This window comes from Arvicola amphibius, chromosome 1 (genome assembly GCF_903992535.2).
Source record: "Arvicola amphibius chromosome 1, mArvAmp1.2, whole genome shotgun sequence".
Lineage (NCBI taxonomy): Eukaryota > Metazoa > Chordata > Mammalia > Rodentia > Cricetidae > Arvicola > Arvicola amphibius.
This window is the reverse complement of record NC_052047.1, coordinates 88,654,790-89,231,505: the sequence shown is the minus strand read 5'-3', so window position 1 is coordinate 89,231,505 and position 576,716 is coordinate 88,654,790. Positions and strand designations below refer to the sequence as shown.

The 576,716-nt window shown below is 38.3% G+C and overlaps 1 pseudogene; it reads left to right on the top strand.

Annotated features, from left to right (window-relative positions):
- The first annotated feature begins 317,843 nt into the window (after nt 1–317,843).
- Nucleotides 317,844–319,655, top strand: LOC119812546 (annotated as a pseudogene).
- Nucleotides 319,656–576,716: the final 257,061 nt, after the last annotated feature.

Genomic DNA, 576,716 nt, shown 5'->3' with positions numbered 1-576,716 from the left:
TTTATCAGTTATTAGATAAAGCATAGAGAGTCATATTATCTTAGGTTTGTATAAAGTTACACATAATATAAAAATATATGTGATACGTGTACATGTGAAAACATAAATATATTGTTTACATAAGCTATAACACTTGAAGTGATGATGATTTACCTGAGAGCCATGGAAACACTAGTATCATGGATGAGATGCTTTCTTTGGAGCTGTTGGACAGGGAAGTCCAAGGGACAGCTAAAACAATATTGGCTATTGTCATTGTCCTTGGTTGCCTCCCAGGACTGGAAGATGCCTACCTCCTTGAAGGCTAGCACTCATATTATCTGAAGGTGTTTTGAAAGCTGCCAGGGGAGGGGAGAAAATAGTTCTAGTTTGCTGTAAAGTCTATGGACCACAACAATGACTGGTTGGAATAATACCATTTTATCTTAGAGTTACCAATTGCTGTCTAACTGGACTTAAGACCTACTTGACAGGAAGAAAATTTTGCCTGGTACTTCAAAACTAACCATCCAGCTATCTGTGACTATAGAGGGCAGGTTTGAGAAAAGGACCTACTTCTTTCTATGTCCCCCAAAATATAATTTATGACTGTTTTCTAAATACTTTTCTTTCTACTTACATGTAAGTGTATCACTCACCCCTCCTTCAAAGAAGCCTCTTTTTACAACAGATGGAGACAATTAAATAAATCTTCAACTGGTCAAAATGCAGATGGCAAATGATGGTGGGATACCTAACACCAACTGATACATCTGTAATGAAATGCTGATGTTCAGGTTAAAATCACAGAAGAGAGTGTGTTAAGATATTAAGATCCAGAGGGTAAGGATGCCTGTGAAGAGATCATATCCCTAGACATGACAAGAAAAATACTCCCATAAAAAATACTTAATTAAACAGATCATAAAGATTTTCAGATTCAGGCAGAAGAATTTAATGGAGAACCAATTTCAGCATTGCATTATAAGATTTAAAAGGAACAGGTTAAGGATTTCAAACAACCAAATTTAATTTATCCAGGCACCTTACAGATACAAATGCTGAATGACAAATATTTCTAAGACTGTGTAAGTGATAAATGGACTCCTATGAAAAATTATGTTTAAGGAGATTCAAGGAAGCAACAGTCTCATATGACCAAAATTAAAAATATAAATAAATTACACTGTCATTGAAGGCCTTGCAGACACAGATGTGGGTGTGACAACAATTGCACCAGAATCTTGACTTCCAAATTGTCCTCTTCAGGGGGTAGGTGATCAGCTTTTATGGATTGGAGCTTTATCTCAGATAGAACAAAGTATGATATAGGTCAAATGTATAGGTCCAGAAGATCAGAGAGAAAAATTAAAACTATATGTGGCTAACATGGAAATGATCTTATGTGGACCTGATTTGTTACAGCAATGGAATACTGAAATTAACATTCCTCCAATCTCAGAAACAAACCATATTATTAATGTATGTTTCTGGGAAACATATAAGAAGGTATTATAAAGAACAGTAACTAACAATTCAGGTTGCATAAGAACAGGGAAAAACAACTGCTAATCTTCCAAAGGCACCAACAGCTCTACCTTTAAAATGATTGACACATAAACCTGTATGGGTTGAGCAATGTTCTATAACAATGGAGAAACTGAAGGCCTTACAACAGCTGGTACAAGAGCAATTAAATGCTCAGCATACAGAAGAGTCAAGCAGCCCTTGAAATTCTCCTGTATTTGTTGTTTAAAAGAAATCTGGAAAATGGAGAATGGTAACAGATCTAAGAACTATTAATAAGGTGATTCAAACAATGGGTTCTCTACAGTCTGACATTCCTTTGCCTTTTTTATTAACTAAAGAATGGCCTCTTATAGTTAGTAATTTAAAATATTGTTTCTTCACTATAACATTACAAAAAAAGAAATATTTGCCATCACAGTACCTATTTATAATATTTCTCAGCCCTTTAAGAGATATCGATGGAAAGGTCTTTCAAAGGGAAGGTGAAATAGTCCTACCCTGTGCCAAATTTTATAAGTCAGCCATTGGTAATGATATTTTCTCAATCTATAGTTTACCATTACATGAATGACATCTTACTAGCTAATTTAAATGTAGATAATTTAGAAAAAAATAGTTTGAAGAAGTAAAGAAAATGTTGCCTTGTTGGGGATGACAAATTGCTCCTGAAAAAATACAAAGGAAGATTCTGTTAATTATTTAGTCTCTAAAATAAGTTAAAAAATTAGACCGCAAAAGGTGCAAATTAGGAGAGATTAATTGCAGACCATTAATTACTTTCAGAGATTGTTAGGAGACATTTCCCATCTTTGGCCCACTATTGAGATAAACACTGATGAACTGAGTAGTTTGGTCAAAACCTTAGATGGTGACAAAGACTTAAACAGTTTCAGGAAAATAGCAGCTGAAGCTGGGAGAGAATTGGTTGCGGTGGAAGGAAAATTAGATTGCACATGAATCAGGTGGATCCAAAGCCTAGTTATATTCTGGTCATATTACCATCTGAACATTCCCCTAAAGGAATTTTAAACCAGAGAGAAAATATTATCTTAGAATGGATCTTTTTCCACATAAATCAAGTAAAAAATTGAAAACTTATGTGGAAAATATCTGAGTTATTTAAAAAATAAAAATTCAAACTTCATCAACTAGCAGAAAAAGACCCAGCAGAAATTGTAGTACAATTCACTAAATACAAAATTGACAAATTATGGGCAGAAACTGAACTCTGGAAAAGAGTTTGCAGTATTTTTTTGAGAGATTAACAACAAATATCAAAAATCAAGAGAATTTAACTTCTAAAGAAAACTAGTTAAATCCTTCCTCTCACAATAAGGAAACATCAATATGTAGGAGCCCCAAGTTCTATACTGATGTAAATAAATCAGCAAAGGGAGTTTATAAAACAAATTAAGTAAAGTAGATCAAAGTCCTTATGATTCTGTCCAAAGGTCAGAATTATATGCTAGTCTTATGGTACTAATGAATTTTCAGGAACTTCTCAACATAGTAACTGATTTGCAATATGAAGAAAGAGTTGTTTTACATATGAATATGCTAAATTTTACCAGATGTAACAGGCAGGTCATCTTCATACATTTCAGAGATCTACAGATATGGTATTTAAGATGTTTTAATAACAGAGGATCTTTTTTTTTTATGACCATGAGAGATTCAGAATTCCAGGAAGTTACCTAGTCCTTGCATAGATGGGGCTTAACTTTGGATCTAATGTCAAGTTTTCACCTTTAAAGAAGCAAAACAATCATTAGAGCAGATACAGACACCAGCAAGATGATACATGCACAGTTGAAGTCAGAATAGCAATTGAGCAAACGTACCAGTTCAAAAAATGTGACATTATACATCTGCTAACTGTGTACCAGAGCCAGCTAAACTTTTTTCTATCTATTTGTTTACCAAAGAATAGATTCTGCAACATGCAGTTTAATTTTATGATAATTTGCACAGTTATTAAAATTAAATTATTTACAATTTACTTTCATAGAAAGGTTTATGTCAGTGTGTTTTGAACCAAAGCAAAAAGAGTAACAAAATATATATGGTATATTCCATTAGCCTTTAAATTAATTTTACCATCAATATTTACTTGTAACATAAAAACCCTGACAAAGTAGAAGGGTTTTTTATGAATGAGACATTTCAGAACTGTAGCATTAATGAAAAACATTCTTGTGAGATCAAGAGAAAACATACCTAATATGCATTCTAAGATATCTGGAGCTCTAAAAGTCTTTTAAGAGATTAAAAAATTACCACAGATAGTGAACTCCATTGTACTCATTCATCAGCTGAAGTTAAATGGAAAAATGCTTTTTAGTTTTGTAAGACAAAGGGACTGTTTTCATTTTGTGGATGTCTTTTTTTCTGAAAAAAAGCAAATTATACAGAAAATTGTATAGAAAATTCTGACCCTTTGATAACATAAAAAAGTGCTAATAGGGCAGATTGTGGTGTGACAAAACTTTAATCCCAGCATTCTGGAGAAGAGGCAGGTAGATCTCTGTGAGTTTGAGGCCAACCTTGTCTATAAGAGCTAGATCTAAAGCAGGCTCCAAAGCTACAGAGAAACCCCATCTCATAAACCAAGAAAAAGAAAAAGGAAAGAAAGAAAAGACAGAAAGAAAAAAATAACAAGGAAAGTGCCTAATAATTTATTGCCATTAAATTAACTTGATATTTTTACTGCTATAATCTTTCCTAAAATACTAGTGTAAAAGACATTGCCCTTGGAAACACAGTCTGCTACCATACGGAGAGAACCAAGAAGTGATTGACCAGCCACCTGACCAGACACCTCACTCTATAAGCCCTCCATACTGGGGCAAAACCAGAGACCCTCCCACACCTGCCTCAGCTTCTCTTGTCAGCCAGCTAGCAGGCAAGTTCCCTACAGGCAAGTTTTCCTACAGGTAAGCTACTCCAACACCCCCATCCCATCTATTGGATTCTGTAAGCTACAAGTTCCACTTTGCCTGCACACAATACTATACCCCTACAACCTCAGTGAAACTCTGAAACACACTCTGCTACTACACAGAGAGGACCAAGAGGTGAGTGACCAGCCACCCAGTGGGACACATCACTCTTTGGAACCTCCATACCAAAGCAGTACCCCAGGCCCCTACCCCACATGCCTTGACTTCTCTAGTCAGCCAGCAGGTGAGTTTCTTGCAGGTAGGTTGCTCCAACACCCCCAATCCCATTCCTTGACCCTGAAGGACACCCACTCTGCCCCCAAATTCTCCAACCCTCCCAACCCCCACAACCTCAGAGGAATGTAGGAAGAGAAGCTGCAAATAGACAGAAAAACCAAGAGAAAGGACCAATAGAGAAACTCTGAAGCACAAGCTGTGGTTGTACAGAGTGGACCAAGATAGCAAATCAAGAGAGCAGGCCATGAAAGCAGGCCAAGAAGGAGGATAAAGAGAGACATCAGTGGCTCTCCGAGACACAGATAGTGACAGAACAGAGCAGACCAGGAACAGTTTGCTAAGACACAGACAACAGATGCAAGGATTGAACCAAGAGGCAAAGACACTGGCGGCACCAACTGAAGGAATAGATGGGTAGGCACCAATGCATGAATTCATCTAACAACCTAAAAAGCAACATGGTAACTCCAGAACCCAGTGGTCAAATAACAAGAAGACTTGATCATCCTAACCCAGAAAAAGCAGGAAAAAAATATTTTCAATGTGAAATGAAGATGATGGAGAACTTTAAAGAGGAAATGAAAAATTCCTTTAAGGAAATAAAGGAAAAGACAAAAAAATGGAAGAGATTAATAAATCTCAAAGAAACCATGAAAACCAAGAAAAAATAATCTAACAAGGGAAACAAACAATTCAAGACTTAAAGACTGAAATAGAGGCAATAAAGAAAACACAAACTGAGGTAATTCTGGATTTAGAAAATCTGGGAAAATGAACAGTAACTAAAGAGGAAAGCATAACCAACAGAGTACAAGAGATGGAAGAGAGAATGTTGGGTGTCAAAGATACTATAGAGGAAATAGATTCATTGATCAAAGAAAACATTAAATCCACAAAACATCCAGGAAATCTGGGACATCACGAAAAGACCAAACCTAAGAATAATGGGGGTGGAAGAAGAAGAACTCCAGCTCAAAGGCACAGAAAATATGTTCAACAAAATCATAGAATAAAACTTTTCCAACCTCAAGAAGGATATCGTTATAAAGGTACAAGAAGCTTTCAGAACACCAAATAGACTGAATAAAAAAGTCCCCTCACCATGTAATAATCAAAATGCTAAACATAGAGAATAAATAAAGAATATTAAAAGCTGCAAAGGAAAAAGATCAAGTAACATATAAAAGTAGACCTATCAGAATTATGCCCAACTTCTCAGTGGAAATAATGAAATTCAGAAGGTTCAGGGCAGATGTGCTGTAGACACTAAAAAACCATGGATGCAAGCCCAAACTACTATAATCAGCAAAGCTTTCAATCAGTATCTATGGAAAAAGCAAGATATTCCATGACAAAACCAGATTTAACCACAAACTCAGCCCTACAGAAAGTACTAGAAGGAAACCCCCAAGCCAAGGAAGTTGACTGCAGCCAGGAAAACACAGGCAGCAGATAACCTCCACAACAGCAAAACCCAATGAAGGGAAACATGTACATACTACCCCAGAAAGTAACAGGAATTAACAACCACTGGTGATTAGTATCTCTTAAAATCAATGAACTCAATTCACCTATAAAAAGACACAGGCTAAGAGAACAAATATAAAAAGCAGAATGCGTCCCACTGATGTATACAAGAAACACACCTCAACCTCAAAGACAAACATTACCTCAGAGTAAAGGGTTGGGAAGAGATTTTCCAATCAAATGGACATAAGAAACAAGCTGGTATAGCTATCTTAATATCTAACAAAATAGATTTCAAACCAAAATCAATCAGAAGAGATGGAGAAGAACACTTTATACTCACAACAGGAAAAATCTATCAAGATGAAGTTTCAATCCTGAACATCTATGCCCAAAATACAAGAGCACCCACATATGTAAAAAAAATTACTTAAGCTTAAATGATACATCAAATCCCACTCACTAATAGTAGGATACTTCAACTCCCCACTCTCCTTAATAGACAGGTCAACCAGACAGAAACTTAAGAGAACTATCAGATGTCATGACACTAATGGACTTAACAGACATCTACTGCTGTAGGAAGTCTTACAGCCAGTGGTTACCTGCCCAGCACTATTTATGCTGATATAGAGCATGCTTCTGGCTCCTTTTCCAGCTGCAGGATAGTTTCTGATATCTATTTCAGCAGAGGATTCTGATTTGTGAGTCTACCCCTAAATAAATAACTGTCTATTTCTCAATTCTGAAGTAATGTGGGATTTCTTTTAAGCATCCTTCCACAATCTTGAGAACATTCCACCCAAAAACAAAAGAATATACTTTCTTTTCAGCACCTCATGGAATCTTCTCTAAAATTGATCATATACTTGGTAACAAAGCAAACCCTTTTGGAGTAACCCCTGTATCTTATTGGATCATCATAGTTTAAGGTTAGAATTTAACAACAACACTAATTGTAGAAAGCTTAAAAACTCAAGGAAATTAAACAGTGAACTATTAAACTATCCCTGGGTCAAGGAAGAAATAAAGAAAGAAATTAAAGACTTCCTAGAATTCAAAGAAAATGAAGACACAATGTACCCAAACGTATAAGACACTATAAAAGCAGTGCTAAGAGGAAAGTTTTATATAAAGAAAGTACAGAAAGCTTACATTGGTGACATAACAGCACACCTGAAAGCTCTATGATGAAAAGAAGCTGACTCACCCAGAAGAAATAGAAGACAAGAAATAATCAAATTGAGGGCTGAAATCAATAAAATATAAACAAAGAAAACAATACAAAGAATCAATGAAACAAAGAGCTGGTTCTCTGAGAAAATCAACAAGATAGACAAACCTTTATCCAAACTAATCAAAAGGCAGAGAAAGAACATCTAAATTAACAAAATCAGAAATAAAAAGGGAAACATAACAACAAACAGAGGAAATCCAGAGAATTACTAGGTTTTACTAAAAAACCTGTACTTCAAAAAATTGAAAAATGTAAAAGAAATAGACAATTTTCAGGATAGGTCCCACAAACCAAAATTAAATCAAGACCAGGTGAGCAATTTAAATAGACCTATAACCTTCAAGAAAATAGAAGCAATAGAAGCAGTCATCTATAGCCTCCCAAGCAAAAAAAAAAAAAAAAAAAAAAAAAAAAAAAAAAAAAAAAAAGCCCAGGGTCGGATGGTTTCAATGCAGAATTCTACCAGAACTTCAAAAAAGAGATAATATCTATATTTCTCAAAGTGTTCCACATAATAGAAACAGAAGAAATATTTTCAAACTCTTTTTATAAGGTTATAGTTACCCTGATACTGAAACAACACAAAGACTCAATCAGAAAGAGAATTACAAACCAATCTTACTCATGAACATAGATTTAAAAAATGATGTGGGATTTTCCTCTGTAAGCCATAAATATATTTTATCATCATTGGTTAATACAGAAGATGCTTTTGGCCAATGGCTTCATAGAATATAGCCAGGCTGGAAAAGATTTATAGAAAGAGTAGGAAGAGTCAGAGAGACAACCATGTATCTGACTGAGGAGAAAGCCACCAGCTGGAAACTTGCTGGTAAACCAGAAGCCTCATGGTAAAATGTAAAATAATAGAAATGGATTAATTTAAGATATAAGAGCTAGCTAGAAATATGCTTAAGTTATTGGCCAAAGAGTATTACAAATATATAGTTTCTGTGTGATTATTTTGGGTCTGGGCAGCTGGGAACAGATGAGCAACCTTCCCCCTTCACAACAATACTCAATAAAATACTGGCAAACTGAATCCAAGAACAGATAAAAAAAAATACTCACCATCATCAAGTTGGCTTCATCCCAGAGATGCAGGACGGTTAAACACACATAAATCTATCAATGTAATCCTCCATATATAAAGACTGAAAAAAAACATATGACTATCTCATTAGATGTTGCCAAAGCATTTGACAAAATCCAACAATCCTTCATGATGGTCTTGGAAAAATCATGGATACAAGAAACACATCTAAACATAATAAAAGCAATATACAACAAGCCAAATGCCAATATCAAATTAAATGGAGAGAAACCCAAAATGATCACACTAAGATCAGAAACAAGACAGGGCTGTCCACTTTCTCCATATCTATTCAACATGGTTCTTGAAGTTATGGCTAGAACAATTAGACAACAAAAGGAAAACAAGAGGATTCAAATTGAAAAAGAAGAAATCAAAATTTAACTATTTACAGATGATTTGATAGTATAAATGAGTGACCCCAAACACTCTACTGGGGAACTCCTACAGCTGAAAAATACCTTCAGTAATGTGGTAGGATATAAGTTCAACTCAAAAAAAGCAATTGCCCTCCTATATACAAATGATAAAGAAGCTGAGAAACAAATAAGAGAAACATCACCCTTCAAAATAACCACAAATAAACATAAAATATCTTGGAGTAACACTAACCAAAGAAATAAAAAAAAACCTGTTTGATAAGAACTTTAATTCTTTCTAGAAAGAAATTGAAGAAGATGCCAGAAAATGGAAAGATCTCCGATGATCTTGGATAGATATAATCAACATAATAAAAATGGCAATCCTACCAAAAGCAATCTATAGATTCAATGCAATCCCCATCTAAATGCCAACACAATTCTTCACAAACCTTGAAAGAACAATAATCGACTTCATATGAAAAAACAACAAAAAAACTATAATAGACAAAACAATCTTGTACAATAAAGAAACTTGATGTGGGACTCTCCTTTGTGTGTTGCTTGTATTGGCTAATGAATAAGAAACTGCCTTGGCCTGATAAGGCAGAACTTAAGTAGGCAAAGAAGACAGAACTGAATTCTGGGAGGAAAAAAGCAGAGTCAGAGAGACACCACAGATCCTCCAGAGACAGACACTGGGAATTTTACCCAGTAAGACACTGCCATGTGGCGATACACAGATTAATAGAAATGGGTTAAACCAAGATGTGAGAGTTAACCAATAAAAGTCTAGAGCTAATGGGATGAGCAGTGATTGAATTAATACAATTTCTGTGTAGTTATTTCAGGGCTAAGCGAGCCAGGTGGCTGCGATGAACAAGCAGGCCCTCTCCTTGTAACAGAAACATAAAGAACATTACCAGCCCTGACATTAAGCTGTATTATAGAGCTACAAAAATGAAAAGAGCTTATTATTAGCTTGGAGTAGGAGGGTCTTCTTTCTATGTGTTGCTTTCATTGGTTAAATAAAGAGACTGCCTTGGCCTTTTGATAAGACAGCAGCTTAGATAGGCAGAGTAGACAGAACAGAATGCTGGGAGAAAAAAAGCAGAGTCAGGCTGATGCCATGGCTCTCCTCTCTGCTACAGACTGTGGTTAGACTCATGCTGGTAAGCCACAGTCAAGTGGCAATACAGATGATTAGAAATGGGTTAGATCAATATGTGAGAGTTAGCCAATAAGAGGTTAGAACTATTGGGCCAGGCAGTGTTTAAATGAATACAGTTTCCATGTAATTATTTCAGGTAAAGCTAACCAGGAGCCAGGCAGCGGGAAGCAGCCCGCTCCTCCTTGTTTACAACATTAGCATAAAAACAGACAGGTTGAGCAATGCAATCAAATTGAAGACCTGAATATTAATCCACATACCTATGAACACCTGAGTTTTGACAAAGAAGCTAAAATCATACAACAAAAAAGAAAGCATCTTCAACAAATGGTACTGGCATAACTGGATGTCAACAGGAAGAAGTAAATAGATGCATATATAACCCCATGCACAAAACTAAAATCCGAATGGATTAAACACCTCAACATAAATTTGACCACACTGAACCTGATAGGAAAGAAACTCAGAAGTAGCCTCCAATGCATGGGCACAGGAGACCATTTCCTAAATATAACAATGGCAGCACAGACAGTGAGAGTAACAATAAAGGAATGGGACCTCCTGAAACTGAAAAGCTTCCGTAAAGCAAAGGACACAGTCAATAAAAAACAAAGAAGGCAGACTACTGAATGGAAAAAGATCTTTACCAACTGGTGTGGGAGAATTGTCTGTATTCTGTCAATCATATTTTAAATAAACACTAATTGGCTGATAGCCAGGCAGGAAGTATAGGCGGGAAAACCAGACAGGAAGTAGTGGTGGAGCAATAAGAACAGGAGTGTTCTGGGAAGAAGGAAGCTCTTTCCACAGTTCTCTCCAGACCATGGAAGAAGCAAAATGTGACATACCCCACTGAAAAAGGTCATGTGGCTAACATCTACTAGAATAATGGGCTATATAGATTATAAGAGCTAATACAAAGCCTGAGATAATGGGCCAATCAGTTTATAACTTATGGAGACCTCTGTGTGATTTTTGGGGGCTAAACAGCTGTGGGAACTGGGCAGAACAGAAATCCCAACAAGCAGGCCCTCATGTTACAACCAACCACAAATTGGACTGAGGACTGATCTCCAAAATACATAAAGAACTCAAGAAATCAGACATCAAAATTCCAAATAATCCAATTTAAAATGGGGTATGGAACTAAACAAAGAATTCTCGACAGAAGAATCTCAAATGGCAAAAAAAAAAAAAAAAAATGGATAAAGAAAATGTGGCAAATTTACATATTAGAGTACTACTCAGTGGTAAAAAGTAAAAATAAATAAATAAGTAAATGACATCTTGAAATTTGCATGCAAATGGATGGAACTAGAAAAAAAAAACATCCTGAGTGAGATAACCCAGAATCAAAAAAATGAACATGGTATGTATCTACTCATAACTGGATACTAGCTAGAAAGCAAATGATATTGACTCTATAGTTCATGATCCTAGAGAAGCTAATGTAACTCCCTAAGAAAAACATACATAGATACACCTGGAAAGGCAAAATAGACAAAATAACTTGACAAAATTGTGAGCATGGGGATAGGGAGAAAAGGGAGGGCAGAAAGGGAAGAGGCAGGGAAAAGCAGACAGGGGAGGGTAACTTGAGGGAATAGGAAAGTTGAGATGGAAGGACAGAAATGAGAATAAAGAAAGAGATATTTTGATTGAGGAAGCCATCATGGGGCTAGCAAGAAACCTGGCACTAGAGAAATTCCCAGGAATCTACAAGGATGATCCTAGCTAAAAACCCTCAGCAATAGAAGAGAGAATGCCCAAAACTGGTCTTGCCCTGTAGTAAAGCTGATTAATAACTTAAGTATTACTATAGAACCTTCATCCAGAAACTGTTGGAAACAGAGGCAGAGACCTGCAGTGGATCACTGAACTGAGCTCCCAAAGTCCAGTTGGAGAGCGGGAAGAACGAAAATATGAGCAAAAAGGTCAAAGCCATGATGGGTAAATCCACTGAAACAGTCTACCTGAGCTAATTGGAGCTCGCCAACTCCAGTCAGACAGGGAAGGAAACAGCATAGATCAAAACTAATACCTCTGAATGTGGGTGACAATTGTATGACTGGAATAGACTACTGCATCACTGGCACTGGAACCAGGGTTTATGTACAGGCTTTTTAGGATCCTATTCTCTTTGGGAAGATACCTTGCTCAGCCTAGATATAGTAGGGAGGGCCTTGGACCTTCCCCAAAGCAAGGTGCCCTATAATCTCTGAGAAGGGGATGGGTGTTGGCATGGGGTTAGTTGGAGAGAATGGGAGGAGGGGAAGGAGTGGGAACTAGGATTGGTATGTAAAATGGAAAAAAAAGGATAAGTTTATTTTCTTTAAAAAAATTATAAAATAAATTTAAAAAGAGACATTGCCCTCTTTGGCAAAACTAAATATGATGAAAATAGGAGGAGAATGAGTACCTCTATACAACAAAAATCCAGGTTTCTAACACTATTAGGAAAAAGATTTGTTAAAAGCTAAATTGTTTTTATACTTCCCGATGACAAAAATCTGAATGTTAAAAAGGAAAGTTTTCAGAATTTTCTGAGATTAATAGCATATTAGTAACAATGGGTAGCAACAGGAGAAGCCTGCAGAAGACACTTCTCTTGGATACACAGCCCTAGGACAATGATGGTAAGTGATTGCTCTTCACTGGCCATGCCAAGTACAGTGATAATCTAGAACAAGAGTTAGTGAACAGATAACACTGAACCAAGTTAGTATGATTCATTAAGGAGCAATGTTGTACAGATGTTCATTGTACTGTTAAAAACAGACATGGAAACTGTAAAATGAACCTCAGAGTTGAAATATTTACCTAATCCACTGCAAGTTAAGATAGCTGATTCCACCTCTAAATATTTTTTCATAACAGTTTTTCATCAATAAAGATATCCTGAACCAGTTTTCAGTCATAGAGGACAGTCAGTGGTTGTGGGAAGCCTGCTTGTTTGTTCCCGGCTGCTGAGCGCCCAAATAATCACACAGAGTTCATAGGTAGAGCATACAAGAGAACCCCTACAATATGGACTCATACATCTGAACCATCACATACTCTGAATGTAATAATAAAGCTTTCAGCACCCGAAAGGCTCCACACAACCAGAGAAACAAATGACCTAATCTCTGGAAGCCATTTCTGACCATTTTCTTTCTGTTTCCATGGATACACAGGGTCAAGGTTATGACTTCCTCAGTAAAAGTTGACCTGCTACCGTAATAGCTGAACTCCTATCCTGCCAATAGCAGAGACAGAGGCTCCCCTAGAGAGAGAGAAAAAAATTAAGCAAGTTTGTTCATTTTTGTATGGTGTGCTAACCATTTTCCTTTTAAGGAATATTTGCAAGATCCATATAGGAGCTTTTCTTTGTCAGGTGTCACGTGGGTTTTCAGAAGAATTGTTCTTCACATTTTGGTTAGTTTTGACCTACATGAATTCAGAACAGAATTCTGAGTGGAATAGTAGAGGAACAGGAAAAGAGAAGCTTCAATATTTATCAGTATTTTATGCTCATGAAACTCTACCTGCTGGGCTGTTTATCCTAGCTGCAGGTTGTGGTGTATGTGAGACAACACTTTCTCACAGCTCCTGCTCCCAGCCTGCAGGTCAGGTGAAACAATGGCCTTCAGTTAACTAAGTATTCCTTGGATTTGTGTGTTTTTCCACCCTCCTCACACATTTTTGCAGTTACTTATATTTCTACAGTTTTCTCATCTATATGTGTCATCTATTTCTACACAGAAACCCAATAAATTGTTATGATATACACTATACATCTATCTGCAATATTTGCTTATCATTGTAATTTTCTGTTGAGCAGTTGTGTTAAATACCTTATACTGCAGGTTCATCAGGCTTTTATTTTAATGGTTAAGAAACCATATTTTTAAATTATATATGTATATATACATACATATATATTCAGTAACTTTTGTTTCATTTAAAAATAAACCTTTAATACAATATGAAAACACACGAAATAATAGCAGAAAATAGAAATGTGATTTTTCTTTTAACCTAAATGAACTCAGTTGTTCATCCAATAATTTACCAATTGTCTTTGTGGTATGAAATGTTACCTTTATAATTTATTGATACTATGTAGTCGAACACATTCCTGGTTTTCCCATACTAAAGGGACATTAAAGGATTAAATTACCACAGTAACTTAAGAGCGTATCAAAGGAATAAATGTATTATAATGCAAAGAGATTTAATTTAATAAAACATTGATTATCTAGTCCCCAAATGTTGTTAAATTTCCAAACAATGACCTTGAGTTTCCATAATGCATACCAGATTCCTGTATCACTAGGAAAACTGAATATTGTTTTATAACCAAGAAGATAAACACCAGCAGTACATTTTCACAGAAGACATGCAAATGTGATACATGGCTTAAATTAGCTTAGTTCAATTAGAGCCCAAAATAGAACTAATTGGGAAGTGGAATAAAGCTTGGAGTCTTATATTTCAGTGCAAGGTTTGTCATAGATACTTCTCAGCATTGTTTCCCTATACCAAAAAAAAAAAACCTGTGAAACAATAAACACTTAAAAATCAATTCTAAGAATGGTTATTGATTAAAAGTTAGTGTGACACAAAATATGAATACTGTAATATAACTTTCCAGACCTAGAAATTTTAGATGTAGAAATATGGGATTCAATGGGGATAAATACTAAGAACTGGTATGCACAGAGTGGAGGGAAGAATATGTATGCCTTCTATAGAATTTTCTATTTGCAATGTGCTCAGCCAGGCAATGGCATGTGATAAAGAGCCCATATCAGCTCTGGAGCCCCCTGCTCCCTATCCTTATGAGGGAACACCCTTGTTGTTACCTCATTAAGATCTAAGAAAAAGGCATCAAAGTAGCATAATCCTGATATCCCCAGCCACTGCAAGGCTTGACTCTAAATCAGACCTCAGGACCCTCTCAGAGAAGAGGAGACCAATGAGATTTGCTTTAGTCTTATGTCAGGCCCACTAGCAATCAGGGTGAAGCCTTAGGGAAGGAAAAGAAAGATATACTTATGGGTGTCGAGGAATGGCTGGGAGCATCTGCTAGGCTAAAACTAGGAAAGAATAAAGAATGCCTTGCTGAAAATGCCTGCCTGCTATGCCAGGCCCCTGGCACCACATCACTGGACAATTCTACCTACTCCTCTCTTCAGCTGTTTTCTCATCTTGCTGCTCTAACCACTTGGCTCCCCTCCTATGAATAAGTGTCACTAGGGACCTCTATGCTTTGTTTACTACAAAAGTCAGACTGGTATGCCAGGAAGCTTCCTCCTACCCTACTGGCCCCCATCACTTGAAGAGGGACACCTCTCCTCTGTTATTTGGCACATTTCTCTCTGGCAAACTTTTCAATCCGTTTGCACATGTCAGGGACTGAGATTCTTGTTACCAGGACACTTACCCCCTCTCTTCCTCATAACGCCTCTAGACTCCCCACTAGAGCTGTTTACATTCTTCCAGATACAGGAAAACAATTAGAATAGACCCAGGCTAAGTAAATATCTTGAACTAACACCCTGCATTCAGAGATTATAAATTCTGACTCTCCATTGCACTCCCGAGAGGCCATAAATCCCTGTGTATAAACTCTGGCTATGAAAAGATTCTCAGAAGCCGGACACTAGTGGCACAAGCCTTTAACCCTAGCACTAGGGAGGCAGAGGCAGGCAGATTTCTGTGAGTTCGAGGCCAGCCTGGTCTATAGACTCCAGGACAGTTAGGGCTGTTACACAGAGAAACCCTGTGTGGGGGACGGGGAGATTCTTAGAGCCCCTTCTCGGGGTACCAGAGCCAAATAACTCTCTGTGGCCGAACTGGTTAGAAGGTTTTGTTTCTCGTGGTGTTTTGAATAAAGTTGCTCCTAGATATAGACTTCAGTGCCTGATTCCAAATATTCACCTAACCTCTGGACCCAACATTATGGTGGCCCGTATCAGGAAGTGTCCAGTTCTGGGAAGACCTGGCAACTTTTTTCTACTAGTTCTAGCCTATCAGAAGTCTCTGGAAACTTTTTTCTACTAGTTCTAGCCTATCAGTAAGTTTTTCTCAGCTTTCTGTATCTGGTGTCCAGACAAACGGGGGTATCAATACAGAAGAGGCCAACATGCTCTTGACCTCTGAGTCAGAGGGGAGAGAATGAAGCTTCAGCCGTCTTCTGACCATTGGATGGTTCATCTGGGATCGTTAGGTACCGGTTTGGAACCACGTGGCGCACTACACAGCTATTTTCCTTCTACGTATGCTAGATTTTCCTCTTCTCATTTCTGTCTCATTTACTGTTGGTTTATTAGTTGTTCTTGCTTGTGAATCAATTCCCACCATAAGCCAAACTTCCTCTAAGCTGCAGGTCCCTTTTGGATCGTGTTCTCTCATTTTCAGAATTTTTGAAAAACAGTGGCAGTTCCCGTCAGACTTCTTTGCCCCTCTCCATCTCAAGCGTCCAGGCTCTACACTGCAGTTGTGCAGGTAACATCTATCTGACTGGTGGGTGCGGCTCTGTCAGCCAGGGACATGACTGTCCCCTCCCCAGCAGATGCCACAGTCCTTGACCCCAGGTGCCAATGATGAGCCAGGCAGGCATGGCATGAAGGACAGGGGTGGCAGTGAGGCTGGGCACAGAGCCGTGGCCACTACCAGCCACTTCTTCCAGATGAAAATAGTTTTTTTTTTCAGTTCACAGTTGCTTATTTTATTTTTCAATAAACTGAACAATATGTTCCCATATTTTTGTGTATCTCTAATACATTAGCGGACAGGCTTTAGACTGCTCTGATAAACTTAACTCTTTTTTTTCCTCATTTTTTTATTAAAGATTTCCATCTCCTCCCCTCCTCCTCCCTCTTTCCTCCCCTCCCTTCCACCCATACCCCCACTCCACCCCTCTCCAAGACAAAGAGCCATCAGGGTTCCCTTCACTATGTTAAGTCCAAGGTCCTCCCAGCTCCCCCTAAGTCCAGGAAGGTGAGCAACCAAACTGACAAGGCTCACAGTGAGCCCATCCATGCTGTAGAGTTCATGTTCATTGCCGTTGTCCTTGGTTTCTCAGTCCTCCTCCACCGTCAGCCACATTCAGAGAGTCCGGTTTGGTCCCCTGTTCCATCAGTCCCATTCCAACTGGACTTGGTGGTCTCCTGTTAGATCTGTCCCACCGTCTCAATGGGTACACGCACTCCTCACATATTAGAGTACTACTCGGCGGTAAAAAACAATGACATCTTGAATTTTGCATGCAAATGGAGGGAAATAGAAAACACCATCCTGAGTGAGGTAACCCAGGCCCAAAAAGATGAACATGGGATATACTCACTCATAATTGGGTTCTAGCCATAAATAAAGGACATCGAGCCTATAATTCGTAAAAAAATCCTAGAGAAGCTATATAAGAAGGTGAACCCAAAGAAAAACATATAGTTATCCTCCTGGATACTGGAAGTAAACAAGATTGCCGGACAAAAAATGGGAACATGGGGGTGGGGTGGGATGGAGGAGGGGGGATGGGGAGAGAAAAGTGTGAAGTGGAGGATGGGAAGAGCTTGGGGGAATAGGATGGTTGGGATATAGGAAGGGTGGATATGGGAACAAGGAATTATATATCTTACTTAAGGGAGCCATTCTAGGGTTGGCAGAGACTTGACTCTAGAGGGATTCCCAGGTGTCCAGGAAGACGCCCCCTGCTAGGTCCTTGGGCAGCTGAGGAGAGGGTGTCAGAAATGTACAGATCCTATTGCCATACTCATGAATATCTTGCATATCACCATAGAACCTTCACCTGGAATTGGATGGAGAAAATGACAGAGCCCCACATAGGAGCACCGGACTGAGCTCCCAAGGTCCTGATGAGCAGCAAAAGGAGGGAGATCATGAAAATAGTTTTATATCTCACAATATGGTACATGCTCCAAAGCTGCGCAGCAAGAAATACCCGGTTGAGTAGCATCTGTAGTAGTCGCTCCATCAAGAAAACACAAAGGATCAGCCGCCCTCCTTTCCCTTGTGCCCTCCTCACATTTCTGCTGGAGAATTTAAGAAAAGTTTTGTCTGCTTTAAATGCATGGATGTGGCTATTAAATTTTTGTTTCTAAATGTAGGAGTCAGCTATGTTTAGCACATCCTGGCTGCAGGCCTTACTTACTGTCCAAGCTTAGAATTTACCTCTGGGCACTCTCGTCATTGGGTCTGATGTAATGGAGATTCAAGTGTAGAAAATTGTTTTATGCAGTTAAAGAACTGGTTCGAAAATCAAGATAAGATTTTTGTATAATTTCTGTCCTGTCTTAAGAACCGGTTTATAAACACAGAATCTAAAACGATGCTTGTTTAATAAGACATTAAAGAGTGATTCACCTCTATGCTTTTATATGCAAAACTATACCTGGTTGTGGCAGCTACCATGTGTAATTTAGGAGCCACCTATGTAATAATGATTTTAAAGACATAAAGAGATCATGGGAAATAGCTGAAGTTTGCAAATATATGGCAAGACTACCATGTGGATCTTAGCAATTTTGAAAATGCCATATGATAGTCAACCAAATAAGACATTTGGTAAATAATATGTATTATATATTATATTCTATAATACAGTTTCTGGTCTCCCTAGATTGTCCTTTTCCCATGTCTGGGCACTTGGGCGGGGATCCCCATGGCTTGTCAAGGACAATGCTGGCCTCTGAGTTCCCTCAGTCCCTGCACCCACACCCCCAGTTCACAAGTCTCTTTTCTCCTGTTCTCCTTTGGCTTTGGGGATCTCTCCCTGTCACTTTTCCTTGATTTCTCAGGAAACAGCCTTAGCAGTTTGGAGCAAATTTGTTCAACTTTCACCCACAGAGTGAAAAAGATTTTGGTTTCTTTACTGCTAACATGTTGTAAAAATTAAGGATAATTTTAAAAAATAGAAATTAAGCCCTAATATTATGAAAGTTACTATAATAAACTTTAAAAAACACAAGTTAATAGTTGGTCTTCTTATAAGTTATCAAAGTCTTTAGTCATAGTTATGCAAAGTACTAATATAATTAATTATGGGGATAAGCCTTACTTAGCCCCTTATACATATTTTCAAAGTTAAGCTTAAAATGAGTAACTAGAAACAAAGTTTGTTTATTCAGATATATCAAATAAATAGATAGTCCTCAAATACTTCAGAGATCTGCAGAATATGGCATTTAAAATGTTCAATAGAAAAAAATGTTTTCATAATTAAAAAGACATGCCAGTTCCTGGCAGTACCCCTTTCTCTTCCAAAGAATATGGATGGGACAGAAAACCTCCACCTGGAGCTTCTTTGCCAAGACACTGTCCAGAGTGTGGAACAAACAAGACAAAGGGGAAATCAATGGCCTTGCTCTGCCTAGACAAATGGTTGCTGCCCCCCCATCTCCCACCAAGTTCCTATTCCACAGGAAATTCTGTCAGATCATCTGGGCCTGGTAGCAGAAGGCTGATGGTGCTCTGAGATCTCTATCCTCAGTGACCATGGAGAAACCAGGGGTAGCTGTCTAGGTAACCAGGAAATCTTTTTTTTTTTAATAGATTCAAAAGCTACTTGGTCTGTACTTCTGCTTTCTCAGGTAAAAATTATCCTTCTCAGAACTCTGATGGTATTTGACGACTAGACTAATGATAGCCTTGTCAGTTTAATAGTAACAACCAAGACTCCAGCTGCCTTCTCAGCTCTCTCTCTCTCTCTCTCTCTCTCTCTCTCTCTCTCTCTCCCTCTCTCTCTCCCTCCCTCCCTCCCTCCCTTACAGTTATTAATAGTTTACCTTGTTTATGGGACTCAGAAATGAATAAACTTACAAAACAGATTTCGATGTAATTATTTACTATTCCATTATTAAAAGGAACTTGATCTACAATGACTGTTCTCAGTAATGAACCACCTGTGTCTCCTGGTAAATAATAAAAAAAAGTTCATGCTTTTTTAAAACAAAATCCATAGCTTATGCTAGGACTCAAAGATATTAGTCTACCCCAGCTGTTTTACAGACTCAGTTATCTGATTTTTCTACAATATGAATTTCAATGCAGAAAGGTAATGCTAATGTACCTAATAATTTTATATCTTTTTATAAACTAAAACAATAAAATAAAATAAGATGTAAGCCTCAGAGAGTTGCCTTTGATCCACCTTGAACAGGTCAAAAGAACTCCAGATAAGTACAGCCTAAATTTCTCTACCTATCTATTTCTGTGGATGATATTTCTCTCTCTTTCCTGGTCTTGGGACTCCTTCCTTTCCCCAGTTCCTAGGACTATAGGCCTAAAAGTTCCAACTATAATATTTTCCTTTAAATTACTAAATTTTAATTTCTGTCCCTAGTCTATATGTGTTTCAGCAGATTTCTACTTGACTGACAGACACTTCCAGACATAAGCTGCTGACTTCAATCTACTCTGAAGGGCTGAGAGTCCTGGACTTGCTGAAAACTGACAAGGACCAAATCTGACCTACGTGAATGCTCCTTATCACCAGCTGAGTCAATAAACCAGATTCTTCGGATAAATGCCCCATTGCTTATATCCCCTCCTTACCTTTGACTTGTCTTTCAACCTTTCTGGTCTATGACAATCAAAGCCCCATTTCAGTACATCACCCCTACTTCCACAATAAGATGAAAAAGGCTAAATTAAAAGAAAACTCCCTGACATGGGGGGGGGGGGGGGGATAGCTACCCATGATGTAATGCCTATTGGCATATCAGAAAAAGTACCTGCTAAAACCAATAGACCAAAATCTATCAACAGATAGACTCATTGGCTAAAATAATTATATAATACAATAAGATGCTCAACCTGCTCTAAATAAAATATAACTGTACCATGATCAAAATGAATGAAAGTTTGATTCTGATAAAAACTCAAGGGGGGAATGACGAGCCCAAGAATATGAAAAATTGTATGCTTATAGCCTGATGGTGGTCTTAAAACAAATGACCTGACTCTTTGCCATACATTCTCTCACATTTGGAGAAGTAGTTAGAATAGACCCAGGCTATGTAAACATCTTGAACTAATACCCTGTAATCAGAAGTAAATCCTGACTCTGGGATGTACTCCCAAGAAGCCCTAAATCCTGATATGTATTCTCTGCCCTGTGTATAACGTTTGCCTATTTGGTATGGGATTTTCCTCTGTATGCTGTGAATACCATTGGTTAATAATAAAAAAAACTGTCTTGGGCCTATGCAGGAAATAGAGTTAAGCAGGAAAATGCTGGGAGGAAAGTGGTGGAGTAAGGGAGAAGCCATGGAGTCAGTGGAGACAGACTCTGGGAACTTTACCCAGTAAGCCACAGCCATGTGGTGATATACAGATTAATAGTTAATTTTGTATCCTGCTACATTACTGAAAGTGTTTATGAGTTGTAGAAGTTCCTTGGTAGAATTTTTTGGGATCACTTATGTAAACAATCAAATCATCAGCAAACAGTGAGAGTTTGACTTCTTCTTTTTCAATTTGTATCACCTTGATCTCATTTGGTGTCATATTGCTCTAGCTAGGACCTCAAGAACTATATTGAATAGATATGAAGAGAGTGGACAACGTTGTCTTGTTCCAGATTTTAATGGAATTGCTGGGAGTTTCTCTCCATTTAGTTTGATGTTGGCTATTGGCTGTTGGCTTGATGTATAACTCCTTTATTATGTTTAGGTATGTTCCTTGTATCCCTGCTCTCTCCAAGGCCTTTATCATGAAGGGATGTTGTATTTTGTTGAAAGCTTTTTCGGCATCTAAAGAGATGATCATGTGGGTTTTGCCCCAAATACAAGGGCACCCTCATATGTAAAAGAAATACTTCTAAAGCTTAAATCATACATTAAACCCACACACTAAAAGTGGGAGATTTCAACACTCCCCTCTCACCACTGGACTGGTCAGTCAAACAAAAAATGAACAGAGAAATAAGGGAAGTAACAGATGTTATGACTCAAATGGACTTAACAGACATCTATAGAATATTGCATCCAAACAGAAAAGAATATACCTTCTTCACAACACCTCATGGAACCTTCTCAAAAATTGACCACATACTCAGTAACAAAACTAACCTTAACAAATACAAAAAATGGGAATAACCCAATGTACCTTATCAGATCACCATGGTTTAAAACTAGAAGCCAACAGCTATACTAATACCATGAAACCCACAAATACATGGAAATTAAACAATGCTCACCTGGATCACCAGTAGGTCAAGGAAGAAATAAAGGAAGAAATTAAAAACTTCCTAAAATTCAATGAAAATGGCCATACAGCATACCCAAATTTATGGGACACAATGAAAGCAGTGCTAAGAGGAAAGTTCATAACACTAAATGCCTACATAAGCTGGAAAAATTCCACACTAGTGAATTAATAGAATATTTTGAAAACTTTAGAATATAAAGAAGCAAACTCACCTAAAAGAATTAGATGACAGGAAATAATCAAATTGCGAGCTGAAATCAACAAAATAGAAACAAAGAAAACAATACAAAGAATGAGACAAAGAGTTCATTCTTGGAGAAAATCAACAACATAGACAAACTTTTATCCAAACTAACCAAAAGGCAGAGACAGAATATCCAAATTAACAAAATCAGAAATGAAAAGGGAGACATAACAACAGATAGAGAGGAAATATAGAGAATCATTAGGTCATATTTTGAAAACCTGTACTGTACAAAATTAGAAAACTTAAAGGAAATGGACAACTTTCTGGATACATATCACTTACCAAAATTAAATCAAGACCAGCTAAGCAAATTAAACAGACCTATAACTGAGGAAAAAATAGAAACAGTCATCAAAAGTCACCCAACCAAAAAAAGGCCAGGACCAGATGGGTTCAGCTAAGAATTCTACAAGACTTTCAAAGAACTTATACCAATATTCCTCAAATTATTCCACACAATAGAAAGAGAAGTAACAATGCCAAACCCTTTTTATGAGGCTACAGTTACCCTGATACCCAAACCATAGAAAGACATTACTAAGAAGGACAATTACAGACCAATCTCACTCATGAACATTGATGCAAACACACTAAATAAAATACTGGCAAATCAAATCCAAGAACACAACAGAACCATCATCCACCGTGATCAAGTCGGCTTCATCCCAGAATTGCAGGGATGGTTCAACATACTAAAATCTGTCAATGTTATTCATGATATAGATTAATAGAAATGGGTTAAATTAATATAAGAGTTAGTCAATAAGAAGCTAGAGCTAATGGGCCAAGAAGTGATTTAATTAAATCAGTTTCTGTGTGGTTATTTCAGGTCTAAGCTAGCTGAGTGGCCAAGAACCAAGAAGCCGCCTTCTCTAACACTTATAAAAAGATTCTTAAAGTCCCTTCTTGGGGTCACAGAACACAATAACTCTCTGTGGCCCTATCTAGTTAGAAGACTTTTTCCCCATAACATTTTGAATAATGGTGTACTGATTGCTATTATTTATGCAACCTCGGGACCAACTATTTGACTCTGAAAATCTTCTTCCTTTACCATCTCCTTGCTTTCCTAGAGATAGTGTTGGCAGTTTGGAATAAGCTTTTTCCATTTCCACCCATAGAATAGCTATTTTCATCCATGGGACATTATAAAGGGATTAATAAAATTGCCATTCTCCCTATGGATTTTATTTATGACTTAAAAGTTTTATTCCGATACTAAAAGAACTTCAATGCAAAACCATTATTTATTTTTAAGCCTAATTTCAACATGGATTGAACATAAAGTCTGAGCCTTGGGAAAACTATGAACATAAACTGTTAATGATAATTTAAAAGTATGTTCATGATTAATCCTACCCTATAAATGAACAAATTGTTTCATACGTTTATAACTATCCTTGTAGTAATGCTAGTTATTAGTGTAATTAATTCCTTACTTATTCCCTGGCATTTAAGATGTTTAATCTTCCCATAATAGACAGTACTGCCCGCAACAAAGCTATAGAAACCTAAAACAATCCATTTAAGTAGTGGGCCTCTGTCTTTTTAATTGATACATAGACCCTTTAAGATTACACTTCTAGTCATAATTTGTCCTTCTCAGATATTTGAAGATACTGGCCTAGTGTAGCTTTAATAGCAGCAAGCACCCACCTCCTCCCAAGGGTTCAGCTGCTTTCTCAGTTTTCCTCGTATGTACAAATCAGGCCACAGGCCTTATGAGCCTCCTATAGCTATTACCAGCTCTAAAAATAATTTGCCTTGTTACCAGACTTCAAGGAAGAGACAAGCTCACCAAACAGGTTTCAATGTAACTTTTAAACCACTCCTTTATTTAAAGGAAATTGCTTTATACTAATTGCTTCAGTAATCAGTCACCTGTATCTCTTTGTGAATGACTGAATGGGGGAAAAGAAGTATAAGTTTAAAGTGTAAACTGTAAGAATCTAAAAAAAAATGTTTTAAGATGTAAGAAGGTATTTTAAGATTAAGAAACACAAATTTATATAAAAATGTAAGAATTTATGACAAAAATTATTTAAGGTATATAAGAGGAATAAAATATTTCATATTTCTTACACTCTCACTATATTGAGACTTCAAAAGTTCAGAGACTTAACATTAATCAGTGGAGTTCTGATAAGCTATTGATCTGGCTCTGATAAACACTGACTACTATTATCATAGTAACAAGCTCAAGATTTTAAATTTCCTTTGGTTGATTTCTAAATATAGAGTTTATAGTGCTTCTCATTGCACTAAAAATATATGTTTAATCTATATAAACTCAGTCTTCTGGGTAGAGGAAAGAATAGTAATACTTTTAGCCATAATCATTCTTAGGTTTCCAAACTTTTACTATAACTCAAAGGCATGTGTTTACTGCCTTTTCTACAGTGTGGATTTCAATACATTACAATGATAAAACTTACATATCTGAAACTTTTGCCTCTGAAAAGGGAGGCTAATAAGCTTCAGGAAATCTGCTTGATTCCATCCCTCACAGGTCAAAATAGACTCCAGATAAGTACTCCCAATACACAATCTGTTTGCCTACCTGCCAATTTCTGAGTGGGTGTGGTCTCTTCCCCTTTAAGTAGTTTTGGGACACCCCTCCCCTAGCTGTCAGGACCATGGGCTTGGAAGTTTAAAATACATACTTAAGAAAAAATTTTCTACCTAAAATTCCTTAGCTTTATTTTCTGCCCTTAATATACATCTGTTCCAGCAGATTTCCAATCAACTAAGGATTTCAAACTGCTCCAACTGCTGCCTGCAGGTACTTAGGCCCAAATGGTCTTATAAAACCTGAACAGTGAGTAAAGCAACCAGCGTTGGTAAATATTTGGGTCCCCAGAGATGCTTCAATGTGAACAAGAAGTATTCATATATGAATAGGTCACCCCTTGTCATTCATTATCAGCAAAAGTAGGATGTTAAGATTCATACCCAGGATATATGACTGAGGTGCCTATTTAACATATCAATGCTGGACCTGGCTGCCAGGTTCTCCCAACATCTCTCAGTCCCTAACTGACACAGGGTTTGGCTCATATTCCCTTTTTATTACCCTAAATTCTCCAGCCCAGGGGGTAATTAAGTAATGTTTTATTGCTAATTGTATAAATTATTCCCATGATCCCGATATGTGTATTACAAGCAGATAGCCTCCATATGTACTTTTTTCTGTTAACTTTTTCCATCCTGATATGATAATGCTGCTTTGTGTGCACTGTAATAAGTTGCAATGATCTCTCATACACATCTTCAGATATCCTCTGCCAGGAAGGTTGTATCTCATTTTTTAAATTCAATTACCTCCTTTGTGACCACAATAAAAATCTTCTGCACATTTATCACTAATTTGACAGTTGTTGTTAGTTTATTTTTAATCTTAATTACTGTTTTCCCAGTCCTTTACAAGTGATTAAGACTTGCCCTGCACGTGGCTCTATATGATGTTTATGAGCTTCAATTAAAAAGCAAACACTGGGGAGATTGCTGGAGCCATGAAACTTCTTTGGGGAATAATGTCTAAGAATAGCAAGAGGTGCTCTTCTCCCTGCAAGGCCCCTGGAGAGAATGATTCACTTGGCAAGAACTTGTGGACAAGCCGGGCGGTGGTGGCGCACGCCTTTAATCCCAGCACTCGGGAGGCAGAGGCAGGTGGATCTCTGTGAGTTCAAGGCCAGCCTGGTCTACAAGAGCTAGTTCCAGGACAGGCTCTAAAAAAGCTGCAGAGAAACCCTGTCTCGAAAAACAAAAAAAAACAAAAAAAAAACAAAAAAACTTGTGGACAGTTTGCTATATAATTCTGGCCATGACCCAAAGATAATGCATGCTACATGCTCTCCTTGCTTTCACTAGGCTAGCCATACTGCTAGCCTAAATGAGCTATAGTACCCCTAAAGGTTAATGATATATATTTGCATAACTATCCTCTAAAGAATGATTTTTAACTATAAGAGCTCTAAAGAAATGCTATTAAATAGATGGTATCAGTTGTTAATGGAATTATTAAAGAAACAGTAATTAAGCAGAATGATAGAACCCACAGTTCCCTCATTTCTCATATATGTACCAATATCCTCAAGAAGTTAAGGGAAATAGATATAAGGGCAAGGGACAAGCAATGCCAACTATTAAGAGTAAGTTTCCATGTGATTCTGCTGATAGGATAAATGGAAAAACTGGATATACCCAGTACAAAATGTAAAATGGATTGATCCAACTTTGTTTGGTGAGGTGATCATGAGAACCCACACCCTACCAGATGTAAATATTAACCACAGGGGAGAAAACTGCCTCTCACTTTGCATAACACTGTAGCCACATGTGCTGCCAAATGGACACACTGTTCTACCTGTAGGTGTGCCTAGTTAGAAAAGTTCCTTTGCAGCTTGCAAAAACTTTTATGCTTCTGACAATAGAGATACAGATCTAAAAGGGAATGGCTTCCTGTTGGAGAGTTGGAAGATGGAAGGGGAAAGAAGCAAGGAACTAACTGGTAATTACTGAAACCATGTTTAGAAACTTAAGTAAAAACTGTTTCTGTTTGTAGAACTGTTCAGACAAACCATTGAAACTGTAAATAAAGATATAATAAAAACTATAAATAAAGATAGCTCAAATTATCCAGGACTACTTGATGAATGACAACAGGTAGTCAGAGTCTCTTCAGGGGCTTATTCCACACATATATCTCAGGTCATCAAACCCTCTGGAGCAAGGTCTTCAACAGGTAAGATGTCACAGATAGATTACCTATAAATATCTTTGCACCAATAAAAACTAGTTCAATTATTTTTGTCTCTTGCCTTCGTATGCATTGTTTTCAGTTATAAAATAAATATAGCTCCAGTCCCTCCCCTAGGATTCATATCCCAGCCCATCAACCCCAGACTATACTCCCTACCCTGGGCTCCATACTAGGGCCCACAGATCAGCCATTTTACCTGACAAGGATGGTCCTAGGGATCCCTGGTAAGATACTACCTACTGCCCACTAAACCCCTTTAAACCCTCCTAACAACCCCAAACTATACTTCCTTCCCTCTTGGCTTCATACTTCTGGTCTACAATGTTTAGAAGATGGTTTTGGCTTTACTGAAGACCAGGCAAGATCAAGAGGCCCCAGGTAAGACATTGCCCAGTGTTGTGGAATAATCTGTCTGTACACAGTGAAGATGTACCCCTCTGATTAGTTTAATAAAAAGCTGAATGACCAACAGTTAGGCAGGATTTCTGGGCAGAGAGTACTCTGGGAAGAAGAAGGTGGAGATGTCAGGAGAAATAGAGTAAGCATGATGGGCAGTACAGAGATGAGGTAATAAAGTCACAAGGCAGAAAGTAAATTAATAGAAATGGTTTCAATTTAAGTTAAAAGAGATAGCTAGAAATAAGCCTAAGCTAAGGCTGAGCTTTCATAAATTATATAAGTCTCCATGTTGGATTTGTGTGTGTGTGTGTGTGACCTAGCATCCCAAAGAAAAATCTGTCTACAGCCCACAGCTCACTAACACTTATTAAAGTCCATTAAATAACTGTAAAGTGCACACCCTAATCAATCAATAACAAATCAATAACAGAAAGGCAATATGGCACTACTAGAACCCAGATATCTAAGAACAGCAAGACCTGAACAATACAATGCAGATGAAACACAAGAAAATGACTATCTTAGCTAGAGTTTCTAAAGAATAGACAGCATGACCGCAGTTATGCTTTAGGGAAAACATATGATTGGGTGATTTGCTTACAGTTTTAAAGGTTCAATACATTATCATCATGGCAGGGAGCATGGTGGTGTGCAGGTAGACATCATACTGGTTACATCTTGATCAGAATGGAAGTGAACTGTCTGTCACACTGAGATGTAGTAGGAGAGGCTGCTTGTTCCTTTCTTGGCTACCCAGACTCCCAAAATAACCACACAGAAACTGTATTAATTAAATCCCTGCTTGGCCCATTAGCTCTAGCTTCTTATTGACTAACTCTTACATATTAATTTAACCCATTATTTTGTATATTATCATGAGGCTCATGGACTACCAGCAAAATTCCAGTGGCAGCTCCATAGCTTGTCCTTGACTCAGCCTCCTTTCTCCCAGTATTCAGTTTAGTTTCCCCCACCTAGCTCTGATATTCCGTATCAGGCCAAGTCAGTTTCTTTATTCACCAATGGTATTCACAGAATACAGAGGGCAATCCCACATCACTGATGGACTCTTCAACAAAAGAGGCTTAAAAGGTTGTCCCTACAGTGACACACTTCCTCTAACAAGGCCACACCTTCTTCAACAAGGTCACATCTTTGAATAGTGCTGCTCCTTATGACATTATGGAGGTCAATTAGATTCAAATTACCACAATCTATTCCCTGGACCCCATAAGCTTATAATAATATTATAATGTGAAGTGCATTTAATCCAACTTCAAAGGTTGGACAAATTCCCATAGTCTATTATAGTCTCAGACTTGTTTCAAAGACCAGAGTCTCTACTGTGTCTCATGTTAATCTCTTAATTATAATCCCCCCTATGAAATCAAAATTGTCAGTGTTATTTATCACAAGTTGTTGCGGGTCATGACATAATTATGGCTTATATCAATTGATGATTCAGATGTCAACTCACCAGGGAAATTATTCTCAGATGGAGGAACCCTGCCTGGGAAAACCAGCAGGGCCACTGACTCTGAAAAGTGTTGCTTTCATCTGTAGTTTCACTTGTGCAATAACAGCTATGATATCTCATAATTACCATACATTTTCATGTAATGTATACATGTAATCTCATGATCACATCTCAATCTTATGGGCACACATATTTGTGGATAGTCAGAAAGATGACTTCTCTCTGCACTATGTTCTACATTAGGCAAGAAATTAAAAGCCTGTTCTCTGTCATTAGCCTTACTGACAAAGCAAGTTGGCTAGATGTGTGTCCTGCTGGACAGATCACAGATGAAACTTTCACAGATTTTACTTATGAAATTGCAGGTATCTGACCTTGTAGGATCTAAGCCCTTCAGAGGATTTACAGTGAACTAGGGCAGTATTGCAGGTGCCTGATCTTGTTATAGCATAGTCCTTCAAGAGATCAACAGCAGCCATGTTTTCCTAAGATTATTTCACTGGCACCTCCCTACTCTTATTCAAAATAGCAATTAACACTTTTTACCAGCTTTTGATGCAGTATAGTAACTGTTTTTGTTTAGGTTCTAAGATCCAGGTGATAAAAAAAATGCTTACCATGCCATTAATTACATTTAAGTCATGTAAACTAATGTATGTTTTCTTTGCCTTTTCCTTAGATCTCTCAATGATTTAATTGTTCCCATTGTAACCTGTAGTGTCACCTTTAAAAGATGAGTGTGACATTCTCACAGCTGCAGTTAGCTACAACCTGGCTGATAAGTTTTTTATGTATCTTCGAAGAACGCCTGTATCCCTGAGAAGTTTCCTTGTAGTTTTTTTTTTTTTTTCTGACAAGTTGCTAATGGATGGATGCTTGGGAAATTGTAACAGTGGAAAAATAAGATGGGGGATAAGTGAGATTGGAAGACTAAAGAATGTAGAAGGATAAAGAATGTTGGGAAAAAGGAGGAAGAGAAGGGGAAGGAAGAGAAAGAGAAGAAGGAGGAGAAGAATTCAGAGTAGTTAGAACAAAAATGAGTTGGAACACAGCACTCGGGAGGCAGAGGCAGGCGGATCTCTGAGTTCAAGGCCAGCCTGGTCTACAAGAGCTAGCTCCAGGACAGGCTCTAGAAACTACAGGAAACCCTGTCTCGAAAAAAAAAAATGAGTTGGAACAGAGATTTTTAACAAAAAGCTGGTATTAGAATTGAGACAAATAATTAAAACTGAGAAATTATAGACAATTAGGGCAAGACCATTAGAATTAAAGCAAAACAATAAGAAGTCATGACCAGAACTGAAGGCATGTGGGTCTTTTCTTTCAGTTTAGAGCTATCCCATGATCATTTTCACTAAGCTGATGCAACTCACCTGAACCTTGGCAGAAAATCAATAGAACTGGACTCAGCTGCATCCCGAAACGAAATCAAAAAGCAGATCACATAATTTCAACATATAAGGGCACAGAATACACATTGCCATTCCAAAATGTAGGAAAGGGAGCACAGTAAGTAAATACTGGATCAAAGCAAGACCAAAAGTCAATTGGGCAAACTTCAAACTCTGCTTCTACATATCTGATATCAAAATGCTTTTTGTATCTCCTGCTCCATTCAACTTTGTATCTCCAGCTCCATTCAACTTTGTATCTCCAGCTCCATTCAATTTTGTATCTCCAGCTCCATTCAACTTTGCTGACTGCCACACACTTTTTTCTCTTAGGTTGATTCTACTCCCTGCTAGCAATTTTTCTCATGAGGTTCCCCACAACTCTGTCATCTCTAACATCTTGGGGTCTCCAAAGCAATTCAGATTTCAACTTCACAGCTTCATGAAATGGCCTCTCTCAACTTCCATTCAGGGACACATTCATGGTCTCATCAGCTTTTCTTAGAAGCTGAGGCAAAGTCTGTAACCCCTTTCTTCTCTCTTCAACTCTAAAGCTTGTGTCTGAAGCTGCCGGGTTCTACTTGATGGGACTGAAATATGGCCACCTCATTCAATTACATCTTCACCAAGTTTTTTATCTTAATAATTTCCTTTGTTTCCTAAGCTTGACCATTCTAGGATTTGCTCTGTACACCAGGCTGCCCTCATACTCAGAGATCCACCAGACTCTGCCTTCTGAATGCCAGAAATAAAAGCATGCTGCGCCATCACACCATAGGACCCAGCTATACAACTTTTGGGCAAATACCCAAAGGATGCCCAATCATACTACAACAATAGTTGTTCAACTGTGTTTATAGAAACTATTTACAATGCCCAGAACAGATGTCCTCAGCCAAGGAATGGATAAAAAAAAAGTGTGGTACATTTACATAATGGAGAATTACTCTGCAGTTGAAAACAATGTTATCTTGCAATTTACAGGCAAGTGGATGGGACTAGAAAAATGATCCTGAATGAGGTAACTTAAACCCAGAAGGAAAACATGGTATGTACTCACTCATAAGTGGATATTGGCTGTAAAATGAAAGATAATTATGTTATAATCCACAGACTCATAGAGACTAGGTAGTGAGGAGGGTTCAAGATAGGATGCCTAGATCTCCCTGGGAATGGAAAATAGCAGAGATTTAATGAGTGAATGTGATCATGTAGGCAAGAGAACATGAGCAATAAGGTTGTGGGGTGTAGGGAAGAGTACTGAAATCAGTCACTGGAAGGGGGAGCATTTCAGAATCAAGGAGAAACCTGTCACAAAGGAATCTCTCAGAACTCTAGGAGGATGACCCCAGCTAAGACTCCTAGCAATATATTTAGTATATATTTAGCTTAACCTGGTCATCTCTTGTGGAGGGATTGGCACACCAGCCCAGCCATATACTCTTTATCCTAGAGTCTGTCCTGCCTATAGGATATGCTGGTGTAAGTATGGCCTAAAGATTGAGGTAGTGGCCAACCAATGAGGGCTCTAGCCTAAAACCCATACCAGGAGAGTAAGTCTACCACGGACACTTCCTAGGGCATCAAGACCCACAGGCTAGATGACCCAGATGATAGAACCAAATGCAAGTAGAAAAAAATCTCAATGTAATGATCCCTAATGATATTCTGCTATACTCTTAGATTGGGGCCTAGCCAAATTTTCATCAGAGAGGCTTCATCTATTAACTGATGTAAACAGATGCAGACCCACAGTCAAACAATAGACAATGTTTAAGGGACTCCTGAGAACTCTCGGGTATCCTGTAGAAGAGGGTCAGAAAGGATTGTAGCAATCAAAGGGCAAGAATACCACAAGAAAACCCACATAATCAACTAACCTGAACTCACAGTAGTGCACAGAAACTGAACCAACAACCAGGCAGCTTACATGTGATTGACCTAGGCACTCTGCATATATGTCACAGTTCTGCAGCCTGTTCTGATTGTGGGATTCCGAACAGTGGAAGCAGGGACTAAGTCTGATTATTTTATTGGTTTTGGGGACCCTACTCTTCATACTGGGTTACCTTGCCCAGCCTTAATACATGGGGAGGTGCTTAGTCTTACTGCAACTTGATGTTTTGTTGATATCTATGGAAAGCTTGCCCTTTTCTGAACAGAAATGGAGGAGCAGTGGATTGGGGAGAGGACAGAGAAGTGGGGTGTAACTGGGAACTGGGAGGAGAGCAGAGGAGTGAGGGGAAACTGGCAGGGTTTTAAAATATACATACATGCTCTCTCTCTCTCTCTATATATATATATATATATATATATATACTTTCATATATATGTATATGTTCAATAGGTCACTGAATTGGCTCAGTGGATAAAGCTATCTGCTTCCTAAACAATGCAATCCTGACAACCTGAATTTTATACTTGGAATCTATGTAAATCTGGAAGGAGAAAACTGACTCTGCAGACTTGTACTCTGACATCTATATATATTTTATGACATTCACCCACACACACAATGATGATGACGATAATGATGATGATGATAATAAAATTAAAAATACAATGCTATTAAAAAGTTTATTTTCTCTATAGCATTCACTCAATAGATTTTTTTAAATACACAACATATTATGATTTTCCCATACATTCACATCATAAAGGAGGGTTTCATGCACTCTATCCAGATGCTCACTATATGTGTTCCTTAAGAAGGTAGTCAGGGTGCTGGAGACATTACCCAGTGGCTAAGACCACTGACCCACTTTAGATTTCCAGCACCTACTCTGAGTGGCTCATAACTTCCTATTAGTCTGAAAGATTATTCTGGCCTCCCTGGGCACCTGCACACATGATATGAATATACAAACAAACACACAAAATATTAAAGTAAGAAGATAATATAAATCTCCAAACTAATCCAAATAGAAACAGGGTAGAAATAAAGAAATTTGGCTTGCATATGGATGTTTATGAAATCTCATCAGTAAGATAAATTCCTGGCACCATATTAAATTTAGAAAGCTATATATTTCCCTAAATATTTAGAAAACAATGTGCTATAGTAAACTGATTATGCTTTCCTTTGACAAAGGTGATTTCTTAAATCTCAGGGAAACTGTAAAATGAAATGAATGAAAGCATCTTTGACATTTGTGGCCACATGTATTGTTCAGGCTTTCCAATGCTCGCTTCAGACCCACATTTCTGTAGGGGCAGCTCTAATTCATTGCCTAGGGCTGCCTATTATAGACTATATTCTTAATTCTGAGTTCAGTTCTATGGTCCAATGAAGGAACAATGAACATATGAAACCTGATCTCCTGGTGTCATTCCTCTCAGTGCCTTAGCTGACAGCCAGCCCTGTCACAGTTGCCCGCATAGGCTCTCATGTAATCAGATCCCAAGCATATCTCTCTCATTGGGAGGGGAGACAGTAAATACTTGCTGAGTAGTAACCTGATCTTTCACCATGTGGATTGATTTTCTACTACAAAGAGATAAATGAAGAGTCTATTTTAATGACATAGCAGATCTCAAAGGAAATGTCAGTTATCAAAATTGTGTCAGTTCAGAGATAAAGATTTCAAGTGCATAGCAAAATGTGTCGTTGTGCTCTCTTCTATTAGATAGGAGATCTTAAAAACACAACAGCAGATCAATGTCAAGTTAATGATTCTTAATTATGAGATTACATAGCAAACATTTTAATGTATGACTGAACATAAAAAAAAACAGTGATTGCCATATCTTCTGTATCAATGTGAAACTCATCTTTTTTATGTTTTTCAAAATGTAGAAGTCATATTTGGTCATTGCCTTTGTTTCCTGAATCAGTGTGGCTATCAACTCTCACCAAAGAAGCCTCTTTTAAAGCAAATTGACATCATCACAAAAATACACAACAGGACAAGGATTAGCAGACCATGGGGATCCCAGGTTTAAAGATTGCATCTACACATATCTCAAGGAACGTCATGAGAGAGGGATCAGAAAGCTAGAAAGGTGTAGAATATAAAAGGGCAGCTATGAAACAGTCTTTTCTAGAGATTGTTGCATTAATAAGACAAGAACATAGATAATCTTAATGGACATGTTAATATGGAAGGGAAATATTTCCATGGAGAATTCCTATCCTCAGACAAAGAACTACTGGTAACTAATGACAGCTAAATGAGGAAGAAATAGCTTCTTAAAGAGAAGAAGCCCCTGTCAGTTGTCCACTGCAGAGTAGTCAGCCCTGAAACCACATACACGCAAGCAACAGCAATGGACTCAGTAGGTTATATAGATAGATATAGATAGAGATGATAGAGATAGAGATAGAGGTAGAGGTAGAGGTAGAGGTAGAGGTAGAGGTAGAGATAGAGATAGAGATAGAGATAGACAAAGCTTTATTTGCATAGACATCCATACACATATACACATATGTTACAAATAATAGTAAAAAAGAGGCTATCAACCTAAGACTTTTGAAGCATGGGAAGAAGGAGAGGGCCTGAGGGAGGAAAGAGAAAAGAGAAAGTGATGTAATTCTGTTTCAATTAAAAACATATTTTTAAAAACGGGGCTGGCTAGATGACTCCATAGGTAAGGGCACTTAACTCGGCCCTAAAAACTTGAATTCATTTCCTGAAACCAGCAAAGTAAAAAAAAATGACTCTTGCAGATTGTCCTCTGACCTCCATATGGGAGCCATGGCAAACAACTTCTCAGTCCACATACATACACACACAAAACAAATAGATAAATAAAAATTGCCAAAACAAGAAATGAAAACAACATTGTGCATGGTAAATATATTACATTTTTATTTTTAAATGTATTTTATTTTATGTGCATCAATATTTTTGTCTGCATGTATGTCTATGCACCATGGTGCTTACAGAGGCCAGAAGAAAGTATCAGATCCCTTGGAACTAAAGTTATAGAAAGTAGTGAACCAGTAACATGGGAAAGAACCAAGTCCTCTAAAAAGCAGACCGTGATACTGACCATTGAGTCACAGTCACAATTAATTTCATCTTAGTTAACTGTATTTTTCTTCTTTATAAATTATAAATACATCAATTAAATACATTTTAATTTATCATTGCAAATATTAGCCTTTAAATTTTCTATATATAACAAGTTAAGGTTTATTTTTGCTTTTTATTCATTAAATTCTCATATTTTTGGCTTATGTGATTCAAGATAAAATGATAGTTGCAAATAAAGGGCTTGATGTCAAAATTGTTTACTAACACCTTTGTTTATAATTTATAATACTTTTTCCACAATATGCCTTATGTATTCTAAATAGTACCATTATACTTGATCTTAGAAATTGATATATGCTATGTCAAAATGAATCTACCCTTTTTTAATACCAAACAAATTATTTATTTTCTCTGTAAAACTCTTTCTAGACACATGACCTGCAGTAGTTGCATCTGTATTGCAAATTCTTTGGCTTACACAAATATTGTCTTTTACTGTTCTTAAATAGTGTGTGGTTTTTCAAGTAAAAAAGCTTTGGTCATCTACTGATTCTTACAAAATTCAAACCTAGCAAAAACACTTGCTTACTCTGGTTATTCCTCTGTCTGGAGTGAGTGGTCTCATCAAGGCATTAAATTCCTTGAAGGTTTATAACCAGGGCTAGAGTTAGATCAAGATCACCTTAGAGACAAGTCCAGAAGCTAATGCTGGCTACAACTAGAATATTTGCATCTGTCACTTGGAACACCTATCTATAGTAGGTGGGTTCTAAAGTAAAATTTATAACAAAAGAGAAAGGCAGAGGAAGTTGTGATCACCAACTCCAGTTGGAATGGGACTGATGGATCATGCGACCAAACCCGTCTCTCTGAATGTGGCCAACAGTGGGGGCTGACTGAGAAGCAAAGGACAATGGCGCTGAGCTCTGATTCTTCTGCATGGATGGGCTCTGTGGGAGCCTTCTCAGCTTGGTCGATCACCTTCCTGGACCTGGGGGGAGTTGGGAGGACCTTGGTCTTAACATAGAGTAGGGAACCCTGATGGCTCCTTGGCCTGGAGAGGGAGGGAAGGGAGGTATGGGTAGAGGGGAGGGGAGGGAAGGGGGAGGAGGAGGAGAGGAGATGGAAATTTTTAAATATAAAAAAATAAACCATGAAAAAAAAAGCAAGTGTGAAGCTTTATATGAAATCATGATGAGCAGTTACATGAGGCTGCTATTTAGAGTCCAGGATTCACTACCGCCTGAAGCGAGCAGTTGTGGGTCTACAGCTTACAGACTCTGAACGGTCATTATCATTTCACTGTCTGGAACTTCAGTTAAGGTTTTTGAATTTGTAAAGAGGTATTATAAATTGACATATAAATACACATTCACTTTGCTTAGCTTTAATAATTAAGAAAAAGATTCTGGGTAAAAGCAAAGTTGAATTCCATTATGAACTGCATGAAGCCCATAATTAACAAGGGCACACAGTAGTCATCAGACAAAATAAGACACTTTACTCCAAACTATGCCAAGAAAAAAATGAAAAATTCAGAATTATCAAACTTATTGGGGAAACTAAGCATTTTTGTTTCACTGTAGTTCTAATTACTAATTGTTTTCTCACATATTAAGTAGACAATTTAGATTACAGGTTGCCATAATAGACATTTATCTCTCTCAATATATACCCTACTCTCTCCCTCAGAGCTCAAGCACACTAGTTAGAGAAAATGGGGACCAAATTCATCCAGTGCTCTATTTATCAAATCTGTTTGTCAAACCTTTGGCACTAGCCTGTGCAGTGTCTATGAACTATTCTTTTGAACCTTTATTTTAAAATGATAGTGTATGGGATAGGAGAGTCCCCAGTTCTGAAGCATAATATTAAAAAGATTTTCTTCAAATAAAAGAAAACTAGCAAAGGGTCACAGAAATATCATGGTCTTGACACTGGAAAAAGAGATGTAGTTTAAATTGACCATTTACTATGACTTTGAGAAAGAGACATAGTATCTTGGGCTTCATTCTTCTCTCACAATAGATCAAAACATTAATTTCTTTCTTTCCAGGTGGAAAGAAAAATCTAGAGACAAAATTAAGGTGTCTAACAGAGGGGAAGTTACTTAAAACCTATCATAAATCCCTAATGAAATACTGTCACAGAGTGGTAATCTTTGGTTCTGGGATTTGCTTTCTTGGTAGGTAAAGAGCCCTACAATTCTGTGTATGTAATTAAATAATTAACTGGCTAGAGTCTAAGCAAGAATTTTAAGGGAAACCAATAGGCTGTAATTTAGTTCAGCAAAATGAACAAAAAAATATTCTTTAAGAATATATCTAAGAATTCTTGTATTTGCGTTTATTCTGATTTTCTACTCCAGCTATCACGGGGGCCTTTTCCCACGATAACACCTGGTGATACCTCTGGTAGGCAAGCATCTCACTCACTTATAGGATGCAGTTCCACCCAGGCTTCCCTTCAATCCATGACCTGTCTCATCTTATTACTACAAAGGAATGGCTTCCTCAGAACCAGTGAGATGCATGGTTAAAAATAATGAAAGACTTAAGACAAACAATAACAGAGAAGGGATGTATGACTCTACAGAGCAAACAAGAGGAAGATACTCAAAGCCCAAAATTATGTGTGGAGCAAAAGTCAGACTAATCGTTGCCCTTCTCTAGTGTGCTGGCACTTACCATCCCTCTGGGTGTCAAGTCTTCAATGATTAATGAGAACTCTCTCAGGGCAGAAGTGGCATTGCTACCTATTTTACTAAAAAAAAAAAGTGATTTAAAAGGTTCCTCGGGCAAAATTCAACAATGTTTTATACATTACTATAATTATAATTGCTTCAAATCACAATTTAAAAAATCTATTGGCCTTGAGAGGGAGGGAGGGGAGGTATGGGTGGAGGGGAGGGGTGGGAAGGGGGAGAAGGAGGGGAGGGAAGGGGGAGGAGGAGGGGAGGGAGCGGGGAGGAGGAGGGAAGGAGATGGAAATTTTTAAATATAAAAAAATAAACCATGAGAAAAAAAAAAGAAAAATAAATAAAAAATAAAAAATCTAGAGCCCTTAGCAAACTCATGAGTGCTCATCTCAAGCTTCTCAGCTCACCCTGTCAGTCTCCCTGCTGGCTTCATGTTAGGACCGTTGTACCAGTTGTGACTGATCACTGATATTCATCCTCCAACATGGTACATTTATTATGTTATGTCTCAGGTTAAATCTATTTGGGAAGAAATCTCCCTTGCCCATTCACAGGATTAAACATCTCAGTCCCTGTGTGTTTTGTCATAAATCTCAATGAAAATAGAAATCCATTTATCTATATAACTGTTTATTATGATTCCAAGACTCTTTCATTAGATAAAAGACTGTGTGTATGAACTTCCTGTGTCCAGTGTTAGAAATTCATAGACAATCCATAAACATTTGCTAAGTGAATAAATAAAATAATTGAAAGAAACAAAACTGTGAGAAATGTGATCCTATCTTAATGAATACCAATAAGGGTTTAAAAACAACAGATACTTAGAAAAAAAGAAACAGAGGCAGAATATCAGTAAAGATAATACCGAATGACTTCTCATGCTGATGTTATATGAATAATAACAAAATACAATTTATTTAAATTTAACTAAATTTACCATAAACTTTAACTGTTAGTAGTTGTTTATGAAAATCATGCTGTACTATGAAAAATATTTGTAGATTTGGGCCTATTAAACAAGAGACTTACTCATGATACTTTAGAAGAAAAATCTAAACTGCTACCATTTTCCCTCACAATTTTGCATCAAAAAATGAGGCCAAAGATACCCCAAACCAAGAAGAAACACATTTAAATCATGAGGCTAAATGTGAGTCCTGCTTTGTCTATTTATTTATTTATTACTTGCATCTTCTGGCATTTCCAATAGCATTGGGTGAATAAAAAACAAAAAAACAAAAATCAGAGTTTGACTATGCTGGTGAATGATCTTACTGTCTTTTGTCTCTATGTTTTTCTTCTCAATGTAATTTCCTTAATTTGCCAAATAATTTATCAAATGAATTGAATCATGTTATGCATCATCATCAAACCAGTGTTAAAGTTATACAAAAAAATAATTATACAAATTTTGAAACAGAAAATAAATTCAACATGAATTTTACACTCCTCTCTGTAATGGTCTGTTCTGTCACTTTAAGAGACAAGCCATGCCTGCTCTCTCCCCCTTCCACCCAGGCAAACTGACCTTCAACTTGCAGCCTGAGTCTCTTCTCTTTTCCATCTCTCCTCTGAAAAAGCAGCTTCTGTCTCACTCCATTCTCCCCAATTCTCCCCTTCCCCTCTGTCTCTCTCCCTCTTTTTCTCTCTGCTCTTCCCTCTTCTTCCCTTACCCTCTCTCCCCTTCCCTTCCATAACCCACTAAATAAATATCCAACCTCACTCTACATGGCGTGCCTATCCATATCTCTGTCTCTCGCCCACCACATGGCTTCCTGCCCAGGACCAGCCACCTTCAGAGACCTGTGGTGTGGTCTCCTGGTATGTCCATCTGTCTGTCTCTCTTTATGAGACTCACTGCCCCTCGTGGCCCACTGCAACCACTTGGAAGCTGAGCTGTCCCTGCCTAAGACTGGTTGCTCTTGGAATCTGCTGTCCATTGACTCTTAGCGACCTGCAGCCACTCAGGGTAACCCAGATTTTAGCTTCATCCATTACCCTCTCTCTGTGTCTCGTGTGTGTGTGTGTGTGTGTGTGTGTGTGTGTGTGTCTGTCTGTCTGTCTGTCTGTCTGTCTGTCTGTCTGTCTGTCTCTGTCACTGCTTCTCCTAGAACCAACTATATAGCCCAGACTATCCTCAGGCTTGTGTTGATGTTACATGTGTGAACAACAACATCCCATTCTGAAACTCAAATTTTACACTGTTGTTTGAATTTTGAAACATTTAGTCAACTATATCCAATTCATTAGCCTTGTCAAAAAATTGAAAAACTAAGCTGTCTTCTCACATTTCAAATACTCACAGCGTTTATACTATCAGCATCCAATGAGCCCAGAAACAAAAGGGCAGAGTGCTTCTGTGGGAGAGTCTGCATCTAAAATTGAGGCAACCATGCTCCATTTCTCTTTATCATGCCTATAATCCTTTATATGCTTTCCCCATACAATAAAAGGCAAAAATCTTTACAAACCATGCAGCAGTTTAACATGGAGGTATTTTATCTACTAACAGCTTATATGACAGCTTATAATCACAAAGCTTATGAACTGTGTCTTTTGTAGAAAGTCAAAATTGTTTAAGTAAATGTGAAGTCACCATCCTCCAGTGATCAACTGATTACTCAGGAAATGATTTTACCAGCAGCACCCCATCCCTCACAGAATCTATTTTCTTCTATTGTAAGAACACTTTTAAATGATTGATACTTCTCCTTGGATAACTGTTGCTACTAAATATTACTTAAAATCTCATTCAGTTCTTTTTTACCCCAACATAATATTTTATTAATTATTTAGGAATTTCATATGCTACACCCTGATTACACTTACACACATGAAACTCCACTCTTTCACAAGATTAGACTTAAAATGGTATATGAAACATACATATACCACACACACAAACTCTCTCTCTCTCTCTCTCTCTCTCTCTCTCTCTCTCTCTCTCTTTCTCTCTCTCTCTCACACACACACACACACACACACACACAAACATTATATTCCCATTAAATGTACCAGGCAAAGCATTGTTAAACCATCTGTTTCGCTTTTCTTTCATCTTTACACAGTTCTTTAGCACAAAAATCGACTTTCTTTTTATTCTATAAATCATGGACTTATTTCACAATAGAAAGGGTCTCCATGTCATCGACAAAAAGCATATTTTATCTACATATACTTCAAATTCTGAAAAGGACTTTGCTGTTTTACCTATTCATCATAAAAATGAAAGGGGGAAGGAAAGAAGGGGAATTCTATGCCAGGAAAATGTCAGTGGATATATGTCATTATATTTCAAATATTGCTTCAAATGAACTTATATGGCACTCTATGCCTCATAAATGCATTGTTAACAAAATTTTATGGAATTCTTTCTTAAAAGGTTCTATTATGCTCTTTCACTAATAATAATGCACTCCCAAAATAATAAATGTTTTGGGTGGAAAAGATCCAGAGCCCTAGGTTCACAAACCACAAAACAAATGAAAAAATATCATTAATGATTTCAAGTATCACCCTTATCATATGCCCAAAGGGTACATTTATTCTGGAATATGAAGTAACACCAGTGTGTTTGTGGACTACACACTTAATCCCTAGACAATAAAGCTGTATGTGTATGTGGACCTCTCTTCTCACATAGTTAAGTCCTTGTAGAGTTAACTGCACTCTAGGTTTTGTGGTACTTAAAGTAAAACCTGACATGAGGATTTGCACCTATACAAGTCTCTGAGATGCAACTAACCTGAGCAGTCAGACTTCCACAAAGCACAGGATGACAGTTCCCCAAATCATACTGCAATAAGGCAAAGAACCTGCTTCCTTTGGCCTCTTTTTTGACCATCACTTTCCATTTTCTTAAAATTTATTTATTATGTATACAATATTCTGTCTGCATTCCTGCCTGAAGAGGGCACCAGACCCCATTACAGATGGTTGTGAGCCACAATGTGGTTGTTGGGAATTGAACTCAGGACCTTTGAAAGAGCAGGCAATGCTCCTAACCGCTGAGCCATCTCTCCAGCCCCAACCATCACTTTCTTATCATCCCACAAATGCTTTTCACATCATGACATAAGCACAGGATTCCTCAATCTGTTCTGGTTCTGAAGACTGGTCAATTTCAAATCTTTCTTTTGGTTTAGTCTAAACATTTTTTAAACAACCCCTTAGACACATTTTGCATTTAGCAAAAAAAAAAAAAGTTTTTGAAAACTATCTTTCAGGACTTAACCATTTTGAAAATATCAAAAAATGTAGAAAACCTTAAGCAAACCCCCTGTCTTTACCTTCTTGTCTATTCCCACTTGTGCATGCAAATCTGTTCCTTGACTCTAATGGACAGTTTACCCTGACTTTTATCAGAGAACAAAAGACAGGCTCTGAAGTTTTTTCAATATACTCAAATAAGAATCTCATTAATAGAAAAAAAAAAGAACTCTGGGAAGATAAGTATATCTTAAAACAATTTCCAGAAACAGTATGCAATTAAACAGCCATATGTGTTTTCTTCATATGAGCGACACACAGTGTGTAATGGGGAGGGAGAATTCCAACCACAATATAGACTTTATAATGTTTACCTTAAATGTCTGCCAGATATTCTGAATGAGGTTAAAATTAGTTTGGAAAAATATATCTACATCTCTTAACACTTTTAGTTGTTTGTGCTGAGAAAAAAAATACTCCTTCCTTGCTAGGCATTGAAATATAGAGTCAGTCATGTGGTTGGAACACATCTGTTGTCTCTTTTCTAGGTTCAAGCAAAGAGACAGACAGATTTTAATTGGTAAATTGAGTGAACACATATAACCTTTGTAATTAAAAAATGTCCCTAAATGACATTTGACAAGTGAAATATGAATCAAGAAAATCACAAACTAATTTCACATCAAAGATAGTTATTCAGATGCAAATTAAATAAATTTAGAAAGGCAGGTTCAGATAGCAACGAAATGGCTTTATCATCTTAGAGTGTGCTTGTGCAGGCCACCCTCCAATAGGGAGGGCAGCCCTATATAGGCAAGGCCACAAGCAGTGTCCTGTGTGGCTTGGGGCCTGGGACCCACCATTGAGGGAATAAAGAAAGGACAAGCACAGGGAGCAAATCTGGCATCATCTGGGATTCTTCTACCACTGACATGGTATCTGGAACTCAGTGTGTTTATGTGTAACACAAGAGGAACAGTTGGATAGTCTAGATAGAGGTCTCTGAAGGGAACTGTCTCAGGCTATAAAGAGCCAAGAGGTGGAAGCTGCAGTTGATAACATTTGAACAGGCAGATCAGTTGTTCATTGTGTGCTTGGTCATTCCTCTTGAACCTGGCCCATGGGAGTACAACTTTGCCAGTTGTCTCATGGATCCAAAGTCTTGGAGTCTTCCACATGGTTGTGCACATGTCAAAACACAAATTCACTCTGTAGTTCAGTCACTTAAGGCTTCCCCTGCTCCCTACAGTCATAGTTATAAACTTCTACAATAAGAACAAACTAGTAGCTTTCTAAATCTGTCTGAATGTCTGGATTGGGAAGCAAACTGGACACTAGTTTTTCCCATATATTGCAATGTAGTCTCATTCCCTGAAACAGATTTACTGCCATTGATGCCTGTGTGGCTGAACATTCCGAGCAGCAAAATGACAAAGTTTAAGGAAGGACCTTTGCTGTCTTGTTTGCTAATCTACAGACACTTCGATTCATATAAAGCATTTTGCTTTCCATCAGTGTAGAAGTCTTTCTGTGTCTCTATCCACTAAATAATTGCTCACTCAAAAATACAACAGAGTGCTCCTTATGTGTTAAGAATGCTTACAGACACAATGATTAAAATAGTCAATCAACAGAAAATGTTCTTTTTGTCATTGAGTTTATAGTTCACTGAGCAGTGTAGACAAATTATCAAACATATATCTTCTGGGGAAATTATAAAAAAATAAAAGCCTCACTGAAAATGTTCTGCTTCTTTGAAGTTCTAAAAAAAAACAATCAATGTTTAGGAAGTGTGCCAATGCATTCAAGTGTATTTCCCACTTCCTCTTCTATAAGGTTCAGTGTGGCTGGCTTTATATTGAGGTCTTTGATCCATTTGGACTTGAGTTTTATACATGGGGATAGATATGGGTCTATTTTCATTCTTCTGCCTATTGATACCCAGTTATGCTAGAACCATTTATTAAATATGCTTTCTTTTTTCACTTCCTATTTTTTGCTTCTTTGTCAAAAATAAGGTGTTTGATGGTATATGGATTAATATCCAGGTCCTCTTTTTGGTTCCATTGGTCCTCCTGATTGTTTTTGTGTGAATATCAGGATGTTTTCAGTATTGTAGCTCTATAGTAGAGTTTGAAATCAGGGATTGTGATGCCTCCAAAAGTTTTTTTTTTTTATTCTACAGGACTGTTTTGACTATCTTGGGTTTTTTGCTTTTCCATATGAAGTTGAGTACCATTCTTACAAGGTCTGTGAAGAAATTTGCTGGTATTTTGATAGGCATTGCATTGAATCTGGAGATTGCTTTTGGTAAGATTGCCATTTTTACTATGTTAATTTTGCCTACCCTAGAACATGGGAGATCCTTCCTCTTTCTGGTGTCTTCTGCAGTGAGGAGGTGAACATTCCTTCTTTTAGTCCTGCCCAGATCCTGCACGGCTGGCTTTACACCCAAAATAACAGCACACAAATTGTATTCATTTAAACACTTCCTGGCCCATTAGCTCTAGCCTCTTACTGGCTAACTCTCACATCTTGCTTAACCCATTTCTATTAATGCATATAGCACCATGAGGTGGTGTCTTACCAGGAAGATTCTAACCTATGTCCATCTTGGGCCGGAGCTTCATGGCGACTGTCTCACTGCCTTCTACCCAGCATCCTGTTCAGTCTACTCTGCCTACCTAATCTTTTGTCTTATCAAGGGCCAAGGCAGTTTCTTTATTAACAAATGAAAGTAACATATATACAAATGACCCACCTACATCATTTCCCCTTTTTCTGTTTAAACAAAAAAGAAAGGCTTTAACTTTAACATAGTAAAATTACATATAACAAAACAGTTATTAAGCAAGAATTACAGTTACAATATTTATATCTACTTTATCTTTCATCATAACTAAGGAAAACTATAACTATTTATTCTTCAGCTCCATCAAAGACTCCAAAAGGATATAATATTGCTTACATAAACAAGAATTAAGCAACTTCCAAACTCTACAAATGACAGAGACATCTCGCTGCCTGGACAGTTACCCTAAGTTTTTCTGTGCTGTTGGGGTATCCATCTTCAGCCTACAGGCCCATAGTACCCAAAAAATATTTCCATGAAGCAGGAAGATTCAAAAACAGTTCAGTCAGTATCTGCTGTGTCCTGCAGAATGTCTCACAGATGCTATCATTAATCAGGAACCCCGAAAGACCATCTCACCTTTAGGCAAGTTCAGCAGTCCTCTCTCTGCGGGTTCTCTGTGTCCAATTTATGCAACAGTCCAGGCAAGAGCAGTTTCTTGCCCAAATGGCTAACCAACTCCATAAGGAGCCTCTTTGATGCCCATCTTCCTCTTGAAGTAGCTGGTGTTGCCAGGAGCAGACATGTCTCATTGTCATGAAAAGTCCTAAGTTATTAAAACATTTAAAATGCCATATTCTGTAGTCTTTGAAAGATATGAAGAATGCCTATCTAACTGAAATATATCTCTATATATCTAGAAAATCTAACATGACTACAAGCTTGACTATTATTGATGATTATCCATTAACAACCTATATTTCCTAATTATACATTACATTTTAAAAATGAACTACACAATCACAATACCTTAATCAATATCAGAAATACATATTTAGATAACAAAATTTATACCAATGTAAATTATTCATATCTATATCATATCCCCCTTTGACTGTGAAAGAATATTTATAAATAATATTTGTGAATATGGGCGCAGTGTTTTCTCTCCAAACTGCATCATGCTGAATGGGGGCACTGTTATTTAGATCTTTCATGGTATAACCTGTCTGCCAGGTTCACCTCAGTCAGCAGTTGAGTGAAGTAATTTTTGAAGGTGTTCACAGCAACCTTTCAGGAGGGTGTGGTCCATCATACCATATTGAGATAGAAGTGATCCACAGGGTCTCATCCTCTGTGCAAACAAAAGAACTTTTCCAATGCATCATAACTTTATATCCAAATTTTGAATTCAAGGTATTTTCAAAGTATCTATCTTGAATTAGTTCAGCAGCATTTATAAACAAATATCTTTTAGCAGCTGTTACTCTTTCCTCAGCATTCAAACAATTCAAAGAGAGCATAATAGCATACAGTATCAAGATTCTCTGTGTATTTTCCATCTTTGTGCGACTTTATTTTAACCTTTATTTTATTTATTTTTACTTTTATTTTTTGAAACTGGTTCTCTGTATATCTTTTCCTGGAATAACTCTGTAGACCAGGCTGTCCTTGAACTCACAGGGATCTGTCTGTCTCTGCCTCCCAGGCATTGGGATTAAAGGTGTGTCCTGCCACACCTTGAAGTCACAGAGGTCAATCTACCTCTGCCTTCCAAATGTTGGGATTAAAGGTGTGTACCACTGCACCCAACTACTCCCTTTTTTCCTTTTTTACTTATAAGAACTTTAACCTTTAGCCTGCATATATTTTTAACACACTGTAGACAATTTAGAGGTTTTCTTTGTCTTTGAATCACTCTTTACTGTATATCTCTCTTTTTCTGACCACATGAGTCTTTATGGAGAGGATTAAAGCAGTGGCTTTGATGGCTAGATTCAGCCCATTCCTTAGTTTTCCAGCCTCATGGCAGAGGTACTGGCTGTAGCCATTTATATTGCCACAACTCTATGGCATTTCAAGGTCCCTGCCAGAAAGCAAGCTGCAACATTCCGCTCACAGACCACACTCAGTCAAACTGCCTGCCTGAAAGAGTCAGAGTTTGTCCTGGCAGAATGGCCCAGAAAGTTGGCATTTTAAAACAGTGCAGCTTTTTTTCCTGTTACAGCTGAAAACTGAAAAGCATGCATTCAGCTTTTCATCAACACCGTTTAAGTGTTTTGTGGCAGGACCTCTTAAAAGAGCTGCAAGGTTTTGCAGCTGAAGCTGAGTCAGGAAGCCTGTCTTAGATGAGAGCACTTGCTTGCCTCTAGCAAGCAGAGCAGACCTGAGAAATTGCTGCTACCAAGAAAATATGCTTTACTCTATTCTTTCCCAAGTTTGCTCAGGCTTTCTGTGGATTCAGTTATCCATGAGGGCTCCTTTGAAAAAGGATCTGTGGGCTGCTTCCCATAGCCCGGCTCCCAGCCACCTGGTTAGCTAGCTTATACCCTGAAATAGCAACACACAAACTGTATGCATTTAAACACTGCCTGGGAAATGATGTATGTGGGTCATCTGTATATGTGTTACTTTCATTGGTTAATAAAGAAACTGCCTTGGCTCTTTGATAGGACAAAAGATTAGGTAGGCAGAGTAGACTGAACAGGATGCTGGGTAGAAAGCAGTAAGACAGTCGCCATGAAGCTCCGGCCCAAGATGGACATAGGTTAGAATCTTCCTGGTAAGCCACCACCTCATGGTGCTACATGCATTAATAGAAATGGGTTAAGCAAGATGTGAGAGTTAGCCAGTAAGAGGCTAGAGCTAATGGGCCAGGCAGTGTTTAAATGAATACAATTTGTGTGCTGTTATTTCGGGTGTAAAGCCAGCCGTGCAGGAGCCAGGGAGGACAAAAAGCAGGCCTGCTAGCCTCCTCACTACAGTCTTCTTCAATTTCTCTCTTCAAAGATTTAAAGTTCTTGCCATGCAAGTCTTCCACTTGTTTGGTTAGAGTTACTCCAAGATATTTTATGCTATTTGTGGCTATTGTGAAGGGTGATGTTTTCTGATTTCTTTCTCAGCTATTTTATCATCTGAGTACAGAAGGGCTACTGATTCTTTTTTAGTTAATCTCGTATCCTGCTACATTACTGAAAGTGTTTATGAGTTGTAAAAGTTCCTTGGTTGAGTTTTTGGGATCACTTATGTAAACTATAATATCATCAGCAAATAGTGAGGGTTTGACTTCTTTTTGGATTTGTATCCCCTTGATCTTCATTTGGTGTCATATTTCTCTAGCTAAGACCTCAATAACCATATTGAATAGTGATGGAGAGAGTGGACAACCTTGTATTGTTCCTGATTTCAGTGGGATCGCTAGAAGTTTCTCTCCATTTAGTTTGATGTTGCACACATACAGACAGTGAGAAAAACAATTAATAAATGAGACCTCTTAAAACTGAAAAGCTTCTGTAAAGCAAAGGACATGGTCAACAACACAAAACAACAGCCTACAAAATGGAAAAGATTTTCACTAACCCTACATGAGACAAGGGCTGATCTCCAAAATATACAAAGAACTCAAGAAGTTGGTCATTAAAAAAGCAAATAATCCAATAAAAAATGGAGTACAGACCTAAACAGAGTACTCTCAACAGAGAAATATAAAATGGCTGAAAGACACTTAAGGAAATGTTCAACATCCTTAGTCTTCAGAGAAATTCAAATCAAAACAACTCTGAGAGTCTATCTTATACATGTAAAAATGGCCAAGATCAAAAACACTAATGACAACTTATGCTGGAGAGGTTGTGTGGTAATGGGAACACTTCTGTATTGTTGGTGGAAATGCAAGCTGATACAGCCCCTTTGGATATCAGTATGGCGATTTCTCACAAAATTAGGAAACAACCTTCCTCCATACCCAGCAATACCACTTTTGGGTATATATCCAAAGAATGCTCAATCGTGCCACAAAGACATGTGCTCAGCTATGTTCATAGCAGCATTGTTTGTCATGGCCAGAAACTGGAGACAACCTAAATGCCCTTCAACTGAAGAATGGATAAGGAAAATGTGGTACATTTACACAATGGAGTACTATACAGCAGAAAAAATAACAAAATCTTGAATTTTGCAGGAGAATGCATAGAGCTAGAAAACATCATTTTGAGTAAGGTAACTCAGACCCAGAAAGGCAATTATTACATGTACTTACTCATAAGTGGTTTTTAAACATAAAGCAAAGAAAACTAGCCCACAAATCACAATCCCAGAGAACGTAGACCACAATAAGGACCCTAATAGAGACATATATAGATCTACTCTACATGGGAAATAAAAAAAGACAAGATATCCTGAGTAAATTGAGAGCATGGGTTGAAGGGGAGGGGAGAAGTAAGGAAGGAAGCAGAGAAAAATGTAGAGCTCAATAAAAATAAAAATTTTAAAAAATCAATGAAGGATTTTGAAAATCAGAAATGACAACTATTGAACAAATGTGCTTTAAGACTTTGGAAGAAGAGTAAGGGGCCCTTCTAAATCTGGTGATACTTTTTGTGTCAACATTTTAACTTTTCACATAACATACAATTATTAAAACTCATTGAAAGGTAAATTTTTCATCATTTTTACTTTATTTTTTTTCTTTTTTTTTTTTTTTTTGGTTTTTTGAGACAGGGTTTCTCTGCTGCTTTAGAGCCTGTCCTGGAGCTAGCTCTTGTAGACCAGGCTGGTCTCGAACTCACAGAGATCCACCTGATTCTGTCTCCCGAGTGCTGGGATTAAAGGTGTGTGCCACCACCGCCTGGCTCATTATTTTTTTTAATTTCAAATAATAAGTTTTATTTATTTGTAGACCAGAGACCACATGGAATTTTCAAGTTCCTCTTTTTACTACTTGGTTCTCGGGCATTAATATCACAGACTTGACAGCAAATTCGTTTACCTGTTAATCTAATTATCAAAATAATTTTTATTGTTGACAAAATATGACATCCTACTGAAATGCCTGGTAGTAAATTGCTCATATGTGAAAATGCTTGGAAATACATACATGGAAAAATGGATTCACAAATGGTAAGTGTGAGATATGTTTACAAACGTTGATAATCAAATATAACAGATTTTTTTTAGTAATAACTCAACTTCCCTGTAAATCTGATATTTTCTAACCAAATATTTGAGGAAGAAAAGAAAGAAAAAAGAGTAGTATTGTGCAACAATTTTCCCCTAGAAAAACTCTGGAAGTGAAGCTAATTAAGATACAGTATATTGTATAGGGAGATGAAGCATTCCCTGCTAAAGAGTAAATCCTTAAAAATCAGAATGTAAACAACTCCATAACTTTAGGAAGTTCCTAAAATCAAATATATTTAATAGAACACTCTCTATGCAAGCATGTATAAGCAGTTATGATACAAAGACTACTAAATCATCCGAAAGAGATACCCTCTAATCTGTTGAGCAGCCTGTAAGTTACCAGGTTTCCACCTGTGGCAAGTTGGATTTTTGTTACAGAATGAAGAGTGGCATGTTTGCCCGGCTTTCCAGCTAGCTTGCACCAGAAATAAACACACAGAAGCTGTACTAAATAAAACACTGCTTGGCCATTAGCTCTAACTTCTTATTGGCTAACTCTTACATATTAGTTTAACCCATTTCTTTCAATCTGTGTATCACCAGGAGGTCATGGCCTACCAGAAAAGTTTTAGCACATCTACCTCCGGCCACTGATCCATGGCATCTCCCTGACTCTGCTTTCTTCCTTCCAGAATTCAGTTCTGTTTTCTCTACCTACCTAAGTTCTGCCCTCCCAGGCCAACCAGTTTCTTTATTGATTAACCAATGAAAGCATTACATAAACAGAAGAACCTCCTACACCATTTACCCTTTTCTGTTTAAACAAAAAGGAAGGTTTTAACTTTAACATAGTAAAATTACATATAACAAAACAGGTATCAAATAAGATTTACAGTTATAATACTTATATTTACTTTATCTTTTATCATAACTAAGGAGAACTACAAATTATTCAACTCCATCAAAGTCTCCAGAAGGATATATTACCTAAGTAAACAGAAAGTGCATTGTAAGCAACTTCCAAAACTCTAGAAATGACAGAGACATCTTGCTGCCTGGACAGTTACCCAAAGTTCTTCTATACCCTTGGGGCATTCATCTTCAGCTTTCAGGCCCATAGTATTCAGCAGACTTTTCCATGAAGCAGGAAATTTCCAAGACAGTTGCACCTGTATTGGCAGTTTTCAGTTATTTTCTTCTGCGTCCTGCAGAATGTCTTACACATTCTTTCATGAAGCAGGAACCCCAAAGGACCATCTCACCTTTAGGCAAGTTCAGCAAATCATCACTCTGTGGACATTGCATGTCTAGTGAAGAAGTCCAGGCAAGAGCAGTTTCTAGCAAACTCCATAAGGAGCCTCTTCGATGCTCATGTTCCTCTTGAAGTAGCTGGGGGCTGCCAGGAGCAGACGTGTCTCATTGTCATGAAATGGGGCCCCACTCCCTGTAACAATTTGGCACTAATGTTGTGGACTAAATCCTGAGAGAGCTTAATTCTAGGCACACAGAGAAAAAACAGAGTTTAACACAGCTTTCTGTTATTTGCTTGTGGTGTGCTACAAAGATATTTTCCTGACTCAGCAATAGCAGCAGGAAAAAAAAAGGCGTGCCATTTTAAAACAAGGCTTCCTGGGCCCTGCCACTGGTGGGTGCAAACTCTGGCTATGGAGCATTTGTGGGTCTGGGTGTTTGTCTGCCCACTCAAGGTCAGAAGGAAAGTAGCTGAGACCATGCTCATGGCTCAGCTCTTCCTGCCTGGGCAGGTGGCAGGAACAGGTCTACTAAGCATGGACAGGCTGGAGAACATGGTGAATTCCCACCACTATACATAGAGATGTTTTCAGGCTGTGTGGTGCTCTGCATGGCAGATTTGGCTATAACTCAGATAAAAAGGGTTTATGTGCTGCACGCTCATTCTTGGGGTTGGACTGCTGAAAGTGGCTCCTGCCTGGTGGCCCCAGAGCTAGCACTGGTGGTGCTTCCACCATTTTAAAATTGGAGAGAGATAGAGCCAACATCCAGAGCAGCTGCAACCAAGCTGTTTAACATTTTAAAAGCTCTTCTAAACAGTAAAGAATTACAGATTCACAATAGGACAGATTCAGACATAAACGACCTCTAACTGGGTCACAGTGTGGATGGGTGTATATAGGCTTGGGAGAGAAAAGAAAAAGAGTATAGAGAGTCATAAAATAAAGTTAATGCTTTAAAAAGGGGTAAAGTCTTTAAAGAGACAGAGTACAGATAGTCATAGACTAAAAGAAGTAAAGAGAAATGGGCCATGTAAAAATGGAAAATTCATAGAGTCTGGATTATGTGTATTATTGTGTTTTCTTTGAATTTTTTTATTGTGATAGAGCTAAGTACAGAGAGACATTTCATTGTATGAGCTGCTGAGCTAAACCAACATGTGTATTATAAATGTATCTTGACTTCAGAAATTGGGTCTAAGGATATGGTGCTTTGGAAAAGAGGTTCTTCTTTTGTTTTCACAGAAGATGAGAACCTGTGGATTGCTTCTAGACCAATATGGTATGATAGACCACGCCCCCCTGAAAGGTTGCTGTGAACACCCTCAAAAAATTACTTTGCTCAACTGCTGACTGACATGAACCTAGCACACAGGATACACTATGAAAGATCTGATTAACAGCGCCCCCATACAGCACGAAGCAGTTTGGAGAGAAAAAAACTGTGCCCATATTCCCAAATATTGTTTATAAATGTTCTTTTATATTTAAAGGGGGACATGATATAGATATGAATAATTTGCTTTGGTATGGATTTTACTTTATTGATATAAATTTAAGGTCAATCTTGTTATATGTATATTTCTGCTCTTGATTAAGGTATTGTGATTGTGTGATTCATTTAAAAATGTAATGTATAATTAGGAAATATCGGTTGTTAATGGATAATCATTAATAATAGTCAAGCTTGTAGTCATGTTAGTTAGATTTTCTAGATATATAGAGATATATTTCAGTTAGATAGGCATTCTTCATATCTTTCAAAGACTACAGAATAGGGCATTTTAAATGTTTTGATAACTTAGGGCTTTTCATGAAAATGACACACGTCTGCTCCTGGCAGCACCAAGCTACTTCCTGAGGATGATGGGCATTGAAGAAGCTCCTTATGGAGTTGGTTATTTGGGCAAAAAACTGCTCTTGCCTGGACTGTTGCATAAACTGGATGTGAAGAACCTGCAGAGAGAGGACTGCTAAACTTGCCTAAAGGTGAAATGATCCTTCATGGTTCCTGCTTCATTAAAGAGTCTGAGAGACATTCTGTAGGACACAAAAGAAATTGACTAAACTGTCTTTGAAATTTCCAGCTTCATGAAAAAGTCTGCTGGATACTATGGGCCTATAGGCTGAAGATAGATGCCCCAATGGTACAAAAAACTTTGGGTGAGTGTACAGGCAATGAGATGTCTCTGTCAATTCTAGAATTTTGGAAGTTGTTTATAATGCATTTCCAGTTTATAAAAGTAATATTATATCTTTCTGAAGTCTTTGATAGAGTTGAAGAATATATAGATAGTTATAGTTATGGTTTTTCTTTGTTATGATAAAAGGCAAAATAGATATAAATATTGTAACTGTAATTCTTGATTGATAACTTTTTCGTTGTATGTAATTTTACTATGTTAAAGTTAAAGCGTTTCTTTCCTTTTTAAACAGAAAAGGGGAAATGGTGTAGGAGGACTTCTGTTTGTGTGTTGCTTTCATTGGTTAATCAATAAAGAAACTGCTTGGCCTGATAGGGCAGAATGATCATTGTCAGATTGTGTAATAACTTCTACAGTTCAACTATGAAAAAGCATAAGACCAATCTAAAATATTGATCAAGAATTGAAAGCTAATCCCTCAATACACAGTTTTGGGGGAAAAAAAAACCTCCTTTATCCATTGTGTATGTGATGTTTCGGTTCCACCAATAAGTATTTTTTCTCATGTATACCTCAGCTGTCTGAACAGTGACTGGCAAGGGCAAGCATTACACTCTGTAGACCCAAAGCACACTCTGAAACAAGATGCTTGAACTCATATTTTAATTACATTGTTGAGGAAATTACATAAAACTCTCATCTATGTTTTCTTGTATGTTAAAAAATATGATGGTAGATTGTAGTAGAAGAATTCTTCAAAGTGTTGTGTAACAAATAAGATTTTTTTTTAGCAATGATTCATTCTACTCCAAACAGAAATGTAAACTAAGTTAATAGTGTATCATAAATGTGGTATGAATTGAAAAGGAGAATTACAGTAAATATAAAGAATGATGCATGCACACATGCATGTATGGACACATGTGTGTGTGTATGTGTGTGTGAATGCACGCACACCTGTGTCCCTCCCCTTACAGGAAATAGCAAACTTAATTTCATAGTCATTCTCCCTTTGTCAATGTATAGTAAGCAACTGAGTTGGCAAGATCCCTGAGATATCACACAGGAAAATGCAGCAGCTGCACAGCAGCTGAGCATGTGTTGTCAGTTTTCACAGATAGGCTATATAATTTTACAGACATACATATGTAGTTGCATCCTTTCTGTTGTATAACAAACTTTGGAAAAGCTGAGTGAATTAAAATAGTTTTTATTTGTTTTCCAAAGGGTCACTTAGGGATTGGTTAATCTAAGCTGAGGCTAATGGGACACTTCTGTACTCTATGTCTCTCTTCCTCTTCCTGGAAATAACAGGCTAGTAAATGATTTTTCCCATCAAAAGGGCAACTATGGAAGCAGATAAAAACAAACCAACAGGAGCTCTTTCAGACTATTGTTCTGAAGAGGTAAATATTCATTTCCAAAAACAATACTTTTGAATTGACTGAAAGACACCGTGCTGAATTTACAACTAGAGGAGGAAAATAAACTATAACCATCTTGTGTAAGGAGTTCTAATGCATATGACAAAAAGTTAAAGAAGAGAGGCATGAAAGGTGTGGTTTGAATATAGGGAAGAAATAAAAATAATGAAATAATAATGATCTATGTTGTTAATTTGTCTTAAAAGAAATAATGCAATGTGATCAGCATAACATATTATATATAGATAGTATAGCATACTGTATGTCATAGATCTAAGCAGAGATTGCAGTAGAGGTAAAGGGGAGAGGTGGGTAGAAGAATAGCAAAACTAAGGGTGTATGGAAAAAACCCTATGGAAGCACACTAATTTGTAAGCTAGTTGCAAATATAATTTTAAAACACAGAAACCATTTGAACACAGATATCTTGTAGGGTTAGACAACAATTGCCCCATTAAGTCATGAGTCCTTAAACAAAAATTTCAGTTTGGGAAACATCACTATGAGGCCTAGGAGCCTTTCAGAGGCCTGCCAGAAATTTCCGAATTAACACAAGCCACTGCCCTTGCTCTTGGTTTTCCAGAACAACCACACGGGAAGACCATGTCACTAAAGACACACACACACACTTGGTTGCAGGACATAGAGAAATCAAATTACAATTGATGTGAAAATTTTCTCTCTACTGGCCAGCATTAATACTGTCAGAAGGTGCTAGTTTTGCAGGTCACTGAGGAATAAAGGGTATCAGTGGATCCTATTAGACACCTTGCAAACTACAGTAGCAACCTGCTAGGCAAGAGCTGCTGCAATAATATCATGACGGTTATGGGGGATCCTTAATGAGGTTTTTATTCCTGTGAAGAGACACCTTGACCATGGCAACTCTTAAAAAAGGAAACATTTAACAGTTTCAGAGATTCAGGCCATCATCATGGCAGGGAGCATGGTACCATGCAGTCAGACATGGTGCTGGAGCTGAAAATTCTACATCTTTATTCAGAGGTAACAGAAAGTTGACTGAAAGCCACACTGAGGGAAACTTGAGGAAAAGAGACCTCAAAGCCAGCCCCCACAATGACACTCTTCCTCTAACAAGGCTACCCTTCCTAATAGTGTCACTCTCTTTGGGTGCCATTTTCTTTCAAACCACCACATGGGGTCACCAACTGCATCTGAACTGGAGCTGAAGCTTTGTCCTAGCAAGGAGTTCTGGCCTGGTATTGTAAATCTGCTTGAAAACCAATGACCTGAGAAGTGACAAGTCCAGGGACAAACCTACTGCTGCTGTTTTACTAAATTACTTTCCAAACTGCCTTCTAAATGTGTATGTGTATGCCCATAGATCAGTGCTGCTCTCAACATTAGCCAAAGAAGCTTCTCTCTGCAGAGATCAGCAGTTAATGGAGAGACTCAGACAACTAGTCTATGCCATCGTCGATCTATTACCCTCACCCAAAACCCCAGTTCAGGGAAATGACAGAGAGCAGAATGCAAAGAACACAAGAGCTGAGGGATGCGGGAAGTGTGGTGAGATTGCTGCCTTCTGGACAAGGCATGGCTGTTGTGCTCCCGAACTCGAACTCACTGCACCCAGGATGACCTGCACACAATATCAAATCAACAAGATCAGTCAACATTCCAAGAGGCAGCACTAATTGGACCTTGAGAGATATTAACAAAACAAAGGAAAGGACATGAAGATGAAAGGGACTTGTTGGGGGCTCCAGGGAGCAGTGGGACAGGGGTGGAAGGAATATATATATATATATATAATTGTCAAAGAATAAAAGATTTGTCAAGGACTACAGAGCAGCAGACGTCACCGCTCACATGAGGATTTACATGTAAGCTTTAGTGGACTTAGCTGAAATGGACAAGTTAAAGATAAAGGCATTCCATAGGCACATAACACAATAAAGAAACAAAACCTGGTGTACATGGAAGATCAAAAGCATTACTTCCTTTTAAAGTAAATTTCCTTTTAAAAGATTCTCATATTACACATGGCTTTTTTAGTAAAATAATGCTATTTTCCTTATGCCAATTCAAGTCCTATTTCTTTTTAGATTATTGGGCAGCCAACTATCTCAGAGCTATATGGTGCCCTTTCTTGCCCTTTGCTAACACAAAAGATACTTTCTAAAAATGTATTTTTATTTTCTATTCTGTCATTTCCTCACTACAGGCTTGCTTTCCCTTGGCTGTGTAATAAAAGCTAATCAAGTGTAGCTGCTGAATTGTACACTGTGCCTTCAGTCTTAAAAGTTCCACTTTTTTGGTCCTTTCATTCGAAAAGTAAGGTTTTTCATCTTTTTGCCCAGACTTCTGTATTTTCTTTGCCCTGTGAAAAACCATTGTCTAAGGCAGCACCTGAAACTGTGGAATGATGTGATACTCACTGGGATAGAAAGGCCATCTGCCATATGAGATTATAGAATATACCAAATATTACCCAGCATTTGGGTCCACAAATGCATTGTATAATTTTCCCATAATTTGAAAAAAAAACTTAGAGCAGAAATTGGTAAAGAAAAACATATTAAGCATGTGTACTTCATGCTATGTTAGCATTATTTAAAAATAATTTCTTATAGTAGAGATAGTTTTGTAAGCAAAGGCATCAACTTATGGCCAGCAGATAAATCCTTCAACTGCAGGGACAGTATGAGCGAGAGAAAAAAACGGGACTATAAAAAGACTTAAAAATAATTCAGAAAATTCCTGTAGTAAGACCTTAGCTGTTACCAATTAATGTGAATACAAATGGATTAAATTTGCAGGTAAAAGACACAGAGTGTTGGAATGGATTAAAAACCTCAGGCCCAGCAAGAGATGCGCCTACCCACTGAGATGGTGGGACTGATCTAATGTGAACTCACCAAGGCCAGCTGGACTGGGACTGATGGAGCATGTGACCAAACCGGACTCTCTGAACATGGCTGACAAGGAGGACTGACTGAGAAGCCAAGGACAATGGCACTGGGTTTTGATTCTATTGCATGTACTGGCTTTGTGGGAACCTAGTCTGTTTGGATCCTCACCTTGGAGGGGGGAGGACCTTGGACTTCCCACAGGGCAGGGAACCCTGACTACTCTTTGGACTGGAGAGGGTGGGGGAAGGGAGTTGGGGGAGGAAATGGGAGGAGAGGCGGAGGTGAAAACTTGTAATAATAATAATAATAATAATAATAATAATAATAATAAATCTATTAAAAAAACCTCAGGCCCAGAAATACATGGTGCAGAAGACACTTCTTCACCTCCTAGGACTGAATGTGAAGAAATAAATTATCCAATGGAACTGGAATCAAAAAGAATATGATCATAATCATAATTGCATCATTTAAATCAATTTATATAAAAACAGCCAATGAAGCAGAGGTCACTATGTAATGCTGAGGTTGTTTCTTCAACAATTACTGCAAGTTCACACAATTGAAAGAGCAAATAACAACAGCCTTAAGGTAAGAACAGATTCAATGCAAGAAAGTAAGGAGCCTTACCCCAGCAGTGTTAGCTACGGATAGACATCCGAGATAAAATCAACAGAGAAACGTGAAAGTTAACCTGCATGCAAGTCCGGCTGGATTTAGCCCTCACAGAATATTCCCGCCAATGATTATAAAACACACATTTGATTTCACAGGTTCTAGGAGGAATCATATCCTTTCTTTTGCCAGCTTCTCGATTCTATTCATTCCTTTATTTAAGACCACCTCCAGCTTCTTCGAAGCCCCTGCTTCTCAATTTGTTTCTCTATTGTCTTGACATCTGATTATGACTCCTCTTCTTTATGTGGGGCAGTTCCGGATGACCCAGGGAAAACTGCCTGGCGTCTTCTGACCCTGAGACCCCTGTATAAATCTGCTCTGTCACGTGAGGCAACCTCACATGCTCCAGGTTCCAGAGAGTAAGACTTCTTTGGAGTGGCACATTAATCTAGATGCCAAAATCAAATATTTCTATTCTTCTCTTACACTCCCTGAAAAGTGGATGGAGAGGAGAAGTGGGTGGAAGGCAGAGGGAACAGAAGTGGGGAAGGGGTTTGGAAACTGGAATTGGTATGTAAAATGAGAAAAGATTGCTTTTTTTAAAAAAAAATAATTAACTAAAAAGGAATACATTTGATGAAGAAATTATTTTAAAACAAGTCTTTGGTCTTGGGAGATGGATCAGTTGGTAACTTGTTTGCAGAAAGCATATGGGTCAGAGGTAGAGTCTTTAGGACCCACAGCACAGGCACCATCCTTCCCCAAGTCTAAGAAAGAGCACAAGCTCCATGCTCCCCCCACTCTCTCCCATGTCCTAGTCATAGTTTCTATGTGTCAGGGTTGTGTGAAAGAAATAAGAAGAAAGTGAAAACAGAAATGTTCACTTTCACACATAGACTGTTCCCAGATCCAAATGCTCTGCCATGTCAGGAACTCTACAATATCCTGTTAGACCCTAAACTGGTACATTTGATTTGTTATAGACCTAAAATGATATGTTCCTTGGTGATAAATGAATCTCTATTGAGGATTATTTTAAAAAAAACACATCTTTCTCTCAACTACTTTCTATGTGTGTAACACCCGATTCTGTGTTACCCCCTCGGTACAGTTCGCCCGCCACTGTACCTTACGAGAGTCGGACAAGGGCCTGGAGATTGAAAGAACACACAAAGAGACCTGGGTCATTCGAAAGGAGATCAGCCGAATGCCGTTTATTTAGCCTTGGGGAAAATCTTAAATACCCCACTCCTGCCCAAGGAATTCCACCCAGGCAGGTGGGAAATTACCATATCTAACTGCTGCACAAGGACTCCCACCTAGGCAGGTGGGAAATTACCATACCAACAATAGAGTCAACAATGCCCTACAACAAATCACCAGGCGGGGCAGAGGGAGCACAGGAACAAACAGGATGCTTAGTCATCTGACCAGAAACCATCCTCAAGGTGAGCCCCAGGAACAAGGGCAGACCCGGGCCCTACATATGTGCAAAAGGCACTCCAACACCCATTCGTGTTTGGCATCAGTGGTAGTTTGGGTTTAATTTGTCCTCATGATCTCATAGGAAGCAGCCCTATTAGGAGGTGTGGTCTTGTTGGGATGGGTATGGCCTTATTAGAGGAAGTGTGTCACTGTGGGGTTAACTTTTGAGGTTTCCTATCCTCAGTGTAATGCCCAGTGTCTTAGTTGATTTTCTGTTGCTTGGTATATGTAGGATTCTCAGCTACTACTCCAACACCATGTCTGCCTGCATGCCACCATGCTTGCTGACATGGTGACAATGGACCGAACCTCTGAAATTGAAAGTGAGACCATTTGATGAAATGTTTTCCTTAAAAGAGTTGCTATGGTCATGGTATCTCTTCACAGCATTAGAAAACCCTAACTAAGACAGCATCCAAAGTTTATCTTGGTTTGATAGACTGTATTAGACAGAGGCAAGTACCTTTTACACCCTAACATTGTACCACCATCCTCTATTGTGAGGCCCCTTTATAATAATAACTGGTTAGCAACTCACTCAACTTTTATTCTGCTAAGCCTTTGGCCATGGCCTTTTTCTGTCACCTGATTTAATCCTAGCAAAGGAGTTCTATTTATTGTAGTTTGGAGATTTTAAGGAATTCAATGAGGATAAAAGTTATTTTACCATCTAATAAAAATACATTCCTAGGAAACAGTTCTCTAAATATATGTATTGTTATTATTCACAGAAGGGCATAAAATCAAGATTAAGACAAAAATCCCATGAAAAATGAAAAATTGTAAATTCCCAGGAATTATAAAATCTGCAGTCCTCCTTGCTTTCAAGCACAATTTGTTAGACTATTCAGGGAGATAATAAAATTACTCATCAACTTAACTCATTTTTATGTTCTATGTAGTCATTTAAAAGCTGTATAAATAAATATACATATGTTTTTAAAAACATATCAAAATAATATCACACAATTGGATATTTTGCATCAGTTTATTTTTCATTGATTATGCATTTCCTCTCATTACCTCAGACTACATAAGCAGCTGGTTATCCCAAGTGTCACATATACATGTACCCATGCTTTCCAGTGAACATGTCTCTACATAGTTGACATGCCCAGCACTGAGCCTCTTCAGCCAGAAAACAAAATATCACATTGAGTGGTTTATATCATGCTGATGTTTGATGTGTGCTGCCTTTCTGGCCAGAATCCTCTTCTGGTGTCTTATGGCAGGGGAGGATGAGAGGTCTCCCTTGGGCCTCTTATATAATAACTTTTTTATCATCTTTGACCTAATCCCATTCCCAAAGCCTCCCCTCCCCATCCCTTCACCATGGAAACACAATATACACAATTGCAAGTCATGAACATTTGAACTATAATGGCACACATGTGCATAGTTTTATGAAGCTGTTCATTATTTCATGTTTTCAGGCATTTGGACTGCTTGATAAAGGAAGGATCTTTTACTTCTTCATCATTTGTTTTCTCTCACATTATCCCAACCAATTTAATCAATCTTTCTACTGAACTGTTAGTTCGTTTCTTGTGGTTTCTAAATGTTTTCAGTGAGATATGCTAATCAATTACTTTAGAATTATTTATTAAGTATCATGGTTTCTCCCCCAGGAAATTCTCCTTATGTTAGTACATTTATTAAGCAAGCCATATGTTTCTCACTGACAGAACTCAAGATTGTTTTATATTAAATTATTACAGCTGTAAGAATCTACATTTTAGTATAAATGGTTTCTGCCAGTGGCCATGTCAGAGAAGCAGAAGGGGGCAATTGAAGTTCAGGAAGTTGGCCCACTGGAAAGCAAAGCTCTGATGGGTGAATCTCAGATGGGCAAGGCCCTAAGGGCTTCAGCTCCAGAACTCTCTTGCTACTGCTGTGCCTTTACATGTTTGCTGCTGTCATTGTTCTCTAGTATCTGGCATGGTGTGAATGGGTGTGGGAAGAACCCCACTGCCTTTAATGCAGTGTGATTATCTCATGGAAATATCCCCTTCTACTGGGCATTCTTATTTGTTGATTGTTGTGAAGATTATTTCCTCTTAAGCTGTACAGCTTAAAGTGTTGCCTCTTGCCCCTGATAAAAAGGGGGCTCTAGAGGATAGAAAATAAGAACAAGAAAATGTCACACAATTAGTTTCTCTTGAGGGGTTGTATAGACTGTGGATTAGGTTAATGATTAAGAACAGCTGTTCCCAAGAAGCTAAATTATCTTGAATTCTTTTAATCTTAATCTTGAGAGATGTGTTTCCAGGTTCTAGTGTACATCATAGTTTAAACAAAGCTTTAAATGACTTAAGTTTAGGTTAAGATGATTTATTGATAGCTTTGAGATAAAAAAAAAATCTTGGGAAACTACTTAAAGGAATACTTATTATAGCTGAATGTGGGACTCCTTGAGGTCAGGGAGCAGGAATTGTGGGAGCAGGCATTATGGTAGCCTGGCTACTGCTGGCTGACAGTGCCATTTTTCCTAGGATAGGTGAATGAATAAGGGTAATGATTAATTTCGTGTGCCCAGTTCTGCCTTAACTTCCTGATATAAAAAACCGTTGATGAATGGGTATGCACCCTGAAGATTTAAAGTAGAGATGACTGATTCTTGCTTATATAAGTTTAGATTTGTGATTCTTCCGAGGTTTCTTATGTAATTACCTTTTGAGATAAGCAATAAAAGGATTGGTTCTTTCTTTGTAACCCCAAAGTACAGCCTGCCAGCAAAAGATGCTTATCCCCAAGAAACATTGTGTTCAGAGAGCCTCCTAGGGCATTCAGGCTATCAACCACATACAACTGTTCAACCAGGACATAGAGACTATAGTGAGGGAGTCTGAAATATTATCAACAAAAGATCATGGACCTGCTGTGGGACAATAGCCTGTACCTTGTCACATGTATTTTAAATAAATGCTAACTGGCCAGTAGCCAGGTAGGAAGTAAATGTAGGGCAACAAAACAGGAAGTAGAGGCAGGGTAAGGAAAACAGGATAATCTTGAGAAGAGGAAAGATTCAGTCTGCAGTTGTCACCCAGACACAGAGGTGTGCAAAAATTGATTGGCCTATTAGCTCAGGCTTCTTTTTAAGTCTTATAACTTACATTAGCCCATTATTCTTGCCTATGTTACCCACATGGCTTTGTACCTTTTACAGTGATGCTCATTAATGTATATAATGTATAACCCATCTCATATCCTCTCTCATCTCTGTCACATCCCTATGCAAAATTCATGGCTTTGTTTGCTTGCTTCTTTGTTTGTTTGTTTGTTGTATGATTGTTTGTGGATTTCACATCATTCATTCTGATCCCACTTACCTCCCTGTCTCCTCACATCTCCCCTCTGCCCTTGCGATGTCCCCCCATAAACAAAAGCAAATTTAAAAGAAAACCAAACACCTAACAAAATGAAGACATAAAACAAAAAAATAAGAAGAAGAATCTTGCTGTGTGATCTGTAATGTGGCTCCTCGAGATGCATAGTTTACTCTTTAGACCTTTCATGCTTACTTGCAAGTATTCTTTGCCACAAGTCTTTGGTCTGGCTGTAGCAAACTTTCTCATTGGACTTTCTTTGTTCTGTCAGTCCCCAAATTATGATATTGAGTACCTTAATAATTGTGAAATCTTGCCAATTAGCTTATGCTTATTCCCAACTAGCTCTTAGAAGTTAAATTAAACTGTTTCTATTAATCTACATTCTGCCACATGCCTCTTTACCTCTCCTCCATTCTCTATATCCAAATCTCTCTGTGTCTGATGGGCAAAGTCCTGCCTACCTCAGACTCTTCCTGACTTCCTTTCCTTCTGGGAATTCCCACCTATTCTCTCTTGCCTAACTATTGATCATTCATCTCTTTAGTAAATCAATCAGAAGGTGCCTTAGCAAAAACACATCTTCACAAGTGTATGAAAAGATTATTGCATATGATCTGGTTCAAAGCCTCTGGTTTCTGACACACCACTGATAATGTGTTCTTACTGTGGCATCTCTTAGGTATCCTGTTGTTGTCCTGTCTCAGGGTGATCATGCTGATTTGGATCTATAAGTTTGTCCCCTTCATATGTCCCAACAGTTTGTAGATTCTGTGGATGTTGAGGGTGGGCCAACTCATATCCCTGGTTCTGCAATTGGGTTGGGTGGTAGCTGATTTAGTCAGCTCAATAGCTTTCCCTAATTGTCACTACCTAAGTGAGTGATCCAGCATTATCTCATCTAGTTTACCCGATACAGGCTACAGCAAGGAGGCCCAATCCTCTTGCTTTAGGACCCTCAGATCCAGGTCCCCCTCACTCATCACAAGGGCAAGTTCTACCATTTTGTACAGGTAGAGTCCAAGGTCCATTCTCTCTCCTGATTGCTGTAGAGGCAGAGAGGAGGGGGTGCAGAATCAGCTCTTCTGCTCTCATGCCTTCAGGACTGGCTTACCTGCAACCTTGACAACAATCTCAATTCTAGTGTGCTACCAAGATGGGAAGCAAAGGCCATTTTCTCAAGCACTGTAGCTAGTGAGTCTAGCTTCCTGGGCCATGCTGACAGTGCAAACTCTGACAAGGTCTGGCTATGGAGCATTTAAATGGGTTTGTAAGCAGAGTGCTACAACCTGCTTAATGGTGCAACATACACCAGCTGTATACTTGGAACTGGGGCAATGTGCACGGCCTGCAGAGGCAGTAAACAGACCTCCACCAGGTTGGACTGGGTGGAGCAAACAGGAAAGGCTGTATTTGTCCTAGCAGTGATGCAGCTTAAGTTTTTAAGAAGTACTTAGCATTTTAAGAAGCACTTCTGGTCAAAAAATAATTACAGATACACAATAAAGGCAAATTCAGATGAAATGGACCTCTAAATGGGTCACAAAGCTTGGAAGAGATAAGATAAAGAGTATAGAAAGTCATAAAAGGAAGTAAATTGCTTAAAAAACAAAGTCTTTAAAGAGACAGAGTACTGACAGTCATAGATTAAAAGGAATAAAGAAAAATAAGTCATGTAAAAATGAAAAATTCACAGAGTGTGGATTATGTATACTATTATATTTTCTATGAATTTTTGACTATGAATGAGCTAAGTACATAGAGATATTTCATTGTACAGACTATCAAACTAAACCAGAATATATGCTCTAAAGGTATCTTGATTTTAAAATATGGGTCTAATTATATGTTGATTTGGAAAATAGGGTCTGCTTTTATTTCCACAGAAGATGAAAACCTATGGATTCCTTCCAGACTAATATGGTTTGATGGACCAAAACCCCCTGAAAAGTTGCTGTGAACATCCACAAAAAAAGATTTCATTGAACAAAAAGCAGAAAGTAGTTCAGAGAGAACTCTGTCCAAATAACTTAAATGATTGTTTATAAATGTTTGTTTACATTTAAAAGGGGGATATGCTATAGAGATTTGTATTGGTATGGATCTTGATTTATTAATATAAATTTATAGTCAATTTTGTTATGTGTATATTTCTGCTCTTGATTAAGGTATTGTGTTTGTGAAGCTCATTTAAAAATGTAGTGTATGATTAAGAAATATAGGTTAATAGATAATTATTTACAATAGTCAAGCTCATATTCATGTTATTTAGATTTCTAGATGAACAGAGATATATTTCAGATGGATAGGCAGTCTTCAAACCTTTCAAAGACAACAGAATATAGCATTTAAAATGTTTTAGTACTTAGGGCTTTTCATGACAATGAGACATGTGTGCTCCTAGCAGCACCAATTACTTCAAGAGGATGATGGGCATCAAAGAGGCTACTTATGGAGTTTGTTAGCAAAAAAATTGCTCTTGCCTAGACTGCTTAATGAGTTGGACATGCAGGACCCACAGAGAAATGACTGCTGAACTTTCCTAAAGGTGAGACGATCCTTTAAGTTTCTGTTTCATGAAAGAGTCAGCCAGATATTCCACAGGACACTGAAGAAAGCAACTGATGGACTTTGGCATTACAAGGCAGAACAGATCTTCAAATTTCCTGCTTCATAAAAAAGTCTACTGGATATATGGGCCTGTGGGATGAAGACTGGATGCACCAACAACACAGAAGAACTTCGGTTGACTGTCCAGCAATGAGACGTCTTTGTCACTTCTTGAGTTTTGGAAGTTGCTTACAATGCAGTTCCTGTTTACTTAAGTAATGTTATATCCTTCTGGAGTCTTTGATGGAGTTGAAGAATATGTAGTTATGTTTTTTCTTAGTTATCATGAAAGATAAAGTAGATATAAATATTCTAACTGTAATTCTTACTTGATAACTCTTTTGTTATATATAATTTTACTATGTTAATGTTAAAACTTTTTTTGATTTAAACAGAAAAGGGGAGGTGATGTGGGATTCCCCTCTGTATGCTGTGAATACCAATGGTTAATAAAGAAACTGGCTTGGCCTGATAGGGTAGAGTAGAACTAGGTGGAGAAAACTAAACTGAATGCTGGGAGAAAGAAAGGTGGAGTCAGAGAGAAGCCATGGAGGCCCCACCAGAGACAGACATGGTAAAACCTTGCCAGTAGGCCATGACCCTCATGGTAAAAATATAAAATAATGGAGATGGGTTAATGCTAGATGTAAGAGCTAGTTAGCAATACTCTTGAGTAATTGGCCAAGCTGTGATTTATTTAATACAGTGTCTGTGTGCTTATTTTGAGAGTCTGGGTGGCTGGGAAACAAACAAGCAGAGGGTGGCCAGAAACATTCTAGTGGCCTCCATACAAGGGAGAATTAGGACTAGATCTCCTACTCTTATGATACCACAACCATGGGTGAGGCAAAGATGTCCTCCTGTGACAGATGAGGTAGATGATACTATAATTTAACTAGACAAAAAAATTTAGGTTCTACCTGGGGACTACCATTTCTTATGTTATAGGATTTTTACTCAGTTTACAGCATCGAACATGGATTCCCTCCTATGAAGCAGCCCTGAATTCAATAGTGGAATGATTGGTTAACCACACCCTATAACAGTTATGCACCATTATATAAGCATACATTTACCTGTGAGGTTGATGATGTAGTTTATAGGATTCACAGCTGGATAAGACCATTCATGTCTTAAACTTAGCATCTTATTTAGTTTGTAAAACTGAATCTACAAAAAAAGTTAACTTCCCAAAAGAATTATAAAATCACTATATACATACGAATAATGCAAGAATATGACTTCTAGGGACCCTTAAGGATCTTTCTAGGAAGAAATTTCTCTACATATATTAATACTTTGAGATAAACTAACAATCATAAGAATATTCTGTTTTTACAATTCAAACCCTTTAAAGAATAAATTGTGCTTTAAACCATATATTTTCTAAAATATCCATATTACAGTAATCATTATTTCATAATTAATTTGTTCACTAGTTATTGTTAAGTACTTTTTAAATGCCAGAAATATTTTAATAAAGATACAAGAAATAATTCCCAATCCTTTCAAAGTTCATAAAATATCCTGAATATTATACATATGTAAATAATGTATACACACACTCAATACTTATAATTAAGAAAGGAAATTTGTGGGCATAGTAAAAGTGAAATGTCATGGAAATTTGAAAACATCTGTATACATCACAGTGCTGTAACACTGAAATCAATATGTGGTTATAAAGCCAAAATTATTTTACTAACGAAAGAGAGAAACCAAGAGACATTTTTGTCTTAAGAACACAAACACTTACTTAGAATACTGAAACTATAATGCAAGCCCTGCATACTTGATAGGAGAGAGTGGGGAGCTTGTGTGAAGATAATCTTGGGATTGAATACTGATTATGACACTGATGCTATTCTTGGATGTCAACTTGACTGTAATGGCTATGCTTAGAACTATGACTACATCTAAAACTAACTAAAGTCCAAGCTGCTGGGTATAGCTGAGAGGCTTATTTTTCTTAATTAAACCACTCCAAGTATGAATACCCACCCACTTTTAACGCAGATCTTGTGATGCTGGAAGATACATCTTTAATTTGATCTACACCTTCTTCTGGCAGCCTTTATAAAGGTGTAGAAGAAGGAAGCTTGCTTTCTTTGCCTGCTTTCTCTCACTCTCACTAGCAAGTCCATTCCTTAGCTGACGTTACAGCCTACTTTGGTATTCTGTTGTATACTGAAGACCAACTGAGACATACAGCCTCATAGATTGAACAACTACCAGATTCTTAAAACTTCCATTTGTAGACAGACTTTGTTGGACTACTTGAACCACAACCTGTAAGCCATTATAATAAATCTATATTTATTAAGAAAGAGATATATATTATACAAGCTCTGTTCCTCTAGAAAATTTTGACTAATACAAAGACTCATTCAAACAAGAAAAGAAGGATAAACCAAGTGCATTTGTTTAACTACCAAATCCTGCCTATACTTTTGATGTCTTGGTTCAGGGTAGGCAAAGTTGTTAGTACTGGCGCATCTGTATTGGCCTGCCCTTGAGGTTCTGACAGGCTACTAAGATTACCTCCTGCATTCATTCACTACATTACCTTTTAAAAGGGTCCTCCCCACCTCCCATCTCTCGCTTTCTCTCTCTATGACTGTCTCACCCTCCCCAACTCTCTCTCTCTCTCTCTCTCTCTCTCTCTCTCTCTCTCTGCCTCTGCCTCTCTGTCTCTCTCTTCTCTTCTGCTGCTTCTGTCCCCAGAGGCCAGTCTCCCCTTTCCTTCCTTTTATGTTACCTTTCTCCTAATTTTTTTAGTTAAAATAGTCTTTCACATGAACTCTGTCTCATGGAATCTTTCTCTCTTGTGCCACATTTTTAAAAAAAAATTACCACCAAAGTTCCTGTCATTCCATAAGTCTGACACTTTTTTTTTTCTGTTGATAAGATTGTTTGGGTAAATATGTTGTGTGTAAGAAAGTTCTTAAAAGTACACAGCTGTTGGGCATCCTCTGCTTGAAAGGCCAGATGCTACAGGTAACATGTATGGGCATCTGATACCTTCCAACCTCAAAATGGGGTTTGTAATGCTATGATGTGGTGATATCTTGTTTGTACAAATAAAGCTTGCTTGAAGGCTAGAAGGCAGAGCTAGCCACTAGCTAACCATAGATGTCTGGAAGTCTAAATAGACAGACAGGAAGTGATATGCCTGGGAGGAGAGAGGAAGTGATAAGGTGGAAAGAAATAGGAACTCAAGTCTCTTTTTGGCTGGGAAGTTGAGAGGTATGATGACAGTGGTTTTGCTCCTTTATCTCTCTCCTCTCAGCCTTTCCTGCAACATTTGTCTTCAGGCTTTTATTAGTAAGACCCATTAGAACTAGTGATTTATTATAAATTAGACATAAGCATGTGAAAAGTTCAGTTGAACAACAGAATGTAAATAACTGTCCAATACTTTGTTTGTTTTACTGGGTTTTTTTTGTTGTTGTTGTTTTTCCAGATAAACCAATTAACCAATCCCTTCTTAGGGACACAGAGCACTATGACTCTTCTATTGAACTTTCCGTAGTACATTTTCTCATAGGTGTATAGAGAAAAGTTTTCCAAAGGAAGGCACTGTGCCTCCATAAAGTAGCATGAGACAAATGCCTTTTGTGTGGCAATTGATACCCAAGTGTACATAGAAGGCAACTGTTCCATTACCAGCAGCTGTCAAAGCTCTTGCCAGTGTCCCCGATTGACTGCTTCCTTCTAGGGGCTGGTCTTCTTTTACTGTAGCAGGTGTCACAGAATGTGAAGCAATTTGGTGTTTTTGACAGATCTTATCCCATTGGCTGGTAAAGTAAGCCAAGTTTTCATGTTCTTTGAGTCAGATAACTTCTTTGGAGCCTATGATATGCAGCTAAGCATGCATTTATCCTCACGAGTGCCCTTGTCTGCTATGATGAGAGCTCGCTCACTGGGGACTTGGGAGCACCTCACACTTCTGTAAACTGCTATCCATATGGAGAATGGAGAAGGAAGGGTGAAAAGTGGCTCCATTAGCACTGGCTACAGAAATACTTCAGATGCTTTCTCTGGCTCCTAGGGAAAATCTGACTCAGAAGAATGTGCCTTGGATAATGTCTTGAGTTCAGAAATTAATAAAAATAAGTCACCATTAAAATAGTCACCACTTACCAGTAGGTTTTATTTTTTCTGAGCTTCTGACTTGGTTGTGTATACACAGAATATCACGGATGTCGAAGCACAACCAGCGAGGCATCGGCCACGGAGGTTGTAAGGTCACTCTAAGTGCCAAGAATGCCTCTGCTTCATGCAGTTAACATTCTTAGTACAGTGCTGGAGTTCTAGCCTAAGGCTTTGAACATACAAAAGAAAAACTCTACCATTGACTTAAGCCCCTATCTCAATTTAAAACTAAAACATCTTGTTAAGAGGCTACACTTCTGAAACACTGGCTGAAGTAGTGGGACAGTACATAATAAATGGAGAAGAAGTTGCCAAGCTAATTATCCCTTCTTCATTCATCATCTAATGCATATTCAATATGCTTATTTATTGTATTTTTGGCATCTTATATTAATCTTCTTCAGGTGTGGGTGATAAATAATACAAATGGACTTTTATCTACTTTCATAAGGTGAATGTTTGAAGAAATCTGTTGGTAGTGACACTAAGCAAGCAATTATTGGGAAGGACCAGAACTCACCAGTGACAAGACAGCAAAGAGCAGAGAGGAATAGAAACAGGCAGTGGAGACTTTCTGAATATTAAAACTAGGCAGAAGTACTGCTTCAGAGATAGAGAAGTTACTCCACATTTGCCAAATTGGAATTCAGGCTGACTTCCATGGGGAAAAAACTATGATAATGGAACTCTTTAAAGCCTTTCCCAGAGCAGGGCTTATGAATTATGTAGAACATCATCACAAGAACTGGTGAATGACCAATATAGAAACAGGGAATGTGTTGAATAGACAACTAAAGTTGTCATGACAAAGTCTCCTCTAGTACAATAAGATTAAAATTCTCCAACAACAAATCTGTCAGTGTGGATGACACATTATGTGGCTAGCTTATGCACCTGGCTGCTAATTAAATCAGCCTTTCTGATCAGGTAAACAAGGGAATAAAATGGTACAGAATTTATCACTGCTTGTTTTAAAATGAAGAACAATAACTTAAAGTAAGTTTTTAGTAGTAAGGAACAATTAAGAGAATACAGAAAAAATGTCATGAGCTGGTATTTGTGCAGCAATCTAGAAAGAAATATATCCAAATTATATCACTGTTTTGTCGAAGAAGTCTTGAAGAAAGAGCTTTTTCACAACAAAGCATATTTTAATTTACCAGACTATCTTAATGTTGTATGAGGAGGGGCCCTTTGTTCCAGCCACCCAGCTAGCTTATACCTGAAATAATCACACAGAAACTATAATAATTAAAACACTGCTTGGCCATTAGCTCTAGCTTCTTATTGGCTAACTCTCACATCTTGAGCTAATGCATATCTATTAATCTGTGTTTACCATGAGGACCTGGCTTACTGGGAAAGATTCAGCATGTCTGACCTGGCAGCTCCATGGCTGTTCTCTCACTCTGCTTTCTTTCTCCCAGAATTCAGTTCTGTCTACTCTGCCTACCTAAGTTTTGCCCTATCAAAAGGCCAAGGCAGTTTCTTTAAATGAAAGCAACACATAAACAGAAGGACCTCCTACACTTTCTTAATATCATGATGGAAAAAAATACTACAAAAGAACAACACAGAGGGAGTGTAAATAGAAGCAGGAATGGGGATATAAAGCTAGAAAAATGATCCAAGTCTAAGAAAAGAAAGCAAGAATATCTGTTTCTCAATTGAGAATCATCAAATGGACTAGGTGAGTAAAGTTTAAAAGGGGGAATATATTGAGGAAGATACAAAGTTTATTTTCTGTTGAAATTTATTTTCTGCAAAATGGATATGAATATTAAATGCAAAAGTGCAATAAAATCAAGTAGTAATAAATTCTATGAAGGCCACAAAAGCATAATGAAACAGTGAATTCCTAGATGTCTGTGTGGGACCTGAAATGGAATTGTCAGAGAGCTTCTTTGGAGAGAATGAATAATGATAAGCCAACCACGCTGTATTTGGGAGAAGGGATACAAAAGAATGGAAAGTTCCCAAGAATCTTTATACTGCTGCTATGGCTGTCATGCATCAAGACTAGCCAGAGAAATCAGTGAGGCTGGAATGCAAGGAAGAGGCATTTGAAGCAAATGAAGTCACAAAAGGAAATCTCATACTGGATTAGGAAGTATGAGTTAGGCTAGACCAAGAAGTCTTTACATGATTCCAAGATAACTGCAAAAATTCAGATGTGATTTGGAAGACTAATATTGAGGCTTCACATTTCTTCATTCATCTATACATTTATACATACATACCTACATATACATACATACCTACATATACATACATAACTACATACACATATACACACACATACATACATACATACATACATACAAACAAACATACTGGGAGCAAGATAAGAGGTTCAGAAAACTTAAATATTGGTATATATATATGTATATATATATATACTACCATTTAAATATACAGATAAAATATAATCATATTAAAGATATATTGTTAAAATAGAATTGGAAGAACTGCTTCTAAATTCAGTACCAAATGTAAAAAAAGATATCAAGCAACCAAAGGATAGAATCAAAGATCAGAGTGACAGAAAGAAAAAGAGAAGCCATGTGATAACTATATTAAAACTGTGTCCTTTGAAAATAAACTAGATTTCTTTTTTGGATTCAGGTATACAATAGTAGGTACATACAAAGTAAGCCATAAGTTTCTTTGGCTTTGAAAACATATGAAGTCATAGAAAAGTCTACAAGGTTGGTTGTAGGATAATATTAAAAACTCACCTTATTAAATGGATGGAACTAGAAAAAAATGATTCTGAATGAGGTAACCCAGAATCCAAATGTGGATGTTAACTATTAAATCAGTGATAAATAAACTGCAATCTATAGCACCAGAGAGGTTATGTACAGAGTAAATAACTATGGGGGGAGAGAGATCTCCTTAGGAATGGATGATAGAGTAGTTACACATGGACTGGGGACTGGAACAAGATGATGAAGTGTAGGGCCCGGTTCTGCCCTTGTTCCTGGGGCTCATCTTGAGGACAGTTTCTGGTCAGATGACTAAGCAGTCTATTTGTTCCTGTGCTCCCTCTGCCCTGCCTGGTGATTTGCTGTAGGGCATTGTTGATTCTATTGTTGGTATGGTAATTTCCCACCTGCCTAGGTAGAAGTCCTTGTGCAGCAGTTAGATATGGTAATTTCCCACCTGCCTGGGAAGGCTAAATAAATTGCATTCGGCTGATCTCCTTTCGAATGACCCAGGTCTCTTTGTGTGTTCTTTCAATCTCCAGGCCCTTGTCCGACTCGCTTAAGACGGTACAGTGGAGCGCGAACTGTACCGAGGGGGTAACACAGAATCGGGTGTTACAATTGGAGGCACCGCCGGGATCATCAACTACAGTCGGAGACCCATCTGCGAGATCGGGAAGTAGGTATTCCTGAGAGATCGCCCTCGGAAGTCTGGCCAGCAAGTAAGGAATTGAGTGGTGAGGGTGTATTGGTTATGGGTGCAAGTAATTCTGTTCCAGTGTTAAGGGGCCGGTTAACAGGCCAGTTGTTAAGTCTTTTGGAGAAACAAGGCACCGGTATTAAAGTTGAGACAGCACAAGAGATCGTTAAGACGGTTTTAGAGTTTAGTCCCTGGTTTCTACATGCAGGGGGTTTTAATATTACTGATTGGGAGCAGGTAAAGGCTGACCTTCAAAATGCTCTAAAAGAGCGAGGGCCAGAAGAATTCCCCATAGCAATATTTTCGCTATGGCGCTTAGTCAGAGATGCTCTTCTCAGTGATGATGTTAAAGTAAAAGAGCAATTAGAGAATTTGAACAAAACCCTTGAGGAGATTCAGGAAGTAGAATCTGTGAGTTCTATTAAGAGTTTTGAGGAACAGGAAGTTAAGAGTATTAGAAGGGATATAGAACAGGAAGAAGAAATTTTAGAAAAGGAGATTGCACTGATAAAAAAGAAGTTATAAAAAGAGGAAAGGAAGGAAGCAAATAGAGATGTCTCCATGAGACCTCCGCTGCAAAATACATTTCTTGACACTTCAAATCCTTATACCAGTGCTTCCGCTCCTATAGACTTAGAGGCAGAAATCTGAGAGATCCAAAACAGATTAAATAATCTAAGTAGAGAAAGGCATGAAAGACCCCCACAGCGGGTTGTCCTTCAGTCTGGGGAGACCCTCCCAAGGAACAGCGAGACCACTCTACGGATGCAAACAGCAAGATGCTTTATTCAGATACACAGGTACCTGGGGCGACTTAGTCTCTCTGAGGGCTAGCGCCCCGAGTTGGGGATCTAGGGGTTTATTTATAGCCAAAAGCGCGGTACAGAAGCGAGAAGCAGCGTTGATTGGTTAGTTTGAATGAGGCGGGGGTTCAAATCGAGGCAACTGGGGAACCTGGAGACAGTTGTGGGGGAGTCTGGAAACAGCTACGGGACTTTTCAAGTAACCAGATGTTGGTGCTGACTTAGCCATATCTCGGGTACCAACTGTCTCTGTCCCCAGGCTAGGGCCCAGATGGCCAGCCACAGATATCCTGCTTGGCCCCCATTGCCCTTGTTTTTCTGAACTGAATTTTAACTGAACTTCCCTGTCCTTTGTGCTGGTATAATTCCATGCCTTGCAAAATGGCGTTACTGCTACTAGCTGCTATTATTGAATGGGGGTCTTTCAGGCAGATTTATCCTGTTGTGGAAATTATTGATCCGCAAGAACAGAGGGTCAGGCAGCATAACCCCCTGGCCTTTTAAGCAGTTAAAAGAAGCAGTTATGGACTATGGAGCTCATGCTCCTTTTACTATAGCTTTATTGGAATCCTTTGCAGAACTCAACCTTACACCTAGTGACTGGAAGCAGCCTTGCAGGGCTTGTCTTTCAGGAGGCGATTATTTGTTATGGAGAGGTGAAATGCAAGAAAATTGCAAAAAGACCACACGGAAAAATGCCGAGGCGGGTTTCCCCCAGCATAACCTTGACAAGTTAACTGGTGAAGGACAGTATGCTGGTTTAGCAGCACAGATTGCATATGATCCTGCGACTTATGCTCATATAGCTGCCACAGCTGTTAAAGCTTGGAAAACTTTACCTAACAAAGGAGCAGGAGATCAGCTTTCTAAGACCCTTCAAGGATCTTCAGAACCTTATTCTGAGTTTATTGACCGCCTGCTACAGGTGGGGAGTCGCATTTTTGGGGATGTGGACTCAGCTATGCCAGCCATAAAACAACTGGCCTACGAAAATGCTAATAGATTTTGCCAAGAGGTTTTACACCCCCATAGAGATGGAGATTTAAATGACTTTATCCGGTTATGCAGAGACATTGATAGCACTCACGTGATGGGTCAGGTAATTGTTTCTGCCTTTAAGGAAGGTCAAGGCAGAGCTAGGTCAAGGAACTGTTTTCAAAGCAGAAGGTCAGGACACATCAAAAGAAACTGCCCTGTGGGTAAAAGGGCAGTTAATCAGCCCAGAGGAAATCCAGGTATTTGCCCAGTGTCAAAAGGGGGCTCATTGGGCCAACGACTGTCACTCTAAGACTGACAGTCAAGGAAATCTCATCCCCGTGTCGGGAAACGGGAGGAGGGGCCTGCCCCGGGCCCCCAAAACACAAGTGTTCGGGGGGGGGCCATGAGCGGGACAGCTGCTCCCATCAGATTCATTCCTCAAAGGAACGCCTCACAGTCTAGGACCTTGTTCGAGGCACCTCAGAAAGTGCAGGACTAGACCTCTGTACCTCTGCCCTGGAAGAATTGACCCCACAAATGGGTGTGCAGGCCTTGGGGACTGGAGTATTTGGACCTATTCCAGAGTGTTCAGTAGGTGTAGCTTGGGTAGAAGTAGTTCTGCGCTTAAAGGAATTAAAATTTTACCAGGAATTATAGACTGTGATTATACTGGAGAAATTAAAATTATGATTGAAGCTGGTATGGGAGTCCTTGTGCTTTTGCCCATGTTTCGCTCTACTAATCCATTCTTTAAACAAGAATGAGGGGACAAGGGGTTTGGTTCCACAGGATTCCCTGGAGCTTTTTGGGTCTCTAGTTTAGAGAACCGACCGACGCTTACATTAACAATCAATGGGAAAAGGTTCCAAGGCCTTCCAGATACAGGGGCTGATTCTTCTGTGATTGCTAAAAAACATTGGCCTGCAGCCTGGCCTCTACAGCCAGCCCCCACGACTTTACAGGGGGTAGGAGTGGCCAGTTCTCCAGAGTGCAGTACTCAATATTTAAATTGGGAGGATGAAGAAGGCCATAAAGGCATTTTTAAACCATTTGTCCTGGAACACCTTCCTCTTAATTTGTGGGGAAGAGATGTTTTGCAAGCTATGGGAGCAGTTCTGACCACTGAACCCGTGCAGTGCATGTTATCTAACCAGGGCTTTGTCCCTGGTCGTGGTTTGGGCAAAAATCTACAGGGAGATGTGCAGATTTTAGCGGACAAGAAAATAATACAACAGTTACCTGGACAGCATGCAGGGCTAGGAAATTTTTCTTAGGGGCCATTGCAGAGCAGCCAGAAAGCATTCCCATAAAATGGAAAACTGAAAAACCTGTATGGATAGAGCAATGTCCCCTAAGCAAGGAGAAATTACAGGCTGCTCATACTCTGGTCCAGGAACAGCTAGAGGCAGGACGCATAGTGCCATCCACTTCTCCCTGGAACACTCCTATCTTTGTTATTAAGAAAAAGTCTGGTAAATGGAGGCTGCTGCAAGATCTTAGAGCAGTAAACGACTGTATGGAAATTATGGGGACAACTCAACCTGGGTTGCCTCAGCCTGTGGGTATTCCTGAAGGATACCATCTTTTAGTTATTGACCTGAAGGATTGTTTTTTCACCATTCCCTTGTATCCAAAGGACTCTGATAAATTTGCTTTCAGTGTACCATCTATAAATTTCAAAGAACCATATAGGTGCTACCAATGGGTAACTTTGCCCCAGGGCATGTCCAATAGTCCTGTCATTTGCCAAATGTTTGTGGCCCAGGTTATTGCCCCAATAAGGTATAAATATTCTCAATTGTATGTAACTCACTATATGGATGACATCCTATTAGCTGGACAGGACCCAGAGATAGTCCTTGAGGCTTTTGCTGATTTGCAAGAATGCCTAGCACGTGCTGGGTTAGTCATTGCTTCTGAAAAGGTACAACAACAGTTTCCATATCAATACTTGGGGCATCAGCTGTTGCAGACAGGAGTAAAGCCTCAGGAAGTTACTCTTCGCTTAGATAAACTACAAACTTTGAATGACTTTCAAAAACTGCTTGGAGACCTCAATTGGGTCCGGCCCAGTCTGGGAATTCCTACTGGAGACTTAAAACCACTTTTTGACATTCTGCAGGGGAATCCAGACCCAACCTCCTTTTGTGAGTTGACACCTCAGGCAAGGAAATGTATTACTTTAATTGAGAAAAAGCTTGCCTCTGCTCATACTCATTATATTGACTATAGTCAGCCATTGCTATTGATAATTTTTCCCTCTCAGCATAGTCCTACTGGAGTTTTTTGGCAGCAAGGACCCATCCTATGGGTACATGAACATGTGTCACCTGTAAAAATTGTTATCTCGTACCCATCAGCTGTGCTATGTGTTATTCAGAAGGGGTATAAACTTAGTTTGCAAACCTTTGGAATGTTACCTGATAAGGTTATTACGCCTTATACCCAGGCAGAAATAACTTGGTCACAAAATTTTGCTGAAGATTGGACCTTTTTTTTATTCACTAATCCCTGCAAGTTTGATAATCATTATCCTTCTGATAAGTTGGTCACCTTTTTCAAAAATCATCCGATATGTTTCCCTAAAGTTATTTCTTTGCAGCCTCTGGCAGGGGCTCGGAATGTGTTTACTGATGGATCTTCCACAGGGAGAGCTGTGGTAGCCTCCCCTCCTGATTTTGATATTCAGCCTGTTGATACTAAATCTGCTCAGGTGGCTGAATTGATCGCTGTACAAATGGCCTTAGAGAAATATGCTGATATTCCATTTAACCTTTTTACTGACAGTCAGTATATAAGCAAAATTCTTGCACCTTTGGAAACTGCAGCTTATATTGCCTCTGTATCTCGAGTCCAGACGCAGTTATTGGCTATTCAAACCTTGCTTTGGGCCCGGTCTGTTCCCATTTACGTAGGGCATTTATGGGCTCATACTGACCTCCCTGGTCCCTTGAGCGAGGGGAATGCATTAGCTGATCAGCTTACCCGCCAAATATGTGCGGTTAGTCTAGAATCTTATGAAGCTGTGGAAAAAGCTCATAATCGTTTTCATCTCAATGCTGGGTCATTAAGATTTCATTTTAAGATATCTCGAGAGCAAGCCACTGACGTTAAAAAATGTTCTCTGTGTACAGAACTTTTAACTGTTCCCCATTTGGGAGTTAATCCTCGTGGGCTTGCTCCTCTATAGTGGAACGAGCGCATCATACGCTCAAAGCCTATTTGCATAAAACAAAAAAGGGGGAATATGGTTCAACCCCCAGAGACCATTTGTCTTTCATTTTATACATTTTAAATTTTTTGACTGTTGATGCTCAATCTCATACTGCTGCTGACCGGCACTGGTGGCCAGATTCTTCCTGGATGACTCATGTTAAATGGAAGAATCTAGCAGATGGCATCTGGTATGGTCCAGATCCTGTATTGGTGTGGGGAAGAGGGGCTGTTTGTGTTTTCCCACAGGATGCTGACAATCCAATATGGGTACCTGAGTGTCTGGTGCGTGCTGTGGATTTTCCTGTCCAGAAGCCTGAAGACAGGACAGAGTCAAGAGATCAAGTAAATACTGGCTTGTCAACTGAAGAGTTGCTGGGATCCTGAGGAGCTAGCTGTGGTGGTTTGAGTGCTTAGGATCTATCTACCCATCCCATGATAATGCAGCCATTGCTGTGGCTGCCAGAGCAGCTAGAGCTGCTGGATGTTCCATTAGTCAGTCAGTTGCTTCTGCTTGCACAATGGATACCCTCTCAGGGCAGGTTGCAAATGCCTTGGCCATTCAAATTGAGCTAAATTTACAAATGAATATTGCCATTAATTTTGCTATTGGTTGTGGTTAAAGTCCACTGCTAGGTTAAAGGCTTATTGCTGTTTTTCATGGACCCTGGAGTATACAATTTACTAATTGGCTCTTGAGATTATTCTAGTTTACTATACCAGGGTTCCTTTCACCAGTGCTGAGACCTTACTTAAAGGACTCCATTGGGCAGACTTATTAAGCAGGCACAGTCTCCTAAGGAGTGCTTATATGTGCTGGTCATGGTGCCAGAGCCAAAGGCAAACTCAGGTCAATGTTGCCACACAGCAAGTCCTCTTAGCAATTGCCTCAGAGAATCTTTCAGCACAAATCTGGCTGAACTCGGTGATGGGTGACTAGTGAGCCAATGACAGGAAAGGTTTTTTGGGGGGCTACTCCAACCTAAGACAGGAAATGTGTTTTGACCTGATGCTTTCCCATGACGGGTAAGGGGTATTGCTTGACGTCCAATGCCACCCAAGACAGGCCTAGTCATAATTTATATAAAAGGGAGACCTGTAGGGCCCGGGTCTGCCCTTGTTCCTGGGGCTCATCTTGAGGACAGTTTCTGGTCAGATGACTAAGCATTCTGTTTGTTTCTGTGCTCCCTCTGCCCTGCCTGGTGATCTGCTGTAGGGCATTGTTGATTCTATTGTTAGTATGGTAATTTCCCACCTGCCTAGGTGGAATTCCTTGGGCAGGAGTGGGGTATATAAGATTTTCCCCAAGGCTAAATAAATGGCATTCGGCTGATCTCCTTTCGAATGACCCAGGTCTCTTTGTGTGTTCTTTCAATCTCCAGGCCCTTGTCCGACTCACGTACGGTACAGTGGCGTGCAAACTGTACCAAGGGGGTAACACAGAATCAGGTGTTACAATGAAGCAGGAAGGGGAAGGGGAAGGGTAAAGAGGGAAAACATGGAGAGAGACAGTTAAAATAAAAAGACATTGAGGGTTAGTATGGAAACATAATACAGTAGAAGCTTCTTTTAAAATATACTTATATGTAGACAACCTAAGTGAAATTGACAAATAATGGAGCGATAAAGTCTCAACTGCCCATCTCTTGCCACCTAAGTTTCCAGTACCAAGATAAGGTTACATCTAATTGAATTGTTCACCAAAGGGGACCCATGGAAACCTACAAACAATCCAGGATATTGTCAACAAACTGATGGTGAGAATGTTGTGGTGGTTTGAAATGAAATGGCCCCAAAACAGAGTGAGACTATTAGGGGGTATGGCCTTTTTGGAGTATGTGCAGCCTCGAGAAGGAAGTGTGTCACTGTGGATATGGCTTAGAGGACTTCTATTCTCAACCTGCCCCCAAAATCGCCATCCACTTCCTCTTGTCTGCATGTCAAGATGTAGGACACTCAGCTCCTCCAGGACCGTGTCTGCCAGCATGCTGCCACATCTACCCATAATGATAATGTACTGAATCTCTGAACTGTAATCTAGGCAATTAAATGTTTTCCTTTGTAAGAGATGCTGTGGTCACAGTGTCTCTTACCAGCAATAGAAACCCTAAGACAAATGTACTGATGAAGACACATGTTTACAACTCTTTGAATATGGAAATATCCATCTGGTGCCTAGAGACTTCACCCCTATGTTATCGCATGTTTGATACATGAAAGCACTATGCATACTACCAAAGGAGAAAACAAAAACTCAGCTACAAATGGTTTGATCTACAATGGTGTCCTGACTGCTAGACATGCTTGTGCAATGGTGGCACAAACTACAATGTGGTACCAAAATGGTGACACAATCTGGGAGTAACCAACCAATATGTGACTTGACTTAAAGCCAACTCCATGAGATAGAACCCATGCCTGATGTTATGTGGGTGATGAAGAAACCCAGACTAGATAGCCCAGGCATCTGGGCTAAAACAAAATCCTACTGTTTTACTAAAAGAATGTAGCAACAATATAACTAATAATGACATTCTGCTATATTCGTAGATCAATACCTTGCTCAAGCTTCCTCTTGCTGCAAGGAGAACAAATACAGTGAGCCACAGCCAGAAAATATACAGAGAATGAGCAACCTTGGAACACTTAGGCCTAAACAGGATGTCTTCATCAAATCCCTTCCCTCAGGTTTTCCAGAATCTTGTAGAAGAAGAGGCAGAAAGTGTAAGAGAAAACATCAAGGAAATAAAGCCCTCTAAAGCAACAGGATGGTGTACATATGAATTCACAGAGATGGATGCAGCATTCACAGGGTTGTTTTAAGTATATGTTATGGCTTCCTGTTAGTGTTTTTATGGGATTTTTGAGTGTGAATGAGTGGATGTCTGCATCTGAATCTGTTTCTGGTGACTTCTGGAGCTCTTTTCCTTCAGGTTGTTTGCTTTGTCCTATTCTGGTGTGTTAGTTTCTAATTTATCTTATTGTGTTTTATTTCTCTTTATTATTATGCCATAGAAGCCTTTTTGTTTTCTAATAATGAGCTATAGAAATGGGGTGGAGCTAGATGAGAGGAGAGGTGGGGAGGAAATGGGAGAGTAGAGGGTAAAAAACACAATCAGGATATATTATGTAAGAAAAAAAATCTATTTTCAGTAAAAGGGAAGAAACTCGGCTTACAGTTATGGTGTTCAGAGCTCATGAGATATAATGCCCAAATAATTGTGCTTCCTTGCCTGATTCTATTATGTGATCAGTGATTGGCTCACTTCCTTTGCCTTCTTCTCATGGAAGTGTCATGACTTTCCTAGCTAGTCACTCTAAGCTACAGTGACTAATCATCTTTCTGTCCAACTTAGTATCAGATTGTTTTGATCCTAGCAATAATTTTAATAGATCCCAGTTAACTTCCAATGTGTTGTTGGTTTCTATGAATTAAAGTGCCAATCATTTTTTTCAATGGAACATTTAAACAAAACTTTCTTGTTTTAGAAACCAGTTGGTTAGGACCCATATAAAGGTTAAAAAATTGGTACCTCTCCTTCATCTCCTCTTCCTCGTCAGTAAAGAAGCCTTTAGAAATGGAATGAGATGCAAAAAAATAAGTCTAACTTAATTTTAACTCCATTCTGCAGAATGATAGTTCAGTTAATAAATACCATCTCTCTTTTTTTTAGAGATTTTAAAAAATATCTCAGTTCATATATGTATGTATATGAACTATGTGAATTTCTTGTCCCTATGGAGGCCAGAATAATTTTTTAATCTCCTGGAACTAGAGCTACAAGCAGATATAGTGCATCTGATGTGAGTTCTGGGAATATTGCCCAGTTCCTCTGCAAGAGCAGAAAGTGGTCCTAGCTGTTATGACATCTCTCCAGCGCTATGCACCCTTTCTTACCAATGAAGTGAGTCTGTGATTATAGATGAAAGGTTTGGAACTTGGTTTCTTACAGTAGAATGTGTGTATTCAAGCACTGTATGACTGAAGGGAAAGCCCAGCCAATTACCTTGTTTGTAAGGCGTGTCCCCCTTAGGCTAATATTTACTCATAAAATCTTGTGGGTGTGCGGCTAGCACTCTCTTTGTTTCCTGCACTTCACTGGAACTCTGGCTTTGTAAGTTTTACCCTTTTCCTCCTTTTATTAAAGCTGAGTATTTTATAATAAAACTAGTTTGGTTAATTCCAATTGCCAACTGACCACGCCCCTTCAGTATGACTATTGAGGTTATTCAGTTTTATATTGACTTCAGCACAATCTACCTGTGCTTTAGATAACATAATTTTCTTCAAAATGTAATAGACCTCCTAACAATATTATAGGGATCCATAATATTAGACAAAAGCTACCTGCACAACCCTCCTTTACTTGCCATGAAATTCCTCTGAGAATTCTTTAAATCCCTAAGTTCGACTGAACTTTCCTGAGAGGAATTACATTTACCTATCTGTCCTCTGAATAAAGGATTTTAAAAATCACACCTTTAAGTGGCAACTTTGGCCACATTTTCTAGGAAATTCCCTATAGCAATATTTCCCTGAAACACCATCTTTTAACTTATGTGGTGCTATTTGTAAACAGAAGAAACCAGAACTTTATGAAACCAGTAATTCCCAACTCACTTTAGTTCACTTTAATGGAGAGAAACTCACAGTGAACTCACAACAAGACAAGGTTGTCCACTCTCTCCATATGTATTCAATACAATTATTGATATCCTAGCTAGAGCAATAAGAAATCAAAAGTAGATCAAAGGGATACAAATTGGAAAATAAGAGATCAAACTCTCACTATTTGCTGATGATATGATCATTTACACAAGCAACTCCAAAAACTCTACCAAGGAACTTCTACAACTCATAAACACTTTCAGTAACATAGCAGGATACAAGATTAACTCAAAAAATCAGTAGCTCTCTTTTACACAGATGATAAATGGGATGAGAAAAAAATCAGAGAACCATCACTCTTTACAATAGCAACAAATAGGATAAAATATCTTGGAGTAACTCTAACCAAACAAGTGAAAGACCTGTATGACAAGAACTTTAAATTTTTGAAGAAAGAAATTGAAGTAGACACCAGAAAATGGAAAGATCTCCCATGCTCTTGAGCAGGTAGAATTAACATAGTAAAAATGGCAGTCTTACCAAAAGCAATCTACAGATTCAATGCAATGCCCACCAAAACCCCAGAAAAATTCTTCACAGACCCCAAAAGAACAAAATTCAGCTTCATATTCAAAAGCAAAAAAACAAAACAACAACAACAACAACAAAACACCACAGGATAGCCCAAACTGATGGAGGTGGGTCTTCTATTAATCTGTTGATTTCATTGGTTAATTAATAAAGAAAACTGCTTGGCCTAATAGGTTAGAACATAGGTGGGTGGAGTAGACAGAATAGGAAGAAGGAAGTGAGGTAGATGGCTCAGTCAGATGCCACACCTCTCCTAAGTTAGTCAGACCGCCATGCCTCTCCTCAGTGAGACAGATGCAATGATGAAGCCAGCCACCAGGTCAGATGTGCTGAATCTTTCTGGGTAAGACACCATTCATGGTGTTACACAGATTATTCGATATGGGTTAGTCAAGATGTGAGTAAGAGGCTGAAAATAATGGGCCAAGCAGTATTTAAAAGAATACTATTTGTGTGTCATTATTTGGGGGCACAAGCTAGCCGTTGGCCGGGACCCGGGCGGCAGGAAGCTGGCCCGCAGCTCCACACTACAGAATGGTGCCCAACGTGGATAACTGAATCCACAGAAAGCCTGAGAAAGCTTGGGAAAGACTAGAGTAAAGCATGTTTTCTTGATAACAGCAATTTCTCGGGTTTGAGCAAGCGCTCTCATCTAAGAGAGGCTTCCTGACTCAGCTTCAGCTGCAAAACCCTGCAGCTCATTAACAGGTCCTGCCACAAAACACTTAAATGGTATTGATGAAAAGCTTTTCAGTTTTCAGCTGTAGCAGGAAAAAAGTTGTGCTGTTTTAAAATGCCAGCTTTCTGGGTCATCCTGCCAGAGCAAACTCTGACTCTTTCAAGCAGGCGGTCCTGACTATGGAGCTTTTGATTGTTGTTTAACACTGTTGCAGCTTGCTTGTTGGCAGGGACCTTGAAACACTGTAGAGTTGTGGCAATGAACATGGCTCTGGCCGATATCTCAGCCACAAGGCTGGAATTGCAGAAAGATAAGGAATGGGCTGTATCTAGCCGCCAAAGCCACGGCTTTAATCCTACTTATATTGCTTGGTAAATTAAAGACTCGTGTGGTCAGAAAAAGAGAAATATACAGTAAAGAAAGATTCAAAGACAAAGAAAACCTCTAAATGGTTTACAGTGTGTTAAAATTATATGCAGGCTAAAGGTTAAAGTTCTTAAAAAACAAACAAAAAAGAGAGAAGTTGGGTGTGGTGGTACACACCTTTAAGTCGTATAAGATGGAAAATACACAGAGAATCTTGATACTGTATACTATTATGCTCTCTTTGAATTGTTTGAATGCTGAGGAAGAAGCAACAGCTGCTAAAAGATATTTGTTTATAAATGCTGCTGAACTAATCCAAGAAAGATATCTTGAAAATACCTTGACTTCAGAATTTGGATCTAAGGATATGATACTTTGGAAAAGAGATTCTTCTTTTGTTTTTACAGAAAATGAGACCCTATGGATTGCTTCTATACCAATATGGTATGATAGACCATGCCCTCCTGAAAGGTTGCTGTGAACACCCTCAAAAAATTACTTTGCTCAACTGCCGACTGAGATGTACCTAGCACACAGGTTACACCATGAAAGTTCTGATTAACAGCATCCCCATTCAGCAGGAAGCAGTTTAGAGAGAAAAAAACTGCGCCCATATTCCCAACTATTGTTTATGAATGTTCTTTTACATTTAATGGGGGATATGATATATATATGAATAATTTGCATTGGTATGGATTTTAAGGTCAATTTTGTAATATGTATATGTTTTTCTGATACTGATTAAGGTATTGTGATTGTGTAGTTCATTTTAAAAATGTAATGTATAATTAAGAAATATAGGTTGTTAATGGATATTCATCGATAATAGTAAAGTTATAGTCATGTAAGTTAGATTTTCTAGATATATAGAGATATATTTAAGCTAAATAGGCATTCTTCATATCTTTCAAAGACTACAGAATATCACATTTAAATGTTTTAATAGCTTAGGACTTTTCATGACAATGAGACATGTCTGCTCCTGGCAGCACCAATCTACTTCAAGAAGATGATGGGCATTGAAGAGGATCCTTATGGAGTTTGATAGCAATTTGTGCAAGAAACTGCTCCTGCCTGGACTGTTGCAAAAACTGTACACAAAGAACCCACAGAGAGAGGACTGCTGAACTTGCCTAAAGGTGAGATGATCTTTCGTGGTTCCTGATTCATGAAAGAGTCTGCGAGACATTCTGCAGGACACTGCAGATAGTGACTGAACTGTCTTTGAAATTTCCTGCTTCATGGAAAAGTCTGCTGGATACTGTGGGCCTGAAGGCTGAAGATGGATGCCCCAACAGTACAAAAGAACTTTGGTTGACTCTCCAGGCAGCAAGATGCCTCTGTGATTTCTAGAGTTTTGTAAGTTGCTTACTTCTCATTTACTTAGGTAATATTATATCCTTCTGGAGTCTTTGATGGAGTTGAAGAATAGATAGTTATAGTTTTTCTTTGTTATGATAAAAGATAAAACAGATATAAATACTGTAACTGTAATTCTTACTTGATAACTGTTTTGTTATATGTAATTTTGCTATGTTAAAGTGAAAGCCTTTTTGTTTAAACAGAAAAAGGGGAAATGATGGAGGCGGGTCTTCTATCAATCTGTTGATTTCATTGGTTAATTAATAAAGAAAACTGCTTGGCCTAATAGGTTAGAACATAGGTGGGTGGAGTAGACAGAACAGGAAGAAGGAAGTGAGGTAGATGGCTCAGTCAGATGCCACACCTCTCCTAAATTAGACCGCCATGCCTCTCCTCAGTGAAACAGATGCAATGATGAAGTCAGCCACCAGGTCAGATGTGCTGAATCTTTCTGGGTAATACACCATTCATGGTGTTACACAGATTATTCGATATGGGTTAGTCAAGATGTGAGTAAGAGGCTGAAAATAATGGGCCAAGCAGTATTTAAAAGAATACTATTTGTGTGTCGTTATTTGGGGGCACAAGCTAGCCGGTGGCTGGGAGCTGGGCAGCGGGAACGTGGCCCACAGCCCATCACTACACCAAACAATCCTGTACAATAAATGTACAATAAAGGATCATCTGGAGGTATCACAATCCCTGACTTCAAGCTCTACTACAGAGCTATAGTACTGAAAACAGCCTGGTATTGGCATAAGAACAGATAGGAGAACCAAAGGAACCAAATTGAAGACCCAGATATCAATCCACACACCTATGAACACCTGATTCTTGACAAAGAAGCAAAAAACATAAAATAGAAAAAAAAAAACATATTCAACAAATGGTACTGGCATAACTGATTATCAACATGTAGAAGAATGAGCATATATCCATATATATCATAATGCACAAAACTCAAGTACAAATGGATCAAACCTCTGCAGAAAGCCAACCACACTGAACCTCAGAGAAGAGAACGTGGGGATTACATTTGAACACATTGGTACTGGAGACCATTTCCTAAATATAACCCCAGTAGCACAGACACTGAAAGAAACAATTAATAAATGGGATAGCCTGAACTGTGAAGCTTCTGTAAAGCAAAGGACCCAGTAAACAAGACAAAATGGCAGCCTACAGAATGGGAGAAGATCTTTGCCAACCCCACATCAGACAGAGGGCTGATCTCTAAAATATACAAAGAACTCAAGAAATTGGTCATCAAAATAACAGATAATCCAATTTTTTTAAAAAAATGGAAAACAGACCTAAACAGAGAACTCTCAACAGAGGAACCTAAAATGGCTGAAAAACACTTAAGGAAATTTTCTTATTCATCAGAGAAATGCAAATCAAAACAACTCTGAGATTCCATCTTACACCTGTAAGAATAGCCAAGATGAAAAACACTGATGATAATTTATGCTGGAAAGGTTGTGAGGAAAAGGGAACACTCTTGCATTGCCGGTGGGAGTGCAAGCTGGTACAGCCCCTTTGTATATCAGTATGGTAATTTCTCAGAAAATTAGGAAATAACCTTCCTCAAGACCCAGCAATACCACTTTTGTGAATATACCCAAAGGATGCTCAATCATACCTATGTTCATAGCAGTATTTTTTGTCATAGCCAGAACCTGAAAACAACCTAAATTCCCCTCGACCTAAGAATGGATAAGGAAAATGGATAAGGAAAATGGAGTACTACACAGAAAAAATAATGCCATCTTGAAATTTGCAGGTAAATAGATGTAGATTTAGAAAGCATCATATTGAATGAGGTAACTGAGACCCAGAAAGACAAATATAATATGTTCTCACTTATAAGTGGCTTTTAGACATAAAACAAAAAAAAGGAGTCTATAATTCACAATCCCAAAGCCTAGACAACAATGAGGACTCTAAGAGAGACATACATGGGTCTAATTTACATGGTAAATAGAAAACAATGAGATCTGAGTAAATTGGAAGCATGGGGACCATGGGAGAGGATAGCAAGGAGGGAGAGTAAGGGAGGGGAGCAGAGAAAAATATATAGCTCAATAAAATCAATTAAAAATTAAAAAATAAAAATCCAGGAGATCTTAAAACCTTCAGGGAATCTCAAGAATTTATTTAGGTATGGGATAGGAACACTCACTAATATGGAGTCAAGATGTCACCATTAATCCAGCTGCCTTCGTTTTGTCATTCTGCCCAGGGGTGAAGAGCCCTAACTGTGAGCCATCTCTTATCTACTTGCTCAGCTCTCACCACCCAATAGAGCATGAGAGTAAGAGAGCATGTGAACTCAACTTTTAAGCTGTATTGTGGGCAGACAAGATCATGCCCTAGGGCTTTTTTCTATATAAGAATGTTATAATTTTAACATAGCACTATTTACAATAAGAACAACTATTGAATATTGTGCAGGAAAAAGGAAGGTAATAATGCTTAAAATATGAAACTACAACTACCAAGAACAACATCAAGTAAGAAAAACATACTAAATGTCCAGGTCATAGGTAACGGATACAAATTACAGAGATTATTCCAATAGCTTTCCTATCCTGGAAAGTCTAAGTCTTGGACCTAATATACTCTAGCTAAGATGTGAGAAGATTGCAACTATACTTATCTAATCTTCAACCACATTAAAGACCTGAGAAGAAAAATAATATTACCTGAGTAAGCAGGAAGTGCAAGCAAATGACTTCCAAAAGAGGCAAGAATTGACAAAAACAGCTGACTACCTGGACAGTCACCCCAAATCTCTCTGCAATCTTGAGGCAACCAACTTTGGCTATAAGCCTAGAATATCTGACAGACCTTTTACAGAAGCAAGAAAATTCAAAAGACTGTTCTACCCTAACTTGGCAAAATTTAGTAGTCTTTTTTTTTTTTTTTTTTTCCCTTATATCCTGCTTGTTTGGATTGGACAGCTTGCTTAGTGTCACCAGTCAAAGCAAGGGCAGTTCTTTGCCCAATAGGTCAGTTTTGCCAAGAAGAAAACAGGCTCTGTATGACGTGTCCATCATTCTCATAGCAGTAGATTGGTGCTGCTAGGTTCAGTTGTATCATGCTTCAATAGAGTTCTAAGTTATTAAAACACTAGATATCATATTCTGTAGCTCTTTGAAGTGTTTGAAGATTACATATCTATATAGAAAAATCTCAAAATTGTGGCAATTCATAAAGATATCTTAATCAGAGATAGAAATGTATAGCCCATGATGACAAAAATATCATTAATTTGCATCAATATACAAAATATCTTAAATGGAAGTAGAAACATATATAAAGTATGACAAAAATAATCTTACATTTGTATCAATATACAAAAATATCTTAAAAAGAAACATACACAATATGACAAATATAATTTTGAATTTATATCAATATACAATTTATCTTAATAATACAAAAATAATTTTACTTTTGTATCAATATATAAGAATGCCTCCCAATGCAAATTATTTAGAACTAATAGATGTTAATATAGTTTACAAGTAGATATATTAATCTATGTTATTATACTATCCTATGTGTTCTCCCTATTTTTATGCCAAATGAGATTCCTGAGTCAAATTTTTATTATCCTTCCCTCAAACCCATAACAACATATTACAGCCCTTTACAGATGACAATTATCCATAACCCTGAGAAGAACCAAAAACCCACCTGTCCCAACTATTGGGAGAGGGGGTACCTTGTTCTTAGAATTGATTCCTACTGTCTAGAGGGGTGATGATATCTCTATTGGATCCTATAAAAAATTAAAGCAATGGGTAAGTCTCAAGGGAACTAGCTATATCTTTGGTAGTCAATCTCTAGTAAAGGGTAAGGCTTATCTGAAGTTCTTATCTGTTGTTCCAGCTAGAGACTTATAAGAAGGCAGACTATCTCAACTAGCCACCTTAAAATTGTCCTGAGAAGTTTGTAGTCCAAAATCGATCTTTGAGCTGTATTTATTGGCTCAATGACAATATTATGGTTCAGGTAGAATCATTGTTTTGAGGCCCCATCTTCTTTCAGAAATTGCTGTTAGAAAAGTGTATTGTTCACTGTGGAAAACTTAACATTATTAATATCAAAACAGAATGTTAAAAATTTAAGAATATATATATATATATATATATATATATATATATATATATATATATATATAGACAGGTTCTAAAGAGTCAAAAATAAGGATGAGGGGAAAGATATTTGTGATAACAGTAGTCCCTAGGTTTTGATATTTTTCTGTCCCACACTAGGTGACTCTTCTTATATGAGAAAGAGACTTTGAATTTTTCTCTTGGCAGCATGCTTGGATTTAGAGGAGAGAGCTACACTCCAGCTGCAAAGTCAGCTTTAATTTTTAATTCAATCAGGACAACATTTTTGAGAAATAAAAAGATATTAATTTTTAGGTAGTGAAATTTTACCCTTTAAGGAATATTGGTAACACCAGGTCATGTTTTTCTTTGTTTGATGATTTTTCCAGACAGTTTTCAAGGTATTTTGTCTTATTGAAGATGGTTATTTCTATTTTCCTGTAAACACAGAAAAAAACAGAACAATGCTCTGACATTTAGTTGCTAAGTTTCCTTCAGCATTTAGAATTGTCACATCAGTTGATGAACTATTATTTCTCCTTTATAAGATGTTTCTCCTGTTCCAATCAAATCCTTATTAATTTTGATTTTATCCATAGCTCTTCTTCTCCTATAGAAACAAAAGTGAAACCCTTTCCACAACATAACACATATCCTGTTTCCCATTATGAGCTCAATGTATCCTTAAAGTACACAGAATGATTTAGTTCAGTAGTCTTTTTCTATTGTCCAGTGCCTCTCCTCAGCTGTCATTTCTTTCTCATTAGTGTTTAGAAAATTTAAGGTTAATAAGGCATTATGCATAGAGCAAGCAGGTAGGGGGAGAAAGGGCTCAGGCAGGCCACATGGCTGCTGTGGGCTGATGGCACAAGCAACTGTTGTGTTATCCACAAATGTTGAACACCAGTTGATGGGGAAATCACGAGAGTCTCAAGAATGTATTTAGGTATAGAATAGGGGCAAACACACACAGATATGAAACCAATTAGTGGCCACTGCTGATCGAGCTGCCTTTGTCCAGTTGTTCTGACAAGAGTTAAAGAGTACTAACTGCAAACCATCTCTCTGCAGCCTATTTCACTCTGACCACCCAAGAGAGCTAGAACAAGAGACTACACAACCTTCTCCACTGACTTTTAAGTTATGTCATAGACAGACAAGGCTAGACCCTAAGGTTGGATGATCCAAAAGTCATTGGTTAAAAGGATCAAAATCACACCACACTTACACAGTTTAAAAATTTAAGATATAAGAGCTAGTTAAAAAGAAGCCCAATCTATAGGTCAAGCTTTCATAATTAATAAGAAGTTTTCATGTCTTTATTTTGGCCTGGTACAACAGAAAAAAATCTCATTACAAATTTTTCTTGTCATATTACCACATACGACAGTGTCACTAGGCCTTTATTCATTGTTTAATAACTGCTCAGTGTTCCAGATTTTGACAGAACTTTCCTTGGCCTTCATGGCCTATTGTAGTTCTAAGAGTCTGTCCTAGTATTTGACAATGTGATCCCTAAAGTCAGCCCAACTTCAATCCACTTATGGCACAAAGATTCCCTTAGACTTTTTTGTCATCATTCTTACTTCAAGATATAAATATTTTGCCAGTTGTCTGTGGCTGTGTGACAAACTAACTGAATATTTAATCAGTAAACAGCACTAAGTATGTATTATCTCGTGCTACGTCATGTCAGGCATTCTACAGATGTTAGCTGGCTCTTCTTAGTGTAACTGTCTCCTATCAGTTTGAAATTACAATGTCAACCATGTCATTTCAATCACCTGAGTTACTGACATGGGATACATCAACCTTAAGATGGCTCAGTCAACTGATGACAAGCTATTGCTGGATGTTAACAACAACCTCAGTTTCTTACTTTAAAAAGTTTTCCTCTGGCGTCTGATGTGTCCTTCTGATATGGAGAAGTACTTTACTCAGGAATGCTCAAGAGAGCATGGGTAGAAACAATATTCTCTTTAGAAACTAAAACCATAACTTCCATTTGCTGTTGATTTCGGTGACATGTTATTGATAAAACATCAGTTAGACCACTTTATTTCAAAGAGCTCTACATAAGGTTACACCAACATACAAGAATCAGAAAGGATGGGGAAAGACTTTACTTAATCTACTTGTAAGCTACCTTCAAACACTCTCAATCTGGAAGTTCTATGAACCTAAGTTTTTAATCAAAAATCTCATATATTAATATAATGCATTTTTGTTCAATCAACCCCCATTTTCTCCCACCCAATACCTACCCTAGCCTTCCACTTCTTTTCCATCTCAACTTTAAAGGCTACTTAGTTCATTTAGTGCTGACTCTGTGTGCAAATTTATAGCATCATCTACTGGAGCATGGGACTGCATACCTGAAAAAAACTACCTCCTCCTCTAGCAGCCATCAGTTGCCAATAGCTTCTTATCTAGAGGTGAGTCTAGCCTGAAATGGTTATTTGAGAGCCAACTTCTTATTACATGTATCCAGTCATAAAGGTTTTTTGATTCTTAAAAATTCTTTAATTTTTAATTTTTAAGACAACTTTTTTAACCCCTCCCCCAAATTGTAGCCGTTTTGCCACATGTGTCTGTTGAAGATGCTAGATTCTTTCAGATGACCTTTAAAAAAGAAAATCTGTCTCATTGTTGGTCTTCTACATACTTTGCTAAAATTGTGTCTGATAATGCAAGGTCATATCAGTCCAACACAGCTTTCTTGACTAAAAAAAGTTATCATTTAGTTCCCCCCAGAGAGGATTAAGTTGCCAGGTAACAACCCAAACATTCTTCCACAGGAAGGAAATCGAGTATTTAGGTAATCCTGATGCAAGGTTCCTATTGTTGCTTTTAGAAACAAGGAACAACTTTTCTCTCCACTTTGCAGAAGTGAAACTCTCATTGGAGATTCTGCATTCTCATCAGCTCTCCTGGAGAACCAAAGTCTAGATCCTTTTAAGTTCTAAGACTGGTTATCTGCTTCTTTCTCAAATGTTTATCTATTAATCTTATGACCTGTTGATATATTTTACAAACACTAGAAAACAATACATTAATACATTTAACTGAACATGAAGAAGTTGGAGGAAGGTGACTTGGGAGGAGCTAGAAGAGGAAAGGGAGGTAGATAGTGTAATTACATTTTAATTAAAAATGTATAAAAATAACAGAGTTTAAACTTGTAAAATAATAACTCACTTAAATAGTACTTTATTTTGGTATTTTTATAACTGTGGCTTATTACTTTTTCCTCAATACTTTTTCCTATTTTAAAAATATATTTTTATTACTTTGTTAGTTAGTGCTTTTTCAAGATGTAGAAAATAGATAAATACCAAAGTTACTTTAGATTACATAAAAATATATACAATTTCAAAATATCTGTATCCTTCAAGTTGAGCAAGGCACTGCAAACAAGCCTTAGATGGGTCTAGATTAGTGATAGTGTCTTTTCATGGTGCAGTAAGAACTCTTACTGCTGATCTGCAGGTTCAGTTGTCACACCAAGAAACTCTATAGCTGTCTAAGACTCCATATATTATTCAGGATTTCTCCTCTTCCCTTCGACCTTTTGCTGCCTTATTAGTGTGTGTGCATTGTGTTGCTTTTCCCATTGTACTTGGGTTGTTTTTTTTTAATTCTTTGTGGTATAACCTTTTTCTACACTTCATAGAGATATAGTTGCTGCTGGTTGTCTATAGGATATTAATTCCAGCCTCTGCTATTGATGTCAAAATTCTCAGATACTTTTGCCCATTGTACAAAATATTTATTTGTGCATAATCTAAACACATATTCCTTAATTCTTCAAATCACTCCTAATGGCCTATAATAATTCATAAATAATATATAACTAGATGGACATAACAGTATTTAAGTAGCTACAATTTTTGAGTGTGCATGTAGCTAGGGCCCAGATGACAACTCTGTACCAAGTAAGTTGAAAAACCAGATCACATGAGAAAAGTATCTGCATAAAAAGATGAGATGGCCAGAATCTGCAAAACTAGCAAATGTTCCAGTGAAGATTCCAGAAACTGACTAAATCTCCTTACTGGTAAGTTCATAAAATAAACAAAAACAAGCAAATTATTCATGCTTAAGAAAATAGAATTCTTATGAGGGAAAACACAATTACAACTTACTAACTAGTTCAACTATAAACAACATTACATTATCATAATATGGAGGTACTTAATAAAGATCACATACAAATTTCCATAGGTCAAGGCTCAGAGAATAGGATATAAGAACACATCCATGTTGGTGGAGATTGCAATCAAAGAAATAAAGGTCTAATTCCTAGGGAATGGTGAGATAGGTTGGCTAGGAAAGTGCTTGCCCTACATTGAATGTCTACTACATATATTAAATGTCAAACATCATGAAAATGCTCGTTAGTACGGTATGGTAGACACTGAAAAATCCTTGGAGTTTCTTGGGAGTTAGCAGGCTCTAGGACTGCAAGATATGCTGTGTTAAAAAACAAGATGGGCAACATCTGAGGAACAACACCTAAGACTGATCTCTGGCCTCCACATGCACACATGCATAGACACACATTTAAAAATCTAACCTAAAAAAAAATCTAAATCCTTACTTTAAGACAAGTTATTGATTAGGGACGCAAAGTCCAGATGTTACAATATAAGCAACTTAGAAATCAATATGCTGGAACAACACGTGAAAGTGGGTGATCTGAAGGAGAAAGGTTTATATACATCCCTGCTGTAAGGATCATAAATCAATTTATTAATTATATGTATGTCTTACTATGGAAAAAATAAGAATGAGTAACATATAGAGGCATAATATCATTTTTTTAAAAAGCAAGGTTAACAATAGTAGAGAGTAGAATGTGTAGTGCTGATTAAGACAAAAAGGAGAAGAGTGGGTTTTGAGAATGTCAAACTAAGGGGCTTTGACTTTATTGAAAAGAATAAAATACAAAATTATATAAATCAATTTGTGCAAAGATGGTTATAGAAGCACAGGTTTTAGTGTGAGAAGCATAAAATAAGAGGCACAGGTATGCATAATATATTGAAATATTGCAGGCAAAAGACAACTGGACCTGAGGTTGCTCCTGAGATACTGGGCATATCAGTCACCTCTGCCTCCCCCACTTCTGCCTGTTGCTTTGTCAGCTCTAAAACTCATTTTGTTCCAGGGTCAATTGTGTGTGTGTGTGTGTGTGTGTGTGTGTGTGTGTGTGTGTGTGAGAGAGAGAGAGAGAGAGAGAGAGAGAGAGAGAGAGAGAAAGAGAGAGAGAGATTTTGTACATATCCCTGACATGAAATCACTTTTCCTAAAAAGTAAACAAATAACCATATTTGCATGTATAGAAAAGTAGTTACATTGTATTTTACACTGTGGATTCATATACTTATGTGTGGGTCAGTGGTCGTATGTGTCAGCAATGTAAGCAGACAAAAAGAGCATTGCTTAAAGTAATCTTTATGCCATAAACTAGGGTTTTAATAGAAGCTTGGGAAATAAATAAAATGATCTAATGTTATTGATTTAAGAAAGCTCTGACTCAGTCAACTTCAATATCCTTTAAAAGGATTTATAATGAAGCTGATACCCAACCCTTTGCTAGTTCTCCAGTTTAAAGTTTAGATGGAAAAATCCAGTCCTTTAGATCTGGCCAGCCCTGTGTAGGAGAAGCCCATTTTGTTATTTATGTCTTCTTGTGTGGTGTCACCCAGCAGAGTCTTTTTCCTCAGACATTCTGTTATCAGATCTTTATTTTGGCTCTACTTCTGACATGATCATTTTTCTCCCCTGTGTTACTATTTGTTCTCTCTCTCTCTCTCTTCCCTCCCTCTCCTCCTACCTCTCTCTTCTTCTATCTTCTTACCCCCTCTCTCCTCTTCCCTTATCAAGAATCCTCCAAGTTCTATATTTCATCAGTTTACTAATATTTCTTTGTTAATCAGATATCTTGGCTTCTATGAATATGTATTCCATAGACCTATTTACTCTACCACCACTTATTTATTTTTTATTGTTTTATATATTTTTAGTTCCCTTAAAATTAAGCTATATTTGCCTTGGGGTGGTGGTGCATGCTTTTAATCCCAGCCCTCAGGAGGCAGAGGCAGGAGAACCTCTGTGAGTTGGAGCCTGGTCTGCATAATGAGTTTCAGGACAGCTAGGGTTGTTACACAGAGAAACCCTGCCTCGAAAAACAAAACAAAAAAGCAATATTCTCAGTCCTTCTCTTCCTCATGCTTTATTCCCTCTTTAGGAAATGTTGAATTAAAGTGGACAGGTCAACATAACAATAATAATCAAAAATAAAGTGATTCTATATACAGAAGTTATTTAAATTATGGATTAAGTAAAAATACATTTCATCCTCAACTACTTTTAAAATTCCCAGTATGCAACAATGAATATATAGTATGAATTCATAACTTAAAATGGTGATGAAGACAGACCATGACTTGTGAAATGTCACTATGTGAATGTGTTCTGATATATAGATGAGCTGTCCACTAAGCATAAATCTGGCCACACCGAAGATGGCTCCTGAATTCATAGTGTCTGTATATAAGTGGGGATCAAGATGTGAAACATTCACAGCAGAGGTTCCCCATAAGACAAAACGATTCTCATCAAGTAAGTTACAGTAAGAAATAACCTGGTAGAGTACCCTAGTCATGACCTGCTCCACACACCAGCTTACATTTTATATATTAACTTTGTATATATATCCTTAGATATGTCATATCGTGGCTGAATTTCTGATAAAGCACCTACAGAGTAATCAATCTCCACCATTGCAAGTAAGAAGAACTCAATAAATGTGAGATACTGCTATGGCATTAATAAATAATATGTCCATTGAAAACTCCATAGAAAAGTCAAGATGAATTTTAAGCACCTGATGGTCCATAATATTCCTTCGTATTACAACACTTCAGTAAAACGAGAACTGCTTATAGAAAAATGTATTGCTCACAAAATACAGAAAAGACATAGGCATCATCTCTCATTCATTGTCAATGAAACATAGTTCTATTTATTTGGTATAGGAAACAGAAAAGACTAAGGTTTTTAAAACTACCTTTAAATAAAATTGTACTTGTGTTTGTGTGTGTGTGTGTGTGTGTATGTGTGTGCATGTTTAATTTTTATGAAAGCCTTAAGCAAAACTAGAACAAAGAAGAATTGTTTTTCCAAATCGAGGGCCATTCTGGGGTCATTATGAGCCAAGGGGCTGTGAATTCCTTTTAAAATTAAGAAACATATACACATTTCAACCAATCATTAGGTTTCAGAGAGGCTTGACCTTCAAAGCTATGAGAGAATGAATCTTCTCTTCAGTGCACAGCCTTAGTCAGATACAGGAGCAAAACAGAGGAGACAGACTTCCAGCTCTGTTCCTGATCTCTGAAAGTTCAGCTCATGGAGGAGGAGAGCTCAGTCTGTGTACCATACGCCTGGGTCTTTCATGTTGTATGAATTGTAAGAATAGGTCTCCTTTGGGGAAATACTGTTAAGGTAAAAAATATTCAACTGATTTTCTTTCTAAAATATACTTGCTTTTATAGAACAGTTACTATTTTAATTGTGTTAAAAAATAATAACAAAAAATATTCCTCCAAGGTGGCATCAAAAAGAATTCCAACAGTGTTTACTGTTGGCTAGAGAGACCGAACCAGGTAAGATGGGCACTGTGTTGAGAAAACTTGGTTCTGGTGGGCAGTTCCATACAATGCCTGGAAATTAATTCACTTCCCAGATAATTTCTCCTGCTGTCTAGAATATTGGTGCTGAATTTTGTGCATAATCCAAGAGTGTGAGCAATGCCATATGATTTTAACTACATTTCAGAATGACTGACATTTTACTACTTCATGGCATGAAAGGAGTATGAAGCAATGTGAACAAATAAATTTTAGTCAGGAATTGTGTACAAATATTTGGTTATAGCATCTAGCATAATGTCTCACCCCAAAGGAGGTAAAGTCCTAGTACTTAAAATATGTATATCTTGCCTTACGTGACAAAAAGGATTTCACAGAGTAATTGAGGGGTGTGGCTATGTCTGGAAGAAAATCAGAATCAGATGTGGAAACAGCAGTGAAGAGGGGGTGGTGCTTTGAAGACAGAGGAGGGGATCATAACTAAAGGAATCTAGACAGATTCCAGAAGCTGAGAAAGGCAAGGATGATTCCCCTAGACCCGGCCCACCACACCTTATTTAGCATTTCTGACCTGAAGGACTCTAAAGAGCATGCTGGATCCCTGGAATTGAAAACACAGAGAGCCTTCAGCCACTTGGTGTGGGTGCTTGGAACACAGCCCAGGCCTCCCTGCAAAAACAGCAAGTGCTCTTAACTGCTGAGTGTTTACTTCAACCCCTGACCCTCAGGACTTAAAGATGGAAAGTGTATATTGTTCTGAACCAGTAAGTTTATCTGAACTTGTTACAGCCCCAACAGGAAACAAAAATCAGAAAAAGTCGAAAGAACAGGACAAAGAAAGAAATGCCACAAATGTATCCTAATTCTTCTAATTAAAAAGTGACCCTACTCTTAAGGTTTGAGAGTTAAGCACAATCATGGACAGTCAGAACCTTTGGCCACTGTGCTCAACATGGCAAAATATATACACAGTATGTCTATACTATATGTAAACTAATTTTAAAATTATGAAATAAATAATAGACATGGAATATTTATGTGTTATATATACATTAATATATATGGAGTTTAAACAAATCATGCATAATGGTTTATACTTTTCAAAAATATTTAAATTCTGTGAAGGATATGATCAGTGTACAGTGTGATCATCAACTCAAACCATCTAACGTTCCATGGATCTGCTGGCCTTGCTCTGTCTTTTGTGTAAATAGATGACTGTTGCAAAGCACAAAGGATCAATATCATATTCTTTGAGGTACCTGTTCATTTTTTGTTCTAACAGATTCTACTTGGGAACCACACAGTTAACAGCGGTATGAAGGTTGTAGCAAGCACATTTTCCAGAAGCATTTTTTTATTTGAAATTAGTCATAGTTTAGCAAAGCCACCTTCCAAAAATTTATACCAAATAAAACACTGCATATGCTCTTGCATTCAGTTTACTGTACCAGCACCAAGCAGGGATACCCAGGGGCTGAGCAAGAAGAGCTCAAAACTGGGTCATCTTCCTGGTTTTGCTGCTGTTTAAAATTATTGTTTTCAGCAGACGACATCACACTTTTAACTTTAGTTTAATACTGAAGAAAGTTTAAATTTTGTTTATTTTATTTATTAAGAAAGCATAATTATTTTCAGGAAATGGTGCCTGAAATTATTGGAATAAGCATCATCATCATTGTTTCTGAAGATTAGTTTCAAAAATTAAAAACTGGGAAACCCCATCTCCAAGTCCCGACTGCAGGACCATTCAATTTGAGATCATCAGGGAATGCATTCCTCTATTTCATTCTCTAATGGGCAGAATGAAAGGAAAAAGATTTGTTGTTCAAGCTTATGGTGAAGAGTAGCTTCTCTGTGGCTCTCATTCTCTGAAAATCTAAGAGTGTTGAACCCATTTTCTTCTCCTTGCTGGGCCTCTTTCATTCTGACTTCCAGGAACTTCCTTCCTCTCACTGGGGACTGCTATGCCTATTAAAGAGACAGCTGGGGAAATGTGTAGTTTAATTTCCAAATAGATTAAGATGTGGAAGGATCTCAATTGATGGTCTGTACGACCCACAATCAGAAAGACACATAGCTGCTGCCAGCCTTTTGAAGAAATGTGTGCACTGCACTGCATCAAGCTGAAGGACATGAGGACAAATGAAATGTTTGCCTGCATGCCTTTTCATGCCTCTTTCTTGCTCTCCCCGTGCCCCCGTGCTTCTCTTCTGAATCCAATGAATCTGTCTTACAGAGAGAAAAGAACAAAGACATGAGAACAAAACACATTTATTTTCTACTTGTGACAATTTGGGTATAGTAGATATGTTATTCTCCTAGGCACACTTTACCCTTAGCACTGTTGTGTCAAACAACTGACAAGAAATCTCTGTTATCGTTGGCTGTCCAGAAAGAGCAGCTGCTACTTACTACACAATCTATGTGCTGCTGTCGTCCCGTCTCCTCCTTTCCTGATTAGCATTTTCATAAATTTGGACATTGTCTGAGCTGCAATCATAACAGCCTCCTAAGAATAAAAGATTACTAACACTGAGACCAGTCCAGTGAACTCTGCTCTACATAGAGCTAAGCGTTTCCTCTTCCTGAGAGAAAATAACAAACCAATTTTCTATGTAGAGAAATTGTGAACTGGTGTATTCCAAATTGTCAAGTAAACAGATCGAATCACTTGCCTGCTTGATTACCTGCGGGCTTTTCTGGGTCTAAAGACCTGGCTGTCCTGGTGATTGGTGCAAGCACTCCTTTACAAAACCCTGGAGAAACTGCTTTGTTTAGCTCATCTCGAGGTGCGACTGCCCTCTGGTGGCAGTTGCCTTCTCTACACCTAAATCTAATTTTTCTCATCTTTCTCTTAAAGCCCTTCTGTCCTTCTGTAGAAAGCCAAGGGAGCTAGCTGCTTGCCTGGTTCATTGGCTGTTTCTAGGCTGCGACAAGCAGAAACCACCGACTTCGGCCTGGAGATTTTTATCTTGGAATCTATCTTGGTTTTCCTACCAACATTTAAAACATTTATCATTGAAGACTTTCTTTTTACAAGATTAATTTTACCTCAGAAAAAGAGAATCCAGGTTTGCCTTCAAGGGGTTTGCCATGTTCTTTATCAAAATGACAAAAAGAACTGAGTAGGTGATCCATCTGCAGCCTATAGAAAGCAAAGGAGTGCTGGGAGCAGCTTCCAGACCTCAAGGCTAAGTACTCACCCACGCAGGGCTTGTCTCTCTCTCCTGACCTTCATTTTGCCAGCTGAGCAATTTTCATCTGGGGGCTTTTGTGCACCCCAAACTAAAACCAAACTACCCCTCAAGTCTGTTATCCCTACCTCTCTTGACAGAGCTTCTGGTGGAAAGACTATAACTCATTCAGTGGCACATCTTTGAAGAGGTTTAAATCCTTCCCATGCCCTATCTACGGAATCATCTCTCTTTTAAGATGTATTTTTCTGCCTCCTTTGCGGGTGTGGTTCATCAGCTCCACAGCTGGTCTCTTCTGTCCCCATCTCTATTGCCTTAATTACATCTCTCATACCTAACAGCAGCAATCTCACAATTCATGTGATTCCATGTGTCTGCAGAGTCAGTTCCAACTCACGCAGTCCCTGTGGGCCCTTTGTAATCGACAGAAGCCAATATGCCTTTCCAAGCTTTCTGCCCAGCTGGACTCACTGTCACCCTCCTGGGTAAACCATAGATGGTTTTCCACCCATCTGTGTCTTTAAGGCTGGTGCAATTTGATCTATCCAGCTAAACCTGAAAGCACCCTAGGATATTCTTCCAGTCAGTTGAGCTAAAGATTTTTCTCTCTACACTTATGTACCTTTGAGTAACTCTGTTTATATTACATGCCAGTCTATATCAACTGCTCTACAAATTCCCTCAGCCCATGGGACTCTGACTCCTAAAATTCATTTGTTAATACATTTAAAACTAATGTAAGGGCTGGAGAGATGGCCTAGTGGTTAAGAGCATTGCCTGCTCTTCCAATTCCCAACAACCACATGGTGGCTCACAACCATCTGTAATGAGTTCTGGTGCCCTCTTCTGGCCTGCAGACATACACACAGATGGAATATTGTATACATAATAAATAAATAAATATTAAAAAACTAATATAAAGCATAGTGCTGGGCATTGAGTGGGGACTTAAGAAGGCTTTGTATATTCAATCTAAATATCACTATAGTTTAAAATCATATAAACTTCTAAACTGGAATAGAGCCCAGTGGTGAAGCACAAGCTCTCATGGAAGCCTATGGTGCCAAATGCATGGAGGCAAAGGAAGAGGAAGATTGGGCAAGTCGAAGGATCACCTGGGCAATAGAACAAGTTCACGGCCAGGATGATCAATTTAGCAATGCTCTGAAAAAAGAAAAAACTGTTAAATGGTTAAGGATATATCACTGTGGAAGAATTCTTGTCTTGAAAGTTGTATTAGTTACTTATTGCTATGAAACCATATCTGATAGGGCAATTTATGGAAACAAGGATTTGTTTTGGGTCACACTTTGAAGGTTTCCATTATGGAATAAAAATCACAGTATTAGGAATGTGAGGAAGTTTGTCACATTGCATCTCAGTGAGAAGGCACAGAGCATCCAATCAATATCAGCTCTCCTTTTTTTCTTATTCTCACTTTTTATTGAAAATAGATTTTTGTACAATATATTCAGATTATGGTTTCCCCTCCCTCAGTTCCTCCTAGATTCTCCCCACTTCCCCACCCCCAACTTCTCTCTCTCTCATTAGAATGCAATCAGGCATCTTAAAAATAATAAACAATAATAAAATAAAATAAGACAAAATAAATGCAAATGATAGGAGAACAAAAGAAACAAATAGGGGGAAAGACTCAAAGAAAAAGCACAAGAAACACGTACAAAGGCTGAGACACACCTACAGAAAACCCATACAAACAAAACTAGAAACCATAGTATTTTTTTAATCTGAAGAAAAAACTTCAAAAACTATCATTGAGTTTATTTGGCTGTCTAATGCAGGGCAGGGAGGCTGACCTTAACAATCCTGACTAATAAAAGAATTGCTGTAGGTATCACCATCTCAAATTGTACTACAGAGCTATACTAATAAACCAGCTTGATACTGGCACAAAACAGACACATTGATCAAGCGAATAATTGATCCACTCACTTATGGATACATGATTTTTTATGAAGAAGCAAGAAATACACACTAAGAAATAAGTAAACAGCATTCTCAACAAACTGGATAGAGAAGAAAGGAAATAAATCCCTACTTCCTTCCTGGACAAAACTCAATTCTAAATGAATCAATGACATCAACAGAGATCAAACACACTGAATGTTATAGAAGAATGAGGGCATAGTCTTGAACTCTTTGGCTCAGGAAAAGACTTTCTGAGCAGGACACTGGTAGCACTGGCACGAAGAGCAAAAATCAATAAATGGGACATTATAAAACTAAGAAAACTTCTGCAAGGCAAATCATGCCATCATTTGAACACAGTAGCAGGCTATATAATGGGAAAAGATTTTTTTTTACCAACTCCACATCTGATAGATGGTTAATATCTGAAATATATAAAGAACTCAAAAAAAAAAACAAATAACCCAATTTAAAACTGGAGTACCAATCTAAATAAAGAGTTCTCAGAAGAAGAAATGGCTCAGAACAAATGGCTCAGAAACAAAGAAATATTCAACATCCTTAGTCATCAGGGGAATAAAGATCAAAACTACTTTGAGGTATCATCTTACATGTACCTGTCAGAATGACTAAGAACAATAAAGAAAAACACTCATCCATTGCTAATATGAGTACAAACTTTCTAGAAAAACTCATCCTGAGTGGAGTAAACCAGACCCATAAGACAAATACGGTATATTTTCATTTATATGTGGATATTAACTGTTGGGTCTTCAATAAGCAGAGTATAATCTGTATAACCATATAACCTACTCTAGGTATGGAGTAAGGAATTTAGGGAGGGAAGGATCTCCTTGAGAGGGGGATACAGAATAGATAGTTATGAATGAAGAACAGGGGGTGGGAGAAGTGAAATGAAAGGATCAAATGGGGAGGAGGGGAGTTAGTTAGGAAATGAAGAGAGGGTCAGCTAAATCTAAGGCTATTTGAAGAGTTGTAAGGAAACCTAATACAGTAAAAGGTTCTTAAAATACATACATATATGAAATAAATCTACATTGTAATCACCAAAGAGTATGATAATTGTGTAGACAAATAATGGGGTAGACAAAGCCCCCACTAGACACCTCTCACCACCAAATGAAACATCCAGTCCTAGAAATGGGTTACATTTATTTGAGTTGTAGGCTGAAGGGTCCTAATGGAAACCTTTCAAAGTTCATACTATTTGCCAAGGCTATTTATTGGGTTCCCTCCATAAACTGATGGTAAAACTCTTGCAGAAGGCAGCCCCTGCATAATTCATTAAATATGGAAAGGTCAAACTAGTGCCTACCCATAAATGAATGGAACTAGAAAAAAAAACAGCCTGAGTGAGGAAACCCAGACCCAGAAAGACACAGCATATTTTAGCAGAACAGTAGTATTTGAGTTTCCACTAGGTCTCTGACTTACATAGTTTCAAGTTCTTGGCCAGCTGGGCAATGTCAGGCACAGGTTCTTTGTCATAGAATGGGCCTTAATTCCAATCACATAGTGGTGCTTGGTTACTCCTACAACTTTCGTGACACGCTTCCACCAGCATATCGTGCAGGCAGGTCACCACTGCAGATTGAAGGGTTTGTAACTGAATTAATGCTTAACGTTCTCTTCTGATAGCATTCAGAGTACCTTCCAGTACCATGAACATTAGTCAATAGGATGAAGGCTCTAAGTAGGCTAAAATAGCATAGCAATCAAATGAATCCTAACAACACTCTGCTATATTCATTGATCAGTATCTTGCTCAGGCATCATCAGAGAAGCTTCCTCCTGCAGTAGATGGGAACAAATAAAAAGACCTAAAACATGACAATATGCAGATTGTGAAAGACCTTAAAATAGTCCTAAATAAGATGTCTCCATTAAATCTCTCCCTTCTGGGCTTCTGTGGAAAAGAAGAAAGAAAAAGTGTAAGACTCAGAGTAGATGGAACACACCAAGGAAACAAGGCCCTTTAGACACAACGGGACTTATGCACTTATAAACTCACAGAAACTGTGGCAGCCTACACAGGGCCTGCAAAAATCTAACCAAAGTTCAGGTCCTAAAACTATAAAGGAAAGTCTATACAAGCCCCCATCCCTAAACCATCAGCTATCTCCAATTGACAACCAGTCACAAACAAAAAATTAATTTTCTTCAACAGCATCTCACTAGGCATGCAAAATGGCTTCTCTGTTTATTTAGATCAGTGCCCTGAGTTATGGGACAGAGGCAATGTCCCCTGGGAAACTGAAAGTTTACAGCTTATAGAAATATCTTATGTTAGTGTACTTCACTATCAATTCCTAATTAGCTTTGAAATTTACAATATCAGTAAATATTAATCCTATAAAGGAAAACTGAAGACAGTAGTTTATCTAATCAAGTTTTCAGTTTTACAATTACACCAGATATAATTTACAGGTAAGGAGTCAAGTAAGCCATTCTTCAGATGTCTTATCATGAAACACTAGTGATATAGAGGCTATATTTCTGTAAGCAGAAAGAAAAAGGACCAAGGGTGAAGACCAAAGTCACACACAGAAGTTACATTGAGGACAGAGGTTAAGATTAAAGCGAAGACTGGTGTCTTAGAAGTCACGGTGCTGGAAAGAACTGCATCCTTATACAAGATAAAAGTAATCAACAGTTTCACTCAGCTGTGAACCCTGTGACCTACAACAATGACCTACCTGCAAGAAACCCTAGTGCAACAGTAGCACAAAAATCATGGGAGTGACCAATCATTTTTTGATTAGATTTAAGACCCACTCTATGAGATGGAGCTGATACCCAACACTATTAATGAGGATAAGAAGCTGAAACTAGATAGGTCATGGACCCTAAGGTAAAGATACGACTATTATTCTGCTAAAAGAACATAGCAATAAGACAACTAATGTTGTATTGCTATACTTATAGATAAGTGCGTCACTCAACCCTCATCAGAAAAGCTTCTTCCAGTAATATATTGAAATTGAAACCAAGACCTACAATTGGACAATGTGCAGTAAGAGACTTTGGAATACTTAGCCTGTAAAGGATGTCTTTATCAACTCCCCACATCCACCAGTCTCAGGGATCCTTCAGAAGAGGTGGGGAAAAGATTGTAGATCCTGGGACTGGTAAACGACATCACAGAAACAGCGGCGTTCATCTACAGAGGAGCTGATGCACATGTGAACTGACAGAGACTGTGAAAGCATGCACCAGACCGGCACGAATTCGAGTCAGACAAAATCCCAGCACAGATAAGGAGAAGGGAAGTGGCCACAAAGTCCTACAAAGAATTAATGCCTGCTTAGAGAAAAAAAATCAGTTTTCTCCAATGGAGTGATACTAGATGTATCAAACTCACTCCAGGCAAGACTCGTACTCAGGAATTGTTGGTCAACACAGAATAGATTCCATGCTGTTTCGTGAGCATTTTGTTATACTTAGGTCTTGGTAAGGATTTTTCTTTGCTTTTTTTTGTATTTGTCTTTGGTGGAAGATTTTGTTTGTTTTGTTTTTCTTGTCTTTCATTTTTGGTTTTGTTTGTTGAGAGAAAAATAATATTAAGTAAGGTGGATAAGGTGAAGAGGAGAATCTTAGAGGATTTGGAGCAGGATAAAGAATATGATCAAAGTATATTATATGATAAATGTTTTAAATATGTTCAACATAAGAGGAAGGTCAGTGTCTCAAGCTCTGTTACTTATACAATAATTAGAGGTTCCAACTATTTGCACCTAGTGAATATTTATTATATTAAATAAAAACTTTGACTAGCCATAAAAGTGATAACACCACAGAACTAAAAGGGCAGTACTTAAGTATATTGATTTCCAAGAGACACCCTGAGAGTATCTGATGCAGTGCACCTGAGTGAGTTGCAAGCGTTCTTACTGATCTCTCCAGAAATTTCTAATTGACCATTTTGAAGTAACTTCCAGGATGTGAAAAAAACACATTAGGCTTTTAGTAGATAGGGTGACTATAGGAAGGAGTGCCAGCCACTGTCAATGGGAATATACATTTTTAAATAGCCTTGCCATCACACTTCAGTCAGGGCTACGTACTTATTATATTCACTGAATTTGTAAAAAAAAATCAAGAGAAAATGCATTTTATATGATAATTATTGCTTTTTCTTCAAAGTAAGAACAAAAATGTTTCAAAATAGTCTCCAAATAATTTGTATAAATCTAGCTTATTGTGTTAAATCTTAATCTATTGGCCAGATATCTAATAATTTCATAACTATGGTATCACTCGAAGAGCAAATCATCTCATGGGGCCAAATTGAAAGAGTTTAGACTTTATCTTTTAAAAAGATCTAATTTATTTTGCTAAATACCTTTATCTTCTCCTAAGTCCAAGTTTTAGCCCTGTCTTTATAATGAAACAATTGTTGATATTATTGGAAATTTCTGGAGGCTAGTTACTTGTTTTAAGTATTTCAAGTATATTACGGTTGTTTCACCCTGGAAATATTCCTTTGCAGTACTATAAGGAAACTAAGGCACAGAGGAGTAGAAAAGACCTGTGTGGTATTTTGCTGCATTTTATAAAACAACAAATTCAGCATAAGCAAGAAGGATGACCAAGCTTCCCATTGCCACAATGAGAGCATCAACTTTCTAGTTTCTTCAACATTGCCTGTCAGGTGAAGTTGTGAACAGAAAGCAGCAGACTTCTTGGAATTCAGCTCCCATAAAAGAGTTCAGTGCTCTACAGTATTTACTTAACAGCACAGCTTTTGTGCTAGAGTTTATTTTCACAGGGAAGTGGGGGATATTTAGTATCTACAGTGAATTAGACTGAGTTAATAGCATTCGTAATGTAAAGAATTCTCAGAAGAATTTATTTTCAAAGCATTTGTATACTATCATTCCATTTCTTCTTTTGGATTTTGTATATGCACATATACACAAATAGGCAGTGATTATTACTGCATCTTATATTTATAGCAAAGTTATCATGCCCTAGGCAGTTTTAAATGTTTTTCATGGGTTATCTCAATTAAGCTTGAACTATTGTAATAGTTCCCACCTTCCAGAGTCTGGAGTACTGAGGAAGATGAAAGGAGGGGGCTGGTTCTAGGTATAAGGTATCCAAGGATACAGGTAAGAAAGACAAGGTTCTAGGTCAGTGATGGCAAGCCATACAGACCCTGAAGACCTCGAGCAGCCATAACGTGCTATTGTGTTTTCATCTGTCCTTGATTCTAGTGCAGTTTATTGGACCAGAATAACCTGTAAGAATGGGTTTTAACAAGAAACTTCCATCTAGGAGACCAACGCAGATAACCCCACAGACAAGGAGCTAAATAGAAGTACTGAGAAACAGCTACAGCTACATCTTCCTGTCTGTGATAGAATTAGCTCACTAATAAAATTAACTCTGTCATAGTAAAGTTACAAGCTGGCCATGTAAATGTGAGATTAAAATATAATTGAGAGCACTTGAGACACCCTCAAGGTAAGCGGTATTAACACTAGCAGTGATTTACAGCACATAGAAGCAGCTATTACGGCATAATGCACAGGAGGGAAAAAGGAGGGCCTTCAATCTGCCTTATCTGCATGGGAAATACATGAACAGCTTATGACCACCTCTCAGAATGAGACAGTAGGGAAGGGAAAGGGTATGTAGGCCTTCCATTGATACCCCAGATAATTAACCATGTCTAGTTTCTGCCAAGGCCCTTTGGAAATCCTGAACATGAACTTTAGTTGCTTTCTCCTTTCTTATACACTCTTGTCATACACAGGATTTCTCTCAAGATTTCTTACCTTCTCACTTTTCCTCAATAATTCTTTTTAAGTCCTACTTTGCATACGTCTATGAGATTCATATTGTTATTGTTCAGTGTTGTGAAATAAGAACTATAGGAGAAAGATTTTCTCTAAAATAGACAAATGGAGAATTTGGTTCTGAATCACTTAAGAAAGCAAGAAAGTTTGTTCCAATTTGAACTGTGGAACTTGCTACCTCTGTAGTTTTGGGGGGAAAGCAGCTTATATACACACCATATTATTTAAGTAAACAAAGATCTGTGTCAGAGGGTTACTATAAATCTAAATATTGAAAATGTTTTTGAGTAGCTGGAGCGATGACTCAGCAATTAAGGGAACTGAATATTCGTGAAGAGTATTTGACCTTGCTTCCCAGCAACTACAGCAGCAGCACACAATCTCCTGTAACTTAATTCTGGCTCCAGGTGATGTTCTGCTCTGTCCGGACCTCTGAAAACACCTGTACACATGTGGAAAAACCACACACAAGCATATAATTAAAAAATAAATCCTTAAAAATATGTAACAATGACATTCATTTTTTTTTAAAAAACTATGCAACTTTTGGTAGCCATCACCGACTCAAACTAGATGTCAACATGCAGAGTGCCTTTATTAACGTAAGTGGAGATTAATTTTATCTAAATATGTCAGCCACCTTTTACTTTTAGACCTCCATAAGAAAATAATTGTTAGTTCTGAGAAAAACATGTTACTATCTTGTTGCCATGCTTCTGTCCTTAGCACGGTGAATATAAGAAGATGACCAGAACCCTTCCCTTGTGACATTAGAGTCCATAAAGAAGTGAAAATATGATAAGTAAATAAGTAGAAAAGTAGGCATATAACAGCATTTATAAACCAAGCATTTATGTGATATTCCCTTTGTTGCATAAGCAAACATTTTGAGATCCATACTTCCATGATTTTACTATCTCTGGACTTAGTTTTTTCATAGACTGTTCTTGGCTCTTTATTACAAATTTTAACACATTTTTATTGAATTTATATTTAATTTACTTATAAAAATTAAATGTCCAGTTCTAGCCTGGTGGTTGTGATGCATGTCTTTAATCCCAGAACTTGGGAGGAGGAGGCAAGCAGATCTCTGTGTGTTCAAGGCCAGCCTGATCTACAAGAGCTAGTTTCAAGAAAGGCTCCAAAGCTACAGAGAAACCTTGTCTCAATAAACAAAAAAATTAAATATCCAGTTATTCAAACAATGTCTTAGAGTTTAACGAGTTGTTTTGATATTATTAATTAGCATAAAATATTTAGTTTCTCAAATTAATAGCCATATATTTTCAAAATTGTTTCCATGTGAATATGAGATAGTAAATTTTAGTCATGATCCCATATCACAATATATTGCCTAGGTCTCTCTTTTGTATCAATAGCAATGTAACTGCCTCACTAGGTGGTGATATTTTGTTTATTCTTTAACAAATAAAGCTTGACTGAAGATTTGAGTACAGAGCTAGTCCCATTAGTTACTCATAGAAGCCAGACATTGTTGGCACACACCTTTAATCCCAGTACTCAGAAGACAGAGGCGGATGGCTCTCCATGTGTTCAGCACCATCCTTGACTACACAAGGATTGAACCAGTCTAAAAGAGAAACAGAGCTGAGTGATGGTGACTCACACCCTTAATCCCAGCACTAAGGAGGTGGGAATGGGAAGTGATATGACTAGGTGAAGAGAGGAATATAAGATGGGAGAAGACAGGAGTTCAGAGCATTCTGTCTTAGGACTTGTAGAGACAGGATACTCTATTTGGTCTGACAATTTTTTTAAAGGTAAGAACTAGTGGCTAGCTGCTCTTCTTCTCTGATCTTTCAACTTTCACCCCCTAATATCTGCTTCTGGGTTTTTATTATTAAGATGTATTGGCGGATACTGTTTCGTTGTTCCCAGCAGCTCAGATGTAAAATAATCACACAGAAACTATATTATTTATAATACCGTTTGGCCAATAGCTAAGTATATTTCTAGCTAGCTCTTATATCTAAACTAACCCACCTCCATTAATCTGTGCATCACCATGAGGTCGTAGCCTAAAAGCAAAGTTTGGGCTGGCAGCTCAAGTCTTTCTCCTCTGGTAGCTACATGGCATCTTACTGACTCTGCCTACTTTCTCCCAGCATTCAGTTTAGTTTTCCCAGCTAACCCTATTGTGTCCTATATCAGGCCAAAGCATATTATTTATTTATTAACCAATAAAAGCAATACTTTTACAGAAGGACCTCCCATACCATTTCCCCTTTTCTGTTCAAATAAAAAGGAAGGTTTTAACTTTAACATAGCAAGATTACATGTAAAAAACAGTTATCAAGCAAGAATTACAGTTAAAATATTTCTATCTACTCTATCTTTTATTATAACTAAGGAAAACTATATTTTTTTGGTTTTTTTGAGACAGGGTTTCCCTATAGTTTCTAGAGTCTGTCCTGGAACTAGATCTTGTAGACCAGGCTGGCCTCGAACTCAGAGATTCGCCTGCCTCTGCCTCCCGAGTGCTGGGATTAAAGGCATGCGCCACCACTGCCCGGCTGGAAAACTATATTTTTAACTCTCTATTCTTCAACTCCATCAAAGACCACAGAAAAAGTATAGGATAAAATATTGCCTGAGTTAACAGGAAGTTCATTGTAAGCAACTTCCAAAACTGTAGAATTGATAGAGATATCTTGCTGTCTGGACAGTCATCCAAAGTTGTTCTGTAACCTTGGGGCATCCAATCTTCAACCTACAGGCTCATAGTATCTGGCAAATGTTTCCATGAAGCAGGAAATTTCAAAGACAGTTCTGCCTATATTGGTAGTTTGTTAGTTGCATACTTCTGAATCCTACAGAATGTCTGACAGACTCTTTCATGAAACAGGAACCCTGAAGGATGGTCTCACTTTAAAATAAGTCCAGCAGTCTTTTTTGTGGATCCTGAATGTCCAGTTCATACAGCATAACATCAAGTAGACCAGGCAAGAACAGTTTCTTGTCCAAATGGCTAACAAACTCCATAAGGATCCTCTCTGATGTCCATCATCCTCTTGAAGTAGATTGGTGCTGCCAGGAGTAAATGTGTCTCATTGTCATGAAAAGTCTTAAGTTCTTAAAACATTTTAAATGCCATATTCTGTAGTCTTTGAAGAATACCTACCCATCTGAAATATATCTCTGTTCATCTAGAAAACCTACTAACATGACTACAAACTTGACTATTACAGATGACTCTCTATTAACATGTGTTTCTTAATTATACATTACATTTTTAAATGAGCTGCACAAACCACGATAACTTAATCAAGAACAGAAATATATATAACATAATTGACCTTAAATTTATATCAATAACTCAAGATCAATACAATGCAAAGTATTCATCTCTATAGCATATTCCCCTTTAAATGTAAACATATTTATAAACAATTTTTGGGAATTTGTGCATAGTTCTCTCCAAACTGCTTCCTGCTTTTGGTTGGGTGAAGTAATTGAGGGTTTTCATGGACATCTTTTGGGGAGTTGTTCCATCAAACAACATTATTATGGAAGGAACACACAGGTTATCACCTTCTTTGGAAACAATAGCAGACCCTTTTTACAAAGCAACATATCCATAGACTCAAATTTTGAATTCAAGATACCTTTAAAATATATATGTTGGTTTAGCTTAGCAACCTGTGCAATGAAATGCCTCACTATTCTTAGCTCATTCACAGTCAAAAAATTCAAGGAAAACATAATAATATGCATAATCCAGACTCTCTGTGTATAGTCCATCTTTAATGTAGCATATTTCTTACTCTATTACTTTTATGCAAGTTTAATATTTATTTTATTATCTTTACTCTTTTAATCTATGACTTTATGTACCCTTTCTCTTTAAAGACTTTGTTTTATTTTTCTATAACCATTTATTTTTTTTATAATTCTTTCTTATCTCTCCCAAGCCTATGTACATTTATCCAACACTGTGACCAATTTAAAGATTTTTCCCATCTGGATTTGTCTTTAATGCATGTGTATCTGTAATTATTTTTTGATCAGGAGTGCTTTTATTTTTTGTAAGCAACTTGGTCTCAGCAGCCCTGTATGCTGCCCCCCAACTCAGGCTTTCAATATGGTGGAGGTATTTCACCACCTGTTCTGGGACTGCTGAGTGGGAGCCATCCTCACTACCTCAATTCTGGGGGTGCAACACATAATCTTTTTTATCTGAGTAAAAGCTAAATCTGCCATGCAGCTCACTGTGTGGCCTGGAAATATCTCTGTATATGGCAGAGCATAGAATCCACCATGCTCTCCTGCCTGTGCATGGCTAACAGACATAATCCTGCCACCTGATCAGGTAGGGAGTGCTGAGCAACGGGGATGGTCTCAGCTACTTTTCTCCCTACCCCTAGAGGGCACATAAGCATCTGTACCTAAAGCGAGTGGCAGACATCAACCCCCCAAAAGAGCCAGAGTTGTTCCTGTAACTAGCACGAAACAGGAAGCCTTTCCTTAAAGAAACCACACAGTTCTTACCACTAAAGCTGAGTCAGGAAATCTCTTAAAGGAGTTGTGTCTGCTTGCCACCAGCAAACAGAGCAAGAGGCTATGTTAAACTCTGTCTTTTTGTGTCTAGAATTTCTTCCAAAACTTTCTGAGGTTTTAAGTGGATTTAGTTGTCCATCCTGGCACCGATCTGTAGACGAAAGCTACTTAGAATTTGCACTACATTACAATTTATGATTTATGTGAATATATTTATGTGTTAGAAGTAATCTACAGAATCAAAGTGATGTAAAAAGCCCTCTTATAAGGAGGAACTAGTGATTGTAAAAGAGAGACATAATTTAGATTTCAAGTAGTCTTGGTAGACTATGAGTAAATGATATTATACTGCATTTTAATTTTCAAGTACTTTATGATATTATGCTTCCTATTTAAATCCATGATCCAATTTAATTTCTTTTTTTTTTTCTCATGGTTTATTTTTTTTTATATTTAAAAATTTCCATCTCCTTCCCTCCTCCTCCCCCCTCCCTCCCCTCCTTCTCCCCCTTCTCTCCCCTCCTTCTCCCCCTTCCCTCCCCTCCCCTCCACCCATACCTCCCCTCCCTCCCTCTCAAGGCCAAGGAGCTATCAGGGTTCCTCACTCTATGCTAAGACCAAGGTCCTCCCAACTCCCCCCAGGTCCAGGAAGGTGATCGACCAAGCTGAGAAGGCTCCCACAGAGCCCGTCCATGAAGAACAATCAGAGCCCAGAGCCATTGTCCTTTGCTTCTCAGTCAGCCCCCGCAATTTCTGTATGAGGTGTGAGATGTTGGTTGAGATTAATTCCATTATAAAAGTATAAAATTGTTTCAGCATTGCTTGTTTAAAATGCTGTCTATCTTATATTTAATTGATTTTGGATATTTTATAAAACTTAGTCACACCTCTGTGTACTTATTTCTGAAATATTTATGTTGTTCTTTCACACATTTTTTCCTCCCTATGGTTTACATGAATTGTCATCACTATTGCATTTACTCATACACTACATGAACATAGTATGGGTATCACTATTTTGTAGCTTTCACCCAATAACTGCTTTTCACTTTTTGCAACGCTTGTACTGACATATTTCACTTTTACACAACAGTCTCAGGGCCCACATGATAATTCCTTTGTCTAGGTTGGTTTTACATGATAAACCTACTGAACTCACCTATCAGATCTTCAGGTTTTACTGCAAATTCCAGAGGTTTTCTATCTAATGTCATCTCATCTTCAAATGCTGTCATTTCTTCATATATTATTGGTGTTTTCTTAATTATGTTTCTGTCTGTTACGTTGGCTGGATTTACATTGCTACATTAAGTAGTAATAGAGAGAACATATATAATCTGAAAAAAATCTCAGCCTTTCACCATTGAACATGATGTCAACTGTGGTTGTTTTATTCAGTTTTAGAAGTGCCCTTTCTTTGTCTTTTTGTTGTTGTTATTGTGAACTTTACAAAATACTTCTCCTGTCTCAACTGGTGTGATTTCTTTAGTCTGTTAACATAATGGATTATGTCACATTTTAAAATTTTTTTTGTCTTCACTCAAGGGAAATGTTGGTTGTAGTTATATGCAGTTATATTCAAATGTACAGTTATATACAGATGTACAGATATATATTGTCATATACAGATGTACAGTTATATGCAGTTATATAATGATATACATTTATATACATGCATTCAGTTATATAGAGAAGTACAGCTATATTCAGATGTACAGTTATATATATGATGGTTATATTCAAATGTACAGCTATATATGTGTGTACAGTTATATACAGATGTACAATTATATACAATTATATACAGATGTAGTTATATATAGTTATATACAGAAGCAGTTATATACAGTTATATACAGATTCAGTGATATACATATATTCAGTTATATACAGTGAAAAGTTAGACTCATGTGAGAAGCTGCTGGGTGGCCATAAATTGTGTATAGATACTCCTGTTGAATTTTCTTTAAATGTTTTTCAGTATTATCAAATAAAATCATCTGAAAGTATAGATTTGGATAGTGGGTAGTTCCTAAATTGTAATTTCAATCCTTTTAACAGAAATTAAAATTCCAAGGTTATTTATATATTCATACATTCACTTCAAAGTTTGTGGACATAGCTTCTGTGTCTTTATACATTAAGTTGTTGATACTATGTGGTCAAAGTTCTGTGTAAATTCCTTCCTTGTTTTTTAAATCTAAAGACATTTTGTAGTTCACTATTGATTTATGATATTGATAATATATATTTTAAACTTTTTCTTTTTTGTCTTGCTGGAGATTTACTCATTTTATTTTTCTTTATTGACTATCAAATTTTTATTTCATAGACTTTTCTATATTTTTATTTCATTTTTAATTTCATTGATTTATGGGTTTTCTTTTTTCTTTCTTATTGCTTTCAGATTATTTACTTTTTATTTTCTAGCTTCTAGTGCACCTTGTGCATGTATTATAGTATAACATATCTCCTTGAATACATTGTTTTCTATTTCTTATTCAATATATTATTTAGTTTTCTTTTCAATGTTAGATCTCCACTAACTCTCAGAGACTATATAATTCAACCAGAACTGTATATGGAACAACCAGCATAAAAAGTAATGAAAACCAGCTAACAAAGCTTGGCTTCTAAACTCGTTAATCCTTCCTTGCTAGAGCTCTGCGGCAAGCCACCACATTCCTAATATGGTGGGAATATGAGCTCCTGTCATTGGTTACAGACTGTGAGCTCTGGAGTAGGCTCCGGTTCCTCTATCACTGTTCATGAGCATTTCCAAGCTTCTCAGCTTCTCCTCCAAACTCCCTCTGCTCCATCTGGAACATGTTGGACAAAGGAATACCTAGAAAGCTAACACTGTTCTCACTTGGGTTTTAAAACCCAGAACTCATTGCTTTGGTCTTCTGAAACTTTCTCCTATTAGTCTTCTTTGGACAAAATCAGACTATTGTACAGAATCTTTTGAAATCTGTTGACCACAAACTTGTAAGTCATAGAACATTACATGCGTATGGACCTTTTGCCTGTTTATATAAGTATACTATGTACATGAGTACCCACTGAGGGCAGAACAGAGAATCACATCACTTATAACTGAAGTTACAAGTGGCTGTGAGCACCCATGTGGGTGCTGGGAACAGAACAGGTATTCAGCGTTAGGACTTCTTAACCACCTCTCCAGCTCGCCGACACACACACCTCCTTCTTCCTTTTCTGCTGCTGCTGTTAATGTGATTCTCATTATTGAGACAAGGTGTCACTTTGCAGTCCTAACTGGTCAGGAACTTATTATGTAGAAATTCAAATTCACAGAGCTACGCCTCCCTCTGCCTCCTAACTGTAGAGACTAAAGGCATGTACTATATGCCTAGATGTATTTACTCACATGAACTGATAGTAGCAGTGACTACCTGTTCAAGACAATAGGCACACTGACATTCAATTAGAAGATTCAGGAAGGGCTCATGAGGTCCAACTCCTACTAGATGCTAGAGTCAGTTAAAGGTGGTAGATAGAGAGGAACCATATTAATATCAGTGATGTAGCCACCGGTACACTGCCCTGATTCATGTACATAACCTCTGACCCAACCTGAAGTAGGCAGGTTCTCTGCAAGAGCAGTATGTGCAGTTTATGCTCTTAATTGCTGAGTTATCTCTCCAGCTCTAAGAAAGAGACTTGAGGAAAAAGACATTTGGTCAGAGGGAAATAAGCCAGTGAAATGATAGGGGAGTTTGATCAAATCATGTGTGTGTGTGTGTGCGTGTATACCTGTGAGTGTGCATATGTGTGCATGTCAGTATATGTATATGGGTATTTATGTGTATGTACGTGCATGCCTGTGTGTTATAATTCTAAAAGATTACACTACATTTTCAAAGAAAAAAACAATTGTTGGGAAGCTCTGCCCCACCCCACTCCTCCCATTTCAGACCCCATCCCTGAAAACCCTCTCCTGCCACTGGCAGCTCCTCCCCTAGAACTGCTTAAGAGTGCCTATAGGCTATTTAAGACCCAGTCCATAAGTAAGTCCTCATGCTGTCTCTTCTGCCTTCCTGAGAGTCACGCCGGAGTTGCTTCATTCTGTTCTGTTCATTAAATCTGGATTTATTGATTAGATTTGATTCTACTCATTATTGTAGCAGAGGACCCCAATATCTGGAGATTCAATACTTAACTTATCAATGATGAGCAAGAAACCTACACTGTTCATGCTGGATAAAGCCTTTGTAAATGAAGGAAACAGTATTAGGACATGACACCCCAAGACCAAGTATTCAGCACAAAGGAGATTTATTTGCCCCAGAGGGACAATGGGCAGGGAATATAAGACCAAAGGAAAGAGGAAAGGGATATTTTTCCTAGAGGGACAAAGGATTACCTGTGCATAGAGAGAAAACAGATATGGCCCATTGGTAAATGGCAATTTATAAAGGTAAGAGGAAAAGCCCTGTGTTAAAGTTAGTTGGTTTGTTTTGGCTGGGCATGTTAATTAGGGAAGCTTTTGATAGCTGGATTTCAATACTTTGATAGCTGAACCCTGGTAGTGAGCCTCAGGAGGAAAAAGTGTCCAAAATAGGAACTGGACCTTGAGGGCTAGCTTTAGAAATGTAACCTAATGTGTTTCAGCAAGGGAGTGGGGGAGAACAGCAAGACCAGCTAAAGTCCCTTCAGAAATATATTTTTCTTGTTCTATCTTGAAAGAGTTTCCTTTGTTTATATATATATATATATATATATATATATATATATATATATATATATATCCTTAACATAACTAACAGACCTGGCCAACCCCACTACCACATCTCTCCTGGGCAGTATTGAAGTGGGTTTCTTACATAGAGCACTAATGGGATTTATTCAAATCATCACCCTACAGTGTCTAGTTAATAAGATCAGCTGTCCATAGATTATTGACACCATGGTTTAAACAGATCTTCTACATATTTTCAGTAAGTAAAATATTGTTCCACCTACTCATAAGAGTATCATCACACAGTGGGTAGGGAAATACAGGAGTAAGTGATAGTCCACTCATCTTGTTTGTTCTGCTGTTGCTGATGCTTTTAGAGGTTTGTGAGCACGTGGGGGTGTGCTTGGTTTTAGTTGTTTGTTTGTTTGTTTGTTTGTAACACAGGATCTCCCATGGTCCTCCTTATTCTTGGTTTCCCTCTTTGCTGAAACAATAAGCATCTATGCCACTGTGTTCAATTTCCAGTGAGCTTAGAAGATAGAATTCCCAGGCAATCATGATGCAAGTGCTTTACCAACTAACCCATCTCCCCAGGATGACTTACTTCATTATAAGGGACAGTCAGAATGGCAACATGGGATGCCATTCTCCTTATTCCATCCTCCTTATTCTATATAAGCTAAAGTGCTTTCTATAGACCTAACTTCTAAAATCATGGCCCTGGGGTTCGGGGATTCGCTATATAAATGGGGGAGGTTTGACAGAAGCACTCAGCTCATAGCATTTATTTCCACAATATTTATAAATCATGAGGCAACATGCTCAGGATTCCACATGCACCAGAGGAGGTTTTGAACGGTACTGAGAAAAGGAATGAGGGAAGGAATATATAAAACATTCCAAATCTTGGGAAATGGCAGTGTGTATTTCACTAACTTTGAATTTGGTGGTGGTCATAGGCTTCATGATAACACTTGTGTTGTAGTCGCTGTTTGTTGACAAGGCCCCTAAACACCCCAAACTGGCCTGGAATTCAGGATCCTCCTGTCTGAACCTCCTGGCTGCTAATATTACACTTGTGTGCTACCATGCCTGGAAATTTCTTAAATTTTAATGAGGAACAATTTTTTTTCTTTTAGAATAACTTTATAATGAATATTTTTTAGCAGAAGATGTGCTCATACAGCAAATTCATTATATTCCTGGTTGCCGATCTGACGCTGCTCCCCAGATTGGGATTTAAAATTCTTGCCACTGCGTTTCAGTTATAGGAAGTGTTTTATTAATGAGCATCACCTGGCCGTCTGCTTTTAGTGGAGGATATTAAAGAATAAAGAGTTTCACTTAAAAATGCTTAGTCTAGAGAGAACTACCAGGGAGCTGTTTGAACACTGACTAGAAACTGATAGCTTTAGAAGACTCTGTTTGTAATGTACTGGAACTGTTCAATCAAACCCGTTAGGAAAGTACAAATGCATCCCATGGTGTTTTCTCCAGCAGCTGTGTTTGTGAGGCTGAGACTGGTTTAGTGACAAATGCTGGTTTGGTGGCAGAATCGAAGCCCTATTTCTAAGTAATTGATGGCTTGCACTGTTAGGTGCATTATCACAGAATGATGTATCGCTTACCCAAGAAGCTGCTGTCATCACTCTCTTTTCACATCTCAGAACCCATGGATTCCAGTTGAAGACTAGCACATTGATTGGCCCAGAAGTGGTTGAAATACTGTGACAGAAATGTATCTTTGTGATCCTCTGCTGAAGTATAGGGTCTTCAAATTTAGTACCCATGACTGACTGATAGGAAATTCTAGCAATAAATATTGTTTAACTTGTTATATACTCAACCATTTGTCCTCGCTCACACTTCAATAATACACATGACAAGTCAAAATCACCTCATATTGCCTTTTATTCTGGGTCCACCCATCATCAGGACAGCCATTTGAGACCATAAAAATGTAAGACAGCCAGTTAAGCTTAATTTCAAGAAAAAATAAGGAAATTCATATGAGGATATTTCTACATTGTATTTCTCTGTATTCATTAAAGTTACTTTTACTATGATAAAATGCTATAACCAAAAGCAACTTGTGGAAGAAATGGTTTATTTTAGCTAATAGTTCCATACCACAGTCCAAACCTGGGAAAAGGGAGTAGGAACTCAAAAAGGGCAGGAACCAGGAGGCAGGAGTTGATGCAGGGGTGGAGCCCTCCCACATCAATCACCAATTAAGAAAATGCCCTACATGCATACCTAAAGCCCAATATTTATGGAGACATTTTCTTAGTTGAGATGCCCTCCTCTCAAATACTCTTGCTTGCATCAAATTGACATTAAAAACTGGCCTTCAATCAATGTCCTCTGAAGTAGGAGGGAGAATGCAGCTCCTGAGATTCCCCAGATAAATAAAAGGTCAAATGCTTTGGAGATGAAAACAATGAAAGATTCTCCATGGTGCCTCCTTGACAGTTGGAAAAGAGGCAAATAGTTGCAAAAATAAAGGGAAACTCTGTACTGTCTTCCTATAGGCTGGGCAAAGACTTTCAGGTTTGTGTCTTTCCTGTGTATCACCCATGTTAGCTTGTGCTTTTCAGTGGTACAGCTGTTATTTTGAGTCATCCTTGATCCTATAAGTAACTACACATCCATAGTTCTGTTAGTAACCCCAACTCATTAGATCTCTGACTTATACTCTGATGTAGTAGTTACAGGCTGTTGTGAATTCCATTTTGTGTAACAGTAGACCTGTGTGCCCTAGAAAAGCCTGTTACACAACATCACAACATCCTATTTATTGCGAAAACCAAAAAGAAACATAAAACAGAAAACAGCTTTTGCAAAAATGTATCTGTTTCCTAGAGACTTAACCACAACTGAGTTTCTTGTAGTTTATGTGGAAATCCTAGCATCAGAATCTTCTTAATCTTATATTTCAAGCAACTTTTACCAACTTGTTGGAATTCTCTTGTTATATAAGCCATACTAGGCTTTTGAAGCATAGAAATGTCTGCATTCACAGGAGCTAGTGTGGGAAAATTGTCTGTATTCTGTCAGTCATGTTATAAATAAACGCTTATTGGCCAGTAGGCAGGCAGGACGTATAGGCGGGAAAACCAGACAGGAAGTAGAGGTGGAGCAATGAGAACAGGAGAATTCTAGGAAGGGGGAAGCTCATTCCTCCCGAGTCCTGCACAGGTCACCACAGAATCAGGATGTGACCTTCCTTGTTGAAAAAGGTTCCGAGCCATGTGGCTAACATAGATAAGAATAATGGGTTAATATAAGTGATAAGAGCTAATAAAAAGCCTAAGCTAATGGACCAACAGTTTATATCTAATGCAGACTCTCTGTGTGATTTCTTTGCAACTTGCTGGCTGTGGGGTACTGGGCAGGACAGAAACCCCAACAAACAGGCCCCTCATGTTACATGGAGCTGTAAATTAGTCACTAGCAGTGAAATTTACACTTCAAAAATGAGAGCGTAATGGTGTCTTCTCTGAGAATAACCATCAACTTATTAGCCATGTGATAGGACAGAAGACATGCCAGTTCCATGCTGCCACCTGAACATTATCACCTTACAGACCAGGCCCTTTGGGAATTTTTTTTCCCAAACACTTTCCTCACAACCAGCCCAGCTATGTAGGTGAACACTCCACTTTGAGGCTAGAAAAGTGTCCGTTTTTATACTGGGACCTTGTGGGACTTTAAACTTCACCCCCACCCCTGAAGAAAGCAGGGAATTGCTAGCCCCCTATTAGGGGAAGTATTAGCTAATGGGAAAAACCCAAGCTATACAAAACTGCTAACAAGATGCTGACCACCTAACTTCCCCTATCCTTTGAGTAACAATGGACCAATCAGATAACTCTCTAGGCAGATTTTATGTTAGCAAAGGGTCAGCAGATGTCTGGAGGACGTAACCAGGTGGACTGTTGCTATCCCCCTTATATATTGATAGCCTATCAAGAACTAAAAGGTGAGCTTTATCTCACCTTAGCCAATTGTGATATAGGATAAGTAATTTTGCATTCGAGACTGTAACCTTGTGATTGCTTTGTGATTTTTATCTCTACAAACCCCTTACAAAAATAGATGGGGTCCTTCTCCATCTGCTGTGTCAGACTGTGAGGCAGAGGATCTGTGCTTGCCTATACTTAAAAATCAAACCTTGCTTTTGCATACAGAAGTGTGGTTCTGTGGTGGTCTTTGGGGGGAGGGGGGGAGGAGGTCCTAGGACTCAAGCACAACAGTCAGAAACTTAGATGGTTAGACATTCTGGACTCTTCCAGATCACCTGAAGAGGCAAGCTAGAAGACGAATTCCCAGCAGCCTGACCTAAGTAACTCATCCAGGAAAACTCACACGCTCAGGTCTGAAAACTGCGACCATGTCAGCACACTGAGAGTGAAGCTTTTTTGGAACCGAACAATTTGAAGACTTCACTTTTTCTGGACACCCACCTTTAAATTGAGATAATATCTGTCTCTGATGTTAAGGTGTGTTTCTTATATACAGTACAAAGATAGATCCTATTTTCACACCCGTTCTGTTAGTCTGTATATTTTTATTGGGGAATTGAGCTTATTGATGTTGAGAGATATCAATGACTAATGATTGCTAATTCCTGTTAGGGTGGTTGTTGGTAGTGTGTGTGTGTGTGTGTGTGTGTGTGTGTGTGTGTGTGTGTGTGCACGTGCGTGCACACGCGGTGTTTGTTTGTATGTGTTTGTATTCTTCATTTCTTTTGATTTTGCCTGTGTGAGATTACTTGCTTTTCTAGAGGATTTTCTGACTTCTTTCATGGGTGTATTTAGCCTCCTTGGGTTGGAGTTTCCTTGGGCTGGAGTTTTCCTTCTAGTACCTTCTGTAAAGCTGTATTTGTGGACAGGTGTTGTTTCAATTTGAATTCATTATGGAATACCTTGTTTCCTTCATATATAGCAATTGAAAGTTTAATTGGGTATATTAGTCTGGGCTGGCATCTGTAGTCTCTTAGAGTCAGCAGCACATCTATTCAGGCATCAGGCTTTTAGGTCTCCATGGAGAAGTCAGGTGTAATTCTATATAGGTCTGCCTTTATATTTCACTTGACCTTGTTCTCTTGTAGCTTTTGATATTCTGTCTTTTTTCTGTATTCTCAGTCTTTTGATTATTATGAGGTGAGGGCACTTTCTTTTCTGGTTCAACCTATTTGGTGGTCTGTAAGCTTCTTGTACTTATAGGGATGTATTCTCTACATTAAGAAAATTTTCTTCTATGATTTTTTAAAAAATATTTTCTATGGCTTTGAGCTGAGATTCTTCTCCTTCTTCTATTTCTATTATTTTAGGCATATCTTCTCTAGGTTAAGAAAATTTTCTTCTATGATTTTGTTAAAAATATTTTCTGTGACATTGAGCTGGGATTATTCTCTTTCTTCTATTTCTGTTATTTTTAGTTTGATTTTTTCATAATGTCCCTGATTTCCTATATATTTTGTGTCAGAAATATATTACATCTAAGATTTTCTCTGACCAACACATCTATTTTTTCTATCATATCTTCTACTTCAGAAATTTGCTCTTCCATGTTTTGTATTCTTTGATGCTTGGATCTAGTTCCTGCTTGCTTCCCTAGATTTTCCATTTCCAGGATTCCCTTAGTTTATATTTTCTTTATTGCTTCTATTTCCATTTTCTAGTCTCAAACAGTTTTATTTCTTTCCTTCAACTATTTGTTTCTTTTGTTCTTGCCTTTCTTTAAGAGATTTATTCATTTCCTTCAAGTTTTTGTCTTCACCTAAATTTTTAAGTGATTTACTCATTTCCTTTTTAAGAACTTCTATCGTCTTCCTAAGGTTGTTTTTAAGGTCTCATATTGTGCTACAGATGTGTTGGGATATTCAGAGCTTGCTGTAGTAGGATAGCTGTGTTCTGGTGATGACATACTGCCCTGGCTGTTGTTGATTGTGTTCTTATTCCAGCATCTATGCATCTGGAGTTGAGGTAATTATAGGTCTAGGTGTCATTTTCTGAGTTTGTCTTTGTTGGTTAGGTGTTTTTCACCTCAATTTCTGTTTTCTCTCTGGTTTTTTTGCTTGAATGGCCTACAGTTCTGGTGGCTTACTTGTCCTCTGGTCCAGCAGGGTGCTTCTGTTGATGATCTAGCTGTTGGCATGATTTCTAGTGTGACAGAGGGTTTACCATGAAATTCTTGGAGCCAGTGTGTCCTCTAATAAAATAGGGTCTTCTGGTGGTGTTCTGGGATGGAGTATTGACAGTCTGAGCAGGGGACTTACCTGGGGAACTGGATGCCAGTGTGCTCTTTTGTTTCTTTTAATTTCGTTTAATTGTTAGTTCTGAAAAGTTAAACATTCTAAGTTTTAGGTTTGTTACCACTCTTCAACAAAATGCTGTAGCCACAATTCTCTTCTTTCTTTGTTTCCTTGTGTGTGGGGGTGCAAATATTTGCCTAAGAAAACACTATGTGGCAGGATTAATGTTTAAAATGTTATCATCTAATTATTTTCTATTTTGTCATCATTAAGAATTTTATTACCCAATATATGATGTCCTAAGGATGCAAAGAAGGAAAATAAAATAAAATAACTGTTGCCCATGACACAAAAGAGTAACAGTTCACTTTGAGGAACATGAATGAATATTTGTCATCCTAGGGATGTAAAACTGGGTTGATTTTTAGAGGTATGAGGGAAATTGTTGAGTCTTAGGTAAAAGTTATAAAAGTCCTGAACAAACTATACCTACTCACATAAATAAAAAATGAAGGGGAAAAAACATAAATCAAAATACAAGAACAATAGAATTCCAGAGAGAGAAATTTTAATTACAATGTGTGTAAAGAAAAGGATGAGTTTGAGGAAACTTGTTGTTTAGTATGATCAAGTAGGCACATTTTTATAAGACTTATGGCATTCTTTTAATTGTATTACTCCACAAACACAAAACCAAAAAGCACAGAGCATTCTTCCAATAATCAGTGACACAGAATATGTGTTGAAATTCCAAAATGTTCCCTTTCTTCAATTACATCTGTATCAGTATTCCATTATTGATGGTTTCCTTCACTGCTTAAGCTTTTTATTTCCTGTTCACAACTTGGAAGCATAGCTGGGTGGAGTCTTGTCCGAGGTCACCACTCCCCTTATTCCTTTTAGCATCAGGCTTTTCTTTAAACTTTTCATCTCCTTGACCACTGAACTTCACTCCATTACACTTCCTGCTCCTACATTTCTCCTAAAACTGTACGTTTTATGTTTTTTCCTGTTTCAGCTTGTACCTTTTCATTATACATCTGCATAAAAGTGACTCTAATTACTACATAGCAGTATGATTTTCTTGGTAAGAGCAGAAAGTAGCCACATTCTTCACCAAATTATCACAACAACATTTTCTAGTACAATTAATAATATTCTTTCCCTCTGAAACTTCTTGAGTTGGGCCCACACAGTTCAAATCACCACTGCCCTGCCTTCCATGTTCCGACTAGAATGACCCATTAAGCCCTGCTTCAAGCATTCAGCCACTTCTCTAATCCAAAGTTTTTGTAGTCTTTAGTAGTCTTCCAACAAACATATAATCAGGTTTGTCATTGTAATACCCTTTCCCTGGTATGATTATCTGTCTTAGTCAGTGTTCTGTTGTTATTAAGAGACATCATGACCACAGCAAACTCATACAAAGTAAGTGTTTAACTGAGACTTTTTTAAAGCTTCAGAAGTTTAGTCCATTATCATCATGCTGGGGAGTATAGTGCCATGCAAACAGACATGATACTGGAGAAGGAACTGAGAGTTCTACATCACGATCTTTAGGGAACAGGAAAAAAGACTCTGGGCCTGGCTTAGACTTGAAACCTCAAAGCCTACAACCACAGTGACACACTTTCTCCAAAAAGGCCACACCTACCCCAACAATATTTTGTAATCTTTTTCAAAAAGTGCCACTCCCTGGTGACCAAGCATTCCAATCTATAAGCCTACAGAGGCCATTTTCATTCACACCACCACACACAGTGAAGCAGAGAGAGGCAGAAATGGACCTTATGCAGATTCAATTTTATGAATACCCAGGATTCCTGACAGCCAACAAAAGACAATAGTAAGTCATAGAAACTGGTACCTGTCTCAAAGCATCCCCAGAGAAGCAACCCAGCTGATATCTCAATGATGAGCTTCAGAATGGCAGGCAGTGAGAGAATAAATTCACATTGTTTTAAGCAGAGAGGAGCGAGGCAATTTGTTAAGGTAGATACAGGAGATTTGTGCTGAAGGAAGTAAAAAAAGCATTGTGACAGAACACAGGCCTTGAGGCATAGCAGTTTCAGGTCATGATAGTCTGGACATTCGACATGGGTAATAGCTTGAACATCTTCTGACATGCTATAAAAAATCACTGATGAACTTTGAGGAAGGGATTGGGGATCATTGTGTATCGGTGTGATTATTCTGGGTTGGGATGGAAATGAAAGACAAAACACCTGACAGTGAAGTTGTCATGGTAATTCAAAACAGAACAGCTGGAGTAATATGATTGACAGCAAGACTTGAAAATGGAAAGACTAGAAATAAATAATACAATTGGTAAGGCCTGCACAGGGCTAAGCCAGATGGAGTTGCCCTCCCCACCAATTGCCCTTTCTAATTTTCTAGTGCCTATAGATACTACATGTCAAATGCAGAAATCTAAAATTTTAAGGCTCAATTCACATATAAGTGAGAATATCACATGTTTGTCTTTCTAAATTGAGTTACTTCTTTCAATCTAACATTTTCTAGTTTCTTCCATTTACCTGCACGCATCATAATTTCATTTTCTACAGTTGGAAAAAATTTTGTTATTATTTAAGTACCACATTCTCATTGTCCATTCATCATCCTGGGCATATAGGCTGTTTCCATCTCTGGGCTTTTGTGAGGAGAGAGTGACTGAACACTGATGGGCATGTTTCTCTGTAGAAGGAAATAGAGTTCTTCAGTTATGTGCCCAGGAGTGGTATAGCTGGCTCACACATACATTATTGGACATTTTACAACATTTTCAGGAACTACAACAATTATTTCCCTTTAGTCTGTACCTGGTTTCACTCCCACAAACAATGTGCAGGGATCCCCATCACAAACACACTCAAAAGCATTTGCTTTCTTAACCTTAGCTGCTTTGAGTGAGGTAAGACAAAAAATATTAATTTTATTTTGTATTTCTCTGATAGTTAATGTTTGGTTGAAGGCATCACCTATGCTTCCTAACACCACTTTATACAAAAAGTCCAGATTGTTTGGCTGGGGGCTACTGTCATAAGCTCCATCTCCTGGGAGTTGCCTCAGTCCAAACTCCACCTCCAAGAATGCCTGTCAAATGGTCATCCCTCCCCCAGGGAAGGTCAAGATCACTCCCACAGGCTATTTAAACTGACCCCCCCCCCCGCCCAGAGAATGAATACATGGTCTCCAGGTTCCTCATGGTCTCCCCTCACTTTCTATTTCCTTCTCCATGTTTTCCTGGGACCACCTGGGAAAAATTTTATTAAACATGGGCATATTTAACGTGGTCTGATTTGGTCTGATTGAGATTACTTGTCCTTGCGGAGAGGGTTGGTGTCTAATACAAAATACTTAACATTTGGAGGTCCCACGGGGGGATGTTGGAGGAGGTTGTTTTTCCCACGGGCCCAGGGCCAAGTGATGAAAACACCATTCTCGGGCCTGCTCTCTCCAGGCTAAGATCTGCTTCATCTCAGTGAGTTCCCCTTTTTGAGTACATGCTGCTAGGATCCAGAGGCACATTTGCATTTATTCTTGTAGATTTTTGGGCTTTTCTGTGGGAGCCATAATGGTGCTGGATGTCTGATACAAGAGGCAAGCCAGGCTTTGTTGAGGTAAAACTGAGGGAACAGATACATTTGCCACTCATTTCTCATGACCTTGATTATTTTTGACTCAAGAGCCCTGTCCTAGTGGATGCACCATGACAAATTTTGAGTCCCAAAATTTGGCATAGACTTTTTTCTTTTTTATTGATTTTTATTGAGCTCTACATTTTTCTCTGCTCCTCTCCCTGCCTCTCCCCTCCTCCTTCAACCCTACCCCAAGGTACCCATGCTCCCAATTTACTCAGGCGATCTTATCTATTTCTACTTCCCATATAGATTAGATCTATGTAAGTCTCTCTTAGGTTTATAGGCTGGCTTTCTTTGCTTTATGTTTAGAAACCACCTATGAATGAGTACATGTGATAATTGCCTTTCTGTGTCTCAATTTCCTCACTCAATATAATTTTTTCTAACTCCATTCATTTTCCTCCAAAATTCAAGATGTCATTTTTTTCTGCTGTGTAGTTCTCCATTGTAGAAATGTACCACATTATCCTTATCCATTCTTCAGTAGAAAGGCATTTAGGTTGTTTCCAGGTTCTGGCTATGACAAACAATGCTGTTATAAACATAGTTGAGCACATATCCTTGTGGCACAATTGAGCATCCTTTGGATATATACCCAAAAGTGGTATTACTGGGTTTTGAGAAAGGTTGTTTCCTAATTTTCTGAGAAATCACCACACTGTCATCCAAAGGGGCTGTACCAGCTTGTACTCCCACCAGCAATGCAGAAGTGTTCCCTTTTTCCCACAACCTCTCCAGCATAAGTTTTCTTCAGTGTTTTTGATCTTGACCATTCTTACAGGTATAAGGTGAAATCTCAGAGTTGTTTTGATTTGCATTTCTCTGAAGATTAAGGATGTTGAATATTTCCTTAACTGTCTTTCAGCCATTTTATATTCCTCTGCTGAGAGTTTTCTGTTTAGGTCTGTACTCCATTTTTTATTGGATCATTTCTTATTTTGATGACCAATTTCTTGAGTTCTTTGTATATTTTGGAGATCAGACCTCTATCTGATGTGGGGTTAGTAAATATCTTTTCCCATTTTGTAGGCTGTCATTTTGTCTTGTTGACCATGTCCTTTGCTTTACAGAAGCTTTTCAGTTTCAGGAGGTCCCATTTATTAATTGTTTCTTCCAGTGTCTGTGCTGCTGGGTTTATATTTATGAAGTGGTCACCTGTGCCAATGTGTTCAAGTGTACTTCCCACTTTATCTTTTATAAGGTTCAGTGTGGCTGGCTTTATGTTGAAGTCTTTGATCCATTTCGACTTGAGTTTTGTGCATGGTGATAGATATGGGTCTATTTTCATTCTTCTACATGTTGATATCCAGTTATGCCAGAACCACTTGTTAAATATGCTTTCTTTATTCCATTTGATATTTTTTACTTTTTGTCAAAAATCAGGTGTTGGTAGGTGTGTGAATTAATATTTGGGTCTTTGATTTGGTTCCATTGGTCCCCCTCTCTGTTCTTATGCCAATACCAGGCTGTTTTCAGTACTGTAGCTTGGTAGTAGAGTTTGAAGTCAGGGATTGTGATGCCTCCAGAAGTTCTTTTATTGTACAGGATTGTTTTAGCTATCCTGGGATTTTTCCTTTTCCATATGACTTCTAAACGGGCTCTTGTGATTCAAATCCATATCCTCAAATGTCCTTGGGCTGCCTTTTAAAAAATCCTTTTAAACTAGGGCTAACATCTAACATAAAAACCAACAAGGCTCCAAAAGCCCATGGTTTCTAGATGCGGTGCTCGACCTTCACTCCCCTTCCCCACTCCCCTTTCCGCTTCTCTAGCTGCTGGTCTTTCACTGTTTGTTCTCTACCATGGATCCAGATCTGTTTTCCCTCTGTCTTTCCACAATAAAACCATATAGTTCTCCCATCCTTATGTTTTTTTGAGTTTTTAATTTTATTATTATTATTACAAATTTTCACCTCTTCCCCTCCTCCCATTTACCTCCCCCTCCCCCCACTCCCCCTTTCTCTCCCTCTCCAGTCCAAAGAGCAGTCAGGGTTCCCTGCCCTGTGGAAAGTCCAAGGTCCTCCCCCTCCATCCAGGTCTAGGAAGGTGAGCATCCAAACAGACTAGGTTCCCACAAAGCCAGTACATGCAGTAGAATCAAAACCCAGTGCCATTGTCCTTGGCTTAGCACTCAGCCCTCCTTCTTAGCCATGTTGTGGTGGCACAAGCCAGTAGGATTTGCTGAAGGAGGCAGAGGCAGGAGGATCACAAGTTCGAGGCCAGCCTGGGCTACACATCCTTATGTTTTTGTTCCCTCTTGCAGTATCTGCTAATCCGGTCCTTAATGGGATCACTTGTGTGCTTTCCTGGTTTCTGCTGCTTGCCTACACCAAGATTTTTAAGTTGGTCAGCTGACACAGATTCCAAAAAGTGTTTTATTTGTATGTCTGTTAGAATAATGTAGCCACAGTATGCGTGTTTTATGTCTGTATAAATATATGGGTGTGTTTCCACAGTATGCTTACTTTATGTCTATGTGAGTATGTGTGTTTGATTTCACAGTATGCTTGCTTCATTTCTCTGTGTATATGGGTGCATGTTTTAAAATCTGTAAAACTTGTAACTCCACATTACTACAGCTCTGGAAAAATACAAATATGTGAGTAACCTCCATTTTGATTCCACCACCATCTTGGGTAAGAGCCCACCAACTCCCAGCTCTCCCCTCTCCCACATCATCCCATACCCACAGGAAGCAGGCAGACTTGAGACAATGCCCCAATATCCAAGGAGTCTAAAATGTTTGGTTGAGGGGCTTTGCCTCAGCTCACTGGCACCCCCTTATCCAAAAAGTCTGGAATGTTTGGTTGAAAGCATCACCTCAGCTCCTGAACACCACTTTATACAAAAAGTCCAGATTGTTTGGCTGGGGGCTTCACCCCAGCTCCTGGTATAAGCTCCTTCCCCTGGGAGTTGCTTCAGTCCAAATTCCACCTCTTAGAAAGCCCGCCAAATGGTGACCCCTCCCCAGGAAGGATCAAGACCACTCCCACAGGCTATTTAATCTGACCCCAGAGAGTGAACACGTGGTCTCTGGGTTTCTCATGGTGTCCCCCCCCCTCTCTCTTTCCCTCTCCATGTTTTCTCAGGACCACGAGGGAGCATTCCATTAGACATGGGCATCTTTAATTTGGTCTAATTCAGTCTGATTGGGATTATTTGCACCTGCGGATAGGTTTGATGTCTAAGAGAAAATACTTAACAGCTAAGGATAGTGATTATTTTTAAAATTATTCCTTAGTCAAATGTATTTTTGTCTTTTGAGAACTATCTGCTCAGTTTTGTAACTTTTTAAAAATTGAATTTTTTTCCTGACTTTTTATTTCTGAGTTATTTATGTGTTGTGGATATTAAGTTATGGTCAAATGTAGAGCTGTTCATCCTTCAAACAGCAATTTATAGACTGAACACAACCCCAGTCAAAACTCCAAAACAATTTTTTTCAGAAATTCAAAATTTGTCTTAAAATTCATAAAAAAAAACATAAAAGACCAGGTATCCAAAACAGTCCTGAACAATAAAAACACCAGTGGAGATATCACCAGCTTCGATTTCAAGTTATACCACAGAGTCATAATCACAAAAATCAACACAATACTGGCACAGAAACAGACACAGTGGTGAGTAAAATAAACTTGAATCCAAAATATAACTTCTCACTACCATAGCTACCTGATTTTTGACAAAGATGCCAAATATACACACTATAGAAAGACCACCTCTTCAGTGAATATGCTAGAGAAATTAGATAAGCAAATATAGATGAATGAAATTTTATTTTCTCTAATCTCTAGTTTTGTACAAAAACCAAGTCTAAATGGGTCAAAAATCTCAATACTACTACACCTGAAACCCTAAAACTTCTGGAAGAAAAAAACTAGAGAATACAATTCAGGGTATAGACTCAAGTAAGCACTGTCTTAATGTGGCACCAGCCGTTCAAGAAATAAGATCAGCAACCAACAAGTAGGACCTCAGAAAACTAATAAAGAAATAAATAGATTAAAGCTTATGTACTGTGAACTGTTACTTGACTGAAAGGCAGCCCATAGATTAAAAAAACAGTCTTTGATATTGCATTCTTACATAATCTGCTTTTTTGGTCTTTTGTTCAGCATTCTGGAATACCAAATTAAGCCTTGTGCTCACTGTGCTACTGAGTCATTTTTCAGTGGTTCTTAAGAGGTTTATTACATATTAAGCATTATGGTCATTTGACAGTAATTCTTATAAAAATCTACCAAACATTTTCATTTTTAAAAATGATCTGCTCACTTCTGAGCTGTAAAATATTCATTTTATAACTAAATCTATAAAAATTCCTCTATGGATTATATATTTTATATCATGCCTAAAATTATTTCTTTACTTCAACAATTTTTAATACTTCAACGCATTTTTTCCTAGTACTTCTTTTATATGAATCATTTTTTGTAGCTTGTCATCTTTAACATAGTTGGGGAAAACTGTAAAGCTGGGACTACATTCAGTGTCATACACTTAGCTATTAAATTCACTCTGTAGTTTAAGTCACATTTAGGTATTTTATGAAAAACACCTAATGTTTCCATCCAGAAGGGAAGTTCTATCAGTAGTAAGATGGAGGAGTATGGATGGGAGTCTGCTTCAAGTAAGTGGAAGGACAGTTTTGAAGATGAGCCATCTGCACATCTCTCAATAGAGAAGCATAATAGCTAGAAGACATATGAAGAAGTTAAATCTCTGAGCTCCAACTCCCATCTTCTGTTGTCGGGAATAAGAGGAAACACTCCATCCAGGAGGTATGGATCCACAGTGGAAGGCAGTAACTCTTGTCCTCCACGTAGATGTTCTTCAAAACCTTATAATTAAAACTGATATATGTATATGCACATATGCATATATCACATTATATATGTATGCAAGCTGTGTGCATAGCAGTGCTAAAATAAAGAACTATGTCATTCTTGGTTTGGATAGTGCAGTACATTACTGGAATCAAACATACTGTAGATACCATAAGTAAAGAACAAACTTTGCAATTTTACCCCATGTACCCTTCTTCATAGTGTAATGGGGAGAAGACAGAAGTTATAAGTAGCTTCAAGATAGAGGCCAGTCAAGAATAGCAAACCAAATGTAGAAGATAAATAATGACTTAATATGTGAGGTGCCCCATTTTATCAGCTAAGTGTTATGGAGGTCATCCAGGTAGTTCTGTGGAGTGATAAAATAGATCATTGGAATGAAGAAAAGAAAGACAGAACCTGAGAAATAACCTAGCTTCCACAATTACCAGAGATACAATGCACTAACACAGAATGTGAAAACTTCAGACTTAAAATGAAAACATTTTAACATAAGGATTTCTAAAATAAGGCATACAGCATACTCATCAAAATATCACTATCTCTCTGAACTTCACAATTAAGCACCTTGTGTTTTCATTTAGGAAGCAAAGCCAACGTTCTAACTTTGCAATCTTATCCCCTGACTGAAGTGATTGCTTATACTGTTCTATTATTAATTAAAACTAGAGAATCAAATAGCAAGGTAAAAACCTGACTGATCAGAACAGAGATAAACAAGCAATCAGAGATATCCTTCCTCTTTCCTTCCTGGACCCCAAAGGGCCTGCTAATCTTTCTCTACTATGCCTGTGTCCTCATGTCTTGGATCCTCCAAAACTTCTATGGCTAATTCTGGTCAGATGTTAGCTAATTCTGCCTTGTGATTCAAGTTAAACTTTATTGACAGTCTCGGACTGACAGTTGGAACAAATCTCCAGCAACACCTTACCTTAGAGGAAAGTGGGCTTGATGCATGTACCAAAAACTTGTCTTTGATATTCAAAAGTGGGTATCTACACTTAAAAATTCTTTATAGGTGCAAAGAAATCATCCACTGGGTGATGGAGGACTTTCATTGGTTAATGAATAAAGAAACTGCTTGGCCCAATAGGACAGAAAATTTGGTAGGCAGAGTAAACAGAACAGAATGCTGGGTAGAAGGCAGTGGGGAGACGCTTCAGGCAGTTGCCATAGTGAGTCACCATGCCTCTCCTCTCCGAGATGGATGCAGGTTAAGATCTCTCCTGGTAAGCTACCACCTCATGGTGCTACACAGATTACTAAGTATGGGTTACTTAGCCAATAAGAGGCTGAAACTAATGGGCCAGACAGTGTTTAAAAGAATACAGTTTCCGTGTAATTATTTTGGGTAAAGCTAGCTGGGTGGCGGGATACAGCCCCACAGCTCCATCTATAGATAGGCTCTCCAACGTGGTGACTAAATCCACTTAAAAAACTTGAGAGGGCTTTAAATAAAGGAGAGAGAGAGAGTTTAACACAGCTTTTTGCTATCTGCCTGGACGAGCCGTAGAGATATTTCCTGTTTCGGCAATAGCGGCAGAGAAAAAGCTGAGTCATTTTAAAATGCAGCTTCCGTGGCTGTGCCGCCAGTGCAAACTCTGGCTTTCTGAGACCAGGCCAATGGCTCAGCACTCCCCACATGCATCTGGGCAGATCAGGCTTAGGCAGGCAGAAGAACATGGTGGATTCCTGCTGCCATACAGAGAGATGTTTCCAGGCTGCGCCTTGTTCTACACGTCATATTTGGCTGTAACTTGGATGAAAAGAGTTTCTGTGCTGCACGATCAGTCTCAGAATTAAACTGCTGAGTGCAGCTCCAATGTGGACTGCTGTGTGCCTGGAACTGTGTGCGGCTCAGTGACACCAAATGACTGAGAAAGGAGCAGCTCGGCAGGAGCAACTCTGGCTCTGCTCCGTCATGCTGAACTGTGCTGATCTCAGGCAGGATCTATTGTAATTACCATAATAACAGTGCAGTTAAGGTTTAGACTTGGCTGAAAACAGGCAGTACCGTATTACCTCTACATGGTGTGACTTAAGTTTTTAAGAAGTGCTTAGCATTTTAAGAAATGAGCCTGGACAGTAAAAGAATTACAGATTCACAATAGGACAGATTCAGACATAGAAGACCCCCATATGGGTCACAGTGTTGTATAAATGTACGTGGGCTTGAGAGAGAGAAGAAAAGAATATAGAGGATAAAGTTAATGCCTTTTAAAAAAGGGTAAAGTCTTTAAAGAGACAGAATAAAGTAAAGTGATAGAGTAAAAATAAGTCACATAAAAATGGAAAATTCACAGAGAGTCTGGATTATGAATTTTATTGTGTTTTCTTTGAAATTTTTGACTGTAAATGAGCTAAGTACAGAGAGACATTTCATTATATGGGCTGCCAGGCTAGACCAGAATGGACATCCTAATGGTATGACTTCAGAATTTGGATCTAAGAACATGATGCTTTGGAAAAGAGTTTGGAAAAGTTCTTTTCTTTTGGAAAAGAAGAAAAGAGTTTCTTCTTTTGTTTTCACAGAGGATGAGACTCTGTGGATTGCTTCTATCCCAATATGGTATGATAGACCACGCCCTCCTGAAAGGTTGCTGTGAACACCCTCAAAAAATTACTTCACTCAACTGCTGAATGAGATGAAACTGGCACACAGGTTGCACCATGAAAGATCTGATTAACAGCGCCCCCATTCAGCAGGAAGCAGTTTGGAGAGAAAAAAACTGCGCCCATATTCCCAAATATTGTTTATAAATGTTCTTTTACATTTAAAGGGGGATATGATATAGATATGAATAATTTGCATTTGTATGGATTTTAAGGTCAATTTTGTTATATGTATATGTATTTCTGATCTTGATTAAGGTATTGTGATTATGTAGTGCATTTAAAAATGTAATGTATAATTAGGAAATATAGGTTGTTAATGGATAATCATCAATAATAGTCAAGCTTGTAGTCATGTTAGTTAGATTTTCTAGCTATATAGAGATATATTTCAGTTAGATAGACATTCTTCATATCTTTCAAAGACTGTAGAATATGGCATTTAATGTTTTAATAACTTAGGGTTTTTCATGACAATGAGACACATCTTCTCCTGGCAGCACCAATCTACTTCAAGAGGAAGATGGGCATCGAAGAGGCTCCTTATGGAGTTTGATAGCCATTTGGGCAAGAAACTGCTCTTGCCTGGACTGTTACATAAACTGGACACAAAGAATCTGCAGAAAGAGGACTGCTAAACTTGCCTAAAGGTGAGATGGTCTTTTGGGGTTCCTGATTCGTGAAGGAGTCTGTGAGACGTTCTGCAGGACACAGCAGAAAGTGACTGAACTATCTTTGGAATTTCTTGCTTCATGGAAATGTCTGCTGGACACTATGGGCCTGAAGGCTGAAGATGGATGCCCCAACGGTTCAGAGGAACTTTGGGTGACTGTTCAGGCAGCGAGTTGTCTCTGTCATTTCTAGAGTTTGAAAGTTGCATATATCTGGTTTACTTAGGTAGTATTATATCCTTCTGGAGTCTTTGAAGGAGTTGAAGAATAAATAGATAGTTATAGTTTTCCTTAGTTATGATAAAAGATAAAATAGATCTAAATATTGTAACTGTAATTCTTGCTTGATAACTGTTTTGTTATATGTAATTTTGCTATGTTAAAGTTGAAGCCTTCCTTATGTTTAAACAGAAAAAGGGGAAATGATGGAGGACTTTCATTGGTTAATTAATAAAGAAACTGCTTGGCCCAATAGGACAGGAAATTAGGTAGGCAGAGTAAACAGAACAGAATGCTGGGTAGCAGGCAGTGGAGAGACACTTCAGGCAGTTGCCATAGTGAGTCACCATGCCTCTCCTCTCTGAGGTGGATGCAGGTTAAGATCTCTCCTGGTAAGCTACCACCTTGTGGTGCTACACAGATTACTAAGTATGGGTTAATTAGCCAATAAGAGGCTGAAACTAATAGGCCAGACAGTGTTTAAAAGAATACAGTTTCCGTGTAATTATTTTGGGTAAAGCTAGCCGGGTGGCGGGATGCAGCCCCGCAGCTCCATCTACAACTGGGTTCCAGTCAAGCAGTCTGTCGAGAATAAATAAAAATGATCAACCAAGGACTGTAAAGATTCGAAGAAGACAATAAAAGGTCAAGATGAGAAACAAAACAAGAATCAACCCTAATAAATGGAAGCCAAAAAGATGTAAAAAGATTTTATCTACTATTCTCTGGGTGTTGAAGGAAGAAGGATGCCTCCAAATTGCAGAGAAAATAGCAGGAAAGAGAACACACAAAGCAAGGAGTGAACAGAGATAAAAACCCAACACACAAAGATAAGATGACACTTGTAAGAATAAGTGAGTGTAGTTGAAAACAGATTTGGAAATTTGTAAGTTCACATACAAAAAACTATTTCAAAACAAGAAAAAAAGCCGGGCGGTGGTGGCGCATGCCTTTAATCCCAGCACTCGGGAGGCAGAGGCAGGTGGATCTCTGAGTTCGAGGCCAGTTAGGTGACGGGAAGGGTAAGTGCAGAGATGGATGTATTAAGATCAATGCAGAAGATCCAGCATATTATACATGATAATAGTGAAAAGACATAATATGGAAGGAGACAGCCATGTGATGGATGTTGAGAGCAATGGCCAAAAAATAAATAAATAAAACAAAACACACACATGCATACATGTGCACACACACTGGCCTTTACCAGTAGCAGCTGAAGAGTAATAGGACATACCTCTTTCCAGAAAAAATACAATTGCTTATAGAATTATGAAGAAGAAGACGTGGAGGGAAAAATTAATTCATTTATTTTAAACCTTTAATCTATTAAATATTCTTTATCAATTAAGACCGAAACAAATGCCTAAGTTTAAAAACAAATAAAAAAGAAATAAATGGCATAAAACTCCTCAACATTTTTAGTGAAGAAAAGGAATTTAATTAAATTTCTGTCTGTTAATATCTTATGTAATCACCGAGAATGGCTTTTATAGTGGATCTGGTTGCTACTGTAAATACAAGGGTCTTAGAGAGTTCTGCATTTGTCTCTATATAAGATTTGGTGGTTCAGTAAATGCTGAATCTACACGTGCATTCTAAATCTGCCATCAAGGTAAATGATTGCTTTCCTCTATGAAGTCATATTGTTCCTTGTTTCCTGCAATTATATCTTGATTTAGACACATACATTGAAGACACACAGCAGGAATAAAAGTGCAGATTATTCACTACAAACTCCACAGTAAAACCTAGATTTTTACTTAAAAGAAATCTTAAGTTTCAGTAGGTAAATTAGAAAAAAAAAAGCGTAGAAAGTTGACTAGACCCTTCAAAAGAGAAGAAACACATAGCAAATTTTAAAACACAATGATTATATGAATTCACTTGCATCTTTGGATATAAAATAGTTCAATACAGAGAATAGTTTCTAGGTAATTTGCCAGTAAGATCATCAACATCCTCCTGCTTTGCTTTTCTTACGTGTCCCAGTAACACGTACCTTTCCTTGAAATATTTCTAGGTCTTAAAATGAAATACAACTTCTGTTGGAGGGACAACCATTAACAACACAAAAACAGGCCCTACAGCAATCTGAGTGTGTTGCTTAGTTTTTTAAGATTAACTTCATATAATTATTGTGTATTGTATGTGTCAGTGTGAGCTGTATGTATAGACATCATAGAACAACTTTTATCAGTTGTTTCTCACCTTCCACCATGGTTCTGAGAATCAAACTCAGGTTGTCAGGCTCATCTACCAAACACTTTATACCATTGAGCTTTCTCAACATGAGGTTACCTAAAGAGTTCATGTGAGTTGTTGGGGAAATGTTTAACTGTTATGACTTTATGTAGAATTGCACCGAGACTGAAGTCTATCAGCATTTTTTTACTGAGAGACTAAGGGATGAAATAACTGATCAAAGGCATATCTTTGGTTAACACACTGGAAGAATGTTCATAAATGTTACTGAAGAATATAGATTTCTCATTAAGTTTAAACCGCAGTGGTCCTGTGCACATACCCAACTGATGACTTCTGTGTCAGTCTTTGCCACTGATTCATATCCGTTTTTCTTTTTGACTCAAAAGCAGTTCTTAGATAAATCTTGTATGTTTGCTGTCATGTGACGTTTCTGAATGGTTCTCCTGAATGGTTCCTGGGCTTTGGAATAGAAATATGCAGACTTCAGAGAAAATGTAAAGTGAGCTAAAGTATAAAGAGTTGGTTCTTCTGATAGAGTGGCATGTGCTGTGCTCCTCCAGCCTGAGCACAGCTCTTCGGTGCTCAGTAGTTCTTGGCTGCTGGTATGCTAGAGAAAACGTGCATGGATTTGTACTTTAATGTTTTAAAATAGACATTTTTGTGTTGTAAAAATTTTCCAAACTGGCAAGTAGCACTTGCTCTTTGTAAAATATAAAGAAGCTTAAATTTTTACTAACTGAAATACTGTTACACATTTACCATTTTATATATGTAATAGCTTCCCATTTTGTCTTTCCTCAAAAAATATTACTGATTTTTTTCTCACCAATAAGCTGCTAGATACAGGTTTTCCCTTTTCCCTTAGGGAGGCCTCGATGAGTTCTGCTGTGAGTGTTTGTATTGGAACCCTCTCAGAGGTGCTCTTAAATTGAAGTGTATTATTTATAGAAATTCAGATGATGTATTTCTCTAAAGTACAGGACAGAAAAGAACTGGCAGGAATATGTGCCTTCCATGCTCCCAAGAGTTGCTGTGCTCCCAGCACTTGCTGCAAATGATCTATTGGTATTTATATACTAGAGGATTACGGAGGGAAAAAACAGTTCATTTTACGCTAATTCTTTATTTTATAATTTTTATCTTAACATACATAAAATTTTCAAGTTATTGTTCATTAATACTGAATGTTGAAGGACAGGATTGAGTTTTTAAAATGGCTGCAGAAATGTAATTTTATTTCTACAGCAAAATTCATAGTGGAGGGAGGGAAGTAGGGAGAGAAAGCCTTTGGAGGAAGCCTCTATTTCATTGTATTACTTTGGAAGCACTGCCATCTAGTGGGTATGTGGTACTAATGTATTACTACATGGGACTTGATGTCAGAATTCGCTGTAATTGCAAAATGAAAGTCTAATTACATAGACGGAGAAAATAAAGAGAACTGATAGCAATTGAGATTCACTAGGCACTCCCAGACATCTATTCATCTGCCAGTGAAATTCAGAAGAGAAAGTGACTTTTTAAGCTCAAAGCACCACTTATTGCAGAATAAGGAAACTGTCAGCAGTTTGCCCTTGGGGAAGGTTAAGCAGACAGAACCACTCAGAAGAGCAGATCACTTACAGTAATCTACACCCATATTCATGTTGAAGAACTTGACCCCACAATGTTTGCTGCCCTGTATTTGTTTTCCCCTTGATTACCAATGCATTTATCTAAAACATATTTTGAAGCTGGTTAAAATAATGATGTTGACCTTGCTGGATGTTCTCATTAGCATGTATTAATATTGCATGATAATAGTTTTCATGGTGACATTTATAAGTGTATGCAGTGTACTTTGATCATATTTACAACCCCATGCATGACCTGTTCTTTTACCCCTCGGGTTGGCTGATACCTTTTGGAAAAGATGAATATTTAACTCACATTAGAGTACTTTATTGAGCTGCCATATGGATGAATGCAAGATTTCACCCTGCAGTTTGCAAAGTAGCTGTTATATTAAGTAAGTATGTTTATACTGTTAATTCTCATTACAAATATTAATATTTTCCATAAAAGTGCCTCTATTTGCATAGAAAAATTAAATTTACAAGTGTAATATTATATGGAAAATAACACTAGCAGTGACTGACTCATTGAAAACATTATTCTAGCCACTTAATCAGGATTTCTTATTCTTTATTGGGCCACATAGGTCTTACAAGTATATTTTATTCCTAAAAAATAGAAACACTGCTGACTTTAAATGTAAATTGATTGCTTTGGTAAAATGAAGGGTATAAATTTATTTGAATTTCTTGGGCAGTTACAACGTCTATAGCATGAGAGGAATAATACGCTACAAAGGAGATGGATCAGTCACCAAAACACAAACTAACAATATAATTGGAAACAATGGGCTAAACCTGCTTTCACAACATTTCAAATTTACCTCATATTTCTCTCCAGGCTGAACTACTATACCATCAAGGATTCTAGCAGGAAAATCATAGAACAAATTTAGAAATCTGAGGATTATTTTAAAAGAAACAATTTACAGAGGTTTGACAGGGCCTTGATGTGGGAGTGTCATCTGTCTAACTGTTGTTTCATTGGTTAAGTAATAAAGAAAACTGCTTAGCCTGATAGGGCAGATTTTAGATAGGTGGAGTAGACTGAACAGAATGCTGGGAGAAAGAAGGCAGACGCTTCAGGCAGTCACCATAGGCAGTCGTCATGTCTCTCCTCTCCCAGACAGACACAGGTTAAGATCTCTCCTGGTAAGCAACCACCTCGTGGTGCTACACAGATTACTAAATATGGGTTAAAGCAAGATGTGAGAATTAGCCAATAAGAGGCTAAAACTAATGGGCCAGGCAGTGTTTAAATGAATACAGTTTCTGTGTAATTATTTTGGGTAAAGCTAGCTGGGTGGCGGGTTTTACATGGATACAGTTTACCATGTTGAGGCTCCATTCTGTAGAAGGGAGCAGCGGGCTGCATTCCCACCTGTCTCCCAGCTGTCTGGCTAGTATATACCCCAAAATAACAACACACAAACTGTATTCATTTAAACTTTGCCTGGTCCATTAGTTTTAGCCTCTTATTGGCTAACGCTCATATCTTGACTAACCCATATCTAATAATCTGTATGCCACCACAAGATCGTGGTTTACTGGGAAAGATTCAGCATGTCTGACCTGGTGGCTGGCTCCATGGTGACTGTCTCAGAGAGGAGAGGCATGGTGATTGCCTATGGCTACTGCTTGAAGCATCTGTCTGACTCAGCTTTCTTTCTCCCACAATTCTGTTCTGTCTACTCCACCTATCTAAATCCTGCACTATCAAAACGCCAAGGCAGTTTCTTTATTAACCAATGAGAGTCCTCCATCAGGGCCTGAGTGCTGAGAGGCTCAGTTCATACAGGAAAGGTGGTGTCTTTCAGCACAGGAAAAGGGGAGGAGAAGGAGTAGTAACTGAACAGGGAAAGCAGGGAGAACATAGAGATAACCGTGACCAAGTCAGAAATGATGTACTGGGAAGACACTGGGACTGACTGCAATCTCTGCCTTCCCTCTGAGCCCAGACTCTAGTACTCATTACTAGGCACAGGCAAGAGTCAGGGACCAGAACTAAGCAGGTGTATCTTTGTTCTTAATGTTCTTAATGTTCTGTCAATGCAATTGAGTTAATTGATGTCCAGAGGACTGGATAAACACTAATTCGTGTTTGTGAGAGTGCTTCTGGAAGAGATTAGCATTTGAATCAATAGGTTAAACAAAGATCTACCTGACCAAAGTGGGGCAGGTAATCACCTTATCCTCTGGTGGGGGGAAAGTCAAAGAGGGTCTCTTCTCTCCCCAGCAACACCATCTTCTATATAGGGATCAGCACCTTTCTTGCCCTGGACAAACATGGTATATACTCACTCATAAGTGGATATTAGATGGAAAGCAAAGGATAACCTGTACAGTTAGCCCTGGTCTAAGCCCCTGGAGTCCAGTCAAAGAGAAGGAGGAGTGATAATATGAGCAAAGGGGTCAAGACCATGATGAGAAAACCCACAGAAACAGCTGACCTGGGACTCACAGTGTGGAAACTTTCATAGACCCTCTGAATGCAGGTGATAGTTGTGTGGCTGGGCAGTCTGTGGGACCACTGGCAGTGGGACCAGAATTTATCCCTAGTGCTTAAACTGGCTTTTTTGAGGCAATTCTCTTTGGAGGTATACCTTGATCAATCTAGATATAGTGGGGAGAGCTTTGGTCCTGCCTAAAAGTGATTTGCCAGACTTTGTTGACCTCCCATGGGAAAGCCTTGCCTTCTCTGAGGAGTGGATGGGGGTGGGGTGAGTGGAAGATAGGAGAAGCAAGAGAAGGGAAGGAAAGGGGACTGGGATTGGTATGTAAAATGAGAAAAAGATTGATTTAAAACAGAGAGAGAGAGAGAGAGAGAGAGAGAGAGAGAGAGAGAGAGAGAGAGAGAGAGAGAGTTTGACTGAATTACAGCATCATCTATTGGCTCTTCAGTTTGAAGCCAGAAGTTCTAGGTATGTTTCAGGACCTCCAAAATCCTAAAAAGTGGTTGTTATAATCCATCTGTTATCTATTGAATTTATCACTTGTCAGGAGAACCCTGACTAATTTAATGTGCTGTGGTGATCCATACAGACTTATCTTCAGAGCCCTGAGAGAAGAGGTGGAGAGGAAGTATACCTGGACTAATGGAGACACTTTCACTCCACTAGGTGCTCATCCCTTGGCACAGTGTAGTACCAAAGGGAGTTCTTACCAGAGTGGCATCTACTCTCAGGAATTTAAGACTGACAGTTGAACTCAACCATGGCCTAATTATTTAGAATATAGGAATCAGCAGGCAGCACAAACCCAGCTTCTCTAGTCCCAACCCCATAGCAAAGGCTGTCTGTTAAAAATTCATGAGTGTACTCCAGTTCACCTCATGGTAATATTCGAATATCTATTTGTACAAATATCCCACTGCAATATCATGTTTTTAGATATATGAAATTATTTTAGAAAATAGAGAATGTAATCACTATCATTTTTAATTATTTATCAAAACTAGAAGATAATTAAAAAATAAAATTATATAATAATTATATAATGGTAGAATACAAATATAAAGAAAATCTGTTCTATTTAGAAAAAGAAATATTACAAGATAAACTAATGGCTATTAAAATTAATACATATGGAGAAGAAAGAAAGAAATGATACAAGAATAATATTAAAGTCATACTTTTCTGGGTAAATTCAATTTTGTGTTTTATCACAATTTTTGTTGAAAATAAGTTTCTAAATGTTGAAACAAGCAAGGATATTTAAAAGTTCAGTGTGTTCTGGGGAGTCAAGGCTACACCTCAAACCAGCAGCTGAACTCAGCAATGTGCTGTAGATTACAGAGCTGCAGAAGTGGGACTTCCCAAGATTTTTGCAGAGGACAAACAGTAAGTCCAAGACATTAATTAGCCTTTGATCTTTTTCCTCTCCTGGATCTAGTTTTGCTTTAATATGATGGTAACTGTGCCCTAATTATTTCTTACTGAAATAAGAAAGCATACATAATTCACCTTGGATTTTATAAGAGCCCACAGATAAGAGAATTGGGTTTTTAATGACAACTTGAACTTTTAAAAAATAGAATATGTTTGCACAGGTGTTTTGTTTTATTTTGTGTTGCTTTATTTCATTGCTTGAGGCTTGGTCTTATACTGTAGCATTGACTGTCCTGTAACTACACAGACCAGGCTGTCCTCACACACTCTACCTATCTTTGCTTCCAAAGTGCTGAGATTAAAATTGTCTACCACAATTCCCAACTGAAAGCTTTGGAATTTTTAAAGACAATTGAGATGTGTAAAGTTCTTCTGTATTATATGTGAAATACCAACACAAGATCTTAGAGACAATCAGGAAAGAGATGGTTATGATTTTGCAGTGATATGTTTGTATATCAAGTTGACAGGGTACTTTAGCTGATTTTTATTTTCATCTTGACTTACTTGAGAAATTGTTTCCATCAAATTGGTCTGTGGGCATGCCTATGGCGTCTCTACTGATGATTGCTGTGGGAAGGTGGGGAGGGCCCATTGTGGGTGGAACCACACATAAGTAAGTGGGCTAGGACTACACAGGACAGCAAGCTGAAAAATCTGCCAAGAGCAGCTTTCCTCCCAGTCCCTGCCTCTGTTCCTTCTTAACCTCATGTCCTCACACAATGATAGACTATGATAAATATTCTTAACTTAAATAAATCCTTCCCTCTCCTATCAGTTCAACAGAAAGTGAACTAAAAGCTAGTGGTGTGATAACACAGAAAAAAAAAAATGAAGTCCCGGCAAAAGACAAACACAGCTGATGAAAAATAAAGCTGCAAAGAAATCTTAAACATCACCAAGTCTAACTGTTTTTGCAATAGTGTCTTGAAAATATTCTGAACATCAAAGGTGTAAAGAAAAAAATTAACAGATTTGAAGAAAATTAAGGAACCAACACTTTTGCATATTTGTTACAAATCAAAAAGAAATAATTTAGAATTTATATGTTTTAATATGACAGACTAAAGAAGAAAACACCTTTTCATAAAAATGTCAGTGGGTAAACATGGAAGAAACTTTAAAAATCACTTAGTTTTAATTGAGTAGACAACTCTCCTGTCAGTGAAAGACTGAATGAGAACCTATAGTGAATCAATGTTAATATCCTAAGAAATGCAAAAAACAGCCTGACACGAAGCCACAAAGAGCAAAGGACACCAGCCATGATGTGTGTGCAACCCAGAAGTTAAGCTTGGAATTGCAAGGCTTTTGAGACAACCTGTTTCCATAGAAATGATAGGATATAAAGATGCTTTTTATAAAAAGTGGTTTTCACGTAGCTAATTCTAGCTCATTAGATATTTAAAGGATAACTAACCCCATTTCTACAAGAGGTTCCTAATATTTACAACGAAAACCAGAGGGGAAATGGAAAGAGATTCCAAGAGGCACCAAATCAAAGAAGCCAAAGTAGATGACAAAGAAACCGCCATGCCATGCGACTTAAAACCACAGGCAGTCAGTATTTCCTGCCTACTACTACAGTGGTTAAAATTAAAATTAAGAGGATTTCTAGTGCTTTCAGTTTGGTTTATTTTTCACAACTTTCATATAGTCTCAAACTTTGCTGTTATCTTTAAAGATCATTTACACTCTTGGCTTGGGGAGACTCAAGACAGCCAGGCCTATGAAAAGATGGGTCTGGTACCATGATTTATTCTCTCTCTCTCTCTCTCTCTCTCTCTCTCTCTCTCTCTCTCTCTCTCTCTCTCTCTCTCTGTGTGTGTGTGTGTGTGTGTGTAAAAGGTGTTTTCCTGTTTGTGGAAGTTTTGTGTTACTAGATCTTTTTATTCCCTTACTAGTATCTGAATGGACATTTCTATTTAAATTTAAGAAAGCCTAATTTCCCCCTTGTTTTGTTCTGTTTATTGGGTTGTGGTTTTAGCGTTGTGTAGACAAAGAACTATCTTCAACATCATCTAAACTTTCACATCAATTATTTTCTAGAAGATTCACAGTTTTCTTTTTCATATTTAAGTCTGTAATACATTTTGAACTGACTTTCATCAAGCATGTGGGCTGGAATCTAATTATATTCTTCTGTAGGAACAATTAATCCAACACCATTTATTGGTCCTTTTTTGTTTTCAATTGATCTATCTTCCAGTTGCTTGGTGACACCATAGTCTTGTGATTAGTTACTATAATAGTAATTCTGGAAGCCATTGCATTGGCTTTCTAGAACTGGTTCCTACACAAAAAAATTGGAGTCTGTTTGTGTCTTTAACATTGCTTGGTGGGATTTTAATTGATATTGATATCATGCCGATTCTATATAAACCAACTTGGAAAGAACTAATTATCTGATTATGATCCTAAATTTCCTCAGCATATTCATTTAGCATTCTTTGTGTTTTGATAGCATAGGCAACAACAATCTACTGTATTGTTGTTTGGGGGAACTGGAGGGTTGTTTTATTTTATTTTCTATTAGAGATAAATTTATGACTAGTTACTTGTTTCTTTGTTAGACTAGATATAAGTTTATTAATTTTATTAATATTTCCAAGGAGAAAGTTGTTGGTTTCCCTATACTTTCTTGTTCATAGTTTTGTTGATTTCTACTTTAATCAGTATTATCTTTTCTTGTGCTTATCTCAAATATAATTTCTCTCCATTTTTTTGTTTTCTCAGATTAAGTTTAGATTATTAATTTTAATTCTTTCTATTTTCTAGCATATGCATGAAATGCTATAAATGTGTTGTTTTGCTATCCAATATTACAAGACTCAGTCAATTATAATGTGATTTCTTTCTTGGTTCAGTTAATGTTCAAAAACTATACCTGGTGAATTCCTATTATGTTCTTTTGAATTTGTTAACATGTGCCATTTCCTCTTCAGTTTCACTATTTTGGATGGAAATTTAAATTTAATTTAATTTAAATTTAAATCTTCCACCAAATGTGTTTCTAAATATTTTGGAATTTTATAAGATTTTTTTAAGAAAGGGGAGAATGTGAGGACATTTTAAAGAATGCCTGCTATCATTATTAACTCGACTGCATTGCTGTTTATTAAAGAGACATCTAAAAGTGTATGACAGTGACAGTCTGAAATTATCTAGAATAAATGAGAGCATATGATTGGGGTGAAAAACTGGGGGCATTTTGGTTTGGCAAAGATCTTACATGTTTGCCACTTTATTGTCTCGTAGTCTCACATTGTTATTATCTAAAGAGTTTAAAATGATGTTTAAAATAATATTAGACACAATAGAAAAGTTTATCTTTCCTTTCTGATTTTCATTCCTTGTCTCTTCTACGCAGGATGCCTTCAGGTCCTTCCATTTACATACTGACTTTGCTGTTATTTTAATCTGTGTTCTTTTCTTTTTAGATGTATTTATTCCATTTTATGTGTATGAGTGTTTTGCCTTCTATATGCATATGTAGCATGTACATGCTTGGTGCCCATGGAGATGAAAAGAGGGTGCTAAGAAGCCTGAAATTTGAGTGACAGAAAGGTATGAGATGAGATGTCATGTGGGTGCTAGGAACCAAGCTAAGACCTCCTAAGGACAGGAAGTGCTCTTAGCTTCTATTCTTATCTCCAGCCCCTTAACATGTTGCTTAATGCCTTTCTTTAAAACATTCCCCTTAGACACTAGAAAAAAAAAAACGAGTTAGAACAAGTATTATAGGTTGCAGGCAGAAGTACCTACTGAGATTGAACTATGTATTTTTATAGCTATCTAGCATATATTCAAAACTTGAAATTTATAGCCCAAGAAACTACTAAATGAAAAAACCAACTAAGTGGAAGAATTCTATATCCTTTTACTATATGCATTGCTGCCTGTGGGAGCAAGTCTAAGCTCTTTTCCTGGGGATTTTAATGCTAATGAGTGCTCCTATCTCTGCAGTAGAATTGCTGATACTCTCTGGGCATAACAACAAGGAGTTGACATTAAATCTCCAGAGATAATTCTGGCCAGAATTTACCAGGCCACATCTTGAGCCATGAGGTTTTCTTTGATTGTTCTGAAGCTATGAAGAACCCGAGTGGGCACATAAGTATCTGTACTCAAAGGGGGTGATGTGTTGACTGATGTTTTCTGTCCTGCCCGGTCCCACAGTCATTCAGTCCCTAAGAACTACACAAAAGTCTACATTAATTATAAACTGATTGGGCTATTATCTCAGACTTGTTATTAACTCTTATAACTTATATTAGCCCAAAATTCTTGTCTGTGTTAGCCACATGGCTTCATACCTTTTTCTGTGAGGCAGTCACCTCTTGCTTGTTCTGTGTCTGGCTTCCTTTGCATCTGGATGACAGCTACACACTGAGTCCTCTTCCCAGAATTCTCCTGTTCTCATTGTTCCACCTCTACTTCCTGCCTCGTCACCCTGCCTATACTTCTTGCCTGGATACTGGCCAAATAGCATTTTATTAAAATACAATTGACAGGGTACAGACCATTGTCCCACAGTACTTCCTCTCCCCTTTTTTTCAAAACAAGAACTCTGAATCGAATCTCACTTGTTTAGCTTTCTTTCTGACCAATATCCATACAACTTGTAACCAATACTCTAAACAAAGAAAAACATCAATAAGCCACTTTTGGGAATGTGTGCAAAGTTTTCCAGGATACTTCCTGCTGATTGTTGCTGCTGATAATCTTATGGGGACCTAAAGAAAATTTTGAGTTATGGTCAAGTCCTGACTGGAATATTCTGTGAGGCTTGATCATCTCAGGAAGCAGTCTTGAATCTGTGAATCTGTTATGGATGTAGAACTCAGACATTTGGCCCATCTACTCCTATCAGAGATTTTTCAGGGGGTCTTACTTGATCAAACTTGATTTTTCTTAACCCAAAATGAATCCATAGCCTCTCATTTCCTGTGGAAACAAAAGCAAAATCACTTCTACAAAGTAACATACCTTTTGACTTCTATTTTAAAGTCAAGGTATTAACCCTATCTGGGGTTAATTCAGCAGAATTTGTAAACAAATGTCTTTTAGCAGCTGTTGCTCCTTCCTCAGCATTCAAACAATTCAAAGAGAACATAGCATACAGTATCCAGATTATCTGTATGTTTACCATCTGTACATGGCTTTATTTTAAACTCTATTTCTTTTTTATTTTTAATATTTTGGGCTTTGGGGGACTGTGTTTCTCTGTGTACCTTTTGTTATCCTGAAATTTTGTCTGTAGACCAGGTTGTCATTGAACTCACAGAGATCCACCTGCCTCTTCCTCCCAAGTGTTGGGATTAAAGGTGTGTGCCACTATACCCAACTACTCTCTTTCTTTTATATTTTAAGGACTTTGTCCTTTTTTCTTTTCTCTCATAAGCCTATATATATTTTAGAACACACTGTAAACTATTTAGAGGTTTTCTTCATTTGAATCTATCTTTACTGTATATCTCTCTTTTTCTGACCACATGACTCTTTAATTTGCTAAGTAATATGACTAGGATTAAAGCCGTGGTTTTGACAGAAGGATCCAGCCCATTGTTTAGTTTTTTGCTGAGAGTCTAGCCTCATGGCAGAGGTGCTGGCTGAAGCCATGTTTATTGCCACAACGCTACAGCATTTCAAGGTCCCTGCCACCACCACCAAAAAGTATGCAGTCAGCTTTTCATCAAAACCTCATAAGTGCTTCATTGCAGGATCTCTTAAAAGAGCTGCAAGGTTTTGCAGCTAAAGCTGAGTCAGAAAGCCTCTCTTAAATGAGAGCACCTGCTTCTAGCAAGCAGAGCCCACGTGAGAAAGTGCTGCTATCAATAAGATGTGTTTAACTCTATTATTTATGTCTAGAATTACTTCCCAAGCTCTCTCAGCTTGTAGATGCAGTTGTCCATGTGGGCACCATTCTGTTGACTGAGACAGCAAGAAGCAATTCTATAAAGTAATGTCCCCTTTCCCAATAAATCTTGTCCTCACAGTTAAGAGACACCATTTAGGGGTTGATTATCCCTCACATAGGGTTGGGGGTTGGGGTGGAAATTATGTAGACCTAGAGATCTCAAAAAAAAAAGATGGGGGAAAATATTGAGTGGGATAATAGGTAATTTAATGTGAACTTATTCACACTAATAATAATAAAAATAGTGGGTAATAGAGTAAATACTTATAAGCTATTATTTATGGACAATTTACACTGGTATCATTTCTTGTATATTGATATAAGTTCAAATTATATTTGTTATTTCTGTTTACAATATTTGTACACCTATGCAAAGTTATTTTGTCATATTGTATGCATGCATAACTATGTTTAAGACATTTTGTATATTGATACAATTTTAGGATATATTTATCATATTGCATTATATATTTCTACCTCTTATTAAGATATTTATATATCATTTACATTTTGATGTCATTGTCCTCCTTTACTGAACAGTTGTTTAAAGATTGTACTGATATGAAGTCTTAATCTTTAAGTTATATAGGTATTAAGTATTATAGATCAATAGTCATTAATGCTTATTATACTTTTAGTCAGACTAATTAGGTTCTTTAAATACATAGAGATTGTATTCTGCATAGATGGGTAACCTTCAAGCACTTCAAAGATTTATAGAACATGGCATTTAAATAACTTAGGATTCTGTTGATATGAGACATGATTGCTCCTGGAAGCACCAATCTATTCCTGAGAGAGTGCTGAGCACCAAAGACACTCCACTTGGAGTTTTCTTCTTGGCACAACTGGTCTTTGAAAAAAAAAACTGCCCATGCTTCATCCACTGACAAGGTACATGGTCCGGAAATGGATAAGCAGCAATAGGGTCCAGTGTGAATGGTCTGTCTCTTTATTTTGTTTTTCTCTACTTTCTCTGTTACATAGTCAGATGGATCACCTGATATTTTGGAAATTTTGGAGGAAAACTTCAAACAAGTGTACTTGGTTCTAGAGGAAGGGTGTCTATACTCTAACTCAAGGGCCAGCTCTTAATTAAGGTGGGATGGCATAAAGCAACATTATATGTATATGTATATGTATATGTATATGTATATGTATATGTATATGTATATGTATATGTATGCTACTAGTACATAAAAGATTCTGAAAATACACCTGAATCCCTGTAAAAACTCAATCCAATAAGTTGTTAACAAAGAGACTTAGAGACAGAAAAATTCTCAGCAATGGCTATGGACAGAAAATGCTGCAGGAGGGGGCTGAGGGGGAAAACCAGCAAGAAAGGAGTGTGTGTGATGTGTGTGCAAGGTGCAACTGGCCTACTCCTTTGCTTTCTTCCCCTCCTACTATGTCATGTTACTGGCTTCCACTTTGCAACAAACTTAGAAATTTATCAACTATAACTTAAAAGGCAGGGAGGGAATTTACACAGTGTGTGAGGACACAGGGAGACCAGACAAAAACAAAAGGGCTTGGTGGTATGGGAAGTCCTTCTGTACAGGTGTTGGTTTTACTAGTTAATGAATAAAGAAGCTGTGCTGGCCTGTGATAGGGAGAATAGAGCTAGGCAGGGAATACTAAACTGAATGCTGGGAGAAAGAATGAGGAGACAGGAGAAACCATGTAGCCCCACCAGAGACAGACAACAAACAGAACCTTGCCAGTAAGCCACAGTCATGTGGCAATTCACAGATTAATAGAAATGGTTTAAATTAAGATGTAAGAGCTAGCCAATAAGAAGGTAGAGCTAATAGGCCAAGCAGTGATCTAATTAATATAGTTTCTTAGTGATTATTTCTGGTCTGGGCAGCCTGGAACATACAAGTGGCCTCCTACAACAGCTTGGAAATGAGGAAAGAGAATGTTCAAATGTATCATGGAATGGGAAATTTCTTTCCCTGATAACTTGTAGTACATGTAAGGGTCTCAGATAATATTGGAATCTAAGGTGCTGTTGGGCAGCCAGTTGGATTGATTATCTACAGCTCATTGAGGCCAAATTTGATTGCAAAGGCAAATAGGTTTAGGGTCAGTCAGGCCAGGTGCAGGGTGCAGAGGTGGGAAGTTTTCTAAAAAAGAAAATCCCACAGGGATTAAAAGGATATGGAAGACACCATTTCCATGGATGAGAGAGGGTGTGGGAAGGAAAAAATGTCACTGTAGCCTGCAGTTGCAGATATTCCTAGGGCCAGAAGAAGGACCAGAGGAAGATACAAGCCATTCAGAGGGTCATTGTCACACTCTGTGTGTATGTGGGGTGGGGGTGTCAAGGGATTATCACAGCTAAGCCCAAGGGGAGACAAAATGTCTAATATCAGGACTTTTGTGGAGACCAGAAGGCAAGAATGAGAGCAGAGCTATAGGAGGGGATGGGTCTCACCCATTGTAAAGGGTCAGGAACAGGGCTGCAAAATCAACAAGGGCCTAGAGGAGCTGAAAAATTCATGGAGGCCAGAAGGTAAGGAATAATGTGGGAAACTCTGAAGAGAGAGTGGGAAGAGGGGAACAGGGAAGGGCACAATAGCCCAGTTACACCTTAGGAAATCACAGGATTGCAGCTCCAAGGGTTGGGGGATCTAGTCAGGTGAAGAAGGCCAGCTGTAGCCTTAAGTAGTGGCTGGGCTAGCTTCACCAAAGGGGGAAATTATTGAATTACCACTGGTGGGTAGGGTGTTGAAAGATCAGTGAACCAGAACACCAGTCTATTCTGTTTAAACTGGAGATGAGAGATGGGCTCTGAAGTGTATCTCAGGTCCTGAAGAAGAAGTGCAGGCATCACGAAAGCCTGTTCAAGTTATGGTGCCAATCAATGTTTTACAGTGCTGAGGGGAAAGGTATCCTGGCAGTTGGGATCTAAGGCATACCACAAAGTCACACCATACAACAAATCTCACACAAGAGGTTAGGAAAACACAGGATGGTGGATACCTCTTCTCAGAGAGAAACAGTAGATAATGGAGAGGCAGGTTTATATAGTTTTCCGGGGACGATTTCCAGGGTGGTATTGATGGGATTTCAAGTCCTGATTTTGGAGCTAGCTTTGACTTTGTGGGATTTTGAGTTCCAGGATTTCAAACTCAGGGGCGGTGGATTTTCAAGCCCTGGAATTAAGCTTGGACCTTTTTTTTTACCATCCAGTCGCACCAAAAGATCCAGAGCCTCTCTAACATAGCAAGGCCAAAGAACACATGATTCTTCCTCAGCACAGTCACTTCCTACTTTCCAAAGCCACCCCTTTTGCCTGAAGCTTCTTCTAAACTAATTTTATTTTTAGATATTTGTGCAATACACACAAATGGTTAATCAATTTATTATCCCATTTGGAGACACCAGTGGTCTCTTATCAGATACCTAGATCCTAGCAAATAACTCTGAAAAGTTATTTTCTTTGCAAACACTGTGGACAGAAGAATAACCCTTGACTTTGCCATCTTATGTAGTCACACAAAATTTATCACGAAGTCATAGTAATATTATATTCTGCCTATAACTTAAAGGTCTCTCCATGAAGTCTTAGATTCCTAAGGCTATCACAGCGACTCAAGCTGTCTTTAATCTGAATTACAAAATTTTATAACAACTAATATGTCTTCCTTTTTTATAGGTGTATTACTATAGGAAAATACTTAAAGATTAAAAATATGCATCGATTCTCCTCCCTCACCCACCAATGCCTGAGGCAAATAGGAGAACTGGTCCTGAGGTCAGAAGGACTGGAGAGTGCCCCTGCCTGCCACCAGTTACAACACTCAAGAGAGAAGGCCCTGCACCTCACACACACAGCACAATAGATCAAACCCCACTGGTGGAGGTGGGGGTGAGCCAGCCCTGAAGTTGTGAGAAGGAGAGAGCTGTGCCTATTACCCACCCGTCATGTGGTGGCATGGGCAGGAGAAAGATGCTCCCCACCACCATCATCAACTCCTTAGGCAGAGAGCTGGCCTCGATTGAGGTCACAAGAGTTGGAGAGCTGCCACCACTTGCTACCACTTACTACAACACTCGGAAGAGCTGGCTCTGCACCTCACCTGGGCAGTACAATAGAGCCAATTGTGTTGGGGGATGTGTGGGATTTCCACACACAGGGCATAGCAGGATAACCAAGAGGAGTTGCAGTGAGCACCCAGTATGGAGGGTGTAGCAGAAACCAGAGGCCTCAAGCCAGACCGTATTCTGCAATGAACACTCGCAAGCAAAGTTATGTGAATTAAGGAATTTACTGCATGGCCCAACTCTCACACTTCAGCTTCCATGATGAGACTGATTTTTTTCCTTATCTCTTTTTTTTTCTCTTTTCTCGTAAATTATATTTCACTTTATTTTGTGTAGGGGGCAGTTGCAAAGGCAGAGGATGGATATGAAGGGGCAGGGAAATGAATGGGATAGACACCCATTATATGAAAGACACAAAGATTAAATAGAAGGAAAGGAAAAAAGTATGCATCAATGTACTTTAACAAATAAAAAGATACAGAGAACTTTTAGTAAAATAGAACAGTATGACAAAAAAAAATATAATGCGAGCAGCGATGTAAACTTACTTCTGCTAGTCACATTATGAAAATAAATCAAAGAAGATAGGCAGAGTGTAGTGTCACAGGCCTTTAATCCTAGTGGTCGAGAAGCTGAAGGGGAAGGAGCTAATACTTCGGCTGTAACAGTGGGTTTGAGACCCTCTGGGCTACATATCAAGACTGTCAAAAGACTTTTCTTTTTGAGATTAAAAAAATGAAAATAGGTAAAAACTGTTTCTTTTTTCTCCTAAGTTTTAAAGTTTAGGCATTTTTTATAAAACAGCTTGAGTCCTTTGTCAGACATCTGTTTTTTGAATACTTTTCTCCCACTCAGAGGCTTCATTTTCACTTTCTCAAAACTATTTTCTGACAAGCAAAGAATTAATATCTTAATGAAGTTTGTAAAAAAAATATTGCTGTATAGCTAGAAAGACAATCAGTTGAATGAAGAGGACGACCACAAAATTGGAGGGAATCTTTGCCTAGAATGCATCTGGCAGAGAATTCTTAATTAATATTCAGAATATGTAAAGAACTCAAAAAGCAAAGAGTAAAAAGAAAAGGCCAGAATAAAAAGAAGAGGAAGAGGAGGAAGGGGAAGAAGAAAAAGAAGGAGGATGAGGAGGAAGAGGGTGAGAAGGAGGAGGGGGAGGAGAAGGAAGAAGAAGGAGAAGAAGAAACACATCTCAAAATTAATTATGATTGCTAGCAATTAGTGAAATGTGAATCAAACAGCCTTGAGATTTCTTGTCAACTCACTCAAAATAATAAATTCTGGAAAGGGTATGGGCGAAGAGAATCCTTATTCATGGTTTGTGGGATTGTAAAGTGATCTAGGTACTCCAGAAATGAGAATGGAGAACACTCAAACATCTAAAAGTAAATACCACTCCTTGCATAGCCCAAAGGACTTGACTTCACAGATACTTGCTCTGCCATGTATATTTCTGTTCTGTTCACACAGGCCAGGAAGCCTAAATGACCTAAATGCCCTACAACTGATGAATGGACAATAGGACTGTGGGACATATATACCTTGGGATATTATCTAGTTGTGAAAACAAACAAACAAAAAAACCCCAGAGATCATCAAATATTCAAGTAAATGGATGGGACTAGAAAAGATTATGTTGACTGAGGTAACTGAGACCCAGAAAAATAAGTATTACATCTTTTATCTCATCTGTGGTTCTAAGCTCAAATCTTCAGACGTGAGTGTGTGACCTAGAATAATCCCAGAAACCAAGAAAATAAAAGGAGAGGGGAAGTGACTCTTCTTGGGTGGGTTTATTCCCAGGTAATCCTTGAAGCTATTCTAAGTGGAAGATGTTTTCTAATTTCCATTTTTGGGAGTTCACTACTCTACAGATTTTGTTTTGTGTTGATTTCATATCCTACTGCATTGACAGAAAGATTCATCAGATTACATAGTTCTCTTGTGGAGTTTCTAGAGTCATATAAACATAGGGTCATGCCAACTGCAAATAAGGAATATCTGACAGCTTCTCTTTTTATTTGTACCCTTTTTCCTTTTTTGTCCTATTGCTTTAGCTAAAACTTGCAGTACTGCACAGAGCAGTTGAAAGGGTGTCCACCGTTGTCTCATTCCTGATTTAGGGGACATAACTTCAGTTTCACAATTTTAAATAAAGTTGTTTGCAATTGTGGCATATGTAGTCCCTCTTATTTTGAGCATGTCCCTTCCTATTACTATTCAAAAACCTTTTATGATTCTACTAAGATGACCATTTGAATTCTGTCTTTAAATCTATATATGTTCTAAGTTACATTTTGTTGACTTTGTGCATGGACAAACTATGGCATATGACATGCTGATATATGTGAAGGGCAGAGGAAAACCTGTGTGAGTAAGTCCTTTCTATTGTGCAGGGATCAAACTCAAGAAATCAGTATTGGCAGCAACTGCCTTTACCCATTGAGCTATCTATCTCTTTAGCCCCTATTGTTTGTATTTCAGATAGACTCTCACTCATGTAGCCTTGGCTGGCAGGGTACTCACTACAAAGTCTAATATGGCTTTGAACTCATGACAATTCTCCTGGCTTAGCCTCCTGAGTGCTGAGATTATAAGCATGAGCCATCACACCAGACTTTAGATGATGTAATTCTTCATTGGGATTAATAACCAGAAGAAGCAGGTGACCTACAAATGCAGAAGGTAATATAAAGAGATATCAAAAATTTGTTCAGATTAGAGCATTCTGTGCCCACATGAAGAACTTCATTTGTGGTATGTAACCTGACATGTTTTTCATGTTCCCTTTGAAAAGACTGCTTTTCAGAGTGGTGATACTCTTAGCGACATACTATAGCTACTTGAGGAATATAATGACCAGAATGCTAGTTCTTTCGCTTTTTCCCACTGTAGATCTATAGAATTCACAGATGAGCTTGCCAGTCTAATAAAGCACTGAATCCTGCTTTCTCTTGTTCTAAGGAAGCTGAAGACAGTTTGAGAAACATTTCCCAGGTGCAATACAAAAACAATGCAGCGCAGCGCCCTCTGCTGGCATTCTAGGGAATATCATTAGCTCAAACTGAAACAATTGTTTGCAATCATGGTGAAGCAGTTTCTCAGAATAAGAAAAGACAGCCAGCCGTATTCTGAGGAGTAGATGGCTTCATGCTGTTCTCTTGGAAGAAAACTGGCTCTGGGCAAAATGTGAGGCATTTTGCAAAAAAGATTAGGTTTGAGAATCTTGCGTCATGAGTTTGGAGACTTAAGAAAAAAATCTGTGTAACTCATATACAGATACTGTCACATGAAGATTCCCAGGGCCTGGCAAATAGTTCTGATCTCTTTCACTTGGAAAATCGGGAGAAATGCTCTAGAAGAAGCTTCCTGTTCCGAGGAAGAAGAAGCAAGGCCTGTCTTTTTGAGGCAAGTAATTTTTTTCCGTTAAAACCGTAGGTTCTCAGAACGGTGATATAAATTACTGTACTACTGCAATCTGACTTTTCTGCTCTGGAATCTGTGATCCTTGTGTACTCCTCCTACCTTAGTAGACTTACATCATAGTCTGACACGCTGACCCGCAGTGTGTCTTTTCATCGTGTCCTGGTGATGGAGTGACATTTTAAAACTCAGTTTCTCACATTTTTTAAACCTTGGAAAGTTTGAGTTTTATAATTTCTCTGAATTTGCCAGCAGGTGGTGCTGGATCGTAACTATAAACAATCTGGTCTGAGTACAAATTTCCATAAACCTCTTCCCAGAGTGAAGACACCGAGTCGCACTAGGAAGGGGGTCAAACAGTTTTCCCGCAGTGGGGATGGGATACCACTGCCCCGTCTTTAGTCTTCTGTGCCGTTCCTCTCAATGCTCATGGCTGCATTTGCTCGCTTGCCTGAGTCTTAAGTAGCCTTCCCTGTCCACGTCTGTTGGCTGTAGCAGTTCTTGGCTCTCTTGGGCTGGCTGCATTTGGTACCTGCAGCTTTCTTTGGCGTGCCCTGTTTCTGACATCTCCAGGATCTTTGGTCTTTACTGCAACTTAGGATTCACCTTCATAATTTTGGGCACAGCCCTCTTGGGAGCTTGATGCAAGAAATATTCACCTGCTTCAAGTTGACTGGCCTGAGTGGATAACTGAAACTTTGTACAAGGTTCTGTGATCCCATATTGCCTCTATTTTGAATGTCGACAAAAGCAGTAACACATGGGCAATACCAATTCTGCTGCTACCTCAATAGTTACACATGCCTCTCTGTGTGTTCCTTCAAAACTGAGCATGAGACATATTATAGGAGACCCTGCTCAAGCAGAATATCCTAGAGGTTTCCTTGTGCCAGAACATTCTTTTCAAAGGAAAGTTATTCAATTGCGCATCCTTAGGGTCTCCCTTTGAATGTGGTGCTGCCTTCAGGACACCTCTCCTGTTATCCAGAGGAAAGCCCATGGTTTCACTCTAACGGCTCTGATATTTTTAAACCTGGTTGATGCTATGCCACAACTTTGCCTACAGCATTTAACCTGCTCAGACTCCCTTTCTCAACAAACTGTCCACTTCATATCTTTCTGCTGCAATAGCTGTTTTCTTTCTCGAGAAGCCAGAATGAGAGCAATTATTATAATTCTGCCATAGCCCGAATACTTTGTTCTCTTGAACTTTCTTTTCCCAAACAAATTAGTGTATTACTGTTGAATTTAGCCACACTCAAATTCACAAGGCATGACCTTAATGCATTCAGATTCTTTGCCTGATTGTAACATGGGTGGCCTCTACAGCAATTCTGATAGACTTTTACTCTTCTGAAGTATAAAGCTGGGCTTTCACTAAATTCATTTCTATCAGCATTTTTGAACTTTGAGATAACTCCAATTTGTCTTTAAACTAAGTTTATAGCATTCCAGGGTTTCTTAATCTTTAGCAAAAAATTTCCACATTCCTCTTGCCAACCAGTGCTATAGGAAAACAAATCACATTGCTATTTTCATCACAGCAACATCCTCATTTCTTGGTTAATGTTTTTGCTTTACACCTCGTACTATACAAGAACAAAATCAATAGAATATGTTTATATTATCTACCTGTGGGTTTTATTATAATGTTTTATGCCATTGCAGATGGGTATTTAGTTCTACAATAGACATCTGCAAGCTAAGCTGCAGAGGAAAGAAGCAAGCAACAGACCATTCCAAGATTTTAGATATTTCAGCATTCCCTATCCTGGGTGGAAAGACAAGAAAACCTCTGGTGAGTTCATGATACTTAGTCCATTCACAGTTCTGCTTTTCTCTGAGACGTCTTTACATCTGGATCTCCTGTTGGATGGTGCTGTAGATGCTAGAGAAATGTCTCCCTCCCCTGATATTCCTCCCCAGAAACGCTCTTACAAACATGCCTAGCAATATGCCATGTAGGTGATTCCACCTGCAGTCACGTTATCAGGAATGACTCATACCCGGTATTAGTTCCCCTTTAAAGTCCGTTACCTTGTCTCTCTATCACGTGACAACCGAGTGAGAAGCAGAAAGTGAACCATGGCCTTCTTGGCTTTTATAACTGTGAGAGGTAAAATTCTATTTATGACTGATAAGCTAGATTGCTTATGGCATTTTGTTATAGTAGCCAGAGTTGACTGAAACAGAAAGTAAAATAGAAACAAAAATAAAACCAGAAGGGAAATCTTAGGGAATGACATGGGAATTTTTTTCCACAAAGTTAGAGATCACAGTAGGGAAAGTTTGAAATAACTTTTCAACTACAGCCACAGGATGTCTCAGACTGTTTAGAGCGAGAAGCAGCAGTCTGATTACACTGCAGCATGATAAGCAAATGACAAAGGCCTCTCAAAAACTGCACTGTGTTTTTCCGGAAGAGAATTTCCAAATTACGAAGTACAAAAGGCAGACTTTGAAAGGAAGGTTAAATTATGCCAGATCTAGAGGTTGGAGCTTGTGCCCAAGAAGCAAGGTTCTGCCACAAATCATAAATGAAAGAGTCAAATTGAAAAGGGAAAGAAGGACTGGGGTGATGGATCAGAAGTTAGAACACTTGCTGTACCTGCAGAGGACCCAGGTTTAGTTCCTAGCAGCCGTGATGGCTCACAACCACCCCTACATCCAGTTCTAGAGGATCTGGTGCCTTCAAACTCCTTGGGCCACAGACATGCTTGTGGTGCTCATAAAGGCAAAACACCTCTAGACTTAAACCTCAAAAAATTATTTTAAAGAGTAAAAATCATAAAGGGAAGATTTATCCAAGTTGGCACATTGGGAAAAGGAACAAAGTGATCCAATGAGAACCCGACACCCTAACTCTGTTTGGGATATTGACATGAGGGTGGTGCTTAAATATGAATCGGGAGATATGCATCACATCTGTAACTAGGCCATCTTCAGGTGTGGTCCCCTGCTCAGTATTGCCACAACTCTTAAGATTCCTTTCAAGAGCAAGTGATGGATTGTAAAATCTTTCTCCAGGAGACAAGTCCCTTTTCTGACTGGCCCTAAGGCTGAAGCCATATCTTCTCTGAGTGGGAGACTACTTGGGAAATTCTAATTTCTAGGGGTCCATTCTTTCAGTCTGACAGCCACAGAGGGGAGCATAAGTGTCTCTGTGAACAGGTTAGATACCAGGAGTTGGTAAGAATTCTTGCATCCCAAGCACTGGGGCCACTTGTGACTGTGATTCCTTAAACATTGCCATCTACTTTTAAGGATCTTGTGAAATGACAACCATCCTGTAAGACAACATGGATCCTTTCAAAAGGAAAATAAATTTACCAGCTCTGAGAAGTCTGTGTTCAACAGGCAGATACCACCACAATGTATTGGATGTCTGTAAGCAGAGAAGCTTAGCCAGAAGAACATACCTGAATATTGTCTCAAGCAGCATATTTAGCATATTCATGAGCACACATCATACCTGTGAAGGCTCTCTATGTGTCGACATTCTGAGCTTGCTCTGCTTTTTTGTTTATTTACAAATATGTAAACAGAGATTGGCAGCCTTTGCAAAAGATTATTTTAATTCCAGCCTCTCAACTATCTCTGCATTCCATTTTGGTATTACACTACTATCCTGATCACCTGCTGTTAAATGAAAGCTGAAGAGAGTTATCTAAAGATGAAATTAGCACTAAATTGCTTTCGTGCTTGATGGTACATGACTCCTATACACTTCCTATAAAAGACATTAATTAACAAATCTGTGCAACACATGACAAAGCCTTATTATCTACGAGCAAATAAAAGAGAATCACAATGGACCAGATGAAAGATTAGGCAAGCAGTAAGTTAGTATATAAAATGATTATTTCTAAATATATAAATACAAACTAAAGCAAAAACACTAAATGGATGATGGTTAGGAAGATTTGCAATTCTCACTAACAAAGGTTTTAAGAAATTTAAAAATCCATTTATCTTAGAGTTGGTTGAGTAAATTGGTTCATGCATTTTAGTGGGCAATCTGGAAAGGAATTCCAAATTTTAAATTTGAATATAATTTGATCCACTTATGAAAATTTTCTATTACTGAAAGTATGTGTATAACATATATATGTATACATATATATTATATATGCCAACACTAACTTATAAATGCAAAATTTTTTGGAATAAGCTTAAATATCAATGAATAATGCATAGATTAAGTGAATCACAGTACACTGTTAGAGTGGAATAAAATGTATACATTCAAAAGAGATGGGATAGTTTTTACATTTTAAAATGGAATAAGGCATATGATGTGTATATTAGTTAAGAAACAGAAGTATATAATAAGATACCATTTATGCAAAATAAATGCACTAAAATTCTGGAAAGGTTAACAGAAATTGTTAATGATGGTTATCTATGGCAAGAGAACATCTTACAAAATTTATTTTTGATATGTTTGCTAAAAATGATACTACCATGTTGAAAATAAAATTAATGCAGTCAGTCATATTATAGGATGCCTAATTTCCATACTTGGCTTCTTTTTTCATAAGTAACATTTAAATCACAACTGAATAAAATCATAGAACACATCTTCAACAACATTTTGCTGACCTAAAAGTAGCAAGAATAATAAATCACAAAGTAATTTCCAGCTGGAAGATGAGATATTGTCAATCATAGGAGACAATATATGTACCCATTCCAGAAACTTTTAAGGGAAGATGAGCGGTTATGCTTGCACATGCTAACTTCCCTGCGTGTTTCAGTTAGTAATCTGTTTAACATCAGGAAATACTGACTTACTAAAGGAAGTATTTAACCATGGTTTATGCTGCATTAAAGAGAGAAATATTTGAACTTTGGGTGGTAGGCTACATACCCAAGACCCTGCTAAACACACAGAGCTGTGTGAAGATGAGTATTGATCTTTCTGTCCCCACATTCCTCATTCGACACCATAATAATGTTAGTACAAAATAGGCACTAATGAATACTCGTTGAATAAAGATGTCAAGAGGTTTCAGTGAAAGAACTCTGAGGAATAACAGTCCTTGTGATAAGAGTCTGGTGAGTTGAGTTTAATCCCCAGCACCCAAGGAAGAAAAGAACTGAATCCTGATATCTGTCTTCTGACCTCCATGCACATACCATGAAATTCAGGCACCTGATATCACACTTATGCATGCACTCACATGCACACACGTGTACACACAAAAATAACTATATAAAAATATGACTTTTAAAAATAAGTCATAATCAAAAGAAGTTCTATTTTTTTTTAAAATAAAACACTTCATTTGAAAAGATAGCGTCACCAATTAAACAATGACACCTCCCAAGATCAAGAAAAGTACCATTTTCCATCAAGGACACTAACAATGTCCTAGTATAAAGCAGCTGAAAGGAGTTTCCTATACAATATATATAAAACTGACGATGTGCATCAGGAGGGCTGGTTTGTGCATAGCTTCTTCTCATGAATGCAAGTTACGATCTGCTAAATGTCACCTAAAACTATACACAAGAAGATCTCCATCACTGGAATTACGTACACATCACCTTTAAGAAATGGTATTTAAAACTGGTGTCATCCTAGTGCCCCAGAGACTGAGGCAGGAGGTCTGCTGTGAGTTTAAGGACAGCATAGGCTATAGAGAGATGCTCTTGCAAAAGACCACAAAATAAATAAAAATTATGCTCTGCCACTCAAAACCTACTTCAAGGTGAGCTATCAAATTTCTTTCAGCAAAACCATAGATCTCTAACACCTCCTAATAATGAAACTGATATACTAGAAAAGGGCCCTGTGTGGGAAGCTTCCACAGGCCTGCCATCAGACACATGCGTGCTCTTACACACACAGAAAACAATAGGTGGGTTTGTTAAATAGCATTTATGACATCATGTAAGTTAGTGCGATTGTAAACCATTACCATATGTGAATCCTTCCATTAGAACATTTTCATTGATTGGAGAATCTAGTAATACTCTTTGGTTCATCATATAAATAAAAAAATCTAATATATCAATCCCACACTAGGTTGAGCTCGTCATCTTCAGTAGCAGTGACGACAGAAAGTTTGAAATCCACATTATGCCTTGGAACCTCATAAGTCACAGGTGCAATCCATCCCATCTAAGGCATATCAAATAAGAAATATGAAGCTATTACAATTATGATTTGAGAAGCTTAATTATTTTATGAATGTATGTATATTTGTGTATTATGTGTGTGTGTTCATATGTGCTGGGTGCATATGCGTGTGTGCAGATGCATTAAGGGCGAAGGACCACCTCCTGGGTCAGACTCTAGGACACTGTCTATCTTCTTTGAGACAAGTCCTTGTCTTATCTGGAGCTCATATAGTCTACTCTGGCTGGCCCATGAGCCCCAAGGATTCCTCTGTCTGCTTCCAGAACTGGGGTGGCAAGCACATGCCACCATGTGCAGTATTTTTACACGGGTTCTGTGGACCAAACTCTCTCTCTCTCTCTCTCTCTCTCTCTCTCTCTCTCTCTCTCTCTCTCTCTCTCTCTCTCTCTCTCTCTCACACACACACACACACACACACACACACACACACACACACACACCACTTACAGAGTAGATCCTACAGCTATGTGCCAACTAGTTTTCTAAAGGGGGCATTAGAGAAATGACATTTAACAGAACTAAAGAATAGCATATAGTGAAAGACACCAAGTTACTGTCAGCTCAGATTATTCTCAGGTTGTATTTTAATGATTTTTAATGCGTCTATGAGTTATTTTTATCTTCAAGCCAATTTTTTCTGTTTTAATAGTGTTTGATTTTTCTTCATCCTTGTTAAATCATCCTATTTAAATTTATGTAAACTTCCTGATATAAAGCATGAATCTGGGTATGAAGACTATCAGGATTCTAGTCTAGGTTGCTTTCTGCTTCCTAGGAAGACTGTGACCTTGAACAGAGCACTTGGCCTTCTGCTGCTCAGTCCCTCATCAATAAAACAAGGCCATTGGAAGCACGAATCCCTCAGGCCTTAGCAGAACATTTTGCATAGGTGTCTATTTAAATAAGCAGACATTCAGGATTTGACTGACACTCTGGTCAACACTGAATTCTAAGACAGAAAAGCATTTACAAACCTCTCCTGTGTAGTTGGATGTCTGAAGTAAAACCCCACAGAAATGGATGCCCAGTCAAAATTCCCTGTGCAGGTGATTTATCTTGAAAAAGAAAAAAAGATAGAAAGAGAAAGGAGATGGAAAAGCAAGGCATGAAAGAGGCAACCCAGAATTTGCAATTGAACAGTTGCACACAGTGTGCCTCTGCCTAGGTTCTACATACTAGAATTAAAGACAGGACACGGGGAATCGAGAGTCTGTAAATCTCTAGGCAATTAGGCCCAAGGACATCTCTAATGGTAGGAATGTAACCTTCACAAGGTGAAGCAGGTGTTTGCTGGAACTGAAAGGTGACCATAGTTTCAGACATCCAAAGGAATGTGGAGGGAGGGAGGGAGGAAATCTTTCCAGTTCAGTGGTAGCTATCAGCACCAGCCTTCTCCATGCTGCAGCCTCCACCCAACATTCTCCAAGCAGCAATGTATGCACATTACAGTCTGTTCATAATGCATTACATTCACTGCAGACTCAAAATGGGTTTTTGAGAACCTGAAGCTGCCTGATAGGGGAGTGAAGCATTTCCTGGTTTTCTCATAGCCAAACATAGGAGACAGATTACCCTGATGAATTATAATAGTTCTGTGAGCTGCGGAGCCAAGTTGCCGTCAGAGAATGGTAAGTGATACTGCTCACGGTAGAAGAGAGAAGCAGGAAAGCTTCTACAAGATCCATATGGAAGACAAGACCTAAAAGATACTCAGGAGCAGCCAAAGAAACTATCACAGACAGGTGAGAAGAGAGTGTTCAGACATGGAAGACCACATGTAAAGTATCCAACCCTAAAGGAAGCTCAGCATTGCCAAGGTTTCAGTAAAGCCAGGGTGGGCAGAGGGCTGTGCATAGAAGAAGAGACCCGGAGTGTCAAGGGGTAGGTGATGGCAAAGTTTCTGAAACATGGGAAGGTGCTTAGCTTTTATCCTCAACTCAGTGGAAAATCCTGAGCCACAGGTAGCTCTGGTCTTTTTTGTATTTTTAAAATAGCACTCTGGGATGTGAGTGGAGAATGGGCTGGAGAGGGTGATAGATGCAGAACTCCCCAGGAGGGTGTGTGTGTCAGTCAATAACTATAATCACAGTGATACAGAGTGCAATGTCACCTTTCTAAGCTAAGGGCGAGAGCTGAGAAGACAAATCAAAAGTAGTTGATCTTTACAATGAAGGTAGTTGTGTTTTCGCGTGTTCAGAATACGCGCTGTCTTACTGGAGACACAGAAGGAAAAGGGAAAAAGGGTGTGCATGTGATCAATTCAAGAGAAAACTTCAGGAGAAATCCACATTTAATCCTATAGAAGCAAGAACAAAATGATGTGGCTTTCCCCCAGGCAGAGAGGAAGGTATGGATTGCTAATAAACAAGAATTAAATTAGAAAGTAGAGAAAATGAAAGTGTCACTATCTTTATGGAATTTTTCAATAAATTCTGTCCAGGAAATCAAGTCATATAATCAAGTCGCCATATCTCAGATCCATTTTAGGGTGAGAAAAGGGGAAGTGAGGCTCAAAAGGGTATGTGTAGTTAAGACTTTTTAGTGCATTCTCTATGATCAAATATATAATAAATACATTCCTGAAGTGATCTCAAATCAAAGAACAAAGACCCCTTAAATATACTTGGAAGATCAAGGAAAACAATAGAAATAGGGGCAATGTGATATACAATCTGGTTCCTTGGGGGATGTTGGGAACTAGACGCCAAAGACTGAAATATGGAATCAGAGAGAGGTATAAAACAGACAAGGGCAGGAAATAAGAGCATTGCAGGCACAGGAGGCCTAAAGGCATGCTAAGGGACCAAGCAGTGATACCACCCTGACAGGGAATCACTGAACAATGTCAAACACTACTACAGTACGGTCCATTGACAGGTCCGGAAAATCATGCTGGCAAGGATGCTGAAAATGGAATCAAAAGGAAAACCACTTCAGTGACTATTATACAAACTTTGTTAAAAAAAATGCAAACTTCACTAGCAAGACAGTAACAGTAAGGAATATACAGGTAAGAAATATGTGCCAGTAACTTTTTCTTTTTTATTGTATTTTTATCATTTAAAATAATTTTAAAATTTAAATAAGTGATCCCAACAACTTTAAGTTCTTTCCCCCCAAAAAACAAACATCCAATAAAGTAACAAAACCACCCAAATTCAAGAAAGCAAAATAAAACACCAACCAAACAGAAAGAAATAAGGAAAACAACAGCAAAAACCCACCAAACTGTAAGGCTAGGCTGACAACCAAAACAAAGAAAACAATAAAGTAAATAAACAAACAATAAAAAACCAAATGTAAGCAATGACTATAAGTGTGTGCTGTTATGTTTAGGATTTTATGTGATTTGGGGGGACCAGAACTCAGACCCTTATATTTGGGGGGCAAGTATTTCACTGACTGAGTCATATCCCCAACCCTCCATTAAAAACCTCTATGGTTAAATATTACATTAATTTATTTGTGTGTCGGTGCCTAATTGCCTATGGAAGTCAGGGAAGAAACAGAAGGAAATAGGTCTCTCATCCACCACGCGGGCTCCAGCCACTTACTAAGGTCATCAGGCTTGGCAGGCAAATGACTTCACGACTGAGCATATAACAGGTCCAGTGGAAACCTGAGGGCCAAACTACTGTACATATTAGACATATAAGTTCTGTACATCATAATTTTGTGGGCTCTCTTTTGAGTTTTGATGGATCCTTTTTGTTATACATCTTTTCTCCAGTAAATATCCCTATGGGTCTCTATTTCTGCTATAAATTTCAAATCTTCTATAATAAATGTGTCTTTATTTTTCACATATGGTTTTGATAGGAGAAGGAATGTTTTTGGGCGAATATTTCAGAATTGAAACACTGACTCAGGCCCATGAAACCCAGGAGTTCCATGGTTCACTATTTCAGCCATCACAGAGGAGGATCATGTGTTGCTAAACAATGAGGAAATAGCCACATAGCTCAGGCCAAATGGAGAACTATTGCTCACCCTAACAGATCTTGAGTTTTGTAATATCTATATTTTATCCTCACAGTTTGAGAGGTTATTTCCTAGAAAACACTTACCATAACTTTTATCTTTATGAACACTTTCCTTTGTGTTGGCTTTTCAAGGGAAGTTTAAGCCAACCCAACATTCGTGTTCATCTAATGACATTCTTCCACTTACCATGATGTTGTCTGACACAGTGTGTGAGTGTGGGGAAGGTGGTCATTCTGAAGGCCTGGTACAGAGAGAGTGTAGTCAGAAGCTTTCCCTGACTTCAAAGAGAAAATCCTGTAGAAATATCTAAGTCATGGAACCAAAGGGAGGTCTTTATAGCATATACTTGCATTTGTTAATATCTTTTAATCAGTTAAATTTCATAATATATAACAAAACTAAACTACTTGCAAAATTTCAAACCAGCGATATATATTTTTGTCATGATCTCAATTTGAACTAAAACCCTGAGGGCAGGTCTGCTCCATCTCATTGTTAAAGAAAGATGATTGAAGTAACATTGAAAGTTATAGTCACTTTACGATAGAATAGTCATCCAGAGAAGCTTGACCTTGGGATGGAAGCAGGTAGCCACCCCTCATGAGGGCCACTCAAAGCATGACATACCATTGAAAAGACTATTTAAAATACGTCCTTGGGGCTACTTCCAGTGCTAAAATGCTGTAGTTCTAGAAAAGTGATGCGTAAAATAGCATCTAATGGAATCACTAGAAGTTATTTATATGTTTTTAAGACAGGGACTTATTATCCAAGGTTTAACTACAAGCAACAGCCAAACTTCTTTACAACATAAAAGAAATGAGTTAATTGGTGACCCTTAGAAAGTATCTGGGGACAAAGGCTTGGGAGAAGAAATCCAGACAATGACACCCATAGTGCAGATAAGGTTGTTGTACTGGTCTGATATGTGCCATGGTGTGTCACAACCATCTACACTGAGAAATACAGCTGTCACCAACACTCAAAGCCAAGACCACATACCAGGTCTTATGTGGATGCACATTTTTACAGGATGCTATAGGGCTCCTTAAACTACAGTCTATGCCTTCCTTTTCCCTCCATTCTCTCCAGAGTTTAAACACTGAATAGAGCCTTCATCTGGCAAAGCCAAGCACAACAAGGGTTCCTCTGTTCAATTAGGGGACAGAGGAGAAGACTGTCTATTCAGCTTAGTAGTAAAGACACACTTTCTACTTCCCATGCATACACAATGCAGAATTCCTCCAAAATGAAAACAATGCAGACTCTGGTCAGTTAAGAGAAAGGAAAACCCTTGTTCCATGCTTTAATTAAATCAATACTTAAGAGTCTATGTCTTCTTAATGGACTAGTTCCTAGATTGTGACTCTGGTTCCTCAGAAGAAATTGGGACATAAAAGCCCCCCATTAAGACCTATTTTACGTTTTTCTTTTGTATGAAGAAAGTTGCCAGCATTAAAAAAATAAATGCTTCTTCTCAACTCATAGGTCTCCTGGGAGCTGCAAAGTTACTCACACCCTGTTGTTAATGATCTAGGGTCTCAGATTCTGTAAATGTTAACAGCGCTGTGGAAATGTGATGGCATCTCTGTTAGCACTCACTGATCAAGATAATTACAATCCCTCTGCACATTGCTCATGGATTCACTTAAGCAGGATCAAGCACCACTTAATAAGGACCCTTAGTTCAAAGCCGGTTCTCAAGAGGCTCTCACTCCATATTGGAGGTGCTCCGGTCACGGCAGTGACACAGCACAGGCGTGGAGGCCCTGCCTGATGAAACTGGATGTTTTCACTGATATTGGTCTGTCCTGTGAATCCAGAAATCCATAAAGGTTTACAGAACTATGTTTCTTTAGAATTTTATTTTAAAAAATAAAGAAAACAATTTATAATATAGCTCCAGTCATGCCCAATTATCCACCCAAATAACAATATGCATACTTGGTTGTTACATTTTTGTTTGCTTATTTGTCTTGTTCTGAGACAGGACTGGCCTCAAACTCACACTGTAGCTAAGGATGCCCTTGAACTTCTAACTCCTGATCATCCCCCTCTCTGTCTCCTAAGTGTTTAAATTATAGGCATGAGCTACCATGCCAGACAAGGTTGTTAATGGGTGTAACCACAGGATGGACTTAAGGACTGCTGCTGTAAACACAGAACCCGTAACTGGGGAAGTTACAGACCAAAGGACTGTCTACTGGTGTCATTTGTCTAAATGGTCAGGTTGTAAGCTGATTTTTAAATATTTATGTTTTTAATCACCTTTGTGCTGCTCCCAGCCTCAGAGAGAAAAGCTTCTTAGTACACTGGGAAGTTAATGCAGAGACTGAGAACGGTTCAGAGTGGTAGAGCAAGAGACTGGATGCTCAGCCACAGATAGGACATCTATGTGTCTCTATCAAACATGCAACTCAGAACTGTTCAGAGTGCTAGAGCAAGAGAGACTGAATGCTCAATCACAGATAGAACGGTTATATGTCTATATCAAACATGCAACTCAGAAATGTTGTGACTCTAGATCACTTGAACTCGCAGTAGTTTGGGGTGCCTACCAAAGACCTATAGAAGATCAAGTCAATTAAACATTCAGCATGGGGACAGGAGGTGCTCTCAAAACTCCATCCCCACGTGAGGACCTATTGACAACAAAGGGCTGCTGGGATGAGAGGAGAATGAATTTTCTTCAAGAATATGGTCACTAGCAGATTTCCCATGCTCTGTGAATGAACCCACACCATGTATACATGAAGAGTACCATCTGATGTTGTCTGAGATTTTCTGTCCCGCCTGGTCCTGCAGCTATTAAGTCCCAATTAATCACGCAGTGCATTAGTTATAAACTGATTGGCCCATTAGCTCAGGCTTCTCATTAACTAATTCTTATAACTTACATCAGCCCATAATTCTTGTCTATGTTATCCACGTGGCTTAGTACCTTTCTCGGTGAGGCAGTCACATCTTGATTTCTCTGCAGCTGGGTCACGACTGCAGACTCAAACTTCCCTCTTCCCAGAATTCTTGTTGCCCTGCCTATACTTCCTGCCTAGCTACTGGCCAATCTGCATTTTATTAAAAATAATACAACTAACAGGATAAAAGACCATTGTCTTAAGCAATCCGGATTCAGTGAGGTAACAAATAAGTAGAAAATTAAATAATGAAAAGACAACAGGAAGTTGGAAGGGAGATTGGTACAACATTCTGGGAGGGTGGGGTTGAAGAGCAGGTTGATAATGATCAAGATACGTTGAATATATGCATGAAATTTTCAAAGGATAAATAAAACAATAAAATTAGAAGAGGATATTTAAAATCTGGGAGGAAAAATGGAAAGGGAACAATGGAAAATAAAGGTGGGCAGATATGAACAAAAGTAGACTGACTCCACCAAAAGCTAAAAAAATTGCTTGCTGGACTTCAAGAGAGACTGCTGTGGGTGCCTGTTGCTCTCACACACGGCACATGGCTAAAGCAGGTTACAGGCTCAAGGGGAACACATGTTAGTCCAGGCTCTCTGAGAAGCATCACAGTGTGGTTCAATGATCATGGATTTTATAAAGCTACAGTTTATGATAGAAAATGGGGCAGAAGCCACAAAATCCTGGCACGGTAACTCTATCCCCCAGTAATGAAAAGACAAAGAGGGGAGAAGATTCCCTAGGATACACAGCTAGGGGGATTTAGCATCCTGTGATTTCTGTTCTCTTATAGAAATTGAGCATCTCTGGATCCTGGACACACTCAGTGATTGCAAAGAAAGCCCTAGATTAAAGATAAATTTCAGAGCACAATTGCCAGGCCATCTGTCAAATCTGCCTTTCATATTTTCATCCCTGAATGAAAATATTTTAATACCATTTCCTATCTAGTATTTGAACAACAGATATATTTTTATAATATTTTCTTCTATATGTCTTCTATTAAGACCTGTAAAAATATTTAAAGGCTACAAGGTTTCTAGACCTTTCATTTTTTTTCAGTTTTACTTTTTATAAACATGCAAAGTATTAAGGTTTTCAAACATTTTGTTTTTGTTTATTCCATCCCCCTTTGTAACCTCCCACTTCTAGTAGCCTCCTTTCCCCTGTCATGTCACATGTCAAAAGGGTAATAAAAATGTGGTATATATATATACATACTCAATCAATTTTGTTTAGCTATAAAAAATGAAAATTTCAGGAAAATGAACAGATCTGAAGAGCATTCTGTTTGTTGGTTGAAGTAGCCCAAACTCAGAAGAACAGAAACACATGTTCCCTTTCTGTTGAAGAGCCTAACAATTTTAGGATTTATCTTGGTGTGTCTGTGTGTGTGTATTTGAGCATATGGATGTGCACTGGAGGTCAGAAAGGGTCATCAAATCCACAGGAATTGGAATTTCAGTGATGCTGAGAACCAAACCTAGTTCTTTTGCCAAAGCAGCAATCACTCTTTACTGACGGTCCATCTCTGCAGCCCTCAATCCTACCTTTCAAAGTCTGTATGTTTGAAAATAAGGGGACATGAAGATAGGGTGGACTGCAGACATTGGTAAGAGACCATAAGAGGGCAACAGTAGAAAAGGGGTGGAGGAGGACAACAGTATAGAGTAAATTCTCTATGTCATTTAGAAGATCAATGTCAAGCAGCATCTGAGGACTCCTGTTACTTAGTGAGTCCCTGTGGAGACTTCAAGAGCATATGAATCCTTGCAAACACCAACAGATGTGATTGCGTAGATTTAACAGGTTTCTACATAGGAAAATAAACCACCAAGTGAGCAAACAACCCACAAAATTTAAAAAAAAAAATCACTGTTTTAAAAGGTATTCAACATTCTTAATCTTCAAAGAAATGGAAATTAAAAATACTTTGTGATATTACTCACCCCAGTCGTCAAGAAAAATGACAACAAATATTGGAGAAGATATGTGCAGAGAGGAAATTTAATCACTGTAGGTGGGAGTACAATTATGGAAAACACTTTGCAGGGTTGCCAAAAGTCAAAATAGTACCACCATATGACCCAGCTATTTCACTTGTAGGCATATACCCAAATAGCTCATACCCTACTACAGAGATATTTGTATCTCTTGTTTATTATTGCTATGCTTATTTACTCCAGAAAGGAAGTAGAAACAACTGATCTGTCAATTAACAGATGCATTGCTAATAGAAATGTGGTATGTACTGGAAAGAAATTATTGCTCAACTGTAAAGCAAAACAAAAATCACATAATTTTCAGGAAAATGGACAGACTTGGAAAATACATTAACTAAGGTGGCCCAATCCCAGGAGTAAAATAAAATGATACTGTTGAGGCTTTTTGCATTTTAAAGCTCACACCTCTCAATTTAAATTCAGACAGTCACCAAGTCACTCTTCTCAAACTACTTGTCCCTAAGTAGATTTCTTCTTCATGGTTTTTATTCCCCCACAATCTTCTAAAATTACTTTCTGAATACAAAACCACTTCTGCAGACTCTGATATCTCTTTCAAACTATTTTCTCAATCTCTTTACAAAGACGTTTAAAGACATTCTATGAAGAAGAAGCCGAAAGTCAGCCTATGTCTCTCTTATGTTAGGAACCTCTGTGCTGGGCTCTACACATAGGACCATTGAGTCTTCCTCACTCAGAAATCATCCTTGGGATAAATAAACTCATTGAAATTACTCTAAATATTACTGATCATACTTTTTGAACCTGTATTTCTTCTTTTATGTATTTCAAAGTTTTCACTTTTCAATAATAAAATGAATATATCTTAAATTAATTGGCCACACATAAATAGAAAATTGGGGATGTATGTACTTTACTAAATGCTATTAATCTAGTCTCAATACTATGTAAAATAAATATTTCACTAGATTCAGGCATAGTCAAAATTTACATGTGTATCTGCATTTATGAATCTTTATATTTATTTATTCATATATTTTTACTTGGCAAATTCATGGAAGGGAATTAATGAACTGAGATCTGGGTTTTTGTAATAAACAACAAAGATTTCATGAAAAATGTTAGAGCACTCACTTCTGTGACTAAAAACCCGCACTTTTTACCAGCACACTTTAATAACACTAGTTATTTCATGAGCAGGAAGAGGAGTTTCCCAGTTTTATCTTACAATCTCATTCTGCAGTGAACACTTTTTATGTTCTTTTTGGGTGTTTAATTTCCCCTTTCTTCTCTGTCTCCAGGGCTTTCGAGGCATCTCGGTCCCGTATCTTTAAACAGTCTCTATGTCAGCTATTCTTTAATGTACAGCTCCTATTTAGATACCTTATAATCCTCTACCAAGCACCTCATATAGATTCTCAGCAAGCATCTCAAGTTTAATATGCCCAAAATTAGATAACCCACTCTAGTGCAATTAATAGAAACTCAGGGACAGAAATTGTGGTTCAACCTGAAGGTAAGAAAAGCAAACAGCCAGCCATGGGGTCTTACCTCTATCTCAGTCTAAAATGATGACACTGCCTCCAGAAATCTCAGAATGAGTCTGTGTCTGAGAGCTGTCTCCTCCCATATTATAATTCTCTCTAGGGCTGGGGTTAAAGGCATGTGTCATCACTGCCTGGTTTGTAAGGCTGATCAGTGTCTGAACTTCAGGTGTGCTTTATTTATTAAAATAAAAATGAAATATCACTACACTCAATCTTTACTTCAACTTTATTTTCCCTGCATTAAGAGTTGTCATTGATTTCTTTCTGAACTATTTGCACACAAATCACTGTAAAAAAATACTTACATAAGTGACCCCTACATTTTTGTCTATTCTGAGAACATAGTTGTAGAATCTTACATAAAGAAGACAAGATCTTTTGGAAGGTGTTTTTCTTTAGTTTTTCTTCTTCCTGTCTAGAATAAAAACACTCTGTCTGAACATGGAGATGCCTTTTTGAAACTATGAATAAATGAATGTCCTATGAACAGCTAGCAATAGAAAACTATTACAATGTGTTGGGGGCTAATGAGATGATTTAGTGGATATTTGGTAGCAAACCTCCTGATGACCTGAGTTTGATCCCAGATACATATATACACACAAATACACACACAAGAATCATAGATAGATAGATGATAGGTAGGTAGATAGATATCGATAGATAGATAGATAGATAGATAGATAGATAGATAGATAGATAGATAGATAGATAGAAAATATAATTAGAAAAATAAAATTGTAAAAATATTTTTAAAAACTTAGCCAGGCAGTGGTGGCACACACCTTTATTCTCAGCACTCAGGGTGGCAGAGGCAGGCAGATCTCTGTGAGTTTGAGGGCAGCCTGGTCTAGAGTGTGAGTTCTAGAATAGCCAGAAGTACATGGAGAAATCATGTTTCAAAAAACCATTAAATAAATAAATGAATGAATATAAAAATAAAATGCTATAGAGGCTCTTGGTCCTTTCCTAAGAATTCATACTAATTTTAATTTGTTCCTGATTTCTACATGTAATTAAGGTATTATAATTCAGTTGCTGTAAAATGTGGCCAAACATAGTTAAAAACTAACACAAAGGGGTCACTAAAAGAAGACTTTGAAATTCTGAGCATGTACATTAACTGAAGCATTAAGTTTATGTTAATAAAATTAGTGACTATTAAAAACAGTTGCCTTCAAACTGAGAAGCACTATGTATATAAAAACTATTGATTAACTCTTGGTATCCTTTTCTACCACTGTTCACAGGGGACCAAGTGTCTCAAATGTAGGCTCAGGAAAGTTTCATAAATGGCTAAGTGGTAGAATCTTCAGTTTAAATAGTCATGATGGCATTTACTTGGTGCCAATGACATCTTAGCCAAGTCCACAGTCAAGTAGACTTAGAAAATAGACAAATAAATCAAAATCTCATTTCCCAAGTGAGTAAAATTCTAATCAATCAGCTTTTATTAAATATTGTTAGAAGCTGATTGATTGTGGGGAATGGTTATGCATATATTGATAAAAAAGACTATATATAAGATTGTATATGTGTAATATATTTCCTTTTAAGGGGAGAAAGGACTTCCATTGGGGAGGTAAATATATAGGAGAATTGTCCTTCTGAACACACAATGCATTTAATCTACATTAAAATATATAGCATTTTATGGGAAATTAATACAAAGATTGAGGAAAATATTTTCTAGATATCCAGAGGGATAAAAGCTAATCATGTAAGAAGTTTTAACCCAGTTGGACTATGTAACTACAAAAAGAAAATAATTCTAGGTGACTCCTAAACAGCAACTTCCCCAGAGTACTGTTACTGGAACATTTCTGAAACACTCAGGTGAGTACAAATTAAAATCCTAATTGATTTCAGAAATTACAGTGTTGGTGGTACTGTTGATATTATTATACTGACTAGTCTGTGTATATTGTGGAATAATGCAAATGAGTAATTCCTTGAGAAACATTGAAACAAAGAACAAGGAAGATAAGAAGTTAAGTGAAAGTTCTGAGTTTGGATTAATTATATAAATCATAATTTTAATTATGAATTGATGGAACAAATTTATGTTAATGATATGATTCATCTTTACATAATAAGTAAATGTTGCTTAGACCTTAATTTAAGTTAAAACTAACTCAAAAGTATTCCTAATGTTTATGGTCTCTAAACATATTTCACCAAAAAGAAAAAAATCTTTTGTAAGATTAAATTGTGGAATATATACATATTAGAGTACTACTCAGCGGTAAACGACAATGACATCTTGAATTTTGCATGCAAATGGATGGAAATAGAAAACACTATCTTGAGTGAGGTAACCCAGACCCAAAAAGATGAACATGGGATGTACTCACTCATAATTGGTTTCTAGCCATAAATAAAGGACATTGAGCCTATAATTCGTGATCCTAGAGAAGCAAAATAAGAAGGTGAACTCAAAGAAAAACAAATAGTTATCCTCCTGGATATTGGAAGTAGACAAGATTGCCAGGCAAAAATTGGGAACTTGGTGGTGGGGTGGGATGAGGGTAAGTGGAGATGGGGAGAGGAAAGTGTGAAGGGGAGGATGGGGAGAGTTCGGGGGAATGGGATGGTTGGGTTTATAAAGGAAGGGTGGATATGGGAGCAGGGAAGTATATATCTTAATTAAGGGAGACATTTGAGGGTTGGCAAGAGACTTGACTCTAGAGGGGTTCCCATGTGTCCAGGGAGATGTCCCCAGCTAGTTCATTGGGCATCTGAGGAGAGGGAGCCTGAAATGGCCCAATCATATAGCCATACTGATGAATATCTTGCATATCACCATAGAACCTTCATCTGGCGATGGATGGAAATAGAGACAGAGCCCCACAGTGGAGCACCAGACTGAGCTCCCAAGGTCCAAAGGCGGAGCAGAAGGAGGGAGAACATGAGCAAGGAAGTCAGGACCATGAGGGGGTGCACCCACCCACTGAGATGGTGGGGCTGATCTAATGGGAGCTCACCAAGGCCAGCTGGACTGGGACTGAAAAAGCATGGGATAAAACCGGACTCCCTGAACATGGTGGACAATGAGGGCTGCTGAGAAGCCAAGGACAATGGCACTGGGTTTTGATCCTACTGCATGTACTAGCTTTGGGGGGGGGGCTAGCCTGTTTGGATGCTCACCTTCCTAGACCTGGATGGAGGGGGGAGGACTTTGGACTTCCCACAGGGCAGGGAACCCTTACTGCTCTTCATACTGGAGGGGGAGGGGGAGGGAAATGGGAGGCGGGGAGGAGGCAGAAATTTTTAATAAAAAAATAATAAAAATGCTAAGTGCTTAAGAATCTAAGCTGTGGCATTACTGGGTCAAATATGGCACTTGCTGCTTGCCCTGCCCAGTCCAGCATTGTAGAACTGCTAGTGCCTCTGAGCCGCTGCTGTCCACACTGCCCCACCTCCAGGCACACAGCTGGTCTATGTTGCCATCAAGCAAGCTGCAGCACTCTTCTTACAAACCCTCTCCAAATACTTGGTCTCCCCAAAGAGCCAGAGGTCTCTCTGGCAACATAGCCCAGAAAGCCAGCAAATTTAAAACAGCTGCAGCTTCTTTCCTGCTATCAGGAAAATCTCTCTTAAAGGGGCTGTGGCAAGCAATCATAAAACAGCAAGAAGCTGTGTTAAACTCTGTAATTTTTTTTTATTGTCTTGAATTCCTTTTCAAGCCCTCTCGGGTTTTACATTGATTTTGTTGGCCATGTGGTCACCAATTTGTAGGAGAAGGGTAGCTTGTTGGTCCCAGCCACCCGGCTTGCTTAGACCCAAAATAACCACACAGAAACTGTATTCATTAAATCACTGCTTGGCCCATTAGCTCTGGGTTCTTATTGGCTAACTCTTACATATTAATTTAACTCAATTCTATTAATCTGTGTATTGCCACGAGGTTGTGCCTTACAGGGTAAAATTCCCAGTGTCTTTCTCTGGCAGCTCCATGGTGTCTTTCTGACTCTGCCCTTCTTTCTCCCAGCATTCAGTTACATCTTCCCCGCCTACCTAAGTTCTGCCTTATCAACAGGCCAAGGCAGTTTCTTTATTCATTAATGATAATCACAGCACACAGAGGAGACTCCCACATCACAGAGGCCAGTGGATCTCTGTGAGTTCAAGGCCAACCTTGTCTACAGAGTGAGTTCCAGGACAGCCATGAGTGAGTGTTACATAGAGAATCTCTGTCACAAAAAAATAAAAAAGGAAAAAGAAGATTATAAAGTAACTAACCATTGTAAGTTTTTAATATTCCTAATCTACTAATTTTCATATATGTTTTTCTACTTATTTACATGATTTCCTGTTAAAAGAATGCAGTCTTTTAACTTTCAAGACTATAACTCATTGTTTTAAATTAGATCACTACATTATGCTGAACAATAAATATTATTAGAGTATTTTTCCTATTTAACTGGAAATTTATATTATTTCAATATCTCCCCAAGCCCAGAAATGAAATCCAACCTTTAAAAGATGCCAGGTCTGAAGAGATGGGCCAGTGAGTAATGTGTTTGCCAAGTGAGTGTGCAGGTCTGAGTTTAAACCCAACAAACCACATACCATAGGAAGTAGCACATGCATCTGTAATCTTAGCACTCCTGCCTACAGAAGGAAGCTGAAGGCACAGAATTCCTGGGAACTCCTGGACCAGTCAGCCTGTCAGATGCAGTGACAAAACAAAAGAGATCTCGTCTCGAAGAAGGTGGAAAGCAATGACTGATACCTGAGCTTGTTTTCTGAACTCTACATGTGCATGTGGCATGCATGCATCTGCATTTGTAAATGTAAATGTGTATATGCACACAAAGATAAATATAATGTAAGAGAATATGCCAATTATCAATCTTATCTTTACTATATAACCAGTACTTCTGGATAGCAAAAGAATTTGTAAGAGACAGAGTCTCTCAATAGCAATATTGGACCTCATACATGAAGACACAATGAGAAAATTCACCATTACACAACTGCTAATGAAAAATGAAATGTTGAACTCAGGCCATAACCCTCAGTAATTATTTATGTCAAGTGATGGCCTCTGGTGAATAAAGTTCAGGTCTCTCTTCCAAAATTGAATTACCCTTCCTCAGCAGGGAAGAGTTGTGTGGGAAAGAGAGAGAAGAAATGGATGATTAGATGAGAGCAAACTAAATCTAATTTTACAAAAAGCTAAATTAAAGGAAAGAAAAATATGTTAATATTAGAAAATGCAGGTTGTTTAGATTCTGATTTAAACAAAAAGTTTTCAGTGAAGGAGATTTTTGCATTGACTAAAGTGTGGGGACATCAAAGGATGACTGTGAAATTGCATATGACAAAGGTTTCCTGGTGGTACTCTGAAAAATTACTAGTTTATCATAAAACAGAGAGTTGTCTGTGATTAAAATACTTTTATTCAAAGCAATATGAGACTAAAATTAGACTGTTTGAAAAAAGTTACAATATCTTTTCCATTTATTAGTTTTGCTTTTAATTGGCAATTTTATATTTTATATACTGGGTATAAAATAAGACTTTAATAAAGCCTGTAGGGGTCAACTCAGGGCCACTGGCATCTCCATCACCTCAGATCATGCAGAAGTTGTAGTTGTTAACAGTGTTTGATTACACTGGTGCTGGAGAATTGTCTGTATTCTCTCAATCGTGTTTTAAATAAACGGTGATTGGCCAGGCAGGAGGTAAAGGTGGGAAAACCAGACAGGAAGTAGAAATGATGTAATTAAAACAGGAGAACTCTGGGAAGGAGGAAGTTGATTCCTCCCACTCCTGCCCAGACCACCGAAGCAGCAGGATGAGATCTGCAACCACTGAAAAAGGTACTGAGCCACATGGCTAACATAGATCAGGAAAATGGGTTAATCAAGATGTGAGAGTTAGCCAGTGAGAGGCTAGAGCTAATGGGCCAATCAGCTTTATAACTTATAGAGATCTCTGTGTTATTTCTTTGGGGCTTGCCGGCTGTGGGGTACCAGGTGGGACAGAAACCCAAACAAGCAGGCCTGGCCCCTCATGTTACATTACACTATTCTCTCCATTTAAAAAAATCTGAAAATTGCATAATAAATATCTCTCTTAATGCTTAATTCAGGTTTTATTCCTTTTATTGAGGTTAATTTTCCTCACATGACATATCTGATTAGAGCTTCCCATCCCTCTCCTTCTCACAGGCCCTCCCCATCCGCACTCCCATCTGGATCCACCCATTTTCTGTCTCTTTTAGAAAACAAACAAAATTCTCAGGCATAATAATAAAATAAAATGTGTTAAAACAAAAGACAATATGATGGAATAGGCACAAAACAGACAGAAAGAAAAGAGCACAAGAAACAAGAATAGACAGAGACCCATTCATTCAATACTCAGAAATCCCACAAACATACTAACCTGGAAGCCATAATATACAGGAAAAGGACCTGTAATGTCTTTTTACATTTATAAAATAAAAAAAATCACTGACATGATATTATGAGACAAGGAACCTCCAATAATGCTTCTGTGTTCATTTTCTGTTGGCCATGTGGCTCAGGGCATGAAGTTTACTCTTAAGATCAGTTATGTTTTTTTTTCCCCCAATGAAACTTAGAGAAAGCTAAATTTGAATTTCTAAGTGGTTATCTACTAGAGATAGCTTCTGCGTTAGGGATGGGGGTATGTTCTACTTTTCCTTTCAGCTCTAGGATCCTATCTGGTGCAGATCCATGCAGGCCCTGTGCATACAGCTTCAGTCACTGAGTTCATTTTATGTTAATTCTGTTGATTTAGAAGGCCTTGTTTTCTCAGTGAACTCCATCCTTCTGGCTCTTACATTCTTTCTTCTTACATTACATTCCACTTCCAGAATTTCCTGAAAGCCTGATAAAAGGTCTCTGCATAAAGTGTGACTTTGGGGTCTCTGAACTTATTCCCGTCTGCTACAGGAGGAAGGTTCTCAGAGGATCACTGAGGAAAGTACTAATCTGTGAGTATAGAAAATGCTATCAGGAGTCATTTTATTGGTATGTTTTCTTAGAACAGTAGTATTTGGTTTTATCCTAGGCCCCTGAGCTATCAAGCCTCACATTCTTGGTAACCCAAGGAGTCATATATGGGTTCCATCTAAAAAAAGCTGGCCTTAGGCAAAATCATATATTTCTTGGTTATTCCCATAACCTTGTGCCACCATTAAACTAGCATATTTTGATGGCAGAAAAACATTGTAGATCAAAGGGTTTGTGTCTTGGGTGTTGTTTACCCTTCATCTTTGTTAGCTTGGAGAGTACCTCTCTGTACTAGAAATACAGGTGAAGGCTCTATGTAGGCACCAGCTTGACTTCACTGAGTTGTGTAGGTATTGTTTTCAACAATGGAATTTGACATTAGTTTGTGGGGAGCAACCTACAGTCTTGGCAACAGGCTGGATTATCTGGGGTTCTCATGGGACTCTTTTGGCCAACAACTCAATTAAATATAACTCAAACCCAGTAACGGAAATTTCATTTAATGACAAAAGTGCTCATGTGGGACTCTTTCTCCATATCATTTGATAACTTCATTTTGATCACCTGCATAGATGTATACATTTTGCAAAGCTTCTACTGCATTCGGTTTTCACACTACCCCTCAGATGGCCTTTAATTTTAGCTTTTTCCCAGTATTCACTCCCATAAACCCTTCTTCCTCTCCCCACACTTGATTCTTACATTCCAGAACCCCCATCTATGCATAACTATCTGTTCTGTTTTCCTTTTTAGGGGAGCTATATCAGTCCTCCACCAATCTGTTACTCTATCCCTAACCTCTGTGGTTCTATGGATTGTATCTTGGTCATCATTGACTGATAGCATTAATATCCACATGTAAGCAAATATATACCTATTTATCTTTCTGGGTCTGGGATACCTCACACAGGATAATTTTTTTCTAGTTTCATCCATTTCCCAGCAAATTTCACAATATCATTGCTTTAATGGCTAAGTCATATTTAACTGTATAAATGTATGACATTTCCTTTATTCATTTAACTGCTAAGGGGGGATAATAGGCTGTTCCTAATTTCTGGCTATTATGAATAAAGCAGTATTGAAAATGATTGAACAAGTGTCTCTGGATGTGATGAAACATCCTTTGGGTATATGTCTAAGATTGTTATAGTAGGATCCTAAAGTAGATGGATTCCTGTCTTTCTTCCACACTGATATCTTTGGTGATTGTTCAAGTTTGCACTCCCACCAGCAGTGGAAGAGTGTTCACCTTACTGTACATCTACAAGTTGAGCTGTCATTCATGTTATTGCTCTTAGCTGTCTGACAGGTGCAAAATGGAATCTCAAAGTAGTTTTGATTTGCATTTCCCTGATGGCTAAGGATGTTGAACATTTCTCTAAATGTTTCTTGGTCATTTGAGATTCCTACATTGAGAATTTTGTTTAGATCTACACCCCATTTTGGGGGGGAGGGGTTGATACAGGGTTTCTCTGTGGCTTTGGAGCCTGTCATTGAACTTGCTTTTGCAGACCAGACTGGTCTTGAACTCACAGAGATCCACCTGCTCCTGCCTCCCAAGTGCTGGGATTAAAGGCGTGTGCTACCACCACCCGGCTGTACTCCCATTTTCAATTGGATTATTTGGTTTGTTCATATTAAGTCTTTTGAGTTCTTTATATATTTTGGATATTAGTCCTCTATTGGATGTGGAGTTGGTAAAAATATTTTCCTATTCTGTAAGCTGCCACTCTGACTAAATGACCGTGTCCTTTATCATACAGATTTTAAGGTTCATGAGGTCCCATTTATTACCAGTTCATCTTAAAGTCTGTGTGAATAGTGTTCTGTTCAGAAAGTTGTCTCCTACACAATGAGTTCAAGGCTACTCCCACTTTCCCTTCTATCAAGGTCAGTGTATCTAGCTTTGTGTTGAAGTTTATAATCCATTTGGAGCTAAGTTTTGTGCAGAGTGACAAAAATTAATCTACTTAAATTTTTCTACATGCAGTCATCCAGTTTGACCAGCACCATTTGATGAAGATGTTGTCTTTTTTTCCAGAGCATGAGAGTCAATTATTGAGGAATAATCTTTTTGTATACTATGAATATGTATCACTCTGATTGGTTAATAAAAATCTAAATGTCCAATAGCTAGGGAGAAATTACATGACAGAGAGAATGCAGCGAAGAAGGGCAGAGTTGTGAAAAGATGCTGGGCATGCAGAGCAAGCATCATGGGCTTTACAAAGTAAAGGGAGTCTAGTCATATAAAATAATGCAGATTACAGGCCAGAGAGATTGCTCAGAGGTTAAGAACAATGGTTACTCTTCCAGAGGTCCTGAGTTCAATTCCCAGCATCCACATGGTGAATCACAGCCATCTATAATAAGAACTGGTGCCCTCTTCTCTCATGCAGGCATAACACTATATATAATAAATGAAAAATAACCTTCAAAAAAGAATGTAGATTGAAAGTTATGGGATAATTTAAACTATAAAACTAGTTTGAAATAAACCTAAGCTATCAATTGAGGTTTCATAATTAGTAATTAGTCTGTGTGTCGTGATTTACGAACTGACTGATAGGACAGAGAAAGACTAAATATAGTATGTGCTTATATTTCTAAAGGAATTTATTCATTTCCTCTTTAAGGACCTCATGTCTATAAAAGCTTATATGAGATCTTTGTTTTGTGTCTCAGTTTAGTTGCTTATCTCATGGCCTGCTGTAGTAGGGTTACTGGGCACCTTTTCTTACCCATTATTTATTGTATTTTTACTCTGGTTTCTAAACATCTGAGTTTGTGAGATTATAATCCTAGGTGCTAAAATCTGTTCTTGTCTCTGTTAGGTAGATGTTTTGTTTCTTGATCTCTGGTTTGTAGGAGAGTTTAGTGACTGCATATTGCCAGATAGCTCTTCTGGGGTCTAGCTAAATGTGGCTTCTGGCGTTTCCTGGTAAAATGTGTCTTTAGTTACTGGTGATGACACTTAGGTGGCGTGGGAGGTTCTTATGTCTATGTGTTGCTTTTATTGGTTAATGAATAAAGAAACTGTCTTGGCCTGCGATAGGGCAAAAGAACAGAGCTAGGCAGGAAAGGCTAAAGTAAATGCTGGGAGAAAGAAGGACCGAGTTAGGGAGAAGCCATGGAGCCGCCAGGGACAGACATTGGGAATTTTACCAAGGAAGACACAGCCACGTGGTGATACACAGATTAATAGAAATGGATTAAATTCATATGTAAGAGTTATCCAATAAGAAGCTAGAGCTAACGAGCCAAGTAGTGATTTAATTAATACAGTTTCTGTGTGATTATTTTGGGGCTAAGCGGCTGGGAACCAACAAGTGACTTCCTCCTGCAACACTTAGGAATAGGGATGAGCTGAGAGCAGGATGGGAGGGGGTCCCATAAGGGAGGAAAGCAGCGTGTTCTACCAGAATCTGCTTAGTAACCTGGAGATGGGGCTAGAGGATGAGGAGAGGCCACAACAGGAGATCTGCTACAGAGCTGAGGATCCAGCTGGAGGATGGGATAAGATGGAGGGAGGGAGAGTGGAAATCTGAAGCTCACCTACTTGCTTCACTAGCTCACTTGTTCCTCTAGAAATCGTGACTGTTGAGCTCCCAGGAATGCCTCCAGGAGTTAGGGGCTGGGATAAACGGCTGAGTGGAGAAGGCTGGGGAAGGTCTACATAACTCATTGGATGTGGAGGCAGAGGGGAAGGAGGGGCTGCAGCACGTGTCCTGCTATATACAGAGTTGTAGGTGAGACTGCAGTATAGGATTTAGGGAGTGGAGAAAGGGATGAAACTTCATAGTTAGGTTAGCTGCTTCTCTGGCTTGAGTGTAATTCTGTGTTCTTAAATGTGGAATACCCACTGGGAGCAAGGCACAGGCTCAGATGTGACAGGTGGGTAAAATTGACTTTTGTGTTCTTACGTGGCTCATTCTCTAGTGGAGGAAAAAACAGTCCATGGCCCTCCCTACCATGGAAGACACTGTTTTTAAATGGGATAACAAAATGGTGAGTACAGAAAATTATTGATTTATTCTTGGGGTATATCAGACCTAGTGCTTAGGAAGAGAGCAGTGAAGATGAACTTGAAAGAAATCTGAAATTTGAAGAATGTTTCAAATCGAAAGGAAAATTTGCATGAAGAAAAAACAGAGTACTCTGGTAACGAAGCTGAGCCCCGTGACTGGACAGAACAGTATGTAGCTTCAAGCAGCCATGGTGAAAGAGGCTTTAAAGAGGTATGAAAAGTCTTATCCCGTAGAACTTGAATGTCATGGCACTCCTATTTTACTCCCTTGTTTCCCTGTCACTTCAGGTTGTGATTGATATATCTTTATCAATGAGAAAAAGAAACATTTAATTTATAATTTTTCAGTGTTTAGCTATGCAGTGTGAGTGTCCATGTACTTGATTCCAGACACTGACAACAGTAACCGCTGACTAAATTACATCAACAGTGACCAATCTAGTCTGTTCTGGAAACTGAGACTATGATTAATTAATACCATGCATTGACCATATTGATATAAGTATTTTTAAAATAGTGAATTGAATATTTTACCATGATTTAAAAAAAACTAAAATTAAACAGTGTGCTTACTACTAACAATAAAAGAATATATATCTTCAAAGATTAGAAGCACAACAGGAATGTTCATTTTCAGAACTCCTATCCCAAAGAGCTTGGTAGTTCAAGTCTACGCAAAATAAAGGAAAAAATTTGAATGCATGCAGATCAGAAATAAAGCTGCCTCTAGCTAAGAAAAACATGATTTCCTGTACAGAAAACAGGATTAATCATGATAAATTTAAAAAGTCCATCCAGAAATTCAGAAGTTAGGCCATCAAGGTTAAGTGTATAAAGAGAAGGTATGTTGGTCCATCTAGATCCTTGGCTCTTGTAAGTCTACATGTTGTAGAGCACAAAGGTGAAGAACAAGCTTTTCTTTCTTTCTGGAACTATGTGTCCAAGTATATTAATGTAGAAAATAACAAAGAAAATAAATTCTTTTTAAAAAGCTTTGCTTTTATTAACTCATTATACTAAATGTGACAGAAACTACATGAGTGTGCAGCTTTCAACTGGACTCTCTTCATTATATGTTGGAACCTGAGGGAGAATATATAAGTTTCCTAATCTACCATGATTAAGTCTTTTGTCCTGGCCCTGATGTCACAAGTTTTTCACCAGCATCATGAAAATGCTTTGAGTAAATCATTAGTTTTTAAGTGTTAGATCCTTTATAGTTCTTGACATTATTAAAATGTCAATGCTGCTTTCATTGCCGATTAATATTCCAGAAGCAATTAGACTATTTGTGCAGTATGCCTCCACCTACCAGCAAAAAGAAAAGCCCCAAAGTGACTTTGAAATCATGGGCTGGAGAGGTACATCAGTTTGCCTAGCAAGCAAAAAGCCCTAGGTTCTACTCCAGAATAGTACAATCAAGACATGGTGTCAAACACCTATAATCCCAGCACATAGCAGGTAAAAGCAGGAAAAGTGAAGTTTAAGGAAAATCCTTGTCTAATCGATTCAGAATTGGTCTGGGCTGCACGAGACCCTAGCTGAAAGAAAAGGGGATTTTTTTTTTTTGCATCCTTCTGTCTGTTCTATCCGTGTGTTAAGGCATGAGCCTTGACAGATTTCAAAGAACAGGCCAACAGATGTCACTCTTTCTGCTTACAGTGGATACAAATAATATAAATTCATTGAACGCAAGGGGAGCATAGGATGCAAAAGGTTGTAAAGTAACAAAACAAATAGCATATTGAATTCCTGGATCATATGCAAGGCTTGAGGGGCCATGCTCTTTGGTCTCCAAGCAGTATATTTATACTGATGGAGTCCAGGGATGGGAAATCCAATCAGATCCTAATGTGCACCATATGAGGAAGAGAAGCAGTGGAGCACAGAAATGGAAAAGACATTTATCACAGCCCAGATAAAGATGGAACACATAGGAAAATAAATGAAACGGTTGAGAGCCAGGAAATCTGAAATGAAGAGTGAATCTTGGCCTTGATTTCCAGAGGGATCGGAAGAAGGTGACGAGAGGCCCTAAGGGTCAGTCTGCACATATTTAGTCAGTTATAATAAGTGAAAATTGCTCATTATAGGGCTGGGAATGGTGTTGATAAACCTTTCTCCATTTCCTACACCTTCGTGGAAGTTATAATTGGCATGAGGGAGAATGGACAGTGCCGTTCAGACCCTTGAGCAGTGGGACACCCCAGAGGCATGCACCACACTGGATGATAATGACAGCTCTGACTATCAAATCATGCAGCCTGGCTTCCAGAAGAGACACAGTGACCCCAGAGACCACATGGGTTATGTCTAGGTCTCCAAGGACAGAGTATGAAACTTTTTTGCCTGAGCTGATTGTAAAAATGACAAGTTTATTTAACAGACCTGGGTTAGGTAAAGAGAACTGTATGTAGTAGGATATCCTCAAAGCAAAGTTATCCTTTCAAAGACAGTAGGTTAATGACTCTTGGGAACTTAAGATTGCCTTTACAGTACTATGGGAAAAACTTTTTGTATATATGAATACATGTCACTGTTGTTGGTTTAATATAAAGGTGAATAGCCAATAACTAGGTAGGATTTTCAGAGCAGAAAGGATACTGGGAACAAGAATGTGGAGTTACCAGCTGGATGCAGAGGAAGCATGACATGATAAAGATGAGACAAGAAGTTATGAGTTATATGATATCATGTAAACTAATAGAAATGAGCTCATTTAAATTATAAGAGCTAGTTATAAACAGGCCTAAGCTATTGGCCAAGCTTTCATAATTAATAAGATATCATCTTATGGTTATTTGGGAGCTGGCAGGTAGGATAAAGATTCCCTATGTTACAGGAAGATTTTTACATTGACATATTCTGACTACATAAGTGGAGACTCAAAAGAGGCATCTCTTCCTCTTGTCATTTATTTATAGAACTTGCTAACAATCAGTGACGACTAAGGTTTTAAGCATAAAGGACCAACAGCTTTGATTTCTTGGGATTGTATGGATGCTTTAAGATTTTTTTAATAGTCCTCTGTCAGCTTAACAGAAACTATAGTCATAAGAGGAGGGAACCTCAATTAAGAAAAATGCCTCCATGTAATCAGACTTTAGACAAGCCTTTGGACATTTTTTTTGATTAGTGATTGATGAGCAAGGGACGAGGGCCCAGCCCATTATGGGTGGTCCTATGCCTTGGATGATAGTTCTGGGTTCTATAACAAAGCAAGCTGAGCAAGCCATAATGAGCAAGTCAGTAAGCAACATCCCTCTATGGCCTCTGTATTAGTCCTGCCGCCAGGATTTTGCTCTGCTTAAGTTCCTGTCCTGACTTCCTCAATGAACCATGAAGAATGAGCTTCCTCAATGTAAGCCAAATAAACTCATTCCTCCTTAAGCTGCTTGATCAAGGTGTTTTGTTCCAGAAATAGAAACCCTAACTGTGACAGTTAGTACTAGAAAACTCTAATGCATGAAAAAAAACAAGCTTTTAAAAGGTAATGGAGACAACCTTCATATAATTTATCCAAAATACTTGTCACACATTAGATACTAGGCTTCTAAGAATTTACAAATTAAATTAAAAATATGTGTGTTTGAGCTCCTAAAAGAAGTGAAGGAGACATACTGGTATGTATAGAGATTCAGATGTAGAATAACAATCTTCCAGAAAGAGTCTGGTCTCTGTGATTCCCTTACTGGATAGTGCCAACAATGAAAATATCTAGAAAAGAGTCACAGAGAAAGCCCCTGACCTGTGAAACTTGATGATAAAAGTCTGTGCCTTAGTCCCTGAGCATTTTGAGAATTTAGGTGTCTGCAGTTTTCCAGTAAGCTTAAATCACCAGCTTCTAATGACTTTACACAACCTCACTCTAGATTAATGCTCACTTTCTCAAATATATCCGAGACTTAAAGAGACTGTCCCCTTGCCTTGTTTCCCCCATTACAAATGTTTGTTGGTGCTGTGCAAAACATGAGTGCTTGGTGTGCAAAACATGAGTACTGGTTTGCTACTTGTTAACTTTCTTCACAGCATCTCATGTGGCTATGGGAAAGTCAGATGGAATTTCCAGCAGAATATTGTCAATTTAATTTAGTTATCATTATACATTAATTGTATATACAAATGAGTTTTATTATGCCATTTTCATATATGTACATAGCACATTTTGATGGCATTCACTGTTGTTCTGTTTCTACCCTCTTCTGCATACCTCCCTGTCTTCTTCCTTCTCTTTCTGCCTGTTGTTGTGATCCTCCGAGTTTTATTATAACTGCTTACAAAACTGGATGAGAGTTCATTTACAAAATCATGGGCACCTAACCAGTGATTACCCCACTGAAGAAAATGTCTCCTACTTTAAATAACCATTGTGTGAATAAATCCTCAGGGAAGAATGGGGTCCAGTGAACCCTTCCTGGCCCCAAAGATGTTGAAGAACACAATCTTATGCAAATATTCTACATGTAGTAATTGTTTTAGTAATTATTTTTTACATTTTGAACATAATAAAATATAAAATTATTATTATTATTATTATTATTATTATTACTATTACTATTAGTTTGTTTTGAGACAGGGTTTTCTGTAGCTTTGGAGCCTGTCCTGGAACTAGCTTTTGTAGACCAAGCTGACCTTAAACTCATAGAGATCCGTCTACCTCTGTTCCCAATTGCTGGGACTAAAGGCATGTGCCATCAACACGTGGATCAAAACTTATTTTTAAGGTTAAAAATGGACCTTTTTATAGTTTCATAATTTTATCTGGAATTATATATGTATAATTTGGCCATTATTCACCAGAGAAAATGAAAACATCGTGGCTTTGCTTTGTAATGTGTTTTAAAATATGAAAATCAGCTGCTGGCTTGCCATTCTACCACCCCAGTTGGCAGCCTATCGTCTCAAGAACCAAACACCATCCATCACCTATTTCTGTAGAGCTTTATGTAACACACCCATAGCTGTTGTCTATTATTGTATTTCAGTCACAGCACTAGGGTGAAGCAGCAACTGGTGGATTCAAATAGCTTATATACATCATGGTAAGAGACAAACATTGTGTGGAATATGCTTGCTTAGAGCAAAGAAAGAGCCATATTGTCATCTGCATTTTAATTTCTAAATGTTGTTGACCAACCACAAGTAATGGAAATTTGAAATATCATTGGTTCATAACCTATGCAGAGAAAATAAATGAGCCTGAAACATCTTGGGACAAACGACAAAACTCGTTCATAAAGACAAAACACCCAGGTCCTACCTGACACATGGAGGAGTAAAATATGTGATGGTAACACTGAATTACAACCTAAACCTCAAAACTGGAGAGCTATAAATGAAACCACACTGATGCAAACATGCAAACCAAATGAGGGAAATAGAAAGACACCCTCAGAATAATGTAGCAATAATTATCCAGGGGAATTTTTACAAATATATGCTGAATATAATGGAAAAAGAATTCAAGAGAAACATTATTTTCACACTCTCGGTATAAGGTCAGTGAAAATGTGTTTTGCAGTATATTTAAAATGGAAGAAATCAACACACAGAGAACGAGAACAAAGAAACAAATGACACAGGCTGTACCGTATGAACAAAAGATCAAGGTTAATATCGCCTGTGAAGGCTGTTGTTCTTGATGTAATGCTTTGAGTAGGTCATTTGATCAGGATTCTTGATAAATATTCCATGTTGATCAAGTACCATGAAAATTCCAGGCAAATGCTCACAATAAGTGAGCAGTCCTACCCCAAACTTCAAGATCATCACAGACAAAGTAACAAACGAGCTGTCACAAAACAGGCTATAGTGACACAGCTGTGGGATCCTAGAAGAGAAAGGGGCATGGTGGAAAAGCCCCTGAGCTGTGAAATCTGCTACAATGTGCATGCCTTAGTTCTAGTTAATTCAATATAACATTAGGGACAGCTGAGTAAAGAGGATGCAGAAACGCCACTCTATTTTATGAAGTTCTGTGAGTCTAAAGTTACCTAAAATAAAAAGTAAAACAGCTGGGTTTTTTTTTGAAAAAGTGGCTTCTGATTAAGAGAAATAGATACATTCTGTATTTTACAGTGACGCCGTCTCTGCTTTACATTTAGATTAATAGCATAGACTTGCCAGGTGCTAAAAGAACACTGTAACAGTCACAGAGATTCTAGGTATTAATGGAAGAAGTTTCCTTGACTTTCACTTTCAGAGTTTTAAAGCAAGGGGGACTTTAATTGAGCTGAAAAGGGGAGCATAACAAGACAGCCCTGCTTCCCTTGGGTCCTCCCAGCCAGATAGTCTGTACATGTTCTGACTGCATGAGGACCTAGCCCTGGAGACAGACAGGCAGGTGACAAGCTGGACTATGGGGGCAGAGAGGTCTCCTTCCTTCCTTTTCTCTCTCGAAGGCAATTTTTATCTTGAGTGCTGAAAAGGATGGGGTTTCTGTGTGTGGCTTATGGAAATTGCAGCCACTATTTAGAAGGTAAAGTATATTGGAATATAGAACATGAAAATGTGTGGTATGCTAAAACACTAGTTAGAACAGTAGGGTGGGGTCTATCACAGAACTTAGGCTAAGATACATTTTAAACTTTCTGTTAAGACTAGAAAACATTTCAAAGTAAAATACACTAATTTCAGTTACAGCAAAAATTCACTGGGTACTTTCTATGTGATCAACACTCAGCTAGGCTTTACTGAAAAAAAAAGAGAGAAGAGCAAAAATGTGTATGATCCCTGTCTTCAAACTGGTCATAATCTCTGAAAGTAACAGATCAACTCAAAATATGTAAAAAAAATTTAAATGTGAAAATGTTGTTAATACAAGGGTGACAGATATTTGAAAAGTCCAGGCTGTCTCAAAGAGGGGCACTCAGCCCTGGGCTTCAGTGATGAAGGGACAACGTGTCATGATGTCTGAAGGGGACAATAAAAATGCCAGAATGTTATCTTTGGGAATTAAATAAGCCACCACAGAAGAGAAAAATCAAGTCCCTGCTTACTTTGCTCACGTGCATTTAATCAACCCTAAAAGTAAAAAGTGACATTTTAAAGAATTGGAGTCTAAAAAATGTCCTTCTTTAAACAATGGGCAGCATTCTCAGAAGCAATAAAATTAATTTAACTAAAAAACACACTTCCTACACTAAAAATTCATGAGGTTTGTTGTAAAAACTGAAGAGAGGAGTACAAAGCATGGAGAATTAATGGAATTTTAGCATACAGAAAATGGAAACATGTCAGAAGTCCCTTGTACTTGAATGGAAATAAAACTTCATCACTATTATCACTAAACATCAAATGAACATTTATCATTTCCATTCTTATAAAGTCTAGCAACAGAACTAAGGGAGTGGCCTGCTAGGATTTTGAGCCAAAGGACATTGTTCACGTAATCTTTCCATTGTCGCTAACATCTCCAAATCCTGTGTCCACTCATCACTTAGTCCTCATGAGAGCACTCGAGATTTACCATTAGATGTTAATCTATTTTCAATATTACTGCATTATAATTTGTTCATCATCAAACGTGGCTAGCTCCTTTAAAATCCTGCATCACATATTAAGGAAAACTTATCATTCACTCTAGGAAGGCGCTCATGAGCTTCACTCAGATATGAAACTTCAGAGAATAAGAACCCCTGAACCTGGAAATTCAGTGGTAGAGCACATGATTGATACATAAAAGGCCCTGGGTTTGACCCCCAATACAAAGAGAGAGAGAGAGAGAGAGAGAGACAGAGAGAGAGAGACAGAGACAGAGACAGACAGACAGACAGACAGACAGAGACACAGAGACAGAGACGGAGACGGAGACGGAGACGGAGACAGAGACAGAGACAGAGAGAGCACCACTGTCTGGGGTTAGGGAGAAGGTTCAGCAAAGAGTTTACCATGCTGTTTAAAAAGACAAGAATCCAGTCCTCTGCCCACACTTAGGGTCCAGCTCCAAGGTAACCAGCATCCTTTTTTGGCCTCAGAGACATAGACATACACATACACACATATTTATTTTTAATTTATCAAAAAAGGGAACTACCAAACTTTTAAATGAACTATGCTGATCTAAAAAGGACATTAAAAACAACCGTGAGAGAAACTAGCTAATGCCAGAAGCATGCATACAGTTTGATATGATTTGTATGTGTATCATATGCTCTCAATTTATGAAATGTCCATTTGTGATATCTATCAGTGTTACAATAAATAAATATTTAATCTGAGGAGAGGCATAAAAATTGTGAGCACCCATGCCTTCAGGGATGGAGGTGATGAGCAAGACTTGAGAAGATGACAAAGAAATTTCATATCTAGCTATCCTATATTACTTATTTTATTTCAAAAGTCAAGGAAAAGTGCCATTTTTGGCAACTACATTTTGAATTATTAGTATACTTTAAAGGTTTGTAAGCTTTATATTTTCGAGGTCATTGTTTGGGCTTCAACAGTGGACAGGTGAGCTTTACAGAGAGGAAACTTCATGAATTAATTACATGAAACAGGACCAAACTAGCAAGAGGCTGCCAAGGCTCTTCGTGGCTTTCTAAGCTAGAAATATGTCTGTTTCTACAAACTGGTTTGGAGCCAAGTCTTAAGTTCTGGATTCTTAGTTCCTGGCTCTGTAAATAAAGCCAAACCCCTAGGACTTCAGAACCATGGTGAACCTCTCCGATTTGTGAAGTAGTTGGATTTTTAAGTGAGGGATATACAGGGCAGAGCCAGAGACAACTACCTCACTGGGAAGGAGGCCTCTGAGATGGCCTGCCTCAGAGAATAGGAGAAACCCATATCTCTGAAAGGACTTTGAAGTTGCCAGCTCTGTCTGGGGATACTGGTGAGCCTGCAAAATATGTGGTGTAAACTTTACAAGGAAACTCTGGGGCCATTTGAAAAGTAGGGGCCATGCCTGTGTGTGAGTGAAAGCTGTCCATGTAGTCACCCACTAGCTCCCCAAAGCCCCCAAACATGTCATTTACTTTCCCCTCACTTCCTCTCTGTTTCCCTTCCCTCTCGCTTTTCCTTTCTTCTTACTCCCTTCTTTTCTTTCTCTTTGCCCCAAATAAGAAAGTTTTATACTAAACATGTTAGGAAGAACGATGTACTTTATCTTTCCTGGAAAACTATACTATATAGTAGCATCAAAAGGGGGAACACTCTTATTTCTCTTTTCAAAACTAGTAACTCACATCTCTAAGAATTTACTTTCTAAAAACCACCTTAGAACATGCTTCAATGTCCAGACAATTTTAGCCATTTCTGTTTTGGAGGGAAAACACACATGCTTTCATGCCATTTACACTTGAAGTGTGCACCAAGAGTCAGTTACAAATATGGACATATAGCACAGGATAAACTCCCAGTGCAGCAGGTCACCTCTGAGGTCTCATCCATCATCAAAGGACGCTGGATGACTTATGATTCTGGCAGAGATCCTCAGTTCTCCCATATGTACAGTGTATACCTTCCCTCCCACTTAACTGTGCCATAAATAATTCCTTCTTATCTGCAGATCAATTACAAAGCAATGAATGCCAGCTCACATTATGTGAGACACAAATCAAGCTTTAGACCCCATAAGATCATTTTTTTTGGCCAAACTCCCAGACCGTGTGCTTGGGTTGAACTTCCATCATGCCTCCAGGGTGAATGAGTGTTATATTTCTAAATGACAGTCTGTTTATTTTATGCCGCATTTACAAGCTGTCATGTCCTATGATGGACAAGCAAGGATCATAATGGGATTTTTAAAAAAAGTTCTAAGTTCATAGAATGAATAGAATTTTTGTACCTTTTCTTTATTGGTTTACCTCAGTGGAAAGATTGTACGTATCTCATCTCTCCAAAAAGTTTAGAGGTTACTCTTCTTTTACCATATGTAGACTGAAGAATAACAGCTAAGAGTCACAGTTGGCAAAGACATGTTCCTTCCACTCCTGTCTCTACCATACTTCTTGAAAATAGCAGCTGGCTTGCAGATGTGCCAAAGGAGGCATCTCATTCATTGACTTTGCTCTGTTTTATGAAGTCTTTGCCAATTCCTCTTGGATACACTAGCACAATTTCCTCCTTCTTAAACTGTGGGGTGTCCATTGCACATTGTGAATTTGTTTGATATCAGTGACAGGAATATTCCTGCCTTAAAGGTAATATCTTTGAAAAGGAGTCAGGTTTCATGCCGAGAAAGGGACCAAGGAGAGATAACAACTGCTGAAGACATGAGACTCCTTGTGTTAAATTTCAAGCACAGAAACAGCACACTGTGAAGATGCTCAAGGGAAAGGTGACTTTTCCATTTTTATTTCAGCCCTGAGATGCTCTGTGCATGGGATTAAAATATAATTTCTTCCAACGTTAATGCCTAAGTGACCTCCTTCTGAAGGAAGAAGGGCACTAAGAATTCTGTTTTGAACACCAAACGTGAAATACTTTACCCTTAAATTCAAAGCACATATGACTCAAAGGAATTTAATGACTTCTTTGCTCCAGGGTTTTCTTTGGATACCAAACTCCTTGACCATTTTTGCCTGTGGACACGAAGGTATAACTTTAGGAAAAGAAAATTTATAACTGAGGTCCACTGAAATCTAAGTTGATTGAAAACTTTGAGAACAAATTTTGGATTGACATATTTTATCCATTTTAAATCATATCTCTCTATCATTCATCCAGTGGGCATCAAAAATATTTTCAACTGCAAAGACGTTCTTACCACCTGTGACTCTTCACATCGAATTTGACTCTGAGTTTTTGATAAGGCACTTTGCTGAAAGAACAGAACTGCACTACAGCTGAGTCCTAAAGGATTTCCTCTTCCGACAAGCCAAAACATAGAGGAATATTATCAAAAAATCTTAACCTCAGAGATTTCCAATACATGTAATCACCATATAGTGAGCAATTTTAACTTTTGTTAAACTAAAGATGCCTACATAAAACAGGAACTTCCATATTTTCATTGTTAAAATTTAGTTTCATCCTGGGAATATTTTCGTTAAGTTCAGTTACATCCTGGGAAGATTTTTGTTGTTAAATTCGGTGATACCCTGTGATTTTTCTTTCCTCTGTTTTTTTTTAAATTTTTTACTCTCATGAAAATACTTAATTAAAAACCTGTAATTATGTTTCATCTTGTCTCATCCTCTTACAAAGAGTTTAGTCTCTAGTTGTTGTTTGTTCTTTTGGTCTCACAATGAAATAGGGTTGGTTTAGGACAGAGCACACTTTTACAGAAAGAATAATATACTTTAAACAGTTTATTTGTGTTATTTCTTTTACTTGCTAAGGTTTTTTTTTTTTTTTTTGGTTTTTTTCGAGACAGGGTTTCACTGTAGTTTTAGAGCCTGTCCTGGAACTAGCTCTTGTAGACCAGTCTGGCCTCGAACTTGCAGAGATCCGCCTGCCTCTGCCTCCCAAGTGCTGGGATTAAAGGCGTGCGCCACCACCGCCCGGCTACTTGCTAAATTTTGAAAGCGCTTCTGGATTAATGAATTTTTCTTATACTTGTTTTCTTTTCATTGTGTACCTCTCATATTAAAATATCACTCAGTTACTTGGGAAGTAATTGTCTAGTTCATCCTTTTGCTCGCGAACTTTTAATATAAATTTGGATTTCAAGCATTATATTTAATTACTTATGAAACCTTAGAATTTTATTTCTGATATTATGCTAGTAAATTATATATATATTAGCTATAAATTATTTGTGTATATTCTTTTTGATAGAGATGTTTATGAAGATTTCTGCTGTAACCTTTGCTGAGGTGAGGTGCAGAGAATCTATTGATATTCATGATTTATGAGTTACTGATATTCACAAAGATAATTCATAATTATAAGTAACTAAAAATGTGTTACTTTCTTTTTCTGTAGATTCTCTTCTGAAACATTGCTTGAGCTGAGTCAGCCTCTCTCCTCCTCAATGAACGTGTTCCATGACATAGGGAGATCATGACTGTGGGGACGTACCATTCTAATGACAATACCACAGTCCTTCAGTGTTACTGTAGATCACAGTGTAAGGTACAGCTTTCAGAAGGGGAAAGGAGAAACTTTTTTTCCCAGACATGCATTCTGTGCATCAGACTGGCCGGGATTCACTACTAGAAGCAGGTGTTATATCCACCAGGTGTTGTATCCACCAGGTATTGTATCTACCAGGTGCTGTATCAACCAGGTGTTGTATTCACAAGGCTACCTCTCTTCTCCACATATTCCCCACATTTCTCTCTTTTCCAGGCTTTGTCCTTGTTGTTATTGTTATTGCTTTGTTTTTGTTGTAGGTTTGGTTTGATTTTATGTTGTGTGAAATTTTTCTGAGGTGATGTGGGGAAAATATCTTCTCACCTCACCTCAGGTGCAATGGAGAGAGAGAGAGAGAGAGAGAGAGAGAGAGAGAGAGAGAGAGAGAGAGAGAGAGAGAGAGAGAGAGAGAGAGAGATGATTCCTCTCAAATCTGGCTTAATGAAATAATTACTTTAAATAGGATTGTTTTTAGGTGTGGAGGCAATTTGTGGAGCTGCTGAAGGGCAAAAGTCTTCCTTTACCCCTAGCAACTGTTAGGTGTCTACATAACATTGGGGTGAGGTGGTTCTCATGAGCCCTTGTCCTTCCCCAGTGAAGGAGAGTTAACAGTCACAATCTTGTCCTTGAGGCAGTCACAACAGCTGACAGCTGAAGAAGGAAACGCCATGCTCACCCAGAGGATAGCTACTCCATTATATAGTTTTGTTGAAAGATAGCAGGATAGAATTGATATATTTATTTTTTTCGTTTTAGTGCTTAACTATTTTTTTAGTCTTTAAAAAATAGGCAAATGACTAATTATTCTTTTTTCCTTGTTGTGAAGAGCAATGAGCTGTACCAAGTCGATGTGATATATAGTCATGGTCAATGCTTAGAAGCTCTCATCTGTTACTGATTTCATAACATGAGTTTTTAAAACTTCTTAATGTTTATTTATTTATGGTGTGTGTGCTTCCACATTTGTGTGTATGTACATATGCCATGGTGTATTCTTTGAGATAAAGTGTGAGTTCTCGAGACTGAACTCAGTTACCAGGTTTGGCAATAAGCCTATTTATCCACTGAGCTGTCTCACTGTTCACTGGCCAAGACCATTTTCATTAATTGTAAGGACTAGATAGACAAATTCATATATTGCTTTATACACTAAATATATTAACTTATTCAGTTTGGCCCTTATCATGTGTCTGCATGTTTAAAAGTAAGTTACCTGTGTTCACTTTGAAGCATCCATAAAGCTCAAGGCAACACAGAAAGAGATGGTTTCTGGGCTTTTCAGATCCATTTTCAAATGTCAGTCCTGTAAAGATAGCAGCTAGAATGGAAAGGTATCCTGGCAGTCAGGAGACAAGGAAAACCAGAAAATCACACCACACAACAGACCTCACATAAGAGATTTATTGGGAGGGAGAAACCCAGGAAGGTGTCTTCTCTGCTTGGGTGAGAAGTGAGCACGAGACAGGGTTTATATAGGGTTTCTTGGAGGGGTTGAGTTTCTAGGCTGCCCTGGGATGTTAGGGACTATGTAGCCTGATCTTGGGTTGAATCAAGGATTGGTGAGATTGTTTTTTCTTTAGGGCAGGGCCTGACCACTCTCTCACATCGGAGCAGGGATCTAGGGGCAGGGTCTAGCTGTTGGAGCTCCTCAGGGACAAGGCCTGGCATTTGAAATGTCCCAGGGGCAGGAATGAGCACCCTGCTGCTTCAGTCAGTGTGAAGATCCAACAAATCCTATAAATTGCTTTAGTTGTTGGGAATTATCTTTAGAAAAATGTGAAAACTGAAGAACTAACAGTCTTTTGGTTTGTTTTTTGACTTCTGTACCTCTGTCCTCGTTGAAACATTTGCTGACATAAGAGCCTTCCATCAGTCAGAATCAACTCAGTGCTTTCATGTGACAGGCCAAGACAGTGGAGAGGTTCCTCCACCTTAAATTCTTGCTGAGGCCATTTTAGGCTTAACTGTAATTTGATCTCCTTAACAAGAAGCCCTGTGGAAAATTACCCAACTCTGTTCTAAAATCCCAAGGTCAAGATGCCCTACCTAACTTATCTTAGGGTCTACAAACTGCTTGCTTGTATGGAAGCCTTCTGAAGCTTCTGTGAGAGACACTAGGATATAGTTTATGCCTTTAGAAACCCTGTGCCCTGTCTGAACATTCAATGCTACACTTAGCTTCCCAGATAACTGAATGTAGTTCCAGCTGGCTGTAAGACTTTCAATTGGCTAGAAGCTGTGTCTGCATGGTCCTCTCTGGTGGGCTCCCTGTAATATTTGAAGACCCAATGTGATTCTTCAGGACAGAACCCCAATACTTAGGGGTCTTGGGACTTGTGGAAATGAGAAGAATGCGCTGGCTAGAGAAGAATCCCATGGGGTACCGACCCTAAAAGGTTCCAGGGCCCCAGGAAAATCTTTTCTGACCAACTAATTGCTGCTGCCTAGTGCTCCAAAGACACCTCAATACCAACATTCAAAAGAAAAAAATAGAAAAAAAAATCAAAGGTCATCTGGTCTGAACACCTCCAGAGGTAAGTTTGGTCTGTAGGAGATGCTGTCTGATTAGGACACTAGGCAGACAGTTGAACATAGCTGTAAATCTTGTGTTCAAGAGCTGTCTGAGTCTTCACTGGATTCCTCTGATCTCTTCAGATGTGTAAATGTGTGGTAGTCACTCCTGGTTGTTTTTACTGTGTGTCTCTGTATGTATGTATGTGTTTCCCTCTGTGTTTTTCTCTGTGTTTCTGTCCATTCTATTGGGTGAAAAATAAACAGATCCTAAATGGAAGGGGGAGTGAGTCATCCTGACATTCCAGTCACCACTGCTCATGAGCAAATCACAGTATTTCCCACAGGATCAAGGACCATGATGAACCATCCACTTATGCTGCGGTGCCCCCTTCAAGTGGCAATAGAAACTGTGCCATGGTGACCTTACTAGGCTGCTCTTGCTATGCTGACAATGGTGGGTCTTGAGCCTTGGAAGTAGTTGCCAGTTTCTCTGTAATAATCAATGGCTCTCTCTGTTGTGAGATGCACATGTGCACACACACACACACACACACACACATACATGAAAACACACAGACATGCTTAAAACGTCTGCCATTTTATTGACCCAGCTAGGTTGCTGAGAGAAAATCAAAATCTCCCTGTTGTCTCAGGCCTGTCAGAGGAAACCAACCTCCCTACTGCTTGCTTCCAACCACTATCTTCAAGCTTGTTTTGTCTCTTGATTCCCACCGTAGTCCTGGGGTCCTGGTCCTCTTCTCTATAAGGAGGTAGGAAAAGTCTCAGAGGAACAAAAAGAAGAGAAATAGCTCCCCAAGCTGCAGATTCTCTGCTCTTTTCCCTGCCTACCTCAGCAACTAGTTGCATCCTGGAAGAGGGACATAATTACTCCAATAGAACTGGGTGTATCAATGGGAGCAGCAGAAGAGGAGAAGGGTATGGAAGTTCAACACCTTCCCTGTTTACGGTTTATGTATGCTTCTCTTCCAGAAATATGTATATTTAGAAAATCCAAATCCCTCCAGTTTTGAGGAAGCCACGGGGCTTTATCAGCCGGTTGAAAACTGTTTTAAGGTAAGATGACATTGAACACTTTTTCTTTCACAAATTATTATTGGGAGAATTAAAAAGTGGCAGCAGGAAATCATACCAGTGAGTTTAAGGTAACTTCGATCTGGCTGGGATCCTGGAAGGCTCTGTGAGATACACTGGATATTTATCCCCGTAGACCCAGGTGCTCTCCGGAGTAAGCCACTAATGTTGTTATGTAATCTGCACCATACATATGGAGAAATGTTGTGTGGTATTTGGTTTGTGTTCTGACAATGTTTGCCTGGAAATCAGAAGGACTAGTTAACCATAGAAGCTGGGTAGTGGTGGCTCTCACCTTTAATCCTAGTACTTGGGAGACTAGACTCCACTAGAAGTAGAGACAGGAAATGATAATGTGGCTGTAGACAGAATCTCGGCCTTATGGACTAAGGAACAAGAGAGGAAAGAAACAACTGGCAAATTGTTCCCAGTTCTTTGATCTTCCAGGATTTTACCCTAAAATCTAATTTGTTGATTTTATTAAGATTAATTAATGCTTCATCTGGTGCCCAATATGGGGGACAAATTTATGAAATAGCTGCTTGCCTGTGGCTTTGTACCCACCAGCACCCACCAGAGCTGTGTGAGGAGAGAACTGCACCTAGTGGAGTCACTGCAATGCTGGCTGCCTTTCCCTTTCTCCCATAAGCCCTCTACATGAGTCTGAGATTTTCCTGTTGCAGCCTCTCTACAGCAATCTCCACAGACCTCAAGCTCCACAAGCACTTAGGTTCCAAAACCCTCCGAAGTCAGCTGCTTTCCCATGTTTCCCTGAACAGATGCCTGGTTCCTTGGCTTCTTTTCTCCCATGGGTTGTGGGTTTTCCTTGCACCCTCTCCTCAGGCTGCTGACACATGACCAGCAGCACTATCCTCAATCAGGCTGTTCATTGCCTTTGTTCAAACATGCTATGCTTCACATTCCACCATCATCGCCAGCAGATTTAGTGAGACAATTGAAAATTCTTAAATGGGGGAGTTAGGAGAGAGAGAGCACTTTCCCACATTAAAAATGGGAAACACTTGGTGGTCTCCCATTAGTTCTGTCCTGCTGTCTCAGTGGGTGAACGCATCCCTCATGGTTCTGACTTTCTTTCTCATGATCTCTCTCCTTCTGCTCCTCATCAGAACTTTGGGAACTCAGTCCGGTGCTCCAATGTGGGGCTCTGTCTCTATCTCCATCCATCGCCAAGTCCACTTGGAATGGGACTGATGGAACATGCGACCAAATCGGACTCTCTGAAAGTGGCTGATGGTGGAGGCTGACCGAGGAGCCAAGGACAATGGCGATGGGCTTGGTCTCTACGACATGGACGGGCTCTGTATGAGCCTTGTCAGTTTGGTTGCTCACCTTCCTGGACCTGGAGGGAGTTGGGAGGACCTTGGACTCAACATAGTGTAGAGAACCCTGATGGCTCTTTGGCCTGGAGAGGGAGGGAGTGGGGGTATGAGTGGAGGGGAGGGGAGGGAAGGGGGAGGAGGAGGGGAAGAGATGGCAATTTTTAATAAAAAATAAATAAACTGGAAACAAAAAAAATGGGAAACACTATGGAGGGAGTAAGGTCTCTGTATGATTACACAATGAATGCTTTAAAGTGGAACAATTGAATGAGAGAATAATTAACATAAATGGAATTTATGTATTGTCCATTATAAACATTATCTTTTTATATTTCTTGATTTATCCCTAAAAAGGTTGGTTGATATGAGTGGCAAATTGGTTGATAAGAATGCCACAATGCAGGCCTTAGGAAAAATTATAGAGAACAAAATAACATGTTGACTGATAAGTAACAAGCCTCAAGAGATACTCAGATAAAGACAGAGGAATTTAAAGAATAACCTACATCAGCGTTATATTATAAAATTCAAGAGGAATAGCCCATGGTTTTCAAACAACCAATCTTAATTTATCCATTCACTTATAAGACTAAATGATAAGGCTATGTAAGAGCTGACTGGATTCCTGTGGAAATGTTAGATTTGAGGAGATTTGAGGAAGTGATAGTCTCATATGGTATGCATTCACCTTTTGTAAAGCAGATGTTAAATTCACAGTCAACTAGTAAAAGAATTGTACCAGAAGACTGGAAAGACTTGGTTACAGCAGTACTGAAGCCTGGTCCTCAACTGCAGTAGAGGACCTGGTGGAACAATGAGGCTAGAACCATTGAACAATGAAGTATGACTAGAGGTCTTGAAATTTCCTAAGACCAACTTCTTGGAGAGGGCTGTTATGTTGATGTAACAAAGATAGTCTCTAAGTTATGACCAATCCTTGACTCTATGCAGTGCAGCAGCTTTGAATGCTTGGAACAGAACTGAAAAATCAGAAAGAGAACTGAGTCATTTACTAAAGTTATACAGGGCCCAAAAGAAACCTTCACTGATTTTTTTTACAAATGTTGACTTCAGCTGCAAATAGAATGATATCATATTTAGAAGCTAAACAATAATAATTGAATCTTTGCCTTTTGAAAATGCTAATTCACAATGTAGAGTGATAACTAGGGCTTTAAAGGCAGGATCAGTATTCATAGAGGAATGGATACAAGATGCAGTCAATATTGACTGTCATAACCTTTCCTAAGGTCATTCCCAGGGGCTTGAACAAAAATCAAAATATCAGGTGTTTTAATGGTGGCAAATGAGATCACCTAAAAAGGGATTGTAGACAGGGCATTCCTAGAAACAATGTTTCTTCTAATTCCAACAGAAAGCTCCTACCCTCTGTAGTATGCAGAAGATGCAGCAAAAGCCAACATTGTACCAGTGGATGTGGATCACCAAGGGACAGATAGACAAAGTAATCCTTTGCCATTGGGAAATGCCTTGGGGGCTTCTCAGAGGCTCTCATGTCAAATTTGGTTCAGTCATTCCTTCTCAGCATGAGGGAAACTCCTTTCAAGAGCAATGAAAGGACCTAATGCTTATTGTGAAAAACCATACTCTTCTGAATGATAGAACCACTTTAGAAGATAAAACCAAATTTTCAGAAGAAACCATAATGCAAATATTATAAAGATTCAATTTGAACAAGAGAGATGTCTTAAGCAGAAGAGATGATAGCTCATCAAACAGCATGACCGTACAATCTAAACTTACTTATAAAAATGAAAAATGCAGCCGGGCGGTGGTGGCGCACGCCTTTAATCCCAGCACTCGGGAGGCAAAGGCAGGCAGATCTCTGTGAGTTCGAGACCAGCCTGGTCTACAAGAGCTAGTTCCAGGACAGGCTTCAAAGCCACAGAGAAACCCTGTCTCGAAAAACCAAAAAAAAAAAAAAAATGAAAAATGCTTTTCATTTAAGCAGATATATCTTGACAAAAGGGAATACCCCTTTCCCCCATGCTTTCCCCCAAGTTAAGACTGGATCAGGGTTATTTGTCTTTATGGGAGAATGAAAGCATCCAACTAAGGAATCTGAAGACCACTGTACAAATAAGACATCTGAAGAAGGACAAACTGAGAGATAATATCCCAAGAAAAGGTGTAAATGGGCCCACTGGTATATCATATTTCCAACAGGGTAAAATTTCATAAATCTTCCCAAAAGTTTGTTTCTGCTGTTCTCTTCAGACATATAATACAAATAGTCTTTTTGTAATCCTAGTTAAAAATTAAAGCTGGTTAAAGCTGGCTTTGGAGTTGGAGCAAGGCTCTCCCCTTCTCTACTCCCAAGCATGCTTGTTAAAGAAAAATCCAAAATCTCTGAATCATGTCAGAAGAGCCACCTGATAAAAGACAAAAGAAAACACAAAATTAGGTACTCTTCTATTGACACCAATCTCATAATTTTTTTATTTTACTTTGACTCTTTAAAAACTTCTCAAAAATTATATTAATTCAATATACATATATTTAAACTTTTTACCATGATATTAAAGGTCACATAAAACACTAACTAATTCTAGAAAAAGGCTTCATCTAGCTTCCTGTACATGAGTCTCTATGAGGTAACTAGGAATTAAATTTTTATACTCTGGATGTAATGACAAATTCGGTCCCTTTAACCTCTTGTGATCTCCTACATATAACACTGGAAATGCTAAAGGTTTATGCAGTGAACCATGACCACGCCTAACAATGACCTTTGAAGTCTCCAAAATGAGTATGTGGCCCCACCAGGACTATGGTAATACAACTAAGCTGACACACACCACTCACAGATCAGCTTCAGATCACAAACTGCTCAGGACAATTTCAAAGTGCTAGTTGAGATGGTCCAGCCTCACATAACACTGTAGCCAGGACTTGAGATAAGCCTTGCACTTTTCCATTACACAGACACCAGACAAAAAACAATACAGGTAGCTCTCCCAGGACTTGATAATTATCCCAGTTTTCTTTAGGATCCCCTAAACATGCCATCACTCCCAGACAGAAGTGTAACATGAGGTCCTACTTGTTAGGTTTTCTGTCCTGCCTGGTTCCTACAGTCGTTAGGTCCCAAAGAATCAAACAGAAGATCTATATAATTTGTAGAACTGATTGGTCCATTAGCTCAGCCTTCATATTAGCTCTTAGAAATTATATTAACCCATTATTCTTATCTATGTTAGCCACATGGCTTGGTACCTTTTTCAGTGGGGTAGGTCACATCCTGCTTCTTAGGTGTCTGGACAGGACTGTGGGAAGGGCTTCCTTCTTTCCAGAATACTCCTGTTCTCATTGCCCCACCTCTACTTCCTGTCTGGTTTTTCCACCTATATTTCCTGCTTGGCTACTGACCAATCAACATTTATTTAAAACATAATTGACAGAATACAGAATTGTCTCACACCACAGAAGGAAATAATTTTAAGAACATGACACCCATATTCCCAAGAGGTGGGACAGGCAGTTTTTGTTCATTCAATGGGTTACAGATATTTGTCCTCATTTGTGTGTGGGGGTTGATTACAAGTCATTATTGATAATGGTCAGAAAAAAAAGGTGAACAAAGAAGACTGAATTTAGGGTTCTTGCTCTGAAAAGAAAAAATATGGATATAGATATGATAATATAAAAGGGTAGATTATTAAATCTACTTTTAAACTAAAAAAGTAACTACTACTCTTACCTGTTTTATATTGGTATGATTTTTGTGCACTGATACATATTTGAGATTATCTTTGTAATATTGAATATATATTTCTACTCTTGTTTAAGATATTTTGTATATTGATATAAATTTGAGGTTATTTTTATTAGTATTATACATACATTTATTTATTCTATACATGCATTTCTACCCTTGTTTAAGATATTGTACCTATACAGCTTATTTAACAATATAATACAAATTTCTAGCCCTTGAAAGCTATTATCCTAAACTATTTAGGAGAATAAAGAAAGGCAGGTTAGTAGTTAGTCACCTATTATAATCATACTTGTCATGTTAGTATACTTTCAAGGTCAAACAGAGATACATTTTAAATAGACAGGTGGTCTTTAAACACTTCTCTCATTTAAGAACTTTCAATAACATAAGGTTCTTTTTTTTATAACATTGAGACATGTCTGCTCCTGTCAGTAGCAATCTACTTCAGAGAAGATGATGAGGATTGAAGGAAGTCTATACAGAGTTTACTTTCTTTGCAGCAAAAGTTAGCCACTGAGCAAGAAACTGCCCTTCACTCAACTGATAAGAGTATGCTGTCCAAATTGGACAAGTAAGACATAAAAGAAAGTGACTGCAGAACTTTGTCAAAACAAGGTAGAACAGCCCTTCAGAATATCCTGCTTCCCAGAAAAGTCTGGCAGATATTCTAGACCTGTAGGCCAAAGATGAATGCCTGAAAGTTGCAGAGGAAACTTGGGTGACTGTCCAAGCAGCCATTTGTTTCTGTCATTTCTCACATTTTTTGGAAGCCGCTTGCTTGCACTTCCTGTGTATGATACTACTCAGATAATAGTATATCCTCAAGTCTCTGATGTAGTTGAAGACTATATAGCTATAGTTTTCCTTATTGTCAAATTCAAAAAATAAACTCACCAAAGAGGTATAAAGTGTATAAGGATGAGAGACATAAAAAGATAGTTTTGGGTTGGTAATACAAACTAGGATAGAAATGAATTAGGTACAACACTTTGAACTCATCAAGGTAAAATAGATTGTGGGGAGTTTTCTCTGAATTCCTCAAATGCAAATGGACTAGATGTTGTTATTATAATTGTTGCCTATATATAATAATATATAGGTATTGTACTTATTGTATATAGTTTTTTCTTTTTTTCTTTTTTTTTCTTTTTTTGGTTTTTCGAGACAGGGTTTCTCTGCAGCTTTTGAGAGCCTGTCCTGGAACTAGCTCTTGTAGACCAGGCTGGCCTCGAACTCACAGAGATCCGCCTGCCTCTGCCTCCCAAGTCCTGGGATTAAAGGCGTGCGCCACCACTGACCAGCTGTATATAGTTTTTCTATGTTAGTTAAAACCTTCACTTTTTATTTGAACTAAAAGGGGGGAATGTGTAATTTTTTCTGTTCTTACAAATAAACTTGCCTTGAGATCAAAGGGTAGAGCTAGCCACTAGTTAACCATAGAAGCTGGGTATTGGTGGCTCTCATCTTTAATCCCAGCACTTAGAAGGTGGAGACAGGAAGTGATAAAATGTAGTGTAGACAGGATCCCAGCCTTGTGGACTGAGGAACAAGAGAGAAAGGAAGCAACTGGTGGCCGCTCCCAGTTCTTAGATCTCGGGTTTTTAACCTGATATCTGACTCATTGTTTTTATTGATTAAGATCAATTAGATTGACATTTCAGGGAAAGCTACTGAAATTAGTGAAATTTGAAGGAATGAGTGGGTACCTCAGAAAGTTTACAACAGTCAAAATTCAGCTAAAGACAGACAGAGAAGGAAATTTTCCCATGTAGTGATTGTGGCCCTTCGGAAAACAGACAATGAAGAGAATGGATGGAATAGAACAGAAGGAGGGATTCCGGAACTACCAGAATCATTTCATGGTTCCCCAAAGGCAGTTCTGTTGAAATTTAGTCAAAAATATCCACAAAGCCGCTTGTTCCAGTGTGTAGATGGTGTAGATGGTCTCCCCATGATTCTGACCACTGAGAAACAATGTGGACAGGCAATAGAAGGTCTTTATAGAAGCCCTCCACTGGTGTCCAAACAAGTGTTCCTGGATATCATGGGCTATTTTTACTTATACAGTTTTTGTTGTTGTTGTTGTTGTTGTTGGTGGTGGTGGTGGTGGTGGTGGTGGTGGTGGTGGTGGCGGGGGAGGTTTGAGACAGAGTTTCTCTGTAGGTTTGGAGCCTGTCCTGGAACTAGCTCTTGTAGATCAGGCTAGCCTCAGACTCACAGAGATCCACCTGCCTCTGCCTCCCAAGTGCTGGGATTAAAGGTGTGCACTACCACCCAGCCCACTTAATACAGTCTTAATGGTTGTTATGAACAGTTTTACAATCAGAGTTGCTTCCTTAAGTCTCTAAAAATGATTACAACAATTACCAATTTGTTTCTTTGCTTCATTCCCCTTCTATCTCCAACTTTCCTACTGGTAATCATTACCTATTTGATCTATAACTCTAATGTTAGAAACATAAGCAGTATTGTAAGCTACAAAGGGAGCTTTCTAACTCGACACACCTATAGGTAGAACAGTGTGCTCAGTTGACAGCATTTGTGGTTACAGTACTATGTAGGGTGAGAGACAGTTTTTTTTTTTCTGTCTGGTAGGGTCTGGGTTCTTACAATCAACACACCAGCCAAAGCGGGATCAATCCATTCTAATTTCTGAACTACTCCATCTCTTCTGGGGATATACCAGGTTTTTCCATTTATCCTGTAGGCAACATAACTTGGAAACTTACTCTTAGTAGTTGGCTCTGTTTATCCCTTGTTCTTATGCCCTTTCCCCTTAAGTTCTTGCAGTACTGGCACAGCTATTAGAAATGAGGGAACTGTGGGTTTCTATGATTCTGAATCATCCCCTGTCTCTATACTCTTCCCAGGTATTCCTAATATCATCTATTTATTAACATTTCTCCAAGACTATGATGGTTAAAGCCATTCTTCCCAGAACAGTTATACAAATATTTAATGTTAAACGTCATGACCTACAGGCCAGCAGTATGGCTAGCATGGTGAAAGCAAGGAAAGCAGGTAGCAGAGAACTGTCCACAGCTTTACTAAGCAGGTCAGGGTCCCCCGAGTTTTGCTACAAGGAGAGCCATTTGTGCTATTCTCAGGCATTGTTCCCCAAAGAAGTCATATGGCTCCCACCACCTGGGTACAGAGGTGCAGTCAAGCAGGCTCTGCTGTGTGTCCCTCAGGTCACATGCCTAGGCTACAACCTAAAGGAAGGAAAGTAGTCACTGTCCCACGACAGTATTTCAGTCAACCTGCAAACCCCCAACCCCACACCAAAAAGACAAGTGAAGGAATTCCTGGGGGTAATTGGATACTGCTGGCTATGGATGCTGGGATTGTTGAGATAGCCAGACCCCTTTATCCATCACCAGGAAACACAGTCTTTGGAGTGGACTGAGACTTAGTTGGAGGCTTTCAAGGGCTTAAAAATGGCTCTGGTGTCTATCCTGGCCCTCCCAGGAATTACTAAAGTATTTCATTTCTATGCGGATGAGGCCAGAGGCATTACTCAGGGGGATCCTCCCACAAACCCTGGGACCCTGAAAAGACCAGTCGTATGTCTATCTGTCCAAGAGACTTGACCTGGTTGCAGCCAGATGGGCAGCATGTATATGGGTCATGGCTGCCACTGTAATGGTAAACATTATTTTTAGAGGGTAGATTTACTGTGCTAGGCTTGAAAAAATAAAATTATTTTTAACTTGTTAAGCCATAAGGAAGTTGTTCCTACCTTGAATGTACCTTGTCAGCTGGCCTGAGATGGACCACTTCCTGGTGATGTGGGTCTAGTCTTAAAAAATTGCTTATTATTGCAAAATATTTCACTGCCTAAGTTATTCCTACAAGGTAATGGGGTCATAAGATTAAGCAGGCTAACTGCTTAATTCTGCTTTTGTATGAAACACTTGCTTGGGTGGCTGAGGCATTTGCTGGATATTTGTTACAAAATCAAGCTTTTGCCATACCCAGACAGGATATGAGTTAATTTGGCTCCCCAAAATTGCAACTTTGTGGGTTTTGTTTATAATCCTTGTGCTAACAATAGCTAGATAACTTCCAGTTTGGTCCCAGCTAGTCTCTTTTTAATAAAAAGCCTCTAATTTAATAAAACCAAAACTTGAGTCAGGCTGGTAGTGAAGATCTCCACTACCCAGATCCACAATACACCATCCTGCTAGGAAAAGAAGCTAACAGGCTAACTTTAGGACATGAACTGTTCCTGGCAGCCCCACACTCTTGAGGCCCTCTTGAGGACGTGACCAAGTCCTGCTCCTGGATCAAGCCCACAGTCATTTCTCAGCCTCGCCAGTCTACTACCAGAAGATGCCCCTACGGGTCCCTTGCATGACTCTCTTGAGGTGACTGACATCAGAAGAGTCTTGTTCACAGATTGGGAACTGTTCTTCCAAGACAAGGTCAGGTATTCAGGGTGTCAACCTACTGCCAGAAGACAACCTTGAGGTCCCCTGCAGGTCTGGAGGTGAATGAAATCAGAAGAGGTCTTGTTCACATTTTGGGAACAGTTCTTCCAAGGCAAGGTCAGGTATTCAGGGTGATCTTTACCAGAGCCTCAACTCAATGAGCTGAGTTTTCAGCTTTGACTCAAGTACCCCACGAGGGAAAGATAGGTAATCACCATATACCCTAACACCTGATATGCTTTCATCTTGGTTCGTGCCCATACAGGAAGAGAAACCAGAAAAAGAGGAAATATTAGCACTATTGGAAGCTCCCAGGTTACTCAAGAATGTGGCCTATGTCCATTGCAAAGGACAGCAGAAAGGGGATTCTCCAGAAATTAGGAGCAACAAAACAGCTAGCTTGGTCACTGGGGAAGTTGCCGGAGAACCAGTGGGGCCTCTGCAAGTCATGATGGCCCTACAGAACCAAACTTAAAGGACCTCCCAGGATGAGGTTGACTGGGATAAACAAGGATACTTAATGCTGCCAGACAACAGACCTGCAAGTCTGTTGAATAGTCATAGATCTTTATGAAACCACCCACCTGGGAGCAGGGCAGAGAAATTGGTGAATACCTCAGACACCTGTATTATGTTCCAAATTAGGAAAGCCTGATTAAAGCCACCACTTTAGATGTTACACCTGTTCTCAGGTCAACCCCAAAGCAGGTAATAACGATCCCAAAAGGGATCTGGGATAAAAGAAATGGGTTTGGGGAATATTGGAATTAGACAACTGAAATCAGGCTTATTGTTTGGGTTTTACTTTTTGTTTTATTTTTCTTTTTTGTTGTTGTTACTTTGTTTTGTTTTTCAAGACAGGGTTTCTCTGTAGCTTTGGAACCTATCCTGGAACTAGCTCTTGCAAACCAGTCTGGCCTCAAACTCACAGAGATCTGCCTCCCTTTGCCTCAAAAGTGCTGGTATTAAAGGCATATGCCACTACCGCCTGACTTTATTGTCTAGGGCTATAAATATTCACTGGTGTTTGTAGACACCTTCTCAGGATGGGTGAAGCCCTCGCCAATGGGAACAGAGACTGTTAGAATAGTTACTCAGTAACTTTTTCAGGATATAATTCTTAGGTTTGGACTGCTCCTAGCTTTGAGGTCCAACAAGGCCCCGGCCTTCTTAGTCAAGTGCCTCAAAATCCAACAAAGGTATTAAATATCAATTGGAAGTCATACTGTGTGTGACTACAGTTCATAGAACTCAGGATGAATAGAACTCTTAAAGAGATGATGACCAAATTCAACCTGGAAACTGGAGAAAATTAGGACAACCTCCTCCCTTTTGCCCTTCTCAGGACTCCACGTACTTCTTTGATTGTGAGGGGCTTAATCTGTGTGACTACAGTTCATAGAACTCAGGATGAATAGAACTCTTAAAGAGATGATTACCAAATTCATCCTGGAAACTGGAGAAAATTAGGCCAACCTCCTCCCTTTTGCCCTTCTCAGGACTCCACATACTTCTTTGATTGTGAGGGGCTTAATCCTTTCGAAATTCTATTTGGAAGACCACCTCCCATGCTCCCCAAACTCTCAGACATTCCCCAGGCAGAAATGTCTAATCACTCCCTTCTCAAGTCCTTGAGGCATTGTAGGCTACTCGCCAGGCCATTGACTGAACTGTAAAGGGAATCCTGCCATCTCCCACCTCTGAACCTCCCCACCAATTCTAGCCAGAAGACTCGATTTTGATAAAGAGGATCCCTGCCTGGACCCTGCAACCTGTCTGGATCCAGTTATCCTCATTACCCCAACAGTTGTCAAAGTAGCTGGTATCATCTTGAGGGGAAAAAAAGACATTGAGGATAGTGACAGATGGACTACCACTTTGACCTTTGACTCTTAAAGACAAGACTGACTAGCATTTACTAACCCAAAATATATACAATTGCTATCAGTCCCAAACCTGGACATGAGGATTCAGAAAAACCAGGGATGGGAAACTCTATTTTTTAGGTGGACTTTTACTCCCTTATGTCCCTTCTAGGAGTGGAATAATATGGGTCTAGGAGAGCAATGGTCACTAGCAAATCAGGATATGGAGAAGACTGGCTAGACAAAGGCCTTCAGGGATTACAATTTAATGCATGTTCGGTCAAGGACAAGGTACCTGTAACATGTCCTCAAATTACCTGGCTAGCTTATACTAATGGCTTGACTTAATGTACTTTCTCTTGACTCATGAGAAAGTCAAATTCCCACTCTACTTATAATAGCCTCTGCTATCTTCCAGGTATATGGCTATAATGGAGAAGAGGGGAGAACTCATATTGACCTTGCCTCAATGTTAACAAAGGTCAAATGGGCTCAGTTCTGGTTGAGTCCTAGTAGGAACAGGCAGGAATAGTTAGTGCAACAGCTATAGGCACCTCAGGATGATTGTTGGGAACCAAAACTTGAGGCAACTCAGTATTCAGTCTTAGACCAAGACCATTTGGGGAATTGTATTTTGAGACTGGAGAGCCAAGTTGACTCTGCACAGAGGTAGTCCTGCAGAACTGAAGTGTAGTGAGAAGGTGAGCAGGCCTGCTTTTCGTCCCGCCTGGCTCCGACATGGTTAGCTTTACACCTGAAATAACAACACACAAATTGTATTCATTTAAATAGTGCTTGGCCCATTAGCTGTAGCCTCTTACTGGCTAATTCTCACATCTTGTTTAACCCATTTCTAATAATCTGTGTAGCACCATGAGGTGGTGGCTTACTAGGATGATTCCAACCCACGTCCATCTTGGGCAGGAGCTTCCTCACATCTGCCTAACTTCCGTTCTTCCCAGCATTCTGTTCTGTCTAGTCCACCTATCTAAACCCTGCCCTATCAAAAAGCCAAGGCAGTTTCTTTATTAACCAATGAGAGTCCTCCATCATTTCCCCTTTTTCTGTTTAAACAAAAAAGAAAGGCTTTAACTTTAACATGGTAAAATTACATATAACAAAATAGTTATCAAGAAAGAATTATAGTTACAATATTTATATATACTTTATATTTTATCATAACTAAGGAAAATTATAACTATCTATTCTTCAACTCCATCAAAGACTCCAGAAGGATATATTACCTTAGTAAGCAAGAAACGAGCAAATTCCAAACTCTAGAAATGACAGAGACATCTCGCTGTCTAGGCAGTCATCCAAAGTTCTTTTGTAGTGTTGGGGCATCCATCTTCAGCCTTCAGGCCCACAGTATCCAGCAGACTTTTCCATGAAGCAGGAAATTTCAAAGACAGTTCAGTCACTTTCTGCTGTGTCCTGCAGAATGTCTCGCAGACTCTTTTGTAAATCAGGAACCCCGAAAGATCATCTCACCTTTAGGCAAGTTCAGCAGTCCTCTCTCTGAGCATTCTTTGTGTCCAGTTTATGCAATAGTCCAGGCAAGAGCAGTTTCTTGCCCAAATGGCTATCAAACTCCATAAGGAGCCTCTTCGATGCCCATCGTCCTCTTGAAGTCGATTGGTGCTACCAGGAGCAGATGTGTCTCATTGTTATGAAAAGCCATACGTTATTAAAACATTAAAATGCCATATTCTGTAGTCTTTGAAAGATATTAGGAATGCCTATCTAACTGAAATATATCTATACATATCTAGAGAATCTAATTAACATGACTACAAGTTTGACTATTATTGATGACTATCCATTAACAACCTATATACATTACATTTTTAAATGAACTACACAATCACAATACCTTAATCAGATCAGAAATATACATATAACAAAATTGACTTTAAATTTAAATCACTAAAGCAAAATCCATATCAATGCAAGTTATTCATATCTATATCATATCCCCCTTTAAATGTAAAAAAATTCATAAGCAATATTTGGGAATATGGGTGCAGTATTTTCTCTCCAAACTGCTTCCTGCTGAATGGGAGCGCTGTTAATCAGGTCTTTTATGGTTTATAACCTGTGTGCTAGGTAGATCTCAATCGGCAGTTAAGCAAAGTAATTTTTTGAGGGTGTTCACAGCAACCTTTCAGGAGAGTGTAGTCTATCATACCATATTGGGATAGAAGCAATCCACAGGGTCTCATCCTCTGTGAAAACAAAAAAAGAACTTTTCCAAAGTATCATAACCTTAGATCCAAATTTTTAAGTCAAGGTATTTTCAAAATATCTATCTTGGATTAGTTTAGCAGCATTTATAAACAAATATCTTTTAGCAGTTGTTGCTCCTTCCTCAGCATTTAAACAATTCAAAGAGAGCATAATAGCATACAGTATCAAGATTCTCTATGTATTTTCCATCTTTGTGTGGCTTTATTTTAACCTCTATGCCTTTTATTTTTACTTTTACTTTTTGAGACAGGTTCTCTGTATATCTTTGTCCTGGAATAACTCTGTAGACCAGACTGTCCCTGAACTCTCAGAGATCCAACTATCTCTGCCTCCCAGGCATTGAGATTAAAGGTGTGTGCTACCACACCTTGAAGTCTCAGAAGTCAATCTACCTCTGCCTCCCAGGTGTTGGGATTAGAGGTGTGTACCACCACACCCAATTACTCTCTTTTTTCTTTTTCTTGTTTTTTTTTTTTTACTTTAAGAACTTGAACCTTTAGCCTGCATATATTTTAACACGCTGTAAACCATTTAGAGTTTTTCTTTGACTTTGAATCTTTCTTTTACTGTATATCTCTCTTTTTGTGACCATATGAGTCTTTAATTTACAAAGCAATATCGATAGGACTAAAGCCGTGGCTTTGACAGCTAGATCCAGCCCATTCCCTAGCTTTTCAGCCTCATGGCGGAGGTGCTGGCTGTAACAATGTTTATCGCCACAACTCTACAGTGTTTCAAGGTCCTTGCCAGCAAGCAAGCTGCAGCATTCTGCTCACAGACCACAGTCAGTCGGACTGCCTGCCTGAAGGAGTCAGAGTTTGCCCTGGCAGGACGGCCCAGTAATCCAGCATTTTAAAACAGTGCAACTTTTTTCCTGCTATGGCTGAAAACCAAAAAGCATGCATTCAGCTTTTCATCAACACTGTTTACGTGTTTCGTGGCAGGACCTCTTAAAAGAGCTGCAGGGTTTTGAAGCTAAGGCTGAGTCAGGAAGCCTCTCTTAGATGAGAGTGCTTGTTTGCCTCTTGCAAGCAGAGCCAGACCCAAGAAATTGCTGCCACCAAGAAGCTATGCTTTACTCTATTCTTTCTCAAGCTTTCTCTGGATTCAGTGGTCCATGTGGGAGCCATTCTGTAGTGAGGAGAAGAGCAGGCCTGTTTTTCATCCTGCCCAGATCCCACATGGCTAGCTTTGCCCCAAAATAATTACACAGAAACTGTATTCATTTAAATACTTCTTGGCCCATTAGCTCTAGTCTCTTACTGGCTAATTCTCACATCTTGGTTAACCCATTTCTAATAATCTGTGTAGCACCACAATGTGGTGGCTTACCGAGAAGATTCTAACCCACATCCATCTTGGGCCAGAGCTTCATCGCATCTGCCTAACTTCCCTTCTTCCCAGCATTCTGTTCTGTCTACTCTACATATCTAAATCCTGCCCTATCAAAAAGCCAAGGCAGTTTCTTTATTAACCAATGAGAGTCCTCCATCACTGAATGAGTCTAGACCTTTGTTTTATGAAACAAGGAGGACTTTGAATGGCCTCAGGAGAAACTTGTTGTTTCCATACCAACCAATCAGTGGTAATCAGGAAAAACCTCAAAGAAAGGAAACGCACATCAGATAGTTGGCATCCATCTCAGTTTCCCTGGACCCATAACTGACCTCCCTACTGTCTGCTTTAGCTGGAGCATTGATTTTTATTCTGATCAGTCTGAACTCTGAATCCTTAAGTGCATGGCCAACTACTTTAAACAGAAAATAAACTTAGTTAAACTGCTGGTCCTTAGGATAACTATTCCCCCTAGAAGAGGATAAATTAATGATTTGATTCATATCTATAAAACCAGTGGGGAAAGTTACAGGGCAAGAAAGTGGAACGGTTTCTCCATCTTATATTCTTGCTTATGCTATTTTAGGTTTTGACTAGAATTTGATCTTCTTAAAGAGAAGCCCAGTGGAAAATTATCCAACTCTATTTTAGGAGCTTGAGGTCAAGATGCCTCAGCTAACTTATCATGGCTTCTGTAAACTGCCTTCTCATGGAGAAAACATTCACCCCATCCCACCCCACAGATGCCAAGACATGGATTTTACCTTCCAAAACCCCATGCTCTGGTCTTTCAGTGTTACACTTAGGTTCCCAAATACCTGGGGGTAGTCCCAGGTTGCTGGAATAAAGACTTCCAATTGGTTGTAAACTGTGTCTAAGTGGTTATTTCTGATGTGCTCCCTATAACATCCTTGTTTCTTAATTTAGAAGATCTTTTAAAAAGAGGAAAATAATGTACAATTCAAAACGTGATAAACAGGTGAAAATCACATCACACCTAACATAATTATCTATAGCACGAAAATTCACACTGGTTAAAGAAAGGATGTCAGAGCACCAGGCAAACTGTGCCTGACCCTGGCAAAGGGGCTCCAGGGCTCTTCCAGTCAAGCTCCACCCATCACTCTTGACTCATGGGAACTGTTTCAATCTCTCTTAAATGTGTTTTCCAAGGTTCGGAAGTGGGTATCTTAAAATCCATTTCATCTGCCATACTCTGGCTCAACTGTGAGCTATCTACTCGTTAAAGTAAGATGAAATGATGCCCTCCTTCTGAATTTCTGTAAAAGTGGGAGAAATAGCTGGTGTGTAGGAAAACCCTGAAGCTCCATGGATCATTGATAATGCATCCTAAAACAAGGTGTTCTAGGTGAGCAAATATCAAATCTATTTTTTCTCTCTTTTATATTTCCTCTCTTTACTCTGGGTAAAGAATGCAGGCCTCCCTTTTTCTTCCTGGTCCTTGTTCGCAATCCCACTAGCAATGGTTTCCTGGATAATCCTGAGGACCGTTCTAACTGAAGGGTGAAACAGAGCTAACTCGGAGGCACATAAAGACAAAGGAGCACCTTCCTGCTGTAACCTGAAAATTTTCAAAATGTAAAGTGGAACAGGAAATAATATTTTTAATAAGATCTAATTATAAATATATCATGTGACATGATTTAATTTATTAGAAAACTCATTTTATTCAATATTTTTTAATGTGGAAGCAAAACCTCCAATATGCTGCCATAATACAATAAATATAATTTTCCAAGCTGGAAACCATAGCAACAGTTTTTAATAATAGAATATGATTGGCTGCATATGAAAAATAAAACTACATTCTAAATAATTAAACTGTTTCTCAATATAAAATAATATCTCAAGTTTTTTATGTTTTTATGTGTACAGTGTGATACACTGTTTCAGTCTGTAGGGAAACATATAATTATAAGACCATCTTTTCATAGCCTACATTCTTTTTGTCACTAATCCATGAATTAAAATAATAATTCAAAGAAAATAACCTTTCTAGAAAAAAATCTGAAAATTAAGTCTTTTGGAATGAATTCTCTTTATGTCAGCCTAGGAAGTTGAATATATTTTCTTTGTTTTTGTTAATGGAGGAATAGTTTCAAAATATTTTTAAAGGCATTCATTTTGAGAATACTGTTTTAAAGCAGATATATGTCAGTATTCCCTGACCTATGTGCATTCATATGCACCAGGAAGGCAAACAGATGGACACCGTCTTGCCATTGATACGATGTATGCATGTGCAGAGGAATCTGCTAAGAGAGAGCATTCTGATTCAAGCCTCCAGATGTCTGGCTTCCCAGTGGGCATTTGGCACTGCTCTAATGGAACATCTGCACGGCCAGAATTCCTCTCTACTATCCTGAAGCTTTGCAGAACTTTCCAAATGCTTGATAAAATCACACTACCAAATTCCAAGACAGACTTCAAACACGTTCCTTAACCACGCTGCCCAACTGCCTTGTGGAAGAAGGTTAAGAACTCCATGAATAGGTACTGGGCACCAGTAAACATTTGAATATTCATGCACGTGAAAGGTTTGGGAAGTGGCATTCATACATATGGTCCTCTGAGTGCAAAAGGCTTTCTTATACCCAAATATAGCATAAGCACCAGAACGAGCAAATTGTGTTTTACTTTCCTCAAGTCAACAGGATGGTACTTGCTCTGCCAAATTTGGATAGCTTCAGTTCATTACTTGGTGGCAAAGTTAGAAATGGAAGCCGTGAGTTTGCCCTGCAATTCTCAAGCCTACATGAAGGGAGTCGATCATATACCTCTCTTCTATGACTTGGCTATGACATTTTTGAGACGCTGTTGGAATGTGCTTCTCATATTCATGTCTTCTGTTAATAAATATTTATGTGGAGTAGAAGCATGCGTTCACATACATCTCAGTGTGTTGTGATCTGCTTGTATTTCTGCCTGGCTTCCGTCACATTTCAGAGCATTTAACTTTCATTAGGGCATGAAACCACCCAGCTAAACCAATCTTCTGCCAATATTACAAGAGACTTTTATGTATAAAATAAATATGTAGTTTGTGGAGAGTTCCTTTTAATATTTCTAGTCATCCAGACCTCTTTGCAGATTGTGTTTTTATCACAAAACAGTTGCATAAGAGCTCTTTCCAAGCAATTCAGAGCACTCTCCTTTCATGTGACTTATTTTACGTCTCCTCCGAACTCAGGTTTATCACATAGAGAGTGGCATAATAAAAGAAAAAAAAAGCTATCAAAAGTTGACCTATGCTCACTATAAAGGTAGCCAATGTCCCAACCTACTCTGCCATGGAACTATCTGGTGTTAAGAACTGAATCCACTCTAAACTTATATGTATATGTATGTGAGACAAGATAAGAGAGAAGAGGGTGATTTAAAATCTATTCTATCCTGCTCACTTCCACTTTAATTATAAAAAATAGACAAAAACAATCATTTCTGTTCACTTTGAATTTTAACCAGAAAAAAATCCAAAGCTCATACAAAGAAATTCAAAGACTACTATAATCTTAGCCCTACATTGTAGTATTTATTTACAATTAACTTCATCTCAGACCTTTCACAATTTTTATTGAATATTAACATTTAAATTAAAATATCAATTGAAACTAATTAAATTAACATTTAAATCTCTTTACAGCAAGTGGAGACCATCAAAGAAAACAGTAACTGGATACAATGCTGAGAAAAACAGATTGTGGGAAACCTAACTCCAATGGAAACATTTACATCACAGTTCCTGTGTATGTAACTCAGGCAACATCATGGAAGATGGGGCAGAATGACTGTAAGAGACATATATTAGAAATTCCAGCATGATCATGGAAGAGGTGGGAGGAAGACTGTGAGAGACATATACCAGGAAGTTCAACATGATCACAGAAGAGGGGACAGGGAGACTGTAAGAGACAGAGACAAAAAAGTTCAGCATGAAAAAGTCTGTCCTAGAAATGGTGACAAAAACAAAATTGGAACAATGGTGACATCAGTAAGCATATTAATATGGAAGGGGAAATTTTTCACAGGGTCTAACCCCTACACACACACACACACACACACACACACACACACACACACACACAAAACAAAAAACCTGTAGGCACCTAATGAGAGATGGAGAGTTAGTCTCTCTTAGAAAAGAGCCCCTTACTAGTTATATAGCACAGAGTGGTCAGCACTAAAATTATATCCACACAAACAACAAAATATAGCAAAATGTAATAGGTTGTATTTACAAGTTCACACCACACACACACACACACGCACACACACACACACCCCAATAATAATCAAAGAAAAAAAACCTATCAACTTTAGGGTGGGGGCAGAGCAGAACTTGGAGGGAAGGCATCTTGGAGGAAAATGAGGGGAAAATTGGTGTCTTTCTAGTTCAATTAAAAACATTTAAGAACAAATTGCTGTCAATAATTCAATTTCATGCTGTCTCTTAAGTCTATTTTAAAAAGGTAACTACAGTCATACTGTTACAGATGTCATTTAATATGCAATTACAAAGTTGAAAATACCAAGGAAATACTTTTAATTTGTTTTTCTGTGTGGATGAATGATCAATGTCATAATGCTTGTTTTACAAATATTAGCACACTTTCACCAAAAGTATAAAAGCATAAAGCATATAGTGTATTGCGTGTTTTTATGGCAAAGTAGGAAATGTATTGCAGCTGCTTAAAGTCACTGAAACATCTTAACTGAATTGTTCATAAGACCATAGTATTTCACATATATTCATAAGTTTTCATGGTATTCAAAAAGCACATATATGTTGTAAAATGTACACGATAAAAATAAAATCTATGCATCTTTAGATGTGTGAATTATAAGTTGTCAGCATGAATGTTGATACATATTTAAAGAAACTGTGGATGTAATGCATGTTTTGTTTCCTTTTAAAAGGGAATACTAACATGAATACATTTAATTAATCTTTACTTTTATATCTTGAAATCTTTTGTATGGAGAAGTTGTTCTCAGAAGCTATACTTTAAAACTGTACACAAGTCTTGAAACACTTTGAGGGGTAAAATCTGTACGCTGATCAGTAACTTTTAGGACATGAAGTGATTCTCCTATATTTTCATTTATTATAGCTAAAATTATTAGAGCTTCAGGCCCATGACACTATTACCTGCTTCTTCAGATTTATTGACAATTAGTAATTCCTTTTATAGCCATGGGATTTCATAGACTACACTGTTATAGAGCAGAAAATTGATGGATTTATGAGCTACTGAAACCAGTTGTCCCAACTAATACAGCAATGGAAAAATTTAGCGGTTTATACTCCTGAAGCAGTTAACCTTTGGATATAGAAACATTTTTAAAATAGAATGTGAGAAATGGTGAATACACAAATAGTCACTGCTTCGAGTAGGAAGGTAGAGAGGCAGAGGGAAGGAGGGGCAGAAGGGGGGAAAGGGCAAATCAGGGTGTCAAAAAAGAAGGGCAGGCATCCTAGAAGCCACGGACTCAGTTAAAGAATAATTAAAGGACAAATGCTTCTCTTCTTTCCTTTAGATAGTGTGAGTGGAGACGTGGAAATAATTGGTAGAGTATAAACATAAGGAAATAAACAATTGCATTTCACTTGTGCATAACTTGTTAATCTGATGCTGAAAAACCTATGGAAAAGTCCATATTAATAGTTTTAACCATTTCTGGCCATTGTTATAAAAACACATTACAAATATAAAATTAAAGCATGATGCCTCTAGCTTCCATGAAGTTAAACTGGAGTTTCAGACAAGATTTATTCAGTGCTTCAAGCCCTTTCAAAATTCTCTGAAAAATGATACAGAAGGCTGACAAATGACAGCATGTAGCAAAAATTAGGAATGGAATCTCTATTCCATAAATACTTTTTTGAAGCAAAGTCCACATAATTTCTTTGCTTTCTTCATTAAAATTCACAACATGACAGCCAATTTCTGTTTTCTTCGCCACAGAGGAAAATTGTTTGTTGAGGTCCTTACGTGTGCGTGCATTGCCTTTTCCTCCGTCTAAATACTAAGTGACAGGCTCATGTTGAGCAATTTTAAACGAGGTCTTCGATTTGCAGCAGACATGTTGAAATCTGTGATAAATGAAATAGATATTTAATGGCACCTAATGTGCAGTGAAAGAGCATAATAGAGGTGGTTTTTCTTAGAAAGGGCTTGCAAGCATTATGCCACAAGAGCTGAGCAGCTGATGCTTAGCATAATTCCATAAGATATTCAGCACAGGAAGATTTCATAACAAAAAGATCAAGAAAATAATACATTCACTTGAGAATGTGAAAATTACCTTGGAATTTACTTTGCTATTTGTGCTTCATTTTTGGGCATGAAAAATGTGTTTTTGAGTTTGATTTTATTATTCTTTATGTTTATTGGAGATTTATATATTTCCAAAGAACAAACATATGTGTATTTCTAAGTGAGAATAATTCTGAATTTTATAGGTCATACTCAATTACTGTAAATAAACATCAGGATGTTAGTCCACTTATGATTGAACATTATATCTGCATAGCCCCATTACAAAGTATTATTCATTGTATATACCTTGATAAGACTTCCTTCTCTTCTTTTGAAACTACATGGAGAGTACAAAAATAATCAGTATAACAGAAACTATTAGTGACTATATTAATCACCAGTAGCCATGGTTACCATCTTGGTATGTTTCTTTGCAGTCCTTCATTTATACACCTATAATCTGATAAGTAGAATTTTAAGATCTGTTTCAAACCCCAACATGGGTTTATAGTAACTTTTATACCCTCAATCAGGTGAAAGCCTCATTTGGTGTGCCCATCGTCTTTCAGAGAAGAAAATACAAATGAAAGATCAGACAGGAAGGAGGTTTTTGCCCCATAGGAAAGAACAGTTACATGTGTGCTTAGAAACACAATAAGGAGTCTCAAAAGAGGCAGAACGTATACCCAGAGAGTTAAATACAAAGAAATGTTAAACACTTTAAATACTAGATACAAAGAAATATATATTGAACATAAATAATTCAATAGAAAAATAAGTTCAGATCTTCAAAAAATTATTAGAAATTGATAAATTTGTTGAGAGGAAGATCCTCAGTAGAGTAAATTTGGGGTGAAAGACCTGAAAATAAACAAATTAATCCTGCACAGAACTAAAGAAAGGAAAGATTTTCCTCTATTTCTGTTTCCTTTCTCTTTTATCTTCTTTTAAACAAAGAATGGAGGACAAAAAAGATGTATGTAGCGGTGGATCCGGGGTGGAGAAGCAATCACACTCTGCTTTGCAGCCCTTCCCATGACTTCTCCTTCAGGCAGTCTCCCGCAACCTAAATCCACCGGAATTTTAACACAGAACATCAGAAAACAACTCTTTGCTACAAGTAAATTTCTGGTGACTACCGTTGGATACAGTGAGGTCCAAGTCCAGATACTGCAGAACAAAGAGGAATAAACAGGCTAGTGGGGAACAATGAAGAGCCCCTCTCAAGCACATTGGAGCCATGAATGCAGGGCCACACAAGCTAAAATCAAGTGCAACTCAATACTTGAGAGACAGATGGGGTGACTGAGTGTGTCTTCATTTATATTAATTCACAACCTGATTTCATAAAAGAGATCTCTCATATTATCCTTTTGGCAAATGATCTCAATTTGCTTTACAATAATAGCTTTTGTAGTAGTCAACTTTTGCTGATTCTTTAAAGGACTGTTTTGTTTATTCACTTTGTTTTTGTTATTTAAACAACTTTCAAACAAACTTGCATACACATTAAGTAAGCCAGAAAGTTCAATTGCTTCATGCTGTTGAAAAATTACAAATTATGATATTTTTTGTTGACTCTCTTTGCAATAACTATCCCCTTCTGTGGAGATTCATGTGATTTGTTACACTGAAGTTAGTCATTCTACAGTATTTGGTTGTGCTGATATTTACATTGCTAACATTTAAAATATTGCAGACTATGACGTACTTACAGCTTTTTCTGTCTTTTCAGCTTTACCCGGGTGTTACAAGATTAAATTTAAAGAAGTAGAAAGAACAGATAATTTGAGTCAGGCTGAAATCATTAATTAAAATTAAGAGACACCAAAGCTATTCTTGTTTATCAACTTGAACACATCTGGAATTAACTAAAGTCTAAATGGCTATGCACACCTGAGAAATATTTTTTCTTTTTCTTTTTAAACATAAATTTTTAATTGATTCTTTGGGAATTTCATATCATGTACCCCAATTCCACCCATTTTCCAGTCCCATTGTATCGTCACACTTGTAGTATTCCCCCCAAAAGAAAAATTTAAAAATAAATAATAAAAATAAGATAAAATGCAAATAAAAATGTTAATAAAAAACAAACAAAGCAAAACCAAAACAAACAAACCAAAAAGTTCACTTCATTCGTCTCTCTTTTCTACCTCTCCCATCACCTCATCATTTGTGGCATTGGGATTTGTAGTATGTCATGCAGCATATCCTCATGTCCAAACAGCTTTTATTGCAAATGTTCATGCATAATATGTCCTAGGTCAGGTACCATGCCTCTGGCCTCCAGCATACCAATCAATACTAGATTCTTCACAAAGCCTCCTCTTGGATATCCAGCTGTTGTCTTAAGTTATGGAGGGCCTGTGGCTATGTTTTTATAAAACCAGCCCCTTCACGATCTTTAGCAGGTCATAGATGGGGCAGATATTGGGGAGTGCTGATTCAAAGCTCTGGATATGCATCTGGATAGTGGCTGGGTTGTTATGACTGGGCCACTGGGACCACTGCTGTCAGGTAAAGGGGATTACCAGTTCTCTATGGGACTAGCTTTCCCCAAGTGAGGGAGGGGCTCCCTTATTTGGTGTGTGGCCAACTCCCCTGTGTCAGGGTCCTCCAGGTCTGTTATCTCAGGACTGCAAGGGGCAAGGCCATCTATCTGTCAAGGGATCAGTTGGTCTCCCTAAGCCAGTGATATTCCGAGACCAGCTCAGCATGGCCCTCATACTTCAACACATGGTTTAACATGTCGTTCAACACATGGTTTACATGTACCCCTGTGGTAACTAAGGCAACAGACATCAACACAGACTTTAACTACAGCAGGACCACAAATCCAGACATGCCAGCAGCAGCAGGTTGGGTCCAGATATTATCATGACCCTGGGTGACAGTACAAGCTGCCAGGTTGACATAGGCCTAGCAGCAGCATGGCCCCCAGACACCAACATGGCCCTAAGTGGCAGCACAGACACTGATAACGGTCTTCTATGTTAAAAACAGGAGCCACAGACCTCAACACAGACCCTGGCTTTTGTGGGGTCCAGGACCCAGACATTGACCCCTCCACAACTCAGACACTTTTAATCCAGAGTATTGAGGTCGGAAAGATCCACTTTTAATCTGACCACACCTTCTGCTGAAAGCCTATATAAAGGTCATGGAAGAAGGAAGCTCTTTCTCTATTTCTGTTTTCTCTCCCTCTCATTAGTAAACCCATCCCTTTACTGGCCTTAACCTACTTCTTTGGGATCCTAGAATGTACTGAATACCAAGTAAATCATTTAGTCCCATGGACTGAAGAATTATTAGATTCGTAGGCCTTCTGTTTGTAGGCAGACATTGCTGGATCACCTGAACCACAGCCTATATTATATATGCAGAAAGAGATTCATTCCAAAAATTCTCTCCCTCTAGAGAACCAAACTAATACAATTCATTACTTTTCTTTTATATAAATGTTTTTTTTTAATATCCTGCTAAGAGAAAAGTGCTTCAAAAGGAAACTAAAATATGTAAGGATGGTTTAGTGGTAAAGATAGTAAGCAAGACAAAGTGAGATCCTATCAAAACCTGGTAAGTTGACAGGCTCTGAATGAGTATGCCCTAACCATTCATAAGTTAAAGCAATCACTAGCAGAATTGGTGCATGGGACACTTGTGAACTGATTTAGTGGGATACTCTACTTCAAAAAAGGTAAGTAAAAAACAATAAAAAAGTCTTCTGAAATGATGATTATATTGTCAACTGTCACCTTCTAGAATCAACTAGAAGAAACTCTCAATGAGGGATTGTCTACAACATGTTTTGCATGCCATATATACAAGTGTAGAGAGGGACATACGTAGGAATGCATGCATTACCTTCTAGATGCTTCAGGTTCCTACCCTGGATTCCATGTAATGGTGGGCTATCACCTGGAATTATAACCCAAATAAATCTTTCTCCCTATAGTTGTTTTTTGTCAGGATATTTTATAACAGAAGTAGAAATCAAACTAAAACCTTTAACTTTGACCTTAGCCTCTACATGCAAACACTTAAACACAGCCACAGATGCACATGCCAAAGATGTAAGCTAGTAAATTAAGTTAGAGTCAGAATGAGATAGAAAATACTATTTGATATGTGTGTGTGTGTGTGTGTGTGTGTGTGTGTTTGTGTGTATCTATAGAAAATCCACCCTTCCCTTTATTGGGAGAGGAATATGTCAGAGAAGGTCACACATGGACCTGTGCAAAGTTGTGAGTAGGATTAGTCATACTAGTTCCAACCAGATCAGTATTGACTCACTGAAAACAGGGGTCCCAAGGAGAGTTGGACAATTTTCATTTCACAGAGCCTCTTCTGTCCTTCTAGCTTTCTCCTGTTACTTGTTCACAATGACATAGGGCTGGAGTAGATGTGAGTTTCTCTCCAGGGCTGGTTCAGTTTTAAAGTAGCTAAATCTATATGGCAATAACCCCCTAGTGGCTGCAACAAAATGATTCATGAGACTGGGACAGAAATGTTATAAGAGCCAATGTTTCTGAGGGAGGAATTCAATTTTCCAACTGTATTCTGCTTGTAAGATAATTCTAGTGCATTTGGTTATAATATATAATACAGAGAGCAATGTTGTTCCTTTGAGAACATGTAGTGGCATTTCAAATGTACTTAATAAATAAAGACTGCCAGAAGATCTGAAAGTAAAACAGTCCCTCTGGTCAGCCTTACATACCGAATTATGGTAACACACACCTTTAATTCCATTAGCCACAATGAATGCACCTTTAATCTTAGTAGCCATAATGACATACACCTTTAATCTCAGTAGCCACAATGACATGCACCTTTAATCTCAGTAGCCACAATGATACACATCTTTAATCCCAGTAGCCACACTAGTTTCTGTAGAAACTGGCAGTGCATGCCTTTAATGATGGTGGCGCACATCTTTAATCCCAGTCCTAGAGTGGAATATAAGACAGGGGAAAGACAGTTCTCAGAGGCAGTCTCCTTTTGAGATCCCTGGAGAAAGGATCACCATTTCAGACTGAGGTCGAAGTAAGAGCCAGTGGCTAACTGCTTTGCTTTTTGGATCTTCAGGTTGAACCCCAATTTCTGACCCTGAGTTTTTATTAATTGTGCATTAAGAACAGCATCAATAGTATAGGCTTCAAGAAAAATAAATAATAATGGAGTAGAATGCAGAAAAGATAGAAAATATGACCTTTCTATAGGCTGAGGTCACATAAAGGTATGGGCTCTTTTCAGTAATAGCAATGCCTAAGCAGGAGGTCCCTCTTTCTTAAACCCCATTCCCAGAGACTTCCACAAAAAGCAGTGAGTTCAAGAAGCAGAGATAAATCTAAAGAAAGAAGAAGGGATAGACAGTGTGGGAGCTCACAATGACTCTGCTTCCATATTGGCTTAAGGTCAGAAAGTTCAAGCTTGTCAAGGTCAAATAACAGGATGTTTGTCTAAGGGTGTGGTTACTAGATGTTTTGATTATTAAGGCGGTAATTGTGCTTGTTTATTCCTTGTATCTTGTGAGGGAAGTCTTTTGCCCTCCCCCTTTTGCTCTGACTATAAAAGAATTAAAAGAAATTAACTCGAGACTGCTACAGTATTCACTGAGAGCCCTCCCAAATCTATCTTCTCTCTCTTGTCTCTTTTCTCAATCGTCACTTCCCCTTTCAGGTACATTTGAAAGGTTGGCTGGTCCAAACAATACAGATAGACAGATATGTAGGTAGATAGATACTTGGAGACAAACAGATAAATAATATAACATAGGTAAGTGATAGATAATAGTAGACAGATACTTGAGAGATTGATGGATAGATAGATGATATAGATAGATAGATAGATAGATAGATAGATAGATAGATAGATAGATGATAGATAGATAGATAGATGATAGATAGATAGATAGATAGATAGATAGATGATAGATAGATTATATGTGACTGATAGGTACGAGATTATAAATAGATTAGAGAAGATATATAATAGAAGATATACAGAAAGAGATGATAATGGGTAGAGATAGATGTAACATGAAGGGGTCTGCTTGTTGGGGTTTCTCTCCTGTCTGGTACCCCACAGCTGGCAAGCCCCAGAGAAAATCACACAGAGATCTCCATAAGTTATAAAACTGATTGATCCATTAGCTCAGGCTTCTTGTTAACTCTTTTAGCTTATATTAACCCATTGTTCTTATCTACGTTAGCCACATGGCTTGGTACCTTTCTCAGCCATGTAGATTACATGTTGCTTCTTGGTGGTCTGGGCAAGAATGGAGGAATGGGCTTCCTCCTTCCTAGAATTCTTCTGCTTTCATGGCCCCGCCTCTCCTTCCTGTCTGGCTGACCCACCTATACTTCCTGCCTGGCCAATCAGCATTTATTTAAACATGATTGACAGAATATAGACAATTCGGGCACACCAGATGGATGGATGGATAGATAGATGATAGATAGATAGATAGATAGATAGATAGATAGATAGATAGATAATAGATATACATACAAAATCTTGATTATAGCATCTTGATCTCCCAATTTTAGCATCTGTTAAATGTGAGGAGATGGAGTTAGAGCCATATTCTAACTCCATTTTCCTCATGAGAGGGAAACACTCATTATCAAGGCTCAATGTTGGTCTTTCTGGTAACTACCTGGGAGATATGAGGGCCATGAATCAACTAGCAATTGCATGCAAAGTAGGGTGCTCTGCCATTGTTTTTCTTGACTCCTACATACTTTTAGTATATTTGTGTGTTTCTAGAACTAATTATTAATGATACTTATCTTCTTAACAAATGAGACAAGAGATTTCCCATTTCTACAACACTCATGAACATCGATGCAAAAATTCTCAATAAAATACTGGCAAACCGAATCCAAGAACACATTAGAAAAATTATCCACTACGATCAAGTAGGCTTCATCCCAGAGATGCAGGGCTGGTTCAACTGACGAAAATCTATCAATGTAATCCATCATATAAATAAACTGAAGGAAAAAAACCATATGATCATCTCATTAGATACTGAAAAGGCATTTGACAAAATTCAACACCCCTTTATGATAAAGGTCTTGGAGAGATTAGGGATACAAGAATCATTCCTAAATATAATAAAGGCTATTTACAGCAAAACGACAGCTAACATCAAATTAAATGGAGAGAAACTCAAAGCCATCCTACTAAATTCAGGAACACGACGAGGCTGTCTACTCTCTCCTTATCTCTTCAATATAATGCTTGAAGTTCTAGCAATAGCAATAAGACAACATAAGGGGATCAAGAGGATTCGAATAGGAAAGGAGGAAGTTAAACTTTTGTTATTTGCAGATGATATGATAGTGTACATAAGCGACGTCAAAAACTCCACCAAAGAACTTTTACAGCTGCTAAATTCCTTTAGTAATGTTGCAAGATACAAGATCAACTCCAAAAAATCATTTGCCCTCCTATACACAAAGGATAAGGAAGCAGAGAGGGAAATCAGAGAAGTATCACCTTTCACGATAGCCACAAATAGCATCAAATATTTTGGGGTAACTCTAACCAAGGAACTGAAAGATCTATTTGACAAGAACTTTAAGTCATTGAAGAAAGAAATTGAAGAGCATACCAGAAAATGAAAAGATCTACCTTACTCCTGGATTGGGAGGATCAACATAGTAAAAATGGCAATTCTACCAAAAGCAATCTATAGATTCAATGCAATCCCCATCAAGGTCCCATCAAAATTCTTCACAGATCTTGAGAAGACAATAATCAACTTTATATGGAAAAACAAGAAACCCAGGATAGCCAAAAAAATCTTATACAATAAAGGAACTTCTGGAGGCATTATCATCCCTGATTTCAAACTCTATTACAGAGCTACAGTATTGAAAACAGCTTGGTATTGGCATAAAAACAGAGAAGTTGACCAATGGAATCAAATAGAAGACCCAGATCTTAACCCACAAACCTATGAGCACCTGATTTTTGATAAAGGAGCCAAAAGTACACAATGGAAGAAAGAAGGCATCTTCAACAAATGGTGCTGGCATAACTGGATGTCAACCTGTAGAAGAATGAAAGTAGATCCATATCTATCACCATGCACAAAACTCAAGTCTAAATGGATTAAAGACCTCAATATTAATCTGAACACATTGAGCCTGATAGAGGAGAAAGTGGGAAGTACTCTATAACATATGGACACAGGAGACCGTTTCCTACGTATAACCCCAGCTGCACAGACATTAAGGGCAACATTGAATAAATGGGACCTCCTGAAGCTGAGCAGCTTCTGTAAAGCAAAGGACACTGTCACTAAGACACAAAGGCAGCCTACCGACTGGGAAAAGATCTTCACCAACCCTGCAACTGACAAAGGTCTGATCTCCAAAATATATAAGGAACTCAAGAAACTAGACTTTAAAATGCTAAATAACCCATTTAAAAATGGGGCTCTGCAAGGAAGTCAGGACAGTGCGGGGTGCGTTCACCCATTGAGACGGTGGGACAGATCTAACGGGAGACCACCAAGTCCAGTTGGAATGGGACTGATGGAACAGGGGACCAAACCGGACTCCCTGAATGTGGCTGACGGTGGAGGAGGACTGAGAAACCAAGGACAATGGCATGGACGGGCTCACTGTGAGCCTTATCAGTTTGGTTGCTCACCTTTCTGAACTTAGGGAGAGTTGGGAGGACCTTGGACTTAACATAGTGAAGGGAACCCTGATGGCTCTTTGGCTTGGAGAGGGAGGGAGTGGGGGTAGGGGTGGAAGGGAGGAGAGGGAAGGGGGAGGAGGAGGGGAGGAGATGGAAATTCTTAATAAAAAATGAGAAAAAAATGGGGCTCTGAACTGAACAGAGAATTCTCAACAGAAGAAGTTCAAATGGCCACAAGACACTTAAGGTCAAGCTCAATCTCCTTAGCTATAAGGTAAATGCAAATCAAAACAACTTTGAGATACCATCTTACACCTGTCAGATTGGCTAAAATCAAAAACACCAATGATAGCCTTTGCTGGAGAGGTTGTGGGGTAAGAGGTACACTCATCCATTGCTGGTGGGAATGCAAACTTGTGCAACCACTTTGAAAAGCAGTGTGGTGGTTTCTCAGGAAATTCGCGATCAACCTACCCCAGGACCCAGCAATTCCACTCTTGGGAATTTACCCAAGAGATGCCCAATCATACTACAAAAGCACTTGTTCAACTATGTTCATAGCAGCATTATTTGTAATAGCCAGAACCTGGAAACAACCTAGATGCCTTTCAGTGGAAGAATGGATGAAGAAAGTGTGGAATATATACATATTAGAGTATTACTCAGTGATGAAAAACAATGAAATCTTGAATTTTGCATGCAAATGGATGGAAATAGAAAACACTATTCTGAGTGAGGTAACCCAGACCCAAAAAGATGAACATGGGATGTACTCACTCATAATCGGTTTTTAGCCATAAATAAAGGACATCGAGCCTATAATTTGTGATCCTAGAGAAGATAAATAAGAAGGTGAAACCAAAGAAAAACATATAGTTATCCTCCTGGATATTGGAAGCAGACAAGTCTGCCGTGCAAAAATTGGGATATTGGGGTTGGGGTGGGTTGGGCGCAAGGGGAGATGGGGAGAGCAAAGCGTGAAGGGGAGGATAGGGAGAGCTTGGGGGAATGGGATGCTTGGGATATAGGAAGGGTGGATATGGGAGCAGGGAAGCATATATCCTAATCAAGGGAGCCATCCTAGGACTATTAAGAGACTTGACTCTAGAGGGGTTCCTAGGGATCCAGGGAGATGGCCCCAGCTACTTCCTTGGGCAGCTGAGGAGAGGGAGCCGTAAAAGGCCAGATCCTATAGCCATACTGATGAATATCTAGCATATCACCATAGAACCTTCATCTGGCAATGGATGGAGATAGAGACAGAGCCCCACATTGGAGCACCGGACTGAGCTCCCAAGGTCCTGATGAGGAGCAGAAGGAGGGAGAACATGAGCAAGAAAGTCAGAATCGTGAGGGGTGCATTCACCCACTGAGACGGTGGGACAGAACTAAGGGAGATCACCGAGACCAGTTGGAATGGGACTGATGGAACATGCGATCAATCGGGACTCTCTGAATGTGGCTGACGGTGGAGGCTGACTGAGAAGCCAAGGACAATGGTGATGGGCTTTGATTCTACGGCATGGATGGTCTCTGTGTGAGCCTTGTCAGTTTGGATACTCACCTTCCTGGACCTGTGGGCAGTTGGGAGGACCATGGTCTTAACATAGTGTAGGGAACCCTGATGGCTCTTTGGCCTGGAGAGGGAGGGAGGGGGTATGGGTGGAGGGGAGGGGAGGGAAGGGGGAGAAGGAGGGGAGGAGATGCAAATTTTTAATAAAAAAATGAGAAAAAAATAAAATAGAAAAAAATAAATTTAAAATGCACCTGGGTGCATGACTATAATCATAAAACTCATAAACAAAGACAGGAGGCCAAAGCCAGCTAGTGCTACATAGAATGGGTCCTCAGAGTCACAAGAGCTGGATCTATGCTGCAATGACAGGGCACATATTAGCATAAGGCTTCAATTTCAATCCCCAACACTGTAGAATAGTTAACCAGTTAAAAAAACTAAAATTAAATTAGAAGAAACATGGCATGACATGAAAGGATGAAAATCAGGGAGCAGGGTGGGGTGAGAATACATGGTGGAATCAAGTCTAATCCCACACACCAAAGACACCTCTTTTGATCATTTAAAAACTGCATGGATAGGTTAGCCAATAGGCACTATATTAGACAAGAGAAATAGCTGCTGGAATTCTCTTGCATAGCTTATAATAGTGCATTATATGCCTAAAATAAAAGAGATTTTGGATGTACAAACAATAAAGAAATTATAAAAATGTAAAGATGACACGTGCTTATTTTTCTGCATTGATTATTAGACAATAAATACATTAACCAAAACAATCATAACTATGTGTAGCAATTCATAAATATTTAGACATTTTATAAAAAACTTAAACAAAAAAAATTAGGTGAGCACTCAGACAATGCAATGACTGAACGCTCTTCTGAACTCTTGTTAATTATATTGCTAAAGCAACAAAATTCACTAAATAGCCATGGAGATATGGACGGGGTCACATGCTTTCCTCATCAACCGGTTATCAAATTTTTCTTAGGTAGCAAGTGTGGCATTATCAGAACATGGTTTAAGTAACTGAAAATTTCTTGTCCATTGCCTTCACTTTATTTATCCATCACTTAAAAATTTTAAAAGTCTTTTCACAAGTAATTCTTCCAACAAAATATGTATTGTTAAACAATGGTTTGACCATGTGATAAAAATGTATGGATGTGGAATCCACTAAAACCTGACTTGATTTAAATACTGTGACAGTTTATATCTATCTTCTAAGTGTTAGTAAAGCCTGAGTCAAATATGCATTGTAGATGAAATTAATTTGTCTCCTATTTATAATTGATTGGCTTTGAAATTAAAAGACAAGACAATGATTTTGTAATTTATTCCATCTAACACAACATACCGCCAAATCTCAGAATCCCTTTACCAAAGAGAATATTGGGTGTTTGCATAATTATTCTAAATTTCATCAAATCATTCAGCTAGTATTTATTTAGTCTCTACTCTGTGCCTAAGCTTACTTTAGGAAATGGGTAGAGAGCAGTAAATAAAGATAAAATGCCTAACCTCCTATTGCTTACATCTCAGGGGGAAAAGACAATTTATGAAAACAAACAAAAGCCTAAACAAATAATGTGTAATAAAAAGTCAAAAGTGGAAGAATAATCAAAGTGAGCAGAATGAGAATGGGCTATTACTGCAGGTTCGGAAAGGCCTCTTCAAGAGAGGCTTTTGAGCAGAATCTGGAATAAAGAGAGATAGTAAGCTCTTTAGATATCTGGAAGAAAAGAATTGGGGTAGTGACCGCAGAAGAGAAGTTATCTGGTGTACTTATGGAAGAGCAATAAGCTTATTTAGCCAAGCAAAGAGGAGCTGACAGGAGTCAGGTGGTAAGAGCCTCATAGACCTTAAAGGAATTTGGGCAGGAAAGTCATGGGGTATGAAGGATAACATGTGATATTACTGGTGGAACCATAAGAAGACAGAAAAGTCAATAAGAAGCAAAGGTCTGTACTGGAGCAGGCGAGGGGAAAGGCAATGCCAGTGAAATCCAGAAATTCAGCAAAAGGACAAAGAGGAGGTGGTCATAAGAACTTGGGGTTTCTACATATTTTGCAATTCAGATTAGATAGGGGGTTGTGAGACAGGAAGGAAGACTAAAAACAACTCGAATATTCAGCATTTGTAATGGCAACACAAAAGATTCTGAAAGAAAATAAAGTACCCCGTCATAACTTATTAGGGTATGGAATAGGCATGAGCCATGGGGAAAACATGAAAAGGACCTCTGGATTGTAGATGAGGCCTGAAGTCTACCTTAGAATGTGAAATTTCAGGAAATGCTAAAGGTGCCCTGACCCATTCCCTCTACCACTGGTCTTTTAAGGTGTGCTTCCCCAGCACAGAAATGAATTACCAACTAATGGAACCATCTTATCTCTGACTCTTAAATATAAGTTAGGAGTTACAACCCCCCCCCAAAAAAATGAAATTTCCTTCCCAATCTTTGTTGTTGTTATCTTCTATGTGAGTACAGTGAACTCAAAAGTTCTATGTATGTGCCTTGCTTTTCCTGTGAGGATGATCCAAAGCCAAACCTGAATTCTTCTCAGCAGGAGAGCTGAGCTACCTAATTGGCTATATATTTTAAAGTGTGTGTTGTTGGATATCCTCTTGAGTCTTCTCTGTTCACTGTTTTTTCTAGTTCTCCTTCTCCTTCTCCTTCTTTTGTCTCTTAATTAAGCTGCGGCTTTCTTTGATCTCTGAAATGTTTTTCTTTCCTGAATGAAGATATCAATGGGTTGCATGAAATCGGCTACTATTCTGCCTCTGCCATATTAAATTTCAATGTTTCTGTTGAAGTCTCAATAATATGGAGTCCCAGAAGGATCCTAACCCAAAAAACAGCACAGAACATGTAAAATAGACATGCACTAAGTATACAGCTGCTTGCATTAGTCAATATTTGTTCAGTAAGGAACCAGGGACAAACAAGTACAGCACTGAAGAGGTTTACAAGAATCCTTTCTTCTCCTGTGTTACATGATGGCTACAGAATAGCTAAGGCCCAGAATATTCTATTCCTCATGTAGTCTCCACCCCAGAATAATGACATAAAAAATGAAAAGAAAAACGAAACAACCTCTGTCTAAAGAGAAAAAAGCCAGCGTGGAAACACAATGTTCATTAAGGTCTCTGAATGTGATGTTTGGCACGCATTCAAAGTTCATTAGTAAAAACAAAATAAGTGGCTTGGTTTTGAGTTATGGTAGTTATACAAGTTACAGAGAGTTAATTGAGAGTCTTGTGGGAGGCAGTGGCAATACCCAAATCCAATGAGAAAGAGGGAAAATGACTAGAGATTATAATACATTTACCACATTAAGTTACAGTGCATGTTCCACCATCATGGAATGATTCTTCTTTTAAAATGCAATTTATTAACTTCTCAGATAGGAAGCTTATATTAATATGTAAGTTAAATATTATTTATTTGTTAACTACTTATTTTCCAGCCAAGATAGGAGTTGGAGAAGTCTAAGTGCCCACTCTTAAGCTAATAATAAGCATGGATACACACACATCAAACTAAATTAAACCTTATTTCCATTATTTAAGAAATGACAATGTATCAAAAGGTAACTGTAAAATTTAAGTAAACATTATTTCACTGTGGATAATGCGAATGAGAACAGTAAGCCTTATAATATCCATCACTAACATACTAGATCCCAATTTTATAAGGAAAACATCATTTCATTGCCAAGATTACTTAAAATTGACATATCTCCTTCTCTATTAGATTAACTACTGGACCGTCAACAGATAATATGCTACTCCTGAATATGCTATCTTAAAAAATGACTGCTAAAGCTCTGAGCCTTCCCCCATCGAATCTTTTGACAGTTAAAATTATCTCAAACTATTTGTGCACTACAGCCAATAAAAGGTCCAGAATTAATTGAACAACTAAATTCAAGTGAAATCTTCAGAACAACAGTTTATCTAGAATTCCATGGAATCCATCAAGATTTTATATATATATATATATATATATATATATATATATATATATATATATATATATATATTTCTCAGTGACCGTACTCCTTTGTAAAAGTCCCTGCCTTGAAGGAAGAGTTTAATCTACTGAACAGTCATTCTGTTTAAAAATTAGTATTGGACATGTTCTACAAGTTGACAAATCTCTTAAACGACCTGCTCTTTTTGTTTCTGGAGCCACTGGATTCTTCCATGAATAGACAATGGTGGTGTCTCTGTGGTTTTCAGTATCCATTCTCAAATGCTTATGTAATCTAGCTATAAGTAACAAGAAAAGATCAGTTCCTAATTTCGTTCTCTGACTTACTAGTCTAACTGGAAGATCAAACACAAATCAAAATCCTTCATTCCTATCAAAGACACGCACACAAATATATGCCACACAAATACACAATACATCACACACATACATCACACACATCACACACACACACACACACACACACACACACACACACACACACACACTACATGATAGTATATCCTCCAAGTTAAAAATCTGATTGTCAACAATCTCAGGTTGCCACCTAAGTTACAGTTAAGAATTCAGGGTGCAGAATTCTTACATTGTGCTCTGAAAGGAGAGCCTTGGCATTAGAAGTCAGTTGTAATTTTTCACTAGCACAAAACAGTTTTTCCTCAGATGTTGCTTTTAGCTCCCGCCTCCATATTCCCCTATTGACAGTAGATCATCACAGTCCTTAGTGAAAAATAAAGAAAATTTGTCTTGGGATGATGTTCATCATAATACTTCAAGAAGGTGTGGCGGGGGAGGGCCATCATAGCAGGAAGATTCTCAGGAAGGTCAAAGAGACTTTGAATCCGAATCCATACTGGGCATGGTCTTACATGGCAAGCAGACCACAGGCCTAGTATCACAGGAATGCTAAACAATCTGAAATAACCCTCCGGTCAACCTTCTGATTAGATATAGAATCACTTTAAAATTTAGTTATGTTGGAATTCCAGTTTTGTATTGTGTTTTAAAATAACTCCTTAAGTAAATTTATAAAAATTTGTGTTCTCCCCATCTCCTCCCCAGTCTTTAACGTTGTCTTTTGTTGGACAGCTTTGTTGGCCACATTTTTGCTGAGGTACAAACAGATATAGTGTTTTTAAAAAACTATAAATTTAGGAGAGTGAGAATTGATAAATCTCATTTCATTTTGATGGGACACCTTTGATAACTTGACATCTCTTGCTCACATAATCCTTCTGAACTATATCACTGATCTCCTCAGAGGGCTCATGGTAGCATACAAGCCCAGATTGCAATGTTGCCAAAAGACCAGTTTTAATCTAATTAGGATATGCGCTCCTCCAGTGACAGCTACATAAACACTCCGCTAATATCCACAGTGGCAGCTTTGTCAATACCTCCCCCAGAATTTTCAAATTTATAACAGAAACCAGAAAACTACTGATGCTCTGACACTCGCAGATCTCGCCATATCAACAGCCCTTTTCCCTTGCCTCTGCCCCAGTGGAGGGCACCAATGCCTCTTGATCTAATCACCTCCTAAACACTGACAGATTATTATTAAAGTATGGCTGGCAACCCTGATCATTAATTATAATCTTGTGCACATATGCAGTGTGATTGCAGGAAATCATCAGCTTTTTCTGCCAAATTGGCAACATTTAGGAGCTAATTTGTTATGACAAAGCATCAGAGATATTTAAACAACAAAATGCAGGCTTTGCTGCTCTGGTCACTCTGTTGAAATACCAGATAACATCATTAAAATGTAGTTAAAGTGTCCAGAGAATAGCTTTCCACCTATCTTGACAAGCGTCCTTCCAAGTATAATTAGCAAAGTGTTTTATATTCACCTCCAGGAGCCCACAGTTTGCATGCTGGAGACTCCCTTACCCAAGAGACTCACCTTGAGGAGAATGCTGACTTCCATGCCCAGAAGATCAGCAAGGTTGATTCCAGGTGTGCTAAGAGTGAAGAATAGGGTAGCTGGTTTTCTGCTGGGAAACATTAGCATGTATCTCCTTGATCCATTCAGGAAGTGTGGCTGAAGATTGGCCACAGTGTGTGACACAGTGAAGAGGCATTGAAGGAAATCACTTACTCTGTGTCCCCAGTCATCCAGTGGAAGACAGCACCATTTGAGAACACTGAGGCACATAGTGTGCTTTTCTCTGTCTTCCGGCATCCCAGTGCAATCCTTCCAAGAGAGCTTTTCTGCCTAAATAATTTAGGTAACTTAGCAATTCAATGTCTTTCCTCTACCACTTCCTTTTATCTCCCCACAGACAAACAAACACACACCAGCTGAATAAGGCACAAGTTAGGTCCATATCTCTAACACCCCTAAAGATAGACAGACTCAAATATTTTGTTTCATTCCTTTTGTGTATAAATTATAAAAAAGTATTATACATTTCCTTTTAGGAATTCTGATTATTAGACACTATTTGTTTTATATTGAAAATAAAGTAGATAAAAATAAAAGCATTCCAATAATACAACTTCTAAAGTGAAAGTAATAAGTGTTGGTTGGACCATCCCCCCCCAATCAGCTTCTTTCTTCTAAAGTCATATATAGTTTTCCATCTCAGTTGGGTAAGTAATTTGGGGAAGAACATTTTGAACTTTACAGGCAGACCCTCCTTCCTTCCTTTTCCAAGCTGAACTACCCAGAGAAGAATTTACTATATATTGTTCACTTAGGGCAACTCTTTGCCATGATAGCTGGGGGCCTGGTGAGCCCAGAGCCATGGCCATGGCTTGTTGGTGCTCTAGTGTGAAATGATCCTTTCAAATTCAGATGCTGCCAATGTGATGATACTAGAACATGGAGCCGTCAGTAGCGCTGATGGCAAGGGATCCCATTTGGTACTGGGATGAGACCCTTATTTAAAATTTTAACATACCCTTTGCTTAGCTCATCTTTGCCAACTACTGCCATTTGAGGATATAGCAAGAAGTTCCCAGCTGGAATCTATAATCCTGACCTCCTGCTTCAAAACTGTGAAAAATAAATTTCTAAAGGAATTCTCTAATTTCTGGTAATCTATTACAGTGTGAACCACTAAAACAACTGGTGAGCCATTATACCTATTTCTGGAACATATTTAGCAGGTCCATTTGGCTTTCAAACCTAGCTAAATTAGCATTTCTAATTGTAAAACTGACATTCTGATATCTGTTTAACAACCTTGCATTTTATCTCATTTTCTCAGAAAACTGGCAAGGAAATTGAGTGTTACCTGTTGGCCATCCATAAAGGTTAGAATATTTCTAGACAGCCCAGGAAAACTAAATACCAAAGGATTCATAAAATCAGCATATTCCCTGGAGAAGCTTCTAGCAAGCAAGGATGAAGAAGCCCTGTTGTGCCCTGGAGGCCTCACCTCTACCTGAGTAGTTGCTCAAGCCCCTAGTGCGCTACTTCCTCCAACTTGTTTATTAGTAAAGAAGTCCATTTTGGGGGCTCCTCTAGTTTTTCTTTATTTTTTCCTTCAACTATTACTTTTTCCAGAATCTGGATGAGAGGTTTTCTAAGATTAAAAGTTAAAATAATTAGGAGAATATTAAAGAGAAAGCCACAGACCTAGTGTCCAAGCTTATCAGATACCTTTCTCTTTTCTTCATTTTCCATAACAACTTGGCCCACAATTGGATGAGTAGCTTTTGTTTCATGACACTTATCATTTAGTCCTGGCTTAAATGCTGTGTTATAGTTTAAAGGATGATCAAGTATCATAAGTCGTGTCTTCACTATAGTCTGTATTGAATTTGTGTCAGGCCTCAACTTAAGAACTTTTAGGAATGGGCCTATTCTGTTTCTTAGCTATAGTCATTTTATGTGATTTTATTCAATACTTTTTAAAATATGATATATATGCTCTTTCTCTCCTCTCTTTCTCCTTCCCCTTTCTGAACCTAATCCCTCCTCTGAAAGCAATGCTGGCATAATGGGACTGATGGAACAGGGGACCAAACCGGACTCTCTGAATGTGGCTGATGGTGGAGGAGGACTGAGAAACCAAGGACAACGGCGATGAGCTTGAACTCTACAGCATGGATGGGCTCACTGTGAGCCTTATCAGTTTGGTTGCTCACCTTCCTGGACTTAGGGGGAGCTGGGAGGACCTTGGACTTAACATAGTGAAGGGAACCCTGATGGCTCTTTGTCTTGGAGAGGGGTGGAGTGGGGGTATGGGTGGAAGGGAGGGGAGGGAAGGAGATGGAAATCTTTAATAAAAAAATGAGGAAAAAAATGCTTGTATATAATAATACTGTTAGCTTACCACATCCATACCTATAACAGGTTTCTTGCCTAGATCTGTTCCACACACTCTGATCAGAAACCTTTATAAGATTCAACATAAATCAGCCAGTGGACAAGGACCATTTATTGTTGCTCATTTTACTATTTTTACTCTTTTCTCTTTACTCTTTCGGGGTCCACCCAACCAGCTTCCAAAAAATCACACACAGAACCTTATTATTACTTACAAATGTCTGGTCATAACTTGGCTTTTTTTCTCATGTGGGATTCCTCTCTTTACGTTGTAAATATGTTTTATTACCATTGGTTAATAAAGGAACTGCTTTGACCCATGGCAGAATATAGCAAGGTAGGAAATGTAAGCAGAAATAGAGTAGAAAAGAGTCATGTAGATAACATATAGCTGCCAATAGAGATAGATACCAGAACATTACTGGTAAGTCACAGACTTGTGGCTATACATAGATTAATAGAAATAGGTTAATTTAAGATATAATAGCAAGCTAGAAATATGCCTGAGCCATCAGTCAGTGTTGTAATTAATATAGCCTTTATATGATTATTCATGCTGGGCAGCCAGGAAATGAAACTCTGTTTATATGTTTCTAGTCAGCTTTCCTTAACTTAAATTATTCTGACTCCCTTTTGGCCTCTGGTTTTTCCCTTTTACTTCTGTATATCTTCCTTTCACTCTTACTCCAAGTCTTGCTATGTAGCTGAGTGACTGACCCCCAACATCCTCATCTCCTCATTCTCTTGTTCCTTCTCCTCTCTTCCCATATTTCTCCTATTTATTCTCTCTGCCTGCCACACTTGTCCGTCCTTCTTCCTGCCTCGCTATTGGCCATGTTTTTTTTTTTTTAGAACCATGAGGTGTTTTAGACAGGTAAAGAATCCCATCTTCACAGAGTTAAACAAATGCAGCATGAACAAAAGCAGCACACCGTAAAATAACATTCCACAGTGGCCATTCCATTAGCTCTCGAACTTGCCAGTCCACCCATCCCCAGGTGACTGTCAACTGAGCACCTTCATGTGAATGAATGAAGGTGGCCACACTGAAGCATAACCAGCATGTCCCAGCTGATGCCTTCTTAAAAGGAAAACCCAATAACCTGAGAAAATCAGTGGAGATTTTTAAGCCCTTAGTCTTGGGTTGCTTTTGGAGCGGCCATGGATATTTGATGTGTTTTCCTGCAATGCTCATTTACAATCCCAAGTATCATCTGTCACCCATATACTCAAAGGACAGTGGCAAGTTCTCATTATAGCTGGAAGGAGACCTGAAGTCTACATGGTCACTGTCATGTCCAAGCCCCACACTGGATAGTTCCTAGCTCTCAATTTTTCCTAACCCCTTACCACTTTCTGTCACCGACCAAACTATAATCATTATGGCTTGTGTTACTCAAACCAGTCACCAGTTACTCAAACCAAATCATCTCAGGGCTTGGACACAACTCACATCCCTCTAGAATTCCCTTTGCCACCTTACATTTTTATCTCAACTGAAATTTCTCCTTTTTAGATGGGTCTTAAACCGATGTATCTAAAACAAAGGGAGAAACAAAGAAAACAAGAAACATATCAGATACCTTTGGCCTGTACTCAGCTATGTTTTTATGCTTTATACATATCCTTACTTGATATCATGGAATGGCATGTGTTGTTTGCTACTTAGATCTGGTCTTAATTAGAAAATGTGCTCTCTAAGTGCGTGTGGGAGTGTATTTTTCTTAACTGCTATTTTTATAACCCCTAGAATAGTACCTGGTCCAAGCAGATTGGGAATGACTGGTATGTGTAATTGCCTGAAGCACAGCATCAGTAAAGAATAACAGTGAAAATCAAACTTTAATAAGAAGAGAGATGGTAACAGTAAAGCTGAAGGAGGAATCAGACATGGTCAGAGCTCTGCCTACCTCTCAGAATCTCTCTTCTGGATCTGCACACCCATAACCAGCCTTTGTGCTCTCCACTCCCATCAGCTTGAACTTGCAGCCTTAGTTGAGAATTTTGATTGGATTATAGCAGGTGTATTGACCAACCCAAGACCAAATATTTCCTGGGAGTTGAATCCCTCTAAGAGTGATGCATCACCACCTGTCCAATACCAATTTCCTCTGTCCAAAACTAAACACAATTATAACCAATGTCCCAGAGCATACAGGAGATCCAGATGATGGCCTGAAATCAGGCTCTGCCATGTTTTTTTTTTCCTTCTTCCTGACTCATGCTCTTTATTGACAGTTTCATCGTGTGTATTTCTCTCAGCAAACACCAGAAATATTTTCTCGCAGTGTGCTTCTTGGAAATTCAGTCCAAAGAAGGAGTTCCTCCTTGGTATATACCACAAAGGTATTTCTAATGTGTGTGTAAGGAGATAATACAAGTACTCAGTCATATACTTGGGATTTTATTTGTATTATCTATCCTCCTGCAGTAAGTATTTATGTTTGAGAAGTATGCTCAATCAGCAGAAGATAAGGTTATAAACTGGAGGCAGAAGGACCTGTGAGACTGCTGCAACAGTCAAGGTCTTAAAAGAACAACAAGGTTTTACACATTCATTCATTGGTGCGTCCACAGACCACTTAGAATATACTCTTTCCACTTGTTGGCACTAACTTCCTATTTCACATTATTATTGATAGGTGTTAGAAATTGGGATTTAGGAGCTGGAGAGTTGGCTCAGTCAGTAAAGTGCTTACCTTACAAGCATTAGGGTCTGAGTGATCCCTAGTACCCATGTAAAAAAAACTGCAATCATTTCTCTGTTTGGGGGATTGCAGTGGTACATGCCTGCAATCCTCAAAACAAAGACATGATTATAGAGGTTCAAAGGCTGCCAACCAGCTAGTCCAGTCAAATCAGTAAACTCCAGGTACCATAAGATCCTGTTTCAAAACATAAGGTGTGGCCCGTGGTGTCACTGAAGGCCACATAGGTACACAGGGTCTAGGCTGTATCCTGTGGACATGTTGGTGTTGGAGGGCTGAGATGTCACTAGGACCATGGTATCATCTAGGCCAGGGCTGCTGTTGTGGGCCATGTCTGAATCTATTAGCCTACTACAGCCAGTGTCAATGTTGATGGCCATGGCCCATGGTGCCACTAAAGGCCATGTGGATGCCTGTGGTCTAGGCCACAACCTTTAGCTATCTAGATACCCAAAGGCCATGTGCCCATCGTGACATGGACAAACTGGGTGACCTGCCCTGCAACACAGGGCCTTGGTATTGTCTGGGCCTACGCTATTGCCGTAGATCATATCTGCATCTGCAGCCTAACAGCAGTCAAGGCCTGGGCTCGTGTTACCATAGTAGGTCATATGTGCTGTGGAATGGTCTTTTTTTTTTTTTTTTTTTTTTTTTTTTTTTTTTTTTTTGGTTTTTCAAGACAGGGTTTCCCTGTAGTTTCTAGAGCCTGTCCTGGAACTAGCTCTTGTAGACCAGGCTGGCCTCGAACTCAGAGATCCGCCTGCCTCTGCCTCCCGAGTGCTGGGATTAAAGGCGTGCGCCACCACCGCCCGGCTGGAATGGTCTTTCTGTATGCTATTTCTGTATGTGTTGCTCTCATTGGTTGATAAATAAAGATGCTTTGGCCTATGTCAATGCAGGTTAGAGCCAGGTGGAAAATTCAAGCAGAGATACAGCAGAAGGGCAGAGTCTAGTAGATGCCAGCTAGCTACTGAGAAAGAAAGACATATGGAAAATGAGATAGCAAGTCATGAACCACGTGGCAAAAATAGATAAGAAATATGGATTAATTTAAATATAATAGCTAGCTTTTAATAAGGTTTATCCATCAGCTAAGCATTTATTTGTAATATTAAGCCTCTGAGTGCTTATTCAGGAACTGCCATGTGTAAGAGAAACCTCCAGTTACACATAGAAACCATTTATGGTGAAATCCAAGGGCTGTCCCTTGCCAGACACTGCAGCAAGAGTGTGTAAGCCACTGCCACATGGTGATACACAGATTAATAGACATGGGTTAAATTAAGATGTAAGGACTAGACAATAAGAAGTTAGAGCTAATGGGCCAAGCAATATTTTAATTAATACAATTTCTGTGTGATTATTTCAGGGATAAAATAGCCGGGCAGTTGGGACAAACAAGCAGGCCCTCCTTCCAACACAGGAGAACTGGTCCTGCACCTCCATGGCAGAACTGACACTCCCGATTCCACACTCAGGAGAGGTGGCCCCACTCCTCACCACAGGTGAGGGAGAGATGGCACCTATGGCATGGGCCTAGGAGAGCTGACTCTGCCCCTCTTCTGAAGGGTGGTCCTGGTGGCCCAGACGAACCAGCTCAGCTACCACTCAGACCCTCATTCTGGGCCTTGGGTTGGCCCACCCAAACATCTACCCCATCTATGACCTGTGGAGTTCACTAGGGGACTGTTCCTATGGAACCATAGCCATGGGATCTCCATGACTCTGGGTGGGATATCTGAGAAGGATTTCAGTGAGGGCACAGTGATGATGGTGTGCCATGAACCAGACCAATATTTCATGTAATGACCATTTTGTGAGTGGGGATGGTTGTGACACACTCTAGCTCCTGATGCCATTAGGATGAATGAAGAGGTGTTTGAAAGATGGAGGAGCAAGATGGTTCTTTTGTTTGTTTCTTTTGTCTTGTTAATTAATTTTTGGAAGGTATGATGCAAGGGTGTGGGAAAAATATGGAGGAACAGAGAAATGAGTGATATTGGGGTGCATGATGTGAAATTTCCAGAGTCATTAAAGAATTTTGTAGAAAGAAAGGAAGGAAGAATGGAAAGAAAGGAGGAAGGAAGAAGGGAGGGAGGAAAAACAAACAAACCAAAACAAAATTAAGGTGGAGAGTGGCAGACTAAGAGAATTGGTGGTGACCTCCAAGTTCACACATGAGTGTGCTCCCTCCCTCCCCTCCCCTCCCTCTCCCTCTCCCCTTCTCTCTCTCTTACATACACACACACACACATACACACACACACACACACACACACACATACACACACACACATACACACACACACACAATCCAGACTCAGTATCCCTTGTCAAATGTGTGGAGAGAATTTTTGCTAATCCATGTGGTGGTTACTCGTCCTTTAGGGAATCCCTTTTATAATAGAAGCTCTTTTATTTTCATTGGATATGACTTTCAAATATTTTTAATAGAATTTTGTGTATCCAATTGTGAAAATATTTGCCCTTTTCAATATTATGAAAATAGTATTCCATGTTTCCATTTAGAATTGTTATTCTTTGTTTCTTAGGATTCTTCCAAAATTAATTTGGTGCATAGTATGAAGTCACTATTAAGATTCAGTTTTCACACAGGCTCACTTAATGGCAGCCAGGAAATAGGCAGGGAGATACAGGAAGGGGAGAGAGGTGAATGCACTCTTCAAAAAGGCACACCATCAGTGACCCACTTTCTCCAAGAGTCTCCACTACCTACAGTCCATTCTGTAAAAAGTTATCAGTTTATTGACCCACAGAAGGTCATGTCATCATCAGGTAAACACCTCTTAATATTGCCATTAGCTGTTTCCAAGTATTCAACACAAGAGCCTTTGGGAAAATTTTATACTTAACGCAAAATAATAAACCTATCCTCATCAATTGAAATCACTCTTCTTTGTTTTGTTTCCTTTTCTTTTAAATCACAGGCAAGTTTTGCTTGTACTTAAAGTTGCTGTAAATACAGTCACATTCTCCCTACTAACTTGCTTTTTTACTTCTAGTCCTACATCCAAGGGTAGAAACACAACCTAACATTATTTATTTGAAAGTCATCATTTCATCTGAATTACGGTGGCATCAGGGTGGTAAAACATATATGTTTACATGTGGATCTATTTATATCATTTTTATTCTATTCTACTGGCTCTTTTTAATGACACATGGTACAAATTAGCATGGTTTCATGGTGTTTAAATATTTTCTAGTGTAGCTTTTTTATCTTCTTTCTTCATTGCTTGACTATAAGAGTCTTTGCATTTCCACAGTGAATACAGAACAAGCTTGTCGGTTTCCATGAAAACCCTTGTGTGATTTTGATTGCATTTGCACTGAATGTATGGCTCAGATAAGAGGCTACAATATTGAATATTCACATTATATAACAAAATCTATATACTTATTAAATCTTTAATTTCTCTCAGCATTGTTTTGAAGTTTTTATGTTAAGGTTTCACACATCTTCTATTAGATTTGTTCATAAGATTTTAATACTTTGGTGCTGTTATTAATAGAATTAAAAACAAATGTTTTGTTATTACCATAGATTTTTATATTTCCCTAGATTCTAGCAAAATTGCTTATTAACAATAATATTTTTGTATTTGTGTATATATTTTTTATTTTGTACATGTACAATCATGTTGCCTAAAATTATTAACAGTTTTATGTCTTTCCTTGTTTGTAACTTTTATTCTGCTTTAGTCTTATGGCCCTGGCTAGGATAGTCTGTATAATGTTGAATTATCACACATTCCAGCATCATAGGAAACAGTTCATACCTTGCTATCAATTATGCCACTAACCATAACCCTTAAAACAACTTGATAAGCTCTAATTGCTCTGGAGGATCTCTGCTCTGCTTTTAATTTATTTTGATTAAGGAGAACATTAATGGGTCCCCAAATGCATTTTCTATGTATATGGAAGTGACTGCATTTTTCTCCTTTATTCTGTAGTTGTGAATCAAACACATTAATTTCAGAATGTCTAGTCAATTTAAAAGAGAGTTTGATTGTAATAAATTTCTCTTTTCTCATTAATATTTGACTCTAACTCCTAAGTAAGGTATATTTCTGGTATAAATATTACTTATTTCATAATATTAGCTTTTTAATTACATATATAGTACATTCATGTGAAATTTTCATATCTCTTATAACTTTGTCTAGCAAAGTGAATGAAGAGCCGTTCATTAACTTTTGCTTTCTGCCTTTCACATCACAGTGGCGTTGATGGGAGGCAGAACCTGGAATACCCTAAATAAGGAGGATAAGGAGGAACAGAAGAAACCAGTCCCCGAGTAGCATGGAAAAGATACCTGACTATTCTTCTTAACCTTCCTTAAACTTAGAGTTGTACGTGATATAGTTGGGTTTTCGTTATAAAAACCAAAACGTAATTCTGCTTAGAAGACATCATATTTAAATAAAATAAATTCCAATTGTAATATTAGATGAGACAAAAGAAAAAGAAATTAGCATGAGGTTGGGCATGGTTTACATCTGTAATCTTGCTCAAAAGGCTAAGACAGGAGGATTGTTCTAAGTTTAAGAACACCCTTGGGAACATAATGAATTCCAAGCCAGCTGCGGCTATGGAGTGAGAGGTTGTCACTAAATAAATAAATAAATAAAATAAGCAAACAAACTAACCCCCCAAAATAAATTAATATAAATTAACATGCTGTTATTTGAATGGCAAAACAAATGTTGAATTTTTTTCTAAATCTTCATATGTCATTCAATAAAGCATACCCATATCTGAACTCAGACGCTTCACACATGTATATCTTGATTATGCGTCTTTTATCTTAGACCATTTCAGCAAATATTCCATTTTCTGGTCAGGTGACCAGGAACATACACACACACACACACACACACACACACACACACACACACACACACACCACATACATTTATGTACCCTCACGCATGCACTACTTTGAAATAAGTAACTTTGAAAGCCAAGATAAATCAGAAGGATTTGGACACTTCAAGTTGGGAAATCAATATGATGTCAGACTCACTTAGAGAGACTCCTACATCCTCAGGCTAACCTATCATTTCCTCATTGGTCAGTCAGTTATGACATTAATGTGACAATTCAATGTAGCATGCACCATAGTTAAACGCCATGCAATTTTATTTCTAATAACACGTTTAGTATATTTTGAATTCTTAACAATTAAAATCAAAGCATAATAAATAAAATGTCTTCCCCCCACCAGAGTACATTTAAATAAAACATGGTGGATGGTGGTGGCACATGCCTTTAATTCCAGCACTCAGGATGCAGAGACACTTGGATCTCTGTAAGTAAGAGGCCACGCTGGTCTACAGAGTGAGTTCCAGAACAGCCAAGGCTATTACACAGAGAAACCCTATCTCAGAAAATTTTAAAAAATTAAATACACATACTTTTATCTCTATTTTTTTTAAAAAATGTTGTTTTTTTAAGTATCAAAGAGAAGGTCTGGTATGTGAGAAAGGGCCTCACGCTGTAGCCCCAATCTGACTTTAAATGCAACTTCCTGCCTGAGCTTCCAGGGTGTTCATTTTGTAGCCATCCGTGGATACATTTAATTTCTTTTATGCTGTGTTTTCTCTTTATAAAATAGATTTTTTTATACAATATATTCTGATCATAGTTTTTCCTCACAGAATTCCTCCCAGATCCTCACCAGCCTCCCCTACACTTAATTTTTGACAAGAAAAAAAATGTCTAAAAATATACTTGAAGAATTATGCTTGCTCAATAGTCATGAATAAGTGAGCTTCAATTATACAAGATACTTCCTAATGGGCAACAGCAGAAGCATCAAGTGACAGAAACACTCACTGAGGCTTAAATGTATAAAGTCATAGACCTTTCAGAAATTGCTGTCACCTCAAACACTCTTCTCTCTCCTTTATTGAATCTTTATTCAATATGAAATTGATTTATTTGTTTTTAGCTTCTGAAAATGTAGTTAATGGCAGATAAATTCAGCTAATAAAAGATTATGTTATTTTTATCCCAAAGGCCAAGATGGAGACACAGTGCTTCAAACTGTGTTATTCGCCAAGCCTCACCACAAAAATAAGGGCACAGCTACAAGTATTAAATGCTATTTGAGAGTCAAGTATAATACTTTATGTGCACTAAATTGTTTTGTCTTGCCCAAATGCTGGTTTGGAAATTCCCTTTAGAGCAGGGCAGTTGTGGTGTACTGCTTTAATTCCAGCATTCAGGAGTCGGAGACAGGTAGATATCTCAGTTCAAGGATGATCTGATGTCCAGAGCAAGTCCTAGGATAGCCAGGCCTACATAAAGAAATCCTGTTTCTAAAAAACAAAAGTGAAAAAGAAAGAAAATGTCTTTGGAATTAGTTTCTTGCAAAACTAAAACTCATCATCACTTTTTTTAACTTCACAAATGAGAACATTACACACAACTCGTCTAAATGACTTAATCCTGTATTGAATTCTATTCTCAAAATTCAATGTTTGCTACCACTGAAGATACTCTAAAGAACCTATCCCAGATCCTACATGGAACTTCCACAGCATTTCAAAGACAATTAGTAACTGCTGAGGTGAAAATAAAAGCTATTATTTCATATAAGCTCTCTAATGACATTGTTTTGTATCAGACATTATCTTACAATTACGTGAGATTGCTTGATTGTAGGTACATTCCAAGATCCACTCTGCACGGAACATAGAGTGTGGCAGAGACATAGGGTCGGTGTTTGAGGGGAAAAAAATGTTCAACCTGCTTTGCATGCAGCAATGGGGTCATTTACACACTCTTCATTTAGGATCTGGAATAATGTTCTCTCCTGGCAAGTAAGTATGCCTTCCCTCACAGTTCCTCTGTGTACTGGCTCCTCACCTGATTCTCTGTGTGTTCGGTAGGATGACTTCGTCCTTGGAGATTATGGGTAGAAAACAGGAGTAAAGATACCGAAGCAAAACCCTTAAATTGTGCGATTGCGTCTCCATTCTGAACATAATGACTGTTTACTTGGTGAGATTACACTTCATCACAATGTCTGCTTGAGTCAAAGCAATTTAGGCACTTTAGGCAACAATTTCCCACATTTTCTCATATTTCTTAGAACATGAAGTTCCATATTATTGAAATTGCATTCAGAAGAGCACAGTTTATGCAAACCATTTCAATTGTTACTTTCAACATTGAGGTAACAATATTAATCTCTTCTCTATATTTACAATGCTTTCTAACACTTTATGATAAAACATTTTAGGCTATTTAAGCATAGTTATGAATTATATCTCTTGTCATTGCTGTTGTTGATTCATGAGCCATACAGATTATTTTATTATCTCCCCACCTTAAAGTTTAAATATAATTCAGCCATTTGAGCACATTAGGTAAAAGCTACCTCATTAGATTTGACACAGCTTAAAGCTTTTTCATTAAAAATGAATGCTGCTTCTACATAGTTAGCAGATGTGTTTTCTTTATTCTCTGGAAGAGTGTTGGTCACAGAATCAAAGTTAGCACTTTCTCGGTCTGCTGTATAAATTTTCTGTAGCTTTAGCCTTTGAACTTTTAACATTTTCCTTCCCCGTTTGTCTGTATATAATCAACAGTGAGGAAAGCACAAGGCCTTTAATTATTCTCAAACCAGGACTGTTCCCAATGCTGTTATCCAAGTTGTATCATTTCAAGAGAGAATCTTGAACTTTGCTATAGAACTGAGCAATTATTTATAATATTTTACTGTGCCATTTCTTTTTCCTTGAAACTGTGAGCAAGATTTCAGGCCATTTTCACATACAGATCTGAGGTGCTTGATAAACAGAGCCTTGCAATATATATATATATATATATATATATATATATATATATATATATATATATATATATTTAATTAGGATTTTCTTGTGGTTGCTTGGTTTCAATGAAGACCTCTGTATGAAATGAACACATCTGCATGGATATGTGTCAAATAATTCTATTATTCTGTATAATATTCAAAACCCAGGCTTAGAGCTGAGTGGGGGTGTCACACACCTTTAATCCCAGCACTTGGGAGGCAGAGGCAGGTGGATCTCTGTGAGTTTGCAGCCAGCGTGGACTACAAGAGCTAGTTCCAGGACACACTCCAAAGCTACAGGGAAACCATGCCTCTAAAACAAGCTTAAACAAGGAAACAAATGTTTCTTTCAGCTACTGTTAAACACCACACACACACACACACACACACACACACACACACACACACAAGTACTATGTATTCTGTATATAATGAGTGTAAAGTAAGTACACATAATAGGGATCATAGGGATGAATACAGATGGAACTCAAATAACAGTCAAATAAAAGACTCTGAAGAGTTCCTACACGTGAACAAAGTAGGCATGGTTAATTATAGATGCTTACATTCTCCTTCAGAAACTCACGCCAAGACAGTATCTTATTGCCTCCCACACTGAGAGTTCTCTGAAGCATCTATTACGTGTTCTTAAACATCAGGGCATAATTTCCTGTTATTTTTTAGCTAGACAAAACATGTTCCATCAACTCCTATTTTAATAATGGATCAAATTGATGTTGTAACTATAATTTTAGAAAAACTCATTAAATTATAGAATATATCTGTCTAAGTAAAAGTTCCATTTCTGAGAAGAGACACTATGACCATCACAACTCTTAACAAAGGAAAGCATGTAACTGGGGTGGTTTGCTTACAGTTTCAGAGGTTTAGTCCATTGTCACCATGGTGGGAAGAGCAGTGGCATGCAGACATAGTGCTAGAGAGGTAGTTGAGAGTTCTACATCTTGATCAGGAGGCAGCAGGATGAATGGGACACTGGGCAAGGGTTGGTCTTTTGAAACCCTTAAGGCCACCCCCAGTGACACACTTTCTCCAAGGGCCAAACCTCCTAAGCCCTCTCAAGCAGCACCACTCCTTGATGACCAAGCATTCAAATATATTCAAAAATATGGAGACCATTCTTATCTAAAGCACCACATGGTTAGAGCACTAAAGTAAATCAAGTAAGAAAACAAAACTTTACTGACATACACATCCAGGTGCACTAGAGTACTTTAGTTAAGAGACTGTTCATGTGAAAGGACTTTTGGAGAAAAACCAATTTCTGGATCTTTCCTCTGTCCTCTCATCTCGATTGTGAATACAAAATGGCACTTTGTGTCATTTAAAGTGTATAATTTGGTCCATTCAGTTGGAAATATGCCTATATTCCAATACGAAAAATAAATTCCAATATCCTAGCTTCAATCTTCTCATACAGGGTTAGTGCAATCGTCACCCATTTTACGCATACAGTCATAGTTTTAATATAGTGTCTTGCTTTTGCTTTCTCATCCATCCCTTCTCCTTCCTCTCACATCTTAAGCATAAGTATTTGGCAGCTTGTATACAACCTTTCTGTTTGTTTTCCATAGTTTTATTTATATTTGTTGGCATCCTTCAAAAACATAGATTATATATAGTTTTGATAAGTAGAAAATAAAGTGATACTTTACTCTGTATAATTTTGTGCAGGTAGTTTTGTTCAATGTTCTCTCTGAGATGTCTATGTAATTATCTGTGGATGTATTTACATATTTGTGTGTAAATTACTTCACACCAGTTGGAAAGACAACCAAGAAGAACAGTTAAAAATTATCTACAGGCCTTTTGTCTGGGCTGCGACCCTGGGCTGCCTGGAATCCCTGATCCTGTGCCCTGACATTCCATCTGAACTGGTGAGTGAATGCGGACCCTGGGGCAACCTGCCCTGGAAGAGAGCACAGACCCCCTACCCCCACTTCCCTCTGCAGGCTTGGGTCGGTTTCCCCCGTCCCTGTGTATCCCAAGCTTTCCCTAGTGTTCTCAGGTGCCCTGCTCCTGTTCTAAGGCCATCCACCCAGAGGAGTCAGACTCTGGCCTCCAGGCAGGTCTGAGGATACCTGCAAGGGAGTGTGGGCTTCTTCAGATTGTGCTGCCAGGTTCACTGTGTGGTATTCCATCCCGCCCTGCCCCCACCTTGGCCCTTTTGTCTGGGCTGTGACCCTGGGCTGCCTGGAATCCCTGATCCTGTGCCCTGACATTCCATCTGAACTGGTGAGTGAATGCGGACCCTGGGGCAACCTGCCCTGGAAGAGAGCACAGACCCCCTACCCCCACCTCCCTCTGCAGGCTTGGGTCGGGTTCTCCCGTCCCTGTGTCTCCCAAGCTTTCCCTAGTGTTCTCAGGTGCCCTGCTCCTGTTCTAAGGCCATCCACCCAGAGGAGTCAGACTCTGGCCTCCAGGCAGGTCTGAGGATTCCTGCGGAGGGGTGCGGGCTCCTTCAGGTTGTGCTGCCAGGTTCACTGTGTGGTATTCCATCACGCCCTGCCCCCACCTTGGCCCTTTTGTCTGGGCTGTGACCCTGGGCTGCCTGGAATCCCTGATCCTGTGCCCTGACATTCCATCTGAACTGGTGAGTGAATGCGGACCCTGGGGCAACCTGCCCTGGAAGAGAGCACAGACCCCCTACCCCCACTTCCCTCTGCAGGCTTGGGTCGGGTTCTCCCGTCCCTGTGTATCCCAAGCTTTCCCTAGTGTTCTCAGGTGCCCTGCTCCTGTTCTAAGGCCATCCACCCAGAGGAGTCAGACTCTGGCCTCCAGGCAGGTCTGAGGATTCCTGCAAGGGAGTGCGGGCTTCTTCAGATTGTGACGCAAGGAATAGGTCCTCCTCTGGCACTGGGGAGATCCAACCAGTTTCAGTCACAGCAAAGATTGGTCTAGGACACCAAACGCCTCCGGGCTCCTTTTGAAGGAAGAGATGGGCAGGCGCCAATGAGGAGCTCCTCCAACAACATGAAAGGCAACATGACATCACCACAAGCCAGACATCCCAAAACAACAAGAATTGAACACCCTACCCCAGAAGATATAGAAGAAACCGACCTTAAACAGTACTTTATGAAAATAATAGAGGACCTTAAACAGGAGGTAAAAAACTGCCATAAAGAAATGGAGATGACAAACAAAAAGGTAGACGAAATAAATAAATCTCTCAAAGATACCCAAGAAAAACAAGAAAAAGCAATCAAACAGGTAAGGGAAACAGTACAAGACCTGATAAATGAAATGGAGGTATTGAAGAAAACACAATCTGAGGGACGACTGGAAATGGAAACTCTGAGTAAACGAACAGAAACTTCAGAGACAAGTATTTCCAACCGAATACAAGAGGTGGAAGAAAGAATCTCGGACTCTGAAGATACTATAGAGGAAATAAACTCACAGATTAAAGAACTAAACAAATCTAACAAATTCTTAACACAAAACATTCAGGAAATCTGGGACACCATGAAAAGACCAAACCTAAGAATAATTGGGGTAGAAGAAGGAGAAGAATTACAACTCAAAGGCCCAGAAAACATATTCAACAAAATTATAGAAGAAAACTTCCCCAAACTAAAGAAGGATGTTCCTATGAAGGTACAAGAAGCCTACAGAACACCAAACAGACTGGATCAAAAGAAAGCATCCCCACACCATATAATAATCAAAACACAAAACATACAGAATAAAGAACAGATATTAAGAGCTGCAAAGGAAAAAGGTCAAGTAACATATAAAGGGAAACCTATCAGAATTATACCTGATTTCTCAATGGAAACCATGAAAGCCAGAAGAGCTTGGATAGATGTGCTACAGACACTAAGGGAACATGGATGCAAGCCTAGACTATTATACCCAGCAAAGCTAGCATTCACCATTGATGGAGAAAACAAGATATTCCAGGACAAAAACAGATTTAAACAATACGCAGCCACAAATCCAGCCTTGCAGAAAGTAATAGAAGGAAAATCACAAACCAAGGAGTCCAACAATGCCCACAATAACTCAGGCATCTAGCGACCCTTCACCAGCACAACTAGAAGAAGGGAAACACACAAACTCTACTACTAAAAATGACTGAAGTTAACAACCACTGGTCATTAATATCACTTAATATCAATGGACTCAATTCACCTATAAAAAGGCACAGGCTAAGAGACTGGATACGAAAACAGAATCCAACATTTTGCTGTTTATAAGAAACACACCTCAACCACAAAGACAGACACCTACTCAGAGTAAAGGGTTGGGAAAAGGTTTATCAAGCAAATGGCCCTAAGAAACAAGCGGGTATGGCCATACTAATTTCCAACAAAGTTGACTTCAAACTAAAATCAATCAGAAGAGATGGAAAGGGACACTTTATACTCATAACAGGAAAAATCCATCAGAATGAAGTCTCAATCCTGAATATCTATGCCCCTAATATAAAAGCTCCCATTTATGTAAAAGAAACACTTCTAGAACTCAAGGCAGCCATCAAACCACACACACTAATAGTTGGAGACTTCAACACTCCTCTCTCACCAATGGACAGGTCAATCAGACAGAAACCTAACAGAGAATTGAAAGACTTAATGGAGGTAATGAACCAAATGGACTTAACAGACATCTATAGAACATTCCACCCAAATAGGAAAGAATATACCTTCTTCTCTGCAGCTCATGGAACCTTTTCAAAAATTGACCATATACTTGGTAACAAAGCAAACTTCCACAGTTACAAAAAAATATTAGTAACCACCTGTGTCTTATCGGATCACCATGGATTAAAATTAGAATTCAACAACAATGCTACCCCCAGAAAGCCCACAAACTCATGGAAACTGAACAGTCAACTACTGACCCACACCTGGGTCAAGGAAGAAATAAAGAATGAAATTAAAGTCTTTCTTGAATTTAATGAAAACAAAGACACAACATACTCAAACCTATGGGACACAATGAAAGCAGTGCTAAGAGGAAAGTTCATAGCACTAAGTGCCCACTTAAAGAAAACGGAGAAAGCGCTCATTGTTGACTTAACAGCACACCTGAAAGCTCTGGAAAAAAAAGAAGCAGACTCACCTAGGAGAAGAAGAAGACTGGAAATAATCAAATTGAGGGCAGAAATCAACAAAATAGAAACACAGAAAACAATCCAAAGAATCAATGAAACAAGAAGCTGGTTCTTGGAGAAAATCAACAAGATTGACAAACCCTTAGCCAAACTAATCAAACGGCAGAGGGAGAACACGCAAATTAATAAGATCAGAAATGAAAAGGGGGACATAACCACAGACACAGAGGAAATTCAGAAAATCACTAGATCTTACTACAAAAGCCTGTATGCCACAAAATTGGAAAATGTAAAAGAAATGGACAGTTTTTAAGATAAATACCATATACCAAAGTTAAACCAGGACCAGGTAAATGCTCTAAATCATCCTGTTAGTCGCGAAGAATTAGAAACTGTTATCAGAAACCTCCCTACCAAAAAGAGCCCAGGACCAGATGGTTTCAATGCGGAATTCTACCAGAACTTCCAAGAAGACCTAATACCTATACTCCTTAAGGTATTTCATAATATAGTAACACAAGAGTCACTGCCAAATTCCTTCTATGAAGCTACAGTTACCCTGATACCTAAACCACACAAAGACTCAACCAAGAAAGAGAATTACAGGCCAATCTCACTCATGAACATTGACGCAAAAATTCTCAATAAAATACTGGCAAACCGAATCCAAGAACACATTAGAAAAATTATCCATTACGATCAAGTAGGCTTCATCCCAGAGATGCAGGGCTGGTTCAACATACGAAAATCTATGAATGTAATCCATCATATAAATAAACTGAAGGAAAAAAAAAACATATGATCATCTCATTAGATGCTGAAAAAGCATTTGACAAAATTCAGCACCCTTTTATGATAAAGGTCTTGGAGAGATTAGGGATACAAGGGTCATTCCTAAATATAATAAAAGCTATTTACAGCAAGCCGACAGCTAACATCAAATTAAACGGAGAGAAACTCAAGGCTATCCCACTAAATTCAGGAACACGACAAGGCTGTCCACTCTCTCCTTATCTCTTCAATATAGTGCTTGAAGTTCTAGCAATAGCAATAAGACAACATAAGGGAATCAAGGGGATTCGAAATGGAAGGAAGAAGTTAAACTTTCATTATTTGCAGATGATATGATAGTATACATAAGCGACCCCAAAAACTCCACCAAAGAACTCCTACAGCTGATAAACTCCTTCAGTAACGTGGCAGGTTACAAGATCAACTCCAAAAAATCAGTCGCCCTCCTATACACAAAGGATAAGGAAGCAGAGAGGGAAATCAGAGAAGTATCACCTTTCACAATAGCCACAAATAGCATAAGATATCTGGGAGTATCTCTAACCAAGGAAGTGAAGGATTTATTTGACAAGAACTTTAAGTCTTTGAAGAAAGAAATTGAAGAGGATACCAGAAAATGGAAGGATCTTCCCTGCTCATGGATTGGGAGGATCAACATAGTAAAAATGGCAATTCTACCAAAAGCAATCTATAGATTCAATGCAATCCCAATCAAGGTCCCATTAAAATTCTTCACAGAGATCGAGAGGACAATAATCAACTTTATATGGAAAAACAAGAAACCCAGGATAGCCAAAAAAATCTTATACAATAAAGGTTCTTCTGGAGGCATTACCATCCCTGACTTCAAACTCTATTACAAAGCTACAGTATTGAAAACAGCTTGGTATTGGCATAAAAACAGAGAAGTTGACCAATGGAATCATATAGAAGACCCGGATCTTAAACCACAAACCTATGAACACCTGATTTTTGATAAAGGAGCCAAAAGTACACAATGGAAGAAAGAGGGCATCTTCAACAAATGGTGCTGGCATAACTGGATGTCAACCTGTAGAAGAATGAAAGTAGATCCATATTTATCACCATGCACAAAACTCAAGTCCAAATGGATTAAAGACCTCAATTTTAATTTGAACACATTGAGCTTGATAGAGGAGAAAGTGGGAAGTACTCTACAACAAATGGGCACAGGGAACCGTTTCCTATGCATAACCCCAGCTGCACAGACCTTAAGGGCAACACTGAATAAATGGGACCTCCTGAAGTTGAGCAGCTTCTGTAAAGCAAAGGATATTGTCACTAAGACACAAAGGCAGCCTACTGACTGGGAAAAGATCTTCACCAACCCTGCAACTGACAAAGGTCTGATCTCTAAAATATATAAGGAACACAAGAGACTAGATGGTAAAATGCCAATTAACCCAATTAAAAAATGGGGCGCTGAACTGGACAGAGAATTCTCAACAGAAGAAGTTCGAATGGCCAAAAGACACTTAAGGTCATGCTCAACCTCCCTAGCTATCAGGGAAATGCAAATCAAAACAACTTTGAGATATCATCTTACACCTGTCAGATTGGCTAAAATCCAAAACACCAATAATAACCTTTGCTGGAGAGGTTGTGGGGTAAGGGGTACTCTCATCCATTGCTGGTGGGAATGCAAACTTGTGCAACCACTTTGGAAAGCAGTGTGGGATTTCTCAGGAAATTCGGGATCAACCTACCCCAGGACCCAGCAATTCCACTATTGGGAATCTACCCAAGAGATGCCCAATCATACAACAAAAGCATATGCTCATCTATGTTCATAGCAGCATTATTTGTAATAGCTAGATCCTGGAAACAACCTAGATGCCCTTCAGTGGAAGAATGGATGAAGAAACTGTGGAATATATACATGCTAGAATACTACTCAGCGGTAAAAAACAATGACATCTTGAATTTTGCAGGCAAATGGATGGAAATAGAAAACACTATTCTGAGTGAGGTAACCCAGACCCAAAAAGATGAACATGGGATGTACTCACTCATAATCGGTTTCTAGCCATAATTAAAGGACATCGAGCCTATAAATTTGAGATCCTTGAGAAGATAATAAGAAGGTGAACTCCCAAAAAAAGATATAGTAATCCTCCTGGATATTGGAAGTAGACACGATCGCCATGCAAAATTGGGAACTTGAGGGTTGGGCAAGACTGGGCCAAGGGAAGATGGGGAGAGAAAAGTGTGAAGGGGAGAACGGGGGGAGCTCGGAGGAATGGGGTGCTTGGGATATAGGAAGGGTGGATATGGGAGCAGGGAAGCATATATCTTAATTTAAGGAGCTACCTGAGGGTTGTTAAGAGACTTGACCCTAGAGGGGTTCCCAGGTTTCCAGGGAGACGCCCCCAGTTAGTTCCTTGGGCAGCTGAGGAGAGGGAGCCTGAAAAGGCCAGTTCCTATAGCCATACTGATGAATTTCTTGCATATCACCATAGAACCTCCACCTGATGATAGATGAAGAAAATGACAGAGCCCCACATTGGAGCACAGGACTGAGCTCCCAAGGTCCTGATGAGGAGCAGAAGGAGGGAGAACATGAGAAAGAAAGTCAGGACCGTGAGGGAACCTTCAGCTGGCGACAGATGGGGAAGGTGACTGAGCCCCACATTGGAGCACTGGACTGAGCTCCCTAGGTCCTGATGAGGAGCAGAAGGAACGAGAACATGAGGGAGAAAGTCAGGAACGAGAGGGGTGCGTTCACTCATGGAGACGGTGGGACAGAACTAATGGAAGATCACCAACTCCAGTTGGAATGGGACTGATGGATCATGCGACCAAACCCGTCTCTCTGAATGTGGCCAACAGCGGGGGCTGACTGAGAAGCAAAGGACAATGGCTCTGGGCTCTGATTCTTCTGCATGGACGGGCTCTGTGGGAGCCTTCTCAGCTTGGTCGATCACCTTCCTGGACCTGGGGGGATTTGGGAGGACCTTGGTCTTAGCATAGAGTGGGGAACCCTGATGGCTCCTTGGCCTTGAGAGGGAGGGGGGGGAGGTATGGGTGGAGGGGAGGGGAGGGAAGGGGGAGAAGGAGGGGAGGGAAGGGGGAGGAGGAGGAGAGGAAAAAAAAAGAAAAAAGCGAAAGAAAAAAAAATAAAAAACAAAATTAAAAACGAAAAAAAAATTGAAAAAAAGAAAAACAAAAATAAAAAAAAAGAGAAAAAAAATTATCTACAGTATAATGTTGTGTGTTGATCAACCACAGACTGATTAGTAATTTCAGAAATCATCTGTTTAGGTCAAACAAACAACTAGTTGATGTAACTTTTGTCTCAACTGAGTGGTTGTTGAGACCTTTTTGAAAGGCCTACCATGTCATTCCACCTTCGTTGCCTAGTAAAAGGTTTGTCAGAATAACAACCTGATATTTATAGCTGAAAATCATTAGTCTTCCTAGAATCTACTTTCAAAGCTCATGAAATGATATTTTTGTTAATATTTGTAACATCACTATTTCAAGGCGAGCTCTTCAAATACACAAAGGACAGAGACCCTGAAGCTGTATTATGTCCTACTAAACAATGCTGGTGCCAATGATGCAAGCACCTAATTACCACAATGTCAATGCCATCTGTCCTGCCCTGAGAACATTTGCTTTTAAGCACCATCTTTCTGTAAGTTTACACCTTCCCATTTGCAGGGTTTCCTTTAAGCAAAAGCAGTGAGTCAGTTGTTTTCCTAACAATTATTTTACTTTTAGTCTATAAAATTCATGAAGCCTACTGGTGACATTTACAATAATTATAATACAATTTTTCTAAATAAATAATAAATTTGGTAATTTTAAAAAGGTGTGATAATGACTAATCCTTTTTTAATTTCAAGCAATTATTTCGAGAGATTTGTGCATAAGAGATTGACTTTTAGTGCTTGTTTGTGGGTTGACATCTTTGCTTTCTCTAGTAAAGAGATTAAACACCGTATGAAGGCTCTCAGGGGGGCACCAGCTTGATATCTTTATGTTCAACGAGATGTATAGGTGCTGTCTTCAGCAATGGAGCATTGTTGTCAGTTTGTGGAGAGCTGTCTATAGTTTTGGCAAAAGCCTAGGCTATTTGGGGATTCCCACGAAGCCCCTTTGGCTGATAACTCAGTTAAATGTAACTTGGTCCCAGTACTGGAGGCTTTGTTTGGTGACAAGAGATGGCCAGTTAAATCCCCTTCATATATATTGTAGCTTCCAGTTTAGTGCTTCATGGTATTCTTGAGTGTGCAAACAAGTGTGTCTTTCATTTTTGTGCCTTTTCTTGGATATTTTCCTTCTATTGTCTAATCCTGTCCAATTTTCATATGATAGTTTTTTTGTTTTATATTATTATATTTTGTTTTCTTATATTTTTAAAAAGATGAATGAATGATGAAAACCTAGCCACTAGGATAAAGGTTAACAACTGAACTGCCATCTATACCTACTGAGAGATGGAAAATCAGTTTTCTCCAATGGAGTGACACTAGATATATCTACTACTAGGACGAGTCCCATGTTCAGGAAAAATTGAGCAGCATATAATGAACTCAACAAAAGAGAAGAAAGGAAGGAAAGAAGGAAGGAAGGAAGGAAGGAAGGAAGGAAGGAAGAAAGGAAGAAAGGAAGGAAGGAAATTATAATGAGAGTGTTTCCATAATTGTAACTGGTTTTCTGTATTGAACTCAGAATGCACATGTGAGCAGGCAATTTCTGTTAGGTTTGGGTGCTGCCATTTGGTCACAGTTTATTTTCTTTCTTTTCTTATCTATTTATTTGGAAGTGTTTCATTTTGTTTTGATTTGGGGGGATTTGTTACACTATTGGGTTTTATTTGAGAAAGAACTTTAAGTTGGGAGGGTAGGGTGAGGGAGAAGATCTAGAAGGACATGAAGGAGGAGAAAAATATGATCAAAACTTATTAAAATCTAAAAATTGTTTTAAATAATTAAAATTCAAGACTTGCACATCTGGGTTCTGGCCCATTGCCCACCTCACATTCTATAAAATACTTATAAAGACTTATTATTATCTGTTTGGTGGCTTAATTTTTTTTCCAAATAGATGTATCATATTTAGAAGTGTCAAAGACTGTTCTAATTACTAATTAATTATTGTTATCAACAGAAAACCTTTGTTACAAACTTTTCAAACTATGCTGCTGTAATTTTGTGAGCATGACAATTACAGATTAGAGCTAGCACATCTTGGAACACTTGGTTTTTAAAGGTCTCAGACTTGATGGAAATGCCTAGGATAACATTATCTGAGCATTGCAGGAAAAGCATACAGCATTATTCTATCCTCCTGAGGCTGCTTCAGAACAAAAAAAAAGTATCACAGTCTAATTTCTTTTCATTATTGCAAGTACAACTTCAAGACAATGTTCAGTAGATTGGATCATAAGAACCCATTGCAACTGCCACAATTATTTTAAAAAGAGCAAGACCATTGTCTTAGCTATGCATTCATTTATACATTCATTACCAGCCTTCTACAACAGGAGCTAATGATGGCTGTCCTTATAGCTGCAGGATGTCAATGTGAATGGCATCTAGTTTAAACATACACTAGGCTCACAATTGTAATACAATGTTTATCCATATTTCCTCTTAATGATAAACTTGTAAGTTTATCTAATTTCCAAAAACATGGTATAATCATAACAGTTAAAAAGCAATGACATATTGTCTGTAAAAACGAAATGCAAACAGTTAAAAGACAAATTAAATGCCTATGCTGTTTCTCTTCCTTATACTTTTTTTCTTTTGATTGTTTGAGACAAGATTTCTCTGTATAGTTTAGAGCCTGTCCTGGTACTCACTCTGGAGCCCAGGCTAGCCTCAAACTGAAGCAGAAATCTGCCCACTTCTGCCTCCCATGTGCTGGGATTAAAGGCATGTGCTACCACTGCCGTGCTGTAATACACTGTCAACACAAACCAAAACATTTCTCCAGCTATACATTCATAGAGATTTTTTTTTTAAAAAGTACCTAGCTGACTTTAAAATTGAGATTTGGAGCTAAAGTAATTCTGTGCTTTAAGTTTTAATTACATTTTTATTTTTAAATTTACATAATACCATTTAGACTGTTGAACTCATGCATAGTTTTTGTGTTCTATATCTACATATACAAAAGTATTGCTTTATGTTTAAAAATAATTGAGGCATTAGTAGTGACTTCTATCAGATTTCCATTTCCATAGACTTAAAGGACCAGTTAATATGACCCAAAACCTATAGACTACATTTAGAATAAAATTATTTGACAAGAGGCCCCAACCATCCGCACACATAAGCAGTCAAGTGGTGTGGGAGGTCCTTCTGTCTATGTGTTGATTTTATTGGTTAATGAATAAAGAAACTGCCTTGGCCTATTGATAGGGCAGAACTTAGGTAGGCGGGGGAAGGGATAACAAAACTGAATGCTGGGATAAGGAAGGTGGAGAGAGGGATGTCATGAAGCTGCTGCCAGAGATATGCTGAAACTTTAGCCTGTAAGCCACTGCAACGTGGTGATACATAGATTAATAGAAATGGGTTAAATTCATATGTAAGAGTTAGCCAGTAAGAATTTAGAAATAATGGGTCAAGCAGTGATTTAAATAATATGGTTTCTGTGTGATTATTTCGGGGCTAAGCTAGCTGGGCAGCCAGGAACAAAACAAGTGGATTACTCAATGCAACAGTCAAGGCCAAAACCAACACTGCACAACTCTCTGGGAATCATTTCCAGAGAAGCATGAAGAGGAAGAAACTAATGACTGTTTAGTGGAGATGAAAATACCCCATCCCCAAGTCACTTGGAAGGTATGCTCAGTGAGCCATCCTGGGAAGAGCAGAACTAGGAAGATTGCCTGACCTAAAAGCTTCCATCTGTGAATGTAGAAGTGCACTCCCTCCCAAGAGCAGTAGACACCCAGCACACAGACTGCCTCTGTGGGAGAAGTAGAGCAGGATGCAGGACAGGGCACTGCCTGAGGACTTAGGATAGTAAAAATATATTGCACTGTTTTTATGTTTGATTTCAGCTGTTCTTGTCATGAAATTATATGAGATAATACTTACCTACCTGCATTATGACAGCCATTTTATTATCTACACATATGTGTAACATCATGCTGCAAACTTGAAATCTGTACACTTTTCAAATTTATTTTTGAAACAAATTGTTTAGGTGAAAGCAGACGGAAGGTGCTAGAGAACTGTTAAGAAATCTCAGTGAGTACGTGGCGCATTTTTCAGTACTATACCAGACAAGGTAGAAGGCTTTCTCCAGCTTCACTTGCTCCCAAAGATATGGTTAAATTAATTTCATATGATAACTATATTTAATGTCGCAAAAGTAAAAGGTGGAAATTTTATTTAACACTATTATGAGATTATAAAGAAAAAGTACAAAATGGCATATATACAAATCTCGAAAGCATTCTAGAAAGAGACATTGAAGCAAGTGATGGAACTGTGAAACAAAGTAGAAGGAATTCAGAAAACATTTAAAGACATAGAAGAATCACATAAACCATAATTAGGAAACAAAAAAAGGTAGGAGACAGCACTTGGGAAAAAATTAGAAACAATAATTAAAGCAGAACATGTTAATAAACATAATAAACATCAAAATGCTTTAAGAGAGTAGAAGGGATAGGAAAAGTTATTTTTATTTAAAATATAAGAAACAAATGAGAAAGGCAACTGACAGTAAAGGCACACAATGAATACTGCAGGAGAAAATTATAACAGATTAGATTATGCAACTTTCAGCCCTCACCTGTGAAGCTTCTATTTGCAGATGGATATCAACACAGAGATCCACAGCTGGTCAAGTGCAGAGGATAGCTGACTGCAGAATGCTCAGCCCTAAATGAAATACATACTCTACCTCTTTCCCCAAGCTCAGGGACCATTTCAGAGAGAGGGCAAAAGAAGTGTAAACACCAGAGGTAGCAGATGACTACAAAGATACATCTTCCGGACATGGCAGGACAGCTGTTATGAGAACTCACAAGGGTTGTGACAGTGCCAACAGAACCGTTACAAACCTAAGCCAGACAAAAATCCCACCATGGAGAGGGAATTTGGGCACCAAGTCTCCTAGCCATGAAGTTACAAGCAATTATTTGTAGTGATGAGGCGAGCAGGCCTGCTTTTCATCCGGCCCTGCTCCTGTACAGCTAGCTTAGCCCCAGAATAATTACATAGAAACTGTATTCATTTAAACACTGCCTGACCAATTAGTTTCAGCCTCTTACTGGCTAATTTTCACATCTTGCTTTAGCCCATATTTAGTAATCTGTGTAGCACCACAAGGTGGTGGCTTACCAGGAAAGATCCTACCATGCATCTGTCTCAGGTCAGAGAATCATGGCGTCTGCCTGACTCTGCTTCTTTCTCCCAGCATTCTGTTCTGTCTTCCCCACCTTCCTATGTTCTGACCTATCAGGCCAAGCAGTTTTCTTTATTAATTAACCAATGAAAGCAACAGATAATCAGAAGACCCTCTTACATCAATTGTTAGCTGTTGGAAAAGGGAAACCATTATCTCTAAGAGTAGAACCCCTGATAAGTTACCCAGTCTTCAGGGAAAGACCACACAGACAAAAATATTTGAGCAGTACAAATTGGTACTGAAGGATTTTGCAAGTTAAAGGACACAAACGCTTATGGAAAGGGGCTAGTAGATCTTGGAAGAGGTGTCAGGGTTGATATGATCAAAGTACCTTGTATAAAACTTTCAAAGAACTAAGAGATAGTTTCTTAAAAGACTGAAAGCAACCAACATTAGAGACAAAGGAGAATGTGAGCTGATTTCCTAAAGCAATTATCTGCTTTACAAAACATCCCTGACATACAGTTTTAGGACTGTACTTTAAACTAGATATGAAAGACTAGCTACAGAGTATCTGTGCCTCTCAAGTTTATATGATCAGAGTCAAGACAGCATTATGCAAATATATGTAATATATAAATGTATTATAAAATACTATATATTTTAGATTATATTATAAATATATATATAATCAAAATCAGGACAACGTGGTGCATATAATAAAAGAAGAAGCCTCTTCCCTAGACTTCATATCACTGCTCATAACTACAGCAGAAGACTTCTGCTCTACCAAAGGCTATGTTGGTACTGGACACTTCAAGTAAGACACTGCCCACTGCCTGCTAACACTCCTTAAAGCCTGCCCAAAGGCCCTAACTGCAACCCTTCTCCTGGGCTCCATATCCCAGCCAACAACTTGGGCAATAAAAACTTCTGCTTTACTGGAGGCCACAGCACACAAGTAACCCTAGAGACCAAGCAGGTACCCAGAACCACAGAGGCAACATTGGCACCCAAATCCCTAGAGGACACATGGGCCCCAAAACCCCAGAGGAGATACCCTACTTGACCTGAAGACTCACTGCTCACCAGGATCCCAGGCCACTCAGTTCAGAACACCAGAGAAGAAAGAGAAACCAAGGGGGAAAACATCCAACAAAATTCACTCAACAAGGATAAACTCAGAAATTGACACCTAAACCTATAATAACCCCAAACCCAGATGCAAGACTCCAGTGTGAGAACACAGTGAACAATAGCCAAGGCAATATAATACTACCAGAGCCCAGCTATCCTACTACAGCAAGCCCTAGATATTCCAACAGAGCTGAAGCACAAGAAAATTACCTTAAACCCAGTCTTACAAAGATGAGAGAGGCCCTTAAAGAGGAAATGAATAAAGACCTTAGAGAAATCCAGAAAAATATAAATAAACAGGTGAAGGAGATGAATAAAACTTTTCAAGACCTGAAAATGAAAATAGAAGTTATAAAGAAAATGCAGACTAAGGAAATCCTGGAGATGGATAATCTAGGTAAACAAACAAAGCTACAAACTTAAGCATCACCAGCATAATCCAAGAGATGGAATACAGAATCTAAGGCACAGAAGTTACAATAGAAGAAACTGATACATTGATCAAAGAAAATACTAAATCTAAAAAGTTCTTAACACAAAATATCCAGAAAATCTAGAAACTATGAAAATATCAAACCTAAGTATATTAAAAATAGATTTCTAGCTCAAATGCCCAGAAAATATTTTTAGCAAAATCATAAAGAAAAATTTTAAAACCTAAATAAAAAGATTGCCTATACAAGAAGCTTACTGAACACCAAATAAATTGAACTAGAAAATAAAGATATTTCCCACCCCTGCTGCCAAATAGTAGCCAAATGACTAAGCATGCAGAAGAAATATTATTAAAAGTTATAAGGGGAAAATGTCAAGCAGCACATAAAAGCAGACCTATAAGAATTATAACTGACTTACCAAAAGAACTCTAAAAGTCAGAAGGGCCTAGACAGATGTGCTACAGACTCAAAGAGACTACAGATGCCAGCCCAGACTATCATACCCAGGCAATCTTTCAGTCACAATAGCAGAAGAAAATGTGATACTCCATGATAAAGTCAAATTTAAACAGTATCTAACCACAAATACAGTACTACAAAAGGAAATAGAAGGAAGGCTCCAATTCAAGAATGATTCTTTCTTACCATATCCAAGGAGGATAGCTTCACACTAGCAAAACAAAAGGAAGGAAAACACACACACACACACACACACACACACACACACACACACACACACACACACACCCACCAATACCACAACCACCACCAACAAGCAAAGAACAGAATAGTATACATAAGCAACCCCAAAACTTCTCCCTGGCAACTCCTACAATTGATAAACACCTTCAAAAAGTAACTAAATCAAAAACAAAATCTGTAGCCCTCTTATATAAAAATGACAAATGGGATAAAAAAGATATCAGGTAAACAAAACCCTTCACAATAGATACAAATACTATAGAATATCATGGTATAACTCTAACCAAGCAAGTGAAAGACCTGTATGACAACAAGTTCAAGTCTTTGAAGAAAGAAATTATAAAATGTATCAGAAGATGGAAAGATCTCCCATGTTCATATATTTGTAGGATTAACATAGTAAAAAAAATGGTCATCTTGCCAAAAGTAATCTACAGATTCAATAAAATCCCCATCAAAACACCAACACAATTTTTACAGACCTTGAAAGAACAATAATCAACTTCATATGGAAAACAAAAGATCCAGAGTAGCTAAATTCATCCTATAGAATAAAAGAACTTCTGGAGGTCTCACCATCCCTGATTACAAGCTAAACTACAGAGCAATAGTAGAAAACCCACATGGTATTGGCATAAAACCAGGCATATTAATCAACTGTAACTAATCAAAGACCCAGACATAAATCCACTCACCTATGGACATTTGATTCTTGGCAAAGAAGCCAGAATTATGCAATGGGGAAAAAAACATCTTTAACAAATAGTGCTGGTCTAACTGGATGTTGGCATGTAGAAGATTGCAAATCAATTAATATCTATCACTCTGCACAAAACTCAAGTCCATGTGGATCAAAGACCTCAACATAAAACCAGACACACTGAACATAATAGAAGAGAAAGTGAGAAGTAAGTTTGAACACATTGACAGAGGAGACAATTTCCTGAATATAACGCCAGTAGCAGACCCTGAGATTGACAGTTAAAAAATGGGACCTTATGAAATTTAAAAGCTTCTGTAAGGCAACGGACACTGTCAAACAGATAAAATGGGAGCCTACTGAATGGAAAAAGATCTTTACCAACCCCGTACTGACAGTGGGCTGATATTCAAAATATGTAAAAAGCTCAGGAAACTAGACATCAATAAAAACAAAAAGAAAACCAAACATTTCAATTATAAAATTGGGCACAGATCTAAACAAAGACTTCTCAACAGAAGAATCTCAAGTGGCCAAGAAGCACATAAACAAATGTTTACATCTTTAGCCATCAGGAAAGTAAAAATCAAATAATTCTGATATTTCACTTAACACATGTCAGAATGGCTAAGATCAAAAATGCTAATGACAGCCTAAGTGCAAAAGGATTGGAACAAGGGGAACACTCACCCATTTCTTTTGGGAGTGAATACTTATACAGCCACTTTGTAAATCAACGTGAAGGCTTCTCAGAAAATTTGGAATCCATCTACTTCAAGACCTAACTATACAACTCCTGGACACATACACAAGGGATGTTCCATCCTATCACAAGGAAACTGCGCACCTATGTTCATAACAGTTTTATTTATAATAGCCAGAAACTGGAAACAATCTAGATGTCCATCAATCAAAGAATGGAAAGACAGTGTGGTACATTTACACAGTACAGCTTTTAAAAACAATGATATCATGATGTTCGACGGCAGATGGAAGGAACTAGAAAAGATCGTCCTGTGTGAGGTAACCCAGATGTAGAAAGACAAATATTCTATGTACTCACTTATAAGTGGCTTTTAGCTGTATGGTAAAGGACATTCATGCTGAAACACAGATTCAAAGAAACTAACAAGGAATTCTCAAGAAAGGGACAAATGACTCTCACTGTGAATACAGAAGTAGAATATACATCACAGGGGGAGGAGTCTAGATGGTGGATAAGCATGGGAACTGGACGGTTCAAGTGGGGGAAGGATGGAGGGAGAAAATATTGGGAGACACAACTGGAATCATGGGTATCTCTGGGATGAGCCTGAAACCTAGTGCAACGGAAATGATGAAGAACACATCGAATGGGGAGAATATGAGTCAGATAATCCCAAGCTAACTCCAAATAGGATATTCTGAGGTTCTAATCACTAAAAGGGAAAACTCGTGGAAAAGGAACATGAAGTTGTGGAGCACAGGAAGTGAGGGGCGAGCAGGCAGGACCACAACCTTTTGGTACCCCAAAGCCACATTTCAACCTGGTCCAGCCTTTCAAAAACCATTGGCTGAAGGAGGGTCCCCATCAGAAACTCCCAGGAATCTATGAGATTTACCCTAGCTAAGACTTCTAGCAGTGGGAGATAAAGAAACCTGCCATCTCCTGTAACCAGGCAAGATTTCCAGTGGAGCGATTTGGTCTTCAACTTACAATTTGTCCTATAAGATGTGCTGGGGAAATGGTTATGAAGAATCTGTGAGAGGGGCCAATTGATGACTGGTCCAGCTTGAGATCCATACCATGAGAGGAAGCCCACCCATGACACTGCTTGGAAGGTCAGCACCCAGAGGCTTGGCAGCCCTTAGATCTGTGATAGACCCCAACATCACTAGCTGAAAAAGCCAATGAAATAATTCCTAATGATATTCTGCTACACTCATAAACCATTGTACAGTCAAATTATCATCAGAGATGATATCACCCAGCAACTGATATAAACTGATGCAGAGACCAACAGTAAAATATTAGAGGGACCTTGGGAAATCCTGTGGAAAAGTAGGAGAAAAGATTGTAGGAGATGGAGGGGTCAAGGACACCACAAGAAAACCCACAGAATCAACTAATTTGGACTCATAGGGGCTCACAGAGAGTGAACTGACAACCAAGAAGCCTGCACATATGTATAGCCTGGTCTCTGGCTGTCTCTGATTCTCTTGTTGGCTTTTTAGATCCCTATTCTCACATTAGGTTTCCTTGTTCAACTTTAATGCAAGGGGATGTGCATAGTCTTATGGCAACTTGATATATCGTATTTTGTTGATACATGTGGGAGTCCTGCCCATTTATGAAGAGAAATGGAGGAGGAGGGGATGGGGGTAAGGAAGGGGAGGAGCTGAGAGGAGAGGTGTGAAGGGGATCTGCAGTCAGGATGTAATAAATGGATAAATAAATAAATGGATAAATAAATAATAAGGAGGAGGAGGAGAAAAAGAAGGAGATCATCTATTTAGGAGGGTTCCAGATTCATCGACATTAACACTTCAGCCTATAATAAACACAGATGGATATTTATGGTACTCAGACTCAGCAGATATTTCACATTGAGGAAAACCTGGCGATGTCTGAGGAGCCATGTCTGGAGATCTGCTGCAGCCTAACTGCCAGCTCACACTGTCAGAAACAGGAACTAACTTTTTGTTGAGATGAGAGCAGACATAAATCATGCCAAGGAGGGTAACGCTGTGGAAACCATTCCATCCTTCTGGTCACTCGACCAGGGAAATTGTCACCATGAGCAGAGATGACTTACTGGGGAAAGCAGCTTGGGAACAGATTTACTGTTGCCCTGCTCACACCACTCTGTTTCTGTCTCCAAAAGACATCTTTCCCATAAAAAGCAATGTTGGCAAAGGGCATACACAGCCCAGCATGTTAATAAGGCCCTTCCTTGTCCCTTCTGATGAAATGGACACTCAGGAAAGAGGAAGGGACACTGTGCACTGAAAGACTAAAACACTGAGAACTTATCAGAATTATATAAAGCTTTCAACAATACTTCCCAAACACTCATCATGAGGAAGATTTAAACTCAATGATGATTCTAAAAGTAAGAAACTATATATCCAGATGATTATATGACAGTCCATACAGGTATATACATTATACTAGCATTAATTTCAAAAAAGACTGGAAGGGTGGAGCTTATAAGTTAATTTATTTCATCAAAATCACTGCTTCTTATTTTATTTTGCTGTACTGATTAAAAATGAAAAATAAACTGCTAAGTTTCATTTGTGGTTCAAAGATAAGGTGGTCACCAGAAAGATTAGATCAGACAATAAGTTTTCAAATGAATTTGGTGATTATGTCCCAAATTCTTTGGAGGTAGTATCATTTCTAGAAGCCAAGTCTGGTGGCATAGAAAGGGTGTCATGAATTTGAAGCTGGCCTGGGCTACATTGTGTGACCCTGTCTCAAAATGCAATGAGTCAGGGATAACAAATTGGTTTAGTGGATAACGCCTCTTGTTGCCAAGCCAGATAAGCCAAGTTTGATCCCTATAACCCAAATTCCTATAAATTTTCCTTTGACCACTACACATGCACTTTTGTGTGTCCCCCCACAAAAAATCCGAAATCTTCCAAGCCAAAAATAATTAAATAAGCAGTCAACTCATATGCACATGTATAAGTTCAAAAATGGAGGCCTGGATGCATCCTTCAACTCTGACCTGGCATGTATAAATCCCTGGGGTTTACCCCAAAAAGTATTCATGAAATCAAATCTCCACTGCAGTGACATTAAAAGGTTAGAAGGCTTTTAAACATTGAGCCCCTGAAAACACAGAGGGAGCAGAAGAGGCTTTTTGTGAAGAAGGGTATGAAGCCTCACAAAACACTGTGTCTGCTATTGTCTGGATCTTGGGCTTCATAGTCTCCAGAGCAATAAGGAATAAATACTTGTAAATCACATTATTCGGTCTAAGTTATTTTATATAGCAATATGAATAGACTAAGACATAAGTATTGAACACATGGGTCTTAATCTCTCACACATACATATGTGAATCAATAATTCTTCTGTACAACACAGGACTTTTGTGAGAGGACTGTTTCCCTTAATTCCAGTTGAAGACCACCCAGAAAGAACTACAAGAGACGCTACGGTTGTGAGGGAACTCCTAGAGGTAAAATAGGAAGTTACAAAGCCAAAATAGAGATTCATTTCATCTTTCCACCTCAGCTCTGAGAAGAAGTACTGAAAAGGAAGAGAGCACCCATGGTAGTCATGACGATCCTGGGGTGGTGACCACAGACAGTGAATTGGTCCAATCTGAAAGAAGCAGATTGGACCAGAATCCATATGTGATACTTTTAGCCCAATAAGGTGTAACTAGTGAGTCTCTTGTGTGTTCCAGCTCCCAAATAATGGCACAAAGACGTCTTATTAATTATGAAAGCTTGGCCTGTCGCATAGGCTTGTTTCTAATTAGTTCTTATAATTTAAATTAACCAATTTATATTAATTTTGTTCTGTCATGTGGCTCGTGACTGTTACCTCTCCTCTTGCACATCTTGCTTGATCAGCATCTCCTGATGTGCCTGCCTTTCTTCTTCTCAGAGCCCTCTCTGTCCCAGAAGTCCTGCCTATACCTTCTACATAGTATTGGCCAATCAGCTACTTATTATGTCAATCACAGCAATATATCGGCACACAGTGCACAAATATCCCATGAAAATGGGTATGGCCTGACCTTGTCGCTCTCATCTCACTGGTCCCCAGTGTTTGGAAACTACCATGGTGGAGGGAGAACAGGGGCTTAGAAAGAGCAAGAGGGAAGCTGCTCTCCTGCAGTGATAGAAATCTTGCCTGTAGTTAGGGGAACACAGGACTAAATGTCACATTTTAGATTTTAGATATGACTCATGTTGAACATGCTAGTTACTGAACTGAGTATGTTTTCTTTTGGTGGAGGGGGAAGCGTGTTATTAGCTATAAGATACTTTGTAATTTCTGTATAAGGACAAAAGGACTAGGGTTTGCAGTCAGCAAAATCAAGTTATATATATATATATATATATATATATATATATATCCATTTATACCTGAGCCATTTGCAAAAATGACACAGACACTGTGCTCTGGCCATACGTAGAGCCACTGGAATAGTTAATTTTGCCATCATTTAGTTGCCCTGTGTGCCTCATATACCCATTCATGGAAGCTGCTTTGACGTTGTCATCATTCACAGGACAAAAGAGAGTCTAAAGGATACTGACAGCTCTGGCTCTAAGGAAGACATGTTCACTCTGAAGGACAAAAGCCCTGTCTGAGCTGCCCACAAAAGTCCCCCTCTCACAATTCAGGTAGCCTCTTACAATTTTGATTACATGGGTATTCTTTTTTTTATCTACACGTCTTTCAGTTTAGCTTACATTTTACTGGAGGGCAATTACTTCCACACATTCTTTTCCAAATCAGCCCACATGTCTGACAGACTTCTGTCAAGTACTCAAGAAACAGGGAAAGTCTGGAAACAGAAGTTATAAGATAGTAAATCATGGTTCATTTTATGATCCCAGACACTTGCTTCTGCTTCTACATCTGCTTGATTAGAACCAATCGGTGTTTCACGCTCTGTTAACTAAAACTGGACTGTGTGCTTTAAACATTTATCATCAGCATAAGAATGATCTGTAATTATTTAATTCACAACTGTAAACTGCATATATGTACAAGATACTGAAATATGCATAGAGCGACTAAATGTGCGTTGTAGAGTGACTAAATTGAAGCGCATATATGTATGTAAATAGATATAGTTTGTGTATTTATATATAGTTCCTATACATTTAGAATATACTGTTAAGGATTTTTCAATAATTATTACCAATTACATTCATTATTTACTATAAAACAATAAATGTATTGAACTTACTCCTCTTAACTAGCAGAAATTTTGTATTGTTTGACCAACCCTTTCACACACACACACACACACACACACACACACACACACACACACACACCGCCTCTGGCAATCATGATTCTATTCTCTATTTGTCTCCATTCGAGATGGCATTGTCAATCTGTTACTTACTTATTTCACTTAACATAATGTCTTCTGAGTCCTTCCACATCGTTACAAATGAAAACACTTCCTTAATTAAAGCTGAATAATATTCAATTGTATATGCACAGTGCATTTTCCTTGTCCATTCAACAATTGAGAGAGACTTAAACTGACTACATATCTGGCTCCTGTGAGTGATGCCGCTGCAGCGAACATAGGTTCACAGGTTTCTCTACAGAACAAGGAGCTGAATTCCTGCATGACGATGATTTTGCATGGGAACGGTTTGCAGTATGGAAGGGGGATGGAGGCAGAAAACACTACAGAAGAAACCTGGTTCCCACGTTAGAAAAGTGTTGGCTAATAGGGTTTTTTTTCCCCTTTAGAGGAAGCAGATGGTCATAATTATGTATTACATGTAGGTTTCCATTGTGAAAAGAAAATTCTACTTGCACATTTATTTTTAATTCTGTTCAGTGAACACGGGCTTCCTGCTGTTAGGGGAGGGTGCAAGCTTGCCTTGTTACCAAGTTTTTTGCCCCCATCTTCTCTGGCATGCCTAATTCACTGAAAAACAAAACCCCACAAGTTTATTTATTCATTCCAGTTTTCTTCAATTATTTATTCAGTAAATACAACTGAGCACATGCTGGCTTCCAGGAATGTAACTTTAAAATTCTAGCATTTCGTTCACCAGCACCTTCACACAACATTCTCGGGGGAGTCTTGGCTTTCCCAAGAGAGTCAGCCTCAAGGAATTTGATTTGAATTAACATAGTGGGCCCGGAAACCTTCCTCTATGATCTGCTAACACATTGCTTTTCATTGGGTTTTTAGCTCAATAGTCTATCCTAAACTTAATAAATGCTTCAGTCGAAAGTGTCACAGTCTCAGAACTCTCTGTAAGGCCAACGACATCTCTTCATTGGTTGCTATTGTCAAAAGGCCTTGGAATTAGGGGCAATATCACCATCCCACAATACTGCTGAATGCCAAGGTTCATAAGCACACAAGTAGATGAGGCAGCCAAACGGGAACAACTAGAAATAATCACGATCTACTTAAAAACACTCCTAGCCAAGCAATGGAAACTTCAATTATTTGATTTTGAAACTTAATTTAATGTCCAGTCTGTCTTAGCTAAGTGAATATTACTCTTAAAAGATAATTTTTAATTTACAGTTAAACAGCGTGTATCAAGTAACTACAATATAAATGAATGAGTGATTTGGGATGGATAGAATGATACAATATACATCTTAGGTTTAAATGGAAGCAATAAAACACACAACATTAAATACTGTTCAGTTAATACGACTAAGAAGAGGATGAAAACAAATATATGAACTGAAGGTAAACTAAAGTGGACATTTCTTGAGGATTAGAAAGCAGAATTTGACAGTTGGTTCTCAAAAGAGGTAATAGGTTTAAATTTATAAAGATACTCTTAGGATGCCAATGTACCTATGACTGAGTGTGAGCAGTTCCTGGGAGCTAGCCAGAATAAAACAAAGTTTTGCTAGAAGACTCAGGAAGTTCCCCGGGGCTAGTGAAGACTGGATTTCTGAAAAGTTCAACTGAATGTTAGCATGCAGGTAGCGAAGGACACAGCTTATTTTAAAAGTTTTGCATGTGTGTGTGTCTGTGTGTGTGCGCGCACGCACGCGCGTGCGTGCGTTCAAGTGTGTGAGTCTCTCTGTGTGTGGCTACTTTTCCAGTTGAGGCAGCTAATGACTCACAAGTTCATCCCAGTCTTTTCTTTTTCCAAGATTCTCCGTAACAGATGTGAAATGAAAGAAGCAAAAGTGAAGGTAACTTTTGTTTTCTAAAAGGTACAAGTTTTTGGATCCTTATAAAGGAAAATAAAAATTTCATCTCATCTAACATTATCAGTTCAGTTTTACAAAATGACCACATAAAATGATATCTTTGTGCTAACAGATGGCACAACAGGCTAGGGAGATAGTACAATGCACAAGACACTTGCTGCCCAAGTATGAGGACCTAGAATCCCCCAAAAATCTATGTGAATGTTTCTTCTGCAAGAGAAGAGGTAAAGATGTGGGAGGACTAAGAAACATGGGACCCGGGTAACCTGGCATGCCCAGTGGCAAACACTAAGGAGATGTTGCCTTAAACAAAGTATAAAGTCAAACCCAAGGTTGACCTCTGATTTCCACACTTGGGCAGTGACTTAATACATGAACACACTCACACAGACCCCCCCCCCAACACACACACACACATGCACACATGCACGAACGGGCACATGAACTCACCCTTAGTTTTTTTTCCTATTTCTGTGGCAAAATATTCTGACATAAGCAATGTAAAAGGGGAGGGGCTTAGTCTGCATCAAAGTTTAGGTTGCACTATTACAGCCAGGAGGTCACTGGTGCAGGCCCTTGGGCAGTGGTTGCATTGCCCCTACATCAAGAAACAAAAGCCATGAATGCACATGTACTAATGCTCAGCTTGCTTTCAGCATCATTTTACACATCCAAGGGAATGGTCCTGCCCACAATTAAGATGGCTCTTTCAGTGTCAAGTAACATAATAGAGACAATCTCTCACAAGCATGCCTAGGTTTCTATCCTCCCAGATGATCAGAGATCCTGTCTAGTTGACAATTAAGACTAAACATCACACACACACACACACACACACACACACACACACACACAATTTTACAGACACAAGAGTAATTGCCACAATAATCAGAAATAGCAATTGTATCACTCCCAATATTGCTTTAGCGACTGACCAAAGTTCTGTTGTCCACAAGTGAGAAACAGCCAGGCTCCACAATCAGGAATGGCTTCTCTGTAGCCGTGATTGTTTCCACTCCTAACAACAACAATCACAGAAAAGAGCTACTGATGTAATCAAAGAGAAAACTAGGGTAGCATCTATAAATCTCAGCTGTGTTTACTGGTCAAACATTTATAGTGAACTGACTCCTTAGAGATGATCACTACAATTATAAAACTGGAAAATAAAAGCTATGCACAGAGCAATCTCCACGCCACTGAACCGTGACTCAGACTTACCAGCTAGATGTTTTCTGGAAGCTGACAACACATGGTCCATGAGGTTTGCTTCTGATGGCTAACACTATGGAGCAGCCCTATGAACAAAAATGAGTACTCACAAGGTAAGGTTCAACCACAAGCATGTCTGTATCATAAGAATTTCAGATGTACGATGCACCCTGGACCAAAGTGAGAAGTAAGGGCACACGTTCGAGGTGAAATTCCTCGGTGACACATAAATTGCTTCCTAGTTTTGTTGTGCTATGGCTTAGGCTAGATTCCTCTAAGAAAAGACACCCAGGGTTCAGAATATGAAGTTGGCCTTTGACCAGCAAGTTGGTGGATAACAATGAAACCATTGTCAGTCAGCTTAACGGGAGGAAATGAGATAGTCAAGGTTAATAAGATTAATTTCACATCTTTTTAAAAAAGAAAACCTATTGAAGAAGTGTTCTGGGATAAAGAGGGAAAAACACCAGGTTCAAACCCTAGAAAACATCAAAGGAAGTTTACTGAGGACAGATGCGCCACAAAAGGGGCCTACATGTCCATGGTTTCTTTAGGGCTGCTGTAACAAAATCATAACCCTGTTCATTCATGTAAACCTTGAATTAAATGGTCATTACTTATAACTACTTAAAAATTATTATTAAAAGGAGACCTGACTATCTGCCAGAAGATCCATCATTCATTGGGGTGAGTGAGTGCCTGAACCGCAGCAGCTGCCGGGAGAGGGACCACCAACATTCCCCAACCCCACACACATACTTCCTGCTCTTCCTGCAGGGGTTATTCTCCCCGGATACTGCCTCTCTCTTCCTGTCCCTTCCCAGCTTGCACCCAGAACCCCCCCTTCATCCTCCCGTCTTTGGGGCCACAAAATCCCACAGCCCAGCCTGTTTGGGCGCCAGGACCAGGAATTGAGTGCACCCAGGTCAGTGGGAGGTCCCCTGCTTCAATAGCCTGCCTGCAGCAAGGTAGGCCCTTTGTCACCGAGATGCTTGGCCAGCAAGGAGACCTGACTGCCTACCAGAAGATCCATCATTCATTGGGGTGAGTGAATTGAATTCATTGGGGGGAATTGAACTTCTAAAAGAAGACCCAAAGGGGATTATTCGGAGGAACAAATGGGCAGGCGCCAATGCAAGAATTCCTCCAACAATTTGAAAAACAACATGAAAGCACCAGAACCCAGTGGACTTATAACAGGAGGACTTGAACACACTAATCAAGAAGAAGTAGAAAAAATTGACATTATGAAAGTAATAGAGTCCCTTAAACAGGAGGTGAAAAACTCCCTTAAGGAAATGGACGAGAAGAATAACAAAAAGTTTGAAGAATTGAATAAATCCATAAATGATATCCTAGGAAACCAAGAAAAAACAATCAAACAGATAACGGAAACAGTGCAAGACTTGAAAACTGAAATGGAGGCAAGGAAGAAAACACAAACCGAGGGCCAGCTGGATATAGAAAATCTATGTAAACGAACAGAGACTACATAAACAAGCATAACAAACAGAATACAAAAGATAGAAGAAAGAATCTCAGATTCTGAAGATACCATAGAGAAAATAAACACACCGATCAAAGAAAACAGCAAATCCAACAAATTCTCATCACAAAACATTCAGGAAATCTGGGACACAATAAAAAGACCAAACCTAAGAATAATAGGGGTAGAAGAAGGAGAAGAATTACAGCTCAAAGGTCCAGAAAATATATTTAATAAAATTATAGAAGAAAACTTCCAAAACCTAAAGAAAGATATTCCTATTAAGGTTCAAGAGGCTTACAGAACACCAAATAGACTGGATCAAAAAAAAAAATCATCCCCTCGCCATATTATAATCAAAACACAAAACATACAGAATAAAGAAAGAATATTAAGAGTTGCAAAGGAAAAAGGTCAAGTAACTTATAAAGGTAAACCTATCAGACCAACACCTGACTTCTCTATGGAAACCATGAAAGCCAGAAGGTCCTGGGTAGATGTTTTGCAGAAACTAAGAGACCATGGATGCAAGCCCAGATTACTATACCCAGCCAAGCTTTCGTTCACTATAAATGGAGAAAACAAAATATTCCAGGATAAAAACAAATTTAAACAATACATAGCCACAAATCCAGCCTTACAGAAAGTAATAGAAGGAAATTCACAAACAAAGGAGTCCAACAACGCCCACCATAACTCAGACATCTAGCGACCCTTCACCAGCACATCTCAAAGAAAGGAAACACACAATCTCTACTACCAAATAAAAAATGACAACCAGAGTTAACATCCACTGGTCATTAATATCACTTAATATCAATGGACTCAATTCACCTAAAAAGGCACAGGCTTAGAGATTGGATATGAAAACAGGATCCAACATTCTGCTGTTTACAAGAAACACACCTCAACCACAAACACAGATATCTACTCAGAGTAAAGGGTTGGGAAAAGGTTTATCAAGCAAATGGACCTAAGAAACAAGCCGGTGTGGCCATACTAATTTCTAACAAAGTTGACTTCAAACTAAAATCAATCAGAAGAGATGGAAAGGGACACTTTATACTAATTAAGGGAAAAACCCATCAGAATGAAGTCTCAATCCTGAATATCTATGCCCCTAATACAAAAGCACCCATTTATGTAAAAGAAACATTACTAGAACTCAAGGCAGCAATCAAACCAAACACACTGATAGTGGGAGACTTCAACACTCCTCTCTCACCAATGGACAGGTCAATCCAACAGAAACCTAACAGAGAATTAAGAGACTAAATAGAGGTAATGAACCAAATGGACTTAACAGACATCTATAGAACATTCCACCCAAACAGGAAAGAATATACCTTCTTCTCTGCAGCTCATGGAAAATTTTCAAAAAATGACCACATACTCGGTAACAAAGCAAACTTCCACAGTTACAAAACAATATTAGTAACCACCTCCATCTTATCGGATCACCATGGATTAAAATTAGAATTCAACAACAATGCTACCCCCAGAAAGCCTACAAACTCATGGAAACTGAACAGTCAACTACTGAACCACACCTGGGTCAAGGAAGAAATAAAGAAAGAAATTAAAATCTTTTTTGAATTTAATGAAAATAAAGACACAACATACTCAAATCTATGGGAGACTATGAAAGCAGTGCTAAGAGGAAAATTCATAGCACTAAATGCCCACTTAAAAAAAAATGGAGAACACACATTGGAGACTTAACAGCACACCTGAAAACTCTAGAAAAGAAAGAAGCAGACTCACCAAGGAGGAGTAGAAGACTGGAAATTATCAAACTGAGGGCAGAAATCAACAAAATAGAAACACAGAAAACAATCCAAAGAATCATTGAAACAAAAAGCTGGTTCTTGGAGAAAATCAACAAGATTGACAAACCCCTAGCCAAACTAATCAAATGGCAGAGAGAGAACACACAAATTAATAAGATTAGAAATGAAAAGGGGGACATAACCACAGATACAGAGGAAAATCAGAGAATCATTAGATCTTACTACAAAAGCCTGTATGCCACAAAATTGGAAAATGTAAAAGAAATGGACACTTTTCTAGATAAGTACCATATACCAAAGATAAACCAGGACCAGGTGAACAATCTATATAGTCCTGTTAGTCGCGAAGAATTAGAAACAGTTATCAGAAACCTCCCTATCAAAAAAAGCCCAGGACCAGATGGTTTCAATGCAGAATTCTACCAGAACTTCCAAGAAGACCTAATACCTATACTCCTTAATGTATTTCATAATATAGAAACAGAACAGTCATTGCCAAATTCCTTTTATGAAGCTACAATTACCCTGATACCTAAACCACACAAAGACTCAACCAAGAAAGAGAATTACGGGCCAATCTCTCTCATGAACATCAATGCAAAAATTCTCAATAAAATACTGGCAAACAGAATCCAAGAACACATTAGAAAAATTATCCACTATGATCAAATAGGCTTCATCCCAGAGATGCAGGGCTGGTTCAACATACGAAAATCTATCAATATAATCCATCATATAAATAAACTGAAGGATAAAAACCATATGATCATCTAATTAGATGCTGAAAAAGCATTTGACAAAATTCAACACCCCTTTATGATTAAGGTCTTGGAGAGATTAGAGATACAGGGGTCATTCCTAAATATAATAAAGGCTATTTACAGCAAGCCGACAGCTAACATCAAATTAAATGAAGAGAAACTCAAGGCCATCCCACTAAATTCAGGAACACGACAAGGCTGTCCACTCCTTATCTCTTCAATATAGTGTTTGAAGTTCTAGCAATAGCAATAAGACAACACAAGGGGATCAATGGGATTCAAATTGGAAAGGAAGAAGTTAAACTTTCATTATTTGCAGATGATATGATAGTGTACATAAGCGACCCGAGAAACTCCACAGAACTCCTACAGCTGATAAACTCCTTTAGTATCGTGGCGGGATACAAGATCAACTCCAAAAAATCAGGATAAGGAAGCAGAGAAAGAAATCAGAGAAGTGTCACCTTTCATGATAGCCACAAATAGCATAAAATATCTTGGGGTAACTCTAACCAAGGAAGTGAAAGACCTATTTGACAAGAACTATAAGTCACTGAAGAAAGAAATTGAAGAGGATACCAGAAAATGGAAGGATCTCCCCTGCTCTTGGATTGGGAGGATCAACATAGTAAAAATGGCAATACTACCAAAGGCAATCTATAGATTTAACGCAATCCCCATCAAGGTCCCATCAAAATCCTTCACAGATCTTGAGAGGACAATAATCAACTTTATATGGAAGAACAAGAAACCCAGGATAGACGAAACAATCTTATACAATAAAGGAACTTCTGGAGGCATTACCATCCCTGACTTCAAACTCTATTACAGAGCTACAGTATTGAAAACAGCTTGGTATTGGCATAAAAATAGAGAAGTCGACCAATGGAATCGAATAGATCGAATAGAAGACCCAGATCTTAACCCACAAACCCATGAACACCTGATTTTTGATAAAGGAGCTAAAAGCACACAATGGAAGAAAGAAAGCATCTTCAACAAATGGTGCTGGCATAACTGGATGTCAACCTGTAGAAGAATGAAAGTAGATCCGTATCTTTCACCATGCACAAAACTCAAGTCCAAATGGATTAAAGACCTCAATATCAATCTGAACACACTGAACCTGTTAGAGGAGTAAGTGGGAGGTACTCTACAACATTTGGGCACAGGAGACTGCTTCCTACGTACAGCCCCAGCAGTACAGACATTAAGGGCAACATTGAATAAATGGGACCTCCTAAAGCTGAGCTGCTTCTGTAAAACAAAGGACACTGTCACTAAGACACAAAGGCAGCCTACTGACTGGGAAAAGATCTTCACCAATGCTGCAACAGACAAAGGTCTGATCTCCAAAATATATAAGGAACTCAAGAGACTAGACTTTAAAATGCTAATTAACCCAATTAAAAAATGGGGTACTGAACTGAACAGAGAATCCTCAACAGAAGAAGTTCAAATGGCCACAAGACACTTAAGGTCATGCTCAACCTCCTTAGCAATCAGGAAAATGAAAATCAAAACAACGTTGAGATACCATCTTACACCTGTCAGATTGGCTAAAATCAAAAACACCAATGATAGCCTTTGCTGGAGAGGTTGTGGGGTAAGGGGTACCCTCATCCATTGCTGGTGGGAATGCACACTTGTGCAACCACTTTGAAAAGCAGTGTGGCGGTTTCTCAGGAAATTCGGGATCAACCTACCCCAGGACCCAGCAATCCCACTCTTGGGAATTTACCCAAGAGATGCCCAATCATATTACAAAAGCATTCATTCAACTATGTTTATAGCAGCATTATTTGTAATAGCCAGAACCTGGAAACAACCTAGATGCCCTTCAGTGGAAGAATGGATGAAGAAAGTGTGGAATATATACATATTAGAGTACTACACGGCGGTAAAAAACAATGACATCTTGAATTTTGCATGCAAATGGATGTAAATAGAAAACACCATCCTGAGTGAGGTAACCCAGACCCAAAAAGATGAACATGGGATGTACTCACTCATAATTGGTTTCTAGCCGTAAATAAAGGACACTGAGCCTATTATTCTTTTTTTTTTCTTTCTCATGGTTTATTTTTTTTTATATTTAAAAATTTCCATCTCCTTCCCTCCTCCTCCCCCTCCCTCCGCTCCTCCTCCCCCTTCCCGCCCCTCCTCCCCCTTCCCTCTCCTTCCCTCCACCCATACCTCCCCTCCCTCCCTCTCAAGGCCAACTATTATTCTTAAAAAAATCCTAGAGAAGCTAAATAAGAAGGTGAATCCAAAGAAAAACATATAGTTATCCTCCTGAATATTGGAAGTAGACAAGATTGCCGGACAAAAAAAATGGGAACTTGGGGGTGGGGTGGGATGGGAGTATGGGGGGATGGGGAGAGAAAAGTGTGAAGTGGAGGATGGGAAGAGCTTGGGGGAATAGGATGGTTGGGATATAGGAAGGGTGGATATGGGAACAAGGAATTATATATCTTAATTAAGGGAGCCATTCTAGGGTTGGCAGAGACTTGACTCTAGAGGGGTTCCCAGGTGTCCAGGAAGATGCCCCCAGCTAGGTCCTTGGGCAGCTGAGGAGAGGGTGCCAGAAATGTCCAGATCCTATTGCCATACTCATGAATATCTTGCATATCACCATAGAACCTTCACCTGGCGTTGGATGGAGAAAATGACAGAGCCCCACATAGGAGCACCGGACTGAGCTCCCAAGGTCCTGTTGAGGAGCAAAAGGAGGGAAATCATGAGCAAGAAAGTCAGGACCGTGAGGGGACTAGCAAGATGTCTCAGTAACAGCACTTGTCATCAAGTATGAGGACCTGAATTTCTGAATCATATGGCAGAAAGAAGGAACTGAGAACCCACTACTGGCAAATTGTCTACTGATATCCACATGACCTGCGGAATTAAAACAATAATAACAAAATTAATTTAAAAAATTAATAAAGTTACCTTTTCATAGAAAAAATTATTATTAAGTACCTTACTTGTCAATTAACAAAAGTAGATTAATAAGTAATGGATTTCATTATGATATTTAAATGCAGATTTCATTATTATTTATCCCCCTTCCCACCCCTTCACCCCATGTCACTACATTACTTCCGGTTAGTTTCTTTTCTGTATCCAAACAAACCTCACCTGTTTTCATATAATACAAAAACAAGAATGTATTTCACTGCATCTCTGTTACCTTCTCCAGTCTCCATCTGGTGTGTGAAGATCATTTCTTCCCCTTTTGTGGTCTCCTTCCAAATTTCAAGTGTGTGCATGTACACACATACTGACCATACATACATACACCCAGTAGTTAAAATTTAGAATCTGCTTATGAGCAAGAACATGCAATGTTGGTTTTCTGAGCCCAGCTTTTTTTTCTTAATATTATGTCCAATTCCATTCATTTATCTATAAACATCATCATTCAGTTTGTTTAATAGAGTAGTGAAAGTTGATTGTGCATGTGGATGTTTTCTTTATTCATCTATCAGGGGACATTTAGTCTAATTCCATTTCTTAGCAGTTGTGAACAGTGCAGAGACAAACACTGTGGCAGGACTAGGGGTCCTATGGTATGTACCTAGTCATGATACACTGAGTTATAATATGGAAGTCCTATATTCAGTTTTGAGAATCTTCCATACTGACTCACATAGTGACTGTACCGATTTACACTCCCAACAGAGTTATAGATCAGCTCTTTCCGCATTCCCATAGGCATTTGTTATCATGTTTTGTGACTAGGGTGAGAAGAAATGTCCAAGTGGCTTTCATTTGCATTTCACAGATATGTAAGGATGTTAAGTACTTTCTTTTTTTGTATGGTTTTTTGTTTTTTGTTTTTTTTTTTTTTTTGGTTATTTTTTTAGGCTTTCAGTCATTTATTGAACTCATCTCTAACCCAATACTTTTAATATTCAGAAATCATTTTTATTAAAAATTTCCGCCCCCTCCCCACCTCCCATCTACCCCCTCCCCACTCCATTCTCCCTCCCTCTCCTGTCCAGAGAGCAGTAAGGGTTCCATGCCCTGTGGGAAGTCCAAGTTCCTCCCCCCTCCATCCAGGTCCAGGAAAGTGAGCATCCAAACAGGCCAGGCCCCCCCAAAGCCAGTATGCATAGTAGGATCCAAATCCAGTGTCATTGTCCTTGGCGTCTCAGCAGCCCTCATTGTCTGCCATGTTCAGGGATTCCGGTTTTATCCCATGCTTTTTCAGTTCCAGTCCAGCTGGGCTTGGTAAGCTCCGAATAGATCAGCCCCACCATCTCAGTGGATGGGAGCACTCCTCGCAGTCCAGTCTTCCTTGCTCATGTTTTCCCTCCTTCTGCTACTCATTTGGTCCTGGATATTGGAAGTAGACAAGTTTGCGGGGCAAAAATTGGGAACTTGGGGATGGGGTGGGTTGGGGGCAAGGTGAGATGGGGGGAGAAAAGCGTGAAAGGGAGGATGGGGAGAGCTTGGGGGAATGGGATGCTTGGGATATAGGAAGGGTGGATATGGGAGCAGGGAAGCATATATCCTAATTAAGGGAGCCATTTTAGGATTATTAAGAGACTTGACTCTAGATGGGTTCCCAGGTATCCAGGGAGATGCCCCCAGTTAGTTCCGTGGGCAGCTGAGGAGAGGGAGTCAGAAAAGGCCAGATCCTATAGCCATACTGATGAATATCTTGCATATCACCATAGAACCTTCATCTGGCGATGGATGGAGATAGAGTCAAAGCCCCACATTGGAGCACTGGACTGAGCTCCCAAGGTTCTGATGAGGAGCAGAAGGAGGAAGAACATGAGAAAGAAAGTCAGGACTGTGAGGGAACCTTCATCTGGAGATGAATGGAGATAGAGACAGAGCCACACATTGGTGCACCAGACTGATGTTAAGTACTTTCAAATATGTTTTGGTCCTTCGTATTTCTTCTTTGGAAAATTATCCCTTCAATTCATTAGTTCATTTACTGATCAGAAGCTCTTTTATAATTTTTTATGCAGCTCTTCATGTAGTTTAGATACTTACCAACTATCTGATGTACAGTAGGAAATGATGTTTTTGCCTGTTCTACAGATGGTCTATGAGTTGACGGTTGCTCCCTCTGCTGTGCAGAGCCGTTGTGCTCACACTATCTCACCTATCAATACTGAGGCCTGTCCTGTCATTGTCCTTTTCAGAAAACCCTTGCCTGACAACATCATGACCTCTCTCTCCCCTTTGCTTTCCTTCCTCAGCTCTGCTCTTCCAGGCCTTGCTCTATCATCTTGCATCTGTCTTGAACTGCTTGAATCTAATCCTGCTTGAACTGAAGCTCAGGATAAGAGATGCGGGTCAAGTTCTGTTCCTTCATGTGTGGAAAGCACCACTTGTTGAACAGATTTTTTTTCAATGAAGGTTTTTGACACATTTGTCAAAAGTTAAGTACCTGTGGATATGTGGGGATTTTTTAGCCTGTTTTCAGGTTAGTGTCATGCTGTGTTTGTTGATATCCATGCTTCTAATATCTGATATCTGATATTGCAATGCTTTAGAGTGTTTCTTTCTATGTGTGAGTATTTTGTCTATACCTATCCTCTGTGTTTCCATATGAATTTCAATCATATTTTAGTTCTGAAAGAATACCATTGGAATTATGAGGAGCACTGTGCTCAAGCAGGCTATAAGCTGCCTTCAGTATGGCAAACTGAAAAATATTATTTCTGTAAGACTCTCAATGTAGGAAGTCTTCACGTACTCTACTGCTCTTAAATTTCTTTCTTTAGCATTTGAAAGTTTCCATTGTAGAAGTTTTTCACATTCTCCTTTAGGTTACTTCTAGTTGTTTTTTAAGCTATTGTGAACGAGAATTTCTCCAATTTCTTTCTCAGTAAGTTTATTATTGATATTCAGAAATGTTACTGGTTTTGTCTGTTAATTATGTTTCTATAGGATCAAATCATTCACAAATATGAATAATTTGATTTCTTTCCTCAATTTTAGTTATTTTGCTTGTCTTACTGTTTTAGATAACATTCCAACCACTATTGTATGAGAATAGAAAGAGCAGACACAATTGTCTTATTCTAGATTTTGAGGGACATGTTATTAGTTTTTCACACTTACTCTAATGTAGGCTATGGGTCCTTTTTATCTAACCTTTACTGGATCAGAATATGTTCTTTCTATTTCTAGTATGTCATGAATTTTATCAGAAGAATGTTAACCTTTGTCAAATGTCTTTCTGTGTCTGTTATACATGGTGTCTTTGCTGTTCTTCTGTTGCTTTGACAACATGATTTGACACAGGCTACTTAAAGGAGAAAGGGTTTACTCTCGTTGACAGATCTTAAGGGGAGGCAGAGATGCAGTCCATTAGTGTAGGAAGGTCAAGGTGGAAGAAACCTGAAGCAGCTGGCCACATTACATACACAGTCCAAAACAGAAAGGAACAAACTAATGTGTGCATGTTTATCCTCAGCACAATTTCTTGTGTTCTACCTTACACGGTCTAGGATCCAAACCCAGAGAATGATGCCTGTTCTTTTAAGACTTTTTTCATTACAATTAATGTAATCAAGATAATTTTCTACAAATGTGCCCAGAGCCCAAGCTGATGTACACAAGCCCACATCGAGATTCCCATCCAGGTGATCCTAGACTGTGCCAGGCTGATGATTAAAAATAGTTATAATTTCTCTACCCCTTGTTAGTCTGACAGCAAAACACATCACTTCTAAGCCATAGCCTCTGTCCCTCACCCCCTTTCTAATTTGAAAGTCCAGTTGGAAAGTTTCCATAGTCCTTAAGATCTAGCACTTGAAAAGCCTAAACTGTGAGCTCTGATAAAATAAAATAATAAGCTACATGCTTCCAATACATAATGGGATGAAATAAGCATTCACATTTCAAAGTGGAAGAACTGAGTACAAAACTGTTGCAAATCAACCAAAGCCCAAATCTAGCAAGATAATACACCAAGTCCTGCAGCTCTGTGTGCAGCATCTGAGATCTGTAATGCCCTCAGAAGAGCTCCAGAGATCCCACCCCTCCAGCTCTGTCACCTGCAGTCCACACAGCTTCTCTATTAGACTTGGGCTGGCACCACTAGACACCTCCATCTTTCCTTGGCGAATATGCCTTGGTCCTATGCTCTCCAGTACCCTGAGTTCTTCTGTTCAACTGAGGTTTCAGCTTCACAGCATCACACAGTGGTCATTCACTCTTCAGAGACTCCAACCCTGACATGAATTGGAAATTTCTCTGGTATAATTTCATTGAAAAAGCACTATTTATATATTTTTACTTTTTCTTAGTTATTTTATTTGCTCTAAGGGGACACTTAGCCTTGGTGTTTTGAACATCTCATTGAGTTTTGGGGATTTTGATCACACACACACACACACACACACACACACACACACACATCTTAGTTGTGTCTTCGCCTAGTGGAATTTATCTTCCTGCTTTGCCTTGGTAATGCTTGCCTCTGTGGTTTTTACCTAATTTGTTGACTCTTTTATTTCCAGAGTTTCTGTTTGGTTCTTTATCAGAGTCTCAATTTCTTTGCTGATTTTTTCCATTTTTTTTTTTATTTTATGTTACTGCTTCAGTTACTTTAATAACTTTCTTATTTAGGTCCTGGATTGATTTTCTTAATGAATATGTTTGGGTCCTCCATAAGGTCACTGATCATTTTTTTTTCTTTTTTTTTTCTTTTTTTTTCTTTCTCATGGTTTATTTTTTTTATATTTAAAAATTTCCATCTCCTTCCCTCCTCCTCCCCCTCCCTCCGCTCCTCCTCCCCCTTCCCGCCCCTCCTTCTCCCACTTCCCTCCCCTTCCCTCCACCCATACCTCCCCTCCCTCCCTCTCAAGGCCAAGGAGCCATCAGGGTTCCCCACTCTATGCTAAGTCCAAGGTCCTCCCAACTCCCCCCAGGTCAAGGAAGGTGATCAACCAAGCTGAGAAGGCTCCCACAGAGCCCGTCCATGCAGAAGAATCAGAGCCCAGCGCCAATGTCCTTTGCTTCTCAGTCAGCCCCCGCTGTTGGCCACATTCAGACGGGTTTGGTCGCATGATCCATCAGTCCCATTCCAACTGGAGTTGGTGATCTCCCTTTAGTTCTGTCCCACCGTCTCCATGAGTGAACGCACCCCTCACGTTCCTGACTTTCTCCCTCATGTTCTCGCTCCTTCTGCTCCTCATCAGGACCTTGGGAGCTCAGTCCAGTGCTCCAATGTGGGGCTCAGTCACCTTCCTCATCTGTCGCCAGCTGGAGGTTCCCTCACGGTCCTGACTTTCTTTCTCATGTTCTCCCTCCTTCTGCTCCTCATCAGGACCTTGGGAGCTCAGTCCGGTGCTCCAATGTGGGGCTCTGTCATTTTCTTCATCTATCGTCAGGTGGAGGTTCTATGGTGATATGCAAGAAATTCATCAGTATGGCTATGGGAACTGGCCTTTTCAGGCTCCCTCTCCTCAGCTGCCCAAGGAACTAACTGGGGGCGTCTCCCTGGAAACCTGGGAAGCCCTCTAGGGTCAAGTCTCTTGACAACCCTCAGGTAGCTCCTTAAATTAAGATATATGCTTCCCTGCTCCCATATCCACCCTTCCTATATCCCAAGCATCCCATTCCTCCGAGCTCCCCCAATTCTCCCCTTCACGCTTTTCTCTCCCCATCTTCCCTTGGCCCAGTCTCGCCCAACCCTCAAGTTCCCAATTTTGCCTGGCGATCGTGTCTACTTCCAATATCCAGGAGGATTACTATATCTTTTTTGGGGAGTTCACCTTCTTATTATCTTCTCAAGGATCCCAAATTTATAGGCTCGATGTCCTTTAATTATGGCTAGAAACCGATTATGAGTGAGTACACCCCATGTTCATCTTTTTGGGTCTGGGTTACCTCACTCAGAATAGTGTTTTCTATTTCCATCCATTTGCCTGCAAAATTCAAGATGTCATTGTTTTTTACCGCTGAGTAGTATTCTAGCATGTATATATTCCACAGTTTCTTCATCCATTCTTCCACTGAAGGGCATCTAGGTTGTTTCCAGGATCTAGCTATTACAAATAATGCTGCTATGAACATAGATGAGCATATGCTTTTGTTGTATGATTGGGCATCTCTTGGGTAGATTCCCAATAGTGGAATTGCTGGGTCCTGGGGTAGGTTGATCCCGAATTTCCTGAGAAACCGCCACACTGCTTTCCAAAGTGGTTGCACAGTGTGCATTCCCACCAGCAATGGATGAGTGTACCCCTTACCCCACAACCTCTCCAACAAAGGTTATTATTGGTGTTTTGGATTTTAGCCAATCTGACAGGTGTAAGATGATATCTCAAAGTTGTTTTGATTTGCATTTCCCTGATAGCTAGGGAGGTTGAGCATGACCTTAAGTGTCTTTTGGCCATTCGAACTTCTTCTGTTGAGAATTCTCTGTTCAGTTCAGTGCCCCAATTTTTAATTGGGTTAATTGGCATTTTACCGTCTAGTCTCTTGAGTTCCTTATATATTTTAGAGATCAGACCTTTGTCAGTTGCAGGGTTGGTGAAGATCTTTTCCCAGTCAGTAGGCTGCCTTTGTGTCTTTGTGACAATGTCCTTTGCTTTACAGAAGCTGCTCAACTTCAGGAGGTCCCATTTATTCAATGTTGCCCTTAATGTCTGTGCAGCTGGGGTTATGCGCAGGAAACGGTTCCCTGTGCCCATTTGTTGTAGAGTACTTCCCACTTTCTCCTCTATCAAGCTCAATGTGTTCAGATTAATATTGAGGTCTTTAATCCATTTGGACTTGAGTTTTGTGCATGGTGATAGACACGGATCTACTTTCATTCTTCTACAGGTTGACATCCAGTTATGCCAGCACCATTTGTTGAAGATGCTTTCTTTCTTCCATTGTGTGCTTTTAGCTCCTTTATCAAAAATCAGGTGTTCGTAGGTTTGTGGTTTAAGATCCGGGTCTTCTATACGATTCCATTGGTCAACTTCTCTGTTTTTATGCCAATACCAAGCTGTTTTCAATACTGTAGCTTTGTAATAGAGTTTGAAGTCAGGGATGGTAATGCCTCCAGAAGTACCTTTATTGTATAAGATTTTTTGGCTATCCTGGGTTTCTTGTTTTTCCATATAAAGTTGATTATTGTCCTCTCAATCTCTGTGAAGAATTTTAATGGGACCTTGATTGGGATTGCATTGAATCTATAGATTGCTTTTGGTAGAATTGCCATTTTTACTATGTTGATCCTCCCAATCCACGAGCAGGGGAGATCCTTCCATTTTCTGGTATCCTCTTCAATTTCTTTCTTCAAAGACTTAAAGTTCTTGTCAAATAAATCCTTCACTTCCTTGGTTAGAGATACTCCCAGATATCTTATGCTATTTGTGGCTATTGTGAAAGGTGATACTTCTCTGATTTCCCTCTCTGCTTCCTTATCCTTTGTGTATAGGAGGGCGACTGATTTTTGGAGTTGATCTTGTAACCTGCCACGTTACTGAAGGAGTTTATCAGCTGTAGGAGTTCTTTGGTGGAGTTTTTGGGGTCGCTTATGTATACTATCATATCATCTGCAAATAATGAAAGTTTAACTTCTTCCTTTCCAAATTGAATCCCCTTGATTCCCTTATGTTGTCTTATTGCTATTGCTAGAACTTCAAGCACTATATTGAAGAGATAAGGAGAGAGTGGACAGCCTTGTCGTGTTCCTGAATTTAATGGGATAGCCTTGAGTTTCTCTTCACTGATCATTTTTAAAGTAGGACTATAACATGTAATCCTTTTTTATTCTCTGGCATATTGCCGATTTCATTATCTTTGGCTTCCAGAACTGAGGAAGTGTGAGCTTGTGCAGGCATCACATTAGTTTAATTTCTGTGGGTGTTGCAGGGAGTGCTCTTTCTGGGTATGCACATTTGTGATTTTTTTTCCATCTGTTGGAATGGATAGTGAGTCTTCAGTTGAAGTCAGTGTTATTCAATACTGTGTATAGAGGAAGAAAACTACACTAGCCGTTAAGATTATTTGCCAGCATTCATGGTGTTAGCTCACAGCAGAAAACACTCTGTGCTTCAGAACTCTCTGTTAAGTTTCCAAGAGAGTGACCCTGTGGTACTGATTGTGGGAAATCTATAATTTATTTTGAAACTAAAGGTTATTAATAATTAAAAGGAGATAGGAATGGAAAGATAGTAAAGTATGAATAAAGGGGTATGCTGTTAGTTTTTGTCAACTTGACCCAAACCTAGACATACCTGGGAAGACAGACTCTCAGTAGAGGCATGGCCTCCATTGGATGGTCTTTTCTTGATTGATGACATATGTGAGAGGCCTGGTTCACTGTGGGTGCACAGTCCCTGAGCAGCTTGGTCTTGACTGTATAAAAAAATAAAACACTTTTCTCTCCCCATCCCCCCAACCCCCCATCCCACCCCACCCCCAAGTTCCCATTTTTTGTCCGGAGAGCCCCACATAGAAGCACCGGATTGAGCTCCCAAGGTCCTGATGAGGAGCAAAAGGAGGGAGATCATGAGCAAGGAAGTCAGGACCGTGAGGAGTGCGTGTACCCATTGAGATGGTGGGACAGATCTAACGGGAGACCACCAAGTCCAGTTGGAATGGGACTGATGGAACAGGGGACCAAACCGGACTCTCTGAATGTGGCTGACGGTGGAGGAGGACTGAGAAACCAAGGACAATGGCAATGAGCATGAACTCTACAGCATGGACGGGCTCACTGTGAGCCTTGTCAGTTTGGTTGCTCACCTTCCTGGACTTAGGGGGAGCTGGGAGGACCTTGGACTTAACATAGACAAGGGAACCCTGATGGCTCTTTGGCTTGGAGAGGGGCGGAGTGCGGGTATGGGTGGAAGGGAGGGGAGGGAAGGGGGAGGAGGAGGGGAGGAGATGGAAATTTTTAATAAAAAAAATGAGAAAAAAATCAATCAGAGCAAGCTATGGAAAGGAAGCCAATGAGAAGCATTTCTCCACGGTTCCAGCTTATACTGCTTTGACTCCCTCCTTAACTTTCCTCAGTGAAGGACTATGATCAGGATGTTTCAACAAAACAAACTCTTTCCTACCCAAGTAGCTTTGGTTTTGGTGTTTATCATAGCAACAGAACACAAACCAATAAGTATATATACTTGAGGAATAAAAGGGAAATTATTATAGAATAGACTCAGGAAAACACAGGACAGTTGCAATTGTCTACTGATGTGAGATACAATTTAAAGTAAAACAATTAAGTATTCAAAAGACAAAAACATAAGCCAAGGATTAAAAAGAACCCAAGGCATTCTTTTGATCTGTCTAGTACCTTTGACCTTGACACCGAAGAGGAAGATGGGTCTGCTCTCAACAAATAGAACAAGGCACTTTTCAAACCTGAAAGCTCTGTTTCCCATCACAGACATGGCACACCATATTGATGGGAGAACAGGTAATGTCCAAGAATATTCGGGTCTTTCACAACAAGCATGGGATAGACACAGTGCTTCCCAGTCTCTGCAGAACCTGTTGTCATGCCCAATGTCTGAAGCCTTCCCACCCAGAAGAGCTAGAAAATGGAATTCTTTTTCATATGAGTGCACATTTCAGAAGCGTTAATATACTGTCTTATGATCTTCCTTTCGCTAGCAAGAAAAAAATCTGCAAAATCTGTCTTTAAAAAAAACGGAAAGACTTTTTTGTATCCATTTTACATTTGTATGCTTTTTTAGCTTCCTGTGTCCTCTTCTTTCTGTTCTGGAAGAAGGGTGGAGGTATTAGCTTTTCATTTGTAGGAGGAACACCCCCACAGGCTAAAGAGTTCACCAGATACTTAAATTGATATCCTCATCTCAATTATATTAAGCCATTCAAATCTTTCCATAATGCAACATGAAAATGTATGTTAAAAGCATACGCCAATATACGTAGAGCTGTAGTTTTTACTCATCTCAAGCAGAACATAATGGCCCTAACAGCTGGTCACGTTTAGTCGGAATTTGAACATCCCGTTACCGTGCGTTTATAGTTTTGATAATGGTGCTGGTATTTCAGAAGGCGGATAAAAACCTTACCTTTCTCTGCCAAATAATGATATAGAAATCCAAAAGTGAAACAGATTCTATTTAAATAGCTATGGGAACTTGATAGTTTCTGAAAAAGAAAATCTTACTAAAAAGTGAACAAAGAGTTACTATACCTATAGGAAAAGTTGGTAAATTAAAAACTCAATGCTTATTTTCAGCTCTACAAATAATTCTTCATGCACTCTTAAGCCTGGCGACCATGCTTTTGTCCCTTTTAGTGACTTCAACAGCTATCACAATCTTTGGTTGCTAGGTATTTAATAAGAGATAATTAAGTGTGGAAGCGAGGATGTGAAAGAGCAGGAGGCAGAGTCAGGGAAAGGAGAGTGGGGATGGAGAATAGGCATGGCGTGGGGTTGTTGTTGGCTTTGGTTTTGGTTTGTTTTCTTTTTTCTTTAGATAGGTTTATAATAAGCAGTGACAAGTACATGTGAATCCCATGTATCAAAGTTTGCTGTATATATGAGACCATTTATGTTTCTTTACTCTCCCACATCTTGGGAAGAAATTTAAAAGTATATTTTTAAAAGGGTTCCAGTTGGGCATCCTACCAGCTTTCTCAACCCCAGGGATATGAATGAACATCAGTGTCAGTATTTAACATGTCTCAGCTAATAAATAAATACTGTGCCAAATGCCCCAAGCATGTCAGTGTCTAGTTTAAAAACAGATTGAAATACAGCTCAGTGGTGGATCACTTGCCTGGACTGTGCAAGGTGCTGTTTCCAACCCAAGCAATACTACTACATGTGTAAACATTAACTAGTCAGAAAGCCTAAATCAAATGCTATTCAGTCAAAAAATGGAAGTGAAGGAAGATAAAGAAGATGAGAGCTGTGGTCCCTGCTGAAACATTTAAAATTGGACCCACCTTGGAATACGACCTTGGCAGTTATAAAAAACTATAATTTAAACAGTTCAAAAATGTTTGAGACCATGTGTGTTGATTTTGATGTTGTTGTAGGAAAATACACCAAAACAAAGTGGTCCTTCTTCATAAGAGAAATTCTGACCTTGAGATGTTATGATGTTTTATAGAAGTCCATGAAAGTTGATGGAGTTGAAATATACTATACATAGATTTTTAGAGCCTCGAGATCAATCGGTGCTTGGGGAACAGTGTATCCTAAATGAATCAGCATTTAATTGGAAACAGAAAATGCCATTGCAAAAGTTCCAGCAGACACACTTGCTCAGCATGCACGCTCGAGAGCCGCTGGCATGTTTGCAGCCTGCTCACTCTGGTCATGTACTGCCCACTTCCTCCCTGGCCTTGTCCTTGAGCTATAAACTCACCACTGAAAACTAGAAGCCCTGATAATGATGTTCACAATAATAGAGTCTTTGTTTTCAGACTTCCTGGGCCAGTGAAATCAGTGAAACCCAAAACTGTTGTTTACTTAACATGCAAATTTAGTTGTTTTCATTGCAAGGAAAACCTACGTTGGCTACAAAGGGAAGCTCTTCAGAGTCTGGTGACCTCTGGGTCACCAAGAGATAAATATAGAAAGGGAAAGATTTTTAAATGACAGCAAACCAAGAGTGGGTGGGGTTTTGTTTTGTTTGGTTTGGTTTTTAGTGAGAAGCTACAAAAAGAAGAAAAGACCTGGTCATCAATATCAGAGTGAGGTTATGATCTTTCCACACTATGGTTTTTTTTTTGCCCCAGTTCCAGATATTTATGGCAGGATAGCAACCACTCTGAACTTAGTGAGTTACAGCCATTTTATTATGCTAACAACTGACAGGGGAGGAGGTAGATTTGGATAAGGCACAGTGGAATGCTTGTCTTTGTGGCAGAGTGTCCTGGGTTTCGGTTACAATGGCTTCAGTGAATCATGTGTCATGTTTGGGGTTCTGGTTCCATCTGATGAGCATTCCCCTTAGTTTTTCTATTTCCTGTTTGCTGGCAATGGGAATACTATACCTAAGATGTCTTCTTTACTTTCCCATCCCATTGGACAGTTAGGTTGTGTTGTCAGAAAAGCCAAGTGCTGTCTTTCTCTCCCTCTCCTTCTCCCCCACCTCCTTCCTCTCCCAGTCTGGTGGTCTGCCCGCACGACTGGTTTAATCTGCTGCACAGCAAGAATGTCTTAAAGCGAGAGGCTTCTTTCACAGTAGTTGGTCTCCTCTACCATACTGATGTGTCGGCCAGCCTAACCTTGGAATAGAAAATGACCACCATCAGTCTATCAATCATCTAAGTCATTAACCAATTCAATAGGATCCATTTCTCAAAAGGAAGAGTGACTTATATAGCCATTTTATCTATATATCATAATATCTCACAGATTTTAGAATGTTTTATAATCTTTTTATTATAATGTTTTTCAAAACTGGAGTTTTAAAAAGTACAAAAAGATGAAACTAAAACTTGTTTTTCTTTCCTCTTAGGTGCTGTATTGCTCCTGTAGTCTCTATGAAAATGGTTGTCAATAAGATGTTTATGGTAATTATAAATGCCATACCATTTGAAATTAGAAATATAAATCACTATATTTTAATCCATAAAAACATTAAGACTTTCCATGCGCAATTGTAACCTTCCATCTTGTTATTTTCTCTCATTCAGAGCATTTTGGGCTTAGGTAGAAAAGGTTCAGAAATTCTTCGATTAGGATACAGCTAATTACACTGTGACTTCAGGGGATGACTCAGATGAATTCAATTCAAATAGAGCTGTGGATTTTTGCAGATTTGGCTCCCATCAATCTTCACAATATATAAAAGCCTTGATAGAAATTAACTTATTGGGCTTTTAGTCATGCCAGGAAGCATTTTAAGCACTTAGTGTCCATTAACTCATTTAAGTCTCAACATGACATGGGGGGGGTGCAGTGAATAACATTGTCATCATTAGACAAATATGACAACCAACAGAAAAATCTCACTGAAACCCACAAAACCAAGAAAAATAGTGCTGGCATACAAGCCCAGATAGCTGTCTTCATCTGATGTTTTAGCTACTTTTGCAAAAGGTGTAAGCAGTCTTTCCTCCCAAGTAATAACTTGAGTCGAGGGCCTTTATCTAAACTACCTGTGATATGGTTTGTTTGCATCTGAAAACCTCCGAGGGCCAGTTAAATGGCTTACTGAGAGAAAGAATTGTGAAGGTGCTGTGTAAACCTAATTACCTGTGATCAGTCCCCGGAACCATTTGGTAGGAGAGAACTAAACCAATTCCAGCAAGCTGTCCTCTGGCCACTCACTACATGACACATATTGAGACATGCATGCAAACACACACACACACACACACACACAAACACACACACACACACAGAGATGTATTTTCTTAATTTAAATATATATGTAAGTATGTATATTTGAATCTCTGAAAACCAAATCTCTTCTTTTGACTCTTTAACCTAAAATCCTTTCAAGCACATACAGAATCTATAAGCTGGAGAATTAAATGAGATACATAATATACACTGTGTTTTCTTAGAGGAGACTAAGGCATATAAGAATGTATTATGGATGCCTACAATTTAAACCAATTGACTCAGACTCTGACTTAAAATCCTGCTGAGCCTTAGGGCCAACTGGACCTAACTATCTATTTGCAGTTTCACAAAGATATGATTTTTCTAATGGAAAGCATACATTAGTAAGTGTCAAGAATTTCAAAAACCTCTCCTCTCTGTTGAAATTCACTCCCAACTGCATGTTCAGGTCTAAGTTTAAGTTAAGTTTAAGTTTTAAGTTTTAACCCTGTACTAACAACAGCTCTTGTCAATATTCTGTGTATGTGTATGGAGATAGGAAGATGGTACATAAGAGAGTTTTGTAGACAATTCAGGAGCATTTCATCAAGAGTAGCTCTGCAAAGTATGGTCAGATGACATAATCTGCAGTCATTCCGTTTCTCAGAAGATAAAGAGAGAAGAGCAGAGAGTGAAGAACAAGAAGCTACTCCAAATAGGCATCCTGTCAGAGGCAAAACGTAAAGCAGGATCACGTGGCTGCAGGTCATGCAGCTCGGTCAGTGAGCTGAATTCCTCGGATGGGATTTGCGGGAGCTCCTGCAGGCGCTTGTCTTAGACCATCTTCTCCACTAGTAACTGGATACTGCAGACTGAGAAATCTACAGCGAGATGATATTTATGTGGTTATCAGCTCTGGGACTTTAAGAGCAAGCCATTAGTGCTGACCGGGCACCTACTGAGGTCATGCTGCAAGAGGTGAGAAATGGTGAGACCGAGTCTGCTTGCTAGCCTGAGTGCCTCGCTCCTACTAAAAACACACTAAGGTATCATGGACTCTTGTCAGGCTCCCCAGGTTGGGTGGAACCTGATAACAAGAATAAGCTGTATTGTTTTGCAGGAACACTAGCTCTCATTTTGAAGTGCATTTTGTTTTGATTTATTTTCTTTTGTTTTGTAAGACTGGGTCTCACTATATAGCTCGGTATGCCCGCAATATCATAATCTTGCCCTGTACCAGCTTCTTAAGTTCTGGGGTTGCCAGTCTAAGTCCCATTGTTCCTACCTAGGACATGTCTTAGTTTTTTTTCTAGTTTTTGTGATAAAATATACAATCAAGAAGTAATTTCGGAGAAAAATGGTCTATTTCAGCTCACAGTTACTGTAAACGGTTATGGATATGGTAAATGCTGGTGAGAAAGTCACAGCAGTGGGACCAGTAAGAGGGCATAGGTCACAGTGTATCCAGTGAAGAGCAGAGTAATATGAATGAATGGTCAGCTCCACTTCCTGCTTTCCTTCAGCCCAGTACCCATTGAGACTGTGCTGACGAAGCTGAGAGCGGGTCTTTGTACCATAATTAACCTAATGAAGAACATCCTCAAAGCCATTTCCACAAGCAAATGTAGACAGTCCTCATTGACACTCCCTCCCCAAATGACCTTAGAACTCTAGACCTAGAGAATTGAAATTAGCCATCCCAGAATAATAATCTGAATCATTCTTAAATCGGGAATTTTGATTCACGGGTATTTGTTTTCCTTGGGCAGAAAAGTTAATCTGAATACCTAAGGTCAAGAAATTCAGGATAAAGCAACTCTCTGTCACTCCCTTCTAAAGTGGGGAGTCTCTCTTAATCCTTCCTCGTCTTGAACTTCCTGTCTGTGCAGCTCCCCCAGGCAGCACAGCGCCTTCACACCCACATCTCAGCCTACTCATGGTCAAAGCATGAGCGAGAGCTTAAATTCTCCCATTACAAATGCAGTGCCCACTATATCCTAAAAGCTAGTGCTTCCTTGTGAACAGAAGTGGGCAGATTGCATACATTTTACTGCATGCCTTTTATTTCCTGTGTTGAAAAATATACTTTTTATTCTGCCTCACATAGTTTCCCTAAGATAACTTGAACCATTTTCTTTGCCCTTTCATTGAAGCCAATGGGTCACTGAAATTATCATTGTACTTCTAAAGTCAGTAATAACCAGAGTTTTAAGAAGCATTAATAAAGGAACATCACTAACTTTTCTCATCTGACTGATAGACACAGTCATGTAATTTTTAAACTGATTTGAAAACATTAGGTTAAAAATTATAGTTCCATTAAATTACATTCATGAGGTTTTAAATGTGTTGCAGGGTTTTGTCTTGTTTTTCCAGCAAGGGTTTATTTAATGTCTTTTATAATGCTTTCAAAAAAAATTGCACAAACATGATTAATAAAGAAATTCCTAACAAGGTTTTTTATTCTATGTGCTGATTAAATTTTTTAAAATTCATATATTTCAAAGACTGTCTTAGTTTCTCATGAAATCTAACAGGCATACAAAGGAAAACTAAGAAGTCCTCCCTGTTACTGCAACAGTCCTCACAGCTGGTTATCAGGGCCTGGAGTTTTGTAACTCAGTTTAGGAAGGGACACTGAGATGTCCCTTAAGTAGCCTCACCCAGAAGTACTACTATTTGCACATCCCACTATTTACTGCTCATCATTGATATGATATACCAGTGACCTGGACAACCCTTAAACACCAAGGTCAAGTTTCAGCTCAGTTCTGGAGACACCATTTGATAGTGGATAATTTGATATTTATACTTCATCAAATTGGAGCTGTGCTTAATGGACACAAATCTGGTCATCAACATAACTCCATTTTCAAAGAGAGAGCTTATTGATGGAATACCATGATGGAGATTAGAAAAGACACAAAGACTCGATGGTTTCATGTTATCTGAAAACTTAGGGGTCTGTACCTGCCACAAGGGGAATGTTTTATAAAAGTCCTAGGTAAGATCAACTGTGCCAAGAACCGCCAAAGAGCCATGTGTACTCTCTTTTGTGAACTACATCAAAAGTCAAAAATAAGGTTGGCTATATTTTTGTTGTCTATAAATTTATCCCCATGTAAAAAAGATGACTTTGGAAAAGCCAACATTAGAATGTAGATTTTCATAGCTTATTTGGCATATACTCCCTCTTAATGGCTATAGTGTAAATTATGGTCCAGGACCAAACCCACGCCAAAGTCTTCCAAGCTTCTCTCTTTGCACAGTAGAAATTCCATTAATATTCAATCATTAAAGAAGAAGCAAGGATCTGGCTTAAACTCAAAAAATTAAATTGAATTCCATTAACATATAAGGGGAAAATAAATATCAAACAACAGAAGTTCCAGAGTCAAAGCCCTTTGCGGCCAACAAAGAGTAACAATAACAATCCTAAAAATTTAATTCTCTATTTTCATCTCTGCCATGATTGGTATTTTTAAAGTTAGGCTTATTAACATGCAGGTTTGCAGCTATGCTGTGAGCTCTGAGCCTTCAAATGTGCAGTTTTTTACCTCAGGGGATTTACATTTGATTCTTGTTACATTAGTAAGTGCCCATGGGACAGAATGACAAAGCTATTTGTATTTTTTCAGCACATGATGGTAATGATATTGTTTCTACAATCAATTTGGTGACGGTTCTTTGAACTTACTCATGTCTAATAGAGGAACAGAGTACAGGAATTAGTAGTTGAAAGTTCTGTATTGTGTTTAGCATCGTTACTCCTGCTTTTACGGCAATTGATCTGACATTTAAGTGAGTACCCATTTACAAGATTACTGCCATAATCTCCTCACTTTATAATTGCTTTTGGATGCTTATGAGGTTTAATTTCTGATATTGCTACCCAATAACAAAGTAAAGAACATATGTGTGAGATTTAAGGACAATTATCCTGGGGATTATAGGCTATTGCCCTAATGTTAGAAGATCTTAGACAGCAACAGGACCTGTTGTCAGTTTCTGTAGCCCATATGAGTTATGGACATTTCTTGAGCTAGACAACCATAGGAGCTAAATGGATTGTGGAGACAGCAACTGCTGTCTTGGACTAGAAAAAATGAATAATAAAGTAGTCAGAAATGATCAGTATAACTGGCTACTCCTGTGAGACCCACTGACTTTGGGATAGGTACAAGATGTCTGCCTAGGATATTTTCCTCTTTCTGAGGCCTGACAGAGATGCCCAGCCAAGTGTGGGATTTTGAGTAGCTATGTGCTGTTAGTTAACTAGGGAATATGATCCAAAGAGTAGCAGAGACGGGTGGGTCAGGGGATGAAGAGAGTACACATGCTCTAAACATTCGGCAGTAGGAAGCGGTGTGTAGAACACGTAGTCATGTTTCTTCTGCATAGCCCATCTTCTGCCTGCCATAAACTTGGTATGAGGCAGACACCCAATGATAATCTTAAATCAATATAATAATTGTATTCTGAATAACTTTACCAAGTCTACATTGGTCTTCTCACCAAGACTGTACTTTTTTATGGTTTATTTTTTTATATTTAAAAATTTCCATCTCCTCCCCTCCTCCTCCCACTTCCCTCCCCTCCCCTCTACCCATACACCCACTCCCTCCCTCTCCTGGCCAAGGAGCCATCAGGGTTCCCTACTTTATGTTATGACCAAGGTCCTCCCAACTCCCCCCAGGTCCAGGAAGGTAATCAACCAAGCTGAGAAGGCTCCCACAGAGCCCGTCCATGCAGAAGAATCAAAGCCCAGCGCCATTGTCCTTGGCTTCTCAGTCAGCCTCCACCTTCGGCCACATTCAGAGAGTCCAGTTTGGTCTCATGTACCATCAGTCCCATTTCAACTGGAGTTGGTGATCTCCCGTTAGTTCTGTCCCACCGTCTCCATGGGTGAACGCACCCCTCACGGTCCTAACTTTCTTTCTCATGTTCTCCCTCCTTCTGCTCCTCATAAGGACCTTGGGAGTTCAGTCCAGTGCTACAATGTGGGGCTCAGTCATTTTCTTCATCTATCGCCAGGTGGAGGTTCTATGGTGATATGCAAGAAATTCATCAGTATGGCTATAGGAACTGGCCTTTTCAGGCTCCCTCTCCTCAGCTGCCCAAGGAACTAGCTGGGGGCATCTCCCTGGAAACCCGGGAGCCCTTCTAGAGTCAAGTCTCTTGACAACCCTCAGATGGCTCCCTTAATTAAGATATATGCTTCCCTGCTCCCATATCCACCCTTCCTGTATCCCAACCATCCCATTCCTCCGAGCTCCCCCTATTCTCCCCTTCACGCTTTTCTCTCCCCATCTTCCCTTGGCCCAGTCTTGCCCAACCCTCAAGTTCCCAATTTTTGCCCGGCGATCATGTCTAATTCCAATATCCAGGAGGATAACTATATGTTTTTCTTTGGGTTCACCTTCTTATTATCTTCTCAAGGATCCCGAATTATAGGCTCGATGTCCTTTAATTATGGCTAGAAACCGATTATGAGTGAGTACATCCCCTGTTCATCTTTTTGGGTCTGGGTTACCTCACTCAGAATGGTGTTTTCTATTTCCATCCATTTGCATGCAAAATTCAAGATGTCATTGTTTTTTATCGCTGAGTAGTATTCTAATATGTATATATTCCACAGTTTCTTCATCCATTTTTCCACTGAAGGGCATCTAGGTTGTTTTCAGGATCTGGCTATTACAAGTAATGCTGCTATAAACATGGTTGAATGAATGCTTTTGTAATATGATTGGGCATCTCTTGGGTAAATTCCCAAGAGTGGGATTACTGGGTGGGGTAGGTTGATCCCAAATTTCCTGAGAAACCGCCACACTGCTTTCCAAAGTGGTTGCACATGTGTGCATTCCCACCAGCAATGGATGAGTGTACCCCTTACCCCACAACCTCTCCAGCAAAGGTTATCATTGGTGTTTTTGATTTTAGCCAATCTGAGAGGTGTAAGATGGTATCTCAACATTGTTTTGATTTGCATTTCCCTGATTGCTAAGGAGGTTGAGCATGACCTTAAGTGTCTTGTGGCCATTTGAACTTCTCTTGAGAATTCTCTGTTCAGTTCAGTACCCCATTTTTTAATTGGGTTAATTAGCATTTTAAAGTCTAGTCTCTTGAGTTCCTTATATATTTTGGAGATCAGACCTTTGTCAGTTGCAGGGTTGGTGAAGATCTTTTCCCAGTCAGTAGGCTGCCTTTGTCTCTTAGTGACAGTGTCCTTTGCTTTACAGAAGCTGCTCACCTTCAGGAGGTCCCATTTATTCAATGTTGCCCTTAATGTCTGTGCAGCTGGGGTTATACGTAGGAAACGGTCTCCTGTGCCCATTTGTTGTAGAGTACTTCCCACTTTCTCCTCTATCAAGCTCAGTGTGTTCAGATTAATATTGAGGTCTTTAATCCATTTGGACTTGAGTTTTGTGCATGGTGATAGATATGGATCTACTTTCATTCTTCTACAGGTTAACATCCAGTTATGCCAGCACCATTTGTTGAAGATGCCCTCTTTCTTCCATTGTATACTTTTGGCTCCTTTATCAAAAATCAGGTGTTCATAGGTTTGTGGTTTAAGATCCGGGTCTTCTATACGATTCCATTGGTCGACTTCTCTGTACAGGTAAATGCTCTAAATAGTCCTGTTAGTTGCGAGGAATTAGAAACTGTTATCAAAAAACCTCCCTACCAAAAAGAGCCCAGGACCAGATAGTTTCAATGCGGAATTCTAACAGAACTCCCAAGAAGACCTAATACCTATACTCCTTAAGGTATTTCATAATATAGAAACACAAGAGTCACTGCCAAATTCCTTTTATGAAGCTACAATTACCCTGATACCTAAACCACACAAAGACTCAACCAAGAAAGAGAATTACAGGCCAATCTCACTCATGAACATTGATGCAAAAATTCTCAATAAAATACTGGCAAAAAGAATCCAAGAACACATTAGAAAAATTATCCACTATGATCAAGTAGGCTTCATCCCAGAGATGCAGGGCTGGTTCAACATATGAAAATTTATCAATGTAATCCATCATATAAATAAACTGAAGGAAAAAAAACATATGGTCATCTCATTAGATGCTAAAAAAGCATTTAACAAAATTCAAAACCCCTTTATGATAAAGGTCTTGGAGAGATTAGGGATACAAGGGTCATTCCTAAATATAATAAAAGCTATTTACAGCAAGCCGACAGCTAACATCAAATTAAACGGAGAGAAACTCAAGGCCATCCCACTAAATTCAGGAACACGACAAGGCTGTCCACTCTCTCCTTATCTCTTCAATATAGTGCTTGAAGTTCTAGCAATAGCAATAAGACAACATAAGGGAATCAAGGGGATTCGATATGGAAGGAAGAAGTTAAACTTTCGTTATTTGCAGATGATATGATATTGTACATAAGCAACCCCAAAAACTCCACCAAAGAACTTCTACAGCTGATAAACTCCTTCAGTAATGTGGCAGGATACAAGATCAACTCCAAAAGATCAGTTGCCCTCCTATACACAAAGGATAAGGAAGCAGAGAGGGAAATCAGAGAAGTATCACCTTTTACAATAGCCACAAATAGCACAAAATATCTGGGAGTAACTCTAACCAAGGAAGTGAAGGATTTATTTGACAAGAACTTTAAGTCTTTGAAGAAAGAAATTGAAGAGGATACCAGAAAATGGAAGGATCTCCCCTGCTCGTGGATTGGGAGGATCAACATAGTAAAAATGGCAATCCTACCAAAAGCAATCTATAGATCCAATGCAATCCCCACCAAGGTCCCATCAAAATTCTTCACAGATATTGAGGGGACAATAATCAACTTTATATGGAAAAACAAGAAACCCAGGATAGCCAAAACAATCTTATACAATAAAGGTACTCCTGGAGGCATTAGCATCCCTGACTTCAAACTCTATTAAAGACTGTACTTTTTTTATATTTGTGCCAAAAACAGAGAAATATTTCCAAACTTCCACCATGCTACAGACAATAGGACACCACTTCCATCAGTCAACAAGTGTTTCTTGGTGAGATAAACACCTCTAACTTGTGAAAAATTGGGTTTTATTGTGTTTTTCTGTATACCATAAAACACAGTGTCTGTAGACCCCAGAAGACAAAGTCTACATCAGAATTCAGAGTAAGAGAGACTTTTTGTCCTGCTGCAATCTTCACTGGATTCTGAAGGAGTGACCTTTCTCTGTATAACAATCTATGTTGCAAATTTCAGGTATACTATTCACAAACTGTACAACATAACACAAAATCTTCTTTGCTCTAAATATTTAAAATTTAACATAACAGAGCATTGGAGAAGCAGAGGACTAGGGAATGATTATGCAAACAAAACTGTCTTAAGGAAATGATAACCCACTGTTTCTTGTTTAAAACAGGGTAACCTGTTTGAGAGCTATACAATGAAGAGTGTCCACAAAGGGGGTTCACACACTCATCTACTTCCTCTAGGTATTTGATTGTCATTAAACAAGGGAGAAATGCAGTAAGTCAATGGAAGAAATTACCCAAGCTGCCTCCTCACACTTACTATTATTTAGAATAACCTAGTATTCTAAAAGTATATTGCTGCTCCTCAGTTAGTATCTTAAGGATCATAACCATGATCTCTTTGATAACCTCATGATTTATATGTGGATAATGGTGAAAGTTTTCTTCAACTGCCCATGGAGGTGAGGGATCTTCATAGTCCCATGAAGAGTGAAGAAAACCCTCCAGTTGTGTGTTGTCCACGTCAGAAAACTGCCACTGCATGGAGGCACTGGCATCAGGTCCCTGAGGGTACCTTTCACCAACCTTGTAGCTTCAACACAAGGATGAGTAACAATAAATAATGGGGAAAATTAAAAGGAAAAGTGCTTTAATGGATCCTGTACTTATAGAAATGTGATACAGACAGAGAAAACATCTTTTTGAGTACAGGGGGCTTCTCCAGGGACCTTCTGCAATAACAGTCCAATCACTGCTAGCAGAAACAAGTCCTCTGATTAGCTAGAGCCATGTTTAAAAATGTTTGCTTTGATGGGATACCAGTGGCAGAGGAAATAGAATTAGCAGCATAAAAAAGTGGGAAAGACAGGAGACAAATGCACTGTCTCGATAAAGCATTTTGCAAGACATTTGACTTCTGAATCACTGTCACAGTAATTCAGTCCTGCAGTGACAATGTAGGAGACATGATAGCAAACAATAAGCAATTAGGTATAGTAATGCTTCAATAAGACTTTATTGATAAATATAGAGTGGTTTGAGCCCAAAGAGATATTAGATATGTTGCAGTATAACTATGCACTACTAAATTGAGGAAAAGCCCAAAGTGATAAATTCAAACAGGACTAAAGTCCTGTTCTTCTGACGCTAAGTTCTCTTGCCTTACATTGCCTTTGTCAGGGTACCCTCATTTCAATGCTTAGATGCTAATAAGGAACAGTAAAAGACTAACCCTTCAGAGTTCTCATTCCTTCAAGACACACACAGAAAATTATATCCCCTTAGCTTCTCCAAAGCACTAGCAGTTTAGGTGTGCTGGGAAGAGCAGTCGATTTTGAACTGTATATTTCAATGCCTCACCATTGTGAAGGAAATCACATGCATGTGTACAGGCCGCTCAGGAAATTTGTGGCACTTTCTTTCTTAGCTATGTCAGTATTTAACTCAATAAAGACAGTCAGAATCAAATAAAACATGTGCCTAAATGTTCTTTATTAACTACAGAGGATTAAGCAAATATGAACTTTGCAATAATATCATGAAATGTATAGGTAAATGGATGTTTGTCTTCCAGTAAATGGTAGTCAGTGAAGTATGTGATGAGTTTAAAAAGAACAAACAATGTATCTCTAAGCCAGAGATTTCACTCTAGAACAGAGTCTTCAATTCTATATGCTAACCTTGCCAAACATGCACATATATTCATTATAAAAATATAATGAATTTTATTTATGGTGCTAATTGATGGACATTCTGGGACAGAATCCCATTTTCAAAACACAAGTCTACTATAACACCACACTCCATTAATTTAAAATGTGAATAGCATTTTCTTATTCGAAAGAATGCTTGCTTTTCTAGCTTGGCTTTTGAGTCAGTTTACACATCCTAAACTTACAAGTTGTTCTTTGAGCTGAAACACACACACACACACACACACACACGCACACATACACACACAAAAACACACACTACCCAGAATTGTTAGGAAAGGAATTCCTGGATGCTTCCAGCTCATGAAGGTTTTTTAAATTATTATTATTAATTAATCAATTCATTAATTTTTCCTATCCCAATGAGTTTCCCTTCCCTCTCTCCTCTTCTACCAGTTCCTTCCCTCAGCCTCCCCCATCCACTCCCTCTCCTTTCCTTTCAGAAAAGAAATACCATTAAGAAACATTTCATTGACATTTTTTTATTATTGTCAGTCATATTTGGCTCTGTCCTAGGTGGCTGCTCATCCTCTGGGTCTTGGCGCTCCAAGGATTATCAGAGGTGGGTTCCCACTCATATTATGAGTCTCAAGCTGGACCAGTCATTGGGTGGCCACTCCCATAGTTTTTCACCACATTGGTCCCAGCATATCTTATAGGCAAGGCAAATAATAGGTCTGAGGTTATGTTGCTGGGTTGGTGTCCCAATCCTTCCAGCAGAAGTCTTGCTGAGTTATAGGAGATGGCCAGTATCTCCCATTGCTAAGAGTCCTAGCTAGGCTCACCCTGAGAGTTCCATTGCACTAAGTTCCTATCTCATCCCAGAAATGCCCCTGATTCCAGTTGTCCCTCCAAGTCTCTCCCTCCGTCATAAAGCACTTGTAAGCACCACTCCTCTAAAGGCGAGGACAGCACATAAACGTGTCATTGGCCCACATGAGTATTGAAAGGGACATTGCAGAGTAACAGAAGGAGGGCTTTTGCTTAGCAATCTGGTTACTGTTGCTTTTTGCTCACTGCAGAAACTTCTTGGCAAACGGTCTTCAGAGGAGTGGTTTCTTGCCATTGAACAGCCTTCTTTGACTTTACTTCTGATAAGTACTTTTGCTGTGGGAAGGCTGCTTGTTTCTTTCCTGGCTTCCCCACACTCAGACCCAAAATACTCACACAGAAACTATGTCAATTAAATCGTTGCTTGACCCATTAGCTCTAGCTTCTTATTGGCTAGCTCTTACATATTAATTTAACCCATCTCCATTAATCTGTGTATCACCACGAGGCTGTGGCTTACCAGGTTCCAGTGTATGTCTCCAGCGGGGCTACATGGCTTCTCTCTGACTCCTCCTTCCTTCTCCCAGCATTCAATTTATGTTTCCCTGCCTAGCCCTGTTCTGCCCTATAAGGCCAAGCCAGTTTTCTTTATCAACCAATGGTATTCACAGCATACAGAGGGAATCCTACATCATACTTTAATTTTACAGTTATGCTGAGGTCCATAGGATATGGCTGTGAGATTTCAGCTGACAATTCAGAAGGTCAACCCATCAGAAAAGTGCATTCTGATGGAGGAAGTACCAGACACAAGACATTTTTTTGAACAGTGGCCATTCTTGCAGTAAATTCCCTGTGAAACCATAGCACTCTCCTTCTCTAGTGGGACTCATCCCCCAAAATTCACCACTTTTGGGTCATAATTTTTCCCAAGTACTGGTTGGTGTATTGGGTGACTTTCCCCCACACTGTGGGACCCTGGTGAGAGAGTCACACAGTCAAAAACCTTTGTTCCCACAGTCAAATCTCCACTCCATTCCCTGAGATAAACTAAGAACCCAGCTCCTTGCAGTTACCTTTTATTGGCAGGACATTTGACCAGGAGAGGAGCCTTCAAAATAGATCACATTTGGGACCTTCAAAGACAGGCACTGAGAGGAGGTATGGCACATCTGAGCTTGCCGATTCATAGTCCTCACAGATAAGGAGACTAAGAGTCTAGAATTCACCTACGGCAGATTGGGAAAGTGCAACCTCAGTTAACCCCTGCTCTAACTCATAAGGGCCACTGATACCCTGCACCTCGGTCATAGGATTTTAGTCTAGGAAATTAACTGTCTGTGTCCTAACCCTGAGAGATAACAGAAAAACGCTATTGATCATTTAGCCAACTCTGGAGAAATCAAAACTTTTGAAAACATGGGACACACACTGTTATTTGGAATGAGTGGCTGGAAATTGTCAGGCCCCAGATTTTTGTACTAGATGACCATAAATTCCCCCTTGTTCTAATCGCTTAAAGCAATAGATATAATTCTTAGGTCTGAGAGGTTCCTCTTAGCTAGCTAACATTGACAAAAATGCTGATGTTGACTGGGTTCTGCCTGTCTTCTTCCATAGTTTACATGAGTTGCCATGGCTACCCTGAAGGGGTCCCAGGAGCCACAGATCTAGCAGGTCCTAGAGAGTGCCAATCACTGCGTCCCTTCTTTGTTTTCCGTTTCTCAATTACAAACTCAAGTCTAGTTAATCACATTTAGGAAGGTAGCATACAAACCCCCTTCTCTTCCTTTCTTAGAATTTAAAGCTCTCTAAATGAACTTTCTGCATCTTAGTGGTGCCTGTGAATTTTTCTAGCCATGCCCCACTGGAGCCATAAAGAAAGCTGACAGTGTCGCTTTGTGCAACTCTAATATGTTTTATGACCATGAGAAATTCAAGCTTTGCAACCTTGCTATTGCCAGAGAATAGCTGATTGCGAGTGTGTGTGTGTGTGTGTGTGTGTGTGTGTGTGTGTGTGTGTGTGTGTACTGGAAACTCTGCTTCACAGCAGGACAATAAAGACACTTAATCAGAAAAGCACAGAGTGAGAGAGTCATTCACCCTCAGACATCCTGAGCCCTTTGCTGGCTGCTGCTTCCTCTCTGAACCCTGAGAAAGTCTTGGGACTGACCCCCCAAAAAGGTTCTCATTACAACTAAAAGATGATACAGAACTTTTTATAATTAAAACAAAATTCTGTTGGATTATTTGTTTGTTTGTTTGCTTGCTTGCTTGTCTGATTGTTTGCTTTGGGGTGGTTTTTGTTGTTGTTGTTTGTTTGTTTGTTTATGTTTTTTGTTTGTTTGTTTTTTACTGTCCACGCCTTTTCAGAGCATCCTCTGGCCTCATTTTTGCTACAAAGGGCTTCTTCCTTCGCACACATTCATTAGAACATCATATGGGATTTTGAAGTCAGGGAGTCAGTTAGCCACTAAGCCAGACCTGTCTCCATCTGCCTAAAGATAACTGTAAGAACCTGTTAAGGATGGAGGTACTGCTCGGATGGAAGAGCTATGGAGATCAGAGTGGGAGTAAGGTCAGTTAGTACTCTCCACAGCCAAACATGATTTGTAAAACAGGAGACAAGCCACAGAACCATGTGCAATAATGCAGGCAAAAAGAAAAAGTGAGAATGCAGAGCCTCACTCCATCCCAGACAACTTGAAATAGCCATGGTGCTTCCGTGAGACTCCATTTTACACCATACTTCTACATGGCTTAGTCTGCATGCCAATCTTCCGTCTGCCTTCCTATAGGCTTGTGATTCCAGGGGTTATGACAGGGGCGAGAGAAAGTTAAAAGGCAGATCCCTTTCTGAATGTCACAACCTGATAAAAACTGAAGACTTCAACTTTCTCTCTAGGGTTCTGCTTTACAATGTGATTTTTGATGTAAACTTTCAGGCCCATAACAATTCTACCATGAACACAGGAAAAGTCAGAGACTGGCTTTATTGAGAGATTTCTTTTCTAGGTTCATTCCTTCCAGATTAGAAGCAACCTTTCTTGTCTAAAATGGAATACTCTGGATAAAATGCCCTGTGTTTCTCGTTGACTTTACTATGGATATAGCTCATGAAATCTGCTGGAATTTCAAAATCACAGACTTGGAAAGCAGTCTATACAAAGCACTGCATTTTGTATTTAAAATCTGAAATATCTGAAAATCAAGCAATTAAATAGCAGTTCTATAACCATAACCTATTTATATGAAGAAATCAATAGCAGGTGTAAAACCAATTCTATTTGTTACATAATCTAGGTGCCTAGCAACTAAAGTAAAGTCGGTGTCATGTCACTCTTAATTGGTAATGATTTGATAATCCTCAACTCCAGCAATACAATAAAATCACACTTTAGCTGTGACTGGGTCCTACCTTTATCACCTGAAGTGGATCCACTAACAGCGCTTACTCCAGTGCTTACACACACCACGATGCAAAGGGCCTTCATGGGGGTGAGTTACTCCACCTCCCCGACAGAATTCTAATTTATTTATTTATTTATTTATTTATTTATTTATTTATTTATTTTTTGGTTTTTCGAGACAGGGTTTCTCTGCAGCTTTTTTAGAGCCTGTCCTGGAGCTAGCTCTAGTAGACCAGGCTGGTCTCGAACTCACAGAGATCCGCCTGCCTCTGCCTCCCGAGTGCTGGGATTAAAGGCGTGCGCCACCACCGCCTGGCTTCCCGAAAGAATTCTAAAAGCTGATGCAAGACAACCTTTGGATATACCTCCTACTTTCCACGTATGTTCCATGGTTTCCTTCACCAGCACTTTTGCCAATGAGTTATTAATTTGGCTTCTTTTTCAAAAACTTTTTCCAAATTATAAGGAAGATGGGAAGGAGACAAGGCTGAAATCAACCTTCAGTTTCGGAAGGATGACATTACCTAGCAAATGTCAGTAGTGGAAACTCCTTCAAGGGTTCCTTTGAAAACGTTCCCACTTTTCACAAAATTCATGATTTACCATCTGGAATTGAAAGCATCATTCACCTCTGACCACTTCAGAAAAGGGATCTGAGCTACAAGAAAAAAATGTGTTAATTGTTAGAAATGCGTTTCCATAAGGGAAGTGTGATGAAAAATGAAGATATTATGGTAGCCACTCTGGGGACCACTACTGCTGTTCTTTCCTGTTGTGCCACCATGCTGCTGTCTTGCTGCTACTGTCCTTCATGGGACCAAAAGGGACAGGTGTGAAATGATACTGTCCAATGTCATGCTTGTACTTTGTAAGTCTTTAAGGACGACAGAGGAAGCAAACATTGCAGTATTCCTGTAAACCAAATCCCCCTATCCCTGAACCACACACACACACACACACACACACACACACACACACATCCATCACTGTAGTGTCCTTTTAGAGGGGACAGAAAGTTCCAGGTGAGATAACTTTGTTAGTTATGAAACCATCCCCCAGAGCATTAGGCTGTGGTCATTTTTGCTGAAGCCAGCTTCTTGGTCATTGCCCCATTTCTATCCTAAAATTAGAGAAACAATATGTACTTTCACTCCGAGCTCTTGCACAGTTATGAAGTACAGAGTGGAGAAGCAGCCGCATGTCATTGAGGTTCCTATGTTTGGAGTCAGAGTTGTTCTTAACAACTACAGAAATTAGAAGGAGGCCTATAGATTTTCTAATTCTAAAATAATTGTAATTGTATACTTATGCCAGAAAGTCTAAAAGATGAATTGTGATGTGATAACTGAGGGTTGGGACCCAGGGCTTCACACAAGGCAGGGTAGCACTTTGACCCTAATAGGGTCTTTTCTAAAAATTGAACTTGGATGTTCTCAACTCCAGGAGCTTCTGCTGCCTGGGGGACAAGCCTCCAGCAGCACAGGACTCAAAAGAATCCATGGAGTTGGTGTACTACAAAATTTTTACCTGGGGCAAGAGGTAGGGGAAAAGACACTAAGACTCTCCTAACAGTTTCTGTCAGACCTTCTCTTTATTCTTCCTTTTTATTCTGATTCTTCATTCTGTCCTTTTATTTATTTTTTCCTGTACAGCTTATATACCCCAACAAAATCTTTCAGGTAACATAGAAATTACAATGTAACTACATCTTTCAAGTGAATGATTATAATGAATACAGGTAAGAACACATTTTTCACCTCTTTTATATGATTAAAACAAAGTCATCCCAAGAGCCTGCATACATTTACATATAAGTAAACTGTTATAGATTAAGAGAGTATGAGCAAACAGGTTAATTTTTTCAGCCATTTCTTTGCTGGCTACCTGCATTTTGTGGTCACAAAGTAAGAACCAATCACTTTATAAGTTATCTTGAAAGGTAATGTTATAAGGAATCTTAAAGTAATCACAAACCTAAACTTTTATACATGAAAAACAATGAGTCAGATCTACTTTAAATCTTTGGGGTGCATACCCACTCATCAGTAGTTTTTCCCATCAGGAGACTGAAGGCAAAAATGGGTACAAGGAGTTAGTCATCATTTTTGATCAAGAACCAATCCTAGGACAGTACATCAACCAATAATAATCGGGATGTTTTGTTCTTGCTCCTTGACCCTAAGAGTTCCTCACCCAACTATGTGCCTTTCTAAAGCTTCAGATTGGCTTCTTGTGTTTTTCACCTCAAAGCTATTTGACAAATTCACCTTAGTCTTCATTTAAGTTATTTTCAAAGCTTTGTTTCAGCTCTGATGCACTCTGAAACCTGTGAACAAACCTTCCAACTTTAAGATTAGAAGAATTTAAACTAGCTGGGCTACTGGAACTCAAGTGTTTTTCTTAATCATTGACTTAAGCTATAGAGTCTATATATGGCTCTTCAATAGTAACTCATGTGTTCTAGCTGTGTGACATTTCCTTGTTTTGTTTTTTAATCATCAAAACTCTATTTAAACTAACATTAATATTGTCAATTAGACAGTACAGCTTATGAAGAAATCAAGTCATAATAATCCTCAGGCAAAAATGCCCAGTCGAACAGGATGTTTATATGAATTAAACACACTACATTTTATGTTGTGGGAAGCCCTTCAGTCAATAGCCTTTAAGATACTGACCCGCTTTGGACGTGGTTTCATGTACTATAAATATAGACATAAAGTGTGCATGGGCCTCTTGGCTGCTTAATTTGGTTCCAGTTCCCCAATAACACAGAGGACAGCTGATCACTGCTTTTTCTGTGAGTCTACCCCTAAATAAACAAACCTTTATTATACCCCATTCTGGGCTAGCATAGGACAATTTTATTATGAATTGCTACAATTATATATAAGAAGCAGGGATTTCCCCCACACCTATTCACGCCATGCCAGATACTAGAGAAAGATGACAGCGGTAAACATGCGAAGGCACAGCAGAAAGAAAAGACATTCTGGAGTCTGTGGTGACAGGGCCTTGCCTATGTGAGATTCACCCATCAGAGATTTTCCTCCTGGTGAGTTGACACCTCGAACTTCAGCAGCCATCCGCTGTTCCTCTGACATGGCCACCAGCAAAGTACCTTTGAATAGTCTTTGAACAGGTGGGGGAATTTGAGATTTCTCTGCCAAATAAAATATAAGATAAAACTGTGATAGCTAAGGTACTGCTACTCTGTCTCAAACATATATCCATGCAATGAAATAGAGTAAGTCCAGGAAGCAACTTATGTTTATAAAAGAAGCAGATGGAAAATACAATCTATTCCTGTGATTAAACTGTTCATCTGTTTCTGACTTTTGTTCAGGGTCCATATAAAATATGTTTGCATTCTGTATGGCAACTTGGTGGTTGGCAGTGTTCCTTAACTATTTTCCTTTAGTTTTTTTTTTTTTAATTGATTATCATTTGGTTTCCAAAGTCAAATTAGTGCATGCATATGCCATGGTTATTTAGATATAGTGATTAATAACAGTGTTCCCTTTCATGTTGCTCAGCATTGATGAAGAATTCTAGATTACGGTTGGCTAATGGCATTCTTCTGATTTAACCACTGAGAAGACATTAGCTGTTGCTAAGTGTAAAAGAGACATCCCCGGTGTAAAAATTAAATTTCAATTTAATGATAAGTGTTATGTTTATAAATGCTTTTCAACACCTATAAACCTGTTTCTGAGATACTTTCCTCATGGTCATAAGATGTAGCTAACCATAGTCAAATCACACCCCTAAATATGGGTAGCGAGTAAATGTTATTTGGAAGATAGAGAGATGGCAGATGGCTCAGGTGTCTAGGACCACTTGCTACTCTTGTAAAGAGTCTGAGTTCCATTCCCAGCACCCACATCAGGAGGGTTATAACCTTTAATAACTCCAGCGCTGGGAGATTAAATGACTCTAGCCCCTGCAAGCACATAAACTCACATGTGCAGATTCAATGCAACACACATTTTTTCCCAGATTTTTAAATAGTAAAAATCTTAAATGGACTTTATTTGGCATATTTCTCTTTCAAAAGGTCAGAAATTAATAATTGTATGTCTTGTTTTATATTTATAATCATAACTAAAATTGTTTCATAGGTTTCTTTTGCGTAATTCTGGCTAAATTTTGGTAAATTATTAAATCACTTACTTTTTAAACTAAAAACATCTCTGTTGCCTAGATGAACAATTAACAATAGAATGTGCCACATTATTGCTTTTATTTCTCTGTCAAATCAGAAGTTAAGGGTGAGCCCAATTGAATACAGTGTGTAAGTTCATAGTTAAGTCTTCTATACCCAAATAATAACAGTTTTGTGAACCATTGCTGTGACTACATTACTTCAAAGAATGTATATATTTGCAAAATAAAATTTTAAGTCATTCATACAGTCAGTAATCTATAAAATAATACATATATGAATATTTTCACTTTCATTGGTTACAATTCTGACAATACGTCCATCTCAGACCCTCTAAAACATATGTGCATATGTATGTATATGTATATGTGTATATGCATATGCATACTCACTGTAAAGCAGAAATTAACATATATGAACTAATAAGAAATCAGTTGGAATGAAAACTATATATTCCATTACAGAGCTTGAGAGAAGAGAGGAATTTCATTGGCCTGAGTGCTACCAAAAGATACTATGGGAAGTGACATCCCAAGTTACGGTGGCAGGACACTGTAGGCAATTGTGTAAATGATGCTGTTAAGCATCACACACACACATAGACCCAATTATGCATATCAGTCTATGGCTATGGCTCACATTGTGATCAGTACACTCTCTCTCTGCCACATTCTTTTGGAAGAGAGGGTCTTTGTAGAACACTTTCAGCCCATTGTGTCAGCTGGTGGTGTCTTCAACTGAAATCCTTCAGACAGGTGCTGTAGCTACAGAGCTGCTTCTCATGATGGTCTGGAAGCTTCCCTGAAGTGCTTTGGTATTTTCTTGAAAGCTGATATTTAATGATGCATCAGTAAAACATTTAAGTAAAATCCTTGAATTTGAGAATCTCTGCAAAAATTGAAAGCATAGGACACAGGGTGAGCTATCAACTACTGGGAAATTTATTTCTTAAATATATGCTAAAAGATTGGATAAAAAATAATAATCAGCTTCAAGAATGGCCTTTAAATATGAGTCTGATGTACAGGTATGCCATTAGTGATATTTCCCAAACAATATGTGTGGGATAAAATTAATAAAGGTTAGATCAGTTGATCTCTGCTTCGTAAAGAGAAAGTCTGGCCCAGAAATCTAGATTTGCACTTGTTTGCATATCAAGACGCATTATGGAAAGCAAGGTGATGAATGTTCTCTGCCACCAGCTTCCAGAATTCCTAAATTGAACATCAGAGACCGAGTAACAGTGCTTTATATATGCAATTAAACAAGTGATTAAACAGATTAAAAGTGGCACAGATTTTGTCCAGGTGTGGTGGGAAGGCTTTTAATTCCAGTAGTCGGGAGGCAGAGGCAGGCAGGTCTCTGTGTTCAATGTCAGTCTGGTCTACAAAGAAACCCTGTCTTGAAAACTATAAATACATACATACATACATACATACATACATACATACATACATACATAAATTTTAAAAATAGAAAGAAAGAAAAGGCAACCCAAAGAATACAGCTTTTATGTAGTAGGCACTAATTCTACTCATGAGGATCAGCATGGAAATGTAGGAAGACCACAGAACATGGGGTTAAATAATTTGGGCTGAAGAGAAAAGTAAAGAATAGTTGTAACACTCAGTTACATTTTTTACACTAAAAAACAAGAACAAACCACTCTACTAGTATTTTAAAAGATAAAGTGAACTTAACCAAAGATAGAATAGATCTATACATTGAAAGCATCATTTCTTGCTGAACAAAATCAAAGAAGATACTGAGACCTCCCACGCTCGTGAAATAATTAATAATATCAAGATTACACCATCCAAAGAAATCTACAGCTTGAACCTGCTGCTGATAAAATCTTGACGAATATTTTTTCAGAAATACAAAGCTATATCCTTGAATTCCTGTGGAACTATAAAAGACTCCAAAACAGTGGTAACAAGAAATGAAATCAGAGTTCTCGCTCTTCCTGACTTCAAAAATCAACATGGCATAAAGCCAGACCTAAGGAACTGCAGAACAGGGCTGAGCTCAGAGGCAGGCCCTGGCATGCTTAACCAGGTGACTTTTGAGAAGGTCACCAGGGCTGTTCAACAGTCTCTCTGAGTGATATTAAAATTGACAAATATTCACAAAAAAAAATACCCCTGCATATACATAATTTTAAAATCATAAAAATAAATCTTAAAAAATAAACAAGAGTCCCAGAGCCAGTCCACAGAGGGAAGATGGCAAGATGGTATCAGAGAGCACTACGGTTTGTTGTGGACAACAGTCAGTAGTACATGCCGAATGGAGACTTCCTTCCCACCCAGCTGCTAGCCCAGCAGAATGCCCTTATCTTACCTCTTGAACTCAAAGACCCAAAGCAACTTTGAGAATAATGTGGGACTCATCACACAGGTCAATGACTGTGAAGTGCTGACCACACTCATCTCTGACACCGTCCACATCCTCTCCAAGCTCCATACTGTCAACCCAAGGGCAAAATCACTTTCTCCAGAGGCATTTGAGTGGCCCATCTGGCTCTGAAGCACCGGCAGGGCAAGAATCGCAAGATATGCGTCATTGCCTTCGTGAGTAACCCCATGGAGGACAAGAAGAAATAGCTACTGTAACTATAGCCAAATGCCTCAAGGAAAAAAAATGAATGCTGAAGTCATCAATTTTGGGAAAGAGGAGGTGAACACACAGAAGCTGACAGCCTTTGTGAACACACTGATTGGCAAGGACAGAACTGGATCACATCAGGCGATTGTGCCCCCTAGGCCGAGATTGACTGATGCCCTCATCACTTCTCCTATTCTTGATGCTGAAGGCAGTACCATGCTGAGGCTCGGTGCCAGTGACTTTGGGTCTGCAGTAGACCCCAGTGTTGATCTTGAGTTGGCCCTATCTATTCAAGTTTCTATGAAAGAGCAGCAACAGTGGCAGGAAGAGGAGGCTCAAGGTGCTGCTACAGCCTCTGCAGCCCAGGCTGGAATTGCTACATCTGGGGCTGAAGACTTGGACACGCCCTCCTGAAGATAACCATCAGCCAGCAGGAGTTTGGCCATACTAGTCTTCCCAACCTAAGCAGCATGACTGAGGGGCAGCAGATTGCCTACACCAAGGGAACAGGGTTTAACCAAGCAGACTCAGGAGACATTGATGCCAGCTCAGCCACGGACTCATCTGAGCCAGTCAAAAAGGATGACTATGATGTGATGCAAGACCAGAATTCCTTCATAGTGTCCTGGAGAACCTTTCAGGTGTTGATCCCAACAATGAAGCTGTAAGAAATGCAATGGGCTCCATAGGCTCCCAGGCCACCAAGTGTTGTCAGGGGTTCCTGTCCCATAGGTTCCCCTAGCCATTTAGTCCCAAAAGAAATCCACAGAGATCTACATTAACTATAAACTGATTGGCCCATTAACTCAGGCTTCTTATTAACTCTTATAGACTTATATTAGCCCATTATTGTAGTATTTGTTAGCCATATGACTCAGTACCTTTTTCAGCAGGACAGTCACATCTTGCTTCTTCTGTGTCTGGGTAAAGGACTGCAAAGGGAGCTTCCCTCTTCCCAGAATTCTCCTGTTCTCATTGACCCGCCTCTACTTCCTATCTGGTTGTCCTGCCTATACTTCCTGCCTGGCTACTGGCCAATCAGTATTTATTTAAAACATAATTGACGGAATATAGACAATTGTCCCACACAAACCAAGGATGGCAGGAAGGGAAAGGAAGAGGAAGACAGGAGTGAGACTGGAGGGAGGCCACCTGAGTCTGTCCAGAGGACTGTAGAGATGGGATTAGATACAGACATGGATGTGTTCTCTGCAGCCTTTAAAATCCAAATAAAGCTTGCCAAGTTTTTCTCTTTTGCCAAAAAAAAACCAAATAAATAAAACAAATCAGGAGGCAGAGGCAGGTGGATCTCTGTGTGAGTTTGATACCAATGTGGTCTACAAAATGAGTTCCAGAGTAGCGGGGGCTGTTGCACAGAGAAACCCTGTAAAAAAAAAAAAAACAAGAAGAAAAAGAAAAAAAAACTTTTCATGCATAAAGCCTAAAAACAACAGAAAAAAATCTACTCATGAAATGGAAGAATATATCTGCAAATTACATACCTGATAATAAACTGAAAGCTAGAATATTGTGCAACTGGAAACAATGAAGTCTATGAAGCAAATGAAAGGCTGAAACAGAAATCCCAGTAACAAAAAGAAATGCTCTTAAGAGATGTTCAGCCTCACCAGCAATTAGGGAAACAAAGCCCAAGTTACCTCTTCAGACGTGGGAAGGTCACAAACGCCACTGGAGTAGAAAGCAGCGAGTAGAACACAGGCTAGAGTCCTTGTGCACTTCTGCTAAGATTCTTAGTTGCAACAGGGCACATTAGAGAGGCTATATGTTTTTTTTTATTTAAATGCTCTATGCTCCTGAGATGGGAAATGACAACATGGCTAGCATTTCCCATCTGCGTACTTGCGGTATAGGAGACAGGGACGTGGGTGCTTACTTGTACATCAGTGTTCCCAGCAGTGCTATTCACATAAGCCAAAAAAGCAGCAGCATTACAACCATCAGTGAGTGAACAAACAAAATACACACCGAACCTTGGGAAGGAATAAAATCCTGACAGCATGCCAGAACATGGGTGGACCAGCAGGACACTGTGCTAAATGAAATAATCCAGGCAGGAAAGAAGGATATTTCATGATTCTATTTAAACGAATTGCCTAGTAGAGTGAGATCACAAAAACTAATAGAACAGAATGTAAATTTCCAGCGCTAACAGGAAGAACAGCTTAGAGGATTCCGTCTTTGTGGGTATGTGCATGCGTTTGTGGCACAGGTGGCCATGTGCAAGTATGTGTGCATGCATGGGAACTCCTCTGGAGTCATCTACTTAGTTTATTTGGCATGGGGGTTTCTCCCTGGAACCTACGGCTCCCCAGTTAGACTGAGCTGTCTTCCCAGAAAGTCCTAGGGATCCACTGATCTCTGCTTACCCATTGCTGAGATTAGAAGTTCATAGCATCATGCCCAGCTTTCAGGCAGGTGCTAGAGGCTGAGCATGGGTCTTTCATTGCATAGCAAGCATCTAATGGCTGAGCTCTTCCCCAGCCCTCATAGGTTTTTAAATGAAATCTCATTATGTTTTTCAGGCTCCCCTTAAAAAAGCTCAACATATAAAGTAATCCTCCTGTCTCAGGCTCATGAGTCACTGAGACAACAGGTGCCTGCCATTGTACCTGGCTGAAGAATGGTTTTTATTGCAGTTAGATAGCTCAGTGGGCACTTACCACTCAAACATAAAGACCTAACGTCAGATCCCCAGGACCCATGAAAAGTCAGAGACTGGGAATGTGTGCAAGCCCAGCAACCCTACAGCAAGGTCAGAGGTGGGACAAGAACATCCTAGGAGTGCTCCTGCCATCTAGCCTGCTGTACACAGCAGTGAAGAAGAGGTCCTGTGTCAAACAAGCTGGACAATCGAGAGAAGCTCAAGGCTATATATATATGTGGGGGGGGGGGGTGTATACATATATATATATATATAATTGAATAAGCAAAAAAGAAGAAAGAAGAGAATAAATGGCAGATAAAATAATATCTATCGATAAAACCAATGTAAAGTTCAAGGCTGGAAAATGGCCGTCCTAGAGTAACTAGTACTCCCTCTCTGACTGCTGTTTTACGTCTTAGCACAGGAACTGCCATGCTCCTCACCCCTAGACACCTGTGCACGATTTGGGCCTTTGTTCTTCTGCCACGTGAGCTGCATAGTTTACATAACACACACATTTCAAAAGAGAATATGCAAGAAGCTTCAAATACGGAGTTCCAATAATCTGGCCCTGCAGACAATGAAAGACCAATCACTCAGAAAGGAGTAAATAGAGGAATAGTTCATGATAGTACTTCTGTTCATGAAAAATAAGCCACATACCTATCATTCCAGAGTAATTAATTCCACATTCATTGCCCAAGTGAAAAGGGAAAAAAAAAAAAAAGCTGTATGGGCTCTCATGTTGCATGCTTATCCTGGATGCAAATTTTTTACAGTCCAAAGATCCACAGTTGAGTGGAGCCAGATGCTGTGATTCCCCCAAAGACATCTGGCTTCGGAAGGAAGCATCTTTAGATGTTTTCTTTTACCTGCGTTAACGCTTTGGCAGGAGCCCTCTGTACGTGCACTTCTGCTCTTGGTCAGCAGAGGGCGCTCAGGCTCCACCAGAAACAGGCAGTTCCAGCCCCTTAACTGGTTGACAATTTCTCGTTTTGCTGTTAAAAGGTAGGCCCCTCCACGCCAGAAGATACCCTCTGTTCTGAAACAGTCTCCACTAGGAATCTATTGCGATCCCTTAGAAATGACCAGCGAGGTACAGGGAGCACGTGGAGACATCATGAAAAAAAATTATGGGGCCCAACTCACAGCCCGCCTCACACCTGACCCATTCCCCCTACACACACAAACACACACCTCATGTTCCAGGATCTTTTCAAGTTGTAGAGAATATGGAGGATTTGAAAATGCTACCTATAGTCCTTAACTCCAGCGCAACGTCCATTTCGAACTGGACAGAGCACTGAACCCAGGGGCCTGGCTGTCTCCCCGGCCCCCTCCGATCCCCATCCCCTTGTCAGTGAAGTCACACAGAAAGAAGCTCCTGCCCACTACGTGCACCGCTTCCAACCGCGTGTCACTACCACACTACCAGGCTGGCCAAAAGGTTATATTCCTTCCTAGTGTATAGAAAGTACGCGTGCAGAACTCTCTAAACTGACCCACATTGTACAAACAGTAAGCGGCCCTGCCTCCCCGTGTGCCGCCGGAAAAACACAAAACGGTCTATAAACATAATAAATTTAAAAGGAAAGATTCCTTAGGTTGCTGCTCTTGTCTCCCTGACCCTGATTCAGCCAGTTAGAAATGGCTCTCATTTAATTAAGGAAAAAGCCCAGATCAAATGTGTGTGTGTGTGTGTGTGTGTGTGTGTGTGTGTGTGTGTGTGTGTGTGTGTTTCAGACTATCTTCATTGCATTCATTTTTCGTAGGCTCACAGTGAGTTCTCCGGGGGTTCACCGAAGACAATTTCCTTTCCTCTCACTTTTCTGCTCTCCCTGGCCACTGCCCTTGTCCTAATCTCATCCTGCCATCTAATCTACTTTAGTCACCTCAATACACGTCCCTCGCCAATCAGCCCAGCACCACAAATTAATAACGAAGCAACCGTTCGCTTTTGCACCCGTGTCAAAACTACTAAATCATTAAAGTTCAATTTTTTTGCAGATTTAGCAAAAAAAAAAAAAAAATTGAAATGTACAACAAACTCCCCTTGGAGGGTTTAGCCAGGTTCCGAGGGCAGAGTTAGGGCAAGCATGCTGGACTGTTGGCACAGGCTGGGTAGTGAGGTTTGGTCCTCTCGGTTTCAGCATTGGATGCTGGCCCTCCTGTACGCCTTACAATACTAATGAAGGTTGGCGGTCTAATCCTGGATCGAGTTTTGGTTGTTATTGTTTTTTGCCTCTTGTTTTGTTTTTGTTTTATTCTATTTTACCTAGAGTACTTCACGTCCCAGTGTTTTCTGTTTCCCAGATTTAAAAATAAGAAAGACAATCTAGTGCTGTTAAAGGGATTCATATTTCTTCATACTTCAACAACCCTAGTCATGAACATGAAGGTTTTTTTTTCTGATCAAAACAAATATTGAAATGAATGTGGTAGAAGTTTGTAAAGCCTCAAATTGACAAACATGACTTTTAGTCAGAGAGTTTACATGGTAATGGCCCACGGGAAGTTTAAATTCTACATTTTAATCTTTCCTCATTTCAGAACTAGGAAAGAAGGAAGGGCTAGAGGAAGGAACTAGGAAGGGAGATGTGTGTTTAGCTAGAAGCCATGGCCCTCCTTCCTGTATACATCAGTGAAAAGGAAAATGTTCTGGGGTCTCCAAAACTGAACAAATACCCGAAGCTCACCAACTCAGGAAAAATCTCCTTAACAAGACTTGTGGGGCAGCTCCGTGCAGCGCTCTCGGCATTTCTAAATCAAACTGTGCATCTAGATGGCTTTCAAATAGTGTATTGATTACTTAGAGCCAAATTGTGGTCTTTCAAACAGCATGCTCCTTGATCATGACGGAGCCAGCAGTTGCAGATTCCATAATTGAGAGCCACATAGTCAGTCGGTAGGAATTGGCATTCAGAATAAGACTTTTTAGCTTGATGCTAAATAATCATAGATATGTGTGTGGCCAGCTTGCTTGCTGGGGAAAAAATAGTATGTTTCAAGTTGTCGTATCTTTGCCAAGGGAAATAGCACTTTCTGTTTCCTTTGAGGATAATCCCTTTGACCATGCTAGTTTAGGTTAGTGGGGAGGACTTATTTCTGGAAATGTCACCCTGTTAGTTTCTTCTTTCTGGGGTGGGGTGGCAACTTGAGATGAAAGAAACAGCAGTAAATTGACCTCTTTGTTCTGGTCAAAATCACTTGTTTAATTGCATATATAAAGCACTGTTACTCGGTCTCTGATGTTCAATTTAGGAATTCTGGAAGCTGGTGGCAGAGAACATTCATCACCTTGCTTTCCATAATGCGTCTTGATATGCAAACAAGTGCAAATCTAGATTTCTGGGCCAGACTTTCTCTTTACGAAGCAGAGATCAACTGATCTAACCTTTATTAATTTTATCCCACACATATTGTTTGGGAAATATCACTAATGGCATACCTGTACATCAGACTCATATTTAAAGGCCATTCTTGAAGCTGATTATTATTTTTTATCCAATCTTTTAGCATATATTTAAGAAACAAATTTCCCAGTAGTTGATAGCTCACCCTGTGTCCTATGCTTTCAATTTTTGCAGAGATTCTCAAATTCAAGGATTTTACTTAAATGTTTTACTGATGCATCATTAAATATCAGCTTTCAAGAAAATACCAAAGCACTTCAGGGAAGCTTCCAGACCATCATGAGAAGCAGCTCTGTAGCTACAGCACCTGTCTGAAGGATTTCAGTTGAAGACACCACCAGCTGACACAATGGGCTGAAAGTGTTCTACAAAGACCCTCTCTTCCAAAAGAATGTGGCAGAGAGAGAGTGTACTGATCACAATGTGAGCCATAGCCATAGACTGATATGCATAATTGGGTCTATGTGTGTGTGTGATGCTTAACAGCATCATTTACACAATTGCCTACAGTGTCCTGCCACCGTAACTTGGGATGTCACTTCCCATAGTATCTTTTGGTAGCACTCAGGCCAATGAAATTCCTCTCTTCTCTCAAGCTCTGTAATGGAATATATAGTTTTCATTCCAACTGATTTCTTATTAGTTCATATATGTTAATTTCTGCTTTACAGTGAGTATGCATATGCATATACACATATACATATACATACATATGCACATATATGGCACAGAGGTCAGGCATTGGCTTCTTATGAATGGCATTGCTTTAAAGACTGACAGACATAAAACAAGATCTCCAAAGCAAGTTTCTATTTCTTTATAACAAATTTTTTCTAGGGACTTCTATTGCCCAAGATAATCTCTTGAAATTACAATGACTTTATAACCTTATAAACCCCTCTCCACCTGGCTCCTCTCCACCACTTCCTGTCAGCTAGTTGCTGACGCAGCCTCCAGACCACAGGTGAATTTTATTTAATCAAACACATCTTTGCATCATTAAATATATGTTCCAGAGCAGTTACAAAAGTAATACATTTTTTTTTTTGGTTTTTCGAGACAGGGTTTCTCTGCAGCTTTTTTAGAGCCTGTCCTGGAACTAGCTCTTGTAGACCAGGCTGGCCTCGAACTCACAGAGATCCGCCTGCCTCTGCCTCCCGAGTGCTGGGATTAAAGGCGTGCGCCACCACCGCCCGGCCAAACCAGAGTCTTTTGACTACAATTATTTCTCCTCTTTTTTTTTTTTCTAAATGTGTAGCCCAGGCTGGTCTCGAATTCATGATCTTCCTGCCTCTGCCTCCTTCAGCAAATCCTACCGGCATGTGCCACCACAACCAGCAATTATTTCTCCTCTTTCAGCACACACATGTAGATGAACCCAAGAACATATTCTATTTTCCTAAACATAAGAAGTACATAAAAGGGCATTATCTTCCCTAATAAAATTATGAAAGGAGAAATCTTGTGAATTCAAAACACATAATTTTGTTAACATTTTAAGTTATTTTTCTTTTATTGAAAATAGACTTTTTCATAAAATAAATTCTGTTTACAGCTTCCTCTCCCTAAATTCCTCCCAGTGTCTCCCCTTTTCCCTTCATTTGGTATCCATCCCTTTCTGTCTCTTATTAGAAAACAAACAGGCATCTAAGAAATATAATAAAATAAAATAAGATAAATCAAAACAAACAAATTGGAATAGAACAAGACAAACAGAAGAAGAGACAAAGACAAAGCACAAGAAATACATATAGACAAAAGACACACACATTCACACACAGAGAAATCACATTAAAAACACAGAACTGGGAGCCTTACTATCTCTGTAAAGGAGCTATAAATTAAAAAACAAAAGATAAAGCCATGTCAGAATCTTATGAGACAAAGATACTCGGAAGACACCATTGAGTTGTTCTCTATAGATCATCTACTGCTATGTATGGGGCCTGCCCTTGAGCGTGGTTTGTTTCCTCAATGAAACTAGTTTTTCATTTGCAAGTGGTTTTCAGTTGTAGATTACTTCTTGGTGAGGGATGGGGCATGTATCCACGTCTCCTCTCTGCTCTAGAATCCCATCTTGTGCAGACCCATGTAGGCCCTGTGCTTGTTGTCTCAGTTTCTTGAGTTCATACATGCCTGGCTGTGCTATGTTTAGAAAGCCTTGCCTCCGGGGTACCCTGCATGCTCTCTGGCTCTCCTCACAGCAGCATTTTGTCAATATTGTTAAGGACAGCAGCTGTTCTAGAAAAGTTGTTTGGGGTCACTTAGTTAATAATCTTGAAAACTAGTTAACAAATGTACCTCAAGACATATAAGTAACCTTTAAAATGAACAAAATTCCTTGGTGAAATTTACTAGATCCTACACATTGTATCAAACAATGACTATATCTCTGGTGGTACTATGGGTTTGAGGAAGAATATAACACCGACTTACAGGTTTATCTTGTTAGCCTTTCTATATCTTTTCGATTGCTTTTTAGAACAATATGATACAATATTCATGAGACAGGTAGATTTCTGTTTATTTGCAACTAATAACTCTGTCACAAATAAACTGTAAATTCTGAAAGATACATGAAAATGACAGATTTTTTTTACATACATTAAACAGCCTATGTGATAATAATAGTTCATGTTCTCAAAAGCAGGACACAAGATATTTGACCTATGTAAAAGAGAAGCATTGGCCTATTAAACATCATGAGGAGAACAATTTTTTATATATGTGAACTTAAAGTTGTGAGTTTGGGGTCTGGGCCTAGGCTCCAAGCGTAGAGAGCTGACTTGTCACCACAGCTGAAGATCTAAGTTTAATCCCTGAAGTCCGCATGATAAAAGGAAACCAAAAAAAACACTCCCTTGACCTCCATGCACACACAGTGACATAGGCACCTTCACTCATGCAAGTTAAACAAATAAATGCAACATTGCAATAAATGTGAAAGTGGAAAAAAGAAGTAAAATTCTTTTTAATTGCGAATATTTGAAAACTATATATAAGCATTGGAAAACATCGTTTAAGGAACTGGGTACTGTTTACTAATGCTTCAATAAAAAGAAAATCAATGGTTGTAAACTATATTTAGATAAAAGAAAACAAAAGACAAAGTATAGTCAAGGGACAAAAGAGTCCTCACTAACTCCGACATGAACTTGAATACACGCTAAAATTTACTTTTGAAAGAAAGACCATCTTCGAGAATGTAAAGAGGTCCAGATAGAAAAAGCACATAACCACTCAGGCTCTCTTGTACTATGGACAAGGAAAATTCTCGATTTCAACATGGATAATAATTAGCTTACGAATGACAAGAGGGAAGCCAATTTTATAGTATTAAAAGTCTATGATCATTCGTTTATTCTGACTGGAATAAAAAGTGAATTTCACTCTATATATTCGAAAGTTTATTCGATCTATTTCCTAACTTACACCCAGAAAAACAAAAGTGGGATTAAAAGAAAAGAGCATTAAACTTCCTGGTCAGAGGGAAAGCCTCCCCCCTATTTCTCAGTGCATCGAAAGAAAGACAATGTCTGCAAAACCATGGTAGGTACCATTAGGCACCATAAGTGGTGCACCTGGGTCTGACGTCATCGTACAAACAAAGAACACTCAGGAAGTTACATATTGTTCTTAGAAGCGATGGTACGAGCTACAACAGTTCTATCAATCAGGTGTCAACACTGAATTAAAGGCCCTTTTGTCCCCCCTATCAAGGCTGACTCGCAGTGAGGGGCATCATCAGATCTTGCATTCTGAAGTCACCAAGGTGAGAGACGCAAGACAGCACAGTGCTCATCCAGCAATAACGGATTCAAGAATTTGAAACAGAACTTCCCTTCCAGCCACCGCTTTCATGTCAGAGAAATAAAATACTTGTGCAAGATTTAAAGCATTGTGTGTCTAAACCTCCTGACCCCTTTTACATTACTTATTAATAATAATAACTATGATAATAATGCTTACGCCCGGGACTGCAATGAGGGTTAATTAGTTAATATTTAGAAAGCATTCTGAAAATGAAACGTGCTATTTAAACAGGAAGTACTTTCTTTTCTCCTACTTTTATTCTCTCCTTTATCACAGATCAATTTACTCCTCCGCGCATGCAGCTCATTTCTTCGCTGCTGCCTCTCTGTGTTCTTGCCCTGGCTCACATTGACCCTTGCAACTCTGATCCTTCAACCCTGTGCTTCATCCTCTCCCCTTCAGAGCTGTCCTCACCACTTTCTGTTTTCCTTTCTTCTCTCTTATCTACTTCTCCCCGTTCTTTCATTATATAGCTATGGGTTTCTATTTTTCTACATTTCTCACTTTCAGACATCAGTGAAATACTAACACTGAAATAGCTTTTAATTCAGTTTTATCTCCCAGTCATTTAGACCAGGAAGCAGGTCAGGCAGCTGTCTGCAGTTCATTCCCACTAGAGGGCAAACGCCTTGAAGCCACAGACTGTGACTATGAATAGCTGTCCTCCTGTGCTCTGACTTGTCACAACAAGACAGTGTTTTACTGAGTCTCCCTGAGTTAGAGAGAACCCTGACGACCTAGGAGCTTTCAAAAGGTCCTGATGAGATTGCAAATTTTCAAAAGGCTTATTATTGCACATAATTATTGTGTCGTGTGTTAACTGGTCCCACATACACACAATCATTTCATTGTGCTTCTGACATCCAAAGTCCCATTAGGCAACATTAAAATGGTAACCTACCAACTTATCTCCTTTCTAAAAGGACAGATACAGGATCTAGGCAATGGCTCAGTGGGTAAGTGTAGTTGCTGCACAACCCTAATGGCCTGATTTCAGATCTTTGGAGCACACATGGTGGAGAGACTTTCTGCTCTTCCGGGTTATCCTCTACCTCTATATTGTGCTATGGCTCCCACACGTGCACGCACACACTAATGAATAAATAAATGAAGGAATAAAAGTACTAGTATAAAAATACTATGAAGATGTTCCCTCATTGTCATTATAAGAATTCCACAATTTAAAGTCAATACTTTAATGACATGTTTCAAGAGAGTCTATTATTTAGTGAAGAGAGTATTTTAAATGGTTGAATAAACTATTTAGTTCATAACTTCTTGTTTTCTAATTCTCTTTACTTATGAGAGTTTCTGCACCTAGTTATGTCCACAGCCTACTTAAGCAGTCTAAGAGTGCTGCTATCTTCTTGCTCTAAAGTCACCAAAATTTCCAATCTCTCATAAAGTTCATAGTAACAGGTGACACCCTGAGAATGATGCTCTTGGCTTTGCTTTCAGAGATCAAGCAAATATTCAGCCAAGAAGGTTGTTTCTCTGTTAAATAAACCTTAGCTACATTACCCCTGCTGTATCTGTCTCCTGGATCCAACAGAAAGACCAGTTCATGTAGCCCCAGCTGAAACACCCAAGGAACTTGGCCTGATCCCTTGGTTCACCTGTGCATCCACATAAACTCTTGTCTGTCACCCAGTTGTCAACTGGTCCCATGACTTCCTTGGGTAGTCCAGTCTCTGTGTAGCTTCCTTCATCTATAAGAGCCCTGCTCCTCTTTTAAAAGTTTAATTAATCAAGCACAGCTTTGTTTTATTCACTCAGCAATCAAGAATTAATCTCTAACTATGCTCAAGTTCCAAGTTTTATAAGAACTGTAAAAAGGTATTAAACACTTGTTACAATTAAATGTATTTATCTTCCTGAGAATATGAACAAGGAAAAAAGGAAGGCACAGTGTGAATGTCATCAACTATTTCATAGATGCAGAGATGAAGAAGGAAGCATCTCCACAGCTCAGAAGCAGGTAACAAGTGATTAGCTTTATGGGAATGAAAATTAGTACAGCATTAGAGAAAATACTAAGGAGATACAAAAAGACAAAAACCAGAACCACCATATGATCAGCAACTCCACTACCTGGTATTGAAACGAAGAGAGTGAAATCATTCTGCTAAACAGCTGAATATACAGCTGCTTGTGCCTCCATGTTGAACAGCGGCCCCCTTCCCAACACACAAATTACGGAACCAACCAGGATGCTCCTCAGCAGATGGATGAATAAAGAAAATATGCTATATTTATGCACTAAAATAAAAGAAATTCTGCCATTTGTAAAGAGTTCAGGGTGACTAAAGGACTTTGGTTACGTGAAACCCACTAGACACAGAGAGACAAATACGTGTGTTTTCACTCCTTTAAGGAAACCAGTCGGTAAGCCTTGTGTAAGCAAAAAATAGTGTCATTGGAAACGGAAAGAACAATAGTAACTGGGGAAAGAAATTAGGAAGGACTTTGAGGAAATAGGAAGGTTGCTGGAGAGGGAAGATGAAAGAAGGATATGGGGGAGGAGAACAGATGGGCACATAAACGATACATGAAGTATGTATGTATGTACATAACACAGAGAATGCATAATTTATGCAATCAATGCAAGCTAATGGCGTGGTAATAAAAAAGAAGCAGCTAGTGTTAGAACTGATGTGCTTGTAATAGAAATAAAATGGGTAGGATACAATTTAAGCAGTTGCTGTTGGATTCTACTCTTTGTGGTCCTGGCGATCAAACCCAGGGCTTTGTGATGCTTGGCGTGCACACTATTCCTGAGCTTCCTCCTCCATCCCTGTTTCAACTTCTAAAAGATTCTGACACAGAATCTTACTTAATTTCCCAGGCTATCCTTGAATTTACTCTGTAACTTCAGCAGGGTTTAATTTAATCCCACGTACTTGAGATTACAGGCCTGTATTACCAAGATCAATATGAGTTTCCCAATTAAAACAGGTTAATCCCATAATTTCATGGTCAAGAGCAACAAGCGTTTTACTTGTTTTCTCACAAGCCAACACAGGGAATCTTGGAGGCTTCGTCCCACAACAATGCAGCAGGAGAGGGGAAGTATTTTATGGGCACAGATGGTGGTCAACAGTGCCATGTCCAAATGTGCCACCTGAATACGGAGCTCTCCGATGTGCTGAAGAATGTGACACTGTGGAGCCCCTAGATAACCAACTTCTAAGCCTACATGTAAGAGAATATTATGGTTAGAGAGATACTTTAAAAAGTATTCCTCATTTTTCAAAGATAGCTGAATTTTTGTTGTTGTTTTAGTTTTGTTGTTGTTTGCTTGCTTGCTTGCTTTGTTTTCATTGTATTTTGTTTTGTTTTGTTTTAAAACAGAGTTTCACTATGTAGCCCTAGCTGTTCTGGAACTCACTTTGTAAACCAGACCAGGCTGACTTAGAACTCAGAGATCTGCCTGCTTCTGCCTCCCAAGTATGGAATTAAATGTGTGTGACATTTTCTGACTGAATATACATGAATTTGATATAAAATTTTGAATAACTTAGTATGATATGAGAATTAATGTACCTGTCACAATATTATATCAAAAGATTAGTTCAAAAATTATTTTGAACTATATAACTATGTAATTTTCATACCTAATATAGGTCATGTCTATACTGAGGCTACTTTTAAGCATAAGGATAGGATATGCCTCACATTTACATTGTGTCAAGAAGAATAAAAGTAGTGCTTTTGAAAAGACGAGGAAGAGAATCTCAAGACAGCAAGTCGAAGAGAAAGGGGCTTCAAGAATGATGAGTTTCATTTCCTCAAGATCAACAAGGTTTCTGTGTCAGCCCCGAGAAGAGATGTACAGACATAAGGAGGAAGAGGTCTTTCCCAAAGTAGCATCGGTGGAGAGATAACACCCAACCCAACCACCAGCCAGTCTGAGCAGCAGGATCATAGAAACCAAGCAAAACGGTGCACAGCTGCAGGGTAAAGGAGAGGCCCTAAGAGGAAGAATGTAAGGATGTGTGAGACCAGGACACAGTGTCAAATCCTAGAAAAGGCAGAAAGGAGCACTGGCATTGATAATGACACAACAAAAGACTCATTTCTTCAAGAGATAAGAAAAACATGAACTACACATGAGTTTAAAAAAATGGTTTTATGTTACCAGAGTAGAATTTTGGTACCAAAATAATAACATTTCAGTTACCAAAATGATTAGAATTATCAGAATCATGATGTAATCTAGTTTGCACATCTCAAAAAAAAAATATGAGCAAAAGTTCACATAGGCATTTGCAAGTATCTACCTAACAAGGTTGTCACTCGCCATCCCCTTCCATGTGATGGATGTCATTGAGATGTCATTCTCAAAAACAAGCAAAATGGCCAGATTTTTCTCTTTCTTGTAGGTCAGGTCGTTGTTGCAGTTTTCAAGGACAATATTTCTCCATAGACTATAAAGAATTCTATTTAGCCACTATCTGAACCCCCATAATAGGGATTGTATCAAGTTTTAAATTATAAAAAAAGGAAAAGAACAGTTCTTGTTCTCGACCTGAAGAATTTATGGCAAAGAAATGAGAGCAAGTACTCCACTTCTCTAAGAGAAATGGGCATAGAACTTTTACTGAAGAATCACTGGGGACTCAGGGAGAAGGTGGCAGTGGCCTATTGTGTGGTTGTCAGGAAATCATCATTCGGCAGCTTACAACTCTACAAGAGTCTGTCAATACCAGAAGACTAAAGAACTCTCTATTGTAAGGCAGCATGGGAAGCCAGGGAGGTGGAAGATTATGAGATGTCAGAGAAAGATAAAGAGCCGGATGAAGCTGAAGTGCAGGGGTATGGATGGAGGAGAAGTGGTGTTTTAATCAATGAGTTGATACTTTCATCTCATGGTTTGTGAAGCTCAACTGGTCAGAATAAGCTTTGCAATCAGAAATGAGATACGCAGAAGTGGGTTCGGAGCCTCTTACAGTACTCATCGCAAGGACTGAGAACTTAAATAGACACAGGGCCAGAATGGAAAGCAGCCTGGAGATCTGTGAGGTGCTGGAGGGTAAATTCCAACCGATGAAGCAAAAGATCTGAATATGGGAAGAAAAAGCCAGAAATGACTCTAAGTACTTTGAGGGTTTCTCTATCCCACTAAGAATTCTTAAAGTTTGGAACCTGAACAGTTTTCAGGAGTAGCACTGTCAGGTCAGTGCAAAGTGATTTGGAAAATAAATATTCACTTGAAAAAATACTCTCTTTGAATACAAGGGTGTATATGATGACCTGGGGACAAGACGTAAACTAAAAAATTTTTAATTTTCCAAAGATTAAGATATACAGAAATATCTGGAATGTGATTTCTATCAAAAGATGATAAAAAGAAGAAGGAAATAGTGGAATCTTAGCATATACTACAGGCATGGTAACTACTGGGATGCTGGAACTAGGAACAATGTTGTTGGTACCAATGTCTAGGTGTACTTAACATTCATTAAATGTGGATTGAAAGGCGACTTTCACAAGGACATTTTTGCGACATTCATCCTATGATGAAATAATCCACAGGCTTCCAGCTATTAATGCTTTAGGATCAATTATCTTCCCAAGATATGCCAAAACATTTCTAGTTTATTTCCCATTAAGGAAGACGTAAGAACATTGTAAAGAAACTTAATAATGAGAACAACAGATGATCAGTGTGAGAAATATATATTTATCACCCTGGCAAAGGAAAACCAAATACCACTCTTTTGTGTCATTCTGTTCTTTGAAAGATGAAAAGTAACTTCAAATGGAACCACACATCCTTCCTTTTTTTACCATTCTCTTCTTTCTATTAAATGATCAAATGTACTCTACAAGCACTTACTGATATTAGAGTCATTCACTTCAGTCCAATGGCATATGAATATGGCAATTAATGGTCTTAAAATTCTACAAGACTAAAACAAAAATCTCCATCTCACTCTACCAAAAGCAGTTATGACTTTTGTAAATTCAGAGAACACTACCCAAATGTATATATAATATCTTGTCTCTTTAAGTTTTATTAATGTGAAATTATTTCTTTCACTCTCTCTCTCTATTTCTGTCTTTCTATCCCCAACCTCCATATTGAAAACCAGCAAAAGTGAAAAATAAAACAGATAATAAGGGACATATTAGTCTCTATTATAATTATAAAAAATTATTAGTAAGAGAAATCTGAAAATTAGGATGCAAAATTTATCTGTGGGCAAGCAGACAATGATACTAGTTATTTTAGCCATGATACTAATAGTATTAAGAGGACTAGTTCCTTAGTGCTTTTTTTCACTAATACTAGATGAGCATATATCTTTGAGCTTTACTTGGATATACCAAAAGATAAATCAACACATTAGATATACCAAATTATTCAATAAAATGTGACTTCAAGTTATTAGGTTCCATGCATATTTGAAAAAATTATAATCATAAAAATGTAAAAGTAATGCAGTTATCACTTCTACTGCATCTCCAAATTATAATGAAATACATTTAATTTCACTGAGAGTCTATGTTCTACAAAAAGTGTGCTTGTCACTTCTCAGGTTTCCTATATTTTTAACACTATTTGTTTTGTCTTTGTTTGATGTATCTTGAGCTAAGCAAAGCCCTTGGTTGTCAGTGCCAGGTTTAGTTATCTAAGAACAAAAAATGAGTGTATTAGGACACTGCCTGGAGTCATTGACAGTAAAAGTGGAGAGACTGCTGGGGGTGTATACAGGAGCCACAGAGCAAGACAACAGCATAGGCCATAACCAAATTACACCATGAAGGTAATCTGACCTTCCCTCCAACTCCTAGGTGATCCCTCAGTGGGATCAGCATCTTTGCATCTTTTCTCAGATTTAAAATCTCAAAGGGAATATCAATGACGGAACTTCATACATATTCCTGTGTTTACCAGCTGAGAATGGAGAAACACTAGGCCTTACTGTGCATTTAGTGAGAAGGACTAAGTCAAGGACTTTAACAAGTCATTCACCCCAAGAAAGCTTCAAATATCAAACAAATAAAATAGAAAGAGGGTGGCAAATAATGATTATTTGGCAGACACAGAGACTGAACTTCATGTGTCATATGCTTCTACTGAATTTTATTACATAGTATATTTAATGTTGAAATTTAGAGAATAAGATAGGGAACAATCTATTGGCCATTGCTTATTTTGAAACTTAATTTATCAAAAAATGTATAAATCCTTTTTGTCAAGAGGCACCACAAAAAGCACAGAAGGGATCACCTCTCCTCCACCCCTGCCCCAAAACTGAAGCCAAAATGAAGGCCTTGAGAGTCAAGAAGGCAGTACTGAGGTTACAACAACCATACAAAGAAGACAACCCACCCATCACCCACCTTCAAGGATGCCAAGACCCTGCAACTCTGGAGGCAGCACAAATACCCTCGAAAAAGCATGCCCAGGAATAAGAAGCTTGACTGCTATACATCAACAAATTCCCCTCACCACTGTGTCAGCCATGAAGAAGTACATTCATTATGGATGTTGAGGCCAACAAGCACCAGATCAAACAGGCTGTGAAGAAACTACAACACTGTTGTGGTCAAAGTCAACACCCTCATAAGGCTTGGTGGAAAGAAAGTAATGTTCTTCTGGTTCCTGACTACAGGACTCTGGGTGTTACCAACAAAATTGGGATCATCTAAACTGAGTCCAACTGGGTATTTCTAAATATATAATTTTTTCACCATCAATTATATATATATACATATATATATACATATATATATATACATATATATATATTTGCAAAAAAATACCAGAAAAGGAGATGATTTTCTGTCTTTTAACTCTTTTTAAAAAATTATTCCTTTAATGAAAACTACTTTAGCTTTCACACCAACACAACACATAAAGTACAATGTATAAAGCTGGATTTATTTGATGGCACTACTAAGGTTTCTGAAATTACCTTGAGGAAATAAGTTACTTCAGGTAAGTTTACTAGAAGTACTAAGCCTGCTTGAGAGCTAGAAGAATCTAGAATTGTCTGGAAACTCAAAGTATAACTTGTTCCTCGACAATCTGAAATATCTCAACTTTGAAATCCCAGTTTTCAATTTGTACAATGAGCTTTCAAAACTTCAAGAAATAGCATGCATTTATTAATTTTATTAACACCTTCAGTCCTAGAAGAAAATACTCCTTCCATAAGCCCCTAGTCATATTAAAATAAGAAACAAAGCAACATGAAAATGTTTTCCTGAGCTTTTGTCTAATTCATTTGTGACCAAAAGAAACTAATGACATACCCACGTGGCTGTAAGGAATTATTAAATGAGGACACAGAAAAGACTTAAGGTAACTTACAGTAATTTATAATTGATTTCTTCACATAAATAAACTACCATTTCAAGTGTTTACTGTGCAGTTTCATAAGAGTCAATTGTTCTTGTTTAAATTTGTTCAATTATAAATTACAAACAAATTCCATGATGTGCTGTGTGAAAGAAAAGCAAGGAGTTGACCCTGGGTTCAAACTACAAAGACAAATACATAACTAGAGAGTGAACTTTCATAGGCATTTTTCTCTTCCATAAATAAAATCAGCATTTTTACAAATTAATAGAGGAATACTTTGTATATGGTCTTAAAATTACTACATTCAAAACAAAACAAAAAGTGTTAGATACGAGTGATAAGTTTTTGTTTTTTTTTTCTGAATCCAGAATGAAACACAAAAAGTTCTATTATACTAAACTAGCAAAAGCTTGGATTTAGATGCAAGGATAGAATCTTAGCCCTACAAGTAACTCTGTAGCTTTGGATAAGCCGTGAGTTACTGAGGTTTGCTGCTCTCACCTGTCAAACTGAGATTAAGGAGAGCCTAAAAATCTCACTCTGCGTAATCAAGTAAACCATGGCAAGAAGTAGAGTAAGAGACCAACAAACTGCCGTGATCACTTTCTGTATAGAAAATAATTAGAATTTGTCTTGAAGTATATGTCTCTTTAAATGGTTTAGTGAAAGATATCCCCCAGTTGTAAAACATAATAAATTTTTTCTCCCAATTGTTGGACACAAGTAAGGGCCCACGTATGCTGCAAAGATTTTCATCAAAATCAATGGGATTCATTTTTATTTTGGAGAATATGTGGAAAAGGAGAAGGTTCTTGTCATTGGAAAATCTGATGGACTAAAAATAAACTAAATTCATCTCTCTAAATTATGTATACTGTGAGACAAGAGCAAGTACAGTAAATAAAGTTTCTTTCCTGAAGTCTGTCTTGTTAAAACACCATCTCTTGAAATACAGAAAGCCACATTTTGTATAATAAATGCCTTTAATGACAAAGCAGAAAGAGAGAAATTCCAGCTTCTTTCTAAATTGTTTTTAAAGGGTTAGGAAACTCAAGATTTAGGATACACAAATACAGAAAATATTTGCCCATTATTGGCCACCAACTGCTGGTAATACATATGTACTAAGGATGACAGTCACAAAAAAATACACAAAAGAATGGCATATAAAGTGGTTTCTGTTCTATTGCTGGGTTTTCGTAAGAGTGTGGCAGTGTTAGTTGGGGCATTCAGATGCCCCAGTTATTTGATTGGTACATTATAGACCCTATCCAAATACAATTACCCCTTACATTATCCATTTCTTGAATCCTGTTCAAAGTTTGGTATATTATAGACTTTGTCCAAATACTATCACCTCTACATTATTCCTGAATCATGTTCAAAGTTTACCACTAGAAGTCTCCACTCTCTATGTCTAGCTACATAGGGTCTTTGCAATAAAGAAAACTTGCATGCTACATTTCAGCCACTAGGTTTGAAGCCTTGGTATATAAACAAGACTAAAATAAAAAATTAAAAACTCATTAATTTAGAAAACACTCTTGTTGAGTATGAAGAATTTTTAACATAACCAAAGTCAATTCATTAAAGAAAAAGCTACTATAAAAATTAATAAGTCAAGTAGGAAGCCAGGGGGTTATTTACTTATGAGAATATTTCATATTGATGCCTTCAGAAGAAATTAAAAACACTAAACAACATATATTTTAACCCATAATACAATAAAAGCTACTCGTCAATCTACAACATTTATGAGATTCAAGATTTTTATAAAGATTGGACAAACATTATATTTTATATATTTGGAAATATTTATTGTATCTTTTGAAAAATATGCATGGAAACACACATGCCCAAACATGTACTGCATGTATATAAAAATTCATATGTATTCTTTTATTTCACTTATTAGACAAATTAAAAAGCAAACGAGAGTCATAGCATTATTTTAAAATGCCTACAAATATCTTCTGGCAAAAACAAACATACAAATTTCACCTAGAATAAACGTATTTGTGATCAATAAAATTTATAAAAAAATTTGACAGGCATCTTTAAAATGTGTGCTGAAAAACTAGGTCCACCTTTCTTTTCAGAAAAATATACAATGCAAACACTGAGTGTTGGAATCCAGAACTCAATCTGAAGAGAGGAAAGGACCACAAAATTCCAGAGACCCCTTCATACATAGTTTGATGTTTTCCTTTTGTGTACTGTATTGATGAGTGTGGCGTGTGCTCATTGAGAAACCAGCCCTCGGTAATTGTCAGGGATCTTCATTCTGAGTGCAGGCTCTACTGGAAATTAATTGCTTCGGTGCAATCTGAACCGCATCATAAATGTCATGTAGAAGTTGCGGGGAGTGAGACAGCAGTGACAGCTCAATCCGCACTGTTTCATTTAAAGGTGGGTAAAACACACTGCGACAGAAGTGCTCTTCATCAATAATTTAGTCCGCAGTGTAAAGCCAAGCCGTGCCAAAGATGCCAGGGGAGCCGCTGCCTCCCTGGTTTTAATGACACCAGCAGGGAGGGGTTGAGGGGCCAGCTCAAATCAACATTCACTGCACATCTGGGCCTGTCGGCAGATGAAGATATCAAGGACTGAGCTGACAGGACAAAGGGTTGAAAAAGGAAGTGTAACCTAGAAAACCTTTGCTTTAAATTCTTTGTATAAACTCAAAGGAGATGACAGTTCCTGAGGTCATCTTATATAATAAAACTTCAGTGATCTACATAGAGAATTTTAACCCTTTCGAACATGTAACCAAAGATGGCAAAAGTTTCACTTCTGATATATACATTATAACCCTAAAATATCCTCATCTGCCCGCTCCCCAGCACTAAAACTCCTACAATGAACCAAACATCCGCAGGGATTGCTTGACCTCATCTCTTGAATGCTAATTGCAGCTGCTCAAAAGACCGAGTTTGGAGATCGGTGCTTCTACTCCCCAGCCTCAGATAGTTTAGTATCTTGGCCATTTTATGTTTGCTTGAAACTCAAAATGTAGATAGTGGGGGAACTGCCTATTGTATTGTGAAGCACCAATGCAAAATGTGCTATTTCTGGGAATTCAGGGTTTATAAAACAAGAATTACAAGAATAATATGAGGGTCAGGTTGTCCTTATCTTTAGAAGACGCCATGCATTCTCAGGTTGCACTGTCAACTGAGGTTTCTGTCCTGCCCAGTCCCTCAGCCATTCAGCCTCGAAGAAACTCACAGAGGCCTACATCAACTATAAAATTATTGGCCTATTACCTCAGTCTTCTTATTAACTAATTCTTACATCTTAAGTTGGCCCATTATTCTTGTCTATGTTAGCTATGTGAGTTGGTACCTTTATCAGTGAGGCATTCTCATCTTGCTTCCTTTGACGCTAGGTGACGACTGCAGAATGACCTTTCTTCTTCCCAGAATTCTCTTGTTCTCATTGCCCCACCTATACTTCCTGCCTCGCTATTGGCCAATCAGTGTTTTATTGAAATACAAGTGACAAAACTTTACACAGTACAAGACCATTGTCCCACAGCAGTTGCATTGCTCATAGAAGCTAAGAGAACAAATTCAATTACTCTTTCTGTGTTTTATCTATCTGGAGGACATCACAGCCTCACCAAGCGCTGGATAAGTTTTAACAATAAGGATATTCTATCCACACTGAAGAAACTGACTGAAAAATACTCCCGCCCCACCCCCACATTTTCACCCTCAAACCTGAAGGTATTCACATCATTACTGCAAACAAGAGTCAAAGGTTTACATTATTCAGCTATAGAAAAGCAAATTAAAAGTCTATCAATGTACATGATGACAAGAAATGGATATAAAATGAATTTCACACTTACATTCTTATCCTAATGGCCCCTTACAGATGACTGACATTCACATAACTGATCCACCAAACCCAGAATCTATGAGAACATGAAGGCCCATGCTAGTCTCAGAGTGTGTGTTGCGTTTCTCTATGCCAGTCGATTCAAATGCTCTTCATTATGAATAGTACACCTTGAAGCACAGGTATAAAGGACATTACACAATTTGGGGAACATTTTTAAATGATTCTTTTGAGCCAATAATAGTTATAAAGCTCAGGAATGTGACAACAGAAATGTAGATCATGAACACATCTCCTCACCACAGACTGTTGCTTCCATTTAAGTTCCTAGTACTCAAAAGGTTCTAGATCTGGTGGTTAATCTGCTGGTATTTTGCTGAACAAAATACAACTGTTTAAAGTTCCCTAATACAAACAGAAAAACATCTACAGAACTTAGACTTGCAGTTTAGCTAGTCAGGTTTACCTGATAGAGGACAATTCCACACTTGCCTCTGAAAGGTATATCAGAAAAAAAAAAAGAAGTTGATATCAAATTCTGATGTAAAGTATGTTATAAGGAGGCTTTAGTTACTGAAGTTTCAGTTAGGTACTGGTTTGTCAAATGGAAAATTTGGATATGCATGTCAAACTTCTCATTTTATGGTTGGTAAAATATAAAATTAATCAATGGAAGTTATTTCTTTAGTTTGACTTATCCTAAGACTGTCAGCTTCTTCATCACTTGGTAAAAGATGATTGAACCCTCCTTAAACTTACCCTTTAATAAAAATAAAGTATCCTTCATTTACTAAGAAGAAACACAAAGGAGACCTTTTTATTGAAGAGCAGAAAAAAGACCCATATTAGAGTCAGGTGTGTGGCTCCTCTGGGACATTGGAAAGAACGTTGAAACACATGAAATCATTGATTATTTATCTTTTAACCCCCAAAATACAGTTTCACATGGCTTAAAAAAATAAAAACTCTAATACAGTGTTTAAATTTTTATTACCAAATATTTATCATAACATCACCTGCAGATGTTTGAAGTCCCATGTATCAAGTAATATTTTTGTTCCAGGCAACACCTCTATTCATAAATTTTTAAGAGAAATAATATTTTCTAGTAGTAATTTGTGTTAGGGGATAATTGAGAAATTCAGAAATGAACAGAATGTTATGATAGTTGAAATTTTACTAAATCAAAATTAATAGGAGGCAATCAAACAGCATTTTCAGGTTTTTCTAAATTAGCAAACAACACAATGGGTTTGCAAATGGTATTTTTATGCGTACTTAGTGTTGATTGTCCTTCCTTAGTATCATCCCTCTCCCCATGCCACTGCCCACTTCTCACTAAGCAGTACTATTTCATTTACAGAAATAAAATCTTGAAAATGTTTCTACTTTTATCTTTTTAGTGTCTACAGGCAGTCAATGTGAGGAAACCACTTCATGTAGAAAGCTACCGGTGAGAGAGACCTGGGGAAAAGATATTTTATATGGGCTCAATTAAGCCCCTAAAATGGCAGGTTTCACAAATTTAAAATTATTGTCCACTTTACAAACTGAAGATATTCAGCGTTCCATATTCATTGCGTGAGTCTCCTGAACTCCAGACAGAAAAGAAGGAAGACTGTAATTATCCCTGGATTGTTGTAGCCTTAAATGAGACTGAAAGCTAATCATGCTGAAGTGTCAGATCCAAAGGACGGCTGCTTTTAAAAAGCCCATTAAACAATATTATTCAATTTAAATGGTTGCATTATCAGAAGGTCTTTGATAATGTAGCTGCCAATTGTGTTCCCTTGATTTGTAACGTTCTTTGAGGGCCTGGGGACGTGAGCTGTTTAAAACACCTTTTAAGAAAGAGCCTGATATCGTTCTGACTTTGAATATTCTGTTTCCACTGTAGAACTGACAGGAACCTGTAACTCTGACTAGAATGAAGGACAATTACACAGACAGTGTTCCCACAATCACACAGGTGCCATGATGAAAATTCAGAGACCTGAGCAGTCCATGAGGCCTGCTGATGAGAACCAGAACATGCATGAGAGCTACATGAAGAAAAAGAATTCATGGCTCTTTGAGATATAAATATCTTAGAGGGAACAAATTTCCAGCAGAGAATCCATGGTCACAGAGGGTGTCGTCCATAATAACAAACTATTCATGCATGTGTGTATGCATGTGTGTGCATGTGTATATGTATATGCATATATTTATATGAATGTGTGTATGTTTGTATATGTGTATACTTGTATATATGTGTACATGTGTGTATGTGTGTACCTTGCATGCATGTATATATGTGTATGCATGTGTATATATATTTGTGTGTACATGTGTATGTCTGTGTGTATGCATGTGCATGTGTATATATTTGTGTGTGTTCGTGTGTATATGTGCATGTGTATGTGTATATATTTGTGTGTGTTCATGTGTATATGTGCATGTGTATGTGTGTATGCATATTTGTGTATGTGTGTATATTTGTGTATACATATGTGTATGCGTGTATATTTGAGTGTGTCCACGTGCGTATACACATGTATATGTGTGTGCATGTGTGTATGTGTGTTTCTCAGTGTATGTGTGCATGTGTGTGTATATTTGTGTGTGTCCTTGTATATATGTGCATGTGTACATGTGTATACTTGTGTGTGTATATATGTATATTTGCATGTGTACATGTGTGTATGTGTATGTGTGTGCATGTGTGTATGTGTATGTCTCCGTATGTGTGTGTGTGTTATATAAATGTTGCTTGAGGTGTGTGGATGCACATTATTGAGGCATCACATAGTTTTTAAATTAAATTGTTAGATTTGATCAATTAACTTAGAGTGTGATGAAATGCGCCAAAAGTCAGTGAGTACTTGTTTTGTTTTTGTTTTAGACCCCAAAATACTCTCTCTTCAGTCATTTGTAGTCAGTCCTCACATTGCGTGCTGTCCTAAGCCTTCTGCCTGGACATTTATGCATGCAAGATAGAGCAAAATGACATGATCCGTAAATCCTCTAGGGCCAAATCATAATTTTAACATGAATGAAAGACAAAAGATTACACTCACTAAGATTTTTATTTCACTATATATCGTTTCTTTGAAATTATGGGTTGATCCTAACATTAAGATGCTCACAAAAGGTAGTACTCCAGTCAACAGAGCTGTATTTCATACAGGTAATAGCATGTGTACATTAAATACATACTATAATATTTATGGTCGATGAGATCATATGAGTGACAGAACATAGTAAAGACTGATTATTTTGAGACAGTGATTTTTTATTTAATATTCATCTCCTAAAGTTATAAGTGAGGGCATTTGACAGAAACCTGGATGTTTCTCCATTGAGTTAAAAATCTCAAAAATAATAGAGTCTAGAAAAAATGGCAAAATAGAAATCTTCTTTTTATGAAATTGGCTCTTCCCTTGAGCTCACAAGACCCATCTAAGAGACTCTAGTCATCGGAAACAATGCTGCCCAGTCCCGAGAGGCAACCACCTTACACTCCATTAGGTTCAATGTGCTCTAAAGTTAGACATCTTCCACAGAAGGAAAACCATATACCTTGACAGTTCCTTCTTGCTCCTCCTCTGTGTATGTAATGAAAAACAGCCATAAATATCCATCGCTCTCAGAGGCTGGCTGGAGAAGAAGACCTTTTCTTAACCAGCTAAAGGAAAGGTGCAATTCATAGATAATAAATGGTCAGTTTCTCAGACTGGTTTGTGAGACCTGAGGCTTGGAAGAGAAGGTGCTTTGGTGGATCTTCAGGAAGGTCAGAGGAAGGCAGCGGGTGCAGGTTTTCTGAAGGGAGCCAGAAAAGCCATATTTCAAGTGGGCTTTTTTTAAAAAAAATTCACTTGGTCTTGTGCAATATGTTTCTTGAAGGAGTTTGAAACCCAATATATAAAAAGCTGACTATTTGTATATTTGATTCCTTAAAAGCAATTAGGAATACAAAGCAGATGGTCCAGCATTGTAGATTTCCCTTTTCATATTGCTTAAACACTAGAGATCAATAAGTCTAATATAAACAGATGATTTCCATAGCAGGGTTTATAATTAGCTGGCACTGAATGTGTCCAAACTCTAAAATAATTAGCAGAAGCATGTGGCACACCATTAAAACCTTGTGGCTTGTCTGCATTTACATTTATAATTATTAAAGTTAATTATGATGCTTGCAGTGTGGTTCCAAGCTCCTTTACAACTTAGATTAAATATTTTTTTAAAAAAATCTCATACCTTCCTTTCTAACCTTCCTTGAGCCCCTGGAAAACAGTGAAGTAAGATCAAATTACAAATATAAAGCTACAGTGGGTTTTTTTTTGTTTTCATTTTTGTTTTGCTCCAAAGAATAAAATCTGGCTTGATCATGAAAGATAGGTTCATCTTAAAGAGCTGGCAGCATCCTTGGCTGATAAAAAATATTTAGATTTTGGATTTTAATGTATTCATAGAGATGAGGATAGGCAAGGTAACAACAATGCCTGTGAGCTTTTGGAGCGAAAGCTGTCATTCTCAGTGCTAAGTGAATGGCAAATTAGTGCCAATGTAGTCATCTCAATTTATTACAGTAATAGAGAATTTTAAATACCACACTTACATAATGTTCTTGATTCAAGGGCTAAAGATATTCTGCGTTATTTTAGAGTATAGTTAGCATTTCATAGCAGTTTGTCTCTATTTTTAAAGCTAATATCACAAAAAGGGCAAATATTTAGTGAAGGCCTCTCCACTATTGGGAGCCAGAGATACAGGAAGCAGCATATGCAGGTCCTGCGTCCTAGGGCAAAGCAATGAGTCACAACACTGTGACAACAGTCATATTCTCCATGAAAGCACACACTTTGTAAAAACAATCAAGAAATATGATGACTTTATTTTAGAGCATGTAGTCAGTGCCATCTACTGTCGCTGCAACACCTGGCCGAGGTTCTTAATATAAATCTCAAGGTCTTTCATTTCTGGCTGCTAATATTCTGTGAAGGGTGGTAGTGTATGTCCTATCTAATTTACCAGGTCAACTGTAAAGATGTAACCCTAACATATTTGTAAGTCAGTAAACCAGAAAATGAATTTTAAATATCTGTTTTTTACATTGAGTGTAGATATGTTTTGCTGTTTGTCGACACTCAGTATACAGCGAATGTCCCTCCTCGCTAAGCCATGCATTGAGTAGCCATGATCAAAGTTACTGGTCAATCTTTGATTGTTTCTTGCTCAGCCATGGAATGAGTAGCCATGATCTAAGTTACTGGTTAATCTTTGGTTCTTTGGAGTTTTCTGATTACTAGACTTTTACATCAGTTCTACCTACCCAAAAATTTTTAATTGGCTATTTTTCTTTTTAGACATTTTAGTCATATTTGGCATGGTTTTAAATAAAGAACTCTTACCTGGATACAAATTTTAAAATGATTTCTATAAAATATCTGACTTTCAGCCTTAGTTTTCTTTTTAACCATAGTAGTAGATAATTCTTCAGGAAAATCACCATATTATACCATGTGGGAAAATCTTTTGTTGCAAAACTCCCAATGTATAATCTGAAGATAAAAAATTAAAATATTCTTTTTTCCAAACTGTTAATATTCAAATGAAAGACAGTTGTGTTAATTTTACTGCTAATGAAATACATGAAGACGTGCATAGCATATTAAAAGGAAAATGTAGTATAAGTTGAATTATAAGCATATTCTAAAACCACGTTCTTATTAAGATCAGTGGAATACTTTATAAAGAAATGTGATAGTCATATTTTGTATTGCCTGCAACTATCCAAACCACTGTCCATGTTATCATATAAAAATAGATGATAACATTATTTTTTTTTTGAGACAGGGTTTCTCTGTGTAGCTTTGGAGCCTATCCTGGAACTTGCTCTGTAGACCAGGCTAGCCTCGAACTCATAGAGATCTTCCTGCCTCTGCCTCCCAAGTGCTGGGATTAAAGGCAAGGACCACCACAGCCAGACTGGATGATAACATTCTTAATCAATATTGCTAATAAGTTACCTTCTGGCAGTGTCAGAATGTGTTTAAATCAGCTCATGGGTGCTGGAGTCATGAAGATTAACCTCGGGTCATTCCAAGCCTGATGTGGGAAAACAAAACATCAGGAGCAATATCAGCAGATGGTACTGTGCACTGAGATGTTCATGGTCCTAACCATACTCAACAGCTATCCAATACACATGCACTCAGGAATGATGGGACTTTGTATATGCTCTTATAAAACGATACAACACTGGTCTGCGGAGATGGCACAGGTGATAGAGAGAGGACCTGAGTTCAATCATCAGAATCCACATGAAAAGGTCACCCAGGGTGGCACTTGTTAGGTGACAGAGACAGATAGATAACCGGGGGTTGTTGTCCCACCGTGACCCAAGCCTCAGTGGTAAAGAAGATGGACTACGCATGAGGAATGAGAGCAGAGGTTGATCTCTAGCTTCCACATGTATGTACACACATGAACATGGATCCATGTGACAAACGCAAACACATAATGAGTCATCCCAAACTGAAGGCACAGACATAAAGCATATTCAGAGAAGGGGAGAAAAGCCCATTTAGAAAAATCCCTAGCTGTCATCTTGAATGGGGCCTCACTGAAGTTCTACTTCAATCATCAGATAATATCAAACTTTTAAAAATTGCTTTTAGACAGAGTTTATTTGGATTTTTTTCCTCACATTTTCAGAACACAAACCCCAGATCAGCACAACTTTCAACGTCATTTTGTCTGTGTTAAAGTCTGCTTGGCTCACAGAGGAAAAAAAAAAAACTAAGTGCATTTCCTGCAGCCCAAGTGTCTTCATTTGTCAAATTTCTAATTTTAAAAAAAATCATATTATTCTTTCAGAAAACCCACATTCTTCTTGCAGGCTCTTTAAGTCTCTTCCATGTCCATCACTTGCCTTCTGGCCCATACTCCAGTTTCCCCTGGCTCAGGCTAGACCAAGAGATGTCTGGAAATTGACAAGGTGGTATGAGCCTGCCAGCTCTATTCTGTTAGCAAATTTATTTTCTTCTCTTAGACGGATGATAAAAATGTCATGGTGTGATGCTTTAACAGGCCCAGGAGCTCCCACCTACAGCTGTGGGGCTTCTGTGAGACCTGAAGCCAAGAACAGCAGAAGGAACACAGACAGCAGCCCCACCATGGCTGCTCATTCTCCTGTTAAATGATGCAATGGGACCCCTCAGGGATTCGGAGTCTGATCATGTTTTTCTTGCTATTTTTTTTACTTCCATCTTCCCTTCACTAAAGCAGCCCAAACTGCTGAATTTTTCATGAAACAGATAATATCATTGTACACAAGATAATGGCATTCAAATACATCCATCTGCTTGTTAGCTCCAACTACATTGATTGCAAAGCAACTGAAAGAAAATTTACCAAAAATGATTTTTTTCTCTGCTTTTGTAGTATTAAAAATGCACATTTTCAAGAGGGAACTATAGAAGGATCCATACACATACATTAGCCAAGAGGGAAAAATGAACTGAGAAATTAAACAGCAGTCCCTGGGGCTCGTCCAAGAACAACAGTTTACTTTTTCTCAAAGACAGATTAGAAATCCAGATGAGGTTTATGACTCAATGATTTTGTTCTTCCATCAACTGGAGAACGGAGGGTGGAAAGCTGACTTTTACCGTGATGATAGGTAGAGCCCAGGTGGTTCCCCAAGGGTTGGGAAATATACAGAATGATGTCCCTTGCTACATCTAGGGTGGAATGTGATAAGTAAGACTCCTTTAGCCAGGGTTTCTTTGTTCTCCATGTATGTTGCAATGACAGGAAAAGTGGAGAGGAAAATCAAAAGGGAGAAAAGGAGAAGGTTAAGGAAGTATGACTTTTTGATTAGGGCATTAGAATCTGGCTTCTGAATCTAGGCTTGGCATTCACAAATCCAGTTCAAAGAAGGAGATTCTTGAAGGTAGAACTTCTTTCATCACAAAATCTCAAGCACCATTACATACTTATGTATTTATTTGTTTACTTTCATTATGTATGTTGCATGGATATACACAAATGTCAGTGGACAACTTGCAAGAGTTGGTTCTGTCTTTCCATCATGTGGGTCCCGGAGCGTGAACTCAGGTCATCAGGTTTGGCAGCAGGTTCCTTTACCCATTGTGCCATCTATCCTGACTGATTTTTAAAACTCCCTACTTCATCCTCCTGTTCGCAAATGATAGACTCACTTATGTACTGGGCTAGTCTAATTGCCATGCTTGTGTTTCGAAGTCAAATGGAAAATTAATTCGGCACGTTGGTATATGTCCAACCATTATGTCAGAAGGCGCTGTTTTCTCCATACTTCTTCTTTGTCCTGTTCCACCACAGTCAAGTCGTATTAACTGGGCTGGATTCTTATTTGAATAATTGCTAAGACATTTTCTAACTGGCATGAGATTTTTAATTGAATGTTCAATTAATTCAATTACCCCTAGCATCCTTAAATTCTAGACAATTACCCTAGCATCCTTAAATTCTAGGCAAGTATTTTTTGTTCGGTATCTTTAATGACACAACAAGTTGATTCCAGTCCATATTGTCTTCAAATTTCTGGATGAAGAAAAACAAAACACTTAAGTAATCCTTTCTAACCAAAAAGATCCATATTAGTACTTAGAAACTTGTAGAGAGAATTGGGAAATTTTTGAGGTGTATTAGAGGCTATTGAGAATTATTTTATCATGAAGATGCAATTTTAGTGAAAAACTAAAGTTCTGTGCACATCTCTTGAATGCCATACCGTTGGATGAGAGTGGGAAGGTGTGGGGTGGGTCTTGAGAGGATACAGTAGGCTGTGTTGCTATCATGTGTCGAATTCACAGTCACAGAATCTAGGATGTCTTCTTTTTGCTGGACCACTGCTCGGTCACCAGATGAAACTGCTTAAATGACTGAAGGTGAAAAAGAGGCACAAAGATAGGCGTGAACACGACATTCTACAAACCCAGAAGGGATCTTCTATGTTTGCAAAAAAAAAAAAAAAAAAAAAAAAAGTTGAAACACCACTTGGAAATCATTCACTGCACTGAAGTCTTTTGCAAAAGTGAAATTTGGGTACAACAGAGCTGGCCAAGCAAGTAAAGTCATCCACCATTAAGTATGAGCAAAAGGCATCAACCTCTAAGCTCTACAGGAGAGAAATACAGAACTGACTCCAGCAAGTTGTCCTCTGGTCACATGCATGCCATAGCACAGGAGTAACCCACTCCTGTAAATAATTAAAATGAAAAATACACACAACAAATGCATGTGTGGCTTTCCACATGTAATGCACGGTTTTCGCTGCATTAGTGAGAACTTTGTAGGCTAAGAGTAAGGAAGACCCTCCTTATTCCAAACCTTCCTATTAAAGACCCATCCGTCATGTTAAACTGCATTTTCATGTTAAACAGGCTCATAGAAAGGTCTTAGCCAGTTCTTCGTATAGCACACACTTGTCTAACACCTATATAAACTAACACAGTCTCTCCATTGGAAACAAAACCTCTGCAATGGCAACAAGATGAATTTCCTGATTTCATATATCCCTGAGAAATACAATGATTACCTTGTACCTTATTCAAGCAGTCTTTCATTGGTTATATACTAAAACCTGGAGAGCTAGAACAGAAAGACTGCTGTGTGCAGGCATCAACTGGTGCAGTGGCACAGGGTGATTTTCTAACAAACACTAAAATATAACTATTAACAGCAGCAAACATTATGAGTCAATGGGTTTCTTTTGTCTTTCCAATACAGAAATCCTTATATACTAGCTCTCATTTACCTATACACTAAATATTACACCTTTCTGTCTGGATCATGATTTAAACATTATATTTACAATACAGATCCACAATCACCCACAGTTGTTTCTGCAGTTCCTTCCTAATAAGACAGAACAGTATATCTTCTAAATTGTCATCTGAGGGCTGTTGTCCAGGTCATTGGACTTCCCATCTCTATCCATATCTGTCAATTACTGTGACTTCTGCTAAGATCCATAACTAGTTTTAAGTGAGTAGATATGGCACTATATTTTTTCAGACATGTATAATAATTATTTATAAATCCTCTAATTTCTCTTAACACCAAAATCAAATACATCGTTATTTATCATCAAATTCACTCTTATTATTTTAGGATATGAAGACAAATATCCATAATTCGTATCCACAATCTTATAATTAAAGTTATAATCAAGAATAAGTAGTAATAATAATGCATAAAAAACACACATCATAGTATAACATATGATTCTATCCCATGACATACCAGAAGAATGAGAAGGTAACTAGAGTAGGAGTTAGGAACAACAAATGACAAAAGACAGATCCATGAGAGAGGGACCCCAGATATCAAATACACCAACTTTCCCTTACTACAGATGAGTCTCACAAGAGCCAGAGTAAGGCATGTTTTGTCTAGCAAATAGAGAGAGGGGATGCAGACACAAAGGACGTTAGCTCTAACTTCAATAGCACTTTCTCATCACTGTGGGAGTCTGAAATTTTCTCTGAATTTCCAAAGCCTACAACATTTAAAAATGTGGACAGTAGAATCATGTGATCAATAATAAATAGTTTCGGATAAAGCTGGCTTGTATCATTTTGTATGTGAAGAACCAGACAGATAAATAATTTTCTCTGGGTGCCATGTGATCTCTCAGTGTTACTAAATCTCCCTTTAGAGTGTGAGAGCTGATATTATGCAGTGTGTCACCTGAATAAAAATAACTCCACTTACAGTGAAATTTCATTGACCAAAACAGAAGGCAAATAGGATTTTGTCTCTATCAGCAGTTTTCAATAGGTAGATCAAGACCCCTTTGGGGGTAAGGTCCAATGACCTTTTCACAGGGGTCATCTAAAATCATCAGAAAACACAGATGTTTACATTATGATTCATAACAATAGCAAAAGTACAGTTATACAGTAACAATAAAAACACGTATATGGTTGAAGGTCACCACAACATGAAGAGCTCTAGTAAAGGGTCTTAGCGTTAGGAAGGTTGAGAGCCACTGAAAGGTCTACACCATACTTAGCAAGTCCCAGGCATATAAGTATACAAAATATAAAATAATACTTGTATTCAAGTTATGCCCAGTCTCATTTATGGTGTCATGAAAATACGTTATTCATATCCAAATCATTCTATAGGCACTCTATGACTATTTTTTCTTAAAAACTAAGGCAATATTTTAACATATCCCCCAAAATTTTTCTTCTCAAAATGTCTTTAAGAATGAAAGAGGTGAGGCAATCAGAGACAGATAATTCAGCAGGAAGTGTCCAAGTAAGTATTAACTCAGTACCTTGTGAATTAAGGGGATAAAATGAAGATTTGCTTGGAAGCCTCACAGCCACTATGAATTAGTTACTCATCTTTCATGATGTCTGGGAGTGATTAATCTTAACTTTTCTTTTTTATTCTTCCCAAACTTTGAATACACATTTCCATGGAAGTGAGAAACTCACTCAAAGAAGCTTGCATTTCTTTAAGGGAATGTACTGTTCTCGCTTCCACTGTCAGGAGGGCTGCTAAAAGTATCATATCTTAGTAACATTTTGTTGAATCTCAGAAATAGATTTATATTACATAAAACCTAGAGTGTTGTCATTGGAAAAGAATAGCCATAACATACCCAGATGCAGATCTTAAGGCAATTTAAATGTACCAAGCTCAAAGAAAATTAAGACTCTCTTCTGCCTCGGCACTGCCACTATCTGAAAGAGTTGCTCATAAAATCCCACCGATTCAGGTATTCCTGGTGCATCATTAGGATTCAGGCATTCCTGGTGCATCAATCCTAGATGCTTAGAGATTTAGAGCAAGAAAAATGATTTGAAACTCTTTCTGCTTAAGCGATTTTGTTGGTACACGTGAGACGGCCACACCTTCTCTCAGAAAATTATACAAATATGAGTTTTATAATATAGTGACTTTCCTCCTGAAACACGGATGCTTTGGAAGATGCACATGGGGCTGCATGCATGGAAAGGTCCACTCTGCACAGTTGGCTTTGACCCAACCTCGTCTTCCTGTGCCCCTCAAGGAGCTGAGAGTACAGTGCTCCAGGCCAAGCTCGCACAAGTCAAGTCCAAGGAGCCACAAGGAAAGTTTTGTTTCTCAATGTCTAAATAATCCTCAGAATCAAAGCTAGAATCAAGAGACCAAGAACCCGAAGTGATGAGGGGACCCCAGAAATGAATGAGAGCAAGGTATATATATATATATGCTCTGGCCCGTGTAAGAGGTGACTAGGGTGACAAGGCACCCTGGTTTAAAGAGTGCACAAAACAGTTGGGGAGGGTTTTGAACTCCATGGAGAAACTCTATAGCTCATGGCTCAGGAAGTTAGATGAACAATCACATCCTCCCTATGCACTTTCTCCTGTTGGCTGTGATCAGGCTGCCATATCTCAGTGAACTTATGGATGTTTTTAGGAACTCAATTCAGGAGTGAAAATTTTGACAGATGTGCCTTGCACACAATGGTCTGGAAGTTATAAATTAGACTATAGATGTTGTATGAATTACAATAAACTATAGATCCAATACAGGAATCACATACAGAATGCCTTTTTTCTTTTCACTTTTTCTTTTCTGCCCAAAGCAGAGCTAGGTATCACCATCAGTGCGCTGCTCTGTAGCTTAATAAGAAAAGAAAAAGTCTGCGTCTCTCAGTAGGGCAGTGAAAAAGGGTGTTCACTCATCTGGAAAATCCTCAGGCCTAGCAGAGGAATCCCCACCGCTATTCAAACCCTTATAATAATCTAATCTAGACAGATATTTTTTTCTTAATGAATGAAAATGGCTTTAAATGACTATAAACCTATGTTAAATTAGCACCCTGTTAACTTAATACAAATAGCATCTTAAGCCAAATGAAATTAAATGTTCCCTAAGAAAGATTATCTTAAGACTTACCAATCTTCATCTACTTAAAAAGAATTTTTATTTCAAGTGATATAAAGTGATATATAAATATCATATAACTCATGTGATGATCAAACTTCAAGTACTCTGACCTACCAAGAACACTACTTCAAATACAGAAATTAGTTTTTAAAGGAGAAAAAAAAAATCCCGAATGGCAAAGGACCATTAAAATAGAAGGAGGAAAAGTTGTGGAGGAAAAAAATGTATATCTAATCGCAGTCTGCCTGGGTAACAGGAGGCACCCATGGAATGTAGCGGGAGAACCCATCTTCAGAAAACATGGAGACAGAAGGGCTATGGAAACCAAAGACAGAAAGCCACACAAGGCTGGCAGGCTGTCAATACCAAGGATGTTTAAGTTATGTGGATGCCAGTTGTCTAGGGGGTGCTCTGTGAGAAACACCAGCCAGAGGAGCCATTTGTTAACAGTCGGGAAACGGGATTAACAAAGAGGCACAGAGTGAGAAGGCCTGAGCCAATGTTAATGAGTCTGTAAGTGGCTCCATCAAGGTGGGATCCTTCTAAAGCACCAAGCAGTGAGTTCACATTCCCATATTTGAAACCTGACTTTCTACAGGTGTAACTACATTCTTCTGAAACCTATTTCCTAAACTCACATAGCCTTCCTAAAAGTGGGTATCTTTTTCATAACATGTGTTGACATTGCCTGCCTCACTGACTTGTAGTGGAGACTTTTGAGTAAACCTCTAAGTACACATAAGTAGGACCAGTGTTAGTGGACTGGTTAGCAAGGTTATTTTCTTAAAAAAAAAAAAAAAAAAAAAAAAAAAACTAAAATAGAGTTTTGTTTCTTCATAGAGCAGGGTATATGTTTTGTTGTTTGGTAGGCAGACTTCTTTGTGTATCAAAACACATTTGAAATGTATGAAGGGACATCTATTGAACCATGTCTTACAGAAAATCCTTTCCTGGTAGGAATGACTATTACACGTGGATTTATCTCCCAAATAAGCTGGATTTTCTTGTAACAGTTTTGGTCAGCAAGCAAATCTGTCAACGCCTAAAGTGTTGCAGATGTGGAAAATGGCTCTCACATCTGTGCTGAGGGAATTCTCTTACAGTGAGTTTGCTTCATAAGTAAATTCTTCACATTACTTTTAATTTCTTCCCATTTTTGAGAAAATGAAAGCCGTGAGTCTTATAGCGAAGGGCGTGTCTTAGCACCTAGGACTCTAAGCAACGTCCTAAGTAGGTCACACAGACAAGCTGTAATTTCAGCAGACAAGTTTATCTAATTCCCCAAGATAATAAAAGAAGACACTTAATGCAAAAGTTTCAGCTGTCCAGCTTGATCTCTTAGATCTTTGTAGTCTAGCCCAGTCTGTTTTAACTTGAACAGGAAAGCTCATTTCAAAAACTCCATATATTGCTCTGTCTGCAAGCCCAGGTCTACAAAGCCGTCCCTAAACATCCCAATTGCCAATATTCTCACCATTTTCTCAATCCTTTCTGCACTTGGTGTCTGTGTGACCCATTACAGCACAAGTGTGCTGTCCTTTTGTGAAAAAAAATAGACTATTTCAGATATTTGTTTCATCTTTAAGCTATCAAATCATTTCTAAGTCCAGCAGCTCATCCAGCATAGGTCTCAGCAAAAGCTCCTAACACAGTTCTTGAATAATATATAGATGACTATTTGTTGCCTAGACCATGCCTAGCCATGTTTGTACTCCACTGCAGTTGACTCCCAGACTAGATGCCCAAGTGGTTGACAATTTTACACTATTTCCCCAAGAGAACTTTTCACATGAAGTCTGTGGGGCATTTCTTTACCACCGCGAAAGGTGAACAAAGGACCATCCTGTGCTCACTCTGATCTTGTGACTGCCTGGTCAGTCCTGTCAGAAGAATTCCACCTGCTCCAAAGTCTCTGTGGGTAACATCATTATAAAGTCAGCAAGAAATCTCTTCACTCATGGACCATCACTAAGCAAGATGTGTACTCTGATAAAATATCCCCATAGAAAGAAGCCGTTTCAAATTTAGCCCAACATAAAGGTCGAACATTGGGCTTTGTACCCTGAACTCTGAATTTAGAGAGCTGGCTTTACCAGTGCCCTAAAACTCATCAGAATTCATCTCCGGATGCCGGCTATGAAGATGGAATCAAGTTGACCGCTCCAAACAGTTCTTTTTAAAGAACCAGAGCTACAGTGGAGCACTTGGCAAAGTCTGATATGAAATCATTATTTAACAAGTCAAAGCCATAATTGGTTGTAATGCATTTTTCAAAAAGCAACTCTATCTCTTAGTACAAATTCTGGAAATAGAAGCGATGGCTGAGCTTAGGGTGTGGCCTGGACTATTGGCTGTTAGAATTCCAGTCTGAAAAGTAACCAGAAATCCTTCTGTTAGTTTTTGAAAGACAAAATAGCTGTGTGGGTGAGGCGGAGAGGGTGTACTCCCCTGCAGTGTGGGCTACTGAGTAAATAACGCACACACAGATTGCTTAAAGTACATCCCCAACAGGACCCATAGCAACAGCCTTCATTTTCCTCTACTTTTCAATTCTTTCCCTTGCCTGATTCGCTCTTTCTCCCTCTATCACTAGCCCTAATCAATGCAGCAGGTCAGCTTGAAAGAATGGACAGCCTCCAAGCCACATACATTTAAACCACTTTAATGCAAATATTGATCTTAGGAACAAGGACACAGACTGGGCTGCCCCCACCTACCACACACACACTTTTTTTTAATGAACATGCTGTTCTCCTAGGGCTGTGCTGCCCACGTTAAAATAAATCACCGTAGATCAGCATTCTACCACCTTACTATGTAAAGCAATGCAGAAGTCACCCAAGAGATGAACCAAATTCAAAGCCAAGCATAGAAACCCACAGTGTAGATACTTTGGTAGAATATCAAGCCATATTTTCTTAATCACTTACGGAAACCTCCTATTTCCTAGGGGAGCTCTTCTGGTACACACAAAGGCACATTATCAGAGTGGGTTTGGTATCTTGTATCACAGGAATAGTTGTGCAACAGCCATGTCCACTATGAGAACACTTACTTCCTGTGTACCCAAGATTATCAGAGCAATTGTAGCAGGAAAGCCACTGTCCAAGAGGCAGAATTAACATCAGAGTCCAAGTAGGAACCGAAACCCAAAAGGAGAGATCAAGAGCAGGAAGGAATTCTAAGGGCCACTTTGAAATTGGAAACTAAAAAGATCTGATATTCTATCTGTAGGCATTTTCAGACTGGACTGGAGTTGGGGGGTGTAGAAAGGAGAAGAAAAACTGTTTGTACAGAGAAAGCTTGCTTGGCCTGTGGCCAAGAAAAGAGGCATCACAAACTGGGAGGAGTTCGAAGGCAACACAAAGGAACGTAGAGCCAGAGAACAGAGCGGGAGACAGCCCAACTTAAAAGCTCTGGGCCAATGCTGGTACCTTCAAAGCAATGCTGGCTTCTTGCGCGTGTTTTTCTGCCCCCACCCCATGGGTTTGTCGTTGCTGTTGTTGTCTACTGCAACTAGAAAGCAAGACAAAGCTGAAAGAGCATCCCAACCAGTGTAGATACGGCTGCAGACATAGAAATAGCCCAGCACGACCTTCACCACAAAGCAGAAGCTTTCCCCCCCTTCTTCCCCTTGCTCCCTCAGCTACATCTTTATGCAGTGGGGCAGATGTCATCATGACAGGGACCAGGAGATGTGTACAGCAGGTGGACAGAATGTTCACTGTGGGCTTATCAACCTAAAAGCTGCCGATAACTGGCGGTGCAGGGGAGACGGAGCGGTACGCAAAGTGGAAGGGCAGCTAGGCAGAAGGGAGCCTTTGACCTTGGAAAAGCCGAGCAACTACAGGAGTGTAGGCTGGGAGTGGGAGAATGGAATGTGGAATTCCTTGCTGTAATATATTCGGGTAAAAATGGGGCTGTCATCTTGAGCTACAAGTTAGAAAGTTATTACTTTTAATATGCCACTACCTTAGGCCTATACTGTTATGTAAAAGAAAAATAACCTTGTGTGACAGTTTAACATTGATCGATGTGCCTGCCAAACGCGAGGAGATAAATAAGCAGGTGATGAATAAACAGCGCTTCAAGTAAAGACATTACGCTGCATGCATAAAACGGCGCCAGGCACCTAGGAGCTGTGGGTGGCCGAAGGTTGGCCATTTCATGCCCACTCAGTAAAGCAGACTTAATCGCTTCCAATATTTTCTGTTAAAAAGCACGCTTAATGAGCCAATTTCACAAGCCCAGAGAAACTGATTATTATCTCCGAGTTCCAACAGAGTTGGTTGTTTTCCAAGAACCAGTTCTTTTTTTTTCCTTGATGGGATAAAAACCTTTTTTAAAAGAGAGAGCGAAAAGAGAGAGAGGGGTGCATAGGAGAGAGAGCAAGAGAGAAAGAGAGAGAGAGAGAAAGAGGGAGCCACGGAGCCAGCCCGAGGGCACAGACTCTGGCTCACCGGGCAGGGGCGACCACTAGATGGCAGTGTTACCCCGCAGTCTGCCCCCGGGTCTGGCTGGACCTGGTCTGAAGGTCTGGGCAGAAAGCTGGGAGGGTAATTAAAGCTCAAAGCGGCTGCCTGAAGAGTTGACACCCTACCACAGTGCAGGCCCTTTGTCCAGTTTCTTCATGCCCAAGCTGCTGGAAGGCAAGAGACAAAAGGGGCAGTCCCCCGAAGGCCTCCCTCGCTCTAACAAGCAGCGTTTGAGGCTTGCTTGCCTGGCTTCCTTTCACGGGGAGGAAGAGCCCTTCTGCTGTCTTACTAACCCCAAGGGGTTTGCCATCTCTGTGTACCTAACAGGATGAAACCTATGGCTACTCAGGGAGCGAAAATTCCAGAAGACAGAATTTCGCTTTTCACCCTTTTCTACAGGCGGGTTCCCCTTTTTCCTTTTCCCCTTTCCCCTTTCCATTTCTTTGCATTCTGCAACACCCCCTGCCCGCCCGCGCCATGTTTATTTGTGTCTGTATGTTTCTCTTTGTGTTGTTTATTTGTTTTGAATCGTTTTGGTAAGAAGTCTGCAAGAAATAAATTTACCCTATACCGAAAGGAAGTCGGCTGTCCATCAAGGAGCACTGTTTGGAAGGGACCTTGTTTCTTCCACATACACCAAAATGTGCTGGAAACCACATAAGCGGGCTACTGTCAGCAACTGTAGTCGCTCAGTTACCATTAGGCGAGAAGACCCCACAACTAGACCTCAGCGTATAATTAACACAGATATTTTTAAAAAATGAAATGAACTGTTGTTAGGTTCTAAATTGAGATGCAGTTAATTATTTATGAATATTCATAGAAAACTTGAACATTTTCCAAACTTGGCCTTTCATTTCTCATCAGTTAACCAAATAATTGATGTGTCTTCTTTTTCTGTAAGAGAATCTTTTCTATATGTGTGACAGAAGTATTAAATTCATGAATTTTGAGGTTAATTTTGCCTTCTGATGACTCTAAAGAGAAGAGTATTGGCAAGAGCAAAAATAATTCTCAGCTCTTATCTTTTACTTTTAGTCAGCTACAAGAGAAGAATGAAATGGCACTAAGAAAAGATTGGTCCATTATGGGATGGAAAATTAGGACATTTGAGGAGCATTTAGAAGTAGCAGAGAAAATGCTACTTTGAATCTGCACCAAGCGGGAGGAGCAAAGAACTGCTTGGGACAAAACAGAAATGAAACTAACTTAAGACGACCGACCCCAGAACTTATTTGTTACAGGTTATTTGAGAAAACACCAGAAGCGGAGAAGTCACTCGAGAACGACTTTAGCCAGGCGCTGTCCCGGAGAGAAGGGACATGGAGAAGGATCTGGAGGGGCCTTGCTGGGCCCTTTGCTTCTAGGGAGCTTTCAGTCACCGTGCACCGTTGAATCATACTTCCCAAGATGCCCTCGCCAAGCACAAGCACGCACAAGCTTACCTGTGTCTTTGGGTATTCGTTCCCAAATAAATACAAGTGCTTTTCTGTCACAGTCTTTTATTAGAGGAAACCCCTCTGATATAGAAAGAAAAGCTATGTTTCTGGCTGTCGGTGACCACTCCTCCCATGTTCTCACGCAGAGACACAGGGCTGTACTTCAATGGTCTCTCTTCCATTTCTCCATTTTCTTGGGTCCTGTATAGTTTCCGCTTCACAAAGAATAAAGAAAAAAAAAGCATGGCAACATATTTCTGAATGTACCATGTTGGTGATGCGAGGTCTCAACAGGGCTTCATTCTCGTACCCGGCAGCAGTGTGTTAGGTGCTGTGGACAGAACCCAGACCCACAGGTTTCTGTCTGGGATCTCACTGGATATCCAGCACAGTGATTGAGTCACAGAAATGCGGCTTCCAGAAGCTGGTCCCTTGCTCAGACCTAAGGAGTCCTTGATAGCTTCAGGAACTGGGAAACTGTTGTGGATCCAGGACTGTTTAGGGCTGTTTAAAACACAAAACAAAACAAAACAAAAATTCACTGATATCAGTCAGCTTGAAATGACCATTTTGGAAATTACAAGTGGGTATTATTAGGGTCTAAGGGGAAATGCATCCCTTTCCTGTAATCTCCTCTCTGCGTTCTCCCTTCCAGAAGCCCAGCCATGCTTGACATTCTTTAGAATTTATGCCAAGGTGTTTAGGAAAGGATAGATTAGATTAAGAAACAGTGATACACACCAACCTATAAGTCAGTCTTATAGAAGAGATGCTACCATTGGTCAAAACATGGATGAGCCAGGAGGACATGAAGTGATCCATATATAGAAAGACAAATTCTGCGCAGAATTAAAAACACCAACAAACAAACAAACAAAAACAAACAAATACCCAGAGAGTGAGAGCTGAGCAGGAAGGGAAACAAATGGGGAGAAGGAGATCAATGAAACATGGTTTCATTACATAAGAGGACTACATCTAGAGATCAAGTGTTCTGCATGAGGAATAGTCAAAACCAGACACAATGCTGAAAACAGCTAAGAGTCATCCAAGACCTTCTTACCCCATGCCACACATGCCCTGAGAAGTAACCATGGGAAGCGTCGGGTGTGAAGGGTGAGTCACAAGGTGATGACAGTAATCACTGTACTGTGTAAATCAAATGCTATTTTTGAAATCCTTAAAGTAGATACTTTTGCAAAATTTGTAAAGTACATATCTATTAATAAGGAGATATTTTGAAATTCAACCCAGCTCTGAGGTCACTTAAGGCAAGAATGCTAGAGGATACAGCATCCCAAGAACTTTGGATCATGCCTGACACGCGAATAAAGCCACTACAGAAACGTGGAGATGTGGCTACAAGTATTCAAGAGATACTCACGTGACTTTAGATTTTGGGCTTTTTGAGGGGGGATTAAAAAATAGGTAGGTGTAAGCAGATAAACGTTTAAAACAAAAACAACACAACACAACTCTATGGCAGGAGGAGACATTCTGAGGGTTGGAATCAGAGGCAACACCTGCAGCAGAATGTTTTGCCACAGAGAGAGCATGACTGAAGCTGTCCGAGCACAGTTCCAGGCTGTTAGAGCGGGAAGTGCACTTCCACCTTCAGAAAGGTAATAAACTATAACCACAGGATTTCAACTATAGGCTGCTGAAAAGTGAACCTGTCAAAAGCTGCCACGAGTCCCACATCTGACCCAGATTTCTGGCCACAACCAAGAGATTGACTATCTCGCCCTTAAGTTAAGATGAGACCTAGGTATCCAAGAAGTAGCAGACTTGGATGCAGTGACTCTTAGCTCATTTGTATATATAAGGAAGAAGCAAGAGGAAGATAGGGAAGGAAATGAGGGGTAGGGAGAAAGGTGCGGTTGAGAAGGGAGGAGGGAGGTCACGTATGCAAATGAGAAACTGGAGCACCAACAGCTATAACAGAACCCTCTGGTTAGACGGTGGGTAGTTCTCCAAGGTGGAAGGAAGTGCAGGTGAAAAAAGGATGCAAGAGTTTGAAAAGGCTCAGACAATTCACAGTAGGACTGACACATTTAAGAAGCATGGGATAGGGAGTCTTTAGAGAGTAGTGTGAGGGATGGGTCCTGATGCTTCACTTCAAAGGGCAAAGGCCAAGCAGCAGGTGGAAGTATTGGGAATAAACACGAGAGGAGTAAATAACGGCATTGAAAACACATCTGTCATTTCTGTTTGTTATAAGAAGAGGGAAACAAACAGCTTTGCGTTTGAATATCGAGGAAAAAAACAGAGACCTGAGATAAAGATTGACACAGTGGCCGGTGTAAGAAAATGGAGATATCGAGTAATCTGCGGGCTTTCTGCCTGGATGCGAAGGAGCCAGAAGCCAAGCCAGGTTGAGCCTCTGTGAGTTGTTGGGAGCTGGGTGAATTTGTGATGTCCAACCACTTAGAGAATCAGTTTGTAAAGATGCACACACACCTATTCCTCCTAAGGGTAAAGCTGGTTCTGTTTTGATTAAGTAACTTGGCATAATCCACAGAGACTAGAACGGCATCCACCCACCCTCCACTGTCCCCTGCTCTGGTTCTGCATGGCAAGTTTCATTGTCTCTCCAATCTGGCTGTGAAGCAGAAAGCATTTCCTGCAGGAGTAAACTGCAAGAGCCCTTCTTCAGTGTGGGAGCCAGGACTTGTTCTCCAAGCCCCACTTCAGATGCTCCAAATTATATCACAAAGCCTTCAAGAGAAGAAATAGACAGGCACCTCGCTCCTTCTCTGGGGAAATGAGTGTATTTCTGTGATTCACTCTGGAAAGCACCAATATACTAGGCCTCGGGGATCACCCTTACTAAGGTCTCCACACAAGAAGAATAAACGTGGTCCTTGACCCACTGCAGAAATGATGAAGAGGTAGAAAAAGAGCAGCATTTCCACTCTCAACAGAACTTGTTATTAAACATACTCATCAAAAAATATTGAAACGAAGGTACTTTTTTTCACTAATGAGGAACCCATTTACCCATTGTTTGTTGGTCTGTACAATTTCCAGTATGTCTGCAGTACCTGTAACTACTCATGCTGTACTCGAGTGGTCAGAAAAATGACCATAGAAAAAAGCCCTCCATTGCTATTAATGGAAAGTGGCACATTCTTACACTTTAAAAAACTGCATTATTAAATCAAAGAAGTCCAAACTCTAATTCATAAAGAGATAAGGAGCAGCAAGCCAAGCTCAACTCAATCTTTCTCCTCCATAAAAACACCTTATGATGCCAGCCATCAAGGACAAAACAAAGAGTTTGCACCAAAGCACTAGAGGGAGCCCTATGGCGCCTGCCACCCTATCCCATGCCCGGCTCTCACTACTGTAAAGGAGCTTGTGCCTGTCTCCACCAGGTCCATGCCACTGGAAAACATAGTAAACTGCTTCAGATAGGCTCCAGACTTTTGGTGGAACAGACAAATTTATTTCTCACATCTGAGGTTCAAAGTAGGCTGTAAAGAAAACCATAAAGGTAACAGACTCACCAACTGCTCAGACAGGATAAAGAATAGGCAGCTGTATGTTACCCAGCTAATTATCCATCAATCTTACAGATTCTATAGATGAACTAGGCAACGTCAGCTGCTTCTGTATTTGGAAAACGATGCTAATGGGCGTAATTAGAAAGAGAATGGGAAAGTAACTTCAGAGTGGCCACAGCACTTTTAATTTTCAGGAAATGCAAAAATATACAATGGATTTGACACTTGAGCTTCTCAAATTAAGACATCTACTTGAGATACAGAAGAACAAGGGTTATAAAATTCCTCTATAATATGAAGAAGAATGGCTCGTGATTTTTTTCATCCTTAAAGTGAACAGATGTAATTTTTCACGTTTTTATACAATTATTAGGCTAAGGATAAGTAAATTGATTGGTCAAGAGATTACTCTTTATCCTGTGATAAAGACTTTAATAAAAGAGTGATCTATGTTAAGTGTCATGATAATCAAGATAATATCTTGGTTAATGTATTTTGGAAATAAAGCCAGGAGCACTCTAAATGTGCCATTACACTCTCTCATGTGAACTCTCTGGTTCTTTGTATCAGAAACACATTGTTATCAACCACCACATCTACATTTGACCACTTCTAAAATAGTCTAGATTAAAATACATTAATATTTTATTGGATAATATACATTTATATATGTACACAGATGCACTTGTGAGCACACACATGTATGTATGAGTGTTGTATCTCAAGGGGTTGGGAAGGCACATGCTGTTTGCCTTTGTTTCTATTTCTTGCTCTTTTTCAATTCACCAGTCCCTGGTAACTGTGAAAGGACCCAATGCACTATACACAATAATTAAAAGTACATTGTTCTGAAAAAAATTAAAAGATTATTGACAAATCAACAGCCTAACGGTCAAAGCTTAGAGAGCAAGGACATGGATGAACGCAGGGAAAAGAATCATCTTGATCATTCACATGCTGGCTTTCAGGTATATTCTCCTTCTTTGTCAGCTGATTAACCCTTCCTGTTGGATAGTGTGCTCTAGTGCATTCTAGTACATTCTACATGCACAGTATGTGCAAGGAAGAGCAGCAGGAGGTGGCTATGGAGGAGAACAAAGAGAACGAAGGAGGAGGAAGGCCATGGAAACCCAGTCTACAAGAGTGACCTTTGGAATTTTATTTTATTTTTCTGTCTTGTAAAATGTAAGATAAGAACACAGATTAGATCATCTTTCACTTCCTATGTCATCTCCTATATTAAAAGGATGCACCCACCAGGGAAACTCAAGAGCAAACACACACCATCTAATTTTTAGCCAGCAACCCTAATTTAACATTTTTATCATTTAATATTCTTTTATCCTTAAATAAAAGATTTTGAAGCTTAAAAATTTGTTCTACTTAATGAGAATATATTTGATCTAATAACAGATAGGAATAAAATATTATATGATTTGCTTTCCATTTTCATAAAATGGAGCAAAAAAACCCACTTCATAGAGGGTCTGGAACAGCCGTTCTCAGCAACAACCCCCTTGGGACTGACCAAACCTTTCACGGGGTGGCCTATGACTATCGGGTAAAAACAGATATTAACATTACAATTCATAACAGTAGCAAAATTATAGTTAAGAAGTAGTAACAAAAATCATTTTAATTTTATGGTGGGGGTCACCACACATGAGGATCTATGTTAAAGGGTCCCAGCAGTAGGAAGGTGAGAACCACTGCTCTTCCAGCTGGAGCAGGTGAATGCCGAGGGACTTCAAGCTCCCCGCGTATCACAGGGAAAATGAATGTCTAAGTGAAGCTCAGAATGCTGTACTGAGGGCTGCAAGAACCATGCATACGCTTCCATCCAGACCCTGAGCGCCAGCCTCCTCCTCCTTAACCTTCCCTTATTAAAAGCAAATGTAAACACAGACTATTTCTCTTGCTATTTTCCTAAACACGACGCAAATGACTGAATTAATTTCCTGTTCAATCGAGTTAGAATAATCAAGTATCTTACAATATATAACTAAAATGTAGCATGTATCTATTTTATCTTTAAAAAATTGCTCCTATTAAATACATACAAGTATTATTTTCATAATTATGGATAAAAGTTTTATAAAATGTAGTTGTTGTTTCCATTATTTTATATTTCCAACATTATAAACTTATAGAAAAATGTACAGCTACTGACTGTAGAAATTTTTGAAATATACTAAAAATCACCAAGTAGAAAATTAAAGTCACCAGTAATCCTCCGACTTGGAGATGATTGCCGCTAGTCTGAGGGACTGTCACTCAACTTTTTGCATTTGAGGGGTTCTCCACTCCTGCCTGGTCGTCATTTTATATGTGCTCATTTCTTACGTCTTGAAGGCCTGAATCTTTAACTTTCTACAAAGCACGAAGAAAAATTTACAAGCTGTATTTTGTCTCATGAACCAGCTATAAATTATTAATATAAAGTCATTTAATGCATATGTGGGGTTGCCAGTTTTAGGCCATACTGGCATAACAAAGCCTGAACCTCGCATCAACCATTAGCAACTATGAAAGGTATTGATTTCCTTATACTCTTAGTCTTACTCCTAAGCGACTGGAAAGAAAACCTATCCATGATTTTACATGTGCACTTTCCACTGTGCGTCATTAAAAGATTAAAAAAAAATGCCAAATAAGACTGCAAAACCACTAGAATACCACAAACTATTCTGTCCTTTCAAATCATCAGATACCCAAGCACTGTTTGAACATCCTTCTTCTTCTCTGTCTAGACCATAAAAATGAACTTCTAAATGATATCCATTTACTCCACTTAACAAGATCCTCTACTGATGGAGGACATTCAGGTTTCTGACATTTAGGTTTTGAAGCTAGATTATGGTTCAGATTTAGGCTTCGTATTTTTGGCAAGAATGTTTCATAAGAAGCGTATACTGTCTTTAAACATACCTGAAGTTGGATGGTCTACTCTACTTATTTTCTTACTGGCATTAGCCTTTGATCTATTAACTACCGTGCAGTAGTGACAGAGCAGTCTAACTAACATAAAAATAAAAGTGCAGTTGAAATATCATTGCTGAATATTTATGCACAGTTAAGTGCTCACATTTATTTTGGGGAAAATTCCTAAAAAAGAAATATCTGAAACAAAATGAGCTTACATTTCAAAATTACATTACAATGTAAATATAATGTGTGTGTGTTTAATCAACTATACCAGCTATACTGAAAGTTGAGAATATAGTTTTATGTATTTCTGCTAATGTATCAGTCATGAGCATGAAACACACTGTGGTGATTTGGGTCTTTAACAGTCTTTACCAATAAGATGAAGCTTTCCATAAATAAAGTTTTATTTCTTGTTTTATAAATTGTCACATTTCTTCATTTTTTCTGTCATTCTTTTTTTCTGGTTTCATCCCAATTATTTAGTTAAGCATTTTGTAGACATTATCTCTTATGAGGAAGCCTACTCAAAAAAAAAATTAAAAAAAAACAAAAGCCTCTCCTCATTTCCTGTACTATTTTGCCTAGTCTAGAGTTTTGTTCACAGTCCTGATCAAACATGGCAAAGACAGTGTAGCAATCTTATACTCAGCAAATGATTATTCTAAACATATTTTGTCTAATAGGTTAGATTAGACATTAGGGCCACAAACTTTCCAATGACATCATGATTAGGGAACATATAACATTATGCTAAATTCTGTAGCCATAAATTCTATATAAAAATTATAGATTCATCTAAGTACTGGATTTGCAAATTTTATTTTCCCTTTGAAGAATATAATGCAATAAGTATTATTATACTGCACTTAAAGAAAACTACACTGTCTGCGTGGTACATTCAGAGGTTGGCGATTATAGCATTTAGGAGTCGTATACCAGCCAGGCTTGCTGTCATCACAGCACTTGGGAGGTGGAGGCAGGAAGACCAGGAGTTCAGAGTCATGGATGATACATAATGAGTTTGAGAACAGCCCGGCTACCCATGCCTTCACCTCAAGAGAAGGGGCCTATGTATAAGGCTGCATGTGCTTTAGAGCAAGCTCTGATGCTAGAACACTCACTGGAAAAGTCCCTGCACATTCCATCCAGTTTTAGAATATCATCTGAAAAGAGAATTATAAATAATTGAAAGTCCAAGCCAAAATATAAAATATGAACAATTAGTAATTTTAGCAGGAGAAATTCAATATTAAGTACACAACTATGAGTACAATACCCTACTTAGAAATGAGCAACATCGCAATTGCAATATTGCAATCAGGTCATTGTCACATTTGTGTTCATATATAAATATTATTATCATGTAAACAGAATTGGTATTCGAGTTGTTTGGCTTGCATTTAATAGTTTTCCAAATTTTAGCATGTGTAACATATATTGGAGATTATGCTTATGTAAAGTAGAAAGGAAAGAAATGATTGAAAGGAAACAGGTAAGAATAAAAAACTTGTTAAAATATCTTCATTTTAGAAAAACTGTATATTCTGTTTATAATAATAATAATAATGATAATGATAACCCATATATAACCCAATAATAATCATTGTAACCCATATATGACTGTATGCTCAGCTGAACTCCAACAATGTCCACACGGGATTTTAAGATAATCCTCTTGCAACACTTGAATAAAACCCAAGTACTTCTTGCTAGTTTTTATAATCATTTTAATATTGCCAAACTGAAAATGTAAGCCACATCCTAAACCATTCATTCCAGAGAAAGGAGACAAAGACTAACTCCTCCTGGAAACTGCAGGATTTCCTTGGGGATTGCAATTATCATTCACACTTGTTAAATAAAATTAGGGAAGTGTAACTGGGTAGAGATGAACTTGGGTAAAATCTTCCTAACTGCTGCAGGTATGTGGGTGCAGCTGTCCTCACTAGCAGATCCACTCTAAAGATTCAATGAGGGACGATGCCAACGCCTCTGCAGTGATGGCTGAGAAAATCTCAAAGGACCTCTGTCACATCTGCATCTTTTTTTTTCTTTTTTTTTATTAATTTTTTTTCCTCATGGTTTATTTTTTTATATTTAAAAATTTCCATCTCCTTCCCTCCTCCTCCCCCCTCCCTCCCCTCCTCCTTCCCCTTCCCTCCCCTCCTTCTCCCCCTTCCCTCCCCTCCCCTCCACCCATACCTCCCCTCCCTCCTTCTCAAGGCCAAGGAGCCATCAGGGTTCCCTACTCTATGCTAAGACCAAGGTCCTCCCAACTCCCCCCAGGTCCAGGAAGGTGATCGACCAAGCTGAGAAGGCTCCCACAGAGCCCGTCCATGCAGAAGAATCAGAGCCCAGAGCCATTGTCCTTTGCTTCTCAGTCAGCCCCCGCTGTTGGCCACATTCAGAGAGACGGGTTTGGTCGCATGATCCATCAGTCCCATTCCAACTGGAGTTGGTGATCTCCCATTAGTTCTGTCCCACCGTCTCCATGAGTGAACGCACCCCTCTCGTTCCTGACTTTCTCCCTCATGTTCTCGCTCCTTCTGCTCCTCATCAGGACCTTGGGAGCTCAGTCCAGTGCTCCAATGTGGGGCTCAGTCACCTTCCCCATCTGTCGCCAGATGGAGGTTCCCTCACGGTCCTGACTTTCTTTCTCATGTTCTCTCTCCTTCTGCTCCTCATCAGGCACATCTGCATCTTGACCACCTTCCCATAGCACCATGAGACGTGGCTAGGGATTTGTTCTTTGAAGTAGCTTTTCAAAAAATATGCTTTACCTATAGAAAGTTCTGCTTATGTGGAAAGAAAAAGTCCCCAAATGACAGGAGGAAATGCATTCACTTTACAGTCTTTCAGAGAACTGTACTGGGAGCATTGGTGGGATTCAGGCCTGGAGCTCACAGTAATGGCTGCATTCCTCATCACTATAGTTTGTGTGACACCTATAAAGTTATTGTGCCTTTCTTTTATAATCCAATAGCTTAGCTATACTTTCACACTAACAACTTCTTGCATTTGATGATTTCATGTCCAGAATGTATATATCTTTTTTTAAAATCTTAACGAGTGTACCAGGAGAAAAAGCACACTGGTAAATACATGTTAGCCATATGGAAAAGACAATGAGGTCTAGTAATTAAAACTGAAAAGGTAAAGAACTATGCAGTAATTAGAGCACTGATTAATCAGCTGATAATTTTATCTTGATTAATGCTTCTGGTTTCCCTTCTTATTGACCTAGGAAAGGTGGGTTTAGACCAATTAAATATAAATTATTCTCCTTTTTAAACATTCTGGGCAGTTTCCAGTATGCTAAGCCCTTCTCCACTTAAACAGTACCATTAAAATGCTTTTACTAAATTGGGCAGCTCAACAGAAGATGGAATTGGGTTTATAATCCATGCAAACAGTTACCTTTACCTAAGGCAAAATTATACAGAACTGGTTTGTTTTGTTACAAGGTAGGGAATATTAACAATTAAATGAGTAGCTATTTAAAATGGGGAATAGTCTTCTGATGACATTCCGTTTAAATCAGCTTGATCTATGTTTTACTAAATCTATCAATGAAGAAATGTGGCCAGCATCTTATGTAGGTTCCCACACTGTGGACCTTCAGGCCATGGTACTGACAGAACAAATCAACTAGTGAATACCCCAGTAAACAAAGAAATGGTGGAGATCCCTGAATTCCACGGGTTAATGAGAATCAATAGAGCCCACTATTTAAAAGCATAACAGACATTTTAAAAATAACCAGAACCAGCCGGGCGGTGGTGGTGCATACCTTTAATTCCAGCACTTGGGTGGCAGGGGCAGGCAGATCTCTGTGAGTTCGAGACCAGCCTGGTCTACAAGAGCTAGTTCCAGGATAGGTTCCAAAGCCACAGAGAAACCCTGTCTCAAAAAACCAAAAAATAAAAAATAAAATAAAATAACCAGAACCAAGCTAATTAAATTTAGGAATGCAAATGGGCACATACATGTATATACATGATTGTGACAATTAATGAAGAGAGGGCCCATGAATTTGAAAGAGAGAAAGGAAGGGTATATGGATGGGTTTAGAGGGAGGAAAGGGGGAAATGATGCAATTATATTGTAATCTCAAAAAGAGAAGAAAGTACCAAACAGCTAGAAAATATTAAATGAGAATTATGCCGTAGAAAAAAGTAAATCAAGCTGAGGACACAGCTCAGGTGATGGTGTGCTCACCTGGTATCCACGAAGCCCTAGGTTGAAATTTAAACACTATAAACAAGGCATGTTGGCTTGCTGCTGTAATCTCGCATACAGGAGAGAGGGACAGTAGGATCAGAAATTCAAGGTCATCCTCAGCTGGAGAGTCCATTTGAGAAACTGAACATAGCCTGTGGTACATGAGGCTAAATATCAAGAAAGAAAAGAAGGATAAAGAAAATGGGGAGAAAGAGAAAAGGGAGAAAATATGGGAGGGAACAAGCTGGGGAAAGAAAGAAAGAAGGGTGTAAAATCCTTTTCCTTTTGATTAAGGTGATTGCATGTAAGTAGCAAATATCTATAATGCCCAAAATAGACACTGTTCTAACCTGTAGTTTTCAAGGTATTATCTCCATTATCTTCTAATGCAGAATCTCAGCTCATCTTCCTTGATAAATTAAATTGTGACAAACAAACATCCTGTCTCATTCCAGGACCTCTCTTCCTCTGGAAAATGGATCCCATAGAGTCTAACCACAGCGAAGCTCTAGAATGACAAGCCTATTCTGACTGCATGCATGCATGTCTAGACCGTATACTTCCTGAGAGGAAAATGACACAGCAAGTTCTCATGAACTGAATCTTAGAAACCCTTCTTTGCGCATGTCAGAAGACTATAGAAAGCATATGAAGATGGTTCAATACAAACAGCAGCCACAGGAACAGCTTCACCTCACAGTTAAAGACCTGTTGTGAGCCTTGGACTACGACAAAGGTTGACACTTACTGCACTGTTAACTGGCAAATAGTCCAACAATTTGGGATCAATTTAAGCCTTACTGTATAGACGAGGAATGAGCCACAGAAAGGTACAAAGGAAGATACAGTGCAGGATTAATCAGAAGTGAATTCCAGGACTCGGAATCAACTGTTCTGGCTGATGTGGGGCTGTTTCGATTTCATCAACATGACACAGCATGAGAAAAAAAAGTCTGGCTTACTCATTTGATAGCTAGGTCTGTCTGTGTTCAGCAGGCCTATCTTTTTAGGGCATGGGTGACTTGAACAATAAGTATCATACAACACATGATAATGCATTGTCATCTCTAAATGCATATAATACAAACAGATGTCCAGTGAGACTTCACAGCCACTGCCACAATGAAAATTTGATAGGGACATTCCCTACCTAGTGAAGGATTTGGATGTAAGATGAACTTTTCCATAATTTCTTCCATCATCAAAAGGGAAAGTCCACTCCATTAAGTCGATGCAGTCTCTAAAGCCTCTTGCTAGCCTCTGTACGAGTGGCTCCATCAGATACCGACATGCATGTGCTCACTCATTTGAGGATGCCTTCTGGATGGCAGGCTATGGCAGTGAACTCTCCTCATTATTCTTGCCCTCTCATTGCCTGGAGAAAATGCCAAAATTAATGCCTGAGTAAAAACTAGGAACATTCATTCATAAGTTATTTTTTAAATGTGGGGGGTATTTTATAATTTGAAAGAGTTAAAGAAGATTTCAACTCCAACATTGAATGAGAATAGTGCTATCTATTATAGTGTAGTACAGCAAGCATGTGCCTGGCATGTGCCTATTTTGTCCCTAACAACCTAGTCCCTATGCGTTACCATAATGAAGTTCCTGTTTTACAGATGAGGTAATCATGGCTCAAAGAAACAAAGTGATTAGCCCAAGGATATAAATTAAGTAGTAATTCCAAATATTAGTACTTAAGCTGCGGTTGAAGAAAAAATAAATAAATAAATAAATAAATAAATGAAATAAATAAATAGAATAGAATACTAAGTATAAACAAACATACATGAGATTATAAGATAATCAAATATCGAAAAACATGTCATTTGTTCTGTAAATGATACTCTGTCTACAAAGGAGGGTCTCATAAAATGAGTGGTCCTCTACAGCCCTAGATAATTGAGTAAATGTGTATATAAAGCTAAAAGAGGCTATATGAAGTAAAAATGCAGCTACAGCATTGCAAACCACACAGGGTGTGTTATGCCATTATTTCAAAGGGTATTTCTGGAATTGAAATGAAATCAGCATTTTGCTTTCTGGTCAGGAATTCTGTAGTATTAAAGTAAAATTTCTGCCTTTGCCATTATGTGTGCTTTGTGCACCAATCTGTGTAAATTTTTTTTTATGTTACAGGTGTTAACTCTTTGTCAATGCATCTATGTGATAAACACATCCTTTCCCTGAGCTCTGTTATCACTGTATGATAGCAACTGAAACAGATACTCACACTTTTGAGATGCTGGGTTTGCTTTTATGGATTGCAGAGCCTGTGTTCTCATTAGTAAACCCGTCTTACGAAAGATGTAGCAATCTCTGCCTGTACTGTCTACCAAGAGGTTAAGAATTTCACCTTGAGGTAAGTGTTTAGAAAATGGAACTTTGCAGGTTATAAATGAGGCAAAAGAACTTTGTCCTCTGTAGAATATGAGCACCCATTCTTTCAATCATTGCTTTCCTTTGGTGACTTATGAACCCAACACTGTCTTAAAGAAGAAAGTGTTGATCTACTGATGCTCTCTTATCCTAGTGTCTATTTGTCTAAAATTGGACAAATAATACACACCTTAATTACCATAGCCTTACAGTTAGAATTGATATGTGCGGGAGCCTGTGCTCTCTTTGTATTTCTTGATTTTCTCACCCTCAATTTTCCCACAGACATTTTAGAATCACACCATCCAGTGCCCACTAACACTTTGGCAGCACCTTGCCAGTGTGGTAGTGCTGGGAACTGGGGTCTTTGAGAGAGCATGGTATGTGTCTCCAGAGACCAGATGTAGGTTGTCTACCTTCATCAGAGGTAGGTTGTCACCAAGCATCTCATTCCCATTGTTTCCCTCTTTTTACCAGCAGTTCATTTCTCAATCTCACATATCCTCCTGATAGATAATACCACCTGCTGCACTACAAACACACACTCTCTTCCTGGAACTAGCTGCTTAGGACTGTTTTCCCACCTTCTGAGCCATAAGCCAAAATTACAACCTCTTTTTTTAAATCAATTACTCAGCCTCAGGTATTCCTCTGTAGCAATAAAACATGATCCAAACAACAAAAGAAAACCTAATGATAAGGATTCCCAAATTTTGTCCTTAAACATGATTCATGGTTTTTCTTAGAAATCCTCTTTTGCTAAGAATTTTTTCTATCTGCTTTAATAAAAACTACCATTAACTTTTATTATTGAATTGCATCATGTGATTTTTCTGGATCTCCAAGGTGATCAGACATCGCATCCCCTCATTCTTATCTGCTTTCTATGCAAAGCTCACATATTTTTAGATTTATTCTCACCATTTAAATTTTTAAGTCTAAGTTCCTGGTGACAACAGCCTACAAATGTCCTTTCTTCTATTTTCTATCTCAAAAAATAGGTTAGAGAGTAGAGTTTCATTTCCTGTCATCTGGAAGAATTTTGTAAGATGGGAATTTTCTCTTGCTTAAGGATTTGGTAAAAAGATTGCAACAGATGGCATGGAGCCGATGGCTTCTCCAAAGGGAAGGCCGGCTGCCGGTCCTTGCCTCCAAAGGTGCAAGACATTCATACCTTCCTGCCAGGAATTTGTTAGCCTATTGTCCCATGTTTGGTAGGATGGGGGCATTTTAATGATTTTTATTATCTTCTTAAGCCCTACTAATTGTTTTTGTAGTTATTTTCTGATCATTACACAGACTCCTGGTTTTTATCTGCTTAATTCTCTTGAATAGCTTTATTAGAAAGACATTATTACTTTTTCCTTAGATAACAAAATTTCTTTTACTTTTGTTCCCATTTCTTTCAGTATTGTACGATGCTTCTTTTCAAACAATATTCAATTTCTTCTGTGTTCAAGATAATTTCCAGCGTTTTCTAGTTGTTTTGAGACTTTTCGATGATCAGATTTCTTGGCTGTTCTATGCATTTTTTCAGTGACTGATGTGGTATTTTTTGCACATCTTGTCAATAGAAGTTCCCATAAGCTTCATTTCAACCTCACCTGGAAGTGATGTCTTTAAAATTGTGAAGCTTTCCTGTAGGGGTCTATAAAGTTTGTTCTTACAATTTATTTTCTTTTTGAGACAATAACACAATTATAATACTTCTCTATTCCTACTTCTTCCTCCAAAGTCATCCATGTACCTCTCCCTATTCTCCTTCAAATTCATGGCTTCTTTTCCACTGTGTGTGTGTGTGTGTGTGTGTGTGTGTGTGTATGTGTATATGTGTGTGTGTAAAACTTGTTCAGTCTATACAATGTTAATTGTATGTATGTTTTCAGAGCTGGCCATTGGGCATTGGACAACCAATTGGTATGCTCTTCCCTGCAGAGGACTGCCTCTTTGCCCCTGCTTTCTTCACGTATCTATAGTTCTTTATGTAATGTTGAGGCCCCCATGGGATTTTCTCTGTCACCATCAGCATGTCCCTTGATGTCATCCTTGTTCAGATCACATTTAGGCAGCCTTGTTGGTAAGACTTTATGGGCAAAGCTTCTGATATTTCTAGATAGGAGCCATAATCTCACAACAAACTCCCTGGCTCCCAAAGTCTCTCTGTCCCTGCTATAGCAGTGTTCCCTGAATCTTAGATATAGAAGTGTTTGTTGATGTATCCAATAGGGCTGGGCTCCACAACTCTGCATTTTGATTGGTGTAGTCTTCAGTAGTACTCTCTATCTGTTTCAAAGAGAAGTGTCCATGAGGAAGAGGTGTAGACTACACTTAGCTTTGCATATTAGAACAATTGATCATAGATTGTTGTTAGGGAGTATACAGGCCTAGTGAATTAGACGTTTTATGTCTTTTGAACCTGTGATGTCAGACATATGAAATTTAGAGTCATCACCTCCATTACTAGAAAATCTCATCAGGATGTTATGATTTACTTTACAGCCATTTCTATCTTCAGTTCTACCTCCTTGCACTACTGCACCATTTCAGACATCGTTCACTCTTGTCCTCACAGCATTTTCTCTCCTTATGATTGTCATTATTATGTATACATTTGCTTTATAGTAAAATTTAGTATTTCTTTTGAAATTTTCATACCTTTCAGAAAATAAATGAATTTATTTTCCCTTTTCAGTTTAATGTTAACTTCATAGAAACTAAGGAGGGGAGTAAAGGCCTCATCAACTGACCTCCAGCTGCTATCATGGCTGCTACCTGAAGGGTGTAAGATGTCATAGTACTGTACACTGTCATGTACATTCTGCTTGCAGTTAAAGTGTACCCATCTGGATTATGTTGAGCTCGCTCAGGAAGTAGATTTTTCCCCCAAAGTCATAAATACTGTAATTTGAAAGCATGCTCTGGTTCACATTGAAGATTCACATAGATACATCCATATCTTAAAAATAAATATCAAGTCCAGACCCTGCAATCTGGACCCTCAACTATGGTGGTGACAAAAGCCAGCCCTGACTAGCAACCCACCGGCTTACTAACTCAGCTACCATCCAGGCCCAGATACAGCACTTTGATTTGGTCCATGCCAACATCTACCCCCATCTACGAGCTGCTAAAGCACATGAAGAAGCTGGTCCCACAGAATGGGAGCTGTAGAATCGCTGTGACTCTGGAAAGAGCAGGAGTCATGCAACAAGACTCAGCAATGGTCCAGTATTTACACTTTCAGAAGCCAGAGACTTCAAACCTGACCAACAACTCGTAGAAATGAATATTTGTATGCACAATTGTCTAGGCAGTGTGTGTGTGTATGTGCGTGCGTGTGTGTGTGTGTGTGTGTGTGTGTGTGTGTGTGTGTAGTGATACACTGCAGTTTCCAATACCACAGTGATAAAAGAACATTCAATAGAGAGGTGGGAAAGATAGAGAATGGAGTGGTAAGTGAGCAGTGGAGAAAGGCAGAACTAGAGACAGTTGTAATAGATATGCAAGAAACCTGTGGTGGATGGGGAATGTTTCTGAATAAGACCAAAAAGAAGATGTGCAGCAGTTTGAAGTCTTCCTAAACTCAGTCCCCAACACTCTGCCTAGCTGCATGATCACCTGTGTTCTGAGCAACAATAGGATGTCCAAGATGAAGAATGGTTCATTTTCTGGATTGGACCTCCTTGAAAGACCTCTATAGACTGCACTGCTCCTGAAGGCCATTTTGATATTCATGGACCACTGCCCCAGGTCATGTTCAGGCCAAAAATTCATGTGGATGTCTGTGACCTGAGTCTCCACCAAGAGCCATGCAGATGTCCTTGGTCTAGGCTGCTTCCTGAGGCCATGTTGGTGTTAGTGGGCCATGCTATGCCAAGGACCTTGTTGATGTGGGTGGCCTATGTTACCACTTGAGGTCATGATGATGATGATGTCTAAGTCCATGTTGCCACCAAAGGTTGTCTGGATGCCCGTGGTCCTGCTGTAGCTGAGGTCTGTGTTGATATCCTTGGTTTGTATTGCCACAGAGGGCCATATTCATCTGCATGATCTGTGCTTCCACCTGAGACCATGGGGATATTAGATCCATGCTGCTGCTGAGGGCCATGTCTGGGCCTGCAGTCCTCCTTAGCTGGGGCCTGTGCTGGTGTCCATGACCCTTGTTGCTACTGAAAGCCATAATAGCGATTTTGGCCAGTGCAGTGGCAAAGAACAGTACTGATGGCAATGGTGTGTGCTACCACCAGAAACAACGTGATCTGTGCTGTTTCCAGAAACCTTGTGTAAGTCCATGATCCATGCTTCCACTGACTGTAAAAGGTAAGAAAGCTACTTTTGCCATAGTATTGGTGACTACAGACTCACAGTTAAGAAAAAAAGAACATGGAAGGCTTCGATTACAACCTGTACCCCCAGCCTACTCCACCCCATCCCTAAAAAGCAATATCATAGAAAGAAAATCATCAAAGAGAAATGTTAAAAATTAAAAAATGTAGCTCTCTACAACTTATAGCTTCTGGCAGGAATGCAGGTTGGTAAGGACTCAGTTTACTTTAAGGAATTGACCACTGAGAGTTTGAACATGGTCCACTGTGTATGTGGGCAACACAAATTAGAATTTTTTATTTTTATTTTTCTTCATATTTGACACGGGGGTAGGGTGTCACAAGGGTGACAACAGAACTACGAAAATGAGTGTGCTCAGGGTTCATGATGTGAAATTCCCAACTAATGAATAAAAATATTATGAAAACAAAATGAAACAAAAAAAGTCAAAGTAAATGCATCAGAGGTAAATATTCACAATGATCCTCTTTCAGAAGAAACTGCAGAGCTGAAAGATCAGATAATGTTGAATATCACACTCACTTCCATTAACCAAAGAAGGCTCTGACAGACATGATTCATGATGAATCATGATTCATGATTTTCAACCCAAAAAATCAATCTAGAAGCAAGGGATTAAAGATAATAACTACTCCTATGAGGACTGAGTGAATGAGAGAACACATCTAGCTGGAACTAATAGATACCTTACTTGGTGGAGAGGAAAGTAATCCAGGTGACATAAAGACCTAAATGTCAAAGCTTAAAAAAAGCAAAAAGGTTTGGAACACACAGAGGAATATCTTCATTATTTCAAGGTATAAGAAAATATCTTTAGAAAAAACCCTAATCATATGAACACTGTGTCATTACTGTGCAGTGTGAGATTCCAACAAAAGACACAAAAGTGAAAAAGAGCCTGGTCAGAAAACATCACACACAAACAACAAAAGACTAAGATACTGAAGCTACATATCAACTGCTCTATATAAGAGATGCTCGTCCCAATTAAAAAGCAGCAAAATATTTTTGGTTGTGAGCCTAGCCTTTAACGGCAAACCAAGGACAACGGCAATGAACATGAACTCTACAACATGGACGGGCTCACTGTGAGCCTTGTCAGTTTGGTTGCTCACCTTCCTGGACTTAGGGGGAGCTGGGAGGACCTTGGACTTAACATAGTGAAGGGAACCCTGATGGCTCTTTGTCTTGGAGAGGGGTGGAGTGGGGGTATGGGGTCGAAGTGAGGGGAGGGAAGGGGGAGGAGATGGAAATCTTTAATAAAAAAAAGCAGCAAAATATTTGAACAACTGTTTTGGAGAAGGTATAGACCTGAGAGACATAGGTCTCAGTGCAAATCATTTGCCTTGCCAGCACAAGGCTTCAGCAAGAAAGGAAGGGAGGATGAAGGAAGAAAACAAAGATGAAATGAGCTATCATTTAGGAGATGGTATTTAGTTTCACTATTAAATAACTATAATATTCTGCCAAAAATACTACAAAATTGGCAGAAATGACAATCCATTACATTGTGAAGTTATAGATATGGAGACTGGACCCCTGAAACCTAGTTGTACAAGTACAGCTTGCACAGTAGCATTGATAGAATAATTTGGTGTTGCTTATGACACTTAAGAGGTATATAAAAGCTACCCATCAACAACACAATCCCAAGGAAGATACTGCAGAAATGGAGCTAATATGCACCAGAATATGTGCACACAAGGCTCATACTCACAATCTTTGTAACAGACAAAAACTGCAAGTCATGTTCAAGTAAGAGTTGAACCTATAAACTAATAAATTCATAAATAGGATAGTCATAGTAACAGGAGGAAATGCATCACCGTATTTTGAGTAATGACACCAAAGAATATTTTTTGACTCAGAGCTGGAAGACAGACAAAAATGAACCTATATATACCTTAGAGCTTCACATACCGACACTAAAGGGGAGAGAATGACCACAGTGAGTAGGAGAGCACAATTTTTGTATACATGTGATTGTGGGTAGGAACCTCATGGGTATCACCAGTAAAGACTGGCCTTTGTCTTGATCTGCACATTCCTTGCATTGGTCTTTGCCAAACTGTACAAAAAGAATAATTTTGTCATTTTTTCATGTATCTTGAAGGAAGCCACAGAGTTAATGTAATCTGAACTTTGCTAAGTGTACAATGAATATCCAATAAGGTTAATAATTGCACTGATTGTGATGGGACATACCTGACAACCCCAACAGATGGAGGCAAAGGCAGAAGGATCACAAGTTCAAGGCCAGCCTGGACTGTAAAAACAATAATAAATTTATAATAATAAAATAGTGATACCAAACACATAAAATGAAGTCTTGGTGTGAATTCTCCTACTTGTTTTCCTCTTGTTCCAGAGATTTATTGATTCACGTTCAATGAAGTAAGCCAGTGCAAGAAATCCTCAGAACTGAAGTTTTCACCACCTTCTATCTTGCATCAAAGTTTTCTACAGAGAATGTTCCTACTTTGTGGAAATTTATTACTAGTTCATCTTAAATATTAAAGGGTAACTGTTTGGCAGCACCACAGTCACATACAGATCTGTCCAAAGAAGTCTTATTTTGTGCAGGTAGATTTGCTTCAAGTATCCCATACTTACCAATTTGTTAAAGATATCAAAACCAGTTGTTGACACGGTGGCAGTTGTAGGCAAACGTCACCTTGAGAATCCACATTATAATTTTCACCTGTTCCCACATTTACTTTATTTCTGAGGTTTGAGAAAACCAATATTTCTTCAATGCCTAAGTTTTATATCCTCCTTAAACACATTTAAGTATTTTACTAGAACTACAGTTCAGACCATCTGTTTCAGATACAGAAAGGAACTCAAGATTCCCTCCTACTTCTGTTGGTTTAGCTGGTGTTGATGCATATGTGATTCAGTACCCAGTTCCTCTGCACCATTCCTCCACCCAAGAAAATGCACAGGTCGGACACGAAATGTAATCTGGGATATACTTCTGTATATGTGTTTCTTTTATTGCTTAATGAATAAAACTGCTTTGGCCTTTAGGACAGAATATAGTCAGAGTGGAAAAGATATAGAAAGCAGGTGGAGAAAAGGAGATGCCATATAGTTACTGAAGAAGAAAGATGCACAGAACCTTTCCTGGTAAGCCTCAGCCTCATGGTAATACACTGGTTAATAGAAATGGATTAATTTAAGATACAAGAGTTAGCCAGGAATATGGCTAAGCTATTGGCCAAGTGCTGTTGTAATTGCTATAGTTTCTGTGTGATTATTCGGGTCTGGGTAGTTGGGAAATGAACAAGTAGTCTCTGCATACAGATGGCAGTCACCATCTGGGGCATAGATCCACATAAGACAAAGAAAAGCTTAAGAACAAAAAGATGGCTTCTAGACCAACAAATACAAAAGTCATTTGGAGCTTGTTGGTAGCCACATATTTTTAGATAGGCTCTGTTTGCTAACAGCAAACAGAGGCACAGTTGCTTTAAGAAGTTTCCTGACTCAGCTTTAGTGGCAAAAACTACACGGCTTCTTTAAGGGAAAGCTTCCTTGTTCATGATTGCAGCATAAACTCTGGCTCTTTTGGGAGGCCCTGCATGGGGTTAGTGAACAGCATGCTGATAGTTGTTTGAGGACAACATAGACCTTCTGGATCCCTGGAGGAGAGAGAGTGAGCATGGCTCACAGAGGAAGTGAACATACCTCCAACATTTTAGACAGGATGGGACAAATAGGCCAACCCACAGAAGAAGTCCTGACCGTGCCGGCTTACCATTTTTTAAAAGGTGCTCATGGTCAGAAAATTTGATTACAGATAACCAATAAAGACAGATTCAGACAAAAATAAACCTCTGAATGGGTCGCAGTGTGTTTCAAAAAATGTACATAGCCTTGAGAGAGAGAGAAAAAGAGTATGGACAGTTATAAAAAGAAGTAATATAAAAGAGTACAGACAGACAGATTAAAGGAGTAAAGATAATAAATATTGAAAAGCAATAAAGTAAAAAAGCCTCATAAAGATAGAAAATACACCAAGAGTTTGGATTATGTATAATATTGTGTTTTCTTTAAATTTTTGACAGTGAATGAGCTAACTACAGAGAGACATTTCATTGTATGAACTGCTAAGATATACCTACATATGTATTTTAAAAGTATCTTGACTTCAAAATTTGAGTGTAGATATATGTTACTTTGGAAAAGACATTTTTCTCTTGTTTCCACAGAAGATGAGAACCTGTGGATTCCTTCCAGGCTAAGGTGGTTTGATGGAACAAGACTCCCCAAAAGGTGTCTGTGAACCCTAAAAATACTTTGCCCAACAAACAGCAAGAAGCTGTTAGAAAAAAATTATGCCAAAATAATAAAAATGATTGTTTATAAATGTTTGTTTTCATTTAAAATAGGTTGATCATAAATGGTTAAATTGTCACAGTCAAGCTCTTTCTCAAACAAAAGGGGGAGAGGATATTATATGGAGATGAATATTTTACATTGGTATGGATTTGGGTCTATTGATACAAATTTAAGGTCAATTTGTTACACTATCTATATGTATTTCTGCTCTTATTTAAGATATTATATTTGTACAGCTCATTTAAAAATGTAATGTATAATTAAAAATTATATGTTAACAGGTAGCTGTCTATAATAATCAAACTTGTAGCCATGTTAGCTCGGTTTTCTAGATATACAGAGAGATTTCAGATAGATCGGTAATTGTCAAACATTTCAATGACCTAGAGAATATGGCATTTAAAATATTTTGTTAACTTAGAATTTTTCATGACAACAAGACACATCTCCTGGCAGCAAAATCTACTTCAAGAGGATGATGGGCATCAAAGAGGCTCCTTATAAAGTTTCCTAGCCATTTGGGCAAGAAACCGCTCTTGCCTTGGCTGCTTGGTGGTATGCTGTGCTAGTTGGACATGCAGAACCCACAGAGAAATGACTGCTAAACTTGTCAAAAGAAGGTGAGAGGGTTCCTTGGGGTTTCTGATTCATGAAAGAGTCTGCTAGACATTCTGCAGGACACAAAAGAAAGTGACTGACAAACTGCCAAAATAGACAAAACAGTATTTCAAATTTCCTGCTTCATAAAAACAGTCTGCCAGATAATATGGGTGTGTAGGCTGAATATGGATGCCCCAATATTACAGAAGAACTTTGTGTGACTATCCAGGCAGCGAGATATCTCTGTCAATTTCAGAGTTTTAGAAGTTGTTTACAAAGCATTTTCTGTTTACTTAAGTAATATTATATCCTTTGGTATCTTTGATGGAGTTGAAGACTAGATAGATATAATCATAGTTTTCCTTAGTTATGATAAAAGATAAATTAGATATAAAACTTTAGATTCATAAAGATAGGAAAGATGACAGAATATTTTCCTTAATTTGCCAAATGTAAATGGACTAAATATTATAACTATAATTCTTGCTTGATAACTGTTTTGTATATGTAATTTTATTATGTTAATGTTAAAACCTTTTTTAATTAGACAGAAAAGGGGAGATGATATGGGATGTCCTTCTATATATGTGTTGCTTTTATTGGTTAATAAATAAAGCTTCTTTTGCCTATATCAGGACAGCCATGTTAGAAGAGATATAGAGAGTAGACAGAGTCAAGGAGATGCCATGTAGCTGCCCAAAGAAAGATACCCAGACTTTTATTGGTAGACCATAGCCTCGTGATGATACACAGATTAATAAAAATGGGTTAACTTATGATATAAGAGTTATCCAGGAATATGACTAAGCTATTGGCCAAGCACTGTTATAATTTATATAGTTTCTGTGTGATTATTCAGGTCTGGGTGCCCAGGAAATGAACAAGCAGTCTCTGAATACAGAAATACCTTAAGCCCTTCACTGCTAATGTTTCAGTCCCAAATATCAACTATGACTTTTAGTACAAAAGCAGTCACAGATAATTCTCAAGTGGATATATACATTTTCACTAAAGCAAACAAACAGGGAACAAGCCAGAATTAACCTGGAAGTGTAGCTCCAACATGATTCAATATCATAATAGTCTTTCTATTAGATCAAATTAAGTAATTAAGAGATTTTGAACATGAATGAAGAAAACATTTTATGAATTCATAGATGATATGGCCCCTGTATAGTATTTTAGACAAGAGAAAAATGCTGAGAGAGAGAATAAATACATACGTTGTTTGAATAAGTAGTGTTGACCTCCCACTCTCTCAGACTATGGCAGGGCCATGAACTTTAGAAGGTTAGTTCTGAACACTCAGTGAGTCACCATAGGATCCCTGAACATACTTAGTGAGTCTTCATGGGTTCCCTGAACACACACAACGAGTCTCCATAGGCTCTCTAGTATCTTATAAAGCCAGAGAAGTAAAGCAGACACACACATCTTTGGTAGATGCTTTCTGGGAACTTACAATCCAGGAAACCAACAAGAACTATTTCACAGATTATAAGTTTTACCCTAGGACTTATATAATACCATGTATACTATATAATTTTTTTTACAGAAAAGCAAATATAATGTATTAGAAAAAACATAAATTATATCACTTGAAATTGTTTATAAAATATGCCCCTGAACTGTGCAGCACCAAAGTGGCTCTCAAACAGTAAAATTGAGACTAGAAATTTTAGATTGAAAAGTATTCCAATACTTCATAAAATAGACACTTACAAATATGTTGATAATTATAGTTTTAGGAGATGGGATAACCTTTTAAGGTTTTATATTAATCTAGCTTGGGCTTTACAAATTATTTAATTATCAATGATAAAATCTAAGAGGAGCATCTAAGCTTGTCCAACAGCTTCACTGTAATATCAAAATCACGGCTAATAATGACAGGAGCTAATCTTGTCATCACTGTGACAAAGCACCTGAGAAAGCATCTTAGGGGAGGAGGGATTTATGTGGACTGATGGTATGAGGATGCCATCCTTCATGATGGGGAAGGAATGGCAAGAGGAGCGTGAGGCAGCATATCATATCATGTCCTCAGTCATACAGCACCCAGTGAGAAAAGCAGCTGCCCAGTTCAATGTCTCCTTATGTTCATGCTGGGACTTCAGATCACAGAATGGTGCTATCCATAGTCAGGCTCACATTCAGAAATTATTTTCTCTCTTCAATTGACCCTCCATGAACAGATCTTCATAAACATGCCCTGAGGTATATTTCAAAGGTGATGCTGAATTCTATCAAGTTTACAAAGAAGGTTCACCATCACAGACTGAACTTTTGCTAACTTGACAACCAAACACACTACTTTAAACCACATTCCATCCTGGTTCTCAAGGCTCTGTTGTCAGTTTTCATGGATGTTCAAAAGTTCAAGTCAGACAAAAACACAGAAAGGTGTATCACAAATTCTAATTACTCTTAATAATGACACCTGGAGTCAGATATTAGAGAGTAAAAGCTGAAAGATCAGAGAAGCAGAGCAGCCAGCCACTAGTTCTTATCTCTATGAAATTCTCAGACTCAGTGGAGTATCCTGTCTTTAAACATCCTCAGACTGAATGCCTTGAGTTTTTGTTGCCTCCCTTCTTATATTCCTCTTTCTGCCCAGCTGTATCCCTTTATCTCTCCACCTCCTATTGTTGGGATTAAAGGAGTATGACTCCCAAGTACTGAGATTGAAGATTTGAGCCACCACTGTCTAGCCCTGTTTCTCTTTGAGACTGGATCAGTCTAGTGTAGCCCAGGGTAGTCTTGCACTCACAGACTCTGCCTGCCAAAGGCTTGGATTAAAGGTGTATGCCACCACCGCCTGGCCTCTATGACTAACTAGTGGATAGTTTTGTACTCTGATCTTCATGCAAGCTTTATTTTGTTAGATCACAAACAAAATATCACTATATCTCCCCTTTTTGTCAAAAAAGGTTATAACTAACATAAGAAAAACTATATACAATAAGTACAATACATATAATTCATGCAGGCAATAAATACATCAACAACATCTAGTCCATTTGTTTTTGGCAAATTCAGAGACATTACGCCATTGTCTATCCTATCTTCATGAATCCAAAGTCTTGTACCTAATTCACTTTCTATCCTAATTTGCATTACCATTTTAGACTAGTTTTGATGTCTCTCAGCCTTATATACTTTACACTTCTTTAGTAAGTCTCTTTTCTGAGTCTGGTAATGAGGAAAATTATAACTATCTCATCTTCAACTCCCTCAGAGACTCACAAAAAAGTAATATTACCTGAGTAATCATGAAGTACAAGCAAACAATTTTCAAAAAAGTGTGAAAAGTTGCAGAAACACCTGGCTGCCTGGGCAGATACCCAAGAATCCTCTGCAATGTTGAGACAGCCATCCTCAGTATACATGCCTAGAATATCTGACAGACTTTTCTATGAAGCAGAATTTTTGAAGGACTGTCATACCTTCTTTTGGCAAAGTTTGGCAGTCCTTTTTTTGGGTCCTGCTTGTTGAATTTGAACAGCTGCTGCCAGCAGTCAAGGCAAGGTTACTTTCTTGCTCAGTGGCTTACTTTTGACACAAAGAAGGTAAAACTCTATGTAGTTTCTTCAATGTCCATCATCTTCTTCTTCAAAAAAAATTGGTATTGCCAGGAGCAAACATGTGTCACTGTCATAAAAAAGAACCTATGTTCTAAACCATCTTAAATGCCATATTCTGTATATCACTGTAGTGTTTGAAGACAACCTATCAAAATGATGTCTGTTTGACCTTGAAAGTATACCTAACATGATTACAAGTTCTGTTGTAATAAGTGACTAATTACTAGCCTATATTTCCTTATTATCCTAAACAGTTGGTACTAATAATTTTCAAGGACTAGAAATTACTATTACATTGTTAAATGAGTTGTATAGATACAATACCTTGAGCAAGGATATAAATATATGTACAGTATGTTCTCAGAAAAAATAATCTTAAATTTTATCAATATACAAAAATTCATATCAATGTAAAATATTTAAAACTTGTATTTTTTTAGTTTAAAAGTAGATTCAATAATTTGTCTTTATATCCTATCATATCTATATGCCATTTTTCTTTTCAAAACAAAAACCATAAATCTAAATCCTTTGTTAAACTTTTTCCTTGACCATTGCCAATAACAACTTATACCCAATCACTGTAAACAATGACAAATAACCATAACCCACTGAATGACCAAAAACCACCCACCCCACCTCTTGGGAATGCAGGTATTGTGTTCTTAAAATTGCTTCCTGCTCTCTAGGGATGATGGCACTTTTAGGGAATTCTGAAAAGAAAATTGGGTTTATTGTCAAGCCCTGGGAGAGGTAGCTGTATCATTTGTTGACCAGTCTCTGCATAATGGGAAAGTGCAGGGCTTGTCTCAAGTCCTGGCTAGAGTAGTCTGTGAGGCTGAGTTATCTCATACAACCACCTCAAAATTGTACTGAGCACTTTGTAGTCCAAAACTGATTTTAGGTGATTTTTTTAGCTTAATGGTGTTATCATAGTCAGGGTGAAATCATCATTGTGGGACCCCCATCCTCCCTTTGGAAATGTTAAAGAGGTAATAGATCATCAAACAGCATGAACGTTAAAGTTTAGGCATGGTCATGATTCACTACAGAAACTGATGAAGACTCAAACACAAAATCGTGTACAGGAAGGCAGATGAAGCCTTTTTCTGGAATTACTTAGTACTCTATATGACTATTAATATCATGACAAAAAGTTTACTATTTATATTATCTTATAAGTTTTGAGATAATATTTATACCTCAAGGAACACTTTAAAGAGTCAAAATATATCCAAAGGATTATGAAATTAGAAAGTTATTTGTAATAATATAGTCCTTAAAATTTTGTTTAACTTCTGTCCCATTATCAGGTGGTTCTTTTAACATGAGACAGAAATTTTGAATTTTAACAAACATGCTTAAATTCAAAGAAGGAGAGAGTCACACTCCAACTCCAAAGCCAACTTTAATTTTTTATTAGACTAGGACTACAAAAAGACCATTTGTAATATATGCCTGTAGAGAAAACCAGGAACAAATTGGGAAGATTTGTGAAATTTTATCTTGTTGAAAATATGATATATCAATAGACCAATTTACTCTTTGTCTTGGGTCATCTTTTTTCTAGATGATTGGTACGTTTTCTTCAGATGTCTCATTTGTCAAGTGGTCTTCAGATTCCTTTGCCTTAATTCTTCTGAAAACACAACAAAACAAAAAAGCATTTCTCCAACCCTGATTTTGGGAAGTTTCCTTTTTGGCAAGTTATATTTGATCAAATAAGAAGCATTTGTTAATTATATATGTTAGTTTAGATTGAATGTTCATGCTGTTTGATGATCTATTACCTCTTCTAATCAAGAGGTCTCTCTTGTTCAAATTGAGTCTTTATCAATTTTAATGGTATCCAAAACTCTTTTTCTTCTGTGGAAACAAAAGCAAAACCTCTTCCCCAATGTAACATATATTCTGGTTTCCATTCTGAAGTCAACACGTCTTTAACTCAGCAGTTTTTTTCTATTATCCAATGTCTTTTTATAGTTGTCATTCCTTTTTCATTAGCATTTAGAAAAGTCAAAGTTAATAAAATATTATTCAATCAATTCCTGGGGTCTTTATTACTCCTTTCTGTTTATTAATGATATCTGTTAGAGCTCGATTTGATCTTTCTGTAACTGCTTACCCTGTAGGATTATGTGGTATACCTATAATATGCTTTATATAACACAAAGCAAAAATATTTTCCTTTTACTAGATACATATGCTGGAGCATTGTCAGTCTTAATTTATACACATATTTCCATGATGGCCATGACTTCTAGCAAATGTGTGATTACAGAATCATCCTTTTTAAAAACTCAAAGCAGTTGCCCATTGAAATCCTGAATAGGTATCATTGTTATGGTGTATATATTCTAGTTTTCCAAATTTTATTAAATGGAACACATTCATCTGCCAGATTTCATTCCTTTGAGTTACTGCCTATGGGTAGTAGAATTTGGTTATATAAAGAAAAAGTAGGAAATTTCCTTATAATTTTCTTGGCTTGTTGCCAAGTAATGAAAAAAATCTTTTTTCAAACCTTTGCTACTGACACAATGTTTTAATGTAATGCTGAAGACTCCGGCACATTTCCAATTAATAGTTTATCAATTGCTTCATTACCTTGTGTTAGAGGGCTTGATAAGCCCATACAGAATCTGATGTGTATTATATATATGGATGATTCTTATTCCTGATTTTTTTTAAATAAGTTGTTGTTCATGTATTGAAAAACTATCAATTGAGGAAATTGCTTACATATAATTTCCAATGCCTGACATATAAAATATTGAAATAGGGCAGGGCTATTTAACATTCCATGTGGGAGAAATTTCCATTGATACCTCTTATCTGGATGAGAATTATTGTAAGTAGGCACTGTGAAGGAAAACTTTTCTTTTTCATGTGGAAATATAGTGAAGGAACAAAATCAATAACTATAAGATGCCATCCTTTAGGTAAAATAGAGAAGGTAAAGGAATTCCAGACTGTAGAATTTTCATTGGTTGAATCACCTTATTAACAGCTCTTAGATTCTCCATTTTTCAGATTTCTTTTTAACAATAAATACAGGAGAATTCCAAAGACTGCTTGATTCTTCATTATGTTGAGCATTTAGCTGCTCCTGTAGCAGCTGTTCTAAATTTCTTTGTTGTTAAAGACTATTGCTGAACCCATACACGTTTGTCTGTCAACCATTTTAAAGGTAGGGCTGTTGGTGCCTTTGAAAGATCAGCAGCTGCTGTGCTCTGTTCTTGTACAATCTGAGTGGTTGGTGACAGTTCCTTATAATATCTTCTAATATTTTTCCAAAAATATATGTTAATGTATGGTTTGTTTCTGAGATTAGAGGAATGTTAATCTGAATAGTTCATTGCTGTAACAAAGCACATCCCCATAAGTTCTTTGTTATGTGAGGATCATATGGTTTTAACTTTCCTTTTGTCCTTCTGTCCCTATACATTCACCCCACCTCACACTCTGCTTTACCTTAGATAAAGTTCCAGTGCCTAAAAGTTGAACATTTACCTCCTGAAGAGGCCAATTTGGATGCCAAGATTCTGATGCAATTATTGTTACATCTGTCCATTTGTGTCTACAAGACCTTCCATGACAATGCCATTTATTCGTATTTTTAATTTTAGTGTTTGTTCCTTTATAGAAGTTTGCCAAAATATCAGCTTTATGGTTTCTCCTAAATTTTTTTGTTCTCTCTTCTATAGCTACTCTATCATCCAGAGCAGTGTGGCTTCTTGCAAAATGTGTTAGTTTCTTTAATTACTCTGCAAAGGAGTTTCCTTCTTAATGACAGGAAACTACTAAACCATATTTGACATGGGGACCAGCAAGATGTCACTCAAAGAGTTTCCTAGCAACAATGAGTTACCTTGACTGTCCCTTACTGATCTACATTCATTAGTCCAATACCTGCCTTAGCTATACTTTCTGCATCATCCAGAACGGAGGGAGATTTATTTGAATTATGCTTAGAAAAAACATTATTTCTAGGAACACCCTGTTTACAATCCCTTTTTTGGTTACCTGGTTTACCACAGTTGAAACATTTAACATTTTGAATTTTTTTCAAACCTCTGGAAATTACCTCTTTCTCCTATCCAAGCAACATCAAGGTCATGAGATTCAATATTGATTGCATCTCGGATTCATTTCTCCAAGGGTGTTGATCTTACCTTTAATGGCCTAATTACCCTTTTTTTGTATTGTGCATTAGCATTTTCAAAGGCCAAAAATTCAATTATTATTTCTCTAGTTTCTGAATTTGGTATCATTTTATTTATTGCTGATGCCAATTTTGTAAGAAACCAGTGAAGTTTTCTTTGGGGACCTGTATGACTTTAGTAAATGACTCAATTTTCTCTCCTACTTCTTCAGTTCTGTCCCAAGTATTCAAAGCTTCTGTGAGGCATAAATCCAGGGTGTGGCCACCATATAGAGATTGTTTTTGTACATAAGCATAATCTTCTTCTTCAAGACATTGGTCTTGGGAGATTTCCATACTGCTATCCCAACTTCATTGTTCAATGGTCTTAGCCTCATCTTTCTACCATCATAAATGAGGACCAGGCTCCAGGGCTATTGTAACCAAGTCTCTCCAGTCTTGAGGGATAATTCTATTATAAGTTGACCACAAGTTTAACATCTACTTGACAATGGGTGAATGTATGCCAAATGAGACTTTCACTTTTTTGAATGCCCTTAAATCTAACATTTCCACAGAATTCTAAGGAGTACTTAAACAGTCTTTTGGATATCTTTTATTGGCATTTCCTGTGACTGGATATATTTAGGTTGGTTGTTTGAAAATCTTAGACTATTTCTTCTAACCTTGTAATATCATGTTGAAATTGATTTTCTTTTGAAGTCCTCAGTCTGGATTTGAATATTTTTATGGTCTGTTTTAATAAGTTTTTCTAAGACATATATCTTGGCACTCATAGTAATCAACTTTTTTAGAGATAAACCAAAGAATTATCAAAATGATAATAGACATCATAACAATTCCAGTTAAGTTGATTATCCCTTCATTTAATTGGTTTAATTGTTGCAATTTTAAATAATTCATTGTGTAATCATGCAGAGACCTAACTCTCTCCATTGTAATTATGTTTCCCATTTTTAACATGTGAAAAAACTCTCTCTCTCCTTTTTTTGTTGTTGTTTTTGTTTGTTTGTTTCTTGTTTTTTCAAGACAGGATTTGTGTATAGTTTCAGAGCCTTTCCTGGAACCAGCTCTTGTAGACCAGGCTGGCCTCAAACTCACAAAGATCTGCTAGCTTCTACCTCCCAAGTGCTACGATTAAAGGTGTGTGCCACCACCGCTCACTCTCTCTCTCTCTCTCTCTCTCTCTCTCTCTCTCTCTCTCTCTCTCTCTCTCTCTCTCTCATTTCTCAACTAATTCTCAATATTCTCACCAAATCTGCTGACAATGGTGATGAAGATGTTATACTGACTGCTACTGCATAGAACAGTTGGAAACTGAACAGGTTTCAAGGCAGTTACCTACCTTGGCAGCAGTCTATGGAAAGCACACCAGGAGAGAACCAGCCTGTGCCATTGGATGCAAAGTCATGGGAAAGCAGCTGTTTTTTTGTTGTCGTGAGTTCCTGCCCTATAGTTGGGTGCCAGCTATAGCACAAATTCTAATTGGTTTTAATAATATAAATCCAGAATCAGATATTAAGGGGTGAAAGCTGAAAGATCAGACAGGCAGAGCAGCCAGCCACTAGTTTTTACCTCTATGAAATCCTCAGACAGAACAGGATATCCTGTCTTTACAAGTCCTCAGACTGAATGTCTTGAGCTCCTGTCTCCTCCCATCTTAAATTCCTCTTTCCACCCAGCCATATCCCTTCCTGTCTCCACCTTCCTAGTGTTGGGATTAAAGGCATGTGACTCCCAAGTACTGGGATTAAATATGTGAGCCACCACTGTCTAATTCTGTTTCTTTTTGAGACTGGATCAATCTAGTGTAGCCCCGGGTGGCCTTGAATTTACAGAAATCCATCTGTCTCTGCCTCTGCATCCTGAATGCTGGGATTAAAGGTGTATGCTACCTCTGTCTGCCCTCTATGACTAACTAGTGGATAGCTTTGTACTCTGTTCTTCATGCAAGCTTTATATGTTAGAATACAAACAAAATATTATCACAGAGAGGGTCAGATTATCTTTGCAGCAGATACTCCAGGACAAAATTCTATTCTAATATACTAGCACTCAAATGTATTTCAAGTATTTAATACTTTTAATAAATATGTATTTCTGTGTCTGACCCCATAAAAGGAACAGAAATGGGGGAAAGCTCTTTTGGTGATATCTAAGCTAACAGCTAAACACTACCCCAAATGGTGTCCCCTCCTTCTCTTACAATGGTATTTCTGGCAATAACAATAGCTGAAGGAAAACCACTAAGTCCAGGTCCACATGTTTCTCTTTCTAGATGCAGGTAATTGCCTCAGGTATTATAGATGCCATTAGTTTTCAAATCTGTAGATTCCTACCTCATAATAATAGCCTTTCTTTATATTCTCTTGGATCTGTGTACAACAACCAAAACAAACAAAAAAAGCAGAGTAACAAAAGATTATATTTTTGACTATGATTTTTTGTGTAATGGGACTGTATAACATAATTAAGAGCTAAAGAAAGGTTGAATCTGGTTCTTCTTAAAAATGATTTGATGACATATGTGGACACTAGCTGTAAAACAAATGATATTGAATCTATGGTTCATGATCCTAGAGAAGCTAAGTAACAAGGTGAACATTAAGAAAAACATAGATAAGATCGCCTAACAAAATTGGGAGCAAGGGGGTGGGGAGAGAAGGGAGGGTAGAAGGAAAAGAGGAGGGGAAAAGGGGAATAGGGAGGAGAACTTGAGGGAATGGGAGAGTCAAGATGGAAGAAGGACAGAGATGTATCAAGGAAAGAGATATTTTGATTGAGGGAGCTATTATGGGACAAGCAAGAAACCTGGCACTAGAGAAATTCCCAGGAGTCCACAAGGATGACCCCAGCTAAGACCCTAAGCAACAGAGGAGAGGATGCTAGAACTGGTCTTGCCCTATAATCAGATTGATGAATATCTTAAATGTCACCATAGAACCTTCATCCAACAACTAATGGAAACAGAGACAGAGACCACAATGGAGCACTGGGCTGAGCTCCCAAACTCCAGCTGAAGAGAAGGAGTGAGAATTTGAGCAAAGAGGTCAAGACCTTGATTGGGACACCAACTCAAACAGTTTATCTGAACTAGTAGGAGTTCACCAATTCCAGCCAAACCAGGAAGGAACCAGCATAGATCCAAACTAGTCCCTCTGAATGTGGGTGACAATGGCATGGCTGGGGCAGACTGCAGGGCCACTGGCAGTGGCTCCAGGACTTAGCCCTATTGCTTGTAATGGCCTTTAGGGAACCTATTCTCTCTGAATGGATACCTTGCTCAGTCTAGATAGAGTAGGAAGGAGCTTGGACCTTCCCAAAGCAATGTGCCTTACACTCTCTGAGGAGTGGACAGGGAATGGGGTGGGGAGATTAGGTAGAGGGAATGGGAAGAGGGGAGGGAGAGGGAACAGGGACTGGTATGTAAAATGAAAAAGAGATAGTTTGTTAGCATAAAGTGGGGAACCCTGATGGCTCCTTGGCCTTGAGAGGGAGGGAGGGGAGGTATGGGTGGAGGGAAGGGGAGGGAAGGGGGAGAAGGAGGGGTGGGAAGGGGGAGGAGGAGCGGAGGGAGGGGGAGGAGGAGGGAAGGAGATGGAAATTTTTAAATATAAAAAAAAAATAAACCATGAGAAAGAAAATAAATAAATAAATAAATAAATAAATAAATAAATAAATGGTTTAATGAAGACTGGTGAGTCATGGGGTAAATATTGTTATGCAAAAGACTACGGAATATAAAACAGGGAAAAATGTATCAAGACCTTTCCCTGCAGGCTCTTGCCATTGACTTTGCACCCAATAGTCTGCCCCGCTTCCAGTATCTGCACGCAAGGAACTCTTACATGAGGGTCTTGTAATGTGCTCCTGGGAAATGTCAGAGAGTTTTCCTACATTTGTTCATTTTTTCAGATTCCTTCAACTTAAAACACTCAATATTGTAAGCTGTCGTGTCCGAGAAGAGCATGCCTTTTAAACGCAGCAACACTGACATCCTCACCCACTGGAGGTATGGGCTGATGCCCAGTATCTTTACCATGACTCACTTGTGTCTCAGGAAACACTCTTCTTGACTCTCATTTAGACCTACTGGTTATCACAGGCCTTCAAGACACAGACAGTAGACTGCAAGTGATACTCAAAAAATGTTTAACTGTGTCACTATAATTATCATACATTTAACCTGCTGCTTTATTTCTAAACAGGAAGTTTCAGGGAAAGATTTCTTCACCACTGCTATTCATAAGGTAGCAAACAGCCTGTAAAGTAGTTTAACCTGGAGGGTTAAAGAGTATGCAGAATCTTGGGTCCCAGTCAAAACTGACTGATTCAAAAATCTGCATCTTTGTAAGGGATCCATGTGGGTAAATTCAGTGCTTGTGCCCTGTAAGCCACTTGATAAGTGTGCACTCCTCAACAGATACACATGGAACTGAAAAAGCCCTTATGTCTGTGGAGTGGAATGGAAGGAATTGTGTAGCTTACACATACCATGCATGGTATTTACAAATCTCATCCCCAAACGGACCTCCCCATTCAATCTACAGCAGTGTTTACGGGTCTTGCACTTATTTGTTGAATGCTCACTGTGCAAGCTCCCTATTTGTCATCTGTTCCCTGGAGATTTTTCTCACCCCATCCATGCTCCTCAAAAGTCATTTAAGTAGCTCCTAGGGTAATCTCACCTTCCAAGGCTTAATGGCCAGAATGCATTTTCTCCCCAAAGAAACACTAGAAAAACCTACTAAGGTTGCCCAACTGCAGATTATACTCAAGCAGAGCAGTGTGTTCCTATGAACACAGAAACTTCACATTAAAAATAATTATGTCTAACTATCATAGAATCTTAACATAATGCAACCCCTTCAGTGAGCCTAATCTAAATACTCAGGGAGGAAGTCACATTAATACTAGCTTTCCACAGAATTCCCTTTAATTAAAAACCAGGTGGTCCCGAGATTTCCTCTAAGGCTTTATGCTGAAAATTCCCATTGATCAAGCTTTCTCTAATGAAAGATTCAACTATAAACCTGGAGGAAAATGGGATAGACAAATTAAAATATTCTCTCATTCTATTCAACATAATCTTGGTATCTATTAAGGGGTTATAGTCATGATGCTGAAATTGGAGTCCATCAAGGAAATACTTGATAGATTTATTAATTAATTTAAAAAATGTCTTTGTGTAAGAACCTGCATAACTCAAAGGCCTATTTAACTAACTTATATACATAAATAATGAAGATTAATATGTAAAGAGAAAAATGAGAGGCTATGACCAGGAATTTCTCAAAAGAAAACAAAACGGCCAAGAAGTACAGAAAAAAAATGCTAATCATTTTGGTAATGAACAAATAAAAAGTGTATGGATGATGTATCGTAGTTAGTCCAGTGATTGCCTAGTGTGCATCTAGGGTCTGTGTTCAGTCCCTATCTCTGGGTAAGCTAGCTGCTTTAAAACATGTTTGTAATACCCATTCTGGAGAACTGAAGTGATTAAACATGATGCTGAGGAATAGTAAATAGTAGGGGAAAGAGATTTCAAATATATTTCATTGTTGGGTGGGGGTGGCACATGCCTTTAATCACAGCACTTGGGAGGCAGAAGCAGGCAGATATCTGTGAGTTCAAGGCCAGCCTGGTCTACAAAGCAAGTTCCAGGACAGGCACCAGAACTACACAGAGAAATTCTGTCTTAAAAATCTGAAAAAATTATATATATTATATATAAATTAATGTATATAGTTTATATAATAATTTACATATATTTTGTTTTCTAAGATTTGGGTTTTTTTGGTTTTTTAAGTTTCGGGTGTTTTTTAATATATACATTGGGGAAAACTACAAAGATAAATACATATTATGCTTTTTAAATATAGTAGGAGGGTAGATAACTAAATGGATGGAGAGCAAGAGGAAAATTGATACACATAATGATGGATCATGTATTGTCACAGATAACAGAGATCATGAAAATAGGAAAGACTATTACCAAATATCAGCAGACTCACTCTGTTTATAGACACAGAACTGAATTCCAAGTTATGATAAAACATTTTAGGTGCTAGATAATTTTATTACATTTCCTTATTTATTTTGTGTGTATGTGTGTGGTGTTTCCAGAGTTATGACATTTTATTTTATATTGACTTGTTTGATAACTTAGAGTTTATCTTGGTATATGATACACAGACAATCAAAACTCAATCTTATTGTTTCTAATACTCATGAACAAATTGTTCTTAAGCAACTTCTGAAATAGTCCATTACTCTACCATTAACTTAGTACCCCAACTTAATTAGGTTTTACATTTATAATCTGTCTTCACATCCCTATTTTTCTATTGCTCCATTAATTATCATAGATAATTACACATCTTCCCCCTCCCCATGCTTCACTTTTGATACCTCTAACACAAGAGAAACATACATAGATACATTTAAATTAAGTTTTAAGCAACAAAAAGTCCTATGAAATTGAAAAAGAAACAAGCAGTGACACTTGTTAATTTTTAGATTTGAATTTTAAACTTGTGTGAGGAAGAGACAGCAGAGGAGAAGTGTAACTGACTTAAGATGCGGGACCTGACGATGATCAAGAGTGAGGGACCCCACAATGCTCCTGTGTCTGGGTCTTCATGTCGTCAAAAGAAGTTACTCCAAGGGAGAAAGGCAGGATGTTTTTTAAGAGCCTGCTTCAAGAGAGGCAAGCATGGACCACACTTGAGATAGATGTCCTAAGGTCCAGGATTACTTCTTCAACAGCAATTGTATTGGCCATTTGCTTGGTTCTTTCTGAGAGATGCACATTAGACTAAAATTCCAAATTAAAAACAATGTGTTATTAGACCACATACATTCTCTGAGCTAATGCATGACAAGTTATATGACAAGTTATAAGACGTTTAGATTCCACTGAATAAATCTGTCTTTGGGCTCAGTAAAATTTTGTCATATTTATCATATAGTCCTGAAATGCATTTTTCCTTAATGAATTTATAATAGAATTTTGTGTTTTTATTGTATCTTGGAACAATATTGTAAAGAGTTGGAAAACTGGAAAGCAATTTAGATGAAGTTTTTCTCAATAATTTTTAGGATGTACTCTGATACAATATTCAAGAACAGTAAGCATTTTGTAATAACAATTATTATGTAATCTATAGTATACCTTGTAAGTAATCAAGGTACAAAGTATCTTAAGACAAACACTCACATTCAGTAGAAAAAGTCAACTAAGAATCTTTCATAGATTTTATGTTCCTCTCAAAATAAGAAACAATCTCAAAGTGAAGTTTTAAATTCATTTTATTAAAAAAAAAATCACTAGATGTCAAGTATGTTTTGATTCCCAAAAGAAGATTAAACAAAATTAAAGGACACCACAGTGCTCTGGTTTATAAAAGAACACACCTAAAAAGCACAATAAATGTTTAAAAGATACGTTTTTCTGGACCATACACTAGAAAGAATTGTTCCCCTGGACGAGAAGCAGAGTGGTGGTTGGGCTGAAGGCAGGCAGGCCTCCCTCTGTGAAGTATGAATGAAAAGGCAGTTGGGGGGTTTAATCCCCTGGACTTGACCCTACTGCATAACAGATGTGGGATTCCTAGGATGTAAATTGCCAGGGAGGATTAAGGCTGGACTGAGGGCACAGCCATTAAAGCAGAGTAAAATGTCAGAATTCCTTAGGGATTAGATGGTAAAGTAAACCTAGGAATGACCCCTGGATACTAGGATTCTGACATCAGAAAAAATACACAGTAGGCATCTCTAGAAAGTGTAGTTCGGCTTTCTAGAAATAAGAAAGAAAATCAAGGAAATCAGTGGAAAGATAAGTGCATTTAGTAGCTTGATTTGAACACTTAGTAGTGACCTAAGAACAAGTATTTGAACTAGCTCAGTCAACCTTGAACCACAATATAAAGGGGTCTGAAGGGAGGAGTTCAGGCTTAAAAGAGGTTTCAGTTAGGGCTTAGGAGAACTGGTTTACTCAGAAATAAAGCAAAACCAATCAAACAAACAACAAAACAGCTTAAAAGAAATGATTAATAACATTTCCTGTCAACACCTTTAAATGAAAATTTTTGCATGAAGTATTTCTTCATTCCAATCTTAATACTGTAGAATATAAGATACTGTTGATTATTACTGCAGTAAATTTTGAATTGGCTTGCTTTATCATCCTTTTTTTTTTTCTCGCAAGCAATAGGCAAGAGTTTCATCTCCCACTCTTGACAGAATGTCTAAGGTAAAATAAGAAATACTGTCAAATTTAAAAGAACAAAATTATTGTAACAATAATAAAAAATTACTTGCAAACTGTAAAAGATTACCCAAAATAGTTAAAAATTTCTAGTTTCATCATTTAGTCTTTTGTTGTAAAAATCCCTGATGTCTGCATTTACTAGTAACACCATTGTACTTAAAATCAAAGGTATGAGCATTTGTCTTTTGTTTTTTTGGTTTCTGTTTTTTTTTTTTTTTTTTTTTTTTTTTTTTTAATGGGCTGTATGTGTGAAAAGTGTCCCCCATTGAATAGGAAAAGCTTCCATTTGGTAAGGGTGAACAGTATAGTAACCACTCTGTCTCATACCCAGAAGTCTGACAACACTGACAACACTGAGTTCATATTTGTCCTCTAATACAAAACTCCACAAGATAACTTAGGGAACAAGCAGCATGGACTAATTAATACTGTCGAGGAACCTGATCACCTTTCTTTTTTTTCAAACAAAACCTGACATTCTGAGTAAGTTTCCTTGGGAGCTTAAGGGTACAGGTATGTAATTCATTTGTTTTTAGTGTACAGTAAGAAGTCTTTGATTTTAAAAAAATACATAAAAAAAGCAAATGGAGCTCTGACTAACCTGGTAGTTTTGCTGAAGCAGAAACAGACCACTGAGAAACCATCAGAGCCCTGGAACATATTCAAATGAAACACGCAGTGGTGGTGACCATTCTCATTTACTGCCTTTGAGAGAATGACAAAGTGGCTGTGTGTCTTTTTAACATCCAGGGAACAAAGCCAGAGATCTGAGAACAGTCAATGCTTTTTATTAAAAAAAAAAAAAAAAAAGGAAGAAGAAGAAGAAGATTTAAAAATCACAATCCTGACCAATGTAAGTAGGTATGGTGTTAAATAAAAGTGGCTGCTTTAATGCATAATGGCACCCTATTCTCTGCGCTGTCTAATGAGGCAGAGTAAAAACAGCCACTTTAGGAAATGACAGAGACGAATTGATAGTGACTCTGTAGTTGTTGAATGTCTGTGAGAATGTTTTGAGAAGACTGGCTTCCGAAATATCAGATTGCTAACTGTTTGGAGTATAAAATCTAATTTGTAGTCTAACTGTTGATACATGTCAGTAAAACCCAAGCTCTCATGCTAACTATATCCTTTTTCAAATATATAATTTCTCAGAAAATGAAGGAGAAGAATCCTTTATTCAAATGTGCAACCAAGACTCTAATCTACTATATGTTTACTGAGCACTAAAAGAAACAAAGATAAGTGATAAAAAGTTTATAAACTTTTTTAAAGATTAAGGTTAGAAAAGCATAACATGAAGAAATAAAATGATTACCTAAGCTTCTAGATGAAGTAGTCACAGTAAGCTGGGCAAGGCAGAAACAAGCAATTCTAATGAGAAAAGCATCTTGAGAAGAAATAACATATTTACTCACTACTATGACTAAAATTAAAAAGACTAACCACACCAAGTGTTGGTGAAGACATAGTAAATATTTCATTCATATATATATATATATATATATGAATATATATATATATGAATATATATATACATATATATATGTAGTAGAAATATAAAACAATAAAATCACTCTGGAATATAGTTTAATAGCAGTTCATAAAATTCAAAATCTTTACACCATGAACCTTGGTCATTGCATGACTATTTATGAAAGAGAAATTCAAACTTATAAAATTTATATACACAAAATTATGCATGTGGATATTATGCACACACGTATATGTTTATATATTTGTATATATAGTGTATGTAGATATATATGTGTATGTATATACATATATAATAGAATAAACTAAAGACGTTGTCAGGTGATAAACATACTATGGTATGTCCATACACAGAAATAATAATCATTAATAAGAAGAATTTCGGCACACATGTGATAGCAGGGATGAAGTTCATAATCATGGCCTTAAATGAAAGAGGCTAATCACAGAAGAGCATATGTTGTAAAATGTCACCCCAATACTATTTCCTGTTGCAACTTTACAATTTTATAGCTAGGATAAAATAAATATCGGTGGTTTCTAGGGACATTGAGTTGGCATGGTATCTGTCTGTGTGTGCATGGGAATTATGTGTACACAGACATACATGTGCACAGGGAAGATGAAACAGAAAGTTTTAGGACTATAAATTAACAGAATATGTAGCCAAACCTCAAAGCAAGTAATAAATCAAGTCATTAAGTCTCTGTAACATTACAGATGCATAAGCAGACATAATCACATTTTAAGACCAGGCATTGTCGTTGGAAGTTATGCATACACAGTGCTGTGTAATGGAGGGCTCTTCTCAGTTTGGAGCTCAGCAATTGATTTACTCATCCTTTTAACTACAGGAAACAAATTGTGAACGTCATCATGACAATGTAGCTCTCATGACAATATAGCTCAGAAATCTGACAGACACAGAGAAAGAAGAGAAATTAGGGAGCAAGAACAGGAGCTAGCAAGCCAAGGGGTAGAATTACTGCTGCCGTTAACAGCCTCCACATGGAAGAGTTTAATATCAGAAGGACATCAAGTATGGACCCCACTTAGAAAGTAATCTTCAATTTCAATTTTAATTAAGTGAAGTGGAAACAGAAAACTTGAGTGAGTGTGTGCATAAAAGCAGAGACTATCCAGAAAATAGAGAGAATTTCCCAGCACAAAGCGGCACAGAGCATGAGCCTCAACAGCCACAGCCTGGTGGATCGAGGTTTCCACAAGTTTCCTACTGTGGAAGACATATGTGTTATCCATGTGTACCCATCACTTTTATTGGATTACTTATGCCCAATCAAACATGTAATGAAATGGGTATATCTCTCTCTCAATATTTAATTACCCTCAAGTAATCTTTTTATGACAAAGAATAAGAAACCTTAAAAGTATTCTCTTCAAGTTTAACAAAGCAGTGATGTACATTCAATGAGCATTACACATGTTGAGAAGTGAGAAAATACATGAATTGATTAGAAAAAATGTACAAAGCAATGAACAAATACACGTGCACATATACACATAGGTTTTTGTGTTGTGTACCTACTCCTGTGTATTTGTGTGTGTGTGTGTGTGTACCCATGCACAGATTCACACATGCATGCCAAATATCTTCTCCTTTTAGGTTATAGTGTTTTCAATGGAGTTTTGCAAACACCATGGCTCTAAATGTACAACAATTAATTTATAAAAGCTTAAGAAGAGACTATCAATTTATTATATTGGCAATCTGCAGGAACTTGGATCTTGATAAATTAATGTCCGTATTGTTGATATGAAACTAAAAATAAAAGTTTAGTTTAAGAAAAAGGCACTGTAAGATTAAGAATTAGCTAACAAAACTGAAAAATACTAGAGGGGTCAAAGAGTACAATCAAACAAGTTAATAACAACAAATTGGAGTTGAATGAAGGTGTGAATAGTAACCAACATGAAATTGGTGAGACATCTCAGCAGGTAAGGGTGTCTAATACCAAGTCTGGCGATCTGAATTTAGTTCTAGATCCCATAAGTGGAAGGAGAGAACCAACTCCTGCAAGCTAGCCTCAGACTCGAGACATGCACTGCACAGATACCTAAGTATGCAAATAAGTAAATAATGTTAAAAAGAAAATGAATCTATACTGTTTAAAGAAAAATACTTACTAAATTTCTGTTCTTCCAAAATTACAAATTTTCAACTAATGAAGAGAAATAACCTCAAGTCAGCTATTTACAGGAAAACAGAGACTAAGTTTAGGGGCTCTGAAAAAATTGGAAATAAATGTTTTAATCACTCAAATTTTATAAGATGTATTTTACTCTCAAATAAAGAGAACCTACTCAAATTATTTATTAGGATAAAATATGTTTTGTCTGTTTGGGAGGTAGTAATCCAGCTTGGACGGTATGGATTGAGTAGCTCATTCTGGAAGTAAAAGACATGTAGATATTCAATACATACAAATGAGGCCCAGGGCCACACTTCTGAACCGTGGAAGGATCAATGCTAATACATTTGAATAAAAGAAGCACTCTTGTAGAAATCTATGCTCTGACAATGAGAGATTCAAGAGCAGACATACAAATATATAGTTTTAAGCCCTAATGAATAGTCAACACCAAGATACCATTTCTTATTTATGAAGAGAGTTATTGCTAGAAGAATGGAATTCCCTCCCTCAAAATAGAAAATCCGATAATAGACCATCAAAGTAGTCTGTCACCCAAGTAACCATGAGGAGAAAAGCACAAAGAACAGTAGACGATGTCTTACTTCGTCCATTCTGCGGTCAAAGGTGTGTTCATCCAGGCGCGGACCTAGTGAAGGTTACTTGCACCAAAGTCCACATACATTGGTCAGCTCCTGGTTCCATCCCAAATTTCATCTAACTTTCACCTCTACACGTGGGACTTCTCCAAACAAGACATTTCCAGATCCATCATCTACAAGTCTAAAGCATCGTCTGTCTTCTCTCAGCAACGCTCAGCCCCTCATGTTGGAGTAGGGTCTTCTCACACCACCCCCATCATTTCACAGTACAGTCCAAAGGTTGACAGTGATGTTATCAATGACATCTACATTTCCCCCCCCCAATTCTCTTAGAAATTGGAGAAGAAAAAATAATGGGAAGAAAACAAAAAAATGCTTTGCTCGGGAAAATTACAATCTCTACACCCACAACCTCTACCTCACATGTGCCTTCTACCTGAACATTCATTAATGTTGCTAATGCAACAGCAGGCATCCCTATCCTTCTTCTAAAAGCAGGAAGGAGAGTGGCCTCTTTCAAAATTATTCTGTGCTGTTCTTTGGCCACGGTGGCATTTTTCACAGTTGGGCTTATTCTCCACATTGTTGTATCCAGTCAAAGCCACTCAAGAGTTCCTATGGTCCCAGCAGCACTAAAAATACATAACAGCCTCCTTACAATAATGACTGTGAATCACAGCATTCCTCGGCTCACATAAGTAGTTAAAATAGTTGAAAAAAAAAGTTAAATAAAACTTTTTAAAAAGTTCAAGTGAAAAAATATATGAAAAGGGGGTTGAAAAGGACTCCCCTACCGTCTAACAATATTAAAGTCTGTCTCAAATTTACAAACGTCCTCAGGAACATCAAATGCCGCAGCTTCAAACACACGCGCCAGCTTCAAGCCCGACAGCTTCAAATGCCGCAGCTTCAAACACGCGCCGCAGCTTCAAACGCGCCGGCTTCAAACAGCCTTGGGCAGCCATCTTGCACACGCTCCAAGGAGCACAACCTCAGGGCCCTTAGGCGGCCACCCCATCCCGGAGGCCACACAGAGGCTTTGTTGGGGGAAAAATGGGAAGAAGAGGGGGGAGAAAGGAAAAGAAGAAATATCATTTGCAGACGTTAAATTAGCCCGTAGAGGGAGCTCCTAGAGCCCCGTAATTTCACAGTAATTGGAATCTCCTGTAATTTAAAATCTAGCCCCATCATTTGTTAGAGAGAGCGTCCAGGGGTCACAGGGAGCAGGGCTCGCTTCATACCGATCTCTGCATGCCTAGAAATTGCAATTCCATTCACATCCCCTTGACCGTGTGTTTTGTTATCGCAACAAAAAAGATGATGATTCTTGGCTACATGTTCTCCAAAAACCAGCCCAGAAATTAAAGAGGCTCGTCTATGTGTGCCGTTCGGGTGAATCCACCTGAATAAAGACCACGATAAGAATAAAGTTCCAACAATTAGAATTGTCATGGCAATAACCTACATGTCCCCCACTCACGGCAGCATTCGTTTCAGAAACCCTGCTCTCTTTCAACCTTGACTAGATACACGCTCATGGCTCTCCATCTCCCTCACTGTACAGTCCTCAGACCAGGAATGCGGCAATAAGCCTCCAGACAAAGGGATGAAACCAGAAAACGAGATGATACAATAGCAGAGAGCCTTTTCAACAATAAAACACCAGAGAAACAAAATTCCAAATTCTGTGGAAAGGAAGATTGAAGAGCGAGCACACTTAGAAATAAAGGAGGCATCCAAATGTGCAGTGGGGTCTATTATCTGATCTACTGAAGCAATGTTGAAAGGAAACTGTAGTTTATATTTATGTAATTCTTAAATATTTAGAAACTCCAAAAATGAAGTGGTTTTCTAACTATGTTTTAACCTCCAAAGAAATACTATTTCTCTCTTAAATGCATGCCCAAAGTAGCAAGAACAAAGCCCAGTAGCCAGGACTTAATCAATAATTTAACATATGTGGATTTTATTCTCTTTAGGATAATCTACCAGGTGCCAAGAAAAACCTATCTATTCAAAATTATGTCTGTCACTTAAATTATTAAATGATCCACTTGTACATTATTACTGCTTCTCTGTAATATACCTGCTTGCTTTGGGAGCCATGATTATCTTTTGTCTGTGGCTTAAATATATGTCATACAAATTTTTAGAAAGAAATATTGTATTAACACTGCAGATTCTGTATTAAGGAACATAAAAACTTCTATAAACACACAAACACACAGTTGCTCTGTAGAGAAGCATTGCCTAGGAAGATGTGTGAGAGATGTCAATATCAAACCCATATTCATCACAGCTAAGGAAACAATCTCACTTGAGAACTTTTAAAAAAAGGTTCATTTATCTGTATTTTCCTCCCTATTCAGCTATGTCTTCATTATCTCAAGCTCTTCACATCTTAAAAATACTTTATTCCAGATGTGTCTGATAGCCTTGTGATAGCCAAATGTGTCTCACACTTCAAACTCAACCAGAAAAAAATGTCAAAACCCTCACAGATTGATTCATCTATAATAACAACACACAGGCTCTGGGTTTCCTTGGTATCTAAGGCAAGATCCTCTTAGGATACTAAACCTTAGTGTGTCAAGCACCTGATCCAAAAATAAAATCATGATGAACATATGAATGAAAGCAGGCTCCAAGAGGATCCTTAAGGTCTAAGATCTGAAAGTCAGAAGGGTTGGAAATGACACTCATTCATTAACGTGGACCTAAAATAGACTCAGCAGCTATATATCGGTTACATTCATGGAAGAAATATATTTATCTATGGTCAAACAATCAAGGCTGTAGATCATATAAGATTATATCTGATGAATTATTTTAAAGTTATAATGGTCATAGGGAGGAGTGAAGGTGGTAATGATTACTGCTTTCAACAGATTCGTCAACAATTTTTGTTACTTGACTGGGAGAAAAATCAGCAAAGAGCCTCAGTAAAAAAAAGAAAAAGAAAAGAAAAAAAGAAATGAATGAGGACAGCTTCTTCACTTCTGAATCCAAGCACTAGTACAACACTGATCATGCTTGCTGTGGATACATATTCTAAAGTTCAACATGCCGTGTGTGAAGCAGGAAAATGAAAAAGTTGTAGTTGAAAGACTACATACAATCCTCATCCTCAGCCAGCCCTAGAGTTGATAACGAATGCCACTGAGTGACCGCAACGAAAAATGGGAGACTTGTCATTGTCCTTCAAGCTTTCTTACATGAGCGTAGAAGATAACATTCTACCCTTGGCTATTATCATTTCATTTTCACAGGACAAATAGAATGGTTGATTCTTTTTTATTTTTAATAGAAAGTAAGTATAGCTGCAGTTGTCTGGAGTAGCTTTAAATCTAGATGGCTTGGTCACTCACCATCTTTTCAAGTTTTCATCATTTTATTGGGTGACAGCTAATCAAGGTCTATTTTTGATGCCTTATAGTTTCCTTGTTTGGAGTCTTTTAAAACTCAATTTCCCTTTCACTCATGTCAGTGACTCTGAACACGTTATTTGACATGGCTAGGATGAGAAACATACTCTATATGTAGATGATACGAATCTGCTCCTATGGGTGATCGTCCACGGGTTCTCTGCTCTTGTTATCTGGCTGACCTTAAATTCAGCAATAGTTGTATGGTTTCAGATTTGAAGTTTGCTACATATTGCTTTGTGAATAAAAACACACATCCAGGAGATTGGAAAGGAAGTACTCAACACTCTAGAAAGTTTGACTATAGACTAGTAAGTATAGAATAAATTTTCTGGTCATACAACTTCTATAAGAGAACCTAAAGCTTCCAACATTAACAAGAAACAGAAAAATCAATTCAAAATACCAGTAATTCTGACACAGTCTGATCAGGCCTGTATGTAAAATAAGAAACCAGTGACTAAAGACACGTGTAGATCAGCATAAACCCACTGGTTATGGTGAACATTCCACAGCTGGTATCCACTCAAGAATCTGTTCCTCACTTAAACCCATCCAATCAACACATCAAACATCATTTTCTGTAAGTGGCTTGTGTTAGAGGTTTGTTCTTAGGCAAATAGTAATAAGAAATGCTATTAGATGTGTACACATAGAATCCCTCACTCTGTATGGAAGGTGGCAATGTTTTCTATAACTGTCAAGATAATGAACCCCCAAACCACTTCTAATCAAACCATAAATCAACACACTTAAACTAAAGAGCAGAAGAAATATTTTTTCACTGTGCGGAAGGGTCCAACATGAATAAGTAAAATTAGACCATTCTTTCCTTTTGAATATCACTTAGCTTGAAAATCTAGCACAGCCACATAATCATTCAAAACTACATTGTGAGAATAAAGGTGACACTTGTAATTACTGCCATAAAATGTGTCTAAAGTAGGAGGATCTGCCAAACCAGGCTGTGTGGTTGCACTGCTTAGATAGGTTGACTTGTAACAGCACTCTGCTTGAGGTGTGGATAAAACAAGGGATGTTTTGGAGCGGTCACTCCTTTTTGCAGCACTCTCTGGAAACTCATATGGATTGCTAAGTTAATAACCATGCATTGCAAGGAATTCTAGTGGCCAAAGGTTGAGGACTATTGCTCTTTCAGCTTTGTAGAAGCTACTAGGTTATATAACTGTATGTAAACACTTTGAAACTGCTTTGCTCCTGTGAAAATACACTGTAAAGTATAAAGAAGAATTAAGCACGTGGGCTCGGCATATGATTTTATAACTTTTGACCAAAACCACGAGAGAAACTTACTGACCTCTAAAGACAGTTCTTGGGCTAGTGAGATGGCTCCTCAGTCAAAGGGAAGTACAGCTAAGTCTAAGGAACTGAGTTCTACCTCTGGGACCCACATGGCAGAAAGAGAAGTCATCTTTGACCTCCACATTCATACTGGTGCATATATACACAAATAAGTAAAATTAGTATATTTTAAAATATTCTTCTCTCTGTATGTGGGCCATATAAATAAATTCATATATATATATATATATATATATATATATGCAAAAAGACAAGCATCTGCATGTATTCAACTGGTAGAAATGTATTTTTGTTGCTGCTTACTCAAAAGTTGAAATACACTTTTTTAGTTTAACCATTTTGGAACATCTGTGAGATGTAACTACAAAATGGAAATTGCTTAACAAACTATGCATTAAGAGAACTGCAGTTTCATTTCTCTTTGTCACCAGAAAATAAGATAAATTTTCCATCAGTCACAGTAGAAGCTAGAGGGACTGATTACTCGATATATAGTCACACCTACATTTCACCAAATATTCCCCAAGACATGGCATTTACTCTCAGTGTTCAATAATTTCCTCAAGCTGTACACCTGAAAAATATGTCTCTCGTCTAGTGTTTCATAATCTGGCATGTGTTCACAGCCCATATCTTTGAAACAATTGTTCTCTTGTGTATGCAAATACCTCTGGGTTTGCAACATGTTTATTCAAGAAAGTGGGCAAGAATGTTTCTTATGTGAACATCTGCAGGTTTCCACAGGAGATCTGCATAGAACAATAAATACATTTCTTCATGAATTCATTTTTTAATGGCAGTTATACATATTTAAAAACTTTCCAAGAGTTAAAGAAACTCTGCTTGGTGACTTTTGTTGTTTTTGTTGTTTTGTTTTGTTTCATCCAGAAAAGCATATAAAAGAAACAAGATTAATGTACGTATGTTAGAATCTGGTTCATGGATTAGATCTCCGCATGTTCTAAACACACCAAAATCCAAACATACAAGTATTTCTTAAGCGAGCACCATCACCCTCACCCTTCTATTCACAGCCAATTCTAGTGTTAGCCTCAAAAGTACTTAACTATTTTCTCATTCCATTTCAACCTGCTCACTATACCGAGGTTCAGAAAAAGGTAAATGTTAAATGTTTTCTTATAACTCAAAATACTCAAATGTTTTCACGTACATTAAAATTAATATGTACACTATACAGAATACATGTTTTTAAAAGATATTTAACATTCCACATACACATACACAAATGCTAAAATATAATATATTGATTTTCTGTAATAGTCATATCACTAAGGTAATAAATATAAACAGCAATTTGTCCAACAAAATATACAAAGACCACTTATCTGAAGAATTTACATTTCTGATTGTGTCTTGATACCAAAGATAACAACACTGTATTTCCAATGTACATTTCATAAAATCGAGTTTCGTTTTTCTATACATTAAAAACTAAAAGAAAACCAGTGTTTTCAGGAATAATGAATGATTATTGAGACCAAATATACTATTGATAATAATTGAATTCTGGCAAATGTTAGGAAAGTACAGAAATCAAAAGAGTAAGGCAGGAACAAGCAGAGGAGCACACATAAAAACTGTGGCAGTTTGAATATGTGCTCTCCCAAATCCATGCTGGAGCTTAATCCCCATTGTGATGGTATTAAAGATGAGGCCTTTGGGGAAGTGATTAAGTCTGGAGGGCAAAGCTCCCATGAATGCATCAGTGCTTCACAAAAGGATGGAGGCAGCTAGCTCACATCCTATTGGCCTGTCCTCCTTTGCAACATGTGAAGAAGATGCACGATTCCTCTTTGGAAGTCACAGCAGCTTGGTGTCATCTTGGAAGCAAAGAGAAGCCCTGAACAGACACTAGACTCTCCAGACCCCAGTCTTAAGAGTTCTGAGCAGCCAGGCAAATGTGGTCTGATCTTTGAAAGTTACCCTGATTGTTATATTTTGTTACCAGCCCAAATGGACTAAAACAAATGGCAAGATGCTTTCGTCCAAGAGTGTGCACCAAATTTGTCCAAATGTGCTGCACGCAAAGGAGAAAAGTAAGTCTGATTTTTTTTTTTTTTTTTTTTTTTTACTTTTGATCAAGACTTGCCAATCACAGAAAATCTAAGAGGAATGTCTACTTGCTAGGAAGAAGAGTGAAAGAAAGAAAGCTCTTTATATAGATTCTGTGTCTGGGTGGTTTTGAAATAAAAATATTTTCCTTTAAGAAAAGCCATGTATTTTGATTTATGAGGATATGTGTATGGCTGCTTATCTATATGAGCACTGTGTACATATGGTGCCTCAAAAGTACATCGGATTCTCTGGAACTAGAGTTACAGTCAGTTGTGAGCTCAGGTTGGCGTTGGAAACTGAACCTGGTTCTTCTGCAAGGGCAGAGGGTGTGCTTAACATGGAGCATTGCCCTAACCCTGGGTTGAAATGTTTTCTACATGTGCTTGAGAACTTAAAATTTTATGCTGGCTTGACAAATATTTTCTGTGCATCGCAACCTCGTGTGCTAACAAGAAGAAACGCAAATAAGCTACAGGGAGACATGCCAACTGTACTTTTCAAGAATAACTGCAATTCCCAAGTTTTTTTTTTTTTAAGGCGCAGAAAGAAATTTAGTACTATGAGCCAGAACCAATGGGAAAGGCCTACAGAAAGTCACAGGTGTGTACCAGATATAGAAATTTTGAAATACACTTTACAAAACAACAATATTATGTTTAAAGAAATAAAAGGCATTTTTGAAATAGAGTTACAAAATAGAAAAATCAAATTTTAAAACCCAGTGAAGGGAGTTCCGCCACCAACAGCAGATTACCTTATTTCTAATCAACTCTTTTCACTGAAAACAAATGAAATTCTGCATTTACATATATAAAGTTCAAGACACAGGAGAGATGCCAGCATCCAGAAGGAAAGCCATGCAGGGTGAGCCCTGCATTTAAAACTCTTCTCATCACAATGATGACAAGTTCCAGGCAGGGACTGAGACACTGAGCAGGTATTTTTAGCAGATGTACAAAACTGAAAAGTCAAACATTGGAATTCAGGAGAAGATACCCTGATGAATCTTTCATTCCCTCTGGATTCCAAAGGTTCTCCTCTCATAATAAACAAAGTCTGGAAATAAGCCATTCCTCATAAACACTAAAGCCCAGCTTCAAATCACACTTCAGCTCAGCTTCTCATTGGATTGAGGTGGTTCAAATTATTGTCTCTCCTCCCTGCGAATTAGAAGTGAAGGTAAACACATTCTGGAAGTTGAGGTCACCCAGGGACTCGAGGTACATTCAAAATTATAAAAAAAAAATCCTATATATGCTGAGAATAGTAGTGAACTCTGTGGCCCAGGAAAGTTGAAGCAGGGGTTCACTTAGCCCAGGAGCTGGAGACCAGCCTGGGCAACATAGAAAGACACCATCTAAACCACATAATAAAAAGAAAAAAGAAAAGAAAGCCAACACACAAAATAACCAGGCAGTGGGAAAGCAGAAGGTAATTCAGACAAGCAAAGGGTTAAAGTATATATTTAATATGTGCTTAAAATGAGATGGCTGAGAAGAGCCAGATTGTGCTAACCTACAAATATAACATAGAGAGGAGGAGAAATTCTAGAATTAAATATGCAGTATCTTGAAAATAAACATTCACCAGATTTTGTAATGGAATAAAAATGAAGGAAATAATGATGATCTGAGAGACAAAGTGGAAAAAGAAACCTAAGATTATATTATAAATGTATAAAAGGATAGAGAACAGCAGGATCGATTAGACTTGATGAAAATGTTCCAGTTCTAGACCCAGAGAAATAGGTATTCAGAGATATCTGAAAGGTGTAGGGAAACAGAAATTATATAATGCAGAAAAGTTACAATTCTATTTATGCCACAGAAAATAGCTACACACAGAATTCTATATTCAGTAAAGATATAATCAAGCTAAGCATACTTTCAAAACACGAAAACAGTGAATTTTCTATCTATTTAGTAAATTAAATTATACTAGATGAGGTGATGTTACAAAGAACATGAGTCCAAGCAATAGGCAAATGTCCTGATAGGTCTAATTGAATAATTCCTGGATGGAAAAGGAACGCACTGGGGGATGTATATGAGTATGTATATTATACACACGTAAATACAGAGTGGATTTTAGAAGAGAAAATGTACTGTGTTTTCTAGTGAAATCAAGAAAAATGGTTCTTCTAGTTAGCTTCAGTTGTCAACTCAGCTCAGAAATATCTGAGAGACTCTCCATTGGAAGATCACCTCAATCTGTTGTGGAATATTTGCTTAACTATGTAGAGATGTGTTGCTGTTTTACCTTGCCTGCCTAAGCCACCTAATTGGTCTAACAAAAAAACTGAATGGCCAATAGTGAGGGAGGAGGCATAGACAGAACTTACAGAGAGGGAGAGTAAGTAGGAGGAGGAATTTATGCTCAAGGAAGAAAAAAAAAAGGAGTCACCAGGGAAATACCAGGGGCCAGCCATCCAGACATGGAAAAAAGCAGGAAAGTAGGACATGCACAATGAAAGAAAGGTTTAAAAGCCCTGAAGCAAAATATAGATGAACCAAAACTTGTTAAGTTAAAAGAACTAGTGGGAGAAGCCTAAGCTAAGGCTCAGCATTCGTAATTAATAAGTCTTCATGCCTTTATTTGGGCACTGGTTGGTGGCCCAAAGGAAATTCCACCTGCATCAACCAGATTGGCCAATAGGCATGTCTGTGAGATATTTTCTTATTGCTAATTGATATAGGAGGGCCTGACTGTGCCATCTTATGGGCAAATGGGTCTGTAATGTTTTAGAAATCTCCTGAGCAAATCAAAGAGAGCAGTCCAGTAAATAGTTTTTCCCCATGGTTTATGCCCTGACATCCCTGAGTGACAGACTGTGACCTGGAATTGTAAGATGAAATGATCCTTTTCCTCTCCAAGTTACTTTTCTTCAGTTTGTTTGTGATGAAGACAGGAAGAAAGCAGAACCCTTGTCTAACAACCTAAGGAAAATTAAAATCTTAAATATTTGTTATTTTTATTGACGTATATTGTGTGTTTGTGTCTTTATGTGAGTATGCATACATGTGTCCAGATATCTGCAGAGACCAGAAGATAACATCAAATTCCCCGGAGTTGAAATTGCAGGTAGTTGTAAGTTACTCAATGTGGATGCCACACACAATCAAGTTTAGGCAGCAGATACTCTGGACTTGGAGACATCTCTCCAGATCAAACTTTCTTAAAATAATAATAATTAAAAAAAAAACAAATAGAAAGGAGACAAGAATAGGGTTAAGAGAAACAGAAGCAGCAGATAAAGGAAAAGAGAAAACTGGCTCAAACATAATCAATGCTATATTGCATACAAACTGACACATTGCCACATTAAAATACAAAATGAAAAATCTGGAGTGCTTTATACTAAGTAATACTTCAAAAATGCAAAATATGAAAATAAAAGAATTAGAAATATATCTCCTTTTAACACTAAAGAAGCCTAATGTAAGTAAATTAACACTAATCAAAATGCACTTTAAAACGAATGCATTTGTTGAGATTTAAAAATACATTAATAACTTCAATTATAAATTTAGCTATCTCTCAAAACATCATGAAAATGCATTTTAAAAAGCTATTCTTTCCAAGTTAGAAAAAAATAAACAAATCAGACAGTGGGAGACATGGAGAAATTTAATGACTGTAAAAGCAATTTGAAAAAGAAGTAATTAAGGGCTATTCCTGAAATACAAAATTAATTAATTTGATCAGCTGGACATATATTACTCAAAGCTGCACTAAGCAATGCAGAATGTGCATTTTTAAAGACACATAACTAATAGATAACTGGTCAAATTATAATCTTGGAAGACACCTGAGTCACAACCCTAAATGTCCACCATGTCCTTTGCTACAGGTACTGACAGGTGAGCCTTCTCTGACCGTGAGTTTCCAGGCCACACAACTGCCATCCACTACCTCCCAGGTTTAAGAAGTAAGGGATCCCAGAATGTCAGTTATGGAGAGCTACAAGGAAGAACAGTCAAGTGTTTTACAAAGGAACACTCATCAGAATGAAGGCTGATTACTCAACAGAAACTCTTTCAAAAGACAGAAGGGCTTGGAAAGCAGCATTCCAGGTTCTGAAAGAGGCCATCAGTGATAGCAACCACTTGAAGGCAAAAGAATAGAAAAAGGCATTTCCAGCAAGGGGAACTAGGAAACAAGTAGGCATTGATGTTCCAGGAAACTCGGGACTTGGGTGAGTGCATTTAGAGTGTAGGATAGTGAAATATAGATGAAATCAGAGTAGAGAGGGAGAAATCAGGTTATGGGTTATGGGTTATAAGTGAGAGGCAAAGGAAGGGATAAACAAAATAAAGTATTCATGAAGAAAATACATAGGGACCTATAACCTTCCAAAACACGTAAAATATAATCAAAGGTGTGGGGAGCCCACATGTGACTCAGTTTCCATCTGGAGTCATTACTGACATAAAGAAGTCATTTGAGTTCAAGATTTCCTTTTTTGCTTGCTCCAAATATACTTGAGTGCTGTGAGAAAATTCTGATTACATGAAAGAGCATTTCTGCCCAGATGAAAGAACACATTATCTATTAAATGTTGGTCTGGTGTATGCCAGGCAGAAGCACTCCTCCTTAGTGATTGGTAGCTGCTTGATGAATTCTTGTATTGAGATAATGCACCTGCTTGAGCTTCCTCCTAAGGACTGTGCAGGGAGGTGGTTAGCTGATTGTATTGCCCTTTGTTCTGCCCTTTGCCTGTAGTATATATGCTGGCTAAGAAATAAACTCAGGACTGTTTAGTATTAACTTTCAGTCCTCCTGGTCTAACCTATGTTTCTGTCTTCATTTCTCTTAATCTAACATTTTCTCAGCCTCGGTGCCCCCTCTCAAGGTACCCCCTGCTGATTTCTGCTGGAGCAGGCTCAATAAAGAGGATAGTAGAACACATGAAGGAATGGGGAGCAGGGATACTGAGTCCTAAAGGTTTGAGTGAGGCTGGAGAAGGCAGAAAAGAAGGCTAAGAGAGTGTGTTCATCAAAACCAAGGATATATGAAGAAACTTTCAAAAACTCCAGTAGTTTATAAGCTACTTAAAATATAAGTGTTTTAAAACTGAATTTGAACAAAGGTATCCAACATGGGTAAACAAAACGGCTTCTAGGAGTCACAGGCAAGTAAATTGAAACTCTCAGTGCCACCCAATAAATTATTGGTTAGGGAGTTCAAGAGGTTCCAAAAAACAACACAGGTTCTTATCATTGTTCTTCGCTGACCACTGTAACTAGATAGTAAAGTCCTATTACAGAAGACACAGAAGCTCTCTCCAAACTGGCAATTTTTTTCAGGGAGCTGAAAGGCGCAGTGCAGAAGGCTAGGGAAGAAAATATATCAATGAACTCACCCAGCATTGGACCTCACATGCCATAATATCATCATGCCAGGCTAGGTGTACCCACTGGCACAATATTCGTTTATTAATAAGAACCAACAGCTCTCTTGATTGTTGTGAAGCCTACTCCACAGAAGAGAAATCCCTGCCTCTTCCTACTGTAAGCATAGTTAAAACCATAGCTAGGGAAGACATAGGCCCTAGGGGAGAACTTCTTTATGTTGGGTGTTTTTTTTTAAGGATCACATTGTCAAACTGTCTTCTAAATATTTATGTTTACACCCATAGGTTTATGCAGTTCTCAACCTTGGTTAGAGAAACTTTTTATTGCAGTGGGCAGTGGTTACTGCTGTGGCATCATTGTTCAGAGTTGCTGACAGTAAGTACTTATTGAGTACTTACTACAGATGACACACTTTTCTCAACCCCATACCCTCCAAGACTAAGAGAACACCATAGGAGGGACTTGGAAAAACTAAAATTTTGCATTTTCAAAAGAATTTAAAATCAAAACCCATCAGCAGTATTTAATTTATCAGTTTTACAAATAAAACAACATACTTAACAATAGAATGAGTATGGGGCTTTGAGCTTTCTGCTTGGAGAACACTACAGTGCAACCTTCCTTCACTTGCCCTGCATCTTGGCTCATCCAACAGCAGCTATCTCCACCATGCTGCCAAAGTTCAAGATTAGTCTTCTATATCTCTCCAAAAACAGTTGCTGATGGCATCATCAAGGCAACTGATGACTGGATGGGTCTGAGAGTGACAGTGGAACATCATCCAGAACAGATAGATGAGGTGCTACCTTCATTCAGTACCCTGATGATCAAAGTCCTTAAAGAGCCATGAAGACAGAAAGAAGGGGAAAAAAACATGAAATGCCATGCAAACATCACTATGGAGATTTTCCATCAATGCCCAACATTAGCAGCGCCAGTCTTTAGCCAGGCAATTGTCTGTAACTATCTTAGGTACTGCAGTCTGGCATCTATAATGTGAATGAGTGTTGTTACAATCATGACATCATAGATGGTGTCAGCAGTGGTACAGTGGAATGTATAGCTAGTGAAGAAACAAGAGAATGTATTTCAATAATAGATCAACTTTAAAAAAAAAGAAAGAATAGATTTGAGAATATGATCAAAAACCCCACAGAACTCAGCAGGTCCCTCTGAAGAGCAATTTTGCAACAGACTGATAAGGTGCAGGCTGCTGCCAAAGCAAGTGTATTTTATTTTGTACTTCTACAATCTATAGTGACTTGCAAGTTTTTAAATAATAGGAAAAACTGTGACATCATCATTTCTATCAAATCTGAAATTCAAATGGCCAGGTTGGAACAGACTTTCCTTAAAATGTATACACATTTTATTCACATAAGTTCCTTGTCTGAGTTTGGGCTACAGCAGTGATTGGAGTGGTTGACCACATTGTATGGCCTATAAAGCCTGAAATATGTACCATTTAAGCCATTAGAGGAAAAGTATGGAAACATTTACAAGTTAAGGTATTCAAATAAAATATCAATCTAAATATTTAGACTAAATTAAAGTAGTAAAGCTCATGAAGAAATCAGATACTTATTATCTACTTCCCTGGATAAAATATATCAAGAAGAAAATTAAGATGGTCTCTATAATAAGACAGTAACTTAAGAGAGGTATGGTTTGGTAGAAAATCCACATTTCAGCCTCACTCATAATCATAGATAAAATAATTTGAAACATTGCCATGCAAAATTATGCGAAGATAACACAGAAAAGTCATGTTAATTCCAAGTAGAAATAATCATCACAATAAAAATAATTCATGTAATTTCTATGCCACTTTACTGAAACAGAGAAAATTCAATCATGATAAATATTCTTAGAGCACTTGGAACAAAAAGGGCCTTTTTCATCTTGAAAGGATACAGGCCCTAGCTAGAAGACATGGTGAAGGTGAAATGGCGCGGTGCTCCTGGCTTTTGGGGATGAGCTGGGGATGTGTTCTGCTACCACTTCTATTCACTAGCCACCTGTGAGAGCAGGATAGAAAAGGAAGAGCCTTAAGGACTGTTCAGGAGCAATGTTGCCAACATTCTGGAAAAATATGAGCATGTCTGCAGAAAATGTAAAATAATTCATAGGTAACTGGTGCAGGAGAATTGTCTGTATTCTGTCAATCATGCTTTAAATAAACGCTGATTGGCCAGGCAGGAAGTATAGGCAGGAAAACCAGACAGGAGGTAGAAATGATGCAATGAGAACAGGAGAATTCTGGGAAGGAGGAAGTTGACTCCTCCCAGTCCTGCGCAGACCACCAAGGAAGCAGGATGTGACCTGCTAGCTGAAAAAGGTACCGAGCCATATGGCAAAAATAGATAAGAATAATGGGTTAATATAAGCTACAAGAGCTAATAAGTAGCCTGAGCTAATGGGCCAATCAGCTTTATAACTTATAGAGATCTCTGTGTGATTTTCTTTGGGGCTTGCTGGCTGTGGCGTACCATACTCAGCAGCAATTTTTAGAAACAGATGAGAGTTCAAAGATCTGTACTGAATACAAAGAAGAATGGAAAAATAAAGATTGACTCTTCTTCTCTTTATTATCATAGGTAAGAAAAACATGCCATCAGTGATAGAAAGAATAGAAGAATAAAAATGGATTCTGGGGTGAAAAGGAAAAAGGCCAAGTAACATATAAAATTAGACATATCAGAATTACACTTGACTTCTCAATGGAAACCATGAAAGCCAAAAGGTCCTGTCAAGCATTATGCACACATTAAGAGACCACAAATGCCAGCCCAGACTACTATACCCAGAAAAACTTTCAATCACCATAAAAGGACAAAACAGACATTCTATGACAAAACTAGATTTCACCAATACCTAGCCAGGAACCCAGCCCTACACAAAATACCAGAAGGAAAACTCCAACCTTGGGAATTTGCCTATATCAACAAAAACACAGACAATAGATGATATCACAGCAGCAAATCCCAAAGAAGGAAAAAACACACAAAATAACATCACCAACAATGAAAACCAAAATAACAGCCGATAGCAATCACTGATCATTAATATCCGTTAATATAAATGGACTCAATTTACCTATAAAGAGACACAGGCTAACAGACTGGATACAAAAACAGCATCCATCCTTTTGCTGCATACAAGAAACACATCTCAACCTCAAAGACAGACACTGCCTCAGAGTAAAGGATTGGGGAAAAAATTTCCAATCAAATGGACCTAAGAAGCAAGCTGGTGTAGCAATCCTAATATCTAACAAAATAGACTTCAAACTAAAATCAATCAAGAGAGACAAAGAAGAATACCCTCACATGAAAAAAAAAAACACTTATAAAGCTTAAATCACACATTAAATCCCACACATTAATAGTGGGAGACTTCAACTCTACTCTCACCACTGGACAGGTCTGCCAGACAGAAAATAAACAAAGAAATAAGGGAACTAACAGATGTTATGACTCAATGGACTTAACAGACATCTATAGAACATTCCATCCAAACATAAAAGAATTTATCTTCTTCTCAGTACCTCATGGAACCTTCTCAAAAACTGACTACATACTAGGTAACCAAACAAACCTCAACGGATACGAAAAATTAGAATAACCCCACGTATGTTAAGGGACCAACATGGCTTAAAATGAGAATTCAACAGCAACACTAATTCCAGAAAGCCCACAAACACATGGAAATTAAACAATACTCTCCTGAAGCATCAATGGGTCAAGGATGAAATAAAAGAAGAAATTAAAGACTTTCTAAAATTCAATGAAAATGACCACACAACATATCCAAATTTACGGGACACAATGAAAGCAGTGTTAAGAGGAAACTTCATAGCACTAAATTCCTACATAAAGAAGCTAGAAAAATCCCACACTAGAGAATTAACAGAACATTTGAAAACTCTAGAATAAAAAGAAGCAAACAAACCCAGGAGAACTAGACGACAGGAAATAATCAAATTGAAAGTTGAAATCATCAAAAGAAAAACAAAGCCGGGCGGTGGTGACGCACGCCTTTAATCCCAGCACTCGGGAGGCAGAGGCAGGTGGATCTCTGTGAGTTCGAGACCAGCCTGGTCTACAAGAGCTAGTTCCAGGACAGGCTCCAAAGCCACAGAGAAACCCTGTCTCGAAAAACAAAAACAAAAACAAAAACAAAAAAAAAAAAGAAAAACAAAGAAAACAATACAAAGAATCAATGAGACAAAGAGTTGTTTCTTTGAGAAAATCACCACAAAAGACAAACCTTTATCCAAACTAACCAAAAGCAGAGAAAGAATATCCAAATTAACAAAATCAGAAATGAAAAGAGGGACATAACAACAGACATGGAGAAAATCCAGAGAATCATTATGTAATATTTTGAAAACCTATACTCCACAAAATTGGAAAACTTAAAGGAAATGGACAACTTTCTGGATAAATATCACTTACCAAAATTAAATCAAGACCAGATAAGCAAGTTAAATAGACCTATAACTGCTAAAAAAAAACAGAAACAGCCATCAAAAGTCTCCCAACCAAAAAAAAAAAAAAAAAGCCCAGGACAAAACAGTTTCATCTCAGAATTCTGCAAGATTTTCAAAGAAGAACTAATACTAATACTCCTCAAATTGTTCCACACAATAGAAACAAAAGGAACATTGCCAAACACTTTTTATGAGGCTGCAATTACCCTGATACTCAAATCACATAAAAACATTACTAAGAAAGAGAATTACAGACCAATCTCACTCATAAATATTGATGCAAAAATACTCAATAAAACACTGGTAAATTGAATCCAAGAACACGTCAGAAACATCATCCACTATGACCAAGTCAGCTTCATCCCAGAGATACGGGGATGGTCCAACATACAAAAATCTGTCAATGTGATCCACCATGTAAACAAACTGAAAAATAAAAACCACATGATTATCTCATTAGATGCTGAAAAAGCCTTTGACAAAGAACAACATCACATCATGATGGAGGTCTTGGAGAGAGCAGGGATACAAGGAACATACCTAAACATAATAAAGGCAGTATACAGAAAGCCAACATCAAACTAAATGGAGAGAAACTCCCAGCAATCTCACTGAAATCAGGAGCAAGACAAGGTTTTCCACTCTTTCCATATCTTATTCATTATAGTTCATGAGGTCCTAGCTAGAGCAATAAGACAACAAAAGGAGATCAAGGGATACAAATCAGAAAAGAAAAAGTCAAACTCTCACTATTTGCTGATATTTTACATAAGTGACCAAAAAATTCTACCAAGGAACTTCCACAACTCATAAACACTTTCAGTAATGTAGCAGGATACAAGATTAACTCAAAAAATTAGTAGTCCTCCTTTATACAGATGATAAATGAGCTGAGAAAGAAACCCGAGAAACACCACCCTTTACAATAGCCACAAATAATATACAATATCTCGAAGTAACTCTAACCAAACAAGTGGAAGACCTGTATGAAAGAAACTTTAAATCTTTGAAGAAAGAAATTGAAGAAGACACCAGAAAGTGGAAAGATCTCCCATGCTCTTGGGTAAGTTGAATTAACAAAGCAAAAATGGCAATCTTACCAAAACAAATCTACAGATTCAATCCAATGGTCATCAAAATTTCGGCAAAATTCTTCACAAACCTTAAAAGAAAAATGTTCAACTTCATATGGAAAAGTTAAAAAAAAAAAAAAACCACAGAATAGCCAAAACAATCCTGTACAATAAAGGAATTTCTGGAAGCATTACAATCCCAGACTTCAAATTCTACTACAGAGCTACAGTACTGAAAACAGTTTGGTATTGGCATAAAAACAGACAAGAGGACCAATGGAACCAAATCGAAGACCCAGATATTAATACACACACCTATGAACACCTGATTTTTGGCAAAGAAGCAAAAAATATAAAATGGAAAACATAAAACATCCTTAGTCATTAGAGAAATGCAAATCAAAACAACTCTGAGATTCTATCTTACACGTGTAAGAATGGCCAAGATCAAAAACACTGATGACAGCTTATGCTGGAAAGGATGTGGGGTACAGGGAACACTCCTGCATTGCTGGTGGAAGTACAAGCTGGATATCAGTATAGTGATTTCTCAGAAAATTAAGAAACAACCTTTCTCAAGACCCAGTAATACCACTTTTGGGTATATACCCAAAGGATGCTCAATCGTACCACAAGGATATGTGCTCAACTATGTTCATAGCAGCATTGTTTGTCATAGGCAGAAACTGGAAGCAACCTAAATGTCCCTTGACTGAAGAATAGATAAGTAAAATATGGTACATTTACACAATGGAGTACTACACAGCAGAAAAATTAGTGACAATAATGACATCTTGAAATTTGCAGACAAATGGATGGATCTAGAAAACATCATATTTAATAAGGTATCCCAGACTCAGAAAGACAAATATCATATGTACTCACTCATAAGTGGCTTTTAGACATACAGAAAGAAAACCAGCCTACAATTCACAATCCCAGAGAACCTAGACAATAATAATGACCCTAAGAGAGACATACATGGATCTAATCTACATAGGAAGTAGAAAAAGACAAGATCTCCTGAGAAACTTTGGAGCATGGGGACCATTGGGGAGTGCTGAAAGGGAGGGGAGAGGAAGGGAGGAAAGCAGAGAAAAATGTATAGCTCTATAAAATTAATAAAAAGAAAAAAAAAATGGATTCTGGCCTTTGTGATAAATGTGTGGAGGCTGGACCATAAAGAACGTCACAGAGTCAAGTGAATTTCCATATGGAACTAAATGGATGAACTTTAGGTTTCATCAGAGACAATTTTGAACTAACTTCACATAGGACACTGAGCAAAAAAGTAACTTTAAATATTCTTAATCATCTGAAAATTACCATGTAGCTAACAAGAGGGTAACTAGTTTTCCAGTTGGTCATAACATGTCACGTTTGCAGGATGGGAGCTAGACATCAGAACTTCTAGTCACAGTCATTAGCCCTTCTAAAAGAAGAGGCGATGTATAAAAAAGGTGAGATTTGGTCTTGGAGGTTAGAGTTTTGGTACTACCTAAGGCAAAGGTGTATAAAAACCAATCCCACTTTAAGTTGGGATTGCACCTGTTGAATAAGATGAATTAGAGGTAAACTGGTTGCCACAGAATCTACAGTCTCACTTCTCATCTTCTGATTGACCTGTAGATTTCAAACACTGAATATGGATAAAGAAAATCAACATTAAGCGTATGTACTAGCAATCAAATGTCTTTAAAATGTCTTTTTTAAATAAATAATAAAATTGTCAAATCATCAGTGTTATTAAATTATAGTACTCCTAAGTAATATATGGATTAAATAATTAGATATAATAAAGAGTGAACAGTGCTTGAAATTGAATATTAATAGTATTAGATAGAAACACATGAGATAGAGATATGCAGTCAAAGCAATAACTAGAGGAATACAGTTGACCTTAGATGATTATATATGCAAAACTAAAAGACTAAAAATTGTTAAGACTCATCATCTTCTCAAAAGAATGAAAATCAAAACAACTTTAAAGAAAACTGAAGGAAGATATGAAGGTAATGGCAGATATTGAGATGTTAAGGGAACATTTCTTTGAATGACAGTACAATAAGCTTATGGTACAAATTATGAAGAAAAGAAGGAAGAAAAACCAAGTAATATATCCCAAATGAAGGGATGCTTGAAATGATACAAAAGATATTAAAAATAGTAAATATTTGCCATATATACTTGACCCAGGAAGAGTAAAATGCTCCACAAAATAGCTTTTATAGCCCTGAATTTTATGCTCTAGATAAAGCCTGTATACAAGCTTAAAGGATGCCATTAGACATTTCAGAATTGAGTATGAATGCAAACTATGGCATGATTTAGACTACCAGCCCAAAACATACAGTCTCTCATCTAAGATGGTTTTGACCTCCATTTTTTTTAAATTTACACTTTTTTTACATATGAGTGTTCTACACGTATACCTGCATGTCAGAAGAGGGCATCAGATCCTATTATACATGGTTGTGAGCACCATGTAGTTGCTGGCAATTGAATTGAGGACCTCTAGAAGAGTAGCCAGTTGAGCCATCCATCTCTCTGGACCCCAGATCTCCAAATTTTTTACATTCGATGGGACCAAATTTACATGCATTCAGCAGAAAAATATGTGTATTCTTTTTTTGTGTTCGTCCTTCCCTGTGCTGTCAATAAGTGGCATAATTTTTTTCTTTTAATACTGAACACCTGTAGTTCTGTCTGCCTTACAATAGCAAGGTAAGCAGTCATGTTGTAGTGGGCAGTGCATTATTAGCCTTTTTGGATGAGGAGGTAGGTATGCAGCACTGATATTGTCTGTGGCATATCAGAGCTTATGCATGTTGCCTTTCCAATACATACATATCTGTAATTTACATGTTTGGAATATTAAGCGATAATTGTTAGAATATTTAACAATGTGATACAAGAAATAGTTTTGAGGATGTGGGTCTCTTTAGGGAGTCATGAAAAAGTAATGCTGTTGGTTCTTGTGGTTGATGGCAGTGAATTGAAACAGTGCAAATGAAAACCCCAAATAAGGGGGATTTTTCTAATTAAAATACGTTTTGTTTACAACATTGTCAATTTACAACTGTTTATTAGGAAGTAGGTACAACTTAAGTCAGAGAGCATCTGCACCTTCAGAACCAAACTCAACACTCACCAGTGGGAGATAAAATTGCTGGGTTTCATACACAGTTATCATCCACAATTCAAAAAGGATACAATGAAAGAAACTACGGAGCATGTCAGGAAAAAGGAGAAGTGTCTGGCCCTCATAAAGAGCACTGGAAGATATGAACACAGAAGGGTTTCAGATGCTAGTGAGAGCATAAAAATGCACAGCTGCAAACAATATGATAACAATACATAAAATGCCATACAAATATGATACAATTTAACTGAGATCTAAAAGATGTAAAACTGGTTATAACATACAGGAGATATATAAAATAAAATACTGGAAATAAAGAACTCATTGATAAATCAATAATAAACTATATAGCATAAAAGAGCGAACTCAAAGTCTGGTCGGCAGAAAATCTTTAAATTGAATATACATGGAAAGAATGCGATCAGTACAGGAATGTAAAAATTATTTTTGTGACTGCACACCTGAAGTCCCATAGGTGAAGTGAGCATAGAGTTATTTACAAAGTAATAATTAAAGAAGAGTATCTACTTTGTGGGATGCAATCCACTAACCCAGAGATCCCAGGGGGCTCTGTAGCCAAAGGTAAGGTTCACAGAAAGAATCCTGTACATGGATGGATCATAGTCTGCTGAGAACCAGAGAAACAAGGAATCATGAAAGCAACAAGAGTCCTAGAGAGGGAATGTATTGTTCATGAAGAGACAACAGATGAGAGCTTTCTTCTCATCCTCAGTCATGAAAGTCAGAAGAAAAGGAAATAGCTTTGTTAGAGTTTTGGAAAATAAAAAAAAATCAACTGAAGTTATATGTACAGTGAATCTTATACATTTCAAAATGAAAACAAATAAAAGGTATTCTCATTTTCAAAGAAATATAATGCCACTAAGCCACATTATATGAAAGACAAAAAAGATTTCAATGCAAGGAAAATGGTCCCAGGCAGATGCAGAAGATTTGAGTAGCATGACCAATAAAATTGTGTCAGTATTCATAGGAAACTGTATGCAACCACTACATGACATGCACATTAAACAAACACATGTGATCATCATTAATTCAGATGATCGTTAATTCAGGCTTATCTGGACTATAAAATAAGTCTCAGCACACTAAAAAATAGAATTAATAAAGTATATTGTAGTATATAATTGCAGTAATTAAGTTAGTACCCAATATCTTGACTAAAGAATACAATTCTAAATAGCCATGGATCTTATAAGCTCTCATTATAAAAGATCAGTGTGTGGAAAACCACAACTACTAAAACTAACCACAAAGAAGGTACACAATTTCATAAAACACACCATCTTAAGAAATCAAGTCAATAATTTAATGCCTAGCCACTAAAACAGAAATTCTGATGCTTCTAATCTAAGAATTTGATCAGTCACTTAGAATACCACCAATACTGCACAATATGATATTTTATAGCAGTGTGGGGGGGGGGGGGAAGTTGTTGAAATTTTCATATGGGATTTTTAAAAAGGCATATTCCTAACAAGAGATAAACTATAAGTTTTAAAACATATGGAGAAATGCAGATAATAAAACACATCATTGATGTAAAAAGATTGCAAAAAGCAACTTTGTGAACATTAATTAAAATAAAGATTGTGGGGTTATACAATGCAAAACTAGACACGTTTAAAACATAAGCATTTATAAGAAGGGTATTAATTAATGGAAACTGTTATTCTACCCAAACTTTATGATAATACTAAATTTGTATCCAGCAATAAACCCAAGTTTAATATGATTAAAATGAAATATACAGTTCTGTGATCAACTTTAAATTTACTTTCTTAGCAAATACTTGAACTAAATAAGATACTTCTTGGAAATATACAGATACATATTCAAAATGGTATTCTCAAGCATTAAATTAATGGGCTATTAAGTTGATTTTAAAAGGTAGCTAATCAGAAAGAAAGAAAAGTATTGATGCTTTGGGGTCATGGACCAGTCAGCCAAGCCTAACTGATGAAATCTGTGAAAGTCATTATCTCAGCAGAGCCAGGTGGACAACTCTTGACCCTGCCACTATGGTTGACCTCTGGCCTTCACACACCCATGCACACAGTTGCCTGACATCCTGCACATACACATACCCGTGCACCTGGATATACAGGCACACCAGAAGGAGGCTACTCAAATACTAAAATTGGGCATTGTCTTAAGGATATAAGTTAAACTCAGAAACAGATAACTATAAATATTTCAAAACTTTTAGAAATGAAATAACACTATTAAAATGATGACCAAAGTGAAAGATGATCATGTAACCAAAATTCAAAAATTTCTGACCAGACCATAATGAACAAATTACGTAATAAGCTTATTAAATGCAACTACAGATATTTCCAATGGACATTAAAACCTTACATGAATACATGTTCTAAAAAACTCAAAACCTGAAAATCAATTATTCAGTTATCTACCAAAAGAGTTCAAAGAGGGAAGAGTAATAAAACACAAAACATAAAAAATAACAAACCAGAGAAAATAAAAGCAAATAATGGAGAAATGGCATATATCAAAATAAGGGTCTGTACAAGAAAGGAACCAATCAACAGAGCAAACAGACTACCCGCAGAGAAAAAATGATTTTCAAATTAGTCATGAGACAAGGGTGTAATACCCAGAACAGCAAAGGAATTTAAATTGTCAACAACAGCAAAAATAATATAGCTTAAAAATGGGAAAATGACTGGATGAACATTTCTAATAAGAATTACAAATAACCCACAAGTATCTGAAAAAAAACTTCAGCATTACTAGCCATCAGGGAAATGAAATCAAAACCACAATGAGAGGTCATCTCAGCCTAGTTAGAGTGGTTAATATCAAAACCACAAAAAAAAAAAAAAAAAAAAAAAAAAAACAACAAATGCTGGTTCGGATAAGGAGGAAAGAAACCTTCCATACTGCTGGCGAGAATGGAAACGAGTGCAGCCATTATGGAGAGCAGCATGGAGATTTCTCCAAGAACTAAAAATACATCTGCCATATGATCCAGCTGTCCCATTTTTGGATGCATACAAAAAATGTTTTCAAAAATGCAGAATATTCTAGATTATCTTGGTAGTCCCTAAATGCAATCACAGTGCCTTGTCAGAGGAAAACAGGAGTATTTGCCTACAGAGACAGATGGCAGCGTGACAACTGATGCAAGGTGCTACGCTTTTGGTTATGAAGATAGAGGAAGAGGCCACCATCCAAGAAAGTACAACTCAAGGAACTGCAAAAGGCGAGGCAATTGATTGCCCCTACAACTCCCAGGGTGTGATGCCACAGACATGGAGATTTCAGCCCAGGCAAAGCAGTTTGGATTTTGCCCCTAGAGCTTCTAGAAGACAAATGTGTGCTGGTTTAAGGCATTGCATTGTGGTAAGTTGATGAACAGGAACGGGAAATGCATAAAAAAGCCAAAGTTTGCTTCTTGTGAAAATAAGTTGTAATGTGAAATTAAAAAAAAATATTAGAAACATTAAAAATATTATAAATTTATAGATTTTTAAAAACAAACTTAAAAGATTATCACTTAAGATTTCAAATAACATACAGCTAGGCGAAATGAAAAATCACTTTAAAACAAACCTTCAAAGTGGATATAGTGATGAGCTTGAGCCGTCGTAGGTTTAGTTCTGCTAAGGTTATTAAACCCGCTTTTAGAACACTGCCCCAAGGCCATGTTCATCTTGTAGCTTTGCTCTCAAGGCTAATAAAAGACTCAGGACTTCCTTGCTCGTCTTCTTCCTCCTTCCACTCTTCAACTGGACCTTGGGAGCTCAGTCCAGTTCTCCGATGTAGTGAAGGTTCTATGGTGATATTCAAGATAGTCATCAGTATGACTATGGGACAAAGCCAGTTCAGGCACCCTCTCCTCCACTGCCCAGGGTCCTAGCTGGAGTGATCCCCGTGAACTCCTGGGAGCCCCTCCAGAGCCAAGCCTCTTGCCAACCCCAAAATGGCTCCCTCAATTAAGATATCTCCTTCCCTACTCCCATATCTGTCCGTCCCCCATCTCAACCATCCCATTCCCCCAAGCTCTCCCCAACCCTCCCCTTCTTCTCTCTCCCCTTCCCTCTACCTCCCACCCCCTCCCCCATGCTCCCAACTTTTGCTTGGCGATCTTGTCTGGTGTGCCTGAACTAATGGCAGCTCACCAACTCCAGCTGGACTGGGAATGAAGGAGCATGGGATCAAACTGGACCCTCTGAATGTGTTTGACAATTGGGGCAGACTGAGGGGCCAATAATAATGGCACTGAGATTTGACTCTACTGCATATACTGGCTGTTTTGGGATCCTGTTCTCTTTGGATACATACATTCCTAAGCCTGGATGTAGGGGGGAGGGCCTTGGACTTTCCAGAGGGCAGGGTGCCTTGCCCTCTCTTAGGGCTGGAGGGGGTGGGGGAGGGTGCGTGGGGAAGTGGGAGGGAAGTGGGAGGAGGGGAGGAAGTGGGAAGTCTGATTGGTATTATTTATAAAGTAATTAAAAAAGAAATTGTCTGATGAAGAAGAAAATAAAAGACTCAGGAATAACACGTCTTCTAACAATCCTTCAGATAATGTACGTGGAGTAATCAGCTGACTCTTAACACCTGGACATCATGAAGCCTTTACAGAAAGAAAGCATACAGCCTAACCACCATGAACATTAAAGCAGTAATTTAAATAAAGTGAGCACTGCATTAAGAGAAGAATATATGAAACATGTGTGGTTTTCTGTCTCAGGGATGCATGGTGAGTATAAGTATCACCCAACTGAGCCCCGAGCCTCACAGGTTTATTGATAAATTCTGTCAAACATTTAAGAGGAAGCTCATATCAATTCTCTTCAATCACCTCCATAATGCAGTAGCAAAGGAAGCCCTTTATATGTCCTTCTATGAACTAGAAACAACACTCAAATTCAGGCAGATGGTCCAAAAGACCACAGGCCAGACTCCAATGAACACAGTTATAAAAATCCTCAACAAAATCAAATACATCAGTATACAAGAAGACAGCACAGACAAGTGTGATTTATTGAAAGTATGCAAGACTGGTTTAACATTAGAAAAATCAATTGATGAATCTATCAAACCAACCATCTAAAGAAGAAAAACGGCATGCTTTTATGAATATGTTCAGAAAAATGTATTTGATAGAATAGAAGATTCATTCATTATTACAACCCTCACTAAATTATCAGGAGAGGGAAACTTCTTCAATTTGATAATATCCTTTTTTTTCTAAAGATCTACTACTACTGTCATAGTTACAATGAGATATTTGAAGTTTTCACACTAGATTTAAAACAGGCCGGGGGGTCCCTTCTTAGCCCTACTTTCACGCTTCTGCTGTAAGTCCTATCTAATGTAATCAGGAAAGTAAATGACTACATACAGAAAAGTTAGAAAGAAATCTGCCTTTCACATTATCCTCTTTGTTAAAACCCCCAAAAGTCGACAAAACAAGTCTTTTACAATTAATAAGCAATTATAACAGTGTTGCCAGATACATAGTTAATCCATTTGTGCAGTAAGTTCCTGGGATAAAACATTTTGTTTTGTGGGGAAGCTCATTAAGACTCAAGATGTTGTAAAGGGAATGAAGCAACTTAGAGGTTTCAAAAAGTCCCTGAAATTGATTAGATTCACTAGGCCCTTCCCTCCCTAAGCTTATTTAAGCAGTAAGGACTACAAAGATATACTCTTAGAAAAGCCCAGCTGTCTCAAAGAGGCAGTGACCAACTGAACCACTAGGAAGGAGCAGACACTGTCTTACCTGCCTAGGAAGGAGACGCTGGGCTCTTAAGCTGCCCACAAGCTGTGCAGTGCACTCCAAATTTTTCTATTTTGTGAGCATCTCTGGTAATGACCAAAGCTAGACTGTATCTGAGGGATGTAGCTGACTTTGAGCCATTTAGGCTCCCACAAGTAACCTATTGCATTCCTGAGAGTAATCCCAGTGAATCTCATTGGTTCATCTTTAGTCGTAGCTTAGTGGTATCCCATTTGTTGTCATTCCATTACCTGAAGTGAGTAGACATTTGTTCCTGTTCTTCTAGGAATAGGATCGTACAACACTACAAAAGGCAATCCCACCCCTTTTTACATCAGCAATGAATTCGATAAGTACCATTACGACCCTCCAAACTCTAATAGTAAATGTAGCAAAATATGTAAAATTTATATGATGAAGATAGCAAAGTCACTTTTAAATTTTGCCTTATTAGCATAAACAATTGGAGTTTGCTATGGCTTTTAAAAAAAAGTTTTATATTGTTTTCCTTTCGTCTTCTCCCCATTTACCTTCTCCTCATCCTTTCTGCCCTACCAACCCAGTTAGCCTCCTTTTTCTTTTCATATCACAAATGACACTGGATTTGGATCCTACTATGCATACCGGCTTTGGGGAGGCCTGGCCTGTTTGGATGCTCACCTTCCTGGACCTGGATGGAGGGGGGAGGAACTTGAACTTCCCACAGAGCAAGGAAGCCTTACTGCTCTCTGGTTAGGAGAGGGAGGGGGAGTGGAGGGGGAAGGTGGGCAAATGGGAGGCGGGAAGGAGGTAGAAATTTTTAATTAAAAAAAAGGAAAAAAAATAAAAGTTGTGGTAGTCAGTTAAAAAAAAATCAAATGTCCTTTGCCCTCTTCCCCAATCATTTTCTCAAATCTTATACATGCCTTTTATCTGCTTTATACTTATGTTCACTCTCACATTCTCTTATTTACAAACATAGAACTATTAAAAGCTAGGTTCTGCATGTGAGACAGAACATGTAATTTTTTTTCTTTTCTGCAAAATGACAGAATTTTGACAAAAGAAGTTAAATAGCTAGATATTCCATGATTCAATATTGCCAAGCTTTATGAATAACAATATTGCTCTCCCCAGCCTGATGTATAACTTCAATTCAATACTCAGTAAAATTCCAAAAAAAAAACATTTTTTGATCACTAATAGACTCATTTTAAGGCACATATGGAAATGCAAAAGAGTCCAGCTTTAAAGTTGAAATCGAGAGACAGATACAAGACAAACATTACCTTACCTCCTGTGGAAGTAAGGTATTGATGAAAGGCCACACAGGCAGAACTGAGCAGAGTGCTCAGGATGAACCTACACACGATCAACTGAGCATGACAAAGGAACAAAACAAAGAACAGAGAGCATGCCCATGTACAAGGAAGTTAAACACTTCATAAAAACTAAATGAAAATGGAGAACAAAAATATAGAATGCAAAACTAAAATACTCTCTGAAGTATTTTGGCTCTACTGGAAATACCATGAGCTAGGTAAAATTGTACTGCCATAAGAAAGCATAAACTATGAAAGAGTTGATCAACAACTTTCATTAGAACTAAAATGTCATGCTTGTTAAAGACACTGCTGAGATAAAGAAAAACAGCCATGACCTGAGAAGAAATATGTCTATAGAGAATTCATATAAAGTGCTGTTGTCCAGAACACACAAAAGCTCTTAAAATGAGCCAAAGTAACAAATACTTCAGTTAAAATATGGGCATAAACTGATGGACGATCTCATAACACTGGGAATAGGCCGAGAGCCACAGTTAAGTGGCAAGGAAGGCATGCCTTAAGACTCTGTGATGCACTGGTGATAAATTACTTTAATGGCGAATAGAGTAGATGTGCAAGTGCATTGTAAATTTATAATAGGCTTTATCATGGTTTGAAAGAAAATAGCCCCAAAAGGGGTGACACTTACAAGAGGTGTGGACTGGTTGGAGTAGGTGTGGTTTTATTGGTGGAAGTGTAACACTGTAGAGGTCTCAGATATGCTCAAACCATGTCCAGTGAGACTGTCTACATTCCGTTGCCTTTGTTTCAAGATGTAGGACTTTCAGTTTTACCACCATGCTTGCCTGCATGCTGTCCTGCTTCTTACCATGACAATAATGGGCTAAACCTTTGAACTACAAGCAAGCCATCCCAGTTAAATCTTTTCCTTTACAAGAGTTTCCATGGTCATGGTGTCTCTTCACAGTAATAGAAACCCTAATTAGCTAGGACAGGTTTACTGGGACATGGATTCAACAGAATTGTTTGAGATATTTCAGATTCCTATACTGTCACCAGAATCAAAATGATGTTTTGTACACGCACACACACACAAAAAGAAAAATACTTCTAAAGTGTACATGAGACTATAACTGCCCCAAGTTTGCAAAAGATTATTGAATGGTCATGGAAGGAGGAGGAGCTCATGGAACCTTAGCCCTCACTTGAGGGCTACTGGAAGAATGGGTGTCATTGATGTCAGTGATATAACCTCAGATGGATGTAAGTTATCCACACACCATCAAAGAGCCCACATGCATCCATGCCCATATTTTTGACTCTGGTCAAACTCAATGAGTCACAAAAACAAAGGAAAAAGGCCTTAGGAGTTGGACAAGAACTTGTTGGGTGGAAGGGGAATTGGTGGTACAGTGTTTAGAGAGGTGAGTGTCATCGGAACGTATTGTATATATGTATGAAATTTTCAAAAGATTAACTAAAAATGAACATGTATCATAAAATATGTTTTAGTTCTAGGAGGGATAAGTGTTGAAAACAAGTTGACACCAGCCTCCATCTGTCTATCCTGACTGTGGAAACAGTGTGACAATCTACCTCACCTCTCTGCTGCCGTGCCTTTCTCTTCATAAATGATGTGCACTCTGAAACTGTGAGCGGAAAGGAACTCCTCTGTCTTAGAAAAAAGGAAAGGGAAGACTAGTGATAAAAAAAAGCAGAAAACGTCAAATTTCCAGATTTCAGAATATAGTACAAAACCACAGTAATCAAAACCGTACAGTGTAACTGAAAAAAAAACAATAATAACAGTATACACCCAGAAACAAGTCAGATGTATTTATATCAATTGATATTTGAAAGGGGTGTCAAGAAAATACAATGAAGAAAGGATAGTATATCCAATAATTGGTCCTGGTCTTGGATTTTAGTTCACTGATAAAAGGTTTGCCAAGTACAAATAAAACAAAAGTATTCATTGAAAACCTGGATACTCAGCTGTATTAAAATATAGCAGGAGAAAATATAATTCATACTAATAAATAATCAGAAATCTTAGTCATTGTAATAAGGTAAAATGAATTTTACATAAATATAAAATGAATTTTTATATAAAATTTTAACATAAAACTCATTTAAATAGAAAATGAATATTTATATACATACTGAAGATAAAAACCATAAAAGTCATTATTCATTAAAAACATAATTAACTCTTAAGTGGCACTGATCAAAAAGGAAAACAATCTAAAAATAGGCTAGTAATTTGAATAAAGATGTCATGAATAAAGAGTTCGGTATGAAAAATGTCATTACTCATTAAGAAATACAAATTAACTCAATTAAATAAACCACACATTTTCTAAACATGTAAAATCAGAAGTGTCCATGGTTAAAGTGAGACAAGATTATAAAGGACTGTTTCTACCCTGCCCTGCGGGTGGGTTGCCCATTGTGGCAACCGTTTGCAGTGGTGGAGACATCTACTAAAGCTGGATATCTGTGCACAAGAGACCCAGCAGATACACTCTTAGCAGCATGCAAAATACATACATGTGCACCAAAAAGGCATGGAGCAGAAGGTTCACTGACGTGCTTGTTAGGATCCTGCAAATAAATATCCAACACTACTAGATAATGAAAGACAATAAGTAGCTTTCCTAATTATCAAAATATGCCTAGACTCGGTATCATAGATAGATAGGCTAAATGTAATATGAACAAAATTATATAGAAACAAAAGAATACCTAGTGAATGAGCCATTTATACAGAATTTAAACACAGTCATTGAATATCACAGAAGTCAGTTAGATGTTACAGCCGTACAAATGCCATATGTGATTCAGGGTGCAATACTGGGGTGGATATGGGAGCTTCTGTGCTGTTAATATTGATTGAGCTACAGTAAAGTGGGTGTTTCTCTTCACCAAAATTCTCTACATTATAATAATTAGATGAGGGACTTAGGATTTGTGCATACATGTTGAACTTCAAAAGCATGGTCTTTAGCAAAACTAAAGAGAAGAAAGTTTTCATGCATCTGACTGGATAGTATTAGATCTTCTGTTGCATATAATTTTGAATTTAGTATTTTATTGGCCAATTCAACATATTTATATAGCATCTGAAATTTATAGTTAAAATTTTCTTGATGGCAGTAAATATTCTTTGAAACATTTTGATGATTATATTTGACATCAAAATATGTATGTCTTATAATTTATTTACTATTCTAACAGCTAAGCATTTCCTTGGTTTAGAATTCCACACTGTTATAAATAGTACCAAAATGAATATCTTTGTACCTTAATTTTTGAAAATCCTTTAAAAAAAAAACCCTACATTTCCTGGGTCTAAGGGGCATAAACATTTCTTTCCAAACTATACAAAAATATCTATTGTTTTTTCACACAAGTTACAAAACAGCAAGGTTCATAGTATAGAATTTACTTTTTAAATCTCTTGATACAAATGTTTTGGATGAAAGAGAGGGGGGAAAAAGAAATGACTGATCTTCGGGCTTTGAGTTCACATCATTTTAAGGCTCTGGGTTTCATCGTGGTGCAGTTATGGTAGAGATCCCATTTACATAGGAGCAATATGGGTGACAGGGAGGACATTTTAGCCTTGCCCTTAACATCTATTTGACTTGGTGCATTCACCTGTGCAAGTCTTGTTTCCACTGACAGAAAAAAGATAATCACAAATCATATATGTGGCTTCTTTGACTATAGCATATAGAAGGAAACTTGCATAATATTGTTATAGCTCTTTGTATATTTTATTTGTATATTTTGAATTACTACATTGCTATACTAATCATACATTAATTATCGCTAAATGATTAATTAATTGATAGCTAATCATAATTATTGATTCCCCCTCCCTTTCAATGATGCTGGGATTCCAATTGTTCGTAGTTACGGGTCAAACACGTTTCCTACAGACCCTGCTAAAGTATGAAGAATCTGCTTTTGTTTCTGTTCCACCTGTCTTTGCCCTCTCGCCAAAGTAACAAGGAAGTAACACACAAATCCTGGAGTCAGTCTGTAGATAATGAACAGGTACTCAGGTCTTATTTTATACTTCAGAACTTGAGTCATGAAGTGAAAGCCTTTTGTGAGCTGCGTTTTTAACGTTACTTGGAAATGCCTAACTTTTCTTTTTTCTTAAAGTCTTTACAAATCGTCCCAGGGGTTTGGAAGGCGCTCTACATAATAGCACTTCCCTACACATGAGCACACCGTTAAGACAATCGCTACTGACCGCCTATTAATGGTGATTCGAAGCCGTTTGAGTATGTTTGAAAAGGTCACACGGAGCTCGAAGACTTGCACACGCGGAGAGCACAAATGGGCGCCCGCACTGCTTCAGACACCACCAGGTTTAGTTGCCTTAGCTCACAGACGGCTTTCTCCTCAGCCGTTTGCCAAATGTATTTTAGAATGTCCAAAATTTAAAATGTTGATGTATGTGAACCAGCTACATAATGAAAGAATCCATGCGCCATGAAAGTGGTACTGTGTCACTCATTTTCCTGAAGGGTGCTGTGTGTAGCTCCCCAGCCCTGAGCAGGGGTCCTTGTCAAAGGTGCATGGATGATATCTGGAGCTACAAAGGCAGGTATCTGTTTTTGTTTTTGTTTTTTTTTTTTTAACCTCTTTCTTGTTTTTTGTTTTAAATGGGATTCTTTTTTTCCTTTCTCTTGAAAATATCAAATTATGACCATGGAATATGCATAACAAACTCCCATCCAGTCCTTGATTATTCACAGCCCAATCACAGTTTGTGTTTTACCCCAGCCATTTGCTCCTCCACTCCTTACCGGCTGCCTGCCTTTTGCCATTTCACTGCTTGTTAGTCTTTGGCCAGAGTATCCCAGAAAAGGGAATTTTAAAGAAGAGGTGGGGGAGGCTGGCCAAGCCATCTGAATGCCTTCCAGTTTTGTCTAAAGTGCCTACAGACAGAGCCGAGGGTGCATGTGCACACAGATCTCTGGTTATCCTCCACTGACAGTGTCTCCCCGTGACGCGCGCCACATCCCCAAGCACTTGTGTTAACAATTTGGAGAGGGGCATTTTATGAGCTACTAATTCTTCAAGTCCAAAGAGAGACGCTTATTTGGAGAAGAAAAGAGATCTAAACATTTTGATTTGTCACAAAAAAAAGTAAGGCGATTTGCTTTGTTCACAGTGTGTGCCCTAGAAGGAAATGGTCAATGCTAAATGTGTATGTCACAAGAACTGTGACCGTGCCCTGCAGAATTCAGGCTCCTGCATGGAAAAACATGTGTACCTAGCCATTCTATTTATCAAGCATTGTTCACAGGGATTAAATCAGATAACACAAATAAATATTCTTTGAGAAATCATCATCTCATCTGAGAACACATCATCCAATGTGTGAGAATTAAAGTAAGAAGAAATTTTTTAAAAGAAAAGATGCAGTAGAAAAACACTAAATTTGGTGTGTGTCGGCCATAAGCTCACTTTCTAGAACTGGTACGGTCTTTGTGGCCTTGAATACTGCTTACAGTATCTCAAATTTCCATTTCTCTGTCTATGATGAGGAGGATGAGATTGCTAAGTGTTGGTGGGCTTCTGGGCAGCTGTTCCTCTCCTGCACCGCTGGTGAAAGTGTGCAATGACATAGACCTCTTACCACATTATTCCCAGGTTTCCTACAAAGCTAAACACAGTCACTGTATGTCTAGAAATGCAAATGCTGTATGTTTCCTCCCACAAAATACAGGAAAACACACACACACACACACACACACACACACACATCTTATTATTAATTGTCAAATCCCAGAAGCAACACACATGTACTTCTAAGGTAGATGGATAACCAGTTCCTGATATATTCAGACAATAGAACACTATTTGGCCATTCCAACTTAACAAAATATTGATTTATACAAGACATATGAATTTTGAGTTTTTTTGCTAAGTGACACAAGCTGTAGCCTAAAGCCCAGACATTGTATGGCTATGTGTAGTCTCCAAACATGTACTCCTGTGCATACTACTAACATTAATATGTAAAAATTTCATATTCAACCAGGAATTTCAGAAACACCCCCCTCAAAAATATCTACACAACAGAGCAAACTATATTGTAAATTAATAATAAAACTTCATGGAAATTGAAAGAATTCTGTAAAGCAACACTTTAATTATTATTAAGAAGGTAAAGATGAAAGGTGTTCTCTACCAGTAAAGCTCAAGAGAACCGTACATACTTTCCATGCTCTAGTCAGTGATAGCATCCATTTTCACAGGTTAATGTGTAAGCCAGTCTGAAGGGGCGTGGTCAATCAGTAGTTAGAATTAACCAGACTAGCTTAATATAAAATATTCAGCTTTAATAAACAGAAGAAAGGAAAACTTACAAAACCAGGGTTTCAGTGATCCAGGAGCGCAGGGAACAAAAGGGACCAAGGCGAGTGCACCTGGATCTTTTATCTGTTTTACTTGGACCCAAGGGACACACCCTGAACAGCATGTGATTGGCTGAACTTCCCCATCACCAATCTACCACATTGTACTTATGCTAAGGTTAATGAAATACGTGATACAACATGGATGATGAAAGCAAGACTTCTCTCTGACTGGATAAACATTTTCAAATAAGAAGAGGGGTAGCTATCAAAATTCAAGTACAATTTTGTACAGCCCTTGAAAGAAAAATATTTAACTTCATACAGAAAAACAAAAACCCAGGATAGCTAAAACAATCCTGAACAATAAAAGAACATCCTGAGGTATCACTATCCCTAATTTCAAGTTCTACTACAGAGCTATAATAATTTAAACCACCACGATATTCAGATAGAAACAGACAGGCAAGTTAATGGAATCAAATCTAAGACCTAGACGTAAAGCCACATACTATGAATAAAGAAGACAGAGATACACAAAAAGAAAGAGAGAGAGAGAGAGAGAGAGAGAGAGAGAGAGAGAGAGAGAGCATCTTCAACAAATGGTGCTGATCTAACTGGATATAAAAGCATGTAGAAGAATGCAAATAGATACATATCTAACAAAACTCAAGTCCAAGTGAGCCAAAGGCCTCAACAAAAAGCAAGATACACTGAACCTGATAGAAGAGAAAATAGGGAATAGCCTTGAATACCTTGGAATAAGAAATGACTTATTGAACAGAACACCAATATCACAGGCACTAAGATCAACAATTAACAAATGGGACTTCATTAATCTGAAAGGCTTCTGTAATGCAAAGGACACCATCAATAGGACAAAATGGCAGTCTACATAATAGGAAAAGATCTTAAAAAAATATCTTACAGAAGGCTAATTTCTAAAATATATAAAGAAACTAAACATCAAAAAACAAATAATCAAATTTTATTTTAAAAATGGAGTTCACTTATAATCAGAGGATTCTCAATAGAGGCATCTCAAATATCTAAGAAGTACATAGAGAAATGTTCAACATCCTTAGAGAAATGTAAATCATTACTTTTTTACTCCTGTCAGAATGGCTAAGGTCAAAACCACATGTGACAGCTCATACTGGTGAGGATGTGGAGTAAGGGGAACACTCCTCCTTTGCTGGTGGGAGTGCAACTTGTACAGCCACTTTGGAAATCATTATAGCAGTTTCTCAGAAAACTGGAATTAATAGACCTCAAGACATAGATATACCACTCTTGGAAATATACCCAAAGAACATCATACCCCAAGGACACTTGCTCAATTATGTTCATAGCAGTTTTATTTGTAATAGCTAGAACATGGAAACAACCTAGATGTCCATCAACTGATGAATGGATGAAGAAAATGTGGTACATTTACACAATGAATTATTACTCAGTGGTTTAAAACAGCAACATTATGAAATTTGAAGGTAAATGGATGAAACTAGAAAAAAAATCATCCTGACTGTGGTAACCCAGACCCAGAAAGACAATCATAGTATGCACTTACTTGTAAGTGGATGTTAACTATAAAGTAAAAGATAATTATGCTACAATCTAGAGACCCAGAGAAGCTAAGTAACAAAGAGTAATCGGGATGTGCATGTAACTCCCTGGGAAGGGAAAATTTAGAATAGACATTGTGGGTAGAGGGGGTGAGGGGAATATCAACATGAGGGATCAGGTGAGGGGAAATGGTGGGAGAGAATACTGGGAAATGCAACTGGAATCAAGGGCATCTCTGGGATGAACTGGAAACCTAGTACAATGAAAACTCCCAGGAATCTTTGAGGGTGACCCTAACTAAGACTCCTAGCAATGGGGGATATGGAGCCTGAACTGGCCACCTCCTGTGACCAAACAAGACTTCCAGTTGAGGAATTGTGACACCAACTCAGTCACATAACCTTTGAAGTACAGTTTTATCTGCCTACAAGATGTGCTGGGGCAGAAGTGGTACAGAAATAGTGAGAGTGGCCAATCAATGCTTGGTCTAGCTTGAGACCCATGCCACAAGGGGGAGCCCTGACACTGCCTGGAGGGCCAGGACCCACAGGCTGCATTGCCCAAATATCTAGGATAGAACCAAACATAACTGTCCAAAAAAAAAAAAAAAAAAGTCATGAAATTATTTCTAAGAATATTCTGATATGCTCACAGATTGGTGCCTAGCCCAATTTTCACCAGTGGCTTTATCCAGCAACTGATAGAAACAGATGCACAGAGCCATAACTAAACACTAGGTGGAGCTTGGGAAATCCAACAGAAAAGGAGGAGGAAGGATTGTAGAAGCCAGAGGGGTCAACGATGCCACAAGATAACCCATAGTATCAACTAACCTGGTGTCATAGGAGCTCACAGAGACTGAATAGACAACTGAGGAGCCTGCACGGGACTGACCTAGGCCCCATGCATATTGTTACACATGTGTAGCTTGGTCTTCTTGTATGACTCCTAAAGATGAGAGTGGGACTGTCTCTGACAACTTTGGCCACCTTGCCCAACCTTACTACAAAGGGAGGTACCTAGTCTTACTGCATCTTGATATGCCATGTTTGGTTGATAACCATGGAAGGCCTGCCCTTTTCTGAAGAGAAACTGAGGCGGAGTGGGCAGGGGAATAGGGAAGGTTGTGGGGAGGAACTAGGAGAAAAGTAGGGAAGGGAAATTACTGTTGGAATGTAAATAATAATAATAATAATAATAATAATAATAATAATAATAATAATAATAATACAGAGAGAGGTGGACTAGCCTGAGTCCGAGGTCAGCTTGGAATTAGAGATAGACATATGAGCTCACTTTCAAAAAAAAAAGTCTTAAAAATCTGATATGGTTGCTCATGCCTACAATTCCAGCACTTGAGAGTCTGAAGCAGGAAAATCTCAGATTCAAGGTTAGACTGTGCCTGACCCTGTCTCAAAAACAAAAGAAAAGCCCCAAATGTTTTATGTATAAACACACACACACACACACACACACACACACATATATATATATACATATATTAGAAAAATAAGAATATATTATGTATATTCATGTTATTACACACAGATATTTTTCTGGTTCTGACCACAGAGAGATATGAGCAGTCATATGCCAGTAACAATGCACATACTTGGAAACTAGGTCTTACTTCCTGAAACCTATTTTTCAATAGAATAGACCATGTTTTCTTTGTGAAGGGATCTCCTGAAATGTGGAACAGAGAACATTAAAATGAGTCTAGGGGCTGGTTAGGTGTTTCAGCAGGTAAAGAGTCTGCCACTCAAATGTGAAGACAGGAGGTATGATTCTCTGCACCAGCATGAAATGCCGGGAGTGGGGGGGTTGTAGGCCCCTACAATCCCACTTCACTGGAGACAAGGCAAGACAAAGAAACCCCAGAGAAAATTGTTAACAGAGTAGCTAAAATTGCATGTTCTGACATGGTGAGGGACCCTGCTCTCGACATATGAGAAGGGGAGAGACAGAGGAATACATTCAGTGCTAGCCTCCAGCCTCCAAACACTTAAGTGCACACACATGTGCCCACACACAAGGAAACACACATACGCTTGCACGTATACCACACACACACACATAGAATTTTGAAACATAGTCTAGAAAGTCTGGTCATGTTCCAAATATGAAAATGCTCACGTAAGATGCAGTATATTGAAATGGTACAAGTTTGGTCACAGTTCTTCATGGTCAAAGCTGGGTCAAAGTGGTAGCAAAGTAATCAATATTGCATCCCTAACCACTAGGTAAACATCCATGATCCCATATTGATTTAAGTAACCAGATGAGTAAGAAGAGTAAGCATGGGAAAATACATAACACAGAAATGTCACTATTACATGACAATGATTCCTGCCATCCGGTTCCATTGGTGAATCTTAAAATTAAAAGTCAAATGTTTTAGATGAAACATTGTATCTGAAGAAACTTTAAAACTCAACAAAATTACTATAATTTTGTAAAGAGAAAGATAAATTTATAGTGAAAACTTAGCAATGCTACTCTACAATAACCATAAATAATTACCGACATCACATACTTCCTAATAATTCAAGTGAGAAAGGCATATCACTTTCTGAAGTATCCATGTCAAGAAAGGATAAATATGAGAACACCTCATGTGACCACAAACTGAAGATTATTCTACCCAAGTAGATCAGTACTCTTAAGAGTGTCAAGGTCACCATATCACAAAGCAATAGTGAGGAGCCTCCATTGAGTAGGAGACTCAAGAAGACATCACCACCATGTGTCAGGAAAATCTGAACAAGACCCTGGACTGAGGAAAGGAACAAGAATCCAAATTTTCAAAACTAATAAACCAGGCATGATGATATGCATCTGCAACTCCAGTTCTCAAAAAATACTTAGAAGACTTCTAATATCAGGGCAGCCTTACTATAAAACTCTTGGAATAATTTCTTTGAAATTTCAATCTGAATTAAATGTTTATGTAGTAAACCACACCATCACCCAAATATTAATTTACAGTTTAAGTCACCATGTCATTCAAGAGATTAACATTAGCAAAGCTGAGTGAAGACTGCACCAAAATTATTTATTATTTTTAGTTTCTCTTTGAGGTTTAAATTATTTCAAAATAAATTGTCAAAAATATTTTTGAGTAACCAAGAGACAATTTTATCCTCCCTGCATTGCCGTGTCAATATAGAATGGCTGTATATAATTTTTAACATTTTAATAATTATTTTGGTACATTATATAACACAAAAGTCTGAAATACCTTGTGTGGGTATGTCTTTCAGATGTTAAGAGTCGTGGTGGTAGCATTACAATTCTGTTTCCAAAGATATTTCACTGTAGGTAACAGTATACATTTGTTCTAATCATCCCTATGGATAAGAAGGATCCGAATCAGCTCCAACAGTGTGTTTATTTACCTGGATTTAAAATAAAGAGAATATCAATTATTGATGAACAAAAACATTCATTCAAAGGAATGCTTATTCTCAACAATGAGTGCTTACCAACGAGCTTAGTGGTACTCACGTAGCTGAATAAAATATGACCTCTGCGTGGAAAAAGCAGTCAATCCAGTCAGACACAGCAATACCAAGTCAGCATTTCCAAAATATGGGGCGGGAGAATGAACACGAAACACTGCTCTGTTTGTGAACTCAGTTCTTTCCTGTGCTTTAGGTTTTAAATAGGATTTTCTAAAATTCAGTTAATATAAAAAGTTTTAAGCTCTATGATGTAAGGGAGAAGATACACAAAAAACATATAACCTTAAAACCTCTAAGATTTCAACTTTAACTTTGGAAGTCTGTATTTTTCATAAAAGTTTTCATATCAAGACTTTATTCTTAATTTTTGAGAATATTCCTACCTGTATCATAACTACATTTCTTTCCTCTGACTCAAACTCCATGTGAAATTTAATTTGATGGTCTCCGAAAAACATATAGCTTTATGATCATTCTACCAATTTTAATTTTCTCAGTGGGTGAAAACTAAGGATTAATGTTTCTAGCATTACCAGCTGAATGATTTTTTTTAGTGACTATAATTAGAGGTTTAAAATATCTACCTTATATTGAATCATAGATTTTTTAAAGGAAATAAGTGATTTATTGAGTGTATCTGTATTTAAAACAAGATATGCCTTCTCTATTTTCAGGATTTTCTTTTCATCTTAAATTGGTAGTTACATATAGATGCTAGCAAGTAGGTAACCTTGCTTGGTTCTTTTTATTACTAAAATAAAGAAAACCATCATTTTTTTCCGCTGGAGTGCTCTGCGTTGAACGTCAGGCCGTCAGAATTCATTAGTAACAAGGAGTCTGTGGCCTCCGGGAGCTTACCACAGCAATATCCAAATTAAATTCAGATCCCTTACATGAAAAACTTCATAAAAAGAGTGATAGATGTTGAAAATACATAGAATTTCTCAGCAAGGTATATTTCAAGCGGCTAAGCAAGATGGCAGCGACTAAGATCCTCACAATTGCTTCCTAAGGGCACACGGAGCTGGACATCTGTGCACAAAACTATTTTCACCAGAGCCAAGGAAGACTGGTGATGAGTGCACAGTGCCTATTCTAACACTGCAATGAAAAGATGCCTTGAAAAAAGTAAGCAAAGGAAAAAAAGGCATTTCTTCCCTGACTCCATGCAGCCCAGTGTTCAGAAAGTCATCATCCACTTGAAGAGAAATAAATATAAATCAAGACACGAAACTCACAACTATAGGACAGCCCACTATAGGACAAAACCCACAACTCCTCCATTCCAGTATCCACAGATTGGAGCAGCTTTAAGGTAGAGAAGTAGTTGCCTCTTACCCTTCAGTGTCAACAGAGCAGGAGTCATTGCAGAGAGAATCTCAGAGCTCATGTCAGGTCTGCTGCCTTGAAACTGGCACCTTATGGAAACTAACATCCAAGTAATCCCTGTACATGGGGAATAGTTACAGAAGCATCATTTGGAACATATTGTCCTCAGGGAGAAATAGGGCTACCTTGAGTTTCAGCTGGCCTCGTTTCTAACCTTGGAGAGGGTCTGGGACACATACCCATCTTGCTGAAGCTGTGAAGGCCCCTGTGGCTATGAGATTATGTAAAGCCTAGCACAGCATTGGCCTTGAACTGTAGGTCTGTCTTACTGCTTACAGTAGGTACCCCCAGCCTCATGTAGTTCAACTATGGCCAGTAGATTATCTGAAGATGGAGCAGCAGAAATGCCTCCACATTGAACAGAAACCTTAACCAATTGGAATATACTCACATTTTAGCCAATATCATTGACATCTACAGACATGGGCCCTCCTGAGACTGTGTAGGTCTTCATGACTGTGAAACTCAGGTGAAAACTACATTACCATCAACCTGTATAGACAAAAGTTTATCTTTACCAACACCACTTCAATATTAATCAGCATAGCAGGATACAATGGTCCATTCACTGAGAAATCAAGCATGACTATAACCTTAAGACTTTGATCTAGAACTTGAATAATGAAACTTAATACTAGGAATATCTTAAGGATATAAATCCCACACCTGTGTAGGTATAAAGCCTCTGAAATGAACCTAGTCAATCAGATATTTCAGACTGAATCACCTCTAACTGGCTAGAATAGCCTTGGGCCATGAGACCACATCAACAATAAATAGCTTCTACAAGTGAAGGCTTTTTTTTTTTTTTTTTTTTAAAAAAAAAAAAAACAACTAAAGGTTGGGTTTCTCTTGACTGTCTATAGGTTCCAAGGTAGGATAATTACTTGGTATCTCAGTAGCCATGGGTCTGACATAGGATCCTGGGACTGTACTATCCACACTGAGTTTCTTGAGCCCATCTCTATGCCGTGGTACCCATGTATAAGTATGAACAAGTCATCTCAGCCTGTCCTGGCCCAAGAAAAAGACTTGCGTGGACATCTACATTTTGTTCTCTCCCCATTCCTTATGAACCACACACAAATTGCATATTTAGGACAAATCTAAGCTCAAATGGCCTTCTACCACTGAAACAGTAGCAATAACACACAAATATCTCCTGGAAAGTATGCCCTTGGGTGTCTTTCAGCACTGAGGTAGTAGAAGTAACTATGAGCTCTGAGAAGTTAGCAGCCTGATGAGAATTTCTAGGACAAAGAGAAAACAGTCCAAAACCATGGGATTCATATTGAATCCCCTGATGCCCAATGATTCCATGTGCCAGTAGCTTATCAGAAATAGCAACTCTACCTAACAAGATACCAGAAATAGGCCAGGTAATGTTCAGTACACAAGAACTCTGATAAAATTGAAAATAGCCATTTTAAAGAAAATTCAATGATCTTAAGAAAACCAAAAGAACTGTTTCAGTATTGTAAGAAAATTTTAACAATGAGATAGACATCATTAAAAATAAGTAAATTCTTGATTTAAAAATAGATATAGTAATATTGAGATATCAGAAGAAAGCTTTGGTGGCAAGAAGGATCAATCAGAAGAATCGGTGACTGTGAAGATAGTAAATCTGCGATCTGAAAGTACAAGTTAGTAGAAGAAAAGAAATAAAGAAAAAAAGGAAGTTTTCAGTAATTTTATATTGTATTAAAAGAGAAAATGTTCAAATTATTGGGGTTCAAAAATATGAGATGGCCAAATAAAGTACTTTAAACCAAAAAGAGTCATTAATGAGTAAAAAGAGAAGATATGAAGAAACTCACTAGCAAAGAGTAGTACTCAGGCAAATTGAGCATACTTTGCTATAACCAGAGTGTATAAATCCACTCATTTATTTATTAATAAATAAAACAGTATGTTATATAGATAGGCAGTACAGAAAGATAGAACATGTAACTTCAAAACACTCAAAAAGTTTGAGTGTTGAATTTCTTAGTAAATTTCTTCATACACTTCTGTTTGTTTCTGTTCTTGTTTTTATGATTATGTTAAATGTTATCATTTAAAAATAGCTGTTATAATCAAAATGTTTTTGCAGTCTCATGATAACAAGAAATAAATCTGTAAATGATAGATTAATGAAAAATTATAAGCAAGAACTTATATCTAGACAGATTATAGACCCTACCACAGAATCTGCTACTACTATTCTACTAAATGTATATAATATTAAAATGAATCCTAATGACAGTACACTATACTCATAGATTAAAGAATCAACTTTCATCAGACAAACTTCTGTTTGCAGTAGATGATGATCAACAGAGATCCTCAACTGGCCAAGGTATAGAGAATAAGAGACTTCAGAGTGTTTAGCTCTGTAAACATATATACTGTACTACACTGCCTCTTTAAAAGATTCAGGGATCATTGCAGAGAGGAGGCAGAAAGAGTATAAAAGCTAGAGGTCATGGATGACTACAGCAAAACAGTGCCTCTTAGACACAGCAGAGTAGCTGTGCATGTGAACACACAGTGGTTGTGACATCTTGTCCACAATCTGTGCAAGTCCAAGCCAGACAGATCCCAGCATGGAGAACAGAGTGGGGACATGTAAGAGCAGTTTTGATGTAATCAGTTTTTCTGTCCCAACAGCCTGCTCCCACATAGCCAGCAGCTGTTTCCCAAATAATTGACTTAATATGAATTATAAATGCTCAGCCAATAGCTCAGGCTTATTACTAGCTAACTCTTATATTTAAATTAACCTTATTTCTTATCTATGCTTTGCCATGTAGCTCAGTATCTTTTTCTAATACAGTATGCCCATCTTGTTCTTTCTGCAACTGCTGGCAACTCTGACTTTGTCCTTCTTGATCCCAACATCTTCTGTTTGATAGTTCTGCTTATATTTCTTGCCTGGCTACCAGCCAATCAGTATTTTATTAAATCAATGAGAGTAACAAAACTTTACAGTATACAGAATGATTATTCCACAGCATTTCTTTTTTTTTGTTTAATTTAAAAATGTTTTAGCTTTAACATATTAAAATTATATACAACAAAACAGTTATCAAGTTAGGATTACAGTTACAATTTCTAGTCTATTTGTATCTAACAAAATTATGGAAAATAATTTATTATCTATCTTATCTTGGTTAAAGTTTTATAGCTAATTTGTTTTCTATCACAACTAAGGAGAACTGTAAGTTTAACTATGTAGTCCTTAACTCCATCAAAGATCACAGAAGGATTAAATGTTACCTAATTACAGAAACATCAGGCTGTCTGAATAGTCACCCAAAGTTCTTCTGAAATTGTGGGACATCCAACTCTAGCCTACAGGCCTACCATCTCTGGAAGACTTTCCTGTGAAGCAGGGAATTCTGAAGGACTGTCCTACCTTGACTTGGCAAAGTTTGGCAGTTGTTTTCTTTTGCATCCTGATGGACCAGTTTGAACAATATCTATCAACAATTAAGGAAAGGGTATTTTTTTGCCCATATGGGTAGATTTTTGCCACAAACAAAGAAACCTCCAAATGGAACTTTTCAATGCCCATCATATTGTCTGAAGTAGAGTGATGTTGCCAAGAGCAGACATGCTTCACTATCATGAAAATCCTTTGGTTATTAAATACATTAAATACCATATTCTGTAGGTTTTTTATGTGTTTGAAGACTATCTAGTTATCTAAATATATCTATTTATGACCTTGAAATGTATCTAACATGACAATAAGTTTGGTTATTATAGATGATTACTAATCTGCATTTTTAATTATACATTAAAATTTCAAATGAGTTCCATAAGCACAATACCCCAAACAAGAGTAAAAACATACAAACAGTATAACAAAATTAATTTTAGATTTGTATCAATATACAAAAATCTATAATATCATTGTAAAATATTTAAGACTAGTAACTGCTTTTTTGATCAAAATAGATTCAATAGTCTACGCTTTTATCCTATAATTTCTATATCCCCCATATTTTTCAGAAAGAGACCATTGAATCTAATCTCTTTTTTTAGATTTTTCCTTACCATTATCAATAACAACTTGTAACCAAATCCCCCTTTAAATATAATAAATATCCAAAATATGTCTTTTGGGAATATGGGTATATTTTTCTAGAATTTTTACTGTTGTTTGTGGGTGTTGTTATCTTTAGTCTCTGAGAAAATTTAGGAAAATGGTTAAGTCTTGGCTGTAGTATTCTGTGAGACTGGATAATCTCAGTCAGCAGCCTTGAACCCATTATAGATGATGAACCATCTGGGCCATCAATTCTTATTGGTGTCTGGTGCCTTGTTCTGAAAATACATAAACTTTTAAAGGTAGCATACATATCTATATTAATACAAATATAGACTGTCCATTTCACATATGTCAGTCGAAGAAGATTTTTGTTTTATGTGTCTGAGCAAGTAAAATATGCATCTCAAATCTTGTAGTCCTTCTAGATTTATTTCTTTTTGTCTGCAGTCAGGATTTTAGGGGGATCTTCCTCAATAAACCTGATTTTCTTTAACCCAGCATGAATCCTCAGTCTCTCATCTTCTGTGGAAATAAAGGTATAACTTCTCTCCCCAAATCTGGTGGAGCTCTCAAGCTGGCAGCAATGGTTGGGAGAAGACTGTACTGCAGCCAATGTGAGAGACTGTGGGAACCTGCCACACTACTTAGCTCATGGCAGTTGGCAGCTAGCTCCATCTTACAGGCAGCTGTCAGGAGACACATCTTTGCATTTCAGCTGGTGTGAGACTGTGACACTAGGGAGCTGTGTCTGACTCTGTTTTGGTGTGTCTAATACCTTTTTAAAAAGCTTTTTAAGTTCTTATGTGGATCTATGCCAGATGGTGTGTACCACATGTAAGTGAAGTTTTCCTGCCCTGACCACCTGCTCCCAAATAACCAGCATCTGCTTCCCAAATAACAGACCCTGAGACTTAATAAAAATTATAAATGCTTGGCCAATAGCTCAGGCTTTTTAGTAGTTAACTCTTATATTTAAATTATCCCATATTTATTAACTATGCTTTTCCACATGAAATGGTACCTTTTCTCAGCACAGTATGCTCATCTACTTTGTTCTCTCTACATCTGCTAGTGACTCATAGGACTTTGCCCTACTTCATCCCATCATCCTCAGTTTGATAGTCCCACTTACACTTCCTGCCTAGCTACTGGCCAATCAGTGTTTTATTAAACCAGTTTGAGTGACAAATCTTTACAGTGTACAAAAGGATTATTCTACAGCTTTTTGGTGAGGGTTCAGTTACGATGGTGTACCAGAATCCAGAGACCTTAAATCAGACCAATGACTTATTGGAATGAATGTTTGCAAGTAAAGCTGATTGAACAAAAGGTATATTGCATGATATACCATGGCTCCCAATGGCACTAAGATAAATGAAAAGGTATTGGAAAGGCAGAAGAGACAGAGGAATGAGGAGGTGTTTTATTTTTCATTGTTTGTTTGGTTTGGTTTGGTTTAGTTTTAATTTTATTTTGGGGAGGGGTGGATGATGTAAGGGTGAAGTTAGGAACTGAGGGGACTGTGAAATGAGTGGAATTGGGCTGCATGATGTAAAATTCCCAGAATATCAATGAAGAGATTGTGGTATATATGCATGTATACATGTATGTACATGTGATTGTATAGAATTACATTAATATATATATATATATATATATATATATATATATATGGGATAATATATTAGTAGCTACTTATCAGTGACTACCTTGCATATAAGTGGATTGAAATATAAATGAAAGGACACAGAGATGCTAAATGGACTAAAAAGCATGATTTAACTATATTTTGTTTAGAAAAAAAGTACATCACCTCTAAGGACACCCACGGACACCAAGGTTACCCTGTGTATAAATACAGCAAGATATTCCAAGCACATGGAGTCTGTTGGTGAAGCATTTGTTGCACAAGCATTAGGACTTAAACTTGGGCCTCCAGGATGTATATAAAAAGCAGGGTGCAGCCAAACATGACTGTAATTCCAGTGCTAGGAAGGCAGTTGGTGGATCTCTGGAGTTCCTTATCCAGCTATCCTACCCTAAATTGAGCTCCTGGTTCACTGGGAGATCCTGCCTCATAAATACAGTTGGAAAGGCAGTTAAGGAAGACATCCATTGTCAATCTCTGACCTTCATGCATGTATGCACATTTACTTACAGCACACACATACACACACACACACACACACACACCACACTATAGAGTTTCTTAAATAAAAAGAAACTACCAATAATTTTTTAGTAATTATGAAAACAAGAACAAATGAAATTCCAAGCCAGGAAAATAATAAAGGCTGTGAATACACTGGAGTTGTGTCTCACTAGAACAAAGAGATTGGTTCTTTTTTCTTTTCCAGATTTTTAGACAGGGCTTCCTGATGTAGCTGAAGCTGTTTGTGAATTTTCCTGTTCAGGATTAGACGTGTGTACCAAACCAGACTTAGAAGCTGGTTCTTATACAGACAAGTAAATGAGGCATTAGCTAGAATAAGGGAAAAAGAAAGATGGGTCTCCTAAATAAAAATAGAGCTGGAAAAGTACCAATGGGAACCAAAGCCAAAGAGACATTGAAGGTCCTTAGAAGTTATTATGAATCAAAGATTTGACAAACCAGAAGAAACATACAAACACCTAAACATACGCACCTTGCCAAAACTCAATTTTTAAGAAATAGAAAATGTAACTAACCTCTAACAGCTAAAAGGATAACTAGTGTAATCTTAGGATCGACATTATAATTTCTAATTATTAATGACAAGTTTGTAGACTTAAGTAGGTTTATAAATAAAACTAAATCTAGATTACTTTGTTTCTTTTCACCTGATTTGAAAGCCACATCTCAGTATAGGAATGTTTTTTATCAATCCCTATACTTGATTCTCGTTAGTGGTCTAAAAGAGTATCATCTTTAACATGACCCCAAAAGTACAGTCAACTGATTTTTAACATAGTTGATATGGACACACACTGGAGAAAGGATGAGCTTTTCAATTAGTGATGCTAGAACAATTGTACATCCATATAAAGAAGAATAAAGCCCTACCTGTTTCTCATCAGTTATAAGAATAAACTCAAAATGGACTGAGGGTCTAAATATAAACCTGAAACTGTGAAACTCATATTTAAAAAAATAAAACACCAAGAGAATACTGCAGACATTTTGAATGGATGAAATTATTTTGAACAAGTCTCCGAAAATAAAAGAAACAAAATTAGAAATAAACAAAAGTGTTACAGGAAAGCCCAAAGTATCTGATAAACAAAGAAAACAACCAACAGAACAGCAGAAAATACCTACCAAGGTATGTCAGACAGGGGACTAATACTAGAATATATAAGAAATATAGAAAATATAGAAATATAAGATTCTCCAAAGCCCATCTACAAACTAATAAAAAATGTCTAATAGATCCAAATGGATATTTATCAAAAGAAGATGTACAAATGTCCAAGAGTTATATAAAAAAGTGTTCAGCATAACTGATTTTCAGAGAAACATGGTCTAAAACCCTAAAGTGTATAGCTGTTCTCAAAGGCTACTGATGACAATTTTTGAGAATAAGTAAAAAGACACTCTTACACACTGCTGGTAGGAATGTAAATTAGCACAGCTATTACAGCAAACAGCATGGAAGTTCCTCAGAAATTAAAAATAGAATTGCCATATGATCCAGCAAATCTCAATGCTGGGTATATATCCAAAGAATATGAATCAGGATATCAAAGAGACATCTGCACTCAGCATTCACTGAAGTACTGTTTATAATCACCAAAAAATGGAAAGAACTTACAAGTCCATCATTTGATCAATGGGTGAAGAAAGCATGTCATATATACAATGGAATAGTATTTAGTCATAAAAATAAATGACATTCTGTCCTTTGTAGCAACTGTTTTGTGAGATAGGATGATTATGTTAAGTGAAATAATCCAGTCACAGGAATTCAAAGACTGAATGATCTCATTCATAAGGAATATAAAACTGTTCATGTCATCATAGCTGATGGTAGAATATTGGTTGCCAGGTGCTAATGGGGAGACAGATGTGTCACTGTTGACAGGAGCAAGTTCTAAGGAACTAGAATACAGTCCGTTATATCAGCTACTCTTCTCATTGCAGTGACAAAACACCTGATAAAGGCAATATATGGACACAAAGTGTTCATTTGGTTTATAATTTAAGGGAACACACACTCCATTTTGACATGAGAAGTATAGAAGTAAACGTGTAAGGCAGATGGTCACATTGAAGCCATAGCCAGAAGTCAGAAAGATGAATCCCACTGCTCAGCTCTCAACTCACTTTTTCCATCATATTCAACCCAGGATCCCAGTCCATGGCATGATCCTGTTCACATTCAGTGTGAGTTCAGTTGTACATTTCTAGAGATAACATTATATACACACCACAGGATTGATTTCATGGTGATTCTAAGTCTTGTCAACTTGACAATGAAGATTATCACCAAAAAGTTGGAAACAGATACACTGGACACATTGAAAGGGTAGAAGTTTGCACCTTAAAGAAATGATAGATGTTTGAGGCGATTCAATGATTAACCTGATTTGAACATCAATATGTACAAATTGTATATTTTTATGTTACAAATAAATTTTAAAATGATGTTTTCAGTAAGAATATCAACTAAAATAACCTATATCAAATATTTATAATGCATATTAAACTGAAAGTACAATATTGAAACCAAAGTTGTTAAATATTGATAAGATATACTTCTTCAAAACATAATTTGCTTGGGTACACAATAAAAGATGATGTATTTTTGAGGTTTTAAACTATCTTATGGGTTATAACTCTGAAATTGACTGAATTAAGTGACAAAGGCTATTCAAATAATGCAAAGCTAAAAATGAATATAATTGTAGTAGTGTAATTATTAATTGAATATTAAAAGACATATTCCATACCTATAATGTCAGGTTTTAGACAGGCATATTCTTCATAATAATTTAGACTCAGAGTTGATACAATTTGCTCAAGCCACACAGCTAATATAGCTTTCTAAAACTCTCCTACTTAAGCTCCTGTTATGGCTAAAGCTTACAGAGAGCCATCCTAGGCCCCTCCCAATTTATGTCTGATGCACAGGGAGTACAGAATTTCTAGGCACGATGTTATTAAGAAAGTCCACATGCTTCTGTTTGAGGGATATCAAGTATTTATTAAAGTATAAAAGCCAGGAACTACACTCACAAATACAGGCTCTGGTAAATCCATTTGCAGAGTCCTTGGAAAGCTGGGGACAGAGCACATGCTGCTTCACACCACCTGACTTGGTCTTTACCACCCAAGAGAGCAATTATCCTCCCTCCTTCCTTATAAGAGGTCATGTAGCAGACAAGAAGCACCACCTCTTTTGGGCCAAATAGCCCAAGGTCATGAGCAGAGTGAATACCCACTACACAGTGTCCACTTCAGAATCAAAGAGAGCCAATGGCCATCTCTGATAAATTTTTTTGTTTAGAGAGGATCTCATTCCTGTAGCCTGGTCTAGCCTCAAACTTGCATTTATCTTGCCTCAGTTTCCCTACTGCTAGAATTCTGGGCATGTGCACCATCACAACGTCACACCTATGTTAAATATAAATTTCTTCTAGCAATCTGAGTATATCCAGGTTTCCAGAGACTTGGCGTAGAAGTGATGCCTCATTTAAAACAATGCTTTAATATTGGTGGCATTTTGAACTATTCAGTTTCCTCAAATATGTTTTTTTTCTTGGATTCACAGCCCCACGAGTGCTCAGAGACAGAATCATGATCCCTTGGCACCCTATTCCATTCCCCATATCCTGTGCCAGAATGCCATTCTGCTAGACAATGACACTTGCATTATCAGTCACTGTCCAGTCAATATTGCCATTAACCTATAGCACATTTAGGGAGAAATAGATATAAAGAGTTCAGGCCTCCTTCCTCAGTTCTGTTTTAGTTCTTTATAATCTTCTGAAGACACTATTAGGTTTATTTCCTGGATGTCAAAGCCATTCCCATGACACTATCCTTATAGATTCTAGTTCCTAAGCCTCTTTCTAGACCTTACATGTATGCAGAAGCTTCTCCTGGGATGGAGTCCTAGTCTCTACAGTCTCTATGTTCAGTGATTTTATTTCTTCTTACTGTTCAAGATTCCACCTTGTTTGTGTTTATCACATATGTGTGTGCACACACATGTTACATACGTATAATCCCATTCAAATACATTCCTAGAGTGATTACTAGCATGCCAGCTCCTTAATTAAAAGTTTAAATTGAAATTTGAGATCATCATTAATCTCCCATCTTTCTCAAACTAGACAGTACCCACTTATCTTTCAAAACTCTTATGAAACCTTTTCTGGCACCCACCCCCAACATAATTGGTCTTGCGTCCTTTGACATAATCCACATTCTCCATGCCATCCTTTATTTTAATAGCTTACTTAAGTAGCTATTTCCTTTTATAGATTCTGAGCTCCTGGAGGGAACAGATCATTTCTTACTCAACTAACATAGTGCTGGCACTCCCAGCATCATTCCTGGCTTGCTACATTAATGAATGAAATAATTTGTTTTAGGAGCCATGTGAGAAAATGTTCTATATTCCATTTTAACAACTTGGGCTTTGGTTCCATAATAGTTCAAAGAAAGACTTCAATTTTACTGGTGACCTAATAACAAAGACATAATGGTAAATTCTAGCTCAATGTAACTTAAATGACTTCATTTCTGTCTAGAAACATTTATTGACTACATAATAGGGACTCTTAAAGACTTAGAAAGAAAAACTATTATGTTAAGAGCTACCAATATTCAAAGATTAAAACACTGCGTTATGAGAGAACAGGAAAAATAGTAAACATTGTATATAAAGCTGAAATTTATTCTTAATTGTTTTATTTATGTATATATTTCTTTTGTGAGTTTATGTATAGTACATGCATTCAGGAGTCCAGGGACGCCCGAAAAGGGTATATAATCCGTTGCTATGTCATGGTTGTGAGTAACTATGTGGATGTTAGGAACTGAATGCAGATTCTGTGCAAGAGCAGCAAACACAAGTGCTCTTAAGAGCTGAATCATCTCTCTAGCCCCAAGAGTGAACATTTTACATTCAAGAATATATGCTCATCTGGACATTAAAAGATGGATTTTCAACTGTAAAACCACAGTGATCAAAGAATATATGAGTTATCTAAGAAACAACAATTTATTATACATGACTGAATCACACACCAAGTGATGAAAACGGGGAAGCATAAGTGTAGAACACTGATCCAGTTCTTTCTGTTCTTTATAGCGGACAATGCTAGGGGTTCCTGAGGATCATGACACCACATTTCATAAAGGATTCCACTGTATATAAACTCATCAGAACTTCTAGGTGCATCGTTACTATATTCTCTTATTCCTGATCCCCAGATTGGCTATACAGAACTCTTGGAGGAGGACTGTAACTGTACTGGATAAAAAGGGCTGTGCTTTAGAGGTTTCAAGAATCCTCAGCTGACATAGTCTTTCTCTGTGCCATAGGTCTTGGTTTGTCTGAATCTTGCCTAGGCCAACTGAATGTCAACAGCATTTCTGACCTCTTTATAGTGAAAGTTGTATTTAAGGCGGTCTTATTTTATGGATTGTTATGAATAAAATGCACTAAGACAATAATTGGATGCCAAGTGGCACATGAGAGGCCAAGTGCTGCTCAATGGACATAGTTTGAGATTAATTCTTTGATGAGAATGTTGCACAGAACATTTAAGTCTCATTACTTACAAGATCTCATGTCCAATGATTAACTTAAGGATACCCACCCTTGCTTTGACTTCAATAAAACTATATAGAGACATTAAAAGAGAAAACTTTTACCTATCTCTGCTACCAGCATACTCATTCTGAAGTAGCAAATGCCCTACGATCAACCCTGTTTCTGACATTGGCATGTGGGTTACAGCACAGGGTTTCTTATGCCTCCTTTTCTAAGACCTTAGTCACTAGTGGTTCAACTCCATTAAAAATATCAACATAAAGCCAGCCACACTGAACTTTACAAAAGAGAAATTGGGAAATATACTTGAACACATTAGCATTAGAGACCACTTCCTAAACATAACCCCAGCAGCACAGACACTGGGAGAAACAATCAATAAACGGAACCTCCTGAAACTGAAAAGCTTCTGTAAATAAAGTACATGGTCAACAAGACAAAACAACATCCTACAGAATGGGAAAAGATCTTCACTAACCCCACATCAGACAGAGGTCTAATCTCCAAAATATACAAAGAACTCAAAAAATTGGTCACCAAAAGAACACATAATCCAATTAAAAAAATGGAACACAGACATAAACAGAGAACTTTCAACAGAGGAATCTAATATGGCTGAAAGGCACTTAAGAAAATTTTTGTCATCATCAGAGAAATGCAAATCAAATCAGTACTGAGATTCCATCTTATACTTGTAAGAATGGCCAAGATCAAAAACACTGATGACAACTTATGCTGGAGAGGCTGTGGGGAAACGGGAATACTTCTGCATTGCTGGTGGGAATGCAAGCTGGTACAACCCCTTTGGGTCTCAGTGTGATGATTTCTCAGAAAACAACCTTCCCCGAGAGTCAGTAATACCACTTTTGGGTATATATCCAAAGGATGCTCAATCGTGCCACAAGGACATGTGCTCAACTATGTTCACTACAGCATTGTTTGTCATAGTCAGAACCTGGAAACAACCTAAATGCCCCTTGATCGAAGAATGGATAAGGAAAATGTGGTACATTTACACAATGGAGTACTATACAACAGAAAAAAAGACATCTTGAATTTTTCAGGAAAATGGATGGAGCTAGAAAACATTATCTTGAGTGAGGTAACCCAGACATAGAAAGACAATTATCACCTGTACTCACTCATAGGTGGTTTTTAAACATAAAGGAAAGAAAGCCAGCCTACAAATCACAATCCCAGAGAACTTAGACAACAATAAGGAAACTAAGAGAGACTTACAAAGATCTACTCTACATGGGAAGTAGAAAAAGACAAGATCTCCTGAGTAAATTGGGAGCATGGAGACCTTGGAGGAGGGTTGAAGGGGGGAGGGGAGAGGCGGGGAGCAGAGCAGAAAAAAATGTAGAGCTCAATAAAAATAATAAGTAAATAAATAAAATATCACATTTATTGTGTGTGCATGTACACATACATATACATACAACACACTTAATTAAAAACAAAACCAGACATAGTATGACACATGCCTTTAATCCTAGCACTTGGGAAGCAGATGCAAATGCCTCTGAGGCCAGCCTGATCTAGACAGTGAATGCCAGGACAGTCATGACTACATAGAGAAATCCTAAAGGAGGAGGAGAAAGAGAGACAGACAGAGATGAAGGAAGAAAAGAAGAAAGGAAGGAAGGGAGGGAGGGAAGGAGAGAGGGAGGGAGGGAGGACTATTTATGAATCAGATTAAGAATCCAAGTCAAAATTAGCAATGCTTTGGCTAAATGACTAAGAAACAAAGGAAGGAGTAGTACAGGGATCCTCTACATGTTTTGATTAAATGCTACCAATACTGACCAAGATTTACAATAATTATGAAACTTAGTTGAGTATCAAATGTCTGAACGAAGCTGCTAAATCAGAATGGTGTCATCACCTAGATCAAACCTAATAGTGCATGGCCAGGAATACGTTAAAACAGCTAGATAATAAAAGTCAGCTACAAGAGGATTGTGTCAATTTTTATCAACACCACCCTCAAACTGAGTATTAGAAGGAAGCAGTGACTTTAATGAGAACTGGCATATAGCAAGACTCTTAGTAAGCTCACTGCCATGCTGTGAAGTCTAACAATGCTGATATGCTCAGTCACTACTGGTGTGTTCTCTAAACTCAACCTTGTGACCAACACTAAATCCTATTAGCCTTCTTCTTATTAAGATGTCTATAACAATATGATTATTATGTTGAATCTCTCTCTGGAATTAAATGCTGTTTGTAGCATGTTATCTTCCCTCTTAATGACGTCTTCAAAAACAATGAGGGGAAAAGGACCATGGCCTTTGACAATGATCTATGTTAGGTACACAAGTAGTTTGGTGGGAAAGAGAGCTCACAAAGCATTTTTGCCTGAACACTAAAGATATTTTAAAATGACAATCTGTTCTCACAAATTACTGATGCCTTCTTTCCCTTCCACCCAATCTCTTGCTACTCAAGTTTTCCCCCCAAAAAGTCTCAAGATAAGCGAAAAGCAAAGAAATAGCTTTAGTTATAATCCAAGTTATATTTAGCTGCCCGTGTGACCATTCAGTTGTGCAAGCAAGGTCACTGAGAGAAGATAGGTCTTGCTTGGGTTGGCACAAGATGAGCAGGTAAGTGACATAAACTGTGGGTGAGGACAGATCAGTGTTGTGCAGTCCCAAAGGACAAGCTGCCGGATGGGCTCTGCCATGCCAGATGACCAGCCACAGGTATAACTCTAAATAGAGGTCTGTGCTTATCATTATCCCCAGAGATACGGAGATCAATGTTCCATGGACAAGCCCACTAAACTGCACCATTAGAGCAGATGGAAGCCAGAATTCCCATCCTCCCCAGCCTTTGGCAGAAGTTAATCTTTGGGCTAGTGAGATCTAAATTTGTGAACTGTCCTTATGTCCAGCATACTTATGTGTCATGTCCTGGGTGGGGAGGGGAGCTAAAGAGAACTGGAATCATCTGGTGAATTTCAATAGAATCCCTGCAGTGTTATCCCCATACACAGAGACTTCAAAACCCCTATCCCTTTCAATGCTAACCCCATGCCTGGTCATTATTTCTCTGGATGGATTTAGGTAGTTTAATCTCAAAAATCCCTGTGGTCAAGGATGCACCCAAATTGATGATCCTTTTCTGCATTTCTGTTCTTAAGGAATATTTACTGACTTGACCTGATAATGGGCCTGATGGTACCCATTACTTCAAGTACAGATGGTTCTTCCAGTGAACAGGTCTAACCTTGAAAGAGAAAGCAGCATGCAAGCCAGAGGCTGGAGACCAGTGAGGCCCGTCCACCTACCGCTAAACTGAATGCATTAGATTCTTTGTCATTTCAAATGTATTATTGAGGAATTATGGTTTTTTTGGTTTTTCTAGACAGGGTTCCTCTGTTGCTTTGGAGCCTGTGTTGGAACTATCTCTTGTAGACCAGGCTGGCCTCAAACTCACAGAGATCTGCCTGCCTGAGGGATGGGATTAAATTTTACCACTGCCTGCCTGGCATTTACATTTTCTTAATCTCTAATAATATCAATAAAATATCTTGTAAAGTGTTTGTTAATATTTTTAGTTTTGTCTTTGGATCCTTGAAGAAAGCAAAAGAATTATGGCCTGTTGTGGGACACAAATAGCCACTGAAAAAGGAACATCTAGAAATTTTAAAAATAGGATGTCATGTGGGAATGTCACCTTGAAAAAAATAAGACTTAAGACTTCCCACATGTATAGTCATATATCTTAATTCATCTACTCATTCGGATGGTTATTAAAACAATCCCTCCCAACATATTTTTCAAACTCTTCTTCATCCATAGCTACAACCTGTCCAGAGTTTGTGATTGACCAATATGTAACACTAACCTTCTTCAGTGCCGACATTGAGAATGCAGGAGACAACTGGTAATACTTTCTTAGCATAAATCCATGACAAACTGCAACCACATGTGTTTGATTGCCCTCATCTTCTCTACCCAACCTTCACTTTCGATACTAAGAATCTCAGAATGAGACTGAGACTGTCTCCTCCCATCTTATATTTCTCTCTAGGACTGGGGTTAAAGACGTGCACCATTACTGTCTGGTTTCTATGGCAAGCTAGTGTGGCTATGAAATCAAAGATGTGTGTCATTGTTGCATGGTCTACAAAACTGACTTGTGTGGCTGTTTTACCTTCCCAATCCCCAGGAAAACTTTATTTATTAAAATAAAAATGAAATGTCACTACAATTTTTATTGCACTGTAAATATTTATGCATTAAAAGTGTATCTAAGATATATTCTCCAAATAAGACACCACACTTTAAATTCAAATGAATGTAGTAACATATGAGAGAGAATATTAAATAAAAATACAAAATTAAAAGTTTTTATGTAAAATCATTTTTGAGCTACTCCCTTTTTTAAAAATAATAAGTAACAATGATTTCATTTTCTGTCTTCATCTAACACATAGTTATTTACTTAAATAAGGCATCTATCTGTTCATTCTTCACAGTCCAGCATCAATGGCTAATCTAAATGAAATGCATATCTTAAAAATTAGAAAAATCAGAATCCAGAAAAATATGATGAGAAACTAGGAAAAACAGCAACATAAAATTAGTATATCATTGTACCAAAGCTTTCATGAAATGATGAAATGTGAAATTAAATCATCAAATAAGGAAAGCACAAATGCAAAGGTCTAAGTTCAAATTTTTCCCAGAAGTTATCAGCGTTCAAGATTAAAGGAAAAACGTATCTTTCAGCAGACATCTTCTAGGCTTGAAGGTAGTGGGGTGGTGTGCTGAAGGTCCCTAGAGAAGAAAATCACTGAATCCTGCCATACCTATGCAGCTGCTCTTCTGTGGTGAAGGAGAACAAGTATTTCACAACAGGAACAAAAGCTGAAGGAGCCCACCTCCATTAGGCCTCTCACACAATGACTGTCAGAGGAAACTCAAATTGAAAGGAAAGAACACTAGCCAACAGCACTAAAAGATACGGAGGTTTATAGCTCATTTTAAAGGTTGCACACAGTCAACTCCCAAATTTAATACATACTATAATGGTAGTGAGTAAATCACTTTTAGTATATTGAGATTCTAGCCCGTCCCAGCCAGGATGGCAGTCATTAAGGAAACAAATAACTTTTAACTGTAGTATAAAAGTTAAAAGATGAAGATATTAAAAATAACTATAGACACAATAATCTCAAACTGAATACACAATATAAAAAGATGTAAACAGCATAAGAAAGAGGGGCAAATGAGAAGAATATAGTTTTTGAGTGTGGCTGGAATTGCTATCAAATTAAACATACTGTTTTAACCACAAATGCCTTTGGAAAGCCACTGAGCTAGAGTATCTAGTAGATAAACAAATGAGAACAAAACAATCTACTAATCAGGGAAGACAGCAAAAACAAGGAAAAAAAGAAAAAAAAGCTAAGGAAATAAGCAAGTGATAAAACAGCAACATTTAGTCTTTTCCTATCAATAATTACCTAAGAAGGTTAGACTGAGGTTTCTCATTAAAAGACAGAGCAACTAATAGGTGTAGAGGGGAAAAACAATATTTAAGTACATATTTCCTATAAGACATTTATTTTTCTTTAAAGACATATTCTGGCTGAAAGTGAAGGTGCAGGAAAAGATAGTAACCACATTGATAACCAAGACAAAGCAAAAGAAAATGGGTTTAAGTCACATTAAAGAGATATAGTGTTGAAAAGGGGGGTCGATATGGATGGGAGGGAGATAAGGGGATGGTAAGAATAATCAGAAAATGTACTTGTATGAAATGTCAGAGAACAAAATTAATTTTAAAAAGAAAAAGAAAAAGTAACATCTTTGCACAGCAAAGAGTGGTTACTACAGAGACTCACAGATGGTCAGAGCATAGAGAACAACCATCAATTTTGGGGAGATCAGTGACAAATAGGGCATATATAATACAGCTTCTTCCCATAAGGCTCAGAGGGAATTGTGCAAGAGGACATGGAATGAGCATAAGAGCCAGAGCTTGGGGAAGAGCGTTGCAAAATGCTGTCTACTAGATATGACAGGACCATTGCACTTCTGAACTCACACCAGCTGTGGTGGTCTGCAGTGACTTACACAAGTCAAGCCAGTCACATTCCAACATGGATAAGAGGGTGAACACACTAAGGACCTACTGACAGTTGATGGTTACCAGGAGGGGGTGTGTTACCTGGTAGGTTGACTATGCTTCAGTAGATGGCCCACACTCATGAATTTGTTGACAGCATTAATTGGACACAGAAGGTCTTTTTCAAAAACAGTTTCCATATCATGTCAAAAGAGGAGATGAGCCGGGCGGCAGTGGCGCACGCCTTTAATCCCAGCACTCGGGAGGCAGAGGCAGGCGGATCTCTGTGAGTTCGAGACCAGCCTGGTCTACAAGAGGTAGCTCCAGGACAGGCTCCAAAGCTACAGAGAAACCCTGTCTCGAAAAAGCAAAAAAAAAAAAAAAAAAAAAAAAAAAAAAAAGAGGAGATGAGGCGAGGTATGGGTGTGGGAAGGGAAATTTTGGATTGTTATTCTCAAAGTACATAATACACATATATGAAGTTATCAAGAATAACATTAAAGTTTTATTTTTAAAGAAGAAAATTAACAACAGGACACAAAAATACATATACCAGATAGTAGATCACTCATAGATATCAAAAAAAAAACATTAACAGAGTTTGAAGAAAATAGATCTAGTATAATAACAATAAGATACAAGAATACCCGAATAGCTTATTTGTCAAAATAAGAGCAAATATAAAGAACCATGCAACCTAAGTGGGCCTCACAGACACATAGAGAACACTCTATACAGTAGGATGGACAGTTTGTAATCTTTTCAACTATGTGTAGATGCTACACACAATAGATTATGCTGGGCTGAAGAGGTCTAGCAAGTTACAGAAGACTGAATATTGAGCACCTTTTATGGCTACAGTTATATGAAGCTAGAAAATTGTGAGAAGAGAGTTATAAATAAGTAAAAATTAAAGAACAAGCTGTTGACTACAGAATAAGTCAAAGAAAATATCAACAGGTAAATTTGTCTTGAGATAAAAAAGTAGAAAAACAATGAACAGAAACACAGAGCCTGTTGCAAAAGTTGGTTTACGAATTAGTGAGGCTTGGCTTTTCTACTCTTTTCCCTCATGTTTCTAAGAAGAGGTTCATCCACATTTAGTTATTTATTTTTTAACAAAGTTTTCATCTTGTGCTTAGATCATCAATGTTGTGAAAGTTGCATTTTAATTAAGCATGTATCTTTTTTTTAATTCTTCCAATTCTGATGGTATGGACCAATGCATGACATATCTCTATAGTTTCTGTCTATTTTTTTTTTGTTGTTGTTTTTTGGTTTTTTGTTTTTTTGTTTTTTCGAGACAGGGTTTCTCTGTGGCTTTAGAGCCTGTCCTGGAGCTAGCTCTTGTAGACCAGGCTGGTCTCGAACTCACAGAGATCCGCCTGCCTCTGCCTCCCGAGTGCTGGGATTAAAGGCGTGCGCCACCACCGCCCGGCTATAGTTTCTGTGTAAAAAGAATAATTTTGCTGCCATAAAAATCCTTTGAAGCCTAGTGGTGGTGGCTCATGCTTTTAATCCCAACACTCAAGAAGGAGAGGCAGGCAGATCTCTGTGAGTTCGAGGCCAGCCTGTTCTACAAGAGCTAGTTCCAGGACAGGTTCCAAAGCTATCGAGAAATCCTGTCTAGAAAATCAATCAAACAAACAAAAAATCCCTTGAACTATTCTGTAATGCAGATTCTAATTGGTCTTAATAATAAAGAACAAGAGTCAGATATGGGGTAAAAGCTGAAAAATCAGAGAAGCAGAGCAGCCAGCCATTAGTTCTTCATCATTTATGTCCTGACAATGCTTAAGTATGCATAGGCAGCCTGCTTTTGGCAGTTCTCCAATTGTTCCTATCCTGGGCAGTCCTAGATGCTTGTGTTATTGTCATACACAAGGCTTTACAGTCTTCCTTGATGATGTCTATCCAGCATTTTGGGGGCCTTCCTCTTAGCTTTATCCCATTCACTCCTCCAAGCAGTACTATCTTCAGGTATCTGCTGTCATCCATTCTCATAACATGGCCAAAGTATCTCAATTGTCATTGCTGTATCCTGCAGTTTACTTCTTTCTGTGATGATGTTTATTAATGTCATCATTACACAGCCTCTATCTCTTCATGTGATGCTTAGAATCCTCCTGAGACATGCCATTTCAAACACATTCAGCCGCTGTTCTGAGGAGTGTTTCATTGTCCAGGTTTCGGAGTTGTAAAGAAGGTAACTCAAGACAAGTGCCAATGATACAGCACTGCTTGCTGAAAGTCCAAATGAACTGCAGGTCATAGTAAATAGAGTGGTGGAAGTAATTGAAAATCTTGGTATGAAAGCACACATCAAGAAGACTGAAATACAACACATGGGAAGGGGGCACAAGGATTTTAACATTGTAATAAAGAAACAGAACCTCAAGCGAAGAGCTAACTGTCTATTTGGGAGGAAACCTCAGTTCAAAAGAGGGAACTATTTCAGATGTCAAAAAGGTAGATAGGGGTAATAAGGGCTGCATTCCAGGCACAAGGAAATATTTGGTCAGGAAGAGACATGATGACAACAAAATTACAAGTATATGAAACACTTATTTTGAGCCATTAGTTCTTACCTCGACAAAATCTCAGACTGAATGGGGCATCCTGTCTACAAAACCTCAGACAGAAGCCTGAGCTCTTGTCTTTTCCTGCCTTATCACTTCCCATCTTCACCTCCTTAGTGCTTGGATTAAAGGTATGAGCCACAACTGCTTGGCTCTGTTTCTTTTAGACTAATTCAATTGAATCAAGACAGAATCTCTTGAGCTCAGGGTAGTCTTGAACTCTGTCTCCTAAACACTGGGATTAAAGGCGTGTGCCACCACTGCCTGGCCTCTATGGCTATAGTGTGGCTAGCTCCACACTCTGATCTTCAGGCAAACTTTCAAACACAAACAAAATATCACATTTCCTCTTTTGTGTCGAAAATGAAATAGAAGGTTATAACTAATATAAGAAAAACTATATATAATAACTACAATAACTATATACAATATATTCAGGCAATAAGTACATCAAAAATGTCTAGTCCATTTGCATTTGACAAATTCATAGAAAATACTCCATTATCTATTCTATCTTGGTGAGTTCAAATTCTTGTACCTGATTCATGTTTTATTCTAACTTGCATTATCAACCCAAAATTATCTTTTTATATCTCTCAGCCTTATACCCTTTACATTTCTTTAGTGAATTTCTTTTCTGATCTGGTAAACAAGGAAAAGTGTAACTATAACTGTTAAGTCTTCAACTTCCTCAGAATCCTGAGAAGGAAGTAATATTAACTGAGTAATCAGTGGGTTCAAGCAAGTGACTTCCAAAAAAATTGGGAAATAACAGAAACAGTTAACTGCCTGGACAGTCACCCAAGGTTCCTCTGTAACTTTGGGGAATTCATCTTCCACTTATAGGCTCTGAATATTCAACAAACTTTTCTATGAAGCAGGATTTATTGAAAGACTTTTCTGCTTTGTCTTGGCAAGGTTTGGCAGTCATTCTCTTTTGTATCCTGGTTGTCCAATTTGTACTGCATAGCATTAGCAACAGAAGAAAGTACACTTTTCGCCAAGTGGTTTACATTTAAATACAAAGAAAGTAGACTCCATGTGGAGTTTCTTCAATGCCCATCATCTTCTCTGAAGTAAACCACTGCTGCCAGGAGCAGACATGTCTGGTTGACTTAAAAACAAACAAAAAAGAGCCTGTGTTATTACAACATCTTAAGATGACTTTTAAAATATATCTGTTTGACCTTGAAAACATACCTAATAAGACTTCAAGTTCAATTGTAATAGATGACTAACTACTAACCTGCATTTCCTCATTATCCTAAATAATTGGTAATAATAACTTTAAGGAATAGAGATTTGTATCACATTATTAAATGAACTGTATAGGTACCATACCTTGAACAAGATTGGAAATGTACGTACATAAAGTATGTTCTAACAAAAATAGTTAATTGCTATCAATATAAAAAATCCATATAAATATAAAATATTTAAAGCTAATAGCTGTTTTTTTTTGTTTTAGAAGTGGGTTTGATAATCTACTCTTATTCTACCATATCTATATTTCCTTTTTGTCCTTTCAAAACAAGAACCCTGAATCTAAACTCCTTAGTTCAGATTTCTTTCCTGACCATTACCAATAACAACTTGTAACCAACCACTCTAAACAATGACAAATATCCATAACCCATTGAATGGCCTAAAACCACCCACCCTACCTCTTGGAAGTATGTTTATCGTGTTCTTAAATTTACTTGCTGTTGTTTGGGGATAACATCTTTTGGGGATCCTGAAAAGAAAAAAATTGAGTTAATTTATAGTTCCTTCTCAATTTTTTGTTTTATTTTCTAAAGCTTTTCTATCATCCAGAGCAGTATGATTTTTTTACAACATTCAGGACTTTACTTGCTTGGGAAGGAGTTTCCTCCATGATGACAGGAAATGACTGAACCAAGTTTGCCTTTGTGAGAGGCTACTAAAGGTTTTTCATGATGGCAAAGGTTACTGACTGTCCCTTTTTGATCTACATTCCTTAGTCCGATGCCTGCCTTTGTCACACCTTCTGAATAAGGGGCATTCTGTTTGGATTATGCTTAAAAAACATATTTTTAGAAACACCCTGTTTACAATCCCTTTTTAGGTGATCTTATTTAACATAGTTGAAACACTTGACATTTTGAATTTTCTTCAAACCTCTGAAAATCACCTCTCCTATCCATGCATCATGAAAGTCAATATTGATTGTATCTCAGATCCATTTCTCTAAAGGTGCTGAACTTGCATTGAAAGGCCTAATTTCCCTCTTGTATTGTGAATTAACATTTTCAAAAGTCAGAGATTCAACTATTTGTCTTGTTTCTGAATTTGGTATCATTCTATTTGCTGCTGAAGTCAATCTTTGCAAGAAATCAGTGAAGGTTTCTTTGGGGCCCTTTATGACTTTAGTAAATGACTAAATTTTTTTCTCACTTCTTTAATTCTATTCCAAGCATTCAAAGCTGCTGCATGGCATAAAACTGAGATGTGATCATCATATAGAGATTGCCTTTGTACATTAGCATAATCTCCTTTTCAAGTGGTTGGTCTTGGGAGATTTACATAACTCTAGTTGTACTTTGGTGTTCAACAGTCTTAGACTCATCTTTCACCAGGTCCTCCTTTGTAATTGTAGACTAGATTCCATGACTGCTGTAACTAAGTCATTCCAGTTTTGGGGAATAATTCTATCACAATTTTATCATGAGTTTAATATCTGCTTCACAAAAGGTGAATGCATGCCATATAAAACTATCATTTCCATGAATCTCCTTAAATCTAATATTTCCACAGGATCACACTGAGTGCTTAAACAGCTTTGGCAGTTCATGTAAGGTGACTGGATATATTAAGGTTGATTGTTTGAAAATCTTAGGCTGTTCCTTTCTAACTTTATAATGCAATACTGAAATTGATTATCCTTTAAATTCCTCTGTCTGGATTCGAATATCTCTGTGATCTTTTTAAATAAGTAATTCTAAGAACTGTATCTTGACACTCCTATCAACCAACATTTTTTAGAGCTAAATCAAGAATTATCAAGATGATAATTAACATGATGTCAATACCAGTTAAGTTTGTTATCCCTTCATTTAATTGATTTAATTGTTCCAATTTTAAATCATGCATTGCATAATCATACAGAGACCTAACTCTCCAATGTAACTGTTTTCCCCATTTTCTACATGGTAAAACACATACACTCCCTCTCTTTAACTAATTTCCCCCTTTAAGAATTCCCAGTTGCCTCACCAAATCTGCTGCTGTTGCTGCTGAAGATGTGAGGCTGCTTGCTGCTGCACAGAACAGTAGAAGCCCAAGCAGGTTTCAAGGTAGCTAATGAGTTTGGCAGCAGCCCAAGAAGGGGATCCAGGGAAAGTCCACCAGGAGAGAAAGGAAAACCTAGCCCGTAAACAGGTGACTCTGGTTGCATGTAGTTCCTGCCTATGCCAGTGACTGTATAAAGTTGCAGGCAAGCAGTTTTCTTTTCTTTTCTTTTCTTTTTTTTTTTTTTTTTTTTTTTTTGTGAATATGTGCCCTCATGTTGGATGTCAAATGTCACCAGAGGGTTCTCTCCCACACACCAGTTCCTGAATAAAGCCTCAGAGGCTAATATTAATTGCAAGCTGATTGGCCTATTAGCTCAGGGTTATTATTAACTAGCTCTTACACCTTAAATTAACTCATTTCTATTATTCTATATTTTACCACTAGGCTCATGGCTTGTTACCTCACATCTTGCTTCTTCGATGGCTGCTGTCATCTCCTTGCCTCCACCTTCTTTCTGCCTGTATTTGTTTAGATTTCCTGCGTAGCTATATTCTCCAGAAAAAGCTGACAACTCACCAGGAGAAGAGAATCCCTCGCACCTCCCTGATGATGAGATTAATGGTGTGAGTCACAACCGCTTGGCTTTGTTTCTCTTTTAGACTGATTCAATCACATGTAGCCCAGGGTGGCCTTGAACTCACAGCTGTTAAACTGAAATGTTCTCTTTTAAATTACTAAGTTATAGGTATCACTTATTTTAAGAAAGATAAATTTTCTGACTCAAAGATCACTGGCATATTCAAATAAGGTAGATAAAACAATTAAATCTGGAAGATACTAAAACTGTTTTTGTTTCTTTAACACTTAAGTAGGGATTAGACCCACTTCAATTAAGAATGTTTTTAAAAATATACACATATAAAAGGAAGGTATAAAAAGGACAGAGTAACTCAATTGCTGTCAAGTCCAACAGAAAGAGAGTTCATGAGTCGGATTGAAAGGAGTGCATCATCCTCCCATTCCTTGAAAAGAAGCCTTGTAAATATAGGCTTTGGTTAGACCAAGACTTGAACAAGAGTCATGGGGATGAGTCCAAAAAAAAAAAAATGAAAATAGTAGCAACCAAATTTCCATATTTTAAATAAATAGTTTCTCGTTATATTATTTATATATTTTGTGGTAGTTTTGAAATTATTTTAGCATGTTGTCCCTCAGTTTACTTAAAAGTACTGATTCCTGAAGTCTACTGCTGGCTGTGACCTGAACAAGTTGTTATACAGGTTGAGATTAATGCCTTTCCCACTTGGTCCACTTCCTGTATCTACTGCTTGATCATCTGCTACAAGTAAAACCTCCTGTATCTATTTCCTACTTTGAAAACTACTGGGGATCTATGGTATAGCTGTTTCCATAAACTAAACTTAAAATTCCTAGTCACAACTTAAGTTTTCCCATTCCATCCATGGAATTAGCTATCTCCAAAGAGATTTTATTTTTCAAGTTGAAACTCATATAGAATATGGAAGTAAGAAGGTTGGGATGAATTTTGTATTATTTAACAAGAAGATAATCTAAGGAACAGCTAGCCAATTTAATGGAAAATAGAAACATTATTATTTTATCAAATAGTGTTTTATGGTGAATTTACTTTCATTTTTTTCCTTTATTGTAAAACAAATATTTTAAAACCCATTTTATTTCTCCCTGAGATACAAGTTTTGTAACATGAATAACAACTTTACTAACTCTAATATACTATGTGTCATATTATATATATATATTATACATCAAACCATGTGTTTGCATAAAATATTACTGAGGTTTTTTTTTTTTTTTAAAACAAAAAAAGCAATTTAAAATTTACAGAAAAGTTCTAGTAATAATTCTGATCTATTTTACCCTGAGACTTCATTTGGCATATTTTCCCATTTCATTATTTTCCCTGTCTTAGTTAGATGCCCCATCAGGCTAAAATATTAATACACATATTAATAAAATATTGCCTGTTAACCTCTCCATCCAGTAATTTCTAAAGCCCATTGGAAATATCCTTCATTTAGGTTCTAAAGTAGAGGTGCAGATTCACTTCTATATCATGGATATTCAATTAACAATGCTTCCCTTCACTTCTTGTTGTCAGCATTTGTCTATATTAATATGAATATATTTCTGGAACTTCTTCTGTCCCACTATTCCAGTTTCGTAGTGGAGAAGCATTAATGGAGTTTGCTTCCACTATCTATAACTGACCTTTTGTGATTGGACATATACCCTGAGTCATTAATTCATATTTTATGTAATCTAGCATGTCATTTCTTTTAGGCAGGAGGCCATGCCTCCCAGTTAGCAAATACTGAGAACTTGTTGTGTAAAATAAGGACTGATGGTACTTGTAGATTCAGTTTGCTCTAGTTGAGTGTACTTTTTTAATTCAAATACTCATTTTATGAAAATTGGAAATGAAAAGTCTGTAAGATTAGTAGGTAATATTTTATTAATTTATTTAAGATTAATGGAAGAATCTTAATAGGTAAAATACTAAGAGATGGAAAATCTTAAGATCTTGGCTGGAAGGTTTGTTGTTGTTGTTTTGTTTTTGTTTTTGTTTTTCATTTTGAAATAAAGTCTGCTATGTACCCGACGGTTTAGAGAATCCTCCAGCCTTACTCAGGAGTTCTAGAAATATAAAAAAGTAGTTGCATACATAGGTTCACCAGTTTTTCAAAACAAGATGCCCAAAATCACTAACCATGAAGGAAAAGGACATACTTATGAGATGTCATTATATTGTGAAGTTTTAATCAAAATTCTTCAAACATTAAAAGTTGACACACCGAATAGAAAATTGTATTTGCAATGATCCATATAATGGAAGGTTCGTACCAACATATACAATCCATCTACAGAACAACATAAAATTATAGAAAGTAGGAAAATAGGGGAAGACATGGAGACATACTAAGCAAAAGAATTAGTCATAAGGAATAATAAGCAAATGAAAAGATAGTCAAAATTATCAACATAAGAGAATTGCCAATTAAAAATATAATGATACATACATAAATCTGTGTGCATCAAAATCACTAAATTGAAAGGATTAGCAAAATGAAGTAATGTCAAGAATGCTAAGATATTAAAACTCACAAAAATGCTGATGATTATGCAATCGGAGTTAATTTATAAAAATCTTTGAGGTGACCACTTTTATTTATTAGAATATACATAGTTGCTTTAGTTTTACTTAATTACAAAGGTTTGCAATAATCCTTTTTCAAGTGGGGGATGGTTGTGATTTTATAGAGATAATATTTCTCATCCAAAAAAGCCACCTACATTTCTATTTGTTTTGATCATTATCTTCATTCCTATAAAGGTCCCAAGGATTATTCATGATGTTAAGGCAGCACAGGACACATGTCCAAATGAAAGACTGCCACCTACCACAAAATGTGTTGTGCAACTATGTCGAATTATCCCTCTCCTCATTTATTTACTTAGTCCAAGTAGACTATATGTAGCATGCAAGTTCCTCACTGGAAATCGTGATCAAACTTTAATGTTACTTAACAACTGATAAATCCCAGTTTTCAAATGTAATATTACATCTAAAATATGATGTAATATTCAAAATATATTTAAAATAACTTGATCACTAGTAAACTTGGTAAAAAAAAAAAACTGTGAAGACCAAAAAAAATAACCCTAAGAAACTTAATTTTAATTTAGATAGCATAAATCCTCAAAAAATATAAAGAAAATCACCTGAATAAACTACATTGTAGTAAAAGCAAAATACTACTGACAGAGAGAACTGTTTGTATACAGCTATAAAAAAATACAGAGAAGGGAAAGGAAGGAGCAAACATTAAGAACCTGAGCCATGGGATCAGTAGATACATTAATGTAAACTTAAGGCTCTTGTTTTGAGATGAACCCTGAAAAGAAACAGATACTCTCAATTGTATGTGCTCAATGGCTTGTGTGTGCACTAGCACACTATGTGTGTGTGTGTGTGTGTGTGTGTGTGTGCCTGCATGCACACTCACATAGGGTGATGAGTATCTGCATAGAAGTCAGATGACAACTCTGTGGAGTCAGTTTTCTTCTTCTACCTTCATGTGGATTCCAGCAATTGAGCTCATGTTCTTAAGATTGTGCCATAATCTCCATCATACACTGAACCATTCCACAATACCAAAATTTACACTAAATTAGTAACATATACTCAATACACATAATATACATATACATATATAATATACACACCACCATTGAAATAAAAATTTTAATTCCCAAAAAAATCTATTAATATAAAAGTTACTAAAATACTATAAAATATAAAAAATATTTAATGTTTTAACATTAGAAATTTTCAAACTGGAATATTTTTCTGATTTCATGAAAAAGACCAGTTGGTTGGTGGGCTGGAGATATGGCTCAGCGGTTAAGAGCATTGCCTGCTCTTCCAAAGGTCCTGAGTTCAATTCCCAGCAACCGCATGGTGGCTCATAACCATCTGTAATAAGGTCTGGTGCCCTCTTCTGGCCTGCAGGCATACATGTAGGCAGAATATTGTATACATAATTAATAAATAAATAAATAAATAAATAAATAAATAAATAAATAAAGAAATAGAGAAATAGAGAAATAGAGAAAAAGACCAATTGGGGAAAATGATATAAGTTCCAGCACAAAAAGTTTCATCCCAAATGTAAAAGGAATACATTTTCTATAAAGGGGTTTCATAACATGTATCCATTCACAAAACTGACAATACTAAATTCTCAAAGATAGAGGCCATGGGATGTTCACTCATGTGACAAACACTGGATACCAGATCAAGGTTTACAAATGAGTATTGTAAAGACCAGACTCCAAGAAAGTAGATAAGGAAGAGCTACTGTGGGTGGGAGAGGAATGGTACTGTAGGAGGGTTGTGGGATCATTGTAGAGGAGTAGGGAATCTGTGGGTGGGAGGCCCACCTACCCAGCTGATTTTTTTTTTAAATTTATAACACCAGATTCACAGTTCTAATGTTCCCCTTAATATTCAGGGTATTATATTTTCTCTAGGATCCTTAAGATGTTGTGGCAGCCAGGCAATGGCAGTACATGCTTTCAGTTCTAGCACTCAGGAGGTAGAGACAGGTGGATCTCTGTGAGTTCAAAGCCAGCCTTGTCTACAAGATCTAGCTCCAGGACAGGATCGAAAACTACAGAAAAATCCTGTTTCGAAAAAATAAACAAAAAACATGGTGGCAACCTGCACTATTTGGAAGCAACTAATGCAATACACACACACACACACACACACACACACACACCACAAAACACACACACACAGGAGAAGCTATTTCTCATGAAAATGCCTCAAATACCAATAAGTGATTTACAGAGCAATGGCACTAATCCCAGAAATTGATTTGGGATTGGCTCTTGAGAATATAAACAGGGTAGATTTATATTCTAGTTGAAAGCGTCCAGTATGGTATCAACTTAACACATTGTTCCTCCTTTCCTTTTTGCTATAAGAGCTGCTAGAACTGTACTTGCAAAATCCCAGACAAGCCTTGAAATGGTACCTCCTCCATTTGCTCTTCAATTCCTGAAGCCTCCATGTTGAAGCCCCCAGAGAGTTCTGAATACAAGGCTACCCTCTGACAGAGGCTCAACACTGGACTGTAGCTGTTGGGACCATAACGTATGTATTTCATTTGAAGGAGACTTTTCTCTTCTTTGATATATCCTATTATTCTGTCAATTTCAAATTTCAAAAGATATAAGTCTCCTATTCAAGGTACTGTGAAGGATGAGTTCACACATCTCAAGAATGGAAACAATAGTTGTGAAGAAGTCTGCCTCACCATGGTCTAGGTTGCATGATTCTGTACCTGTATGTTCAAAACTACCAGCCTGGGGACTGGAAACACGACTCAGAGATTAAGAGCACTGGCTGCTCTTCTAGAGGTCCTGAGTTTAATTCCCAGCATCCACATGGTGGCTCACAATCACCCGTAATGATATCTGGTGCTTTCTTCTGGCATGTCGGAATATTGTATACATAACAAATAAATAAAGACAATTTTCTAAAACATTCGAACCTTGGTAGAGGATTGAAGGGGAGGGGAGAGGCAAGGAGGAGAGCAGAGTAAAATGTAGAGCTCAATAAAAATCAATAAAAAAATACAAACCTATGTATTTTGCTGTCTGTTTTCATGTTCTTAATCTTGGAAGTCACTTCCACTATGGAAATCAAAACAATCTCTTGAAAAGCAAAGTTAGAATCTGTGTTAGCTAATGTCCAAGGATATGTCAGACCATCAGAGGATTCAATATGAAAAAATCAGGGTACTTGGGGAAAGAAAGAGGGTGGCACACTGTGCTCTCTATGTAAATTAGACAACAATGTCCAATATCTTTCCTCTCCTTACCATTTACCTAAAGTCAAACTGACATGGATGTCAGTAAGACATTGGTTCCAAGTATATTAAGCCAGAGAGGAAGAAAGAGGTTTCAAAGGGTGGGTCTTTCCACATCCCACCTTCCCTGTCAAGTCATGATTAGTCCATAATAATTAGAAACAGACTATTATTGCCAATTAATGCTATATCATTATTAAAGTTTTGGGTTTTTTTTTTACATGGTATGAAAAAGAATTCATATGAATTCAATATTCTTATGAATAAGGTTGACAAATTACAGGAATTAATATAAAGTACATTGAAATAAGTCTGGGACTGAAATAGAATTATCTACCCACAGGTCAGAACAAAACTAAAAGTCTGGGTCATTCCATTAACATTGGAACTTCACAGTTAATGAACATTGAAGACCCTGCCTTGGACTTTGGAATGATGGAAATTCAAATATTATATAAGTAATATTTTCTCCCATTTCATGTAAGATGGCTCTTTCTTCCAAAATGAATGTGTATTACCTAGTAAGTGGTCAGTGTCCTCCCTTTTGTATACTTTCCGTCAGAACATTGGCAGGAAAGCATCTCAGTGGTTGCACAGTCCTGTGAGGAAAACTACCACTGCTCATCTGTAAGCCTCTGTTTAACAAAATACTTTAAAACAATATTTAAAAGAGAAAGATCATCTTGATCTGCCATTTTAGCTATTCCTCATTTTTAAATTCCACTAATAGATGATCCCAATCAGCTTAAAGATATTTGACCTCTCATTTTTGCCCTTTGCTTCCTTGATATCTGGGTATCCTGAATCAGACTATGAAGAAACAAAGAAGCTAAAATGTGATACACAGAACTGAGGTGGTTTAAAAAAATTCTGATGTATGAATGGACAAAATTAAGATTATCATATTCCCATGAAATTTACACCTACCCTGGAAGCTGGTGTTCCACAATAAGATAATGCAGTAGAAACACATTTTAGTTAGGGAGAAGAGCAAGAAAAAAGGGGGGAAAGTTGAATGAGGAAAGAGTACAACTGGGAAACTATAGTTGCCTATCACACAGGGAACATTCAGATGGAGCAAAGAGGGGTCTGATCTTGTGAAGGAACAGACATGGCTAAGGAGATCACTCAGTAGCCCATAATAAATGAATGCTTTCTGACAAGTGTTATTCACTCAAAATGTGTCTTGAGTTCTTCCTCTGAATCAGAACAGACACAATTCAAGACCTTAAGGGTCCTGTAAATTAATAGAGGGACCAAAGAAATAAATACAATGCAAAAATAATGTGTTTTCTCATAGAAATGACATTTAGTAAAATAAATATGGAAACAACTGATGAATGATAGGAAGAGAAACAGAAGACATCAAACAAGAAGCTGTGCGGTACCCCGAGAAGCATCTGAAATTTGGTGCTCCATATTTGAGTTCTAGCATATCCCTCACTAGTAAGGTAACCTTGAAGAATTTGTTCCATTTTTCTTAGGCTGGTCTTCCACAACTTAAGTAGAATAATGTTCATGGAAATGACCTGGCACCAAGTGGGCTCAACAGTGCAGCAACCATTCCTGGTTCCAAGGAAAAACATAAGGGAAGCAACAGTAAAGTGCAGGCCACTAGTACACAATACAAATATGGAGGACATATACTCCAGGACATCACACCTTGTACTGGTGGGTTTCAACTAAGTGCAGAGTATTTTTTTTTCCTCATGGTTTATTTTTTTTTATATTTAAAAATTTCCATCTCCTTCCCTCCTCCATTCATAATTATTACAAATCAAAGAAGACATCTAGACAATTCAAGTGATGTTTTGGTTTATGGTCCAGCCTTTGAGAAATATAATTCTATGGCCCTTGGTTTCTGGCTGAATATAGTGTAAAACTTAAAAGAAAGAGCAAAGGATTCTCAGGGTAGGGAGGTATTAATCTAGAATAAGGACCCTTAACAAGCTAACGGATAGATATTCAACTTAATATTACCCGTGAGGCCAAACATGGCAGCACATACCTTTTATGCCAGAACTTGAGAAACATGAGCAGACAGATCTATGAATCTGAGGTTAGACTGATGTACAGAACACGTTTCAGGACAGTCAGGGATACACAGAGAAACTTTGTCTGGAAAACCAAAAACAATGCAAAAACATAAAAATGTTGAGCATTAGTTTGCAAGGTATTTTTTAAGGAAAAAAAATAAATGACTTTAATCAGATATTCAAATATCTATTTGAAACAGTTTAGTTTTATGAGTCATAGATTATAAGAGGAAGAGTTGCTATACATAAAATTGGAAAATGCAGAATGGCATATTTAGCCTCTGATGCAAACTGATTAAATGACCAGAGACTTGGTGTGGAATTTATTTTTAGAATAAATTTAGGAAGCATCCATGGAAAAATCAGAACTCACTAAGAGTAGAGGATATGTGATCTTGAAAATGTGATCTTGAAAGGAGAACTGAGGGCTGGGAAAAGGGCATGGCAGGTTAAGTGTGCGTGGTGTGCAAGCATGAAGACCTGAATTCAAACTCCCAACATCCAGCACTTAGAAAGCCAAGTGTGGCTATGAGAGACTGCAATTATCATGTCATGGGAGGTCCAAAGCCCTCCCTACTACACATCTAGGCTGAGCAAGGTATACTTCCAAAGAGAATAGGATCCGAAAAAGCTAGTACATGCAGTAGAGATAAATCCCAGTGCCAATGCAAGTGCCCCTCAGTCTGCCCCAACTGTCAACCACGTTCAGAGGGACAAGTGCCTTACCCTCTCTTAGGATTAGATGGGGGTGGAGTGGGAGGGTGTGTGTGGAAGAAATGGGAGGAGGGGAGGGAGTGGGAATTTGGATTGGTATTTTTTTTTAAAGAAAATCTAGTAAATAAATTAAGTTTAAAAAAATATGTAATCGAGGAAAAGACAGGAGGATCACTAGAGTCAGGCATGTGAAACACCAGGCTGGCTCTAGGTTCAGTGGGAAACCCTGACTCAAAGAAAAAATGGTAGAAAATATAGAACAGAACACCCCAAATCTTCCTCTGCTTTCTTCACATGCACAGGAGCAAGAGAAGCAACCATTCAAAGAGGAGAGAGGTCAGTGATAGAGAGCCCTGAGAAAGCTGGCATGAACCAATCCAAAGCCCAATCTCCCAAGGAGAGCTTGGAGTTCGACAGTAAAGGTTTAATGTCAGGATGAATGAGCGTTAATTAATATACTTGTTCTAAGGTCAAGCATTTTCTCTGAACAAAAAACAACAAAATAAAAAAAGCTTCACTTACCAGCTGCTCCCACTAAAGTCCTGTTTAAATAGCTTACTCTGGTCATGAAGGAAGCACAACTGGAGGGAGGTGTGACCACTGGGTACAGCTTTAGCCTTAATAGCTGGACCTCCCATTTCCGAATGAAGACTATCCCCAGAGCTGTAGAGACTCATTCAAATGCCAATGTCTTCTATGAGCCTCTGTCCCCTACTTTGATTTGTGGTGAAGGCTAAACACAGTGGGAAAACGTCAAATAAAACATTCACCGTTTCCATAAAATACCTTGACGTTACAAGAGGATAATCCTGCTTCTTTCAAATAGCTAAAAACTGACCTTCCCTTGCTCAAAACTGCCTGTAAGAGTCCCAGGACAGGTTGTTCTGACATTCTTTTAACATCATCTCATCATCACAGCCAAAACTAATCACAAGAATATTACCCGTTGACAGGTGCATTTATTCTGTCAATTAAATCAGATGGTTAAATCGAAATGTGCCCCAAATCTCTCTTGTTTGCATTATCCATATTGGCGTTTCTTGGCCGTGGTTCATTGCTGGCTGGAAGTCATCCAGCCCCCACAGAGTCACTTTGCAATATTGTGCCAGCAAGTTTCCATGCTCCACAGCAACCGCTCCAGCGAGGCCAGCACAGCACTACAGGACTGACCTGGAATGTTAGATTGCTTCACTAAGATTTATTAAAAAATGGAAGGAGGGAGACTTAGATCAATGTTGTTGGAATGGGAGAGGATATATTGCTTCATGGCTAAGCACACGCGACACGTGGGCAATGAAGCGAAGACGCTAAAGACAGGCAGAGAGAGGAGCACAAGGAAGGGCAAAGCCAGCCAGACTTTGACAGCTTTCAGACCCTTCTTCAAAACCCTCCACAAAAGTGACCAAATAATCGCAGTCTCCCAAAGAGTAGTTCCTAATTTTAAGCCCATTACTCCAAGAATATATGCAAATATAGGGGGCAAAAAAGCAAAATTCCACTGAATCAAGGTCTTCTGTTTCACTATAAAAGTACAGAGAGTGAGTCTACACCACATTTGGGACATAATAGCTATTCACAATAAGGATAAGTTAAGGGCAGTTCTATGATTCTGCTTCCTGATGTGCAGGGGAAGAACCAGAACATTTTGGATCCCATTTCAAAATCTTTTCTTTTTTTTTTTTTTTTTTTTTTTTTTTTTTTTTTTTTTGTCAGTGACACCCGGCAAGCACAGTTGCAAAAATGCCTGGCTTCTGTAGGGTGCATTTGAAAATCAAACACTCTACTTTGGAAAGTATGAATAGAAAATACAAAAACAAGATGAAGAAGTAATGAGTGAAAAAAATCTAGGGTGTTAACGAAGGTTTTCATCTTAGAGTCACTGGAGAACGGCATGTTCTCCAAAGATATGTTAGGACATAACTACAAACTCCCTTCTGTGCATTGTCTACCCACACATTATACCCTGGAAGGTCTAGTGGCCTCTTTAAAGCATTTCAGGTTGTCAAATAAGCATGTTTACTGGTGGCTTTTAAAAATCTCAGCATGGTATTACCTGGCCATAATATCAGAAGATCCTCAGTCCTTATGAACTACATTTAGCTTCTTTTCTGTCATTTTACATTATATAGCCAAGGAGTCCATAGAACTTTCTACAATGTTTTAGATAAAGATAAATTACTGATTATTTTTTTTTATCAAGCTTTTCACTTTTGAAGCACAGTACATTTTATTTACTCAATGCGCATCGTCTTTTACAGTTCAGTCCTCAGCTACCACTTAGAGTTGAGATCTATGTATGAGGTGTCTTTGAGGGCAGTTGCGGTCAGTCAAATATATATCCATGCTAGTCATTTTAAAAGACAGGTATTCTACCCACTTGAAAGAAGGACATAAACCTGTTTGGAAAATCTTGATTGAACATTTCCCTTAAAATACACATTCTATGCCCAAGAGAATTAATTGGTCTCCAATTGAACTAATTAGCATTTAGGATGTGAATTGTACTTGATAAAATATATATTGAGAGTGGCAGAAAAAATACAGCTAGCAGTGTGCTCACTCTCCAGTTCAGAGGATTTATTACACAGGAGTTCTGAAATGACACAGCCGGTTCAGCAAGACTGAGTTGCTCCCTGATGAGGAAGAGGGATTGGAGGAATCTTCCAACAGGACCAGATGTAGAATAAGGCTTGATCTCTACCGTAAATAATTATTTCTCAAAAATGTGATAATAATTGAATAGGATTTATTTCCTAAGGTTTTAGGTCTACTGTACAATTTTTAAAAAATAGATGCGATAACAGCTGTATATGTGGATGTTTCACAGCCTTGACTTACTAAATAACTACAAGTGAATTTACTATGTCAGATGAGAGTGCTGTAGGGGAGGAAAACTAGCTTGCCTCTATGTACTTTTAGGTTTTTTAGCCAGGTTATACATGAAATCTGTGGTTCTCAACCTGTGATTAGTAACCCTTTTGACGTCCATCTATCAGATATTCTGCATTTCAGATATTTACACTCATAACAGTACCAAAATTGCAGTTGTGAACTAGCAAGAAAATAATTTTATGGGTGGGAGTCATGAGGAACTGAATTAAAGGGTCACGGTATTAGGAAGTTTGAGAACCACTATATTAAATGGGCAAACGACATATTAAAATAAGAAGAGATAGATTTTAGTATGTATGCATGCATAGGAGTCTCACAAAAATATGATCCAAAGAGTGCCAGATGATTGAAGTTCAGACAGCACCCTGAGCTATAGAAAGCAATGGGGTTTTCTGGAAGAATATAAAGATAAGATATGAGAAAGTGAAGAGAAGATAGACATGGTATATAAACATTACCTTGTTGTGTGGGTAAAAATTCTATAAAACAGTGACAGTTGTCTTAAAGCAGTCTTCATCCTAATGTAAATACATTTTACTAAAATATAGGTTTGCCTTATAGATGTAAATTTCCTTTGCAAAGGGCAGCTTTGCAGAGCTACTACTATGTCCACATTTTCTCAAAATAATCTACTCAAAATATGCCTAACACGTTTATTTTGGGGTGTCTTATTCTAGTCTCCACAGTCCCATTTAGGGATAGTCTGTGCCGAGCTGCAACAGTACCACAGCAAAGGTAAAAGTTCCTGTAGCCCTTTTATGTTTCAGGTATCGCGTGAACTGTTTTATTATCTTATTAATTCCGTAAGCTTACAAGATGTGGCTTATTATGCCCATTTAATGGGTAGCCAAACTAGAACCTAGAGCTTCAATAACTTGGCCATAATTACAAAAAACAGAAGCTACACAGCCAGCATTTAAATCCTCCTGACTGTAAGGCCTGAGCCCGTCATCCATATATGCTGTTCCCACCTTCACCCATGCTTGCTGTGTATCAATAGAGCAGGTGGAGATCTCAGAATACTACCAACTCTACTTTAGTGTGGAAACAGATATTCATTGGATAAGAACGTGAGTCCTAGCAGTTCAAGATTTCAGACTCTTCACTGGAGAGAAAGGGAAGGGAGGAGAGAGAGAAAAGGGGGTAATGGAGGACAGGTGGAAGGGAATAGGGAGAAGAAACTAATGGTTTGACAAAAAGCCACACTCCCAGTCACAGTTCTAGTTTTGGTCATTTTTGTACAAGACAGATCTAGTTAATATTTCTCTTTTTGCCATTAAAGATTTGATAACTCTAAGATGAGTCACATTCAAATGAAAAAAAAAAGGTTGTTTATACTCTCAAATCAATTAAAAATGGAAACTATGATAAACACCTCTAATGGGTTGGTTTATTGCTACTAATTTTGTGTGCTGCTATGGTCTAAATACTTGTACCCTCCCTTTCCTGTGTTGAAATTCTAACCTCCACGGTGATAAAATTATGTAGAGAGACTTTTTTTGTGACTGGGAAATAAAATGGGTTCCTGGAGGAGGCATATTTTCTTTCTATCCCATGAGGCCACAGGAGGCAGAAGGTGCTGTCCACGGCCCTGGCTTACTGGACATCTCATCTTCTAAAACCTTCATGCTGGAGTCAACAGGCCCCAGAACTAAGAGTCATGTATTTCTGTTGCATAGCATCGTGCTGGTGCAACTGGGAAGAATTAAAACTGATACTCTTGGAACATATATAATCTAATTTCTCCTACCCCGTGTTAATGTCATCTGACACAATATAAGAGCATGCATCTATCTATCAGGTCATTTCAAAACAGTACTTCAAAAAGTCAAGCACCCCAGGCTCTGTGGGCATCCTTTGCTCTGGGTGCTGAATCCTGGAGACACCACTACAAACATCCTGTACCAAGAAGATTCCGGCACACATAGATCAAGTATATTTCACTTTGGCCCTTACTAGAGTTCACTCTTGATAGAAATGTGTTCATACCACAAGGCTAGCCCAAGTACTTTGAAGAACACTATTAATTTAAAAATAAAAATGGCAAATTCTGTTTTCCATGCTTCATATTCTTTGTCTTTCTCCACTGGGGAAATCCACTATAGTTATTTTTCTCACCTGAGACAATGTTTTACTACATAGTCCAAACTTGTCTAGAATATATAATCTTTCTACCTTTCTTTCTGAGTGCTAGGGTTATAGGTGTGTGTTACTATGTCCACCCTAGAAACTCTTTTCAAAAGTAGTCACAGGTTAAACTTGTCTCACACTGATCCTACATATGATAAAATGAAACTATTTGGATGGTCTCATTGTTAGTTAACACCAAATGTTCCAACAATCTTAAACATTGAAATCTTATCTACGGTTGAGATTTGATTTCAGTTCTCACATGTTTCATGAGGGTTCTTAAGCCAACTTTATAATGGTGTTTCAGGGGCACACCTTCCATGACCTCTGCCTCTTCTAGACAGTCAAGGCTGCTATCTGTCTGTATTATACTTAGTACTCAGCTTGGTACCACTCGAGGTCTGGAATTGTTCTTTAATTGTTTGCATATTTCCCCAAAATACAAATCTCTCCATAGGGATCATAAATTGAGAGAACAGACTTTGTTTTGTATTTTTTCTTATAATCTAATTTAGTCTCCTAAGAGAAAAAGTATATTTAAGTTTTTAAAAATTTACCAAATATGTTCCTAGCATGTTGTGAACACAGTAGTGACCCAAAAATAGTTGATAAATTTAAATAGAATTCTATCATCTTGGTAGCTTCAAATTTCAAAATTTAACTTCTTGAAAAACTGAATTTTCCATTACAATCCTCTGATTATTAACCAATGAAAAAGGAAATTTTACTGAGATCAGCAAACTCTCATTTGGAAAACTAATTTCATTAAACAATTAGATATTGCAAACTGCCAGAACTCATAAAGATGAAGAACACAGCATGCCATGATATGAGGCTGTCATTAAATAAACTGAAAAAAAAAAAAAACCCTGAAGTTCCATAGTATAGACTTCTCTGTTTTTACTTGGATTATTCAGAACTAGTTATCAAAGCAGTTTCAATATATACAATGAAAACCATAGTAGTAATTCTCAACACTTTGAGATTATTGCCTATCCCATTAAGAATACTTGAATATAAATATAGACTGAAAATGCAACAAATATTTAATTTTAACTCACAAATTAAGGCTGTGTTTGAATCAATTAATACTAAGCTATCTAACTCAGAGAAGCTTTTTATCCCCAAAGTCAGATAAGCATCATAGTAATGCCAAGATGTATGAGAGAAAAGAGGTCCCTGGAAAATGGCCAGATTCTCCCATTTTATCTAATGCAGGTCCTTCTTTTTGAGTTGAGTCTTGGCATCATTAATTAGTGACTTCACTTGGGAAAAGTGAGTATAAACCCTTTTTCCTATTTTCCATGAGATTTTAAAGAAAGAATCAAGAAAGGGATGGGGAGAAAAAGAGAGGGAGGGAGAGGGACAGAGAGAAAGGAGGGAAGGAGGGAAGGTGAGTGGGAGATGAAGAAAATATGAAAAGAAAAGGCAAGAAAAGAGAGAAAAGACAGAAAAGTATGGCATGATAAATTCTGGGCTACCTGTGCTACACAAGGGCTTGGCATATAACTAAGTGAATACACTAGCCCAATAGGTTCACCTTTCTATGTGACTGGGCCTCCATCCAGAAAACACAAATCTTATAAGGTTGCCTGGACTGCCAGCTGCCTCAATTTTAACGCAACGATTTAATGTATTTTAAATAAATGTAACATAAGGAAAAAATGCTTTGTACAAATTGGTCATCTGTTGTTTTTCTGGCTGGCACCATGATTTATGTAATATATCAGTAGAACGGCATCTCTCTATCTGTCTCTTGGATAACAAAGTGCATCTGGAAGGTTCTTTATAGTGCTTTAACCCCATGATTACTAGAAAAGCTATAATGCTTTGCATAATCATCTAAGTCAAAGTTGCTCTCAAATATGTGACAATTTTATTCTTCCTAGGTCATCTCTCTCTATCGTGGATGTTCTTTTGTTCCCATACCAAAGATTGCATTTTCTCATTGTGCATAAAAGTATTCAAGATTTTAGTGACATCCATCTCCACTCAAAACAGCATTTCTGAACTTTCGAAATATCCCAAATATTTACTTATTTAGAACTAGTTACAAAGACCATATGTATATTTTTACTTTCTACTCTTTCTCCCTTCCCCCCAGTATAAAGTAATATAATCTGCCAGTTCACTAAAATATAACAAATTGTTTGTTTGGGGTAGAACAGCAACACCATTGATGATGTCATCACAATCCATTGGAGCATCAGAGAAAACAATTGCTTTTAACGTATTTTGGATAGCACACCCACATTGTGTAAATCTTACAAAAACTTGGAACCTTTCCCCAGAGCAATGTATATTTGTTCTTACATAAAATTTTGCACGGAATCAAGAGGTTCACAGCTCTGAAGAACATGGCAATATGATTTTGTATGTCTTTCAAAGAGCATTGTTTAGCTCTCTAATTAGTCCCAAAGGAATAACATGGGGGATTTGTGTTGTAGCTTGCTTGTAACGATTGTTTCTGGGGTAGTTGTCTTCTTTTTTTTCTGGAACTAATGAGGAACAAGGTCATAGGTTCAATTCATTTAGGGGTCAGTTGGTTGTCATACAAAGACAAAGCCTTTGCCATATTACTGCCCCACCATCTTGCAAATTTATGCACCTCTTCAGCAATCCAGATAATGAATGGTTACAACCAAACCACTACTTCTCTAGATATAAAACTTGAAAAATGTCTTTCCTTGCTTTGATGATATCGAGAATTACGCGATTATGGGAAGCAGCAACTTAGTAGAGTAACATGAGGAGGTGGTCCATGATCAGAAGGGAAGGGTGTCATGAACCACATGGCTATATGGCATTAGGCAAACTATTTGATTTTCCTGGGTCTTTCTTTCTCATTAAATAGGAAAAAATACCTGATAATAATAATTGTAGGAATAAAATAAGATTTTAACTCAAACTTTCCAATATTGAAGTTCGCCATATGGTGAAGAATAACTAGTGCATACAGTATTATGAACAAAAGCTCACACAAACTAGGATGTCACTCACAGTGTTCGATGGCCTCATAGTAACAGAAGGGTCCTGACGTGAAGCATTCTTACTGTGGTCATTGTAAAGGAAACTTTATTTACTGTTAATGCTGCCCATTGGTTTCTTTCTTCATATGGTTAATCTACATACATTTACCCTAATTGATAGTTATTTGGTATAGAACCATATATTTCTAGGCTCTTAAAGAAAACATGAACATATACTGTGGACAAAAGACAAAAATAAGATGCTTAAAGAGTTAAAGCCTCTTTGGGCCCAACAAATGAAGTCCTAAAAGAGACTAATCTCTTCTAAAAGTTAGGAAAATCAGTTGGTTTATCTGCATAAGCTGATAAGGAAAGCAAATAGCCACTTAGCTTTCACTGCTTATGAAAAAAAAACCTGTCCTTGCACACAGGTCTTTGCCCTCTCCAGGGAAGTGTTCTTGCTCACTGAGTCATCTACATGACCCTGAAATTCTCCACACTTTAACACACAAAGAAACCAACATCCGTGAAACTTAGGAACAGCATGAATATACACAGCAAAAGCTGACCTGAACTAGTGGAAGCTCTCTGACTCTGGACAGACACCAGGAAAGATGCATTAGACCAATCTAGGCCCCCATGAAAGCAGGTGACAGTGGGGGGCTTGGGCAGCTTGTGGGACCACTGGCAGTGGGACCAGGAGAAATCCCTAATGAATGATCTGGCTTTGTGAAGCCCATTTTCTATGAAGAGAAACCTTGCTCAGCCTAGACACAAGGGGGAGGGCCTTGGTCTTGCCTCTACATGGTGATGTGACAGAATTCGTTGACTCCCCATGGGAGGTCTTACCCTCTCTGAGGAGCAGATGGAGGTGAGGTGAAGGGAAGGTGGGAGAGGTGGCAGGGGAAGGGGGAACTGGGATTGGTATGTGAAAAAAAAAAAACCTGCCTTTGAATCCTCTCTGCATTTCTTTTCTTTAGAAGGTACAATACATTCACTATACACGCAGACACAAAATACACACATACTGATAATGGGCAGAAAATGTTAAGCCGTGTTTCATTTTTTTATTACATCAAAAAAAGCATTTATTTTCATATGTTTTATAGCCTGCTAATTTGGCTACGGAGTTAATGCCCATTTAAGGGAATATGGTGAGAGACAACTGTGTAGCAATATTAAGTGAGGAAGCCATATGTTTCCCAGCCCCACCAGCCCGACTGCGGCTGCTCACCCCGCACCCCCCTTGTGGATTAGCTTTTCTGCAGATAGGCCTACAGTGGGTAAAATGGCCTCTTTTACAGGTGTTTTGTGGAGATCATGCAAAATAAAGGTTTCTATGGGGAGTGGAAACTGTGTAAGACATCCGGAGACAGCATCTTGCTTTTACTTAAGATGCAGCCCGCAGAGGTCTGCTCCAGACTCTTCATTTATAACAGTACCTTTATATATCATGATAAGTGACTGCCTGCCCCTAGATAGCTGACACAGTGCCCAGAATATGCAGAGCTGTCTGGTTTTGATCATCTTCTAGTTTGTCTAGAAGGGTATTAGAAGCAAAGATATGACAGGACTAGATTGTGACCCAAAGTGAAACTATACTTCAACCAAAGACTAATTCATATTACATTCCAAGAAAGGGTAAAACAATGTTAAAAAGTAACAGCCCATTAAATAAATAGACAATGCAAAAAAGATTTTTTATACACATTATCCTCACAACCTCTTGTATGCTTCTGGATTGGGGTATCATATATAGTACAGATGGACAGAACTTGCAATAAAGTCAAGAGGGCCTCAGTTGAGTGGAGGATTAAACATTTGCACCAACAACTCCCATATTCTGAAAGTATATCATCATGGTTTCCTTGAACTCAAGAGAATTCCCTTATTCTGACTTCTTTTCTGCCCAAATTAAAGGGTGCACAGGGCCTGAAAGAGAAAATCAAACAAGAGAAAGGATATAAAAACAATACAAGGGGAAAGGCATGAGGTTTATATAGGCTTATGTTTTTATGCAAATGTGCTGGTAAGAAAAGGGATCCATTTGGGGAGCAATAAAGAAGAGGGTGGGGGAAAGCTGAAAGCAGATCTCAGTAAAAAACACAGAGGCTTTCTATGCAGATGGGGGATTTAAAAGGAGTAAAATGATAACCACACAGTCAAGAGAATAGAAAAGAGACCTTGATGTTTGATAGTTGTAATAACCTGCAGAGTGCTCTAATGGTTCGGGGATCAGGTGCGGAGCTACAGCAATAACGAGAGCTGAATAATTATCTCGGCCGTATCCATATCGCCAAAGTCCCAGCGTATGAGCTATATAAGGAGGCTTCTGCTGCCTCTCCAAGATTTCCTGAAATGTTAAATCACTGATTTGGGAGCACTTCCAGCATTAGTACTGCCCAGTTAGAAAGAAATAAAGCCCAGAATTCTCCTGTGGCAGTTCTAATGTCTTTGTTAATTATGAATTATGGGTAAACATGCAGACGCACAGAGGTCACGGCTGTCAGCAACAATAGTTTTCAAGAAGGATTTTTACGAGGGTCTTTTTCACTCCACCATAATGTCCGTTTTATATACATAAACAGAGCCAGGCATATAAAAAAAATGATGTTTGCTTTTTAGGTGAGTTGGTTTTGTAAGGCTTTTCCCCCTTTCCGTTTCTTCTTCTCCCTCCCCTGTGTAGAGGCATGTTGCTGTAGCCAAGCAAAGCTGTTCATAACTAGAGTTCTCCTCCGTGACTGACAACAGCTGCACTATTCCAAGGGCTAGGCAGAGAGAGGCTGAGGCCGAGGCTGGGTCAGCGCTCAGACCCTGTAAACTACCTTATTACCAGAGGAAGTGGCCAGTGGGGTCACCTCTTACCAGTGGTCATCTTTCCCGTGTGATGGAGAGAGAAGCTGCATACACCATGCTTGATTAACCTCGCTTACAAGGCAATGCTGATCTCAAATCTATCTCAGGATGCTTACAAATAGGATTGAAATTATATTATGTGTGGATCCAGCCCAACAGAAGCAACTGGCGCAAAATCATTTTAATTAGATAGTAGCGGCTGTAATTCACTCAACTTTGGCATTAATTCTTTTGTCCCATCAAGGAACTTCTGGGACTCCCTGTAAGACAGGATGGGATAAAAGAACTAAAGAGCTGCTGGGTGGAGAGTAACCAAGCTCGTGTCTGAGCATCTTACAGAAGGCTTTGACATGTTGACAGAACGTTAGACTTTACAATCAGATCAACATTTGATCAGAATGTTCAGAAAAATCTGTGACAATCATTCTGCTTAACTTTTTAGAGCTCGGCAATAGGATCTAGAAAAATGGCTTGGCAAGTATGACTCAAGCAGTCTTCACACTGCCCAATAATGTGGACACTGACACTCATAAGCTATTGTCTTTGTGCCTGGCAAACTTAGGAATAATACTTAGCTCAAATATAGAAGCCTCAAAATGCAGTATCAGCAAACTTCTCTTTCTGTCCTTCTTTCAACCCAGTTACTTAAGATTTTTTTCACAACACATAGTAGTGGATATCTATATGCAAGACTGAAGTAGACAGGACATAAGTTCAAGGCTACCGTGGCATACACAAACCTGGTCTCAGAACTGACACGGTGGAAGGAGATAATCCACTCCTACAAGTTGTCTTTGGGCCTCCTAATGTGGGTCATAGTACACACATGCTCAGGAAAGAGGGTAATGAATAAATTTAATTTTTAATTATTGTAAAAGAAAAGAAAGGAGAAGGGGAGGGAAAGGAAGAGAGGTAGGGAAAGGGAAGGAAATGAGAGGGGTGACTAACGATTCAGTATCTCTTCATACACTGAGTTATCTCCAAGCCCCTCCACTTCGGGCACATCATCCTGTTTTCAAACCCTTTTCCTAGTAGGCATTATACCTAAGAGTTAACTGTTCTTAGTCAATGCCGAAAGATGCATAGGGAAACCAACAGATATTGATCCAAGCCAAGTTTCCCCTCTGCTCACAAACTTCTCATGACCCAAGCCATATTTCATCTACGTTGATAAAGACAGAGACCACTTAGAGGCATGGCACTTTTTTTTTTTTACAAGAAATCACAAGCAATTTAAGAACTCAGTGCACCATGCACCATGTGCCATGATCTCCTTTCCCAAGGTTGGGGATCTGAGAAAGAATCTCCTAGGTCTACTGCAGGAATTCTCAAGCAAATCCTATGTAGTCAACATGTAGTTTATTTACCATTATTGCTAATTAGAAAAAGAGCAAAATGAATCAACTAGTCAGAAGGGAAAAGTGGCTATGTCATGTCATGACCTAAAAATCATATCTATATCATATAGAGAGATATTATATACCAAATAGATTAGATAGATAGATAGATAGATAGATAGATAGATAGATAGATAGATAGATAGATAGATTTCCTGATTTGAGGATGTAATCACATATAGGAATGTTGACAACAATGGAACTTTAATGACTAAATAAGATAATAGACACAAACTTCAAAGTGGAAAATAAAAGAAAAATTTAGTTCAGCAAGGGAATCAAGTAAAAGTTAAGACAGAAATCTCTTTGACTGACACCAGAGAAATGAGCATTGGTTGTCCTGAAAAACCATGTGGATGATAAAGAAAGTAGCAACAAAAGAAAGATTAAGAATTGCAGATAAAACTGGCTACTTTGCTAGCCAATTTTTGCATTAGGGCAGAAAAATGACTTTACAGTGTTCATGAACCAATTTCTTTCAATTCCTTAATCCTTTTGGGGTTAAGAAGCCACTTGTCTTTTCTAGAAGCAGAAGCATGTTTGCAGAAAGTTAACACTAAAACTGACTGCATTTTTTAAAGTTGATTTATGTATCATATTTTCAGGACTGAGACCTTCAGGGGTCAAGAGGCCAAAGGTGGGTTTGGTCTGGTTCTTGGCAGACTCAGTGAAGGAAATGACTCGATCCACTTGAATCAGGCTTCTATTTTCTCTCTACCCTCATTTTCACTTTTGACTTTTAATGTCTCCAGAATCTATGCCAAGTGTCCTTTGCCATGGCAACACCTGCAGGTGAAGGCCCCGCTCTTCACTGCCAGCCTTACCAGTGTGAAGAGGCAGCTAATCACTACACAAGGAGAGGATGCAATCTCCAAGACACCCATGGACAATTTGAGTCCAAGGGTGTCCCTGAAGTACCCTCTTCTCACAGGTGTTTGACCTGTTTAGCCATCCGTCGGGAACAGGGAAGGAAAACAGCCCCTTCTCTCCCTCTTGTTTGCTTTCCATTGCTCCTCAAGCCTGTTCATCTTTCAAATGTCTGTTACACTCTCAGAGCATCTTAAAGTTACTTCAACAGTGTGTTCATGAGGCTCCAGTGACAGACACAGTTCTCTGCTCCATTCATCCCTCTCCCATACCTCCAAGTCCATGAGCTCTGAGCCCAGCTCCAATACTATGTTTTAGATGTCAAGAGACAATGGTTAGGAACAAGGAGCATGGTGTCTCTGCCTTCAACGATTCTGACAGCCATTCTCCATTGTTGAAAATGTTCTTACACAGACTCTTACTCTGACCACCTATGTTTTCTATCCATGCCATCAACAAAAATAAAGTACCATGCACTTTGCCTGACGTTGCTCCCTTTCAGCTCAGTACCTTCAAGTACTTTCTGAGTCTTGTTTGGAGCCAAGTATTACCTTTCTCCTACTCCTCCAATAGACAAAGAGGCACATAAGAGTCAAGAGCCTGACCCCTCACCTGCCTCAAAGAAGTCAGTCACAAGCTCTGAAGAAACTCTGATGATTTCCAGAGAGCTGATGTCCTAACCAAACGCTTGGCCAGATACCCTTTGTTAGTAATTGTTCTCTTAAAGCTCTAGCCACCCTGACAGGCAAAGAACACAGGTTTTGGTGGTGGTGTTGGGTTTTGTACCTGAGCGTACAATCTGCTTCAAATGCCCGTGTTAACTTAGTTCACGGGTATCTTCAAATTATCAAATTATTTCCTATAGGTGGGTCCAACTCTTACCTTCACTGGAAAACTTGAGCATGATAAAGGGTCTGATAACTTAAATTCATATGATGAAACCTGTATGTCTCGTTGTTCTACTTTCAGTGGCCCCCACTGCAGGGCATACTGGTCAGTGTCAGTCTATTCATTTACACATCATGTCAAATCGAAGCTGTCTAGAGTATGCTTTGCTGTGGAAACCCCTGAGGTTGAGAGGCAATAATTCCTGAACAATTGCCTATCAATGTGATGAATTACCTTGATAGACTGGTCCTAATGGGCATCCACCCCTACCCTGGTGCCTGTAAAGTCAGTTGGACAGCCTGGTCATAGATCTTTTCCATAGCAGACTTCCTTTTTTTTGCTGTTGGAACCAGTTTTGATTATTCAGAATGGATTCTCTACTGTTTTCAAATTTTAAGAATTGATGGTTCAGCCCTAACAGGTGGCCTTGCCCATGAGTATAGCCTCCTAAGGAGTACCTTAGGAATCTTTTCTTTAAACCCAGGATCTCCTTAAGCAGGTCTTTCTTCATAACTCCACACAAACTTGGCTACAATTTAAGGACTAGATTTTTGTTATGTTCATTCCATTAATATCATCTAAACATCAAGAACAATGTCTCATGAACAATGGACACACAGAAAAAAATAAAGAACTCAGCAAATGAACAAGCAAACAGGCAAGTTCGGCACTCTGGAATAGAGAACTTGGCTAATGAACAGGTAAACAGGCAAGTTCTGCACTCTGGAACAACTTCTAGTCCTCAGCCTCCCCTGACCCCACATCTATACAGCTTCTAACCACATTTAGTCATTGAATTTCAAACCATAATGTTTCCCAGTAACTACTCATCCATGGCAAGCTAAAATCTGCATAGTGAAAAAAGCATTTTTAGTTTTTGTCTTGTTTCTACCTTCCTCTTGCCCCTCCCGTACCTAACACGGACTCCAGCCGTGGGGAGTAACAGTTGTGTTCTCGTCAATGTTCACACTGCCCCTCATGTTTTCTCTTCTCTGATTGGCCAGTTGTCCTGAAATCTCTCACATTAGCACTCATATTATTGCTTTTCAGTCTGACGATTACTGGCCAGTTCCTCTTGGGTGTTTGCTTAGCTGCATGATTGTGTGACTGTGTTCCCAACAGTCTTCCCCATTTGAAGACATTTTCAAGTAGCACAGGATCTGTCACAAAGCAGATGTTAAATAATCCATCGATAAATTATTAAATGAATAATTGACACTAGCACAGGAAATGGAATGAGTTTAGAATTTAAAACTAATTTTGGAATTCTCCCTCTCAACCTTCAGACTCCTTAGCTTTGCCATACAGGGCATACTACTGAATCTCCTTTAGTTTATTCATTTCTAGTAAAGAGAGGATACTAGAATGACCCTCAGAAAGTTGCTAGGAGGAACAAATGGTGCACTTGGGAAAGTTCTTGGTCCAAAGTTATTTTTCAAAAATGGCACATTGTTTTATATGAGAAAGAATTAAGAAGGGAGAGGTAAGACTAAGAACCTCAGACATACTAAATCTCCAATTACTTAAGGACACACCAGCTAATATTATCAAAGCTATAATTAAAGTTCCAAACCTCTGTGAACCTGGTCAGCATAACAATGGGGTTCCAGTTCTATATTGAGATTGAGACATGGGAATACTCTATGGAAATTCCCACTTGAATTTTGAATTCATATCTCTAGGCTACCAGACCATATATTTATGCTGTACATTAAGTGAAATATAGAAATATAATGATTTTTAAATATAAATACATATACCAGTCTCTGTATTTCCCCACAATCAGTGGAGGCCCATGAACTCCTCACTGTGAGAGGTCTTACTTTTTTCACATGGAGTTACAGTCTGGTTTCATCTAATCCTAGGCTGTCAGTTAGTTAAGAACAAGAACAAGGATTCCAGCAAGGCTACAATCTTTGGATTTTGCTGAAGTTGCTTAAAACTTCTACTAAACACACAGAGTGTTCCCTGGTTCAGTGTACCACCAAACGAATGGACTGCCAGGGCAGAGTATAAGTAAAGTAATAAGCAGCCATGTCAGAGTTTATGAAAATGTGAGAAGATACTAAAGGCTCTTGGTTAAAATATAAATTTAAGTTTCCATATTTCCTGAAGTTTTCACACACACACACACACACACACACACACACACACACACACACACACAAACACCATACACACATTTATCTCCTAACTAGATATGTGTTACTCTTTAAATGTGTGTGTTTGTGTTTGTCTGTGAGTATAGCTGTGTTACTGAGGATTTAAGCCCAGGCCTCCTGTACCCTAAGCAAGCACTCTATCTAGGTGCTATATCCCAGGGATGCAGTAACTCCTGTCCTTTGTTTCTGTGGTGCTGGAGATGCAAGCCAGTGCCATGCACATCCTATGAAAGCACCATCCCACTCAAGGGCACCTTCAGATCTTTTCATCTCTAACTCTTTAAGAGAATTTATCTCTGCTACAATTCTGTTTTTTATAGAGATTTGCTTACTGGAAATTTTTGTTGTTGTTGTTGTTTAAGTGAAGATGGCAAAACTAGAAATTTGGGGATTATTTTAATGTTATACACACAAATTCAGTACACAAAGCAATAAGCTCTTGGAATCAAAATCTTAAGCTGTAAATACTTCAAACATAGAAAAAACAAGACACAGACAACACACTGAAATTCACCTACTAGTACTCAACATTTACCCTGTCGGAAAACACTTGGGTCCACCGTGTTCACTAACCTAATACTGATAGATTAAACGTAGAAAAGTAAGCCCTTCATAAGCAGACAAGGACTATAAAGTCTCCACTCACAACCCATAATTCTTTTCAATTCTAATGCCTGGGTTTCCACCCAGCTGTCTACTACTGGAAGTTAAATGTTCAAAACTGGAGCTTTGGCTCAGTAATTGCTTAATTTTTCATTGTAATTCTTCTTTGTGGATATAAAATGGATGAATTCTGCTTTAAAAATAAATACTTCTTTTCTCTTGTAGTTTTTTTAACTATAATTATTTTGTGTCAGAAATATAATTGTACTCCATATTGAAAGCTAACCCAGTGGGAAAATAATTTTGTACAATTACAGAAAGTTTTAATAAAGGACTGATAAGTAAAGTTTTGAATTTTTAATGCATTCTGCAGGCAGTTGAGTGCCCTTTGCCATCTCTGTCACTTATCATTAAAGCCGTGTGAAAGGAAAGCCTACCTGTTATACTAGACATGATTGGCACAAGCGTACCCTGACAAATACCGGCGAAACAGACAAAAGTCAAAATGAGAGGAAAAAAAATTAAAACAGTCACGGTTTCATAGCCAATTTAACATTAATGCCTCCCCTTCACCTACAAAATTTCTTTGTATTTAATATTCTGTTCTTACCTACTTATTAGCCTACCATTGTGAGTGTTAAATTCCTGTATAGCACACAGCAATAATTCATTTCTATGAAAGCACATCCCATTTCCAGGGCATGCTTTTTGACTTAATTTGAAAAAAAAATTACCCCAGTTTGACAGAGAAAATACTTTGCAACCTGCATAACCTACACATTTATGTGCAAGTTAAGTCCCGAAGAGTATAATCTATCTAAGCTTCCCACAGTGGGGGCATAGAGAGAGTCGTCGTGGACACTATGCTGAATCTCCAAGGCCACCACTGAAGCTGTCCTACAACTACATCATCCTAAGGTTGGTTTGTTTAATCCCGATTCTGGCAGCCCCTGACAGCCCACCACTGTCTTCCTTTCTCTGGGTTTGCATCTAGTGGTCATGCCTTGCCCAGGCTGTAGGACTGAGGGCTCTGGTTCCCGCCCCCTTGCCCTCTCCAAATTGGCACGGATTACTTCCTGGCAAACATCAAATTGTCACTTGGTTTCACGTGTCTGCTGCCTGGGAAGTTTATTTTGGGTCAGACTGATTTCCCAATTTTCAAATGGTACGGAGTGGGATTGTCAAATTATGATCCTGAGCATGTTTTTTTCCTTATCCACTTACATGTAATCTAAAAATAAACACCCAGGCTCCTCGAGGATGTGACAACTTCAGCAAACAAAATTGGAAATAGCTGCCTTACAATAGTCTCTCTCTCCGAATGAAGCAAGGGAAAAATATACCTTTAGAGAAAAACACAGTGCCTGTTAAGGAGCAGACAAGGTACTCACAGCAGGTTTGTGAAGAGAGGCACAAGGACATAAACAGCTCAGGATGGGTATGAAGCAAGGAAAAAACCAGCCAGCAATCACTGTGCTGAATCCCGGAAGGAGCGCGGGGAAGTGGTCACAGGTGATTGTCATGTGTGATAATTATTATTACTGTACACCTGCTCCTCCGCACTAATTAACTTTGGATATGCAAATCAATCCTATTGCATCATGCCCCTGCTCTCCTCCCCTACAGATAAGAAGATGTTCAGCTGCTGGATTTAATTAGGATAATGAACGCCAGGCCCACGGTGGCTTGGCAGGGGAGGTGGAGGGGGGAGCTGTGACTGACCTTTTCTCCCCAAACGTTGACATTTTCTAAGGCTTGTGAGCGCTCGAAGTCACCTCTATGACGGGGACATTGATAGGAGCGGATTGATGAGGTGTCATTAGAGGAGAGACGCTGTGGCCCCAGCGTTTGCTGGGAGAATACAGCAGGTGTTCATACAAGGACACACACCACCACTGTTATTTGCCAAACAATCCTGACTCTCTAAAGTCGAGCATGCCAGCGTTTCTCCACAAAAGAAACAAGCTGCTTTCAGATGGACCCAGAGGAGAGGTCACCACTATGTCACATTTTGGAATTACCTCCCATCTCACATCAATATATTTTGAAAAGGTTTCTATTATTCCTATCCACTTTCACCCTCTCTGCCTCTGCACCCTCCAAATCTCCTCCTACCTGGCAATAGGAGGGTTCCTCATGCACTCCTACTACAGCCTCATGGTGGTAAGCTAAAAAGGGTTAAGTTTACTCACATTCATTCTGCTAATACCCCTCCTGTGACATAATGTGGCATAAGGACTTCCATGGACAAATGGAAAGGGGACAAAGTAGCACCTTTTTGTTTGGATACCTGTCCTACTTGTTTATATAAAAATGTTTTTAATTTTATATATGGCCACATACACGCCTTATTTGAATTTAAAATTCAAAGGTATGCATGCAAAATAATATTGAGGACCATATACTGAGGTACAATTCTGTTTTCTCCCTCTCTCTGATCATTTACTCAGCTTTAACTCCTCAGCCATCTGTGTGCCGAGCCTTCTCTGTTTTCTCCACTCTGACAGTTGAGTTTTATGTAGTAATAAAACTATAGCAGATAGATTTCTCTATTTTCTCCTACTCTTCGTGTATTAAATCCGAATAACTTTGGGACACTAGCCAATTTCACAAAGGTGAAATAAATCCCTTGGCATAGCTGAAAAATCAAGATGATCAAATCCTGACAAGAGGCAATGCTAGAATATTCGACCCCTGAAGTAAAGCAGGCAGGTATCAAAACTCACACCCTATTTCAACAAAGGGTGGTCATGATTCTGTTTGTGTAGGCTTGATAGCTGGCACAGTGTGTGAGGTTTCTCCCAAGCACATGGTTCTGTATAGCTACCTTTCATTTTTTTATCCAAGAAATAATAAACCCTTTCCTTTTTTCTAAAAATTCTCAGTAACACAGACAATTATCATAAATACTGCACTGTGTCCAAAGGAGAGTATGTGGGGACTGGAGATATTTAAATTGCTGATTTAACCAGAACTTAAAAAAAGAACTCAGGTAGTCAAACCTCTAGTTCTAAAACAGCATAGAATCCAGTCATCTGACCTACCTACCTAGCATAAGAAGTGAGTCCTAGAGAGTTGCTGAGCATTTCTCCCCTCAGAGATATTACAAAGTGTTGAAATTAAGTAATTAGTGCTTGCTTCTTATAATAAGAGGACACCTGAATGCTATAGGTTGTGCTAGTACACTAGTCCTCGACTAATCACGCACCTTTCATAATTAGTTTTGTGCATGTAATATTTCGCAAGACACAGCCTATGAGCTACTGCAAGAAACGGGTATACTACATGCATTGGGTTGAATATTGCAACTCCTCCTTTTGTAACTTTTTCATCATTTTGCATGCACTTAGCAGCCCCTCTTTTTCCTTAGAGCCTGCCTTGCACTATTTATTCAGTTGCTGGTATGAGTTCTTGCCCTTTGATCCTTTCTGTGTAAGCATTTCTCTTCAGTTTTGTACCTCCAAACATAACAACTCTCACATCTATACCCAGAATCCTTTTGGAATGTGTATCTCAGCATCTGTGCAGCTACACCACTTTCATGCAGGGCCAGCATAGCTGATCTCAGTAAGAATATTCTCAATGTAATGGTGTTTCAGTTCAACTTTTTGTTGGCCCCTCAGCAACAGAATCTTGTTGAATCAAGACATAGACCAAGCGTCCATAATGACAGCATCTCCTATACTTGGTTACCACCTCCTCCAGACTTCTACAAAAAAAGTTTTTCTATGCATTTACAGGATTTACATGTTTGATACAGAAGGCACTATAGCCAGCACACTACAAAAATTCATGGTAGAAATTCAATCCAGAAAAGAGATCTAATAAAATCAGATCTTCAGGAGTTGAACTACATATCTCATTTCCAAGTCACAACATCAATTTGGAAGATTTCTTTAAACTCCTCATACTTCAGCATTTTGCTATGGTTGTATTTTCCTGACTTTGTATCACAGGTGAAATTTTATGTGTTTGTTTTTGAAACCAGTCAAATAAATTTATAAATAAAATAAGGAAAATAATAGAAGCCCAGAGAATTTTGGTTAAGATTAAATTAAATTATGTATATATGATTCATGTTTAGTTACTGGTCAATGTAATAAAAAAAAAAAACAGTATCTCCAATAGTAAGTATACAATATGTGTTGATGTGTGAGGGTCAAATGGCAAAACCTTGGTCGTGTTTCTCAAAGGCAAGTCTTGTGTCTATACCTTGTAAGGGAATTGTAAACATTTTAATACTCTTGCAAAGGAGACCCTTTGGCCTTTCTTCTTTTGACTCAGTACTTTTTATATTCTGACTTGAGCAGGAGAAAAACACAGGGACACCACTTCTTTTTCTTGCAAAGACAATGATAATAGTCAGAAAGCTGGATACAAGCAAGACAAAATGAATACTCGATTCCCGTGGTCTTTGCCCATATACCTTGTATTTCAGAGCGTCTTCATTTCTCAGTTTGAGAATATAGCTTCTGAACCTCATAAATAGAAATCTGTGGGTGTTTTTGACACTTTTCTGCATACAGTTTAAGTTCTATGATCTAACCTACTGGCTATTTGCTCTGAATTTTATTTTCAGCCCCTGACAAAAAAGAAACAAGACTTCCTTGAGTTACATTATTTTAAACTACAAATATATGACCCATGTTTTGAGGCTGTGTATCAAAAACCTGTCACATGTTAATGAAATCCTCCATGTTTTGTAGGACAGCAAGAATTAGCTTCATGGCATAAAGACCCAGCTTTCATGTTGGCTCACTGTGTGGCCTCTTGTAAGTCACATGCCTTTGCTGAATTCCAACTTCCTTGTCCTTAAGAGAAGTGAGACTTCTCAGTCTATTTATGAACACACTAATTACCAAAAGGTTTGGATAAGAAGGATTATGATCAGAGAGTCTAGAAGAGGGCCCAAAGCCTACACTTCCAACAGACTTTCAGTTGACCCTCGTGACCACAGGCTTCACAACGACCAGCAAAAGATGGAGCATGTTTGAGGATAACGTGTTTGAAGTTTCAATAAGATAACCCATGAGAAAGCATGACAGAGTGTCCTCAAATAAGGGTCAAGCATACAATGGACATGTGTACAACCCTCCTCAGTGAACAAAGCACTTTCCACCCATTTAACCAGTACTCCATTTAAAAGAGAAATCTGATTCTGGAACTCAAGACTCATCAGCTCACTGCTACCTTCCGCAAGGATCCCCTGGGTTAATCCTAGAATCAAGCTCAACCCCCACCTCTGAAGAGCTGTGCTCAAACTAAGTGATTTCCATGGTCACCATTGCTCTCATTCTGTGTTCTCAAAATTCAGGAAAGCCAAGGGAGAGCCGACAGCTTCAATTTCATACGCAGCCGTATATTTATGGTATATGTTTAAAATTGCCCAAATATTGTTCGAATCTAATGTTTGTCTGCAAAAACTGACTTAGCACTGGTGTTTCTTTTTCATCGTTCACCTATTTTTCTGCTGCCTCCTATTCATCAAACTCAGAAAAGCCTCCCAGGCTGGCATGTGCATTTCCAGTTTGGGCTGCAATAGCACACGAGTTCTAGATCTTAAAGGCCAAAAAGCATCTATTTGACTAAAGAGCTATAAGGCGGCCATAAAAATTATGGATCACAGAAATAAGCAATTAGTGTTATCTTCAATTGCTTTATTGGCAGTATTCACTCGTTAGAACAGAGGCAGCCGTAAAACAGATTGCAACATACTGTATAACAGCATATGGGATTTTACATTATAATGCTACTCTCTGCCAAGAAGTCATGTTTTCATCTGAATGCATGGAACAGATTAGCACAAGGTTTCCAGCGTTAGGAACGGATGACCCTCACTTTTGGAAGTCGTTGTTAAAAGCAATTCCTGAACTTACAAGTAAATCAAACTAAGTGTCGTGGTGAATCGGGCTGTGTTACGTGACTGCGTCCTGGGCCTTTGGAGCCTGAGCTGGGCATAGCATGGCACTCCAGCACATAATAAAGTCAAACTCTAACTTGGTAGATAGGGGGAGAATTGAAGCTTTGCCAGTCTTCCAAACCAGCTGGCGTCAGTTCTGGAGGAGGCCGCTCACCCGCCCACCTCATCACAGCTAAATGCCACAAAGGACGCTACGAGCAAAAGGGATAGAAATAAAACAATGACAATGATAATACAGTTGAGAATGGGACCCGTATTTAGTTTTGCGAGAGCTCTTTCCGATACCTTCACTGCCATGCTCACAGCCTGTGGATGGGAAAACAGGTTGAAGATTACAGAGAAAGGTTGATGTGACTTCCAGTGGCACTATCCACAGCAGGCTAGCTTGCAGCCCCTGCCTTGGAGTTCTGTATCCCCTCACATATTTGGATAGTTTCCGTGATTCGGCATGGTTCACCAGGAACATGGAGCCAAATGCTCACTTTTCAATTTCAATAGTTTAAATAGGGAAGAAAAAGGGAAACATATTTGACCAGGGCCCTTTCCAAGATGAATCCATGAGATAACAAATAAGAAAGCTCTGAGAGGCAGGATTGCTGCAAAGGAAGCTCACGTGGGTTCGCATTCGAAGTTATATTGCTGTAGTCACTGTTGATCGAATAAATATTAATCATCAAATGTATTTATGTCACTTCACACATAATTGAAATATATTTCAAATGTGTTTTTATGGTGGATAAAATGCACTGGGGTTGTGGGTGAAAAAACCTCTTTTATAGGACTTTCAATATCTGAGAAAGCTAGAGCCATATATAGTAATTTACTAGAACAAAAGAATATGTTTGAATTAGTTTTGAGAGGTCCCCACCATTTATTCAGATCTTCTAAAATCTAAATAATTTGATAAAGGCTTCAGGGTCCATGCATAATGCAATCATGTTAAAAAATCAATGTTAATCTTATGAACAGTGTGCTCACTTAAGTGGTTTTCTTAATCTTAAGCCTGAAAATTATAAAATTATTAAAAATCATAGAAAAATGCTTCTAATGTTAGGAGATTAGGCTGAATGATTATGAAAGCAAATGACAATAACAAAACAGCACAGAGCTGTCCAGTTCTGACATCTTGATTGCTCAGACTAACACTTTGTCATCCATTTTCTTCTAAAGAGACTTTCTCTCTTCTTCATAAAGGATTTAGTGGAAAGGTCAATTAGAATACAAATGCATGCCTTTTGCAGCTTCACCCTGCCTGTGCTGTTCACTGGTCCCTGTGGCTTTTGAGTATTTGTGTGTTTTCATTGCATTTTCAGCTGCTGTGAATTTATTTGTAACATTGTGTAATGACCACAATCACTACAACCATGCTTATGAAAAAAAGGTATGTCTCTTTAGAGTAACTTTTTCAGAATGACTACCTTGCTTGCTTTTGAGAAGAGAAGCTGGTAATTTTCCACAACACCCAAAAGAGACCCTCTTTAATCCCTCAAGTGGAAACACATCCCAAAGCAGTGATTACGTCAGAATCAAAGAATGAAGTCCGCTGACCAGTAGGGCCTTCCACAGATATTCAGCACATCTGTAAGATATCCCCTCTTGCTTCAGGAGTGTTTCCTCAAAAGTCAACCCATTACCTACATTTGACAATTTGGTGGGCCCCCATTTTACTATTAAGGGTACCAGTTTGTAAGTGTCAAGAAGCAAGCTGTTCCTCTGATTTCTAAGAGTCAAGGCAATACATATTTTTAATACATCATTCATGTGTGAGTGCCCCACTCAGGGGGTTTGGGGGGAAGGGCGAGGAAAAGGAGAGCAATTGATCACATCACCAGGACCTCTTTCAGAGTCCCGCTATAGAATACCCAAAGCTAATAAAGTGTTTTGTAGATTTTATGGGTTTTTTTTTTATTCTTTTACATGTTTTTGTTGCATGTAGTGGTGTCATTTAATTCAGCATTGTTCAGGACAAAACAGCAAGGAATAATAGCTTCTATCTAATAGCTAGCTTTTCCTTGCCTCGCCATAAAGCATTTAAGAAAAGAAATGAAAAAAAAATATATCACAAGCATCTCAAATAGCTTCTGCTTTGCTGTAAAAATAGGCTGTGACGAGAGTAACTTCCAATCAATTATGCAACATGGCTGTAAGTGAAGAGAACTTTCAGCATACGTATCACTTCAAAATACATACCACATAGATATGTATGTATACACGCACAAAATCTGAAGGGTTATGAAGCATATATTTTGCTCTGACTGTTAACTTGATTGCAGCAAAGCTATAATTTTTTTCGCTGAAACACCCGAACAGTGTGAGTTTTAGTGGGATTACTTAAGCTCGGTGCTGTGTACACATCTATGTGTGTGTGGGTATAAACAACAGGGTTTCTACAAATGCTCTTCCGTAAGCTCAGCAGCAGCTACTCTTCCCTAACACAAATATATACCGAAATTGTCTTCTGTAAAGGCAATGGCAGTAAACAAACATACACTGGGCTCTATAGTCTTCGTGGATAAAGTCAGGAGCCATTCTATGCGGTAGATATATTCCACACACTTCAGAAGGTTGACAGAAGAAAATGTGTGCTGTCACATTAGCCAGGACAAGGGAAGGTGGACTAGTGTGTGTATGTGTTTGTGCATGCACGTATGCATGTGTGTGTGTGTGTGTGTGTGTGTGTGTGTGTGTGTTTGGTGTGTGTTCATTTGGGATGGGTTCAGGAATTAGTCTGTGGACTGAAAGAATCGATCTGTCATAGTGCAACAGATTGTGGTTATGGACTGCCAACCAAGCCCTAGAAACAGTAGGTAATGACTAATTGAAACAGGAATGAGGGAACAGAGGGTACGGATTGTGTAGGGGGAAAAAAAGGTAACTGAAGAAATGATCCTTCCCAAACGAAATCAAACATTTTTGTTTTGATATTTGCTACTATTGAATGCCTACTCTCTTCCGTGGAGCTCCTGGTGATGCTGGTCAGTTTGACCCTTTCTGTGAGATTACCAAATTCACCTTCCTTGGCTGCCTTTTCTGTTCCTTGATTGCTATTACTACTACTCTGTGAAGTGTCTGTGAGAGTACCCAATGAATTATTGTTTTAATACACCCTGGATCAGCATAACCTAAGACTTGCAGGAAAATGGCTATGATTTCGTCTTAGGGGTGATGCATCTAACTCGGTCTTGTAACAAAAAAAGAAAGGAATTGATGAAGATTTACATGGTTGAAGAAGCAGAATGGGCAAGAACAATCATATCCATCTCATTTATTGATTAGAACGCTGCAATTTTTAATTATCTATTCAATCTTACTTCCTTGGATTTTTACAAAATACTTTTTTCTAATTATCAGCATACACAAATATAAATTTGTTATAACTGAAGCATAACCTTCTAAAACTTTAATCTATGAAATGACTCAGGATTTGGCAGTCTTAAAGGACTGAACTGCACTGAGGTCTGAGCACACTGGGGACTCGCCGTAGGTTTTGTTCTTTGCAATGAGGATTAATGATGCATTTGGGGAAAAGGATTTTGTAGGTGCCTGTAACATACATATGCTAAAGTTCACTTGTTTTGTTTAAACTTTCATATTTAATTTAATCCTAAATAAGATGCACCTATGCCAAACTTAAAGTAATGATTGCATAAACTTCATGTTAGAAACTATTACCTCAGTCTTCATGTAACATATGACCGATTTTAATGCCTAAAGTCTCCATTTTCTGAAAATGCATATGAAAACCAGAATCCACATCAGTTTGATGTTGCATCAAACATTATCTCTTATCCATTCACAGAAAAACATAAATGAGGGAAGCTAAGAACTTTCTTCCTTTTGTATACATTAACAGATGCCTCCCAAAGCAATTTCCCAATAAACTCAATTCTTCTCTGCTGGAGAGGCAAAGCACAGTCCTAGAAGTTCAAGTTTAAAAACCTAACCATTAAAGGAGGAATATAGACAAGAGGAAAGCTTTGCTTGCAGAAATATATTTTAGAACCAAATTAGATAGGACGATGAAGAACAATATTGGTGAACATTCAGCTATAACCGGTGAAGCAATGTGTGAGGAAGGGGGAAGAAATATGTGAACTTAGAGAGAAAAAGACAATGACAATAAGAACAGATTAAAATCTTAACAAACAGAAATAAATGCCCATCAGAAACCCATAAAGCCCTAGTAGAAAATCAGAATTATTCTCACTACAACTTTAAATGCAATGCATTCCTATTGTGTCAAGGGTTATGATCCTTCAGTACTAATAAATAACCCAAACCCAACCTGAGAAGGCATATATTCAAGCTTCTATTCCACAAGGACTCAGTGCTTGTTATTGGTGTACACCTAACTCCCTCTTTTTGTTTCCAAATATCAGAACATTTAAAATAACACACAAAAAAAACTATGCCCTAACATCTTGATAACTGGATGCTTGCTAAATCTATTAATACCCATCAATAAAGAGTTTGAACCTCCTGGAAGATAAGCTATAGACAGCTCAGTGCTATATATTTCAGTTCAGATTTTCATCTCCCATTATCATTTACATCTTTCACATCCAAACACGGCACAGGGGCCTAGCCACCCATGTGCATCACAAAGGATGAGAGACCAATTGTGATAGCAGAATTCTAGGACAAAAACTGAGATGCCAGTGCTACAGAAAGGGTCCAGCTCAGTATGTAACAGAGCCAGGGACTGAAGGACCACCACTCAAAGTGGGTCCACTCGATCATTTATTTATTTATTTATTCATTCATCCTTTCAACAAAAAAAATTATTGTGGCCTACTCACCATGTCAGAGAAGGTACATAGTCCCATAGTCTTGGTGTCATAGCATCATAATAGCCCAGCACACACCAGCAATGATTGTAAAACCCATACCACCTCTTTACTGCATATTCTGGTTCTTCTGGGGCTTTTTATATAGGTAATATTCAAAAACACTTGATGGATTTAAGTAATTCCAGGTAGATTCCATTCCATATACATATCTCCTCTACCAACGTCTAAGCTTACATAAAACACTGAGCACTTAAAATAAATGAAACACACCCAAATATGTTTCACCTTAGTGTAAACAAATCACCTCTCAACTCTACCACCAAAGGAGAACATGACTAGCTTCAAGACAGGACGTCTAATCTTTTGTCTAATCAATGTCTAATCTTTTCAATTCATGAATTTATGGCTATCAACTGAAGTAAAAATATCCACACTTTTTTTTTGTCCCCAGGTAACTAATAATGCCACCAGGTTACAGGTCCAGGTCATATAGTCCCCTGGATGTGCCTCGCTTGCCACATTATATGTTCTTTTATTTTCTCTGTCATTCTCTCTTTTATTATAACTGCATAGCCTATGATTAAGAGATTTAAAACCATACCTATCTATATCTATATCTGCTGTAAGTATCTGATATACATTAAAATCACAATACACACACACACACACACACACACACACTTTCCAAATAACTTTAAAAAGCCCCACGTGTTCAATCGACCTCATTTTGCTGATGTATTAAAACAAGTAAAAGTACACTTGCTTTCACTTTAAGTCAACTATCATCAGAGTTTGTGGCAGCTTTTGATTAATCCCCAAATGACAAGTCCTTTAAAAAAGTTACTATATTAAAATATATCGATTATTTGCTATAAAATAGAATTTAGCATTTGGCTTTTGATTTCTCAGAATGCATTAAGTAGTTGACTAACTGAAAAATGGCCATCCAGCTGGGCGGTGTTGGTGCACACCTTTAATCCCAGCACTCAGGAGGCAGAGGCAGGTGGATCTCTATGAGTTCGAGACCTAGTCTACAGAGTGAGTTCCAGGACAGGAACCCAAGCTACACAGAGAAACTCTGTCTCAAAAAATAAATAAATAAATAAATAAAAATAAAAAATGAAACAAAACAAAAATGGCCATCTATTTTCAAAGGCTTATATAAAACACAATACAATAAAATCCGACCCTCAAATTTAATGACTACAGAAGAAATCTGAGTTCTCCTTCCAGCTTTTTGGATCGTAGGAAGCTCATAGCACCTTTAAACATTCCTGAGAAAAATATATACAACCCAAACCCACTTACTCCTCTCACAATCTCAAAATCATAGCCCTTTCCAATCCAGAGGGGAGGTGGGGATGACCTTGGGGTCTCCACTGAAAGCAAGCGTCCCAGCATCCCTCTATGCGTCTTGCTTCTTCAAGAGCAAGGGTCACTCTTAAACCAAATTTTTCATGTGTGTGGTTCCTTCCCATTTACTCGGCATCATATCTGACTTCAGGGGGGGTAGGAACTGTCCTCAGCCACTGCCATGTCAGCTTCTGCAGGTGACAGTATGGCTTTCTGCTGATTTATTAAAAATCTCCCATTTTATGGCTCCTGTGTACTCTCTGGAGTGTGAGCACGTGACTGGTATAATGACAATCTGTCTCCCTGCTAACATTTCTCTACTTTGGTTATTTGTTTGATAAAGTGAAGAGCTTCCCTTTTGCTGCCCTTCATCAGAGCTTAATGTCTTTACTTTGGGATCAATATACTTTATGAATAATTTTATTTCCTTCTATTTTTATGGTCTTTCCTCCTCATTATCATACTGAGTTTATTAGCTGGTGCCGTCAGTATCTTTACCCTGTCATATGTTCCTGAGGTACAGTAAATATCACTTGTGTTGTAATTAATATGCACACCCTCTGCAGTAATTAAAGTACAGACCTCTTCAACCAGCTGAGCTTCTACACTAATTCCACCTTATCTTCATAATGAACTTATTGTAATCAGAAACTACTACTGAATATTGTTCAGTAAGGCCAGAAGAATGAAATCTAACGAGATGCAATAATATTTGTGAACATGTTAATATAAAAAATGAATTTAATTAGCCTAAATCTAATTAAATTTCCTGTACAATTAAAAGCCCCCCTTCCTTCCATTTTTAAAAAACTAACAAGTGCCACATGACTGCCCTACGGGTAGTCCTACACAGAGGCAGACTGGACAGGAACCAGCACTGGATGGTGACATAGGAAGGGAACCACTGACACACTGAGAAACTACTGTGTCTTTTAACACTATGAACAAATAAGAAACCAGAACTTTTGTAGAACTATTTTACCAAAGCAAGTATGCAAAATAAAACTACATCCAAAACTAGTATTACTGGATGCTTGTAAGATGTGCTGAGGTTTATTCCCTGTTTCCAAAAGGTGTATGAGAAAGGGGGTAGTATATAAATTTAAGGCTTATAACATAATACTTTTAAATAGATAAATAAATAGATAGATAGAAAGATAGATGGTAGATAGATAGATGAGAGATAGATATAGATAGATGATAGATAGATATAGATAGATAGATGATAGATAGATAGATAGATAGATAGATAGATAGATTAGATAAATAATAGATAGAGAAGGAAATACTATAACATAGCAAAGTATCATATTCATCATCTCACATACTTACCTTTTGTGCATATGGTCAAATATTTAAAACCTACTCCACAAAATTTTGGTTAATAATACTGCATAATCATATTGTAGTACAATATTATTAACTATAACCCTTCGCACAGTAGATATCTGGACTTGTTCATTCTACATAATTACATCTCTGTACTTAGCCTCTCCCCAGCTCACATCCCTCACAAAAGAACAGATTCAATTCCATGTGTGTGAATTTTCCTTTTTAGATTCTTCATATAGGTGATACCATGCATAGACTTTTCTGTTTATCTTACCCTACTTGGCACAATAGAAGAGCTTGTATTGCAACATAAGAAATGTGTATTTAAATTCAGCCAATATGTAATGGACCTCTTGTAGAAACAATGCAGACAATAATGGCATAGAATTTCTAAGCCTAGCACTTGAGCTTGCCCCTTGATGGGGAGGGGAGAGAATGTTTTGAGAAGGACACTGGACTGCGATCACATAATCAGGCATGATGGACTGGAGGATCTGTGTACGCTGAAAAGAAAGTGTGTAATGCAAACTACTAAGGTGAAATACATAGATGACACACAGGACGAACGTGATGGGAAACACTGCATGTTTACTATTGCAAGACAGTACCATGAAAGGTGTCGACGAGGACAATGACTGCTTAAGCGCTGACCTACGAGAAGCACAGACCCATCAAAGGAGCCTGGTAAAGGGTGAAGGAGAGATCACTACAACAGTGCTTGTTAGATTTTTGTTTTTAAGGCAGAAGGACGTCTCAAGCTGAAAAGAAGTCTGGTTTGTTTGTTTGTTTGTTTGTTTTTAAATTATTCTCAGGAACCACTTCTGAGATTGTAGGCTGGGCTATATTACTTGGAAGCACAGCTCCAAAGACTGACACAAAACACAGAAATAAGTGCATCAGGTGACAGTTTGAAAGTGTCTTCCCAGACAAAACACTAGTTAATTAAGATGGCATGTGTACTCCTTCCATTGTTTTCTTTAAAACCAGCTTAATTTAGAGAAATGAGATTGGGAAGGCAGGTTACCCCATAAACTTGGAACTTGGGAGGAAGTGGTCATATGCTACCCTTGAAGTCATAGAATTCAAACTCCACCATTCATGGTGCCTGACTGTCACCTTCAGAGTGATGAAGGACTGACTGAAAAAAAAAAAACGCTCCCCCATACTGAGTTTTATATTAACATAATTGGGAAAGAATAGAGACTCATGACAATACCATCCATGTTGTCTCTCTTTTTAAATCTATCAACGGTCTTGCCCTAAAAATTAATGTATCCCTTATCAACAACACCTACCTATACTTCAGCCTGAATTTGCCATCCTACCCTTTCATTGGCTTAGCCTCCACTCATCCTGATTCTGTACTTACAAACTGCATTTTTTTATTCTTAATGTATAAAATATATAGATGTTTTGAAATTGGATTATAGCAGATCATCTTCTAATATGATGACATGAAAAGCATTTAAATTACATGACAAATATCTCTGCTGAAAGGTTCCTGCATCCTAAGTAGAACCCTGAAACTGCCCATGAACTTATCTTCGATGGCACTACTGAGCTTAAGCAACTAAAGCAATGTGTAAAGATCATTCTGAAACTGCATTTTAAATCAAAAGAGATAAAGTGAGGGATTCTCTAGCAAAGTACTCACTATATTTTAAGAAAACTTTAAAAATAAAGATGATTGTCCACTCAAGATGGGCTTGTGTCTGGTAAAGCCCTCATTAAGCGCAAATATCCTAAGCCAAAAAATGCATTTAATACACATAACCTATCGGGAGGCAGAGGCAGACGGATCTCTGTGAGTTTGAGGCCAGCCTGGTCTACAAGAGCTAGTTCCAGGACCGGCTCCAAAAAGCCACAGAGAAACTCTGTCTCGAAAAACCAAAAAAAAAAAAAAAAAAATACACATAACCTAGCAAACCCCAGTAAATTTCACTATTACATATGACATATGAAGTACACACACACACACACACACAAAGTCTACTTAGAAGCAACAATGGTAGATAGAAATATGTGAACATTGTAAAAGATATTGTCTTTAATACCCCTTTGAGAGCCAGAAACATGGTTCAATGAATGATGTCTCATGTCTCTTGCCACATGATCCTGGTAACCCGAGTTCCATAATAAAAGTAGAAATTGAAAACCAATCCTCAATAGTTTCCTCTGACATCCATATGCAAGCCTGCATTCAGGCACCCATATTATATAATAATAATAGTTAACTGATTAAATTTTTACTGCACTTTTTTTATCAAGTTTTATCAAACTGGGCCACTGAAAAGTCATTCAGTCCAGGATGTTGGCTGATCACAGTGAAGACTGAGTATGCTTATATATGTCTGACTCTCTCTGTCTCTCTCTCTCTGTCTCTGTCTCTCTCTCTCTGTCTCTCTCTCTCTCTCTCTCTCTCTCTGTGTGTGTGTGTGTGTGTGTGTGTGGTGTGGTGTGTTTGTATGAGAAAATAAAATGTAAGCTAGTTTAATATACTTTTCCCTTTTCCTATTAACCAAACATCCACCCCTGTCTTTCTGTTGCCTCATGCTATATTGCTAAAAATTTATCCTCGAAGTGCAGGAAAGCTTTATACTTAGCACCAGTGCTGCTTATGAACCTTTCGTTTTTAAAGGATAGGCTTAGCTTTTGCACGTACTTCGTGACTTTACTTTGCATGTTGGGGACAGTTGGAGGATGACACCAGCAGTGTCTGCTCTGCTGAGCTGGCCTAGGAACTGACACTCTGGGAACTCTGAGGAAGCTCTTGTGGAAGCAGGTGGGCTTCTATTTGAACATCGATGATGATGGTAACTGAGTCCAGGAACAGAAGTAGAAGAGAGAAGCCCATTCCATGTGCGATATTGCACCCATAGGGTGATCAGTCACAAGCTACTATCAGTTGATGGAATAGCAATTTGTGGGACAGCTGTGACTGAGATAGGACTGATACAAAGGATGGCATGTGGCAGTTCAGTATGGACAAGTTGGAAACAGAACTGGTCATTTTTGGAAGCAGACACAATACAAATTGTGGAGGGGCACTGTGAAGAGAAAGAGGAAGTTTTGAAAATGCCAAAGATAAACTCCTCTAAGAATATGCATATGTGTATATATTACATATATTCTCATTATTGTATAGTACTATTTCAACCAGTAACATTTGACTTTTTGTTTCCCAAAATTATCAAGTTTAATAATGTATACAAACGTTTGATCAACCAAATTCTTTCTGTGGTTATTTTCTTTTGATGATGAAAAAAGCTAAATTATATTTTTTATGTAAAAGAAAACCCCAAACTCCATTTTTTTCCAGGTTACTGAATGGGATTCTGAAACTAAGATTTAATAGTTTGTAAATCTCCTCTCTCAAATTACAACAGAAGAGACTGGAGGCACTTTAAAACTCAACTGCTGCCCGACAGTGGTGGCTCACACCTTTAGTCCCAGCACTCAGGAGGCAGAGGCAAGTAGATCTCTGTAAGTTCGAGGCCAGCCTTGTCTACAGAATGAGTTCCAGGATAGCCTGGGATATTACACAGAGAAACCCTATCTTGAAAACAAAACAAAAAACAGAACTCAACTGCTGATTTAAAGACAGAATAGATAAAAACTATACTTGACAAACAATGCTTTGCTAAGAATTAAGTGATGTTTTAGAATACAAGTCAGTTGAAGTAGAACCAAATCTCAACTAATAAAACTTTAATTATTGGCAAAACTCATTTTTAATATTATCATTGTCTACATCCAGATTCTTCTTTCTTCAGACCTGTATTCCAAGTGAAGATGGTGTGGGACTGACTGTTGAGTCCTCTTCATGTAGCTTCTTTGTGTCACTGAGAAACAGAGGGTGGAGAACTGGGAAAGCCATTCCCCCGTGTGTTCAGTGTTCAGACAACATGAAAGAATAAGCCAGAGTGTGTGTGCTTCGGTTGCAGTTTTATTCACCCAACCCTCTATACTCAGCCTTCTGTTCTCCCTGAATGTTGCTGTAGTCCCCAAAAAAAGATCAGCTTCTGAATTTGTAACTAAACTGTTGTGGATTTTCTAGCTAAATTTCATAAATGGTAAGATTTCTCATGTGTCTTTGAGAAAATACTGAGTCATTTCTCTAGAACTTGATAGAAGATGATTGCTGTGTACTCTTTCGAGCATTCAATGCCTGGACCTTCCACCGTGGAACAAAGGGGCAAGAGTCATGGAGGTAGCTAAAACAAAACATGGAACACTGCAGAAAGAGAGAGCAATACTTCCCCCAGGGCTGGATATGGCAGCCCAGAACCTATGCAAAAGATGTATGAAGAGTCAGTATGTTCAGATGTCAGATGCTGCGTTACAGCACTATATAAACATCGGTGTGTGCTTGAAATTGCTGTATTTTATGTCATTCATGCTTCTATCCAGACATCTTCAGAATGCCCTTTCCTTTCTCCAAACCAACAATCACAAAAGGGACCAAAAGAGAACATTTCCTCTTTAATCTCAGCCCTAAACTCTGATCAGATAGTGGTATATCTGTTAAGTCTCCCATGAGGGAGTTACTTTTTTTTAAAAAAAAGTGTGAAAAGGTAGGTTTTCAATAATGAACATTTATTATTTGGTATATGATGAAGTTCATTTTAAAGTCGCATTGCTGTGTCCTTCTCATTCGCAGTAAAAAGACTATGAATGTGGTACTGGACACTTCTCTTTTTTAGTAGCAAACTCCCAAGGCCAGAGGGTATTTACAGAACACACATGAGTCCCCAGAATGATGTAACAGATACATTGGCAGAAGACAGTTACCACCGGGAGTTTTGCCTGTCAGGAAGGCTGGCTTCTAGATATTTCTACATTCTCTTTGTGTACACGTGTCTAGAGTGAAAGATGCACCAAGTGTTATTATATGAGCATGGAAATTTTCTGCATCGCAACAGCATTTTGCATCAAGATCATCTTTGCTAGCATTCAAGATAAAACAACCTCTCTGTTTGAAACCTGCATGCAGCACCCTGAGATAAATTCCTTGTCACCTAAGACTTTGTCTTCTGCACTATATCAGGAGAAGTTGTTGAAAGGAAAGCAAATTGTACACATGGTGAGCTTTTGTCTGGGTTTGCATTGGAATATAGTGTGTAAAAATTAGTTTGTTGCTATTGCCCCTATATTATGGTATATGGTAAATGCGATAGATTAAATGTTAGTCATAATAGTGATATTTACAATCTGCTGCTTTTGAACGAATACTGAACTCACTCTAGCAGCTATAATTTTAAAATTTGTCTAAAACTGTCTCTTTTTTCAATTTTCTTCTTAAAAGTGACTTTAGCTGTGCTTCTACGATGAGGTAAAATGTGTATTTTTCTCTAATTTGGGAGTAGGTCATTGCGGTGACCAATGGGGTGTAGCAGAAGTATTTCTAGTGATCAAGACCGTGTGGTTTTCTGAAAGGATGTACTGATTCCTGAGAACTTGTAAGAAGTCTGAGTCCATGTGCTTGAGATGTGGCTCAGCTCTTGCAGAGGACTCCAGTTTGGTTTCCAGGATCAGACCAGTCACCATGAGTCAACTGCTTATAATTCCATCCCAGAGGACACAAGAGTACTGATCTCCTCTGAAACTCTGCTGGCACCTGCATTCACATGAGCATAACCACACATAGTCTCCCCCCCCCCCCCCCACACACACATAATTCAAAAACTAAAATAAAATCTTTAAAGAAAAAAGAAGTCTACGACCACTATGACACAAGGAATCCTAAACTCACTCAAAGGAGGAACCAATTTCTGAGGCCACAAGGTCAAAGGAAGGGAAAGAGGTGCTGGTTGCCCCTCTCTAGCTTTGGCACTGACTGTACCTCCCTGAGAGACATTAGTGACGACCTCCTAATTATAGCCATAGGAAAACCATCAGAAACAGAAAACAGTAGCTATTTTCAACCATGAGTTCTAGGAAATTAATGTGCTTACACGGATGCATTTGTTGAGGTACCTATTGAATGTGAATCCTCTTCTTGGCAGTCTCCTGAGCTCCGAATCCTGCACAGATGTTTACCCCAACGGAGTTTAGTTAACCTCTTCATCTTTTCCAGTTATTCTCTGGATGTGTAAGACAATATTCATCTGTAGATACTGTATAAATTGTATAAATATTTAATTATTAATTATAAATTCAGGATGTAAATGTCAGTTAATTTCTTTCTTTCCTTGGTGCCTATATTATATGTACTTGATTGTTGATTTATGTGTTGTTCTTATACGGATATAGAAATTCAATGAAAGAAAGTCTTATACCTTTTCATCATGCTATGAAAGCTTGTAATTCATGGTTCCTTTGCCAGCCGCACTCTTCAGTTAGATGGAAGGAGTACAGTTGAGCACACGATCCTTGTCATTGTTAAAGCACTTAGTTCAGCAGACAAATGAGAAAGGAAACTGCATTTTTTTCAAACATTCTAACCATCAATAAGCAAGATTTGTACTACTAAAATATTCATACCTTAAACAAGTTTTATTTAATAGTCTGTTGTTACAGCTATCTGCGATTCTAGCTATATCTTAAAATCCAGGATGGATTCCAGACAGTGGTATCCATACCTCCCTGTTACAATCTTCCTTCCTGCCACTAGTCTATGCTGTTGCACCAAGTTCGGCAGCCTACTTCAGAGGCCCTAGGACTGTTGGAAAGACCAGAAGCTTATCTAAGATTTTTACCTTGCTGAAGAAAAGTCAAACTTCTTCCTCAAATTAGAAGCTGACAATTTAAAAATAATTCTGTTCAGAAAAACATATTTTGGTTCATAAATTTAAGTTTTAAAAACTCATGTCAATTCTGAAAAGAAAATTCAGGAAAGTCTTTTTTCAGGAAGAAGGAGCCTCCCTTTCTAATTTGGAATAGGCGCTTCTCCTAAAGTTCTGAGATTCTGTTCATTCCTCTGGGTTCTCTGCCCAACACCCACCTACAGCTAACGAGTTCCCAGCAGTAAAGCTACCACTTCAGCCCTATTGTTCCCACCAAACATATTTGTTCTTCCTTCTTTTATTATTGCCATGTCAAAAAATTAAGCAGTATAAGCAAGCATTTATTGGAGTTTTCCTGTGATACTCTGTGCCAAGGGCTTCATGTGTGCTTTCTGTTGAAATCTCCCATTAACATGCTAAATATTATTCCTTTTTAATGGATTAGTAATCTCTGGGACACTTGTAGGGCTCACTTACTCAAGGTCAAAGTAAGTAATCATAGAACCAAAATACATCAGATGATGTGATTTCAGAGTCCAGTATTCAACTATACTTTTTGAACTCATAGACAGAGGGACCTTTAGATTTTGTCTACTCCCCATTTAATGCTTCAATTCTCCTTGAACATTCCTGAAGAGTTGTCACAAGTCTACAATGGAACGTGCCTGTGACTGTCAACAGTTTTCTATTTCTAAACACCAACCCACTGTATCCCCTGAAAGGTCATTTCTAAGAGATGTTGTCATGATTCACCCTGTACATTCAGAAACCAGGGCTTCCTCCAAACCAAGCTAGTCTGCTCTGAAGTCCCAGGCTGATTCTACATTGCTCAGGTCTGTGTCTGAGATTCTATCTATGTTCTCCACCAAGCTCCTCAATGAACCAACCTCCCAGGCACACATTCTTCTACAAGAGCCAAGCCAAAAGTCTGTTCCTTTAGCAAGCCTTCTTCATTCTCCTAGAGTAGTTAGTACTCTCTCCAGACTCTCTTTTTCTATACTATGCTGTCGGTAACAGGGCAAGTCTAGCAGAGTGGGGCTACAGTAAGTAAAACACACAAAACAATTTTATCAATGTAGGTTTCAAAAGTTCTCTAAGAGTTGGTAATATGGAAGAGTGCACCAAAAGGATTCACATGATGATACCAAGAGATTTTCTAGGAACTGATAGAAGTGGAGCTGAAGAAGTCTCTGAAATCAGACCTGTCATGGTACAGTTTGAACTAGAGGGCTCTTGAGAATGGAGTCCTCTGTCCCATGTGATTCTGTGATAGAACCCTTTTGTTTGTAATGGGGAGTTTAGATATTGATGGTGCCTGGTGCCTTCAGCATGCTTCACTGCTTCTTAAAATTTCAACCTTTGTCACAGATTATTTTCTGTCAAATATTATTAATTATACAACTGGCCAAATTCAAAAACAAGCTACTGTGACCATCTAGGCTCTTGAGTAATCTGTCCATTTTTTTTAAGGATAGTCCAAATTTTGTGTAGTTTCCCCTTCAAGAGACTTACAATATTTTAACAAAAAGTATGATCGAGAAATATTTGATAGATGCAGGCATGCATGCATGGCTAGATCATTAAAAACCAAAACGAGTTTCATTATTTCAGAATATATAAGCAATCCTTCAAAAGTGTCTGGATTCAAATGACAAATGACAGCCTCTTAATAAAACCTTTAGAAGCTTTCATAACGTTGCACTGTCGTAAGTTCTACAGAGTGTTTCTAAATGCCATTTAATAGGGGTTTAGTTAATTGAACCAAATATTTCACTGAAATAAAAAGGATAAAGAATAGTTTTTCAGAGCTGTTTTTGATGAAGTTGTAACTTGAAGTTTACAATCTAAGTCTTTTTGACTTCCCATAAAGCAAGCACAACTTACAAACTTTGAAGCTGCCGCATGCCCAACACTTTCAGTAGTATTATTTAAAGATATAGAGCTCCCCTTTACAATTACAAACTCATATACCCAGAGCAAACAGATCATTGGGGGTCATGACATGGTCATATGCGAAATCATTTGCAGTGATTCGTACTGTGAGGAAAAATGACCAATATATGTAGTTGATGTAAGTAATATGTGTGTACTTTATTTTTAACAAAGAGAAAACATGACTGGATTTAACAACAACAACAAAAAGGCATAGACCACTTGTTAGCTCATAATTCAGAAAAGGAGAAAAGAAAGTTAAATTCCTAAACTGAAATGTTTGAGAAATAATTAGCCTTTGATAAAAATCCACTGTGAAGTAGAAATTCATTTTTAATCATGAAGTATATTTTCCTTTTCCAATTTTATCTTTGTTTTAATTTGCTAGTTAGCAGTGACCAGAAATATTAATAATTTGTTTAATAAATTCCTTCTACCCCTTAATATATTTTTAATGAAGAAATCTATCTTAGAGATTTGTGTGAGAACTGATACTGCACACTTTCGGAATCTGTTAAATTATTGACCCACTGAATAGTTTTATCTGGGCCTTTGTCCTTTGCTGGCTGCTGTCTTTGTTCAGATTTTCTCAGAAGCCTTGGGAAATGAAAACATTATTGGTACTGTTAATTTAGGGATATGGGGAAGTAAGAAGAAAACATTTCACCCACAAAGTCCACTTATAAAAGAACTGCAAAGTTTTATTCCAGACTAAAATTACAAATCATTCATAATTAGCATTGTAAGTAAAGTAAATCGATAGCATTTGAACCTTGGAAGAGGGGCTGAAAACAAGCTTATAAGCAGATGAGCAGAAACAGTCTTAGAGAGACTCTAGCTTTGATCTACTTCTCCAAGAAATGCTGCCACTATTTTTGTACGTTAGCAAAAGAATCTGTTCTCCGTGGTAATTTTCACACATAGGAAGTTTGTCTCTGGAGGACAGTGCATTTGAGCAGAGTGACTGGGGTACTGACTTCCCAGTGGAATTCTCTTCTGAATGATGATTCAAAAGTACAATACCTAATCTTTAGGTACGGGGAAAGCGAGCAGATGACACTTTGGCACCCTGATCCTTTCATGCCCTGGGAGCAGCACATGAAAGACAATCTCTGTAGATGGGGAGACGGTAGATCATAATAAAGCCTGTGGCTTTCATAACCAACCCGTCTGCATTTGTTCTTTGGCACCTCTGTTTGCTAATTAGACTTTTGATCATTTGTGTAAGTTCTCTGAGTCCCTTTTATGCTCCCAACTATGTGACTAGAGAAAACAGAAATAAGCATTTACTACCTTCGTAATACACACTGCTGTTCAATTAACCTTGGTGGTTGTGGTTTTGACAGTTAAGTTTTCTGTAGATTTCTAATTCTTCCCTGTAAAAAAAAAAAGAGAGAGAGACATGACCTTGAATGAGCCCCCAAGAGAGCTCTTGGTGGTTGCCATGCTCTTGTTCCTCAAAGGCTAATGCAAACTTGAGATAAAAACTCTAAAAACTGATTTTTAGATCTTTAGTAGCTGAAAACAGCAGAGATGTCGTCCTAAACGTCCCCCTAAGAACAAGTGAAAAGTGGGCGGTGCAAACTTGGCTTCTCTAGGGCATTTTTTGAAAGTGGTCTGTTCCGGATTTATTTTGTTTTGTAGCAATGAAAAGTATGATAGCATAGCATTAACTCAACAGCCATTAATTTTTCATAATATTAAAACATAGTTTGGATTAAGATTCTTGGATATACTCTACCTTATAGATCATACAGTTTCTGTGCTTCTGTCTCTCAGAGTTTCCTGAACTATATGTGTATAAAGACATGTTATGAGAAATACTTTAAGAAAATAAGTTTAAAAGGAGAAAAGGGGGGTTAAGATCTATAGTCAAGCACATTTTGCAAAAATAAAACTTTATAGTCATTTGGTAGAAAGTCACATTTAATATTAGCTAAAAGTTATGAGAAGCTTACAGTAAAGAAAACTATACAACTCAAGGGTTTGCTGCTAGCAGACATTGAGAAATCAGCTTCAAAATGACCAGGAAATTCTCTCCTTAATGAATAGAACCTGCCTTGTGCCAGAAGACACTATGTATTTTGCTGACATGGAAAAGACAGCAGTGGCTTTACACAAGTGCTGGACCCTGGATGCTGCAACACTTACCTGCTAGCAAGATGTGCCCACTGGTAAAATAGTGGCATGAGAGTTGTGAGAGCAACAAATCGTTTCCTGATTGAATATGAGGCCTTCTCTATGTGAGAGAATTTCAGATCTGGCATTGTACATCTGGTCAAAAACTCTTGACTGGGAAGAGCGTGGCTCCGGGGTGGTAACTTACTGCTGTTAATTTTTCTAAATACTTAGACTTCCAAACTGCACTCTAAATATTTAGAGTGTTAGTTCTGTCACACCGTCTCCATGGGTGAATGCACCCCTCACGGTCCTGACTTTCTTTCTCATGTTCTCCCTCCTTCTGCTCCTTATCAGGACCTTGGGAGCTTAGTCCGGTGCTCCAATGTGGGGCTCAGTCATTTTCTTCATCTATTGCCAGGTGGAGGTTCTATGGTGATATGCAAGAAATTCATCAGTATGGCTATAGGAACTGGCCTTTTCGGGCTCCCTCTCCTCAGCTGCCCAAGGAACTAGCTGGGGGCATCTCCCTGGAAACCGGGAACCCCTCTAGAGTCAAGTCTCTTGACAACCCTCAGATGGCTCCCTTAATTAAGATATATGCTTCCCTGCTCCCATATCCACCCTTCCTGTATCCCAAGCATCCCATTCCTCCGAGCTCCCCCCATCCTCCCCTTCACGCTTTTCTCTCCCCTTCTTCCCTTGGCCCCGTCTCACCCCACCCTCAAGTTCCCAATTTTTGCCCGGCGATCATGTCTACTTCCAATATCCAGGAGGATTACTGTTTTTCTTTGGGTTCACCTTCTTATTATCTTCTCAAGGATCCCGAATTATAGGCTCGATGTCCTTTAATTATGGCTAGAAACTGATTATGAGTGAGTACATCCCATGTTCACCTTTTTGGGTCTGGGTTACCTCACTCAGAATATTGTTTTCTATTTCCATCCATTTGCATGAAAAATTCAAAAGATCACCAACTCCAGTTGGAATGGGACTGATGGAACATGTGACCAAACCAGACTCTCTGAATGTGGCCGATGGTGGAGGCTGACTGAGAAACCAAGGACAATGGCACTGGACTTTGATTCTTCTGCATGGATGGGCTCTGTGGGAGCCTTCTCAGATTGGTTGATCACCTTCCTGGACCTGGGGGGAGTTGGGAGGACTTTGGTCTTAACATAGAGTAGGGAACCCTGATGGCTCCTTGGCCTGGAGAGGGAGGGGGGGTATGGGTGGAGGGGAGGGGAGGGAAGAGGGAGGAGGAGGGGAGGAGATGGAAATTTTTAAATATAAAAAAATAAACCATGAAGAAAAAGAAAAAAATAGAGTGTTGCCCATCGATTTGTGTGGCTCTTATGTTTGATCAGTGAAGCACCTTTTTTCAGTGAGCAGTGGTTACTGCAGAGACTCATAGCTGGTTATAGTGATGACTGTAAATGACTCTGAGTGTTCAGCTGTGGCCAGATCACCTTGATCAACTTCCAACATCAAAGGCTCAGGGAAACCCACAAGAAGAGGATACAGAAAGAAGGGTGGGGAGTGGTGCTTTGAAATGGACCGTTTTAGATGACACAACTTGATGTGGGAGAGTCTTCTGTCTGTGTTGATTTCATTGGTTAATAAAGAAACTGCCTTGGCCCATTTGATAGGCCAGCCCTTAGGTGGGTGGAGTAGACAGAACAGGAAGAAGGAAGTGAGGCAGATGGCTCATACAGTCACCATGCCTCTCCTCTCCAAGAAGGACACAGGTCAAGATCTCTCCTGGTAAGCCACCCCTCGTGGTGCTACACAATTTACTAAATATGGGTTAAAGCAAGATGTGAGAATTAGTTAATAAGAGGCTGAAACTAATGGGCCAGGCAGTGTTTAAAAGAATACAATTTGTATGTTGTTTTTTCGGGTGTAAAGCTAGCCAAGTGGGAGCCAGGCTGGACGAAAAGCAGGCCCGCCCGCAGCTCCTCACTACAATGACTGTTACATATATCAGTTCACAATATTTGTGGTTACCTGCATAAAATAAAAGTAGTCAAAATTCAAACATAGAGAGGAACTCCTGAGGTCCCATCCCAATCAAAGGAGTTCTTGGTAGTTATGGCTCCTGAGGAAGGGATGGTGACTCTCCTTTGGAAATGTGGCCAGTGGTATATTCCTAATGCCTCATCAGATGTCCACATACCCATAGGCAGCACTAAATAGACTCAGAGTTATTAATAATAAAAGAAAAATTTAAAAAGACATGAAGTTAGGAGAGATAGGATTATTGTCCAGGGAGAATAGGAGGAAAGCAGAAGTGAATGGATAATTATCAATATACACTATATAAATGTGTAGAATTTTCAAAGAATGGAAAATATTATTAAAATAAGCAAATAAAAGAGTAAATAAAGGATTTCCTTGCTAGTACATCCCAAAGTATCCAATATATGGCCCTAGACATTTTGCTTATCATAGTATTTTTGAGAGTAGTGTTTAATGGAACACATGCTTGGCAATACAATAACTCTTACCTTCTCAAATTAGCCAAATTTCTGTACCCAGCCTAAGAATGTAGATTTCTAAGTGGGGTAGATATCCAGATGGTGATGCATTCTTGTAGCTACAAAGACTAGCTCTGAATAGCCCTCATCCACTGTCATGGCGTTCTTCAGCAACTCCAAGGGAATCTGCTGTGTAGCTGCTAAGCAAGTTTCCACGTTCACTTTCACCCTGCACAGTCACTGTGAATTGCTGAAAGAAGCCAAAATTGGGAAGTAAGAAAGTGACACATTCAAGACACAGAGAAACTCATTGAGCATATATGCATCACTAAACATAGATTATTTACACTGATAATCACATACACACAAGGACAAAATCAAATATTTTATGATCCCTTAACACAGACAAACTGGACTAAAATATGAAAGTCAAGTCACAGGAAATCTAGTTATTCCAGAGGGAACAGATGCTGCTATTGCTCATTTTAGGACCCAGGGAAGCAACACACTCCATCAATTTACCTGTTATGAGTAAGACTGTCTACTCAATGGAAGTGACATACTTTTCCCCATAGAAAACAACACCTAGCAAGTCCTAGGTACAAATTTGCTAAATATAAAAAAATTTAAAACAGAAATTTATCTAAGTATATTTTGTATATAAACAGCAAACTTACATACAAAAGAAAGAAAAAAATGTGAACATTGTTTACTAGTTTCTAATAGTAATTGACTTTCATAAACAATAAGTAGTTTCCACATCAAATTTTCATTTGAGTTTCTGAGATCTCATTGTTATACAAGATGAACTAGCAAAAAGAGTTAGGTGAGACCTTTTCCTGGAAATAAAAACAAAACAAAACAAAAATGTGGTTTAGATATACAATGAACAAACCATGTAAATTATCTAAATAAGTCAGACATCTGGGACTGTACATTGAGTAGATGGCACAGCATGAAGCCTGTCAGTATAAGGAAAAAGCATATGCATAAAAAGACTCAGGTGTCAACTAGAATTTGGGTTATAGTCCGTCACAGGGATGGGCCTGGATAATTTCCATGAGGAAGCACTAAGAAGGGTCAAAACTTGAGAACAGAGTGGATACATGAAGTGATGCAGATGAAAAGAGTGGCCTATAAACATGGAGTAGAGCTCAACATGAAACAGACAGGAATTCAGAGGAGTTAGGAATCTCTTTTACAGCACTAAGTTCCGTAGAAAGGTTCCTGTGGCTTAGAAATGTTCGTGTTTCACTTAAAGAGTCACTTTTATTACAAGAATACTTTCTGGTTGTCAAATAGCTTATGCAGAGAAATTCAGAGAAAAATCAAGAATTCAATCATTTTAATTGCTTTAGATCAAGAGGGAAATGCATTTATCTTTATGGAGTATTGTGAGCTAAACCTTTATGTCTTCCCAAAATTCATGTGTTTAAATCCTAGCCCCTAATGTGCTGATAGGAGATGGGATTTCTAGGACATGACCATGAGAATGAAGCACACATAAATGTGATTAGTATCCATCCAAAAGAAATTCCATAGACCTCTTACTCTTCCATGGAAGTCCTACAAGAAAACGTGCATTTATGAACCAGAAAGTAAGAGCTCATCAAACACCAAGCCTGTCAGTCCCCAGTTAGGACTTTCCAGCCTCCAGAACTACAAAGAGTGCTTTTGTTTTTTAAGCCATGCAATGTGTAGTTTGATAGATATTTGGCCATTACCTATTGACCAGCTAAGAAAACTTAACTAATAGATGGTAAGACCTTGCCCTACTATCTATTTTCAGTTAATTGACCAAAGTCAATCATTGAAACTCATGAGTTTTAAGGATTCAACTGATTAAAAACATGTTTCTATAGACATTACATAAAGGTTAAATGATGTTAAATATGACTATCCTGACAAGACATGTTCACGCCAATGGTGCAGTAGAGGCAAGAATGTTATCATAGTAACCAACCATTTTCTGATTGAACCTATGCACACTCCATGAATCGGAACCTATATGTGCCACTGTTAACAGAAGTAATAACCTGTAGCAGACAGGTTATATGACCTATGCGGAGAAACTACTTCTGTCATTCTGAAAAAATGCCATAGAACAACTCCTAATGACTTATTGCTATATTCATTGATTAGCCCTCAACAGGGTAGCATATTCTTGAAGCAGACGGCAGTGAAAAAAGAGATCCCCAGGGGGTCAATGTGATAAGAACAAAAACCTGTGGAGCACACAACCTTAACTAATAAATAAATTCTCAAAGGTTTGTAAATTACATTATTCTAAAACAAACACTGGTTCATAAAAATGTTTAGCTTTTTCTTTCCACTATAATACATGCTAAGAGTGGTTTCAAAATTTCTCATTGTCTAACAGTTATTATAAAAAATTTTCTTAAGAGAACTAATCCAACACATTTATATCTTCTTTTGCCATCTTCAGTGAAAAGTTTATCTTCCCAATAAATTATAGGGGAAATAAATTGGCTAAAGGAGGAAGCTAACAAATCTGTTCTTGGCTTTCAGTCCACACCTCCTACTAACTCACGTCGTACTGCACCCAAAGAGTTCTGACATTTGTTTCATACTGCCATGTTACGATTCACATCTGCGTTGTTGTTCTGTTGATGTATGTTTATTCTGCGATCTTAGCTTATGGGAATAAGTTATCTTCACAAATCCAGCCTGCTCTTTGAATCATGTGACAGTTCAGAGCACACACAGAATATTAAGATATCAGACTGGATTTCTCACAACAAGCTACCAAACTATGAATTCCACTTTTGTTTCATCTTGCTCTCAGTAAGACCCAGTTACACAAATCCTCATTATTCTTTCTTTGCCTCTCTTTTCTTTCAAACATACTTTCTGTATCATATTTTAGTTCAAAGATGAAAGTACTTTTTAGCATTGTCTAACAGTACATTATATGTGAACATACTCTGTCATTAATTGGAAGAGTAGTGCTAATGTGTATGCCAACAAAGAGAGGTGATGACGACAATTTTCTTTTTCATTCTAAGCCAAACACAACATTGTTTAAATAACGCTTTAGCTCAACATTACACACTAAAGAGATGAATAAAACTAATATTTTAAAGTAAGAAAGTCATATTATAGAATATTCATTCTTCAAATAGTTAAGATAATTTGATTTAGAAGTGAACATATTTTGCCCTTTAGTTATGTTAGATGGGTTTGTACACTTAAGTAGATATATGTTAGTACCTGCCATGTATGAGGTGCTAAGGACACAAAGCCCAGACTTCGGGGCTTGGTATTTGTGGTCCTCAATTTCTATTTGTCTTGGATTCCTCATTTTAATAGTGGAAATTATATTATAAACTGTGGCATGAGTTGTGCAACGTGTTTTAATCCAGAACACAGCTCATTGCAAGCCTTTAGTTAATATTAGCTTTGTCGTAGAAACCTTTCCCAATTCCATTTTTAACCCAGATTATTTAAAAATAATTTAAACTATATCTAGTCCTAGACCTGGCCTCAAATACCACAATATATTTAGTTAAAGGGTGGCATCTACATTGAGGATTTTATAAAAGTACTTTTTGCACTGAATTCCAGCATGATGTATTTTCTCATAAGGCAAAATTACTTCTTCTAAATACCTAAAAAAAAAAAAAAGATGCTAAATAACTCAGGTGAAACTTCGCATTTAAGATCATTTTAATTACAGCAGTGACAACAGATGCATAGATGTTCATTAATAAAAGATAATTTGTAGTTGTGTCCCTCTGAAAGTCAAGCCAGAAAATTATAGATCATATTGAGATGCAAAAAGAAGCACTGCTCTCTAAGTCAAATGCTCCATTATTAAAAACTGTCACCCCTTATGAAATTCAGAACTAGCAAGGCGAGGAAGAGAGTAACCATTTTAAAACGTCTGGAGGGGATTCCATAACAACATTTAAATGCATTACTACTCAAACAATTTGATTGGATTATAAAATATTTAAAACTGCAGCTGTAGTTTGGGTATGTACTGTTGATTATTTTTATTTCAAGATCTTCACAGAAAAATGATACAAGTTTGCAGAGCTATTTGCATTGTGCTGATAAAGAACCACATTGTAAAATGAGCTGTCCATAATATATATTTACATCAAAAGGACAAAATCAGGAATAGGAAAACAAAGTTACCATTTTTCAAAATTTGTAGCTCTGAATAGGAATAGTTACTTAAAATCAAAAATATCAAACAACATAGTCTAGATGAAATGTACTAAAAATTAAAAAAAAAACTAATTTAAGTACTTGTAATTATAATAAATATTGTAATTCACCAGATGGAGTCCACATAAAGGTAAAAATATTCTGTAAACATGGAGGCACATATAACCTAACAAATAATAATTCTGTTACTTTTGTCCATAAAGATAAGGCATAAAACTACCCCAGCCTGGGATTTACTATTAACGAACCAAATTTTGCTATATTCTATTACCAAATTACTAAGACTTAGTGAAAAGACTGAATTATAGAAAATAAATAAATGCATATGTCTTCACTGGAATGCTAAAATAGTATAGAAAGTTCATCTCTAAAGCATTCTGTTGTACCTGAGTCCTTCTTTCTAAGATGGAATGAGAGACTGGTAGACGAGACTCCCGGTCAGCATTCTTTTCTGGCTGATTCCTTATAAAGTGGCAATCTGTGTTCATGGATTTAATCCCCAGCAATCTCTTCACCAGGTGATGCAAGCAATTCCTGAACCTATTTTTTTTTTTTTTTTTTTACTTAAGACCATCCTATAGATGCATAGCCCTGTAAGCAGATGGTCCTAATTCCAGACAGAGAACTCTCAACAGACGAATCTCAAAAGGCTGAAAGACACTTAAGGAACTGTTCAACATCCTTACCCTTCAGAGAAATGCAAATCAAAACAACTTTGAGATTCCAGTTTACACTTGTCAGAATGGCCAACACCAAAAACAATGATGACAGCTTACGCTGGAGAGTATGTGGGGTAAGGGAAATACTCCTCCATTGCTAGTGGGAGTGCAAACTTGTACAACCACTCTGGAAATAAGTATGGAAACTTCTCAGAAAATTAGGAAACAATCTACCTCAAGACCCAGCAATATTGCTGTTGGGTATATATTCAAAAGATGCCCCATCATACCACAAGAACATGTGCTCAACTATGTTCATAGCAGCATTATTTATAATAACCAGAACCCGGAAACTGCCTAGATGCCCCTCAACTGAAGAATAAATAAAGAAAAGATGGTACATTTACAAAATGGAGAACTTACTTACTACACAGCAGTAAAAAATAATGACATCATGAAATTTGCAAGCAAATGGATGGATCTAGAAAACACCATATTGAGTGAGGTAACCCAGACCCAAAATAACAAATTCAATATGTATTCACTCATAAGTGGCTTTTAGACAAAAAGAAAAGAAAAACTAGCCTACAGGCCATAACCACAGAGAAACTAGACAACAAAAAGAACCCTAATGGAGACATATATGAATCTACATAGGAAGGTGTAAAAGACAAGATCTCCTGAGTGAATTGAGAGCATAGGGGTCCCAGGAGACAGTAGAAGGGGAGAGGGGTTTGGGGGAAAATGTATATAGCTCAACAAAAACAACAAAAAGAATAAATCCACCCTCCTTAGCCCAAGGCTGATAATTGCACTAATAGCACTATATTAAAGGTGTTTTATATATTCAGTATTTGTCATATATTTTAATAAAAAATAATTTATAGTCACTAGACCTATCAGACAAAGGGAGAGAAAATAAATGTTTACATAATTAAGTACTGTGTCCAAAGTGTCATAGTTCATGGATAAGGGATGTGAGACCAGTCGGGTACAAGTGAACCTCTCTATCTTTGAAATTGGACACATGACCACAGACTCTAGCTCCTAGACTTGGCAAAGTCACCTGAATTTTCTTATCTTTTGTTTCTTCTTTGGTAGAATTAGGATCTCAGTGGTACCTGCTTGATGTAGGCTGTTGTGATGACACACTGAACACAGTACAGTACAATGGGGAGGGTTTAGGAAATTAAGAGTATGGGAACAGCACAGGCAATGTAGACTCTCCAGGGCACTATAGAGCAACTTTTTCAGGTCACATTAGGAGCACAGCCACTACTGCCAAGGCGGGATCAGGGAGTCCTTTTGTGCCTAGTATCAATGAGTAATCCAGGTAATTGGATAAATTGGAGAAAGAAAATAACAACAATATTGTGGAGAATTTGTTCAAACCTGAAAACCCATGCTGAGAAAAGAGCGTGGTATTATACTGATCGCGTTCTGTCCTTCACTCTATCAACTACTCCTCTCCTGCCTCCAGTTTTCCTTTTATACTTTCAGGAATAGAAAGTGGCACTATACACTTAGATAAATGATTCACAGAGCAATCTGATCCCTCAATTAATACCCTTAACATTCTCATCTGCAAAAAAAAAAAAAAAAAAAGATAACACCTGTTCATATACCTCATCATGTATGTGGAATGTATTCTATTTGTGTGTGTGTGTGTGTGTGTGTGTGTGTGTGTGTGTGTGTGTGTGTGTTCTCTAAAATCTGATACCAGATCTGGATGCATACTTTTGCTCTGGGTTACATTCCTATTTTAGAGCTTCAACCCCAAAACACTTAGCTTTGGATAATAGTATCTAAATACTTTTGAATTATTTTATGCAAGCATATTAAATTTCCACATTATCTTTTTGACAAGTGAAGTATATGTTCAGATAGCTTCATTTAAAAGCCAGGAGAGGGATGGTTTTGGAAGTCTTTAGATACATTTGCAACTTCCATAATTTATATAAAATCTATAACTTTCCACACAGGAAAGAGCTTATTGAGAAAAACTCACACAAAAAGGCTTATCATATATTACAACTACACCTTATAGCCACACTGTATATTCATAATCTAGAAGAAATAAAATGTGCTAAGGTTGATAATTTCAATGGTGAGTATAGACTAACTTTCATTAGCTAAAGTTGAAAATTAGCCCAACAGATTTCAACTACCCAGCAGTAATTAATACCATCATGTTAAGCTTAATTAGGGAAAAACAAAATATATTGTTAATTGCTGAAAAGAAAAGCTACCAACTGATGACACAGGACTATTGAAATATATTAAAGAACTGGTACAGTATGTTAAGCATGTAGTTCCGCCAAAATTCTCCCAGCTTTATTTTGTCTTCCTTTCCATATCCTTGGCTCTCAAAAATTCATTCTCAGTTCTTTGGCAAAAGAGACTGGAAGCGACCAGAAGGAGGAGAGGGGGAGTGGACAGCTCATGCTAATGCCACTCTTGATTTCTTTTTTTTTTAAATCCCACTTTGTGCATAAAAAATATAGTTCATTTCTTATCCTGAGAGTTACCCTGGCATATGGCTCAATTGGAAACATCAAGGTTTTTAGTTCTTTTTTAAATGGCTTGCCTCTTTTACAGACTTTTCCTCAGAAAGATGTGCTATCATTGCCACTTTCAGAGTCTACCACTCTTGGGCTGGAAAATTCCTCTCACTTTCTGATCCAAAAGGTCCTGACCGTGACAATAGATGAAGTGACTGAATGGGGTTGGGACTCCTTTCTTTATCTGCTATGTGCTAGCTTGGATATTCAGGTTTTTGTTAATGGCATGCTCTTCTGACTCAGAGAGAAAATTCTTTCCTACTTTTTCCTATGGAGAAAATAATTCGCAGGTATCCATTGAACTCTACGATCATGCCTTAAAGTCTATGGGCCTGAATAAAGTTCCATGTACCAATTCAATTCTGGTTCTTCACAGTAAAATATAATACTGAACAATATGCTTTTAAAAACATTCTAATATTTTGAGGCCTCTTTTAAACCAACATTGTGCTAAGATGGCACTGGCCTGTGAGAACCAATGCCTTGTTTATATTACCCACCTGGGATGAAGTTTTAGTTGAAAAATACAAAAATTCTTATTTATCTGCAATGAATTTTGGATAATGTCAACTGGATTCATGGAATCATTGGTAGTTACAGATTCTGCCCAAAGAGAGAAAAGAAAAAATTCTTAAACGTATGTCACAGATGGGTTTACATATGAAATAAGAGATGAAGGGGGAGAAAAATGGAAAGAATGAAAATATTTGTTCTTTGAATTATTTTTCTCTAAATGCCTAAAAATAAAAGAAATATTGTCCTTTATTTGCAATGTCAAGAAATAGTTAAAGGCACTTTCTAAAAGTGACTTTTGACTTGTGGCTAGCAACAATTTCTGAAGCCTGAAGCAATTGCTGGTCACTTTTTCAATTTGTAGACTATAGTAATAATTTTAAGAATATATCTCTTCCTTCAGCTCCATATGCATATTCTAGATATAAATGTCTCTTGTAAACAAATATGCATAGAACTTTATGTAACAAAAAATATAAGACATAAAAACACATTCACAACTGCAAGCAAAAATGTCTGCATCTAGAAGCTATGAAGGACAGAGCAAGGTTAGTCCTTTTCCTAGCATGTTCTTCATCTATTTTTTATTTTTCTTACCTCACAGGCATCTAAGGGCTACAGTGTCAAGTAATGGAGTTGTCTTTCATTTGGATATAATATATTAATGGCAAAATACTAATCCATTCATCAACTTAAAACAAGTCAATAATTTTGAAAAAAAATAAATCAACATCTCCTTTAGTAACAAAAATCACATGTCTTTTTAAAGGAGCCATTATCTCCATGGGTTTCTCAGCTGAAGTTAAGAATCTAAAAATGATTTTCATCCATTTCTCATTAATATGCAAAAATATTCAAATTAGATAGTAATTAACCATCTACTCAGTAGAAAACCTTTCCATGATAATTTATGATAAACTCAGTTGCTGCTTTGATTGAGATTGATTTTTGGTGTTGGGAATCTATCATGAATACAAAAAAGCACCTGAAAAAAATATTTTTAAACACCTAACTTACTTCTCAGCTAATTACATGGTGGCCATGTCCACAGGAGCGCTGTGCTGCTGAGGTTCTGGTGAATCTCAGTCCAGAGCTCCATGTCTTTGGATGCCTCCTTCTAGCTGCCTCCTATTGTTTGGGGCCTTTTCATTGTTTAATTCAATTCAACCAACTATCACACTCAGATGAGACTGCCTAACTAATACAGAATTTCAATACATAAAGAGCCACGGCCATTTTCACATATTCTCAAGATGAATTGATTTCACGGGCTACTTCGCTCTATGGGCTTAGTCATGATTTGTAAACAGATGCCAGTGCTACTTTCTGCACATGAAAAACAGACCTCAGTAGTTGGTGATGAAAGAGTGATTCTTGCCAGGCCAGGGGAAGTCATTTTCATTCTCCGCAACAAAAGCTGGAGTTGAGTATCGGTCACCATAGGCCATGCAACTAGATCTAAACATTGAAGACTGCTATTCAAAATGTTGCTCCCTGGGAGTAACAAAACCATGGGGGACACAGTTAGTAACCTTCTGTTAGCACATTTTCAAAATACACAAAAGAAAACACCTACTACATTCAGTACCTACTTGGTTACACAGATTAGCTCTAGGTGAGAAGTCCCGGGGCAACAGATGAAAAGGAAGCACACTGGCTCTGGCTGACTGTCCATGGCTGCCTCAGTCATCCATTTAAAAGCATATTATTGCAGGAGCAGAGTAGTTCACTGGCTAATTTTTTTTTTTTTTTTTTTTTTGAGACAGAGTTTCTCTGTGTAGCTCTGGCTGCCCTGCAACTCACTTTGTAGACAAGGCTGTCCTCAAACACACAAAGATCCACCTGCCTCTACCTTCCTGAGTGCTGGGATAAAAGGCCTGCACCACTAACACCCAGCTTCTTAGCTGGTATTTGTATGCAATAAAATTTCAGTGATATTTCATTTGTTCCTCTGACAAGTGATTGGAAGTTACTATAGTCATTTTCCAGACATACTGGGAGACCTGAGTCATGTGACTGTGGCAAGTGAATTAGTCAGTGTGAAGAACAAGGATTGTTCTTTCTGCTCTTTTCTCTTCACTCGCTTGGGTTTCAAAATGTCTCTTAAGGTTGACCTATACCAGATCCATCACTGAACTTCCTACAGATGCCAGCTGTCAGTTCTTCCTTGGTAGTTCTGTGCCAGTCTCTGAAGAGAATATCTCCCTTATAAAAAAAGACTGCCCAGATAATCTCCCACACCCACTCACACACACATACCCCTTACTTTGTACTTCCCATGTATTCCGCAGAACCAAACAGTTGATCTCCAACCCGTGCAAAAGCACATTTTATCTTCAAGGAATAGGGTAAACAGTGAATGATACCCTTAAGTGGTTCCTCTTGGGAATCTTCTGACAAGGTGAAATATGGAGTAATTAGGAAGTACCCTGAAAACATTGTTCTGGATCTTCCCAGCAATGTCCGAGAAGGGTAATTATAGAGTTGTGTGCATGAACCTAAACAAAGAAGAAAAATGAGCATAAGAAATAAGGAAAACATTATAATGTTTTCTGAAAGGTGTCTTTACAAAACTGGGAGGTGAGAGGATTGAAAGTTTCAAGACCCTGCCAGTTCCCATAGGGCACAGTCAGTTCCCAGCATAGATAATACACATGTGCATCCTTTCTGATAAGATTGTAAAGCAACAGAATTGGCCACGAGCGAAGAGCTGCTGTGATTTCTGCTTTATGACGGCCCCTCCCTTCCATTTCCTGGTCAGCATTCTGGATGATTGTTCCATTTAGCACACATTCTCTAGTTTGTTTCTTTTGCTTCAAGTCTATTTTACATTTTCCTGTACCAAACTGCGTTTGCCATCTGCTGATCCAATTACTTATACAATCCAAATCCTTTTGAGTCTGATTGTTTCATTCCTCATTATTTGTTCAGCCTCCAGTTTTAGTATCCTTGGTAAACTCTGAAGTCTTGTTTTCAATACCTCATCTGAATATCTTATATACAATACAACCCAATTAGTTCAAACTTTGGATTTTCCTAAGGCTACTTGTGTCTAAGTGGATTTATATCAGTTGAGTGGATATAGATCCTTAAAAACAGCCCAACAATTCCCTCTTATAAGGACAGCTGACCCATCAAGAATTGTATCATCTTCTTTAAATTAAAAATAGTTTTAAAGGAAAGCAAGATAGGGGCTATCAAATACTACTGAGAACTACTGCATGAGAACAATATCATCATCACCATGGTTATTATCATCATCCTTCCAGAATTGTTGATATATAATTGACAAGAATTGCCTATGTTTAAGATCTACTAAGTGATGCCTTGATACGCACATTGTAAAATAATTACCATAAAAAGCAATTGTCATAGTTATCACACAGGTACTTTGATGTGGTGTGTTGAAAATAGAATCTACTCTTTGAACAAATTTCAAGCACATAACACATTGTTACCTAATTGCCATGTTACAAATTAGGTCACCAGAATTGAAGCCTTTACTCAACATAATCCCATCCACTTCTGGTAGCCACACTATGCTCTCTGTTTCTACCACTAAACATTTTTACTAACCACTCATATGTGATACTATTCAGTGTTTGTGCCCTGTGCCTGGCTTACTTCATTACTGTCATCCATTTTCATCCATAGAATAATTTCCTTCTTTCCTAAGATTGGATATTATCACTACATTGTCGGTATAATACACATCTTCCTTATCCAGCTATCCACTGGCTGAGTCTCATTTCCAGACCACAGTCAGTATGAATAATACTGCAAGGGATATGGTTATCTCTACAAGATAATGTTTTTATTTCTTTGCAGACCTAGAATTGGTATTACTAATCATATGGTGACATCATTTCTAGTCCTTTTTTTGAGAAAGGGTCTCATTCTGTAGCTCTAGCTGTCCTGGAACTCACTTAGTAGACCAGGCTGGCTTCAAACTCATAGAGATCTGCCTGCTTCTGCCTCCTGAGTGCTGGGATTAAAGATGAATACTACCATGCCCAGACCACCATTTTTAATTTTTAATATCCCTCTAATCACTAATAGTGAGCTTCCTCTCTCTTTACCTTTATCAATATCTATTTTTTCAGGTTTTTGATAATGGCCATTCTAGAGAGTATGAGGTTTTGATTTCCTTTCTCCTGATTACTGAGGTTAAGGTTTTTTTTTTTTTTTTCTCGATTTACAAACCATTGCTGAGTCTTCTTCATGAAAATGTCTATTTGAGACCCCTTATTTATTTAGTATAAATTATGTGGATTTGTTTCTTATTGAGTGTTATGTGGTCCTTATACATTTTAGTATAAATCACTTCATCTTTCTGACTTGTAAACATCTTCTGTGGTTGACTGTTGCCATTTGCTGTTTCTTTCTGTTGCCTTTGTCCTATTTCCTTTCTGTGCTTCACTGCCAAGGGCCGTATACAAGATGTTCTCCCTGTTTAAATTGAGGAACTGTATAGCTCCACATCTGATGTTTATGTTGACTTTTGTATAACACGTAAGATAGGAATTTGACTTCATATAGTGCAAATGCATTGGCCAATATTCTCATGGAATTTATTAAAAAGAACAAGTTTTCCCTATCATTAACTGCTAGCAATTGATTGGATATGTGTGGATAAGTTCATGTCTGGTGCTTCTGTTCAGCACACACAGAAGATATATTTATGTATATATGCATATATATATATACATATATATATATGCATATATATTATGACCTTGCTATGCTATTTTGACTACTGCCTATTTGTGAGACAACACAGGAAGCGTTGTATCTGTCCCTTCACTCATAACAATCATTAAGATCGTTTTACCTGCCCAAGATATTTTCTGAGTCTACAAATATTAGAGCTATTCTTCCCATTCTGTGAAAAGTATCATTAAATTGTAACAGAGATTAAATTAAAGCTATAGATTGCTTTAAGCAGTAATGACGTTTTGACATCAGTTCCATGAATCCGTGACCAGGAGATATCTTGCCACTTATTTATATCCATCTTAACTTCTTTCATTATTGTTTTTTATTCTTCAGCATAAAAATTATTCACTTCTTTAGCTAAATTTGGTAAGTGTTTTTGGAAGCCTTTTAAATGGGATTGTGAAGCTATCTCTTTGTATGTTGATTTTGTAACTTGTAATTTTACTGAATTCATTTATTAAAGCTAAGACATTTTCGATAAAGTACTCAAAGCCTTTTGTGTTAAAAATCATGCTGTCCACAGAGACAATCTTATTCTTCCCGTCCAATTTAAATATTTGTATTCTTTTTATCCATTTCTATTTATTCGGAGTAGTTCAGTAGCATGTTGGAAAAAAAATACAAGACTCAGACCAAGGAGGCAGATAGGCTAAATTCACATCTTTCTCCTTTCCTATGTATCCAACCCCCAAGTCTCATTCCCCCACACTCTATAGCAGAATGCTTGACGTGACCTTCCCTTCCTCTCTGCCCCCAACACCAATGGGTCATGGAAATCTTCTCCTCCAATCTTCTCCCTACTCATCCTGTTATCCCAGCCCTCCCAACTCCAGCAGGCATTCCCTAGAAATCCACCAGCCAAACCTACCAGAGAATAGAGTACAGCAGTGAACCACGTAAGCGAATTTTGGTTCTTCACTGTCCCTCCTCTCCTCTAAATTCAGTTCTCAGTTTCAACACAGCTCTGTAGCAGATTGCCTAGTATGACCGCTCCTAACTTTCTGCCCTCATTCCTAGGGCACTAAGCAGTCTGGGTGAAATACCCTGTTTTCTTTCTTCCTGTGGACTCCCTTAACCCTATCCCAGCCCATGCTCATTTCTAAGTGTCAGCCCTCAATACCTAGAAACACATTTTACTCCAAACTACACCTAGCAGTATCTCAGAATAATTCCCTACCTGGCAACACACAGCAACCACATCCTTCTGAGAACCAGAAAAAGCACAGAAACCATGGACCAAAACACCCACCCATCAAAGACAAGACCAGAAATCAGTACCTAGAATTACAGTCATTCTGAACCTAAGTGCTTAGATGCTAATGTAAAAACACAATCAACAACAGCTAGCACAATATGTCTCTCAGGCCTTTTTCACATTTGTGTTTGCTTGGCACCTACTTCTTTGCTGGTGGTAGAAAGTCAGGAGAAATTCCTAAGACTACATTCCTTTTCTTGACCCTAAATGCCAGAGTAGAACCAAAAAAGCAAAAGAAATAAAGAAAGAAAGAAAGAAAGAAAGAAGGAAGGAAGGAAGGAAGGAAGGAAGGAAGGAAGGAAAGAAAGAAAGAAAGAAAGAAAGAAAGAGAAGAAAGAAACAACAAGAGAAAAACTGTATTCATTTTCTCTGTGTCGGTGTCTGGAATGGTCACATTGGTGCAGCTTCTTCAAGTCCTGTCTATAGCTGTCATCCTTGCAAAATGCCTGCTCATTATGTCTGCAGGGACAAGCTCTATGAGCAAAAGACTGAGGTACTTAGAGAAGTATTTCGGGTGTCCACAGGCCTGCTGATGTGGCACAACAGGTAACGTATTCCAAGAAGCCTGGGAAGGTTCCTGATGGAGTCCATAGCTGAGAAGGGACAACCACCTCTCCATCCTGTGCTTAGCCTGTTCTCACACCTCAGCAGTAACGAGGGCCATGCCAGAGATGATGGCCTTTGGGAACAGCATCTGCCCCCAAATGAAATGAATGAAAAGTGCCCTCAAGATGCTCTTCCTTTCACTGCAGGATGGGGTTGGTTTGGCTCTTGGCATTACGGGTTCTTCCTTGGAGATGTGAAAAGTAAACTAAAGCCTTCTCTTACCATCAACAGTGGGTTAATTAGCATATTTGTGACTGTGGAGTTTGCTCCAGGTTATACAGAAACTTTTCTGGACTCACAAATTCCAAGAAAGGAGTGGTTGAAATTGAAACCCGTGTGAGGTTGACATTCCTGTCCCACCCATTCATCATGAAATTCCCTTTGTTTTTATTAATATATGCAATTGCCATTACTTTACTAAACACTTGCTAAATTTGCACTAAGGCCATCTATTAATTAATTATAAATATGTTTTTAAATATAGAATTAAGCTTGGGATAGAAATACACCCTTAACTATCCATTTATGCTTCATTTTTATCTGTTTCTACAAAATATATATGTTGGGTTTTTTTGATTTTTTTAAACAAAGTTTCTGTTGAGCCTGATTTTTCTGGCATAAAATCCAATAAACAGAGATAAGTTTTTGGAACATTAATCTATAAAAACACAATCACGTGTTTACTTTTCCTTACCAAGACCTAAGTTCCACAATTAATAAGCAAAAACAGAAGTGTGCATTCCTGCATGCAAACATAAATAATTCAGTGTTCACTTCCGGCCTTCTGAAATGCCTTTTCTGAATTGTGCATCATTTAAGATCAAGTTCAAAGATGACATCCTCTGTGAAACATTCCCAAATCTTCCCTATGGCAAGATTACAGACTCTTTTATTTCTATTCCTATCACACTTATTAATTTATACTGTAGCACATGATATACTTTTAATTTTTATTGTTCCTGCTTCCTCATCTTTATACCTTGATATGAGTCATTAAATGTCGGCTAGATGAACGGTGAGTGGACGAATAATTAGTAGTAAGCAGAGAACAATTGTTTATGAAACTTGAATTTGACCTAAAAGTGCAGTTAGTTCACAAGCAGAAAGCCTCGGGTTTGATGCTCAGTGGGTGGGGGATGAAGAAGGGAGGGAGAGAGGTAGCTAGGGAGAGAAAGAGACATTGGAGCTAGGAGAATTTAGGTCATACTGACTGCTTACTGCTGCCTGCTACTCCTGCTGGATCTGACTCTGCCCTTTCCACAGTTGCTCAAGTTGAAGTATCTACCCATCCCCCAAAGGATTCCTGATTTCCAGTGTTCCCAGGAAGTCACCATTCGCCTGTAAACCCTCCCTAACCCTGGTAGGCACAGGCAAGCACTCAAAGAGATCAGGTAGAGGTGGCTTCTGGGTAAACAGAAGAAGCCCAGACTCGTGCACAAACAGCAGGAAGAGACACAGGCTTTAGAGGCTCTGAATCAGAAAGAAAGTTGCAAACACTTCTGCTGTCCCTTCAGGACTCAAGATAGGTCACTTTCTCTGTTCAGTGGCTTCATTTTGTATGAAATCCAAAACTACAGTAAGAAACATACTCAGCATCACTGTGTTCTAACCACCTTTCTTCTCTCTCTCCCTCCCTCCCTCCCTCGCTCCCTTCTTTCCTTCAGAAAAACAAAAAAGGCAAAATTAAAAAAAAAAAAAACAAACAGCACAGTTCCCTGATGGTAAGTTATGTTTTGGTTTACTCACATCAACAATTTTCCATAAAAAGATGCTTTCTACAATTGCCTTCTACTTGGTGTTATTTCAAATGCTTTATTACTTCAGATGGTAACTATTGACTTACATCTGTTGGTCCCTGAGCCAAAGACTGTTACCTAGAAGTGACGAGACCCCATGACTTTGCATCCCAGGCAAAGGTCTTCACAGAAGCATGGCTGTGTCAAGTTTTCTCCTGCAGGAGAATAGCCCTAACTAACCGCTGTTCTTTCTCCCACCTTTTAACTACACATGAGACTTTGAAAGAAGAAATTACTTGCAGCTCCTTCTGACAGCGCTTGCTGACCAAGGGAACTTTATTCACCGACAAGAATTCCTCACTCTGAGACGCAGTAATATATAAGACACGAATAGAAACTGCAGGCACGTGCTCTAATGCAGAAAGCAGATGCCGTGAAGCCACAACTACACTGGAAGTCAGAAGCAGGGGCAAAAAGTAGAGCAGGGAAGAGCAAGCACTAGCCGTGTGCAACCCAACAGCATCTATACATTTGAAGCCAATTTTCTGAGCTTTATTGAATCATAATCAATATTTTCAAAACAGAGTTTTACCACTTAAATCTCTAGCCTGCGCCACGTTCTCAAGTGCTCATTTTCTATGAAATATTTCCAGACCTAAGTTTTGTCACTGCATTTGCCAATGTAGGTGTGATTTTTATATGCAAACACGCATCGATTCCCTAAAAAACCAATTCTTATTTTGTAAAGAGGTTCATTTCCATGTTTCCTTCAACGGCAGTACTTCTACATCATCCTCAGCTGCTTAAAGTAACAAAGCAGACTCACGGCTCTCCACCAGGCATGTGCCTTATAGAAAGGTTACATAGTGGATGTTCATGATTCCAAAAAAAACCTAAAACTTGGGCTCCATAAAGAATATTTGGCAGGTGGGCGTGGTGGCACACGCCTTTGATCCCAACAGTCAGGAATCAGAGGCAGGCAGATCTCTGTGCATTCAAGGTCAGCTTGGTCTATGTTTTTATTTTTTAATTTTTATTTAATATTTTAATTTTTATCCTATTTTTATTAATCTTTTTTAGTTTTCCTTTGGCGGGGGCACTACAAGCATGAAGGACAGATATGGAGGGGCTGGGAAATAATGGAATTTGAGTGCGTAATGCGAAAATCCCAAAGAATCAATAAAAAGTTATGTCTATAAATAAATATGTAGTTAGAAAAGAAGAATATAGTTGTGTCAGTCAAGAGTCTTAATAAAGAGAAGGAAAGGCCACAGATATAATAAGATAGATGATAGATGATGGGTAGATAATATTCATTACAGAGAATTGGTTCAAATGATTATAGAGACACGGAGATCATAATATACTACTTGTGTAGTAGAGAATCAGGAAAGAACATAACAGAATTCCAGTCCACATCTGGAGGCCTGGAAGCCAGGGGAAATCACACTCCAAGAGCAGGAGATGATGATGAGCAGTTCAGGTAGGCTGGCAGTGGAGACGTGAGTCTGTAAGCTTTCCTTCATGGTTTGTTCTTTAGGCCCCCGATTAACAATAGGTGGTGCTGATGCACATCTCTGCTACCAAGGTCCCTGTTCCAATTTCAGTCTTACCCGTAAGCACCTTAAAAACATACCCAGAAGTAACATTTAAATCTGGCGCCCTGTGGCCCTATCAAGTTGAGATATAATTTACCATGATATGGTATGTTTAGCAGAGAACTAACTGCCCACATTGCTGGTCTTCACATACAAGATGGGGCAAGATATCTAAAACTCTCTGTAGTCTTTCTTCTTCCCTTTTTCCTCCCATACTATCCAACATACATTCATTCACACAGTAACACTTAGAAAAAGCATTAAGAATCTTTATTAGTTATTTGGACTAAAATATAAAACCTAACTTCTGCCTTCATCTGAGATGATAGAACAGAATATAATTAATAAAGCTATATCCCAGAAAAATTAAATTTACATCTTAGAGTCATCTACATTATGCTCTTTGTTTTTTTTGTTTTGTTTTGTTTTTTATTTTTTATCTTTTCTACATTATGCTCTTTGAAAAAATAGCTAAATAAAAGTTACAGAACAAATAGTCACTGATAACATTTTACACAATTTATTGTCACAGATCTTAGGGGAGAATAAGCCCATAACATCTGACTTCAAATGCCCCCTGAGAGCTAGGACTGCTTCTGATCACAATGATAATGACTCCTGGAGCAGAAATCCAGATTTAAGTCAAAATTAGAGATTCCTCAGACTCACTCCTTTCTGTGAAATCTGGTCATTGAGATAGGACCTCTACAGAAAGGGCTAGAAGACTTGATCCTAAGGAGATCTTGGAGACCCTAGTTGAGGTATGCTCCCAGTTTCCAATGTTAAAAAAATGTATTAAGAGTTATTTATAATTCTGAATTGATCATACTCAATATTTTTTACATTTCAAATGATAATGAGAACTGAATTCTCAGACTGGACACGTACTGTGTTTGAATTTGTCCCACATGAGCACATAAAAAAGAAACCATAATAACACTCTTGCTTTAGAAACATGTATGCATAATTTTAACAAAGACAGTGGGATGCTGACTCTGGTCTTTGTATGTATTATACGAATTTGTGTTAAATCACCTCTGTAATACATTTGTCTATATTGATCGTATGCTGCTAGACTGACCATGTGAGCCCTTATGCCCATCAATAGCTAGGCTGTTGATGCCTGATTCCTAGGGTACTTTAGTGCCTTGTCCTAGATATGAATATTATTCATAAGGTTTATTTACTAAAAGTCAATAATTATGCATGTATTAAATTTGCATTATTGCTGTTGTTAATGGCGCCCTTTAGCTGATCACAGATTATACTCTTCTGCTCAGGCTGCCACAGATGACAAACACTTCATTAGCAACACTTAGGATGTCTGCATTGGATGCCATATCCCAAGAGTCCATGTGTGAATTACAGGGTAAGTACATAGTGTTAGGGTAAGTACATAGTCCCTAGAGATTTCATCACATTTCTTTTCTGGGTGCCACAAACCCTACCATTAAATATGTTTCCGCCACTTAAAAACTGCTTTGCCGGAATGGCATGTCTTAATTGTTCCCAGGACAATGCATAACGCAACTGCTGTGATGGGTCTTCAGTTGAACTAATCGGCAAGTTGTGGACTGGCTTCAGCAGATTTGAAAGCGCTAATGAAGCACGATATACAAAAGAATAAGAAGAGAAAAAAACCCACCATGCATCAAGGGAAGGAAATACAATTCTAGAAGAGCTTTCTTATCTTTTAGATTTTATAGAGTGAAAACAGGAAGAAAATGTATTTTACTGACTGAGTCAAAAGCTTCTTTTTTTTCTATATGTAATATATCTTGGGTTCAAGGACAGAAAAACATCAGTGCCAGATTTTTCAAAGCAACTAATTTGTGCATAAAAATTATGCACGGTGAGACAAAACCAGCTAGCTGCCCTTACAATCAGGCAGTTGTGCATGTAAAACAGGTAATGGCACATTTTGCACCAGCAATTACCTTTCTTGCACCTGTGAGTGCCTGTTTTGCATGCGTAAGTAGGTCCCTGTTTATTGTATCTAATGTTGCCACCTCTGCTTCTTTAGGCAAACTTTATGATTTTACTAAATGTTATTCCAAAACAAGGAAGGTGCATTTCTATGGTGAGCTTATGTGTGTACATGCACGTGTGAGTCTGTGTGTGTGCTCTTTAAATGACTGGAAAATTGATGCTAACTTCATTTGATTTTAACTACTGTACTTTGCAGGGCTGTGTTCAATGATATAAAATATTTCATTTTGGTTTTATGACATAAATGTCTAAATGTCCTGCTGCCAAGATGTATCAATCAAATCAAAGTTTCCTATTTAATATTATGCAGGTGCCAGGATGAGAGGAGAAATGATGCTTCCGTTCAGAGTCAACCAGTGTAGAATGTCTTCACAGTTGGTAGCAGGCTCCTATATACACCTCTTTGAGATCCATTACTTCAGGGCTCATAAAGTAGAATGTGGATTTCTCACAATGCCCAGAGTTTCTCCCTTTATACGTGTATTGTTTTTCAAATTGTTACTTGCAAGAGAAAAGAAAAATATCCAATTCACAGGATCACTTGAGATAGGCATCAGGAACAATTAAAATTCTCACTGTTTCAAGGGCACTTCACAGCTTTTTGATAAATTGAAGCAAACCCCTGAATCTGTTTTTCTAACCTTCGCACTTACAGTAGCTATCAAATTGAGTACTTGACTACTTCTTACCATTATTTATCATTAAATATCCAAGAGTGTATGAGACATGATCTATCCAGCAGACCACACCACAAGGCACATGTCTAGGAAGAAAATTTTAAGCAAGGCATATAAGTGGATTTCATTACTTTCCAATTTCACGGTGAATAGCATACTACATTAGTCTACCTTCATTCCAGTCAAATGCATGTGGAAAGTTCACATTCATGAACAGATTTTAGATATGACAGTTGTACCGTTTCAAAATCAAAGTATTGAAAGCCCAGATTTCTCTTGACATTCTAAAAGAAAACCAAGAAATCATGTTATGATTATCTATGGCTATCTGAACACTAGGCCTTCCTACAAGGATGGATTTCTCTGCAGATTCGTGGACATGTTATGCATGGTGAGGAAGAAGTATATAATTTTGTGGTATAGGACTGATCATATAAGGTGCGTATATAATAACCAAACAGTGAAAGGGGAGGGGGAGACAAAGGGGAAACAGTCTTTGTTTTTCCATCAACCTTAGTTCTTAGGCCAAGAGGAAAGGTTCTGGTGTGGTTTGCCTTACCAGTTGAACAAGTTCAATTTTCTCCCGATAGAAGTTTATATTTTAGCCCAGGTGTCAGCACAGTGTTTCTGTGAAGGGCCAAAAAAATGATACTGTAAAGGGGTCGTATATATCTGTAACAATGGGGCAACCATACGTTATTCAATAAAACTTTATTTAACAAAACAGGTAGTGGGCCTGATTTGGCTTACAGGGTCTGGTGTGCTGACACTTGGTTTAAATGAAAAATAAAACAAAAATTTTTTTACATGTTTTAACAAAAATAGTGTCTATTAAGGCAATAGTAAATGTTGACCATTGCAAATGCTCTCTCTTACTTTCTTTCTTCATGGCAGCCATGTTTTGCTTAAATTACATCTGTAGTCAGGTTTGGGGTTGTCATTCAGGTTTTTTTCTTTCCTTCTTGGTATTATGTTTTTTATTTCTTTTTTCCTCTCTCTTTTTTCTTTTTTTTAAAAATACTCGGCATTAAACTTTGGGCATTCATAATGCTTAGCAAGCACTCTGTTTGAGGTAAACCTAAGACCTTGTTTCAGTTTTTAAAGGTTCTTACATGTGTGGGTGTGAGTGTGTATACACATGTACATATGTACATGTGCATGCATACAGGCATGCATTCAAACATGCTATAACACATGTGTGGAGGTCAGAGGACAGCTTGCAGAAGTGAGCTCTCTCCTTCATTATGTGGGTCCTGAGAATCAAATTCAGTGGTCAGGTTTGGCCAGCAAGCATCTTTACCAACTGGGCCAATACTCCAGCCCTCAAATATGATAACATTTTATATGAAATTAATTCTAACTGACCTTTACACACTGATTAAAAACCTCAACAAAATATCAAGATGAATGATCTTCCTTAAATTGTGTGCTTAGTGATTCCTCAGTCACGGTTCCATTACCTTCTCCTTCTTCACTCTTGGCTTTCAGCTCTTACCTTATGGAACCTATGAAGTGTAGAGTTGGTAGCCTGGCACATAGGAGCCACTCCTCTGATTATATGAAGTCTGTACACATAAGGGAATGTGTGTGTGTGTGCATAGCGACTACTCTCTCCAGCATTACTACCCATTCTGCCAATGAGCTCTGTTCCCCATACCAATGAAGCATAGGAACCACATATCCAGCCACTCATCTACCTGAAGTCTTCCTTACCATGGACCGTTAACAAACTAAACCACCGGATGGGAAGCTAAGTGGCTCTGGGAGCTTCAGCTCCACAAGGACAACCTCATCTCTCCTCAGATGTAAGTCCTTGTTCAGGCTAGCATTCCAGGCTATCCTCAGCAAGGAAGCACTGGGCTACCAGTGCCCAGCAACAGCAGCCATGGCCAAACCTTTCCTGTTGAAAAAGGCCGTGGTAGCTGGGGACAAAAACAAAACAAACAAACAAAAAAACCAATGAAACTAAACAAATATGAAAAAAAAAAAACTTTTCTTAAAAAAATACTTTGGTTAGGAAATCCAGGTAAGCAAAAGTAGGAATTTAGTGAGTTTCATTGCCACTAGAAGAAACCACATGGGGGTTTTTGTTTGTTTGCTTTTGCTTTTTTCTTATTACACCCAGAATGCAGTCAATGCCTCTCCAGGGAGCTATGGTTTCCTCATTACCTTCTGTTTCCACTCCAGGAACATCTTTATGTGGTGTGACATTTTTCTCCTTCTGTCCTAATACTTGTCATCCAAGTCTCATCCCTGTTTCCAGCACACACAAGAACAGAACCAAGAGAAACAATCAGAACATAGAAAAGTGATATGTTAATTTTCTAGGGTTGATCACAAAAGTACCAAAGACCGTGAGGAAAACTTGGATAACAAAAGAAGAAGAAGAAGAAGAAGAAGAAGAAGAAGAAGAAGAAGAAGAAGAAGAAGAAGAAGAAAAGGATTTTCAAAGTCCTGGAGACTATAGTCCAAGACTAAGGTGTTGGGTGATTGAGTTCCTGAGTAAGCGCTCCCTTCCTAACTAGCACACTGTCTTCCCAGTTTACTCTGTACTCTTCCTTGTGTCTATGTATCCAAATCTTTGTCTTTTTGCCAGGAAAACAGTTTGATTGAATTATAGCTTATTTTAACTTAATTACCTCTTAGCCAGTCATCTCCAAATACTGCCAGTTTCTAAGGTTAAATGATTAGGAAGTCAACAGACAAAATTGGAAGGAAGCAAACACAATGTAGCCTGTACCAGCTGGGATACATTGTAGCCCTAGTCTGAATAAATTGTGACTCTATGGAAAGCTCACCTCCTGTACAAACAAACCAGGTTTGTAATGGTTTTGATTTCAGTTATATGTGCATTTGACAATTTTTTAGATTCACATGTTCTCTGATTTACTTAATTTCTACTACTCAAAAATCTTGTCCTATCTACTTTGTCATCTCTCAAACTTCATCTTTCTCTCCCCAAACCCTTGTCTATGATAGAACCCTGAAATAGCTCACAAATAGCTCCTGCTCTACCTGTTCTGGACATACCCCACCCCTTTATGGTGAGTAGAACTCCTGAGTACAATGTGATGTAGGTGTGTCTTCTATCTATCTGATGATTTCATTGGTTAATTAATAAAGAAACTGCCTTGGCCAGCCCTTAGGTGGGTGGAGTAGACAGAACAGGAAGAAGGAAGTGAGGTAGATGGCTCAGTCAGATTGTCATGCCTCTCCTAAGTGAGAAAGACCGCCATGCCTCTCCTCAGGGAAACAGACGCAATGAAACTCCAGCCCAAGATGGACGTATGCTAGAAACTTCCCGGTAAGGCACCACTTCTTGGTGCTACACAGATTATTAGATATGGGTTAATCAATATGTGAGTAAGAGGCTGAAACTAATGGGCCAGGCAGTGTTTAAAAGAATACAATTTGTGTGTTGTTATTTTGCGTATAAAGCTAGCCGTGTGGGAGCCAGGTGGCGGGCTGCATCCTGCCACCCATTACTACAACAATGACTGTCACACTTGAGATTTACTTGTAGTACACCAGAAAGAGGTGAGATGTTTGTAATTGTAACTGTGGTATTTACTCAGTTAATAAATAGAGACATTGCTCTGGGAGGACTGAGCTAACAAAAAATTTCCATGAGGATGGAAGATGCTCTAAGGAGAACAGATGTTAGGCCAGGAAGTCTTTCATGGCTATAGATGCCCGAAAGATAACACATCAGATGGGACCAGCGCCCTGTCTGATCCCCAGACAACAGCACCATGAGGCATTGATCAAATGATCTAGCTCAGCCATTCCTGAACTCCTGAGACATAGAATCTATGAAAAAAAATGTTGTTTTCATACTTTACCTTAAGTAAGATATAGTTTATAAAGCAATGCATATTGTTAATGCATAGCCAGAAAGAAATGACCTAAACAATAAAACACTGCTTGGGGTTTCACAATTCCTGATTTCAAGTTATCCTACAGGGCTGTAGTAATAAAAGCAGCCTGGTACTGGAATAATAATAGACACACTGATCAATGAAACAGAATAGAGGACCCAGCTGTAAGTATATGCTCCTCTAAGCACCTGATTTTTGACACAGATGCTAAAACTACAGAGAAGACAACACCTACACCAAATGGTGTTGAGAGGGTGGGATGGCAATGTGTACGGGGCGGGGGGGGACTAGATCTTCTACTCCCACCTTGCATAAAACCCAGCTCCAAACAGGTCAGCAACCTCTGCATAATCCCCTAAACTGACAAAGGGAAGCACAGGGGACACACTTCACATTAAGGTCAAGACTTGCCAAACAGCACTCTGAGAGTACAAGAAATAGGACTGATAGCCAAAAAAGGGGATCTTACAACACTTAAAAACCTTTTGTGCGGTAAAGGAAACCATCAATAGCGAAGAAGCAACCCACAGAATGGGGAAAAGAAACACTTGATATCTAGAACATATACAAAACAAGAAAACAATACAATTTAAAAATGGGCTATGGTACTAAACAAAAACAGCTTTTAAAACAAAAAAACCACAACTGACAAAGAAATATTTTTTTACTGTGTAACATCCTTAGTCATCAGTCAACTGCAAATTAAACTGCTCTGAGAACTCATCGTACTCCCAGCAGAAAGACTAAGATCAAGAAATCAAATGTTAATTCGGACATAGAGAAAGGCACATCTTTATTCACTGTTGCTGGGAGAGTAAACTGGTATAGCCAGTGCGGAAATCAGTGTGCCGGGTCCTCAAAATGCCAGAAATAGCCCTACCATATGGCTCCTCTATACCATTACTGAACATATGCACAGACGATACCCCATCCTGCTAAAAAAAATACTGCTTCATCCATATTTATTGCTCTTCTGTTCACAAAAGGAAATTGAAACATCCCTGATATCCATCAATTGATGGATGGGTAATGAGGATGCAGTACATGTATATATATATATATATATATATATATATATATATATATATACACACACACAATGTATATATCAACTGAAAGAAAGATAAAATTTGCAGGTTAATGGATGGAACTAGAAAAACAGGATACTGGGTGAATAACCCAGGTCCAGAAAGGTAAACACTGAATATTCTCAAAGACATGGGGATCCCCACTTTGAATCTTTAGAACAGTGCTTTTAACGTGAAGTACTTGTAAAATGCAGAGAATTTTGAAGGGGCTATGGGAGGAAGGGGACATGATGAAGGAGTGAGGATAGTGTAACACAAGTGGTGTTCAGAGTGAAAGAAAGAGGGATAATCCAGGGAGTGAGGTGACTTACAGAAAGAAGGAGGTGAAAGATTAGGGCAGAAAGGAGAGTGAGGGAAATCGACACTGCCGTATGTGGGAGAAAAGTCACGTGGAAACCTATTAGTACATAAACTTCCTAAATAAGTGTGTGTGTGTGTGTATGTGTGTGTGTGTCTGTGTGATGTGATGCTTCTCCCAGATGTTATATATTTTCAAACAAAAAAAGCTCAGTGCCCAGAGTGGTGTACCTCCCTTTCAGCTGTTGGTTAGCACCCTGCTGCAAAAGAAACAAAAACAAAACAAAACCGCAAAACTGCTGCCATTACTTTTAATTACCACCAGAACTTGAGGGTGAGACCTGATTACAGAGGACACCACACACTTAGGACTCAGGGCATACAGAAATCAAGATGGTACTGACTTGCAAAAGTCAGAAATGGGGCATTTGCGGTAGAAGTAATCAAAGTGCATTGTATAAATTTACCAGTATGAAATTCTCAAAGGATAAATACACTGTAAATAAAGCAATGAGTAAGGTAGGCCTTTGTGCTGATGCATTCTACACCTGTAAAAGCCAAACCATTCTCTTTCAAGACAATGGCAGTCCTTCTAAAGTTTGTAAAATTGAAAGGGAAGGCTCAACATTATGATGTACTTTTTGCCGATAATTACTTGATTTATCAAGATTTTAGTGGACATTTGAGGTTTTTTATCCTAAAGAATAAAAAAAGTTCATATATGTCTATAATATATTTTGATCTTATCCGTCCCCTTATTCTTTTTTATCATTTTTCCATTCCCTCTGTGATACCATGTATTACTGACTAGGTTATAGAAGCAATGGATTTTTAGACTCTGCAAACCCCTATGTGCTAGTATCCAGGCACACCTTGGCCTGCCCCTTGGGCACAGTCACCCCTCGGCTTATGGCAATCAGTTCCACTGTATGCAATGCAAAGGTCCTTTTATGAGACAAGCTCCTCCCATTCTTGACCTCTCCTCCAAAGAGGCAAGCTGGTCTTAGCCTCTCTCCTCTCTTCTCTCCCTTCTCTCTCCTCTCTCCTCTCTCTCTCTCTCTCTCTCTCTCTCTCTCTCTCTCTCTCTTTCTCTATCTCTCTCTTTCTCCCTCTCTGTCCCTCTCTCATTCTCTCTTCCCTTCCTTTTAATAAAACTCCATACTTAAGCTCTCTCTGCATGGCCTAATTTATCCCCTCTGTGGTTTAGGCCCAACCCACTATGGTATACAGCAAAGGTCCCTCTCACGTTGTATCTTACACTATGCCTCAATATTATTTTTATTCTTGTCAGAAACAAAATCACTCACACACACACATTCCCCGACACACCAATGCTAGCTTACCAGAACTACCGATATTCTCTTCTTGAGGCCCTTCTCCCCGGAGCTGCCAACTACCTGAGTGCAAACATGATCAGCTTCCCAAATTACTGCTGATGACAACTTTATCTAATTTTTAGTTCAGAGGCGACCAATTTTTCCAACCACTTATATCTCCTTCTTCCTTATGTCTTCTCTTAAATGTTTAGTCCATGGAACACATACTAGATTTTGTGGCAACCGTATATATGTCTGCCATAAATTCTAGATGGGTCACGATGAGCTAGACTATATCCAAGTACCTTGGTTTGGTTTAGTTTGGGATAGTTGGGATAGGTTACTTAAAATTCAGGGTATGTTAAGCAATCTTCTTCCATCTTTTAGCATCATCATTTCATGATGATTGGTATTCCGTGGCCGGAGAAAACAGGGAGTGAGGAAGCATGGATTTAACTGCCATGACAGGACAGTGACACACATCACTCCCAGTCACTGGATAAACCTAGCCACATGACACAAATCCAAATGAAAGGGAGACAAGCAATAGGAGGACAGCTAGATTACTTGATGACCACAACCCCTGTTACAGAAATACTTAAAGCCACCAGCTTTGTGTGCTTTTCTAGCCATCTCATTGTGCATATTATTTAAAATTTGAAAAGAGTGGGGGTAGGGATTTTAGAAAAAAGCATCAAGAGGCAAGCAGAGCAGAACAAAGGATCAACAGGAAAGAAGGACAAAAACCAAAAGCAGCTTATATGCATTTTGTGAAAGCCCCTCTGAAGTGAATTTATTTCCTTCAGGAATTGAACATCTCCACATCTTCCGAAGACTTCCTGTTGTTAGTGCTTTTCTTCAATGCACTGAAGAATTATTGAAAAATTCAAGGCATGCTTCACCAGAGCACCATGATGCAAGGTTAATTTGATGTGCCTGTGTAGTTGTATGGATTCATCAGTGTGTACTGCTATACTTGGAAGTACAAGATTGTGAGCCACAATTACACAATAACATTTATAAGATAATATAAATAATGGCTACACAGAGGTAAGTACAGTTGTGATAAATTTCAAATTGAACTTTCAGCAAATCACAGGGCTTTGCATTTTGGACGTTCTTTTTGTAGAAAGTCAACTGAAGCTCTTTTTTTCAAAAGTGTGTGACTTACTTCAGTAAGTTTCCAATTTCAGACTGAATTTAAACAATACCAAAACCTTAGGGCAACAGAGAAAAACAATTCCTAAATACCTCAGTGCTATTATCTATAAGATACCTAGAATGTTTGTAAACCACAGCTTTTTGCTGAGTTTAAGTTTTTCATTTGGTCTATTATAGACAAAATCAAAAGTCATCAAAAGTCTATTGCTTCACAGACTAAGAATATTTTATGGAACTAAATGATGATATACTCAGGGAAGATCCTTGAACTCAAATTCAGAATTGCATATTTCTAATGGCCGAGGTATCATTAGCTGGTTATACAAACTCTAGCATGTGCCTCCCCCATCTCTGTTCCTGACCTCCCTCATATTTAAAATAAAAACATCTGTGACTTTTATGCTTCCTGCAAGAGTCTGCAAATGTCACTGTGTTAGAGCATTCAATAGTTTCCAAAGTTCCAGGTCCCAGGAATCTATGCATAATACTTTAAATGGCATATGGGATTTTTACATAGATTGTTAAGGTTATGAACCTTGAGGTAAGGTGAATACCCTGAATTATCCAGATGAGCCCAGGTATGTGAGTTTTAACATCTTTCAGAATTTCTCCAACTAGAGGAAAAGAGGCTAAAGGAAAAGTGAAGAAGAGCAAAGAGGAGATGGTAAAGACACCTTCTATGAAGGATTTAACCCACCCCACTGTTGCTGGACTAGGGCATATGGTAAGGCATGAGAAACAGACAGTAATCCCCAGCTGGCATTAAGCAAAAAGGAGTGATGGAGGAGGTTACTTTCATTGGTTAATAAAGAAACTGCTTTGGCCCTTTAATAGGACTGAAAATTAGGTAGGCGGAGTAGACAGAACAGAATTGTGGGAGAAAGGAAGCAGAGTTGGGCAGACACTTCAGGCAGTCACCATAGTCAGTCGCCATGCTTCTCCTCTCCAAGATGGATGCAGGTTAAGATCTCTCCTGGTAAGCGACCACCTCGTGGTGCTACACAGATTACTAAATATGGGTTAAAGCAAAATGTGAGAATTATCCAATAAGAGGCTGAAACTAATAGGCCAGGCAGTGTTTAAATGAATACAGTTTCAGTGTAATTATTTTGGGTGTAAAGCTAGCCGGGTGGCGGGACACAGCCCGCAGCTCCACTTACAAAGGAGAACCTTGGCTCTGCAAATGAAGAGATGTGGACCCAGCCAATATTCTGGTTAGAAGCAATGGGAGCTTCCACAGGAGCTGCACCTGGCTTTCAGCCTTGTGTCACTCAGGACAAGGAGATAAGTAGAGCCATGCACGACTTTTCATTGTAGAATGGCAGCTAATAAATCTAGCTGTTTCCCACTGTATTTGTGGATTTGCTGTCACTACAACAGAAAATTAGCACCTTATCCAGTCACTGCAGTGCATGTGGGAATGTTCGAGATGGCCCATGTATTAACCAGAAGATCTCATGCATTTTATCTGGAATTGACATAAAACAGTGTCTAACATAAACCATATTGTCTTGCAGCCAAAAAACATTTGTATGATATATATTAATAACAAATTTGTCAGATATACTCCTTCAAATTCTTTGTAGCTTCAAGCATCCTGGTACATGCCTCTACCAGACAGCATGGTAAAAGAGCTGGATGGTTGTCAAGGTTCTTCCCAGTACCGTACTTTTATATCATGGGATATATGGTTATATGGAATTTGTAAAATTAATGTTGAAAATACATATAGAATGAAGGAAATGTGCAAACAAAATATCTATTTGCCACACAGAGGTCCATGGCCAACAATGATTTCAGATAACTGAGACAACTGACAAAGGAGTTTATATTACACACTACTAACAAGGAATGTTTAATCCCAACTTATTAGCTATGTAATAGTCATATTTAGTTAAATTATCTGACTGTAGCTACATCCAGTCTCTGACATAGATCCATACTAAGTTAAACTTGGAATATTGTTGAATATGAGGTGAGATTGCACTAGCCAAGGCATACATTATACCATTGGATTTCCAATTATCACAACTTCACATTCATGTAGTATTAAATGAACATCAGAAACACTGTTGCCTACAACTCTGTGTTTATTGCAGCCCTTGTTCTGTCTATCTACAGGAAGTAAGGATAAGATAAAGTTAAAAAAAAAACTTTTGAGTGGAAACCATTTATAGTGCTGTACAAATAAATAAAGATTTCACAGGGCAATGCAAGTAAGCTGTGGTAAGAAGGGATTTAGAGAAGTATTTCCAATTTAAGAAAAGCAAAGGCTCCAAGGTCCTCTAACTATGTGCTTGTAATAACCAGATAGACAGAACAGGTATTAGCAAAGACATATTAATCTACGAGCAGGCTTTATATACATATCCTGGAAGATTATGAATATATCTGCCTTAGTAGGAGAGACATAGTTTATTCAGACTCAAATCCAAAGTACCCATGTTTTAAGATCCAGTTGGGGATTTAAAATATTCATGAAAATGTTTATTACTACAAACTCTAGTTAGCCAAACTGCCCCCATCAAAACAATGATTTTAATGATACCCTATTTATCATTAGGTGATTTTGAAAGATAAAAAGGCCGTATAAGAAACTGAACTTCAGTGAATTGCTTCTCTTGCTATCTGTCGAAATCACTATTTTTATGAATGTGCACCTACAATAAGGATATGTAGGGCTGAGAATTTAACTCAGAGGTAGAACTTTAGACACAGAACACTACATTCGGTCTCCAGCACCACAAAACAAAAACAGCTATGCGCATTATCTATAAAAATATTACTCATTTCAATTCAAGCCCTCAAAATGTACTAAATGTATGTTTTTTTAAGATTTAGTGGTGTGTGTGTGTGTGTGTGTGTGTGTGTGTGTGTGTACCCATGCGTGCATACGTGCATGGACAAATGCATACCATGTCCACACTCTTTCAATAACAACCTGGTCTCAAGGGTACCGAAGGAGGTCCTATATGGACTCCCTTAATCCCTCCTACAGGCAGCTCCTCCAATGACATAGTCCCCTTCCAATTGTGTAGTGATGGGCTGCGGGCTGCTTCCCGCCCGGCTCCTGGCCACCCGGCTAGCTTTACCCGAATTAACAACACACAAATTGTATTGATTTAAATACTGCCTGGCCCATTATTTTCAGGCTCTTACTCACATCTTGACTAACCCATATCTAATAATCTGTGTAGCACCACAAAGTGGTGCCTTACCAGGTAGATTCTAGCGTGCGTCCATCTTGGGCTGGAGCTTCATCGTGTCTGGCATCTCTCTGAGGAGAGGCACGGCGGTCTGCCTAACTTAAGAGAGGCGTGGAATCTGACTGATCCTTCTACCTCACTTCCTCTTCCTGTTCTGTCTACTCCACCCACCTAAGGGGCGGTCTATCAAATGGGCCAGGCAGTTTCTTTATTAGCCAATAAAATCAACTCAAACAGAAGACTCTCCCACATCATTTCCCCTTTTTCTGTTTAAACAATAAAAGAAAGGCTTTAACTTTAACATAGTAAAATTACATATAACAAAATAGTTATCAAGTAAGAATTAGTTACAATATTATATCCATTTTATCTTTTATCATAACAAAGGAAAACTTTATCTATCCATTCTTCAACTCCATCAAAGACTCCAGAAGGATATAATATTACCTAAGTAAATAAGAAATAAGCAACTTACAAAACTCTAGAAATGACAGAGACATCTCGCTGCCTGGACAGTCACCCAAAGTTCCTTTGTACTGTTGGGGCATCCATCTTCAGCCTTCAGGCCCATAGTATCCAGAGACATTTCCATGAAGCAGGAAATTTCAAAGGCAGTTCAGTCAGTATCTACTGTGTCCTGCAGAATGTCTCACAGACTCTTTCATGAGTCAGGAACCCCAAAGAATCATCTCACATTTAGGCAAGTTCAGCAGTCCTCTCTCTGTGGGTTCTTTGTGTCCGTCCAGTTTCTGCAACAGTCCAGGCAAGAGCAGTTTCTTGCCCAAATGGCTATCAAACTCCATAAGGAGCCTCTTCGATGCCCATCTTCCTCTTGAAGTAGATTGGTGCTGCCAGGAGCAGACATGTCTCATTGTCATGAAAAGTCCTAAGTTATTAAGACATTTAAAATGCAATATTCTGTAGTCTTTGGAAGATAGGAAGTATGCCTATCTAACTTAAATATATCTCTATATATCTAGAAAATCTAACTAACATGACTACAAGCTTAACTATTATCAATGATTATTCATTAACAACCTATATTTTCTAATTATACATTACATTTTTAAATGAACTACACAATCACGATACCTTAATCAAGATCAGACATACATATACATATAACAAAATTGACCTTAAAATCTATACCAATGCAAATTATTCATATCTATATCATCTCCCCCTTTAAATGTAAAAGAACATTTATAAACAATATTTGGGAACATGGGCACAATTATTTCTCTCCAAACTGCTTCCTGCTGAATGGGGACGCTGTTAATCAAATCTTTAATGGTGTAACCTGTGTGCCAGGTTCATCTCAGTCATCAGTTGAGTGAAGTAATTTTCTGAAGTTGTTTACAGCAACCTTTCAGGAGGCCGTGGTCTATCATACCATATTGGGATAGATGGAATCCATAGGGTCTCATTTTCTGTAAAAATAAAATAATCTCTTTTCCAAAGTATCATATCCTTAGATCCAAATTCTGAAGTCAAAGTATTTTCAAAATATCTATCTTGGATTAGTTCATCAGCATTTATAAACAAATATCTTTTAGCAGCTGTTGCTCCTTCCTCAGCATTCAAACAATTCAAAGAGAGCATAATAGCATACAGTATCAAGGTTCTCCGTGTATTTTCCATCTTTGTGCAGTTTTGTTTTAACCTCTATTTCGTTTATTTTTACTTTTACTTTTTGAGACAGGTTCTCTGTATATCTTTGTCCTGGAATAACTCTGTAGACCAGGCTGTCCTTGAACTCACAGAGATCCACTGTCTTTGCTTTCCAAGTGCTGGGATTAAAGGTGTGTGCTACCACACCATGAACTCACAGAGATCTGTCTGTCTCTGCCTCCCAGGCATTCAGATTAAAGGTGTATGCACCACACCTTGAAGTCACAGAGGTCAATCCACCTCTGCCCCTTGAAATCACAGAGGTCAATCTACCTTTGCCTCTCAAGTGTTGGGATTAAAGGTGTGTACTACCACACCCAACTGCTTCCTTTTCTTGTTAAGAACTTTAACTTTTAGCCTGCATATATTTCCAACACATTGTAAACCATTTTGACATTTTATTCGACTTTGAATCTTTCTTTTACTGTATATCTCTCTTTTTTTGACTATATGAGTCTTTAATTTACCAAACAATATCAGTAGGACTAAAGCCGTGACTTTGGCGGCTGGATCCAGCCCATTCCTTAGCTTTCCAGCCTAATGGCAGAGGTACTTGCTAGAGCCATTCTTATTACCACAACTCTGTGGCGTTTTAAGGTCCCTGCCAGCAAGCAAGCTGCAACATTCTTCTCAAAGACCACATTCAAATGCTCTGTACGTAGTCGGACCGCCTGCCTGAAAGAGTCAGAGTTTGCCCTGGCAGTACAGACCAGAACGCCAGCATTTTAAAACAGCACAACTTTTTTCCTGCTATGGCTGAAAACAAACAAGCATGCAGTCAGCTTTTATCAACTCCATTTAAGTGTTTTGTAGCTGAACCTCTTAAAAGAGCTGCAATGTTTTGCAGCTGAAGCTGAGTCAGGAAGCCTCTCTTAGATGAGAGTGCTTGCTTGCCAGACCCGAGAAATAGAGCTTTACTCTATTCTTTCCCAAGCTTTCTCAAGCTTTCTGTGGATTCAGTTATCCACGTGGGCGCCATTCTGTAGTGTGGAGCTGCGGGCCGCTTCCCGCCCGGCTCCTGGCCACCCGGCAAGCTTTACCCGAAATAACAACACACAAATTGTATTGATTTAAATACTGCCTGGCCCATTATTTTCAGGCTCTTACTCACATCTTGACTAACCCATATCTAATAATCTGTGTAGCACCACAAAGTGGTGCCTTACCAGGTAGATTCTAGCGTGCGTCCATCTTGGGCTGGAGCTTCATCGCGTCTGGCATCTGAGGAGAGGCACGATGGTCTGCCTAACTTAAGAGAGGCGTGGGATCTGACTGATCCTTCTACCTCACTTCCTCTTCCTGTTCTGTCTACTCCACCCACCTAAGGGGCGGTCTATCAAATGGGCCAGGCAGTTTCTTTATTAGCCAATGAAATCAACTCAAACAGAAGACTCTCCCACATCACAATTGACCTTACATTTTAGTGAGCCTGGCATCTTCAACCTCATTGCAACCTTTAGGGCACATTTCACACAGCTTTCCTTGGGAAATTTACAAATAACAACACCTTGTATTCATGAAGAAGTGTTCATGAGCTATCAAGCAGACTTCAGCTAAACTTGCCTTGTGGTAAACTATGCTCCATTGACGCTCGCTGGTCTACAAAATGATAAAAGGGAAAGTTTCCATAATAGAGAAACTTAGGTTTTCAAATAAATTCTTCAAATATTTAGCATGGAGCACCATCTCCTAAAACCATTGTCTAACTTCCAAAGAAATTGGTATTTGTTAAGTAAACAAGGTAGTTAGTTGGTCCTGCTCGGCCAACAGTCACCACTGAGTTTAATTGGGTTCTCACGTTCTCAAGACTGAAGCAAAATAGGTCCAGAGGCCTCAAAATGGCAACCACATCAAATCATTCCTTCAGAAACGTGTTAATGCTTATGTGATATGTTGCCAATGGCACAGAATACTTTTAAAATTTATATCCACATATTCCACAAACAGACATAATCAGTAACACGGATGTTCTAGGCTGTCTCATGGAATCATCATAACCCATGGGCTTATGGGTAAGGTTCTGCTTAGGTTTAACTGTCCAGTTTTGTCTGGCGCACAGGAGGCTACTGGGAGGGAAAATGATCGAACATATTAATTAGTTATCTTTGTGCTTACAAAAACACTCTGAATATGTAGACAGTTTTGAGGTTCTTCCCACATGTAAATGATATAACTAATTTTACCTGGATGTAAATCCTATTGGAGCAGATCATACACACACATACACACACACACACACACACACACACACACACAGAGAGAGAGAGAGAGAGAGAGAGAGAGAGAGAGAGAGAGAGAGAGAGAGAGAGAGAGAGAGAGAGAGAGATCTACATCTTTGATGCATTCCTGCTCTGTTTAGTGGCAGTGTGAACCCCTCCATGAGAGTCAGACCAGATCTCTTAATTTCCTGATGATAGGGGCCAAACTGCCATTCTTCTGCTGGACCTGTGTACTTTTGCTTTCCTTTGCCTTTCTTAAAATTTTTTATTTAAAAGTTTTTTTTCATTTTTCCTACCAACCATAGTTCCCCTCCTTGCCCTCCTTCCACTCCCCCTATCTTCTCCCCACACAAATCACACCCACTCCTCAGTCCTTTCTGTTTTTTATTCATTCTCTACATTTGTCATGTGTTCTTACTCCATTCAGACATTTAAATAAGCCCATTTGATCACCTTATGGCTCCCTCCCAAAGACATATCCCAGAGACTTCTGACCACCAGGAGGGTGTCCAAAGGCAGGTCCCAGTGTGGTATTAGATATTCAGTTCCCAAACCAGATTTAACATGTTAACATGTGAACATTTAATATGCCAAGACCTACACGCAAGCCACTGTTAGCTGTGGATTCACTTGCTTGTTTGTGTAGACTATAGGTTTATGTGCTTATTAACATTTGTGTGGAAGCAGAGGTCAAGTTGAGTGTCACACCTCAGAGCCATCCGCTTTGATTTTCAAGGCAGGCTCTGTGATTGGGATGGGGTTTGCTGATTCTGCTAGGCTGGCAGGCAAGCCCAAGGTTCCGCCTATTTGTCCTCCAGGAACTGAGACTAGATTCAGGAAGCACGGCACCTGCCTTTTTATGTGGGGTTTGGAGATGAGGCTCTTGTAGTCAAGCCTGTGTAGCAACACTTTTCAACTGAGCCATCTTCCCAGTCCCTCCATGTGATTCCAACTTCATCATGATAAGTTAAAGTCCTAGTCCCTCACCTGAGATACTACAGACACAAGGTCAAACCTTCCAGGTGGTTCATAGTGGTGGTGTATTAGGTCACTGTGGGCATCCCCTTGACCCTTCTCTCTCTTCTCTCTCTTCTTTGTTTCCCAGATTTCTTGAAGTGGGCTGTGACTCCTGTCACACACTCCTACCATAATACAATGTCTTGCCGCAAGCCCTAAAGTCAATCAACCATAGACTGAAAACTCCCATACTGGGAGCCAACCCGAACCTTTCCTTCTTACACATTCTTTACTCCACATATTTTGTCATTTGCTGCAAAGCAGGCTGATCATGGCAAAGATAACTTAATCCTGTTCATCCTTGGTCTAATCTCTAATGCTAAAACCTAGAAGTGCAGACCCAGCACTGGGACACAGAACCCTCTTACTGCGGAGTAATTCTCCTCAGCCTGTGGTCTCTGTGTTTGTTCACTGGCATCATTTGTTTAGCCGGCACTTAAGTCTTCACAGAGCAGTACTCTGTGTCTGAAAGGCAAGGAAAAGACTCTGCATCCTGGCTTTGACTTGTTTGCATTCCTGCAGGTGCATAAGAACCTCCAAGAAACCAACCAACTGCACCAGCTGTAGGCGTAACTAAGGAGGTCCACAAGGAACCAGAATAAAGGATAACAAGTATTTATTTATTTGGGGAAAAAACTCACAATAAGGCTAGAGAGCCACAGTCCTCTGTGGATGCTGCAAACAGAGCTCCAACTACCAATGGGGGGGAGGGAGGGAGGGAGGGAGGGAGGGAGGGAGAGAGGGAGGGAGAGAGGGAGGAAGGGAGTGAGAGAGAGAGAGGGAGAGAGGGAGGGAGGGAGGGAGAGGAGAGAGAGAGAGAGAGAGAGGAGAGGAGAGAGAGAGAGAGAGGAGAGAGAGAGAGAGAGAGAGAGAACACTTCCTGTCTGTGCTTATAGTACCTCAGACCATGCCCTAATGGACCAATATTCAAAAGGCTATTGACTGAATCCTCACAACAACCAATCCTGAGGTACACACCTTCAAGAGACAGTGTAATTGCAGAGACCAGTCTTTGTTTCTGTCTTTGAAAGGTATTTAAAATGCATTTTAGTTTGGTGGACTTCATTTGTTACCAGACTTGTCAGGATAGATAAAGATCTGAAAGAAAATGAAGATTTGGAGACTATTTGTATAATGATAATGAAGCCCACGTAAGTTTTCTTGATGGAAAAAGAGGGTCAGAAAGAAATGGAGGAATGTGACATTGAACATAAAGCAATAGCTATTAACGGAAACAGGAAAGAAGGGGCCTCATCAAGATGGATATTTTGAAAAGTCTGAGAAGAAATTGTGGTTTTATTGAAGCTAAGTGGAAAGAAAGAACACCATGGGGAGGCTGATGATGTAAACTGAAGGAGAAAGCCAATAAAGCAAGGCTACTGAGCAGATGTGACTTGTCGGGAAGCCATCTGCTGGTCACCTTACCGAGGTCAGATGTGGAAGAGTACAATCGTGGAAGCAAAACACAAAGCCTGGAGAAGGTGGTCATGAGAAAGAGAAGCAGCCGTTGAAAGCAACATGATCAACAGACTGAGCTATTATGAGGAGGGAAGGGGATTAGATAATAGTTGGGGGAAAAAGGAATCAAGGGAATTTTGCAGATGTAGAAAAGCCTTGATAGTGCTGTAAAGGGAGATGAAGAAATATAAAGGGAGGGAAAAACTGAGAATTCCATTAAGGAAAAGAAGATAGTTATTCCCCCCCTGGAAGGAAGGAAAGGGCACTAAGATTTCAATGGATTCAGAAATGTACTAAGTATGAAGTAGGAGAAAGAGGGCAGTAGGGAAAGCGAGGAGACATCTGAGACATTCTTTTCCCAGCTGGTGTTTCCCAAATTCTTTCTCTTTTATTTTTTGTTTAGTGTGTGTGTGTGTGTGTGTGTATGTGTGTGTGTGCATTGTTGTTGTTGTTGTTGTTGTTGTTGAGTCAGGGTCTCACTATGTAGCCCTGGCTGTCCTGGAACTCACTACATAGACCAGACTGGCATCAAATTCACAGAGATCCACCTGCCTCTACTTCCTGAGTAATAGGATTAAATCCACATTCTACAAACATTCAGAAAACCAAAAAGCACCAATTGGTAGACATTGCTAAATAAACAGATATCATTGCCGGGAAGAACTGTTAAAAAGGCAAGACTTAGTGTTTGAAACTAAAGTGTGTGTGATAGTTGATAGAATACTTGTGATAAAATTCTCACATAGGTGATCTCATTTGCATCTCAGGAGGCTTGGGAGTTGAAGCATTTACCTACTCTATGGACCAGAAAATGTAAAATCAAAAACAAAAACAGAGAAGAGTAGTGTCAAATAGCACACTCCCTGGTGAGACCCAGATGTGCAAGCCTCTCCACTAACAACCGAAAGTTGTCGGAGGGGTTTGTTGAGGCAAGTTTTTCTCACTTTTCAGTGAGAGTTTGAACCTTGACCTGGAAGTCACTAGTATTTTCATGTCTTTCATTTTCTGAACTTCTCATTAAGTGTTGTGGGATGATCTAATCCTGTTTTCCTTCAACGAGGGCAGAGTGATATGTACAAATTATACCCAAGGATCTCAGTGTTTAGAAATCTCAAGTACAGAAAGTGGGGAAGACAATGAGGAAGAGGACACTATTTTAGGGTTAATTTCAAAAACGGAGAGTACTGTATACTTTTTTTTACCATCTATGATGTCAATTTGATATACTTCTAAAAGGAAAAACAGTTCATCATGATTCTTACCCAGTTTATTGAAATTGATATGATTAACTTTCATGTTGGCTGTGCTTCTTCACTCAGCTCCCTTAAAGTGTCTATCACATCATTGCTTTCTGGTGGGTTTGCCTTCCATCCGCTCACTGTTTCTGCATCTGTATCAAGGCTCTGTTGATGGAGTTGCCTCTTTGATTCATTAGCTCAGGAATGAATTAGTTAGTCCAGCCACAAAGTAAAAAAAAGTCATTTCAAATCTCCCCCCAAAAATATGACCACTACTGCTAAATTTAAAAAAAACAGAACTATAGTTCTGTGCTTTAAAAATACTTTCTGCATATTTTATCTCTTGCAGTTCCCTGTATGTATACACATATTTATTTTTTTTACACTGTTTCTGTGATAGAGGAAGGCTAGATGTGATTTTTCACATTGATAACACAACAGAGAAAGAAGTTTCTACCAAAGTATATGGAACCGAAATACAAAAAGGAGAAACTTTCTTCTAATTGGAAGTTCCATTTCTATGCTTAAGAAGTGAAAATGAACTAGTATCTCTCCACCACCTGTGTTTGCGATCTGTGAGGGGATCTTCATAGACTGCATAGGAATGTTCCATCACCGGAAGCACTCACGGTCAAGCTGCTTAAGAAAACAAGTTGATTCTCGTTCTTCTTGTCCAAGGATTCTGTTTCTCTCTCCCCGTTCTTCCTCTTACCATAGCAGACCATCACACCAGCCCTGTTTCAGTGCTGGGAATGTCATGATTCCTCAAAAGTATTCACCCCTCAGCAAGATTAATGGCTGATGCACCTACCTTTGTTTACCCCAGACAGCTTCGAGTCCTGTGATTCCATTCCATTGTCCAATGTGCAAGCATACTCTTCAAAACTAGGCAAGAAATGTTACACAATTTTTCCAAATACACATATTTTTCCAAATCATCTAGAAATTTCATACTATTTAAGAAAGTTGCTACTTCAGTATTGTTGACTATACAAAGCAAACTTTTCTTTTTGTAGTTTCGTTGTTGTTGTTTTTCGAGACAGGGTCTCTCTTTATAACAGCCCTGGTTGTCCTGGAACTCAATTGGTGGACCAGGCTGTCCTCAAACTCACAGAGAACTGTCTGTTTCTGCCTCCCATAATGGATGAAAGATGTGCACTACCACCACCCAGCTTAGAGTAAACATTTTAACAGGACTTTAGAGCTAACTACTATTCATCATTCAGTCTTTGACTGCATGAGAAATGGTGCAAAAACTCATCCAGACAGCAGAATGTAGTACGATGCCAAAGTGAAACCTCTACATTTAAATTCCTATGATACAGAATTATCTCTACCAGCTCCTCTATTCCCATTGAAATAATAGCAAGACATAAAAGTAAAAAATGGTCAACAAAATTCTATTACATACATTAGGAAACAGAATCCAAATAAAATCTGACAGTGGAAACAGAGCTGCAAACAACATAAAAAGTGCATTATTTTTCTATGGGAACCTGAAGCTAAAATTTTAAAAGATCACTGAGACTAGGGAGACAGCCCAGTTGGTAAAGTACTTGTACAACATGAGCACCCAAGTTTAATCCCCAGTAGTCAAGAGAGAATGTGGATACGGTGCCAGGTGCTTATCATTCCAACACTGGGAAAGCAGAGCCAGGCAGGTCTCTAGAGCTTGTTAGCTACCTAATCTCCAGAATCAGTGGGTCTCTTGTGAGAGACCTATGTCAAAAGGGAGGGTGGCCAGAACCTGAAGAACAATACCCAGTGTTGACCAATGTATATACCTGCCAACACACATATACAAATACAAACGCATGTACACACAAACAGACGAAGATCACTGTGTTTTGTTTTGGTTTTTCACTTTGAAAAAGAAGTAAAAAAATTATTGAACATCAGAAATATGATTATTACAACATTAAAATATTTTATTTGAGGGGATAATTTCACTTTTATTCCACTAATGAAGCAATAGTAATCTGAATTATTGACATGAGTCTTCTTTAAATGTAAGGTGAAACACTAAGCTTACACAAGAAAGGTTAGAGAGAATATAAAGAAGTATTTTTCATAAGTAAACATGTGGAATATAGTACCAAAGGAGTTGAAGAAATTATAGAAACACATTTTTATGAGGTTAGAAAGGATAATTTACCAATTACAGACAGAATACAGTAGCAATTCTCAACCTGTGGGTTGTAACCTCCATATTAGATATTCTGCATATAAGATATTTACATTATGATTCATAACAGTAGCAAAATTGCAGTTCTGAAATAGCAGTGAAATAATTTTATGTTTGGGGGTCACCACAACATGAGGAACTGGATTAAAGGGTGACAGCATTAATAAGGTTGAGAATCACTGGCCTATGGACTTATGCAAAACAATGTAAATTATATGGAAAACAGTGATGAAAAATATATCAATAATGTCCACCAAAACTAGGGAAGTTATATAAAGAATGAGAGTCTCACTTGTCTTCTTAGGCATAATGAAGCACTGGCCCAAAATCCTGAAGGAAAATCATGCATCTGCATTGGATTCTCAGTTACATTCCAACATGGCAGCTCAGAGGCTCTTGGAATGAAAGTCTGTAAACTCTTTCCCGTGGACAATCTCTGGTTTTCAAGAATGTCCTCCAGTCAAGGAGAATTAAAATCCTTAAAATCAGGAACCCAAGACATGAAATGTGTGATGAACGAAGACACTGTGAACTGTGATCTAATTACAGCCAAGAGAGACAACGCAGTGGGAGGAGAACGTGGGGGTCAGGCTTCAGTGCAGTTGAGGGCTAACTAAGGAAAACACTGGGAAGAAATTCAGTTCGATTTCAACCAGATTATCTGATGATGGGAAACGTGCGGGTAATTTTTAAATTATGATAAAGGTTGGAGCTTACGAAGAGAAAGGCTGCCAATGCTGATAACCTTATAAACTTTTAAAGGAAATGTATGTCAATGTTAATTAAAACTTAAGCTGTAATCAAATATATCAGGAGAGAGGGTCCAGGTGATATGTTAACAAGAAAAGTTGAAGCTCAGTGACTTCAAATTAACAGAGACTCCACCATCCATAAGTCATCCCCTCAAATGACCCACAAAAACTTTGTTGTTGCCAAAAGAAACTAAGCATGGAAGAGGAGGAGAGCAGGGTGAGTAATTACAGGGTCTCCAGTGACACCATTCACAAGGAGTGTTTTCATCACATGCCTCTTGCCATATCAAGTCACACAATCATATCTATGTTCACAGCACACAAAAAAGGAATGTTCAATCCTCATAATGATCAATAAAGGTGTGTCCCATGTACACTCAGTTCTACTACAGTAGACAAAGCCATGGTTTGAGGGCATCGCTTAAAAGTATGTATGCCAGAAACACAGTCTCCACATTTATATATGTCAAAATGTAGAAGAGGGGCTTTGGAGGTATGTAGGGTTAGATGAAGTCGCACAGGTACCCCAACCCATAGTGGGTCAGTAGCTTCACACAAAGAGATAGAGTCAAGTTAGCACTCTTGCTGTGTTACATCAAGGGATGTTCTCACTCATATAATGACGCAACAGGAAAGCATTCATGAAAGCTTTGCAGGCGTGGATAACACTCTCCTGACTATCCAGTCTCTAACAGTGTGGGTCAGTTTAAGTTCTGTCATTTACAAACTCATCATCTTCAGTATAAAACAGCACACCAGAAATTACAAGAATCATTTAGAAGAAGTATAATAAATATGTTTAAAGATTAAAAGATAATACTATGATGTCACAAGTAATATGAAACACAACAGAGAGAGGATCAATATGAATAAGAGATACGTTTACAGTTAATGTCAAAGGCTCAGGCTTCAAGACAGTAAAAGCTGTGGAGCTATTTTCATGTCCAGGTTAAAAAGAGGAATATGATAAATTATGAGGAATAGGGTGAAGGAGAGGAACAAAAGGAAGAAGGCAGGGGACCCACACTGACATCCAAGAAGCTCAACTGCACGGCAGAGCAAAGGAATGCCGAAGGTCTCCGTTGAGTGGGATGAAAGTACACCACTTCAAGCTACAGGTTCCAACACACCATACTGTGCATCATCAAAGCATGTGAATTCAAGCAAGGGGATTTGACATGACTAAAATCACATTGGTTATAGTCTAATAACTGAGGAATGAGGTGCAACCTCCATGTCTCAGATGTATGTCTGAGTATATGGAGGTAACATTACTACACAGAAAAATATATTGATTTAATTCATCTTCTTTATGACTAGTAAAAGAAAAATGTACAATACTAAAGAAATTTTAGTAGGTCCCTATGTCAAAAATAATCAAAGGTAATAACAACCCAACTTTAGATCAACATGTCCATGACATGTCTTTGTTTCTGTCCTTCAAAGAGATTGGCATGAGGTTGGCATACCAGCTCCACATATATCTTCATATTCTCATTATAATTTGTCTACTTTATGTATTTGAGGACAATTAATATATTCCTGTTTTCCAAAGGTACCAGTTAACAAGTCCTTTAACTTTTATAGACAGATATGTTTTCATCGTTGTGTTCTAAATATATTCAGAAAACACAGAATTCTAAGTAATCATAATCATTATAATTGATTTATTTTCTAAGTTAAAATTTTGTTTTTTAAGTTTAGAGTTCAAACTGTGTCTAAGATTAGCTGGCAAGACATCTAGCCAGAGCTGAGGGGGTGGCTTCCTAGTATTCACCTCATGTGCCTAAGCCCAGAGTCAATCCCTGATGCTGGAAAAAAAAGCCAACAAACATCCTAAGACAGGTAAGGAAAACAAATGCCGGCTATGATACTACACAATGCAACAGTAAAATGATCTTAACTCAGATAAGACTTCCCAGGTTCAGTCACTTAAAAACTATACAGGAATTCAGTCACATATTATTATATCCTCTTAGCTGGGAATCTCATTCTTTTACATAAAGATAACAGGATAAAAAGCCAGTACAGGGGGTGGGCAAAGTGGCTTAGTCAGCAAAATGCTTTCTATGCAAGCTTGAGGACCGGAGTTTGTGTTCCCCAGCATCCATGTAAAAATCCAGGGACAGCAGAATGTGCTGGTAATCTCAGCAAGCGGTTCCTAAGGGCTTGATGGCCAGGCAGTCTAGCTAAATTGGTGACCTCCAAGTCCAGTGGGAGACCATGTGTTAAGACAACAAAGTGGAGAGAAATTGAGGAAGATACTCAGTGTTGACCTCTGTGCACTAACGCACTCATGCATGCATACACACACACACATACAGAGAGAGAGAGAGAGAGAGAGAGAGAGAGAGAGAGAGAGAGAGAGAGAGAGAGAGATACACATATACAAAAATTACACACACCACATACACAAAATCTATTCAGATGTGGTGTATATCTGACATGAGGTTAGTCTAGATGACCTTGTTTATAAATAAATAACTACATAAAGCATAATGTCTTTTAAATAGATAACAGATAAATGAAAATGTCATTGAAGTATAACTATGACTGCTGATTAGCTAGAACACATCAAGAATATTTTTTCTTAATATCTGTATCAAAATAGGTCAGAAGACAAAATTTGTACTTTTTCTGTATTTAGACACTCTTACTGAAAAAACTAAAGAGTAATCTGTAATCTTGCCTCTGTATCTAGATCTAGGTTCTTGTGATTTAGAAAAAATATTCCATTAAATAGACTGTAATCTTTTAGTTGAATCCTTAGGAAGTTATTCTCTCCCTGTGAGCAGAAGACTTTTTAAAAGCAGATGGTGAAAGGTACAAACATTGTCAAATCTATTAATGTATTAATTATCTTTTGTAGATTTCAAGTTAAATTTTGATCACAGTTCCTGGTAATTGAAGAAAATGGCAGCAATATTCTATCAGGGGAACAATATTTAAAATTAAGAAAGTTTACTGAGTTTCTGCTATCTCTGCCAAAGAATAGCTTTGAAATAAAATTGTCTGCAGAATTTTCAGTAGTTCTTTGAAAATTGTTTGTCTTATGAGAAGGCATATTTTAAAAAATAAATTCCGTGCAGTTAATATTTTAGGATCATAGTGCTGCCACCAAATTTGGATTATTTTTCCAATAACAGTGGAAGATTTGCTCTCTCAGAGCCCAATGTATAACTGTGAAAATCACCTAGAGAGGCAATGCCATGATCAATGAGACTGAGATAAAGTTGAGACTCTGGAGGAGTAAAGCTTCTAGCTTAGAATTCATTTTCTGTGCAATATTCTCTGACCACAACCATCAACAAAATATACACATAGAGAGGCAGAGAGAGAAAAAGAGAGAGAGGAATGTGTGTGTGTGTGTGTGTGTGTGTGTGTGAGAGAGAGAGAGAGAGAGAGAGAGAGAGAGAGAGAGAGAGAGAGAGAGAGAAGGAGGGAGAGAGAGGTTTGACCGCAAATAGAATGGACCATCTGCATGCCTCTTACCAAATGAAATGCTGAATTTAGCCCTGAATCATGCAGTTCCAAAATTATGTATGCCAGGCCTCTATAGTGTTGGAAATTGTTGCCGATTCCTTTCCAATACTCCAACTGGAGTGGACTTGACACCATTTGACATTAATAAGGGGAGAGAAACGCATTGAAACAGCATACTGACATTGTCGCCAAATACTCAGCCCATTTTACTAACATACAAATGAAAGAGCAAGCTTCTTCCTCTCCCAGTCTTTGCAGTGACTCTTTTGGTAAAGAAGCCAACACAGCAATAAACAACTGCTACTGCCATGACCACATAGACATCAGCCCCACAGAAAACCCAGGGAGTTCTCAGGCACAGACGCTGGCATTCACCCTGGTCGCCGCCACCACCTCATACCATCCCGCAGAGCAAGCCAAGTCCATCTGAAAGACCACAAGAGACCTCCACTTTGTGCAATTATCTCCCAATAATACCAGAAAATTGCATTTTATATGAAGCAAATGAGGTAAAACACAACTGACTAAATCTTACGGTTTATTTCATTTTTATTGCTTTTGGACTTCTGACTCCGCCAGGAAACTCTTGTTATTTCAGATTACTATTCCTAAGGTAAAATGGAACCTTGTCGATCTTACTGCACTTCGTTTAAGAACAGGAGTGAAATGTGTACTACTTTAGCTTCTTCTAAGCTGGGGACAAAGGCTTCTACAACAAGTTCTCTCTCTCTCTCTCTCTTTCTCTCTCTCTCTCCAAAACTCCTGATTCAAGCTTATTTGGTAGCTACTGTGTGTGTGTGTGTGTGTGTGTGTACACTGTTTGGGATATATGTTACATACATATGCATATCAGTATATGAAGTCATATAATTTGATTTCACCAAACGATTTGAGATTATATTTTTTATATTAAAAATAACTAGACTCTTTTTTTCTCCTCATTTTGTTTTAATGTACATTCCAGTGCATTAAATTCCATTTTTAGTTAATTCTAGTGGCACATTATGTTTGAAGAGATAACTATTGATCTCTATGTGCCTTAGTATTCAAATGAAAAAAAGTTTTAATGGACAGACCACTTTCTGCAGCTAGCTAATAATTGAAGATTGCTGGTCACAAACGACATTGGTCAAGAAATGTGGCTAACCCAGGGGCATGAATATCTCTCACTAGGAAAGCAGGTGTCGACACAGACAGGCAAATGTCCATTAGTTTTAGTAGCTTTATTCCAAGGATGCTACATTTGAAGACCATAAAAGATAAAGTTTCAGAACCAATCATGCTAATGTCCATATTTGCTTGGATACATAGAACACATGTCTACCTAGGAATCTCTTACACCTATATTTTACCTGCAAAGTCAAATGTTAGCCGGAGTTATCACTCAGCTTGGTTTTTCCCCCCTTTTTTTCCATGATGTTTGAAGTTTATTGTGCCATTTAGAGAAAGTTTCTGAAATGCAGAAAGTAGAGCAAACTTGGGTTTTCCTCCCTTTCAGTTCACACAATTAATCTAGACACTGGATCTTAAGCAGTACAAGGCAATTTTCATAGCTTAAAGAGAAGACAGCAAACCCGGTTTATCCTTTTCTCATAATTCTTTCAGAAACATGTGAGAAAATGTGAGGACCACTGTGAGTTGAACAATAATCATAAAATTAGGAACAAAAGAATCCAGCAGAACAAAGCCTTTTCTTCCTCTTTTCCCCTTTCTTTTTTAGGATTCTAAATCACATACAAAACATTTGTTCTGCTCCAGCTCTTTGTGAACTAATTGGCTTTCCTGGAGGGATAGGTAATTGTACCTGACTACACACGCTGTCCCGAGCTCCCTTGGAAAGCTCCAGTAAGCTTCTAGTGTTAGCAGCCATCAAGGTTTTCACAGGTCAGGCATCGGATCGATACAGCTAAAAGCAGCAGGGACTGTAATGTCGACAGCAGGTTTCAGAAAGCCCTGCAAGTGCCAGTTTGTTCCTCTTCATGCAGAAGCTCAAGACAGCTTAATTAACCCTTGGAAAATACAATTTATCCAGAGGCTCGGCAGGTCCCTACCAGGCCCTACTGGGGAACTGATGGGAGAGATACTGTGGCTGGCGGCACTGAATTCCCATTTCCCCCTTTAATGCTGCTTCAGTTCGGATGCAAAGCAAACATGATTTTGAGTGGATGTGCTCATCCTGTCCTGAAGAGCATGCGATAGGAGGCTGCTTTAGAGGGGTTTGTTAGAACTCACTTGTGACTTCGGCAGGAGGAAGGCCCAGCTGAGCATTGATCATCTGAGTCCTGGGGTGAGGAGCCGGGCTGTGTGTGCACGGGTGTGCGTGCGCAGATCAGATGTGATGGGGTGAGGGGAGCTGAGTGGAGAAAGGAAAGCAAAGGCGTTCTTGTTAACTTTTTACTGGTGTAAATGCTTTTGTGAAGAAGTTCCCTCGTTATGTGTCTGTTGCTCACGTCTGTAATATCATATAATTAAGGAAGTGTGGATCTGGAAATAAGATATCAGCCCCCAAATACTTCTTCTGCAAACATCAGGAAGTTTTCTGTGTGTGGCAGTGAGGTCCTCTCCTCCACCATTACCCTCCACACCATGGAGTTTTTAATCCCACTACAATTCTTCCACGTGAGGGTAAAGCTTTGGAAAGGGCATCAACGATGCCAGGCATAGACAGAAAACGTCTGAAGTTATTGGGGCTCAAACAAACGTCACACGAGTGCTCAGCGCATATGCTGAAGTTGACTGTCCCCACACCTGTAACTGCATTCATATGCACATCAGACATGTTTTAAACCTGTGTCATTTCAATGAGTTCACAGAAGTATTTTCTAAGCTCATACCTGTGGTCATCAGTGAGGACTCACAGCATCCCCATCACAGAACACCAGCTCCTGCGGGGATGCTCCCGAAGAGACAGTGTCTCGCTTCTGTTTCCTCATTTTCATTTTTGATTAGAAGCAAAGGAGAGTGAAGTGGAAGACATTAAGTTAAATACAGATTAGGTGTGTAAGATGGTGGTATCTTTTAGAACACAACCTAACCATGACTTCTTTAATTTATAGCAAATGGCATGCGCATAGGGTAAAACTCTCACGGCACATTGGAAATGAGGCATCTATCCCCAGTCATTACTGTCCTCCCCAGAGAGATAAGGTGCAGCCACTCCCAACACTATCCCTTTTGGCACGAGTTTGTCCAACAAATGTGGTCTGGGCAGTTATAATATGAAGGACCTTGTTCTAGACCTCGGTTATATGACAAGGAAAAAAATGACAAGTACGGAGAACCTTAAACAATTTCCTTGCTAGCATGAGTTAGGCAGAAGACACTCAGACAGAATGCATATATGACCATGCTGTGAATGGCTGTGAGGAAAGCAGAACATGTGGAAATCTGGATTTATATCATTATCAGGACAGCAAGGGAAAGTTTCTCTAAATTCCATGGTGTTTGAGGCAAACCTGAAGCGAGTTCCATCTCGTGCAGAGGAAAAGATTACTGGATTGAAAGGGCGTGTGGGGAACGTCCTGAGGCAGAGGCATGCTCTGTGTGAACACAAAGGATGGTTTAGGGACTGAAGTAAAAGGAACATGGGGCAGCTGGGGAGGGCAGCTGGGGGAGAAAAGGACACTGAGTTAAAGACATGGTCACAGCCAAGTAAGACCTTGGATTTTTCATGACAAGGAGCTAGAGAGCTCGGATGTGAACACAAAGCTGCTTACATGCCATTAACTACCATCCTATACTGACCCCTCATGCTGAAGTTTTCTTTGGCACATGATTTATGGTCCGTGAAATTTTCCCTCTGAATCTTCCTTGTTACGACTCCCACCAATCAGTAAATCAGCTGAAGGTAATTCCAAGTCAGCAGGTGTACTGACAGACACCAAGAAAGGCTCTTTCCCTCCCTGAAAATGAACCAAGGGACCTCGCTGTGTGTGAAGAGCAGCTACAGGCCCAGCCAAGAAGCACATACAAGGCTGAAGTGTAGCTCTGGGGCGAGCATGTACCTATTCTTTCAGAAAGTTGCATGCCTAGCCAGGCCTCAACCAGTTCTGCAAACAGATCACAGAAATTAACCAAGGAGACTTCTGCATTTCCTAGACCCACAGAGGCCTAGGGGATTGAATACTGTACAAATTCGGACACATCGCTAGTGATCTGGAATCTGCGATCTTCTACCTCAACCTGGCATTCTTTCCTCCCCTAACAGCTGTGGCCCCACCCCCTCCTCCCAACCTCAGTTTCTGGGTCTTCTTACCGGTATTTATTTACAAGTTGTAAGAATGTCTGTGGCCAGGACATGAGCCGAGATAAGTATCTGAAACCTTTAAACATTACTGCTCATTTTATTGTCGTTCTTTTCTCTCCTGAAATGGTCTGCTAACGCAGCCGGCAGCAGCAGACAGATTTATCCAGCATGTCTAATAGTTTTGAGGCAGGTGTAGGAGGGTCAGGGGTTTGAGACCAGTCTCAACTAGATAGGGAGTCTGTGTTCAAAAATAAAAAAGAAAGAAAGGAAAGGAAAATAACACGTAGACACAAAAGGTCTATTTACTTCTAAGCCTTGGTTCTGCGAAGTTCAACCAGACAGCTGGAAAGTGAGCTGGGGCAGGAGGCAGTTTGGGTCAAAAGTCTGAATTCATTTGCTAGGTGACCAGCTTGCTAGGTGATTTAGGTCAAGTCACTTTCCATGCTAAACTGTCGTTTTTACAAATGGAGATTTGAAAAGATTCCCACAAGTCCTGCAAGCATTAACAGATTGCAGATATGCAACATCAAGAGGACGACCCACAGACATCAGTGTGGCCTCCCCACAGATATGCACCACCATCGGGCTGGCCCACAGATGTCAGCATGTCCTGCACACCCTGTCCCAGTTCTTGGTTACTGAGCTTTCTTTGCATTTCATACAGCCACTTTTCAAACTGTGGCATATGCTCCTAATTTACACTTTATTAAAGCTCAGCTCATTTTTCTATAGTCTGTTTCTCAAGATGACTTAGAAGAAATCAGAATTTGTGTGCTATTCATTGCCTCTCAGAAGCGTAGTTTCAAGATGTATTTAGGCAATGGTACTTTTCCACAGCATAATTGTATCCTAATGTAAAAACTGCAAATATATTTCTTTCTCCACGTTTGACAAATCCTTAAATGGCCTCATGTTTCAGCATCATTATGTAACACACAAAAGAAGATGCATCTATGTGAACTTGGACACATAAATAGGCTTGTAAAAAAATCTTGACACATTACCGCATACCACGTTTTTTTATATGTTATAAAAGAACAGAAGATTAATACGCTAACTGAAGTTGGATAATTTCTTAGGTTTATCTGAATTCCTATAGTACCTATTCCACTCCATCACATATTCAGATAACAATCTTGTTCACCCTGTTTCCAGAGTATTCATATACCAACTGCATTTGGACATAATTTTTTATTCTTTTTATAACCAATCAATGTTTAACAAAGATGAGAGATTCTCAGCTTATTAGCTAATGATTTGCTCATATTATCATCATTACAACATGTTAGACTGAAAAACAGAGAAGCAGCAAATATATCTACTTGTTCAATCGGTTTTGCAGCATAGTCTTTAGTGTTCTACAAAACTATCCTGGTACTATCTAAAACAGCCCCTCTATTTTGCTCTAGTTTTTGAGTGGATTTTTTCTCTTCATAAGCTTATTGCTTTATGATACAATGCTATAAGATATAGTCATTATTATTTTTATTTTATCCTTTTGTGTGTTTTGTAGATGGAAGTTTCTGTTCTGCCCAGTCCCTTAGCCATTCAGTCCCAAAGAAACACACAGAAACTTATATTAATTATAAACTGTTTGGTCTATTACCTCAGACTTATTAGTTGTCTCTTACAACTTAAATTAACCCATAATTCTTGTCTATGTTTAACCACATGTCTTGGTACCATTTCTCAGTGAGGCATTCTCATCTTGCTTCCTCTGTGTCTGGCCAGTGACTGACTCTGCCTTTTCTCTTCCCAGAATTCTCTTAGTCTGGTCACTTTGTCTATAATTCCTGACTGACTACTGGCTAACCAGTGTTTTATTAAACTGATACAAGGACAAATCTTTACAGTGTACAATAGCATTGTCCCACTGCATCCCCCCCCTTTTTTCTTTTCAGAATAAGAACTCTGAATCTAATGTCCTTTGTTTAACTTTTTTCTTGGTTATTATCCTTAACAACCAATACCCTAAACAAAGACAAACATCCATAACCCATCTTTTGTAAATGTGGACATACTTTTCTAGGTTACTTCCTGCTGATTGGGGGCACTGATAATCTTATGGAGAATAATCTTATAGGGACCCAAAGAAAATTTGGAATTATGGCCAAGTCCTTACTAGAGTATTCTGTGAGGTTGGATCATTTCAGCCAGCAGCCTTTAAGCTGTTCTGGATTCAGAACTGAGAAGAAACTACAACAGAGGAGCTCTGAAATGTTGGATCATTTGGGCCATTTTTTTCCCATTGGAGATTTTCCATGGGTCTTATCAATCAAACCTTATTTTTCTTAAACAAGAATGAATCCATAGCCTCTCATTTTCTGTGGAAACAAAACCAAAACCTTATCTCCAAGTAACATATCTTTTGACTTAAATTTTGAAGTCAAAGCATTTTCAAAATATATAGGTTGGATTAATCCAACATTATTTGTAATCAAATGCCTTTTAGCAGCTGTTGCTCCTTCCTCAGCAGTCAAACAATTCAAAGACAATACAATAACATGCAGTATCCAGATTCTCTATGTGGCTTTGCTTTTATTCTATTTTTTTATTTTTATTTTTAACTTATGGTTTTTGAGACAGGGTCTTTCTGTGTATCTTATACTGTCCTGGATCCACTGTGTAGACCAGACTGGCCTCACACTCACAGAGATCCACCTGTCTCTGCCTTACAAATGCTGGGATTAAAGGCGTGCGCCACCACACCCAGCTATACTACTTCTGTTTTAAAGAGCACTTTCTCTACCATTTTTCTTTTCTCTCCCAAGCTTACATATACTTTTAAACACACAGTAAACCATTTAGAGGTCTTTTTCTCCTTCTGAATCTGTCTTTACTGTTTATATCTGTCTTTTTCTGAGCACATGAGTCTTTAGTCTGCTAAGTGGCATGGCTAGGATTAAAGCTGCAGTTTTGCAGGCTGGTGCCACCCCATTTCTTGGCTTCCTGGGGGTCTAGTTTCATGACAAATATACTGGCAGGGGCCACATTTATTGCTACAACTCTGCAGAGTTTTTAGGTCCATGTCACCACCAAGAAACATGCCACTGGCTGTTCATAAATACCTTTTAATTATTTGGTAGCAGGGCCTCTTAAAAGAGCCACATGGTTTTTGCTGCTAATGCTAAGTCAGAAAGCTTCCTTTAAAGGAGCTGTGCCTCTGCTTGCCTCTAGCAAACAGAACCCTGAGAAAATGCTACCACCAAGAAGTCATGCTTACCTCTGTTCTTTTATATCTAAAATCCCTTCTCAATCTCTTTTAGGTTATATGTGGATGTAGCTGCCTCATATTGGAACCATTTGTAGATAGAAGTTTCTATCCTGCCTGATGCCATACCCATTCAGTCCCAAAGAAATACACAGAGGCTTATATTAATTATAAACTGTTTGGCCTATTAACTCTGACCTGTTCTTAGATAGCTTTTACAACATAAATTAACCCATAACTCTTGTCTATATTTAACCATATGGCTTGGTATCTTTTCTCAGTAAGGTATTGTCATCTTGCTTTCTCTGTGACTAACTCTCTGCCTTTCCTCTTCCTAAAATTCTCTTAGTCTGGTCACTCCTCCTATACTTCCTGCTTGGCTATTGGCCAATCAGTATTTTATTAAATTAATATGAGTGATAAATCTTTACAGTATACAAGAGCATTGTCCCACAGCAGTGTTTTGCCTGCATATATGTTTATGTACCACATACATACAATGCCTACAGAGGCCAAAAAGGAGTATTGGATTCTCTGAAACTAAAATTATAGATGGCTGTTAGATGCCATGTTGTTGGTGAGAACTAAACCCAGGTCCTTTGCAAAAGCAGTGAGTATTCTTAACCACTGTGTCATCTCTCCAGTCCTACACACCCATACTAGTTAGCCTTCACTGTGAATACATTCAGTCAGAGAAGAAGGCTTGCCTTTCTAATCACTGTCTCGAGTGCCTAATAGTTTTGAGTATACAGCAGATATACACATTTTTGGTTAAATAAATGAACTTTTTGACCCATTATATGTATTTTTAAAGACATACACAACACATTATCTTGAAGCATATCAAAACTCAATCATAGATATATGGTGCATTAACACTGGAATATCTTGAACTATACAACACTTAAGCACACATACATAAAACTGAGTATTTGTCATGTCACTTTAAAGAATGGGAACTCCTCCAGAGGTTAAGGTAAAAGCTGCAACTCTGTGTAGAGTGGTCCAAAGCACCAGGAAACTAAAAGGAGAAGAAAGATCCAGGATTTCACAGAATACAATTTATTGGGGACATATTTATAAAACCACATCTTAGGTGGCAATAAGATCACTTGGAATCACAGGGGGACACATAAAGTTGTCGGCATGACATGGTTTACCTCAAGCTAATCTCGAAAACATCAGATGCGTTCCTTGTGCTTGCCACAAAGTGCCACATTTCATTCTAATGGTCTTGCTTAGCTGTCTATGCTGGAAAATGAGGGCAGAAACACTAATCAAGTTGCTCTAAAGCAATCATGTTGGTTTTGATTCAAGATGGCAGCACTCATGTTAAGTTAAATTTTAACTTCTGCTCATGCTTGTTTATCCAGTCACACCCTAAACAAGTGATGGGAAAATATACTTATTATTTATCAGGGAGTAAAGATGCAAAGACAGAATTTTCATATCTGGCAATGGGCTAGTGACAGGAGCATCCGAGCAATAACAATGCTGCCCTTCTTTAGGTCCCACTAGTATCCTCCTTGCGTGATTCTAGCCTTATAGAGCAATCGTTGGATTATAAATTGTCTCTTTGGGTTTCTTGATGAAAGAAGGATTGCTTTTTGTTTAGTAAATACTGCCTCTCACATTTCTAGTGAGGGTATTTCTTACAATGAACTGTCTATCTCTGACTTAGACCTGACCTTTACTGGTTTTAAAGACATCACCACACCCTTAGTCTGTGACAACAGCCAGTGGGTGAGATACAAAATCTGAGGATGGACCCTGAATTAGATGATTGAAAAGAGAGGCCCTATCACAGCTATGACAGGCCACAGTTCATCAGGACACATCCACACAGTATACATTAACGGGTCCCTTAATCTAGTAAATGAAAAATTCATTGGCATACATGTATTGCAGTTATAAAATACTTGAAAGGCCTACCAAAGCTGTTGATTTCCTAAGTTGTTTTTAACACTTCTCCTCCAAGTTAGAGAGAGTTAAGACATTGGGCATACCTTCAGAAGCAGTAAAAAGGCAAGAGCCCCATTCTTATAGCAAATGGCAAGAACTAACCATGCTGCAACAGTAGACAGTAAGAACTGCATTACAGCAACAGTTTAGGTTACTCCTAGTACAGTAAACCAAGGTGATCCATCATGTGCCAGTTTCCCCCCTTGCCTCCTCTGTCCTTTGGGTATTCTAATGGTCTGGATGACTAATTTACAAACAGTTGAATTGTGAGTCAGTTGAAGAAAAGGTGATCACAGAATTAACCTTTTTACTAGACAAGAAATAAACTGCACACTGATCACCTTAGACAACTGCTTTCAGGACATGAACAGCTATAAGATTTACTTAGTGCCACAAGACAGATATCATCAATTAACTATTTGGTTTATTGCTGCACCTTATTTTTCTTTTTGCAAGTTCTAGGGGATGCCTTCAAGTTAGATACACTTAAAAATATCCAGTTCCGATTCCATCTGAACTGGTAGGTCTGAGGATTCCTGCGGAGGGGTGCGGGCTCCTTCAGATTGTGCTGCCAGGTTCGCTGTGTGGTATTCCATCCCGCCCTGCCCCCACCTTGGCCCTTTGGTCTGGGCTGCGACCCTGGGCTGCCTGGAATCCCTGATCCTGTGCCCTGACATTCCATCTGAACTGGTGAGTGAATGCGGACCCTGGGGCAACCTGCCCTGGAAGAGAGCACAGACCCCCTACCCCCACTTCCCTCTGCAGGCTTGTGTCGGTTTCTCCCTTCCCTGTGTATCTCCCAAGCTTTCCCTAGTGTTCTCAGGTGTCCTGCTCCTGTTCTAAGGCCATCCACCCAGAGGAGTCAGACTCTGGCCTCCAGGCAGGTCTGAGGATTCCTGCAAGGGAGTGCGGGCTTCTTCAGATTGTGACGCAAGGAATAGGTCCTCCTCTGGCACTGGGGAGATCCAACCAGTTTCAGTCACAGCAAAGATTGGTCTAGGACACCAAACGCCTCCGGGCTCCTTTTGAAGGAAGAGATGGGCAGGCGCCAATGCAGGAGCTCCTCCAACAACATGAAAGGCAACATGACATCACCACAAGCCAGACATCCCGAAACAACAAGAATTGAACACCCTACCCCAGAAGATATAGAAGAAACCAACCTTAAACAGTACTTTATGAAAATAATAGAGGACCTTAAACAGGAGGTAAAAAACTGCCATAAAGAAATGGAGATGACAAACAAAAAGGTAGACGAAATAAATAAATCTCTCAAAGATACCCAAGAAAAACAAGAAAAACAAGAAAAAGCAATCAAACAGGTAAGGGAAACAGTACAAGACCTGATAAATGAAATGGAGGTATTGAAGAAAACACAATCTGAGGGACGACTGGAAATGGAAACTCTGAGTAAACGAACAGAAACTTCAGAGACAAGTATTTCCAACCGAATACAAGAGATGGAAGAAAGAATCTCGGACTCTGAAGATACAATAGAGGAAATAAACTCACAGATTAAAGAACTAAACAAATCTAACAAATTCTTAACACAAAACATTCAGGAAATCTGGGACACCATGAAAAGACCAAACCTAAGAATAATTGGAGTAGAAGAAGGAGAAGAATTACAACTCAAAGGCCCAGAAAACATATTCAACAAAATTATAGAAGAAAACTTCCCCAACCTAAAGAAGGAGGTTCCTATGAAGGTACAAGAAGCCTACAGAACACCAAATAGACTGGATCAAAAGAAAGCATCCCCACGCCATATAATAATCAAAACACAAAACATACAGAATAAAGAACAGATACTAAGAGCTGCAAAGGAAAAAGGTCAAGTAACATATAAAGGGAAACCTATCAGAATTACACCTGATTTCTCAATGGAAACCATGAAAGCCAGAAGAGCTTGGATAGATGTGCTACAGACACTAAGGGAACATGGATGCAAGCCTAGACTATTATACCCAGCAAAGCTTGCATTCACCATTGATGAAGAAAACAAGATATTCCAGGACAAAAACAGATTTAAACAATACGCAGCCACAAATCCAGCCTTGCAGAAAACAATAGAAGGAAAATCACAAACCAAGGAGTCCAACAATGCCCACAATAACTCAGGCATCTAGCGACCCTTCACCAGCACAACTAGAAGAAGGGAAACACACAAACTCTACTACTAAAAATGACTGAAGTTAACAACCACTGGTCATTAATATCACTTAATATCAATGGACTCAATTCACCTATAAAAAGGCACAGGCTAAGAGACTGGATACGAAAACAGAATCCAACTTTTTGCTGTTTACAAGAAACACACCTCAACCACAAAGACAGACACCTACTCAGAGTAAAGGGTTGGGAAAAGGTTTATCAAGCAAATGGCCCTAAGAAATAAGCGGGTGTGGCCATACTAATTTCCAACAAAGTTGACTTCAAACTAAAATCAATCAGAAGAGATGGAAAGGGACACTTTATACTCATAACAGGAAAAATCCATCAGAATGAAGTCTCAATCCTGAATATCTATGCCCCTAATATAAAAGCTCCCACTTATGTAAAAGAAACACTTCTAGAACTCAAGGCAGCCATCAAACCACACACACTAATAGTTGGAGACTTCAACACTCCTCTCTCACCAATGGACAGGTCAATCAGACAGAAACCTAACAGAGAATTGAAAGACTTAATGGAGGTAATGAACCAAATGGACTTAACAGACATCTATAGAACATTCCACCCAAATAGGAAAGAATATACCTTCTTCTCTGTGGCTCATGGAACCTTTTCGAAAATTGACCATATACTTGGTAACAAAGCAAACTTCCACAGTTACAAAAAAATATTAGTAACCACCTGTGTCTTATCGGATCACCATGGATTAAAATTAGAATTCAACAACAATGCTACCCCCAGAAAGCCTACAAACTCATGGAAACTGAACAGTCAACTACTGACCCACACCTGGGTCAAGGAAGAAATAAAGAAAGAAATTAAAGTCTTTCTTGAATTTAATGAAAACAAAGACACAACATACTCAAACCTATGGGACACAATGAAAGCAGTGCTAAGAGGAAAGTTCATAGCACTAAGTGCCCACTTAAAGAAAACAG